Source organism: Homo sapiens, chromosome 3, assembly GCF_000001405.40.
Source record: "Homo sapiens chromosome 3, GRCh38.p14 Primary Assembly".
Lineage (NCBI taxonomy): Eukaryota > Metazoa > Chordata > Mammalia > Primates > Hominidae > Homo > Homo sapiens.
Genome location: NC_000003.12, coordinates 14795975 through 15364349, shown reverse-complemented (window position 1 = coordinate 15364349; position 568375 = coordinate 14795975). Strand labels below are relative to the sequence as shown.

Genomic DNA, 568375 nt, shown 5'->3' with positions numbered 1-568375 from the left:
GGTTCTTTTAACTCAAGATACAATCGATCCTGGGAGAGCAACGAGCAAGGAGCCAGCAAGTCTAGACACATTCCAGAGCCACGAGCCCTGGAGTCTATCCAAGCCATGAGGGATTTTATGCCCTGGGCTTAGATTATGTTGTGCCAGGGCAGCCTTCCACCCTTTAGCACAGAGCTTGGTGTTCCAAAGGCCACAAGGAGTTTTAGACCATGGACCCTGGACACGTTCCAAGACTCTTTTACATTATGTCAGACGTGCAAGCCCTGCCTCAGCTTCTCCCAACACTCAGCTTTTCCCAACAGCAAGACTCCATCTCAAAAGAAAAAAAAAGAAACAGAAAGTTAATGAAGGTGGAGGTTGCCTCTGATGTCTATCTTGAAAGCATCCAGCCATTTGGTCAACTCAGCCTATTCCTGTCAGTGTCTAATGACAGAGAATTGACACTTTTATGGAGCCCATTCTCACGTGTAATCACTCCCATAGAATGGATGCATATACAGTTGGATATTTGGATAACAGCTCTGAATTGCACAGATCTACTTAACCGTGGAGTTTTTACCACCCATTGTGGATGGAAAATACAGCGTTCATGAGATGCAAACCCCTGTAAATGGAGGCCTGTTTGTATACGCAGGTTCTGCAGATCTGACTGCAGAGCTTGAGTATGCCCAGATTTAGGTATTTTGGTGTACTCAGGGGTCCTGGAACCAGTTCCCTGTGTATACCAAAGGAGCACTGTATTGCTGTGTCACAGTTTGGGGGAACATTTTGATAAGTGCATTTCAGTATAATTGGTTTCCTTTGTAATCCTATGTGTTTTCTTTTATGCACTTAAAAATACTATTCTGGCTGGGCATGGTGGTTCATGCCTGTAATCCCAACACTTTAAGGGGCCAAAGCAGGAGGACTGCCTGAGTCCGGGAGTTTGAGACTAGCCTGGGCAACACAGTAAGACCTTGTCTCTACTAAAAATAATAATAATGAAAAAATTAGCTGGTTGTGGTGGTGCGTGCCTGTGATCCCAGCTACTCAGGAGTCTGCGGTGGGAGGACTGTTTGAGCTCGGGAGGTCGAGGCTGCACTGAGCTGTGTTTGTACCACTGCACTCCAGCCTGGGTGACAGAGCCAAGAAGTTGTCTCAAAAAAAAAAAAAAAAAAGTACTATTCTGGGAAAGAATCCACTCATTATAGAATTCTTCACCCAACCACCAAGGAGGTTCATTGCTCAAAGCCTTCAAGCATTTGAAGATGTTACATAGACCATCTTCTTTCCTTTCTCTACACATGGTAACCCCCAAATCAAGCAGGCAGCTCTCAGATACCCTCACATGCTCAGGGCTGTGTCCTTGAATCTGGAACCAGGCTGCCTGGGCTGGAATCCCAATTCCAGCATTCTAGCCCTTGGATTAGAAAGGGCTAGAAAGCACTGGGATGTTCTTAAACACCACCTTTCTAGCCCTATGCCCTTGGTCAAATTAGTTTAAATGCTCGGTTTCTCCTCTGTAAAATGAGGACAGTAACAGCACTCATCTCACGTGGTTGTTGTGAGAATGAAATCAGTTACCGCATGTAAACCTTCAGCAGTGCCCTGCTCTCTGCCATGGCGTGTTTATGGAATGTTAATAGCATGAGGCGGGAGGCGGACAACCTCAGGCGAACCTGCTAGAGGGCACCCCCTTGTGTATGACTCTGATCACTGTGGTTTCTTTTCTCTGGGTCTGAGTCAGACACAGAGATTTCTGTTAAAAAGTAGCAATAGGAGGCTGGGCACAGCGGCTCACACCTGTAATCCCAGCACTTTGGGAGGCCAAGGCGGGCGGATCACCTGAGGTCAGGAGTTCAAGACCAACCTGGCCAACATGGAGAAACCCTGTCTCTACTAAAAATACAAAAATTAGTCAGGTGTGATGTCAGGCGTGTGGAATCTCAGCTACTCGGGAGGCTGAGGCAGGAGAATTGCTTGAACCTGGGAGGCGGAGGTTACAGTGAGCTAAGATCACGCCACCGCATTCCAGCCTAGGTGACAGAGTGAGATGCTGTTTCAAAAAAAAAAAGTCAAAGGATCCCTTTAAAGTCTATTCCTATCTAAAATTTTGTAGATGTCTTAGTTCGGTTAGCCCAAAAGTGGACCCTGAGGCAAAGGATTTTGGGCAAATCATCTATTTAAGAAATGATTCTAGGAGGCAGAGTAAGGAAGTGAGACAGGGAAGAGAGAAAAGCCACATAGGGCACATTGCCGAGCAGGATACCTCAGAGGACAACTGGGCCGCAGTCCTGTGAAGGCCCCTCTGAGAGACTGTGCAGCGGTGAGGAGGCTGGCGGGTGGACTCACCAGCTCCTAGCCCTCATCTGTTGAGGCTGTCCTGGGGTGTTACCTCCCAGCAATTCTGGCCAGTCCTGTGTGTGGGCTCAGAGGAGCCCTCAGGCATTGAAACACAGGCACGTGAGGGAAGAAGCCAGCAGGGACAGCAATTGTCTTCCAAAGCTGCATCTGACAGTGCACTGACACAGTTCGCTTCAGTGGGGGATGGCTGAGCTAAACACGGCTGTCAATAATAAGCAAAAGAGACATGAAACGTTAGTTTTGACTTAATTTGATTAAAAACGTAACTGAAAGAGGTTTGACCCCAGCCTGGGTCTTTCAACTTCTCCTTCCTCCCCATACCTACTAATCACAGTCTGACTTTCACCGGGTGATTCCTTTAGCAATTTATATGTGGTTTCATCTTTAAGGATGTGCTTATGAGAAGCTCCAGCCACCCACGCTTCAAAGTTCACATATGATTAATGGGTAAACTTTTCAGTGGTTTGAGGAAGGTAGTCAGAAGATACTCATTATTTTAGTATCTGCTCATTAGCAAGGAAAATTGGCTTCCTAAAGTGTTTCTGTCTTTTTTTTTTTCCTGTTATTTAAACAAATAGCATGACTTGTAATGCAAAATCTTAGGACCGTGGGATGTTAGATTCATCTGGTTAGAGTTCAGTATAAAGTAGAGCTGTAAGAGCTTGCATTTTGTTAAATAAATGAATGACTGTCTTGTTAAATTCCATAAAAAGCAGTTACCTCTGTTCAGTTTTCCAGGTGAGAGTGTGCATGCTGGTCAGCAAGTTTATGATCATTACTTTTAAAAACATTTTATGGTAAAGAAAATGAAATACAGAATGCCACATTTGTATCTACACTATGAGTACATAATGTATAAATTATGTAAGTTTATAGACAAGAACAGGAAGGTAAAATGAGGAAATGAGTACTTTTGCCAACACAGTCAATTTTCTTTTAAAAACAAGGAGGAAAGAGAGATGAGCAGTATCCTTAAAATCAATCCCAGTGTGACATGGAACTTTCAGGGTGTTTTTTATTAACCTTGGCAACTTTTCTAGGCTCAGATCAAGTTACTGAGGAATTTCCCCAGATTTTCTACCACTCATTTTTGTTTTCTCTAAAAGTAGGCTGAAAAATTGAGACTGCCAAGAAAAGCACAGTGCATAAGAATGAACCTCAAAAACAATATGCTAAAGTGAAAGAAGCCACAAAAGACCACATATTGTATGATCTAATTTATATGAAATTTCTAGAAAAGACAAAACTATAGATATAGAAAGCAGATCAGGAGTTACCTAGTGGTGGCTGAGAGCAGGGATAGAATACAAATGGCACAAGGAAAGTTTTTAGGGCAATGAAATTGTCTTAAACAGAAATGTGGTGATGGTTGCATGACAATAAATTTAGTAAAACTCACCAAACTGGATTTTATGATATATACATTATACAATAAATCTGTTTAAAAGAGAGACTGAGGCTGCGTGTGGTGGCTGACACCTGTAATCCCAGCACTTTGGGAGGCTGAGGCAGGCGGATCACTTGAGATTAGGAGTTTGAGACCAGCCTGGCCAACATGGTGAAACCCTATCTCTACTAAAATACAAAAATTAGCTGGGCATGGTGTTGTGTACCTGTAACCCCAGCTACTCAGGAGGCTGAGGCACGAGAATTGCTTGAACCAAGGAGGCGGAGGTTGCAGTGAGCTGAGATCACACCATTGCACTCCAGCCTGGTGACAGAGTGAGACTCCATCTAAAAAAAAAAAAAAAAAAGGGCCGAGCACGGTGACTCATGCCTGTAATCCCAGCACTTTGGGATTACAAAAAAAAAAATGGCCTCCTGATGTTTCTTCCAACAAATTGTCTTCCTGAGTACTTACTATATAGACAAATAGCAGCAGCACTGTCCAACAGAAATACAATGGGAGCCACAGATACACTTTTTTCTTTCCAGAGATGAGGTCTTGCTCTATTGCCCAGGCTGGAGTGCAGTGGTGTGATCATAGCTTACCATAACCTCAAACTCCTGGGCTTAAGGGGTCTTCCCACTTTAGCCTCCTAAGTAACTGGGACTCAGGTGCATGCCATCATGCCCCTAAATTTTTTATTTATTTTTATTTTGTAGAGACAGGGTCTTGCTGTGTTGCCCAGGCTGAAGTGCAGCTTGCACCATCATGGCTCATTGCAGTGTTGACCTCCCAGGATCAAGTGATCCTTCTGGCTCAGCCTCCCGAAGTGCTCATATTACAGGTGGCCACTGTGCCCAGCCAAAACAAATTTTTTTTAATTAAAAAAATTGTAGACCAGGTGTGTGGCTCACGCCTGTAATCTCAGCACTTTGGGAGGCTGAGGCAGGTGGATCACTTGAGGTCAGGAGTTTGAGACCAGCCTGGCCATTGTGGTGAAACCCCATCTCTACTAAAAATACAGATATTAGGCAGGTGTGGTGGCATGCGCCTGTAATCCCAGCACTTTGGGAGGCTGAGGCTTGAGGATCACTTGAGGCCAGGAATTCTGAGACCCACCTGGCCAATGTGGTGAAACCCTGTCTCTACCAAAAAATACAAAAATTAGCTGAGCGTGGTGGCATGCGCCTGTAGTCCCAGCTGCTCGAGAGGCTGAGGCAGGAGAATCACTTGAACTTGGAGGTTGCAGTGAGCTGAGATCGCGCCACTGCACTCCAGCCTGGGTGAGAGAGTGAGACTCTCTCAAAAAAAAAAAGAAAGAAAGAAAAAGAAAAAAAGAAACAAAGGTATCTGTTGAATTCTGTTCTGTAAATGCACACTCAACGCTGATCCTTACCTTTTTTAAGAATTAATTTTTCACGGCTGGGCGTGGTGGCTCATGCTTGTAATTGCAGCGCTTTGGGCGGCAGGCGGATCACTTGAGCCCAGGAGTTTGAGACCAGCCTGGGCAACATGGCGAAACTTCGTCTCTGTAAAATTTTTAAAAAAAAAATTAGCTTGGTGTGGTGGGACATTCCTGTAGTCTCAGCTACTTGGGAGGCTGAGGCGGGAGGATACCTGAGCCTGGGAGGCCGAGGCTGCAGTGAGCCATGATTGTGTCACTGCACTCCAGTCTGGATGATAGAGTGATAGCGTGAGACTGTGTCTCAAAAAAAAAAAAAAAAAATTAGTTTTTCACATGATCCTGATAATTTTTTTTTAATGTACTCAGTGAGTTTCATTTTCAGGTCTTGGGAGTTAAATTGCTATGGTCGGCTCATAAAGCAGGTGTTGGAAATTAACATTGCAGAAAAGCATTTTGAGACTCAGAATTATGAAGAAAGGATTTTAACTAAGATGAAAGGTTATATCCTTTATCAGGAAACTGCATCCCATCCTTGCAAAAAGACAGCTGTGATAGTCTACAGTAGTTGACCTGATTATTATTTTTTGAGACGGAGTCTTACTCTGTTGGTCAGGCTGGAGTGCAGTAGCGTGATCTCAGCTCACTACAACCTCTGCCTCCCGGGTTCGAGCAATCCTCCCACCTCAGCCTCCCCAGCAGCTGAGATTGCAGTCACCCACCATCATGCCCAGCTGATTTTTGTATTTTTGTAGATATGGGGTTTCACCACGTTGGCCAGGCTTGAACTCCTGACCTCAGTTGATTTGCCCTCCTTGGCCTCCCAAAGTGCTGGGATTACAGGTGTGAGCCAGCATGCCCAGCCTGATCTGATTATTATAATTATTGAACTAAAGCTACTAGTATTAGATGGTAGAAATTACAATGTCACAGATAAAGACCTACAATTTGGGAAAATCTTGGGGTCTTTGATGGGCTTTTTTGATTTGGTTTGCTTGGGAGTGGGATAGAGGTTGTCCACTTTTGGATAATGCGACCATTTGAAGTACAGTCAGGATTCTTTTTTTAAAATTATTTTTATGTTGAGACAGGGTCTTACTCTGTCACCCAGGCTGAAGTATAGGTGTGTGTGTCATCATAGCTTTCTGAAACCTCCAACTCCTGGGCTCACATGATCCTCTTTCCTCGGCCTCCCAAGTAGCTGGGACTGCAGACACGCACCACCACACGTGGCTAATTTTTGTATTTTTTGTAAAGATGGGGTCTCTGTATGTTGCCCAAGCTAGTCTTGAACTCCTGGGCTCAAGTGATCGTCCCACCTCAGCCTCCCAAAATGTTGGAATTGCAGACGTGAGCCACCACACCCAGTCCCAGTCAGGATTCTTATTCTGCAGCTATATTGGTGGGTTCCAATCTGCTATCAATTCCAGGAGAGTCTGATATATGCTAAAAATTATTTACCATCCAATTTTGACAATTGTACTTGTAGCTGACCGCCCAGCTTTCTTGTGGAATTAAAATTACTCTGCAGGAGAACAGAGGATTTTTAAAGTGGCGAAACTATTCTGTATGACACTATAATGGTGGATATGTAACAGTCATTTGTCAAAACCCATAGAACATACAGCACCAGGAGTGACCTCTAAGGTACTATGGACTTCAGGTGATAGTGATGTGTCAGTGTAGGTGCATGGATTGTAACAAAGGCACCAGTGTGCTGCAGGATGTTGATGGAGTGGAGGCTGTCCATGTTTGGGGACAGGGGTACATCTCTATACCCTAAGCCTCTATACTTGGAATGCTCTATGCTTTCCACTCAAGTTTGCTGTGAACCTAAAACTGCTCCATAAAATAAAGTTTATTATAAAAATTGGTCTGTGGCTGTAGCATCTGGAAAAATATTACTTCCCCAGAAACACTATAACTACACCTCCTCTGTAGACCCACATATCTAAGTAAAATGGTAAAAAAACAGCCTTATAAAATCAGCAGGAGGCTGGGCGCGGTGGCTCACGCCTGTAATCCCAGCACTTTGGGAAGCCAAGGTGGGCAGATCACCTGAGGTTGGGAGTTCGAGACCAGCCTGACTGACATGGAGAAACCTTGTCTCTACTAAAAATACAAAATTAGCTGGGCATGGTGGTACATGCCTGTAATCCCAGCTACTTGGGAGGCTGAGGCAGGAGAATCACTTGAACCTGAGAGGCAGAGTTTGCAGTGAGCTGAGATCGCGCCATTGCACTCCAGCCTGGGCAACAAGAGCAAAACTCCGTCTCAAAAAAAAAAAAAACAAAAGTCAGCAGGAAGGAAGGCAAGTGATTGATTTCTCAGTTATTGTTGGTTGTTTTTGTTCTTGGAAATCCCCTTTGGTAACGGTGAGTCTTTGTTTTATTGTTCCTTTCCCTGGGTTACAATTATGCCCTTGGAAAGCAGGTGTTCTTACTGGGCGCAAATGCTTGTTTTCCCTATCTCCCTATCTCCTCCTCTTCATCCCCTTGTTTTCCTTCTCTCATGCAAATAGATCCACAGTTGGGGGAAGTGTTGTTATTAGGTCTACTGGGATTATTAGGGGCATTGTTCCATGGCAGGACCCTCGCACAAATGTCAGGAAGGGGGAGAAGGCCTTCCCTTGGCCTTCACCCTTGGTCCCTGAAATGATTCCAGACCACCTCCCACTCCATAAGCCTGTCTTGCCTGTTTTTTTCTCTTACTCTGTAACCTCAGTTCAGGTTTCCCAGGTCTCTATGATCTGTTTTCAACATTTGTCTCAGTCTCAACCCACAGCCTTTTCCCATTACACATTCCACCTCCAGCCTCCAGCGCTAGGACCGGGAAGAAGAAATACCTCCACACCACAATCAGCCAGGCTGCTCCTCTCCAGCCCAGGCCCTGGCCTAGATTAACAGTCAGCCTGAAGGCTTAACTTTGTTACCAATAGTCAGAACTGAATTCCCACTTCTTCCACATGAAGGACAGCTCTTCTTAATAGTGACAGGTTCCCTTTTCCAGGAGCAACTTTATTTCTGAATGTTAAAAAAAAACCCCAAACACTTCCTTTTTAATTCAGAAACAAAGACTCCAGTGAGTCTCCCATGGTTGAAAAAGAAAAAAAAAAAGAGGAAAAAAGTAAAAAAAAGAAAAAAAATTTTTTAAAACTCACCTCCTAACATGTGCATTGATGCATATCTTAGCTTAGGTTATCCCAAAGACGAAATCTCAGAAAGACCTGGGTCTTGGGTATAGATAGCTTTTTGAAAGGGGACCCTAGGAAGTAGGAGTTAAGGAGTAGGGAGAGTAAGAGGAGGAGTAGGGAGAGTAAGAGGAGAAATAGGCCAGGCAAGGATGTAGGATTCCACTGGTTCCTGTTGCGGGCAGCCAGGGCTCACTGTTGCTGGAGACCTGTGGAGAATACACCTCAGAATTGTGCCTCTGAAGGGCCAGAGGCTGGGGCCTTCCCCCACTGGTTTCTTATTCCTCCAATGATTGGGAGTGTTGACATGCCCGGGCACTTAGGGCTGCTCTGTGTATGGACTAAGTGAACTACTGAAGCTTCCAATAAAACCTGAGTTGGAAAAGTTGAGGGACTCCACAGCTGCCTGAGGTGGGCGCTGCCAGCGTGCATGGAGAATGTCCACTCTGGCTGCAGCTGAAACCCTAGTCAGGCTGAGGGGAAGTGGTCTACACTCCAAACAGCATCTGCTGCTATTCATGAATAGGAATTTAAAGCTATCTTCTTTACCCAACTCAAAAAAACCTCAAACATTTAAAAATGGAAACAGCCCCTTGACCTGATAGAGCTTCTGCTGCTGTTTCTTCACATCAAGAAGATGGGATGCTCAAAGCCAGCTTGTGCATCATCAGGGCCAATGGAAAGACCCTTTCCACTGGAGTTCCTCCTCTTCCAGCTCTTGCATTTCTATGTACAGTGAATTTCACCAGCTAAAGTCAGACCAAAAAGATGGTCATTCCTAGCCCTGTTGTCACTCTTCGTCAGAGTCTTTAAGGAAGTTGAGGTGGGCAAGGCTTGGAGACAGAATTTTTTCCTCTTGTCTAAGCTGAGGTTTTGAAAACATTCAAAGCCAAGCTGCAAACTGGTCCAAATTGGGACTGTAGTTATTTCTACAGTAGAGCAGTTCCCAATGTCTTCAAAGATAGAGAAGAGGAGAGTAGAAGTTCTTCCTAATCAGAAATAACTCATTGGGAAGGACTTATAGGGCAACCAAAGCAAGTCTGGATGACTGCTGCGAGGTTTGGGACTGGGTAGAGGAGAGGTTGGGGTTGCTTAGCCAGAAGGCCTTGTGATCCCATTTATGGGAGACACTTTACTATGCCGACAGATGACCTTCTGAAGCCTGTGACTCTCAGCTGGGCGTGGTGATTCGCACCTGGTCATCCTAGTACTTTGAAAGGCCAAGGCAGAAGGATTGCTTGAAGCCAGGGATTTGAGATCAGCCTGGGTAACATAGTGAAACTCTGTCTCTACAAAAAATTTTTTAAATGGCTGGACACGGTGGTATGTGCCTGTAATGCCAACTACTTAAGAGGCTGAGGTGGAAGGATTGCTTAATCCGTAAGTTCAAAGCTGCAGTGAGCTATGATCACACCACTGCGGTCCAGCCTGGGCGACAGAGCAAGATCCTTTCTTAACAATAAATAAATAACAAAATAACTAAAGTCTGTGACCTTCAAGGGTACTTGCTTAAAATTATACTGCCTACTGTAGGATTCCCCAGACAGCAAGATCATTTTTTCTTTTTTTTGAAATAGGATTTTGTTCTGTAACCCAGGCTAGAGTGCAGCGGCGTGATCATAGCTCACTTCAGCCTCGATCTCCTAGGCTCAAGTGATCCTCCCACCTCAGCCTCCCAAGTAGCTGGGACTGCAGGTATGTGCCACCATGCCTGGCTTTTTTTTTTTTTTTTTTTTTGAGACGGAGTCTTGCTCTGTCACCCAGGCTGGAAGTGCAGTGGCATGATCTCTGCTCACTGCAAGCTCCGCCTCCTGGGTTCATGCCAGTCTCCTGCCTCAGCCTCCCGCGTAGCTAGGACTACAGTCGCCCACCACCACACCTGGCTAATTTTTTGTATTTTTAGTAGAGACGGGGTTTCACCGTGTTAGTCAGGATGGTCTCGATCTCCTGACCTCGTGATCTGCCCACCTCAGCCTCCCAAAGTGCTGGGATTACAGGCGTGAGCCACTACTCCCGGCGCTATTTTTTTATTAAAGTTTTTAGCAAGAAATGAGGTCTTGCTATATTGCCCAGGCTGGTCTTGAACTCCTGAACTCAAGTGATCCTCCCATCTTAGCCTCCCAAACTGCTGGGATTACAGACATAAACGGCTACACCCAGCCAAGATTATTCTTTTGTTTTGTTTTTTTGAGAGGGAGTCTCACTCTGTCACCCAGGCTGGAGTGCAGTGGTGCAATCTTCGCTCACTGCAACCGCCGCCTCCTGGGTTCAAGCAATTCTCCTGCCTCAGCCTCCCGAGTAGCTGGGACTACAGGCACCTGCCACCACACTTGGCTAATTTTTGTATTTTTAGTAGAGATGGGGTTTCACCATATTGGCCAGGCTGATCTCAAACTCCTGACCTTGTTATCTGCCCACCTCGGCCTCCCAAAGTGCTGGGATTACAGGTGTGAGCCACTGCACCCAGCCAAGATTATTCTTAAAATGGATAGACAGGCAATCCTGACTATGAGGTAGGATAACTCAGGAGATCTGGGACCCTTCTTGTTTTTCTTTCTTTTTTTTTTTTGAGACCCTTCTTAACAGTAGATAACATAGCTTTATCTTTTTGAGAAAGGCTGGGTGTACTCATAGATATTGTTCTTTATGATAACTATCATGTATTGTACTCAGAGCATGAACACAGACCTTTATCTACATTTGCTAATTTAATACACAAATGTAAAGTAGATCTATTATCACTGGTTGACAAATGAAGCAACTGTGGCTCACTCAGATTAAGTGATTTAGAGTCATATAGCTTCATAAAGAGCAGAGCTGGTGTATTAGGCCATTCTTGCATCCCTATAAAGAAATACCTGGCCAGGTGACATGGCTCACGCCTGTGATCTCAGCACTTTGGAAGGCTGAGGTGGGCGGATCATGAGGTCAGGAGTTCGAGACCAGCCTGGCCAACATGATGAAACTCCGTCTCTACTAAAAATACAAAAATTAGCTAGGCGTGGTGGTGCACACCTGTAATCCCAGCTACTCAGAAGGCTGAGGCAGGACAATCGCTTGAACCCAGGAGGCAGAGGTTGCAGTGACCTGAGGTCACGCCATTGCACTCTAGCTTGGGTGACAGAGCGAGACTCTATCTCAAAAAAAAAAAAAAAAAAAAAATACCGGAGACTGGGTAATTTATATTTTTTTTAAAAAGAGGTTTAATTGGCTCGTGGTTCTGTAGGCTGCACAGTGAGCATAGAGGCATCTGCTTTGGGGGTGGCCTCAGGGAGCTTTCAATCATGGTAGAAGGCAAAGGGGTAGCAGGTGTCACATGGTGAAAGCAGGAGCAAGAGAGAGAGAGAATTGGGGAGGCGGGGGTGCCATACACTTTTAAATGACCAGATTTCACAAGCACTCACTATCACAAAGACAGCACCAAGCCATTAGGGATCTGTCTCCATGATCCAAACACTTCCCACCAGGTCTTACCTTCAGCATTGGAGATTACAATTCAACATGAGATTTGGGTGGGGACAAATATCCAAACTATATCATTCTGCCCTTGGTTCCTCCCAAATCTCATATCCTTCTCACATTGCAAAATATAATCATGCCTTCCCAGCAGTCCCCCAAAGTCTTAACTCATTCTAGCATTAACTCAAAAGTCCAAAGTCTCATCTGAGACAAGGCAAATCCCTCCCACCTATAAGCCTGTAAAATAAAAAACAAGTTAGTTACTTGCAAGATATAGTGGGGGTATTGGGTAAGCCTTCCTGTTCCAAAAGGGAGAAATTGGCCAAAAGAAAGGGGCTACAGTTTTCACACAAGTTGGAAACCCAGCAGGGCAGTCATTAAATCATAAAGCTCCAAAATAATCTCCTTTGACTCCATGTTCACCATCCAGGGCATACTGGTATGAGGAGTGGGCTGCCAAGGCTTTGGGCAGCTCTGCCCCCATGGCTTTGCAGCGTGCAACCTCTGAGACTGCTCTCGTGGGCTGGAGTTGAGTACCTGTGGCTTTTCCAGGTACAGGGTGCAAGCTGCCAGTGCATCCACCATTCTGGGGTCTGGAGGATGGTGGCCTCTTCTCACAGCTCCACTAGGCAGTGTCCTGGCTGGAACTCTGTTTGGGGCCTGCAACCCCACATTTTCTCTCCAAATTGCCCTAGCAGAAGTTCTCTGTGAGGGCTCTGCCCCTGCAGCAGGCTTTAGCCTGGACATCCAACCTTTTCCCATACATTCTCTGAAATCTAGGCAGAGGCTGCCAAGAAACCACCATTCTTGCACTCTGTGCACCTGCAGGCTTAACAACACATGAAAGCCACCAAGGCTTAGAGTTTGCATTCTCTGGAGCAGTGGCCTGAGCTGTATGTGGGCCACTTTGAACCACAGCTGGAGCTGGAGCACCTGGATGTGGAAAGAGTGTCCCAAGGCTGTGCAGGGCAGTGGGGCCCAGACCCATGACACTATTCTTCTCAGGCCTCTGGACTCTGGGCCTGTGATGGGAGGGGCTGCCAAGAAGGTCTCTGAAATACCTTTGAGGCCTTTTCCCCACTGTCTTGGATATTAGCACTTGGCTCCCTTTTAGTTATGCAGATTTCTCTAGCAAGCAGTTGTTCCAAAGGCTGCTTGAATTCCTTTTCTGAAAAAGCTTTTTCTTTCTCTGCCACATGGCCAGGCTGCAAATTTTCCAAACTTTTACACTCCATTTCCTGTTTAAATATAAATTCCAACTTTAGGTCATTTATTTGCTCCCTCATCTGAGCCTAGGTTGTTAGAAGCAGCCAAGCCACTTCTTGAATACTTTGCTGCTTAGAAATTTCTTCTGCCAGATGCCCTAGGTCATTACTCTTTTTTTTTTTGTTTTTTTTTTTTTGTTTTTTTTTGAGACAGAGTCTCGCTCTGTTGCCCAGGCTGGAGTGCAGTGGAGTGATCTTGGCTTACTGCAACCTCTGCATCCCAGGTTCAAGCTATTCTCCTGCCTCAGCCTCCCCAGTAGCTGAGATTACAGGCACCCACTACTACACCCAGCTAATTTTTTGTATTTTTAGCAGATACAGGGTTTCACCATGTTGGCCAGGCTGGTCTCGAACTCCTGACCTTGTGATTCGCCTGCCTCAGCCTCCCAAAGTGCTGGGATTACAGGCGTGAGCCACCGCACCCAGCTTCGGTCATCACTCTTTAGTTCAAACTTCCACAGATCCCTAGGACATGAACAGACTGCAGCCACACTCATTGCTAAGGCATAACACATGTGACCTTTGCTCCAGTTCCCAATAAGTTCCTCATTTCCATCTGAGACCTTGTCAGCCTGGTCTCCACGGTCCATATCCCTATCGGCATTTTGGTTACAACTATTTAACCAGTCTCTAAGAAATTCCAAAATTTCTCTATTTTTCTGTTTTCTTCTGAGCACTCCAAACTCTTCCAACCTCTGCCTGTTAGCCAGTTCCAAAGTCTCTTCCACATTTTCAGGTACCTATATAGCAATCACTCACTCTTCAGTACTAATTTTCTGTATTAGGCCATTCTTTCATTGCTATGAAGAAATACCTGAGACTCGGTAATTTATTTTAAAAATAGAAGAGGTTGAATTGGCTCATGGTTCTGCAGGTTCTACAGGAAGCATAGTGGCATCTGCTTCTGGGGAGGCCTTGTGGAGCTTCGAATCATGGTGGAAAGCAAAGAGGGAGCAGGCATGTCACATGGTGAAAGCAGGAGCAAGAGAGAGAAAGCATGTGTGGGGGAGGTGCCATGCACTTTTAAATGACTAGATCTTGTGAGAAGTCACTGTCATGAAGACAACACCAAGCCATGAAACATCTGCCCCTATGATCCAAACGCCTCCCATCAGGCCCCATCTCCAGCACTGGGTGTTATCATTCAACATATGATTTGTGCAGGGACAAATATCTAAACCATATTAGCTGGGATTCTAAATAAATTCATGGGCAAAGACAGAAATATGGCTCCTGTTATGATTCCATATATGCCTTTTTTTAAAAAAAAGTTGGCTGCTCTATGGAGTAGTCATTCTTCTGTTTCTTTACTTCTCTGAAAAAGTTAAAAAAAAACTTTTATTTTACATTCAGAGGTACGTGTGCAGGTTTGTTACATATGTAAATTTCCTGTCGCAGGGGTTTGGTGTACATATTATTTCATCAGGTAGTAAACACAGTACCTGATAGGTACTTTTTCGAGTCTCACCTTCCTCCCAACTTCCACCCTCAAGTAGGCTCCGGTGTCTGTTGTTGCGTTTTTTGTGTTCATGTGTACTCAGTGTTTAGCTCCTACATATAAGTGAGAATATGTGATATTTGGTTTTCTGTCCCTGTGTTAGTTCACTTAGGATAATGGCCTCCAGCTCCAACCATGTTGCTGCAAAGGACATGATCTCATTCTTTTTCATGGCTGCATAGAATTCCATGGTGTATATGTACAACATTTTCTTTTCTTTCTCTTTTTTTTTTTTTTGGAGACAGAGTCTGACTCTGTCACCCAGGCTGGAGTGCAATGGTGCGATCTCGGCTCACTGCCTCCTGGGTTCAAGTGATTCTTGTGCCTCAGCCTCCTGAGTAGCTGGGATTACAGGCGTCCACCACCATGCCTGGCTAATTTTTGTATTTTTAGTAGACACAGGATTTCACTACATTGGCCAGGCTGCTCTCAAACTCCTGACCTCAGGTGATCCACCCGCCTCATCCTCCCAAACTGTTGGGATTACAGGCATGAGCCACCGAACCTGGACATTTTCTTTATCCACTCTACTGTTGATGGGCATTTAGGCTGATTCCATGTCTTTGCTGATTACATATTTTATAGACCCAGGAAGACAGGCAACATAATGAGTCAGCTTGCACCTCTATAAAATAGTATAGCCAATGGTTCAGAGCTCAGACTTTAGGGTCAGGTGATCTCTTTTTTTTTTTTTAATTTTAATTTTTTGAGACAGGGTCTCACTCTGTTGCCCAGCCTGGAGTGCAGTGGCATGATCTCAGCTCCCTGCAGCCTTGACCTCCCGGGATTAGATGATCCTCTCACCACAGCCTTCCAAGTAGCTGGGACCACAGGCATGCACCACCATACCCGCCTAATTTTTGTATTTTTTATAGAGACAGGGTTTCACCATGTTGCCCAGGCTGGTCTCAAACTCCTGGGCTCAATCGATCTGCCTGCCTAGGCCTCCCAAGGTGTGATAATCTCCACCCGAAGATTATAGGTAGAGATTCAGATTCAGATCACCTGAATCTTCCTGAAGATTACCAGGAAGTGAAATTAGATACAAAATTGTCTCCATGTCTTTCTTACAGTCTGTACTTATTCTGTGTGTATGAGTGTGTGCTTTTGTCCTGGAAGTTTGTCAGGAGAAACTAAATGTTTTCCAGAAACAAATAACAAAATGTTAAAGCAAAAATAATACTTTGTATCCTTCTACAAGATGCATTTTGTTCTGATTACAAAAATCTGCTTATTCATTGGGTTGCACATTTATATTTGGTAGCAAATTTCAGAAGTTTGCTTGAACAAGCTTCCTTGAGAAAGTGTGGAAGGAAGAGCTTGAGTGCATACCCAGCAGAAACGAAACTGCTGGTTTTATGGGTTTGCAGGTCTCCCTACAATGTGGAGAAACCTGTTTGAAAATCTTCACTTGCCTTTCAAGGGCTGAAATTTTCTTCTCTTTTTTTTTTTTTTTTTTGGAAGCTATAGGTATGTATTTCTGTTGTGTTTCATCCAATTTCCCAATAAGCCATTAGAAAGAAATTCCTCTTTGGGATCCTTGACAAGCAATGTGCTGGTACATAGTAGGTGCTCCATGGAGTCAATGCTCTTTAGTAGTGAAAGAGACTTTAAAGCTCATGAGCCTGCAGTGAACATCTGTGATTCTGACCTGTTCATTTTATAGCAAAACTTCTCAGAATAGGTCTCTCTATATTTGCTGCCTCCATTTGTCCACATTTCATGGTTTTCTTAAACTCCGTCAATCAGGGTGTGGTCCTGTCCTCTGAAATCGCTCTGGTCAAGGTTTCAGAAAGGCCTGTGTCACAGAGTTCTGTGGTCACTTCTCTGTCCACCCGTTCTTCCACTACCCAGTAGCATTAGACACAGTGGACCACTCCCTCCAGCTTGAAATGTTTTTTCCAGGACTTTCATGAAACCACAGTCTCCTGGTTCTCTCCTCTCCACTACTACTGCTTCTCTTTTGCTGACTTTCTGCTGCTGTTGGCTTCTAATTTTCCCAGGTCTTAGGCTATCTCCATTTTTTTCTCTGGAAATATTCCTTCCAGGTGTCTGGCTTTCAATACTGTTTACTGATGATTCTCAAACTTATGCCTTGATCTCCAGTCTCAAGTGTTCAGCTGCTTTTGAACATATTAACTTTGAGGTTTTTGTCAGGTCTCTTGGATATCTGACAAAAACTTCAAAGTTGGTATGTTCGAAAAAGAACTCTTGGCTGGGTGTGGTAGCTCACACCTGTAACCACAGCACTTTGGCAGGCAGAGGTGAGGGGATCACTTGAGGCCAGGAGTTTGAGACCAGTCTGGCCAACATGGTGAAACCTGGTCTCTACTAAAAATACAAAAATTAACTGAGTGTGGTGGCACATACCTGTAATCCCAGCTACTCGGGAGGCTGTGGCATGAGAATTGCTTGAACCCGGGAGACAGAGGCTTCAATGAGCCAAGATCGCACCACTGCACGCCAGCCTGGATGACAAAGTGAGACTCGGTCTTCAAAAAAAAAAACTCTTGGTGCTTTTTCTCCCAATAAGCTCCTCCCCTGATCGTCATCTTCTTAGTTAATAATACCACCCTTTACCCAGTTGCTCAAGCCAAAAATGTAAGTCATCCTTGCTTCCTCTCTTTTTCTCATCCCCATATCCAATGGCTCAGTAAGTCCTGCAGGCTGCTTCTCCTGAATACATGTGCAAAATTCACACACTTGTGTTTTTGACTCTATCATCTCTCATCTGGATTATTGTCATAGTCTGCTAACTGGTTTCCCGGCTTTCATGTTTATCCTCCAGTAATCCATTCCCAGAGAGGATCTTTTAAATATGTAGGTGGGATATTGTGGCTCACTGGTTTAAAACCCTCTGGTGGCTTCCCATCACACTTAGAATAAAATTCAAACTCCTCAACAATTCTTATAAGGCACTCCATGACTTAGCCCAGGCATCAGTAGATTTTTCTGTAAAGGACCAGATAGAACATATTTCAGGCTTTGTGAGCCATATGGTCTCTGTTGCAACTGCTCGATTCTGCTATTAGATTCTACCATAGACAATATAGTAAACAAATGAATGTGGCTACTTTCCAATAAAACTTTATTTACAAAAACAGGCAGTGGGCTGGGTTTGGCCTCTGGATTATAGTTTCCATACCCCTGATCCAGCCCCTTCCTACCTTTCCAATTCCATTGCATACCACTCTGCCCTTCACTATGGCCCAGCCTCCTACTCCCCAAGGCTGGAGCCAAGATGGTGGCCACCAGTTTCTTTCCTTCCTATACGCTAATGTAATGGCCTTTGAATATGCTGGCTCCATGATTGTGTGTGATTAAATTAATGTTTCAGGACTTCTGAGCTGAAGCTTTAAGATTAGCAGCTTCTGCCGGGCGCGGTAGCTCACGCCTGTAATCCCAGCACTTTGGGAGGCTGAGGCGGGCAGATCACGAGTTCAGGAGATCGAGACCATCCTGGCTAACACAGTGAAACCCTGTCTCTACTAAAAATAAAAAAATTAGCTGGGCTTGGTGGTGGGCGCCCATAGTCCAGCTACTCAGGAGACTGAGGCAGGAGAATCGCGTGAACCCGGGAGGCAGAGCTTGCAGTGAGCCAAGAGCATGCCACTGCAATCCAGCCTGGGCGACAGAGCAAGACATTGTCTCAAAAAAAAAAAAAAAAAAAAAAAAAGATTAGCAGCTTTTGCTATCTTTCTTGGAATCTAGCTACCATGCTGTAAGAAACCAAAAGCTTCACAGAGAAGACACATGGAGGAGAACTGAGGAGCCCTGGGCCATACATAACCCCAGGTGAGCCCCCAGCCAGCAGCATTGACTGCTGGCCATGTGACTAAGCCATCTTGGATGTTCCAGCCTAGTCAACCTTCCACGTGACGGCAGCCAGCTAGCATCACATGGAGCAGAACTTTCTAGCTGAGTCTAGTCATTTTACAGAATTGAAGAGATAAAACAGTTATTACTTTTAGCCATTAAGTTTATGACGTTTTGTTTTGCAGCAACAGATAATGGAACACTGACCTTGTTTCTGTTCCTCAAACCTACCTAGCTCATTCCCCCATGAGCACCAGCTGCTCTCTCTGCTTAGAACACATTTTCACCCGGTGATTCACTTGGTTGGTTCACTTCATCTTTCTATTACTTATTTATTTTTCAAATAGATTCAGAACCAACACACCATTTCATTTTCAGGTCAACCTGTAGCACCTCAGTTTTCCATTGGAAAGCCACCCTCTCTTTACTTTCAGCCCATGTGGCTGAACATCCTCTTTTCTCACCCCACTCTCCTCTGGACTCCAGGGCAACTTGTAATTGAGGCGAAGCCAATTAGTAATTTTACTCCCTGCCCCTGAGTCAATAACTGAGGGCTTAGTTATTGATTCAGAGAGGAGTGTATGAGCCAACTCAGTTCAATAAGAGTTAGTCCCAGGAATTATTGGTGAGGAGAGACTCTTAGCTGGGGTTGTTAAGCTGCTTTAACATAAGCCTGGAGCCGCTAGTGCCCAGCTGCTTAGCACAAGGGGCAGGTGTGTCTGGGAAGGGAGCCAACACAGAGGAGGACAGGGCAGAGACAGAGAGAGACTGCTGGATGTAACCATACCCGAAGCTAAATTTACTTGAGCTTTTCAGTTACACGAGCCAATATGCTTTCCACTCCACTAATAAATACCTCTCCTTCCCTTTGGTGAAGTCAGTTTGAGATGTGCTTCTGTCACTTGCTCTTAAAATATCAATTGCTTGACTCATCCTCTACCTTTTCCACCAAATATTAGGTTGAACCATATGAAATTGCCATTCTTGTAGATTAAAATGACTGAATAACAGTAATTTTATATGCAAATTTATTCAAACACTTCCAGAGATGGGGCATTCACTGCTTATTGAGGCAGCCCAATTAACAATTGAACAGATTTACCCAATAGAATGTTTTAAAAAATTTGTCCAGGTGCAGTGGCTCACGTCTGTAAGCCCAATGCTTTGGGAGGCTGAAACAGGAGGATCATTTGAAGCCAAGAGTTCAAGACCAGTCTAGGCAACATAGGAAGACCCTTGTCACTACAAAAAAAATTGGTGGCACATTCCCGTAGTCCTACCTACTCAGGAGGCCGAGGCAGGAGGATCGCTTGAGTCCAAGAATTAGAGTTTACAGTGAATTGTGATCACATCACTGGACTCCAGCCTGAGTAACAGAGTAAGACCCTGTCTCTATTAAAACACACAGACATACACACACACACACACACATACACACACACACACACACACCCCAAATCCATCTTCCTGAGGCTTCTCAGTTCTGAGCACTCTCCTCTGAGCACATTTCATGTATTGTGTAGCATTTGACAACAAAATATCAAGAGGGAGGTCCCCCCTCACAGGCAGAAAAACACGAGATTATCACCTTTTTATTATAGGCACAATGCTTGTAGAAATGCGTTCTAAAATGTCTAACTTTTAAAAAATGTGCTGCTTTAAGCCATGTCTTCTCTATCTTGTTCTAATTTATTTCAAACTAAGCTCAGGACCTTACAGTTTACTCCAGTGATCTTTACCATCTTCAGTTTTGTGCACCACCTTTCCCTTTTTTTTTGAGACGGAGTCTTGCTCTGTCGCCCAGGCTGGAGTGCAGTGGCGCAATCACCTTTCCCTTTTAAAGCCAAGCTTCTGTCCCCTGCCCATTGGGTCAAAGTTTTTATTCATTATTCTCTCCATAGTTGTTAGGATACAACAACACAATGCAAATAAAACGCCAAGATATTTGTGAATCACGATTGTCCAATCCAGGGTGGATTTTGCAAGCTTGGGAAGTGAGCATTCTTTATATTCATCCAAGTCATTACTACAAATGTTGAAAAGGACAGAACTGATAATAAAGCCCAAAGGAATATATATGGTTGGACAGTGATTCATTAACCTTTAGGTTTGGTTTTTCAGTCAGTACTACTTCTCTGACCTAGGTCAGCAACCATCCTTGTTTCTCAGCCTTGTCTACACAAAGTAATAGTGTAGTCTACATGAAGTAATAAATATCTTGCTGAAATATATAAGGGGCTCCTCATTATTGAGTATTCATTATCCCGTTCCTGAAGTTAAGTAGAGCAGTGTGTCCTTTAGGATAGACCGAGCCACCGTAACAAATAGACTCAAATGTTTAATGACTCTAATGATGGAATGTTATTTCTCGCACAGGTAACAAGAAATCAGGGTACTCAAGTTGGTGGGGGTGCTATCCTCCATGCAGTCACTCAGGGATCCAGGTTGTCTCCATCTTGTAAATCTGTCATTCTCCAGGGCCCTCACTGTCATCTGCATCCAGTCAAAGAAGAGGAAAACACACAAAGGAGCACATGTAGGCAATTTTTGTCAGACAGGCATGAAAGTGGCATGTCACTGCTGTTCACTTTGTCACAAAGCCACACCTAGCCAAATGGTAGGTAGGGAAATGCTGTTGATTTTATTGCTTAAGGAAGGGGAGAATGGATTTGGTGGACAGCTAGTTATCTCCACTATAGACAGCTAACATCATTGTGACACAAAATTAATCACTCATAAACTGACTACATATCCATTCCTTTCAAAACCAAGCTTCCACCGCTGCCCATTGTGTCACAGTCTTTGTCCATTATTTCCTCTATAGTTGTCAGGTTACAACAGCACAATGCCAACATAAATTACATAAAAATTGATGGCAAAGTGAAACTGTCAGTCTTGCAAAATAAGGTTTTAAAAAGATTAGGAAAGCAATTTTGGGGAACTGCCCTAATCATTTGCTAAGCCATTGACATATGAGGAAACAGCAGCATTAGATGAGAGAAAAATCTATGAGGATAAGGACCAAAAAGATACTTCAAATGAGAATGATTTGAATATCAAAGAGGTAAGAGAGACACCTGGGAAAATTAACAAAGACCTCAGCTATTTTTGCCAAAATTACACTGTTAATGATTGTGCTGTGAAAGTCAAATCTGAATCGACCAATTTTTTATTATATGATCATATAATTTTACCAGAAAAACATATGCAAAAAATTCCTCAACAGTTGATTGATTCATTTTTGTGATTATTGTTATTTTAAGAATCAGCTGGCTGGTGTCCTCTTGCCTGGCTTCCCCTCCAAGTCTCAATCTCTAAATGTTGGGACGCCCCAGAGCTGTGTCCTGGTCCTCTTTTCCTCCACATCTCCCCTATTCTAAGTGATTTCAGTCCCTTGATCTCATTCAGTCCCTTGGCTTTAAATATCATCTACATGCAGTCGACTCTTAAATTTATATCTGCAGTCTTGGCCTGTCCCCTGAGCTTCAGACGTCTATCCTACTGTCTACTTCACATCTCCACTTGAGTGTTTAATAGCCTGTCAGACTTGGGTGCCTGAAAACAGGCTTCTTGATTGCAAAACTGTTTCTTAAGTCTCCCATACCTCACTCTGTAAATGGCAGCTTCAGTCAGCTGCTTGCTCAAGTCAAAATTTTGAGTTATTCTTGATGTCTCTGCCTCTGCCCCCTCTGCCCCCACATCGGATGGAATTGCAAGTTTTGTTGGAGCTAATTTCCAAATATAACCTAAATCAACTCCAGTCCATCTCCCCACTACCATCGGACCCCAAGCCCAGGCAGCCACGTCTCTCACTAGGGCCCCTGGGACAGCCTGCTGACCTGTATCCCTACTCCTGCTCTTGCCTTCATGGCCATTTCATGTCCACACAGCAGCCCCAGTGATCACTGAAGCAAATATACTGACTGTGTCATTCTTTGAATTCAGTCCCTTCAGTGCTTCCCATCACTTTTATAATAACTGTAAAAACTTATTATAAAACCTATTATAAAGGCTGGACATGGTGGCTCATGCCTATAATCCCAGCACGTTGGGAGGCCAAGGTGGGTGGATCACTTGAGCCCAGGAGTTCAAGACCAGTCTGGGCAAGGTAGTAAGACCCCATCTCTATTTTTTAAAAATAAAAAATAAAAATTAAAAAGCAAAATAGACTAGCTAGTGATAAAGATAATTGCTATGAAGAAAACAAAACAGGGTAATGAGATAGAGAGGAATATTAATCCATTCTCACACTGTTATGAAGAAATACCTGAACCTGGGTAATTAAAGGAAAGAAGTTGAATTGACTGACAGTTCTGCATTGCTGGGGAGGCCTCAGGAGACTTACAATCATGCTGGAAGGCAAAGGAGAAGCAGGCACCTTCTTCACAGGGTGGCAGGACAGAGTGAGTGCAAGCAGGGGAAATGCCAGACACTTATGAACTATCAGATCTTGTGAGAACTCATTCATTATCACGAGAACAGGATGGAGGAAACTGCCCCCATGATCCAATCACTTCCCACCAGGTCCCTCCCATGACACAATTCAAGATGAGATTTGGGTGGGGATACAGCCAAACTATATAGAGAGGGCTGGAGGACAAACTGTTCCAGATGGGAGTTGGAGAAAGCCTTGCTATGGATGTGACATTTGGGCTGAGATGTGGATGATGAGAAGGAGTCAGGCAGCCGTGCCCTGGAGGAGATAGCGATGCAGACAGCAGAAGCCCTGAGGACAGAGCCAGCTGACAGCCCATGTGGTGCCAGAGGGTGAGCGAGGAGGAGGGGCGGTGAGAGGAGGTGTGAGATGTGGGCACAAGTCAGATGAGGTGGGGCCTGGGAGGCCCCAGGGAAGAGTTTAGGTTTATAAAAGTGCTTTTATAGCAGCCTTTTTATAATAGGTTTTATTTTATTGTTTATTTATTTATTTATTATTTTTTGAGGCGGACTTTCACTCTTGTTGCCCAGGCTGGAGCACAGTGGTGTGCTCTCGGCTCATCACAACCTCCGCCTCCCGGGTTCCAGTGATTCTCCTGCCTCAGCCTCCCGAATAGCTGGGATTACAGACATGCACCACCATGCCCAGCTGATTTTGTATTTTTAGTAAAGACGAGGTTTCTCCATGTTGGCCAGGCTGGTTTTGAACTCCCAACCTCAGGTGATCCGCCCGCCTCAGCTTCCCAAAGTGCTAGGATTACAGGTGTGAGCCACTGCACCTGGCCTAATTTTTTTTTATTTTTTGAGACAGGGTTTCTCTCCTGTCACCCAGGCTGCAGTACAGTGGCGCGATCTTGGCTTACTGCAACCTCCGCCTATGGAGTTCAAGTGATTCTCCCAATTCGGCCTCCTGAGTAGCTGGGATTACAGGTGCCTGCCACCACGCCTGGCTAATTTTTGTATTTTTAGTAGAGACGGGGTTTCGCCATGTTGGCCAGGTTGGTCTCAAACTCCTGATCTCAGGTGATCCCAAAGTGTTGGGATTACAGGTGTGAGCCACCATGCCGGCCTATGTTGCTTTTTTATGTATTTAACCATTTGTCTGTCTTCCCTTGGACTATAAGCTCCACTAGAGCAGATGCTTTGTCTCCTTTGTTCACTGTCATATTTTCACTTGCCAGAGGCTGTCACATAATAGATGGCCAATAAATACTTGTCAGATAAATAAATATTTCTTGTATTTTTAAAATACAAGAAAAATTTCTTAACATTATTTTAAGTTTTATCTTCCAGAGTAAAGTCCTAATAAATACCTTTCTTCACCATTTTAATATGGAATTTTGGCTTCCTTTATAAGTGGATTTATTTAAGTGGCCTTTTCCTGTACCATTTATCTTTGTCTATCTTGCCTATTTCCTTCCTTAGATTTCCTAGACTAATAAGCCATGGATAAGGAAGTGAGGGCTGTGCTGAGATGATTTGTTCTTGGTTAACCCAAGCTGGGTCATGGTGATGAGTCATTTTTCTTCTCGGGACACAGAAGTATTCTCTCCTCCTTAAAATCCCATTCTAGAATAGTGTCTGCAAAATGTTATGCTCATTGATTTGCAGGGTATAGAACTTTCTTTCTTCTTTTTCCCCCCTTTTTTTAGCAAAGGCCGTCACTTCAATAGGATCTTTCTTCTTCTTTTTTTTTTTAATTTTTTATGGAACACTTCACAAATTTGCATGTCATGGTTGTGCAGGGGCCGTGCTAGTCTTCTCTGTATCATTCCAATTTTAGTATATGTGCTGCCGAAGCAAGCACTCTTTCTTCTTTTTATTATTTATTTATTTATTTATTTTTGAGATAGAGTCTTGCTCTGTCACCCAGGCTGGAGTGCAGTGGCGCCGTCTTGGCTCACTGCAACCTCCGCCTCCTGGGTTCAAGCAATTCTCCTGTCTCAGCCTCCCTGGTAGCTGGGACTACAGTCGCATGCCACAGTGCCAGGCTAATTTTTGTATTTTTAGTAGAGATGGTTTTACCATATTGGTCAGGCTGGTCTCAAACTCCTGACCTCAGGTGATCCACCTGCCTCAGCCTCCCAAAGTGCTGGGATTACAGGTGTGAGCCACCGCACCTGGGCTCTTCTTTTTAGTAGAACACTTTTTCCATCTCCAGGATTCCAGCACCATCCTAAATATCTGTAGGTCCTGTAAGACTACAGATATACACTGAAAATCTCTTTCCTGGATTCTCTAGGTGCTGTGGCCTGTAATTCATCTGGGTCAAGAGACAAGTTTAATTCAATTTAGACACAAATAAAGGTTCTCCTTAGAGGGGAGTGGCCACATTGGAAGACAATTTGGCAACACACTGATGTCACTGAATCGCTAAATTAAACAGATGCCTCTTTAATGTGGAGGCTCTGATCCCTTTCAAAGAACTGGCTTCTATAGACTCTTGAATTCTTAGAACCAGTCATTTGGGGTTAAAAAATATTGTTGAAGGGTTTATGGTCTACCTTAAAATTCTCTTCCACCTTGCTATGTGCCATGATCCTTAGGGGTCGCTGGGAAGAGAAGAGAGATTTGGCAGGAAGACCTACGAGCCAGCTTTCCTGCAACACCTTACCATGAGGGCTCTGGGGAGAGGTCAGACATTTACCTGTGTGTGGCCTGCCAGGTGTAAGTGGTCTGCCAATAGGGTTCTGAGGTTAATTTGAGACTACATGCCATCCTAAAGGGGCCAGCCAGCCACTCCTCACATCTTCTCCACACTCTTGCCAATCAGAGATGTCTGCATTTTCATATTAGGTCACTGTTTTCATGTTTAGGTTTTTTTTTTTTCGGGGGACCTTGCTAGTGCAAGGGATGGGGGTGGGGTGTGGTGGCTGCGCACCCATGCATGAGTCCCTCCCCACCCCACACTGCTGCAAGCCTCCTTCATGTTAGTTTTAACTGTTGGCTCAAATTTATAAAGGCTATGTCAGCCAGGCAGCACATACCCCAGGCCTGATCCCACCAGTCGCTTCCAGTTTGCAGCCTCTGACCTAAAGTGCCACGTAAATATCACTGGTGGAGAAAGAGGGGATGCTAGTTATCAGTTTCTTCCGATATTGACACCAGAGTGTGATGTGAATGCAGATTCATTCTTAGTCCAGACAGCAGTTTCTGTTCTAGGAGTTAACAGGTAGTTACGAAGCATTTAATTTAATTTAATGTATTTATTTAGAAACAGGGTCCCTATCTGTTGTCCAGGCTGGAATGCAGTAGTGTAGTCTTGGTTCACTTCAGCCTCAACCTCCTGGGTGCAAGCAATCCTCCCATCTCAGCCTCTGGAGTAGTTAGGACTACAGGTGCACACCACCACACCTAGCTAGTTTTTGTATTTTTTGGTAGACATGGGGTCTTGCTATGTTGCCCAGGCTGGTGTTGAACTCCTGGCTTCAAGCAGTCCTCCCACATTGGCCTCCCAAAGTGCTGGGATTACAGATGTGGGCCAGCACGCCTAGCTCACAAAGCATTAAAAAAAAAAATTGGCATTGCAAGGAATCTTAATTTAAATGGCATTGAAATTTGACAGAAAGGGTCTTAACTTCACAATGAGGGATTGACTTGGCTGCTGCTTTGGGGCACTTTTTTTTTTTTTTTTTTTTTTTGAGTCAGGGTCTCACTCTGTCACCCAGGCTATAGTGCCATGGCACTTCCTTAGTTCACTGCAGCCTCGAGCTCCTGGGCTCAGGGGATCCTCCTGCCTCACCCTCCTGGGTAGTTAGGACTATAGGTACACACCACCACACTCCGCTAATTAAAAATTTTTTTTTGGTAGAGATGTGGGGAGGCTCTTACTATGTTGCCCAGGCTGGTCTTGAACTCCTGGCCTCAAGCGATCCTCCTCCCTTGGCCTCTCAAAGTGCTGGGATTACAGGTGTGAGACCTGGCCTGGGGCCCAGGTTTCATGAGGGCCTGTCTCCCCAAGTAAAGGACTAGGAATTTGTCATCTACATGTTTGGGACCCTCAAACTGGCCCCAGAAATAGTGTATGCATATAGTAGGGGCTGAAAAGTGTACTGAATTAATGTTGCTTTCTGCAGATCTAGATCTAAAAACAAAAAACAGAACAAAAATACAAATGAATTAATGTTGTTGATCACTTTCACTTGCAAACTTCAGTTTAAAAACATTAAATAAAAACTCTTGGCCGGGCACGGTGGCTCTCGCCTGTAATCCCAGCACTTTGGGAGGCTGAGGTGGGTGGATCAGGAGTTCAAGACCAGCCTGGCCAACATGGTGAAACTTCATCTCTACTAAAAATATAAATATTAGCTGGGTGTGGTGGCAGGCGCCTATAATCCCAGCTACACAGGAGGCTGAGGCAGGAGAATAGCTTGAACCCAGGAGGCGGAGGTTGCAGTGAGCTAACACCACCGCACTCCAGCCTGGGTGACATAGCGCGACTCTGTCCCAAAAAAAAAAAAAAAAAAAAAAACTAAACTAAAAAAAACCCCAACTCTTTGGCTGAGTGTGGTGGCTCACGCCTATAATTCCAGCACTTTAGCTTAGCTACTAAGTACAGGTAAAAAGTAGTAAGACTGTGGGATTGAACCAGGGTTGGGATTATGCCAAGTGCTTACAGTGGTCGGGGAGAAGCGTGAGGGAGTTGTGGTTGACTGTAGTGTGGTGATTTTAATGATGGACAATGGAATCTAAGCTAGATCAAATGGGAAGTGTGGACATAAGAGGGTGAGGGACTGTAAAAGAGTCTAGGGAGCCATGATGAAGCCCTGAATCAAGGGTTAGAAAGATGGGAATGATTTGGAGACTATACTATAGGAAAATCCACTCGTCCTTGCTGACTGGGTTCACTGGGACTCTCAAACCATAGGTGGGTCCTTAGCGCAACCTGGCGATTATAATATATTCCCATGGTCAACTCAGTCACCAACTGTCCCTGCAAGCTCTTTCACAAAGCCTCTCTCCTCCAACCTCCATTGCCCTCTGCCCCACATCCCCTCATTCTCAGCTGATGATGTGGCTCATTACTTTGCTGAAAAAACAGAAGCAATCAGAAGAGGCTGATCATCAGGCTAATGGATCTCCTTTGTCTCCTCTGACCCTAGCTCCTCAATGTCCACCGAGTCAATTTCTCATACACTAGCCAGAGTTATTACAGGAGCACTCACTCAGAACAAAATCCAAATTCCTTACCATGACCTAAAGCATCTCCGTGGCCTACCCACATGCTTGCCTCTGATTTCATCTCCCTCCCTCTCTCCCTGGCTGTCTCTGTCCTACCCACATGGATCTCCTTGCTTTTTTGCCAACACCCAAGGCATATTCCCACCTCAGGACCTTTGCACATGCTGCTGCAGTCTCTGGAGTGCTTTTCCCCCAAAAGTATATGTGGTACGCTTTCTCATTTCTTTCTTTCTTTTTTTTGAGACGGAGTTTCACTCTTATCGCCCACGCTGGAGTGCAATGGTGCCATCTCGGCTCACTACAACCTCTGCCTCCTGGGTCCAGGTGATTCTCCTGCCTCAGCCTCCAGAGTAGCTGGGATTACAGGCATAAGCCACCATACCTGACCAGTATGCATTATTTTAAATTTATCTTTAAATTCCACAAAACAATCATAAACATATCTTCCTTGTGAAAAATAAAAACATTACTGAGAAACTAACATTCCTTTGATCCCCTGCCCCCATCCCAGACAATCCTAGGCCACGCCCTGCTCCCTTTTTCCCAGAGGTAGCCACTCTTTACTGGGTATAAATCCTTCCAGGCCTTTTGCTATGCATTTATGTGCACTACATATGTGCCAATAGGGAATATATACAGTTGTCCCTTGATATCCCTGGGGGATTGGTTTCTGGACCCCTGCAATGCTAAAATCTGAGATGCTTATGTCCCCTGTAGAAAATGGCAGTGTTTACATATAACCTACATACAACCTCCTGTATACTTTATTTAATTTATTTTTTCATTAAAAACATTTTTTTTTTGAGATAGGGTCTCCCTCTGTCACCCAGGCTGGAGTACAGTGGCATGATCGGGGTCACTGCAGCTTTGACTTCCTGGGCTCAAGTGATCTACCTCAGCCTCCAGAGTAGCTGGAACTACAGGCATGTGCTACCATGCCTTGCTAATTTAAAACAATTTTTATTAGAGATGAGGTGTTTCTTTTTTCTTTTTTTTTGAGAGAAAGTCCTACTCTGTCGTTCAGGCTGGAATGCAGTGGTATCATCTCGGTTCACTGCAACCTCTGCCTCCTGGGTTCAAGCGATTCTTCTGCCTCAGCCTCTCGAGTAGCTGGGATTACAGGCATGTGCCACCATGCCCAGCTAATTTTTGTATTTTTACCATGTTGTCCTGGCTGGTCTCAAACTCCTGACCTCAGGTGATCCACCTGCCTCGGCCTCCCAAAGTGCTAGGATTACAGATGTGAGCCACCATGCCTGGCCTAGAGACCAGGTCTTGCTTTGTTGTCCAGGCTGGTCTCAAACGCCTGGCCTCAAGCGATCGTCTCTCCTGCCTCGGCCTCCCAAAGGACTGAGATTACAGGCATGAGCCACCACATCTGGCCCCTCCTGTATACTTTATTATTTATATATATATATTTATTTTGAGACAGGGTCTTGCTGTCACCTAAGCTGGGGGGCAGTGGTGCAATCTCAGCTCACTGCAACCTCTACCTCCTGGGCTTAAGCAATCTTCCCATCTCAGCCTCCCAAATAGCTGTGACTACAGGCATGAGCCACCACACTTGGCGAATTTTTTGTATTTTTTGTAGAGATGGTGTTTCACCATGTTGTCCAGGCTGGTCTTGAACTCCTGAGCTCAAGCAACCCACCCACCTTGGCTTTCCAAAGTATTGAGATTACAGGCATGAACCACCATGAGCAGCCCCTCCTGTATACTTTAAGTCAGCTCTAGATTTCTTACCTGCAATACCTAATACAATGCAAATATGTACATAGTTGTCATATACTGTATTTTTTTTTTTTCTAGAGAGCAAGGCAGTCTCGCTTTGTTGCCCAGGCTGGTCTGGAACTCCCGGCCTCCAGTGATCCTCCTTGCCTCAGCCTCCCAAAATGCTAGGATTACAGGTGTTAGCCACCACTCCTGGCCATGTATTTTTAAATATGCATTTTTTTAATTGTTGTGTTTTTTTCCCCCAAATATTTTCTATCTGTGGTTAGTTGAATTTACACATGTGGAACCTGAGAGGCTATGGAGGGTTGACTGTATATAGTACTGCCTGTGGTTTATTTATTTTTCTCATTTTATCTTTAGAAAGACTATTAGGATTAACACTATAGCTGGCCCAGATCTCCAAAAAATAAGACAACAAAAGTCTGAACTGATGTTCTTGAGCAGTTGGCCTATGTCTCATAGATGTATTTTGCTCTTGACCTAAGCTTAAGCAGGAATGTAGTTTGGAGTTTGCCATTTAGAATGGAGAGGATAGGGTTCTGCTAGCTGAGAAGCATTTATCATAGTCAGGGCTGACCCCAGAGTTCTGTTTATTTCAAACTCTGTCTCTCAGTTCATTCAGAGCTAGGATGTACCTGCAAAGTTGGAGGCTCAATTCCAAGCCACCAGAGAAGGTTGGTGGCTCCTGTGTTCCAAAGTGACCCCTATGGCTATCTTGTTCCTGGCTTCATCTATCATTGGAAAACCAAAAGCAACTATGTCTTTAGCAAGGAGCTTTGAAGCACCTCTCACAGAATTGCTGACTCATCCTTGATTTAAAGAGCAATGAACAGGTCTGACCTTTTTAGAAACAAACCATGGCACTACCTCCAGGAGACAGGACAAATTTCCTTTGACAGTGGACTACAGTGCCAGCGTGTATGGGGTGGTGCCTTGCCCAAGGAGTAACCCTCTAGCCTAGTTTCTGATAAAACCACCAGGAGCAGGACTATTTATTCATTTGAGAAGGGGTCTGGCTGTATTGTCCAGGCTGGTGTTGAACTCCTGGCCTCAAGTGATCCTTGTGTCCTGGCATCTCAAAGAGCTGGGATTACAGATACGAGCCACCACGTTGTGCCAGACCCAGGTTTTGTAAGGTGGCTTTGATGATAGGTTCTCAGAAAGAAGCTCCTTTCTCAAGCAAATTTGTCCTCCAAACTCAGAGCCGATGGGCTACAGGCCTCCGTGTAGGACATGTGCACGTTCTGCATTTCTCAAGGCAAGGAGACGTGAGCAGCCATGTGCTCATCTGCTTTGCCAAGGTCATCCTTTGCGTTCCCCTGACATCACAGTGGCCCTGACATTTCATAAAAGCACACACACGTGCCTCTTCAGTTTGGCCTTTTCGGATGCTGTGTCTGCCAGGCCAACTCTGTCTCCCTACTTGTTGATGGTGGGCAGAAAGTCTCACTAATTCATAAATTCTTGGCCAGAGTGTGCCCATCAACAGGGGTTACACTTGCCACCTCCTTAAATCCCAGCTCAATGCATTCTCCATGCTCCTGGCTATTCAGGTAGGACCGCCGCACCTCTGTGTTTCGGTATGGGGCTCGCCCAGAGAGGCCGCAGCCTTCGGCAATGCATCAGTGCACGGAACCTCCGCCATTCCCAAGGTTCGCTCAAGAGGATGAGTGTGCTTTGGGTATAGGGTTTCGGCAAGTCTTGGTCCTGAGGGCCAGGGTCACTGAGCGTAGGCTTCAGAAGGCGACTTCAGTGTGAAAACACCCACGCCTCCCTACCACACAAACAACGAGCCTCGGAGGAGGGCTGGAGGAGGGGACTCCCGAAAGCGGGAGGCTTGCGTTACGTAGTTGAGATATATCCGAGCTGCTAAGTTACAAGGGGGTGGGGGCTGTCCTATTTTGCCACCTTGGAGATGTGGAGGGAGCTGGGGTTTTGCGACGGAGACCTGGATAGCTGGGACTGGCGGCGGAACGCGAGGCCGGGGCGGGACGGGGGCGGAGCGGGCGCTGCGCTGACTGCCGCGGCAGAAAGGGGGCGGCCGCGCCCATTTCCTCTGCTCCGCCGCGGCCGGAGGTATCCGCATCGGCGAGCTGCGTCTCCCGGGTGTCGGCCCCGGCGGCTCCCCGACCGTGCCCGGCTGTGGCGAGGCGGCTCCAGCCCAGCCTGTGGCAGCCGCGACCCCCGGGGCGCTCCGGAGCCCACTGCGCGGCGCGCGTGCCGGCTGCCTGCATGGACGCGGCACTGAAGCGGAGCCGCTCGGAGGAGCCAGCCGAAATCCTGCCGCCTGCCCGGGACGAGGAGGAGGAGGAGGAAGAGGGGATGGAGCAGGGGCTGGAGGAGGAAGAAGAGGTGGATCCCCGGATCCAGGTAGGGCGCGCGGGGTCGCCCCGCATCCGGGCTTCGCGAGGGCTGCTACGGAGGTCGGTGTCTACGCGTACAGCCACTTCGCAGCCCCCAGTAACTGTGGTCCGGGGACTGGCGGCCACATAGGGTGGCAGGAGACGGTCTGTATGCTCCGTTTCATCGTCTCCACAATGAGGAGGCTACAGTGCCCGCGTGGATGCGGCCTGACTCTATTGCGGGGAGTCCCCCGCCGACCCGTAGCAGGATCGGGGTCGGTGCAGCGTGCCTGGTGGTTCGGGTGGATGTGCAACAAAGGGAAAAAGGGGGCGGGGGCGCCATGGTATCCTCGGGGGTACCCCTGCCCGGCCGCGGCACCGCGGGCATGGCACGGCGTCCAGGCTCTGCGAGGAGGTGTCGCCCGCGTGGGCGCCGGGCACCGTGGGCGGGTGGGCGTTGCCCTGCAGCGCGGGCTGGCACCGGTGCCCCGGGTGCAGAGTCCTCACTTGCCAAGGTGCCCGGCCTGAGCCGTTTTCCTTCTCTGATTGATTGTTAGCGAACTGAGCGGCTTATTGTCATCACTGGCTCAACGTTCTGCCTGGCTTGAAATTGCTTAAAACCCTGCTTTTCCTTGTTGTGAGGTTGGGCATGAAAAGAAATCGGGGACAACTGATGCGCAAAGCTGACGCGTGGAGGCGGCGAGGGGATTGGGCTGGCTGGCTGTGCCTCCATTTCCAAGAGAGATGATTAAAAAACAATTTCCAAGCCGAGATCTAGGAGTGACAGTTTCACCTCTTCACCCCTAAGCAAAAAGCAGAGCAAATCCCTTTCTAAGGCCCGTTTTTTTTCTACCTTTTCAATAAATCATTTTTTTAAAAAAATTGCTTTTAAGCATGCTCTGTAATTTCTGGATACCTAATTGGTTTTTTAGTGCACAGATCAATTTAAAAGCTCACTTAACTCAGTGGTTGGGGTTTAAATGAATTGTTTTGTCAGCTTAGCAAGATAAAGATCAGGTGGAAAAAAAATCCTTGCATTAGGAATGCTATTAATTAAAGTAATTGGTTTGGAATAAATCGTGTGTTACTGGTATGGGATTATGTTAGCAAGATCCTTTGTTTGCATAGTAATGATGAGTTAAGTTCATGTTGGATACTTTTTTTACAAAATGTCAGTTTGTAAATGTTTATTGAAAGGAATGGGATTAAAGCTAGTTTAAAACGTCCAGCTAAGTAGGTTGAATAATTGGCAGTGTGAAAAGATTTTCACCCTTTACAGAAAAATAATTCTGGTGAGTTAATACCAGAATTCTGCCCTTGATGATTTCACTGGGTTTATATTTTTGGCTTGGCCTTGCTTATTGTCTTTTATTGTTTTCTAAGCAAAGTTCTTGCTCAAGGCAGATGGTACTGTTTTGATTAGGCCATTAAACCATTTGTAACAGGTGGGGTTTACCTGAAGGCATGTACCTGGAATAGTTGACCTCTGACAAATTCCAAATGTCTCTGAAGACATTGTCAAAAGGGACACCCTCAAGAAAATGGTTTCAGAAATGCCGACATTCATTTGCTTTTCTAGTCAAGCCTCAACTGTTTGCCGTAAGAATTAATTCTGATTCTTCCCTTTTCCTGCAAATTGGGCTGGGGTAATTTTTCAGGTTATGGACTGAGTTATATTGGAAACAAAAGACGGATCCCTTAAGTCTTTTTTTCTCCCTCTTTTCTTCACCAGGGAGAACTGGAGAAGTTAAATCAGTCCACGGATGATATCAACAGACGGGAGACTGAACTTGAGGTACAGAGAGCTGAGTTCCTGTTCTTGGTGAAGTGATGTCACTCACACCGGCACAAGGCTGGTTAATTTTGTCTTCATAGCTGGAGTGTTATTGCTGGACCCCCCTCCTTGGGAGTTGAGCAACAGCTCCCTGACAGAATAAAATACACCACTGAGCTCAACCTGTGGGCGGAACGCATGTGGATCCAATTGCACATGTTGTTTTTCATTATGGAAGCTCCATGGGGCCTAAACCAAGTCTGTGCAGAGCGTTACACAACGCTTAAGCCCCAAGTTTTAATGTGACTGAAAGGACAGGGGAAAATTAGCCGAACTCTTTAATGGAGAATAATGAATGAGCTCACAAAATCTCTTACATATTCAGGGCAGTTCCTGCCATTTGTCCTGGAGAGTGTTGTGTTGTTTCCTCTGACTTCGACCATTTCTTGACTTTCCTGTCCTAATAACTCACCCCCCGCCTCCTTCTGCTTCCCTGCTCATTTCTTTATTGTCTGCTAGTGCATAGAATATAATTATAATGGTAACAAAAAGCTGTTTAGACTGGGAAGGCCTTTCCTGCTGGGAAAAATCTTGGGAGACTAAAACTTGATTTGGGTTTCATGTGCATTTTCCAATGGGAGTGTAAACAAGTTAGCATTCATCACAGCCTCCGATTAGTTCCCACCCCTTTCCAGTAGTGGTTGCTTTTACCACCCATCAGCAAATTTGAACAACCACTATATGTATTCAGGAGACTGTGAATTGACTGTCAGAACCCCAAAGGGACTCTCAGCGCAGTTTCCCAATGCAGGGAGCTGTTGGCAAAGTCTGTTTCTGTAGCAGGAGAAATAGCAAACGTCAGTGGAAGGGACAAGAAGCACATGGTCCCTAAGAGTGAGAGTGTGGGAGATAGGAATATAATCTACCAGGATTCACTGGCAGCCTTGATTTCTGCTGCGTGCGTAGGCCCTGGAGTTACCAAATCTGGATGCAGCAATGTGGATGAAAAAGCCTGTTGCTCTGAGTTGCGTGAAGGGTTATCGCTAACCACCTCCATTTCCATCGTAGGTATACAAGAGCATGGGCTGTCCTTCTCCCCAAGTAAAGTAAAATCTGTGTTTGTTTACATTTCTTTCACTTATGAATTGAGTCTGTCTGTGATGTGGGGTAACTGAAACCTCTCAGGATCTCAGATTTCTAATGCATTAAACAACAAAACTCTTACCATTCCTATAGGGCTTTAGCATTTCCAGAGTGTTTTTTACACGTTTTAGCTCATTCCATCCTGTCACACCAGCCTAGAGCTATGCTGTCCCATATGGTAGCCATGTGCAACGTATGGCTATTTGAATTTAATTAAAATTTTTTTTTTTTTGAGACAGAGTCTTACTCTGTCGCCCAGGCTGGGGTGCAGTGGTGTGATGTCTGCTCACTGCAACTTCCACCTCCTGGGCTCAAGTGATTCTCATTCCTCAGCTTCCTGAGTAGCTGGGATTACAGGTGTGCACCACCATGCCTGGCTAATGAGTTTAATTAAAATTAAGTAAGACTAAAAATTCCATTTCTCAGTCACAATAGCCACGTTTCAAGAGCCCAGTTGCCACTATATTAAACAGTCCAGTTGCCACTGTATTAAACTGCTGTCATCATAGAATGTTCTGGCCTGGAGAGCTAGGAGGGTAGGGACTATTTACTTTCCAGATCAGGACTCAGAGGCTCAGCATCTTCTGGTACTATGACGCCTCAGAGGCAGGGCTCCCATCTTATACTCCCAGGCATTTTCCAGATCTCCTCCAGTTCCTGCATTCTATTATCCCAGTGCAGTGGTGCAATCACAGCTCACTGCAACCTCAAACTCCTGGGTTCAGGCAACCCTCCTGCATCATCCTCCCCAGTAGCTGAGACTACAGGTGCATGCCACCATACCTGGCTAATTTTTCATATCTTTAAGCTTTTTTGTAAAGATGGGATCTAGCTCTGTTGACCAGGCTGGTCTTGAACTCCAGGCCTCAAAGTGATCCTCCCACCTTGGCCTCCCAAAGTGCTGGGATCACAGGCATGAGTTGCCATACCCATCCTGGAAATAGTCTTTTTTTTTTTTTTTTAAAAGCATTGATTGATTCTAGTTGCTCGCCTACTATGTGCCGGCCACTGTTCTGGGTAATGAACAAGATGGCCCACATCTCAGCCCCAAGTGTGCTTACTTTCTTGGGGTGAAATTGGTTAATCTGTTAAACTCTTTTTAGCCCTTACTTCTGAATCCCATTTCTGAATACACTTAGGTATTTGTGTGTCACAGGAAGCCACCAGACAGGTGTTTCCTGCCTGGCTCTGGAGAGCATTTGGAACCGTGTGAGAGGCGAACTGGAGGGTGTGAGGGGGGTGGCCAGGGCTGGGCTGGGTTGCTGGCTGGCCTTTTCACGGTATTATAACCAAGACTGACTCATAGAAATATAATACAGGCTACATAAGCAATTAAAAACTCCCTAGTAGACGCATTAAAAACGAAAAAGAAACAGCTGAAATGAATTTAAATATTTTGTTTAACCCGGAATATCCAAGACAGTACAATTTCAACGTGGACTTGCTATTAAAAAATTACTGATATTTTACATATATTTTTGTACTAAGTCTTTAAGATCTTTGGCATATTTTACACTTAGGGCACATTTCAGTTGAGACTAGACACGTTTCAAGTGTTAGCTACATTTGGCACTGGGAGGCATAGGTTTAATAGGTGTTTTCTGTCACAAAGGAGCCAGGTGGGATTTCACCCTTCATGCTGGGCACCAACTGCTTGTCAGACACTGTTGGCCACTGCATTTATGTGGGTGAACAAGACAAAGACCTTGCCCTCCAGGAGTTTACGTTTTTGGTTGGGGTGAGTAGCAGAGCGGGGGTAATAATTACTGGTGGTAATAGCTACAGTAAGAAGTGTGACAGAGACACTGGAGGGGCGCTGCTGGAGGACACCTGAGCAGATGCCTGCAGGGGAGCCTCTGTTTGCAGAAGAACAGGTGGAGTGAGCCACTGGGGTGGTCAAGGGGAGTATGCCCAAGGATGGGGGCAGGAAAATGAGCCATTTTAATATACAGTCAAGTGTTTTGTTTTGTTTTTTTTTTCCTGAGACGGAGTCTCACGCTGTCGCCCAGGCTGGAGTGCAATGGCGTGATCTCGGCTCACTGCAACCTCTGCCTCCCGGGTTCAAGCCAGTCTCCTGCCTCAGCCTCCCGAGTAGCTGGGATTACAGGCGTGCGCCACCATGCCTGGCTAATTTTTGTATTTTTAGTAGAGATGGGGTTTCACCATGTTGGCCAGGCTGGTCTCGAACTGGCTGGTCTTGAACTCCGGATCTCGTGTCGTCGCTACCCCCCTCCCCACCGCCACTGCTGTCTCAGCCTCCCAAAGTGCTGGGATTACAGGTGTGAGCCACCGTGCCCAGTCTTGTTTTTGTGGTACTTGTATTCCATAAAGTTGTGAACACTGAATTAGTGAATACGGAACCATTGTTGTAGGGAAAATGCAGGGCTTGGAGCAAGCCTGTGGTCACATTTTCATCAACTGATCAATATTAATCTTTTCAGTTTCCATTAAAAGACACTTTATTTACTATATACTATTGATTCATTAGCATTGAACTCAGGGCCACTCACCTAACATGTATTTGCTCTGTAAGCCACATCACAGCCTGCTCGTGCTCAGGAAAGCTCACTAGACAGCACTTCTGCACTTCCCTTATGGGCCATTTTAACAGCAAAATCACCAAAGAAAGCACAAAAGTGTGAAAGACATGGCACTAAGTAGACCATGAAAAGGACACTTGTTTACAGGATGGGCACTGAAAGCAGGAGGCAGAACGTCGCTCCTGTGTATGTCGGTGAATGAACCTGAAAGGGCTGCGTGTATTGATTTTGGGGTTACATATAAATTTTAGCGAGTAGACGAATTCACAAGTATGGAATTGGCAAATAATGAGATAGTCTACTTTCAGGGCCCCCAGGGGAAGGTATTCTGCTGTCCACATTTCCTTTCCCATTGCCTTTTGATTGCGATCTGGGGCGTTCGGCACCTCTCGTGATTTTTGTCTGATGAACCTGAATTGGTGACCAGGCTTCTGGTAGCTGCTAACGTGCTCTCACGCTGTGGTGCAGTTGTCTGTGGGTAGCTGGAGACTGAGGTGTTGCTCCTGAGGCCCACATTTAACATCCCATTTCTTGTCTTGGCCATTTAAATTCCAGATTGCAAAAGGGCCTCTGGATGCCAGCCATCTGCCGTGTCACTTGGATGTCTGTCTCTTCCTGCAACCTGGGTTTGCCTCTGACCTTATTTGAACAGTGCTGGGTCCCCTTTGCATGCTGATTTATATCAGCAAAAGCCAACCTTTTCAAGCTGTAAAAGGAGGAACCTTTTAACCAGAGAGCCCTTGGATATAAGCCTGATGTTTTAAGTTAGGAAAATAAGCATTTTCCCACAGATCCATTGATCAGTCAGCTTTATTTATTTATTGAGACAGGGTCTTGCTCTGTCACTCAGGCTGGAGTGCAGTGTCACAATCTCGGCTCACTGCAGCCTCAGCCTCCCGGGTTCAAGCGATTCTCCAGCTTCAGCCTCCCAAGTAGCCAGGACCAAAGGCTCACACCACCACGCTGGCTAATTTTTGTATTTTTAGGAAAGATGGGTTTTGCAATGTTGGCCAGGCCGGTTTCAAACTCTGGAGCTGAGAGCGATCTGCCTCCCTTGGCCTCACAAAATGCTGGGATTACAGGTGTGAGCCACTGCGCCTGACCAGCTTTTTAATTCACTAAGTATTTATTGAGCACCTACTACGTGATGGGGGCAATTTTCGGTGATGGGGACAGAGCAGTGAAGAGAATGGACAGAAGTCCCTGCTTTTCTGAGGCTTACATTGCAGAGGGGGTGGAAAACGCAATAAAAAGTTAAAATACACATGGTAGGTTATCTGATGTATACAAAGGAGGCAAAGAGCTGGAAGGGGACTCAGCTGGTGGGTGTTTGGAGGCAAGGGGAGGGAGAGGAATGCAGTATTGTCTGGAGAGAGTGAGCAAGCCTCAGGCCATGTGGGGGAAGAACATTCCAGCTGGAGGGCGCATCAGGGCTAAGCCTGGCTTAGCTGAGGGCCAGCAAGGGGGCCTTGTGCCAGGCATGGGCGAGTAATGGATGGAAGAGGAGGCAGTGAGTCAGAGATAAATGGGTCATTCAGGTGTGCGACAGCCCTGCTAGGTGAGATAGTAAAACTCAATATGCTGATGTAATTTTTAAATGCCTATTTTATAGGTCTGTCTCTTTTCAAATGTTTGTTAAAACAGAAGCCACACTGAGAATTTCTAAGTCTAATCAGAATAAAGATTTGTAATATTTTATGCCCATGTTTATGTGGTTTTAAGCACAATTTGTAATGTTTTCATCATTTCCCGTGCTTGCTCTGAAAGTGGGCTGTTCCAGGGCTGTGAAGGGGTCCGTCCTTTTCCTCATTGCTCAGGTCAGGTGGGAATAGTTTCTGCTTATACTTGCAGGGTGGTTTGAAAAATCTTTGTTTCTGAGTATCTGTGTTCCTCAAACATGCTTAAGCCAGCACTCATTATCTCTGCCTTTCCTCCCTCTGAAAACCAGCAAATGTTTTCTCTTAAAACTTTTTTTTTTTTTTTTTGGACCCAAGGAGCAATGGTACAAACAAAAACTCTGTTTTGAGCTTAGAAACTTGGAGGTGAGAGTAAACTGGAAGCTGCCCGGCCCCTCCCTCATGAATTATTAGCACAAATCAGGAGAAAAATTCCTCTATCAAAGGACAGTGATACGTCCCAGCACTTTCTCCATTAAAACGTGTGGGTGGAATGCACTAGGGACTAGGTCCTGTAAGACTCAGTTGTGCTTCGAAGAAACTGCTAGGGAATGTTTGAAGCATAGATAGACCGGGGGAGGGAGGAGTAACTGTTTCTTGAAGCTGCACCAGATTCCAGGCCTGGTGGCAGGCTGCCCGGTCTAAGCTGGCAGAGCCCCTACACCCCTGACCTTCTTGTACACAGGTGAGATCTGGTTGAAGTAAACATTGGCCTGGAGGCCTTCCTGCAGCAAATCCTGTGTGGGGCACTGGGGACCAGGGTGGTCAACAAATAATCAGGCACGTCCCTGCCTCATGGAGCTTGCCGTCTCCTGGATTCAAGCAAGCAATTGTAGTGGGGTGAGGGGGATTCTAGGAGAGTCACTCAGGGCCCTTTGAGAGGCCAAAGCTTTGTTGAAATAGGGGGCATCAGAGTTGAGGCCTGCAGACCCCAGATAGTCTGAAGAGATAACATCAGCCTTAAAGTGGAGGAGGAAGAGAGCTGACGGTACAGACATTGTCTGCAGGTTGAGGAAGGTTGGGGTGGGGAGAGGTGGAGTGTTAACAGGACCTTTGGTGATTGGTTGATTATAAAGAAAAAACACATGTGTGGTCTTTGCGTCTCTTCAGGGTAGCCTGAGCCAGGGCTGCTGCACTGCCCCCATAGCTCTGACTTGAAGTTTGGCCATCAGAATGGTGGTACTGAAGGCCTTGGGCTTCAGTGGTCCCCCCATACTGCTTATTTCCCTTTGGGGAAGTAGGTGAGTGGAGAAACATTTGAAACTTGTAGAGTGACTTAGCTATAGGACAGCCGGCAAAGCTTGGCCTCTGGAGCCAGACCGCCTGGCATTGAATCCCAGCTCCCTCTTCATAGCTGTGGGACCTCTGGCAGATTATGTAATTTCTGTGCCTCAATTTCTTCTTCTTTAAAATGGGATTGTGTCTCAGTTTTTGCTGTGAAATAACCAAAACCCAAAGCCGTGGGGAAGGGCAGGTGGAGGGAAGACAGCTGTCTTGACATCAGGTGATACAGGCTGAAATCAGAGGTCTGCTGACTTCTAGGGATACTTGGCACATGGAAGCCTCAGTCTCTTTGTCTTTGAATCTGGGGGCTGCAATTCTTGCCTACATCCCTGGGTAGCCTGGAGGATGGTAAGGGATGCTGTGTGAGAGAGTGCTTTGAGAGCTGCCCAGCCTGAGTGGACAAGAGGGCCCCCTGTGTGCTTGGCTGGCAGGGAGGGCTGAGACCCGCTGGGCGCTGCAAACAGAGAAGGTTCCAATGAGATGTCCACTGGGGCCAAACTGGCCATGGGGCCTGGCAGTGGCTCTGTTGTTCTCTTCCCCCAGGTCCTGCCATGACCTTTCTTTGTCAGATTGGCACTGGGAAGGGGGTCAGAGGGAGGGCTCATACAGGCCAGGATTACAGCGGGATGGACTTTGTAGTCACTGGATCAGCAGGGCGTTGCGCTGTGGCCTGCCTGCTGTAATGTGAAAATTAGTTTCCCTGAGTGAGCCCTGCTTTATTTATTTATTTATTTATTTATTTATTTATTTATTTGAGACAGGGTCTCAAAAACCGGAGTGCAATGATGTGATCTCTGCCACTGCAACCACTGCCTCCCAGGTTCAAGCGATTTTCGTGCCTTAGCCTCCCGAGTAGCTGGGATTACAGGCATGTGCCACCACACCCGGCTAATTTTTGTGTTTTTGGTAGAGACCGGGTTTTGCCATGTTGGTCAGGCTGGTCAACTCCTGACCTCAAATGATTCGCCTACTGCAGCCTCCCAAAGTGCTAGTATTACAGGCGTGAGCTACTGCGCCCGGCCTCCCGCTTTGTTTTTGTTTTTTCCTGAGACAGTGTTGGTCTCTGTTGCCCAGGGTAGGGTGCAGTGGCACAATCATAGCTCCCTGGAGCCTCGAACTCCTGGGCTCAAGTGATCCTCCCACCTCAGTCTCCCAAGTAGCTGGGACTACAGGAGTGCGCCACCACGCCTGGCTAATTTTTGTTTTTGTAGAGATGGGGTCTCTCCTTGTTGCCCAGGCTGGTCTCAAACTCCTGGGCTCAAGCAGTCCTCCTGCCTCGGCTTCCCAAAGTGTTGGGATTACAGGCATGAGCCGCCACACCCGGCCTCCCAGGCTGTTCTTGGACAGACTGACCGTGAGGACAGTTGTGACACTGGTAAAACACAACCTTGTGTTCTCCTTTCCCTCCCCAGAACCTGTCCACTTAGGCACATGTTGGCTCATGAACATGTAAGATTCTGCCTTGCTTGGGGGCGTTAGCATTTTAAGAGTGGCCTTTCACTTTAAAAAAAGATGATGTGTGGATATGGACAAATGGCCATGGTCTACTTAGTGGGGGAAAAAAAACTATACATAAAATATATATAAAACTATATAGAGCATATCTAGAACCATATATATAGTAAAAGAATATATGCATATGAGAAGACAGGCCTAACATAGTTATTATTTTTTTTTTTGAGATGGAGTCTCACTGTGTTGCCCAGGCTGGACTGCAGTGGCATGATCTTGGCTCATTGCAACCTCCACCTCCCAGGTTCAAGCGATTCTCCTGCCTCAGCCTCCCAAGTAGCTGGATTACAGGAGCCCACCACCATGCCTGGCTAATTTTTGTATTTTAGTAGAGACGGGGTTTCACTATGTAGGTCAAGCTGATCTCGAACTCCCGACCTCAAATGATCCACCTGCCTTGGCCTCCCAAAGTACTGGGATTATAGGCATGAGCCACCGTGCCTGGCCCTAACATAGTTATTCTTGTGTGGGCCAAAGAATGTGAACTGCTTGTTACCAGTTATGGTGAAGTAAATACAGAAATTGAGAGTAAGACTTTAGATTTTTTTTTTTTTTTTGGCAATTTGATGTTGTGACATCCAGGTGGCATTTTACTTTCCTAGTTTGTTTTTATTCTACAGAAATATTGATTTACGGTGGATTGGATGGGAGAAGATCCATCACCACATTGTTTGAGAAGCCTGGCTCTAGAAAAATGTACCCTCAGATGTTACCAGTTGTTGCTAGCTGCTGAGGATGCTGGTGATTTTTAGTTTTCATTTCTTGGTGTTTTCTGAAATATTTACAATGACCATCTGTTATAATTTTCATGGGATGGGGGTGGGGAATGAAGTCTGTTGTAAAAAAAAAAAAAAGTCTTTATAAGCCAAATAAATGAATTTCTCTGGAAGGAATTTTAGGAACTATGAAGGCTGATGGGAAAAACCTTGGATTGGTTGTTCCTGCCTTAATTGTAGATAAAACCTGATGTTGTGGGTTTGCTTGATGAATTAGTGTATTGTTAAGCTACTCTAGTTGTAATTCATGGAAGGATGAAAAGTGCTATAAAGGCACTTTAGGATCTTCTACAGCCAAGAAACCGTCATATATATGCTTATTTAGAAAATACAATAAATCAAGATATAATGGAAAACATTCCAAATATTAAGAATATTTAGATATTTGAACTTAGTTACTCTGTGTATTTGACTGTTAGCATCATTTCTAAATCAATAAATGTGGGCACGTATAGGTTCTTGCACAACTTCATTCATGGTAACCACATTAGCAAAATGCTATTAGTGGCCAAAACATGTTCTGGCCATTGGCTAGAACATAGAAATAGCTGTCTAATATTGACATGGACTGTATTGCCTTAAAAAATCCTAGGCGTTTCTTCCTTTTAAGCTACAAATATCAACAAGATAATATACAAACTCTTCTGGCCCCTCAGCTGAAACCCATGGCAGGATCATAAGTGCTTGCTATTGCAGTACACGCCGACTTTCCTACAAATCATGTGACTGTATCCCCAGCTGTATTCAAGGTGCCTACCCTGTGACTCTGAGGTGTCATCTCAAAAGAAGACAGGCTATGGGGGTTGATGGATTCATTGCTATCCCTGTGGTTAATGAGAATCTTCAAATCCCCAGGTTGACAGAGATGTGGTCCCTGTGGACTGTAGCCTTTTAATTTTGAGCTGTTATTTTTCTTTGTCAGCATTTGTTGTAGGGACTTTAACGTAGTGGGGTGTGTGTGTGTGTGTGTGTGTGTGTGTGTGTGTGTTTTGGCTGGATGAATTAAACCTCTATTGAACCTCATCCTTTGGCAGGCAGCCCAGGTAACTTTGCCCAGCCCTTCTCTTTGAGAGTTACTTAGTCTGCCGATTGCCACATAGATGTTTCCAACATTAAAGACTATACTGCTTTTTTGTAGTGCATTTTAACCAAGAGTATCACAGAATTTGCAAAGCAGCTCTTGGAGAGCTCAGCAAGTCAGCCTCTTTCATTTCCTTAAAGGAAGATGGAAAAAATTTTGTTCTATTCTTGCCTGATTTTTTTTTCCTTTGCTGTGTTTTGCTGGATTATCTAAGAGATGTTAATGTTTGCTCTAACAGAAAGAAACTGCTATCAGGGAGACAATGAGAGGAATATCCGCTGTTTATTATAACTGCAGCCCAGCCCTCTTAATATAAATCTTTTATTGTTTGGCATTAAACCCAACCAAAGCATGATGAATGGGATTTGGTTGTCTTCATTCACCACACCCTTTTGTTTCCAGCATGCAAAGGGATTCAGCTTCATTTTGCTAGATTTGAAGTGCACAGATTTAATGTTCTCTTACTTGATTTTTGGCTTTATTGGAAGAAGAAAGGGGGTGTTTTTCTTCTTCATTGTTCTGGTTACTGTTTCTCCCTAACAAATTATCCCAAGCCGTAATAGCTTAAAACAACTGTTCTATTTTGCCTATGATTTGTGGGTCAGGAATTTGGAGAGGGTTTTGAGAGGGCTCAGCTGGGCGGTCCTTGCTTGAGGAGTTTTATGCAGTCAGATGTCAGCCTGGTTGTAGTCCTTGAGGGCTTGGTTGGACGTCAGAGATGGCCTACTCTTGTGTCTGACAGAGGATGCTGGCTCTGAAAGCTTATGCTGGGAGCTCAGCTGGAGTTGCAACCAGAGTGCCTACGTGTGACCTTTCTAGTGTGGTACTTTTGCTTCCTTTTGGTTTCTGGCTCCTTCCAGAGTGAGTGTCCTAAGATGACCAGGTGGAAGCTTCCTGGCTTTTTCTGACTAAGCCTTGAAACCTTCAGAGCAGCTCTTCTATTATAATCTGTTGGTCCAAGCAGTCATGAGCCCACCTGCATTCTAATTCTTCTTGATCCTGGGGCAGTGCCAAAGAATTGTAGGCCATATTTGAAAACTGCAACCCTCATGGTGATGTAGAGACAGTGGCTTATTTTGAGGCCCATAGGACATATACTTTCTTCCTTTCCTCCCTTCCTTTCTGTGGGGAGACTTCATAAACAACCACATTTTAGTGTCTTCTTGAGGTGCTTTAATGGTTAACCAGCCAGCAAAGCAAGGACTTTGGTTAGTATTCCCAGTGACCTTAAATAAACCAGCAACGATAAAGGCAAGATGGACAGTTTTTAGCAATGCTGTGGGCCTTGCCATAGGGAATTCTTCGCCACTTTGCCCATTTCTTAAAAATTTTGTCTGAGAAAAAAATTATGGCATGGCTTCAATACCTATTAGAAAAAATTAGTGGAGCCTAGAGCCAGAGGTACTACAATAATTAGACTGTTGCTTTGTAATTCAGGGTGGTAGGGTTCTAAAGCCCCTTGGGCTATTCCAGATAGATGTGCTGTTTTCTTTCCCTGCCACTGGTTTTGCTGGGTCTTCTCTGGGGAAAGAGAGTCCCGGTATTGCATTTATTTGATAGAAATTAAATCTGCTTCCCCACTTGGAACTTGTTAAAACCACACTTCAATGTTATGAAACTTCGGGTCAAAAAAGCATAGGAGGCTGGGCGCAGTGGCTCACGCCCATAATCCCAGTAGTTTGGGAGGCCGAGGCCAGCAGATGGCTTGAGGCTACGAATTTGGGACCAGCTTGGCTAACATGGCGAAACCCTATCTCTACTAAAATACAAAAAAGAAAAAGTAGTAACCAGGTATTGCAGTGCATGCCTGTAATCCCAGCTACTTGGGAGGCTGAGGCACAAGAATCGTTTGAACCTGGGAGGTGGAGGTTGTAGTGAGCCAAGGTCATGCCACTGCACTCCAGCCTGGGTGACAAAGCGAGACTCTTGTCTTAAAAAAAACAAAAACAAAAACATAGGAAAGCTTTTTTTTTTTTTTTTTTGGAGCTGACAGAAACTAAACTACATAGCTGCATAGCATATGATGGTGGAAAGTGTGGGCTTTGGAGCTCAGAGCTGGATTTGAATTCTCTCTCTGCCTCTTAATGTGCCGTACAGTCTTGGTAAGTTATATCAGCTTATCTAGGTTTAATTTCCTTCTAAAATGTGAAGGGCAATACCTGTCTTACCAGGGCTGTTAAGGGTTAAATATGGTGATGTTCGTTAAGTGTCTGGCATGGTACCTGGCATATATGTCCAACAAATGTTGATCCTTTCCTCCTCCAGCCCCTTAGCCAGTTATTAAATAATGGCACCTAAGTAAAAATAACCACTATTTTGTGAAAGGTTATTATATGCTAAGTTTTGTGCTAAGTGGCTACTATAGTTTATCCTATTCATTCTCACAACAGTCCTTCAGAATGTTGATGAGAAAGGGAGACACTGAGTGAATAAGTCAATTCTCTCAGGTCACACAGCCAGGGAGTGGTAGAGCCAGGATGTATAATGAATCCAGAAATCTGAGGCTGGAGCCCATACCCTTAAATAGTTTGTGTTTGGAGGCATAGCAGATGCATATTCTGAGACCCCCACTGAGGCTGCTTAGATGAAAGAATGCTGTCTAGGACTTGGGGGACCAGGTTTTCAATCTTTGCCCTGATATTAATCAGGTATAGCTCCTTGGGAGAGGATCTTTATCTCCCGAGATTTCAGTCACTTCATCAGTGAAATGGGAGCATCTAAACTAAAAGATGGGCACACTTTTTTCCAGCCCTGATATTGTTTGACTGGGATCTGCATTCTGATCTAGCCACATGTTGAATAAATTTTGAACCACCTTTGTTCTTGACAGCTGGAGAAATACAAAAGCTCTGTAGTCAATCTATGCTGTAATAGACTTAAAATTTTATTTTTGTTGAAACAATACTTGAATATAGCTTTTTTAAAAGAGCCCCTGATAAGTTATAATGAAAAATGAAAGTCCTCTACCTCACTCCCCCGCACCCCTAGTTCTATTCCAATGAAATGATGTTTTTAGTTGTTCCTTCTGGTCATATCTCCTGTGTCTCTAAAGTTACAGCCATTGACTTTGACTTTGGCTCTTTTGCATCCTGTGCTCTCCTTTCTTAACATTTTGATTAGCTGAAGGCAGGAGGGAGGTTATCCAAAAGCCAGAAGAAGTCAGCCAGCCAGCCTGCCTGGAATGCTGTGGTGGGTGGATGTGTGATTCCTGTGCAGGCTACACTAACTGATCTCTAGAGCTTTCTGAGGCTGGGCCATGAACTCGCCATATCGCCCTGATTCTAAGACTTGTGCTAATTATAAAGTGGACCTTATATTTCATAACAGCTTGGGTGGTGGTTGAAACATCAGCCCAAATAAACATGCACATCAGTGGTGTAATCTGTCTGAAATCTAATGATTGTGAATTTTTGAAGAAAATCGTAGGTCTTGCAGTTGAGGACATATGTGAAGCCTCCTGGCGTAAACATGGAAATAGTGCTTTTGTGGTTGAATTCAGTAAAACACGGCTGTTTCAGCATTTCTATATCCTCTTACACAAAGAATCCTGTGGATTTAAGAACATGTGTTTGGCCATAAATGAAAAAGCACTGGGTCCCCCAGTCTTTCTAGCTGTGTGCATGAGCACGTTCTTGCTTATGTGCATGCAGGGTTGTTATGTAACTTCAGTCCATCCTCTCGGGCCTTGTAGGACTGACCCCTGTGCTTGCTGTCACGTTTAAAGGGCTCATGAGGTTTTTCTTTTGTTCATGGTGCTTTGTATCTTGGGCTTTTTTTTTTTTCCATTTCATAGCAGATGAGTAATGTGCCCACATCATATCATAAAAAAATTCGAGGATGGCCTATCTCACACATGAATACCCAGTCATCACACTTACGAACTACAAAAGAATCTACCTTGGGCTATTTTAAACATTTTTTTGTAATTGGTTCAATTCCATTCTGTTGCCTATGTAACATCAACAAAAAAGATGAACTGAAAGCAAGTCTTGGCTGGGTATGTGGTTCACACCTGTAATCCCAGCACTTTGGGAGGCCGAGGCCAGCGGATCACGAGGTCAGGAGTTCGAGACCAGCCTGACCAACATGGTGAAACCCCGTCTCTGCTAAAAATACAAAAATTAGCTGAGTGTGGTCGTGGGCACCTGTAATCCCAGCTACTCAGGAGGCTGAGGCAGGAGAATCACTTGAACCCGGGAGGCGGAGGTTGCAGTGAGCCAAGATCGTGCCACTGTACTCCAGCCTGGGTGACAAAGCGAGACTCCGTCTCAAAAAAAAAAAAAAAAAAAAAAAGCGAGTCTTTTCCAAATAACATTCTACAAAATAACTGGCTCATATTGTTTAAAAATTGAGGCTATGAAAGACAAAGACAAAGTTCCAGGTGAAAGAGTGTTAGATAACAAAATGCCAAGTGTGACTCTTAGATTGGATCTTGGACCAGGAAAACCATTTTTGCCCTTTATTATAAAAGAATTTAGTGGGACAATTGATGCAATTTGGAGAAAGTTGTAGACCAGATTAATAGCGTTGTACCAATGTTAATTTTCTGACTTTGATTATTATACTCTGGTTATATAAGTGGATGGCCTCATCTTTAGGAAATATGCACCTGAAATATTTCAGGGTAAAGGGGCATGGTGTCTGCATCTTTCCCTCATTTTTTCCAAGTTTGAAATTATTTTAAACTAAAAAGTTAAAGAGCCTTTTGCCCTAACTCAGCCTCCAAATAGCAGCACTTCCCTTTGGTTATGGAATCTTGACACAGGCCAAGGATTGAAAGGAGGGCTGCAATGTTCTAGGAGGTGGAACTGGGTGCTCACCTGCTTGTTTGGAAACCCTTCATAGTTAGATCAGAGTTCTAAACCAGACCCTTTCTGTCTAGGAGGGAATTGGTTCTACTTAGGCCTTAAAAGGGTCCAAGACCCTTGTTAACCTCAGAGGAGGGAAACTTGAAGGAGAAAACCATGATGACCCTTATATTTTCTTACCTTGTCTCTGTCCTCTTAGTGAAAGGAACCTCTTGGTGGTTCAGATAAGGACAGGCAGTGTGATGCCTTGGAAAGGGTTGGAGTGAAGAAATAGGATGTGGCCTAAAAGCTGTTGAATGCACAGGGCTTGCCCAGAGGGTCTGGAGCTGCGCGATGCCCAAGCTGGGATTAGACTATTCTGCATTTTGTCCCACAACCCACTCAAATAGCTTAAATTAAAGGGAGGATTTTCTGAAAGGTTGTAGGAGTCTCATGGAACTCAAGGGAGGGGAAGTGTCACTGGCTCTGATGCGTAGGGAAACCACATGTTTCAGTTGGCCCTGGGCAGTCTTGGTGGATGCTTGTGGTCCCAGCACAGTTATTAATAGTGCCTCTCCTTATTCTCAAAAGTGTCCTGTTTGATTGATACATCATATGACTGTGTTGTCACAGGATTAGAATCAGGAACCCGGGCCATCTCTCACTGCCCCTCCCATGCCACCTCATGGTTCTCTGCACATTTGCTTTTTTCTGTCTCTCACCTCTGTTTTTGTCTGTCTCTCCCTCCTCTGGTTTCCTCTGTTCTGATTCCTAAGAGAGGGAGTCTTGTATTGGAAACACGGTGGCAAGTCCTCACAGAAGGAAGTAGCAGGTCTGGCTGACACTCTGAGGGGCCCCTACTCCTGAAGTTGGTCAGGGACTGAGATGGGAAAAGAAAAGGACTCAGGGGAAGGGGAATTAGGTCCCTGGTTTCCAGCAGTGATCTTGAAGTTCTCCCCAACTTGAAGATCCTAGTATATTCTTCCTATTCCATTCCTTTCCATTTGTATTTGTCACCTTGGGGCTGTTTCACCTGGGTCTTCTAGTTGGATGACACAAACTGCTGTGGAATTGGGCCTATGCCATGAGCAGGAGTGTTGTGGCTGGCTCCAGCTCCCTGGTGGTCTTCATCCATACCCCTGCTCTCTACCTCTGCTTCTTCCTGGCTCCTACACCCTCCTGCCTTGGCCTTTCTGGTTTGGCTCCCTTGCTCCCCCACTCTGCCCTGGTGTACTCTTTGTGCTTCTATCTCTGCTGCAGAATTCTTAAGGTAGAATCAGCTTGCTCTGGCCCTCAGGGCTATGAAAGCCCCTCCCAGCAGGAGCTGGGACTGAGAAGAAAAACCAGACAGAGGCGGGAGGGAAGGCATCCTGAGGCCCCCAAAAAGCATGGCAGGATCTCTCAAAGCAGAAAAGGATCTAGGGCTAGGCCTGTGCTGTGCAATAGGGCAGCCACTAGCCACACGCAGCTATTTAAATTATCATTAAGTCTTTTGAACCTGGGAGGCAGAGGTTGCAGTGAGCCGAGATCGCGCCACTGCACTCCAGCCCTGGCGACAGAGTGAGACTCCATCCCAAAAAACAATTAAAAAAAAATCACTAAGTTAATTAAGTTTTAATTTTTTGAGACAGAGTCTCGCTCTGTCACCCAGGCTGGAGTGCAGTGGGACGATCCTGGCTCACTGCAGCCTTGACCGCCTAGGCTCAAGCAATCCCCCTGCCTCAGCCTCCCATGTAGTTGGGACTATAGGCATGCAGTGCCACACCAGGTTAATTTTTGTGTTTTTAGTAGAGATGGGGTTTCATTATGTTGCCCAGCCTGGTCTCAAACTCTTGAACTCAGGAGATCCTCCCACCGTGGCCTCCCAAAGTGCTGGGATTACAGGTGTAAGCCACCGTGCCTGGCCCCTTGAAGTTAAGTAAAATACAAAACTCAGTTGCACCAGCCACATTTCAAGTGTTTGCTTGGCCACAAGTGGCTGTGGCTTCTGTGTTGGATGGCACAGATGTAGCACATGTCATCGTCACAGAAGTTCCGTCAGCCAGCACTGGAGAGCACTTGCTCCCTTTTCACCCAAGCGCTATTTAAAGTGGTTTCTTTGTGTGTTCTAGTAGCTGCCACAAGTGCTCTTAGAGAATAGATTGGATGGGTGAAAAGAAAGCATGATTTGTATTAGGTTGGTGCAAAAGTAATTGTGGTTTTTGCCATTAAAAGTGATAGTGAATGGAACATTTCAGTTGCCTTTACCACTGGCCAGTAAGTCAGGATGTTTTCATAGTGCCTTTTATCATAGAATTCTAGTATGTTCCTGCTAATGGAGACTTTCCTATCATTCTAGGGCTGGATTTCCCTAACTCCAGTTATTCTGCTGCTGCCGCCATCATTTTTGCCACATCCTAGGACTGCATGTGCTATTTATTCCACGTTGTCTTTTAAATTGGTTCATGTTTTTACTTCAGAATTTTTTTGAGACATTTCGCTCTTGTTGCCCAAGCTGGAGTGCAATGGCATGATCTCGGCTTATGCAACCTCTGCCTCCCAGGTTCAAACGATTCTCCTGCTTCAGCCTCACAAGTAGCTGGGATTACAGGTGCCTGCTACCATGCCCGGCTATTTTTTTATTTTTTTATTTTTTTTATTTTTTAGTAGAGACTGGGTTTCACCATGTTGGCCAGCCTGGTCTTAAACTCCTGACCTCAGGTGATCCACCCGCCTTGGCCTCCCAAAGTGCTGGGATTACAGGCGTGAGCCACTGTGCCCAGCCTTACTTCAGTTTGAAAAGGAAATAGCCTTATTATAAATGGAAAACCATCAAAGGAAAATACATTTTTTAAGCAGGTGTTTTTTTTAAAGAATAATATATATATAGGAAGTGCCCACCTTGTCAGGGTACAACTTATGACTTTCAGAGTAATGTTATGTTGTTTCTGGTGGATTGTTTTCCTTATCAAATTCTAGCAGATTCCCCTCTTTACGGAAGGCTCTGAGCCTGGATTAGCTTCCCTTTTCTTTAAGAAAGAGATTAACAAACGTATACAGGTGCTGAAGACATTGTGGTACCAAATGGAGTCTTTCTCCCTGACAAAATCAGAAGCATTTAAAAAAGATCTGAGAAGCAACAACTGCTTCATTCTTATTGAAAGTACACTCTTGTCTTTGGTTCAAGAGGGGTTTATGTAGAGCAGGCCTGAGGGCAGGTGGCGTGCAGCACACTGGAGATTTTTTGGCTGCAGGTCCCCCTTCACATTCTTGGTAATCATTGAGTACCCCAGAGAGCTTTGTTTTTGTGGATAATATTAATATTTGCCATATAAAAATCAAAAGACATTTATTTCTAAGGTCTATATTCATTAAGATGACAATCAGCCTATTACATGTTAACAAAAATAATACATTTTATGGAAAAGGACTATTTTTCCAAACAGAAAATTCAATGAAAGAGTAATTGTTGTACATGCTTTCGCAAGTCTTTTTAATGTCTGGCTTAATAGAAGAGCTGGATTCTCTCACCTACTTCTGCATTTCATGTCATTTCTTGCCATGTCACCTGTCAGGTAGCTTCTGGAAAACTCTACTGAACGCTCAGAATGACAGTGAAAATGGCAAGTCTTTATTAATGAAAATGGCTTCCATCTTGCAGACTCCTTGAAAAGGTTTCCAGGTGCCCCACCCCCACCCCCACCAGTGGTTTCGCCAGACCACGCTCTGAGAACCACTGGTGAAGTGACTGGCACACTGGACTACAAGACTGAAGATGGCTGGTTGCAGTGGCTCACGCCTGTAATCACAACAGTTTGGGAGGCCGAGGCAGGAGAATCGCTTGAGCCCAGGAGTTTGAGACCAGCCTGGACAACACAGACCTCATCTCTACAAAAAATTTAAAAATTAGCCGGGTGTGGTCATACGTGCCTCTAGTCCCGGCTACTTGGGAGGCTGAGGTAGGGGCATTGCTTGAGCCCAGGAGGTGGAGGCTGCAGTGAGCCATGATTGCGACACTGCATCCAGCTTGGGTAACAGAGAGAGATCCTGTCTCAAAAAACAAAAAACAAAAAATACTGAAGATGTCTGCTTACATCTAACGCTTGACACTTGATAGTCCTGTGACTTTATGCAAAGACATTAGGTCACCTGGAACTCCAAGGCTCCAGTTTTCTTTGTTTTTCTTTTTTTGAGACAGAATGTCTGTCACCCAGGCTGGAGTGCAGTGGCGTGATCTCAGCTCACTGCAACCTCCACTTCCTGGGTTCAGGCAATTCTCCTGCCTCAGCCTCCCGAGTAGCTGGGATTACAGGCACCTACCATGCCCGACTAATTTTTGTGTTTTTAGTAGAGATGGGGTTTTGCCATGTTGGCCAGGCTGGTCTCGAACTCCTGACCTCAGGTGATGTGCCTGCAGCCTCCCAAAGTGCTGGGATTACAGGAGTGAGCCACCGCACCTGGCCTCCAGTTTTCTTATCTGTAAACTCGGGATGGAAATTCTGGCTGAGCCTGTTTTACAGGGTTGTTGTGTGTCTCAGATAATGCCTGGGAAACCTCTTTCTGCCAACTGAAAGTGGTATACTTGTAAATGGCATTAGTAAGGATCTTTTGAAGTTTGGTGTCGTCTCTAACATGTAGGACAGTTATTTTTAAAACATCACCATCCCATCTTTATCTCACTTAATTCTGGGGACACCTGTGAAGAGGAAAAGCCAGGATTCTCAGTTTCCAGGCAAGGTAATTGAGGTGAGCAGGTGAGCGATTGGCCAGAAAACACTGACTCATCCTGTGTGCTTCATGTTCAACCTGCATGCTGCTTCCACTGTATACTGGTGCTGGCTGGTGTGGTTTAGCTTGAGCTCTTATCTGACACAAGGCTGTTTGTCTGACACACTGACACAGTCAAACAGGGAGACTCTACCACCCCCAGCAATTCTTTGCTTGAATAAATTACCTTCAGTCTGAGTCACCTAATGGATGAAACACAATTTTCACATTTGAAGAGCTGAGGCCTCCTCCAAGCAGAGGGAACTGTTTAAGAACTCTTTCAAGTGCTGATCTAAAAACTCCCTTGGTAAACAGCCCTGGGATGGTAAACGGATTCTTTTTCTTGACTGGTGGAAGATCTGCTTGCTCTCTCAGATAAGTTTGTACTTTTGAGCCACTCCCCTCCATGGCTCATTTTCTGCAGGGAAAGCAGTCAGCTTACTCTCCTCCCTGGACATTCCTGAAGCCACCCCCACTCTGATCTTGGAAAACACATTTGCTTGTAATTGCAGGAGACAAAGGATCACAGTCAAGTCTTTTCTTTAAGAAACAAGACAGAAAGTCTAAGTTCAATTGTGGCAAGGTGGTTTTAAGATGTATTGAAAGAAATGCTTTATAAAAGCTAGGTTGAACTAAATTCCACAGACTCTGCTCCTTATACACATGGCTTTATTGTTAGGCTCTCCCCTCATGATGCCAGGATGGCTGCTATCTGCTGCAGGCTTTCATTCCATCCTCTTAAACATCTCAAGTGGAAGAAATTTCCTCTAACAGTTGCAGAAAGGTCCCGAAATGAAGTCTCATTGGTTATGATGGGTCATGTCTATCGCCCCTGCTCATCGAACAATCACTGTGGCTAGGAGTATGACTGTGGCCAGGCCCTGTCACATCACTAGGGACTGAGAGGTGGGGGTGAGGACCAAGGAATATTACGGCTGTAACACTGGGGAGACAGGAAAGATTTTGGTTTGTGGCCTCTCATACCTCAATACTTCTGGGAACTGTTACCCAAGTAGCTGTGATCCTCAGTGGAATGGAAACAACTGGGTGGGCTTTTTCTTATGGGGGGGGGGTGGAGCGGGGAAGACTGGCTTTGTGTTCAGTTTCAATGCATCTTTGATGAATAGGCTTGTTGGTGGTTGGAAGTCAGCCAGTCATGCATCATTCCTGGCAGCACAGCCTCATTTATAGAAGGAAACGCTGATGTCAAATCAAGTCTTCTGGGTTTAATACCCTTTGATGGTCACACACTTAGTACAGATAGTCACAAAAAGGGCATCAAGTCAGACTGGCAGGCCCTGAACCTGCCCATCAGAATCACCTGAGGAGTCTTTTAACATACTCTGCACCCAGGTAACAATTTTGTAAAACCTAAATTTGATCAGGTCATGCCCCTGCTTAGAAAAATCTATGATATTTTACAGTTGAAAACAAAAAAGCAGGCATGGTGTTGTACACCTGTAGTCCCAGCTACTTGGAAAGGGCAGGAGGATCCCTTGAGCCCAGGAGTTTGAGGCCACAGTGTGATATGATCATGCCTGTGAATAGCCACCATACTCCAGCCTGGGCATCATAGCAAGACTCTGTCTCTTAAGAAGACAAAAACCCCATCGATTCTCGGCCTTTTGGCTAAGATCAAGTGAAAACAAAAACCCAAAAAACCCCCAAAAACAAAAACACAAAATCAAACAAAAAGCCCTATACTATCCCATTCTCCCACCCTACCCCTGTTTTTTTCTCCCCTAGCCAGTTAACTATATTAGTTTAATGTATTTTAGCTGATGGAGGTATTTATTTCTATGACCAAGTAGTATGTATTGTGTGACTACTTCTTGATTTTTTTCATTTGAGTGACTATCTGTGGACATCCTGCTATGGAAGATGAGGTTTTGTCTCTTTTCACCCTCTGTCCTGTACTTTTCCCATCTGCTGTCTTCTCAGCAGAATCCATTGTGGTCAGTATTTGATTACTTTATTGCAGCTAGGTAAGTGCTATTCACAGTTGAGCCATCTAGTAAACTATGATTATGTTTCCTTTTTGTGGTAGAATGCATTCTTTAATTATTTCTGACAAAGGGTGCATTGGAAATAAATTACTTGAGACTTAAGTAACCCTATGGGAAGAAAACCCATCACATAGAACTAGGTTAAAAGGTTTGATTTTGAGATGTGATTTATGGCCAAAGGAAGAGAAATGGCAAGTAGAGAATAGCAGAGGGAGACAGAATTTCAGTGATGAACTAGCACCAGAAAATCTTCTGCAAAGAAAGAAACAAGAAGTAATCTCCCCTTCTCCCCACTGTGCCATGCCCTCCCATTGTTCATGGGATTGAGTTCAGATGCCTTTATAATGGCCAGGAGGCGTCCTTGCTCCAGCCCCTACCAGGCCAGCCCGTCCGTCCGTGCTGGAGGGTCGAATGTCCCCCTTCTCTGTCTGGTGGAATCCTCTTTCTTCATGTCTGACTTGGGTTGGGTGGCCTTCTCAGCCGTGTGTCTGTTGCTCAACGTGTGTAAGTAGTCTTAGCACTGCTTGAGTTTAATTGTTCACTCTGCCATTTCCCAGCTCTGTGACCATGGGCAAGTTACCTTTCTTTTCCTTGCCTCTATTTCCTCCTTTATAAAATGTGAATAACAACAATAGCACCTACCTGTTAGGATTGTTAGCGATTGCACAAATTGGTGGGGTTAAAGCACTGACAGTAGTGCCTGCCACATAGCAGTCAGTCAGTCTGTGCCCTGTATCCATCCTTCTTTCTCCACAAAGGCAGCGTTGGTGGGTTGTATTCACCAGTGCCCCAGAGAGCTCTCAGCAAATCAGATATCTTTAGCGGCTGGGCAGGGAACCTGAATGAGTGATTCAGACACCAGAGTGATAGGGACTGGAGAGGAGGGTAACCCCTGCCTAAGGGGGCACCTTCTGCTCTGCTTCTAGCTATTTTTTTTCTTTAAATGAAAAGTTTGAGAATTCATTTTTTTTTTAAATGTGAATTTTCCCTGACGTTTACTACACAGCATATCAGCCAAATGTACTAAGCTTATTGGCCCGTAGGCCACTGCTTTGGGGCTCAATTCTCATTTAACAGAGTAGGCCTGGGGGTTGATGTGACCGGCTGTAGGCCACACGCTAACCGATCTGGCCCTCCGTTTTCTCACTGGTGTGAATGTGGACAGCACTGGCACTGGCCACCACCAGGGAGGTGACCGTGAGGATGCGGTCATGCATGCGAGTGCATCTTGCAGAGCGGCTGCCTGCACAGTGGAACAGGTTATTATGTCCACCGTGTCAGCTGCCCTCGCCTCTGGGAAACTCCCTGGGTGGTTTTTAATAGGGTCTCAGGGTCTCTTTTTATACCAGGAGGAAAAAAATTGTATGCATTTATTGAGCACTGACTGTGTGCCCAGAAATTGTTAAATGTTTTACATTTGTATTCTCCTTGATTCCTTCTAAGAGCCCTCCCTATGGGATGGAAAGTAACAATTTTATAGGTAATACAAATGGTTCATAGAGACGGCCCTGATTAGGGCCTTGCAGAAAGAGCTTTAGTCAGCAGTGAATCTGTGTTTCTGATTAAAATCCTGGGCTTTGACAGCATGCTGCTTCCCTCTTATTGGAAGCCAAGTCCTGTAGAAGCTCTGTGGGGCTTCTCTATTCCTTGGGCCCTTCCCCTGGAGAACAAGTCTAGTCTTGTCTTCTGCCTGTAGAAGCTGCAGCGGATGACCCTAAGCCTGGTCTGATAAGGGAGAAGGCAGAGGAAATCAGGATGATGATGATGGCACAGAACCAGGGGAAAGGGGGCAAAGCCTGTGTTGGACATGGGATCCAGGCTCGGGAGCTGAGGTGCTCCCATGGGAGGTAAAGCTTTTATCCTCATATTTTGGAATGCCGGCGGCGTTTTCAAACCCACTAGCAAGCCAACAGCTTGGGATGATGGAATGAATTAGAACTGATCAGAGCCTCCTTTGCCCCCATGAAACCCCTGCAATTGCATGTTTAGAAATAAAATGTCGGCTGGGTGCCGTGGCTCACACCTGTAATCCCAGCGCTTTGGGAGGCCTAGGCGGGTAGATTACTTGAGGCCAGGAGTTTGAGACCAGGCTGGACAACATGCGAAACCCCATCTCTACTGAAAATACGAAAAAAAAATTAGCTTGGCGTGGTGGTGCACACCTGTAGTTCCTGCTACTTGGGAGGCTGAGGGACGAGAATTGCTTGAACCCGGGAGGCAGAGGTTACAGTGAGCTGAGGTCATGCCACTGCACTCCAGCCTGGGTGACAGAGTGAGACTCTGTCTCAAAATAACATAAAATTTTTCTGATAGTTACTTGTGAGGCAGGCCCCTCTAGCCAATGAAACACATGTTTTACCAGCAGGTGGGTGTTGAGTCTCCAGGCCCATAGCTCATGATCATGTGTTGTTCTTTTGGAGTATCCACTTCCCCTTTCTTTTCTTTTCTTTTCTTTTGTTTTTGTTTTGAGACAGGGCAGGGTCTGTCGTCCAGGCTGGAGTGCAGTGGTGTGATCTTGGCTCACTGCGGCCTCAACCTTCTGGGCTTAAGCGATCTTTCCGCCCTGGCCATAGGCACACGGCACCATGCCCAGCTAGTTTTTTGTTTGTTTGTTTGAGACGGAGTCTCGCTCTGTCTCCCAGGCTGGAGTGCAGTGGCGCGATCTTAGCTCACTGCAAGCTCCGCCTCCCGGGTTCACGCCATTCTCCTGCCTCAGCCTCCCAAGTAGCTGGGACTACAGGTGCCCACCACCATACCTGGCTAATTTTTTTTTGTATTTTTAGTAGAGATGGGGTTTCACCTTGTTAGCCAGGATGGTCTCGATCTCCTGACCTCATGATCCACCCGTCTCGGCCTCCCAAAGTGCTGGGATTACAGGCATGAGCCATGGTGCCCGGCTGCCATTTCTCTTTTTTTTTTAAACTCATGCATGTGTCCTTCCTTCCCCTAGGTGTGGCTTTGTCAGGCAGATGCCTGAGGGAGAGGTAGAGGGGATGTGGGGTTTGAATCACTGACCTGATCCCTTCCAATAGGTCCTCCTAGACCTGGGACTAACTTATTTAATTTTTTTTTTCTCTCCTTATACCTCTTGGATCTGGTTTCTTGACTTTTACAACATGATTAAGCCTTGCACAGTCCTTCTTTGCCTTCCTAACTCCTATCAAGGTCCAAGTTGCTAGTTGCTGTCGCCAGGATGGATGGCCACCCTTATCTCTTGCCATTCTCCACATTCCAGACCTCCGGCCTCCTTCAGTTTCTTGCAGACACCATGCTGTTCCCATTCCCCTCTTATCTGGACACAGGCTCTGCTGCCTGCTTGGGACTCAGTATTTTCCTCCCCTCCCCCAATTTCCTATTCATGCTTTGGACTTCTGTTTAGATAGTACTCCTCTGGAAGTTTCCTGTGACTCTCCCTCTAATACATGGTCTGGCGCCATTCTTCCCTGCTGAGTTCCATGGCGACTGGACCATTCCCACCCTGGCACTGACTTTTCTGGAACGGGCTGTAATACCTACCTCACCCACCAGGCTGTAAGTGCCCTGGAGACAGGGCCACGCCCAAGGCCCAGCACCAGGTCTGGCATGTGGTAAATAAATAAATAAATTTGCACTCAGTGTTTAACATTGACAGCATCATTTGGACTGAAGCTGTCAGAGATGGCTGGACATTCTTCCCCAGATAGAGGTTTGGTCAGTGTTGAATCTATGTCTCTGATTAAAGTCCTGAGCTTTGACAACATGCTGTCCAGAGGTCCTGGACAAAGCTTTTTAATCTATACCGTGCTATGCAATATAGTAGTTGCTAGCCATGTTAATTAAAAAATTTTAAATATAATGAATTAATTTTTTTTTTTTTTGAGACAGTGTCTCACTCTGTCACCCAGGCTGCAGTGCAGTGGCACGATCTCGGCTCACTGCAACCTCTGCCTCCTGATTCAAATGATTGTCCTGCCTCAGCCTCCTGAGTAGCTGGGATTACAGGTGTCCCCCACTATGCCCGGCTAATTTTTGTATTTTTAGTAGAGACGGGCTTAATTTCCAAAGGGTCCATCCTACCGATATCTCCCCCACAGTGCACAGCATGTTGTGCACATACACAGTAGGTGCTCAGAAACTTTGCGTTGTTGTTGCTTACTAAGCTTTTTTTTTTTTTTTTTTTGAGACAGAGTCGTGCTCTGTCACCCAGGCTGGAGTGCAGTGGCATGATCTTGGCTCACCACAAGCTCTGTCTCCTGGGTTCAAGAGATTCTTGTGCCCCAGCCTCCTGAGTGGCTGGGACAGCAGGTACCTGCTACCACGCCTGGCTAATTTTTGTATTTTTAGTAGAGATGGGGTTTTGCCATGTTGGCCAGGCTGGTCTCCAACTCCTGACCTCAAGTGATGGGCCTGCCTCGGCCTCCCAAAGTGCTGGGATTACAGGCGTGAGCTACCACACCCGAGATGATTAAAATTAAATAAACTAAAAACTCCTTTCCTCAGTCACACCGGCCAGTTTTAAGTGCTCAGTAGCCACACGTGGCTGGTGGCCGCCACACTGCACTGTGCAGAGCACAGGACGTTTCCGCCGTGGCAGGAAGCTGTTTTGGGCGGTGCTGCTCTAGACACTGTCTTGTAAAGGTGCTACTTTAGGGGTCTGTACGTTGGGTAAAGTCCTTTGTTGATGTTTCTGTCTAGGTCCAGTAGGTGTTTGCAGATCCCTTCTTAAGCCTCAACTGTGTTTCCTCGGTTTCCCCTGGCTGCAGGATGCTCGTCAGAAGTTCCGCTCTGTTCTGGTTGAAGCAACGGTGAAACTGGATGAACTGGTGAAGAAAATTGGCAAAGCTGTGGAAGACTCCAAGCCCTACTGGGAGGCACGGAGGGTGGCGAGGCAGGTAAGATAGCCCCATAGATGTCTCCCCTACCTCGAGCCTCACTACCCCTCAGTTTTAAGGGTGCCTTTGACTGTATCACCTGCTGAAGGTTAGAAGCTCGAGTCCAATATGTCTTAAATGCAGTGACCCACCGCCCCGCAATCTGCTTCATTCCAGTGCTCGACACTATTAATAGGGTGTGAGTGCTGGCATTTGGATGACCCTGCAAGTGGGTGCTCTCCCTGAGTTGGTGCTGAGTGCACTTAAGGGGACGTGTCCAGAGGGTGTTCCTCCTCCGCTCCTAATGACAACCTGTCAGACAGCAGTAGGAAGATTCGCTTACTGCCTCGCGTTCGCCTCACTCTTGGGAGTGTTTAGCCTTCTGCTTCTCTTGAAACATCGGTTCTTCTTCTTTTTCTTTTTTTTTTTTTCCTTTTTAAGATTTGGCAGGTGAGTTGTTATACACTCCTTAGCGGATTCTGACTTCCGTGGCCATCGTCCTGCTGAAACTTTGGTTCTTTGTCCTGAGAGCCCAAATAAGAAGCAGTGAAACGGAGACCAGAAGGGGAGTGGCGGAGGGGACTGTGATCAGGCGATTGCTGGGGGCTGCGTGGAAATGGGTTCTGGTTTAGGAGTTGGTCTTCCTTTGGCTGCTGTGTGACGCGATGTGCCACTTGTGTCACCTGCAGCCTCTGATAGCCAGGCCCTGTGAATGGGGAAGGTAAAGAGCCCTCAACAGTTACTAGTACCTGCTGTGTGGCAGGCTCTGGGCTGGGGGCTTTATTCACCTTCCTCAGCCTGCTTCGGCTTCCCGATTAGAGAGCTAATGTGAATCACCAACCCTGTGATGCCTCTTGAGATGAGAGTTCAGATTTCCCAAGAAGATCTAAGCAGTTGGTCCAAATTGTAGTTCACTAGCAAATGACCCAGTGCTGTCCCTGTGGTGTGTTTATGACATGATGGAAGATGCTGCCTTCAAAAGTGTCCACTTGTAAGAAGATGTTTAGTGAGGCTGGGCATGGTGGCTCACACCTGTAATCCCAGCACTCTGGGAGGCCGATCACTTGGTGGGCAGATCACTTGAGGTCAGGAGTTCGAGACCAGCCTGGCCAACATGTTGAAACCCCTCTCTTCTAAACATACAAAAATTAGCCGGGTATGGTGGTGGGCGCCTGTAATCCCAGTCACTAGGGAGGCAGAGGCATGAGAATCGCTTGAACCTGGGAGGTGGAGGTTGCAGTGAGCCGAGATCGTGCCACTGCACTCCAGCCTGGGCGACAGAGCACAAATGTGTCTCAGAAAAAAAAAAAAGAAAGAAAAAATGAGAGAGCAACAACAATGCAAAGTTTCTGAGCACCTACTGTGTATGTGCACAGTGTGTTGTGCACTGTGGGGGAGATATCAGTAGGATGGACCCTTTGGAAATTAAGTCCCAGAAATCTAGGAATATATTAAGATAGACCCATAGAGAATGAGGGCCAGGACTTAACCATTCCTCTTCTTTTTCCTATTTCCATGCACCTCTCATTTCTCTTCAAGGGAGCCCCTTGCTGCTTTGGGAGTTCTACCAAGATCGTACCTGTGTGTTTGGGTTTTATGCTCTGAACCCTGAGCTGAAGTTCCTGGTTGGACCTTGCCAGATATGTTGCCTTTATTCCTAGACAGAGTGGCTGCCTGAAACCCTTCTTTCTTCCCTGGCCTGGTGCATTGGGCTGTATACTTCAAAGTTCTGATTGCTCGTTGGTCTGCACAAGCCCTGAGCAGCAGCCACTCCCTTTTTCCATCTCCAGCTGGGCCCTGCCCAGGCCTCTAGAATTCCCGGGAGAAGAAACCCTTCTCCAAAAAGCACTTTCCAATTCCCACAGATTCCAGCACCCTGAGGCATTCCCCCTCCAAAGTGTCCACGTTGGATTAATCTTTGAGATGCCCCCCAAGTTGAGGATGTGTCCTACCCACTGTAGGCCAAGGTTGTATCATTCTTGACCTGAAACGGAAGTATGGAGGGTTCAGGTTAGGTTTGAGGAGAAGCTTCTGAGGATTTAATTTAAACATTGGATAAATATCGAGGAATTCAGAAAACCTCCTTTCCTGAAAGTCTTTAACACTGGGATTTATGGTTCTGTGATGCCATTTAGCCCACGCGTATCTATTAAAAGCAGCCCACGTGCCCATGCTGCAGAGTGATTGAAGGATGGTCTGTTGAAGCATCCCACTGGAGTCGCGGCAGTGGCTTCTCTACCTGAAGTTTTCCTTGTCTGGTCCCTGAGCTCAGGTTTGGGGGCAGAGATGGCTCTAGGGGGCTTTGTGTTGGGGTTTCTCAAGGCTGGTCCTCTGATTCAGGTCACTCCCTTGGCTGTGCTGATGTGAAACGTGCTCCTGCCTCAGGTCTTTGGACTTGCCTTTCCCTCTGTTTGGTGGTGTCCCTCTGTTTGGCGATGTCCTGGTATTTTCATAGCCCGATTTCCTCATCTTCAGGTTTCTGCTCAAATGTCTATCCCTTTATCCATGAGGCCTTCTCAGGCTAACATTTAAAATGGTTAACTCCCAGCCCACCATCCCTGCCAGCCCCAGCCCCCATGCCTTGCTTTCCTTTTTCCCTGTGGGGCTTCTCCCCATATGACCTGTTATAATTTACTTGTTTACAGTAAGTGAAGCTCAGCAAGGGCAGAGAGTTTCATTCGTTTGGCTCCTTGCTGGATCTGCAATGCCAGCATACAGAAGGTGCTCAAATATTGTATAAATCAATAAATGAACAAACTAGTGAATGATGTTGGGGAGCCACCAACAGACCAGAGGTTCCTCCCCTGCCCTCCCTTGAAGTCATGAGCATTTCCTCTCCGTTGCTCCTTTACTCACAGCCTCTTTCCCACCTGGTAGCTAGGTAAGCAGATGGAGAGTGGCATGACTGGCAAATCCAGCCTCGTCTGGGTTGAGTTCATTCAAATCCCGTTTAGCAGTTGGGTCCCCAGCTGGCTGTGACACATCCTGGAGCAGATTTCACACCACTCCCTGCTCTTCTGCACCCCAAATCTTCTTTGTTGGGAAAAGAGGTAGGAGGGAGCTGGCTGGGAGGCTCCTAGTCTGTTGGGAAGCAGTGGATGGTGGCTCCTCTCCATCTCTTCATCCCTTCTCTTGGCTAGTGAGGACAATAGGGCAATTACTGAGTCCTGTGGGCAAGGCACTGAGTCATCGGTCGAATCAGATGATGCCCAGGTCCTGGGGATGAGTGAGTCACTCTTAATGGGCAGCTCCCAAGATGAATGTTGAGAGCATCCTGCCTGGCTTTATGCCTGCAAGCCCTCCCCGTAATCTCCTTCCTTCTTGCAGGTGGGCAGGAAGAAGCAGGGTAGAAAAGGTTAGATTCCTAATCTAACTCCTACCCCTCAACCCCAAGGGACCTTGTTGGTCAATAGCGAAGGAACTGGAAGGATGTTCAAAGGCTGAGGCAGGGCACAGATGTCACATTTCATCTCTGTGGAGGGTGGGCTGCTCAGGCCAGATGGATGAGCTTGTTTGTGTGTGAATGTTCCTCTCACCTTCCTGATGGTGAGGGGGGCGATGTCCACTTCCAGATGCTGCCAAGTAGGACTTCCTGTTTTCTTCCTCTTGTCCCCCCGCCCCCGCTTCCTTTTTATATTTACAAAGCTCTCTGGTTATGTACAGCAGGGAAATGGTGCCTGAGAGACTCCTTCAGATAGCAGTTCCTTCTAGTTTGAGTCAGGAGGCACTGCGTCCCCAGAGTCCCTGCATCCTCATTCATGAAATGCTGGCAGTCAAGGGAACAGCCCTGGCTATCTCATGAGGTTGGCCTTAGGATTTAAGTGAGATAATGTGTTTGACAATGGAATCCCAGCATGAGCTTGGGTTTCGGCTTCATTAAAAAATTAGAATTTATTGTAGAAAATTTAGAAAATAGACAGAAGAAAATAATCCTAGTACCTTCTCTTACTATTTGATGTATATCCCATATTTTTTTCAAAAAAAAGAAATAATGATAATTACATGATAGTCATGTATCAATGCATTTTCCACTTTTGATGGTTACATTATTATTATGTGAGAGAAGGTCCTTATTTGTAGGAAATAACAACTACAAAAAGTATTTGGGGGGGTGATGGAGCATCAGGTACTCACTCAAATGGTTGAGAGCAAAAAGTTATTTGTACTGTACTTTTTCTTAACTTTGTGAATATTTTGAAATAAAAGTACGTATGCCATTTGGAGAAAAAGAAGATAGCATAGTGGTGGTTTTTTATGTCTGGAATATCCATGTCTGTCTATTCCAGTGTCTGGAATATCCATGTCTATCTATCCACTGGAATATCCAGTGTCTCAGTTGAGGGTACTTAAAAGGGAAAAACCTCCCACACTTGATTTTCTTTGAAGAGTTTACAAAGATTTGTAATTTCAGCCTGGGCAACATGGTGAGATCTTGTCTCTATATGAAATAAAAAAAATTTAAAATTAGCTGGATGTAGTGATATGTGCCTGTGGTCCTAGCCCTTAGGAGGCTGAAGCAGGAGGATTGCTTGAGCACAGAAGTTCAAGGCTGCAGTGAGCCATGATGTCTCTCTTGTATTCCAGCCTGGGTGACAGAGCAAGACCCTGACTCAAAAAAAAAAAAAAAAAAAAAAAAAAAATCTAATTGTTGAGCTGGTGGAAATTGTATTGGTTCATTAAAAATTTGCATCGATTTTATTTTTCCTGATATGAGCTCATTTTTCAGCCAATGAGTCAGATCCAGTTCTGTGATCTTGAAAACCAAGTCCAATTTCTGCCAAGCAGAGGTAGAACATGATGTGTGTTTTCTGTGCCAGGTTGGGGGCAGGGCACTGGCTTTGATTTGAGAGTTTTTGTCCTTGAGCCCAAGCTTGTTTTTAAGGCTGCTTTGACATATCTGCCAGTCCATCTGGCCTTCAGCATATGGTAGGGGAGCAGTCTGATGAGGGCGGAGCCCATGTGAATCAATGACGCTGAAAAGCAGGGTGTATCTTGCTTACCTGGCTCCCTGGGTGCTGACTGGTCTAACAGTGGCTTTGGACCTGTCATTTTATCACTATCAGTCCCAACCCTTCTTTTTCTCCTCTTTAAGAAAATTGTGGTAAGGTACATACAACACAAAATGTACCATTTTTACCATTCTTTTTTTTCTTTTTTGCCTCTCCCCCATTTTAACCATTCTTTAAGGATGGCATTAAGGCATTCACATTGTGAATGCACATTCACTTGCTGTGCAACTCTTACCACCATCCATCTCTAGAACCCTTGCATCTTCCCAGACTGAAACTGTACCCATTCAACACTAACTCCCCAATCCTCCCCTCTCCCAAGCTCAGGCAACCATCACTTCTGTTTTCTATTTCTATGAATTTGACTACCCTAGGTACCTCATATAAGTACTGAGGAATCATACAATATTTGTCATTTCGTTACTGGCTTATTTCACTTAGCATAATGTCCTCAACATTCATCCATGTTATAGCATGTGTCAGAATTTCCTTTCACTGAATGTATATACCACGTTTTATTTATCCATTCATCCATGGACATTGGGCAACCCTTGTTATTTTTGAATGGTTGGAATGCGTCAGAAGAGAGCAGAGCACTTTGCAAACTTGATGGGCAGCACAAATGCAAAATAGTGCGGATTATTTAGTGCTGAAAGTTGCCTGTTTTGTGTCTGTGGGGCTATATAAGGCCATGTCTTACATATAACCTCCTTTAGGAAAGGAGATGAGTGGGAAAACATTTGAAACTTGTAGAGTGACTTGTAGGCTCACCTCTTAAAAGCTGTGGGACCTTTGGCAGGTTACCTAATCTCTGTGCCTCATTTTTTTTCATCCATAAAATGGAGTTGGCTAATTGAGGGATCTCAGGCCTGTAATCCCAGCACTTTGGGAGGCCAAGGCGGGAGGACTGCTTGAAGCCAAGAGTTCGAGGCCAGCCTAGGCAATGTAGTGAGACCCAGTCTCTACAAAAAGTAGCCAGGCATGATGGTGCATGCCTGTGGTCCCAGCTACTCAGGAGGCAGAGGCAGGAGGATTGCTTGAGCCCAGGAGTTCCAGAGTGCAGTGAGTTATGATTGTGCTACTGCATTCCATCCTGGAGGACAGGGTGAGACCTTGGCTCTTTAAAAAAAAAAAAAAAAAAGAAAAAGAAAAGTTGTATATCAGTTAGCTTTTGCTATGAAGCCAACCACCCTAAAACTTAATGGCTTAAAACATTTATTTAGCTCATGGTTTTGTTGGCCAGTTTTTCTGATCTCAGGCTTAGAGCTGATCTCTCACATATACAGTCAGTTGATGGATTAGCTGGGGGCTGGCTGACCTTGGCCTTATCTGTCAAGCAGTTGGTTGGTGGTCAGCTAGGGTAGCAGGGGTGACTAGGCCACGTGTATCTTTCATTCACCAGGCTAGCCTGGTCATTTTCATACAGTGTTGAGATTCCAGCAACAAAAAGGGTGAGCCCTTTTCAAGCCTCTGCTTGTTTCATGTTTATTAACATCTTACGGGCTAAAGTCAGTCATGGGGCCAGTCCAAATTCAAGAATTGGGAACGATAAAGTCTACCTGCAACTTATTCTAGCTACTTTTGCAATTTACTACAGCGATTGAATTAGTACATGTAAAGCATTTGGATCCAATAAATGTAAGATTATCCTAGATGTATTTTTCTATCAAATGTTGAGTATCTGGTGAATCTGCTGCCTTGTAATAAAAAAAAGATCACCACCACAAAGAACCTGTGGGTAGAAGAGGAAACAGGCCTCTCCTGGCTGGGAGGGGGCTATGGAAGATAGAGAGATTGTGCCAGGTGGAAGAGTGAGCCCAGGTAGGTTGAGTACATAGTGAGTTATTTGTGAGGGCAGAATGTGCTGGAGGATCGAAAATGATGAGGGAGGGAGTAGCTGACTTACCTTTTGACTGATCAAAAGCACTCTGTGCCCAAAGGGATAGTGTGGCATGGGCCTTGAATGGATGGAGAATCGTGTTTTGAATGAAATGAAATGGGTCGAGCATATCAATTAATCTCCTGAACTATTATGTTAATCCTAGAGGAACAGAGTATTATAGTGATCCTTTGTTGGGAAATTCTAGGCATTGATTTTGTTTGTAGAAAGCCTGCCATGGCCAGGAGTGGTGGCTCATGCCTCTAATCCTGGCATTTTGGGAGATTGAGGTGGGAGGATTGCTTGAGCCCAGGAGTTCAATACCACCCTGGGCAACATGGTGAGACACCATTTCTTTTTTTTTTTTTTTTTTAAGAAGCCAGACATGGTGGTGCTTGCTTATGGTCCTAGCTACTTAGGAGGCTGAGGTAGAAGGATTGCGTGAGCCTGAGAAGTCAAGGCTGCGTGGAGCTGTGATCGCACCACTGCGCTCTAGTCTGGGTGAAAGAGTGAGACCCTGTCTCAAAAAAAAAAAAAAAAAGGAAAAACACTTCGTAAGTGGAGGATGAGAGGCTGATGTTCTGCAAAGGTAGGATATAAACTCAAGGATATGTCAAATGTAGGTTATTACTTTACATGTCTGTGTGGGGATTTAAAAAAATTTATTATTTTCTTTTCTTCGGTAGCTATTGACTGAGCACCTACCATATGCCAGGTATTGTTCTAGCCACTTGTTGACCTATCAAACATAGAACAGAGATCCTGTCCTTGTGGAGCTGACATTCCCCTCATGGCAGTCTTATAAAAGGGTGTGGGATGGGCTGTTTTGAGCAAAAGTAGAATCTTTGTTACTGACCTGGATAGGGGTGTGTGTGTGTGTGTGTGTGTGTGTGTATATGATTTCCCCATTTGAGGTATGGAGTGAGACTGTGGGAGGATTATAGCAGGTCAGGGGATTGGCAAAGAAAAGCATCTCCCCTTTGTCTGCAGTGGCCACTGTGGAGTATACAGTTGGTCTGTATCCTCCAGGAGCCCCATCTTCTTGAAGGTGGTGTTATGGCAGAGGTAAATACAATCAGTTCTCATTATCTGTGGTAGTCATATTCTATAAAGTTGCCACAGACACTGAATTAGCAAGTACCAAGGCTTTGCTCCTAGGGGAAATAGAGGTTAGGTTCCTGAGAGCCTCTGGTCACAACATTTTTGTCAGCTGATCAATACATAACCTTGTTATATGTGTGTTTCTGTTTAAAGACCCCTTATTTAGTGTGTTTCTTACAATCAATTATATGCAATATTTCTTGATAATAAAACACTAGCTGCAAAGGGTTGAATGTTCTCCTGACTCTGGGTGATGTGACTATAAACTTCTTTGGCTCTTAGCCTCATGATGATGCTGTCCACTCTGCTTTTTTAATCTGTCATGACCTCTCAGGCTTAGTGCCAGATAATCCACAAATCCAGCCATGTTTTCATCTTTTCCATAGCTTCGTCATGCACAGCGGATGTTACTTTAGCACTTACTTGAGTGAACTCATGTTCAGATTGGCAAATTTCCTCTTCCTTTTTCTGCATGTGTCGTTTTGTTGACTCATTAACACTGAACTCACAGCCAACAGTGGTATAACTTCTGCCTGAACGAAGCTCATCTAACGCAAGCATTTTCTCCATAAGGCGCATCACAGCCTTCTTGTACTTAGGAGCACTAGAAAGCACTTAATTGCTATACTTGGAGGCCAATTTATAGAGAAAAATCATCAACAAAAAGCACAAAAATGTCAAAAACACAGCACTAAAAGGACCGAGGAAAGGACACTTGTGTACAGTATGAGAGCCAAAACAAGAAGGCAGGGTGGCTTCTTGTTGGACATCAGCTAGAAACGTATGTATCAGGTAGCTCATTTTTTCACCACTCTGTGCATGTCGATGGATGGCCCCAAGAACACTGCAAGTGTTGATTTTGGGGTTACAAATAAAGCTTAGTAAGTAGGCAAATTCACAAATACGGAAGCTGTGAATAATGAGGACTGACTGTATTTGCCAAGAGCCACATGGAGAGGCTTATTTGTTAGTGCGCTGAACCATGTGGCTCTGATGTAGATGGCAAAGGGAAGAAGCTAGGGAGTGTGTCACTGTGTGTGTGTGTGTTGGCGGGAGATGCTGCCCATCAGGAAGGCTTGAGGGGAAAGGCTTGAGGGGAAGGACACACTGTGCACACTCCGAAGCACAAGAGGAAGGGTGGCTGGTAAAGACAGAAGAGCAGAGATCTGAGGGGAGGGGTCAGTGCAGATATGAACTTGGGTAAGGAAGCCAGAGCCTTGGAAAGAGAGGCTTAGGGGAGCTAAAGGACCAGTCAGGAAAGGAACAGCATGGACAGCTGAGGGTGCCTTACGCCTCAGCCTACCCTTCAGACTTGGTTGAGAAGCTGCAAAGTAGCCATGGTAGGCTCTTGAGTTAGGGGGCTTAGGTTGTGTTTGAGAAATTGATGTCCTTACATTAATGGCAGCTCCATTTTTTGCCATTTTTTGAGCGCTAATGATGTATTAGGTGCCACACACACTGCTCTGTGCGGGGGCTGTCATTGTTTCCCTTTTGGCCTTATAGTACGAATGAGGAAACTAGTCTTGGAGCCCAAAGACTGGGCCTTTACATAAACCTTTCCGGTGTTGTGGCCTAATCTAAGAGAATGTGAAGGGAGACTGTAACAGACTTGGTTAATTATCTATCCAGAATGCAGGGAAAATGGGAGTCAGTGGTATGGCGGTGACAGTTTACTGGATGGAAGGGAGGAAGAAAGGAGGATGGAAGGGAGGAGGAAGAAGAGTAATTTCAACACTCTTTGTATACCAGGCACTTTCTAAGTGTTTTACATGCATGAGGGGGAGTTACGTAAACATGCGCGCGCACACACACACACACACACACACACACACACACACACACACTTACTTTTGCAGAAGAAGAAACTGGGGCTTAGAGTCTGTGTTCTCTTAAGGGGCTATCTGCAGCCCTGATTTGTTGAGGCTGTGCTAGGGGCCTGGGTTTGTGGTCATAGGTCTTTTATGTACATTATCTCATTTAATCCTTACAGCGAGTACTTTTTGCAAAGTGGTACTCTTTTCTTTTTCTTGTTTCTTTTCTTTTTTTTTTTTTTTTTTGAGATGGAGACTTGCTCTATCGCCCAGGCTGGAGTGCAGTGGCGTAATCTCGGCTCACTGCAACCTCTGCCTCCCAGGTTGAAGCGATTCTTCTGTCTCAGCCTCCCGAGTAGCTGAGACTACAGGTGCACACCACCACACCAGGCTAATTTTTGTATTTTTAGTAGAGACAGGATTTCGTCATGTTGGCCAGGCTGGTCTCTAACTCCTGACCTCAGATGATCCGCCTGCCTCGGCCTCCCAAAGTGCTGGGATTACAGGTGTGAGCCACTGCGTCCGGCCTGCAAGACGATATTATTTTCATCATACTGAGGGGGAATAATCACTGAGGCTTGGGGACTTTAACATCACAGACCTTGCGAGGACAGGAGTGAAGGTTTAAACCAAGTCTACCTGGTTCTGGCTGGTGCCTGGCACATAGGAGGCATTTATGACTATTTGCAAATCTGAAAGACACTCTGGCACATCTGAGGAGAATGGGCTTTTAGGACTAAAGGCAGTTTTTGAGCTCATTGGTGCAGTTATTTCCCTGCACACCCCTGCCTCTTCTTGGCTAGGGTAACTGAGAAGCTCTTGTTCCGAGAAGCTCTTGTTCCAAGAATCTGGAGTCCTTGGGAACTTTCCCCTCATGGTGCCCTGTTCCTGCTAGGACTTCAGTGTGGCTTTGTCATGCCTTCCTTCTTCCCCGTCACTTTATCTCTGCAGAGCCACTTGCCTGCCTGGGGGCAGTTCTTGCCACGGGACTTTGGGTGAGGAGGTCTGGCTCAGTGACGTTCTTCCCTGTGGCCCTGGTCACATTCCCCCTGGGTGGCCACAGGCCAGTTCCTGGGAACTGCGTCATTCCTGCTGCCCAAAGTAAGGGCACGTAGTGGAATGACAGGGCATCTGTCTCAAAGCAGAGTTCCTGGAGATTTATGGCAAGAACTGAGCATGGACTCTTAACTCTCCTTCGCCTGAAAGATCACATCCTGCCTGACAGTCTTGGCTGAAGATTCTGGGAAAGAAGCAGCTGCACTTTGGAAACTTGGAATCTTGAATTAGGATGGGGTCAGGAAGGAGATGTGTTGCAGCTTTTGACCCAGGTCAAAGGCTCCTGACACACACAAGTAGATTTTTGGGCTTCTGCCAGAAGGGTTGCACCTCCTGCTTGGCTGGCTCTGCCTCGGGCGTCTGGGGCTGGAGCAGGGAGAGTGTTGCTGATCTTGAGGTTTTCTTTTCTTTTTTCTTTTTAGATGGAATTTCGCTTTTGTTGCCCAGGCTGGGGTGCAATGGTGTGATCTCGGCTCACCACAACCTCCGCCTCCCGGATTCAAGCAATTCTCCTGCTTCAGCCTCCCGAGTAGCTGCGATTACAGGCATGCGCCACCACGCCCAGCTAATTTTGTATTTTTAGTAGAGATGGGGTTTCTCCATGTTGGTCAGGCTGGTCTCAAACTCTTGACCTCAGGTGATCCACCCACCTTGGCCTCCCAAAGTGCTGGGATTACAGGCATGAGCCACCGCGCCTGGCTTAGGTTTTCTTTTCTGGTGATGCCATGAACCATTTGCATTCAACCCCATTCTGTCTGGCAGGTGGCAGGAAGTCCGCGTGGGGGACTGGTTGCAGGCAGGTCTTAGCCAGGAAGCACTGGGCTGGAGGAGCTGCCCTCCATCACCTTGTTAGTTGGGAGGTTTGTCATGGGCAACTCCCTTTTTCTTATCTCCTTTGCTATTCACAGAGGCATGGCTGAGCCCCCCTTGGTGCTGCTGGGCAGGCAGTGTTCTCTGTGAAGCTAACAGGTGTGGTTTGTCACCACAGCATAGTGGTTAGAGGGGAAACAGGGTGTGGAGTTTGGTTCCCTGAAACCATGATGCTCTTCAGATGTTTCCTTCCTTCTTCTCAACTGTACTCTGCTTTCAGTAAAGTGATTGCATGGACATGGATAGCCCCTTCCCCTCTGTAAACCACAGGCATTCCCTGGCAAGAGTGGCAGAGTGATTAATTTTTCAGTGAAAGGAAATCAGAGCATAGGTTGTGTTTCTGCTACGAGTTTTGTCGACACAGGCTGGCCTTTTTATGTTGCCTGGTGACGAGGTTTGGGCCCCGGCTGTGCACTCTTGGTGCACCTTCTGTTCCTTTCCTGACTCAGAGGATGCCCCTGCTTTCCTTCCTTTCTTTTCTACTTCTTCCCCAGCCCTTCCAGTTGTGACTTCTATGAAAATCTACCCTGAAGAATCTGATGAAATTATTCATGCTGAGAAGTAAATGACTGATAAGACTTAGAGATTTATGGTCTCTGGGGCTTCAAGTGGTTCTGACTTACAAACATTCCCATAGCTTGGAATACCCTGCTTCCAACCTGGTGGGACTGCATATTCCCAACTCAGGGTTCATCATGCTGTGGGAACCTCTGCACATGTGAGAGACAGAACTACACCCTTTACACTAAGTGGGAAATGCTTAGAAGTGCAGGCTGTAGGTAGACTTTTCATTTCTACCCAGTGGGATGTCCTTGTGGAGTTTAAGCCAGAAGTAAGATTGGCGGATAGAACATGGGAATACAGAACACCCAGTTAAATTTCAGATTTTTTTTTTTAGGTATAAATTTGTTCTATGCCATATTTGGTACATAAGCTAAAAAAATTGTTTACCTGAAATTCAGATTTAACTGGAAGGCCTATATTTTTATTTGCTAAATCTGGCAGCCCTACCAAAAGGGAATTTGTAGTGTTGATCAGCCAGAGAGAGAAAGTAGTTTTGGGGTCAGCTGCCCTGTCTTGGGGTTCCTGAATCCACAGCATGTGGAGCTGTGGAGGAACCCTGGCTCCCACTTTGTCATTCCTTAGCCTGTAGCCTTGAGTGGGCACAAGTGAACACAGACAGGAGAGTTGAGTGATACTAAAAAGCATGCGAATGCTCATGCTGCTGTTCTAGCTACTCCCAAGCCTGGTGTTTCTGGGACGAAATTGAGTTTCTAAGATAAGGAGCTGGGTCTAGTATTTTTTTCTGTCCACCCCAACCCTCACTAGCTTGGTTTTGCTGAGAGCTGGTCAGCTCCCGGTAGAATTCCGAAGGGCTTCATGGGAGGCCACATCAACTGGGTCTCTTCTGAAGAATCTTCTGGAATGTGGGTTCCTCAGCTGTGTCTTCCCCTGTCTTCTCCAGCCACTTCCTGTTTCTGCCTCCCACCAGTTCTTTCCCCTTCTCCATTCTCGATGGCCTTTATTAGTTTGATATTTATTAGTTTCTTCCATTTAAAACTTTCATGGGCATGGGGGGAGTTTACCTTCTCATGGAGGATGGAGCACCTGTTTGCTTCAGTTAAGGCAATGATGGGCTCTGGTTAGGAAGCCTCACTTTGTAGGTTTCATTTTGGGTAAGTGGTTTATTTTTATTTTTGAGACGGAGTCTTGCTCTGTCACCCAGGCTGGAGCGCAGTGGCACGATCTCAGTTCACTGCAAGCTCCACCTCCTAGGTTCAAGTGATTCTCCTGCCTCAGCCTCCCAAGTAGCTGGGATTATGAGTGTGTGCCACCATACCCGGCTAATTTTTTTTTTTTTTTTTTTTTTTTGGGACAGAGTCTCACTCTGTTGCCCAGGCTGTAGTGCAGTGGCGCAATCTCGGCTCACTGCAACCTCCATCTCCCAGGTTTAAGCAATTCTCCTGCCTCAGCCTCCCAAGTAGCTGGGATTACAGACGTGAGCCACCATGCCCAGCTAATTTTTTGTATTTTTAGTAGAGATGGGATTTCACTGTTAGCCAGGGTGGTCTCCATCTCCTGACCTCGTGATCTGCCCGCCTTGGCCTCTCAAAGTGCTGGGATTACAGACGTGAGCCACCGCGCCCAGCCTAATTTTTGTATTTTTAGAAGAGACGGGGTTTTGTCATGTTGGCCAGGCTGGTCTCAAACTCCTGACCTCAACTGCCTTGACCTCCCAAAGTGCTGGGATTACAGGTGTGAGCCACCGTGCCCGGCCTGAGGAAGTGGTTTAAATGGAAGTAAAAAAAGATGCCCTGTGCTCATCAATTCACTGTCAGCCCCAAGTGTATGCCCCAGCCCTTTGTCAAAGCACCACACCCCAGAGAAAGTGCTTGGTGTTATTTCTAAAAGCAGTGGCATATCAAAATCTTCTGAGGTTTTTGCATTCTTTAAGTCTCTTGATCTCAGGGTAAGGCCAGCTTAGTGAAGGTTCTCCTTATGTAGAGAAGGGGGGGTGTCTGTTTTCACACTGACCTGGGCACTCATCCAAGGTGGTAGAAGGTATCTACAGTGGGCCCTTTATTGAGAGCAGCTGTTGGAAGGAAATCATGAGGTGTAAGATGCCGTATTAGTTTATGTAGGCTCCTCTTCTGCCTAGCCCCATATCAACACCCAAGGCCATAGGAAAATATATGGGTGAAGGTATGTGGCCTGAAATTTTGAAATCTACATTGTTTGTGCACAAAATAATAGCTGTATCATCTATCAGTTAGGAATTATGTTTGATCGTAAGCAACAGAACTCAAAAATATGGCCTAAACACACAAGGATTCCGTCTCTCAACTAACAGAGGACCTAAATTAGGCAGTCCGGAATTAGTGCTGTGATTTCATGGTCACTGAAACCGAGTGTTCTGTTTGCTGCTCACATCCTAATATTTGAGTCCAATCTTCCACGTCACCTTGTGGTTGAAGATGGCTCCAGGAACTCCAGCCATCACATCTGCATTTCAGGACAGAAGGAGGAAATGAGGAAGGGATATATGTCCCTTCTATTTTAAAGAGTCTACTTGGGAGTCCCAGACAACACATTTTCCATTCATTGCTAGAACTTGGTCAGGTAGTCACAGGTAGCTGCAAGGGAGGCTTGACTTGGAGTCTTTTAGCTAGCCAGGCAAGGTTGTTTTAAGGATGAAGCGGGGAATGGATATTGGGAGCAGCTAACAGACTGCCACGTTGGTACTATAGTTTATCTTCTAGAAAGGCTGTGAGTTAGAAGGAGTTAAAGGTGGGCTTAAGTTACCCACAGAGCAGGCATAAGACTCTTTTGAGCATGGAAATATAGTAACTGCCTGTATCTCTGTATCTACCTGTATCTCCGTATCTATGGTAACTACCTGTATCTCTCTGCTACATCACTTCCCTCCCTTTATGTTGTATGGAAAACCTCCTTTCCCATTCTACATTGTGTTGGAGATTTGTGAGGAAATGCTAGCTTCTCATAAAGTGAGTGTTTTGTAAAGTCACAGAATCCATTCATTCATACTTTAACAAATACTAAATGAGTCATTTCTCATTGTCACTTTTTTGGTGCAATCCCTCATGTCTTACCCAGAGCATTGAAATAGCCTTTTTTTGTTTGTTTGTTTTGTTTTTGAGACAGGGTCTCTCATTCTGTCACCCAGGCTGGAGTGCAGTGGTGCAATCCCGGCTCACTGCAACCTCTGCCTCCCAGACTCAAACAGTCCTCCCACCTCACCTTACAGGTGCATACCACCATGTCTGGCTAATTTTGTATTTTTAGTAGAGACGGGTTTTCACCATGTTCCACAGGCTGGTCTTGAACTCCGGAGCTGAAGCGATCCACTCACTTCAGCCTCCCAAAGTGTTGGGATTACAGGCGTTAGCCACCGCCCCCGGCCTGAAATAGCCTTTCAACCGGTCTTCCTGCCTCCTGAAACCTCCATCCCTCCCTACTGCCTCCCGGCTGAATTATCTTACCAAAGTGAGTTCTACTGATAGTCTTGCTCAAAAACTTTAGTACATGTGATGGTTAATTTTATGTGTCAGCTTGACTGGGCTGCAGTGTCCAGATATGTGGTCAAATATAATTCTGGTTGTTACTGCGAGGGTGTTTTTGGATGACATTAACGTTTAAATCAGTGGACTTAGAGTAAAGCCGATTGCCCTCCCCAGTGTGGGTGGTCCTCATCCAATCAGTTAAAGGTCTGAATAGAGCAAAAGAGGGACCTCCCATGAGCAAGAGGGAATTCTGCAGCAGACGGCCTTTGGTCTTGAACTGCAATGTAAGTTCTTTCCTGGGTCTCCAGCCTACTTGGAGATTTTGAGCTCTGCAGATTTTGAACTTGCCAGCCTCCATAATTGCACGAGCCAGTTCCTTATAATAAATGCTTATATAAACATCCTATCAGTTCTGTTTCTTTGGAGAACCCTGGCTAGTACAGAACATTTCTTCTGTCTCCAGTGTCAAGCCCAAATCTGACCACAGCGCACAAAGCTTTTCACGGCCTGGCCTGGCCCCTCTTGTCTTTCGGCATCTGGACTTCTCTGTGCTGTGGTTCAGTGTACACGCACGTCACTACTCACAATTGCAGGGTACGTCGTGGTGTTCTACTCATGATTTCTGATTACATCAGGGAATGTTTTGCATCATTGCGTAATCCAGTCTTTGCCTGTGACTTCTTTCTTCCCAGACTGACTAGCTCTGTGATGTTCAAAATAGTAGCCATTAGCCACACATAGCTGCTTAAATGTAAATTAATTAAAATTAAACCAAAAATTCATTGATTCACCCTGGCTGGCCATATTTCAAGTGCTCAGTAGCCACACGTGGAGGCTGGCTACTATTTTGGGACGGTGCAGATAGAGAACATTTCCATTATTGCAGAAAGTTCTGTTGGACAGCACTGCTTAGCTTTTACCCTTTGCTGGATTAAAATGAAGGCACAAGTCAATGTAACTTTCATGAACCCTTCCTTTAGCCCCGCTCCCTCGGCTTTTTGTCAGCTCTGCTTCTTTGAGAACTTGAGCGTTATGGTTGTCATCCTCTGAAAACAGACATGTGCATGGGTGCATAAATTATAACTTCATGGTATATGTTGCGTCCCTTTAAATATCATGCATGTCATGTGGGTTAATACCCACAAGCTAATGCTACATAATGCTTGCTTATATGACAGCTGACACTCTGTACTGCTTACTGCGTGCCTTTTCTCTGCACTTTATATGTATTAACTCACTTATTCCTTGCAGCAACTCTATGAGCTACGTTCTGTTATTATCTGTGTTTTGCAGGTGAGGTAACTGAGGCACAGAGAAGTAAGAAAGTACTCAGGGTCACACAGCTAATGAGTCTAGAAGCCTGAGTCTTGATCTGTGTTCCCAACCTCTAAACCATGGGTCAAGAAGCCTGCCCTGGAACCGTGAGCTCCTTGAGAGCAGAAATTGCATCTTATCCTTTCCGCATCTTCATGTTGCGTGGTGCAAAGTAAAGATGAAAAATGAGTACTTGCTTTAAAGAGGAATGCTTGCAGCCCGGCATGGTGGCTCATGCCTGTGATCTCAGCACTTTGGGAAGCTGAGGCGGGTGGATCGCTTGAGCCTAGGAGTTCAAGACCAGCCTGGGCAACGTGGCAAAACCCCATCTATACAAAAAATTAACTGGGCATGTTGGTGTGCTCCTGTAGTCCCAGCTACCTAGGAGGCTAAGGTGGTGGGATCTCTGGAGCCCAGGAGGTTGAGGCTGCACTGAGCCGTGATTGTGCCACTGCCACTGCACTGTAGCCTGGGCGACAGAGTGAGACCTTGTCTCAAAAACAAAAGAAATAAAAAAGGAGTGTTTGGAATTGACAGAATTACAAAGGCTTAAGGTGTAGTCATTTCAACCCTGAGACATTTGGATTTCTCTGTGTGGATATCTTATCCTTTTTCATTCTCAGTTCCATTGGCTGAAGTTTGTTCCCAGCCATTTAGAGCTGGGAGAAGGCCCCTGAGTTCCTCAGACCTGCTTTGCTTGGCAATACCAGGTGGAAATGAGATCTGCCAGGAACCCGGGCTCACATGGAGAGCCCCTGCCACACCAGTTTGTGCCGATTCTGCCTCCCCAGGCAGGGGCGGAGCTGCTACCCTGGCCCTGTCACTAGGCCATTCCCATCCTTCCACAGGCCCACAGGTGGCCTGAAGTGGTATGGCCTCCGGCAGCCAGAGGGGCCACTAGCTGTGTATGCCCTTGTGCTCTGATGCTGTTTCTGATAGCCTGCTCTGGCCAGGGCCCGCCGGCTGCAGCCATGCCGAGCGTCTTCCCACTTACATGATAATAGATCCCTCAGATTTTTCATATGCTGTGCTTACCAGAAAGGTATGTTTTGCTAATTCATGTTTATATTAGGCCCTCATTTTCATCTGTGTCCCTCTGACCTTGAATTCCTTTGCAGATCTTCTTGCAGGTGATAGTTAAAATTAAGCCAAGTTATGCTGATCCAGAAGCAAAGTTAGATTGGAGGTAGGGGTTTGACGTTTCAGTGAACCAGTTGCTCCTTTGGCTGTGTTTAAGTGTACCAGGCAACAAACAGTGCTGAGTGACCCAGGGAAGTCTGAAACGTGGAGGAGGTGGGAAGAGAAGAGCCAATGTTCCTGGCTACTGGAGGGCTTGGCGGAGCACCTGTTTCTAAGTGCAGCTTCTCTACCATGTTAGTGGTGAGGACTCACGGTGCCTTCAAAGAGTTTGCAGTCTTGTTGAGAAGACCAAGTGAATGGTGAAATAATTCGTGAGATGTATTCCTGATATGTTCATGGCGTTGGGCAGTTTTCAAAGTATTTTTTCACATATACTATTTTATAACGTGGCAAACTGACAAAAGAAGTACAGAAACTTGGTCCTATGAAGTCAGAGAGGGTAAATTCTTTTCCCAGGCTTAATTTCCTGAAGCCCCATTGGGATCTGGGTTATGTATCGCCCAGCTTGGAAGGGGTGAGGTTGAGCGGAGCGGGGAATGAGTTAGATCTTGAGAGAATGGCGTTCATATGACATGACTTTCTGTATACAGTTTGATTATTCAGGTGAGCTTTTACATCACCCTAAGTGGCCATTTTCAAGGATAAACCTGTCCAGATAGACATTTATCTAATTGCAGGAGTCACAGGAGAAAAAAATCGCAAATGCATGAATAACGATTGATCATAAGGGAGTTGTTTGTGGATTATCATTTCTACCATAGCTAGGTACCTTAATTATACAAATATTTCTTAAACATTTGCAGTGTACCAGCCACTGTGCTAGAATATGGGAATTAAATTCAGTAACACAGTTTTGGCTCTCATAAGACTTTCCAGGACACAAGGGGCAATACTGCTGTGACGAGATCCTAGAAATCCTATGTACTATGCATAAAGGAGAGGGCTGTGGGTTGCCAGACTTTTTTGCTGTAGCATCTTAACTCCAAAGGTCCTGGGTCTGGGGCACTCACCAGGCATTCGGTCGTCCAGTGTGTGCTGGTGTCCCTGGGTTTGAGTTGTCCTTCTCTCCTCTCCCTTCACATACCTTTTATGGGTCTCTCCCAGGCTCATAGGCCAAGAGTAGAAAGCTCTGGGCTTCTGAGTTGCAGAGTGAGTTGGTGTTAACTGAAGTCACTTTGTCTAGAGTGGGTGTGTCCTCTGCCTCTGTTAAATGGCATCCCCTGGGACTGAGGCCAAGCTGTTGTGTGAGGTACTGGCTGGCAAAAGACCAATCCTGGCCAATATGGAGAAGCTCTCCAATTGAGAGGCTCCTTTTGTTGATCCCAGCTGGCAGGGAAGGGGCCATTGACAGATAACTCCCCTCCATCATTTATTTTGAGTATTTTCATCTGAGGCACGAGGAATGTTAACGACTTTGAACCCATTTATTTCAAGTGTGTTGGAAAGCAGTCGCCAAATAGAGACTAGTAGCACCCAGGATTAGCTTATGAAAGTTTGACATTGGCGCTTCCAGCCAAGTGGGCAGGTGGTGAGAAAGCTTTACAAATAATCCAGGAAAGAACCCATGCTGGATACATGTGCAGAGGCTTCCAGAACTAGGCAGTAAGGAGGGGTTGAACAGGGATTGTGAGGCCTTTGGATGCCCTGTAGAGAGAGGGCTTGGCAAAATGGGTGTGCAGATGGTGGCATGGAGAGAGTTTATCAAACTGTGGGTTCCCATCAGGATCTACAGTCTAGAGAGTCAGTCTTGTAAGCTTCAGTGAAGCTTACTTAAGCACGGCCAGAGGAGCAGCTGGTTCACTGAAACGTCAAACTTAATAGATAATATACCACTGGAGAGGGGGGATAATATGGGGCCCTGCATTGGTGCTTCTTCTCTCCAGGTGGTCAGAGTCGGAGACCTGGGTATGAGTCCCAGTCTCCTTCCTTTCTAGCCCTGTGACCTTGGACCAGTGCCTTCACCAGTTTCTTTGGGTGTAAAATGGGTCTGACAATACTTCTAAGCAGGGCTATGGGCTGGACTCTGTGGCTTCACACCTGGCATATAGTAGAGGTTTCATAAACACCCCTGTCCTGGCTCCTTTATCCTCCCTCCATCAGGGCAGTAGAGGTGGAGTTGTGGGGAGGGACAGGGCTTATCCAGGTGCCTGCAGTTTGGTTTTGGCTCTCCTTGAAAGTGCTCTATCCTGATTTAGTGCTTTGTAATTATAAGTGGGCATGTTTTGTTGTTTTTCTGTCTCTGCTAGGGACAGAGAAAGAGCTGAGAGCTTTAAATCATCGCAGAAGAGACTGAAGTTAGAGATGAGAACTTTTGGACAACTGGAGTGGTGTGGCCACTAACAGGCTATTGGGGCCATTGCTGGGCCCCTTCATTTCCCGTACATCTTAAAAGATTGCATGTGGGTAATATGGGCTTTAAGGGACCATGAGCAGCTCAGCCTTGTAAACCTGTCTCTTGTTTGGGTAACATTTTGACTGTTTACCTCCCCTCATTGGCAATCTTAGATATTTCTTTTCCTTTTTTTGAGACAGGGTCTCGCTCTGTTGCTCAGGCTGGAGTGCAGTGGTGCAATCTCGGCTTACTGCAGCCTCCCTTTCCTGGGTTCAAGGATTGTCGTGCCTCAGTCACCTGAGTAGCTCGGACTACAGGCGCCTGCCACCACACTCAGCTAATTTTTGTACTTTTAGTAGAGACGGGGTTTTGCCATGTTGGCCGGGCTGGTCTTGAACTTCTGGCCTCATGTGATCCACCCGCCTTGGCCTCCCAAAGTGCTGAGATTACAGGCGTGAGCCACCGCACCTGGTCTTGTTTTACTTTTGTTTGCTCATTTATTTGAAATGTTGCCTTTAATGAGGACAACCATTGACAAATATTTTTGGTTTTCCCTATTCTTTTAGTAAGCGTTTTCTTGAGTTTTGTGATTATGTGGAAGGTAAAGAACAAAAGTGATAACTGATGAACCAACGCCTTCAAAAAATATTTCTTTACAACTTTTTATTATGGAATTTCTGCAAAAGTAGAATAATCAGTGGACCACATGTGCCCATCACCAGCGTCAACAATTGTTAACCTCTTGCCAATCAGGTTTCGTCCACCCTCCCCCTCTAGCTTTTTCCTTGATTATTTTAAAGCTGTTCATAGATTTATCACTGCACACCTAAGTATTTAGATATGTATCTCTAACAGGTAAGAACCTTTAAAAGGTCACATTTTTACACCTAACAAAATTAGTTTTTAAATATCATCTAGTATCCAGGCCTTTTTCAAATTTCCCCAGCTGTTTAAAAAAAGTTTTATTGTGATTGGTTTAAAACATTTGACTAGAAACCGTGGTTATTTTTTGTCTTGATAAATAGTATGGATCTCCCTTTTCCCCTCAAATTATGCTATTGCTTAAGCCAGTGACATAATTTCGAGTTTAAAGAAAGAACTGTGTGGTAGGTAAATAGCAAAGCAACAGCTGATTAAGAAATGTATTGAGAAGCAATTTTGTAAACTTTTTTATTATGGAAAATTTGCAAACTTGCACAGCAATAAATAAGATAGCAAAAGCAACATAGCTTGTGGTTAACTAGTCTGCTGCTCACAATTTGCGTATGTTGTTTAAGCCAGATACTGCATTACAGAACTTTCCTCATGGGTCCCTGCTGTAATTATGTATAATTATGTATTTTCAGTACTGTAACTGAGGCTTCCTTGGAGTTAGCAGAGGCCTTGGCATTCCAATCTGAAAAGTTTAGTGACTTGTTCAAGGTTGTAGACCCAAGACAATGGTTATTGTTGGTGCTAGGGATATACTCTGTTCTTCCTGGTTCTCTTGACACAGAATACGGCCTCATAGTGGCTCAATTGTCCTGGTCAAATCAATGCCAGTTTTGTGCAAGGCATCAAAATGTGCTTTTTTTGGGGGAGGGGACCGTGTTTCGCTCTTGTCACCTCATGCTGGAGTGCAGTGGCGCAATCTCGGCTCATCACTGCAACCTCCGCCTCCCAGGTTCAAGCAATTCTCCTGCCTCAGCCTCCTGAGTAGCTGGGATTATAGGCATGCACCACCGCGCCCGGCTAATTTTTTGCATTTTTAGTAGAAAAAGGGTTTCACCATGTTGGCCAGGCTGATCTCGACCTCCTGATCTCATGTAATCCACCTGCCTCAGCCTCCCAAGGTGCTGGGATTACAGGCGTGAGCCACTGCACCTGGCCCAAAATGTTTCTTTTGTTGCCATTATGGTGTGTTAAGATTGGAGAGCTACAGGGGGCTTGTTTGTCCACATGGTGCAGGTGGAACCATGCACTTGGGGAGCAGTTACTGGAGGAGTGGGTGTTATGCTCGCAACCCCCAGGCAGAGAAGTGTGTACCTGTAGAGAGGCAGGACTGGGGGAGGGAGCAACTGGCCACCTGGTTCTTCTGCTGGAGAGGAAGGAGAGAGGTAGGAGTCGGGAGATCAGAGCTCTGCCAAGGGAATCTGATGCCTTCAGGTCCTTGTTCAAGGTTGTAGACCCAAGATAATGGTTATTGTTGGTGCCAGGGATATACTCTGCTCTTCCTGGTTCTCTTGACACAGACCATGGCCTCATAGTGGCCCAGTTGTCACTGGTCCAATTGTCCTGGTCAAATCAATGCCAGTTTTGTGCACGGCATCAAAATGTGTTCTTGTTGGGGGACCGTGTTTCACTCTTGACCAGCCTGGCCAACATGGTGAAACCCTGTTTCTACTAAAAATACAAAAATTAGCTATAGCTATAGCTTAGGGGAGGGAGATGCTCTTTCCTCTTCTGGCATCCCAGTTCTTTATACATCCACCTCTCCACTCCTATGCTCCACCCTTGTGACTGGAAACCGGCAGCTACTCATTAACTGCAAAGGAATGTCATGAGGCATAATTACAGAACACATGGACTTTCCCGGCGTGCAATATTCCAGTTCTCTGCCACCGTGCGGCATAAAGCAGGGCTCTCCACTCCCTCACAATGTCAGGCAATGACCAGGTTCGTGGCCTGGGTCTGCATCGTGCATCCCAGTGGAGGATGAAATAGCTTCCCTGATTGGTGTGTGTGTGTCTTAAGAGATGCTGGTGTTTTGTGGGTCCTGGGAATGACAGTGTAGGTGGGGGACAAAGGCAGAGATGGAAGAGAATTGTGAGTGGACGTGCAGGGAGGAAGATACAGCCCTGCTGAGCTCAGGGAAACCCACCGCAGTGGAGGAGCTCTGTGAGTTTGCACACATTTGAAGAATTAAGAGGTGGGGCATGTTGCGTGTGTGTTTTGGGGACAGAGAGAGTGCGAGAGTGTGATGTCGGGGATGGCTGTGTGGCTGGCTGGCAGGGAAGGCAGCTTGGATTGGGGCTGATAGAATACCCAGGCTTGATGCTTTGAGCAGGCCAATTTATTTGTTAGGCTCTGAAGTTTTCTCCTAGAAAATAAAACAATTGGTCTACATTGTCTCCGTCTCCCTGAGCGCAAAGACCCTGTTATTTGGTTCTGTGGGTGAGGAGTCTAGGTTTGGTGGTGGTACCCTGGGGTGCTGTTGTGGGGTTTTTTTCCTTTTGGGTACTGCTGTCTACCCCCAGCTCAGGCCCCTGCCTTGCACCTGGCCAGTCGATTCTCTAGCCGGTGGCACACTGCTAGAGCATGAAGGTGAGAGCGGGAGGAGGATGAGGAGGAATGTGGGCGCACCCTTCTGGCTAGGGTGGGCAGGAAGAGCCTGGCATCTATGGGGTTGCTGCAGCAACAGGAAGGATTTGATTTGGGATGCGTCGTTCCCGGAGGCCTGCTGTGTGTAGCTGGCAGGCCCTGTAAGCTGCTTGTAATTGTGAAAGGATGGAAGTGTGGGGACAGGTCATAGACATCAGTCGGCTAACTAGCCGAGGCACACTGACTCAGGCTAAGTAGTGCCCTGTGAAAACATAAGGCCCAAGACCATCCTCCTGCCAGCTTTTACATGAATTAGGGAGATTCTGTAGGGTGACAAATAGTGCCAGCTTAAGGCAGAGGAACCGGTGCTTCCTGAGTGCAATGGGAAGCCCTCTGGGTGCTGTGTCTGAACATGCGGTGTCCAGAGGTGAACTGCAGGCTGGTGTCTAGTACTGAAGATAAGCAGAGGTGGGCTCAGTGCTTGATGAACCTTCCCTGATGCCCCCAACCGAAACCCTTGAGTCAGACTCACCCCTGGTTAGTCTGGATGACTGTTGGCAGTAGGGATTGTCTTGCCAGAAACTGGGGTCAAAACTTTCAAATATATGCAAAATAGACAACAGTGTAATGGAACCTTGGATGTTTGTCATCCAGCTTCTATTACCAACCTTGGGGCAATCCTGTTTCATCTTTACCCCCACCCCCAGCTCTCCCTTCTTACTCCTAGCTGTATTTTGAAGCAAGTAGTAGCTTTTACATTTTTATTTTTTAAAAGTTCCCCTTTAAGCTCAGGCTGGAACAAAACCGTTTGACCTTGATATTTCTAACCCTGCAAAGCTCTCTTGCTGCTCCGACATATTAAAGGGCTCTGTAGTCTGTCTATGGTACAGCTGCAGGTGCTGTCTCTCTTAAGACTGCCCGTGGTTTTCTCATTTCTCTAAGGGTAGATACATACCATAGATTTCTTGTTTACTTTGTAATATACATTGTTGGGAGAAATAACACTATTAAACTGATAATGGCTCAGACTGTACATGGTAACCTTTGGGACCGAGAAAAAATGATGTCCCCTATGTTTGACAAATTTTTAGATCTTTTTTTTTGTTTGTTTCTTTTCCCGAGACAGAGTTTCGCTCTTGTTGCCTAGGCTGGAATGCAGTGGTGCGATCTCGGCTCACTGCAACCTCCACCTCCCAGGTTCCAATGATTCTACTGCCTCAGCCCCCTGAGTAGCTGGGATTATAGGTGCCTGCCACCAGGCCCAGCTAATTTTTGTATTTTTATTAGAGATGGGGTTTCGCCATGTTGGCCAAGCTGGTCTTGAACTCCTGACCTCAGGTGATCTGCCCGCCTCAGCCTCCCAAAGTGCTAGGATTACAGGCATGAGTTACCACGCCTCACCAAATTTTTAGATCTTTAAGAAACTGATTCAGGAAAATTTTGATAGAAATAATGAAAAACTCCGTGCCACAAGCTACATTTAGTAAAATTTGATATGGATGAAACTGTTCATTCAATCAAATCTATTTGAAATAGAAAGGAATCAATCCTCAGGAGAATAATTTTGACTAAATAAAAATGAAAAATTAGAAGCACCTCGGTGTGAAAAATAATCAAGGAACTAAATGGGCTTAATGGAATTCTCTCCAGAAGATGTTTTCAAAGGAAACTTTGTTCTGAGATAATTTGGATTAAAATATATGCCAGACATCCTCAGGGGTGAAACGGTGCTATCAGAATGGCCAGTTTCTATCTCTGGTCCTCTTCAATGAAGCATCATTCAGGAGTTGAAGGGGGAGTGCAGGATGGGCAGCTTGCAGGTTGGAAGGACTCAGGCAGTCCATGAACTGCCGGTCCCTGGGATTCCTCAGAATATAGGCAGAAAACCACGGCTTTAATAAAGTTGAGAACAGACATCCTTGTCTCTTGTCCATTTTGATGTTTGTCCTGCCCATCCCTCCCTCACTGAGACCCCCCAGGGGTTATTGACCATGTTTTCAAAGGTTTTTGATCTTCCTCGGTTGGGTTGGAAAGGCCTCTGATGCTTTTCTTCATGAGCTTCTAGCCGGGGGAGGGGTTCTTTCCAGCAGTGCCTGTGACATTCACTGTAAAGAGGCAAGGACAAAACAGTATCAAGTTAAAAAGGACAGAGGCTTCCTACCAAGTGGTTGCCCCCATCGAGCAGGGGCCTTGCCCCGGGCCCTGTGGGGGTGAGATTCCTCCAGCGAAGCACGAGGGGTAGAAGCTGGCCGACCTGTCATTTGGCTGGGGCTTCTCTTTCCTCCGGGTCCTGCCACCCCGTGCCTGCAGGGTCACTGCTCACCTCACGCAGAGCCTGCTTCGCCCTGGGCTGGTATCTTTCCAACTTTCTCTAGAAGAAAGTGGGGCATTCCTTCCTCCCAATCCATGTCCAGGCATCCAGGGGGTTCTGGAAGCTTCTTTTGCTCCATCATTGCTTTGGCCAAGTGCTGGGGGGGTGTATGCATACTGAGCCCAACCATTCCCAAGTAAACCCCAGAGTCCTTTTGGATTTTAAGTACTAAGACATTTAGAAAGGGGAGTGGGGAAGGCAGTAGGAGGCCTGTGCCTCTAGGTGGGGAAATTTTGCCTGCCCCGTGCCTCTCTGCATCTCATTCATGCTCCTGGCTCCCCTGTGAATGGGGTCCAAGTTGTTCCTCAGAGCAGGTGAGACTGTGTGGTGGGGGGTAGGAGGCTAAGCTCAGGCAGGCATGAGGGCTTTCAGGATCAGCCTCTCTAGACCCCATTTTCGGGACTCTGGTTGGGGATGAGCTCAGCTCCTACAGCAGCAGGCCTTCTCCCCACTTCTCCTCTGCTCCTCGTTGGCGGTCTCTGCAAATCTTATACCCTCCAAACCTCCCTGCCCATCCCGACCTGTGTGACGGTGGCCACTGTGTCCTTGATTTGTGTGGAGAGCTAAGGCTGCGCTGCCTTGACTGGTACTTCTTTGTCAGGAGTTTGCAGCACCGGCAAGTGGTGTTTAATAGAAGTTTAGAATGAGGCTGGGTGTGGTGGCTCACCCCTGTAATCCCAGCACTTTGGGAGGCTGAGGCAGGCGGATCACCTAAGGTCAGGAGTTCAGCCTGGCCAACATGGTGAAACCCCGTTGTATCTACTAAAAAACCCTGTTTCGTATCTACTAAAAATACAAAAATTAGCTGGGCATGGTGGCGGGCACCTGTAATCCCAGCTACTTGGGAGGCTGAGGCAGGAGAATCATTTGAACCCAGGAGGTGGAGATTGCAGTGAGCCGAGATCGCACCATTGCACTCCAGCCTGGGTGGCAAGAGCAAAACTCCATCTCAAGAAAAAAAAAAAATTTAGAATGAAAGCTCTGGGTTAGGCCTGTCGGGTTATTTTGAGACTTAAATGATGTACTATATCTATATACTATATAGTATAAATGTACTATATTCAGAACACTTTATACACATTATCTGAAACAGAATAAATGCTAAAGCAGTAACTGCTATGATTATTTTCTCCTTTGTAATCATCTGTATCCAGACCTGTAGGTTTGTGAGTAGTCAGATACTAGGTTGGTCTGGTCTTGAGAGCTCTCTTCCTGACTTGGAGCTACCACCTGCTAGAGTATGACTTTGGGCAGCCACCTCCTTTGCAGTTGCTGGAGCTAACCACGGGCCTGTCAGCTGGACCCGCGTAAGGCTTCAGGACGGGAGCCGCAGGCAGGAGGTAGCAATCCTGTGCATAGTGGGGTTTCCATCTTGTCTTTGGTGCCCTAGCAGCTGTTCTTGCCATGTATTGCTGGCGGGGAGACCGTCCAATTGTCTGGTGACTGTGTTAATGAGTTACTCCGGGGGGTACACACTGCATGGTTGAACTGAAATAGCTCCAGACTAGGGGTCAGGGGCTGTGGCTTCCTGGCTCTGGGGGGCCACTAAACAGCTATGTGACATCACCTATTCTGGGCTCTCCTTTGAAAAATGAGGGGCTTGAACTGGGAGGTCTGTAAACTCCCTCCTGTCTTGGACCTTTGTTGTAGCCAATGCAAATGTGCAGATGCTCTTGTTCCTCCCCAAGAGCCATTGTGGGCAACAGTGGAAGTTGAGTCAGAGGGGCATGACTGCAGCCTCAACAATGCCAGGCTTCTCTACCCGCCACCTCCTTTGCCGATGACCCTTCGTGGAATGCTCTACATTTCCACATTTCTAAGGGCTTCATAGTCACAGTGTCTAATGAAGGTCACATCACATTCATTTATGAGCAGGCTTTTTTTTTTTTTTTTTTTTTTGAGACAGAGTCTCACTTTGTTGCCCAGGCTGGAGTGCAGTGGCACGATCTTGGCTTGCTGCAACCTCCACCTCCTGGATTCAAGTGATTCTCCTGCCTCAGCCTCCCGAGTAGCTGGGAGTACAGGCTCCCACAACCATGCCCAGCTAATTTTTGTATTTAGGTAGAGGCGGGGTTTCACCATGTTGGCCAAGCTGGTCTTGAACTCCTGGCCTCAAGTGATCCACCCGCCTTGGCCTTCCATAGTGCTGGGATTACAGGTGTGTTACTGCGCCCAGCCCATAAGCTGCCTTTTAAAATTTTCTCCATGGAGCTCTTCCCATGAAAGCTGTTAGTGTCTGTAAGTCATGAAGGTATTTAACATTTTTTCTGTATTGCATCTTATACCTCAAACCAAGCTCTGCTAACATTTTCCTCTTTAGTACTATTATAAGCAGGGCCTCACTTCTTCCGCTGGCTCATTGGGTTTCTCTGCTGTGAGTGAATCACTGCATGACTTGTGCACACCACAGGACCTGAGAGCATAGAGCCCTATTCAAATAATGTATTAAATACCAGGGCCTGGGGCCTTTATTACGATGTGAAGGTAAAATGTTATCGGTTGTACCAAAGATTTCTAGGTGTCATCTTTCATATGATGGTGAGAACCAGATAGCCAGCTCTCTCCGGGATTGTGAAATTGATTGGTTTCTGACTTTGGAAGTCCTGTGTTTTGTGATGACACTGAGAAGCAATGTCGCAGTTAAACTTTCCTCAGTTAGATAAGTGTGTAAACTCTTTGGTGCTTCCTGTCTTGGCCTGGCCTGCTGCCTGATACACTCCTGCTTTGCAGAATCTTCCCTAGGAGACCTTTTGACAGCATGGTGCTTCCTCAGTGCACCAGAGGGAGAGATCTCCCTCTCTTCCCCTTCTTACAAGGGCACTGATCTCCTCATGAGGGTCCCACCCTCAGGACCTCATCTAACCCTAATTACTTCCTGATAAGGTTTGGGTCTGTGCTCCCTCCCAAATCTCCTGTCGAATTGTAATCAGCGATGTTGGAGGTGGGGCTTGGCGGGAGATGATTTAATCATGGAGGCTGTTGCTCATGAATGGTATAGCACCACCTCCCAAGCACTGTTGTTTGGACAATGAGTTCTCATGAGATCTGGTTTAAAAGTGTGTAGCGACTGGGTGTGGCGGCTCACACCTGCAACCCTGTAATCCCAGCACTTTGGGAGGCCGAGGCAGGTAGATCATCTGAGGTCAGGAGTTTGAGACCGGCTTGGCCAACATGGCGAAACCCTGTCTCTACTAAAAATACAAAAATTATTATTGGTGTCTTAGCAGCTACTCTTGCCATGTATTGCTGGCAGGGAGACTGTCCAGTGGTGGTGGCATGGACCTGTAGTCCCAGCTACTCAGGAGGCTGAGGCAGGAGAATTACTTGAACCCGGGAGGCAGAGGTTGCATTGAGCCAAGATCGCACCACTATACTCCAGCCTGGGCGATAGAGTGAGATTCAGTCTCAGACAACCAACCAACCAACAAAAAAAAAGTGTGTAGCACTTTCCCCGCACCCAGGATCCAAGTCCAGGCACTTTGTGAGATGCCCTGTTCCCCCTTTGCCTTCTGCCATGATTGTAAGTATCCTGAGGCCTCCCCAGAAGCTGAGCAGATACCAGAATCAGGCTTCTTGTACAGCCTGCTGAACTGTGAGCCGATTAAGCCTCTTTTCTTTATAAATTACGCAGTCTCAGGTATTTCTTTCTTTCTTTCTTTCTTTTTTTTTTGTTGAGCTAGAGTCTTGCTCTGTCACCCAGGCTAGAGTGCAATGGTGTGATCTTAGCTCACTGCAACCTCCGCCTCCTGGGTTCAGGTGATTCTCCTGCCTCAGCCTCCCGAGTAGCTGGGACTATAGACTTCTGCCACCACACCCAGCTAATTTTTTTGTATTTTTAGTAGAGACGGTGTTTCACCATGTTGGGCAGGCTAGTCTTGAATTCCTGGCCTCAAGTGATCCACCTGCCTTGGCCTCCCCAAAGTGCTGGGATTCCAGGCGTGAGCCACCATGCCCGGCCCATAGGTATTTCTTTATAGCAGTACAAGAATGGACTAATATGGCTCCCAAAGGCCCCACTTCCTAATATAATCACATTAGGGATTAGGGCTTCAATATGTAAATTTGGGTGGGCACAAACATTCAGTCCATAACAGGAGCCTTCCTGGAAATCTCACTCAGTGTTCATTTACCTCTCATTAGCTGTCACTTACCAGAGGGACCAGTTGTAGTGAGGGCTGGGAAGTGAGGGTCTTTAGCTGAGATATTGCCTCCCTTTGAGACCACAACGAATAGAGAGAATAGACAGTGGGGCATGACAGGTGCCCAGTGCTTACTTGAGTGAATGAACCGGTAAGTGCATGAATTATGGAGAGATGGCATCTGGTTTCTGTGGGTTAAATGTGGAATGAGGCCTCACATTAGTTGTACCTGTGATATGGCAAGGCAAACATGTATCCTATGTCACTGTACAGGAGAAGGAATCTCGCAGAAACTTCAGACGCTTGTCCGGAATTTGACAGCACATGTTCTTCTCAAAGGCAGCTTCACATGGGCTTCCTCTTTTCCTTTGTAGAGATCTGGTTCTCTTATTTGGAACTCATCAGATACATGGCAGAGGGTGTGAAGAGGTGCTGGGCCCGTGGTACAGCAGCCACCTTTCAGAAGGCCGTCAAAAGAGCATCTTTTCTTGCTTGAAGAAATAAGGGATTCATAACTGAAGCAGAGAGAACTGGGAGAAGAGAGTTTACCCTTAAATGTTGCTGAATTGAAATACTAAAAAATTCCTAAAAAGGCAAATACAAATCCCATTTTAGGATCCTGTGGGATTCATCCTGTCTCCTGGAGTTGGTGTGAAGCATATAGGTAGGAGAGGCCACCTATGGGTAGGGGGTGGAGTGGCTTTTAAGGTGACAGGTTCCCTCTGCTTCCTCTCGTTCCCAGCAGCTTGGCCTGCGGAGGCCCTGCAGGGCTGTCCTCACATGAAAGAACTAAGAACCACTAATGGGCCTGGAGGCACGAGGTGGGGCAGGGGTTGGGGGGGTGAGTTGGTCAGCTCTAGGGAGGGTGGGCATCCTTGTTCTCCTTGTGTAGCTGAGGCACACCTGAGTGGAAGTGGGCGACTGGTCCCAGGGCCACATGGTGAGTCCACAGCAGGGGCAGGTCCCTGGGCCACTTTGGTTGAAGGTTTAGCCTGGCATTCATTCAAGGTCTTCACTGGAGTCCTTTTTAAAAATTTGATCTGAGGTATCATCGAATCTCCTACAGGCACTCTGTTTTGTAATGTCTTTATCCTACAGGCACTCTGTTTTGTAATGTCTTTATCCTACAGGCACTCTGTTTTGTAATATGTCTTTATCCTACGGGCACTCTGTTTTGTAATGTCTTTATCCTACAGGCACTCTGTTTTGTAATGTCTTTATCCTACAGGCACTCTGTTTTGTAATGTCTTTAGAGTCTCAAATCCTTCCTTCTGTCCCCCACCTCATCAGCCCATGTTTTCAAATCATTTGTGTCCTTAGTCCTGAGTTCGGGATCCTCCTCCTTTAAGAGGCCTTCCTTGGTTCTTTGTACTGGAAATAATTTCTCCTTCACATTCCCTGCCATTCCTCCCTTCCTGCTGTGGCACTGTCACATACAGCGTTGTATTACAGACTTCTGAGTGTCCACTCCATGCTTGGTTCGGGTCTCCATCTGATTGTCATCGTCGCCTGGAGGGCTGGGTCTGGGTCTGGTATGCAGTACACAATCACAGAGTGCTCGGGAAAAGCTGTTCTTTGCCTTGGGGGCTGGCGTGCTCTGAGTCTCTGATTTTTTTGTTCCCCCTTCTTTAACCTTCTTCACAAAGCGTCCTCAGCCTGTGGTTTCTGAAGACTTCCTCGAAGTCATGCAAGAATTGCTTGGGGAAGGGTGGGGTCCCTGTAGTTCCCCTCTTCCCGAGTCCCAGGGGCTGCCTTAGGGACGTCCCACCAGGGCTTATGTAACTGACTTGGGGATGTGGTTAACCGAGGGAGGGTGGTGGGACGAGGGAGGGTGGTGGGACGCTGCAGAGGCGGGTTTGTGGCTTCTACCCTGCTGGGGAATTCAAGGTGAGCCTGTAGAGTGGTGACTGTGATGTTTCAGTGCTGATTTCTCATGCAGTCACACAGCTGCCATCACATGGCCCATCTTGGGGTAAAGGTATCTACTGTCCACAAGAAATAGAATTGGAATCGCCTGTATAATTGTAAGTTTCCCTGTGGTCACAGTAAAAAAGGAAAGATGGGGAGAGATGAAATGGTGAAATTAATTTTTTTTTTTTTTGAGACAGAATTTCGCTCTTGTCATCCAGGCTGGAGTGCAATGGCGTGATCTCGGCTCACTGCAACCTCCACCTCCCAGGTTCAAACGATTCTTCTGCCTCAACCTTCCGAGTAGCTGGGACTACAGGCGTATGCCACCACACCCGGCTAATTTTTGTATTTTTAGTAGAGATAGGGTTTCGCCATGTTGGCCAGACTGGTCTCAAACTCCTGACCTTGTGATCCACCTGCCTCAGCCTCCCAAAGTGCTGGGATTACAGGTTTGAGCCACCGTGCCCAGCCTCTGTGAATTTAATCTTTAAATTTTATTTATTTAAGAAGCAGGGGCTCATTGTGTTACCCAGGTTGGAGTGCAGCGGCATAATTGTATTTCACTGTAACCTCAAGCGGTCTCCTGCCTCAAGCTCCCAAGGAGTGGGGAATACAGCCATGTGCCACCATGCTCGGATAATTTTTTAATTTTTTCCAGAAGTAGGGTCTTGCTATGTTTCCCAGGCTGGTCTTGAATACCTGGCCTCAAGTGGTCCTCCTGCCTTGGCCCCCCAAAGTGCTGGAATAGAGGTGGGATCCATTGCACCCAGCTGAAATTAATTTTAATAATATATTTAATTTAATTTAATATATCCAAAATATTATTTCATCATATAATAAAAATTATTGAGATATTTAACATTCTTTTTTTTTTGTACTAAGTCTTTAAGATTAGGGATGTCTTACATTCAATTGGGATTAATCACTTTTTTTTTTTTTTTTTGAGATGGAGTCTCACTCTGTCACCCAGGCTGGAGTGCAGTGGTGCAATCTCGGCTCACTGCAGCCTCTGCCTCTTGAGTTCAAGTGATTCTTCTGCCTCAGCCTCCCAAGTAGCTGGGATTATAGGTGCCCACCACCATGCCTGGCTAATTTTTGTGTTTTTAGTAGAGATGGGGTTTCACCATGTTGACCAGGCTGGTCTTTAATTCCTGACCTCAAGTGATCCGCCTGCCTCCCATAGTGCTGGGATTACAGGTGTGAGCCACTGCACCTGGCTGGGATTAATCACATTTTGAACAATCAGTAGACACATGTAGTGGGGGCAGCTCTAGACGTGGTGGTCAGCTACAGTTGGTATTGGTTCTCCCACCTGATGCTCCTTGAAAGCAGGGACCGTGTTGTGTTAATTAATTAGGTCCTTCTCTTTGCCTGCCTGGTGCCATACTTGGCCTGTCGCTGGTGTCAGTGGGTGTGAGTTGAGTGGGAGACTGTCTGGCAGAGTGACAGTGCTGGGCTGGAACTCATACTGGCTGGAGTCTGGCACAGCTCTGCATCTAGTCAGCTGTGTGATCTCAGGAAAGGCTGTGTCCTCTCAGCTAAGGTCCCCCTTCTATAGAGTGAAGTCTTTGGACCATGATCTCTGGGGGCCTTCCTGGTTCTGACTTGCCATGAATTGAGCCACAGATCTGGGCAGGGAAGGTGACAGGCCTCGAGTGAGGCAGAGCTTCTGAGAAAGGCTGTGGGGTTGGCTGTACCTGTCCCACGATGGGCTGGTTTGCCATGTCAGGTTCTGGCCAAGGGCTGATGTGTTTATCTCATCCATTGGGCCCAGAACTGTGGAAATTGTTCGCTCACTGATTTGTTGCTCACTCCCCCATCAGGGGTCCATTGCCCTGTCTGGCATCTATGAGGACCTGTGGGTGCCAGGAGTGAAGAGGCAGAGATGAGCTTGTCCTGGTCCTTGGGATGCTTATTTTTTGAAAGGTAAAATGGACCATGGGGAGCCCCTGCCATTTTCTGAGGCCTCATGAGGATTCTTTCTCACACAGGCTCAGCTGGAAGCTCAGAAAGCCACGCAGGACTTCCAGAGGGCCACAGAGGTGCTCCGTGCCGCCAAGGAGACCATCTCCCTGGCCGAGCAGCGGCTGCTGGAGGATGACAAGCGGCAGTTCGACTCCGCCTGGCAGGAGATGCTGAATCACGCCACTCAGAGGGTATGAGTCATGGCCGGGTGTGCTGTGGGGGTGTGCGCGTGCATGCGCGCTGGCTTCCCCTGAGCGGAGGTAACAGACTCGACTCCCAGGCATGTTGCCTGAAAACACCCTGAAAATCACAGGTTGTCATCTCCGTATGATCTCTTGGCTGCGCTTGGTACGAAGCCAGTGCTCCAGAATGAGTCACAGTGTCTCTCCGTGACAGCGAGAGCTGCTCCTTCCCTTATGTTGCTTGAGGTTTGTCTGGTTTGGGTCATCCCCAGGGGGTCTTGACTGGACTCAGGCTTCCAGAGGGACGAGGTTTTCCAGGGTTTGCTCCCATGGAACCCCAGCAATACTGGCTGGGTTTCGAATCTGTGATGGGGAGACCTTGATGAACAGCCCTAAATGGGGGCTGCACTTCGGGTATGTGCTGTCGGAGGAAGGCAGGGGTCATGGCGGATTAGACCAGAATCAGGTGTGTACTTACGACAGGCCTTCTGGGCTGGGATTCAGGGAGTTGACAGGCACAGAGGAAGCGGACTGTGTGTGATCCTTACTCACAGCTTGGCTTGCTGGGTTTTATGTCATTATATTGGGTTCTTTACTGGCTCTCATGACCACCTCTCTGACTGCGTTACTCAGAGCCAGAAATGGTGTGCCTTAGTCTGTACAGGCCAAGACAAAATACTAAACAAAATACCATAAACAGGGTAGTTGGTAAACAATAGAAATTTATTTTTCACAGCTCTGGAGGATGAGAAGTGCATTGGTAGGTAGGACATTGGTAGATTCAGTGTCTCATGAGGGCCTGTTTCTTGGTTCACAGATGACCATCTTTTCCATGTCCTAACACGGTGGAAGGGGTACATGAGCTTATAAGGTCACTAATCTCATTCATGATGGTTCTACCCTCATTACCTCATCACTTCCCAAAGGCCCTATCTCCAGATACCCTCACACTGGGGATCAGTTTCAACATAAGAATTTTGGGAGGACACAAATGTTCAGACCATAGCAGCTAGGGACAGTTCTTGGCTCAGCAGTACTTGGTTACCCCTGCCTAACTCTATCGGGTTTCTTAGAAGTCACGCAGAATGTTCCTGGATACCTCTTCCCCCTTCCAGGCTTGGCTCCTGGGCTGCCCAGGCTCATGTTCCTGGTATCCCCCCACACCAGCCTGGGTCCATTGTGCCCCTCTGCATTCTCTGTCTAGATTCCCAGCGCCTGGAAAACGAGTGTAGGGCTGGTTTGCTGCAGGGTGGGTGGGTGAGCTGACCTGTGGCTTCAGCAGCTCCAATAAGACCCTGGACGGCGCGGGTACGGGGTTGCAAGAGGTCTTGGTGACTCCTTGAGAAAGCCGTCTGGGGGACTGGATTAGAAAAGTCAGCAGGTTAATGCCAATAGGATTTCCCTTTTAAATGTCACCTGCCACAGTGGCTCAAGTCCTGGGGGATCTGATAATTAAAGATGGCCTTGTGCTTCCTTAAATAGAAAGCTTGGCACACAAATGACTTCAAGAGTCAAATCCGCGTTGACTTTACGCACCTCTCCCTGCAGCCTGAGACTCTCGGCTGAGCTTGGCTTTGTGTGGCCTTGCGCCTCCTGCCCCCTAGTGGGCGTGATGCTCACAGAGCTAGACGTGGGCTAGAAACAACTTTTCTGGGTCATCTCGAGAAAAATGGAAGGGGTGGCTGGAAATCTTGGAAGTTCACAAGCCAAAGCCCGATAGATATGAAAAGGACAAAATGTAAGGTAGCTTCTTCCAAGAAATTAGCTGAAGGGCCACTTTTCCTTTTTGCCCTTCTTCCACCCCAGCTGGAGACCCATGTCAGCCTATAAGCAAGCATTTCAGAAGTCATTTAATCTGTTGTTTAAAGATAAACAAACCATGCTTCTGCTTTGTGTATCTCTCATTTTTAAGTCCCAGGGCCCCAGTGGATAGTGGGTGGCCTCCCAAGGAGTGGCATCCCCAGACCTCCACACTGTATAACTCAGGGCACCGTTCATACCACAGACTTTGGGAATAGCGCTTTTTGGAGTTGTGCAGTGCAAGACCTGTGGGGCTATACAAGATGGCCCTGTACTCCTGAGGTCATGAGGGCTTCATAGGGCCCTGGGAGGGCCAGCTGATATGTGCCTTCTCTGTGGCCACTGAAGGGAAGGGCCCATTTGGTTTTCTTGGGCTTGGGGGCAACCTCTGCAGATTGGCAGGTGTTCCGGGTCACATGCCAGGATTTCCACCTTTGAGCTGATATTCCTCTTCCCAGATCCCTTCACAGTTGCATAGGCTGGAAATGCCCCTCATTGAACAGATGAGTTAAAAACAGACACCAGCAAGAGACAAAAGCCTGTGGCAAAGCTTTCCCCCATCACGTCCCTGTGCCACTCAGAATTTCAGCGTGCAGAGCAGGCTCTCCGAATGTAATGGATGATGCAGAACATAATTCTTTCTCCAGGACACACACTTGCATGGTTGGCTTTGAAACAGTGTCGAGTAACTGGGAACTCTCTGGACTTAGCGTTTCCCCCAGTGGTGCTCATGTTGACCCCTCCTAGAGCCTCACGGGCCTGGCATGCTCAGCCAGCTGAAAGCTGTGTGATCAAAGGGCTAGAGAATGTCTCCTCCCTTGTCTGCCTTCTGGGTACTCTAGGATGCTTGTTTCTGTAGAACAAGGGAGCTTCATCTCACCCTCTTCTTCCAAAGTATTACTTAAGGGTCTAATAAAAGAAAATTCCGTGCTCAGAAAGGCCCAGGGCTGTCTTGAAGAAATGGCAGTGGCTTGGACTACACGATCCCTCCAGGCACAGCGGGACACTGGGGTTCCCACGTAACGTGCCCAAGATTATCTATGCGGCCCCTCACACTTCCTGTGGTGACATCAGGCAGCCACACTTGGAGCCATGGCTGAAGCCGATATACTAGGAGGTGGCAGCAGCCCTGGTGTGCTCTGTTAGGCCACATGCAGTGGCACAGACAGGGACAAAGGATCAGTTTTCTGCTTAGTGCTGGGGTTGATGAGGACTCTGGAAAATACAAGTAGCTTGTGGCAGAGCTGCCAACCTTGTAGTTGAGCAGCCTTCCTTGGGGCACAGGGCCTGGGGTCCCTGCTGCTCTCCAGCTGGGGAGCTTGGGCAGCATAGGACCCCTTCAGCCTCAGCTGTTTTGGCACTGAAGTAGCCTTTATGGGAAGGTGATAGCTTTTCATCCTCTGAGAGAGGAGGGCTGGCATCCTGGGAGGGAGAAATTGGCTTTTCTGATGTCTGCTGAAAGAGCTCAGACAGAGGAAGAGGGAAATGTGACTTGGAAATGAGAGGCACGAACTGTTTCTGAACTAGCCCCAGGTGGCTGCTGGAGAGGACACGACGCAGGGCCAGCCCTTCTCCTGGTTCACAGTGGATATGAGCCTGGGATGGCAGGTGAGGAGCTGCTCACGACAGCCTCCCTGACGTTGGTGGGTGTGAACCGCCTCCCTTCCACACAGTGGGAAGAAGCGCCTTCTTAGGTCTCATTGCCCAAGGACGCAGTAAGAATCAGGAAACAGTCTGAAACAGTCAGAATGGAGGTTCTCAGCAGACAGTGAGATTGCCTCCCTGGGCAAAGAGGCTCCTGACCGCCCCTCTGTGATGTTGGAAGAGATGTTGGGAGTGTAACTGAGGGTGCAAAGGCCCTGGAGATTGGAGAGTCGAGAAAGCTGTAACAGGAGGCTGAGGAGCTGTGCCTGGTGGATGTCTACTAAGCCGGTTGGGCCATTCTGCTGGTGTGGGACCCCGCGAAGAGGCTGGCCAAGCCAGATTGAAACACCCAATCAGTGCCCAGTGGTGCCCATGCGGGAAGGTGCCGGGTGTTTGCTATTTTCTGTGGGCTGATATGAGCAGGGTCCGGGGCTGAGCAGTATCTCTGTGGTCCCTGGATCTTCAGCATCTCCGGAGTATGCTGCTCCGGAGTATGGGGTGCAGTTTGCCACACCTACCCCTGAGCCGCTCTCCTCCTTACTTATCCCACCACACCTGACCCACATCACTGCACACAGCTCATGCCTGATGCTAGGCTGTAGATAGAGGAGCTCCTTGATTACCTAGGAGACATAACCAAGGCGACATGCTTAGTGACCTTCTTCCTCAAGGCAGGAAGCTGAGTTGTGTGGAGGTCTCTTCCAGGAGCTGGAGGGTTGTGTGTGTGTGTGTGTGTGTGTGTGTGTGTGTGTGTGTGTGTGTGTGACGGAGTCTCGCCCTGTAGCTCAGGCTGGAGTGCAGCGGCGCGATCTTGGCTCATTGCAACCTCCACCTCCCAGGTTCAAGCTTTTCTCCTGCCTCAGCCTCCTGAGGAGCTGGGACTACAGGCACCAACCACCACACCCAGCTAATTTTTGTATTTTTAGTAGAGACGTGGTTTCACCATGTTGGCCAGGTTGGTCTTGAACTCCTGACCTCAAGTGATCTGCCCGCCTTGGCCTCCCAAAGTGCTGGGATTACAGGCATGAGCCCCATCGCACCTGGCTGCCCTGGAGGTTTTGTATATATATGAGAAGTGGGGAGATAGGGACAGGATGTGGTAGACGTGGCCTGGTGGGGCGAAGCAGGGGACAGTGATGTGCTGGCCACTTCTTCAGTTTTCACTGCCAGTATTGCCATGGGCTCGGAGCTTTCCAAGTGTTTTATTGTAGAAAGCCTGTGCTTCTGCTTGCAGCCTAGAGGCCAAGATAGAATGAGGGCCTGTGTGCAGATGGTGAGAATCCTGCTTCTTACAGGGGACTCTTTCTGTACAGGACCCTCAAATTACAGGTTCTACAAGTCTGTTGAAAATGCATTCTGACAGCTCCTTAAAGGTAAACCTTTAATTGGATCTTTTTGTAATAAAACAATCACCCCCAACATGTTGTCTTTGATGAACCTGAAGGTTTGAGTTTTCATAAAGGTTATACCAGTAAATCCTTAAAGCTTAAGATTTACTGCTGTTTCCCCAAGTATCAAGCATGAGATATTTTTAGTGCATTTTGTTTCCTTGTGAAATATCTGGTTTTGGAAGCAAAGGGAAAGGATTCTCTTAGCCCTTTGGTCTTGGTTGAGAAGTCATGTGAGCAAGCATGTCTCCTCGTGCCAGCTTAGCTCAGTTCTCTCCTATTTTTCTTCTCTGATTTTGTTGTTTTTCTGTTTTTAAAAATTATCTGAAGCACTGAAGCCTTTGTTAAAAGATATTTTTAAGAAGGTAAAAGCATAATTGGGATACAAATATAAAATTTTCTCGTGTCAAATATTTTATTTCTCTCATTAAATAAGGAGGGATCTAACAGTGATGTTACAATTCTTGAATTCAAAAAATACAAACTCATAGAAAACCAAGAGTGCCTCAATGAATTACCAACAGATGCAAAATGGACTATTACAAGGGCAGTCAGTAATCCACTGCATCTGTGACACAGTTCATCTTCATTTCTCTGGAAAAAAAAAAAAACCATTTGTATTACTGTCAGTTTTCTACAACTTACAGGGTTGTAAAACAGCTTCAAGACAAAGTCAGAGATAGCCTGGAAGGGTGCCCTAGACAGGACACCCTGTAATTTTTAATGCCCATATAAAAGTCTTTCATAATTTTTCATGGTACCTTTAAAAATCCTTATCGTAAGTAATAAGTAAACTATCCTAGGGCTGATTGTGGCTGTTGACTGGAGGAGATGGTAGAACATTGGCAACCTTCCTCTGTGGCCTTCTTTTTTAACTGTGAACTAAAGACATGGTGGTACCTCCCTAAAATTGTTCTACGGGGTCTGAGAGAGCTGACTAGTGACCATGAGCCCTCTGGGCTCCTCTCGGATGCTCCCCAGAGAATACAGAATTAGAGAATAACCCTTTAGCCTAACCTCTACTGTCTCTCCGGTTTATTTTATAACACTGAGTGGTAGGCAGAAGACAGGGAAAGAAATCGCAAGCTGCTTATGTGGCCTGAACTGCGGTTTGTTTCCCTCCTCTTTCTTCAAGGCAGGCCTTGTTCTGATGCTTTTCTGTAGGTAAGCAAGGAGAGAATTAACATTGCCCATGTCTCTGGGACTGGGCCTGTGAGCTGCTTTTGTTTTTTGGCCATTGAGGGCCCTTGAGTATTGGTTTTGTAACTCATTTTTTTCAACAGACTTAACAAAGTGTTCCCACCAGAATTTCCCACCAGAACTTTGACTTGTCTTCTGCTCACAAATGTTTGTGTACCTCAAAATCTGATGTGAATGACTGGGTTTTAATTTAATTGCTTAAATGTAAAGTTTGCCCTTTCTGGATCCTGAGTTCTTCTGTGCACAGCCAACTAGTTCAGAATATTTGGGAAAGGACCAAACAATGGAAGTCATGGCTGCTTTGCTGGCTTGACTGCCATCGTGCCTGGCACGATGCCTAGTTCTTGGTTTTGGTGGTCTCCCCATTAGGTTCCCCATCTCTTAGGTTCCCACTGCTGCTATTTGGCCATTTGCCTGCCCATCAGGCCCCTGCCCCAAGGTGTGAACGGGAGGAGGTCTAGGTGGCTACTTAGATCGAGGAACCTGAGAAGAAAGTGGACAGCTGTTGAATCAGAAAATAGTTCAAAATTTTCTGGTTTTTGTTTTTCCATTTTCTTTCTCAGTCATTGCCACAGCCAATTTAGCTATTTAATCTTTCCTCACAAGGCTTTTTCAAAATAGATAAATAGGAAAAGAAAACCACTGTTGGGAAGTTGGTTTATTCTTAGTCTGACCACTAATTTGCTCAAATATATATCTAGATATAGATATCTATATATACATATATATTTTGAGATGGAGTCTTGCTGTGCTGCCCAGGATGGAGTGCAGTGGCGTGATCTCGGCTTACTGCAACCTTCATCTCCTGGGTTCAGGTGATTCTCCTGCCTCAGCCTTTCAAGTAGCTGGGACTACAGGCATGTGCCACCATGCCTGGCAAATGTTTATATTTTTAGTAGAGACGGGGTTTTGCCATGTTGGCCAGGCTGGTCTCAAACTCCTGACCTTAGGCGATCCACCCACCTCAGCCTCCCAAAGGACTGTGATTACAGGTGTGAGCCACCGTGCCTGGCCCAAAGAGTATTTTTATTTTTGAGACAGAGTCTCACTCTGTCGCCCAGGCTGGAGTGCAGTGGCACGATCTTGGCTCACTGCAACCTCTGCCTCCGGGTTCAAGTGATTCTCCTGCCTTAGCCTCCTGAGTAGCTGGGACTACAGGAGCACACCACCAGGCCCGGCTGATTTTTGTATTTTTAGCAGTGACGGGTTTCACCATGTTGGCTAGGATGGTCCCGATCTCCTGACCTCGTGATCCACCCACCTTGGCCTCCCAAAGTGCTGGGATTACACATGTGTCACCATGCCCGGGCAAAGAATATTTTTTGAAAAATAATATAAGTAATATTCCAAGCCTGGGCTGTTCTGGGCTGGACTGGGCTGAACTCTGCTGTCATTTTAAGGTCATGGAGGCGGAGCAGACCAAGACCAGGAGCGAGCTGGTGCATAAGGAGACGGCAGCCAGGTACAATGCCGCCATGGGCCGCATGCGACAGCTGGAGAAGAAACTCAAGAGAGCCATCAACAAGTCCAAGTAAGTCTGGACAGGGCCTTCCCTGGGGCCGTGCGGCTGTCCTAGTCTGCATCTTCTCAGCCTTTTGTATGTCACACACTCAAGGACCACCCTGAGTAGTCCTTTGATGTAGACCCTGGGGCCTCACCAGAGCCCCCCTGCTCAGGCTCTCTTTCCCCCTAATATTCTATGACCCCCAGAAGCAGAGGATGCTAAGGGGTGGGCTGCTCTAGATATGACTAAGTTAGGAAACACAGAAAAAGGAATTTCAAAGGCACATTATTAAATGGCCCATTGGCTGGGATTTGGTAAATTCACGCTGTACTCTGGGATCTGTGGTTGACAGTGTTGTCAAGGCCCTATCCCTCAATTTATCTGTCAGTGTAATAGGGATGAGTTGTGTTCACAATACATGTTTCCTGTGATCAAGAGCTGATAAAATGCTGTAAGACTGGCTTTAGTAGAGTTTTTTTTTTTTTCTCCAATCTCTTCTCACTACAGCCCTGTATATTTTTATACAACATTGATAATGGTGGGCAGGCACAACTGTGTACCCTCTCTTGGGGACAAGCCCCCTGCTTCATTCCCAATTGCTAGGCCTCCTAGCAAAAGGAGGAGGACTTATGATGACCTAGACTTAACAGCCAAAGATAGACCCAGAGCAGGCTGTGCAGGGCTACTGAATGCCTGTTCTCCAGGTGTGGTCACAGCCCCAGCCAGGAGGGGCTGGGCAGTTGGAAGCTTGGCAGATGCCCAGTCCTCATGCAAGTGAGGGAAAGGTGACAATTCAGTGAGGAAGAGGATCTGCAAGGAAGAGTTTGGTCCTCCTAGGCTCTGTACTACCCCCCAGTACCTTCACCCAGGCTTGACTTTTCTTTAGTTTCTGCTCACACTCTTCCAACATACATATGTACACATACATGCAGAGGAACACCATTTAACCATTTACTATTGCACTTAATTGACTAGTGTATTTTTGTTTTGGTTTGGTTTTTGGTGTGTCAGGGGCTGATCTCCTGAGAGCTAAGTAGTAGACGTGTATATGGCATTTTTCTGCAGGGGAGGCAGGAGGTGGCGAGGGTTGTTGTAGGACCTGTGCCTGCTCTGGGCAAGCCCAGGCATCATCCACATGCCAACACCCAAGGAGGCCGAGGAGCAGCCTTTGATGCTGCTTCCTTTGGTGTGAATATGGTGGGTCTTTTCTCAAAAGACCCCGAATTCACACTGCACACACATCACATACTCATCCATTAACCTGTTTAAGAAAATAAATCTTGTGATTGTACTTTGCCAACCTTTTCAGACTCCGAGAAGAGTACAGGGATAGATCGTAGTCTTGGGTGGCTCCTGTCTGCCCAAAGGTTAAAATGTACATCTGTGCATTCCACAGAGTGGCTTCCAGGCCACCTCCATGCCCACCCTGCCTCTCCAGCCACACTCCCTTGCATGGATGCTCATGTTCCTTTTGCTGGGACATCTTCCCTGTGCCCTCCGATGCCCATTCACACACATACTCTTCACCTTGTGCTCCTTTTGGTCACACGAGAGAGCTTATACACCTCTCTCTCCCCCCAAATTTCAGGATTTTCATACCCACCAATGGCAGTCCTGTGTCCTTGTCATCCATCTGGATCCTCAGGATGCAGGACTTGAGAGCTTCATGGAGGGTGAACAGCTCAAGAATAAAGCAGTGATCTACTCTTAATGTTCAGGCACCAAAGTTCCTAAAAAAGAGCCAAGCTCTTTCAGCTGACCCAGAACCAAGGGAACTGCTAGGACGCTGGCATTTCTTGGGCCCATTATGTGGCTGAGTCAGCCAACTAATAACTCCAGTCTTTGGACAAGGTTTGGGAGGACCAACCTGAGACCCCCTCCTAGTGGTGGCCTTGCTGTGCTGTGAGGGAGGAGTGGTGCTTCTCTCTCTTCCCCAGTTGACTTCAGTAGAGGAGGAGGTTTAAGCAGCCCCTTCTCCAGCCTCAGCTGCTCTTCATCCCTGGGGAGCCAACTTCATTAGGAGAGCAGATCCAGGCCACCCTTACTGCTGGGTATAACCTGTGAGGCTCTGAACAGCCTTCCCACAGAGGAGGAACATGAGCTAAGTTGCAGAGTCCCCAAGATATGTGTGTGTGGGTTCCCCGTGTCTTGAGATGGGCCTCCTGTTAATATAGCCCTGGGTGAGCCCAGTCGTTCCATCTGGTGTCTGTCAGTCTCCAGAGCTAGGAGCATCACTGACATGTCACGGCCTTGTTAAGAGTTTACTAAATATTGGAAGGACGACCTGGCCAGTGGTAGCTGATGCCTCTTGTTCATCTTGTGGAGTTGACTGTGGTCACTGTATTATATTACTCTGATGGCTTTCCTTCCTGTCTTCTGCAGGCCTTATTTTGAACTCAAGGCAAAGTACTATGTGCAGCTCGAGGTATGTGTAGCTTTGGGCTTCGTCACTGATGAGATTTTTCTGCACTCAAAGCTTCACTTTTCTGGGGTAGCAGAGTATCACATGGGCCACTTGCTATAAGGGGAAAGTGGAGAGACAGGCTTTACTGAGTTTTCAGACCTCAAAATTGTCTCGGTTGGGTCTTCAGTGGTCTCTGAACCTCTGTAACTGCCATTCAGTCACCTTCTCTGTTGTACTAGGCCAGTGGTTCTCACAGCATGCTCTTAGGACCAGCAGCATCAGCATCACCTGGAGACCTGATAGACCAGGTCCCACTCTAGACCGACTGAATTAGAAACTCTGAGGTTGGAGTCTAGTGAGCTGAGTCTTAACACCCAAGGGGATTTTGATGCAAGCTCAACTTTGAGAACCACTGTACTGGGAACCAGATGTCTAGACTGTGGGACTTTGGTGTGTCTGATGCCCATTTTTGCTTCCCTGATGGGGTTTGTTCCACCAGTGAGAGTTTTTGGATATTAGAGGTTGTCACCTGGATGGGATCTGGGGATGGTGGTGGCTGATTTTGTCTGGTGAATGAATAGCAGTTACAATGGTAATTAGGTCTTCAGTCATGTCTTGGAAAATTCCTTGAAGTAGAATGATGGGCAGAAAATGTACTTGAACCTGTCATTCAGAAAGCATCTTAAGGCTAGCAGGGTAGTCTTCACTTAGTCTCCTGTTCTCTTGATCAGCAACTGAAAAAGACTGTGGATGACCTGCAGGCCAAACTGACCCTGGCAAAAGGCGAGTACAAGATGGCCCTGAAGAACCTGGAGATGATCTCAGATGAGATCCACGAGCGGCGGCGCTCCAGTGCCATGGGGCCTCGGGGATGCGGTGTTGGTGCTGAGGGCAGCAGCACATCTGTGGAGGATCTGCCAGGGAGCAAACCTGAGCCTGATGCCATTTCTGGTAAGTCAGGGGCTCCACTGGGTATGTGGGGAGATATCAGACTGTGTGATTTGTTTCCCAAGGTCCTCACTTTCTCTGGCCATCAGTGAAAGGTCTCAGAGTTGGGCAGGCCTGAGGGCTATTTCTGGTGGGTTCCCATGTTTTATGGAACACTGTGTTCATTAAGAAGGTACTAAGTGTTCCTCAAAGTCAGGATTCTGTGGTCAAATAAATTGGGAAAATGTTACACCTTCACTCCTCTTTGAGAGTCAAAGTATACATTTGAACATTCAAGGCTGAGAAGTCCTGCAGGAAAGAAGAGCTGTAATCAGATTTGATTCAAAGCTACCTTTACATCATTACTAAGGCATGATGTGGGCAAGGGCCTAACTTTGTATTTCAGTTTCTTCACCTGTAAAATGGGGAGTATGACGCTATCTACTGTATACTATCCGTTGTGTAGGGTGGTGGTTCAGCTTACATGAATCAACCCCTGACACCCAAGAAGCACTCAGCAAATGGTGGCTCTTACTGACATCTGACCATAGAGACCTCTTTTCCCAGGGCCTCCCCCTGGAAAACTGATAGAAGTTTGACTTGGTTTCTGTCATGCTCATCAAGAAAACCCACCCAACGCTGTCTTTGCATACTTCCTTTCTTTTCCTTACCTGTGCAATAATCCCTGTCGGCTCTTTCCCAAGCTCCTTCCTCAGGAGTTAATTCCTTCAACAAATATTTAAGTACTAGGTTCAAGGTAAAGGAAAAGGAAACTATCATTTGAACAACTACTATGTATGAGGTACTTTAATATATACATCATCTCAAACCCTGCATGGAGAGGATCATGAAGCTTACAGAGGTAAAGTAACTTGACCAAGGTCACACAGCAAGTAGTGGAGTTAGGGATTCAATTCAGGTCTGAGCCCATTTTCTGTCCCCAACATTACAGTATTTATCATTTATAAGAAACCTTTATGGAATGCTACAAGGCTGTTTTTAAAGAGAAAGGGGGGGAAAAATGGAGTAGGAAAGTTCTAATAAGGAGTGGGATTGTGGGCAGGCTGAGGGAAAACCGCTAAAGGCCAAAGAGGCTTTGAAACCATGGGAATAACATGTGTCTGGGCCTTGTTACTTTGGTCTACCAAATAATGTGGCTACAGAGCATTGTAAAGGATTTCTGTTCTTTTGCAGCAAATGGTGATGTGGGTAGCCTTTGAGTGTGTTCTTTATGAGATCAGAAGTTACCTGGAGATAACAAAGGTCCCAACAGATGTTCCATGCTGGCCTGTTTCTTCTAGCAGCTCTTGCTTCTATTGCCCTAAGAAAGAAGCCTGAGTCCAGCTGGCTTTGTTTGGGATATGTTACAGAGGACTAGAACCTCTTCCTGTGCACATGAGGATGTATTTGGGGGACTGAGGTGGAGTAAAGGTCCTAATTTGTGGCTGAATTAATCTTCCATTTTTAGGTGGTGTCTGGTGACACTGATTTCTTGGCAGGGTTATAAGGTTATTGGAAGGGCGCTTAATATCCATGGGATCCTGCTGCCAGCTGCTTCCCTTCCAGCTGCTTTAGAGGCTGGTCATTCAGGCTTGGGAAGTCACATTCCTTCATTAGGCACTCACAGAGGTAGAGACTCTTTAGTCCCCCATGCTGTGTCTAGCTGCCTGCCAGCAGCAAGCACTTGTGGTGTTTGAGGAGGTGACAGAACCCATGTGACTGGTGTTCTCTCTCAACTTAGTGGCCTCGGAGGCCTTTGAAGATGACAGCTGTAGCAACTTTGTGTCTGAAGATGACTCGGAAACCCAGTCCGTGTCCAGCTTTAGTTCAGGACCAACAAGCCCGTCTGAGATGCCTGACCAGTTCCCTGCGGTTGTGAGGCCTGGCAGCCTGGATCTGCCCAGCCCTGTGTCCCTGTCAGAGTTTGGGATGATGTTCCCAGTGTTGGGCCCTCGAAGTGAATGCAGCGGGGCCTCCTCCCCTGAATGTGAAGTAGAACGAGGTGAGTAGCAGCCTTCTCACCCCGTCCCAGATGCCACACTGCCTCTGTAGCCTGACTGTTGTGCCATTCCATACCTCTGCCAGGTCTCAGGGCCCCCATGCTGCATTACCAGGTCTCTGTGGTTGTGCTGTCAGTATTGATCACTGAGGTTGTTTCCAAGTGCTGTTCTGGGGGGGCTCCTGGCTCCACTCAGCTTCTATAAAGTAGAGCTTAGGTCCTATGTCTCACATCAGAACAGTCTCCTTGGCAAGCACATAGTAGAGAGGTTTGTTTCTCAGCAATAAAGTGAATATGGCAAATTTCATCTCTATAGCTAAGGAATATATAAAACATCACAAGGAATAAAAGCAGTAAATGATTATGTACTGAGAACCTCTCTGATAGGCACGGTAGGTAACAGTGGGACTTCTACAGGGCTGAGTTAGCTGACTGGTTTGAGCTCAAGTGACTTAGAATTGTCAATACTCACTTTTGATAATCTTTGTATTTCTATAGGAGACAGGGCAGAATTGTCAATACTCACTTTTGATAATCCTTGTATTTCTATAGGAGACAGGGCAGAAGGGGCAGAGAATAAAACAAGTGACAAAGCCAACAACAACCGGGGCCTCAGCAGTAGCAGTGGCAGTGGTGGCAGCAGTAAGAGCCAAAGCAGCACCTCCCCTGAGGGCCAGGCCTTGGAGAACCGGATGAAGCAGCTCTCCCTACAGTGCTCAAAGGGAAGAGATGGAATTATTGCTGACATAAAAATGGTGCAGATTGGCTGATTCATCCTGGGCCCTGGCCGATGTGCATATCAACATTTATACATGGAACTGGAGAACATTGTGCCAATAATCATTTAATATATGCCAAATCTTACACGTCTACTCTAAACTGCTCTAATGAAGTTTCAGTGACCTTGAGGGCTAAAGATTGTTCTTCTGGGTAAGAGCTCTTGGGCTGGTTTTTCAGAGCAGAGTTCTTGTTGTGGGTAGACTGTGACTAGGTTCACAGCCTTTGTGGAACATTCCGTATAACGGCATTGTGGAAGCAATAACTAGTTCCTATGAAAGAACCAGAGCTGGGAAGATGGCTGGGAAGCCAGGCCAAAGTGGGGGCAACAGCTTGCTTCTCTTTCTCTTCTCACCCTCAGTTTGTATGGGAAAATGGAGATGTCCTCTCCACTTTATCCCACGATATCTAAATGAAAAAGAAAGAAAACCCACACACAAAGCAAAAACTCAAGTATTAAGAGCACATATTTTTGACCCAGTGGAGGCTTAAAAAAAAAAAAATCCAAGAACACAATTCATTTTCACCACCTCTGGTGTTCAGAGGGGGCTTTTAAAAAAGCGTGTATGCTGGGATACCCATTAAAACCATTTTCTAGAAGGCTACCATGAGCTGCACTTTTTGGGGTGGGAAAGGTGAATGCCAGTGGGGATGCGGGGGGATGAGGGTAGGAGGGACTTATAGAAGGGGATTTGTGGCTGTGGGGGAGAAGGTTCTACAGCATAAGCCTTATCCTGCCAGCCAAGGGGATTTATTCTAAGAGAAGTGCATGTGAAGAATGGTTGCCACTGTTATTAGATTGACAAGATGTTAATTTCTCTGTAGGTTGTAACTTTAAAAATAAATGAAATTATTTAAGGGTTATGCTGCACTAGTATTCCTTAGAGGAAACAGTTCTTTAAAGTTAGGAAAGGGAGTAGGCAGGCATGTGTTGGCAAAGGCTGTTAATAGTAGTTAAGTGTTAAGACTGCTTTTCTTTAACGTTTTCATGGTAATGCATATTTAGAGCACTGTATTTTTGTCTTGTTAAGAAAATTTAGCATTTCTAAAAGAAAAAAGCAACCCTCTTTCAAACTGTTAATTCTGTCACAGCCTGTATATTTTAGTCATTTGTAAATCTCTTCATACAATAGTGACTTCTTTTTTGACTGATACAGTATCTTAATTACAAGGTTATTTTGTACTTGTCTTAATACACTAAGTGTAATAAAAACGGCTTGAGAAAAGTTTCTCCTTTCTGTGACTTCAAATAAGAACTCCCAGTATTGCCTAAATCTTCTAGGCAACCCTTTTTCCATAAGGAAGAGCATGGAGTGCTGTGGTCACCAGTAATCATTTTCAATTAATTAAGGTCATGAACAGTAATAATTTAAGCCTTGTTTACCAAGGTTTGAATTCTACTTTTGCTGTTGCTAAAGCTGTGGGCAATGAGGAGACACAGTGGCAGATAAAGACGAGGTGGTGACGCTGGAGGAGTGGGCCTCGGCTGCACACTGCAGTCTCGAAGCTTAAGTGTTGCTGTCAGTCAGTTCTCATCCCCAGAGAATTATTTAATTAATTAACTGGGGGGGGTACACTGGGGCATTAGACTTTTAAAAGCTCCCCGAGGGAATTCAAATGTGCATTCAGAGTTGAGAATCAGATGGATTCTTTCTTTTGTGGAAATGTTTTATAATATTGGACTCTTAATCCGCATTTCATTATTAAAGCATGCTGTGGAGAAAAAGTTCTTGGTTGGCCAATCATGAGGTTTAAGTTTCAGAAATAACCCTTTGCAGTATCAAACAAGTGTTTTACCTAGTAGTTAATAAATATTTCATCTAGGAAAGTTCATAGAAGTCCCTTGTGCTATTTAAGAACATTAAACAGCCGGCTGGGCCCAAGGGCTCATGCCTGTAATCCCAGCACTTTGGGAGGCCAAGGCTGGTGGATCACTTGAGCCCAGGAGTTCGAGACCAGCCTGGGCAACATAGTGAAACCCAGTCTTTACCAAAAATACAAAAATTGGCCAGTCTTGTAATTTGGGTCTCAAGCAAGAACACTTAACAGCATACCTGAATTTGACTAGTGACCTTCAGGGTTCATTCAGTTCTCATAAAATCTCCTTACACCCTTTTACCTGTAGTAAAGACACTGAGACTTGCTTGACTTACCATTAGCAAAAACTTCCCTGCAATTGAGGCAATTCTTTTTCCTCCTAGAAGAAACACCATCTGGAAAATAGCCCAAGCTAGGATAAAGTTTTTACAGCAGAGTCAAGTTATACAGTCTAATAACTAGAAATTTCTAGGTACTTCTCGCAGAGAATGAAAGTGGGAAGGAGTTTTCTAACACTGGGGCTTTCTTTCCCTTGTCTTTACAAAAGACAAAGCCTAGGCAGTCAGTCAGTAGCACTAGAGTATTCCTTATGGGCATTAAGAATTTCTCTTGTTTCCTGCCTCAATCCCCCTTTCCCATCAGCCTACCACTTGCTTGTCTCCTACACCAGAAAAGGATGCAGACCACCTTTTGACCAGGGCTCCCTTCTCACACTATCACCTAGTCAAATTTCTAGTTTTACGTAGTCTGCCCCTACTGCTGTCACTGTGGCCTCTTTATCTCCACCACATCTGACATTTAATTATACTCTTCTGGGAATTCTGTTCACTGGGCTTCTTAATCCTCCCCCAACCCTCGTTTTCTTGTATCTCCTGTTAGTCTATGTATTTTTTTCTAAATTAGAAATACTTTCTAAAAAACTTCCCCCAAATCAGTTCTTAACCATCTTTAGTTCACGTGACTCTTGACTTTTTGGGTGATCTCACTTACTATACCACGTTGATTCCAGATCTGGATTTTCTGGGCAATTTAATGTGTCAAAACTTACCTTTCACTGAAGCTATGAGCATCTGTCCATGTGCTGAATTAGAAACTTGAGTCATCCTCTCTAACAATTCAACTGGTCTGTCTGTTATTTAGAACCTCCAAAAGGCCTGGATTGTTTTTCCTCCCTCTACAATGGGTCTAGATCTTGTCCCTCCCTCGACTAGACGGCCGTGACTGTGGGTGCCATTAGACACACACAGCAGCTCAATCAGGGCTCAGGGAAGAAGGCTTGTGAACCCTGGGCAAAATCTTTTAATCTCTTAGGCTTATTTCCTCAATTGTAAGAAGTACAAATAATAGTATCTATACTTTATTCAGCTATTGGGAAGATTAAAAAGAAAAATATACACATTGGGTACATAGTAAACACTCAATGGTCAGTAACCTGTCTTTTGAAGCTTTACCTTCAAGGTCCAAGTTAAAGTATCAATTCTTCAAATACAATTTTTTATATTGGTCCAGCCAAAATTAATCTTTCCCTTATTCATACACTGGTGGCATGTTTTTAGAGCTCTATTATAGAAATCAGTGCCTTTAAGTTGTTCATATATAGGTCTCTTCTAATAAATTTGATGGCAGGGATTAGGTTTTTAGTTTGCATCCTGTACAAGATCTTTACCACAACAGGTTCAAATCATGTGTTCATAATATAGTTCTTATGTTCTGGATTTTTTCTTTTTAAAAAGTAACAGAAAACTTGTTAAATTTGTCCACCTAAAATTAATAGGCTAAAACTGAAAGCATGAAGTATTTACCAAAGTGAAATCTCATTAGTGTAATAATCTACCACTACTCTGTTAAAGAACAGATTTTTGTTGAAGTATATATTTTCATGCAAATAATCTGTTCTCATTTACATGAAACACGACAGATGAAATCTTTCAATAAATCTAACTTAAACTATGCAATATCCGTAAGTATAAACATTTTATTTCAATTTAAGGTAGTAGCAATACAAAATAAGTTTTGATAATTATAAAGTAGAGACAATGAAAAATCCCACCCTATTTTTAGAATTTTAAAATATTGAGCATCATTCTGTCCTGATGGGTTTTTATGTAAAGTGGGAATTTACATGACACCAGTATCTTGGCAATTCACTTTTTTTGAATGCTACATATCCCAATCACCATATATTAAATTCTCTATTTTCTTCAAAGTGCTATTGCCACAAGAGACTGAACGATACAGCAATTTAAAAAAAGACCACACAAACTAAATTGTAATGTCTTCAATATCTCAATTACTGTTTTTTAAAAATAAAAACTGCAGTAGTGAATTTCTTTAAGTTCTTGCTACATGATTGAATGGGAGATAACCTCAACAATTTTCATTCTTAGGCATGAGCATCTTCATGCTAAGGTAGTCTATACTTAAAAGCTTTATTCTTTCATAACACCTGGGCAACAAATATTTTAAAATCATAAATAATGCAAAATTAAAATCAGTTATGGTGGCACAATTCATTTGGTAACTAGTTGCCCAAGATGTATAGTAGAATCAAGCAGGTTTAACTTCCACATGCTCTGCAAAAAAGGGAAACAATGGAAATATTTCGGTATATTAATCTAGCCCACTATTCCACTCAAGGAATCTATATCCTTTCTTTTTCTCATCTGGTCTCAGTTCCTTTATCCTCTTAGCAAAGGCATCTCACAGTGATGACTGAGTCTAATTTTAATCATATGCACTTTTTATACAAAATGGCCCCTAAAATGCAAGCCAACTCTATATACACAAAACCATGTAAACGGTACCTCTAGGTGATTTAGGTAATTCTGACTATATACAGTTCTTACCAAACACCCTGACAAGCACCAGATTCCACTGTAACACGTTTTTAGAGATTTAATTCCATTCTGATTGTTCTGCTTACTGTCCTGAAGATTTGCGTCCTTATTTGAAGAACTGATGTTTGGTAAGTATAAAAGCCAGTAACTTGAGATTTCTCCATCACTGAAGTTGTGTGATCTTGATGGGGATAATACTATTAAAGTCCAAGAAAAAAGGTCCTTCTTGTTTAGGCAAAAAGGTACTAGGAATGATATTGAAGATCCCAGAAGGTATATTTTCTAATTCCAGGTAGCAAAACCCACACCTATATTTAGAGAAAATGAGAATAAGGTTTATAGAAGATGATGCCACAAAAAGTAAAGTATAAAATAGATACAATAAAAATGCCAACATTACCTATAGTCACCACTAGATTTCCTCAGAAAGCCATGGGGACCAGGATCTCCTAGAGTAGAAACTGTTACAACCTCAAATCCAACGCTATATTGCCTAGCATTTAAAATGAACAGAATTACTGTATTAATATATATTCTCAAACGTGATTTAAAATAACTTTATCTGAAGTGCAGATGTCATACTAAGTTTATGTTTCTGAAGTTTCAGTAGAAACATACACACTCTATTTTTGATCATAACACACCATTTATATTTTTCAGTTGAAGCCTTAAAGATTAACACCAGATTAAACTTACTTTAAGAGAGACTGTATTTTTACCATGGGCTCCCCGGGAAATATTTTATTTTTTTTGAGACAGAGTCTCACTCTGCTGCCCAGGTTAGAGTGCAGAGGCACGATCTTGGCTCACTGCAACCTCCGCCTCCTGGGTTCAAGTGATTATCCTGCCTCAGCCTTCTGAATAGTTGGGACTACAGGGGTATGCCACTGTGCCTGGCTAAATTTTTTTGTATTTTTAGTAGTGACGGGGTTTCATCATGTTGGAGAGGCTGGTCTCGAACTCTTGACCTCAGGTGATCTGCCAGCCTCGGCCTTCCAAAGTGCTGGGATTACAGGTGTGAGCCACTGCGCCCGACCTCTTTTTTATTTTTGAGACAGGGTCTCACTGTCACCCAGGCTGGAGTACAGTGGAGCAATCATGGCTCACTGCAGCCTTGCCCTCCTGGACTCGGGATTCTCCCACCTTAGCCTCCTCAGGACCTGGGACTATGGGTATGTACCACCATATCTGTCTAATTTCTTAAATTTTTTTTTATGGACAGGGGGTCTCACTATGCTGCCCAGGCTGGTCTGGAACTTCTGGGCTCAAGCTATCCTCCTACATTGGCCTCCCAAAGTGCTGGGATTACAGCCTTGAGCCACCACGCCTGGCCACAGGGTATAATTAAAAATATTGTCATTGGCCAGGCGCGGTGGCTCACGCCTGTAATCCCAGCACTTTGGGAGGCAGAGGTGGGTGGATCACAAGGTCAAGAGATCAAGAGCATCCTGGCCAACATGTTGAAATCCCGTCTCTACCAAAAATACAAAAATTAGCTGCGCATGGTGGTGTGCACCTGTAGCCTCAGCTACTTGGGAGGCTGAGGCAGGAGAATCGCTTGAACCCAGGAGGCGGAGGTTGCAGTGAGCCGAGATCACACACTGCACTCCAGCCTGGTGACAGAGCAAGACTCTGTCTCAAAAAAAAAAGAAAAAAAAAATTGTTATTGTAACAAATGGAAAGGCCTATGGGACAGGAAAGAAAGCCCTGAAACAAACTCTGAATTTACAGAAGTACTTAGCATATTATAAACGTGGCATTCCAAATCAGTAAGGAAAGATTCATTTAGATGGTGATGAGGTAACAAAAAATTTAGAAAAAAACTCTTAAATTGTATTTCATACCAAATATAAAAATATATTCATATGAATTTTTTAAATGCAAAAAATTGAACCATAAAATAATCAGAATATGGTGAAAATTAATTTGGTAATGTGGTGAGAGTTCCTGTCCACAGCAAAATGAAACCAGAAGACAGATTCATTATTTTAAAATGAAATGTTTTTCTATGTGGGAGAAAAATGACAATCTGAGAAAAATATCCACAAATATGTGAAGGAGTTAATACCCTTACCTTTTTCATGCTTATAATTAAAAAAAATGACAACTCTATGGGCAAGAAACATGAATAGGGAATAAACAATATTGTAATGAACATTATTACATGTTCAATCTATCTAGAAATTAAGTACAAAAGAGCAAATAGGTTTATTTACCTATTTCACCTATCAAACTGGTAGAGGTTTTAAAAATGACTTTCTTGTGGAAAAATAGTTTAATCAAATCTTCGTATCTAATGGGTTATTAACTGCTGCTGCTGGATTAGTTTGTAAGAAAAGCAAAATTAAGCCCAATCTTATTTAGAAGGTAGTTCTGTTTTTATTTGTATTCTGTTTTTGTTTTTTTTTTTTTTTTTTGGTTGTTGTATGAGACAGGGTCTCGCTCTGTCAACCAGGCTGGAGTGCAGTGGCATCATCTGGGATCACTGCAACCTCTGCCTCCCGGGCTCAAGTCATCCTCCCACCTCAGCCTCCCAAGTGGCTGGGACTATACAAAGCACATGCCACCATGCCTGGCTAAATTTTTAAAAAAATTTTTGCAGAGATGAGGTTTTGCCATGTTGCTCAGGCGGGTCTTGAACTCCTGAACTCGATCCTCCTGTCTTGGCCTTCCAAAGTGCTGGGATTACAGGTGTTAGCCACCATGCCCAGGCTGTATTCTCTATATTTTTTAAACCTTTTAAAACTATGAAATATAACACTTAAGTAAAACATATATACAACTTAATCATTTGCAAAGTGAATAAACACCTGGGTAACCATCACCCAGATCAACAAATCCTCTCAGCACCACAGAATTCCCTGTATATTCCTAATTGCAACTCCTGTCCCTCGACAGAGCTTTTATAGTAATAACTCTCTTGCTCTGCTTTATAGTTTTACTACCTTAGTGTGCATCCTTACATGAGTATTTCAGTTTTGTCTGTTCTTGACTTCACAGAAGTAGAATCACATGGTATGTATTCTGTACATGTGGCTTTTTAAGACTTATCCATTATGTTGTGTGTAGCTGTAATTTATTTCCATTGTTATATCAGGACTATTATATGACTATATTATAATCTTAAATGTTGTCAATGAATATATGTTTCCAATTTCTGGCTATTACAATGGTTTACTGGCCATCTGGATTGCCCCCTTTATAATGTGTTTTTATTTTTTTATTTTTATTTATTTATTTATTTTTTTATTATACTTTAAGTTTTAGGGTACATGTGCACATTGTGCAGGTTAGTTACATATGTATACATGTGCCATGCTGGTGCGCTGCACCCACTAACTCGTCATCTAGCATTAGGTATATCTCCCAGTGCTATCCCTCTCCCCTCCCCTCACCCCACAACAGTCCCCAGAGTGTGATATTCCCCTTCCTGTGTCCATGTGATCTCATTGTTCAATTCCCACCTATGAGTGAGAATATGTGGTGTTTGGTTTTTTGTTCTTGCGATAGTTTACTGAGAATGATGATTTCCAATTTCATCCATGTCCCTACAAAGGACATGAATGTGTTTTTATTTTTTAAAAACTGCAGATTTTTTTCTTATCAATGCAGCATATTTACAAACATTTTAATATGCTCTTTGTCTTAAGAAATCTTTCCTCTCTTGAGGTTAAAACATTTCCTGCATTATCATCTAGAAGCTGTATTGTTTTGCCTTTCACATTTAGGTTTGTAATCCACCTGGAATTTGATGTGAAACAGGGTTCTAATTACCCTTTTTACACATGGATACTCAATTATTCCATACCATTTATTGAAAAGATTGTCCTTTCCTCACTCCACTATAATGCCATTGTTATAAATCCAATGTCCATATATGCTTAGGTCTGTTTCTAAACTTTTTTGTTATACTATGTTCATTTGTAATAGAACATCATTAATTTAAGAAAGTTACTCATCACAAACCTTGGTCCTCGTAGCTCAATCAGTAACGGCCCAGTCTTTTCTATATGGAATTGGTAGATGGGGTTATTTTTGTGAGTCTCTTGGAAATTTCCACATCCTCCAGCACTCTGACCACTCCACTTTCCATTAATCTAATAAAAACAAAAGTTTTAGTATTAACAAAATTTCATTTCCAATTCCACTTAAAGACAAAACTCCTTTCCATCTCAAAAAAAAAAAAAAGGCAATTTTCCACTCTGTGTCTCCAACCCCTCTCTCCCATCTTTATTTGCTGCTGACAGCCAGGCTGCTTTGCTCCACTAACCCCTATTTCCATCTCTTAGCCTCTAATCAAGTTGTTCTTTCTACCAGGAATTTTCCATAGAATCTTCCTCTATACATGTAGCCCACCCTGCAGTTAGTCTCAAATGCTACTTTTAAGGTTCATCCACATTGCCTTCTCTAACAACCAAAGTTTGCATTCATCTTCTTTCTCTGAATTTTCTTTTCACAGATGTTGCTCACTGAAGATCTTGTATTCCAACCCAAATTGAGGCCATTTACGTTTCCCTTATATTCCTGTGAAGCCTTTGCTAAATATAAACAATAAAATGAGAGAAATGGGAAAGGGAATTTAAAAATTCTAAAAGAATGCTGAGATTACAACCAAATGAATTTTCTCACCCGTTTTGATAAGGTGTATGGTGAAGGAATCTTTGAAAAAGTAAAGCTGCATGCTGAATATACCTAGATTTAAAAAAAGACTGTATTGATAAATTTTACACTTACAAGAACATCAAAGTGATACATGAATATATTGGAAGACTAAAAAAATCAGTTGGCATACACAAGTCATTATAGGCAGCCTAGTATCAGGTCAGGTTTAATGAGCTGGGAACTGAGAAGCTAGGGGTCTGGTCTTGGCTTTCTCTGCTAGTAACTGTATGCCTCAGGACAAATCACAATTTTTCCAGGCTGTGGCTTCTGCATCTGAAAAAGGAATGGGTGGCAGCAGCTCCCAATGTCCCTTTCATCACTAAAAATCTATTCAAATTGAGCCGCTTATCTAGAGCAAACAAATCTATATAGAAGAAAATTACAATGACCTTCCCAGCTAGATGAGAGCAGTACATTTCTAGGTGACTGATTCTCTTTCACTAAGTTCAAAGTCTTTTTAAAGTCAATAAAAATATTAAACAGCGAAATAAGTTTTTATTGCTTGCTTTAAAATGAAATATATTGGCTGGGTGCAGTGGCTGACACCAGTAATCCCAGCACTTTGGGAGGCTGAGGTGGGTGAATCACTTGAGGTTAGGAGTTTGAGACCAGCCTGGCCAACATGGTGATACCCCATCTCTACAAAAAATACAAAAATTAGCTGGGCATGGTGGCAGCACCTGTAGTCCCAGCTACCCAGGAGGCTGAGGCAGAATTACTTGAGCCCGGGAAGTGGAGGCTGCAGTGAGCCGAGATTGCACTAATGCACTCACTCCAGCCTGGGTGACAGAGCAAGACTCTGTCTCAAAAAGAAAAAAAGAAATGTATTATTAGTCCAACATACTATATTACCACGGGGCTAAACTATTACTATGAAAATAAAAATGCTCTTTCAAAATAAAGACATTTCTTTTCAAATGTATTATTTTCTACAGAAAGTATAATTTACTATTAAAATGATAAGCACAAAAAAAGAGAGCAATACATTTTCAGAAATAAACTTTTTCTCCAGATAATACCACTTACAAAGCAGAGCATATTACATACTTTATATTACTGTGTTTTGTCATTGTGTGTTGGTTTTACTTACCCGAACCGTGTAATGGATTGTGTTCTGTTTTTCATATTGAGAAACCACTAATGTAAAGGTATGGGTGCCAGGTGTGGTCAGCTTTATCTTAGTCAAATAATGAGGGCTGTTAATTCGAATTCCATCAATGTATGGAGGTGGGTCAGCTGCAAACAAACAAGTAGGCTTAGAGAAAAGGAGACTTTTCTTTCTTTAATTTTATGGTTGATGTAGGAAAAATAATTACTTGGATGGACATCTCCTTAACTGATTCTCTCCTTAAAATATAATGATATTAGTGAATTATAATTTCAGTTGAAAACTTTAAAATTAAACAGTTCCTAATAAACAAAAATAATCTTTTTGAATACTTTCAATGAAGTATAATAGTACTTGCTATTTGCTCTGTGTTGCATTTCAGTAATTCCTACTATTTGTTCTGTGTTGCATTTTTCTCCCGTAGAGGATCTTAAAGTCAGGATTAGTTTTTTTTTTGAGATGAAATTTAAAAAAATAAAAAGAAGTATATAAAAATATATATTCCCCACCACTCAGGTTTAAATTAACTTTTTTTTTTTTTTGGTCATTCTAGCCTTTTCATAAAACAATGTCTCTTTTAACCACTACACTTATCTTATTCCCTTCTATTGATGGATTTAGTCAGCATCTTTTTAGACTTGAATACAAACGTACCCACTCCTAAAAATGAATGAAAAAAATAACTGTTTCTGGTATAAGTGTATATATTAAAAAAAATAGTGCATGTCTTATATCTTTCATTTTTCACTCAACATTTTAAAAAGAGCTATGTTGTTCTATACAGATAAGTTTATTTCTTATAACTGCCTGTATAATATTCCATCATACAAATATGACATTTTATCTACACCCCCAATTGCTTATTTAGAAAATCTGGATATTCAGATTATTTTCAATATTTTGTTATTACAAAGAATGCTGCCTAATATATTATTTGATAGTCCCATCAGTCAAGCCTGATACAATAAAATTTTATGCATGACAATTACTATATGTTAAGATCGATGGTCTCACTTAGCTTATTTAGGAACGCTGAATATTTATAATGGGACCTATCAGAAAAACTAAGTATTTTGGTATCTCAAACAAATCATAAGTCTCTAATGATTAGGGGTGGTGTGGTCTAGTGAGAAGAGTAAAGAATTGGCATATCTGTGGATCTTGAACAAGGTTTTTAACCTTTCCATGTTTCAGTTTACTCTTCTGTCAAACAGGGAACAAGGCCTGTCCTATTTACTGCAGAGTGTTGTAATTAAAATAAAATTATAAACATGAAAGTATTCTGAAAAGGCAAAATCACTATACATAAGATGGAGCATTGTTTTAAAAAAAGGAAAGCTTGGCTAGTTTAACTCGATATTTGTCACTGGACCTACTATGTGCCATGCCCATTCCAGAACGCAGGGATATTGACTAGCAAGACTCAGTGCCTGCCATCAACACATTGTAATAGGGAAGAATGCCATACTTCCCTATGATTAAACAAAGTAAGACTTAAACCACTTCTGATCACATCTTCCCATCACTGCCCATTTCTTTGCACAGCTTTCTTGCAAGAACTGTCAACAGTTGCTTCCTTACATCATAGTCTCTTTTAAAACCAATCCAACTGGGCTTCTAGCCCCACCTCTCCACTATGCCTGTTCTTATCAAGGTCAACAATGACTGACTGCCACGATGCTAAGTCCAATAGTTTCTTCCCTTTAATTTTTATTTTAGGTTTGGGGGTACATGTGAATGTTTGTTACAAAAGTAAATACGTGTCATGGGGGTTTGTTGTGCATATTATTTCATCACCCACGTATTAAGCCAGGACCCAATAGTTATCTTTTCTATTCCTCTCCCTCCTCCCACCCTCCCCCCACTTCAAGTAGACCTCAGTATGTGTTGTTTCCTTCTTTGTGTTCGTAAGTTCTTATCATTTAGTTCCCACAATAGTTTCTTCTCTCACCTAATCTCATTTGATTTCTCAAACATCAATAGATGGAACTGTCCTTTCTTTTTCTCTTGAAAAATGTTCTTTGCTTGGGTTATGTGAAACCTCACTGTTTCATCAGGCCCTCTGTTCAAATTCTTTTGTGGTACCTTTTTCCTCTGCTGAACCTCAAGGTGTCTGAGAGTCCAAGGGTCAGATCCTGGGTGTTAATCTCTGTACCCACAACTCTCTTCACAGGTGATTTATGCAGTCCTATCTTCAAACTCCATCTATATGCTCCTGACTCCCCTATCTGTATCTCTACCCTTACCCCAGAACTCTATTCAAAAATCCAACAGCCTAGCTGCATCTTCATTTGGAGCCAGGACATGTCATTTTCCTGATTATGACAAGCCAAAGACTCTCCGAACCCTTCCTGTGGTGTACAGAACCTCATGTGATCTGACCTCTGCAAATCTTTCTGACCTCTTTTGATACCACACCTACCCAGGCAATTGGCCTGTTCTCTGTCCCAAAAATACACCATCTTTTCTCACTGTAAGGTCCTTGTACTTGCTGTTCCCTCTGCCTGTAATGCTTTTCCCTTGATTTCTTTGCATGACTGGTTCCTTTTTGTTATTCATAGCTCTTCTCATCCCTGCTCAAAGAGGTCTTCTATGACCACCCACCAAAAGCAACCAGTCACTCACACATAACCCTTTTTTTTACACGTGTATCAGTACTTGATATTTTGCTTATTAACTGTCTCCCCAACTAGAACATAAACTCTATGAAAGCAGAATCCTGTTTTGTTCATCACTATTCTCCAGAGCCTTAAGATAGTTTCTCTCACTAAGTGATACACATTTTTTAAAAATGTGAAAGCAAAGTGGTTTCAACACAATGTGTTAAATATCTCAGGTGCCCAGTGGAAGGAATGGTATTTAGGCTGGACCTTAACTATGTGCATTAAGCAGAATAGGGAGAAAGGAATAAGGCAGGAGGAGAGATTCTTGAGAGAAGAAACCATGTGAAAGAAGGCAACAAGGGCATGGTGTATTCTGGAGTAGCAACTATGTCAACTGTGAGAAGCTGGGGCATGAAATAAAGGGGGGCAGGTAGATTAAGGTGGGAATAAAAAGCCTTATATATCATGCTAAAGAGCTTAGATTTTATCCAGAAGTTCAAGGAAAACCACAGAATACATTTGATTAGAGTAAAAGACATCATTTAAGTTTCAGAAATAAAATTCTGACAGCCATGTGCGAGAATATGGAAATCCCCCCTTGGAGTCTCCAAATTAAAACAAATCAAAACAAAACACAGAACAGCATGAATACCCATCTGCTTGAGTGGTTTCTATTAGTCTATCAACATAATTATTTCTCTATATTATCTACATAAAATGTGTCATTTTTCAACTTAATCATATAAATAAAATCTTATGTATGTTTATTTTAATGTTTGCTGGGCTACTAAACATACCTGGGTAATAAACTTTTTTCCCATCAGTCTTGTATACAACCATTGTGATAAATTCTCGATTATTCGCAAAATCATCCTAAAATCACAAAGAATCCAATGTGGTTAGAAAATGGGTTCAAAATGCTATTTATTTTCTTTTTAAATCTCTCCAAAAAAATGCTCTAAATCTCTCCACAAAAAATCTCTAATTTTAAGAGCATTGTTTTCAGCTATTTAGTGCTATAAGAAACATTGTTTTTCTGAATTAAATTGTCATTTTAATAGATGACCACAATGTATGAATGTATATTAAGATTCGGAGGCTATTAAGATTATGGTTAACCTTTACAGAATCAAGACTAATGATTCAACATTTCCAAATTCCCTTCAGCATATTTCAATGTTAATATTAAGATCTAAACTATACACGATCAACCCCCAAACCCTCACTGAAAAGCACAAACTCCCTCATACTTTTCTTCAGAGATGACTTTTGAACAAGATTTTAAGTGTATAATTATAAAATACAAATTTCCTTAGAGGAAAATATTCATTTATCTGAGAAAACACTATTCTCAGGGCACCTATGTAAATTAAACAGGCTGGTGTTTACGTATGTCTTTCACAATGTTCTAACTATATTAAAAAAATTTCTGTATGGGATATCATTAGAAGGGTATCAGTACCTTGTCTGTTATGTGTCTACTAAGCAAAACCCAAACTGCAGCACCCCCCTGTGGACACTGCACCTCCAGTTTGTACTGGGGGTTGTTGGCCAGGCTATAGGCATCTTTCACAGGTCCTTGCTTAGCATCCCAAGTACTAAAAGATAAAGTCAACAAAGAAGGTTGTAATTAAATTTCTCATAGAGCTAAAATATAACACTATTTCAAAAAGTGAATTAAGCTATCCAAGTTTTTGGTTTTGTTTTACTGTTTTTAAATTTTTTTGGCATAACTAGGAAGCATGGAAAGAAAACAACTATTAACAAGATAGTCACTGTGGGCGTGACAAAAAGATGGAATGCTAGTCTTCCTAAATTAACCATTCCGTTATTTATTTATTTTTTTGAGACAGAGTCTTGCTCTGTTGTCCGGGCTGGAGTGCAGTGGCATGATCTTGGCTCACTGCAACCTCCACCTCCCAGGCTTGAGCGATCTGCTGACCTCAGCCTCCCGAGTAGCTGGGACTACAAGTGTGCGCCACAATGCCTGGCTAACTTTTGTATTTTTTGTAGAGACAAGGTTTTGCCATGTTGCCCAACCTGGTCTAGAACTCCTGAGGTCAACTGATCCACCCACCTCGGCCTCCCAAAGTGCTGGGATTACAGGCATGAGCCACTGCGCCTGGCACCATTATGTTTTTAAGTGAGGAAAGTGGATGCTATTATAAAGCATACTCTGCAATGTGCAAAAAGTTACCTGTGAATACATGTTGATTCTTTAAAAAGACCTGGATTCCAACTCAAATAAATCACATCATAATACTGGCAGAGATCATCCCAGGAAATCCAAAATATTCCTGAAAATTAATATCTTTGTTAATCTAAAAAAATCTTAATGCTAAATGATTTAAGTCAGTTACACATGTTTTGTCTTGTTAAAACATGTTTTTTTTTGAAGAATAAATGGTATTAAAATTAAAAAGATATATTTACCGTTGTCTATTTTCTGAGCTGTTCGGGGATCAAAGTTTAAATACTTTTGCAACTCTGGAGTCCAGTTTTTTACATCATTTTCACTGTATCTTCCTTTCCAACGTAAATGACTCCAAGGATTTTTCAACTGGATAAATCGCAGCCCCTATATAAAAAAGAAACAGGAGATAACATTAAGTTGTAAAACAGTTTTTACCATATTAGTTCTCTTATTAGAGGATGAACTGAGTACTTATCAATTCTTTTCCCCTCAAATCAACTTGAAATTAATATTTTTAACACTTTCACCAGGTCATACATCGATCAAAAACTGTAAATGGCTGCCTACTCCCTAGAGCTAATAGTGCAGTCTTTCACCGCATGTAGTTAAGTTAAAATTATATAAAATTCAAAAATCAGTTCCTTAGTCACAGCAGCCACATTTCAAATGTTAAATGACCACAGGTAGCTAGTAGCTATAGTGGCTAATGCATTGGGCAGCCCAGATACAGAACATTTCCATCATTGCAGGAGTTCTATTAGACAGTACTGCCTTAGAGCATGAAGTATTTTCTGCCTTTTCAAAGCTCACTCTACTCTGGCTCCACTTTATTTTCCAGTATTTATACTCCATGTACCTTTGGCTCTAATCTAGTTTTTCCTTTCAGAGTGCAATAAAATCCTTATTCAATTTTGCCTCTAAAGGCAATTGATCATGCTGTTCCCTTTTTCTGAAAGGCCCTCTTTGATCCCTTTAGCTACCCTTTCTTCTCAGTGCAGACAGACATAGTGAAGAAAAGAGAAAGGAACATGGACTTTGGGGTCAGAATAAAATGGGACCAAATTCCAGTTCTTTGGGTGGGTCATTTACCCTCTCTGAACATTCATTTACTCATATGTAAAATGAAGATTATGATGTGTCCCTAGAAGATGGCTGTGAAGATCAAATGGAATTAACATAAAGTATCTAGCATTTAGTAATTTCTTTCTTTTAATTACTTTGAATTCTCCAACCTTCATAGTGCTAGCAATCTGTATTACATTAGTTTAAAACAAATAGTATCCTATCTTATACTGTTTCCTACAAATGTAGTCATCTTGTCTCCCCAATGTAATCATCAACTCCTTGAAATGGTAACACTATCATCCCTTTTCAGATTTTCCACTCATTTATGGAACAGAATGTAAAGGTAAATGCTTAGTAAATACCAGGCATGTCTACAGAATTGATTACATTGATTCGGGAAAATAAAAGAGGTGGTAAATCCAAAATAATATTTGTCTTACTGCAAGCAGTCACCTTAGGAAATTGTGTACTTTTTCTAATGATATCATAAATCAAACTGTTTGGAAGACATCTAAACAACCACAACAACACATTCCTTTGCTATTTTAAATGGTGACAAATTGTGGCTGGGGGTAGATGTATGTGATTTCTGGACATAAGACTCATTCCTCTTAGGCTATATTCCCTAGAAGCTTCATTAATACAGTTTCTTTCATCAGTATCTTCTACACTGTATGTGTCTCACCACACATAAGTCAACCGACATTTAACTCTAATTCCTTTCTTTTCAAAAAATTTAACTCATTTCAGGACTCTCAACACTTCCTAAAAGAGGAGCACAAAGGAGAGCAAATTGTTGCTAAGCTTTTCAGAGACAGACCCCCAGCATCAGTGATATTCAAGGACACCAAGATATGGATGTAGATTTTGTTTGGATGGGTAGAGAACCAGCTCTAAAAAGAAGGAATGCTAGAGAACAAAAAAAAAAAAAAAAAAAAAAAATTTGATTTTGCTGAAGCATCCAATTTCTAAAGTTATTTCCAAGTAGCAGCAAAGGAAAAGCCTTGGACAGCTTCAGAAATTCTATGATAACACCTGTCTGAACTGAAGTCAGCACCCTGATCTGGAGATGTAACTCCATAGTAGACTATGAAACATCACCTCAAAAACACAAAAATGACCCAAAGAGAGAATCGCTGAGACTAAAATGAAGACCTTGGAATATGCAAGCAGATTAGAGGTAGTCAAACAAAAATGATAGCACTTTTATGCAAATATTAATAAATATTGAAAATCTCTTTAAGTGAAGAAAGTCACCAATGATGTAATACTGAGCAGAGCTGTCAGAGTCTAAGATTAGGTCTTTCTGCAAAAAAGAGGTCCTAGAGATAAATGCTTGAATCAAATATGGAAATATTTTAAAACAGAAGTCAGAATTGGCCAGGCGTGGGGGCTCACGCCTGTAATCCCAGCACTTTGGGAGGCCAAGGTGGGTGGATCATGAGGTCAGGAGATCGAGACCATCCTGGCTAACGTGGAGAAACCCTGTCTCTACTAAAAATATAAAAAATTGGCCGGGCGTGGTGGTGGGGCGCCTGTAGTCTCAGCTACTTGGGGGGCTGAGGCAGGAGAATGGCATGAACCTGGGAGGCGGAGCTTGCAATGAGCTGAGACCGCGCCACTGCACTCCAGCCTGGGCGACACAGTGAGACTGTCTCAAAAAAAAAAAAAAAAAAAAAAAAAGAAGTCAGAATTAAATAAACACTTCAAAATATAAGTAGCAAAAAATAAAAAATAAAAATAATGCACCTAGGAAACTCCTTGAATATATACCCAATAAAAGAGTACTGGAGAAAACCTTTATATATAAATATACATTTTTTGAGGCAGGGTGTCACTGTGTCAACTAGGCTGGAGTGCAGTGGTGTGATCTCAGCTCACTGCAACATTGGGCTCAAGTGATCCTCCTACCTCAGCCTCCCAATTAGCTGGGACTACAGGCACGTGCCACCATGCCCAGCTAATTTTTTAAAAAATTATTTATTGTAGAGATGGGGTCTTGCTATGTTGCTCAGGCTGGTCTTGAACTCGTGGCCTCAAGCATTCCTCCTGCCTCAGCCTCCCAAAGTGCTAGGATTATAGGGGTGACCCACGGTGCCCAGCCACTTAAAATGTTTTGACTGGCATTTGTGGCAAATTATAATTTTAAAAAACCCCAAACTTATTGGCGTACTTAATTTCACATAATTTTTATATTTTTTGCTTTAAGTGGGCAATTTTTATGCCACTTTTAAAGAAGCAATTCTATAGAGCATGGCTGGGGGGTTCAACACTGACCAGCTAATTTAGAAAGTTCCAAGACTATAAATTTTAAAATGGTGCAATAGGTCCCTACTGTCCTCATTAACTTCATATACAGTCATGCACCATATAATGAAATGTTAAGACAGCGATGAACTACATATATCATAGTGGTTCCATAAGATTATAATGGAGCTGGAAAAGTTCTATTGCCAATTGACATCCTGATAATCCTGCCCCCATGTGGGCCTAGGCTAATGTGTGTGTTTATGTTTCGGATTTTAAGAAAACAGCCTAAAAAAAAATTAACAGAAAAAAGCTCAGGTAAAGTACTTGTGTACAGCTCTACAATGTGTTTGTGTTTTCAGCTAGTTGTTATTACAGAGCCAGAAAGTTAAAAAAAATTTAAAGTTTATAAAGTAAAAAATTACAGTAAGCCAAGGTTAATTTATTATTGGGCTGCTCCGATGGTAATGGGTTAATCAGAACTTATTAATAACATATCACTAAAGTTGGTATACAACCACCACTGATGATTTGACTGGCTTAGAACAATTCATTATTGAAGAAAAAAATATTTTTATAAAGTCTACATGTCTAGCATTCATAAAGTCTACAGTAGTGTACAGCAATGTCCTAGGCTTTCCCATTCACTCACCACTCACTCACTCACCCAAAGCAACTTCCAGTCCTGCAAGCTCCAACCATGTAAGTGCCCTATACAGGTGTACCATTTAACAAAATCTTTTATACTGTATTTTTACTGTGTTTTTCTATGTTCAGATATACAAATACCAAGTTGTTATAACTGCCTACAGTATTCAATACAATAACATGCTGTACAGGTTTGTAGTCTAGGAGCACTAGGCTATACCACAGAGCTTGGGTGTATAGTAGGCTGTACCATCTAGGTTTGTGTAAGTACATTTTATGATGTTCATGCCACAACAAAATCACCTAACAATGCATTTCTTAGAATGTACACTCATCATTAAGCAACACGTGACTGTAAATCCATGTGCCACACATAAGAAAACCAGTCTAATTAACACACAGTAGTGCTCTGTTATTGCTGACTGATCACTACTTCTATTCGTTCTGTTATCAAGGGTCCTTCATTAAGAAATAGTACTTGTTTAATAATCTTTTTATTTTTGAATCCATAGAACAAATCCATTTTTCAGTTAAAAATAACAACAACCTCAGAAGTAATGAAGTCAAATATTCTAACCAGATATTGCAGAAACAGGGTCTGTCTGAAAGGCCTGACAGCATGCAAGGGCTTCTAGGAAGAAAAATACTTGCTTACACAAAACACACTGGCATGTATCTTATGCCCAGCTATCTTCCTATTTTCTTCCCCTTTCACAATTTTTTATTTTTTCAGACAGGGTCTCTATCACTCAGGCTGAAGCACAGTGGTGTGATCATGGCTCAATGCAGCCTTGATCTTCTGTGCTCAAGCAATCTTCCCACCTCAGCCTCTTGAGTAGCTGGAATTATAGATATATGGCACCATGCCCAGCTAATTTTTTTTTATTTTTTGTAGCGGTGGGGTCTTACTATGTTGCCCAGGCTGGTTTTGAACTCCTGGCCTCGAACTCCTGGCCTCAAGAGATCCTTCTGCATCAGCTTCCCAAAGTATCGGGATTATAAATGTGAGCCACCATGCCTGGCCCACTTTCATAAGTATTTATTCAGTGTCTACTATGCTTTAGAGCAGGGGTCCCCAACCCCCGGGCCACAGACAGGTACTGGTCCATGGCCTGTTAGGAACTGGGCCGCATAGCAGGAGGTGAGCAGTGGGCAAGTGAGCATTACAGCCTGAGCTCTGCCCCCTGTCAGATCAGTGGTGGCATTAGATTCTCATAGGAGTGTGAACCCTATTGTGAACTGTGCATGCAAAAGATCTAAGCTGTGTTCCCCTTATGAGAATCTAATGCCTGATGATCTGAGGTAAAACAGTTTTATCCTGAAACCATGCTCCCACCCACCCCCCAGTCTGTGGAAAAACTGTCTTCCACAAAACGGATCCCTGATGCCAAAAAGGTTGGCGACCACTGCTTTAGAGCTTAACACTGTGATTGATCCAAACACGAAGAAGAAGCTTGGAATCTTGGAAGCTATGTATTCCGCCTCAAAACTGCTGGTTTTATGGAAAAGACAAAGAGGTGTAACAGCATTTCTGTTCTGTCATCAGTATCTGTGCCATCCCTATGATTTCCTTTCCCACCTTTTAATTTCATAATTTTCAACGGTAGAGATCAAGTTAATGTAGGTGAAATGGTTTATAAACTCCACTTAAACCTTGATTTGTCAGTATTCAGAAGTCTGATAAATTATCTGGGATCCCTGAAATGTCTTATCCAACAAGAAAAATAAAAGAAAAAGATTTAAGGCAAAACCTTGAACTCTCTAATATCCAAAACAGCATATGCGTGTGTGGGAACCAGACCCCACTTCTCTCCTTCAGCTTCTGTCATCATTCCAGTTGACGCAGTGATGAGGACATCTCCTTTGTGAAATCTGGAATGAACCCCAAAGACAATTAATTAAAGTAAAACACATTTGTAATCTAAGATCACACCATTTTATCTTTTAGTCTAATGGCTTACATGAAAATGGGCTGTTCCTACCCCTGAAGAATTTTCAAAAAGAAGTACATTTCTAATGCACAGTATATAAAATAAATTATCACATTTCTCTTTTTTTAAGTTTCTGGCAACTTAATTCTAAACCAGAAACCTACCAAAGAAGGAAAACAAACGCTAAATTTCAAGTGGTTTACAAATAAAAATAAAGACGTGAAATACCACAGGCATTTCCCAAACAGGCATATCATTTTATTTATCAAATCACTGAGCTTTCTAGTTTTGCAACCGAATGTGTATCACTGTTTAGACAAACTTCCAGTCCCTTAAATGGATATGGATTATCCATTTAAGGCTTAACTTCTCAGACTTCTCTTTTCCCACTTTCCCTCAACTTGGTAACTAATTAGTAAATCTAAAATAATTTTTCTATATTACATATTCTAATATTTTGGATTATCTACAATTTGGATTAACTGTAACTATTAAGGGAAGATAACTGAGGACTGGCTATAGGAAGTACATAATGTGAAGTCTATTTTAAAAACAATTTCCTTAATAACTAAAAACGACAACTTCTGCAATCTCTATTCTAAATCAGGCATGATGTTTTTATTTTTTAAATTTTTATTTATTTATTTTTGAGATGGAGTTTTGCTCTTGTTGCCCAGGCTGGAGTGCAATGGTGCAATCTCGGCTCACCACAACCTCTGCCTCCTGCGTTCAAGCGATTCTCCTGCCTCAGCCTCCTGAGTAGCTGGGATTACAGGTGCCTGCCACCACATCCGGCTAATTTTGTATTTTTAGTAGAGATGGGGTTTCTCCATGTTGGTCAGGCTGGTCCTCCAACTCCCAAACTCAGGTCATCTGCCTGCCTTGGCCTCCCATAGTGCTGGGATTACAGGCATGACCCACCACGCCCAGCCAGCATGATGTTTTTAAACGGCCACATTTACCACACACATAAAACAAAGAAAAATGTTTACCTTTGATAAAGCATTCTGAAAGAATTATCCTTACTGAAAGTTTGGCTATCTGAATGCATAGCAATTCTTTCTGGTATCCAGCCAGTCAGTGCATGAAGATCAATATTCTGCAACAGAAACACATTTCAGGACTGCCAGTGTCATTTTCAAGTTCTTAAATCCCCAGAGCAGCTATTACATCTCACTGATTTGGCATAATGATTTTGGTAGAAATAAATCAGAAGGTAGTTGTTTTCAACTAGTAATATATTTCTTATTTAACTCAAATTCCTAACTGAATTTGAACATGCATATTTTTCCCTACAATCTTTGTTGCTTTTCCTGAATAAAAAACTATTTTTTACAGGTGAATATGATAAAAAGACATGTAACAGAAAAAACTGCTTCAACGATGCAGTCACAAGTCCTTTAGTGAGTTCTTGCAATGATGTTCCTCATGTTTTACATACATTCCCATTCTTTCTCTCTCTAAACTCCACTGAGTAAATTAACAAGCAACAATTAGAAAGCTAAACTAAAAGTATGTGAAGGATAGAGCAATTGAAAGTATAGGCTGGGAAAAGAAAAACTGTAACATCCTATTGCATTTAATTATGACCTATATATTCTTTGCCTAGCATTAGAACTGGGCATAAAACTGGAAAAGTCAAGGACACCTGGTTTGGCAGGGAAACTAATCACTTATGAATGATGGGTGATTTGCATATGTCACTTCATTTTATTATTGGAATAAAGATGCAATTTTCATCTTTACGACTTTAAGACAAGAGGTGGATATTATCCTTATATTATGGATACATGAAGAGGCTAAGAAAGGTTAAACACATTTTCTAAGGCCACAGGCTGGTTATTGTAAGAATTTAAAGTCATGCCAATCTGACTAATTTCTTTCTGGCTCAAGTCTAGTTTACCTCATGCAACAAAAGGTCACTGGAAGACACCTCAATCTTATAGGTTAAGTTCTGTTAAGACTGGATAAAACAAGTAACTCCTTGAACCTGAATTACAAATAAAAAAATACATGACAATATGACACATCCATTTGATCTAAACAGACTGCTCTGGAAATGTACACTGTATTTATAATTGGCCTTGTATCCCAACAAAAGCAGACACAGTTTAGGCTTTCCCGGATACACAAGAAAATATATATATCCCCATAATACGGGGACTGGTCATCCTGTTTCAGGGGTTGATAATCTGCTCTCTTTCCCTATAAACAAAAAGACTATCTAGAATTTTTCAAATTTAAAACAGTTATATTAGATAGCTTAAATCTGTGTCTGGATCGTCTTATCTATTACTTACGGAGTTGGATCCTGGAAAATCATATCCTCCCATGACTTTCATGTATGCTTTTTCTATGAGAGAAACCCATAATTCACTTTTGTTGTTGGAATAAGAACAGAGCAATTCTCCCTTGTGATCAACAGGTAACTGGTCATCAATTATCACCTGGAGAAAGAGAACATTAACCTTCTTAGGTGCACAAAATATCTTAAAATCCTTTCTATCAAGAAATAAAAACATACCTTTCATACTGATAAAATATAACGCACAATATGCTGACGGCTATTAAGGTAATGTTTCTAGAATCATACCAATTACAAAATGTTGTTCTTTTTAATATGATGTCTTTATTCAATTTTACAAGCTAATCTGTCAGATGATAACCTTCAATCAATTGATTAAATGTCATGTAACTATCACTGAAATTAAAAGGCTGAGCATCTGAAATAAAAAATCTAAAATTTGAAATGCTCCAAAATCCAAGACTTCTTGATCACTGACATGATGCTCAAAGGAAATACTTACTGGAGTGTTTTGGATTTTCAGATTAGAGATGTTCAACTTGTAGGTATTCTGCAAATATTAAAAAATCTGTTAAAATCCAAAATCCAAAACACTTCTGGTCCCAAGTATTTCGGATAAGGGATACTCAACCTATATTATTCTAGAAATGTACATTTAAAATAATTACAAAAGGGCCTCACTTTTAAATGCAGTATTATTGTCATTTTATTCTAAACCTATAAAAAGACTCATGTATAGTTGTAAGAGTAGAACATTATGGCTAGAAAATACATATAAATAACAGAGGAAGTCATCAGATACAGTATCTAATTCATATTAAAAAGTGATCTGAGGCTGGGCGCGGTGGCTCACGCCTGTAATCCCAGCACTTTAGGAGGCCGAGGCGGGAGGATCATGAGGTCAGGAGATCGAGACCATCCTGGCTAACACGGTGAAACTCTGTCTCCACTAAAAATACAAAAATTAGCCGGGCGTGGTGGTGGGTGCCTGTAATCCCAGCTACTCGGGAGGCTGAGGCAGGAGACCCACTTGCACCCAGGAGGCGGAGGTTGCAGTGAGCCGAGATTGTGCCATTGCACTCCAGCCTGGGTGACAGAGTGAGACTCCATCTCAAAAAAAAAAAAAGTGTTCTCAGAGATATGAGGATAAGAATTTTGATTTAACACCAATAGGAAGATTATGCCATACATCTTTAAAGATTCTTTAAACAAGAGGTCAAGAATTATAGTTCAGTAAAATTATTCTCAATAATTTTCTTTACTTTTTAAGTAAATCAGGTAAAATGGCTCTCAGAGAGTATTCTAGACAACAACATCAGCATCACCTGGAATCTTGTTAGAAATGCAAATTTTGATCTCATCTCAGACCTCCAGAATCAGAAACTCTGGGCGTGAGGTCCAGAAACCTGTGTTTTAATAACAGATAATCACCTGCCAGGTGATTCTGTGCATACTAAAATTTGAGTATTACTGAACTACAGAGCAATGATTTTCAGGCTGGATCACAGGGGATCTAGGTGAAACGCAGATTCTGATTCAGCAGGTCTAGGGTGAAGCCTGAAATTCTGCAAAACTAACAAACTTCCAGGTGATGCTGATGTTGCTGCATGGATCTCAACATGGACAGGTGGTGGAGAACCTTAACAATGCAAGGCCCTTATAACAGAGTTCAGAGTCTTTCCTTAAAGAAATTTGTGTGAATTAAAATTATGCATATATATTTAAAAGGAAATAATTTCAAAGGCTTCTTACACTTAAGTTATGACTACATATACACTCTTCTGACCTAACAGATTTAGTTTGTCTGATTTCCTTTTAATCAAAACAATCAGATGAACTATCAGATGAAAATTTATTTTAAGCATTAGCAATCCTTAGTTGAACGTTACTTTTTGAAACTGTATACATTTTCTCAAAACCATTTAAAAAACAAGTTTATACTTGCCATGGTTTTAATTAATTTTTAATGATTAACACATGATGCTACTGGTAGTAATATATAATATCACAGACTCTAACTTTTAAAATGTTCAAACAGATGACATTTCTTAATGATTTCACTCAAGATTCAAAGGTAGGGAACGGAGAGAGACAAGGGATGGGAGTGGGGAGAGACATTATTCACCTTTCTTGGGACACCATTGAGGTGAAGTTTTACCATATACTTCCCACATGGATTGTATTCTGGTTCACCATCCTTGTTTTGAGGGTAAATTATGCTTTTGTAAGAAAAATAAATATTAAAATACCAACATTAGTATTCAATATCAACTACTATACAGCACATTTCATTCAGGTATATACTACCGTCTTGGCAATTTCATAAAAACAAACAGGAGAATATTTTCCTACAATAGGCCTAGAAAATGAACTACACCCTAATCAAAGTGCTTATTTACTATTAGTAAGTAATTTTCTGAGATCACAAAGTGGACATAAATTTCAAAATACTCTGAAAAGTGCTCAATGTTAACTTACATACCCTAATAAACCATCTATTAAGTGTATATATTTTAAGCCAGTTAAAATAATCTTTTACCACTGGCCCTAAGAAGTAAAGACCAATTAACCACAACTAAGGCAAGTAGATACAACTTTGACATATAGTTGCATGAAATTATACAGTAACATACTTCAACAACTATCAGTATCAATTTTCTTTTAAAATACATTTGGACCACTTATATGGCAAATAGTTGAAACTAAGGACTGCGTCTAATTCATCTTTATACTCTTAGGACTTAACACACAAAAACCGCTCAGGAAAAGTTGAAAAAATTATAATGCTTAGTTTTTGCAATGAATGATTTTAAGCTAATGTATCTTTTAAAAACTGAAAAAGTATTTCAGAAACATTTTAATACATTCTAAAGCAGTTCAAGCCAACAGAAATATGTTATATTTCCCAGTAACCACATTAAAAGTTAAAAAGGTAAAACTGCCTGTAATCCCAGCTACTTCAGAGGCTGAGGCAGGAGAATCGCTTGAACCCAGGAGGCAGAGGTTGTGGTGAGCCGAGATCACGCCATTGCACTCCAGCCTGGGCAACAAGAGCGAAATTCTTTGTCTCCAAAAAAAAAAAAAAAAAAAAAAAAAAAAGAAAAAAAGTAAAACCAATTTTGATGTTTTAATCACAAATCGAAATATGATTTTAACATATAATCAACACAAAAATGAGATATTTTGCAATTTTGCATTTTTTATGTTCTAAGTTTTCAAAATCTCATGCATTTTACACTTGCAGTGCATCTCCTCTTAATTCAGACTAATCCATTTCAAGTGTCTATAGCCACATGTGGCTAGTGACTACCTCACTTAACAGTCCAATCATAAAGTATTATCAATATGACATGATTTTACTTTGATCAATTTCATTTATTTCAAAACACATTAATTTCATATATATTAACTACGTGTATAGGTTCTTAAGACTGTTTTAGCGTATCTTTCCACATTCATAAATCATCTGCTTAATTTCTACAGAAGGGCCATATTCTGAATGATATGCCCTCTCCACTTTCTATACAGATAAGGCTTAAGTTTTAAATTTCTAGTTAAGGGACAATTACACAAAAAGAGGTAAAGAGAGACACATTTTTACCCGGTAATTAACTTCTTATTAAAACGTCTTTCATAAGCTGCACTGATGGCCAGTGATGCCACAAAGGAGCAATCCGATACTATTGTCTGTTAATAAGAATAATTAACATATTCATATTCATTCACGTAATTTCAACATTACCGCAATATACGTACATTGCCCCAAGTACCTACTTTTTATACTAAATATCTTTTCTTAAAACTTCTATTTTAGGTTCGGGGGTACATGTGGAAGGTAACATAGGTGAACTCGTGTCACAGGTGTTTGTTGTACATATTATTTCAACACCCAGCTATTAGCCCAGTACCCAATAGTTATTTTTTCCGCTCCTCTCCCTCCTCCTATCCTCCACGCTCAAGTAGAACCCAGTGTCTGCTGTTCCTTTCTTTTAAGCTGTTCTCATCATTTAGCTCCCACTTATCAGTGAGAACATGCAGTATTTGGTTTTCTGTTCTGCGTCAGTTTGCTAAGGATAATGGCCTCCAGCTCCATCCATGTTCCTACAAAAGACATCTCGTTCTCTTATGGCTGCATAGTATTCCAAGGTGTTTATGTACCACATTTTCTTCATCCAATCTGTCACTGATGGGCATTTAGGTTGATTCCATGTCTTTGTTATTTTGAATAGTGCTACAATGTATACTAAATATTTTCCTGGTTATTATTTGAATAGGAAAGTAACAAATAGAAACACCATACTGCTGACTCACACATTTTATTCTAATAAATCCTAGAAAATTAAATAATGTATTTCAAAAAAATTGATTTTGAATAATTACTCAAATAATTAAATATCCTTCTATTGCTGATATCTATTCCTTTATCAAAGGTGAAATTCAGATTCTCAAGTTTTACATTTACAGGTACATAATGATAAACAGGGCCCACATAAAAATCTGTAATCACTCAAAACAGTGATTTATACTTATATTATCTCAGTATGTTTCAGTCAAAATGTGTAGAATGAACAATTTTTCCAATTACACTTCTGTACCTGAATATATAATAAAAAATCTAAGAAAAAACTCAAATCTATACACAAATTACTTTAAAATGCTGACTTTTCTATAAAATCATACAAAATAAATGCTCACCTGCTTTATGCTAAAACTGGACACAGTATATATCATTGTAGGATTGTTGGTGAGGTCTTCTGGTCGTACCCACTTGGAAAATGTAGTTTTTTGTTTAGGTGATAATGGTAGCTTGCCCCATCTATCACTGAGGTAATAATAAAAATTAAAATAAAAAAATTAATCTTAAAAGATGACTCAAAGCCAAAATTAAATTTCCTAGAGATTTTTTTTTTGGTCTAGTGATTATAGCAGTACTGTATTATCTTAAAATAACCTTCTGGTCAAATCTGGCTCTTTATAGAGTCCAGTCAACCTGATCATCCCCTCCAATTAAAAAATATACCTAAATAATTGAAAACAGAAGAACAACTTAAATTCATTTATATTTAAGAATATAATTTTTTAAATTTAGCATAACTGTATTCAAGAAATTCAGCAATAAAATGAAACCATTAACAATAGTACAAGCTGATTCATTCAAAAGGACCTAGGAAGCTAAAGATTCAAAGCTGGTTTTTTACAAACTCCACTTGGCAAGGCTAATAATGAGTGTAGCTAATTTAGTGAATACTAACCATGTGCCAGGCATCATGCTAAAGTGCTTTACATACATAATCCACTTAATTCTTAAAACAACTCTATTAAAGGAATTATTTTTGGAAATAGCTTAAAGTGATTAATGACTTACCAAGGTCAGACACCTAAGAAACAGCAGAACTGGCATCTGAATCCAGGTCTCTGGTGCCAAATCCACCATTCTTATCCATTACCCTCTACTCACTGTGTGTAACAATGTTTCTCTAAAATTGATGTGTACACCAAGGGGAAACATCTACCTTTCCCCCTTTCCCTAAACTTTTTTTTTTTTTTTTTTAACAGTTGAGGTCTCCATATGTTGCCCAGGCTGCTCTAGAACCTCTGTGCTTAAACGATCCTCCAGCCAAGGCTGATACCAGCCTTCCTGAAGTAAATACCAGAGTGCTGGTATTACAGACACAAGCCACCAGGCCCAACCATCCCCAAACCCTTTCTAGAGCAGAAGCAACAAATCCTTGGTTTTCAAAAGATTTCCTAGTAATAGAAAGTATATAATATGCAAACTGGCACAAACATAACTTTTTTTTTTTTCAAAGAATGCTGACAGATACTGGGAGAAGAGAGGATTTTGTGGTCAAGTATGATCTACAAACTCCTGGTTAAAGTATTAGTTTTTTCATTGAAGGACACCTCTAGACTTTAAATAAGCCAATGTTTATTGCAATCTCTTAAAATAGAATATGGCATATAACATATCTCAAACATTTTTTATTATCATCTCACAGAACCACTAGTATTCCAGGTAGCATTTTGGTACCTGTATAATACCAGGAGCTAACTGTAAACAGAAAGTGAGCTAATTGAATTCAGAAGAGTTTAAAGACAGCTCTCAAAAATTTTGAGGAGAAAAAATTAATGCAAATTCAAATTCGTAATCTATTATTAACCTGTCATATGAACCATATTTCAGCATAAATCCAAGATTCCATAATATTTGTTCTCTCAAGTCACTAGAGGATTATTAAATTCAAGGTTTTTTCCCTCAGAACTTAAATATATTAAAAATATTTTACAGCCAGGCGCGGTGGCTCATGCCTGTAATCCCAGCACTTTGGGAGGCTGAGGCGGGCGGATCACTTGAGGTCAGGAGTTTGAGACCAGCCTAGACAACATGGTGAAACCCAGTCTCTACCCAAAATACAAAATTAGTCGGGCGTGTGGTGGGCGCCTGTAATCCCAGTTCCTTGGGAGGCTGAGGCAGAAGAATCTCTTGAATCTGGGAGACGGAGGTTGCAGTGAGCTGAGATCGCACCACTGCACTCTAGCCTGAGTGACAGAGTGAGACTCCATCTCAAAAAATAAAAAATAAAAAAACTTACAATTATAATATTTATTCAATAATGCTTATTTTATTATTTTAAAAGTAATACACGACCGAATAGAAACAATTTTAAAAAATAATTCAATCTCTCTAGCGAAAGATAAATTCTGGAGCCTTTTCCTGATGATCTGTTAACCCAACTTAAAAACATTTACTGTTGCTTTTTCTTCTGATTGTTCCTAAAGTAAAATAATTTAAAAAATAAGAAAATACCGTGCCACTTAGAATAGTAACTTTAGTATTTATTCTTGTTTTTCTCCCAATTTAACTACTTCAAGAAATATTTATTGAATACCTACTATACACCAGATACTGTGGTAGGCACTGGGGTGCAACTTAATTAAAACAGACATGGTCTCTGTCCTTATGAAGTTTATATGCTAGAGTAGCAGACAAGCATTAAGCAAGTAATCACCTTAAAGAGAAAAAAAAGAAAAATTCCAACTGTGACAAGTGCTATGCCTAAATTAAGGGAGTCTGCATGGCTACGTATTTTACTTTTCCAATTATATTATGAGCATTTTCCCATGTTATTACATTCCTTGAAAACTTGATTGTTTATGGCTATATAACATTTTTCTTATGGACACTGTGTCGTATAAGCATAACAAATATGATTTACATTAATTTGTTGCAAAAAGATAGAAATGATAAGTTTACATCTCTATTTGAATATTGTCAAGAAAATACCAGAATAACTGATTCATTTTCACAATTATAACAACAATGATAAATCGCTTTCGTACGAATTTTTGAGTATATCTCTAAATAGTTCCTTACAACTGGATTCCTGAAGTAAAATCATTAGTCAAAGAGGTATAAAAAATGTTAAAGTATTTGGAATATACAGCCAAATTGTTATATAACTTAGTAACTAACAAAATGATGATTTTTCTAGCAGGTAACCTTTATTATATAGTGCTTGCTATATAACAGCACCATTCTCAGGGTTTTACATTTTATTAACTCACAGTAACATTATGAGGTAGTTTCTATTATTATCCCCATTTTACAGACAAGAAACTGAGACAGATTTAACAACTTGCCCGGTGTTACACAAGGTTTGAGACCAGAAAGTCTGGCTCTAGAATCTTTCCCTGAACATTAATGCTATAAAGTTTCTCAGATATAAAAATTCCTTTGGTCCCAATCAGTTACTAGCATCACACAGCTACCTGAGTGAAAAAAATATGTTAACTGGCTTTGTGATACCTAACCCTTGGCAAAAGAACAGCAAAACACTAGAAAATAAAAAGCAGCCCTTTTGTTCTTTACAGAGCCTTCATATTCTATATAGTAAGCATCCAGCTTTTTTTTTCTAATAATAAATATAACATGCTCATTGGAGAAATTTTGAAAAATAAAAAAGTACTGAAAGAGGTTAAATCACAAAATTTTGTTACCTAGACATAACCACTGTAAATATTCGGGTATATTTCTCCACATCATTTTTTTTTTCTATGCATCTATAAATACATGAAAAGAAAAAGAAGGGTCAGGCACAGTGGCTCACATCTGTAATCCCAGCACTTCGGGAGGCTGAGGCAGATGGATCACTTGAAGTCAGGAGTGCAAGACCAGCCTGGCCAAAATGGTAAAATCTCGTCTCTACCAAAAATACAAAAATTAGCTGGGCGTGATGGTGCATGCCTGCGGTCCCAGCTATACAAGAGGCTGAGGTGGGAGAATCACCTGAGCCTGAGAAGTCAAGGCTGCAGTGAGTCATGATCACATCATTGCACTCCAGCCTAGGCAATGGGAGTGAGACCCTATCTCAAAAAAAAAGAAAAAAAAAAAAAATTTGGGACATCATAATTTTCTTTTTGATTTCTGTAATGGGAACATTTTTTTTCCTACAGTTTTAAATACTTATTTTGAGTAGCATAATATTTGACTGTATAGATGTACTATTATTTAATCATTCCCATATTGCCAGTTTGTTTCAATAATTTTTTGCTGCAACAGATGCTTTGATGAGTGTCCTTATTATGTACATCTTTGACTGTTGATTTCCTTACGATGACTACAAGCTCGGACTCCTGAACCAAACAATATTTTTAAAGCTCTTGACATAAGCTGCCATTGTCCTGGAAGGCTGTGCTAACTAATTCTCTCATAAATAGTCCTTGCTTGAATTGGTCTTCTTAGTAAACAATGACATCATTCCATTCCCCTTTTCCATTCAGTTTCTTTACTGTGTGTTAGAATTTCTGTTGTGATTCAATCACTGCTTGGACAAATATTTACGGAGTACTTACTTTACACCAGGTACTGTGCTAGACACTACAGAAATAATATTAGGCAAAAGGAGATCCTCATGTCCTCATGACTGGGCAAATAACAAAAGTGCTCTTGCTATGTTGCCCTATCCCTTTCCCACAGCCACCCCTCTATTCCAACAAATTTTTTTATTACAAATTTTAATTTCAAGGCTATTAAATTGAACTTCAGAGTACTGAAAAGTTAAAATATTGGAGTTAAAAATTGCAACAGTGCTTACTTACCAGAAAGGCATTGGATAGGCAAAACGTTCTCTCAGGTCAACATTCATGAAAGGAACATATTCTATACCATTTATTTTTGATGTTGTCCTATCAAACACGAGAAAAAAACCTAAATGTTCAAGTTTACCTTAATTGCCAATCTTATTTCAACTCTTTAAAATTTAAATGACAAGGTATGATACTGTATTAAAATTAAACTGACAACCTCATGTTGTTGATATATCTTTGGACAATATTTTCATAAAATAATTGAAAATCAGAAAATAACTGAATCAATTCAAACCAATAAGAATATTCTTTAAAGGCTAACACCCACAAGAAGACAAGACTATTCAAGAGGTAATGAAAGTGTCCTTGACACCAAGACACAAAACCAATTCTATGCTAAGCCTAAAGGGAGAAATCAATTGCTTAAGTTATTTTGGAATTAAAAAAACACATTAACAATTCTGAAATACATGCTCTTCACGTTTTCTGGTTATGAGGACATGAAATGGGTAGTGGAAGAAGGAAGTGTCATAGATATCAGCTATGGTCTACTGACAAATTAAAGAAATAAGGTTTGTAGTAGCTTTGCATTCTCCTTGTTTTGTGTATATGCTTATTTATCTATATTAACTATTTCCTTCTTGTATCTGTTTCTCTCCCTTATTCTATTTATGAGATGTTGCAGAGTAACTTCAGAATTTAGTCTTTAGGTAACAATAGCCTGGAAATCTGAGGACTACTTAATATAGTCAGGAATAGATGAAATGATTGTTGGGACTATGTACAGCCTTATTTTGGAAAGATAATGAAAACTTTTCACTCGCATGAAGGATAGCTGCATTTTGTTAGGTGGAATATAGAGTTGTTCTGGTGTAGTACAGAATTTCAAACATGTGAAGGTAGCATATGGAAAAGTGTTGGACTGTTATTAGTCTTTTAGCTTCAAAACTACCCTTCTTTGTCCTGTATTGTGCTGTGTTGGTGCACATGCAATTTTTCCTAGACAAAGGGAGCCAGATTAGCAGGAGTACAATTACAATCTTCAGCAGGAAAGGAAAGAAAAATGCTCTCAGATGGCTGCTACCTAGGCAGAAGCCCTTTCAGCTCAATTTTAGAAAATAAAAAGATGAACACCTACATGACTTACACAGCTCTAAGCAGACTGAACTTTCTGCAGTGCTCAACTTTAAAAAAGCCACCCTGTCTGGCTCAGGGACTTATCCTAGCTACACTGGTTCAGAGGGCAATCAAGAATTTCCACATTATTGTGTTTCACATTTCATTTTTTTTTGGTACAGCTCCTTGTGGAACAGGGCTACTCCATAGGCAGTGTGCCCAGAGTAGCCGTGTTTTACATTTTTAATATCCTCTGAGACTGCTTTCAGACACGCTATAACCCCCGCTAGACAGGGGGTCGGCAAATGTTTTCTGTAAAGAGCCATATGGTATATAGCTTAGGCTTTGCAATGAGGTTTCTGTCATATATTCTTTTTTTTTTTTTTTGATGCATGTAAAACCTTTCAAAGAAAAACTTTACATATATATATACGTATACGTATACTATATACGTATATGTATACGTATGTATATACACGTGTATACACACATATTTTTTTTTTTGAGACGGGATCTCCCTCTGTTGCCCAAGCTGGAGAGCAGTGGCGTGATCTCGGCTTTGCAACCTCCACCTCCTGGGCTCAAGTGATCCTCCCAAGTAGCTGGGATTACAGTGCACATCATCATACCCAGCTATTTTTTGTATTTGTAGTAGAGATGGGGTTTTGGCATGTTGCCCAGGCTGGTCTCAAACTCCTGAGCTCAAGTGATCTGCCCCCCTCTGCCTCCCAAAATGCTGGGATTGCAGGGGTGAGCTGCCAGCACACCACCTACACTCCTATTTCAAAGTAACATTTTTTCTCCCATTAGGGCTCTGGTTACAAAGTTGCATAGATTAAGAGTGGTCTGCTACAGCTCATTTTGCTCCTTAACCTTTAGTGGCTCAGTTTCACAGAATGCTAGGATTTTCAGCAAAGTGTATTATGTCTAGCAAAAACGCTAATATTAAAATATACTGGAACTAAAGCCGGGCACAGTGGCTCATGCCTGTAATCCCAATACTTTGGGAGGCCGAGGTGGGCGAATCACCTGAGGTCAGGAGCTCGAGACCAGCCTGGCCAACATTATGAAACCCTGTCTCTACTAAAAAAAAAAAAAAAAAAAAAAAAAATTAGTCAGATGTGGTGGCACACACCTGTAGTCCCAGCTACTTGGGAGGCTGAGGCAGGAAAATCGCTTGAGCCCAGGAGGCAGAGGTTGCAGTGAGCCAAGATCACACCACTGCACTCCAGCCTGAACAACAGAGTGACACTCTGTCTCAAAAAATACAAATGAAAATAATAAAATAAAATAAAATATATCAGAACTAAAATTTTAACTATTTCAAGTTGTGACTACATGATGATATAATTACATAATAACAGCACAATACACTATAGGAGAAATCTGAATACAATTCAGCAAACCTAATGAAAATAAAATTCTGCATTCATGTTAACAAAATTCTTCATTACAATTAATTGTAAACTTATTTACCTGAGTACTTCTATTTCTTCTGCTGTGTATCTCTGTCCTTGTGCATCACATGACTGAGGACTTATAAATGACTGAGGTCTTTCAAGGAAGGGATTAGCGCCCAGTGGAAAATGTGCTCTCACTGGAGGTGGCTTTGGCTTAACACTTGTTGAACTGATTTTGCCAACTGGCTTGGTCAAAGGCTCACTCAGCGCTTCTGCTCTATAACAGAGAGGAACAAACAACTGTTCTAGTTTTTCTACTCACATTTAAGCTTTTCAGGAAACAAAATTTACTTGAAGAACCAGTCAAGCATCCCTAATGTAAAATTAGTATATAAAATTCTTACATACTAATCAACATTTCACTACTTCAGCTACTTCCAAAGATAAGCATCTTTTACAAACAATATTCTATTGACAACATTAATTAAGCACTTACATAATCAGACACCATACAAGGTAAGGTAAGTGGTATAAAAGAACGTATAAAACAATCCCTACCCTTAAGGTACTCATAGTTTTGTAGGGAAAGACAGACAACTGCATCAAAAATAACAGATACTAGGATGAAAGTATTACATGCAAATGAATGTACAACAGAAGTTATTCACTTAATGAATTGCCAAGTGGGGATGAGTTGGAGAAGGGTGCTCTGAACTGATGCTTGAGCTGCAGAGTTGTTCACCTGGGCAGTGAGGAAGCATTCTAAGTAGACAGAAGAACATGTACAAACGTGCAGAAGTATGAAACAGCACAATGAATTAAGGTAATTTCTTTTTTAAATTTTTTATTTTTTTTTTTGAGACGGCGTTTCACTCTGTTGCCCAAGCTAGAGCGTAGTGGCGCAATCTTGGCTCACTGCAACCTCTGCCTTCCGAGTCAAGCGATTCTCCTGCCTCAGCCTTCTGAGTAGCTGGGATTATAGGTGCCTACCACCACGCCTGGCTAATTTTTGTATTTTTAGTAGAGACAGGGTTTCGCCACGTTGGCCAGGCTGGTCTCGAACTCCTGACCTCAGGTGATTCGTCCACCTCAGTCTCCCAAAGTGTTGGGATTACAGGCGTGAGCCACCGTGCCCGGCCAGGTAATTGCAAAAGAATGAATGTTGCCCCTGTGAGAAGTGCAAACGAGAGGCAGCAGGAGATGAGACTAGAGAGGAAAGCAGGGGCTGGATCACAGACAGCCTCACATGATATGCAACAGAATTTTAACTTTGTTCTGTCAAAGAACTAACGAGCTAAAAAATAGAAGTTCTTAACCTGAGGTGCATATATGAGCTTCAGGATTCTTGTGAAAACTCTGAAATTATATGCAAAAAAATTTCATGTACATTTTCCTAGAGAATGGATCCATAAGTTTCAAAAGATCCTCATAGGAGCCCATGGCTATCTCACCCACCCTTTGCTTAGGGTGCACTTGAGAATATTGGATGGGTTAGCCACAGACGTAATAAAGTCACTTATAATTCTGACAGGTGAAAGAAGTCAAGATAGAGAAGACAACTGTATGTCAAGGACTCGTATCTTTGTGAATCTGAGGAAACAAACTAAAGTTAGTAGATGACAATGAAAAGGAGGGATGACTATTTTACTTCAGTTAAAAAAAGAAGGGCTTGGGGTGGTACAGTTATCTATCAGGTCAGAGCCTCAAAAGGAGATAATTCATGATGTAGGTATAAAAGCAATTTCCACCCTTTCATTTTTTGTGTGTCTACAACACTCTTTCAAGATATATAATTCGCTTATGCAAACTCATTCATTCTTTTAGCAAATATCTACTGAGCACATATTACATGTCAGGCACTCTGCTGGGTACTTGGTTACAGCACTAAATAAAATAGACAAAAATCTCTGCCCTCAGAGCTTACATCTGGGGGATGAAGGTTGGAGGGGACACAGACATTAACAACAAATATAATAAGCTAGTAAATCTCACAGACCTCAGAAAATAAGAGCTGTGGGAAAAATACCAGAATAATCAGGTTGCAACTGCTGGGGGAGATTCAATTTTAAACAATGGTTAGGGCAGGCTTCATTGAAAAGTTGACATTTCAGCTAAGAGGTGAAAGAGCTACACACTGTATAATCTGAGGTATGTACATGGCTGAAAGCAAGTTCATGCTCATGTTTTCTATTTTTAGCAGATCTGGAAGGCTCTCTGGAAGTTCTCTTTGAAAGTCTGATATTACATAACAGAAAGGAGGTCCTCCATTGCAAATATCACAGTCCTTTCTGTTCTAAACTAAAATTAAAAACATTTATTGATTTGCTATTTCTTGAGTTTAAAGCAGGGAACTAGAGAGAGGAGGTAAATTCACTAAGAAGTAGAAAGTAGATTTGTTTCAGATGACAGTTAAAAGATGGAGGTTTGTTACTGCAGCCTTTACAACACATTTAGATAAATTTGTTTAAATAACACTAAGTGCCATCCATGGATTAGAACTTGAGAGATCAAACTCACCTGTCTAGTGCCTGTCGAGCCAACTGTTTCAGTTTATTTTGCAGGACTTTATCAGCAGTTTCATAAGACTTAAGAGAAAGAAAGAGACAGACATTTTAAAGCATAATTATTTTTCAATTTGCTTGATCCATATTTCTAAGCAAAAAATTTACAATGCATATTACACTTGCTGAAATTGAGAACAAACAAAGATGACATTAATTCTCATCCTTAAAGGTATCATTTAAAATAGTGTTGAAAATTTGTCACTGAGGTGCACTTTAAAACCACTTATGTGGACAACTGATAACTGGACCAGAACTGTTTGACCATAGTGCTGTGGAACGCTGAGTGGCAGGAACCTCAGAACACTAGCACTCATTTAGTCTCAAGGCACCTACAGAAATCAGGCCAGATGGTCTCTCTGAGCAAAAGTCTCTGCCAAAAAGCCAGTCAGAAAGACATGGGGATACCAGTCTCAACTACTTTACCTCATCCTCCTGTCAAATACACTGCTCTCTTATGCACTAGATGTCCCTTGAAGCTAAGAGTCCCAACCAAGGCTCAGCAGGGAGCAGTAAAAGCCACTCAGCATACAGATTTTACACTGCAAATAAGTAAGGCTCATCCAAACCACTAGCTTATTTTTTAGTGCACGAAACTGAAAAAAGGGGAAGTTTATTCTAAATTAATAGATTTGTGATAATGAATTCTGTAAGTTTATTTTAGTTGTAAGAACAGAAATGTTAAAAATAGTTCTTGTAATTTAAGACTCAATACTTTCAAAATTTTAATAAGATGCAAAAACCCATTATTAGCTTTCTACTCATCATCTTATATTGAGGAGTAGTTGTTACATTTAAAATAATTTTTTTTATTCTGTTAAAATTCTTTTATTCAAGGTGTTATGTAAAATTCACTAGCAAGAGAAGAAATGGTTTGGCATAACTCATCAAACGTAATTTGTAGCTATACACACTGTTTTCAGACAGAGATCCACAGCTTCTGTGTACAATTCTATAGCATCTTCAACATTCTCTTTTTCATCTTCATCAAAAGCTTGTGTAACAAGGAAATGAGCACGCTCTAAGTCCAACTGATGTTTTGACTTCAAAGGATCAGCACTCTTTGACTGAACTAGGATAGAAAAAAAAATACGCAGAAGGAGTATTATCTAAATACAGCCAGAAAACACACTATTTTCACTATTTAAGACATTTTTTACCAAAACCCTGTATTCTTCATTTAAAAAACTTAGCAAGGTTAAAAAAATCCTTAAAAAAGGACAAATTTCCTCCCTTCTTTTTTTTTTTTTAGACAGGCTCTTGCTCTGTTACCCAGGCTAGAGTGCAGTGGCACAATCACAGCTGACTGCAGCCTCTACCTCCTCGGGCTCAAGAGATTCTCCCACCTCAGCCTCCTGAGTAGCTGGGACTACAGGAGTGTACCACCATGCCTGGCTAATTTTTCTCTCTTTTTTTTTTTTTGTAGAGATGGGGTTTTGCCATGTTGCCCAGGCTGGTCTTGAACTCCCAGGCTCAAGCAATCTGCCAGTTTCAGCCTCCCAAAGTGATGGGATTACAGGTGTGAGCCACCATGCCCAGCCTTCCTCCCTTCTCTTTTTAATCTTAAGGTCTAAGAAAAAAAATCTGCAATTATTTACCACACAATAGACATCAGAGATAAAGAATAGTAAAAAATACACTACTTATTTAAAAAATTCTTTCCCTGAATTTCTCTCTCCCACTGGCACTTTCTTCACTTAAAAATTGAAACACAGGCATTCTCCTCATATGCTCCTCTACCTCAAAAGACAAAACAAAAACTTGGAAATTGCTAAATATTAAGAAATCTATTTTAAGGCAATTAAAACTTTTTTTTCTGCACAGACAAAATTGTGTAATATACTAGGCTCTGATGATAAAGTTCCTGCTTTTTCTATTTACCCTGAGCCTAGAATATGTTATGTATTTTCATTGCTCTTTGAAATAATATTTTCATTTGATTTTAATAAAAAAATACGTATCTATAAGAAACATGTATCCAGAATATATAAAGATCTCTTAAAATTCAACAATAAAGACAACCCAGTTAAAAAATGGGCAAAGGATCTGAACAGACATTTCTCCAAAGATGGCATTCAAAAGGTCAAATGGCACATAAGAAATTGCTGAACGTTAGCCATCAAAAAATGCAAAACACAACCACAATGAGATGACACCTTATGCCCACTAGGATGGCTAAAATCAGAAAGACAATAACAAGTGTTAGGATGTGAAGGACTTGGAACCCAGATACACTGCTGATGGAACTGTGAAATGATGTAGCCACTCTGGAAAACAATTTGGCAGTTCCTCAAAAAGTTAAACATGGAGCTACATCCTATGACACAGCAGTTCCACTTCTGGGTGGAATTCCAAGAGAATTGAGAAAACATGTCTATGCAAAAATCTGTACATGAATTTTTTTTTTTTGAGACAGAATCTCACCCTGTCACCCAAGTTGGAGTGCAGTGGTGCGATCTCAGCTCACTGCAACCTCCACTTCCTGGGTTTTCAAGCAATTCTTGTGCCTCAGCCTCCCAAGTAGCTGGGACTACATGTGTGCACCATCACGCTTGGCTAATTTTTGTATTTTTAGTAGAGACGGGGTTTCACCCTGTTGGCCAGGCTAGTCTCAAACTGCTGGCCTCAAGTGATCTGTCTGCCTTGGCCTCCCAAAGTGCTGGGATTACAGGCATGAGCCACTGCGTGTACATGAATGTTCTTAACTGCATTATTTATAACAGCCAAAAGGTGTAAACAACCCAAATGTCTCCAAAAACTAATGAACGGATAAACAAAATGCAGCACATCAATACAATGAAATATTACTCAGCCATAAAAAGCAATGAAGTATTGATACAATCTACAACATGGAAAAATCTTGCAAACATTAAACTCAGTGAAAGAAGCCACATGGCAAAAGGGCCATGTTTTGGATGATTCCATTTGTATGAAATATCCACAATAGGCAAATCCATAGAAACAACAAGATTAGTGGTGGCTAGGGGGAGGGAGGAATGGGGATTGACTGCTAATGGGTAAGAGGTTTCTCTTGGGGTGATGAAAACTTTCTAAAATTAGATAGTGGGGATGACTGCACAACTCTGGGAATAGGCTAAAAACACCTGAATTATATACTTTAAGAGGGTGAATTTTATGATATGGAAATTGTATCTCGCTAAACTTGCTATTTAAGAAAAGTCTGAGATTTTGTTAGTTCTTTAAAGTTACGTGTTTTTGGTTTTTTTTTAAATACACGGTCTCACTAGGTTGCCCAGGCTGGCCTTAAACTCTTAAACTACTGGGCTCAAGTGACCCTTCTGCCTTAGCCTCCCAAGTGGCTGGAACTACAGGCACTCACCACTGTGCCCAGTTTGTGCTGATGTTTTCAAAACTTTAGCCTTCTTAAATGCCTCTCTGAAGTATATACTAATTCCATTGATGAAAAAGATACCAAAGCTCAAAAATGTTGAAATATCTAGCCCAGTGTTTCTCAGCCTGGCATTATTGACATTTTGGGCTGGATAATTCTTTGTTGTGGGAGACTTTTTAGCAACAGCCTTGGCCTCTACCCAGCTAAATCCCAGAAGCATATTCCTTGCCACCCAGCAGCGTGAAAACCAAAAACTTCTCCAGAAATTGCCAAATGTCCCCTGGGGGGCAAATTGCTTTCTACTGAGACCCATTGATCTAGTCTAAGATTTCACAGCTACAAGTGAAAGGGTAGAGACTCAACAGGGATCTTTTAATTCCAAGTCTTGAACTCTGTACTACGACGGTTAATTTTACTTTTTATTTTTCGAGACAGGGTCTTACTCTGTCATCCAGGCTGAGGGCAGTGGTGTAATCACGGGTCAGTGCAGCCTCAACCTCCTGGGCTCAAGCAATCTTCCTGCCTCAACCTCTGAGGAGCTGGGACTACAGGCACACACCACCATGCCCAGCAAATTTTTTCAATTTTTGTAGGGGTGAAGTCTATGTTGCCTAGGCTGATCTTGAACTCCTAGATTCAAGGGATTCTCCTGCCTCAGCTTCCCAAAGTGCTGGGATTACAGGCATGAGCCACTGTGCCGGCCTATACTGGTTAATTTTAAATTATGTTACCTTTCCCCACCCCAAAATCAACTCTCTCTCAGGATTCTCTTAACTGTCAGCAGACTATCTTGTTTTAAAACTTAGGGTTCCTAACAGGATTTTTATTTGAAAAAGGACTTTTCTGCTTAAAATAATAAATAAGAAAATCCTTTAAATTGTCTAGAGATTATACTCCATTTCTTCAACAAAAGCAGAAAGAAGTTGGTAAAACAAGCTATGTTATGCTTTAAAAATCCTTTTTAAGGCCAGGCATGGTGGCTCACGCCTGTAATCCCAGCACTTTGGGAGGCCGAGGCGGGTGGATCACGAGGTCAGGAGATCGAGACCATCCTGGCTAACATGGTGAAATCCTGTCTCTACTAAAAATATAAAAAATCAGCTGGGTGTGGTGGCAGGCGCCTGTAGTCTCAGCTACTGGGGAGGCTGACGCAGGAGAATGGCGTGAACCCCGGAGGCGGAACTTGGCAGTGAGCTGAGATCGCGCCACTGCACTCCAGCCTGGAAGACAGAACGAGACTCCACCTCAAAAAAAAAAAAAAAAAATCCTTTTTGAACTCTATTTCACTGGCAAGTCTTTATTCTTCAAGAGATTGGGGTGTCTCATTTGATGCTTGAATATCACATATATATCAATGTTTAGAATTTATTTCCCAAAAATCACATGTAAGTTTTTAGGCTTAGCTGTATTTAATATAAAGTAAGAATAATTTTTAAAATTCCTTAGAAAAAAATGATTCATATTTATTTTTTCCAATTGTCACAAGGATTTCAAGGGTTTAAAGAGCAATCTTACTGGAATCAAGACCCTAGGGCATAAATGTGCTTGACTGTGTGTACATATGGAAAAGAAAGATGGAAATATACCTTAGGCTGCCAGAGATTCTACTCCTGGAATAATATCACCATATAATCTCTCCTTTCTAGAGCATTCTGCTTTAACATTTAGTCTAGCATGCTTCAGAAAGGGGTTTCCATGATAGTGCAATGTTGACACTGTTCTCTCTCCACACCTGATGAAGTCCTCCTGAGGACATGGACTGTCACTCATCTATTACCCTGTACTTACCATAGAGCCCAAACATGTATTCAATACATAGTTATTGAAATGAAGAAAACTATCTATGAAAAAACAAGGAGATCATGGAAGTAAACATGAAAGACTACCTTCCCTACTTCAAAGATAATTTTATTTGAAAACACTGGTTATGAAACAAAGTTCCTAATATTGGGCAGTTAAATTTAAGAACTTCATTTACTTGGCTGGGAAAAGAAAGTTCCTTTGAATTTTATATGATATTTTGAATACATGAATCAATACTTTGTATCAAGTGAGGTTCCAATAACACAGGCAGTACACTTTTCAATACATGCAATTTCTGGGCACTGTATTAAAAGTAAACCGCCTTGTTTTTAAGGGAACTGTCATAACAAGGAATCCAATGATTAAATCTACTTTATCCCAACGATGTTCTTGTAATTGCTCGTATCTACTCAAAATGAGTGGTAGAAAGTTACACAAAGTCCATGAGAATAAATATTCTTCTGCTTGGCGCTTTATCATGCAGCAACAGAAAAAGAGGGTTAAAAAGAATCCCTACAGAAATCAATGTATTTGTAAATACAATGTCAACATCAGTTACCTCTAACAAAACTGTGACCATTAAGACTATATATTTCTATTATTGTACCTGTTGTGCTGTTTACAAAAATAAATACAAGTAGTTCCAAGTCTCTGTTTACATGTCACTTTCCCAAGATATGGTTTTAAAGAGTTTAGCAAAGGTCTGAAAGTAGAAGACACCGAAAGAGAAGACACTGTGAACCTACTGCTGAAGTCTGTAAACACTGAAGAGGAACAGTCACTTAATTTTATAAGGAAGAGACGTGACAGATATTTTAAAAGCAGACTTTAACTGAATCCTAATCCTAACTTTGCCAATGATAAATTGTTTGAACATAGGTAATTCACCATCTCTGCACTCTGGGAAATTAGGAAACTGGACTATATTGTCTATAAGGTTCCTCTTCAAAGATCTATGACTTATTTCTAAATGACTTTTAAAGAGGTGATTACCAAAAGTGGAATGAGCAGCAACAGAGTGAGCATCAAGATTCAAAGATAAAAATGAAGAAGAGAAACAAACATGGGGGAAAGACATGATGGGAGAAAAGAAAAAATAGAGTGACAAGTTTAGTAGTCCTTTACTAACCTGCTGAATGTAGAGCTTGAACTCTTTCCAGATACTCAGTTATTTTTTCTTGAATATTTTCTAGGCTTGATCCTGCCATCTCAGCATAAATTAAGGCTTGTGCAGCTTCCTAAAAATGAAAGAATTCAAAGGAATCCAATAGATGTATTACAACTTGAATTTTCTTTATCACATTCTCATTCAATATTGGTTTCCATGAATGACAAAACAAGAATGTCTTTAAATTATTATTAATAGTAATTTTTTTCATAAAGTAGTTATACAATCTTCCAATGTTTTCTTCAGTATTCAATGTTCTCAATTTTCTTTTACTTTTCTTTTTTGAGACAGAGTTTTGCTCTGTCACCCAGGCTGGAGTGCAGTGGTGTGATCTCAGCTCAGCTCAACCTCCCCAGGTTCAAGTGATTCTTGGGCCTCAGCCTCCCGAGTAGCTGGGACTATAGGTGTACACCACCATACCTGGTTAATTTTTGTATTTTTAGTAGAGATTGGGTTCTGCCATGTTGGCCAGGCTGGTCTTGAACTCCTGGCCTCAAGTGATCTGCCCACCTCGGCCTCCCAAAGTGCTGGGATTACAGGCATGAGCCACCACACCTGGCCCAAATCATACTTTTTTTTTTTTGGCTTTTTCAAAGATAGAGTCAGAATTAGGTGCTAAAAGCCACAGGACACGCCCAAACAGGAACTTGAACCCTGGACCCTCACATTAAAAGTCTGATGATGCTCTACCGAAGGAGCTATCCAGGCTCTCTCTCAATTTTAACATATCATTGAAAATTTATGAATTCACGCATAAGGAACTGATTATAAACACTTCTTTAGAATAGCTGCAGTTTACATGTTTCGTTTTCCTTTTTCCTTATGCAATAGATCAGATTTAAAATTATATACCTTGAAAATGTGAACTGATTGCAAGTAATTCACACGCAAAAAAATATGAATTGAGCCTTCAAAGCATTAAAACGAGTAATAATTGCTAAAATAAAATTATCAAGAAAAGATTACAGGAGATTACACAGGTTAAATATCTCACAGTAAAAGGAAAACAGTTTTCTCCACAGAAAATACTGACAAAGGATGACACATTTTAAAGCAGATTTTAGTTGTATAAATTACACTTATTTTAATTTTAAGAAAATCTGGATTCTTCTTCCAGTTATTCCATAACTTCCACGACCAGTTATGCTATGGCTAGAAGGTGGTGTTTCCATTCTCCTCATCACCATTCCAGGAAGGTTACCAATGCTACCACCTAGAAAAGCAAAGACAGATTTCTACAAGTAACAGCACCTTCTCTGCAGTAACCCAAGCGTGTACACTTCATGGGTCATCATGCCTGTTTCCAAAGATGCCATCTACTGAACATCACTTTTTGAATCCAGTTGTTTGAGCAGGAGTTGTTTCACTGAACCTAACAAAATTAAGAAAAGTGCAGTTTTCAGCCTGGGCAACATGGTGAAACCCTGTCTCTACAAAGTAGTCCCAGCTACTCAGGAGGCTGAGGCGGGAGGATCACCTGAGCCCTGGGAGGTGGAGGCTGCAGTGAGCTGTGATCGGGCCACTGCACTCCAGCCTGGGTGACAGAGTAAGATACTGTCCAAAAAAAAAAAAAAAAAGGAAGGAAGCAAGGAAGGAATGAAAAAGTACAGTTTTGACTACAATGAAAATTCAGCCTAAAGGCAGTGGGATAGAAAAGATATGACTTCCTTAGATTCTATAACTATTTCAGAGGAGGAAAGTATAACTTTACATGTAAACATTAAATATATCTTACATACCATCATTATCTAAATACATTGTAACTACACTTAAATCCAATAAACGGAATGTTTTTGATACATGTAAATTATATAAGTATATAATACACATATATTGCCCCTTCAGTTATCTTGTATGTGATTATTAATTTCCAAATAATTATTGTACTTTTTAAAAAAAGCTATTTTTTTTACTTAGGAGTCTGAGGCAGGAGGACTGCTTGAGGCCAGGAGTTCAAGACTAACTGGGCAACATAGTGAAATCCCCATTTCTGGAAAAAAAAAAAATTAGCCAGGTATTGTGGTGCACACCTGTAGTCCCAGCTACTCAGGAGGCTGAGGCTGGAAGATTGTTTTAGCCCAGGAGTTTGAGGCTGCAGTGAGTTATGATCTCACCACTGCCCGCCAGCCTGGGTGACAGAATGAGACCCTGTCTCTGAAAAATAAAATAAAGCCAATTTAAAAAACTGCTGGTGTCAATTTTATTTTACTCATTTCATTTATATTCAAAACTGACAAGAAATAAATAGCTTATAGAAAGGACTGGGCAGAAAACACTAAATACTAAACTGATGAAGCTTATATAAATAATTTCTAGAAGTACAACCACTTTTTTTGGCTTTCTCAAAGATAAAAAATTCTTCCTGACATGTATGTAAGTCTATAGGAAACAAGGGGCAGTGCATAGCAGTTTCTTTTGCTTTAATAAAATCTATTTTTATATAGCACTATTTTAACCTGTTGTCAAAGCTATTTCACAAAACACACACAATTTTTCTCTTAAACAATGCCTTGTGAAATTGTCAAAAAAGTCTAAAAGGATTCTGAAATGCACCAAAACTCTCTAAACATAAAGCAGATTATAATAGAATGAGACCTACTGTTAAGATAGATCACAGGGTGACCAGAGTTTATAATATTTGATTGTACATTTCAAAATAGCTAGATTAATTCAAATGTTCCTAGCATAAATATTAAGGGAATAATATTCAGTAATAAAAGCTGCACAGTTCAGCTGTGAAGTAGTTAAGGTGATGGCTATCCCAAGTATGCTGATTTATCTTTACAAATTATATTAATGTATTAAATTATCACATGTACCCTGAAACTATGTACATTACCTATCAATAAAAAAAGAAAAAAATAGGCTGGGGGCGGTGGCTCATGCCTATAATCCCAGCACTTTGGGAAGCCGAGGCAGGTGGATCACCTGAGGTCGGGAGTTTGAGACCAGCCTGACCAACATGGAGAAACCCGGTCTCTACTAAAAATACAAAATTAGCCGGGGGTGGTGGTGCATGCCTGTAATCCCAGCTACTCAGGAGGCTGAGGCAGGAGAATCACTTGAACCCACGAGGTGGAGGTTGCAGCGAGTCGAGATTGTGCTATTGCACTCCAGCCTGAGCAACAAGAACAAAACTCCGTCTCAAAAAAAAAGGAAAAAAGATTATAAAATGAAAGCAACAAAATATTAATCTGAAACAAACCACACTTTATTGACAGCACATACATTTGTGAAAAAAAGTACTACTATTGTACAGTATTATCAAAGTCTGATAATCTTTCTAAAAGAAAAGGTGACACTATCATGAGGACACAGCTCCCTCCAAATCTAGCTAGAGCTAGAGGGGTATATTTGCAAATCCTCAGAATTGGAGAGAAGAGAGTGGACCATGGAAGCTCATACCCTTTGATTTATCAATTCTGTCCCCGGTAATTTATCCCAAAGAAAATTCAGGCAAAAATTTGCACTAGTCATAAGAATTAGTTATAAAGATATGAACTACATCGTTACTTATGATGTTGAAAAAACAAAATCAACTGAATGCCCAAGAGTCTGTAAATTAATTATAGTACACTGGACAGGCACAGAGGCTCACGCCTGTAATTCCAGCATTTTGGGAGACTGAGGCAGGAAGATCGCTTGACCCAGGAGTTCGAAACCAGCCTGGGCAACACAGCGAGACTCCATTTCTACACAAAAAAAAAAAAAAAAAAAAAATTAGCCAAGTGTGGTTGTGTCTACCTGTAGTCCCACCAATTGGGAGACTGAGGCAGGAGGATTGCTTGAGCTTTGCAGTTTGAGGCTGCAATGAGCTATTATTAGTGGGCCACGGCACTCCAGGCTGAGTGACAGGGCAAGACGCTGTCTCTTAAAAAAAAAAATATGGTACACCCACATAATGAACTACTGTGCAGCTATTACTAAAAACAGTATAAACCAGTTTGTAAAAAAAAAAAAAAAGCATATACACATACGCATAAAAAAACACAAAAATATAGTCACACACCACATAACATTTCAGTCAACAACAGACTGAATATATGATAGTGGTCCCCTAAGATTATAATGGAGTTGAAAAATTCCTATTGCCTGGTCATGTCATAGCCATCATAATGTCATAGCACAACACTTTACTCGCATGTTTGTGGTGATGCTGATGTAAACAAACCTACTGGGGTGCCAGTGGTGTAAAAGTCTACCACACACAATAATGTAGAGTACATAATACTTGATAATCAACAACTATGTTACTGGTTTATGTATTTACTATGCTATACTATGTACTGTTAGTATACTCCTTTTATAAAAAAAAGTTAACTATAAAACAGTCTCTGACATGTCCTTCAGGAGATATTTCAAGAGACATTGTTATCATAGGAGACGACAGTTTCATTCCTGTTATTGCTCCTGAAGACCTCCCAGTGGGACAAGATTGGAGGTGGAAGACAGTAATATTGATGATCCTGACGAGGTGTAGGCCTAGGCTAACGTGTGCCTTAGTTTTTAACTAAAGAATAAAAAAAAAAAAAGAAACAAAAAAACTTACCAAATAAAGATATAAAGAAAATGTTTGTGTAACTGCACAATAAGTTCGTTTTAAGCTATTACAAAAGAGTTAAAAAGTTAAGAAAATTTAGAAGTTTATAAAGTAAAAGGGTTACCGTAAGCTAAGGTTAGTTTATTACTGAAGAAAGATTAAAAAAATTTAGCGTAGCCTAAGGGTACACTGCTTATAAAGTCTACAAGAGTAGAGCAGTGAATGTCCCAGGCCTTCACATTCACTCACCACTACTCACCAACTCAGAGCAACTTCCAGTCCTGCAAGCTCCTTTTGTGGGTAAGTGCCCCACACTGGTGTAGTATTTTTTTTTTATCTTTTATGCTGCATGTTTACTGTACCTTTTCTATGTTTAGATGCACAAATACTTACCACTGCATGTAACTGCACACACCACTGAGTACAGCAACACGCTGCGCAGGCCTGTAACCTAGGAGCAACAGGCCATGCCATACAGCTTAGGTGTGGAACAGGCTGTACCATTCAGGCTTGTGTAAGCGCTTTCTACGGTGTTCGCACAACAACAAAATGGCCTAAGAACACATTTCTCAGAAAATATCACATCGCTAAGGACGCATGACTGTATGTCAAATGCTATGACAGGAGATGGTTTTTATTCTTTTTAAGTTTATTTAACGAGCATGCATTATTTTGATATATATCACAGGCCATTTCCCGCTAGCTGTAAATCAGAGTCAAGTGACAGCAAGAATTGGCTACTAACTACCCATATCTAACACCTGCCCCCCAAAGCGGCTCAACGGTGGGCATTTGCCAGTCAGGACTACAGGTGGAGGAGCGGCGGCTGCAAGCCGCGACCCAGCCTCCCCGCAGCCTCAGCGTCGGCCTCTGCACTCGGGCTTGCCGCTCCCAACAAGAGGAGGGCCGGGAGGCGGACGAGGGAAAAGCAAAGCCGGGGCCGCTAGCCTCCGCACCCGGATCCCGCCCCTCGGCCGCAGGCCCGGGCCGCACTCCGACTGAGCAACTCCGACCGAAGCGCCGGGCCCGGCCCTACCTTGTAATAAAACACCGCCTCGGAGTAGCGGCCTTCGTGGTCGCGCTGAACCGCCAGACGGGCGAACTGCACAGCGTCCCGCTCCAGTGCTGTGGCGTCCATGGCGCAGTGGCCCCGCGCCGGGGCAGGGAAGGAGGCCCTGACGCAGGACGGCTCTTCGCGGACTGCGGCGGCCCGGCGGCGGCGAGGACTCGGGAGCGCCGCGGAAGGAGCGGCAAAGTTTACTTTGGACGGTGGAGGAGAGCTCGCCTTCCCGTTGCCGGGCTGGGGTCCACCGCGAAGCCGCGCCCCTCAGCCCAGACCCGGCTTGTAGCCCACCCGGCCGCCCCACTTCGCGGCCCCAGCGGCCCTCGCCCCGCCCACCAGCCGCCCGACGCAGGCGCAGCCTGGCCCTCACGAGCTCCTTAGAAGCTGGGGCCGCCGAGGCCAGGCTCGCGGGACTGCGCGGGCTGTGGGCGGGGCCGGGCCCACGCAGGAGCCGGGCCGCGGGGGCGGGGCAAAAAGGCCTGCCGCTGTGCACGTGACCGTCGCGGCGCCCGGGATTGAGCAGCTGAGGGCAGGTGCCACGTCCGAGCTGCCCACACACCGCCTTATGCGTGGCGGTGGCGGTGCAGGGCGAGGCTGTTTTCGTCGACAGTGGGCAGTAGAGGGGTACGCGCCTTACAGATCCTTTCCTCTGTTAAGTGTAAGGGATGGGAGTAAAGAGCTAAGGAAGAATGCCTCCCACCAGCATCTGACACATTAAAAAAATTACCGTGAGGACAGAGGTTCTTTAGAGTCACTCTTCGCTAACATTTATTTTCATTTGTTTTCCACAAGCTGAATCATGACCCTATAGCCCCCCACTGTACACCAAGGTCGTATTGATTGAATTGTTAACAAACAAGGTAATGTATTTCCACTTGTACTTACCCTTAGGTTAACTTGATGCTGTTGTAATTAAATACTTAATTAGGTGATTATTTGATTTATGTCTTCTCTCCCCTAAAGGTCTGAAGTCAGCAGTAATAAAAATGAATTAGTGATGGGCACCACCAAATTCATGCTGAGTCAAAGAAGTAAGAATTGAGTACATAATGTATAATTCCATCTATAAGAAACACTAGAAAACACTACGATGTTAGAAAGCAGATCAGTGGTTGGGAAGGGGATACAAAGGAATCTTTTCGGATGATGAGAATGTTTTATATCTCAATGGTGGTGTAAAAATATATACGTTTGTCAAAACTTATCAAACTACATTTTAAGTGTGTACTTTTAATTTTTTAATTATACTCTAAATTTTTTTTCAGTCATTTGGCCTGCATTTAAAATGGGACTCTAATTTCTTAGTTTAAGTGTATTTCTTCACATTTAGTGAAGTTCTTAATAACAACGGTCTCATCAGGCTGTTATAAAGACACACAGAATTTGATTTTGTGCCTGGCCCAAAGATGGCTCTCAAAGGTAGCAACTACAGTTTTATAGCTGAAGCAGGGATGCTTCCTGTCTTTACCACTTTGATCCCAGCGTTGAGCGCAAGCCTTGTTCCAGAGCAGGTGTTCAACAAATATTTTAAAATGTTGAATGAGTCAACTCCACTACTTAAATATATCTAATGTGAGAAAGTCCTTCAGTACATGAGTTCAGGCCATATGTGTTTCAGTCACTGTTTTGCACAAACTGACCCCCAAGCTACAGCAGATAAATATAGTTTTACTCCTCACAGGACTTCGGTTCCTGCTCCCATCACAGCTTATAGAATTCCTAGTGCATCTTGAAGGAAGCCTTTTATTGCACTCCCAGGTAGTTGAGATCTCTTCCTATATTTATTCCTATATTCTGTATAAGGAATTGAATCCTTATTCCTTGTTCATGTATTCAGTGAACACCAAACTATTTTGTGCCTGGCACAGAGCTAGACATTGACGATACAAAGCCAAATAGGAGACAGTGAGACAAGGCAGGGGTAAAGCAAATTGAAGCTTCAAAGTATTAATATTTGCAGTCTCAACAAAATTGAGTCTTCCAATCCATGAGCATCGTCAATTTCTCCATTTCTTCAGGACTTCTTCAATTTCTCTCAGCAGTTTTGTAGTTTTCACATGCATGGGCCTTGCATATCTTTTGACAGATTTATTTCTAAGCAGTTGATATTTTTGATGCTATTGTAAATGGTATCGCTTATTTAACTTTAATTTCCAACTGTTGCTAGTATATGCAAATAGCATTGACATTTATATATTGACCTTGTATTCTGTGATCATCAATTATCCAAAAAACTCTGAGAACTTGGTGGTGGAGACTCACGACATGTGCCTTTGTGGAATGCCTGCCAGAATGTCCAGTACCACCTCCACCTTAGGCCAGCTCTGTGACAGTGGAATTTGTCCAATGTTAAGCACTCAGAGCTGCATAGTCAACATGTCGTCATCCTGCAGCTTGGGAGCCCTCCCCCACCGAGAGCTGAGACAGACATAGAGAGGGATGAGACCTGGAGACAGACATTGAGAGGGCACTGGTCTGCACACACCCCTGCTCAGGAAGCTCCTTGTTGGTTTTTTTTTTCCCTTTGGTTAAATGGCTATTGCTATTGACTGTTGAATTCCTTGGCCTGTCCTACAAATGTCAGAAACAGCAGAGCATAGTTTTGAAATTTAGACTTGCAGGGAGCTTATAATCTGCATATAATTACATATGGAATCTATTAAGATTATATTTAATTCTATATATTTTAAATATGTATATAAAATTAAGTTAGGATATGTGTGTATATAAAATTCTACTGTAGGTGAAAAAGATGTTATTACCCTTTTTAAAGCTGCCAACCAAATGATGGTAGTTTATTATTTCATTAAATACATATGCAAAATTCTGTTGGCCAGGCACTGGAGGTAAAGACAGCTCACACTGTGGTGAGCAAGACATTCAGCAGCCAACAGTTAAAAGCATCATTTAATAATTGCTAAAAGAGAGAAGGCAGAGGCTGGGAGGAGCACTACCTAAATCAGCTTGGGGAGTCTAACACAGTGTTCCAGAAGAAAGGTGGCTTGAGTTGAGTCCCAAAGGCAGAATAAGAGCAAAGCAGGAGAGGAAGAGATGGATGTTTCAGTCTCAACTAGAGGCAGGAGTGTTGAGGTCCGTGTATTTTGAGGATTGGGATTCACTGGGTGTGGCTGTGGGAAGAGATGGAAAATGAGACTTTAGAGCTGTGCTTCTCACATTTAGCTGCTTTGGAACCACCCAGGGATCTGATTATATATAGGTTTCTGGGCTCCATCCTAGAATGCCTGGGTCAGTAGGGTTGGGCAGGGCCTGGGAATCTGCATTTCTGCAGATTCTGACAAGTGATGCTGCTGGTGCAGAGACCACACTTTGAGAACCACTGCTCTAGATTTAGAAGGGAGTCACTGAAAGCTTAAGGCCCGTTCCCAGTCAAGTCTCTTGACCATGGCTTCATGGCCTTGAAATTCAGCACTCAGGGGAAGAGTGGATCATGCTAAGGACAGCAAAGACAGGGGTGAGTTAAATTCCCTCCCTGCAGTCCCATCTCTGCTGTGCTGGATCCCTGGCCTTGAAGCTTCCTTCCTTCTTAGTTTTTTCCCCTGTGACCCTCTAGGACACATGCTATGTTGCTGTTGGTCTTTGGTAGTTGCCCTCTCTCACAGTTGGGTGGGACAAGTCATCCTATTTACTACAGATCCTCACCAACTGTGCTGGGTTTATGCAGATTCCTGAGAGCACACTGTCACCTTGTGTTCATATGTGGCACTGCAGCTAGGTGTTACCTCATAGGGGCTTGTGGTCACAACTTTATCCTTTCAACAAACATTTCATTAAAATATCTACCATGGCCGGGTGTGGTGGCTCACACCTGTAATCTCAGCACTTTGGGAGGCCGAGGTGGGTGGATCACCCGAGGTCAGGAGTTCGAGACCAGCCTGGCCAACATGGCAAAACTTCATCTCTACTAAAAATACAAAAAATTAGCCAGGTATGGTGGCAGGTGCCTGTAATCCCAGCTACTTGGGAGGCTGAGGCAGGAGAATTGCTTGAACCAGGGAGGCATAGGTTATAATCCCAGCACTTTGGGAGGCTGAGGCAGGTGGATCACCTGAAGTCAGGAGTTCGAGACCAGCCTGGCCAACATAGTGAAACCTTGTCTCTACTAAAAACACAAAAAATTAGCCAAGCATTTTGGTGGGCGCCTGTAATCCCAGCTACTCAGGAGTCTGACACAGGAGAATCGCTTGAACCCAGGAGGCGGAGGTTGCAGTGAGCCGAGATCACGCCATTGCACTCCAGCCTGGGCAACAAGAGCGAAACTCCATCTAAAATAAATAAATAAATATCTACCATAATCCCTGAAGAGCACAATAATTTTCAAGTCCAGGGCTCTCTGGGGCTCTTTAGAGATAACAGCACCATCCCTGAGGCAAGGTATGGAGCAAATTTGAGAAGCAAATTTTAGGAAGAAGTGAGTTGGGGCAGTTACTACTAGCTCTAGACAGTTCAAGGGAACGTAGGTCCAATATATTTTTTTAAATCAAGAGAAGCCAGAAATTTAAATCTTGGTGTAAAAAATACTGACTTTTAAGTAAAAATAAAGTGAAATGTTTTCCCCCTTTTTTTTTTTTTGACAGAGTTTTCACTCTTGTTGCCCAGGCTGGAGTGCAATGGTGCAATCTCAGCTCACTGAAACCTCCGCCTCCTGGGTTCAAGCAGTTCTCCTGCCTCAGCCTCCCAAGTAGCTTGAATTACAGGCATGCGGCACCACGCCCGGCTAGTTTTTTGTATTTAGTAGAGATGGGGTTTCACCATGTTGGTCAGGCTCGTCTCGAACTGCTGACCTCAGGTGATCCACCCGCCTCGGCCTCCCAAAGTGCTGGGATTACAATTGTGAGCCACCACTCCTGGCCAGTGAAATGTTTTTCTAAGTACTAAGAGACAACATTGCACATCTACAGGCTACACTGGGCTCATATCCTGTTATTTTGATCCTTTCTTGGTACTTTAATTCCTTTACATAATTTTAGAGCAGTCTCAAGAAGGAGAGAAGGTAAATGCTGACATTTGTGGATACAGTGGTGTGAAAACAGGCCCTCCTCTCATAGGGCTTTTGGCCTACTGGGAGGACACAGGCATTAATCAATCAATAAAGGCCATTAGTGAATGAATCATTACAAATGTAGACGAGTACTCCAAAGGTAATCAACAGTTTTGTAAGAGCTTATGAAAAGGAAACTGACCTGAACTAGGGGGTCAGCAAAGACTTTCCCTGAGATAGAAGGAACTGCTTGTGCAGTGGCCAGTGGCAAAACTGAACATGGAACAGAGGCCAGTGTAGCTGGAGCAGACACAGTGAAATGCAGGCAGAGGCTCAGAAGGTGAGGGTGTCAGGCATGAGACCATGTAGGGCCTTGTAGGCCCTGTTAAGAGTTTGGGTTTCTATCTTAATTCTCAGTACACCATTGTGGACTGCTACACTCAATTTTAATTTGAGTTTCTTTATAGAGGGGTTCTAAATATTTGTAAGGATTGATATTTCAATGACTTTTGTTCTTTATTAGAGATCTTCCAAAGAACCAAGATAAAATTTTAATTTATAAATTATATATATTTATAAATGAATTTATGTATTAAATGTATAAATAAATTTATAAATATACATTTATAAATATATATTATATATTTATAAATTTTCCTATATATATAATAAAGCTCATTCTATCTTACGATTACCATATGAGCCCATTGGATCCCTTTATAATCTAAGCTACCTTTTGGAATCTAAGCTACCTTTTGGGATCCTTCTGTACATGTTAAAATATTTTGATATTTTATCATTCTATGAATTATTTCATCATTACTCAATAATTACAAGCTATCATTTAAAAATACTAAAATAATAGGACAACAGAAGAAAGATGAAATGCCTAAATGGATAAAGTAATTGTGAAATAATAATTATTAAATTAGCCTTCAGTTTTCCTGTTGCATTGTCCAAAGTATTGCATTGTCCCTCAAAAAGGTATAAGAGAAGTCTGGAGATACTATCTTTGGAGCACAGTTTTAGTTTTCTTTCTAATTAAGCTTTCTATTTTGAGATAATTGTAACTTAACATGCTATTGTAAGAAATAACACAGAAATCTCATATACACTTTATCTAGTTTATCTCAGTAGTAATAGCTTGCATAACTCTAGTACAACATAATGACCAGGAAATTGACGTTGATACAGTTCACCAATTTTACACTTTCAGTTTTCATTGGACAAAGTAGATCAGGGGTCACCAACCCCTGAGCTGTAGACTGATATCATCTCTGTCCTGTTAGGAACAATGTTGCACAGCAGGAGGTGAGTGGTGGGCAAGTGAGCGAAGCTTCATTTCTATTTACAGCTGCTCCCCATCATTCATATTACTGCCTGAGCTCTGCCTCCGGTCAGATCAGCCACAGCATTAGATTCTCATAGTAGTTCAAAACCTGCTGTGAACTCTGCATGCGAAGGATCTAGGTTGCGTGCTCCTTATGAGAATCTAATGCCTGATGATCTGAGGTGGAGCTGAGGCAGTGATGCTAACGCTGGGGAGTGGCTGCAAATACAGATTAACACTAGCAGAGGTTTGACTGCACAGAGACCATAATAAATTGCTTGTGATCTCATATCAAAACCCTATCAGTGAGCGGCAAGTGACAATGAAGCTGCATCTGGTGGTAGGCTTTATAGTGGTAACTGAGTTGATGTACTTCAATTGTACAGCTGCATCTGGTGGCAGGCTTGAAGTTAGAATCCAACACTTATTTTAGTCCTCACGTGGAGTGCGTGGCCTGCAGTCCTCTTTCCCACGCTACCCACTTGTCTCAGTCAGTTTTGGTAAGCCCACAAGCTAACCCAAACCCAAATGAGTAAAAATCAGTTGTCACTGGAAAACTTATTTGAAAAGGGGAAAGACCCAATGATGACACAGCAGAAGACTCTACGACTGCCAACAGAAAGAAAGCTGCATTAAAAAAATACCAAGAGTCCTACTTAAATTATGGGTTCATTGCAACAGGTGATTCACGTTCTCCAAGCCCACGTTGTATAATGTGTGGCAACCGGCTATCCAATGAAGACATAAAACCTTCAAAACTGCTTTGCCATGTGGAGACCAAGCACCCTGCATTAAAACACAAGTCTTTGGAGTTTTCCCAAAGAAAAAAAGTGAGCATGAAGAACAGAAGCAATTACTGAAGGCCACCACTTCATCAAATGTGTCTGCACTGAGAGCATCATTCTTAGTGGCTAACCACATTGCTAAAGCTAAGAAGCCCTTTACTGTTGAAAAAGAGCTGATCCTGCCTGCTGCTGAGGACATTTGTCATGAACTTTTAGGAGGGGCTGCAGTTCAAAAGCTGGCACGTGTTCCTCTTTTGGTTGGTACCGTAACTAGAGGCATCGATGAAATAGCAGAGGATATTGAGGCACAATTGTTAGAGAGGATTAATGAGTCACTGGAGTACACAATCCAGGTTGACAAGTCTACTGATGTTGACAACAAGGCAACAATATTTGTTTTTGTGTGACATATTTTTCAAGAGGATGTGCATAAGGGTATGTTTTGGGTACTTTTGTTGCCAACCAATACCACAGCTGCAGAACTATTTAAGTCTTTGAATGATTACATGTCTGGAAACTGAATTGATCATTTTGTGTCAGTTTATGCAAGGACATAGTGGCTGCCATGACTAGATGGCTTTCTGGTTTCACTGCTTGGGTCAAAGAGGTCGCTTGTGAATGTGAGTCTATGCAGTGTGTCATCCATAGAAAAATGCTGGTTAGCTGAAAAATGTCACCTGAACTTAACGTTTTGCAGGATGTGATTAAAATTACCAACCACATTAAAGTACATACCCTTAACTAACATCTGTTCACGCAGCTCTGTGAGAAGATGGACGCAGAGCACACGTGTCTTCTCTTATACACAGAAGTGAGGTGGCTTTCTAAAGGTAGATCACTGGCCAGAGTTTCTGAGTTATGAGCCTCCAGAGATTTCTTTTAGAAAAACAGTCACCATTGGCAGCACATTTCAGTGACACAGAATGGGTCTCAAAACTTGCTTCCTTGTGTGACATATTCAACCTGCTCAATGAACTCAATCTATCACTTCAGAGGAGAACAACAACTGTGTTCAAGTCAGCAGATAAAGTGGCTGCATTCAAAGCCAAGCTGGAGTTATGGGGGTGACAAGGGAACACTGGGATTTTTGACATGTTTCAAACATTAGCAGAGATTTTGAAAGAGACTGAGCCAGGGCCTTCTTTCTTCCAGCCGGTGCATGATCACCCATCTCAGTTTTCAAAAGAGTTTGAGCATTACTTCCCAACCACAAAAGACCCCCAAACTAGGAAGGAATGGATCTGCAACCCATTTGTGAATAAGCCAGGTAAATCAACTTTGTGCTAGAAGAGGATCAACTGCTTGAGATTGCAAATGATGGTGGCCTTAAAAGTATGTTTGAGACAACTTCAAATCTTCGTATGTTCTGGACTAAAGTCAAAGTGGTAGCCTGAGATTGCCACAAAAGCACTGAAAAGCCTGCTTCCATTTCTAACATCCTATCTTTATGAAGCAGGGTTTTTTGTAGTGAGAGAAACCATAATGAGATTATGGAGTAGACTGGACATAAGCAACACATTTCAGGTGTCACTGTCTTCCATCACCCCCAGATGGGACCATCTAGTTGCAGGAAAACAAGCTCAGGGCTCCCACATATTCTGCATTATGTGAATTGTGTAATTATTTCATCATATATTACAATGTAATAATAGTAGTAACAAAGTGCACAATAAATGTAGTGTGCTCGAATCATCCCCTCCCCATCCCCGCAGTCTGTGGAAAAATGGTCTTTCATGGAACTGGTCCCTGACACCAAAAAGGTTGGGGACTGCTGATGTAGAGATTAAATTTTTTTCATGTCCACTCTAATGACGAAAACAAGCAAATTGATGGAGAAAGTCATTTCACAATTTTGTTACCATTTTCTAACTTTGCAAACCTTCAGCACACTGATTAATATCTCTAAGCCTCAATTTTTCTCATCTGTAAAATAGGTAGATTAGTAACTACCTCATAAAGTTTTAGAAGGATTGAATGAGATAATGCCAGTAAAGCCTTTAGCACAACACCTGGCACATATGAAGTATTTGACAAAGTTATGTCCTGCAACACTTGACTGTGCTCTTTACTCTTCATGACTGTGTTCTTTTGGGATAATCTGTCAGTGCAGGGGCAGAAGAAATGGTTACAGAACCATTTAACCCTTATCTCATTTACCTCTGAGCTGCTTGGAATTCCACTTCCTGAACTCTGATCATCTTGGGAAACAGAAGCAACAACAGCATCCTCTGAAGAGCTCAGTCATTGATAGGCAATGGGAGTGTTTATCACATCTTTTTCTTATAGTCTCTGAGTGCAGCTTCACAATCCTTTACTGCACCCTTAAGCCAGATGTGTTTTGGAATTTGAAATTCACAGAGAACTCCCAGACAGTAGGACTGAATCTTGATAAGGAACTGGAAGCATATACCAAACTGCATTTCAGAATTTTTCTAGATTATTGCAGTGTGCTTGCCTCTTCCTCCCTTTCGAGTAGGATTTTCCTATAGGGATCATCTTATGCCTCTTATCACTGTGCGTTGGGTGTGTGTGTGGGCGGGGGGGGGGGTGCAGATTGTCTCTTTAACAGAGCTCTAATCAAAAGGAGTGATATTTAAGGAGCTGCACCCAAATGAACCACACCAAGGCATCTCATCTTCACCTGAACCTGATTTAGATGACAAGCTCCTGGACTTCAAGCTGATGTTTTAATAGTTTGAGACTTGAGAATTCTAGGGGTGTGATTTGAATGTATTTTGCATGTGGGAGGCATGAGAAATATGGCCAGAAAGCAAACTGTGGCAGACTGTATTTTACAAATAGGCCAAAAGCTTTATCTTACATCCCACGTGATCTCCTTACAAGGGTATCTTCATGTCCCTTCTTTTAAGCGGTAGGATCTTTGTCCCCTACCATGCATCCTGGACATAACTTTGTGACTGCCTTGACTAATAGTGTATAGTGGAAGTGCTACCATCTAACTTATGAGGCTAAATCATAAAATGCCACTCACTTGTACCTTGCTCTTATCATCTAGACACCTTGGACTGGATGACATAATTTGCATTGTTTTAGTAGTTACAGCTTCTACGTGGCTGATGGCTAAAATAGTATTCACAGTCCTCTTCCAGAGCAGGAACTTGAAAGTGCTTCCACTTCACAAATTCCCAAAGGTTAAATGTATAATGGCATCAAATTAAGGAAGTTTATTCTTTTCAGATGATTGCAAGCTGGTTTATTCAGTAGAAATAGAAAATAAGATTGTTTTCTCCCTTTTCAAAAGAAATTTTGCTGTAGCAGATATTCCTATTACACAACAAGTGGAAATTGTGTTGGTTTATACACAGTTTTTCCCAGGCACAGGGAACCATATTAGTATGAGTAGAATTTAAAACATCAACAGGATGGCTACTACTCAAGCCGGAACCTTTTCAGCTCAAAATAAAACTACGCCTGTCTTGAGAGCAGTTCCACCAGCTCAGACTTCCATTCCATCTACACAGTCTCTGAATGCAATCCAGAATTTCCACGTTATGGTTTTTTTTTTTCATTGTTGTTGTTCTTAAGCTTTTTAAAATTTTTGTATGTGTACTTTTAAAAAAGTTTTCAGCTTTTATTTCAGATACAAGGGATGCATGTATAGGATTGTTACATGGGTACATTGGACCTAGGTAGTGAGCAGAGTAACCATCCATTATGATTTTTTGTGTTTTTATTATTTATTTATTTATTTATTTATTTATTTTATTATACTTTAAGTTCTGGGATATACATGTGCAGAATGTGCAGGTTTGCTACATAGGTATACATGTGCCATGGTGGTTGGGTGTACCCATCAACCCGTCGTCTACATTAGGTATTTCTCCTAATGCTCTCCTTCCCCTAGCCCCCCACCCCGCAACAGGCCCTGGTGTATGATGTTCCCCACCCTGTGTCCATGTATTCACATTATTCAACTCCACCTTATGAATGAGAACATGCAGTGTTTGGTTTTCTGTTCCTGTGTTAGTTTGCTGAGAATTATGGTTTCCAGCTTCATCCATGTCCTTGCAAAGGACATGAACTCATTCTTTTTATGGCTGCATAATATTCCATAGGGTATATGTGCCACAGTTTCTTTATCCAATCTATCATTAATGGTCATTTGGGTTGGTTCCAAGTCTTTGCTATTATGAATTGTGCTGCAATAAACATACATGTGCATGTGTCTTCATAGTAGAATGATTTATAATCCTTTGGGTATATACCCAGTAATGGGATTGCTGGGTCAAATGGTATTTCTGGTTCTAGATACTTGAGGAATTGTCACACTGTCTTCCACAGTGGTTGAAGTAATTTACACTCCCACCAACAGTGTAAAAGCATCCTTATTTCTCCACATCCTCTCCAGCATCTGTTGTTTCCTGACTTTTTAAGGATCGCCATTCTAACTGGCATGAGGTGGTATCTCATTGTGGTTTTGATTTGCATTCTCTAATGACCAGTGATGATAAGCTTTTTTTCATAGTTTCTTGGCCACATAAATGTCTTCTTTTGAGAAGTATCTTTTCATATCCTTTGCCTACTTTTTAATGGGTTTTTTTTTCATGTAAATGTGTTTAAGTTCCTTGTAGATTCTGGATAGTAGCTCTTTTTCAGATGGATAGATTGCAAAAATTTTCTTCCATTCTGTATGTTGCCTATTCATTTTGATGATAGTTTCTTTTGCTGTGCAGGAGCTCTTTAGTTTAATTAGGTCCTACTTGTCAATTTTGGGTTTTGTTGCCCTTGCTTTTGGTGTTTTAGTTATGAAGTCTTTGCCCATGCCTATGTCCTGAATGGCATTGCCTAGGTTTTCTTCTAGGGTTTTCGTGGTTTTAGGTCTTATGTTTAAGTCTTTAATCCATCTTGAGTTAATTTTTGTGTAAGGTGAAAGGAAGGGATCCAGTTTCAGCTTTCTACATATGGCTAGCCAGTTTTCCCAGCACCATTTATTAAATAGGGAATCCTTTCCCCATTGGCTGTTTTTGTTAGGTTTGTCAAAGATCAGGTGGTTGTGGATGTGTGGCGTTATTTCTGAGGACTCTGTTCTGTTCCATTGGTCTATATATCTGTTTTGGTACCAGTACCATGCTGTTTGGTTACTGTAGCCTTGTAGTATAGTTTGAAGTCAGGTAGCATGATGCCTCCAACTTTCTTCGTTTTGCTTAGGATTGTCTTGGCTATATGGGCTCTTTTTTGGTTCCATATGAAATTTAAAGTAGTTTTTTCTAATTCTGTGAAGAAAGTCAATGGTAGCTTGATGGGAATAGCATTGAATCTATATATTACTTTGGGCAGTATGGCCATTTTCACGATATTGAGTCTTCCTATCCATGAGCATGGACTGTTTTTCTGTTTGTTTGTGTCCTCTCTTATTTCCTTGAGCAGTGGTTTGTAGTTCTCCGTGAAGAGGTCCTTCATATCCCCTGTAAGTTGTATTCCTAGGTATATTATTCTCTTTGTAGTAATTGTGAGTGAGAGTTCACTCATGATTTGCCTCTGTTTGTCTATTATTGGTGTATAGGAATGCTTGTGAGTTTTGCACATTTATTTTGTATCCTGAGAATTTGCTGAAGTTGCTTATCTGCTTAAGGAGTTTTTGGGCTGAGACGATGGGGTTTTCTAAATATACAATCATGTCATCTGCAAACAGAGACAATTTGACTTTCTCTCTTCCTATTTGAATACCCTTTAGTTCTTTATTTTGCCTGATTGCCCTGGCCAGAACTTCCAATACTATGTTGAATAGGAGTGGTGAGAGAGGACATCCTTGTCTTGTGCTGGTTTTCAAAGGGAATGCTTCTAGCTTTTGCTCATTCAGTATGATATTGGTTGTGGGTTTGTCAAAAATAGCTCTTATTATTTTGAGATATGTTCCATTGATATGTAGTTTGAGTGTTTTTAGCATGAAGCGGTGTTGAATTTTATTGAGGGACTTTCCTGCATCTATTGAGATAATTATGTGGTTTTTGTCCTTGGTTCTGTTTATATGATGGATTACGTTTATTGATTTGCATATGTTGAACCAGCCTTGTATCCTAGGGATGAAGCTGACTCGATCGTGGTGGAGAAGCTTTTTGCTGCTGGATTCTGTTTGCCACTAGTTTATTGAGGATTTTTGCATCGACATTCATTGGGGATATTGGCCTGAAATTTTCTTTTTTTGTTGTGTCTCTGCCAGGTTTTGTAGCAGGATCATGCTGGCCTCATAAAATGAATTAGGGAGGAGTCCCTCTTTTTCTGCTGTTTTGAATAGTTTCAGAAGGAATGGTACCAGCTCCTCTTTGTATCTCTGGTAGAATTCAGCTGTAAATCCATCTGGACCTGGGCTTTTTTTGGTTGGTAGGCTATTAATTACTGCCTCAATTTCAGAACTTGTGATTGGTCTATCCACGGATTCGACTTCTTCCTGATTTAGTCTTGGGAGGGTGTATGTGTCCAGGAATTTATCCATTTCTTCTAGATTTTCTAGTTTATTTGTGTAGAGATGTTTATAGAATTCTTGATGGTAGTTTGTATTTCTGTGGGATCAGTGGTGATAACCCCTTTATTATTTTTTATTGTGTCTATTTGATTCTTCTCTCTTTTCTTCTTTATTAGTCTGGCTAATGGTCTATTTTGTGTGTGTGTGTGTGTTGAAGACAGTTTATTATAGTGCAGCTTTTCCAGTTTAGCTGATGTTCATATTGCTGTAAGAATAGGAACATTGTGTATCTCAGCTGTGTATTTCTCTAAGATAGCAGCAACTTTTTTTTTATTTTATTATTATTATACTTTAAGTTTCAGGGTACATGTGCACAATGTGCAGGTTAGTTACATATGTATACATGTGCCATGCTGGTGTGCTGCACCCATTAACTCGTCATTTAGCATTAGGTATATCTCCTAAAGCTATCCCTCCCCACTCCCCCTACCCCACAACAGTCCCTAGAGTGTGATGTTCCTCTTCCTGTGTCCATGTGTTCTCATTGTTCAATTCCCACCTATGAGTGAGAACATGCGGTGTTTGGTTTTTTGTTCTTGCGATAGTTTACTGAGAATGATGATTTCCAATTTCATCCATGTCCCTACAAAGGACATGAACTCATCATTTTTTATGGCTGCATAGTATTCCATGGTGTATATGTGCCACATTTTCTTAATCCAGTCTATCATTGTTGGACATTTGGGTTGGTTCCAAGTCTTTGCTATTGTGAATAGTGCCGCAATAAACATACGTGTGCATGTGTCTTTATAGCAGCATGATTTAGAGTCCTTTGGGTATATACCCAGTAATGGGATGGCTGGGTCAAATGGTATTTCTAGTTCTAGATCCCTGAGGAATTGCCACACTGACTTCCACAAGGGTTGAACTAGTTTACAGTCCCACCAACAGTGTAAAAGTGTTCCTATTTCTCCACATCCTCTCCAGCACCCGTTGGTTCCTGACTTTTTAATGATTGCCATTCTAACTGGTGTGAGATGGTATCTCATTGTGGTTTTGATTTGCATTTCTCTGATGGCCAGTGATGGTGAGCATTTTTTCATGTGTTTTTTGGCTGCATAAATGTCTTCTTTTGAGAAGTGTCTGTTCATGTCCTTCACCCACTTTTTGATGGGGTTGTTTGTTTTTTTCTTGTAAATTTGTTTGAGTTCATTGTAGATTCTGGATATTAGCCCTTTGTCAGATGAGTAGGTTGCGAAAATTTTCTCCCATTTTGTAGGTTGCCTGTTCACTCTGATGGTAGTTTCTTTTGCTGTGCAGAAGCTGTTCAGTTTAATTAGATCTCATTGGTCAATTTTGGCTTTTGTTGCCATTGCTTTTGGTGTTTTAGACATGAAGTCCTTGCCCATGCCTATGTCCTGAATGGTAATGCCTAGGTTTTCTTCTAGGGTTTTTATGGTTTTAGGTCTAACGTTTAAGTCTTTAATCCATCTTGAATTGAGAATTGATTTTTGTATAAGGTGTAAGGAAGGGATCCAGTTTCAGCTTTCTACATATGGCTAGCCAGTTTTCCCAGCACCATTTGTTAAACAGGGAATCCTTTCCCCATTTCTTGTTTTTGTCAGGTTTGTCAAAGATCAGATAGTTGTAGATATGTGGCGTTATTTCTGAGGGCTCTGTTCTGTTCCATTGATCTATATCTCTGTTTTGGTACCAGTACCATGCTGTTTTGGTTACTGTAGCCTTGTAGTATAGTTTGAAGTCAGGTAGTGTGATGCCTCCAGCTTTGTTCTTTTGGCTTAGGATTGACTTGGCGATGCGGGTTCTTTTTTGGTTCCATATGAACTTTAAAGTAGTTTTTTCCAATTCTGTGAAGAAAGTCATTGGTAGCTTGATGGGGATGGCATTGAATCTGTAAATTACCTTGGGCAGTATGGCCATTTTCACGATATTGATTCTTCCTACCCATGAGCATGGAATGTTCTTCCATTTGTTTGTATCCTCTTTTATTTCCTTGAGCAGTGGTTTGTAGTTCTCCTTGAAGAGGTCCTTCACATCCCTTGTAAATTGGATTCCTATGTATTTTATTCTCTTTGAAGCAATTGTGAATGGGAGTTCACTCGTGATTTGGCTCTCTGTTTGTCTGTTGTTGGTGTATAAGAATGCTTGTGATTTTTGTACATTGATTTTGTATCCTGAGACTTTGCTGAAGTTGCTTATCAGCTTAAGGAGATTTTGGGCTGAGACAATGGGGTTTTCTAGATATACAATCATGTCGTCTGCAAACAGGGACAATTTGACTTCCTCTTTTCCTAATTGAATACCCTTTATTTCCTTCTCCTGCCTGATTGCCCTGGCCAGAACTTCCAACACTATGTTGAATAGGAGTGGTGAGAGAGGGCATCCCTGTCTTGTGCCAGTTTTCAAAGGGAATGCTTCCAGTTTTTGCCCATTCAGTATGATATTGGCTGTGGGTTTGTCATAGATAGCTCTTATTATTTTGAAATACGTCCCATCAATACCTAATTTATTGAGAGTTTTTAGCATGAAGGGTTGTTGAATTTTGTCAAAGGCTTTTTCTGCATCTATTGAGATAATCGTGGTTTTTGTCTTTGGCTCTGTTTATATGCTGGATTACATTTATTGATTTGCGTATATTGAACCAGCCTCGCATCCCAGGGATGAAGCCCACTTGATCATGGTGGATAAGCTTTTTGATGTGCTGCTGGATTCGTTTTGCCAGGATTTTATTGAGGATTTTTGCATCAATGTTCATCAAGGATATTGGTCTAAAATTCTCTTTTTTTGTTGTGTCTCTGCCTGGCTTTGGTATCAGAATGATGCTGGCCTCATAAAATGAGTTAGGGAGGATTCCCTCTTTTTCTATTGATTGGAATAGTTTCAGAAGGAATGGTACCAGTTCCTCCTTGAACCTCTGGTAGAATTCGGCTGTGAATCCATCTGGTCCTGGACTCTTTTTGATTGGTAAGCTATTGATTATTGCCACAATTTCAGCTCCTGTTATTGGTCTATTCAGAGATTCAACTTCTTCCTGGTTTAGTCTTGGTAGAGTGTATGTGTCCAGGAATTTATCCATTTCTTCTAGATTTTCTAGTTTATTTGCATAGAGGTGTTTGTAGTATTCCCTGATGGTAGTTTGTATTTCTGTGGGATCGGTGGTGATATCTCCTTTATCATTTTTTATTGCGTCTATTTAATTCTTCTCTCTTTTTTTCTTTATTAGTCTTGCTAGCGGTCTATCAATTTTGTTGATCCTTTCAAAACACCAGCTCCTGGATTCATTAATTTTTTGAAGGGTTTTTTCTGTCTCTATTTCCTTCAGTTCTGCTCTGATCTTAGTTATTTCTTGCCTTCTGCTAGCTTTTGAATGTGTTTGCTCTTGCTTTTCTAGTTCTTTTAATTGTGATGTTAGGGTGTCAATTTTGGATCTTTCCTGCTTTCTCTTGTGGGCATTTAGTGCTATAAATTTCCCTCTACACACTGCTTTGAATGCATTCCAGAGATTCTGGTATGTTGTGTCTTTGTTCTCGTTGGTTTCAAAGAACATCTTTATTTCTGCCTTCATTTTGTTATGTACCCAGTAGTCATTCAGGAGCAGGTTGTTCAGTTTCCATGTAGTTGAGTGGTTTTGAGTGAGATTCTTAATCCTGAGTTCTAGTTTGATTGCACTGTGGTCTGAGAGATAGTTTGTTATAATTTCTGTTCTTTTACATTTGCTGAGGAGAGCTTTACTTCCCAGTATGTGGTCAATTTTGGAATAGGTGTGGTGTGGTGCTGAAAAGAATGTATATTCTGTTGATTTGGGGTGGAGAGTTCTGTAGATGTCTATTAGGTCCGCTTGGTGCAGAGCTGAGTTCAATTCCTGGGTATCCTTGTTGACTTTCCGTCTCGTTGATCTGTCTAATGTTGACAGTGGGGTGTTAAAGTCTCCCATTATTAATGTGTGGGAGTCTAAGTCTCTTTGTAGGTCACTCAGGACTTGCTTTATGAATCTTGGTGCTCCTGTATTGGGTGCATATATATTTAGGATAGTTAGCTCTTCTTGTTGAATTGATCCCTTTACCATTATGTAATGGCCTTCTTTGTCTCTTTTGATCTTTGTTGGTTTAAAGTCTGTTTTATCAGAGACTAGGATTGCAACCCCTGCCTTTTTTTGTTTTCCATTGGCTTGGTAGATCTTCCTCCATCCTTTTATTTTGAGCCTATGTGTGTCTCTGCACATGAGATGGGTTTCCTGAATACAGCACACTGATGGGTCTTGACTCTTTATCCAATTTGCCAGTCTGTGTCTTTTAATTGGAGCATTTAGTCCATTTACATTTAAAGTTAATATTGTTATGTGTGAATTTGATCCTGTCATTATGATGTTAGCTGGTTATTTTGCTTGTTAGTTGATGCAGTTTCTTCCTAGTCTCGATGGTCTTTACATTTTGGCATGATTTTGCAGTGGCTGGTACCGGTTGTTCCTTTCCATGTTTAGTGCTTCCTTCAGGAGCTCTTGTAAGGCAGGCCTGGTGGTGACAAAATCTCTCAGCATTTGCTTGTCTGTAAAGGATTTTATTTCTCCTTCACTTATGAAGCTTAGTTTGGCTGGATATGAAATTCTGGGTTGAAAATTCTTTTCTTTAAGAATGTTGAATATTGGCCCCCACTCTCTTCTGGCTTGTAGGGTTTCTGCTGAGAGATCCGCTGTTAGTCTGATGGGCTTCCCTTTGAGGGTAACCCGACCTTTCTCTCTGGCTGCCCTTAACATTTTTTCCTTCATTTCAACTTTGGTGAATCTGACAATTATGTGTCTTGGAGTTGCTCTTCTCGAGGAGTATCTTTGTGGCGTTCTCTGTATTTCCTGAATCTGAAGGTTGGCCTGCCTTGCTAGATTGGGGAAGTTCTCCTGGATGATATCCTGCAAAGTGTTTTCCAACTTGGTTCCATTCTCCCCATCACTTTCAGGTACACCAATCAGACGTAGATTTGGTCTTTTCACATAGTCCCATATTTCTTGGAGGCTTTGCTCATTTCTTTTTATTCTTTTTTCTCTAGACTTCCCTTCTCACTTCATTTCATTCATTTCATCTTCCATCGCTGATACCCTTTCTTCCAGTTGATCGCATCGGCTCCTGAGGCTTCTGCATTCTTCACGTAGTTCTCGAGCCTTGGTTTTCAGCTCCATCAGCTCCTTTAAGCACTTCTCTGTATTGGTTATTCTAGTTATACATTCTTCTAAATTTTTTTCAAAGTTTTCAACTTCTTTGCCTTTGGTTTGAATGTTCTCCCGTAGCTCAGAGTAATTTGATCGTCTGAAGCCTTCTTCTCTCAGCTCGTCAAAGTCATTCTCCATCCAGCTTTGTTCCGTTGCTGGTGAGGAACTGCATTCCTTTGGAGGAGGAGAGGCGCTCTGCTTTTTAGAGTTTCCAGTTATTCTGTTCTGTTTTTTCCCCATCTTTGTGGTTTTATCTACTTTTGGTCTTTGATGATGGTGATGTACAGATGGGTTTTTGGTGTGGATGTCCTTTCTGTTTGTTAGTTTTCCTTCTAACAGACAGGACCCTCAGCTGCAGGTCTGTTGGAGTACCCGACCGTGTGAGGTGTCAGTCTGCCCCTGCTGGGGAGTGCCTCCCAGTTAGGCTGCTCGGGGGTCAGGGGTCAGGGACCCACTTGAGGAGGCAGTCTGCCCGTTCTCAGATCTCCAGCTGCGTGCTAGGAGAACCACTGCTCTCTTCAAAGCTGTCAGACAGGGACATTTAAGTCTGCAGAGGTTACTGCTGTCTTTTTGTTTGTCTGTGCCCTGCCCCCAGAGGTGGAGCCTACAGAGGCAGGCAGGCCTCCTTGAGCTGTGGTGGGCTCCACCCAGTTCGAGCTTTCCGGCTGCTTTGTTTACCTAAGCAAGCCTGGGCAATGGCGGGCGCCCCTCCCCCAGCCTCGCTGCCGCCTTGCAGTTTGATCTCAGACTGCTGTGCTAGCAATCAGCGAGACTCCGTGGGCGTAGGACCCTCCGAGCCAGGTGCGGGATATAATCTCGTGGTGCGCCGTTTTTTAAGCCCGTCGGAAAAGCGCAGTATTCGGGTGGGAGTGACCCGATTTTCCAGGTGCCGTCCGTCACCCCTTTCTTTGACTCAGAAAAGGAACTCCCTGACCCCTTGCGCTTCCCAAGTGAGGCAATGCCTCGCCCTGCTTGGGCTCACGCATGGTGCGCACACCCACTGACCTGCGCCCACTGTCTGACACTCCTAGTGAGATAAACCCGGTACCTCAGATGGAAATGCAGAAATCACCCATCTTCTGCGTCGCTCACGCTGGGAGCTGTAGACCGGGGCTGTTCCTATTCGGCCATCTTGGCTCCTCCCTCCGTAAGTTGCATTTTTTTAGGCATTTATCCATTTCCTCTAGGTTATCCAATTTGTTGCCATATAATTATTCATAATAGTTCTTTTTCATTTTTTTCATTTCTGAAGCATCTCTTGTAATGTCACCACTTTCATTTCTCATTTTATTTATTTGGTCTTTTCTCTTATTTTCTTAGTGTAGTGTTCCAAAATTTTAAGTACCTCACAAATTAATTATGTACCAATCTACTAATTTCCACAGCTGATGGGAGTATCATAACCATCAACAGCCATTTATTGCTTTGCACAGAGCTCCGCTGAACTCTGGCATTTTAATCCTTACCCTTCTCTGGAGGAAAGCTCCAAGATTCTGCATCTTGTTATTTTTTTCTGAGACTACTGACACATTAATTGTCATTGAAATGTTTGACATAGCCTCCCTTAAATATTTTACAACAAAGTTATAGATTTATCTGAGCCATTGTAAGATTTGTGAATGAGCACAGAAAACAAATGTTAATGTTTATGCAATAAATTAAGGCTAAACTTTAGTTTTTTATTTTTATTTTTTTTACTGTCAAACATGTTATGTAGAGTTTAACGTGAAGTGTACAGAAGAATCTATTCACGTTTCTCAATTGTTTGCCTTCTGGAGCTTCCTGCCCAGATGTGGAACACTGTAAGACTATCTCATTAGAAAGCCAAAAATCCAGTTATTGTAATAACCCTGTTAAAGTGAACAGAAAGAAAAGAGAGAGCACAGCTCTGGATTTCAGAGAATAAATAGAAAGAAAATGGAAAAAATGTGTTAAATTAATTTTGCATATTTGCATTGAGTATTTCATCCAAATATTTTGAAGCTTCTGCTTACCTCAGTAATTTAAAAAACATTTTAAAATCAATAATCTCTTCTCTTTTCTCACTTACTTGAAAATAGACACTTGATTTTCTCCATAGGGAATTAAAGAGGCTATTGAAAGCAAGTGGGGCAGACACTCGCTTGAGCAGGAACCACTGCATGCTAAATGCATGGGAGACTAGTTTCTTTTCTTTTCCTTTTCTTTTCTTTTCTTTTCTTTTCTTTTCCTTTCCTTTCTTTCTCTCTCTCTTTCTCTCTTTCTCCCTTCCCCTTCCCCTTCCCCTTCCCTTCCCTCTCTGTCACCCAGGCTGGAGTGCAGTGGCATGATCATGGCTTGTTGCAGCCTCGACTTCTGGACTCAGTCAATTCTCCCACCTTTGCCTCCTGAGAAGCTGGGACAACAGGCACACACCACCACACCAGGCTAATTTTTATTTTTATTTTTGTAGAGACAGGGTCTCTTTATTTTTCCCAGGCTGGTTTCCAGCTCCTGGGCTCAGGCACTCCTCCTGCCTTGGTCTCCCAAAGTGCTAGGATTATAGTCATGAGCCACTATGCCCGGCCTAAAGAATGGTTTTTGAAATATGGTTCCTCGGACCAGCTCAGCAGGCAGATTCTAAGGGTTCACACTACACTTACAAAATCAGAAACTCTGGAGGTAGGGGCCAACAAACTGGGCTTTAACAGGTCCTCTGGGTAACTCTGATGCAATGCTGAAGTTTAAGAGTCACTGGCATAGGACATTAGAGATGGAATCTTCGTATTTTATAGTTGAGCATTCCACAGAGGAAGAACAAAAACCTTGAAGGAGACTGGTATATAAAGCATTGCTACTTTAATTAAATGAAGTTAAGGAGGTTTGTTTTTGAAGACTGAGGAATTCTGCTCGGGTCCCCTCTTCTATCCCACCTTTTAAGTTCAGTCATTTCAGAAAAGATCTCTATGAGACTTATCAAGCCTTAAGAGCTTGGACAGCACAGGTGCATGAGCTCTAATGAAGGCCTAACCACATCCCCAGCACTCCTAAACCTGAGCTCCTGAATCTGTGGGCAGGCTGTGTTTGGAGTGTCTAGTACCTCTCCAGTGTCCTTGCATGTACATGCTGTTCTTCTTCCTGGAACTCCCTTTCTTCACATTCTCACTTGCAAATTTCTACTCATCCTTCAAGTCTTCACTCTGGAATCATCTGCTCTGTAAACTCTTCACCCAGGTGAAGACAGGTGCTCACACACTGTGTTCCTCAGCACTTTGTATAGCTTTCTATTTTATTTTGCTTATCCCACAATATTACAATTTATCCATCTCTCTCTCCACTAGTTCTCTGAGAAAAAGAATGGTTTCTTTTAGTCTGTTATTTCTAGGGCCTGAAGTTTAGTCTGGCAAACAATAAACACTCAGTAAAAAGTTGCAAATGTATTGCAATGCTTTATTCCTCTCTCTATGAATCATTATAATTTTGCCAAGCATTTGAGAGTAAGTTGCTGATAGTAAGGTCCTTTGCTCCACAATGCATCAGTGTGTATTTTTAAATAAGAAGGCCATTCTCTTACATGACTACAACACAATAATCAAAGTTATTAAATTTAACATTGATACCGTATTTTCTTTTTTTGAGACAGGGTCTCACTCTGTTGCTCAGGCTGGAGTGCAGTGGCACGATTACTGCAGCCTCAACCTCCTGGGCTCAAGCGATTCTCTCACCTCAGCCTCCCGAGTAGCTGGGACTACAGGCGTGCACCATCATGGCTAGCTAATATTTTTTGTATTTTTTTGTAGAAACCGGGTTTCACCATGACCTTGATACAGTATTATTATATAATATTCTGTCCATATTAACATTTTGTCTACTGTCTCATTCAATGGCTTTTATAGCATTTTTCCCCCCAAACCAGGATCATGAATTGCCTTTATATGTTATGTCTCTTTGGACTCCTATAATCTGAATCAATTCCTTTGCTTTGTCTTTCATGATATGAATATTTTTGAGACGCACAGGCCAGTTATTTTTTAGACTGTCCTCAAGTTTTGGTTTATGTGATTGTTTTCTCGTTATCAGATTTAGGTCATGGATTTTAAGGAGAAATACTATATAAGTGATGTTAAGTTTTCTCATGCATAATATCAGGAGGTGATGATGTTGGTTTATCCTGTTATTATTGATGTAATTGATCACTTGGTTAAGTCATGTCCATCAGGCTTCTCCATCGTAATGGTACTTTTTTGCCCTTTGTAATTTCTAAGTAATTTTTCAGAAGATACTTTGAAAATATATTCATATTCTGTTGTGTAACAAACTTTTACCCAGTGGTTTTAGCAATCTCTGATGATTCTTCCTGAGTCAATTGTTACTATGGTAGTTGCAAAGTAATTTTTAAACTGAATAAATGAATCTAAAAAATAGACGGTTTTAGTTGGTTAACTATTTGAGCAATATATTTTTGAGAGAAATCTTTTCTATTGCAAAACTATTAAAGTTATTTGCAGAAAGAATCAGTATTCTATGCTATCCCTATCTAATTCCATTTCATTTAATGGCTTTATTTCTTGCCTCCATGAGGAGTCCCATGTGTTCAGATGCAAAATCTCTTCAGCAGCTTAAGATATAAACATCTTAATGAAATAGTACATATCACGTAGATATTAAATCTCTAATACATAGATACTTAACTCTTCATTGATATAACACAGACTTGCCCAGCTGTAAAATGTTTACAACCGTTTATAAATGTTTATCATTTTGACTTTCCCACTAGAGTTTCATAAACAGCTCTAGTGCTTTATTTACAATTAGCTAAAAATGCTCATTTTTTATGACTAATCGCATGAATAGTAATAATTGGGACATAATGGAAAATGAAAATGTAGACATAATATCTATATTTAGGTTTTATACAGTAAAACCTTTACTTAAAGGTTTTGTTTTTTCCAATAACTTTATTAACCCAAGTGTTTCAAAATTGGAAGTGTAATATTTTATTGCAATGATGATGATGAGGATCATGTTGATGATCCATTAATTTATTTTGGATCATTTTTCACACCTTCAGACTCTCAAGCTCTTTACCCTCATACAGTTATTAATTCACTAGGGCAATCTATTCTTTAAGATTCATGCATTTTTTTTTTTACCCTTAGGTAAAAGTTTATTGAAGGATAGGATATCTAAAGTCTTAAAGTACCTTTCCTTTAGTTACTTATACACCTCCGGGAGGAGGCACTAGTGGGAAGTTATGTAGAAACTGAGGAACAGAGAAATCTAATTATAGCACATCTATTTCCTGGAAAAACACTGGACCAATTCCCTAGGGCATGTTTGTAATACAGTGGTCAATACAGTAGTTGTCTCAAATCAGAGCTAAGACCTCTAGACTCATCACATAAAACCTGAAAGTTGAAACAGCTTGCTCAAGTCTGCAGAGCAAATAGCCAAGCTCAAACCAGAATCAAGGCCTATGGGCTTCCTTTAAAGTCAAGACTTCTCCCAGTATTTTCTGTTGGTGTAAATAATAAAGTAAATAAAATAAATATGGTTATCTCAAATTTTTGAATCCCTCTTAAGGAGTAAGTTGAGCATGAACAGTCAAGATGTGTTTTTAGGGAGTGGGGGGTGGTTTTCACTTAACACTTTCTGGAAAGAGAAACGCAGCTGTTGGGTGTCTGCTATTCCTGGGTGTTGTGATGATCACTTCCACACAATATTCTATTTAAAGAACCCAAGACTAGGAAGTGATTTAGACATGCTAGAGATTCTTGCTTAAACTCTTTGGTTTGTTTAAGAATGTGCTTTAACTATTCACAATGGCAAAGACATGGAAGAATTCTTTTGAATTCTTTTGAATTACATATTGGGGCTCCAAGAAGGTTTATTTTATTTAACAAACACCTAAAGAGTGCCTTCTGTGTGCCAGGAATGGGTAAAGTGTTTTATAATAATGAACTCAATCCTGATAACACTATAAGGTAGGTGCTATTATTGCCCCTATTTTACAAATGGGGAAACCAAGGCAGAGAAAAGTGAAGCAATTTGCCTAAGATCCACTATTAGATAGTGGATCGAAGACTCAAGCCCAGGCAGTCTATCTCCAAGAGTCCTTGCTTTTTAACCACATACATTCTGCTGAAGGCAGCTGTGAGATTGGCTGGCCAAGAATATAAAGATGAGGTATTCCCTGTTCCACTTGGAACCTCTCATTCAATGGGATTATTATGTTCTTATTTTTAAACAAATGGACTTTCTTAGAGTAAAAAAAATAGAAATGGAATTGAGAGTAGACAATTTCCATGGACCCCTTTGGAAATGGATCTAAGCTTTGGGGAGGGAGGTCTGATGTTCTGCTTTTTTTTTTTTTTGAGAATGTATGAGGTATTTTCAGACTAGGCTTATTTGACCAGGCAGATGTGCTCCTGAGATACTTGAATATTTTAGCATACCACAACTGTTTATCAGGTTATTCCACTCTTGCATAAATATACAAACAAAATCATTCAGAAATGTTTATGACCCACCAAATGAATGCAGTGTGTGAAATGGAAGTTCTATGCCATGTCCTGTATGCTTTCTCCTTTTATAGCCACATCTGGACAACTTTAAATAGTGAAGTCTGAGGTGTACACTCTGGGTGTTTACAAAATTCTTCCCGAGTTGGATCAGCAAGACCATTTTCCTTGCACAATTGAAACAATGTGGGAACATTTCCCTCTTTATTTTGATAAAGCCTATGTTGATGTGGGGAAAGACATCCTTATGCTTTAAAAAAATCAACTTCATGAGGCATAATTTATAGTCAATGTGTTGGACACATTTTAAGTGCATGAAGGCACATTTTTTAATTACAAGGTTTCTTCTTTTCTCTAGGTCCACATCTAGAATGGAGACTTGGAAGATATTTTGGGGGATCATCCTCCTTGAAGCTGGTTTTGGCTTCAAGTCACAGAGGATTGGTAATACCTGGGTTTCTTTAAGCTGAAAACCATCTAGTGGTAGTGACCATCTTAAAAGGAAATATTACAGAAGCTTCAGAATTAATAAGAGGCAATCGATTCATTGAAGGAGAATTTAGTCAGAATCTGGAAGCTTATAGTGAATGGTGGGCACTTGTTTTTTCAGTACTTAACCCCAAATGACAAAAAAATAGATATTAAAAACTTCCATACTCTGAAATGTATTACTAGGTTCTCAAACGCTTTTGTAAACAGGAGTCTGTTCTGCATTCTGCCTTTTCTCTTCGGCAGAGCTGTTCTGAGGAGTAATTATCATCACAAGACGGATCGCTTCACTGAGTGCTAGTGACACATCTGCAATTTTTTGCAGTTATTTTAATAGATTGTTGGGACTTTCCAAGATGAAAGTCTCATCAGAAGAAGATTATTTGAGTAGCCTGAAGTGCCAGTGAGACAATATTGAGGTTTAAATATTCAAATATAATTACACAGGCTGTTATTTGTTGGGGGAAAAAAAAACCATGAAGCTCTCTCAGTTTTCCTTTTGGCTCTGACTCCCTTCACTTGTGAACAGAAGCTGTGACAGTCTTTTCATGTTTCAAACACCTTCTAAAACATTCAAAGAACTAGTGGAGGGGTTAAGAAAGTGACAGTCTACGAAAATGTAATACATCTCTCAAGTTGCATATGATAGAACTGAAACTTACTTGCCTTGAAAATATTCTACAGCTGTGTGGTTTCCTCTGATTTGAAAGATCAGGGAAACACTTCGTGGTTTGCATTTGATCACCCCTGAAAGAGATGTTAAGGCGACAAGCCAGTCAGCCATCCCTGGAACAGTCATTGAATTCTCCCAGTAAGACTGCACTTTGGAGGGTTGAAGGGAAATAAAGCTTAAAGGACCTGAAGTTCATTTATTGTCTGCCTTTTCCATGATCAGATTCCACTTGGCTTTATGACCAATGTTATGCAAACTTCTGAGAGGTGGGACCCAGGACTCCAGAAGTGACAAGTGGATTAAGTGTCCCTGGATTATACCAACCTCCCCAAGCCCTCTCTGTCTAGACTCTCACTTGGTCTTTGCCTTTCTGTAATATGGATTTCTAATTTAATCTTCATGGCAGTTCAGGGTATGGACTAGATATCAGGAGACCTGGGTCCTAATTCTGGCTCTTTGAATGGATTTACATGAGTTACTTTGCCTTTCCAGGTCTTATTTTCCTTCTCTTTGAGATAGCTGAATTGGACTCCTTATTTTATACTTGTACTGTCCAATACAGGGGCCACCAGCTGCATGTGACTCTCTGAATTAAAATAAATCAAAATTCAGTAAAATATGAAGTTCAGTTTCTGTTATACTAGCTACATTTCACGTGCTCAGTTGCCACATGTCTAGCAGCTACAGTCTCATATAATTATTTCTAGCACTAAAATTTTAATTCCATTATTTGTTTTCATTAATGTTCAAGATTTCCATCCTTATAAGTGCTGTCTCTTTCCTTTCTCTCTTTTCCTCTATTCTTTCCTTCCTCAATATTTTTGGGTATCTGCTCTATGCTAGATGCTCATGTGGTGAACAAACAAACAAAATACATGGTTATCTGTTCTCATGGATCTCACAGTCTAGTTGGGGAAATTGCCATTAACTAAATAAGCACAATCATGAATGTTACATTACAAACAAAGATAAAAGAACATGATCCTATGAGAATTTACCAAAATTTGCTCCAGTCCTGCAGCCACTTGGTGTCTGATGTCTTCCATGCTGGAGGCCAGGATGGGCCCAGATGGGGTACCAATGGGCCTGGCCACTGTTGAGATGGTGGTTTCCAGGCTTGTAGCTGGGGCTGGGGAGAAGTAGCTGCATAGTGCAGCTTGAGCTCAGGGAGCCAAAAGACAAATGTGAGCCACAAGTATAGGAATGCCAACGATCAAACTAAAAGGGGCTGGTGGTGGCCAGGGAGTACAGAAGTCAAAGCTGGAAAGCTGATGTCTTAGGTCAGGTTCCCTGGAAGCAGAGTTTGGGACAGGGATTTGAGTGCATTATTTTGAGAAAGTACTCTTTAGGAAAAAAATCTGTAAGGGAGTAACAGAAGTGGGTTAGAGTAGGGGATGAAGACAATAGGTAAAGTCAAGCCTTGGCCTGAGTCATGAGAGGTGGTGATGGAGTCTAAATAACACTGCAGGGTTGTTTCACTGAAGGCAAGTGGGCCAGGCATTTGTATCTCCATGTTGATTAGACATTGGCCACCCAGGGTGGTGGTAGTGGTGTAACATCCCAGGCGTCTCCAATTGAGGCCACTCCCTTCAGCCAAGGTTAGGACTCTGGAGAAAGTCACAGGTAGTACTTAAAGCAGCTGGGGGATAGGTGTGCCAACCAGTAAAGGCGATCTAGGTGGGTACCAACAGCATCCACTACTGGTAGAAAACTGGGTTCTTTTATTTAGGTCAAGGGATGAATGGAAAGCAGGGTGGGTGATCTAACTGAAGGGCCAAATGTCTATTAGAATGGAACAGAGAGTGGTAGGTGAGCAGGGGAAGATGGTAGCCATGGGAATACAAGGGAAGATGATGGTGTGTCTAGGCTGCATGCTGTGCAGGCAGATCTGTGGGGAGTAAAGGCTCTGAGTCTGGAGAGATGGGATTCCAGCCAGTAACTGTCATTTGTTATGTTTTATCTGAAAGTGACTCTCTTTCCTAGTCTGCAGGGAAGCCTCTCTGGGAGATGTTGTGTTTCTGGTGGACACCAACATCAACCCCCAACATGCACGCAGTGTGCGGAACTTCTTGTACATTCTGGTAAACAGCTTCAACGTCAGCAGTGAGACCATCCGTGTGGGTCTGGCCAAGTATAGCGATGTGCCCCATTCAGAGTTCTTGCTTTCCACCTACCACCGCAAAGGTGATGTGTTGAGACACATTCGGCAGTTTCAATTTAAGCCTGGGGGCAAGAAGATGGGCCTGGCCCTGAAGTTCATTCTAGACCACCACTTCCAGGAAGCATCAGGGAGCCGGGCAAGCCAAGAGGTACCTCAGATCGCCGTGGTGATCAGCAGTGGGCCAGTTGAGGACCATGTCCATGGACCTGCGAAGGCATTGAGGAAGGCAGGCATCCTGCTTTATGCTATTGGCGTCAGAGATGCAGTTTGGGCAGAGCTCAGGGAAATTGCCAGTAGTCCTCAGGAGAATTTTACCTCCTTTGTTCCTAACTTCTCTGGTCTGAGCAATCTCGCCCAGAAGCTGCGGCAGGAACTCTGTGATACGTTGGCAAAGGCAGCTCCACATGTTGACCACGTCTCTCCAGGTACAAAGGCTTTTTATTCTTAATTTCTGATCTGGAAGTCATGAAACTCAAAGCTTGGTCTCTTATTCATCCCTCTGCCCATCCTTCTTATTTTTCATATGTGTGCATGTTTTAATTTTAAAATTAAAATTTCATGAAGCCAACCCTATGCTCCTCTTCAATCACTGACCAAAGCCTCATCAGCTCTTTTTATAAATCCTGTGGGCCTTATGCTGGTTCTATATACGATATAGTATAAGTCCATTTTTGAATGAAGATTTATTTGTTTCTAGAATGACATTATTATTCCTAGGTTAACTTACCCATGTTGCCTGGATGAAGGATGGGAAGGGAGAGGGGCAGTAGTTCCCCTAGGATGTTTGCTAATTTAACTGCAAGCCTGTTGGTTTAATATACTGGTTAAGATTATAGATTATTAATTTAGGGAAAATAAAGATCTGTGTTCAAATCTTACAAAGTAGAGAAAGGGTAATCTTAGACAAGTTACTTTACCTCTCTGAATCTAAATTTTCTTCCTAGGATGATAGTACCTGCCTCAGAGAGTTGTTAAAAACATTAAACAAAATTGTGCAAGTAAAGTGCTTGGCACTATACCTGGCCAACCAGAGGTACTCATAAACATTACCTGTTATTACTTGTCATAACCTGTGATGATGATATGCCTGTCATCAACTTTGTGCTTCTATTGGTGATAGGGCATAAAATGGTGAAAATTCTTTATAAATTAATTACTAACCTCCATAATAAAGCATACAACTTTGAGTAGAGAAAGAGAAGAATGCTTGTGGGCTCCATCAAAACCCACAAAAGGACAGACTCTTCATGATTTATTCATTATTTTGGTATTTCTGTATAGGGTATTTTAATTGGAAGAAGTGCTAAAACTTTTGACCCATTGATGCAGCAGGTGTGTGGTGGTAGTATTGCATTTGTATGGGCAAATAAATATTATATATCTTCCTTTTGTACAGCACTTCAAGGTTTACAAAGAAATTTTATATTCATAGTAATAATAGCTACTATTTGCCTGGCGTTGTATAGTTTTCAAAACTTATTTATATTGCTCATCTGACTGATCATCTCAACTTTGTTAGATACGTAGGGTAATTAGTATTATTGTTTGCATTTTTCAGATAAGAAAACTGAAGCCAAAGTTACCACAAGTGGATTGCAGAACTAGGGACTTGATCCCAGATCTTTTAGAGCAGAGCCATTCCACTAGAGCAGGGCTGTTAGGTTGTATTCCTGGGGAGCAGGGCCTGAAACAAGAATTTGGATACACATGATTTGCTAAGGAAGAGCTCCCGGGGCAATGGTCAGTAAGGATGTGGGGTATTCAGGACAGAGAAGTAGAGAAAAGTAAGGAAGGGTGTGATTTCAGGCAAAAATTCTGTAAGGGATTTTAGCCTGATCCTGCAGGGGAGTTTGGTGTACATTATGCCTCAAAGTTGTCTTGACCCTGAATCTGGGTCAAGCAAGGATCTGGGCTTTTAAATATTGTGAGAAAAGTAGCTTTACTAGCTGGAGGGTAGTTTTCCAAAGAGCAGTGCATAGAATGGTAAAAAAGAAATCCAAAAGGACTGAGCAGAACATGACATTGTCTGCTGCAGTAGATTATCTTATTTTATCCTCAAAACAACCTTGGGAGAGTATGAGGGTTGGTGTAAAGATTTCAGTGCTGCAGAGAGGAAAATTAAATCTCAAAGAAGTGAGTGTTAAATAGGTCACAGAGCTATTAAATGATAGAGCTGCAATAAGATGTGTCAAGGAACATGGGATATATTCCAGCTTTCTGACCAGCTGGTGCCAGCACACTCCTAGATATGAGGTTTCTTTGTCAAAAGATAGGAGGCTGATGGCTTTTTCTGACTGGAAAGAATACATTCCCTTTCTCAGCATGTTGCTTAATTTACAGAGTGCTTTTCTTCTTAATAAAATTTAAGGGATTATCTAAGTGGATTTCAAGGTTGGAAGTATCGGTAGAGCAGGTCTGAAATCTCAGAAGGTGATGGAGCAGAGAGAAGGAAAGGTACAGGGGGATGTTAATGTTATTGCTCTGAGCACATTGTCATTTGGGGTGAGGGTAGCGTCTGAGGACCACTAAGTATAGGCTGCCTGCCATTATTCTTCTTTTCTGCGTTGGTTCCAAGCAGCTTGAACCATTTGTTCAATGGTTCAAAGCATTTTGAGTGAAGATCCAGTAATCCAATCCCTTTTGCCGTCTCTCTTATAGCTTGCAGAGAAGCAGCCCTGGCAGACATTGTGTTTCTAGTAGACAGTTCAACTAGCATCGGACCCCAAAACTTCCAGAAAGTCAAGAACTTCCTTTACTCCGTCATCTTGGGGCTTGACATCAGCAGTGACCGTGTCCGAGTGGGACTTGCCCAGTATAATGACAACATCTACCCAGCCTTCCAGCTGAACCAGCACCCTCTGAAGAGCATGATCTTGGAGCAGATCCAGAATCTGCCATACCGCACAGGAGGCACAAACACAGGGAGCGCCCTGGAGTTTATCAGGACCAACTATTTGACTGAGGAGTCTGGCAGTCGGGCCAAGGACAGAGTTCCTCAGATAGTTATCCTGGTGACTGACGGGGAGTCAAATGATGAGGTCCAGGAGGTGGCTGACCGGTTGAAAGAAGATGGAGTTGTTGTGTTATGTGGTAGGGGTCAATGTCCAGGATGTCCAAGAGTTGCAAAAAATAACCAGTGAGCCATTTGAGAAGTTTCTCTTCAACACTGAAAACTTCAATATCCTGCAGGATTTTTCAGGAAGTATTCTTCAGACTCTGTGCTCAGCAGTGGAGGGTAAGATAAAAGGTAAGAAGCTGTGTTAGAACCCAAGATTCCAACCATGCCAGCTTACTAAAATATAACCCAGAATATGCTGGGTGTATGGGAGGGAAAGGAGTGCCCAGCATCACTGGAGAACCTGGGGAGGCTTCCTAGGGGAAAGGATTGAAGGCCGGATGGAGTTCTTGTGGGTAGAAAGGAACATCTTGCCATGTTGTTCAAAGGAAACAGCATGGGTTTTGAAAGCCAGAAGACCTGTTTTTTAATCCTGTCTTTGCCACTTTCTAGTTGTGTCAGCAAGGACAAGTGGCTTCACTTTTTCACTTCAATTTTCTCATCTTCACAAAGAAAATAATACTTGTCTAGAAGAAAGGCTTATGAGGATTAAATCAGATAAAATGTATAAAAAGCTCTAGCATAAAATGTATCCTCAGTTAACTTCCCTTGCCTCCTCTATTGTTTGAACAAGAGTAATTGAAAGGTAGGTTAGTATAATAAAACAGACAACAAGGCAGCAGGCTATAAGAGAGGAAAAGCCTTGTGATAGAGTCCCACATAGAGGAAGGGAAGTACAATATACAGAGAGTTGTATAAAGATAGGACTTCTACCTCTCACATTGGGCACACAAAACGATCCTTATATTCAATTTTCATGAGAGTTTGATTTGATTTACTTTCTCCTTTTGTCTTTTTCTGGCCCCCTGGTCTCCCTTTCCCTTTACTTCCAGAATTCATCAAAGCCTATGCAGACATGGTCTTTCTTGCTGACACATCACAAGACACATCACGGGCCAGTTTCCAGAGGATGCAGAATTTCCTCTCCAGAGTGGTTGGCATGCTGGAGGTTGGCAGGGACAAGTACCAAATTGGGCTGGCTCAGTATGGTGACCAAGGTCACACTGAGTTTTTGCTCAATACCTACAAGACCCAGAATGAGATGATAGCTCACATTCATGAGCATTTTGTGCCCCTGGGTTGCTCCAGGAGGACAGGCAAGGCACTGTGATACCTTCTTCAGACATTCTTCCAGGAGGAAGCAGGAAGCAGGTTTCTCCAGGGCATTCCCCAGTATGCAGTGGTCATTAATTCAGGCAAATCAGAGGATGAAGTCCAGGATGCTGCACAGAGACTAAGAGAGAAAGGTGTGAAAGTTATGTCTGTGGGTGTGCAGGACTTTGACAGGAGAGAACTGGAAGGGACGGGATCCCCAGACCTTGTCTATGATGTGCAGAGAGAAGATGAAGTCAGACACATAGTAGAAGATATGAATGTGGTGATCCAAGGGACTAGACAGCAGGAACACAGGATTACAGCCAACGAGGAGGCTGTAGGAGGTAAAGTTTGGTCCTAGAATATGTGAGCCACTGGGAGATCTCAGTGTAAGAGGAAGGTCTGGGGAAAGAGCAGAGAAGGTGGGTATTCTGGATTCCTCAGTACTGGGGCACTAGCACTAGCAGACAGGGAAGAGTAGGAAGCATGAGATGCCTCAGGCACAACCTTGTTTTAGTTAACTATGGTCACAATGATGCTGCATAACAAACTGGGTGAAAAGTCAGTGGCTGAAAAGAATCACTTATTCTCACAGATCGGTTGAGGAACAGCTGATCTTGGCTGGGCCCAAACAAACAGCTTTGCTGATATTGTCTGGGCCTCTTCACAGATTTGGGATTTGTCTGGGTGTTGGTTGATCTAGGTTTGGCTCTGCTCCACATATCTCTCTTCTTATTCCTGGGATCATCAGGCTAGTCTGGGCATATTCTTCTCCTGGTAATTGCAGAGGTACCAGAGAGAAAACCAATTGCATAAGCATTTCTCAAACCTCTGCTGCATCACCTGCTAACATTTCATTGGCTCAAGCCAGTCATATGGCTATGCTGAGATCAGTAGAGTAGAAAAGTATATCTTCCCATGGAAATAAGGAGTAAGGAGATAATATTTCTGAGTAAGAATCTAAATTACCATATACCTTTTCCAGGAGAAGGAGCACTCAGGCTTCTCCCCATAGATTAGATAAAGTACTTCCTTATGTTGGCATCCAAGACACTCAAGGGAGTTACTAATGGCATTTTGGTTAGGACAATTCATAGTGTAGAATTGTCCTGTGCATTGTCAGAGGTTTAATATCCCTAGTTTCTGCCAGTATCATCCCTGAATCATTATGGTAATCCAAAACATCCCCATACATTTCCAAAATGTCCTTTGTAGATAGGTACCACTCTTGGCTGAGAACCACTGAGCCTTATCTCCTGCTAAGTCTTTGTACACATTCTATTCACCGACCAAGCTGAACTACTCATAATTTGCTGTATGTATATCATCCTTTCCAACCTCTGTCTCTGCTCTTGAATACACTATAATATCAGCTTGTGATGCCCACAGTCAAAATTTACCCTTCAGTTCTTAAGTTACCCTCTTGATGAAGCATCCTTTGAGCCCCACAACTAGAAGTGGCCAATTTTTCCTTTCTCAGAATTGTCACACCTCTGCCCAGACCTATCAACAATTAGAGCTTGGGGTCCTTGGAAATTTATGGGCAGAAAAAAGACAAACACATATGTGACAAGAAGAGGAAAATCCAAACAGAGGTAATAAGGAACTAAGAAGCACCTTATGGAGATACTATATTAAGCAGAGATAGATAGTACAAAAGGAGGACATACTAGAGGATGTGGGCTGGAAGGAATTGTGCTGGTCCCTCTATAACAGGTATTATTTTAATATATAGGAGAAAGGAGGAGGGTACTCTGGGCAAGGGGAAGAACCATATAAGGGGTCTACACTCCTGGTAAGGGTATGGAAATGGGAATGGTCTGGATGAATGTGGAAGAAAGTTTAAAAATGGAGCCAATTTGGATCAGTGGAAGAGTATAGAAGTAGTGAGAGATGAGATTGGATTAGGTATGATAGACCCTGACTACAGGATCCCAAAGACACTAGAAGTAATTGGTGGGCAGCTTTTAAGCAAGAAGTATGACATGACCAAAGCAGTCTTTCAGGAAACCTTCAGAGGGCAGGTGGGGTTCCAAATGGCACCTCAGACTCAGAAAGACTTTAAGGCTGAGCTGTCATCTGGCCACATGGAGAGGATGTCTGGGCCCAGCCCAAGGGTGGCTTTGATAATGAGGAAAGGGAAGGAATCCTGAAGACAATTTGAAAGGAGAATAACAGCATTTGGTACAAGAAGGTGAAGGAAGGGAGCTGTCAAAGATGTCTGGAGTTTCTAGCGTTGGTGTTTTAGATTTGCTAAAATTGTGGACAACACCCTTTTTTAAAATCTAGGATTGAATTTTGATTCTTTATGAAAAAGGACCACAGGGGAAATTTCAGGACACCAGGAGACAAAAGAGAAAGTTAAAAGGTTATTCTATTGCCCCTAAACCTTGTTTCACAATATTCAGTTGTTTGCACAGTGGTTTCAAGCTTCTGCATGTATGGTTTTGGCTCTCTGCTAGGGAGATTTCCTTTTTCACAGATCAAAGCAGATACGGACCTTGAAACTATGTGGACACAGTGGGTTTCCCTGCAATAGGCACTGTCTCAAATAGAGAGAGTGGTGTTTGCATTCTTCTTGGCAGCGAGTTTATGTTTTATTCCTTCTGAGGTAAGTCGAAGGGAAAGTTCTTCTGTAGCAAAATGAAACAGCCAGCTGGCCTAATATTTGGATAAAGATTTTTCATAGAAACATGCAACATTTCAGGCTGCCTCTGTTAAAATGACATGATATTCATCAGAGAAGGGTTTAGAAATTAACAGCCACAGTTAATTTTCATCTTTTGGGAGGTTTCAGGCCTATAAATGAGAATTTGACCTAGAGTCTCTTGAAACTAGAAGAATGAAGAAAAATTAGTCAAGACTCAGATTCTTCTGATGGACTTAGATAAATTGAAAAGCAATCTTGAAGCACTTTACTGTCAATATTCATATATTTAAATATTTTGCAAGTGATGTGAATACTCTTCCACATGAGAATTTCTGAAATAGGTATGAACCCTGTGATGTTCTTTGACGATCATGCCAAATAAAGGCTTCTTTTAAATTATAAAATGTAGAAATATAAGTTCATATGATATATATTATTATAATTGTAATAATAAATATATTATGTAACATATAAAATACATCATAGTACAGCTTTTATATATTAATGTTGTCTTTATGTTATATTAATGCTGTTATGCTAAAGCCGTTCTTCCTGATTTTGTCTGTTTGCAGCGTGCGCAACTGCTGTCCCGGCTGACTTAATATTCCTCATTGAGGAATTTAGCAGGGTTAGGCAACCCAATTTCCAACAAGTTGTCAATTTCCTAAAGACCATTGTCAGTTCTCTAAACATTCGTCCTGATACTGTGAGACTTGGCTTGGTCTTCTACAGTGAGGAACCACGACTTGAATTTTCACTGGATGCATTTCAGAATCCAGCCAAAATCTTGGAGCATTTGGACAAATTAACCTACCGGGAAAGAAAAGGAAGGACGAAGACTGGTGCTGCATTAGATTTCCTGAGGAACGAGGTTTTCATTCAGGAGAAGGGTAGCCGGTCCAACCACGGTGTGCAGCAGATAGCTGTAGTCATCACGGAAGGCTTCTCCCAAGACAGAGTATCTAGACCCGCTTCCCACCTCCGAAGGGCAGGCGTCACCATCTATGCAGTGGGCACCCACAATGTCTCAGAGAGTAAGGACCTGGAGAAGATAGCATCATATCCTCCTTGGAAGAATTCAGTCCCCCTGGAATCCTTTTTGCAGCTCTCCATAGTAGGAAGCAAGCTTACACACCAGCTCTGCTCTGAGATGGTGGACAGTAAAGTTTCCATTAGTGGGACGAGCTATCCCCTACAAGAAGGTAGGAGGGTCTTTTCCAAATTTGATGTTTTTAAACAAAAAACTTTTCTTAGTTTTTTTAATTGCTCCATGTACCCATCTCGTCTATCCTCCAACAAAGAAAAGATTTTGAAGTCAATTCATTAAAAAACCAGAAACTGAAACTTTGTTTATCTTGATGCCAAACAATGCAGGAGAATATGAAGTAAAAAGGCAACATTTCTAGCACCTCCCATCTTATCCTTCATCCCTTTTAAAAATTATGTAAATTTTGATCTTGCACTGTCACTCAGACTGGAGTGCAGTGGCACAATCATAGCTCACTGTAACCTTGAACTTCTGGGGTTAAGTGATCCTCCAGCCTCACCGTCCTAAGTAGCTGAGACTACAGGCATGCACTCCCATGCCCAGCTAATTTTATAATCTTTTTTGCAGAGACAGGGTCTCATTATGTTGCCCAGGCAGGTCTCGAATTTCTGGCCTGAAGTGATCCTTGATACTTGGCCTCCCAAAGCTCTGGGATTACAGGTGTGAGCCACCATGTCTGGCCCCCTTCTGTTTTAACAGTTTGATGAAGAGTTGTGTATATTTACAGTAGAAGCCCTAAGGAACCGAGTGTGGACTGATCAAATCTTAAGTCACTGAAGCAGGCAACTACTTTAAAAAGGATACAAACATACTTGAATTTTTAAAATGTTATTTTCTTATTTATTTATTTTCTTCTCAGAAACTATTGTTTCTCACATGAAATTTAAAAAATTAACTTAATACATATAAATGAATGTTAATTTGCCAATCTTTTGGTATAGGGCCAAGGCTTCTTTGAGTATGAGCCCTGCTGATTGGATTTCATGTATTTTCTTTATAAACCATCCAATGTTATGTTATCAATAATTTCCAGTTTCAGTTTCTTTAAAGGAGAGTGACTTTTGAAACAATTCAAAACAGAAACAGAAATAGCTATTGATTTTTATAATCTTAAAAATGCAATCTTTTGTAATGCTATCTAGTACACTGGCAATTTTTTAAAAAATAACTCTTTTATTGAGTCTTTAAAGCAGTTAAGCTGGTTTTCATAGATGCAATAAATCTCTTTTACTCACACTCAAATCCTGCTGATTTGCACAATATTTGATTAATTATGTAATTATAACAACAAAACTGCCATAAACAAGCTGGGGACAAACCCGCCTTCATCTTGGTAAGCTTGTTCTTTCACTGGTTGAAGCGGAACTTCAGGCACTCATTGTTTTATGGGAGCATCACTCATGCTTTACAGAGGGAAGGGAGAACATTGATTTATCTGGGAGTCACTAAAGTGGAGGTTGGTCAGGAGAGTTCCTACTACATACCCAGTTAAACAAAAAAACACACACACCAGAAAAAACATAGTGGTTAAGTGTGTGCACTTTGGCATATGAATGCCCAAATTTTAAATCCTAGATTTGGCACTTACTGGCTGTTATGAAAATCTTTGTGTCTGTCTGTCTTCTAATCTATTTTTGTCTACCCATGCTAGTATTTCTTAGATTCAAATTAGAATCATAGATTTAAATTAGAATCGTTGAAATGTACATAATTGAGGTAAAAATTCAAGGCTGTAATTATGTTTTCAAGGGAAAATCACTGAGCTTTTTTTCTTGTTAAACACTGAGTGATCTGGTAATTTCTTGATTACTTGTGCTGAGGTCTAGAAATCTGAAATATCTAAATAAATTTCTATCTTTCTCTTTGACCTATATTTTTAGTTCCTTTCTCAGTTCTAGGAATGAGATACAAAATTGTTATAATGTGAATTTCATTTCCGTGTGCCTATCTGCCTATATTCTGTGGATGAGAAGGACAGAAGACGAGCACTACTAGTTCACAATATGAAGAGCTGAGAGTTGTTGTTGTTGTTGTTTTTTGATACTGCAGAGAAGCTAAAAAGAAACTTGCAATCAGAAAAAGTAGCCCAAAGTCTAGATGGGTTGGGGAAGGGAGTAGCCTAGAGGTAAATAGAAGCTATGATGATTTTACCAGAATTTTGTCTTGGATGATCACAATGATCATAATATCTACTATTTACTGGCCATTTGCCATGTGTCAGATACTCTGCTAAGCACTTTATGTGTATGATTGATGTGAATGCTCGGCAACCTCCAGACTGTAAGAAATATTCTCTTTCTCTTTTCCCCCAATCTGCTAAGACTGACAAGAATGTACAGTGCAGGCAATATTTAGGGTCCTCGGCTCCTCTTGACAATCCAAGGGCCCTGGATTATAGTGAAGCCTCCTTGGGCTGCTCCTATAGGGGCTAGCTGCAGAGATGCCCTTTCCTGCACGGTGGTCCTTTTCTCTGACGCTGGGTAGCCATGTATGTGTCACCAGTGGATGCTGGAGTCCAGCAAAGTTTGGGTTTTTGCCTTATTTTTCCATAATTTCGCCCCTACTCTCCAGAATTCAGCAAACACTTACCATGGGGTAAATGACTCCTTTCTCTACCCGCTTTAAGCTACATTCCTTTCCAATGAATGCCCCTTTAGGATAGCATTGCCAGATGAAATATAGGACACCCAATTACATTTGAATTTCATTCATATAAACAACAAGGGTTTTTTAAGTATGCCACACATATTGCATGGACCTAGGTCCTCCCACATGAAGACCTGAGCAGGGAGCCCAATTCCCACCTTAGACAACTTCCCTTTCAGCCGAGAAATGAAAAGGCTCTTCCTGGGGCCAAGGGAATCCAGAGATTAACAACTCAAGGCTGGGCTGCCCTTATTGAGAGGGAGTGGAGAAAATATATACATATATTTTTTAGAGGAATCTGCTAGATGACAAAAATAATAAAACACCAGCTACTTTTAACTCTACATCTTTAATACTGAGCTCTGCTCTGTTTACATGATATTACTGTCTTCTCACAATAAGCTTACTGAGTAGGTGTCAACATCCTCATTTTATAGATCAGGAAACTGAGATGCAAGGGGGCCAAGCTTGCTAGTAACCGAGGAGACAGGATTAAATTTAGAGCCACTTGCCCTGGAGGCTGGGCTTTAACACAAGGTGACTGATTTAATTCAGACTCTTTTTTAAAACAATTTCTTCTAAAAAAAAATGGGATACATGTGCAGAACGTGCAGGTTTGTTACGTAGGTATACGTGTGCCATGGTGGTTTGCTGCACCTATTGACTTGTCCTCTAAGTTCCCTCCCCTCAACCCACCACCCCCCGACAGGCCCTGGTGTGTGCTGTTTCCCTCTCAGTGTCCATCTATTCTCAATGTTCAACTCCCACTTATGAATGAGAACATGCGGTGTTTGGTTTTCTGCTACTGTGTTAGTTTGCTGAGAATGATGGCTTCCAGCTTCATCCATGTCCCTGCAAAGGACATTATCTCATTCCTTTTTATGGCTGCATAGTATTCCACGGTATATATGTACCACATTTTCTTTATCCAGTCTATCATTGATGGGCATTTTGGTTGGTTCCATGTCATTGCTATTGTAAATAATATGGCAATAAACAGATATGTGCATGTGTCTTTATAGTAGAATAATTTACATTCCTTTGGGTATATACTCAGTAATGGGATTGCTGGGTCAAATGGCATTTCTGGTTCTAGATCCTTGAGGAATTGCCATACCGTCTTCCACAGTTATTGAACTTATTTACATTCCCACCAACAGTATAAAAGCGTTCCTATTTCTCCACAGCCTCACTAGCATCTGTTGTTTCCTAATTCAGGCTCATTTAATAGAGAATGTTTTAAATTAACTTGTCAAATTATTAAATTAAATTAAATTTTAGGATGTACACACTTTTGCCCATGTACTTAAAAAGCACAACTTGGATGGGAGGCAGGGATAATGGAATATGAAACAATTCATAGCTTCAAATGTGCTCTGATTTTACTTTCATTTCCTTAACTTCCCCATTTGAGAAATGTCAAGTTACATTTCCTTCGTGTCTTAAGTGGGGTTGATCAGAAACAGACTCTGAGACAATGATTTGGATGCAAATTATTTATCTGGGTGGTGATGCCAGGGGATGCTTATAGGAGAGTGGAGATTTAAGAACCAATTCGGGATGAGGAGTAATCTACAGGTTACTGCTACAGGCAACTGGGGACTCAGGGAAACCATGCAGGACTTACCTTAGAGTGGTTCTATGCAATGAACAAGGGAGCTGGGGTCTTTATCCACCAACCTCTGCCAGTTATTGGGTGGTGGCTGCTTCTGGACTCACTCCCAGGCATTCTGGTCTTCCTAGTGTGCCAGCTGATCATGCTCTTGGCCAAAGAGTGCCTGTAGGCAGAGTCACAGGTGCTGTCAAGGGAACAAAGAGTACTGAGAGAATACGGTTGGAGATTGGGATCAATCGCTCTGGTTCTTCACCATCTCAGACTCTGTTATGATGGGTTCTTGCTTCTTTTTATTGCCTAGGTTGTGTGCACATCGAAAAGGCAGATATTTACTTCCTTATTGATGGGTCTGGCAGCATCTATCCAGAAGATTTTCTTGAGATGAAGGTGTTCATGAATGAAGTGATAAAGATGTTCCAGATCGGGCCCAACAGAGTACAGTTTGGAATCATTCAGTACTCAGACAAAATTAAAAGTAAATTTATCCTCAGCCAGTATCCCAGTGTGACAGAGCTGAAGGTAGCCATTGATAACATCCAGCAGGGGGGAGGTGGCACCAAAACCGGTGAGGCCTTGAACAACATGACTCAGGTTTTTGCAGACACCGGCCGAATCAATGTTGCTCGATATGTTATAGTCATCACTGATGGTAAATCTTCAGACTCGGTGGCTGAGGCTGCAGAGGGATTGAGGGCAAATGGAGTTAACATTTATGCCATTGGAATAAGAGAAGCTAACATTGATGAGCTTAAGGAAATAGCTAAAGACAAGATATTTTTTGTGTATGAGTTTGATTTACTGAAGGACATCCAAAAAGAAGTGGTACAGGACATCTGCTCCTCAGAGGGTAAGACTTTTTCTTTTTCAATCTCCTTTCCCACCTCTCCAAGAATATGTACCTGATTTATTTAAGTAAGCTTCATTCTTTTACGCATTTTTTCCCCAAGACTGGATCTTGCTGTGTTGTCCAGGCTGGTCTTGAACTCCTGGGCTCAAGCAATCCTTCTGCCTCAGCCTCCCAAAGTGCTAGGATTATAGGTGTGGGCCACCACACCTAGCCAGCTTCATTCTTTAATCATGGATTCACTGGTTGGCAGCTTAGTATCGGACACTCAAAGTGACCACAACCTAGAATGAAGCAAGATGGTCAAGTTTTATATATTTATCATACAGCTGTATCTTATTTTGAGACTACTCTGAATTGCAGAGCAACTCTGCTGGGTTGCAGAATATTTGTTTCATTGAATTCCTCTTCCACTCCCTTCTAAAATATTTTCATGTTGTATATATGCCATTCCAGACTGTCCCTGGGGACTTGTAATTAATTGGCTTCAGATTCTTTTTTTGTTTTTTGTTTTTTTTTGGTTTCAGATTTCTAATGAATGTTCTGTTCTGTTTCCTTTTTCCCCAGCCTGTAAGAATAGTAAAGCTGACATTATCTTCCTGATAGATGGTTCAGAATCTATCTCCCCAAAAGACTTTGAAAAGATGAAAAGATTTGTGGAGAGCATGGTGAACCAATCTAATATTGGTACTGATGGAATTCAAATTGGCCTTTTGGGAGCATGCTCTTCTCCCTTTAAGACCAGCCCTGCCTCTCCCTCTCCCTCTCCCCTCTCCCCTCTCCCCTCTCCCCTCTCCCCTCTTCCCTCTTCCCTCTCCCTTCTCCCCTCTCCCCTCTCCCTCTCGGTCTCCCTCTCCCTCTCTTTCCACGGTCTCCCTCTGATGCCGAGCCGAAGCTGGACTGTACTGCTGCCATCTCGGCTCACTGCAACCTCCCTGCCTGATTCTCCTGCCTCAGCCTGCCGAGTGCCTGCGGTTGCAGGCGCACGCCACCACGCCTGACTGGTTTTCGTACTTTTTTGGTGGAGACGGGGTTTCGCTGTGTTGGCAGGGCTGGTCTCCAGCTCCTAACCGCTAGTGATCCGCCAGCCTCGGCCTCCCGAGGTGCCGGGATTGCAGACAGAGTCTGGTTCACTCAGTGCTCAATGGTGCCCAGGCTGGAGTGCAATGGTGTGATCTCAGCTCGCTACAACCTCCATCTCCCAGCCGCCTGCCTTGGCCTCCCGAAGTGCCGAGATTGCAGCCTCTGCCCGGCCGCCACCCCGTCTAGGAAGTGAGGAGCGTCTCTGCCTGGCCGCCCATCGTCTGGGACGTGAGGAGCCCCTCTGCCTGGCTGCCCAGTCTGGAAAGTGAGGAGCGTCTCTGCCCGGCCGCCATCCCATCTAGGAAGTGAGGAGCGCCTCTTCCCGGCAGCCATCCCATCTGGGAAGTGAGGAGCGTCTCTGCCCGGCCGCCCATCGTCTGAGATGTGGGGAGCGCCTCTGCCCCGCCGCCCCGTCTGGGATGTGAGGAGCGCCTCTGCCCGGCTGCGACCCCGTCTGGGAGGTGAGGAGCGTCTCTGCCCAGCCGCCCCGTCTGAGAAGTGAGGAGACCCTCCGCCCAGCAACCGCCCCGTCTGAGAAGTGAGGAGCCCCTCCACCCAGCAACCACCCCGTCTGAGAAGTGAGGAGCCCCTCTGCCCGGCAGCCACCCCGTCTGGGAAGTGAGGAGCGTCTCCGCCCGGCAGCCGCCCCGTCCGGGAGGGAGGTGGGGGGGTCAGCCCCACTACGGCCAGCCGCCCCGTCCGGAGGTGAGGGGCGCCTCTGCCCAGCCGCCCCTACTGGGAAGTGAGGAGCCCCTCTGCCGGGCCAGCCACCCCGTCCAGGAGGGAGGTGGGGGGCTCAGCCCGCCGCCCGGCCAGCCGCCCCGTCCTGGAGAGAGGTTGGGGGGTCAGCACCCCGCCCGGCCAGCCGCCCCGTCCGGGAGGGAGGTGGGGGGGTCAGCCCCCCGCCCGGCCAGCCGCCCCGTCCTGGAGAGAGGTGGGGGGGTCAGCCCCCCACCCGGCCAGCCACCCCGTCCGGGAGGTGAGGGGCGCCTCTGCCCGGCCGCCCCTACTGGGAAGTGAGGAGCCCCTCTGCCCGGCCAGCCGCCCCGTCCAGGAGGGAGGTGGGGGGGTCAGCCCCCCGCCCGGCCAGCCGCCCCATCTGGGAGGGAGGTGGGGGGTCAGCCCCCCGCCCGGGCAGGGAGGTGGGGGGGTCAGCCCCCCGCCCGGCCAGCCGCCCCGTCCGGGAGGGAGGTGGGGGGGTCAGCCCCCCGCCTGGCCAGTCGCCCTGTCCGGGAGGGAGGTGGGGGGGTCAGCCCCCTGCCCGGCCAGCCGCCCCGTCCGGGAGGTGAGGGGCGCCTCTGCCCGGCCGCCCCTACTGGGAAGTGAGGAGCCCCTCTGCCCGGCCACCACCCCGTCTGGGAGGTGTACCCAACAGCTCATTGAGAATGGGCCATGATGACAATGGCGGTTTTGTGGAATAGAAAGGGGGGAAAGTTGGGGAAAAGATTGAGAAATCGGATGGTTGCCGTGTCTGTGTAGAAAGAGGTAGACATGGGAGACTTTTCATTTTGTTCTGTACTAAGATAAATTCTTCTGCCTTGGGATCCTGTTGATCGGTGACCTTACCCCCAACCCTGTGCTCTCTGAAACATGTGCTGTGTCCACTCAGGGTTAAATGGATTAAGGGCGGTGCAAGTTGTGCTTTGTTAAACAGATGCTTGAAGGCAGCATGCTCGTTAAGAGTCATCACCACTCCCTAATCTCAAGTACCCAGGGACACAAACACTGCGGAAGGCCGCAGGGTCCTCTGCCTAGGAAAACCAGAGACTTTTGTTCACTTGTTTATCTGCCGACCTTCCCTCCACTATTGTCCTATGACCCTGCCAAATCCCCCTCTGCGAGAAACACCCAAGAATGATCAATAAAAAAAATAAAAATTAAAAAAAAAAAAAACAAAAAAAAAACAAATTGGCCTTTTGCAGTTCAGCTCAATCCCCCAGGAAGAATTCAGGCTCAACCAATAATCCTCAAAGGTGGACATTTACAGGGCCATCTTTGATGTTCAGCAGATGAGGGATGGCACCCGCACTGGGAAAGCTCTGAATTTCACTCTGCCTTTTTTTGACAGTTCAAAAGGAGGGAGACCCAGTGTTCAACAATATTTGATTGTGATCACCGATGGGGTGGCCCAAGATAATGTAATCATACCAGCCAAAGCCCTCAGGGACAAAAACACAATTATTTTTGCCATTGGGGTGGGAGAAGCCAAAAAATCGCAGCTTTTGGAGATAACTAATGATGAGGACAAAGTGTACCATGATGTAAATTTTGAGGCCCTGCAGAACCTGGAGAAGGAAATTCTTTCTAAGGTCTGTGATCCACAAGGTGAGTGACAGAGAATTGTTATTTGATCCACAAGCTCATCATAGGTGTTAGAGATCCTGTTGGTTCTCTTAATAAAGTAAAACTCTGATCCTTCTAACTAGGCAAGAAGGGGAGCAGGAGATCACCCTGTAGGGCCTGAACTCCTGACACTGTTGTTCACCCTCCCCTGGGGATTCTTTTAATCATTCCCATGGTTGTCATCACTTTGGTTTCTGAAGGCCTGAAGCTTCTTAGAACTCTGTCTCTAGGAAGTCCTCACAACTCCTCCTTTAATTCCTTATAGCATAGGCAAAACCAGATTGGAATGTGTAAACACAACGTGCTGAAGGTTTGGCCATGTCAAGAGGGAAATAGAAGCAGAGAATAATGTCAGTTAGACAGTCTCTCTTATGAAATAGAATACAGTGTCTTCTCCATGAGGCTCTGTACAGGGGTCTGCCTACTTTGTTGCCAATCTTCTTCCATATGGCCAAGGTCATCCTTAATCCCATTCCGTCTCCTCAAGTTTTTATCCAAAGCTGCAAGGCGCAAAGACAGGGGTTGTTCCTTTTGACAGTTGGGGTCCGCTTTTCTTCCCCAAGACTTGCCTTTCAGTGGGTGATTGAAGGGCTCCCAAACTTAAGCATACATTTGAATCATCTAGGGATCTTGTTAAAATGCAGATTCTGAATTCAGCAGATCGGCATTCTGGATTTCTAACAAGCTCCCAGGTGACGCAGATTTTGCAGGCCTCATCATACATTGAGTAGTAGGATAGGATAGGAAAGGATAGGATAGGATAGGATAGGGTAGGGTAGGGTAGGGTAGGGTAGGGTAGGGTAGGATAGGATAGGATAGTGTAGTGTGGTATAGTATAGTACAGTACAATGAAGCACAATAAAGCATAGTATAGTGAAATACAATATGTATGGTATGGTATAGTACAGGATAGCACAGAATGTGATAGAATGGTATAACTTCGAGCATAGCAAGGAATTATGTCAAAGGATATATAATGGAACCCATAAAACTCAAAATTCCTTCAAGTGATCATGTGAATACAGGAAATCATTTTGTTATTATGTCCCTAAATAGATGTGCATTTAATTGGATCTAGAAGGTTTTTTTTTTTTTTTTTGTAGTTTTAGGCTGAAAAGAAGAGGCTACTCACCTCTATGTTCTTACTTAACTGTGTGCCTCTTGATGAGGTCCTGCCACCTTCAGCCTTCTGCTGGGAGGCAGAATATGGGCTCTTGACATTTATAGAGCACTTTCTCATCCTTTATTTTACTTGATTTCTCACAACAAGTCTGAGATAACAAGCAGTATTAAGAAAAATCCTCTTATCAGGTAGGATGTTTTTGCCTACAAGTAATAGAAAACTCAAGTAAGAAGGACACATTTTATTCCATCTAACTGGCATTCTAAAGGCAGGGCAGGCTCCAGGTGGGGCACAGTCTAGATTCTTACTTGTTTTTTTCCATTATGTATGTAGCACTATTTTTTTCCTTTTTTTTAAAACTCAAGGTTGAATGCAAAGCACTATTTCTAATGTGTTAGATGGTATACATTCATCTAACATTCACATCAAACCCATGTGAAGCACGTGCTATCATTATGATACTCAATTTCCAGACTGAAAAAAAAAAAACAAGAAGGGAGAGGTTAAGAAACATAGACAGGAAGTAATAGAGGCTGAGTTTGAATTCCCCAGCAGTTTGGTGTCAAAAGTCCAACCACTAAGCATTATGTATGCCTATGAAGCCTCTCTATGAGAAACTAGGGCCATACTTGGGTCAAGATTTTTGTTTGTTTGTTTTGTTTTGTTTTTAAATTTTTAGACAGGATTTCACTCTGTCACCCAGGCTGGAGTGCAGTGGTATGATCACAGCTCACTGCAGCCTCAAACTCCCAGGCTCAAGCGATCCTTTCACCTCTAGCTGGGACCACAGGCGAGTGGACATCGGCTCGTTTTTTTTTTTTTTTTAAGTTTATGTAGACACAGAGTCTCCCAGTGTTATCCAGGCTGGTCTTGAACTCCTAGACTCAAACAATCCTTCCTCTTTGTCCTCTCAAAGTGTTGGGATAACAGGTTTGAGCCACTGTGACTGGCCTGGGCTAGGTCTTATTTTGGAAACAGAGACTTAATTTTGGAGGACTAGGATGAGAACCCTGCATTCCACCAAAACTTTGAAGTCCAATTTTCTAGGACATTAAATTAATATCTTTGCTTATATTGACAAAAAAATATAACTACTTTGCAGTAGTCTAGCCAAATTTGAAAATCATCTGAAAAGAATGCACATGTACAATTATTTTTAAAAGAAGCATGAATTATGGCATGTCCTACATTAAGTAGTTCAGAGTTTTTTAGTCACCAAAGTCCTATTTTTTGTTTATACGCAGGTAGGTATTACACTGGGGAGAAGAGGAGATATAGGATTCAGCTTCTTTTTTCAGTTTATTTTGCCCCTTATAGTAAGTTAGGATTTATGTTTATCTTCAACTTTGTCTTTAAATTTTTTGATGAAATTAGCTAGACACTTTAATAAGGGCTAGACTCTAATTAATTATAGAATTCTAGAATCATAAACCTGAAAAAGACCTTAGAGATTACCTGGCAAGATTTAATCCTCTCCATTAAAAGGGAAAGAAATTGCTTCTTGCATTTGTCAATTATAGAACAGAGCCAGCTGGAAATGTTCCTGGTGAAAATGTGAATTAGAAATGTTGGAATAATATGCCATACTACAAAAAGGAAATTCCTTTTTTTCTGAAATTAGGTCCAATATAGAAATGGGATTTACATCTGTGAAGGCTCATTTTTATAAATTTGAATTACATATTTAAAAAACCAAACCAAACTAAGATATTTTATGTGAAAGGAGGAGATGAAGGCATTTTCTGTCTTGGCAGTTCCAGAAATATATCTTACCAGCTAGCATGGAGTATGACATTTAGGGGACTGAATGCTCATGGCTCAGCTCTGATCTCAGGTTTTTGGGAAACTTTAAGCTACTGTCCATGGTGAATGGTCTACTACATATTTATTTTCCCTCAAATTGTTCCTCCCCATTTGCAGTTCTGTTCTTGCAGATTCTGATACAGGTATATAGATTCTGTTATAGACACAGATCCTTACATCATCATATACTCTAGTGTGTGATGATCTAAGGAGAAAATGTTGGCATGTCCTGGATTGCCTTGGACAGTCCTAAGTTATGCTTGTTGTGCAGAAGTAATTAATAGGTGCCCTTTTAAGGTTGTTACATTTTAATTCATCCAACCAGATTCCAACTCAGATGTGTCTCTGACCATCAACTTTTGATCCTTAGTGGAATTTTGTGCAAAATTTTATTATATACTGGTAAGTGTATAGGTATAGCCTGAAATATTAATTGGCCTTCAAATTCCAGAGAAAAGCTACCCAAGAGGGCTTAACTATTTTTAGATATAAGAAACAGATAATTGGGAGTGATTTTTTCCTGACATTTTCTAATATGCTCCCATGCTGCTGAAACAAGGTATAGGCATGGGTGGTGAATGAGGAAAAACACTATCAGGGAAGAAGGAAATAATTCCAGTTATTGTTGAAAGAGACTTAAGGCTCATTTATATCCTTTTCTTCATTGATTTGTCAAACATTTAATGAACATCTGTATTAGGCAATTGGAAAATTAGACGGCATAGTCATTACCATCAAGGAATCCTTGTTTAGTCAGGAAGAAGGTCAAATAAAGTAACAATGAGCATGCACGGGCATTTAATAACTTAACATGAGGAGGTGAGGACAAAAACCAGAGAGTGCTTGGTGAGTGGGGTGGGGTGGGGCAGGCACTTGAACTACTACTTGAAGGACCAGACTGGGGTGGGAAGATGGGAAAAGACACTTTAGGCAAAGGGAGTAGGATCTGCAGAGGCATAAAGCTATGAAACAGGATGTATTGTATCAATTAGCTTTTGCTGTGTAACAAACAATCCCAAAACTTAAACTACCACTATTTAGCTTATGCTTCTGTGGGTTGGCTGGGGGTTTGTCTTTTAGGGCTGGATTGGCTGATATCTTCTGGGCTTAGTTATGCACCTGCAGATGACTAATTTTATTTTCTTCACCTTCAAAGGATGCAACCTGGATTTGTCTGTAGGAATTGATATCTCAACTCCTTCAAAGAAAATTCAGCAGAAGCTTCAAGGGTTACTGCCAGAGCTGATGCAACAGTTGGCTTTACTTTCTAACATCAGCCGTGGCATTTCTGATCAGATCGACCCAAGATTCCGCTACTTGGTGCCTGGCTCAAATGGCCAGCTTACCTTTGACTCAGGCTTTGAAAAATACAGTTATGAGATCATCCAGAAGTTCTTGGTTCATCAGGCTGCCAGGAATAACAATATGGATGTGAACTTTTTGCAGTCCTTGGGAGATAATGCTATTCATCTCTCTTCTGCTAATGTAAAGGTAATAAATGCTGAGAACCCTTGCTATGGAGCCATCAGGTAGGGTAGAATGGATAAGGCTTTGTGACTGAGGCCAACTAAATTGTTCTTAATTGGTGATCTTACACAGAGGAAAGCCATCCTGTTACACAATAAAACCAACAAGAGATGTGTTTTCATTCAACAACAAATATTTTTTAAGCCCTAGATGTTCTATGCTCAATAATGCTAGTAGGAATATAAGAATAAAGTCCCTGCTCTCAAATTGCCCACAGTTTAGTGATTCATATTCTTCCATAACATAAATTCATTTCCAAGACAACTTGGAAGGTGTTTTAAGACTCCTTAGCTTTTTATGGTCACTCATTACCATTTAGAGTAGGCTTGCTATTTTTCCAGTCAGCATCTTGAACTGTCTTTAGTGAGAGCTATTTAGTACAGCTCACCCCTCAAGCCTCTCCCTCCCTTCTGCTGTCTCTGAACTATATACTCACAAAAGCCCACAGAGATGGAAAGCTTTTAAGTGATGTTTATCACATCACATAATAGGAAATGACATCCCCAAACTTCATAACTTACATTTACGTTGTTATGCATCCAATGGATGTATTTTTTGACTAATATCATCCATGTTTTATTTTTTATTCCTGTTTTAAATTAAAAATTTCTTATGAGCAAATAAACACATTTCAATTGTAGAAAATACATTACAAAGTATAACAGAAATTAGCAACAACCACCCCCACATCTCCTCCCCTCCATCCCTGCCCACACTGCATACACCACACATGCACACACACCTCTCTGTTAATATTTTGGTATTTTTTGTTGATAAGGATAAATATTATAAGCATTTTTGGAAGGTATTTTTAAATAAGTTCAGCCGATTCAAATCCTCTTTTTTTTTCCCAGGGGGATGGGGAAGTTGAAATAAAGATGAATGCGTAATAAAAGAATAAGTAAAAAGGAACAGGGTGAAAGGCTAGGCATAACCAGAAAAACTCACTCTTGAATTTTAAGGAAATGTACAATTTATAATATCCATTTTATGCATTCCTTCTCCCCTTCCCCTCTGTTCCCTCCCTTCTTCCTGCCTCCTTCCCTTTCCTCCTTCCCTTCCCTCCTCTTCCCTCCTTTCCCTTTTCCTCCCCGCTCTCACTGTCTTATCACCTTCCTTTTCTCTTCCTTCCCCACCCTCCCTCCTTCCTACTTCTCTTTTCTCCCTCCCTCCCTGTCTGGTTCTGCCAACCCCCTTTCTCATAAACAACAGGTCCTTTTAGTGTTTACAGATGGACTGGATGATGATTTAAAAAGACTGAAAAAAACATCGGAGTTTCTCCACAGCAGAGGTAAGTGCATAGGGTTGCCCAGTGTGGGCCTCCCTCCCTCCTCCCACTGGAACTGAGGCACTCAGCTCTCCAGATGGCACTGGACTCTATGAAGCTTCCTGTGTGTTCACCCAGTGCGTGGGGCTCAGTGCTCATGAGGCTGATGCCCAGTCTCATTCTTTGTATGAGCCAGAGGATGTTTTGGGGCTGAAACTCCCTGCCTTCTTCAACAATGTCCCTGACACTGACCGGGGTCTTCTGACTCAGACAGGACTAGCTTTTGAGGGTTGGAGGTTGAAGGTACAACTCCTACTTAAATGGTGAGAGGGGCTGTTTGTTCTTTTAGCCCAATCTGGGGTCCATATGTCGTTTTCTCCTAAACTCTGGAGTCAGTCTAAAGCTGGGCTCTGCTCTTTGCATTGTAATTCTGCCCTCTTTGCTCTTAATTCTTCCTCCTTCTCCATCTTCAAAAGCTCCTGCTGCTAGTCTATATGGCATCTTTGTGCAATTAGAGAAGGACATCCAATACACTGCATGGATGCAAGTGTATTGGGCTCCTGGGTGGTGAGGGGTATGCTGGCTGGATTTGGCCGTGCATTAGCTCTCTCAGATGGGTGTTCTTGTGCAGCACAACTTGTTCAACTGTACACTATGACTCTCACCATTCCCACTTTGTGCCATGTAAAGGCTCAAAAGCAACCTGAGGATGCACAACCAGCAACTTGACTTGCTCAAGTTCCTTTCACCTCTTTTCCTCTTCAGTCGAGTCTATTCAACATATTTTGCTGGGGACAATGTTTTCCATTGGTTAATCATGTGCTAGAATATCTTTTTATGACACCTTACTCCCATCTTAATTCACTACATAGATCGCCACTGGAAGTTTAAATTCTTGCATGTTTTCTGGAGGGGATTTGAGAGTATGTAACAAGAGACTAAACTTGGCTTACATGCTATGCTAGATCAGAAATTCCATTTCAAAGAATTTAGTTTTAAGGAATAATTAAGAATATGTACACAACTTTTAACCACACAGTTCTCAAGCAGCTTGTTTACCATAGCAAAAAGCTGATTGGCATGTATGTGCCAAGAATTTACTGTTCAAACTATTAACAGTAATATTTGTTTTGAAATTCGACAAACAAGGTGATTTCTAGTTGAATTACCAAAATACCCTTGTTCATTTGTATTTTTGTTCTGTGGACAAATCCAGATGATCTCTTAATGCCTGCGTTGGTAGGATAGGCTAGATTATGCAGCAATAACAACCTCCAAACCTCAGTGACTTAAAGTAGCAAGAAGTGATTCATCTTTGCCTCCTGCTCACCATTCAAGAACCCAGGCTGAAGGAGGGTCTATCCCAACAGCTGTTTTTGTAATTGCTGTGGCAAGGGAAAGGAAATGGGGCAAATTGTGCACTACTCTTAAAATTTCTCCTGGGGATTAACACATGTCACTTCTGCTCACATTTAATTAGCTAGAGCAAGCCATATGGTCACTTCTAACTTTCATGAGATAGATAATACTTTACAGGTAAGGAATTGAGCCTCAATGAGTGTTTATAACCTGACTGAAGACATGCGATCCTATCATGTGCCCTTAAGAAGGGGAGCCAGAACATCTGTGAACAGCCACAGTGACTGCCACAATTCCTAAGTGTAAACCAAAAGTCAACTTCAGGGATAGGCTTAGAAGGATCTAATTTAATACAACGAGGGCTGAAAACCGTCTGTGAAATGACAAAATGGGGGCTATAAGAGAGCTATGAGAGTCCTTTGTGGTTCTGTTCAACTTTCAGCTGGTGGGATTGAAAGGTATCAGACAAATTCTTCAAGAAGGCATGCCACAAACTAGTTTTAATTGTAACAAAATGCAGTTTGAGACAAGACAGGTGAAGGCTATGGTAATGGTGGAATGATGGATGAATATGTGGGGCTGAGACAAAGACCATTCAAAAGACATGAAAGTAATCTCCCACCTGTTGAAATTGTGAAGGATTCTCTGGACTCCTAATCATTGGCCTGGAAGTTGTCCATAAATTAGAAGAGCTCCAGGAGCTGGAATTTGGCAGAGGGTTTGCATATAAGCAACCTCTGAGCATCAAACTGCGATCCCTCCCAAGCGTCTTACTGAAGCAACTTGTAAGTACTTTTTAAAAATGCCATCCTTTGCTGAGTTCTATTAATTATAATAATTTTAAAAACATTGAGAGAATTTTGTCTTCTTAGTGTGTAATGTGATATAGACTAACACAGATGAGAAAATCGTATGTGATATGGATCTGTTTTTCAGGATACAATTGTGGAAAGAACATGCTGCAATATATATGCAAAGTGTTTTGGAGAAGATGGGTACAGAGGTGATTATGGGAGTTCTGGGAGGAAGGTAAGAATTTGTCAGGTGTGGATAGGGGGAAGGAGAGAGACGATATTTCAGTACCCGCTACATACCAGACTGTGTTATGTATTTAACAGCATTTTCTAATTTTACCCCCCTAACAAACACTTTCTGTAGATGTTATTTTACATGTGTGAAATTGAGGCTCAGAGAGGTGACATCACTTTCCCAAAATTGCATCATTATGAAGATGCATTTGGGAGTTAAGCCCCTATGTCTCCCTAACTCTAAGTCCCACATGATTTCCACCATATTATGCTACCTTCTTGTGCTCATTTGACAAATAATGTCACAAATTCTGCCACTGCACAGAAGTTTTCACTTATCTACCGTATTTTCACTTGTCCAACATCTGCTTTCTTTATAGTAGTAAATGCCTCTCTCCCATCTAACATTCTTTTCTACAGCATCAAACTCTGAGAAAAGAGTTGCATCTCTGTTAATTCTAGGTTAACCAATAGGAAAATTACTACCTAACACTTCTAAGGGAGAGTATCTCATTAGAAATGGTCCTCAGATATTCAGGGCTGGCAAGGTTCCATTATCACAGGGATTGAAGCTTTATAATGAGGGTATAATCACAGACACACAGGTAAGGTTAAATTACACCCGCTGGCTTTGTGTCATCTTTTTACATGTTCTCTTTGGAAGATTTTCCATGAGGTTGTTGGAATGAGCTCTTCAGGGCTTTGCAGATCAATCTTTTAAATTTAGAATAGTATAAAGTTTATAATTACTGTTTGAAAAATAAATTGTAATCATGCCTTAGCATTAGACTTTTCCCTGTCATGTTGTTATTCATTAACAGATTGGAGAATCAGAAAATCAGGTTTAGGAGCTTCTTGATACGTTTCTTTGCAGCTTGTGCCGGTGCCTCTAAGGCCAAAGATGGGAGTATTTTAAATTTTTGACTTCTCTGCTGTTTCTGTTTGCAAGAATTCAGTAGATGGTCATAATGACTTTTATATCTTTGTTGATCACAAATAAAATATGCCTTCCAAGTCTTACTGACCAGCTTTTAGACTAAATAAACACATCTGACTATAACATGGCAAGCCAAACTTCCTTGAGAGGAAATGGTTTGTGTGTTTCGGTGTGTAAGAAGTAGTAAAAGGACAAAACAAAACTGGACAGTTGAGTCATACAGAAATAAACAACCATTTCTCATGAATAAGATAGGCAGGAAGAGCTTTGCTTACTGATGTTTTGTAAAACAAGGTTGAAAGCTTCTTTAAGAGTAACAGTTTTCCTTAAGCTTTTAACTAGAAACTAGTCTTGATTTGGATTTTTACAAGAGAATGACTTAAGAAGGTATTTTGGAAAATAAGAATAGTTTGATATACTATTAAGACAAACAGGTATGCATGTTTTCACTGTAACACTGGACAAGAATATTTGTTTCTGTACATCTCTGCACATTGTGCCTGATATTCAGTACATTCTCCATAAAATGACAACTCCGTGAGACAAGGGTATCTATTAGTAATAATTTTTATTTCATATAGATTTGAGAAATAAATAATTTAGAGGCCAAGTTATTTATTTTGATTTCTTGTCTTCTCAGGGAGAGAAGGGTTTTGATGGGTTACCCGGTCATCCTGGTGAGGAAGGCAGATATGTAAGTACTGAATGTTATTTCTTTACTTTAAAAGAACATGGCAAAATGGATCAAATGTTAGCAATATTTAATTGCACCTAAGTCATGAAAGTTTTTCTCATCTATGCCACTTAAAGTAGGTCAAAAATGTATATATAAAATAGACATTTATTATAATAAATGCCAGGCAGATCTGCTTTTTAAAGATACAGTTTCTGGAATGCATTAATGATTCATTATGGCTGTTTTATTTTTTAATCAGTGAATTTGAACTAACTGAAAATGTGGTCTGTGTCTAGTGTGCAGGGATGTCAAAGTAGTTGTTAATCATGAGCTAAATTGCAGACAATTTGTTACTATTACTAAGCTATCTATATTTGTAAATGGTTAACAAAATAACTGAAGAGAATCTAAGACTATTCTTACTACAGGTCATTCAGATGCTTCCCTATGTGGCTGAGAATGTGGGAGTTATAGTTAGCCACCAATGGCTTGCACATAACTCTGGACACACCCCTGGGGATATGCTGGGCAAACAGAAGTTATCTATTAGTCATGTCATTGTCTGTGGAGAAAATGTATATTATAGAGAGAATTGTGAGCTAGGGGACTGGGATGTGATAGGGACCATCTTTATTACATAATACAAATGCCAGAAGGATTTTTAAATCCCATGGTTTTTAGTTAATTTTAAATTATGGAAAACCACTTTGCCCCACTGGTGCCTATTTTAAGGTTGATTCATGTATATACCACTGGTTCTCAAACATTTTGGCCTAAGGATAACATTATATTCTTCCCCCCACCCCAACTTTATTGGGGTATAATTGACAAATAGAATTGTATAATTTGAGATGTACAATATAATGAGTTGATATATATGTATACATTGTGAAATGATACTAGAATCAAGTCAGTTAATATGTCCATCACCTCATATAGTTACCATTTTTTTGTATGTGGCGAGAACATTTAACATCTACTCTTTTAGCAAATTTCTAGTATATTATATAGTGCTATTAACTATAATTACCATCTTGTACATTAGAACTCCTGAACTTACTCACTTATAACTGAAAGATTGTACCTTTTAACCAAAATCTCTCAATTTCCTGCACCTCTCAACCTTTACACTCTTAAAAGATTATTGGGAACCTTGAAGAGCTTTTGTTTATGTGGTTTCCATGTATTATTATTTACCAAATTAGAAATTAGAACTAAGAATATTAAAAATTGTTTATCTTATTTCAAAATAACAACAATAAACTCACTAAAGTTAACATTCATGACATATTTCTTTATGAAAAATAACTGTATTTTCCCAAACAAAAAATATTAGTGAGAAAGTAGCATTGTTTAGCATATTTAGCTTACTGGAAGGCAGCTGGATTTCCAATCTGTCTCTGTATTCAGTCTGTGGTGATGTCACTTGCCATGTGGCTTCTTGATAACTTTACCACAACTTGGGAGAGAATAAGAATGAAAAAAAAAAAAAAAGACATTTTGGTGTAATTGGAAAAATAACTTTAACTTTGTGACCCTCCCAAAAGGATCTTGGAAACACGAGGGGCCCTTTGACCATGCTTTCTGAACCATTGGTATCTATGTTGTCATTGCTCCACTTAGAGTGGCACATTGTTTTATTATTCTGAACATTTAGGGTGTTGGAAAATAAGCAGAAATCAGAGGAAAATGTAGCTGCTGAGACCCATGTAAGCTCATCTATTTCTTGTTTTTTTGTTTTTTGTTTTGAGATGGAGTCACATTTCTTTACGTTTACAAGATAATTGCTCAACTTTTCTATTTATTTTTCCTCAGTAAGCACAGTCTTAGGTGTTAGAAATTCATTCAGGAACATGATTGATGGATTTTTGCTATTTTATTTAGAAATAATGAAAATATTCCTTCCCATTTTTATTATGTTTTAAAATGTCCTTTAAGTGTTATTTTATTTTTTCTGCCTGGTCTGTGGTTCAATGAGCCCAGTCAATGTTAGGAGAATGACATAAGGTCTATCCCACCCATTAGGACCATTGACTCCAATTTCAGACAAACAGGATAAAGCAAATTCTTGTCTGTCTGGAGTGAAAGATGGTTTTGTCCCCCTTCTTTACTGTGCCAACATTATAAAACCAAGATATTTTGTAAAGACCCTTTAGTACAGGGCTAGAAATATAGTGCAAGTGACATTTATAATTTTAAATTTTATAGCAGCTATCTTAAAGAAAGTAAAAAGAAACAGGTGAAGTTAATTTTAATAATATATTTTATTTATCTCAATATATCTAAAATATTATCATTTCATTAGTAATTAATATAAAAATTAATAAGACATCTTACTCTTTCTATACACTATCTTCTAAATGTTACTTTACACTGAAGGCACATCTCAGTTTGGACCAGACACATTTCAAGTGCTCAATAGCCCCTGTATTTGACAGAACAACTCTAGTAGGTCTTAGTTTCTTTTTAATGCATTTCTCACAAGAGAAGGCGACTTCACAATGTGTTGTCCTCTGAATGGCTTTTAATGTTGTTGGCTTGAAAAGCTGGTCAGATTGGTCTACTCAACAGCAGAGACATCTCTGTGCAGATGTAGACCAGTTTCAGAATGGGGCCCATAAATTTGGAAGTTCAAGTTGAAAGTGTACAAGAACAAATAACTAAATCATTGTTCCAGTTACCCATAACTTACAGTCCCACTGTCCCCCACAGCTCTCACAACTTAGTTGTGTAAAATAATCATTTTATTATGTTCACAGACTCCGTGGGTAGGGACACTGAAAAAGAAGCAAAAGAGGGGCCTCTTTCTTCCATGCCTGGGGTCTCAGCTGGGTTGACTAGTCTCAGACTAGACCGTCTGGGCTCTAGAAGCAGGAGTTGGAGGACCCACTGCCCCTTCTCACATGTCTGCTGCTCTGGCGTCTTAGCTGGAACTGCACAAGGACAGGTGGAGCTGGAACCGACAGGAAGTACTCCAGCAGGGAGGGTCTGTCCTGAGAGTGAGTGCTCCAAGAGGCCAAGGCTGAAGCTGCAAGGCTCATGACCCAGCCTCAGAAGTCAGGCTGTAACATGGCTTTCTCATGCTGTTGGTTGCAAGCCAGTCACTAAGTCCAGACCAGATTCAAGAGGAGGAGACTTTGACTCCTCCCCAGCATGGAGGAGGGGCATGGTCACAGAGCATGTGGAATGGGAGATATTGTTTTCTGGCTTTGGAAAATGCAATCTGTCAGACTCCCAAATTCTAGATATTTAAAAAATATATATGTTATGAATGTGTGGTTAAATAATAACTTACGCATTGGTTACACAGCAAAACCTTACTTATGGAACAAAGTCAGATTTTCTAAGGTCACAAAAAATATTTACATAACTTTATAGTAACAAAAACATCTAACATTTGTTGACAGTTTTATATATGCCAGACACAGGGCTAAACATTCTTAGTTTCCTCTCTCTCTCTATATATATATATGTAATAACATATATAAATATAATAATAACATATATACATATTATTATTATGTGTATATATGTATATATGTTATTATTATTATTCCCATTTGTCATAAAATAGCCAAGCATTTGAAAACCTTTTAGTGGTGTTAGTCTTTCCATTAAATCATAGCTATTATTTATAGCTTTAAGCAAATACTGTGAGTAGATGAGAGACCAATTTTTAAACATTATAGAGCTTAATATTTGAATTAGAAATACTGTTTTCCACAGCAGCTACACCATTTTACATTCCCACCAACAGTGGACAAAGGTTCCAATTTCTCCACATCCTTGCCAACACTTGCTATTTTCCTTTTTTTTTTTTTTAAATAGTAGTCATGCCGAGTGGGTTTATTTTTAGTTTTGTTAAAAAATAAAATTTTCCTTGATGTCTCTGCTTTTATCAAGAACATTTGTTTTGTATATATCAACTATTTTCTAATAAACACAACAACCAATTATTCACAACTGATAGCACTATATATTGCAATATAGTACAGTAGATATTTTAGGATCGCATTTTCCAGATGAAGCTTAAACACCACACATTGAAGCTAAAAATACAAATAGACTAGGAAGAACGGAGGAAAACAGACATTTATTTAGCATCTACTGTGTGTGAAGCCCTGCATTAGGCATTTTGTATGTATTATCACATTTAATCTTCATCACAACCCTGCTAGTATGTGTTAATACTTTCGTTCTATAGATGCAAAAGTAGAAACTCAGAGAGAGTAAGTGACTTGTTAAGGTTGGAGAGGGTTGGAGATGTGTCCAAAACTGTCTATCTGATGCCAGAACCTATGCTTTTCTTGTTATCTATTGCTAAGTATAAAACACCTCATTTGTTCAATCCATATACTTTGTGAATTATTTCCAATACAGCATCTTATACATTCAATACAACAATCCTATGAGATGACTAGAGTCAGTATTATCTAGATTCACATTTATAAATGGTGAAAATTGTGATTCATGGCATCTTGTGATCTTGTGCTTTTGTCTTAGCTCACACAACAGGCTGGAAGCAGAACTAGGACTCAAATACACGCCCTTTCATTCTAGATCCATAGTTCTTCTCATTTTCTCATGTCTTTTTACTGTCCTGAATAGCATATGTAGTTATCAACCTAATTAAGTCAAAGTTAGATGTTACAAATGTAGATTGTCTTTTGATTAAAGCTCATGTGACGTGCAGTACTTTCCAATTAATATTTAATCAACTTGGCAAAAGGCATGATATCTACCATTCCCTTCCTAATCTAACACCTAGATGAAAAGGTTATATTTATTAATATAATTCAGTAAGTCATTCTTCAAATCCTGGTTGGATGTCTATTGTATGATATCAGATGCTGTGTTTGGGGCTAGAAATGCAGCAATAAAGAAATGAGACATTGTCTTTGTCTCCATGAACCTCACAATATAGCAGGAGATTCTGATGTGTAAAACCACATTTCACTATGATATGTGCTGATTTGTATCCTCCAAATACTACAAGGAGACTGAAGGGACAGTTGGGTGGGGTCAACAGAAAAAGCTTCTCAGGAGAGGAGGTGACACAGGACTTATACCTTAGGAATGGGTAAGAATTCACCTGGAAGAGAAAGGGTCAAATAATGGTTTATTCCTTGAGGGACCACAACGAAACCTCCATCCAATTTCAGCTGACTGAAGAAAATGTTCAGACAGACCTTCTGTTTTACTTGAATTCTGAAGTTTTGCCCATAAGGCTTAACTGAATTGATTAAAAAATGCAGATAGTTTGGGTTTGTGTGGTTTGGAGTCATCTCTATGAGCAGTTGATGGATTAACAATCTGAGTGCCTTGCAGGTGACCTGAGCAGGATTTTGAGGTTGTAAAAGCAACGGTAAGGACCAAGTCATATTTTGGTCATTTTGAAGGTCCTTATTGCTGGCTTGAATTGGCTGTAGCTTTGCCCCAGCCACTTTGCCCCAACCACTTTGACCCAACCTGGAGCTCAAAAAACATGTGTTGTATGAAATCAAGGTTTAAGGGATGTAGGGCTGTGCAGGACGTGCCTTGTTAACAAAATGTTTGCAAGCAATATACTTGGTAAAAGTCATCCCCATTCTCTAGTCTCAATAAACCAGGGGCACAATGCACTGTGGAAAGCCGCAGGGAGTCCTGTCCTTGAAAGCTGGGTATTGTCCAAGGTTTCTCCCCATGTGATAGTCTGAAAAGTGGCCTCGTGGGATGAGAAAGACCTGACGGTCCCCCAGCCCGACACCCATAAAGGGTCTGTGCTGAGGTGGACTAGTCAAAGCGGAAAGCCTCTTGCAGTTGAGTTAGAGGAAGGCCACTGTCTCCTGCCTGCCCCTGGGAACTGAATGTCTCGGTATAAAACCCGATTGTACATTTGTTCAATTCTGAGATGGGAGAAAAACCGCCCTATGGTGGGAGGTGAGACATGTTTGCAGCAATGCTGCCTTGTTATTCTTTACTCCACTGAGATGTTTGAGTGGAGAGAAACATAAATCTGGCTTACGTGCACGTCCAGTCATAGTACCTTCCCTTGAACTTCATTATGACATAGATTCTATTAGTCACATGTTTGTTGCTGACCTTCTCCTTATTATCACCCTGCCCTCTTACTACGTTCCTTTTTGCTGAAGTAATGAAGATAATAATCAATAAAAACTGAGGGAACTCAGAGACCGGTGCCAGTGCAGGTCCTTGGTATGCTGAGCGCCGGTCCCCTGGGCTCACTGTTGTTTCTCTATACTTTGTGTCTTATTTCTTTTTTGTCTCTCATCCCACCTGACTAGAAATACCCACAGGTGTGGAGGGGCAGGCCATCCCTTCATTATGAGATTACAGGCATGAATAACCCCACCTGGCCACCTAACTCACTCTTGAGAGGCCAGAAGTGATGCTGGAATTTTCTTCCTCTGTGGTTTAAAAAGGGAAAATTAGGGAGAACACAAGGCATGAGAGATGCAGCGATGGATATGTCTATATGGAGCTTCTGTCTGCATCCAGTAGAAAATGCATTTCTAGGCACCAGGTTTAAGAGCGAAAACCTGGAGTCTTGTCTGTTAGCATTCTCCTTCCCCACAAACCAGAGAGGGAATACATTTGCTCCAGCGCACCCGGATGTAGGAAATGTCACATTCCTATTTCTGTAATTTCAGTTAAATCTGCTCTGAGTCCCTGGATGCCTGGCAGGTGGAGAATTCAATCTTGTCGTTACCAGCATTCCTTTCCCTTCTCCATGGGCTTATGTAAGAATTCTGGGCTTACACACTGTTGGAAAGCCAGGTAGGAACTACTTCCTCCAAACTCTCCATTATTCCAGCTGCTCATGATCCATCAGCCTTTTTTGGGCCATCTGCTATAACAAGACCCTCCTCACAGCATCATTCCACTGACCCACAGGCTCAGCCCCAGGGACCCTCACTGTAACAGGTCTCCACTATGCATAGGAGCTCACAAAAACCTTCTCTTCATCTTGGCTTCCTCTGATATCCAGCCACTCCCCGCTTCTCACCTTAAACACAGATGGCAGCTCCTTCCCATCGTTCCAAACCTTGGGGATTGTCCAGCCAAATTATCTTCAGACACCAAGGCTTCACCCGCCCTCTTCATGGAGACGATGCAAGGGCATCTGAGATCTTTGGAAGCCAAATTCTCGCCTCTCTTTGGGGTGGGCTGAGAGTGGGAACTAGACTCTCTTTTCCAAGTGCCATGTTTATTTGTTCATCATTATATTATCTCCAATGCCTGGAACATAGTAGGCACTACAGACTGACACATAGTAGGTACTATTAGTGTCTGTATAATGGGACTCTTGAGGTCGAAGCTATTAGCAGAAACCTACCAAGCAAAAGGTTGGAAAACCGACCACCAAAAAAAAAAAAAAGAAAAAGAAAATGAAAACAATCATGGCTTTGAGCTCTAAACACACAAGGCACCAGCCCAAGTTTGGGCAATTTTAATACAACAGCCATTTTGCCTCCAAACAAACTGGCACTGGAAACCTCCCTCTGCCTCTTAAAGAGAACCAGTTTCTCTTTCTCTAAGTGGGCAGCATTTCTCCCCGGTGACAGTACCCAGCCCACTGCCACCAGCAAAGGACTGCATCCAGGAGCCAAGAGCTTGATAATTTAAAGAATATATTTTATAGGGAAAAACAAAGTAACATCCACATAAATCTGGAACTACCACCACTTTCCAGAGGCCAAATCCCATTTGTGGAGTCTCTGGCATCTCAAGCACCTTGCAGTCAGCTCAACTACATACTTTTGGGATTCGTTGCAGAGAAGAGTGAAGGTTATCTGCAAAATAAAGGAACTAGGGCTCAGAATTCCCAGAGCAATCCATGACAGAGGAGGTGAGTAGAAAAGGGAAGGGTGAAGTCAAAGAGAGAATTCAATGAGTTGGCCAACACCAAGCAAGGATCATGGGACCCTCTCCATGGCCCCACATCTCAAATGAAGTCAATAAAACCCATAAATGCTTGGTGTAAGTGTTGTATGCTCCCAGAAATGAAAGCAGGGGCCACATTTCAGGTCAGCAGGGTCGGGGGTAGAGGCAAAGGTCATGGACTTGTGGGCCCTGGAGGATGGGATGATTCTGAGACATTGAATCCCTACACTGATCTCAGTAGAAATCTCAGGTAGGGCTTCAACATTCGTGGCCCAAGGACTCTGTGAGCCTGAGAGCAAAAGCCTTGGTGCATGTCCCGGCTCCATCAATCCCAACTGGGGCTTTGAACAAGTTACTTATTTTTTTAACTAACATTATTTTAATTGACAAATCATAATTGTACACATTTATGTGATGTTTTGATATGTGTATACAATGTGGGATGATTAGATCAAACTAATTAACATGTCCATCCCCTAATTTACTGACAATTTTTATGATGAGACATTTGAAATGTAGCCTCTTAGTTATTTTGAAAGATACATTATTATTGACTATAGTCACGCTGCTGTGCTATAGATTTCAAAGCATATAATCCAGCAACCCAACTTCTGGGTATAGACAAAAAAAAAATCGAAATCAATATTTCGAAGGGATCCCTACATTCCTATGTTCACTGCAGCTCTATTCACAATACCCAAGATATAGAATCAACCTAAGTGTCCATCAGTGGATGAAAGGATAAAACAAATGTACTATATACACACAACGGAATACTATTAACTCTTAAAAAAGAAAGAAATCCTGTCATTTTCAACAACATAGATGAACTTGAAAGACATTGTGTTAAGTGATATAAGCCAGGCACAGAAAGACAGATACTGCATGATTTTACTTATATGTGGAATCTAAAGAAGTTGAACTCACAGAAATAGAGAGTAGGACAGTGGTTATCAGGGGCTGGGGTGGAGGAAACGTAGGGGATAGGAGACACTGCTCAAAGGGTACAAAGTTTCCAATAGGAAGAATAAGTTTCGAACAAGCTAAACTCCTCTGAAAGCTCAGTTCCTCATCTGTAGAGCGGGGACACACCATTAACCTTCTAAGGATGTTGCTGTGAGAGTAAGAGATGATGTTCAGCACAATACCTAACGTACAGTCAGGTCTCCTTAAGCTTCAGCCTGTGTCGCCATGACCTCTACATCACAGGACAGAAAGGCTCACAGCCAGTGTCTCAGTTCCCAGTGAAAAGTGGATCCCAGACCAGGCTGAACAGCAGGATCCCTAGGGTATACCCCACCCTACTGAGTCAGAATCACAGGAGGTAGAGCCTGGGTATGTATGTATGTGCATGTGTGTGTGTGTGTGTATGTATGCATGTATGTATGTATGTATGTATGTATAAGAGACAAGGTCTTGCTCTGCAGTCCAGGCTGGAATGCAGTGTCACAGTCATAGTTCACTGCAGCCTCAAATTACTCCTGGCCTCAAGCTATCCTCCCACCTCAGCCTTCAGAGTAGCTGAGACTACAGGCGCATGCCACAAAGCCTGGATACTTTTTTTTTCCTCTTTCTTTTTGGAGAGAGTCTCACTCTGTTGCCCAGGCTGGAGTGCAATGGTGCAGTCTTGGCTCACTGCAACCTCTGTCTCCTGGGTTCAAGTGATTCTCATGCCTCAGCTTCCTAAGTAGCTAGGATTACAGGCATGCACCACCACACCAGGCTAATTTTGCTTTTTTCATTGTTGTTTCTTGTTTGTTTTTCACAAATAGGACTTCTTATTTGCCAATGTTTTAAGTCTGAACTTTAAACAGATTCTTGGACTAGTGGTTCATATCCATCAGCTCATTCAACTTTCGCATGTGTCTCGTCCCTAGTGGGTTTTCCAGAACTACTGCCGTCACCACGAAGTTCCATGCCTGTCAAACCCAGGGTTCTCCAGCATTTTTACTTTTCTAATGAAGACATCATGGAGAGGATAAATTGGCAAGCCTTTTCTACATCTTTTCCAATGTTGTCTGGAATCAATTTATTAACCATTTCTTTCAAGTCATTTGTCTGCACCTCTCAGGTCATGATTTCCATCATCCTCTTCTGGATTTGGCAGACTGTTGGTGCTAAGCATAAGAGGTCTTCGGTATCAGATTGTTGTGTTTTTTAGTAAAACCAACACAAAACAGAAGAAAGAAGTAACCATCGGTAGTCCTGACATCAACATGAGCTTCAATCATTGTTGAACATTTTTCAACCTTGGAACATATTTTGTCACAGGTAAGACCCATGCCATAGAAGTTAGTCAGGCAGTTTTTGCCCTGAACATCTTCAGTAATCAGCTTGAATTTTCTAAATGCAACTTCATCATTCTGCAAATCAGCAAGACTCATTTCAAACACAAGACCCTTGAGACCATCAGATGCAATTTGGGTTCCTTGGGTCCTGGTGACGAAGTCTTTCCAATATTTCTTATATTGAACATAGCAGGTGCTTTCACATCATACTGATCTTTCTTAGAGAATGGACCAACTACTTTCTTCTTAACTCCCTTTTTGCCACCTTCCATAAGGCACTTGTTCTTAACAACCGCCATGGTGCTGCTCAGAGTACCAAAAGGCTAAATTTTATATTTTTGGTAGAGAAGAGGTTTCACCATGTTGGCCAAGCTGGTCTTGAACTGATGTCAGGTGATCTGCCAGCCTCAGCCTCCCAAAGTGCTGGGATTACAGGTGTGAGCCACTGCACCCAGCTGATATTTATTTTTTCTTTTTTTGTACAGACAGGGTCTTGCCATGTTGCCAAGGCTGGCCTGGAACTCCTGGCCTCAAGCAATCCTCCCACCACAGCCTCCCAAAGCACTGGGATTTCAGGTGTGAGCCACCATGCCCAGCCTGGAATCTATTTTTAAAGCCAATCAAGTGTTGAATAAAATTGCAACTTGGGCTGTTTTTTCTTTGCACTTTTTACATTTCAATGGTTTTTAATATATTCGGAGATATACGCAAACATTACCAGTCAAGTTTAGAACATTTCATGACTTCAAAAAGAAACCTCATACCCTTTAGCTAACACCCCCTATCCTCCCATGCCCCTACCAGCTCTAAGCAACCACTAATCGACTTCCTATTTCTATAGATTTCCATCTGAATGAAATCATGTAGAATGTGATCTTTCATCTGTTTTGAAGGTTCATCCACGCTGTAGCGTATGTACTTTCCTCCTTTTTGTGATCAAATAATATTCCACCATGTGGGTAGACAACAATCGGTGTATCTCTTCATCTGGTGATGGGCATTTGGATTAATTCCCTCTGTGGGTTATTAGCAGTGATGCTGTGGTAATTATTCACGTACAAATTTTTGTGTGGACCTGTGCTCTCATTTTTGAATATGAAAATATGGCACATCTCCAAGGAAGACATACAAGTGGCCAATAAGCACATGAAAAGATGTTCAATGAAACTCATCATCAGGGAAACAGAAATCAAAACCACAATGTGATACCACTTCATACCTATAAGGATGGCTAGAATCGAAGATAGAGAAAATTGGCCTGGTGTGGTGGCTAATGCCTGTAATCCCAGCACTTTGGGAGACCGAGGCAGGTGGATCACCTGAGGCCAGGAGTTTGAGACCAGCCTGGCCAACATGGTGAAACCCTGTCTCTACTAAAAAAATACAAAAATTAGCCAAGCATGGTGGCAGGTGACTATAATACCAGCTACTCGGGAGGCTGAGGCAGGAGAGTAACTTGAATCTGGGAGGTAGAGGTTGCAGTGAGCTGAGATTGTGCCACTGCACTCCAGCCTGGGCGACAGAGCAAGACTTTGTCTCAAAAAAAAAAAAAAATACAGAAAATAACAAGTGTTGGTGAGGATGCAGAGAAACTAGAACTTTCATACACTGCTGGTAGGAATTAAAATGGTGTAGCCACTGTGAGAAACAGTTTAACAACTTCCCAAACAATTCTACATAGAGTTACCAAATGACCCAGTAATTGTACTCCTAGGTATAGGCCCAGCTTGGGCTCTTTTAATCTATGGAAAATGAACTATGGGTACTTGGCAAGAACAAAGAGGGAGAGAGGCAGAAATGGTGCCATGAGGGCACATTAATTGGTCTCTAGTACACAGGGCTCCTACTGCAAATGGTCTCTAAATGACTTCATCAGTTGCTCATAAAAAAAATCACCCTCTGCTCCAATCGTGGAGGAAGAAGTATGGATTGGACCTGGTGAGCCACGGTAAGACTGACGGCTAAACTTTATGAATGATGAGGGGATTTGCACGTATAATCTTGACTGTACTAGATTTTTTATTTTATCCACTGTCTTTGAAAACCTAACTCTTGACTAAGAACTGACTTTCCTGTACTTGTTGTTGACTCTAAGTAAATTTCCAATTCCACATAGTCCAAAGATGATGTGCTGAGAAATCTCTCCAAGGAAAAATGCTAAGAATACAGGCAGAGTTATGCGGCAAATTTTGCAGAATTAACTCAAATTGTACTTGTAGGTACGAAGCACAAAACATTTTCATGAGTAAAGAAAAAAGTGCTCTTCATTCTAGTAGACGCTGCAGGATGAGGCCGATCAAGGTGCTTGCCCAGCCAGACCTTGGGCTCTTACCAAATTTGTGTTAGAGTCAACTCTGATGGAGTCTGTATCTCAGTCATCTTTTTTTTTTTTTGACATGGAATCTCTCTCTGTCTCCCAGGCTGGAATGCAGTGGGGTGATCTCAGCTCACTGCAACATCTGCCTCCTGGGTTCAAGCGATTCTCCTGCCTCAGCTTCCCAAGTAGCTGGGGCTACATGTGCGTGCCACCATGCCTGGCTAATTTTTGTATTTTTAGTAGAGACAGGGTTTCACCATGTTGGCCAGGCTGGTCTCAAACTCTTGACCTCAAGTGATCCACCCGCCTTGGCCTCCCAAAGTGCTGGGAGTACAGGTGTGAGCCACCATGCCCGACCTCAGTCATCTTTTATCCTCCATGCCTGGCAAGTTCTAGACACACTGTGGTTCCATACAAGTTTGTTGAATAAATAGGAGACAGATAGAAAGTGGGAACTCTGGAAGTAGAGAAGATTCCAGAAATTGTGCATATTTCCCAGAGACTGTGGCCAAATTCCTCAGTCCTGCCAGAGTTTCTCTATCTCAACTCAAACCTTACATGTGGGCCCAGACACAGTGGCTCACACCTGTAATCCCAACACTTTGGGAGGCTGAGGTGGGCAGATCACTTGAGGCCAGGAGTTTGAGACCAGCCTGGCCAACATGGTGAAACCCTGTCTCTACTAAAAATACAAAAATTAGCCAGGCATGGTGGTGTGCACCTGTAGTCCCAGCTACTCGGGGGGCTGAGGCACAAGCATTGCTTGAACCCAGGAGGTGGAGGTTGCAGTGAGTCACGATTATGTCACTGTACTCTAGCCTGGGCAATAAAGCAAGACTGTCTCAAAACAAAAAAATACCCTTATGTGTGGGCCTTGTTACAGAATTAATGTTTATATGGACAATATGTACATAGGTGTATGTTAAGAGCATGAGTCATCCACAAGATTTTAGCAAAGTCCATTTAGAAAGCTCAATGCTTTGAGCTTCCACTTGCCTTGCTGCCTGTGTCCTCAGAAGGAGGCTTCATCCTTCCACGTAACCAGCAAATCCTTTATGCAGAGATGTACACAACACACTCCTATCCTTGGCTATGACACCTTGAAAGGTTCCTCTTGGTGGCCCCAGGTGCTCATTTCAGAGTAGTTCAAATTAAGGTGATCAGCTTTCATGCCAATCACTCTACAAATCACTCCTATTATGACCAATTTTTCTAAATGCTTTATTGAATTATTACTTAAAGAAATGTGCACATAGAAGAGGTCAACACAGTACTTTTCTTACAAACTGAACATACTGGCCAGGTGCAGTGGCTCATGCCTGTCATCCCAGCACTTTAGGAGGCCGAGGTGAGCAGATTGCTTGAGCCCAGGAGCTCGAGACCAGCCTGGGCAACATAGTGAGACCCCCCTCTCTACAAAAAATAAATAAATACAAAAATTAGGCAACAGTGATGGCACATGCCTGTAGTTCCAGATACTCAGGAGGGCTGAGGTGGGAGGGCTGCTTGAGCCCAGGAGGCAGAGGATGCAGTGAGCCATGATGGTGCCACTGTGATCCAGCCTGGGTGACAGAGCAAGATCCTGCCAAAAAAACAAAACAAACAAACAAAAAAAAAACAAAAAAACTGAACATCTCCATATTACCGACACCCAATTCAAGAAACAGAACATTACAGCCCCTTCCAGGATATTCCTGGGGTCTCTTCCATCTCTACTAACTGCTGACTACAAACAGCCTCCACCTATTTCACCTGACATTGTACTTTATGAAAGCAGCAGTTCTCAGATGGGGCTATTTTGCCCCCTGGGGACATTAGGCAATATCTGGAGACACTGGGGGTTGTCTGTACTTGGGGGGAGTTGTGTTACTGCATCCAGTGAGTCCAGGGATCCAGGGATGCCGCTCAACATCCTAAAATGCACAGGGAACCCCCACACATACAACAGAGAAATTGCTGAGCCGAAATGTCAGCAGTGTCACAGCTGACACCCTCACATACACACAATCACACAGTATCTGCTCTTTCATGCTCAGGATCTCTCATTCTAATCATTTCATAGGAAAGAGAAATGTCATTTGGAGGTAGGTAGAGTCCAAAACAAAGAAGATCCAGAGTTTTGTTTTTAATCAGTCTGGTGCCTTTAGAGCTAGGATTTAGTTTCCATTCTTTCTGTCTCATTTTCAAGTGATTTTTCTTCAAATGGCATCTGCTGGGCTCAAGACCCGGAGATTCCCACAAAGCTGAGATTCACATGGAATTTTGTACACACCCACACAGGTATACACTGCCATTTACATGCAGACATCCACCCACAGATACACACATCCGGAGACCAAGACAGAAAGCAAACTCCACCATAAAAGCACGGTTCCCTGAACAGGAGAAACGCACCATTCACTCAAGGGAGGTACCTATTTGTTTAATTCAGCCTCTGATAGGCTGTTGCCAAGCCCAACTCTGAAAGTCTTCCCCTCTAGGAAAGAGAGATGGATTTTTTCTTTACTCAAGAATATAGATCTAAAAAAAACAAACACTTCTGCATCTCAAAGCAGGCTCTACCTCCTGAGCTACACATATTGATCAGCATTTTACTGTCAATTTTCTTTTATTTGAACTGGAGAAAAATATAACCTAATTGTGTTCTTACTGGCAGTTTGGAATCAGTCACACTAAATCCAATTCTCTGGGTTCTCATGATTAAGGTGTTTAATTTGGGGGACAACAAAGCAAAAGCATTGGTCGTGTTTTAATATAATTAGTACAGGATATATCTAAGGGGTTCAAGTATCACTGTAGCAAGAAGCTCATTCTGCAGTAAAAGGGAGATTCTGCCACTAGGATTGAGTGAGGGTGGTTCATGGCTGCACCGTTTCATCAATGTCTCTTCAAGAGTCCATGGAATGTGGAATGGGAAAGACTGAAATAGTCCAAGTCTTGGCTAAGCTTCTATTAAGGGGTGTTAGGAGCTGATAAAATAACCTGGTCCTTATAGACATCCCACACTGTAGTTCTCTAAGCTACAGATTCTCAGATTTTTCTATTTTATAAACCAGTAAAAATATTTTATTAATTTGAGAACCAACATAAGGTTGCTACTTTTTTTTCTTTTTGGTAAGAAGGAACTTTTTTAAACTACCAGTTTCACACACACACACACACACACACACACACACACACACACACAGAAATTCCACCATGATTGGTCAGAATAGGTGAGGTTTTGCTGCAATAACAAACAACTCCTAAATCTTGGTAACTTCAAACATCAGTAGTTGTTTTTCTCACTCATGCTACATCTGCAGGGAGGTGTGGGGTGCTCTGTTTTCCATCAAACTTGCCCTAAGACTAAGGCTAATGGGGGCTGCATTACCTCGAGTATCACCAAGCAGGGAACAGAAGGAGAAGAATGCTAGAGAGTCTTGTACTAAGAATTAAATGCTCCAGGCTAGAAGTCTAACACTGCACCTCTGCCCCCAGCCTCTTGGCCAGTACTAGCCACATCCCCTCCCCCACCACAGGGCAACGCATGAAGACAGGAGAATTGGATACATTACAAATTTCTACCCCATGGCATTTCATAAAAGAGAAAAAAATGCAAATACAAAAATATTTTAATAGAATAGAATATATACATTTTTAGAATAAAGAACAGTCCTCCAAAAAGGACAGCTGGTGGTCTTTCACCAATGGGCACATTTCTGTGACATTTTCTCTGTTTTTCCATTTTATCCTTGACCTATGAACATTTTATAAAGATGGTCCAAAGAACACCATTTGGGAACCACTGCTCTAATCAGGTGATGAAAACGGCCCCAAGAACAGAGCACAGTCTCTTTAGCAAAGACCCAGCAGGGCCAGGGTGACCATGTTCTCACCATCAATGTGCAGACATCCACCTGCAGCATCCTAACATCCCAACATCAAACAGTGGCTCTTTATAGCTTGATTCTAATGCCCTTTGATCTTCATACTCATTGTAAAGCTCTCTGGCCCCAAGATCTAACATCGCCACTCTAGCTACATCCTGCAACTCTCATCTCTCCTGCCTCCTCATCCCTCTAAACTTCTCTTCACAACCTCATGTTTCCTTCTTGCTTTACCTTCCTGCTCAGCCTGGACCTTACAGTCACCTTCTTCTTGTAATGTGCTCCTAAACTTGTTCTTCCCTGCCTTCAACCACACCCACCTGGAAAATCTCCATACCCCATTGATGACTTGCCTCGCAATTGCCCAAGGGCTGCTGAATGATACTAGAAAGAATCACAACATGGATCTGGTAGTTCCACTAAATAATCTCACCATCCAACTCTAGGGTAGACTTCACTTCTGTTCAGCAATATTTTTAAGCATCACAAATAAATTCCAAACCATATTTGCTATAACAATTAACTTTAAACCTCTTCCATATCTCAAAGCCCCCCAAACCCATTCCTAGGGGTTTCAGAGCCCAGAGTTGAGTTCTCTCAACTCACTTCCATCTCACCCCTAGATCACTGTACCTTGACTCTCTTCCTCTGCCTTTCCCATGTTATAAGGAGAAGCATCCTTCTCCTTTCCCAAGCTACCTTCTCCACTTGTGCCTCATTTGAGACCTCCCTTTATCACCCGTTCCCTTGGAACTCCCGTGACTCACCACCTTCACTTGTCATTTCACTCATAAATATTTTGCACCATGTATGTGCCAGGCATTTAACATATAATCATGCTTAAGTCTCCACATGCTAACAAGAAAAACCTTGATTATCCCTGCTATGCCCTCAAGTCATTACCCTCCCCGCTCCTTTCCTGTGTTCCCAAACTTTGCTGATCTTCATCAATCCCTCTGATGCAGATGGCTCCGAAGTTTGCATCCTATTAGGTTGGTGCAAAAGTAACTGTGGATTTTGCCATTAAAAGTAATGGCAAAAACAGCAATTATTTTTGTACCAGCCTAGTATCTTTTCTCCTTCTACCAAACTTTGTCCCTGAGCCATCTCATCACCTATAACTACCTCCTCCATGCAGTTGATTCCCAGGTCTGTATTATTCTACCGAAAGTCCATTCCCCAACTTTCTCGGCTAGAATAACAGAAGCCCAATTAGAATTCATGCTACCAGTTTCCCACCACCACCACCACCACCGTCACCCTGCCATTGTTAGCAAAACCATCTCTTGAGTGGAGCTCAAAGATTTGTAATCTCCCACTCCCCAGAAAGATAACTTCAGACTCAGCCTAGAAGTAAAGATCCTCCAGATATGGCCTCAACTACCCTCCACCCCATGTCCCCAGTGCATCCCTTTGATGCCTCCTTCAGTGGAGTTAAAATGGAGTGAGTGTTTTTCTTTTCACATACTCCTGGTGTTCTTCCACAAATACAATTTTCACCTCTTGAATATTTTCAAGGATTCTCCATGCTACACACAGTGAAATCCAAACTCCCCGTCAGGACCCCAGTCTTCCCAAACCCTCTTTGCATTTTTCTGCCTCCATGCTTTTCCTTGGGTCATCCTCTTCTCTAATATAACCTTGTGTATTGTTCTAGGTTCTCCAGAGAAAGAGCAGAGAGATAGAGGTAGAGCTATACACATAGAGAGAGACAGATTGATTAGTTGTAAGGGATGGCTCACATGGTTATGGAGGCTAAGGAGTCCTGAAGTCTGCAGCCAGCAAGCTGGGGACCCAGGACAGCCAATGATATAGTTCCAACTCGAGTCCACATCTAAAGTCAGGACAAGATTGATGTCCCAGCTCAAATATAATCAGGTAAAAAGAGCAAATTCTCTGTGACTCTACCTTTTTGTTTTGTTCAGGCCTTCAGTGGATTGGATGAGGCTCACCCACATTGGGGAGGACAATCTGCTTTATTCAGTCTACCAATTAAATGTTATCCTCATCCAGAATATCTCAGAGACACACCCAGAATAATGTGTAGCCAAATATCTGGGCACCCCACAACCAAGTCCAATTGATACATAACACTAACCATCATGTCTTGCTTCTACTCTCTCCCCATTACTGCATGTCCAAATCCTTCCCTTATTTCAAGGCTTAGTTCAAATGTTACCTCTTAACTAAGCCTTCCCTGCTAACCCCAAATATTAATAGAATTGGTTTCTCTCTTCTCTGATGTCTCAAAATACGTTGTGTGTTTCTCTTTTACTGTATTTATTACAAACTCCCTTATAAATCAAGACAGTGATTCCCAGACAAATTATCAAAAGAGTATAAAAGAAGTCTTCTTTGAGTGTGAAATATCTCATGGAATATAGCACATGGCCTCTTCATGAAGAAACTACTGGGAGAGAAGAAGACAAGCTGGAAGAGACCAGGGAAAGGGGGTTAGTACAAAGCACAATGAGGCTGGGCTCATACAGTGGCTCACACCTGTAATCCCAGCACTTTGGGAGGCCAAGGCCGGCGGATCACGAGGTCAGGAGATCGAGACCATCCTGGCTAACATGGTGAAACCCCGTCCCTACTAAAAATACAAAAAAGTTAGCCAGGCATAGAGGCGGGCACCTGTAGTCCCAGCTACTCGGGAGGCTGAAGAAGGAGAATGGTGTGAACATGGGCGGCAGAGGTTGCAGTGAGCCGAGATCGCGCCACTGCACTCAAGCCTGGGTGACAGAGCAAGACTCCATCTCACAAAAAAAAAAAAAAAAAAAAAAAAGAAAGCACAATGAAATGTCAGTGGATGGGTGCCTATAATTTCTAAGGGAAATAGAGTATAATCCAAGAATTTTATAGCCAGCTAAATTATTGCCCAATCAAAATAGGCAAAAGACATGATCACATGTTGAAGAACTTAAAGAGTACAGTATTTCTGAGCTCTTTTTTAAAAAAAAGTCTTCATAATGAAATTTAGTCAGCCAAGAAATTAAAAAATAAGCAACTTGTGAATTGAATGACCATGACAAAAGGCTAATTATGAGAGGTGAATCCATTTAAAAATAGGGCTATGATTGCAGAACAGAAAGAGAAGGTGGTCAACCTTAACAACATAAAATAACCTAGAAATAACTAGTTTCCAGAGGTAAAGGGAGGGACTGTAGGAAGTAGAAGCGCTAATGCCCTTTATTAAGTCAATTAATCAGGTCTAAAATTGAAACGTGGTTTTAAATATATAACTTCTTGCTTATTTTCCTCCCTAACTACCTGAGGATCAACCACCATGATAAATGACACAGTAACTATCTGGACCAGGAAGTTCATGACCAATCGACCACTCCAGAGGAAACAAATGGTCACCAATGTCCTTCACCCCGGAAAGGCAACAAAATGTACAAGACCACAATAGGTGTCATCTTCATATTAATAGTTGGACTCAGAACCCGTGTTGGTGGTGGTTAAACAATGGGCTTTGGCATGCTATCTGGTTCTTTGAATTATGCAAAGAAAAATGAACTCGAACATAGACTTGCAAGACACAGCTGGCATGAGAAGAAATGACCTCAAGAAAACAGCAAAAGGAATGCGAGGGCAGAATGAAGTCAAGAGACTGCAAAGGCCAATGTCAGTGCTGGCAAAAAGCAAAAGGAGTAAAGATTTTGCAATGACTTTATTTGCAGTGACTGTACAAATTTTTCATGAGATGATCAATCAACTGTGAAGACTTTTACATATATATAAAACATCTTAATATTTTTCATCATCTTTGATTTCTTAGATGTTCTAGAAACTGATTTTTAGTGAGGAAAAACTACATTTACCTGAGTTGACCAGTTCCTTCTGTTTCACTTCCATTTCTTTTTCTTCTGATAAATTTACACAGCATTCAATTTGCTACTTCTTGTTTTTAAAATCTCATTTTGTGTGATCAGAAGTGTCTGTTCATGTCTCTAGCCATCTTTGTGCACAGCAAGGAATGCTGTTCACTTAATATTAGGAGGTTTATTTCTTGGGGTCGTGAGATTTGGGGTGATTTCTCTCCCTTTTTGTACTTTTCTGTATTAATTTTTTTGAGACAATGTCACCAATGTCCTTCATATTAATATTTGGACTCAGAACCCATTTTGGTGGTGGTTAAACAATTGTCACCCACATTGCAGTGCAGTGGTACGATCTCAGCTCACCAAACCTCCGCCTCCCAGGCTTAAGCAATTCTCCTGCCTCAGCTTCCCCTGTAGCTGGGATTACAGGCGCGCACCACTACCGCCTGGCTAATTTTTATATTTTTAGTAGAGGTGGGGTTTCACCTTGTTGGCCAGGCTGGTCTTGAACTCCTGACCTCAAATGATCCACCCACCTTGGCCTCCCAAAGTGCTAGGATTACAGGCGTGAGCCACCGTGCCCAGCCTTTTCTGTATTAAATTTTTAAAAACACAACATTTAAAATAATCGTCATTCTTTTTGAATCTACTTTGTATTATAGGTATCCAAATACTCACCTATTCTCTCTTACGTGATGACAAACTTGTTGAAATGTCATTTCATTTTGTGGCTCCAGCCCCAGGGATTCTGACTCTGATTCTAAAGGGTCTGCATGCAGAGTGAGCAAGCCGCCTGGATGATTCTCTTGCAGGTGTTTTAAGGGCAGGAGTTTGAGACACCCTGATGCAAAAGAACGAACCCTCAAGGAAGTTGGCTGTACATGTATTTTCCTTCCTAGCACAGGAAACGACAGAAAGATTATCCAATCAGTACCACTCATAGCACCTGATTATATGTGTATGAGGAATTCAGAAATGGTTTGACCAAGGCTGAAGACCTAAAAAGAGGCTCTTCTCTTGGACACCAAGTCCCCATCTCATGCATGGTTGAGTTAGTAGAAACTGAGGATGATGCTTCTTCCTCTAGCATTGGTATCCCATGGTTTTTGTTCAGTAGATGAAGTACCTCCATCCCCCAATATCCCCAAGCTCTATCCCAGTTTCCTCACATACACTTTTTTTTTTTTTTTTTGAGACAGAGTCACGCTCTGTCACCCAGGCTGGAGTGCAGTGCAGTGGTGCAACCTCAGCTCACTGCAACCTCCACCTCCCAGGTTCAAGTGATTCTCCTGCCTCAGCCTCCTGAGTAGCTGCGACTATAGGCAACCGCCACCACGCCTGGCTAATTTTTGTATTTTTAATAGAGACAGGGTTTCACCATGTTGGTCAGGATGGTCTTGATCTCTTCACCTCATGATCCACCTACCTTGGCTTCCCAAAGTGCTGGGATTACAGGTGTGAGCCACCACGCCTAGCCTGAGACTTTCAAGTAAAGCCACAATGGACCACAGAGCTTAGACATCAGGGCTAACATGGAATCTCTGTCATTAAATCTTGAGATCTTATTATCTTTGCTCAAAGAAAAAATAATCACAATTGACATTTTGAGGAGAAGACATCTGAATGTAAACTTGATCTTAGAGGATATTAAGGAATTACTGGTAATTTGATTAGGTATGACAATGATCATATAAAAAATGCCCTCATGTTTTTAAAGGGAAAGTAAATTACGTAGGGGTGAATATCATGATGCAATTACAAAACTACTGTAAACTAATTTTTAAATACTTCAGAAAAACAAATGGAGTAAATATTGCAAACGTTAACAGTTTTTAAACCTATGTGATGGGTATATGATAGCTCATTAAACTAGTCTCTCTACTTTTATGTATATTGAAAATTTTTCATAATAATAATAAAAAAAAACCTTGGCCAGGCACAGCAGCTCATGCCTGTAATCCCAGCACTTTGGGAGGCCGAGGTGGATGGAGGACTGCTTGAGCCTAGGAGTTTGAGACCAGCCTAGGCAACATGGTGAATCCTCGTCTCTACAAAAAATAGACAAATTAATCAGGCATGGCGGTGTGCACCTGCAGTCCCAGCTACTCAGGAGGCTGAGGTGGGAGGATCACCTGAGCCCAGAAGGTCAAGGCTGCAGTGAGCCAAGGTCACGCCACTGCACTCCAGCCTGGGTGACAGACCCTGTCTCAAACAAACAGGCAAACCAAAACCCTCTTAGTCCCATTTCCCAAAAAAATGATTTTTTTGAGATCTTACCATCTCCTGGCTTGATGCAGAGTACAGGAAATCAAGACAAAGTACAGCACACAAGGAATAAGGAGGGAGGGAAGCGTGGGGGAGGCTGACACTGTGGACTCTCCCAGCTCAGTCAACCCATGCACCTTGCTTCATGGAAGAAAGGAATGGAAGATGAATCATGCCTTCAGCACACAGTGACCTTCCTCATTAGTAAATGTGCCTCCAGAAGTGTCCAAGACCTCAGTGCCAGAGCCAGGCTGGCTGCATGAGAATCACCTGCGAGCTTTTGCAAACATAGGCCCCTACTGGGTCCAAATGTATTCATTTCTTGGAGAGGAGGAGAGAGGCAGAACAAGGAAAAGGATGGGAAGAAACCAGCCTTGTGCACAGGAGGATGCTGGGATTCCTCCTGCAAGTTTAGCGCAAAGCTGCCTATTTTACAAGGTCACAGAAGCTCAGAGAGGTAAACCTGCCCAGGTTCTCATAGCTTGTAACTGGCAAAACCCGCCCAAGTCTCTGTCTCTAGAGATATTTCCACTTGCTTCAACTCTGGAGCTGTCTTAGTTGTAAAGATGACAGATTCCACTCATCATTCACTTTTGTTTGCAGATATTGCCTAAGGTCCCTTGTGAATATTTAGGTCAGGGCTGTTTTTTTGAGTTTTTTGTTTGTTTCTTGTTTTTTTTACAAAGCAATCTTGTGGAAAGAACCCAAAGTGGCTCCCCCATTTAAGACCCTGTAAACAGGGAGACGAGAGTCCTGGTCTGGTTTCCACACCTTCCTTAGATTTCCCTGTGTGTAAAATCCAACAACAATCTTTGACAAATTGCCTCCCCTAGGGGAGAGATGGAGGAAGTGTTAACTTTGCTTTTTTTTTTTTTTTTTTTTTTTTTCTGTTTTCAGACAGAGCCTCGCTCTGTCGCCCAGGCTGGAGTGCAGTGGTGCCATCTCGGCTCACTGCAACCTCTGCCTCCTGAGCTCAAATGATTCTTGTGCCTCAGCCTCCTGAGTAGCTGGAACTACAGGCAGATGCCACCACACCTGGCTAATTTTTGTATTTTTAGTAGAGATGGGGTTTCACATATTGGCCAGGCTGGTATCGAACTCCTGGCCTCAAGTGATCCAACCCCCTCAGCCTCTCAAAGTGCTAGGACTACAGGCATGAGCCACCCTGCCCAGCCACTTTGCTATTTTTTTTTTTTTTAATACACAGCTTCGAGGTCCAGTATGATTTCACAGATTAGGAAACATCACAGGCAAAGAAGAACACTTTGCATTCAAATAGCAGAATGTTTTCATTTTCAAAGAGCTCTCACCTGCCATCTAATCTTGTCTTCCTAGAAGTCCTGGGAGAGAAGCAGATGTGGTTTCCAATCCCACTTTCCAGAAGAGGAGACTGAGGCAGAGGCTTTGCAGATACACAGAGGACATGTGAGGACAGGTGAAGGTCATGATCATTGTCAGCCCCCTCCCCCAACTGGACATTCCCAGATCTGGTGGACTTCCAGCCAGAGGAGAGAGAAAGACTGGATCACTCAACTCTGCCATGGGTGCCAGGACCCAATTTTTCCCTGGCTAACTCTGTCACCTCCTGTCTGGGATCTCCAACTACTAAGTCTCAGCTAAAACAGCAATTCAAAGGCGAACTTTTTTCTGAGGCTCCAGGATTGGGCCAGGCCCTCTCCATGGCTTTCTGCCCTTCCCCTACTGCAGAACTTAGCACCTGTATGTCACTATTGGTTAAAACATGTGCCTTTCATATGCTCTCCACGTTATCTGCAGCATCTGCAAAGAATAATAATGAATGGTAAAACCTAATCTCTATTGAGTGTCGATGATGCACTTTTAACGTGACATCTTATTTAATCCTCACTATATCTGCAAGAGTAGAAGCTATTAATAGCCAATTTTCAGATAAGAAAATCAAAGCACAGTTTCTATAACTTACCCAAGCAGCTAGCTAGGAGGCAGCTCAATTTGAGCCCAGGGAATCAGATTCCAGAAACCATGTTCTCAATTACTAGAGCAGATACCTCCCCAGAATCTAGTAGGTGGTTAATGAGTCTTTGTGGAATAAATGAACAGAAGGACAAGCAGTGGATGGATACATAGGTGGGTGGGTGGATAGATGGGTGGATGGAAAGATGGGTGGGTGGGCAGGTGGATGAATGAATGGATGGTTGAGTCGGTGAAGGGATGGCTGAGTGGGTGGAGAAATGGATGAGTGAGTGAGGGGGTGGAGGGATAGATAAATGGATCCACGGGTGGGTGGATAGATGGGTAGATGAGTGAATGGGTGGATAGATGCATGGGTGAGTGGATGTATAAATGGGTTGGTGGGTGGCTAGGTGGATGATAGCTGGGTGCATAAGAGAGTGGGTTGGATGGATAGATGGGTGGGTGGTGGGTGGATAGATGGGTAGGTGGGTGGATGGATGTATGCATGTCTGGATGGATGGATGGATGGATGGATGGATGGAATGGTGGATGGATGGACGGACAGATGAACAGATGGACTTGAGCTTTTATTCAGGGTCCTCCAAAGAATTGAGTGATTTCCTAGGGTGTGTCATCACCTGCAGGTGGGTGGGCAAGGGGGCTTGCCTCTGTAATACTCATGATTATGGGTAGTGCTCAGCCTTAGTCACCACTCTCCGAACACTTTATTGACTAGGAAAGTCAAAACTGGCATTGACAACTAGTGCAAATTACAGCTATAACTAACAGAAGATGTTGAGTGATGACAGCTGGGCAACCAATAATCAATAACTTGGCTGTGTCATGTTGCTGCCATGCTGGACAGGTAGAGCCACGGGTTCCTTGATCCTTCCATCACATTGAGGATGCTTATCAAGACTTCCCCAACCATGGGGACAGGGATCTTATCAAATACTTGCAGTTCACCCCAAAAGGCTCACCCTCTTCGTTCCACCTGCACATGACCTTCAGCTCAAAGACATTTCCAGTCCTCCAGGTGAGCCCTTCTTCCAGCCTTTGAATTAACCCTGATGACTGCCTGCCCATTAGGTATCTTCACCTTTCATCACGCAGCCTTTTCCAAGGCTTTCCTTCAGTCCAGCCCTCACTAAACGCTGGAACTGTTGTTGACAAAATCCAGAACAAGCTGGCTGGGGGATACAGGTGGGAAGCAGGCTGTAGTAATGGGGAAAAATTCTAAGCAATCTCGAACACAGAAAAGAAACTGAACAGGTAAGAGAGAGGCAGTCAAGAGGAGAAGTGTGAATTTTGCATAACTGAAGCTGAAGAAGAGCGGTGGGCATGGCAGACCACAAGATAAATATGATATAGACTCCTTTTTAAAAAAGTATAAACACCCACCCTTTCCTACTGACAACTGTGCTTCAAATATTGCTAAGGTCTTTACTAAAGGCGAGTCAGAAAAACTGAGTATTTTATGCAATACAGTAAGAAGGCCCATAGGCAAGCATGTTCCTGACACCACCTTCTAGGATAACCCCTGGGATTCTGGTTACACCTGTCCTAAAGTTGTCTCTCACTCCTGCTGTTGGAGAGCTACCATGAGAGAAGAACCATAGTGAAGTGGTTAAGAGTGTGCACCCAGCGACCAGCCAGATCGCTTCAAACCATCACTATCTAATACCGAGCAAGTTACACGATGTTCTTGAGCCTCAACTTTCTCATCTGTAAAATGGATATGCCGTCATTCATTAATCAAATTCTAGGTAAGCATATACTAAACACCAGAGACACAAATGAGAATCAGGAACAGGCATGGCCCTGGCCCTCACGGTGACCACAGTCTTGAAGGGGAAGGATGACACGCACAGAAACAGGAAGCCGTAGCTGAGCTAGTGTCTACCACAGAGAGGCACCTGGTGTCATGAAAGCAGATAACAGGGGGTTGCTGTGACTGAGTCAGTGTGGCCAGACATCCCTGAGGATGTAGTGACTCCACTGTCAGATGAGACCGTGACCAGGTGAAGAGGCAGGGAGAGGGAAAAATCTTTCCAGGCAGAAAGAGCAGGATGTGCAAAGGCCCTGTGGCAGGAAAAGAGCAAAGGAAGTGCAAGAGCCTGAAAGAGGCCAGAGAGAACAAGTGAACATGTGGATAATCACAGCACCGACCTCATACAGGACTCTCCTGCCTCAGCCTCCCAAGTAGCTGGGATTACAGGTGTGTGCAATCACACCTGGCTAATTTCTGTATTTTTGGTAGAGACAGTTTCGCCATGTTGGCCAGGCTGGTCTCGAACTCCTGACCTTAGGTGATCCGCCAGCCTCGGCCTCCCAAAGTGCTGGGATTACAGGTGTGAGTCCACTGCGCCTGGATAGAATATAAAAGATTCTTTAATTCAACTAAAACATTAAAACATAGATTATTTCTATAAGTGGTAATTGTTCTAACATGTTTTGGTCAAAATAGTCTCCCTACCCATCCACAATTAAATGGTTAATTGACATTTGATTGGATTTTGATAAAGTTTTCAAATCATGATTGACTTTTCCAATGTACAGTAAAATGTGTTTGAAAATATTTCATAAAAATTAATATTTAAAAATGGTCAGGCATGGTGGCTCACGCCTATAATCCCGCACTTTGGAGGCCAGGGTGGGCCGATCACTTGAGGTCAGGAGTTTGAGACCAGCCTGGCCAAACCTCATCTCTACTAAAAGTACAAAAGTTAGTCAGGCATGGTGGCACACACCTGCATTCCCAGCTACTTGGGAGGCTGAGGCAGGAGAATCCCTTGAACCTGGGAGGTGGGGTCCCCAGGCTTAGAGCAAAACCCCCATCTTGTCTGTCTCCACTCTCAACCCAGGCAATCACAGTCATTTCCACAGCCTCAACCATTGTCTACCTGGGATGCCTCCCAAGCCCGAGTCTCCAGCCCAAACCTGCCTTCCTAGCCCCAGACCCATCTGTCCTGGCACACATTGCCCCCTGGGTCCCAAGCAACCTCAGCCAATGAGTCCAATGTCGACTTCCTGTCCTTGCCTGACACTACCAGCCCTGAGATCAGACTTGACCATTCACCTCCAGTACCTGATAGGTCCATCAGTGCTTTGGAACATATCCCACAAACATTCCCCAAACCAGGCACCGGACTCCACACATCAACACCGTCATGTGAGTCACCAGCATCCCTGGCAGGGACCCCTGTCCCAGCCTCCAACTCATCTCCTTCCTGTCCCTTGAGTTCTGTGTCACATTCCAGAGGCCACAAGAAGAAAACTGACCACCTTAATGAAATTAAAAGAATTGAGAAGACATTTCCCTATGGTCCAAAGTCTTTCCAACTGAGAAACACATATCAAGATCCAGCCTGCCGGCCCTGCGGTTAAATGTTCCTGAAATAATTAAAGCCCAGGGCAACACAGCCCCCACTCCACAAGTACTCCCAGCACAGTAAGACTTGCTTCTCTGCAGGGGCTTGAAATGTCCAGTATGTACCCTGCCCCTCTTTGTCGTAGCTAACAGGAATGTGCTCCGTGTCTTCTTCCTGCTCAAAGGACCGTCCACCAACCTGCGCAGGCAGCACTTTTGGCCAGGGGGGGATGAGAGAACTTCCCACCATTTCCCACTTACGCACTGCATTCGTCAGGAGCCTGCCTCACAAATTACAAGAGCGCCACGGCAGACACACCACGTTCTAGCGGGTGGCCATGTCTTCATGTCAGCTTGAAAGGTCATCGCCAGGGAAATACCTATATCTCAGCAGAGACAGCTTCAGCCTGTGTAGTCCAGCTGTGCTCAAATGGAAATCCAGAAACCTGGATGCTGGTCAAAACACCCTGTCTTGGAGAGCCGGCTCTGCAGGTCCCCAGCGTGGGAGTGAACTGGGTGGGCCATCTGCCCTGCCTGCCCACATCCCTGCCTCCTGGAATCCTGGACCCTGAGAACCAGGGGGATGTGGTGGGGAACAGGCAAGTCTTGTGCAGAAAGCCAAGATGCCACCCAAATCCACTCTGCAGTCTAGGTGGGTGATATTCTGGTCTGCACCGTACCAGCGCATGAGGGGATGGAGGATGGAGTCTAGACAAGCCAAATGTAAAAAGATATTGCCCAAGTATTTTGTGCTTTGTCTGTGTTACAATGCTATGCCCAGCCCAGCGTGTTGGCTCACACCTATGATCTCAGCACCTTGGGAGGCCGAGGCAGGCAGATCACCTTAGGTCAGGAGTTTGAGACCAGCCTGGCCAATGTGGTGAAACCCCATCTCTACTAAAAATACAAAAATTAGCCGGGTGTGGTGGTAGGCACCTGTAATCCCAGCTACTCGGGAGGCTGAGGCAGGAGAATCACTTGAGCCCAGGAGGTGGAGGTTGCAGTGAGCGGAGATCATGCCAGTGCACTCCAGCCTGGGCAACAGAGTAAGACTCCGTCTTAAAATAAAATAAAATAAATAAATTCTATGCCCAGCATTTTCCATGTACTGTCTTATTATCTCAGTAAATCCCATATAACCTTCCTATGAAAGTGTATCTCATTTATCTCCATTTTATAGATGAGAAAACTGAGGCCCCTGGAGTAGTATTAATTTTCCAAGACCGCATTGCTCATAAAGGGTACAGCAGGGACCCAAGCTCGACACTCTCACCCTCAAACATTTCCACAATTGTAGACCAATGGCTCTCAACTAGGGTGGTTTTGCTCACGTACCACTCCCTTGCTCCATGATATTTGAAACCGTCTGGAGACATCTGGGGTAGCCATAGATGGGAGGGTAGAATGGCACCTACAGGATGGAGACCAGAGATGCTGCTAACCATCCTACAATACACAGGACGGCCCCACCACCACCACCATGAATGGTCTGAGGCCCACACTTAAAGGCTGTGTGACCTTGTCAAGTTTCTTAACCTCTCTGGGCACTGGTTTCTTGGTGGTAGAATGAGAATAATAGGGTTGCAGTATATGGCAGCCATAAAAATCCATCTCTCAAATTTCCAAGGATGGGAGTGTAATTGATTGGTTCAACTGCTTTGCTCTGAAGGAAGTACATTTGCATTGAGAACAGGTTCCCACGGGCTCTTCCCAGCCAGTGACTGAGTGTCAAGGATTCTAATGCAGGCCTCTCCCTGTAAGACAGGACTTGCCATGGGCCTTGCTGACACTTAGAACTGCGTTGCAATTTGAGATTTTTCCTATCTGTATGAGTTTCCTTTTGCTGTATAACAAACTAGCACAAAGTTAGTGGTTTAAAACAATGCACATTTATTATCTTGCAGTTCTGGACACCAGATGGTGGAAATCAGTTTCACTGGGCTAAAGCCATGGTGTTAGCAGGGTTGGTTCCTCTGGAGGCTTTTGGGGCAAATTCGTTTGCTGGCCTTTTTCAGCTTCTGGAGGCTGCCTGCATTCCTTGGTGGTCATCATGGCCCCTGCTTGAGTCACTTTTGCTGTCATCGCTACATATTTCACCTCCTTCTTTGACCTTCTTGCTTCCCTCTTTTATAAGGATGCTTGTGATTACATTTAGGGCCACCTGGATAATCCAAGATAATCTCCTCAAGATTTTTAGCTTAATTATATCTGCGAAGTCCCTTTGGTCATGTAAGGTCACATTCCTTGGTTCAGGGGATTGGGACACGGGCATATTTGGGGGCCATTATCAGCCCACTACCCTCCCCACCTTCCTTCTTTTTCTCTCCTTCCCACAGAGGTCGGACCTGCTTCATGGTCTGATGACTCTCCCAGTTGCCTCCAGACAAAATATAGAATGCTCAGTCAAATTAGAATGCCAGATTATCGATGAATACTTTTAAATATGAGTATGCATGGGACATATGGCATGGGACGTAGTTATAGTAAAATGTATTCATTGTTTATCTGACATTCAAATTTAACTGGATGTCCTGTATTTTTGTTTGCTAAACCTGGCCACCTTCAAGTAGTTCCTTCCCCATTTTCCTTCACAGGTATTTTCCCCAATAAATCTCTTGCACGTCTGATCCCACATTGGTGTCTGTTTTGCAAAGGCCTCCAACTAGCACATGATGAGAATTGAATGAGAGAGCACACTGCAAGATCACAGAGCAGTGCCTGTCCCCAGGAAGTAATCGTTTGCTCTTAGCCAGCAGGCACAGCCAAATATTACCAACTGGTGTGTGAACCTAGGCTGGCTGACTCCCTAGTCTGGGCTCCCTCACCCCTCACCCCTATACTTAGCAGGTGCTCAAAACACATTTCATGAGAGAGGTATGTATTTGTTTGCACGTTTACAGATGAATTCTGGGAGGATGCCAAGCATTGGTGGTTGCCCTGGAGAGGGCCTGCTGGCCTGGAGAAGTATGAAAGTGAGACTCACTTTTGGCTAAATGACCTCACCTACCCACCTTTTGAATTGAAACCATACAATTGTTATTACCTATCACAAAACTTAAAATTTAAACTTATTTTGAATTGAACTAAATTCATTGCAGTTTTTATATCCTGGAGGCTCAAGGCGTGCAGGAGACCCAACTAAGAGCCATTGAACAGACGGAGGCCCCACATTTGCTCTGAGAGGCACTGGTTGGAGGTAGCAAGTGTTCCCACAAGTTCCTAAAGTTGCTTTTTTTTTCCACCCAGCTGCTCCCGAAAGTACTTTTGAAAGACCAAGTTCTTGCACCAAACAACACTTTGATGTCAGACGACCCTGAGGATCTCCCTAATCATTACACGGCAGTGCTCCCAGTCCATCTAGGGTCTTCTTTGGGAGGCAAGGAGCTGGCGTGGAGGCAAAGGGCGTCTTTCACCTTCCCTCACATTTTGCCCACCAGCAAACGAGGAGGAGGAAGGGCTTGTGTCAGGGAATTGGATCACAAAAGCTCAGCACTCAAAGAGGCCTAAAGGTCAGTGCAGGTAGGAAAATTCTCCCTAACCTCCCTCACCCGACATTTCCTCAGTCCATGCTTGCCTGCCTCCAGGGATGGGGACCTCATTCCCTCAGACACAGCACAGCTGTTCTAACCAGCACAGCTCTGCCGGGAAGAAAGTGTTTTTCTCTCTGAGCTGAGACCTGGCACCCTCTGACTGCCCCCTGACATCCCTGTGGATCCTTGCTCTGCCCTCTGGGCTCCCAGGCCCTGTGAGCTCACTGCAGAGGAGCCCGCAGGCTGCCTTCTCCAACTCTACAGAGACTGGGCCCTTCCTCGCCTCCTGCTTGCCCTGGGCAGGCTCAGCCTGGTTCTCTTGCAGGACGAGGCACCTAGGAATGGGATGACAGCCAACAAGTCTTCAGAAAGCCCCTGGCAGGGCTGGAACTCCGAGAAAGGGGCATGATAGTTTGCAGGAACTCCCCTGGATGAGCCCTGTGAAAGCCTAAGTATCCCATGCAGAGGTCAGATGGTCTTAGGTAACCAGAACCCCAGGTGCCCCACCCCCAATTCTGCACCTCTCCAGTCTGCACAGGGCTGGGTACTCTTAGCCAAAGTCAGAGCTGTGGCACTGGTGTCTCCACTTGAACACCTCCTTCTGTTAACTTATTCTTGTTTCTTTTTTTTTAAAGACTTACTTATTTTTATATTTTAATTTAATTTAATTTTCTCTAATCCCATGACAAATTTTAGAAATGACTTATTTTGGCTTGGTGTAGTGGCTCAGCCTGTAGTCCTAGTGCTTTAGGAAGCTGAGGTTGGGAGGATCACTTGAAGGCAGGAGTTGGAGACCAACCTGAGCAACACAGTGAGTGAGACCCTATCTCGACAAAAAATTAAAATATTACCCGAGTGTGGTGGCAAATGCCCATAGTCCCAGCTACTCGAGGGGCAGGGGTGGGCAGATTGCTTGAGCCCAGAAAGTTTGAGGCTGCAGTGAGCTATAATCACACCACTGCACTACAGCCTAGGCAACAGAGTGAGGTCCTGTCTGTTAAAAAAGACAGATAAAGAGAGACTTATTTTTTAAAGTAAAAAAATCCAGAAGATCCAGAGGTAGCTACTTTGACGAGTTTCTCGAGTGTTCTGCTAGAGCTTCTCTAAGCATTTATAGCAGATCCGGGCCGTTCTTGACCTGGGAGAGATCCCTCACCTCCCTTTATGCGCAACCCTGGATGGCAGCTTTTATTCCCCGACTGCACGGTCCTTTGCTGGGTGGCCCCCCTCTGCCACAGCTGTGGTAGGTTGGCCCCTGGTTCTGCACAGAGTGATTCTGAGCGGTCCATAGGTTTAAGCTTTAACGATGCAGTGTTTATTTAAAAGCCTATTAAAGAAAACAGACTAGTGCCTCCAACCCATCATTTCACACCTGCCTCGAATGGGGTTAATTTTTTTTTTTTTTTTTTTTGAGACGGAGTCTCGCTGTGTTGCCCAGGCTGGAGTGCAGCGGCGCGATCTCGGCTCACTGCAAGCTCCGCTTCCCGGGTTCACGCCATTCTCTCGCCTCAGCCTTCCGAGTAGCTGGGACTACAGGCGCCCGTCACCGCGCCCGGCTAATTTTTTGTATTTTTAGTAGAGACGGGGTTTCACCGTGTTAGCCGGGATGGTCTCGATTTCCCGACCTCGTGATCCGCCCGCCTCGGCCTCCCAAAGTGCTGGGACTACAGGCGTGAACCACCGCGCCCGGCCCAGAATTCTTTCAAGTTCCACCCGGAGCGCCCCGGGCCTCTCGTGGGGGAAGGCAAGTGTCGGGCGCCCCCTGCTGGCGGGAGGAGCCGCGCGCTCGCGCTCAGGTGGGATTTGCTCCCGGACTCGGGGTCTCAACGTGCCGGAAAGGTTGGTTGCTCCAGGCTGAGTAAGAACAGTGAACAGGAAGAGGCTATTTAAAGCAGGCGGCTGGGAGCATAGGCTCAGGACGCAGGCAGAAGACGATGCCCCAAATTCTGATCCTCAAAGTGCCACCCAGGCCCAAACAAAAATAGGAGCGGAAGACAGCGGCCAGACACCACGGGGGCGCGGAGAAGGCTCTTATTAAAATGTCTAATGCACTTGGTGATATTCCTGTTTTATCCCTGATTGAAGTCTTACGGTCCCCACACATGGTCTTCTGCTCATGAAGGTGAAGGTCATTCATAGCACAGTAATTAATTCATTCAGCAAATAATTCCTGGGCCCAACCCCGTGCAGGGCACTGAGGGATAATAACAAAAAGCGTAATAGCTCACATTTATAAGGTCCTATGCAGCACTCTAGAAAGTAATGAAGAAAATAATAGGCTGGGTGCGGTAGCTCATGCCTATAATCCCAGCACTTTGGGAGGCTGATGGGTGGATTGCCTAGGCCTAGGAGTTGGTGATCAGCCTGGGCAACATAAGGATACACCGTCTCTACAAAAAATAAAATTAGAAAAAAATTTAGCTGGGCATGATGGTGCACGCCTGTGGTCCCAACTACTCTAAGGCTGAGGTGGGATCGTTTGAGCCCAGGAGGTCGAGGCTGCAGTGAGCCATGATTGCACCACTGCTACAGCCTGGGTGACAGAGACTTTGTCTCAAAAAATAAACCAAAAAAAAAAAAAAAGAAGAACAGAAAATACTAATAGCTCACACATTTATTGAGTGCCAAGCGCTGTTCTATGTGCTTTGCACCTATTAACTCTTTTAATCCTTATGCAATAAGAGGAAGGTTCTTATTATTACCATTTTGTAGGTGAGGAAACTGATACACAGAGAAGGCAAATAACTTACTCAAGTTCTCACAGCTGGGATGTGGTTGATGCATGGATGACTAAAACAGGGCTCCGTCCTTGGAGAAGCCCACAGTCTAATTGGGGTGACAGACCTGGGACATATATATATGTAATTGAGGACTCACAAGGGATGAAGTGTCATCTCTGTCTGGGAGGGTTAGAGCAGAGCAGACCCTTTGAAATGGGAATTTGTCAGGCTCAGAGGAGATAGGAGAAGAGGGAAGGGCACACTAGGCAGAGGAATGGCAGGTGCATAGGTAGGGTGGCAGAAAAGTGGCACAGCTTCTGCCATAAATAGAACACAGTCTGATTAGAATGAGGGAAAGACACCATCAGTGCTAGAAACCTGTGTCTGGAACTGACCATGAATGGCACTCAGCCCAAGGCTCTGTGAAGTGCGCCTAGGGTCTCGAACTCAAGGGTCACACTTCTGAGAAATGACAGCATGCTTTCAGGGAAAGGGAAGGAGAACTGGGTGTTCTCTGTGTCTGCTTTGCCATGAGGCAGGGTCCAGCGGGGAAGAGGACCCTGGAGGCACCACGTGGCTGGCTCCTGCCCTGTTCCTCCTATCAGCTTGTGCCAGAGGAACAACTAGCTTTCCAGATGACCCATGTCCAGCCTAGGGCCTGCTCCTGCTACACACTAGTGTGGGGAAAAGAGAATGTGAAAGCCTGTCAGTCAGGAGGACCAAGGCTTCCATCCTGGCCCCACAAGTCCCTTACACTCTCCAAACATCAGCTTCCTGATGTGTAAATTGGTGACTAACAGCCACCTTGCAGGGTTATCATTTTAGTTAGAATAGAGCTAGGTATTGGTGGTATACTGAGCACAAAAATGGCCCAGTCTCTATCATGGGCTGAGTCGTGCCCCACCCCCCATTCCTATGGTGAAGCCATAACCCTCAGTACCTCAGAATGTGACTGTATTTGGAGACAGGGTCTTTAAACAGGTGATTAAGTTAAAACAAAGTCATTAGGGAGGGCCCTGATCCTTATAGGAAGAGGGAATTAGGACACACACACACAGAGGGAAAAACACGTAAAGACACAAGGCAAAGACCGCCAAGGAGAGAGGCCTTGGAAGAAACCTACCCTGCTAACACGTTGATCTTGGACTTTCAGCCTCCAGAAGTGTGAGGAAATAAATGTCTGCTGTTTAAGCCACCCAGTCTGTGGTACATTGTCATGGCAGCCTAGCAAACCCTCTGCCTCTTTTAGTTCCTTCCAGAAAGAGGTGGGTCTATTTCTCCTTGAATCTAGGCTGGACTTGGGAGTTGCCAGTAAAAGGCTGGAATGCAGCAGAAGTGATAATGTGACAGTATGAGCTTAGGCCTCAAGTGACCTCTTGTGCTTCTGCTTGTTATCTTTTTGTGAATAAGCCTGGGCCAGCCTGCTGGCAGTTGACAGAGCACATGGAGGAGAACTCATTTATCCTGGTTCAGGCCATTCTAGACCAGTCAGCCCCAGAATAGGTGAGAGAGCTTTGCTAAGACCCGCAGGGCTGCCCCTGCCCTCAGTCCACAGCCAATCTCAGATGCACGAGAAAGCCCAGCCAAGGCCAGAAGAACTGCCCAGCTGATCTGTGAACTAAGAAAAGTAAATGCTTATTGTTGAAAGTCAGTAAGTTTAGGGATGTTTGTTACACAGCAATAGCCAACTCTGCAGCTCTGTAACAAGTGACTCCCCTCCTGAAACCAGCCTCCTAACTCTCAGCCCATGTGGGCCAGTGCCTAGCACAGGAGGCCTCTCTCTCTTCCCAGAAGATACCCTGTGCACAGTGATTTTGAGGAGCTTATCAGAGATGGGCACAGGAGCTTTAGAGAAGAAAGAAGGCTCTGCAGAGATGAGAGGCCAGTGGGGGTGTGGGAGGCTGCACAAAGACAGGGCCTAGCTGGGTTTTAAATCTGGATTAGATGGCAAATGTTGTAGCATTTGGATTAAGACAATTATCTGAGGCTGGGCACAGTAGCTCACACCTGTAATCCCAGCACTATGGGAGGCTGAGGCGGGTGGATCACCTGAGGTCGGGAGTTCGAGACCAGTCTGACCAACATGGAGAATCTCCATTTCTACTAAAAAAATACAAAATTAGCCAGGCGTAGTGGCGCATGCCTGTAATCCCAGCTACTTGGGAGGCTGAGCAGGAGAATCGCTTGAACCCGGGAGGCGGAGGTTGCAGTGAGCCGAGATCGCGCCACTGCACTCTAGCCTGGGCAACAAGAGCGAAACTCCATCTCGGAAAAAAAAAAAAGAAAAGAAAAGAAAAGAGAAAAAGAAAATTACCTGAAATAGACTGAGACCAGGGAGGGTGGGTCCCCCAGGACACGGAGATGTTATGTAGAAAGAGAATTGTATGCCACTGAGAAAAAAGCAATAGCTGTCCACTACAACACCAAGAATGTTGGGGACGTGAGAAGGAGCACCCAGTGAAGAGTAGGTGGGATTTGACTACCCGCAAAGGCAGTGGGAAAGGAGCCCTAACGTGTAGGGAAAACCCTGGCCTCTCCCAGATGCTTTTTCACGTCTTTCATCATTTTTAGCGTCTTATGATCCTTGCAAGTTCGCTGTGTTTAGCCATACTGGGTTGATCTGTTGGGCAGGAAAGTACTAGGCAGAAACCTAACCCTAAAGATACGCTAGGACAGCTTGTGTTCTCATGACTGAGAGAAAGAGAGAGGTGTGGAGGGAGCAGAGAAAGAGAGCAAGAGAGAGAGAGAGAGAGAGAGAGAGAGGAAGGGAGGAGCTGAGGCCATGAGATTTTCTTTTTTAATCCAGGGGGATCTTCTCCCTGGGCTGGTGACACTAGGTATCAACTGGGTTACACACTGTGGGTATTTGGATGGAGCCTCTCACACCAGCTTGCTAAACTTGGTAACCTGACAGCCTGACAAAGGCTCAGCCAGAGGTTTTCACGGAGTTTGGAACTCACTTTGTAATAGGATCATTTGCCTGACATACAGCAAGTCAGTATACCAAGACCAGGGATTGCAGCAGAGAAAGAGCTTAATAATTGTGGGTAACCAAACAAGGAGACAGGAGGAAACCTCAAATCTGCCTCCCCAAAGAATTTAGGACTAGGGATTTTAAGGGGTTTGGAGTGGGCCAAAGTGGGGAGGTCGTTGATTGGTCGAAGAGTGCAGGGTGAAGTCTTGGGACAGGGAGATGAAGAAACTGCATTCTCATGCTGATCCCGTTCCTCTGTGGGGGTCTTCATGCTGGCTGTCCTCTGCCACTCTGCTGGAATTTGCGCACTGAAGAACATCTTAAGCAATTCTTAAATAAAAGCCTTATGATTCTAACCTCAGTGGTCCTACTTATAGGAACAATGGGTTTGCAAATGGTCAGTGTCTAGTGTTAACATGACTTTTGGTTCCAAAGAAGTGGGCCAAAGCGCAGCCTGATTAACACTTAATTATAAACTATATTTCTGCCCAGAACCCAGCATGTGATGCTTGTTATCCCTGTAAGGATGGTTTCAACCTGAGAAAGAATTTCAGGCAGGGATGGCCAGCTGTCCACCAGAGATGTATGCTTCTCTTCCTGGTGTAGGCTGTTAAAGGGATGTGGCTGCCAAGCCAGGGGCTGCACTTCCCAGCCCTCCCTGCATCTGGGAGGGACTGTGTGACTGGTTCTTACCAATGAAGGTGAGAGAGAGTGATGAGTTGCTTCCGCTCAAATGGATGAGAAGTGGAGGTACTTTCTCCATTCTCTCTTCTTCCATCTATTGGCTGGACACCAACTCCCACGTGACCTTGGAAGCTCCATATTGAAAATGACAGTGGCTTTATTGTGAATGAATGACTTCATGGAGAGAGGTCTCCTCTGCCTTCCCCCTCGAACCCCCCTCCCTGCCAGGGACACCAGCATTGGCCATTACTCTGTGAGGTGTGGGCTGTTATCATCCCCATTTTACAGAACTGGAAATGGATGCTGAGAGATTAATCAACTTGCCTGAGATTGCACATTCACTCATTGAGCCTTCAATAAATGTTTGTTGAGGGCCCATTATGTGCCAGCACAGATTTAGGCAATGGGTGGCCAGGTGCTATTGCTGTGCTAGTCCTTGTGTATATAGCCCCCATTGTTACTGCGTATATTTGCAGGTAGGAGTGGCTTAATGGTCCGATAAAATCCATCTGTGAGCAGATGTTAAAGGTGTCAGGTTTCACATTCCTCAGTTAGCTATAGCCTTTTACATTCGATGTCATGCCATCCTTTGATTTCCATCTGATGGCCACCTATACAGTGAGTGTGTGCCTAAATGTCCTTTTTCTTTATGTAATTATAGGAGTGTTTGTGGAGTGTAAGCTGCTTCCGGTGTCCGTTTAATTTTAAAGCCATCTCCCGGTTTTAGTAGCTATTGAGGGTCCCTTGGTATCTCCCACTCCTGTCTGATTTCCTCCTGAGTTGTAGAGGTGGTAATGAATGTCTCCACGAGCTTTCTGGATTTCTGTGTTGCTTTAACTTGGGTATGTTTTGTGTGTCACTGGTTATGTTTCCTGTTAATGCCTCTACTTGATCCCTAAATTTTGTGGTCACTGAATTATCTTTTTGGTGTACTCATACATTAATACCTTAATTTTGTTTTATGATTTATATAGTTCTTCCCAGTAAGGTTTGGACCGCATGTTCTTACCATTAATTTAAAAGTTATTTTGTGTTGGGCACGGTGGCTCACGCCTGTAATCCCAGCACTTTGAGAGGCCGAGGTGGGTGGATTACCGGAGGTCAGGAGTTCGAGACCAGCCTGGCCAACATGGTGAAACCCCATCTCTACTAAAAATATAAAAATTAGCCGGGCGTGGTGGCGGGCGCCTGCAATCCCAGCTACTTTGGAAGCTGAGGCAGGAGAATTGCTTGAACCCAGGAGGTGGAGGTTGCAGTGAGCTGAGATCGCACCATTGCTCTTCAGCCTGAGCAACAAGAGGGAGACTCCAACTCAAAAAAAAAAATTTATTTTGTTTCCATTTGTGTGAACATAGGGCTATGCCATACGGAACTGTCCATGAGTTTGTAAAAATGTATATTTTTTTTATTTTCTGACACTGTCTTACTACTAGGACAAAAGCAATCAAGTCTGCATGCTGTACAGAGGGTGATATACCTGCCTCCTTTGGGATCCTTTGGTCCTGGGATCTGAGTGCTCTGCTGGCCTTGAATCACAAAGGCTGATCCTTCTGTAAACCAGGTGCTGGGCAAGACATTAGACCAGACTGGGCCACATTTACCTATATTGGCAGGGATTGTCCCTGTCCTCAAAATAAACTCCAGCAAGTCTGTTTCAGTCTTGTGAATGTCCTCAGTGAGGAGGCCTGGTTTACCCTTAAAGCCGGTGTCTTGACCCTAGATGTACCATTTCCATGTGAGCAGCTTTGGATCAATTTGGATACCTGTCAGTTCCTCAGGGCTCAGTTTTATCCTGTAAAGGAGAAGCATATGGCATGTAATTGTAACATTGTTGTTGCCAATCAGAGGCTCAGTGTTTTGAGGGTTTCATATGTAAGCCATATGTATTTTTCAAATGGTCTGTATTTGTTGTTAGAGTATGGGAATTTTGTTGTCCAAATCTGACCAGTAAGAAGGATGTAGAATCTGGTTTCCTTGTCTATAATGACTGTGTTCCATATTCATCACTCATCAGAATTCCTGACTTAAGTAGTGAATCTGGAGTTGGGTGATGCCGTGTTTGGAATGTGGCGATGTAGTCTTTGAGTGTTTCAAGTGCTTGTGTCTGTTCACTTCCCCATGTGAAGTCTCAGGATGTCCTGGTTATCTTATAATTGGTTTCAGGATGATGTTTAAGTAAGGCGTACGCTGCCTCCAGGACCCAAATAAACCTGTTCATCTTGGTGCTTCCTGTGTGTTGTTTGGCACCTTAAGGGATTTTATTTTATTCTTGAGACAGAGCCTGGCTCTGTCGCCCAGGCTAGAGTGCAATGACGTGATCTTGGTTCACCTCAACCTCCGCCTCCCGGTTCAAGCGATTCTCCCACCTCAGCATCCCAAGTAGCTGAGATTACAGATGTGCACCACCACAACCGGCTAATTTTTTTGTATTTTTTGTGGAGATGGGATTTGGCCATGTTGCACAGGCTGGTCTCAAACTCCCAGGCCCAAGCGACCTGCCCACTTTGACCTCCTAAAGTGTTAGGAATACAGGTGTGAGCCATTGCACCCAGCCAAGGACTTTTATTTTATCTATCACTGTGATCAGGATTGTTCTTCTTTCCAGTGACCATTGTACTACTAAAAATTTGCAATCGGTGTCTGGGCCTATGGTTTTATCTGTATGAATGGTCTATCCCAGTGATCTTAAGTGTTTTATTAATTGGGAATTTTTTTGCTTAAGTTTTTCCTGGTCATCGTTTACCATTATAATGTCATCTATGTATGATATTTTTAGTGATACATATTTTAATTGATCTATGTGTGATGATGAAATGAAGTGAGCTATTACTGAATTATTTAATTATCTTTGCAGTAATCTTTTAAATTGGGTATTTTTTGCCTTCCCAAGTAAAGGAGCTATTTTCCTGACTTTTTTTGTTTATTGGTATGGCAAAGAACACGTCTGACCGTCTATGGTTACATAGTATTTCCCACTGGAGTTAGTGATCTTATTAATGACATCTTCTACATCTGGAAATGCCTCAGACATTTTGGGTGAGAATATATTTAAATTTCCATAACAAAGTCTATAGTTCCTGTTTTGTTTTAGGACAGGCCATACTGGCCTATTAAAGTTATTTGAAATGCCAATTGTAATCACATCTTTCTTGCTTCCTTGAGGAATTCTAGAATCTTTGTTTTTTGTTTGTTTGTTTGTTTTTGAGACTGAGTCTCGCTCTGTCACCCAGGCTGGAGAGCAGTGGTGTGATCTCAACTCATTGCAACCTCCACTTCTCCGGTTCAAGTGATTCTCCTGTCTCAGCCTCCTGAGTAGCTGGGAGCACTATGGTGTTTGCTCCATTATCCCACAGATAAAGAGGAGCCAGTTTGCATCTGTGGTCCGTCTTTAGCAAAAGTTTGTTCTTAGTTGTCGTAATTCTGCTTTGATGTATTCTGTGATCTCAGTGATGTCCTGAGGGCTGTCATGTCCACGGTCATAATCTATAACTCTTTTTCTAGTTATTATAGGTCTTGCCACATGCGCCCGCCTCCCAGGGTCATCATAATCTCCCGGGTCCTCTGGATGGGGGGTTTGGTCCCAGACATTCCTTTTCAAAAGTTACATCTGAAAAGGATTTACTTTTGCTTAAAATTCTATGAACGACCTCTTTGCCTTTCTGGTGATCCCTGTCTGTCTGTAAGATGCTTTGCATTAAAAGTGCAGAGATTTCTTCTTTTGCGGCTCTGCTAATCAAAGGTTTAACATTTGGAGGGGCGAGCCTCGAGTCTGACTGTACATCCTTAGGGGATAGTACAGGGAGTCATTTCCTGACTTCCAACTCTGTCTGGTATTCAACACTAAGTACTGTATTTGGGTGACAAGCCTTCTGGCATGCCTGCTTAATTTTCTTTCCTAGGGCCCACATTATGCAATATTAATAGCTACTTTATATGGTTTCTTAATAATAAATATTTCCATTTCCCACCTTAACCAATAGTATGAGTGGAGGTTATTGACGTTCCTTTCTTTCTGCCAGATTAAAGTTGTTTTGCCAACCACTGTCTCGTAAGTTGAAACCCTGTTTGGTACGAGCCCTTCCGGCTCCACCAGCTTCCTAGCTTGGTGTCAGCCCAGACTTCATCGGCCTTTGGATGTGCACGACATGGGTTAGTTCCACCCCATTACCCAAGGTTTTCCTTAGGGAGCGAGACTTTCAACATGAAGTGAGATTATCTCTTTTTAGAGACGGTGGTCGTTTGTTTCGCCAAGTGGCTTGATTTTTAATTTAAGTTTTAGTGGAGGATTTGGCTTTAGGAATTTTCCCAATTTGGTTATCACAGTTATATGATTATAAATGGCTGCTTTTAGTTTTGGACATTTGTCTGACTGAAGGACAGCTGCTAACTACGCCAATTGTTGTGAGCAGTGCAAGGTCAGACATAACCAGGTCCACACACGTTTGTGCCTTTCCCAAGGTCAGACTTTTATTGATGCTTATTCAATCATAAAAGCCATGAGCTACAAGAAGTTCCCAAGGAGGCAATTCTTAGTATTACCCGCTCACTCAGTAGTCAGAGCCACGGGCACATAGGTCCAAGCCGATCCACAGGTCAGTCAATATTGCAAACCGTCATAGCAGTATTCGTAATTAACATGTAAATATTATAGATTAAAAATTTCACATCAAACAGAGTAACATTTAACACGAAGGGAAAGGGGATAGGAAAAGGGGTTAATGAATCATTCCAAGGAGAGCTGGACTGGTTCATTGATGTGAACATGGAGAGTGTTCTGGGCTGATTCTGACAGTCATCAGTGTCTTGCAAGGAAGAGTCCTTGATTTGGGTGGAGCTTTCAGTGGCAGATGCCGGGTGCTGACCATGAGTGACATCAAGACAGTGTCTAGTGAGATGTCTGAGTTGAACTGCTGAAGTCCTGCTTTTTTTTTTTTTTTAATGGTCCTTGAGTCTTCTGGTGAAAGCTGACAGTAAAGTGTGTGTGGCCATACCCTTGCCTGATTGGGTGCAGTTTCTGTTGATGAGGCAGACATCTGGTCCCTGTTGGCATGATGCCTTTTGAAATGTAAGATGGAATCTTTCTAACATGGAGTTACTTATGTCAAGGGCACTGTATATAGGCAGTGAGGTGGTGAGAAGTGTATTCTAGATTCCGCATATTCTAGATCCATTCCAAAGTAAAAGCTGACAGAACTTGCTGATGGGTTGGAAGTGGGATGTGAGGCCGGGCACAGTGGCTCACACGTGTAATCCCAGCCCTTTGGGAGGCCGAAGTGGGTGGATTGCTTAAGCTCAGGAGTTTGATACCAGCCTGAGCCAACAAAGTGAGACCCTGTCTCTCTCCAAAAAAATACGAAAATTAGCCGGGCGTGGTGGTGAGTGCCTGTGGTCCCAGCTACTCGGGAGGCTGAGGTGGGAGGATGACTTGAGCCTGGGAGGCAGAGGTTGTGGTGAGCCGAGATCGCGCCACTGCACTCCAGCCTGGGTGACAGAGTCAGACCCTGTCTCAAAAAAAAAAAAAAAGTGGGATGTGAGAGAAAGAAGTCAAGGATGACTCCACGGTTCTTGGCCAGAGCACATGGATGGAAGAGCTGTGGGAAGAGCAGGTTTAGGGGTGGGGCCCCAGAGATAAAAGAACCCAGGGCTCTGTGGAAGGTCCAAGGCTGGTCCAGAACATGACAGCGTGTTGTGCATCCTGGCTCCCTGTTATCAGCTACTTGGCGAGCCCCTAAAAGAGGAAAGGGGCAGCAGTGCAGAGGCGTGGTAGAGGGACTGAGTCTCCCACCCCAGGCTGCTGGGATGCTCAGCCTCCTCCGGTGGTCAGCAGGAGGGAGCCTTGGAAGGCATTGGAGATAAACCAGCAGAACCACGTTGGCTTTGGACACCCGGGTTCGCTGCAAGGTTCTAAAGTGGCCAGATGCCGCCCCCTGGTGGCTGGCAAGGCTACTTACAACCCTCACTGACCTGCTAGACAGCCCACAAGCTAGAACTGGAGGGGGCCCACCCCCAACTGTGAGCAAAGTGGGGGTTCATTTGAGGCTACGAGTTGGGGCAAACGACTTCCCTGGGCATGAGGCTTTTGAGCCTGTCAAGTGCCTCCCTTATCGCAGAAGAGCAAACAGGTGCATGAAGGGGAAACAACTTTGGAGAAAGGGGTGGCTTGGGGACCCCATCCGCAGTTTTGCTTTCTGCTGATTTTTCAGTCTTCTCCTATTTTCCTTTTCCTTAATTTTTTTGATTTAGATATTTTTAAGAAAAATACATATAGAGGAAAAAAGCCATTCAAATCATAGGAAAAAAGCCTACGTTGTGGAAAGTCAGTCTCCCCACCATTCCAGTTTCCCTCCCCAGAGGTGCCCGCTGTTACAGTTGGTGTTTCCTTCCAGGGACTCTACATGCATCCTGTCACCTGAATTTCTGAAGGGTTTACTATGTGCCATGCACACTTGGCATTTCCGACCTCCGTGTCTCTTCCCAATCCAGCAGTCAGAGGTCACATCCTGTCCCTCCCCTACTCAGCACTTCCCCCAGCTCCCACCTCACTCATAGTAAAGGCCAAAGTCCCTTCAATGGCTATGACCTCCCCTCACCCTTGGGCTCTCACACCTGATTTCCCAAAACTCTCTCCCTCACTTCCTCTGCTCCAGCCACACTGGCCTCATCACTGAGGAGAGCAAAGATCACCTGGTGGCCACAAAGCAGACCATCTAGAGGCGACACTCCTCATCTGAGGAATTCAGAAGTAATTCGATTTCCCTATGATCTAAAGCTGGTATCTAGTACCCTGCTTCCTTCCCCAAAATGTATAAGAAACCAGAATTTCTATACATCTCCGAATGCATGCATGTCAAAACTCATTGTGCAACCCTTGCTGACATCAAAGCACCAAAATATCTACAAGTGTAACTTTTTTTTTTTTTTTTTTGAGACGGAGTTTTGCTCCTGTCGCCCAGGCTGGAGTGCAATGGCACGACCTCGGCTCACTGCAAACTCCGTCTCCCGGGTTCAAGTGATTCTCCTGCCTCGGCCTCCATTTATTATGACCGATGTGGCTAACATGGTCCAAATTACCCTTAAGCTCCCGCTTTAAGGTCCATAAATGCCCCTGAGGAAAATCCACTGTGGTTCACACAGTCCTCTCTTGCTGAGGCGCCGGCCACACTCTGATGCAGGGTTCTTTCTATCTTATAAAACTTTCCCTTTCAATCCTATACTGTTGTGGGCAAACTCTTCTTAACTACCTGCGAGCCAATCACTTACCATTGCCAGGGCTTTGACATCTCGCCCAGAAATTACTTTGCTTATTGTGGTAAAACATACACAACACAGTATTTATCATTTTAATCATTTGTAAGTGCACAATTCAGTGGCATTAAATACAGTCACAATGTTGTGTAACCAGCTCCACTATCTATACTCAAAACTTGTTCATCATCCCTTATAAAAACTCCGTACCCTTTAAACAATAACTCTCCCTCCCCTCACCCCGGTAGCCTTTATTTTATTGTCTGTCTCTATGAATTTGACTATTCTGGATATCTCACCATAAGTGGACTCATATAGTATTTGTCCTCCTGTGTCTGACTTATTTCACTAAATGTAATGAAAAAGATCCATCCATGTTGTATCAGATATCAAAATTCATTTCCTTTTTATGGTTGAATGATATTTTATTGTAAGCATAGACCATGCTTTGTTTATTCATTCATCTGTTTGAGAAAGAAAACCTTTTTCTGAGAAATGCTAACCACTTTAAATTATCAGGCCCAGAAAGGTATTTAAACTGTAACAGCAGGCCGGGCACGGTGGCACACACCTGTAATCCCAGCACTTTGGGAGGCCGAGGCGGGCGGATCACTTGAGGTCAGGAGCTCAAGACCAGCCTGGCCAGTATGGTGAAACCCCATCTCTACTAAAAATACGAAAATTAGCCAGGCATGGTGATGCACACCTGTGATCCCAGCTACTCAGGAGGCTGAGGCATGAGAATCACTTGAACCTGGGAGGTGGAGGTTGCAGTGAGCTGAGATCGTGCCACTGCACTCCAGCCTGGGCGACAGAGTGAGATTCCGTCTCAAAAAAAAAAAAATTAAATTAAATTAAATTAAATTAAATTAAATGGAACAGCAGACTGGGTTCGGTGGCTCACGCCTGTAATCCTAGCACTTTGGGAGGCTGAGGTGGGCAGATTGCTTGAGCTCAGGAGTTCGAGACCAACCGGGCAACGTGGTGAAACCCTATCTCTACAAAAAATGGACAAATTAGCCAGGCATGGTGGTAGGCGCCTGTAGTCCCAGCTACTCGGGAGGCTGAGGTGGGAAGATCACCTGAGCCCAGGATGTCGAGGCTTCAGTGAACCATGATCACGCCACTGCACTCCAGCATGGGCAACAGAGTGAGACCCTGTCTCAAATAAATAAATAAAAATTAAAAAATAAAATGTAACAGCAGTCGCATCTCACTCCTCCTTGAGCTAAATAATTACCTCTTGAACCCACTTGGCTGTGCCAGCTCTGACACCAAGTAGCCATCAAATGCCATACACCCTATAGTTCAACAATATGTAGCCAATCATTAGCCAATGTTATTTCTGTAAACCAATGAGAATTCCTGATGAACAACTTCTGTAATTGTAAGCTCTCCGGATTTGTCCTTTTTCTCTCTCTCTCTTTTTTGAGACAGGGTTTCAGTCTGTTGCCCAGGTTGGACTGTAATAGCATGATCATAGTTCACTGTAACCTCAAACACCTGGGCTTGGCCGGGCACAGTGGTTCACACCTGTAATCCCAACAGTTTGGGAGGCCAAGACGGGAGGATCACCTGAGGTCGGGAGTTCAAGACCAACCTGACCAACATGGTGAAACCCCGTCTCTACTAAAAATACTAAAAAATTAGCTGGGTGTGGTGGCACATGCATGTAATCCCAGCTACTTGGGAGGCTGAGGCAGGAGAATTGCTTGAACCTGGGAGGTGGAGGTTGCAGTGAGCCGAGATCATGCCATTGCATTCCAGCCTGGGCAACAAGAGCGAAAACTCTGTCTCAAAAAATAATAATAATAATAATAATAAACACCTGGGCTCAAGTGATCCTCCTGCCTCAGCCTCCCAAGTAGCTGGGACTACAGGTGCACATCTCCATGCCCAGCTAATTTTCTATTTTTTTTTTTGAGACAGAGTCTCGGCTGTGTTGCCCAGGCTGGAGTGCAGTGGCATGATCTCGACTCACTGCAGCCTCTGCCTCCCAGGTTCAAATGAGTCTCCTGCCTCAGCCTCCCCAGTAGCTGGGATTACAGGCATGAGCCACCACGCCTGGCTAATTTTTGTATCTTAGTAGAGATGGGGTTTTGCCATGTTGGCCAGGCTGGTCTCGAACTCCTGACCTCAGGTGATCCACCCATCTCAGCCTCCCAAAGTCCTGGGATTACAGCTGTGAGCCACCATGCCCAGCCGCAGCTAATTTTCTAACTCAATTTTTTTTTTTTTTTTTTTTTTTTTAGAAATGGGGTTTCATTATATTGCCAAGGCTGGTCTCAAACTCCTGGCCGCAAGCAATCCTTCTGCCTCAGCCTCCCAAGTAGTTGGGATTACAGGCATGAGCCACTGTGCCCAGCCTCATCCTTTTTCTCATTAAAAACTTGAGCCTCTTGTTTGTTCTCCAGAGCATTTGCCAAGGCAACTTGGAAGTGTGCAGTCCCAGGGTGCAGTCCTCAACCTTTGCATTTGACTAAACTCTCTTTAAGCTACATTCTGAGCTAGTGACATAGCAAGACCTCACCTCTAAAATTTTTTCTTCATTAGCTAGGTGTGGGGGTGCATATCTGTAGTCCCAGCTACTCAGGAAGCTAAGGTGGGACGATTGCACCACTGCACTCCAGCCTGAGTGACAGAGTGAGACCCTGTCTCTAAAAACAAACAAACAAAAACAACAACAACAACAAAAAGACCGCATGCTGACTCTTTTGATTATTCTATGTTGACATGTTGATGGACATTTGAGGTGTCTCTATCGTTTGGCTATTGTGAATAATACTGCTATGGACATGGGTGTTGGCCTCATTACTTTTTCTGCAAACTGCCCTGCACACTTCCACATGAGGACTTTTCAGTGGCTGTTCCCTCTGCCTGGAATGCTCTTCCCCAAGGGATCCACATGGCTCACTTTCTTCAAGTCTTTTCTCAAATGTTGCCTTCTCAATGAGGCCTACCCTGACCACGCTATAAGTTCTGCAACCTGGCACTCCTTGTTCTCTTTACTCTGTTTTTTTTTTCTATAGTACTTACCATTTTCTAATGTGCTATATAACATACTTATTTAGTATATTAATTGTTTAGGATCTGTGTCTCTCCATGCGAATGTCATCTCCCTGAGGGCAAGGATCAATGTCTGTTTTGTTTATCTCAGGCACTCATGTAGGTAGGTGCTTAATACATAGTTTGTTGAATGAACTTAAAATCACAAGCCTAAGTCATTTGTTGAGTTACAGATTTTAAACTGGAGTCATGAGATGAATGTGTTAGATGCTCTAATATGCCAAACACTCTTAAATCCCTCAAATACTTAAAATACCATATACACACAGATTGTTTCAAATCTGGGTTAAAATTGAGGTTAACTTCTCAACTGGCTGAAGGTGCGTATCTCTGAAGATGTAAGTCAGGGAATGAGATCTGAAGCTGCAGACAACCAGCGTGACTTTTTCTCGTGACCTGAGGACCATGCTGTGCTCTTGATTCTCCTCCTCCCTGCACTTAGGGCCACCGTGCAGGTTGTATGCAGCATAGTTGGGAGTAGGGTGGGGGTGGGGGTAAGTGGATGCTGAAATCCAGTATGTGCCCCATTTGCCAAATGCAGGGCTTGAGTGCCAGCACAAGGTTTTGTCCATGGGAGAGAAGGGAGTGGTGCCTCTTTCCCATTTGCCACAGGCCCCAATGGGCTTGGAGTGGTCCTGCTTTGTCAAAGACAATGCCAGCCCGCTACCTGCAAACTGATTGGCTTTGAAGCTCACATCTCCCAAGTCAATTCCATGTTTCCTGCTTTTCAGGTTTGCTGAGGCTGTTCCCCCACCCACTATTGGATTTAATGAATCTAGTTGCTATGTGATTCTATTCTGAGTTCTTTTTGGAGACATCCCATCTGGCAAGGCCATGACTCTCAAAGCTATTTCTATGACACCAGATTGGATCCTCACACCCTCATGCTATTGTCTGACTCAGCGCAACACAACAGCCAAGGCATGTGAATTACACTGCTCTTCCTTTTTCTTTATTTAACAAACATTTACATAGTCCTTCCCCTGTGCCAGGCGCTGTTCTAACACTTTCCAAATATTAAGCTATTTAACCCTCCAACCTAAGAGGTGAGTACTATAATTATCTCATTTCACAGATAAGGAAACTGAAGCTCAGAGAATTTAAGTGACCCGCCCAAGGTTCACGTGGCCACAGGTGGCAGGGCTGGGATTCAAACCCAGGTCGACTTTTGCTCCATCTTCGCTTTTTTCTTGTCATTCTTTCCCTCCCTCTTCCTCTTCCTTTCTCCCCTCGTTTTCTCTTCCTTCTTCATTCCCTGCTTCCTTCCTGACAGGGCCACAGCAACTGCCACCTGCTTCCCTCAGACACTGCCCAGCCCAGCACACCCTCCCTCCATCCTCCAGGCAAGGCTCTGCCAGGCTGTCTGTCATCACCCTCATTTCTCTGTGCCAGCAGACAGGGTGTGCCAACCTCAATGCCCTCAACCCGCTGGCTCAGACCACAGCAGCTGGCAGAGGCCTGGGAGCTGGGGCCAGGCCAGCCTGGAGGGCAGTTGGCCCTTCGGGAAGTTACATGATGTGCCCAGACCTTCCCCAATGACGTTTATGTTATCCATATCATAATTTATTTTCTTGCCCAAGGATTTTAATGTGGTGCCAAGATGTCTTGTGCTGCTTGGGATAAACTTAGACAAATAAGGGCCAAGAGAAAGTGAGAGAGTGAGATAGAGAGAGGGATAGAGAGACAGAAAGATAGAGAACCCTAAGGCAGGGGGCAAGGGTGAAGAGACCCAGCTGTCCACGATTCTCTCACTAGAAGTGGCTGCCTACAGTTTTGGGAACAAGGAGGAGTGGCTTGATATCATCCCTCTATGTGTGAATGAACTTTTCTGTGAGTTTCTCAAAGGACTCATGTTCTTCTCCATAACTATGCCTTTGCATATGCTGTTCCCCTGGCCTGGAAGGCCCTTCCCAATCGTTTCTACCCAAGGACCATGCTCACGTGCTGCCCGCTTCTGGGAAACCTTTCGTGAATTCCTGCAGGGGACTCTGCTGGTCTCTCCTCTCACACCAGAGCATCTGTGTGCACGTGCACATTTCTGTTTTGAACTAATTGGCTTACATCCCCTCTCTATGCCCAGTACAGGAGTGGTGCCTGGAGGAAGCTGAGGAGGTACAGGAAGTCTATCAGCACTTCACAGAGGAAGGAAAAGTGGGGATTGTGAAAGCCTCAAGGCAAGGTGACTCTGGGTTCAAGGCTCACCAGCTGGTGACCCTGGGCAAGTCACCTAACCTCTCTGTGCCTCAGCTTCCCTTCTATAGAATGGGAATATTATTACATTTTGTATAGTTTGTACATCATTGGGTTGTGTGAGAATGAAATGAGTTAAGATATGGAAAGCACATAGAACAGTGTCTGGCATGTGCAAATCCCTCAGTAAATATTAGTCATTTTTATTATTATCAAACTGGAAATAGTCATAGAGTTGCCTAAAGGATTAAAGAAAGTACTTTTGATGAAGTGTGAAGCATATAGGAAGGTCTTTGTCATTATCATTAACAGTATCGGCCAGGCGCGGTGGCTCACGCCTGTAATCCGAGCACTTTGGGAGGCCGAGGCGGATGGATCACGAGGTCAGGAGATTGAGACCATCCTGGCTAACACAGTGAAACCCTGTCCCTACTAAAAATACAAAAAATTAGCCGGGCGTGGTGGCGGGTGCCTGTAGTCCCAGCTACTCGGGAGGCTGAGGCAGGAGAATGGCATAAACCTGGGAGGCGGAGCTTGCAGTGAGCTGAGATCACGCCACTGCACTCCAGCCTGGGGGACAGAGTGAGACTCTGCCTCAAAAAAAAAAAAAAAAAAAAAAGAAAAAAGAAAAAAAAGAAACAATATCAAGAGCAGTGCCCAATCCACTGTGATTTCCAGAATTAACTTACAAGTTGAGGCCACATAGCTATTGCTTTTTTGAGCAAATGAAATGATGAATATGATATTTTTTTCTTTTCTTTTCTTTCTTTTTTTTTTTTTTTTTTGAGGTGGAGTTTCACTTTGTTGCCCAGGCTGGAGTGCAGTGGGACAATCTTGGCTCCCTGCAAACTCTGCCTCCTGGGTTCAAGCAATTCTTCTGCCTCAACCTCCTGAGTAGCTGGGATTACAGGCGAGCGACACCACACTCGACTAATGTTTTATATGTTTGGTAGAGACAGAGTTTCACCATGTTGGCCAGGCTGGTCTTGAACTCCTGACCTCAAGTTATCTGCCCACCTCGGCCTCCCAAAGTGCTGGGATTACAGGCGTGAGCCACCGCGCCCGACCAAATATGTTTTTTGTAAATGATAAAATGACAAGCAAAAATCATGATGGTTTAATAAACGTTCATTGCCCTACCCAAAACATAGTCCTGCCTGTAAGTGTGGCTCGTTTTGGGACCTCGGTGGCTTCAGACTTTCAAAAGGGTGGTTTTACTCCCAAAGTCCTGGCTTTTGGGACCTAAGGCAGAAGCTAGTGATGGAGACGGGGAGCTTGGCATGTTGCTTTGCTTCTGACAGGTTAGGAAGCCTCTTCCTTGTCTCCATCAGTAAACAAAGGGAAGTCATTATTCGCTCCTGCAGATGTTGTAACGTTAAAAAAAAATTGGCCATCAGATTGAGAGAAAAGGCTAAGTCACTGGAGCCAATTTCTTTTGTACAGATGAGAGAACTCAGGCGAAGAAAGGGGAAAGGACCTGCTCAAAGCCACAAAGTAACGTACAGCCAGGGCTAGAACCCAGATCTCTAGACCCCTAGTTCACTGCCCTTTCACTGGTGATTGCTTTCCAAAAACTCAATGCTCTCCAAGTCCGGAGCCCCATGTCCTTAAATGGAAGGTGATGGAGGCTCAGTGCTCCTGTCCAGAGACCAGGTGGGGAAGACTTTTTGGAGGCAGGGAAAGTGAGATGGGCAAAGCCAATATGCAGGACACCCTCCTACCTACCTACCTACCGTGCAATTACCTCAATCTTCACAACACTGTGAAGCGGAGACTATCATTATCATCCCCATTTTACTTCTGTAAAAGGGGGCCAGTAACACTGCAGGGATGTAAACGGAGGCCCAGGATCGTCCCATCGTCCCATCGTTCTCTGCAGCTCTTGCTCCTAGAGGCTGGCTATTGCTAAGGTCCAGAACGTGTGCAGGGCACAAAGCAAATAGGTCTCCGGGACTGGGATGAGGTTTTGCCTCTCTATACCCCGTGGTACCCAGCACAGCGTAGGCACGGGGTAGGTCCTGGCTGATCAATCGTCCTGCCTTTTGAAAATGCCATCTTTTCCACAGGCTTGGCCATGCTGTACACCCCGGGATACACCTTCTCATACCAAGTCTCCACTCTCATGTGGTTCTATTCTTGGACTTTCCATCGCCTCCACGTCCCCTGAATATTTTTTCTGTCTCTAGCTCTCAGGAACTTTGATTCCTTGGCTGCCTTATTCTTTGTGCACTTTGGTCAAGAGCCAAAGATCTACTGGTCTCAGCTTTCCCACCTGTACAAGGCGGTGCAGAGCCATTGGCTGGCTTTGACGCGCTATTAGTTCGAATTCGGGACGTAAGAACCGCACAAAATTACCGAGCCCCACTTTCTCTCCGCTCCCCACCATCCCCTCCCTCGTTCGGAAAGCGCCTGCGCAGAAGCCGCCGGCCCGCCCTCCACTATTCGAATCCGTATCCGCCCTTTTCGCGCCCTCGAAGACTCGGCGCTCGACAGGCGTCTACCAGCTTGTCTTCCGGTTTCGTCGCCGCCGCAGGCGCACCTGCCGAGTTCCGAGCGACCGATGGAGATGGCGGCTGCGGCTGAGTGACGGACGGTGGAGGCCCAGAGCCCGGGCCTGAAGGGGGGGACAAACCTGGGTGCCCGCAGGAGCCCGGCAGGGTACATACAGAGGGTCAGGCCCAGTCTGGGGGGCGGGGACACGACTCCTCCAGAACGGAGACGGGCGGGCCGTGTGTGGTTGTGGTGGGTGTGACGTGAGAGGTGGGAGATGGGGCTTTCAGGCCGTGCGTTTCGCTTGTGTGTGCCTTTGATGATTGGGCTCTGTGTGGTTGTGCGGTTACGCGGGGCGTATACACTTGGGTTTGGTTGTGCAGCTGTGGGTGGAGTGGGTGGGTGCTTGTCTCCCGAGCGGTTGTGTTTGATTCTCTGGTTGTGTAAAGCTGAAGCGTTTGTATTCTGAGTTCGTGTGGAGATGTTCGGAGTGTTTTGTGTGGTGTCTGTGCGATGTGTGACGTTGTCATGTCTGCTTCACGGGATTGAGTCGTTCGTGTTGTGTGTGGTCATGCGATGTGTGTATAATCATGTTAGTTATGTGGGTTGTGGTTGCGATCGTGAGGCCGGGTTGAGTGCGGCTGTGGGATGTGTCGTCGATGCGGCATGTGGCGGGGTGACATTCATGCTGGATGTACGGCTGCAGAACATGTAGCTATATTTATTTTTTTTATTTTTATTTTTTTTACTTTTTACGTGATTTAGAGTGCGAGGGGCTTGCTTATGTGTTCAGTTATGGTTGTGGGGTCCAATTCGGTGGTTGTGTTAGATTTCTTTATGGTGTATGCTTAGTTATATGATTTTGGAGTTCATTCATTTCTTCGTTCATTCATGGAGCTTTATTGTGCTGCTTCATTGTGTGTGCCAGGTACTGTGCTAAACCCTGGGGAGACGGCGAAGTGGAAAACATATAGAGTCTGTGCCCTCCCAGATTTTACAGTCTTACTTGGTCACTTCACGTATGTACCTGCGGTTATAAATTGAGATGAGTGCTGTGAAGGAGAAGTCCATTCTGATGCTCTGAGTAAGAGGCATTTCTTTTGAGGAAGTGAGGTTTGGGTTTGGGCTGAGGCGTGAAGGGTGGTTGTGTGGCATGGATGTGGTGGGCTTTGTGTTATTTGTGGTCGTTAGGGGTGAGTGCATGGGAAGAAAGGGAGCTGTCAGAGTCAGCATCAGATGAACCACTGGCTGGGGAGGGAACAGGCCAGACCTAGGGCTGCTATATTCCAGTGGAAAAGTTATGAAGTCACTGGGTTTCTTAACTAGAGGGAAAAAATAGGGACCTGGTGTCTCATTTGTTTATTTTCTGAGTTGCTGCCACCCTTCAGCTTTGAGGACCAGGCAGTCCCTCCTCGGTGGTCTTCTACAGTCCATCCAAAGCTGAGGGTCACACATCTCCCCTCACTATATACTGTGGCTTGTATCCCCAGGTTCTTGGGGAGAAATTTCTCTGCTTTTGTGGAATGGTTTTGTCTCAATTTCTCTTGTGACTGGGTGTCTTGATGAGGTGACATTGGAAGTGACTTTGCCATGAGCCAGTAAGAAAGAGAATGTAACTTATTAAGCCCTGAAGTGTTTAGGCCCCAAATCAATTTATTTATTTATTTATTTATTTATTTACTTTTTTGAGATGGAGTTTCGCTCTTGTTGCCCAGGCTGGAGTGCAATGGCATGATCTCGGCTCACTGCAACTTCCGCCTCCTGGGTTCAAGCAGTTCTCCTGCCTCAGTACCCCCACTAGCTGGGATTACAGGCGCCTACCACCACACCCGGCAAATTTTTGTATTTTTAGTAGAGATAGGGTTTCACCATATTGGCCAGGCTGGTCTCGAACTCCTGACCTCAGGTGATCCGCCTGCCTTGGCCTCCCAAAGTGCTGGGATTACAGGCTTGAGCCACCATGCCTGGCCAGCCTTTTATTTTTGAAGCAGTGAGAACATCAGGTTTGCTACTTAACTGTCACTTAATGGCTTATAAGATCTGTCAGGGTGCAGTGGCTCACATCTGTAATCTCAGCAGTTTGGGGGGGCTCAGGCAGGAGGATTGCCTGAGGCCAGGAGTTAGAGACCTGCCTGGGAAACATAGCAAGAACCTGTCTCTATAAATAATTTAAAAACTAGCTGGGTGTGGTGGCATACTCCTGTAGTCCCAGCTTCTTAGGAGGCTGAGGCAGGAGGATCACTTGAACCGAGAAGGTCGAGGCTGTTGTGAGCAATTATAGCTCACTGGGTGACAGAGCAAGATGCTGTCTCTTAAAAAGGAAAATATAGTACGCCCATTAGAGATAAGTGCTCTACAAATATAAAATAGATTTTTTCTTTTTGACTAGTAGGTTTCTATTGTTTCTCTTTAACTGATGTTAGGATTTTTGATTTTTTGTATGTTTTTATGGCAGATACTATATCTTTTTCATCTTTGCATTTCTAACACAGGTGTCTTACAAGTATCAAGAACTTACTATATGTGGTTGAATAAACAATCAAGGTAAAGAGCATCAAGTAAAAACTTCTGCTTGTTGATAAGTACTTCAGACATTCCCCCAGTGGCTGAAGTGGCATATGAATTATGAAGTTGGATCATTTGGAATGAATGTAAGAGAATTGCCAAGGTATTGTTTGCTTATTTCAAGAATCTGTGCTTCCCACTTCATTGAGTTTTTGTTCTCCAGTGATGTTTTCACATTTTAGGTTTTGCAGCTTGCTTGGTCTAAGGATTTGAGAAAGAGTTTGTTTTCTCAAACTTGCACTGAATAAACATTAAGTACCCCATTGAACTGTGAAAAGAATGAAGAAAATCCTCAATTGCTACCAGTTTGCCTGAATTGGCTTTTTTCCCTTCTTCTTTTCTTTCTTAGGGCTCCTCCTACTCCAGAGAGGAAACCTCATCCAGGGCCATGAAGCCACTTCCTCACCATCTGTGTGCTGCTTAAGCTAATGCTGCGGGAACCATGGTTCCTTGGGAGGAATCAAGCTGACTCTTGGCATGAGATTCCTGCCTTCCTAGGGTTGAGAGCGGCACTGCCATGGCTTCTCTGGACGACCCAGGGGAAGTGAGGGAGGGCTTCCTCTGCCCTCTGTGCCTGAAGGATCTGCAGTCTTTCTATCAGCTTCACTCACATTACGAGGAAGAACACTCAGGGGAAGACCGTGATGTCAAAGGGCAAATTAAAAGTAAGAGGCGAGGACCTTGCCTATCCCCTGCTGTCGTTGAGAGCTTTAACTCACGGGATAGTTCTCATCAGCTTTGGTGTTGCCACAGGAATATGATAATAGTAGTAGCAAACAGATGACTAGTGTTTGTCATGTGCCAGGCGTTTTCAGAGTTTCCCTGTTTATTAATTTCATTTAATCCTCACAATAACTGTGTGGCTGTAAGCCACATTTCGAACCAGACACAGAGAGATTAGATAACTTGTCTGAAGCCACTCAGAGAAACAATCTGACTTTGAGTCTAGTAAATGTAATTGCTGTGATCTGGCTTGACTGTTCTTTAACCACCAGCCTAACAGGGTTTGGAGAGGAATTTCTTTCCTTTGCTATGATGATGGAGGCACATTATGCACCCATTTTACCTGTCACAAATTTAAGACTTCCCACCATCCTTCCTTCCCCAATTGGTATCTTGCCCTCTATAGCCCAGAAAAAGGAAGGTCATAGTCGAAGAACAAAACAACCTAAAAACCTTGGTTTTTGAGCTTCCAAGAGCTCAGGTTTGAGAGAGTTGTGGAAAGAATTTTTCAAAGGTACTTTTCACTATACATATGTTTATTGTATTTCCTGGACATCAAATTCTAACCTCCAGATAAGATGCTGCTCCTCTGGGCGGGCACAGTGGCTCACGCCTCTATTCGCAGCACTTTGGGAGGCCAGAGTGGGCAGATCACTTGAGCTCAGGAGTTCAAGACCAGCCTGGGCAACATGGCGAAACCCCGTCTCACAAAAAAAATTAAAAAAAAAAACAACTAGCCGGGCGTGATGGTGCACGCCTGTAGTCCCAGCTACTCAGGAGACTGAGGTAGGAGGATCACTTGAGCCCAGGGAGGTCAAGGCTGTAGTGAGCGATGATCATGCCACTGCACTCGCACCTGGGCAACAGAGAGAGAGACACACACACACACAAACACACACACGCCAAAGATGCTGCTCCTCTGGAACTTATTTTGTAGTTATTCAGCTAACTTGCTTCTCACAGCTGGCAGCATTTCTGAAGGCCTTGAGATTAAAGAGTTCTGGATGTTGTATTCAAAGTCTTTATTGGGAGAGAAAGAAAGGAATGATCATGTATTTCTAAGTGGACTTCAGCTTTCAGACAGGTGAATCATATGCACTTTGTAATCAGATATTTGTCCCTAGAGTCTCACTCTATCTCACTTTTCTGTTCAGTAAAAAAGAGTTTCTAAAAGCATAAACAGTTATAACTTCTATCCAAAAACAACAAAGGCAAACATTTCTGAAATCCTGAGGGCTTTGGTGGATGAGGTGGCTTCTGGCTGTAGAGGCTATAGAACAGAGCCAAAACTATTAGGAGGGAAAAAAATGCTGTGCTTTATAGTTTTTAGAGTTTCTTTCACAGACATTATTGTTTCATCTGACTCTCCTAACAACTCTGCAAGAAGGTGATTGGTCTCATTTTACAGATAGTAAGTGAAGTGAGGCTCAAGAGATGTTGAGTTACTTATCCACGGTCACACAGGAATTGGCAGAGCTAGGCCTGGAACGTAGGTCTTCTGTCATCTGTAAATCCAGTGCTGCCCTTTGCACGTGACATCACTGAGGGTGAGAGGCCCCGTGTTCCAATCACAACATGCATTGCAGCTTCCTGGGGGAAATGAAGCAAAAACAAAACTAAAAAACCTGATTATGTAAGTTTCCTTTGGACAACCGAAGAGCTTCCATCATTTTCAACTAGCTTCCAGTCTTGGTGTCAGCTGAACTAAGTCCTATACAATGCCATTGCTCAACCTGGTGATACCAGTGGGTAGAGAGGTTAGAGAATGTTCCCGGATTCCTACAGTGACCCTTTTTTAAGAGGAAAAATGTTTAAGGTTATTTAGAGAATACAGATATGGGAATCTATTTAAGGAATACTAAATAGAATAGAAATTTTGTGCCTTGTGAAAGAAACTTGAAAGGATCCTTGGCTGGGCACAGTGGCTCACATCTGTAATCCCAGCACTTTGGGAGGCCATGGCGGGAGGATCGCTTCAGCTTAGGAGTTTGATACCAGCCTGGGCAACATAGATCCTGTCCAAAAATAAAAAAAAATTTTTTTTAATTAGCTGGGCATGATGACATGCATTTGTAGTCCTAGCCACTTGGAAGGCTGAGGCAGAAGGATCCCTTGAGCCCGGAAGGTTGAAGCTGCAGTGAGCCATGATTATGCCACTGCACTCCAGCCTGGGCAGCAGAGTGAAACTCTGACTCAAAAACAAAAAAACAAAATAAAGTTACTTCAGCCGGGTGCGGTGGCTCATGCCTGTAATTCTAGTACTTTGGGAGGCCAAGGCAGGAGGATTGCTTGAGCCCAGGAGACCAGACTGGGCAACATAGCGAGACCATTTCTACAAAAAAATCATTTAAAAAAATTAGCCAGTCATAGTGGCACGCACTCGTAGTCCCAATTACCCAGGAGGCTGAGGTGGGAGGATCGCTTCAGCTCAGGAGATCAAGGCTGTTACATTCTAGCCTGAGCAACAGAGTGAAACTGTCTCAAAAAAAAGAAAGAAAAGATCCTCTTGGTTTTTCCCTTTATTTCCCACCCTGCCTTACCCCCGACATCTCTACCTCTAGTACTATTAATGATCATGTCTTTAGTTAGAAAGGAATTCTTGATTATGTTGCAGTTTTCTGCATTTCAGAATCAGGAAAGTAAAGTTTTAAGGATTGACATGAAAGGTTTTTTGAAAAGCCCTTTAGAAAGCAGATTACGTCTCCATTTGGTCTTTTGATTCTTAGAAATGTTATGACATGGTTAGTTTTGGGCAAGTGAAAAGTTAAAGCCAAAAGAGTGAACCTTAGTATTAGGTTTTGGGGGCAGTTCAAAAAAGAAAAGATAGATTAGTCATTAGTAAAAAGTTAGTGGGTTCGGGGCCCAGTCCTGGTTCAGCTCCAGTCTAGCCCATTTTCAGTAAGTAGAAGAAAAGATAGCTGAAAATTGACTGTGGCTTCTTGCTTTGTTAGTGTTTTTTAAAATATATGGGATTATTTTTAATTGGCCTTCTCTGGAAGGGCTATGTCCTTTCTGGGAACATTGCCAGGCAGTTTTTCTATCTCCTAAAAGTGGTTAAATGGTATAGATTGCCTGTTTAACCTGATACTTTAGTCTTGTTTGCAAAAATGAATTGTTACTTGCTAACTCACATTCCTGTTTGCTAGACCCTTTGTTCACATCAGGCAGTTTTCTCTCCCCTGTTACTAGAAAAGACTGCTTTAGGCCAGGGACAGTGGCTCATGCCTGCAATCCCAGCACTTTGGGAGGCCGAGGTGGGCAGATCATCTGAGGCCAGGAGTTTAAGACCAGCCTGGCCAATGTGGTGAAACCCCATCTCTACTAAAAAAAATACAAAAATTAGCTGGGTGTGTTGGCACGTGCCTGTAATTTCAGCTACTCGGGAGGCTGAGGCAGGAGCATCCCTTGAACCCCTGGAAGGCAGAGGTTGCAGTGAGCTGAGATTGCTGCCATTGCATTCCAGCTTGGGCAACAAGAGTGAAACTCTGTCTCAAAAAAAAACAAACAAACAAACAAAAAAAACCCACTTTAGTGCATTTTAAAGGATGTCCTTTTGTTTTAGTATTTTTCCAGTTTGGACAAAGCTGTCCCACAGTGACCAATAATCAGGAAGTTTGCTTATTGGCTTGACCGTCTTAAAAAAAAAAAAAGACAAGTGTATTCTTATCAATCTCACCCTCAGCCTGCGAACCTGGGCAACATCTCTACAAAAAAATGTTTTATAAAATAATTTACCTAGTCATGGTGGCGCACACCTATAGTCCCAGCTACTTGAGAGACTGAGGCGAGAGGATCGCTTGAGCCCAAGAGATCAAGGCTGCAGTGAGCTATGATCAGCCACTGCACTCCAGCCTGGGTGACAGAGCAAGACCCTGTCTCTAAAAAATAAATAATTAAAAAGTAAAAGTAATGATACCATTTTATATTCAGTCTGATATTTTCTACTAGATTCTGGTGGAAGAAAGGGATAGCAGTCATCCAAGATTAAAGAACATTCATGAGAGAGCGTCTTAGAACTGAGAATTCTTCCCGCCCCACACCAGCTGATTGTTCAGTTTAACAGGTGGTTCTCTGCACCAGCACAGGTGGCAGAACCCATGTTCTGCAGAGGCATAGTTTGTGAATCAGGACTAGCGGGGGAGAGCTGGAGCTCTCATTTCAGGCACATGAGGTGTCTACTTCCAGCCCTGCTGTTACCTGTAAGCTCTGTGATCTTGGGTGAAGCAAGTTCTTCCCTGTCTTTGATGTCGTTTCCTCATTTGTAAGTAGGGCTATCACCTGCCTTATAACATTGTAAGCATGAACTGGCATAATGTATTTGCAAGCACTTTGCGTTGTACCTGGTACATACGATGGCTAAATACAGGAAATGTTCATTTTCTCTTCTTACCCAATCTGGTTCTGTTTGTGTTATGTTGTAGATGTTATATCTGTTTCTTGAAGCTTTTTGCAAGTATTCTCACATGCATTCAATAAGTGCGTGGGCAGTAGTGGGGAAGCAAGAACTCTGTGTCCAGTTAAGCCTATGGGGAACACCAGTCCACGGATGGAGGTTTAGCTGAATCCCATCCTGGAGGTAAATGAGAAGAATTTACTCATGAGTTTCTGGGGTAAATGAATTAGTACTATAGAACTTGTTTTTTAAAAAACATTATTTTAACTGAGGTATAGTTTTAATTTTTTTTTTTTTTTTTTTTTTTTTTTGAGACAGGGTCTCATTCTGGTTGTCCAGGCTGGAGTACAGTGGCACAATCTCAGCTCACTGCAGCCTCGACCTCCTGGGCTCAGGTGATTCTCCCACCTCAGCCTCCCAAGTAGCTGGGACTACAGGTGCATGCCACAACACCCAGCTAGTTTTTTGTATTTTTAGTAGAGATGGGGTTTTGTCATGTTGCCCAGGCTGGCTTGAATTCCTGGACTCAAGCAATTTGCCTCCCTTGTGGGATTACAGGTGTGAGCCACTGCGCCTGGCCCAATTCAAAAAGTTTTCAAAAATGTATATACCCACTTCACCACCACTCCAATTAAGATAAAGAAGAAAACACTTCCATCACCCTGTTTTCCTCATCAAATTTGATTTTAGCACTTTTATTTAATTGTGCTCTTAAATTTGGCAATGAGCAGTAATTTAGCCCATATGTTGGCCGCCTAAACCAATTTAATGCTAATATTGATTAACTAGTGTATTGCTCTGTGGTATTTGTAATATAGTGTTTGTGTGCTTGCTCCTGCATTTTACTTGAGATCTAAATATTTCTGGTGCATTTTTAAACAAACGATAATTATTTCGTCAACTCTTGTTTTTTGAGATTTCTTTTGACTGTTTACTGGGTGTTCTTCATGGCTCATTTGTATTATTTGTTCCATTTTTCAAGGTCTTGTCCAGAAGGCTAAAAAAGCAAAGGACAGGTTGTTGAAACGAGAAGGGGATGATCGAGCAGAGTCAGGGACCCAAGGATATGAGTCTTTCAGCTATGGAGGGGTTGATCCTTACATGTGGGAACCCCAGGAGCTTGGTAAGAAAATTCATTTATTCATTCAGCAAGTGGTTATTGAGCATCTGCTATGTTCTAGGTAAAGTTTTAAGAGTTGGCTGAGGAGGCATCAGTAAACCATAATGGTCTAAGCTTCTCATGGACCTTATGCCCTTGCTGGGGGAAGAAAATGGAAGAGAACCAGCTGAGCATCCACTTTGTGTTAGGCACTACATTAAGTGCCTTATACCCATGGTCTTGTTAGATCTTCACTGCACCTCATGAGAACCTGCCCAGGGACAAACAGTGAGTAAACTGCAGAAGTAGGGTATGAATCCATATCTCTCTGACGTCAGCCCAGGCATAGAGTCCATTAATGATTCTTTCCTCTCACATAGGACATTACCTGCCCAGTGACAGGCACTGGTTTATGCAGCTTACTTTTTTGAATAATTATAGTAACATCTACCTACTTTCATGTTTTTGGGATGATAAAAATTCTCTAACATTTATTATGATGATTGTACAACTCTGAAAATCCTAAGCTGGGCGCGGTGGCTCACACCTGTAATCCCAGCACTTTGGGAGGCCGAGGCGGGCAGATCACGAGGTCAGGAGATCCAGACCACGGTGAAACCCCGTCTCTACTAAAAATACAAAAAATTAGCCGGGCGTGGTGGCGGGCGCCTGTAGTCCCAGCTGCTCAGGAGGCTGAGGCAGGAGAATGGCGTGAACCCAGGAAGCAGAGCTTGCAGTGAGCTGAGATCGTGCCACTGCACTCCAGCCTGGGTGACAGAGTGAGACTCTGTCTCAAGAAAAAAAAAAAAGAAAAGAAAATCCTAAAAACCACTGAATTTGCTTTAAATGGTGTATGTATGTGAATTATATCTCAATAAAGCTATTTATCATGCCAGTCACACTTAGTTGAACTATCTAATCTTACATATCTGTTTTTTTTTTTTGTTTTTTTTTTTTTTTTTTTTTGGAGATGGAGTCTCACTGTGTCACCCAGGCTGGAGTCCAGGGCTCCGTCATGGCTCACTGCATTCCAGGCTCAAGTGATCTCTCACTTCAGCCTCCTCAGTAGCTAAGACTACTGGTGCACACCATCCATCACACCTGGCTAATTTTTGTATTTTTTGTAGAAACAGGGTCCTATGTTGGCCAGGCTGGTCTTGAACTCCTGGGCTCAAGTGATCCTCCCATCTCAGCCTCCCAGAGTGCCAGGATTACAGGTGTGAGCCACTACGCCTGCCTACATATCCTTTAACCGTCTAATGATAACAGTCATTAATATAATAAAATATTTTCTGTCCATGAAATGGGTAATTATTCCTTTATTTATTTATCATTCCCTTGTGATTTATTCAATTTTCATGTTTATGATCTTGTTCACCTTTCACAAAAGCCTTGTGGAGTAGTGGTCCTTTTTCCCATTTATGGATGAGGAAACTGGAGCTCCAAGAAGGAAAGCGAAATTTACCCAGGCTCATCTACTGTATCTTTTTAGTGCTGTTATAGAAGGTGTCTCTTTGAATAAGGAAAGTCCTACAACTGTGCTGTCCATTCAGTAGCCACCAGTCATGGGCTATTTAAGTTTAAATAAATTTAAATGAAATAAAATTAAAAGTCACTTCCTGTAGCACACACTAACCACATTTTAAGTGTTCTGTGTCCACTTGTGGCTATTTGCTACTGTATTGGAGAATGGAAACATTTTTGTTATTGCAGGAGAAAATTGCTTTAAAAATAATACTATACAGCCGGGCGCAGTGGCTCACGCCTGTAATCCCAGCACTTTGGGAGGTCGAGGCAGCTGAATCACAAGGTCAGGAGTTTGAGACCACCCTGGCCAATATGGTGAAACCCCGTCTCTACTAAAAATACAAAAAAATTAGCCAGGTGTGGTGGCACATGCCTGTAATTCCAGCTACTCGGGAGGCTGAGGCAGGAGAATTGCTTGAATCCAGGAGGCAGAGGTTACAGTGAGCCGAGATTGCACCACTGCACTCCAGCCTGGGTGACAGAGCGAGACTCTGTCTCAAAAAAAAAAAATAATAATAATACTATACATATGTAATTATGAGATACATATGAAAGCCAATCCAAAACATGAAGGAGAAATTTTGGACACATGAATTCTTATTAGCTTTGTTTCATGATTGCCCATGTGAGATTACTGGGGTGATTTTCTGATTAAGTTGCCAGTTGCAGCAACTGAAGACAGTCACAAATTGTAGAAGGTCAAGTGAATGGCAAATTTTAGAAGTTAATATTTATTTATGATAGCTTGTTTGTGATACCTTGTTTCATGATTGCCAATGTGAGATTACTAGGGTGATTTTCTGATTAAGTTGCCAGTTGCAGTAACTGAAATCACAAATTGTAGGTCAAATGAATGGCAAATTTTAGCAGTTAATATTTATGGTCACCCCTAAGAATTCTAAATTAAAGTTTAATTAGATGTTAGAGTATGATTAGGGAAGAAAAGACATGTGGATGGTTAAGAGTATAGCATGTGTGGCCAGGTGCGGTGGCTCACCTGTAAACCCAGCACTTTGGGAGGCCAAGGCAGGTAGATCACATGAGGCCAGGAATTTGAGACCAGTTTGGCCAATGTGGTGAGACCCTGTCTCTACTAAAAATACAAAAATTAGCCTGGCATGGTGGCACATGTGTGTAATCCAAGTTACTTGGGAGGCTGAGGCATGGGAATTGCTTGAACCTGGGAGGTGGAGATTGCAGTGAGCCTGGAGATTTCGCCACTGCATTCCAGTCTGGGCGACAGAGCGAGACTCTGTCTCAAAAATAAATAAAGAGTATAGCATGTGGAGATGCTGATCGAAGGATACAAAATTTCAGCCGGGAGGAATAAGTCAAGAGATCTGTTGTATAAGGTGGTGATTTATAGTTTTTTGTTTGTTTGTTTTTCTGAGACAGCCTTCCTCTGTCACCCAGGCTCAAGTGTGCTGCTGTGATCTTGGCTCACTGCAACCTTTGCCTCTGGGTTCAATTCTTGTGCCTCAGCCACCTGAGTAGCTGGGACCACAGGCGTGCACCACCATGCCCAGCTAATTTTTGTATTTTTAGTAGAGACAGGGTTTCACCATGTTGGTCAGACTGGTCTTGAACTCCTGGCCTCAAGTGATCCATGCTCCTCAGCCTCCCAAAGTGCTGGGATTACAGGCATGAGCCACCGCACCTGGCCTGATTATAGTTAATAAAAATATCTCGTATTCTTGAAAATCAGTGAGAGTAGACTTTGTATTGTCACCACAAAAAGTGGTAAGTATATGAAGTAATGCATATGGTAATTAGCTTGTTTAGCCATTTCCCAGTGTATAAATATTTCAAAACATCATGTTGTACACGGTGAATATATGCAATTTTTATTTGGCAATTAAAAAATTTTTTAAAAGCATGGCATGTGACAAATTCTGTTACATTATAGTCTATAAATGAATAGATGATCATTGGGAAGAGGACATGCACTGAGTGCCGGGAGGGTTGAGGACAATATGTTTCTGGAACAGGTGAGACTGAGCAGGGGATATTTCAGGTTACTCAGACAGTAAGCTATTTGTGTTGCAGACATTTGTCCTGGGTTTTGGCTGCTGGACTGAGGAAGGTATCAGCTTAACTATCTCCCACAAGGGAATCTACCAGCATTTACATTTTTTTGGCCATTTTGAGAATTGTCCTTATCCTGAGGAAAAACCATATTGTATCAAATTTATAAAGTATAAAACAATAAGATAATTCAAAAATGTTTAAATCACCCATAATGTTCCCACCCTGTTTATTTAACATTGGCATGAGAGTCAGTTAAGACTTTACAAATTTTAACTTATTTAATCATCGTTAACAACTCTGTGAAGTAGATACCATTATTATTCCATTTGATAGTTGAGTACTCTTAGAGTTACAGAGATGTTAAGTAATGTGTCCAAGGTTACACAGTGTGTGGCAGAATTGAAACTTGAGCACAGGCTGACTCCAGAGTCCATGCTCTTATCTGCTCTACTCTCAGGTCTCTCATATGGTACTTGGTGGCCTCCAAAGGCGGTTAACAATTTAGCAGATTTTCTTCCATTTGCTTTCCTGGTTTTTGAATTTTTGGTAAGGCTCTAAAATCCTAGAGTTTTTACTTGCTTTTGAAATATATTTTTTTTTCTTTCTGAAGTTGGTCTCACTCTGTCACCCAGGCTGGAGTACAGTGGTGGGATCATAGCTCACTGAAGCCTCCAGCTCCTGAGCTCAAGCCATCTTCCCGCCTTGGCCTCCCAAGGAGCTGGGATTATAGGCGTACATACCCATGCCTGACTATTTTTTTTTTTTTTTTTTTTTTTGGAGAGAGACGGGGTCTCGCTATGTTGACCAACCTGCTTTTGAAATTCACTGGGATAAGAGGCAAGGTAGAGACTAGGCTCCCTCAGAGAAACTATAAGTCATTTGTCTCCCTACCTTCCTTCCCTCTAGGTGCTGTGAGAAGCCATCTTTCCGACTTCAAAAAACACCGAGCTGCTAGAATTGACCACTATGTTGTGGAAGTCAATAAACTAATAATCAGGTTAGAGAAGGTAAATTTTGTTGTCTTAAAACATTTTTTTCTACAAATACACATTTTCTGGGGAAAAATAATCACATTTCTATAGCCTGTGTTGTATATATCATATACATCTGATGGTGGCAGAGAAACACCTTCTCTAGAGAGGTGCAAAGGACATGGTGGACAGTTCTAGCCTGGGCCAGCATTCCTTAAGAGAATGGCCCAGGTTGACAAACTTGCCACATGCTTAGCTTCCCTTTTCCCACCTATGAATCCCACTCAGGTGCTGGAAAACCTTTCTTCCTTCAGATTCTTCTTTTGGGTGTCCCAGGCACAATCATCCAGTGAGGTGTAGTGTGTGATGGCAAACAAAGAAGTGGTCACCAGGTCTCACGGGTGTATTTTCATCCTAGTTGTGCTTGTTGTGTGTAACCTGGATTGTGTGCTGGGCATAGTAGCAAGCACAAGTACAGTTCTTTATGTGTACTTTGTAAGGCAGAAATATGTGGCCAGTTTTAGGGTCCAGGAGCACCGTGGAGAATGGAGAGTTTTCTGTTGCTTTCAGTCGTTGCCCTTACCCATCCTTGCCTACCCCTGGTTATTGCTAAAATGGGTAACTGACAATAAAGAGATTAGAAGTGGGTTATAGGAAGCGAGGTGGGTTCTAGATGCAAAACTAATACCCTGTCCCATGTGAAATTGTTTTTGTGATTTTGTGGCGTTGGGGATGACAGATGAGACTTGAGGAATGCAAATGTGCTAATTTCCCACTTGATGTATTGGAAAGTGTGGAGCATGTATACATCACCTGGTTAATTTCATTTGGCACTATTTTCTTCCGGTCAGCTCACTGCATTTGACAGAACAAATACTGAGTCTGCAAAGATTCGAGGTAACTTTAAAACTTTGCTCACATTCATCTTATTATCTTTTTTTCCCTGACCAAAGCTCTCTTTAAAATGGCCTGCTTTCTTGTTGGTTTGCTCTTCCCAAAGCAATAGAAAAGTCTGTGGTGCCTTGGGTCAACGACCAGGATGTCCCTTTCTGTCCAGACTGTGGGAATAAGTTCAGCATCCGGAACCGCCGCCACCACTGCCGCCTCTGCGGGTCTATTATGTGCAAGAAGTGTATGGAGCTCATCAGCCTTCCCTTGGCAAGTAGGTGACTTGGAGGTGGGGCCCTGGACCCTCATCTTCTTTTGGGCCTAGCTTATTTGCTAATTACCACTGGGATCGTGGAACCTTTTTGTTAAATTAATGGCTCATGGGAATCTTCATTCATTGAGTTGCTGTTTCTGTGAAACCCACTACAGACTAGGTACTATGCTAGGGGCCAGGGATACAGTGGTCTATAACAGGGATTGGCAAACTTTGTAAAGGATCAGATAGTAAATACATTTAGGCTTTGTGGGCCACATATGGTTGCTGTGACATTTCTTCTTTCTTTAAACAACCTTTTAAAAATGTGAACACTAGACTGGGCACAGTGGCTCATGCCTGTAATCACAGCACTTTGAGAGGCCAAGGCAGGCGGATCACTTGAGGTCAGGAGTTTGAGACCAGCGTGGCCAACATGTTGAAACCCTGTCTCTATAAAAATACAAAAATTAGCCTGGCGTGGTGGCATGTGCCTGTAGTCCTAGCTACTCAGGAGGCTGAGGCAGGAGAATTGCTTGAACCTGGGAGGTGAAGGCTGCAGTGAGCTGAGATTGAGCCACTGCACTTCAGCCTGGGTGACCGAGCGAGACTCCCATCTCAAAAAAATAAATAAATAAAATAAAATAGCAATGTGAAAATTATACTTAGTTTGAGAGCCATATAGAAACAGCCTGGAGGCTGGACTTGGCTCACAGGTCATTTTTTGCCCATTTCTGGCCTATAAGCCTATAAGGCATTGTCCATTCTTCCAAGGAGTCTAGCATCTATCAGGGGATATAAACTCACAAATAAATAATTGCTTTCTAAAGAGAGATGTACAATGAAAGAGACTGTCAGGAACTCAGGAGAGGCTGACCAACTCTTTGTCTGCTCTGCTTGGAAGTGGCAAGTGTGACTTTGAGAAGAGGGTCTTGAATATAAGCAGTGGGCTAGTCCCTTCCTGTGGGATAAGTCACAGACAACTCACTGCCATATAGAAAAGACTAATATCATAATATGAGAGATGCTGAGTGCTGTGGGCTCAGGGACAGTGAGAGCATGCATGCTTAGGGCTGGGAGGTGATGTTCAAGAAGAGCCTTAAAAGATGAGTAGGATTGCAAAAGAGATGGAGAAAGAGGACATTTTAGGTAGAGTGAAGAGTAGGAGCAAAGGCATGGAATTCTGGAAAGCCCAGGGTAGGTTAATAGATGAGCAAATAGAATAGTTGGGGGTGTGTGGAGGACAAAGTTTAGGTGGAACCCGATCCTCCAGGACTTTGCAACCAAGCTGAGTAGAAGTTGCTGAAGATGATCTCATTGGCTTCTGGGAAGTTTGGGGTAAATTTGCAACACTAGAGAGTTCTGCTGACTGTGCACACTGTTGGCCATGGGGTGTCTGGATAATGTGGGGACAAAAACAGATGCTTCTTCTTTCCAACTCTCACATATACCAGGTCACTGTACCTTGATACTTTCTCCCTGAGACCAACTCCCTGTCTCACATGAGATTTTATAAGCTGCCTTTTTGGGACACTATTCACCCTTCTTCTCTTGAGCTCTTTAGCCAGCATTTACTGGGCAGCTGCTGTGGGGTGGCCCTGCTGGATATGTTAAGTGTACAAGTGTGAGTAAGACACAGTTCGTACCCACAAAGAGTCATAGGTTCCTAGGGCAGCTCTGGGGTGTACATGCAACTGTACACAGGGAGAAGAGTGGAAAGTGCTCCAAAATGGGCAATGTGGTGGGAACTGATGGGAAGGATGGATAGTTTTTGCCTCAGGGAATTGGAAAAGGCTTTCCTGGAGGACCTGCCATTCAGAGAGGGTAGGAGCCAGATGTTTGGGAATAGGGAGAAGGCTGTGGAGGAAAGTCTCCTGGGAGAATGTTTGTTGTGTTGGAGGCACAGGGCAAATGCAGGAGAGTGGCAGGTGGAAAGGGAAGGCTGTTTGGATTTGGAGGGGCAGCAGTGGAGTCCTTTCTCACCAGAGTCTGACACCAGGAAGGCAGAGGGGCAGTACGTGCCCACAGCTGGAGCCTGATCTTATTACTCTCCAAATCAAACACCTGTGGACTGACACCTTGAGGTCGTGGGTATGGTAATTGGATGCTGTGGGGGTCATTGCTGCCTGTTGGTGTTGTGGTTACAGACAAGCTCACCAGTGCCAGCAAGGAGTCCCTGAGCACCCACACCAGCCCCAGCCAGTCACCCAACAGTGTCCATGGCTCCCGCCGAGGCAGCATCAGCAGCATGAGCAGTGTCAGCTCGGTCCTGGATGAGAAGGACGATGACCGGATCCGCTGCTGTACACACTGCAAGGACACGCTGCTCAAGAGAGAGCAGCAGATTGATGAGAAGGAGCACACACCTGACATCGTGAAGCTCTACGAGGTGATTCGCGCTGTCTGGTCTTGGGTCTAATTTCTTAGGCAGATTTGGCTGTTTGTTATGTACACTCCTGCAGATTCTGGAGAATGCTTTGGGAAGTTGTTCGTTTGAATTATTTGTAGTTCCTGTTAAAGGCCCATGTTATGATTTCCCAGCTAGGGCCCTGTGTGAGTCAGAGTCATCCTGGGTGTGTTGCAACAAACTCGTTTCAAGTGGCCTTCCTTGGCCACTTGAAAGCAGGTGGGTGGAAGCTTTGGTGGCCCAGAGGCAATAGGAGGAAGGGCAGTTGCCATGTGGTGTAGACAGGTTCTGTGGGAAGGGCAGAAGCTAGAGATGTTCATAAACAGTGGGCCAGAAGAATCCTGGGAAACTCACTTGGGAGTGTTAGACTTTACAAGTTTTAGAAAGTTCTACAAGTTTTCAGGCTTCACCAGTTTACTGAGTGTCCCCTTCTAAGTTTGTCCAAATGCCTCAGCTGTCGTTACTTGAGTGATCCCACAGCCCCCCTACTAGATGCATACTCTGAGAGGAAATAGTGTGCAAAGAATATCTGGGAGTGAGACTGGCTTGGTCCCTTAATGGCCAGGTGAGACCTGTGAGCTGAGGAAGACTAGCCAGGTGGACTGGGTGGGGAGGCAGTAAGAGATGCAGGGAAGAGATCAGCCCAGGCAGAGGAAGCAGCTTGTGCAACATTCTGAACAGAGGAAGAGTGTAATTTTGCCTAATGACCACTGAATAGTCATTGTTAGTAGTTCTGCAGGTCATAATGGCACTGTTTCTGGAATCCCTATGTAAATACTCAGGCTACTAGAAATGGTGTCAATTAAGCCCCATGTTGGGTTGCAGATGTAGCATTCTCCATCCTTTGTGTGGAGTTCACGACCTGGTATCTCATTTCTGTGAATACCCACGGTGCTTGTGCCACCTCCTCTTTTGAAGTAAGCCCTGGCAATGCCTTGTGCTGGTTTCCCATTGTTGCCTGGCATCACTTGGCAGAGAAAGAAAGTAGCAGCTAATTCCTTTTTGTCTTGGTAGACACCTTGGCTTGTGCCCTGGAAGCCTTGCTCCTCTCAAAAACATCTCGCCGGGCACTTTGGGAGGCCGGGGCAGGCAGATCATTTGAGGCCAGGAGTTCGAGACCAGCCTGGCCAACATGGCAAAACCTCGTCTCTACTAAAAATATAAAAATTAGCCGGGCGTGGTGGCAGCGTGCCTGTAATTCCAGCTACTCAGGACGCCGAGGCATGAGAATCGCTTGAGCCCAGGAGGCAGAGGTTGCAGTGAGTGGAGATCGCGCCATTGTACTCCACCTTGGGTGACAGAACAAAATTCCTTCTCAAAAAAAAACAAAACGAAACATCTGATCAGAAGCTCCATTCTCACTTTCTTTCCTTCCTACAAAATTTTCTGCTTGGAAAGTATGCCTATAAATCAGGAAATTGATAACAACAATTAATGTGTTAGAAAAGTGAACATTTTAAATATAGCTCCATTGATGGAGCCTAGCTTCTGGGTAGGTGTTTCTATATCTTGAGCATACCACTTACCTCTTTGTTTTTGTTCTTAGAAATTACGACTTTGCATGGAGAAAGTTGACCAGAAAGCTCCAGAATACATCAGGATGGCAGCATCATTAAAGTAAGCTATTCATCTATGTTTTTCTAATCCAGTGGTGACTGTTTTCTGGCATTTTAGGTCAATTCTCCAGTAGCCAAAAATGAAAATCTTAACTTCAACCGTGCTTTTTTTCTGAGACCAGCTGAAGTTGGTTTTTTTCCACTTTTGGCTATTATGAAGAGAATCATCTTCATGTCTGTCTTTTAGTGGGGTACAGGCTACCATCACATGAGCTTGTAGAAAGACAGCCACATTCAGTTGACCTTGGCTATTCTGACTGAGCAGGTTTGGGAAGGGCCTCAGACAATAGGTACTGCTGCTGAGTGCAGCATCTGGACAGAGCAGAGGAAGGGCAGTGGGTCTCATGCTCATGTCTGGGTAGATGCCACTTGAGTGTCACATTGAGGTGTCAGGGCTTAAAGCAGGCATGACCATTAGAGCAGGGGCTGGCAGACTGCAGCCCGTGGGCCAAATGTATCCTGACATCTGCTTTTTTTTTTTTTTTTTCCGAGACGGAGTCTCACTCTGTTGCCAGGCTGGAGTGCAGTGGCGTGATCTCGGCTCACTGTGACCTCCACCTCCCAGGTTCAAGCAATTCTCCTGCCTCAGCCTCCCAAGTAGCTGGGACTACAGGCACGCACCACCACGCTCAGCTAATTTTTTTATATTTTTAGTAGAGACGGGGTTTCACCATGTTGGCCAGGATGGTCTTGATCTCTTGACCTCGTGATCCACCCGCCTTGGCTTCCCAAAGTGCTGGGATTACAGGCGTGAGCCACCGTGTCTGGCCAACATCTGCTTCTTTTTTAAAATTGAGATGTAGTTCACACACCCTAACCTTTACCCTTTTAAAGTGTACAGTTTGGTGGTTTTTAGCGTATTCACAAAATTAGCGAACATTACCACTGTCTTCATTGTAAACATTTTTATCACCCCAGTAGGAAACCCCATACCCATTAGCAGCCACTGCCCTTTCCCCATCTCCCTGGACACCACTAATCTATTTCCTGTCTCTATGGATTTGTCTGCTTTTGACATGTCATATAAATAGAATCATAAATATAAAATCTCTCTTGTCTGGCTTCTTTCACACAGTGTACTGTTTTTCAGATTCATCCATGTTGTTGCATGTATCAGTACTTCATTCCATCTGTATGAATGCATTGCATGGATACTTGTCACATTTTGTTTATCCATCAGTTGATGAACATTTGGGTTTTTTCCACTTTTGGCTGTTATAAATAATGCTTCTGTAATATTTGAGTACAAGTTTTTATGTTTTTTGTGTAGACATGTTTTCATTTCTCTCGGGTAGGTACCTAGGAGTGGAATTGCTGGGTTTTATGGTAACTATATATTACCATAGAGTAACATTCCATAGAGGAATTGCTAAATCGTTTTGTGGAATGACTGCACTATTTTGCATTCCCACCAGCAGTGTATGAGGGTTTCACTTTCTTTATAGCCTTACCAACACTAGTTATTGCCACCTGTTTGCATAAAGTTTTATTGGAACACAGCCATGCCCATGTTTGATTACTGTTTGTGGCTGCTTTTGCACCACCATGACAGAGTTGAATAGCAGCAACAGAGACTGTGTGGCCTGCAAAGCTGAAAACATTTATGATTCGGCTCCTTATGGAAAAAATTTGCTGATCCCTGCTTAAGATCGTTGCTTTTTCTGAAGCTTAGTGTTTGTAACCTAGAAGTTAAAGTGCTAACTACTAGAGTCAGATCCCAGCAGTGTTTTCCCAACCTGTAGGAAAAGAATTAATTATGGTATCTAGTGTTATTAATTTCAGAGTTTTCTGTCTTTGTCTTAAACCTGTGTTGCCTATCTGCCACATTTAAAGCGATGCATGTAGTAGTAGATGTGCCTTTTTTAAAAACAAAACCATGTGTATATATATATTTAAAACAAAACCATGTATATATATATATATATATATATATATATATATATATATATATATGTATTTTTTTTTTTTTTTTTGAGACCGAGTTTTGCTCTGTCGCCTAGGCTGGAATGCAGTGGTGCGACCTTAGCCCACTGCAACCTCCGCCTCCCAGTTCAAGCAATTCTTCTGCCTCAGCCTCCTGAGTAGCTGGGATTACAGGCACCCACCACGATGCCTGGCTAATTTTTGTATTTTCAGTAGAGATGGGGTTTCATCATGTTGGCCAGGCTGGTCTCGAACCTCCTTGGGTACTTTTGAGCGAGAAAAGCCAAGTAGCTTTCTGCTCTTAATGTAGTGTAACCACTTCTTACATCTTGTTAGATATAGTGGAATTGTTTAGGAAAAGTAGGCCAGAGTAAATTCAGCCGCATTTGTTTTGGTGATGAGCATAAGGGCTAGTCCTTGGAGGCCTTGGCATGAATCTGTCCCTGTTGCGTCTGCAAATCGAAACATCACTTCCACTTGATTCATTCATTCCAAGAGATGGACACTGCATTATATCTGAAAGTCTGAAATGCCACCTTTAGAGAATTAACTGCCTTTGTGAGGCCTTACACCTTTAGCGTCCTTCTACACTATGCTGTCCAATCTGCACCATGAAACTTAGGTCACGTGTCTCTGGTTTCTCCTTAGTGCTGGGGAGACAACCTACAGTCTGGAACATGCCAGTGACCTTCGAGTGGAAGTGCAGAAAGTGTATGAGCTGATAGACGCTTTAAGGTAAGGTCCATTAAGTGGTATCCTGCCCGCTGGTGGAATGGAGAAGATGCTGTTCTAATGAAATGGCGAAAGCAGACCTGCACTCACTCAGACTTCTGGTGATGGGGCAGTGGGTGAGGAGGAGGGCAAGGAAGGGGCCAGCTCTGGCACTTAATGCATCTCAGTGACTTTTGTTTCGTTAAGGATTTCTAATGTTTGCTATTATTAAAGAAAGAGGAGCTGGTTATTGACACCTATCACCTGCCAGTCACTGGCTGTTTTCTCTAGAATAGCTCATTTATTCTACTGAAGTTACCCTGTGAGGTAGGGATTAACATCCTGTGTCAAAGGTGAGGAATCATGTCACAGATAGCAAAAATTGTGGAGTGAAGATAGAAACTCAGGTTCTTTCTTTGTGTCTGTGCTCAAGTCCACAGCTGCTTTTTAACTGTGGACTGGCCATTGGGGTTAAATTAGCCAGTGACTCAGAGGGAGAATAAGATGAGGTGCCTTTGTCCATCCAGACATACAGCAGGAGTTCGTAGTTGCAGGGCCTGGTACAAAATGAAAATGCATGTCCCCTGTTCAAAAGTTATTAAGAATAAAGACACTAACAGCAGAGCATTAAACCAAGCACAGGGCTCTTTTAAGTGCCAGTCCTTTCCAGTTGCATAGGTTGCTCACCTGTGAAGCTGGCTCTGCATGTGTAGTCAGTCACTCCATAACAGTGTTGTGCGCCCTTTGCTAAGGCCTGTGTACAGCCAAAGGGTAAGAAATGGGCTTTGCCTTCAAAGAAACTTCAATGGAGTCACTTGTCCATCTTTACACACCTTCCTGGCATGAAAGCCTGGCAACTCCAGATGTTATACTTTTCACCCTTGTTTCTGAAGCTGGCAGTGCTCATTATATTCATGTGTTTGTTCCAATTCAGTAAGAAGATCTTAACCTTGGGCTTGAACCAGGACCCTCCACCACATCCAAGCAATTTGCGGCTGCAGAGAATGATCAGATACTCAGCTACACTTTTTGTGCAGGTAAAGCCATCCTGGGTTGGCATAAATGTTGCACTTGGCCTGTCCTGCTCTTTTGCTTCCCAGGAGGCAGATCCATGCCAATGACTTGTTTACTTCCTATTTATACATTTATTATTTTTTGAAATTATGAATGCATGATGCCACACTTAGAGAAAAATCTGGATTTCAGAGAAAACTAAAACTACTTTTAATCCTATGTCCCCATTACAATCACTCATTATTCTGGTATGTTTTCTTTTTTCCCATTTGTATTTTTTATATACAGTAGTTACGATACTGCATATTGACTGTATATGCCATTCTTTAACCGTTTTCCTTTAGTTGGACATTTGATAGACTAATTTTTTGCTGCTGTTAAGTGTTGCCATGATAGTAATAATGGTACTTAGTATTTCTTCCTTAGGATAATCTCCTAAGAGACTCTTCTTGAGCCATCAGCTGGGAGGAAACAGCCGATTAAGGGCAGACTAACCTAAGTGGTTAGATCTGAATTGTGTCTTTCTATCCCTGAAGGCCCCTTCTGAGAGAGTCACAGTTAACCACTCTTGGGGCTCCCTGATAAAGAGATCTGTTTTTTTCTTTTTTTTTAAATTAAAACAAAGTGTTTTTTTTTTCTTTTATTAAATAGAGACAGGGTCTTACCATGTTGCGCAGGCTGGTCTCAAACTTTTGAGCTCAAGCAGTCTGCCCACCTTGGCCTCCCAAAGTGCTGGGATTATAGGCGTGAGCCACTGCACCCAGCCAACAAAGAGATCTAATAGACAGAGTCCTGTCAGGTTAGTTTTCTAACTCTGTAGTATAGAGAAGTAGGCCCTTCCTCACTTTGATTAGTGACTCTATTCAGCAATCATTTGTTGAGTGCCTCCTATGTACCAGGTAGTGTTTTAGGTGCTGGATGTCCTATAGTGAACAAAAAAGACCAACGTTCCTGTTCTCATTAAGCTTATGTTCTAGAGAAGGAGAGAGATCATAAACAACTAAAATATCTAGTATGTAAGATAGCAAAAGTGCTCTGGAGAAACTTACAGCAGGGAAGTGTGGGAGAGAGGGCTGGGATTGAGGTTTGCTAAGTTAATAGGATGGGCAGGGACAAGACCTCATAGAGAAGCTAACATCTGAGCCAGGTGAATAACTGGGATATCTGATGTTGATCATTTCATAAGGAAAATGCAGGCCCATTTGGAGTTGACTGTCTCACCCAATATGAGTTCTCTCCTTTCTAGCTGCTGTCAAATGATGTCACTCTCTGAGAACAGAGTGGCTCAGCTTAAGCAGACTCTCATCATGGGGCTTAAGGTTCATTTTTTCTCTAAAAGGGTTTAAGTGTAAAATTGTCTGTCACTCCCTGCAGGAAAAGTTGCTTGGTTTGATGTCACTGCCAACCAAAGAACAGTTTGAGGAACTGAAAAAGAAAAGGAAGGAGGAAATGGAGAGGAAGAGGGCCGTGGAGAGACAAGTGAGTGAAGCCAGGGATATGGGGCCTGCTTCCTCCTGTGGCTCTCAAGCACAGAGGCTGCCATGGGCTCCCAGGTTGTGTGCGGTTGTAGTGAATCAGAACCTCTCTCTCAAATGTGCATATTTCTTCTGTTGTGTTTCAGCCTCACTTTCATCTATGGGAACTAGAATAATTGTTTTTCTCCCCAGGGCCTATTTTTCTTTCAGAGCTTCTGCTGATTCTCTCATGGCTAGAATACCACAGAGATTGACAGTTCTCCCTATGGCAGGAGTTGCAGAGGACCAAGACATTAGGAAGTTCCTTGTAGAACATATCGGTATATGCAATATTAAACAGAAAATTATATGTGTATTTAACGCTGCGTGAGATTCCAGTGTAGATGAGGGGAACAGACCTTAGAGGTTTAAGAAAAGTATACGGCCTGTGAATCTAAGATTGAGAAAATCTGATGCCCTAACTTATTCATTATATTTTATTTTTGAAAATCAGGGTCTCCCTTCCGCCCACATATACACAAAAACATGACTTGATTTTAGCAGTTGGATATCTTTGTCCTGAGGTGAGAAATTGGAGTGTCACTGGCACAGGGATAGAGGGACAACAGAGGGTGGGTGACAGTGTGGGCTGCTGCCAGCATAGTGACTGTTTCTTCTCTCTGCTTTGCTCTCTCCCCAGGCTGCCCTGGAGTCCCAGCGAAGGCTTGAGGAAAGGCAGAGTGGCCTGGCTTCTCGAGCGGCCAACGGGGAGGTGGCATCTCTCCGCAGGGGCCCTGCCCCCTTGAGAAAGGCTGAGGGCTGGCTCCCACTGTCAGGAGGTCAGGGGCAGAGTGAGGACTCAGACCCGCTCCTCCAGCAGATCCACAACATCACATCATTCATCAGGCAGGCCAAGGCCGCGGGCCGCATGGATGAAGTGCGCACTCTGCAGGAGAACCTGCGGCAGCTGCAGGACGAGTATGACCAGCAGCAGACAGAGAAGGCCATCGAGCTGTCCCGGAGGCAGGCTGAGGAGGAGGACCTGCAGCGGGAACAGCTGCAGATGTTGCGTGAACGGGAGTTGGAACGAGAAAGGGAGCAGTTTCGGGTGGCATCCCTGCACACACGGACTCGGTCCCTGGACTTCAGAGAAATCGGCCCTTTTCAGCTGGAGCCCAGCAGAGAGCCTCGCACCCACCTTGCTTATGCTTTGGATCTAGGCTCTTCCCCAGTTCCAAGCAGCACAGCTCCCAAGACCCCTTCACTTAGCTCAACTCAACCCACCAGAGTGTGGTCTGGGCCCCCAGCCGTTGGCCAGGAGCGCTTACCCCAGAGCAGCATGCCACAGCAACATGAGGGGCCCTCCTTAAACCCCTTTGATGAGGAAGACCTCTCCAGCCCCATGGAAGAGGCCACTACTGGTCCTCCTGCTGCAGGGGTTTCCTTAGACCCTTCAGCCCGCATCCTGAAAGAGTACAATCCTTTCGAGGAAGAGGACGAGGAGGAGGAAGCAGTGGCAGGGAATCCATTCATTCAGCCAGACAGCCCAGCTCCTAACCCCTTCAGTGAGGAAGACGAACATCCCCAGCAGAGGCTCTCAAGCCCTCTGGTTCCTGGTAACCCCTTTGAGGAACCCACCTGTATCAACCCCTTTGAGATGGACAGTGACAGTGGGCCAGAGGCTGAGGAGCCCATAGAGGAAGAGCTCCTCCTGCAGCAGATCGATAACATCAAGGCATACATCTTTGATGCCAAGCAGTGCGGCCGCCTGGATGAGGTAGAGGTGCTGACAGAGAATCTGCGGGAGCTGAAGCACACCCTGGCCAAGCAGAAGGGGGGCACTGACTGACCAGCAGTGGAGAGGGCACCTTTGGGCCCAGGGGTCTGGCAGGAGCCAGTGGAGCAGGACAGAGGGCAGGCAGGATGGATGGGGAAGGTGGCAGGGTGAGAACTCAGATGCACACAGGTGAGGGGCAGGAATCTGCTGTTTTGTGTTGCGCACTTTGAGGTATTTCCACTACAGTTGAATAATAAAATAGAAACTAGAACAGGGAGAATCAGCATTCAGTTGCTGCTTTTCCTGTTTATTATTACTATCTTTTGTAATCGGAGGTTTACCCCTTTTGAAGGGACTTTACATTTTTACTACCGAGATATAACTAAATGCAGCTCTGTTGGGCCCAGGGCAGAAATGGCTGCTGTGTACCTCTTGGGTCCATTTGCTACTGCCTAGTCTTGGTTCCTTATGCAGTATTATAGGGCAGCCTTTTTAGAGCCCTTCCTTTAGCCAAGACAGAGAAGATAGATTCCACTGAGCTCTATTCTGCTCTGACAGAAGTCCATCCCTAGTAGGCTGTGAGTTCCATTTCACCTGGGGCCGCCTCTCCCCTGCTCTGCACTTCCTGTCTGTACAATAGAAGGGGGAGGTGCTGCTATGAAGGGGAGAGTTTAGACCCAGGAGAGCCCAGCACCTCTTTTTAAGGTGGGGTGATGGGAATATTTCACCAGGGTCTATTTTCTCAGTTTAAGTTCTTTTTTGTCTCTTTCAGGAAGTTAAGCTCCCAGTGCAGGGTATCAATGTGAATCTGGTCCTGAGCTTTTTAGAAAATAAGAGTGGTGGCCGGGCGCGCTGGCTCACGCCTGTAATCGCAACACTTTGGGAGGCCGAGGCAGGCAGATCACAAGGTCAGGAGATCGAGACCACCCTGGCTAACACAGTGAAATCCCGTCTCTACTAAAAATACAAAAAATTAGCCAGGCGTGGTGGTGGGTGCCTGTAGTCCCAGCTACTTTGGAGGCTGAGGCAGGAGAATGCTGTGAACCCGGGAGGCAGAGCTTGCAGTGAGCCGAGATCGCACCACTGCACTCCAGCCTGGGCAGTGAGAGTGAGACTCCGTCTCAAAAAAAAATAAGAGTGGTTAACTTTTTGGTTGATATTAGTATTATTTGTGAGAAGAGTTTCCCCACCCTTCTTCTGATAGAACAATTGTCTGTCACTGGAGAAATCTCCCTCCAGAGCTTTGGCAAAGTTACTCTGATCTGGGTCTGTTTAAAAGGCCGGGTCTCTAATTTAGGAATCGGTGATTTGGAAGCTTTTGCAGAACATCACCAGAAGAAGGGAAGCTTCCCAGAGTCAGAAGCTAAATTAAAATAATTTCCAAGGCTATTTGATCAGCCTTCTTCCTTTTTGGTTCATTGTGTCCTGACTTGGGGCACTGATGAGATTTTTTATTTTTTTTGAGACAGAGTTTCACTTTGTTGCCCAGGCTGGAGTGTAGTGGCATGATCTCAGCTCACTGCAACCTCCACCTCCCTGGTTCAAGTGATATTTGTGCCTCAGCCCCCTGAATAGCTAGGATTACAGGCGTGGGCCACCACGCCTGGTTAATCTCTGTATTTTTAGTAGAGGTAGAGTTTCACCATTTTGGCCAGGCTGGTTTCGAACTCCTGGCCTCAAGTGATCTGCCACCTTGGCCTCCCAAAGTGCTGGGAATACAGGCGTGAGCCACTGTGCCCGCCCTGATGAGATATTTTATTACCAATGTTAGTATTGAGAAACTGAAATGTTTGAAGAAGCACAACCCAGGATCGTGCTGGTAGCACCACAGTACTTAAACTGTTGGTCAATTAAGGCCAGAAAGGGAAATTGTTAATTTAGCTCTGGTGCTTTGGTTTACAGGAACATAACTCTTAACTGACATCTGACATCATGATAGCCATATGTGCTCAGCTCTGGGTAGAGTTTCTGCAGTTACTCATCTGAACTAATGAACAATAACTGACCACTAGTCACTTTATGCCGTGTAACTAGCTCTAGGCCATACTTTCACTGGTTACTGGTGTGAAAGCTGAAATTCATTTTGTTACATTCTGGTGAAGACCCCTCTTGATAATGGGAATGTTTTAACTCTCTTGATGAAAAAATAATCTGTATTTGTGTTGATGTTCACATTTCTGTAGCACATTTCTTATCCTTTTGGTTGAATGAAAAGATCTTGTATAGGGGTGTGGAGATGGGGAGTGGGTAGAAGTGTGTGAAGGACGCTTTGCATTTGGGATCTGTTCACAAACAGCCATATGAGTGTGTTAATGAATGTCAGCCAGTTACCAACCCTGCTGGTTGTTATGGGTTGTTTTGAGAAGTTGGCAACCAGGCATCTAAGATGTTGCCTGGTACAGGCCTCTTTTCTTCCCTGAGGCCCATGACATTTCTCTGTTACTCTAGAGGGTTTCTCAGATGGCCAGTAGGCTCCTCCCTGCTTAGGGTCTCATTTCTCTGAAAAGAGGATGAACTGAAAAGCAGGTAGTTCCAGAAGCTAATTGCTGCTTTCCATCATAATTATTTTTCTTGTGAGAACATTTCTCTTTTAATTAGCTAGTGATTTTGATTAAGACTAATTCACTAAACATACCCTTCCCTCAAATCACCTCAGGTAGCAATCTGTAAGTAACTAAAAGCATTGAAAAACACACAAGAAACATTTTTAAAAACTATTTTTAAAGGCCTGGCCGGGTGCAGTGGCTCACTCCTGTAATCCCAGCACTTTGGGAGGCCGAGACGGGTGGATCACCTGAGGTCAGGAATTTGAGACTAGCATGGCCAACATGGTGAAACCCCGTGTCTACTAAAAATACAAAAATTAGCTGGGCGTGGTGGCAGACGCCTGTAATCCCAGCTACTCAGGGAGGCTGAGGCACGAGAATCGCTTGAACCTGGGAGGCGGAGGTTGCAGTGAGCCAAGATTGCGCCACTGCACTCCAACCTGGGTGACAAGAGCAAGACTCCGTCTCACAAAAAACAAACAAAACTGACTGATTGAATATACTAAACCAAACTAAAATCATATTCTTTTGATTAAGTTTATCCATGGCTGTATTCTTCTATGAATTCTTCCATTTAATTCTTCCACGATTATCTTCTCCTGTAAATACATCACAGGAGTTAGAATTCTCTACCCATCAGCTGTACCATGTCGCAGAATTCATGCAGGCACAAAGTTGGAGTTACAGAGATGGGTTGACAGCAGGCAAACTTGGCCTATGTATTATAACCACAACTTCAAGTTCTTACCTCATGTGAATATTCACCCTTTCTTTAGTCTTCCAAGGCAAACAGCCCCGTCTCATCACCAGATGAGCAAGGTCTTGATATGGCATAGCAGATCTCCCTAGACACAGATCATGAGAAAAGATGGAAGAGACTTAGGGATTCAGGCATCAGATGAAGTTGGCTTTTCCCTTTTATGCCTTGTTTGTATTTACCCTGTCTAATACACTAAGGATACTTACTCATTGTACTTGCAGCTCAATATGTCTTTGCTGTTCAGATACTAAAATGTACCTCTGAGTCATTGTGAGCTGTGTGGTAGGTTGGACATTGGCATAGTTGGTGATGGGACTCAAAATGAAAAGGTGGTCTCTTTACCAGGTCACAGACTGTAGCAGATTGTGCTTGTTATCTGACAATGACTGTCACTTTGAGGGTCGTTGATTTGCATGCACTACTCTGGGGCCTTGTATTGGAGCCTTTTTTAAAAAAAATAAAATCTGAGATAGAGGTTGGGGGTGTGTGTGTCTGTGTGCACATGTGTTACAAGTGAGAATCATCAGATGACATCCCTTCTCCTTTCTTGATGACAACCATCTGAGTATCAGAATAGTTCCAGCACCTGTGTTGTTTGTCTGGTTAAGGCCTCTGGAAAAAATGAAGGTCACTGGGTTCTGAACAGGGGATAGATACGGGTTCCAGTTCTGCCCTTATTCCCAGTTATTCCTGCAGTGCTGGTTAAATGAACAGTTTTACAGAAGTATAGTGCAGATCCCTTAATGATCCTATCATCCCAGTTTCACACTGGAAGAAACTGAGGCTCAGAGATTGAGGAACCTTGTGACTGCCATCTGTGCCAGTCACCACCTCTGCATGACCACATTTCCCTCCATTAGCACTACCAGCATGCCTGTGAGGTAGTTACTCAGCTGTTCATCTGACCCCAGACGTAGAAAAGTTAAGAGAGATTAGCCTGGCTTAGGCCACACAGCCAGTCAGTGGTGGAATGAGGGTTTAAATCCAGATCTGCCTGACTTAATTTGCCCTCAGTAATAAGTAGCTGGGTCAGGTAGTGGTGTGGTGGTGGTGGGTGCTCAACCATTGTGTCAAGCTCAAAGAGGGCAGAAAAGGGCAATGGGGAATGAGGTTGGGTGCTGCTGAGCTGGTTTCCGATAGTGACTGCCTGAGTCTGTGAAACTGAGACCTCCTTAGGGCCTTAAGAATATATAGATTCTTAAACCAGGAGAGTATAATATCTAGTGCTCACTGTAGGCTAGACTGAGTGCTAAGTATTACGCATGGCTTACCTCAGTCTTCCCAACAACCCATTTACACATGCAGAAATGAGTGAGTGGTGAAGTTAAGCTTGCTTAGGGTTGCACTGCTGGGTTTCCAGCCTAGGTCTGTCTGACTGCAAAACCCAAGCTGCCCTAGATTGTGTTGTATGTGGACACCCATGTTTCTAATGTGGAATGGGGTGTTTCATCCCTAGCAAGTGCCTCCTGTGGACTTTTAAGATGAAAAACTTCTGCCTAACTCTTCAGGAAGCCTAGCGTAGTTGTAAAAATACTTCAGAAAGCACTTCTGGTTTTAGCTCAGACACGTAGAGTTTGAAAGTTATCCTATCCTTACCACAAGAAAAAGCTGGGCAAACTCAAAAGCATTGGCCTTTCTTGGTCCCATTAGAGAGCTGAGTGTGCAGGTCAAACTGCCATCCCAAAATCTAGAGAGAGGTGAGTCCAGAGAGTGAGCAAGATCTAATTGCCTGGAGCAGAAGCCACGGGAGCCATAGCTAGTAGGAAAACTTAAATGGTAATTTTGATGAACTGCTGGAGGTTGAGTGTGGACTAGCATGGGAGGGAGCAACTCCCCCTCACCCCCAACGCTTTCCTGGGTTTTACCCTACTTGGTTCTATTGGTGAAGAGCTGAGGAAGACCCTCTGGTGACTCTGGCAGGGGAAAGGGAGAATCATCTTTGTAATCAGAGCCTTCTCCATAATAAAGCTTATTCCCCAGAGGAAAGCACTTTTTCACAGAGCCTTATCCATCTGGAGGAGGGCTGGGTCATGTAAGGGGGTACAAAGGGGAACTAAGAAACACTTGTGGGCCAGTGCGGTGGCTCACGCCTGTAATTCCAGCACTTTGGGAGGCCAAGGTGGGCAGATTGCTTGAGCCCGGGAGTTCAAGACCAGTCTGGGCAATATAGCAAAACCTCATCTTTACAAAAAATACAAAAATTAACCAGGCATTGTGGCACATGCCATAGTCCAAGCTACTCGGGGCTGAGGTGGGAGAATTGCTTGAGCCTGGGAAGTAGAGGCTGCAGTGAGCTGTGATTGCGCCACTGTACTGCGCTCTAGCCTGGGTGATAGAGCAAGACACTGCCTCAAAAAAAAAAAAAAAAAAGAAAAAGAAAAAAAAAGGAAAGAACACTTGTGTAGGTCACAGCCCAAGGACACAAGCCCACTAAAATGCTGAGATTTAATCGTAAGATTATAGAATGCTTCACCTCCCCCATGTTTTTCCACCACATCAACAGGACTCCAGGATAGTAACAGTGAATTATACCTGGAAGAGCTGCAAGACACGGACTCTCTCAGGAGGAATATCGAGGGAAGCCCAAAGGCAAGAGGAGATAAACACAAAGACACTAGAGGAACTGGAAGCCTCTGACACCTACAGCTATGGCAAACATTAAACACAGCTCTCAACTCTGAGCCAGATTAACATAAGTTCTCATTCTAGAGGCTTATTTACCCCAGTTCCTATGGCCCAATAGAGTGGATATTCTACCTTCAACAAAAAAATTATAAGCATGCTAAAAGGCAAGGAAAAAAATAAACCCAACAATCAGATGAAACAAAGCAAACATCAGAATCACACTCAGATATTGGAATTATCAGACAAGAAATTTAAAATGTGGTCTGTTAAGGGGTCTAATGGTAAAAGTAAACAACATACAAGAACAGATGGGTAATGTAAACAGACATAAGAAAACTAAGAATCATGCGAGGTGTGGTGGTTCACACTTGTAATCCCAGCAGTTTGGGAGGCTGAGGCAGGCAGATCACTTGAGGTCAGGAGTTTGAGACCAGCCAGGCCAACAAGGTGAAACCCCATCTCTACTAAAAATACAAAAATTAGACTGGGCACAGTGGCTCATGACTGTAATCACAGCACTTTGGGAGGCCAATGCGGGTGGATCACGAGGTCAGGAGTTCAAGACCAGCCTGGCCAACATGGTGAAACCCTGTCTCTACTAAAAATACAAAAACTAGCTGGGTGTGGTGGTGGGCACCTGTAATCTCAGCCACTTGGGAGGCTGAGGCAGGAGAATCATTTGAACCTGGGAGGCAGAGGTTGCAGTGAGCCAAGATAGTGCCATTGCACTCCAGCCTGGGTGACAGAGCGAGACTTCGTCTCAAAAAAAAAAAAAAAAAAAATTAGCCAGGCATGGTGGTGTGCACCTGTAGTCCCAGCTAAGTGGCAGAGGTGGGAGAATTGCTTGAGCCCAGGAGGTAGAGGTTGCAGTGAGCAGAGATTGCACCAGTGCACTCCAGGCTGGGTGACAGAGACTTTGTCTCAAAACAAACAAACAAACACCCTAAGAATCAAAAGGAAGTGCTAGAAGTTAAAACCTTAAATGAAAAATGCCTTAATGGGCTTATCAGTAGACTGTCCATAACCAAAGATTAAATGAATTTGAAGATAGGTCAACAGAAACTTCCCCACTAAAATGCAAAGAGAACCTCCATCACCCCGCCAGAACATTCGAGAACTATGAGGCAATTCCAGAAGACATAAAATGCATTTAACTTGAATACTAGAAAGAGAAAAGAGTGAAGAATAAATACCTGAACTAATAAATGGCTAAGAACTTTACAAAATTAATGACAGACATGAAATCACAGATCCAGGAGGCTCAGAGGACTCCAAGCAGGACAAATACAAAACATCTACAGATCTGCATTACCTTATTCTAACCCCGTAAACCAAACACCAAGAGAAAATTTGAAAGAAGCTAAAGGAAAAAGCCATCATACCTATAAATGTAATTGCATTTAATTACTTGTTTGAAACCATGCAAGCAAAAAAAGAGTGGAGTGAACTATTTAAATTGTTGAAAGAAAAACACCAGGGCCAGGCGCAGTGGCTCACGCCTGTAATCCCAGCACTTTGGGAAGCTGAGACGGGCGGATCATCTGAGGTCAGGAGTTTGATACCAGCCTGACCAACATGGAGAATCCCCGTCTCTACTGACAATACAAAATTAGCTGGGTGTAGTGGCGCATGCCTGTAAGTCCGGCTACTCGGGAGGCTGAGGCAGGAGAATCACTTGAACCTGGGAGGCGGAGGTTGCGGTGAGCCAAGATAGCACCATTGCACTCCAGAAGGGAGGGAGGGAAAGGAAAAACACTAACCTAGAATTCTAAATCTGGCAAAATCACTCTTCAAAAGAGAAGGAGAAATACCTTTCAGATCAAGAGTACTTCAGAAATGTATCTTTTTTTTTTTTGAGAGGGAGTCTTGCTCTGTCGCCCAGGCTGGAGTGCAGTGGCGCGATCTCGGCTCACTGCAACTTCCCGGGTTCGAGCGATCCTCCCACCTCAGTCTTCTGAGTAGCTGGGACCACAGGTGCTGCCACCACACCAGGCTAATTTTTGTATTTTCAGTAGAGACGGGGTTTCGCCATGTTGGGCAGGCTGGTCTCGAATTCCTGACCTCAAGCGATCCTTCCGCCTCGGCTTCCCCAAAGGCTGGGTTTACAGGCGGGAGCCACCGCGCCTGGCCCTAGAAATACATCTCACCCATAGTTTGTTTACGAAAAAATTGAGGTCCTGAGTTAAGTGGCTGAATTTAGGAAGGAATTGATCCCAAACCATCTTTTTTTCTTTTGCTAAGAAGTTTAAGTCAACGTCAGAAAGTGCAGTTTGAACTCTTCATGATAAAACTGGAGATGTTTGGGGAGAAAAATGGACAATACGTTCAATAGGACGTTATCAGCTGACTTGGTATCCAAACTGAGCTTTCCTGATTATTTCTTATTGCAATGTCTGACTTTTAGCCTATGTAAAAATATTTTCCCGTGGGTGGATGGGGAAATGACTAATTTACAGGACGCGACAACCTAAACCTTCCAAGGGGAAGGCGTCCTAAAGCGAAGCTGCACACACCGGTTCTCGCCGCGCCGGGTCGAAGGCCGCCTACAAGTCCCAGAGTGCTCCGCGGCGTGCGCTGCCCGCCGGGAAGCGTCTCCTGTGCGTCTGCGCGGGAAGTGGAACCTGGCTCTGGGGAGAAGCCGCGTGAGATCCGCGCGGGTGCTAGCTAGTCCTTTCTCGTCGCTGCTCGGCTCGCGGCCCGTGGGGTCGGCCCCGCCACCGTTGCCGCCATGCCCATGAAGGGCCGCTTCCCCATCCGCCGCACCCTGCAATATCTGAGCCAGGGGAACGTGGTGTTCAAGGACTCCGTGAAGGTCATGACAGTGAATTACAACACGCATGGGGAGCTGGGCGAGGGCGCCAGGTCAGTCGCAGCCCCGGCCGCCTGGCGAGCCGTAACCTGCTAGTCGTGCCAGCCTGCTGGTAACGTGAGGTCCCGAGTCGCTCTGGGCGGCCGTTCATCCCCGGGGCGGGCCCCCCAGGTCGGCGCTGTTACCCCCATTTTACAGAGGTCCAGACTGAGGCGGACGGCGGGGCCCCCGCCGGGCCGGCTGCAGTCGTGACGAGGTTTGGGGGGCGGAGGACAAGAACCCCACTCCTGGATCTCCTTCCTCCGGCGCGGTGGGCGAGGCTGACCCGAGGGAGGCCACCAGTTCCCTTGGCCCCTCTGGCCAGCAAGGCAAGCGCTGGGGAGGGGCAGCCGCAGATCCTTTCGGGGTGACGGGGGTGACACCCCAGGACGAATCTGAGGATAAAATGAGAGAAATAACAGCGGCGAACACTGATCATATCTCGCACAGTTCTGAATGCTTCTCGCGCTTTCTTTTTTCTGATGCCTAGAGAAACCCCAGCTTATCCCCACTCTAAGGCTGGGGAAGCGCACAGAGAGGTTAAGTAACTTGCAGCTCCACGAGACACCATGCCAGCCGGTGAGCGGTGAGCCGGGCAGTGTGGCCGCTTCCTTCGGGACTCAAGGTTTGGAAGGAAGTGATTAATTATGTCAGCTGTGCAGCGGCAGACCCTACCCCGACTAGAAGGAACTGTAGGGAACGCCTAGGATGTCTTTCAGCTTGGAGCAGAGTAGGGACTCATTGAATGGCAGTTGGCAAGTGAAAGGTTTGGATTGACCCTGAGGCAGCCCTAAGCAGTGCCTTAGGCTCTGCAGGTATGAAGTCTACATTTATTGAGTACACTCTGAGTGCTAGGCTGTGTGCTGTGTGCTGGGAGTTCAGCAGTGATGGAGGAGGCAGCCTTAGCCCGCAGAAACTTTGGGACTTGGGTGTATGTTGGATCAAAATGAGGCGTGGGGGCGGGGAGCAACTTCTTGTGGGGCATGGTCCCCTTGGTGACGGACCTTCACTGCATGGCCCTTCAAGAGATCCGGAAGCCGCTTCCTAGCCATTTGCTCTGCGCAGGTGAATCTGATAACTTGGACCTGCTTGCCTGGAATCAGCTGGCTTGATGGCTTCCTGGAAGACTTGGTCTTGGTCTTAGGGTGTATGGGCACCCAGATACTCCTTCATAACCTACTGCACAACTGTGCACACCTTTGTCCCCGGGCAACTGCCAGGCAGATAATGGGAAGGGGTGGGGGTCTCGGTGCGGCCCGCAGCGAGCTGGAGAGCACATGCCCTATCCAGAGGGCCCTTCACTGTTTGGCATTGTGGGCTCCGTGGAGAATTTCTCATTTGTCAAGAAGCTGAAATCTAGGTTTTTATGTAAATCTCTGGCTTTTAAATGGCCAGCCAATCAAAATAAGCCTGTGAGCCTCTTACTTACATTCTCAGATATTTTAATGTCCTCTAGGTAAATGGGATACAAACAGCCATTCACTGTTTCTTTGTTCCTGGTGGTAGGGGCTGGCCTGTGCCACCTGTGCCCTCTGTGATCTTGTACCCGTGGGTTGGAGTCTGTCTGCCTTGCTCTGGCTAGCCGCAGTCCTCCCCCAATCCCCAGCCCTTGTTTGTTCATGTGCCCTCAGCCCTTCAGCTGCCCCACTGGGACCTACCTCCATCCCAAGTGCCTGCGACCGGTCCAGCCAGTCTTTGGGTACCTGCTGGGGGCAATGGGAAGGTGCCTTATTTAGTATTTGAGGGCCAAGTCCTTACTCACCTCTGCCAGGTGTTCTACCCTGAACAAGTGGTCCCCAAGCCTCAGGGTGAATTTGATGGTGACAGAACAGTGTGATCGAAGGCCAGACTAATCAGCCCAGTTAGACCTGGGGCAGTTTACTTAACTTCTGACCTTAGTTTCCTTAAATTGTAAAACCCCACCTTCTGGGGTTGGAGAGTCAGGTGCCTAGCAAAGTGTCTGGCATATACAGCAGTTGCTCAACTCAAGGTTCCTGCCATTATTAACTTTCTTTTTTTTTTTTTTTCAATTGATCATTCTTGGGTGTTTCTCGCAGAGGGGGATTTGGCAGGGTCATAGGACAATAGTGGAGGGAAGGTCAGCAGATAAACAAGTGAACAAAGGTCTCTGGTTTTCCTAGGCAGAGTGTTTGTGTCCCTGGGTACTTGAGATTAGGGAGTGGTGATGACTCTTAACGAGCATGCTGCTTTCAAGCATCTGTTTAACAAAGCACATCTTGTACCGCCCTTAATCCATTTAACCCTGAGTGGACACAGCACATGTTTCAGAGAGCACAGGGTTGGGGGTAAGGTCACAGATCAACAGGATCCCAAGGCAGAAGAATTTTTCTTAGTACAGAACAAAATGAAAAGTCTCCCATGTCTACCTCTTTCCACACAGACACGGCAACCATCCGATTTCTCAATCTTTTCCCCACCTTTCCCCCCTTTCTATTCCACAAAACTGCCATTGTCATCATGGCCCGTTCTCAATGAGCTGTTGGGCACACCTCCCAGATGGGGTGGTGGCCGGGCAGAGGGGCTCCTCACTTCCCAGTAGGGGCGGCCGGGCAGAGGCGCCCCTCACCTCCTGGACGGGGCGGCTGGCCGGGCAGGGGGCTGACCCCCCCCACCTCCCTCCCGGATGGGGCGGCTGGCCGGGCGGGGGGCTGACCCCCCACCTCCCTCCCGGACGGGGCGGCCTGGCCGGGCAGAGGGGCTCCTCACTTCCCAGTAGGGGCGGCCCGGGCAGAGGCGCCCCCTCACCTCCTGGACGGGGCGGCTGGCCGGGCGGGGGGCTGACCCCCTGACCTCCCCTCCCGGACCGGGCGGCTGGCCCGGGCCAGAGGGGCTCCTCACTTCGCATTAGGGGCGGCAGGCAGAGGTGCCCCTCACCTCCCAGTACGGGGCGGCTGGCCGGGCGGGGGGCTGACCCGCCGCACTCCCTCCCGGATGGGGCGGCTGGCCGGGCGGCTGAGCCCCCTACCTCCCTCCCAGACGGGGCGGCTGGCCTGGCGGGGGCTGACCCCCAACTCCCTCCCGGACGGGGCGGCTGCCGGGCGGAGACGCTCCTCACTTCCCAGACGGGGCGGCTGCCGGGCGGAGGGGCTCCTCACTTCTCAGACGGGGCGGCTGCCGGGCGGAGGGGCTCCTCACTTCTCAGACAGGGCGGCTGCCGGGCGGAGGGTCTCCTCCCTTCTCAGACGGGGTGGCTGGGCAGAGATGCTCCTCACCTCCCAGACGGGGTCGCGGCCGGGCAGAGGCGCTCCTCACATCCCAGATGGGGCGGCGGGGCAAAGGCGCTCCCCACATCTCAGACGATGGGCGGCCGGGCAGAGACGCTCCTCACTTTCCAGGCTGGGCAGCCAGGCAGAGGGGCTCCTCACATCCCAGATGATGGGCGGCCAGGCAGAGACGCTCCTCACTTCCCAGACGGGGTGGTGGCCGGGCAGAGGCTGCACTCTGGACACTTTGGGAGGCCAAGGCAGGCGGCTGGGAGGTGGAGGCTATAGCGAGCCGAGATCATGCCACTGCACTCCAGCCTGGGCACCATTGAGCACTGAGTGAACCAGACACCGTCTGCAATCCCGGCACCTCTGGAGGCCGAGGCTGGCGGATCACTCGCGGTTAGGAGCTGGAGACCAGCCCGGCCAACACAGCGAAACCCCGTCTCCACCAAAAAAATACGAAAACCAGTCAGGCGTGGCAGCGCGCGCCTGCAATCGCAGGCGCTGGGCAGGCTGAGGCAGGAGAATCAGGCAGGGAGGTTGCAGTGAGCCGAGATGGCAGCAGTACAGTCCAGCTTCGGCTCGGCATCAGAGGGAGACCGTGGAAAGAGGGAGAGGGAGACCGTGGGGAGAGGGAGACGGAGAGGCAGAGGGAGAGAGAGAGGGACTTAACTTTCATCTTGTGTTTCAGCAAGAACCATTTTAAGATCTCTGTTGCATTTCTGTCCTAGTAGTTTAAAGTATGGGAACGTCTCACCTGGCTATGTCCTAGTTTATTTGTAAAAAGTTCTGTGACACTGGGATACTCTGCAGTGGGGTGGGAACTGATCAGAGGCCTGCTACGCCCTGGAAGGTAAATTCAGCCTTTGAGCTCCCAGGTCTGTGTGCTGTGAGGGTCTCCAAGGCCTCTATTCCTCCCCTAGAGGCAGCAGTTTTCAAGGCTTAACTATTTATTTATTTATTTTTTGAGATGGAGTCTTGCTCTGTCACCCAGGCTAGAGTGCAGTGGCGCGATCTCGGCTCACTGCAAGCTCTGCCTCCTGGATTCACACCATTCTCCTGCCTCAGCCTCCTGAGTAGCTGGGACTACAAGTGCCCGCCACCACGCCGGCTAATTTTTTGTATTTTTAGTAGAGACGGCATTTCACCGTGTTAGCCAGGATGGTCTCGATCTCCTGACCTCGTGATCCACCCGCCTCGGCCTCCCAAAGTGCTGGGATTACAGGCATGAGCCACCGCGCCCGGCGGCTTAACTATTTAATTTGAGTCTTATACCCATATAGTTAAATAACATCCTCAGAGAGCCACTTTTCTTTTTTTTTTTTTTTTTTTGAGAGAGGACCTTGCTCTGTCGCCTAGACTGGAATGTGGTGCAATCACAGCTCTGGCTCACTGCAACCTCAAACTCCCGGGCTTAAGCGATCCTCTTGCCTCAGCCTCCCAAGTAGCTGGGACCACCAGCATGTACCACTATGCCCAGCTAATTTTTAATTTTTTTATAGAGACAGGGTCTCCCTATATTGCCCAGGCTGGTCTCAAACTCCTGAGCTCAAGCAGTCTTCCTGCCTGGGCTTCCCAAAGTGCTGGGATTACAGGTGTGAGCCACTGCACCCAGCTGAGAGCTACTTGTTGATTTTTAGCTTTAGGTGTTATCTGTGGACTTGTCACTATGGAATGTCTCTCACCACCATTGTTACTTCTCACCCCCCAAACCTCCATACTCTTCCACCCACTCCTCCCAGTATCATTATTCCAAATTTTGTACAGGACGATATTCAGCGTTCAGATTAATATTACTTTGTAAATGCTGTACACAATTGAGCCAAATAGAATACTATGATTATGCATTTTTTTTTTTTTTGCAAGGCCTTTTTTTTTCCTCTGGAGTATAAATCTGTTTAAATCTTCTAAGTTTAAAGGTGTTCCTCCACTCCTCAATTGTAAAACTGTTCCCCCATGTGTGAATACATTGGTCTCATTATTTTAAAATTGTGGTATAACCTAGATACGGTGCACACCTGTAAGTATACAGCTCCATGAACTGCCACTCATGTTTACACCTTGTCTTCACGACACAAATCACGACGTAGTACCTTTCATGGTTTCATTTTCAGTGGTGCTTTGGCATTGGTGTTAGGTTAGCTTGCAGTACAGGTTGGGATACAGATTTCTTTCCCCTCAGATGCCTGCCCAGGGGTCCCCACGCCATTCAGGGAATCTTCTAAGAGGATCCCTGCGAGTTTTTTCTCAGCCTTTTTGGGTCCTCTGAGAATCTGATGAAAATGCTGGGCTTTCTCCCTAGAAAAATACCCACGCATAAAATTTCAGGCTAAAAACTCTGTTTCATAGGCTTCATTTCTTCCCTTTTGCAGGAAGTTTGTGTTTTTCAACATACCTCAGATTCAATACAAAAACCCTTGGGTGCAGATCATGATGTTTAAGAACATGACGCCGTCACCCTTCCTGCGATTCTACTTAGGTGAGTGGGGCCCTCGCCATGGTCCAGGGGCTGTCCCAGACATGCCTGGAGAGACTGCGTCCTTCCTATGGGAGCGTCAGGATGAGCTGCAGTGTGCGCTGTCATGGTGTGTCTGTGACTCCTGGCACCTTTGGCTTCCCCATACCGAGGCACTCAGCAGCCACTGAGGTCTGGACTCTTTCCCTCTCCAGCCTCACCTCTTCTTACCCTCTGCCTCACACCATGGGGGTAATTTTTCCAAAGTCCCTTGTCACACCAGGCTGTGATGCCTTTGCTCAAGATTGTTCCTGGCCTGGAATCCCATTTCTACCTGCGTTTGCTTATTTAACTGAAAAAAAAAAAAAAAAAATTCTTCAGGGCTCAGTATGGGCACCACTTCTAGGAAGCCTTCCCTGCATCCTAGAGTGACCTCCCACATGCCCCCAGAACCCCTCTGTCTCGGTGCTGTGTGTGTCCTCTGAGGACTGCGTGCACTTACACGATGCTGTTCATGTTTGGACCAGGCGCTAAGTGATGTTTATTCCATTAAGTTTGGCTCCACGCTGGAAAACGAGGAGGGCAGCTGTTCTGGCCCAGCTCTCAGACACTTTGATCCTGAGCAAGTAACAGACCCATTTTAAAATTTGTCACCTGAAGGCAAAATGTCTGCCTTACATGGCTATGAGAATCAAATGAAGTGTAGGTTGGGAAATGCTTCAGGAAACAAAATGACCATGTTTTTTCATTCATTCCACCAATATGTAACACATGTTCCCTAGGACCAGGTGCTGGTCCGGAGGCTGGGATGTCAGGAAGCCACACAAAGATTTCTGCTGCCCTCGTGGAGATTATATCCAGCAGAGGGAGACAGAATGAACAAGAAATTTTAACAAAAGATTAGGGCCAAGCACAGTGGCTTGCGCCTGTAATCCCAGAACTTTGGGAGGCCGAGGAGGGTGGATCACGAGGTCAGGAGATCGAGTCCATCCTGGCTAACATGGTGAAACCCTGTCTCTACTAAAAATATAAAAAATTAGCCGGGCGTGGTGGTGGGCGCCTGTAGTCCCAGCTACTCGGGAGGCTGAGGCAGGAGAATGGTGTGAACCTGGGAGGCGGAGCTTGCAGTGAGCCGAGATCGCGCCACTGCACTCCAGCCTGGGCGGCAGAGCAAGACTCCGTCTCAAAAAAAAAGAAAAAAGATTAGTGCTGTGGGCCTGGTGGCACAGTGGCTCACACCTGTAATCCCAGTACTTTGGGAGGCTGAAGATGGTGGATCTCTTGAGCTCAGGAGTTCGAGACCAACATGGGCAACATGATAAAACCCCATCTCTACAAAAAACATTTAGCCAGTGTGGTGGCATATGCCTGTGGTCCCAGCTACTTGGGGGGCTGAGGCAGGATTGCTTGAGCCTGGGAGGCAGAGGTTGCAGTGAGCCAAGATCGCACCACTGCACGCCAGCCTGGGCAACAGAGTGAGACACTGTCTAATAAAAAAAAGAGAAGATTAGTACTGTGAGAAACAGGACAACAGGCAAGGTTGGAAGGGTGGCCCTGTGGCAGTTTGTGCATGTGAGCTTTGCTTGTGTTTTTAAAACCAACTATTGAGGTGCAATTTACTTCAGTTTGCTGGTAATGGCACACCCAAGTAGCACGTGCAACTGGATGGGTACTGGCCGTTGTTATATACCTGTACACTTACGTACATGCCCCAAGATGCAGAATGCCCCAGCACTGCAGGAAGTTCCTTAGTGCCACTTTCTGGTTAATTTCCCTTCCACCAGAGGCAACCCGTTATCCCTTCTTTCACTATAGATGCATTTTGTTTTAGAATGTCATGTAACTAGAATCTCACAGTATGTGTTCCCTTGAGCCTGGTGTCTTTTACTCATGTTTTGAGATTCACCCAGGTTACATGTTTCGTGGTTTTTGCTGCTTCTGGCTGGGTAGTATTCCATTCTGTGAATGTACCACAGTGTGTCCACTTACCTGTTGATGACCCTTTAGATTTTTGTAAGATGCCGAGAGAGTTAGAAGTATGAGATTTATGAGAGAGAAGACCTTGAAAGAAACCAGGAGAGTGAGGAGGCCGGGCAGGGAAGGTTGCCAGAACTACAGGTGAGGACGACGCAGCTCTGGGAGCGTTGGCCAGCGCAGCGGGACATTCTAGCCTTGTGTTGGGTTGTGAAGGCCAGACCCTAGGCCCCGGCCAGGGAGAGCACGGGCTGCCCAAGTGCTGCGCAGATCCCAGCAGTACTCCACAGGGCTGTCAGCTCAGCGGCAACTCCTGGGAGGTCCTTGCTTGAAGGGAGGTTTGAGTGGTGGGCCTCCTGGCTGCCAAGAAGAAAGCTACAGTAAACGTGTGTGTAGGCTGCGCAGGTCTCTATCTGTGGACAGAGGCATTCAGGCCTCCTGGGGGTATACCTGAGTGCAACTGCCAGGTCACAGAGCAGTTATGTATTTAAGGTTCTCAGGCACCGCCTTTCCAAAGCGATTGTGCCGTGTTGCACTCCAGTCACAGGGTGGAGTTCCAGCAGCTGCGCGTCCTCGCTCATGCTGATATTGTTGTATTAATGTCCCAGGGCTGCTGTAACAATTGACCACAAACTTGGTGGCTTCACACAAATGTATTGTCTTGCAGATCTGTGGGTTAGAAGTCCAGCATGGGCTGGAACCAGTGTCAGCAGAGCCCTCCTTTCTGGAGGCTTGAGGTGAACCCATGTCCTTGCATTTCCTAGACTCTAGGGCCTGTCCACATTTTTTGGCTTGTGGCCTTATTCTACCATCTTCAAAGCCAGCAACCTTGCATATGCGGCTGTCCCTCCATCCTTCCACCTCCCTCTGACCACAGCCTGGTCAGGTGCTGCAGTTGTAAGGACCCATGGGGTTAACCTGGGCCCACTGGATGATCCAGGATCCTCTCCCCAACTCAAGGCCCTTAACTCGAATCACATCTGCAGAGTCCCTTTTGCTGTGTAAGGTTCTGGGGGTTAGGATGTGGACATCTCTGGGGACCATTATTCTGCCCACCAAATTGTCTTTTAAATTTTGGCCATCCCATTGGGTGTATATCTCATTGGAGTTGTAATATGCATTTCCCCCAAGTATCTTTTCCTGTGCTTATTGGCCACTCAGATATTTATTTTGTAAACAGTCTGTTTGAATCTTTTTTTTTTTTGAGACAGAGTCTCGCTCTGTCGCCCAGGCTGGAGTGCAGTGGCGTGATCTCGGCTCACTGCAAGCTCCACCTCCTGGGTTCACGCCATTCTCCTGCCTCAGCCTCCCGAGTAGCTGGGACTACAGGCACCCGCCACACCACGCCTGGCTAATTTTTTGTATTTTTAGTAGAGACGGGGTTTCACGGTGTTAGCCAGGATGGTCTCGATCTCCTGACCTCGTGATCCGCCCGCCTCGGCCTCCCAAAGTGCTGGGATTACAGGCATGAGCCACTGCGTCCGGCCTGAAGCTTTTCCATTAAAAAAAAAAAAAAACGGGCTGCTTTCTTGTCGAGTTCTTTATGTGTTCTGGGTGCATTTCCTTTGTTGGAGATAATGTCTTGTGACTGTTTTCTCTGTGGCCTGCTTTTCATTTTCTTAGTGGTGTCTTTTGAAGAGCAGAAATTTCAATTTTGATTAATTCAGTTTATCATTTAAAAAATTTTTTTTTAAAAGACGGAGTCTCACTGTTGCCGAGGTTGAGTGCAGGTGCTTTCTATCCTAAATTCACTTATTTCCAGTAGTTTTTATTTTCTAGATTCCTTAGGATTTTCTACACGCACTGTAATAATGTCATCTGCAAATAAAGACAGTTATACTTCTTTTCCAATCTTTTGTGTTTTGTCTTAACTCACTGGCTAATGTGGCAGTAATATTTTGCATTTCTACTAGCGACCTATGAGAGTTCCTGTTACTCCGCATCCTCACTAGCACTTGGTATTGTCTGTGCTTTTAAAATTTTAGCCATTTGCATATCTTGTTGTGGTTTAAGTTGCATTTTCCTAGTGACTCATTGAGATCTCATCATTTCGTATGCTTATTATTAGCTCTTTACAAAAATTTAGTTAAATGTTTATTCATTGATGTGGTTTGGGTCTGTGTCCCCACCCAAATCTCATGTTCAGTTATAATTCCCAATATTGAGGTAGGGTGTGATGGGCCTGCTCCATGGGAGTACGAGTCCTAGTCACCGTGGGGGCGGTTTCTCATGAATGGTTTAGCACCATCCGCTTTGGTACTGTGGTCTGTGGTAGTGAGTTCTCTTGCGATCTGGCTGTTTAAAAGTGTGTGGCACCTCCCCCTTCTCTTTCTTGCTCCTGCTTCCACCATGTGAGACTCCTTGCTCCCCCTTTGCCTTCTGCCATGATTGGAAGCTTCCTGAGGCCTCCCCAGAAGCAGAAGCTGCTGTGCTTCCTGTACATCCTGCAGAACTATGAGCCAATTAAGCCTCTTTTCTCTATAAATTACTCAGTCTCAGGTATTTCTTTATAGCAATGTGAGAGAATGAACTAATATATTCAGATATTTTGCCCATTTTATTAGTTGGATTGTCTTATTGAGTTGTGAGTTTTTTATATATTCTGGATATAAGTCCTTTATCAGATATATGCATTATAAATATTTTCTCCCAGACTGTGGGTTATGGTGACTCCTGAACTGTAAAAGTTTTTAATTTTGATTTTTCAATTTATAGAGTTTTTTTTCTTTTATGGATTATGTTTTTTAATGTCATCTCCAAAATATACTTGCCTAGGTAAGGTCATGACAATTTTCTCCTGTGTTCTCCTCTAGAAGTTTTAAGTTTGAGTGCTTACATTTAGGTCTCAAATCCATTTTGAGTTTTAATTTTTTTTTTGAGGTTGAGTCTCGCTCTGTTGCCCAGGCTAGAGTGCAGTAGCACGATCTCAGCTCACTGCAACCTCTGCCTCCAGGGTTCAAGCTGTTCTCCTGCCTCAGCCTCCTGGAGTTTTAATTTTTAAAATTTTAATGTTGTGGGTAAAAGTCTAAATTCACCTATTTAGCATATAGATAGCCAGTTATCCCAGCGCCATTTGTTGAAACGATTATCTTTCTTCATTGAATTATCTTGGTATCTTTGCTGAAAAGCAATTGACCTTACAAATAAGGGTTTATTTCTGGACTCAGTTTTGTTCCATTACAGTGTGTGTCTATTCTTTTTTTTTTTCGAGACAAAGTCTCACACTGTTGCCCAGACTGGAGTGCAGTGGTGCTATCTCCACTCACTGCAACCTCTGCCTCCTGGGTTCAAGCAGTTCTGCCTCCCAGCTAATTTTTTGTATTTTTAGTAGAGATGGGGTTTCACTATGTTGGCCAGGCTGGTCTTGAACTCCTGACCTCATGATCCACCTGCCTCAGCCTCCCAAAGTGCTGGAATTACAGGTTTGAGCCACCGCGCCCGGCCATATTCTTATACTAGTACCACACTGTCTTGATTATAGTAATTTCAATTTATTGTAAATTTGAAATTGGAAAGTAAACGTTCTCCCATTTTCTCGTTTTTTAGAATTGTTTTGGCTCTTTTGGGTCCTTTGCATTTCCATATGAATTTTAGGCTTAATTTCTAAGTTTCTACAGAAACACCGCTTGGGATTTTGATAGGGATTGATTTAATCTGTAGATCAGTCTGGGGAGAATTGCCGTCTTAAGAATATTGGGTCTTTCTATCCATGAACATGGAATGTCTTTCTATTAAAATGGCATGTTTTTTTACATATCTAAAGTTTATGCTTGCTCAGGTCTAAAGAAAAATGGAAAAAGGAAGGGTAGTATTACAGATTATGTAAACAAGTATATCTATTTTATTATTAAAATGTTTCTGCCACTAAAAGCAAGTCCCAAATTACAACTTTTTGAGGCTGAGTGCGCTGTGAGTTCTGTTTCTCTTCTGCCCCGTGCTTTCCGTTTCCAGATTCTGGGGAGCAGGTCCTGGTGGATGTGGAGACCAAGAGCAATAAGGAGATCATGGAGCACATCAGAAAAATCTTGGGGAAGAATGAGTGAGTTGTTTGGTTTGACCTGGAAGGAACAAACTTCTCAGCCCAGAGAATTTGAGGAAGAAAGGGGTGTGTGGGAAGGGTGTTGAGAGGTAAGATTCTCTGACAGTGAACGCCAGACACTAATAAGAGCTGGGGCTGTAGAATCAGTTCTTTCTGATGTTGCTCTTTACCAAATCATTAAACCTCTGTAAGCTTTATCTCCCTTGGCTGTACAGTGTGAGAAGTACCTCTCTCCCTCTTGCGGGGGACGGGAAGCTGAAATGCAGCTGACTTGTGGCCCTGTGCAGCTGCTAACCCATCTCTCCTGGGAATCTCAGCTTGGAGCTAGCAGACATCTAGCCCTAGGGCTCCTGGTGACAGGTCTTTCTTTCCATGAATGAGAGGAGACAGAAAGGGACGGAAGCTGAAAAAGTCTGTCTTTGAGAAACCACACAGAGGCCTTTTCAGGCTCCTTTATCTTGTGATTGCATGTGAGAGCTGTGGGCTCCACCTGTGGCAGCAGATAGGCTGACCGCACTGTGTAGGCTTGCTGCTGTGGTGTGAGGGGACAACAGCAGGCCTTCTTTCAGCGCTCTCCTCAGGGGCCAGCAGGGAGACAGCGATAGGCTTTGACAGTGAGGATCAGGTTAGAAGGCAGGAGATCCAGGTGTCCCTGGTGGATGGTGGGGTTGTCTCGGCTGAGAAACTGCCCTGTGCCTGCCACTCAAAGTTGCCAATGCTTGGTTGCCGTCTGTGCTCTTTGGCAGGGAAACCCTCAGGGAAGAGGAGGAGGAGAAAAAGCAGCTTTCTCACCCAGCCAACTTCGGCCCTCGAAAGTACTGCCTGCGGGAGTGCATCTGTGAAGTGGAAGGGCAGGTGCCCTGCCCCAGCCTGGTGCCATTACCCAAGGAGATGAGGGGGAAGTACAAAGCCGCTCTGAAAGCCGATGCCCAGGACTAAGGCCCACGGTCACTGTGGGCTGGGGTGATGGTGTCTGACCAGTGGGGAGATTGGAATGGGATTACTTTGGCCCAGGGAAGCCCCTGGTTCTGTCCCTGGAGACTCTGGAAATCCTTTTGCATTAAAAGGACTTTACACACCTGTGTAAAAGGATGTGGGAGAGGAGGGTCTGAAGCTGAGCTGCTAAATGAATATCCCTGCTCTGCTGGTCAATAAAACGCTTCCTAATAGCAGCTTGGCGTGTATCTGGTCCTAGTGAAGAGGAAGGCCTGTGTAGCAGAAAGGCTTTGGGCCTGAGAGGTTAAGGCCACAGCCTGTTGACACCTGTTTTGGTCCTGCGACCCTTTACTGGTCTCCGCTGGCTTTGAATCTTCCTCTGGGCTCTACTCTGGAGAACATAAGGGCTGCTGTGGTTGAGTCTGGCTAGCACTGTCTGTGGTTGGCAGTGTGTACACCCCTCCGTTCAGTTCCTTGGGGGTATTTTTCAGAAATCCAAAGGCAACCCTTCGTGCAGTGCTCACTTTTTTAAGTACAGTTGATTACCCTTGCCTGCTGGGGGGCCTAGCCATGGGCCAGAGATGGAGGAGCCCCAGTGGCTGACAGGCCAGCCTCACTCAGGCACGTACCTGCTGACCAGTCAGCCACTGCCAACCCATGGCCCAGCCACTGTGTGCATTAGCAGGGAGGTTTGTAGGCCATGGAGGAAATGAGGAGACACCACCTAGTGGAGACATTGGGGCCCTGCTGGGGGGATGGTGTCTATAGCTGGCTCTGCTGGCTCCCTCAGGCCCTGCTTACCAAGCTCTGGAGGAGGGAGTGCTGCATTACTGAGCACCTTCCTTGTTCTTTCCTCATAGGACACTGATGTTACTGTCACTTTAGTTATGCTAAAGTGGAGGTTTCAGCCTCCAGAAGACAGCAGAGCCTTCTAGGGTCACCTTAAGAATAGGTTTAGCTAGGCTGGGTGTGGTGGCTCATGCCTGTAATCCCAGCACTTTGGGAGGCTGATGTGGGCGGATAGTTGAGCCCAGGAGTTCGAGACCAGCCTGGGCAACATGGCAAGACCTTGTCTCTACAAAAAGTACAAAAATTAGATGGGTGTGGTGTTTCGCGTCTGTAGTCCCAGCTATTTGGGAAGCTGAGGTGGGAGGATCTCGAGCCTGCGAGATCAAGGCTGCAGTGAATCATGATCGTGCGCTACTGCACTCCAGCCTGGGCCACAGAGCAAGACTGTCTCAAGAAAAAAAATTTTTTAAATAAGTTTAATTATAAAGTGAAGGACCAGTTGGACCACGGACCCCTAGAAACTCAGCCAAGGAGACCTGACTTTATCTGAGACAGGAAGGCAGTGGTTAAAAGAATTAAAAAAGGACAGTGGTGCTTGACAGAGCAGGACTGAAGTTTTCATTCCTCTACCTGCTGGGGCCTTGGTCAAGTCCTAAAAGCTTTCCAGGTCTGTAACTGGTTTTGTCTGTAAAATGGGGAAAAGGTTACCTTTTCTGCCACATGAAGTAGCTGGCTGGTGAAATGATGTCATACTACGATGTGTTTCATTAACTGTTGGAGATTATCACATTAAATTGAGCAGATTTGGATCTTTTACATTTGATGCTCAAGTTTGATTCTGTACCAGATCTGGGTTTGGGGTGATGGCTTGTCGGGGGTGGGAGGGGAAGGTGGGCAGAGACTGATGTATAATGGACAGGTGTTCCTTGAGTGACAGACTTACAAAGGGAGTGTTTAATTGAAATCTAGCATCTTGTCTCTCTGCTATCAGCATTTTGGCTGGGTGGAAAAAGCTCTCCTCCACAGAGAGCCCTCCCATGTCTGCTGGTTTCAGTTCCCCACCCAACTGACTGAAGTCTTGACCTTGATACCACCTGCCTGGGCGTTCTACTTGGCTGCAAGGGCTCTTCAGAAAGCACCTAGTTCCTTTTGGCTTTCATCTGCAGTGTAGGTCTCCATAGCTAGTGACACACAAAGCCTTATGAGAGTATTCCTTCCCTCTAGGGCCCAAAGAGGCTGCTAACCAGCAGGAATGTCCTGAACCAAAAGGAGTGGTGACCATTCTCTAGACAGAATAAATGTCTGGTCCCTAATGGGACAGATAACTAGGGTTTGAGTTCAGGCTTGACACAGGAGCAATGGGCAGTGAGGTGGACAGCCCAGACCCTGAAAGGACGTGTGGAGACAGCAGCAGTCCTGTGGTGCAGTTACTGCCTGTGTGGCCAGCTTCACAGGCAGCAGATAATTTGTGGAAATAAACATTATTTTCTTTTTTTGTTCCCTGTAGGCTACTTGATCCTGGATAGTTTCTCTTTAAACCTTTGTCTTTCCCTATTTTGTTTAGTAGTGATGAAAGATGGGTTTAAAATATACAGAAATGGGAGAAAATTAATTAGAGAAAATGTGAGGATTTTATAATTGATAACATGTTCTTAATTTTACTTGCACAAGCAGTGTTCACAGCCTTATTCTGAAGTGACCACTTTTCTTCTCTTTGAGGCACTACCTGGCAGCACCATCTAAACCTGTATCATCTGCTGTGGTCCCAGTTACTCAGGAGGCTGAGGCAGGAGGATCACTTGAGCCCAGGAGGTTGAGGCTGGAGTGAGCCATGACTGTACCACTGCATTCCAGCCTGGGTGACGGAGTGAGGCCCTATCTGCCTGCCAGTGAGTTCTGTCATGCATCAGACTTTGGACCTCAGAATTTTCACCTGGAACATGAGAGGTCAGATGACATAATGAATATGTTCTAACTTCTGAAACTTTTGGAGCTTGTTTTTGCCCTTGATAGCACGTATCCTTAGAGAATAAGCTTGCCAATTTAAGGCCTGTCTGTAATGGCATCTGAATGTTCCAGCAGCCTAACTGTGCTCTGCTCCAGAAACATGTGTGTGGCTTCCCTACCTCCACACCAAGGAGCTGCCTTGCTGGGTGGATGTAAAGACTGTCCTGCCAGGGTTTCCCACTAAAGGTATTAATAAGTCCAGTGGACCACAGAGGGCCCAATCCCTCTTGGCCGCTAAGGCTAAGGTAGGAGCCAGAGAGCTGTAGAGACAGGACCACCAGGATGCTTCATGTCCATAACACAAGAGAGCGCTGCATTGTTTGGGGGCCAGGCATTACTACTATCATGAAGAAAAATGAAGAGCAGGATGCATGTTAGTCTTTAATTCACTTTTAATAGTATAAACCTCATTTAGGTAGTAGTATTAAGCCACAACAATAATGCCACATTGAAACAGCATTTAATAAAATGCATAAAGCTAATTCATGCACTGCAATACTCTATATACAAACACAACAATGCAAATTCTTCTTCAAGACTGAAGACATTGATTAGATATAAAATTCAGTTTAAAAAGAACATGCTATTTTTTAAATGCCATCACATAAACAAAGTGATTTCACAGGGAGAAGAAAGCTGTATAAAGCTGCAGCTTTCAACAGGTTTTAAACCTGGCATTAAAATGTAATGGCAAAACCAATATTTTCTATATTGTGAAGGGCAAAGGTTACAGAAACGGTCCCAAGAAAATCTAACACCCAAATTTTCCTTTGATAGATAGATGCCTTTAAAAGGGCTGGTAATGCAGTTACATTCTAACAGAGAAGTCCAAACTACAGGTAAAAACTACGGCTTGTACTGTGAAAAATGTGCAGCTTTTCAGTTATAAAACTAGTTGAACACTGGTTTACAAGATAATCCGTAGAACAGAGAGACTGTAGAAAAATATTCCAGCACTTGAGTTGTGTGTGGCAGCAGCATTTGAGTCCATGAATGCTATGGTCATTAAAATAATTGATTATACTTTCCTAAAGAAAAGCCATTTTTTAATGCAAAGTCTACTACTTCCAAATGTTATTCCAAACATTAAATTTTAACAGTCTATCAATCAATAAATGTTGAACATTTTTTTTCTATTTTGCATGTATAAATATCAAGACACCAAAATTATTTATAGCTGGGCATTAAAAATATCTGACATTTTTCTCCCCGCAAAGATACTTTTCTTAAGCTCACACTTTAATTATTTGTAGACTGCTGTTAAGCTAAATAGCCCCAAAGGAAACTTTTAATTCATTTAGAGACTGTCAAGTTTCCAATTGCATTTTAACTAGAAAGCCACTTTCAATAGCGTGATTGTCACGACAGGCTATGACGGGGAAAGGTCGCACAATCTTGTGGGATGAGGCCAGTGAAATAGAAGCTTTCTCTACATCAAAAACAGGGAAGCTGAAGGCTAAATGACCCACTGTCTCACAAAAGGCACTGAGTACTATGGTCTCATAAAGTGTTTTTAAAACATTTTGATAACTTATTTTAAAAAGAAAAAGAGGAAACTGTGGATTATGTGAGTTTTTGCAGCAATCTAGTGATTCCTTCCAGCAGGCCCCTGCTTCCCAGGTCTATGAGCAACTACTGCTGGGCCAGGCCCTGGCTCTCAAGGGCCGAGTCTCAGTTTAAGGCCAGATTAAGGGGGAAAATTCGTCCGAGTAGACCTGGACGAGGAAAATTTGGTATCTGTAGCTTTTAAGGGCACACATATCCATATTAAAATGCAATTCTTATCTGAAAATTTAAAATCATAACTTATAGAAAGGAGTTAAAGTCATTTACATGCTTACAGTTAGAGAAGTAACTTGAGATCTGTAGCTTATATGCCGCAGAAGTTAGCCATCAACATCCATGCTTAGTTTTAAAGAATAATACTTGGTAGGTTGTTTATTTTTAACTGGCGATAGAAAGATGGGAATTACTATTTATTCAGTCATAGGACAGTGCCCCACATCTTGCTGACTGAGCACAGCGCAAGCCTGGGAAATTGCTACCATCTTTGGGAGTCAGGCCTCACTGACACAGACCGTTCTGAATCTCTGACCGTGACGCCTGTCTCTGGGCTACTCAACAGAGCTGAATAGCTGGGAAGGCTGATGGCTCAACCCAACTGCCAAGTTCCTTCCAGGTAGGGCCATGAATAGGTGCATGAAAAGGTTAAAAATTCCCACTTAGTTTTGGATATTAAGATAAACTGTCTTCCAGCTTCCTGGCTCTTGTCCGAACCTAGAGAATATACGGAAATGTCACCCTGTCAGAACCTCTTCTGCCTGGAATTCTTCCTTTTGCAGAGTGGAGATTCTGACTTCATGGCCCTTCCCAGGCAGGCTCACCCAAAGGAAAATGGAGTGAAGAAAATCACCAGCAAATCTTCCCTGCCGAGGGACCTTGGAACACCCATATCAGTTTACATTAGCAACTTTATGAAAAACTCTCTTTAAAGGAAAGTTTGGATACATGTCTGTATACATAATATACATCTATGTACACATACACACACTATATACACTGTACATATGGAGAGGATATAAACACATGTACATTCATTCAGTCTTACAGCCTAGAAACCTGTACACGCACAATGCTGCTGAAGGGACCCAGGGCTGGACATACGAAGTGCACGCTGGTGGGAGGCACACAATGAGAAGGTCCAGACCCTGTGTACAAAAGACCCAAACCAACCCTGTCTTGATGAGGGGTTGGCTTTAAAAATTTACATCAAAGTTAAGACATTTTCAAAGAGCCTCATAACTGAGAGAATGGAAGCTGGATAAAGGAAGCACGTGGGGCATCTGCTCTGCTGGCTCAGGCATTCCCAGGGCCCAGTGGGCACCGCCTTCCCTGGGAGAAAAGTGGCTGTCAGATGATGAGACTTCCTATGACCTGGACTAAGAAAAGAGTTAAAATGTTACCTATGACCCCATTGCACATAAAGTCATTTACACTGGAAAGTGGGCAACAAGCTTCTGGACTCCAATGAGATCAGGTCCCAGAACATGGATGTACACATGTGGCATGAACTGCTGATTGCGGCCAGGGGCTGGAAGCCCTGCAGAGGGCGGGCTGTGAGCAAGAGTGCTCTGCAGGAAATGTCCTCAAAGGACTATGAAAGTAAAAGCACTAGAAACAGCTAGAGTCCTTAGAATTTTTTGCTCCTTGCCGTAACTATCCCCCAAACAAGTAAGACAGCTAATAAGTATGTGTGTAGCGTGGATATTGCCTTGAGATTAAGGAGCCTAACGCATCCACTGTTAACACCATGGCTGGTGTCCTAACTGCCTCAGAAGAGTCCACATTCAATACTGACAATGACAAGCTAAAAATCAGTCCCTCTTGAGGGCAATTACACATCTTAGAAGTGACTACACCTGAAATTAAATATAAAGCCCAGAACAGCAAAAGAACCTCAAACCACAGCCTTATGGCAAGGGTTAGACAATAAATGTAACTCCTCAGGACACAGAAATGTCAAATTAGGAGAGTATGGTAGGTAACACACTTCCTTAAAAACACCTTCCAGGAGTAACTTGAAAAGTATTACTTGCTCAACTAATTTGGTCTTTCAAAAAATCTCTTCCTGTCCTGTTTTATGCTAATGTGTAATGATCTCCACCATTTTCAACATCTATCTGTCTTAACCCAACATTATCTGAGATACTTCTGGAAAAGAGCTCACTTAACTGATGACAGCATGTGTCTGTCCCACCTCTCTGAGCCAGCTGCCTCTCCTCATTGAGGGAGGAGCAGCCAGGCCAGTAGAAGAGGGAGCATGAACGTGGCTCCATGGAGTTCAGTAGCCAGAGGACAGGTCTCACTTCATGAAACCCAAAGTTTCACAAACTGCTAATAAGGGCTATAAGCCCTGTGAAAGTTGGAGCCCAAATATTTGGTTTGCATCTCTTTAAGTAATTCTTGACTTTGGGCTGACTTTACTTAACCAACCTGACAGGAGATGAAATGGACCTGCAGTCAGAGGCTTGAAATGAGTTAAAGCAGCAAGAATACAGGTTACGTGGACATGATCCTTAAAGAAAAGGCCACTTCAAAGTAAGGCCAAGAGGATCTCAGAAACCAACCAAGAGGTGTTCAAAGCCCAAAACAGTCCCTGGAATCAGCCATCACCAGCAAGGGGACTTAAAGAGCAGGACCAGGTTAGAATCAGCACCTTTCCAAGCAAAATCACGTTTTCTGCAAGGTTGTTTCACCACAGCCCAACACTTCCTTATCCAGCCTGAGTCTAAGCAGCCTACTGGCTGCCACTGAATGACCTGGGAATGAGAGGAGGGGCTGGTGGAGACCTTTTCACCAACACCAAGAACTGGGATCTGAAAGCTGTTATGCTTGTATTCCCAGGGAACTGCAACATGGCCCTCATGGTCACTCTCAAGGATCAAAACGACGGAAGGCAGGCAACAATCTGTGTTAGAGGCACCACTGAGCTGCAGGATGCCTGCTACTAAAAGCCTTCACAAGCAGAAATGAAACAAACCTGCCCTAATTCCATTGTCTCAGCTGGTTTTTTGTCTTAATTTTGAAACTGAAAACACATCAGGGTTAGAAAAGTAAAAATTACTTTAAGCTGGCAAAATTAAATCCTTTCCATCATTTTATAATGGCCACTCCCACTACTCTCCAAAATTTGCTGCCAAGGCAAGAATTATAAAATGATATAATTAAATCCAAACAAGAATTTAGAAGTTGGAAACACTGTTCCCACTTACCCTACTAACACTGACTTGCGTAAAGTGCTGCTAACCCTTCAGGATCAAGCATCCTGTTCTGCCTTGAGCCTGCAGCAGCTTCCATTCTGTCCAATGTGGCACCACAGGGGCGTCTGTAGCTGGCCAGACTGCACCCCTGTGGAGCACATGTGGCGCCAGCCTGAGCCAGATCAGAGCACCTGTGAGTCAGGGGAGTGTCCAGGGATCTTTTTGGATATCATCTGATTAACAAATCAAGAGAGGCAAATTTAACCCAACAGGGTGTATTTTCTTAATCTGGACTATTTAAAAAGCAAAAGACAAAGCAATTGACCGGGTCTTCCACATGCCACTGTTCTCAAACAGGAAAAGCTTGCTATATATTCACATCCGTGGGAATTTACGGGTGTTTGAAGTTAGACATAACTTCCTTTTAAGCGCATACTGTTCTTGCTGTAAACTCTGGTTGCTACAATTTATGAGGAGAAAGACTATCACCCTGGAAATTGAGGGTTGTTTTTAAGGAGCAAGCAGCCTGCATTTAAAATGCTCCGGGGTGGTCGGCTGGCACACACCTGGGGGAACCAAAGTGCACAGTGTGCTGGTAACATTAACAGACTTGCCAACAGAGATGCTGAGTCTATACACATTTTTAAAATCTCTGGTATTTAAGGTCAACAGGAAGAAATTGTCCTGAAACCTTCCATCCAGCTTTACCAGGCCCTAACCACTCTCGCCAGGCGGCAGCAGGCTCCTGCCCAGCCCCAATCCAGCCTCACAGTTATGATGGAGCTGCAGAAACACGAGCCCTTTTCAAGGGGGCATTTGGAGTGGAAAGCCCTGGGAAGGTAACGCTCACACTCCAAGGCCACACTCCTCCATCTGGACAAACACACAAGCACCCCCAATTGTATTGGAAGTACTGTCAAGAGCTCAAAATGCCCACCTTGCACTTTTTGGTCACAAGGCTCCATCTGCCACGAGCGGCGGATGTGACTTGGGGATGTTTTCACTTGCTGGAGGAACTGTACATCTCATTTGGCAGTTAATGTCTGACTAGTTGCAATCCAATTCAGATAACCAGTCATCAAAGGAGAACCCCAGGTTCTAGAGGAGTCTGCAGATGCCCATCAGAGACCAGGACCAAGTAGTCAGGGAACCTGACAAGTGTCTGCTCTATGGCTAGAAGCTTCTGAACTGGGTCACCACCGACTGTGCTACCACACTCCCACTTACTGCATGATGCAAATGAGCCACGTTTCCATTCACAGAATTCAGCTCAACTCCACAACATGTGCACACAATTAGGAATGATGCCTTCTTTTCTTAAACATAAATGATTGTCTCCTGTACCCTAGTGAGTTTTCACAGAAATCATTAGCATTTCGGCAAAAGACATACACAGTTTTCCATTTGCCCTGCCCACAGGCAAGATGTTGCTAACGTTACACATTGATAAGTGCTTAGAAAGTGCTAATATTATTACCCTGGTAATTAGTATCTATAATTCCAAGGACTTTTTTATATATATATATACACACATACTATTCTCTCAGGTTCTTTCAGTTTTCTTTAATACTAGTCTCTGACATTATAAAACCTTTTTTTTTGTTTTTTGCCCTTTGAGAATTTCTAAATACAAATTGAGTTAAAAGATTGTTCCAAAATCTGCTGCTTCATCAAAAGGCATTAAAACATTTCTTATGTCAGGAAAGGATCCTACTAGTCTTTTAATTGCTATTGTCTGGGATTAACAGATAAGGAGAAACCAGACAGGAAATGGCTAACATATGGAAATATTTGCACATACCAAAATACCACTACTTTTCTTTGTATGTGAACGGTCCTGGAAGGATTCTGTTGCTCCTTGGCAGGTGTGTGGTTTGCGCTATAGACTGGCTCCGGTGATCTGGCCATTATACTCTGCTGTCTCCATCTTGAGGATGTAGGGGATTATGCTGTCTATCGAAACATTGCCAATGAGACCAGTAAAAAAAAGTTCTTCTGTTATGTTGGAGCTCATCAGCCTGAGTGCCGGCAGGCGAACGAGGATCCGGGCCAATCTATAAAAGGGAGTGTCATTAGAAAAGGAGACTGTTTGATGCCCTTCAACCACAGCTCAGCAAAGGCTCCTGGGGTCCCGTCTGTATTGCACAGAATCAAACCAAACGGATCCACCATCCACCCACCTCTCTTTTCTGATTTCAACAGTTCCTCTTATAGAAATTTATCATGAGAAAAAACCAAATGAGTACAAAATGTATGTACAGATGTGTTCCCTTCACTCTTGTTTATTCCAACTCTCCTCACCCCCACCACCAAGAGAAAACCTGGAAATTCATCAACAGAGGACAGACTAAAGTAGGAGTCTTCATATGATGAACTGCTAGAGACTCATTTAAAAAACGATAATACAAACCTGTATTTACTGACCAGGAAAGACATCCATGACATATTGCTCAATAAAAGTTTAAAAGGAGATTATAAAACAGCAAGTATAGATGTGTATATAAAGTATTGGGAAAATGTTCACCACGCTAACAGTTGGGCTCTGGGTATTGGGATTTGAGGTGATTTTTTCTTATTTTTTGTACTGCTCTAATTTCCAGTGTTCATTTAGCATTATAAATAAAGCAGTAAAATAGCTTTCATTTTGAAGAAACTTGGGGTGGAGGGTGCACCACAATGCTGCCCTGGAGGGCCACTGAACACTGTGTATCTCAAGTGTCCCACGTGACCAGGCCATTCCCCAGCCAGGACTGGATCTCAGGTGAGCAAGTGGAGCATGTGCCAGGACTCTACTGCAGTGCCATGTGTGACAGCCCAAACCGGAAACACCCTACCTTTTCATTAGCAGGGAAATAGGAACCATAGAAAATGAAGAAGAGTACGTATTGTTATTGTATATTACATGAAAAAAGGTTACAAAACCTTTGGTATTTTATGATCCCAATTACAATACATAAAAAATTTCTGGAAGTGAATACGCAAAATGTTAATAGTAGGTATCTGGACAGTGCTTTTTTGTTTTTGTTTTTTTGAGATAGTGTCTTGCTCTGTCATCCAGGCTGCAGTGGAGTGATGTGATCACAGCTCACTGCAACCGCAACCTCCCAGGCTCAAGTGAGTCTCCCACCTCAGACTTCTGAGTAACTGGGACTACAGGTGCACACCACCGCACCTGACTAATTTTTCATTTTTTTGTCATAGAGATGGGGTCTCACTATGTTGCCCAGGGTGGTTTCAAACTCCTGGGCTCAAACAATCCTGCTGCCTCAGTGTCCCAAAGTGTTGGAATTACAGGTGTGAGTCACCACGCCCTGCCCCTGGATAGTGCTTTTTAAAAAGTTTTCTTTTTCCTTTTTCCTTTCTAGAACATTCTAAATTTTTCTAGAGTGAATACTGCTTATTTTTAAAATGGGAAAATGTATTCATACTATGCAGGTAGCATTCCAGCACCAGCATCCATTCACTCAGCCACAATGAGTCGCTGTGCTCCAATCTTGCAGGGCACACGAAGGTGTAAGGGACCTGCCATCTCAGCTGGGCCTTAGGGGCTGGCTAAGATTTCTATCAGCAGAGATACAAAGAATGGGGAGGGATGGGAGGCATTTCAGGAGGAATAATCAATATGAGAAAAGGCACAAGGATGGGGAAGAGTAAAAAATGGATATTCCAGACAGTAAATATCAAGATAAAGAAAAAATGAATATGCAAACAGGATGTAAAACACTCTAGGCCCTTTTCTTTGAGAACTATCTCGAGTGAATTTCTGAGCCCTATAAGAAAGCCTCCCTTATCATTTTGGGCTCCAAGTAACCTGTCGTCACCCTACCCAACCCTGGGTCCCTGACTGGACAGGAGTGACTCATGATGTTTTCAGACACATTGTATCTACTTTCCAAGGCCACAGAATCACTGCTGTCAAAGTGATTCTCGAGTGTGCTGTGGCTCTGCCAGTAGCCCCAGAGGGCCATTTCCAGCCATCTTTTGGCCATGGGAACTGTGGGGGAGCAGGCCTGTGGCCTCCTAGGAGGACAACCTGACTGTATACCTGGCTGGATGTATAAATTCTGGGTGTGGATGCATTCCCTGACAGTCCCATTCTCTATGTATTGAGGCTGAAGTTATTCTAGATTCATGATGAAGTCTTCAATGATTCCAGTAGAAAATGGATCTTGCTTTTGTAAAAGCCACATCTGGGCAACAGAAGTGCGCCAAAAGGAGAAGCAGGCTCTTGTCTACCAGCAGGACCAGCCAGCCATAAGACACCCCCAGTCACACCAGAGAAATGACTGGGACTGTCCTGGTTTTAGTGCTGAAAGACTAAGAGCTGGTTACCCTGCTGGGGGGCAAAATCATTTGAGAAGCACTGGGCCAGAAGGGGTAGCCCCCAGGGGCATCTGTGTTCCATGGGGCTCCTGGAGACTGAGGTCTGTGCAGAGGACACATGTCGGGAAGGTGGGCCTGTGTGTCTTCCCAGGCTGTCAATTTTGTTCCAATGTTTATTTTAGGGGGACATGGTGGGGAGGGAAACAGGAAATACTTTACTTGAAAGGGTCTCAGAAATTCATGTAGCTTCTGGTAGGTCAGAAGTTGTCATAGGAAAGCAGCACTCTTCCATCCTTGGCTGGAAAGCCTGCCAATGCATTCTGACCTTTGGCAGATCTGAACAATTTTCCTGCCTAAAGCTGCACGAGAAAGGGTTTTTTTTTGTTGTTTTTTTTTTTGTTTTTTGAGAAGGAGTCTCACTCTGTCACCCAGGCTGGAGTGCAGTGGCGTGATCTCAGCTCACTGCAACCTCTGCCCACCCTACCAGGTTCAAGAGATTCTCCTGCCTCAGCCTCCCCAGTAGCTGGGATTACAGGCGCCTACCACCGTGCCTGGCTAATTTTTTTTTAAATATTTTTAGTAGAGACGGGGTTTCACCATCTTGGCCAGGCTGGTCTTGAACTCGTGACCTCCTGATCCACCCGCCTCAGCCTCCCAAAGTGCTGGGATTACAGGCGTGAGCCACCGTGCCCGGTCCTAATTTTTATACACATATTTTTACTGCACATTAATTACAAATAATACCACTAATTTGCACCCAAACAAACTTTTTTCCATTAGTTTATCTGAGGGTAAAATGACTTTATATAACTCATCCACTCCTTTATAGGGGTCAGATTTGATTTCTGTCAATAAGAATTTTCTGTCAATAAGCACTTTTCTGTCAAGTACTCTAGCACTGCCTCTTCAATGGATGCTGACCAGAGGAGCAGACCTTTCAAACTATTCTGGACAAAGGAATCTCCATGAGAACTCAAGCCTCATGTACAGTGTTAGCCCCAGAACAGGCCACACAGCATCTGTTCCAACTCCTCCAATTAAAGAGTAGCAATCTGAGGCCTCGCTCACAGTCACACAGCAAAACTGGAATCAGCCACAGTCCTGGCCCTCCTGCTGGCACTGTCTACACTCTACACCACCTCTAGCATTCAAGAATTATCTCTAGCTCTTGGGAGCTTGGAAAAAACAAAGAAAACTCAAGAATTAGAGTGTGATCCAATGGAGGCTCTATCAGGCTGCTAAAAATGGAAAGGTTAACATAATTTATATTAGAAACTGCAGACTCAGCCACACTCCTTGCAGCCCCAAGCAAGAGCGCATATGCCTGAATGCCTCACCGGTAGGTGTCTTCTGAGTAGGTTTTCTGAACATAGTCCTGCAACTCCATCTGTGCCTTTTCTTGGAATTTTTCAATCTGGCTTGTGCTGGTCAAACCTGGATGATCTGAAAACAGAAAAGTACCCCCCCCCAGTTCCCTCTGTATTTGAAAAGTCTCACTTGTAGACTTCTTAGTACTTTTAGTCAAACTTCTGCAAACTTCTTAAGTACAACAAATTGAACTCAAAGACTGATCTAGTTTGGGTATTATTAGAACACTGGCTTTTCCTCTGTTTTCTGCCCAGGCCTGAAGTTCCTGGGAGCGGGTCGGGGACCCTGAGTGGATCCCAGTCTGAACAGCCCCACATGATTGGTTCTGGACATCTGGCTTCCTACTACCCTAGAAAACACATAGTTTTAAAAACTATCACATAAAATTACAAATTGTCATTTACTTTCTAAATAATTATATAATTTGTCCCAATTTTATTAGCTATTTTGTTGTTTGTGAGTGAAGGGCTGGGAAGGAAGACAAAAAGGTTAAGCTGTGTCCAACCCCTTACTGTGAGGTGAACAATTAGCCTAAGTGACTTTTCCAGAGGACTTGAGAGAACAGTTAATAAGGGGAGTGAGGCCAGCCCAGGCATCGTGATTGCTGCCTCTTCATCTCCTGCGAACATACCTTTTAGCATGCTCTGCAGTGCTATACACAGTCTGTGGGCAAACAAGTGGAACTTCAATGTGTACTGGATTATATGCGCTAACAAAACTTGGAAACTGGCAAAGGGCCGGAAAAAAAAGAAAGGACATCGGGTGGCAGCACACTTTTGTATGGTGTAGTCTTGTTTGGCCAATGGTTTAATTAGGACACAGATTAAATCTATTCAGTGCGTGACATCATCAGGCACTGCAGCATATTTCTTTGGGGCTGTAAAGGCAAGAATTTAAAAGCGTTTATGTATTTATCTAGCAAAACACCTATCATAAGAACACTAGGTCACATACAATCTGCAGGGCTCTTTCTACACCAATGATGACAACATGTTCACGTTCAGAAACATCAGTAGATACAGGTGGAAAGGGGTCATGCATCCCCACCGCATATCTTACCGGGGCTAAAGAGAACTATAGCTTTAAGGTATGCATACTCATAGCCATCTATATCCAGCTTCGCCATGCTGTTACAGAACTCCTGCAGCTTCCAGATGTGCTCCATGACTTGCTTTATCCGGTCACCAGAAAGTTTATCTAGAAACCAACATCACAGATCCTGAGAAAGGCTGGTAAGAACAATAAAACCAGCTTATTTGAGGGGCCACATATGGAAAGAAATGGGACCATTTCACTTTTTAATGAAAAATCAGTAATCTCAAGGTGAACAAGAGCTTCATTTTCCAGCTGCAGATGAAGTGACAAGAGGTACCCAAATTCTGCTCCAATATGGGTTCTGCCTCAATAACAAATCCCTAGACCAGTGATTCTCCCTGACCCTGCTGCCAGGCAGCTGGCCTGTAGGTGTACATTGTGAATTTCTTTTATTGTGTACCTGAGTAATAATTCCTTTATTCTGAAGACTCACAGCTTATATACTTGGTTAGGTTTTTTAAGTCTCTGCAGGCACCTGAACATTAAATGCTGGTAATTTTTAGTTGTCAAAACAATTTTTTTTGAGTTGGGTGTCTTACTATGTTGCCCAGGCTGAACTTGAATTCATAAGCTCAAGTGATCCTCCCACCTTAGCATCCTGAGGAGCTGGGACTACAAGTGTGCATCACCATGCCTGGCTTCAGAACAATTTTATATGTTATTTCATTTAATCCTCATGACAATATTTTACTGGCAGTATTAGTATTATACTCAGTTAAAAATAAAACTGGCCAGTTGTGGTGGCTCGTGCCTCTCTAGTCCCAATATTTCGGGAGGCCAAGGCAGGAGGCCTGCTTGAGGCCAGGAGTTTGAGACCAGCTTGAGCAACATCATGAGACTCTGTCTCTACAAAAAACAAAAACACACACACACACACACACACACACACACAAACAAAAAACAATAACACAACAAAAAACAAAACTAAAGCTCATTTGTGAACAAATCTTAACTTCAATAAAATGTTGTAAGGGGTTTTTTTTTTTTTGAGTCTCACTCTGTCCCAGGCTGGAGTGCAGTGACACAATCTTGGCTCACTGCAGCCTCCGCCTCCCAGGTTCAAGCGATTTTCCTACCTCAGCCTAGCAAGTAACTGGGATTACAGGCACTCACCACCATGTCAGGCTAATTTTTGTATTTTTAGTAGAGACAGGGTTTCACCATGTTGGCTAGGCTGATCTTGAACTCCTGACCTCAAGTTATCCACCTGCCTCGGCCTCCCAAAGTGCTGGGATTACAGGCGTAAGCCACCACACCCAGCCTGTTATAGGGTCTTTTAAACTTCACCCTTATGTAACTATTCCAAGGAAATAACTAGAAAAACAAATGTATGACTATGTCACTCACATTCCTAGATATCAAACACCTGGAATGCCCAATTAAAAGTGAAATTCCAAGCCTAGGCAGCACAGCGAAACCTCATCTCTATTAAAAAATATAAAAATTATCTGGGTGTGATGGCACATGCCTGTAAGTCCCAGCTACTTGGGAGGCTGAGGCAGGAGGATCACTTGAGCCCAGGGGTTCAAGGCTGTAGTGAGCTATGATTGCTACTGCACTCCAGCCTGGCAACACAGAGAGACTGTATCAAAAAACAAACAAACAAAACAACAACAACAAAAACTTCCACTTCAGCTACAAGTGTAGATTTTCAGTGTTACTTCGAATCCTGGGCATGACAGTGGTCTTCAGAGTGTTGCAGACATGCTACACATGGAGAGACTACAATGGCTGCCTCCTATTCCTGACACTGCTGGTGTTTTGAACACCAAATACTAGATAGTTGCCACAGATCTCACTAGAAAAGTTGTTTGTTCACTCTTAAGGAGCAGCCTGGGTGAGGTACGTATGTCCTGGACTAGGGGGTCAGCATGGTGCAGGTTTGTGCCCTAGTTTTTTTTTTGTTTTTGTTTTGAAATAGTTTCGCTCTGTCACCCAGGCTGCAGTGCAGTGGCACAGTCTCGGCTCACTGCAACCTCTGCCTCCTGGGTTCAAGTGATTCTCATGCCTCAGCCTCCCGAGTAGCTGGAATTACAGGCATGCGCCACCATGCCCGGCTAATTTTTGTTTTTTGGAGACAGAGTCTCGCTCTGTTGCCCAGGCTGCAGTGCAGTGGCGTGATCTCGGCTCACTGCAACCTCCGCCTCCCAGGTTCAAGTGGTTCTCCCGCCTCAGCTTCCCAAGTAGCTGGGATTACAGATGCCCACCATCACGCCTGGCTAATTTTTTGTATTTTTAGTAGAGACGAGGTTTCGCCATGTTGCCCAGGCTGGTTTCGAACGCCCAAGCTCAGGCAGTCCACCCGCCTTGGCCTCCCAAAGTGCTGGGATTATAGGCGTGAGCCACTGCACCCAGCCTCCTGTTTTGTATTTTTAGTAGAGAAGGGGTTTCACCATGTTGGCCAAGCTGGACTGTCCTGACCTCCAGTGATCCCCCGTCTTGGCCTCCCAAAGTGCTGGGATTACAGGAGTGAGCCACTGCACCCAGCCTGTGCCCTAGTTTTTGTACTTACTGTTTCATCTGGGGCAAGCCAGGGACCTTATCAGGGCCTCAGTTCCTCCATAGGGAAAAATGAGGTAATAGTCCCTACTTTATAGGGTTGTGAGGATCTGTGAACTATTATACATGAGAAAAGTAACCTGTCAATGAAGATGAAAATATCAGCTGTGATTATTCTGAAAACATCACTAAATGCCTATCAAGAAGTTGACCTTTTCCATTTTTTTCTTCATATTAATCGTATGAAGAGGGCAGTCTGGCAGAAATTTACATATTCTGACTGATAAGCCTCCTAACATTCATTCATTCATTGAGATGGGATCTTGCTCTATTACCCAGGATGGAGTACCTGGAATGATCACAGCTCACTGCAGCCTCAAACTCTGGGCTCAAGCAATCCTCCTGCCTCAGCCTCCTGAGTATCTGGGACTACAGGCAGATGCCACCAGGCCTGGCTAATTTCTTGTACTTTTTGTAAAGACAAGGTCTCGTTATGTTGCCCAGACTGGTCTCAAACTCCTGGGCTCAAGTGATCCTCCTGCCTGGCCTAACAAAGTGTTAGGATTACAGGCGTGAGCCACCATGCCCAGCCCAAAGGCTCCATACCTTAACAGTCAAACTTCTCTCAGCCTATGGATGCTGTGGGAAACTGAGGCTATCCAATTTGCTATGTTGCCAGCCTGGGTCAACAAAGGTGTCTTTGACATGAGCCTCCAACCAGGGGGCTGGGCTCTGCTCCATGGCCACCAGGCTGAACCAAGACACACCCCAGCCCCAAGTCCCTGTGCCCTACCTTCCTGGATGCTGTTCTGCAGGTGGTTGACAATGGCAGCCAGGATGGTGGAGAGACTCATGACCTGGGCACACTGGGCCAGGCCGAGGGTGAAGAGCTCATTCCAGCAGGCCCGCACAAGGCTGGTGTTGCAGTCCTGCCTAGGAATATAGAAAGGAGTCTGAGTGTGGTGTGTGTTGGCATTTCTCCAAGGTTGTGGGGCATCCAGGCACTAAGTCCCAGCATTTCCCAAACAGGTGAATTCAGCAAGTGTTTATTGAAGTGCTATCCAGGATCATTCTTCAAGAAAAGGATGAAGTCTATGAATAAGTCTATGAATGTTTTAACTAAAATCCTTCTAATGATCAACTATTCTCTTAAAAAACATTCTTTAAATAATAAAAAAATGTTAATAGGTATGGCCAAACCATCATTACCTACAGCCTTCAAAAGCCTCAGCATCCTGGACTGACTGTCCCAAGAGATGGTATCAGTTACTTAGGTCCTGCAGCCAAGGTCATGAGAGGCTACGGGGACCAAAAGACGGAGATGAGTACAGATTCTGAAGGGCAGAAACATGCCCTGCAACCCTGCAGGGCAGGAGGCAGGCTTTGTGCTGGATCCGAGACTGAAGCAGGGAGGATGAGGGTCCAGCTAAGGCCGCTTCCAGCCTTGCCCTGGCTAACTTCTACTCAGTTAGTCAGCAAAGTTGGCACATCACAAAACAATACATCCTTATTCTCAGAAACCCCTAAATTGCATTCCCTCACCTGTCTCAAGATTTCAGGAGGCCGGAGAAACTGGGCTGTCTTGACAAAGCTGTTTCTTCCAGTTGCCTTAAGTGTGGCCCAGCCACAGGAAGGCAGTGAGAACCAGGGCTACTGCACTGGGTCATTCCCAAATGCCCCAGATGCACATCTAGTATTTTACTATGATCACTGCCCTGAACACTAACTTATGAAAAACAGTACATGAAATGTAAATGAAACCACTTTAAATGTGGTAGCACATTTTATCTAGCCCGGACTGAGAAACTCTGTGGAGGAGGTTCCAAATTACCCAACTAGAAAAAGTACACTCAGGGCAGTGGGTAACAATGTTTTAACCTCATTTAAAAAATCTCAGGTACCTATCAGTACTATTAACTGTGGACTGTGGTGTTATTTAAAAAAAAAAAAAAAAAAAAAAAAAGCCTGAGGTTACACCACCTACCAGATAGTAGCAAGGGGTAGGCCATTCTCCCAAAGAGCTAACAATGAAACTCCTAATACTTGTTTAGCAGTCACTACCTGTCTAATTCTCCCTGGAGAATGGGACAATTCTGACTGCCTTTCCTTTAATCATGGAGGGAGGTGACCATTCTAACAACTACTCAGGACACATCCCACACCACCTGACCCACAGAACCACACTGCCTTCTGCTGAGTCCCTTGCATGCCAGGCACTGGGTTAAGAGCTTTATAGATCTGAAACCCACGCGAGGATTCTACAATGAGAAACTGGAGGCTCAGAGAGGTAAAGTGACTTGCACAAGGCCACACAGCTGACAAGCACTATTCTTATGGCCCGACAACCAGGTCTGTTTGCCCCAAAGACAATAGTGTCAACTACTAGACAACCCTGCCCTCCATTCTAGTGTTTTCCACATATTACCTAAGGATGGTTACTCTGCAATATGCAATGACTCTCATTGTATTTCCATTTTTATATGGTTACTTATCTTTCAACCAGACTGCCAGCCACCTGATGGCACGGTGGCAGCTGCACCAGCTGCACAGCACTTGGCACACTGGCAGAGCCGATGCTGGTATTTAGAGGAGAAACATACACAAGTGGTACTCAAGAAAGCAAGAAAAGGGGGGGGGGTTTCCTGTAGAGATGACACCAGGTTCTGTACTACTCAATGTGCCAATTGGCACTGTGGCTTGTGTGAGATTGTAAATCCATGTTTGAGGAAACAGCTGATTCACATTCACCTTATTAAGGCCTAGGCACAGTTCCCGGCCTGGCTTCAGTTTGTTGAGTCACACTGTGCATAGCACAGTGCTGGGGACTACCCTTGCCTTCTACATTCTTCTCCATCCCCAGCTCCTAGCACCAAATCCTTGGTGTATCTAGGAGGCTCCATAAAGTTTAGAGGAACATTGCAGAACTGGCAACTGGTAATCCTGCTACCAGTCCACTAACTATATTTAATAAAAAACTCAGGGTCCTTTGAATGAGGTCATAGAAACAGTCAAACTAGACAGGCCCTCAGAGTTCTTCCAGGTCATTCCTAGGGAGAGGAAGGCTCCTGCCCGAGGATACATGCACAGCAAGAGGCCACTTACCCAAGTGCCTGAAAGGCTGGGATTGACCGAGCCCAGTGCATTGAGAGGAAAAGCAGACGGGATGCAGACTCACAGATGTAGTGCACGTTGAGGTACTCTGGCATTGGACTGGGCATTGTTAGCTGGAAAAGAGGAGGCACATGGCACAGGAGGTGAAGGAAGGACAGGGGATGGCTTTGTCTGTCAACATGTATCCCTGTCATGCTTCAATAGCAGTGGCATCTAGAGTTGCTGTCTGATTCTGAAGTCCCATGCAGTCGGGGGGCTTGCACGGACTCCCCATGTTTTCTTGCTCAGTGAACTAGGGTCTAATGGGCCTTGGAATGTGGTCCATAAGCCTAAGGGGATCTTCCCAGCCCACCCCCACAAAAACATACTCCTCAAGTCTTGCCTCAGCTAAACTGTTATTTGTTCTATGGCAATTCCATTTTGAGCCATAGGTTAAGGTCTAAATTAAATCTGGGGAACAGGGGCCAGGTGCGGGTGGCTCATGCCTGTAATCCCAGCACTTTGGGAGGCTGAGGCAGGCAGATCACCTGATGTCAGGAGTTCGAGACCAGCCTGGGCAACATAATGAAACCCTGTCTCTATTAAAAATACAAAAATTAGCCAGGTGTGGTGGCATGCACCTGTAGTTCCAGCTACTTCGGAGGCTGAGGCAGGAGAATTGCTTGAACCCAGGAGGTGGAGGTTGTGGTGAACCAAGATTGTACCACTGCACTCCAGTATGGGTGACAGTGAGACTCAGTCTCAAAAAAAAAAAATCTGGGTAACAGGGGCCAACTTCATGGACTAGCAGGCATTTTGGGAGATGGTCTTAAGGTAGCAGTAAGTAAGAGCTAAGCAGCTCATGTGACAGGAGCACTTTGGGAGGCTGAGGTGGGAGGATTGCTTGAGGCCAAGTGTTTGAGACCAGCTTGGGCAACATATCAAGGACACCATCTCTACAAAAAATAAAAATAAAAATTAGATGGGCATGGTGGTGCATGCCTATAGTCCTAGCTACTTGGGAGGCTGAGGCAGGAGGATCACCTGAGCCCAGGAGTTCAAGACCAGGAGTTTGAGGTTACAGTGAGCCACAATCACATCACTACGCTTCAGCCTATGTATTTGTTTAAAAAAAAAAAAAATACTGGGGGAAAAGGAGGACTCAGCAGTCTGGAGACCTAGAGACTGAGAGGGCTTCAGGTACCCTCTGAGTGTCCTGTAGAAAAAGTGAGACCAGTGAATGACAGCACGGGGAACACCCATGAGGCCTTAACAGCACTCTTCAAGGGATCTACTTTCTGTGGCTCTAGAGGGCAGAGCAGTCAGGATCAATGGCTGGCTGCCTGCTTGTTGTAGATTTTATATGAGGGTTTCTATGACACAGAGAAGAGACAAAAGTGCCTGCCTGAGCCCATGGGGCAGCCAGGCAGTCACAGAGAGGCAGAGGCAGAGCATTCAGCCCTCAGCAGTTACCACTATGTCAGCCTGTCTTAGTAATGATGGGCCACGCCTGCTTCATGGTTACCTTCAGAACCAAATGGCACTGTGAGCAAAAGACAAGTGAAGATGCTTCATAATGGGACTATCATTCTGGAATACAAGATCCAGTTTGAAGTCATAATGTTAAATACCAGATTGAAGATGAGCTCACTCCAAGGTTTAATTTTTATTTATTTATTTATTTTTGAGGTGGAGTTTCACTCGTTGCCCAGGCTGGAGTGCAGTGGCATGATCTTGGCTCACTGCAACCTCTGCCTCCCAGGTTCAAGTGATTCTCATGCCTCAGCCTCCTGAGTAGGTGAGACTACAGGCATGCGCCTCCATGCCCGACTAATTTTTGTATTTTTAGGAGAGATGGGATTTCACCATGTTGGCCAGGCTGGTCTTGAACTCCTGAGCTGAAGTGATCCACGTGCCTTGGCCTCCCGAAGTGCTAAGATTACAGGCATGAGCCACTATGCCTGGCCCCAAGGTTTGATTTTTAAAACTGCAGATCGGCTTTGGTACAGAACCTATCCCCCAGCAGGTTGGGGGCACATGGTTAGGCTGAATTCACTCACCTTAAATGTGACGTGTGTGTCTGAAAGGAGGGGGCCTTCAACCTCAATGATGGGTGTCGACTGGTCTCTGCTGATGACGTGGATGCTCCCTCCTCCACTGGTGTCTATCCCATCTGCCAAGCTTGGAGAAGAGGAGCTGTCTGTGGTATTAAGTGCTTTAGCTAAGGTATCAAATGCCCTGTGAGCAAAAATGAAGCATGTAATTGTTGTGAATCTACAGCTTTTAGGGGGAACAGAATTCTAGCTATGATTTAGAAAAACTACAGTGGGAAAAGATAATTAAATTCTACCGTAGAGATGGGGTTTCACTATGTTGGCCAGGCTGGTCTCAAACTATTGACTGCAGGTGATCTACCTGCCTTGGCCTCTCAAAGTGCTGGGATTACACACGTGAGCCACTGCATCCGGCAAACAATGAAAACTTGTATGTATTATCTACACATCATCTTAGGCACTGAGCTATGTATTATCTAACTTCATGGACAATTTCTTTCTTTTCTTTTCTTTCTCTCTTTTCCTTCCTTTTCTCTCTTTCCTTCCTTCCTTCCTTCCTTTTCTCTTTGTCTCTTTCTCTTTTTCTTTCTCTCTTTCAGAGATGGGGTCTATCTATATCTATCTATCTATCTATCTATCTATCTATCTATCTATCTATCTATCTATTATTTATTTACTTTTTCAGAGATGGGTCTCAGCTGGTCTCAAACCCCTGGGATCAAGTGATCCTCTTGTCTCAGCTTCTCTAAGTGCTGGGATTATAGCTGTGAGCCACTGCACCTAGGCCCAATTTCTATTTTTCACAAGTACCCTCCAAAGTTAAAAATTATCTTCCATTTTACAGATGTGAATGCTGAGCTTACAGTTGTTAAATAACTTTTCCAAGACCATCCATATAGTAAGTGGTAGAACCAGAATTCTACCTAATTCAAATCCCACCCACTTTCCACGGTACCTAGATCTTATTTGTTATCAGACCACAAGTGAACAAAGGACTGGAACACTTGTATAGTCTCCAGCTTTGTATCTGGCTGGTCTGGCATGTTAGGAGCAGAGCACAAGAGCCAAACTGCAGAGAAGAAACATCCTTAGTAGCAGTTATCGGCATCTGGCATTAGCTCATACTATCACTATCTATCAGCCACTATCACTCTAGTTACCCTGGTGGATTTAAGCTCTGAATTCATTACTCAGAAAAAATATACATGAGGGCTGGGTGGGGGTGGTGGCGCACGCCTGTAAACCCAGCACTTTGGGATGCTGAGGCGGGAAGATCACTTGAGCCCAAGAGTTCTAGACCAGCCTAGGCAACATGGTGAGACTCCATCTCTATTAAAAAAAAAAAAAAAGAAAAAAGAAAAATATAGATGAGAAAAATAGGTTAAAATAGAAGTAGGAAAGGGAATGAACTCTTAATATGCAGACGCATTATTAAACAGTAATTAATACAAATAACCGCTGTCCACTAGAGTTTTCCTCCTATGTCTACTGATTTACTCAATTTCCTTTTCCATGGTTGGGAATGAAAAGAAGTTTTGATTGTTTTATACTGTATAACATAGGTGGGTCTATGTTCCCACAGTTAAAATTTCAAAGAAGACAGATGAGCAGGGTCATTGTAACAATTTTATCATCCTTAGTTAAATACAGCACAGGTACCAAAATGCTGTTTTCCACCCTCACAATAGAGGGAGGGTGTCCAGGCGAGGAGGGGAGACTCCATCCTCATGGGCTCGTACCGAGTTATCTCACTTGCAGACTGGTCCTCTGGCTGGATTTCTGAAGTGTCACCGTTGTTCAAAGATTCACTTAGGTTGGCAAGGGAGGTCACTACATTTGCCAGTGTGCCCAGAGCTCCCTGGCTTGTTTCAGCCTATTAAACAAAAAATACTGACATTAAAAATGAACACAGATACGCAAATGACTCTCAGGCCAATGAAGTTATAATGCTGGTTCAAAAACAGCTTCGAGGAGAGGGAAGTGTGACTACAAAGGGGCAACACGAGGAAGATCTTTTTAGTGATTTAACAGTTCTGTATCTTGGTGTGGTGGTATTTACACAAATCTAGATATGTGACAAAATGACAGAACAAAAACAGATAAACTAGACTTCATTAAAACTGTTGTGCTTCAAAAGAAATTGTCAAGAAAGTAAAAGCCCATAAAACAAAAGGACAACTCACAGAATGAGAGAAAATATTTGCGAATCATGTCTGATAATGGTTTAGTAGCCAGAATGTCTAAGGAACGCTAACAACTCAATAATAAAAAGACAACCCAATTTAAAAATGGAAAAAGAGGCTGGATGCAGTGGCTCATGCCTGTAATCCCAGCACTTTGGGAGGCCAAGGGAGGTGGATCACCTGAGGTCAGGGGTTCAAGACCAGCCTGGCAAACATGGTGAAACCCTGTCTCTACTAAAAATGCAAAAAATTAGCCAGGCATGGTGGCAGGTGCCTGTAACCCCAGGTACTTGGGAGGCTGAAGAAGGAGAATCACTTGAACCCAGGAGGCAGAGGTTGCAGTGAGCTGAGATTGTGCCACTGCCTGGGTGACAGAGTAAGATTCCATGTCAAAAAAAAAAAGGAAAAAGAGCACTTTGGGAGGGCAAAGCAGAAGGATCCCTTGAGCCCAAGAGTTTGAGACAAGCCTGGGCAACATGGCAAGGCCCTGTCTCTACAAAAAGTAAAAAAATTAGCCAGGCGTGGTGGTGTGTGCCTGTGGTCCCAGCTACTTAGGAAGCTGAGGTGGGAGGGTCTCTTGAGCTCAGGAAGTCAAGGCTGCAGTGAGCCATGATTGTGCCACTGCAGTCCAGCCTATCAGACAGAGTGAGACCCTGTCTCAATAACAAAATGAAACAACAAAACCCCAAAGATAATAGACTTCTCTCCAAAGAAGATATATAAACAGCCCATAAGCATATGAAGAGATGCTCAACATCATGAGAAATGCAAATCAAAATCACAATGACATACCACTTCACATCCACTGGGATGGCTACAATCAAAAAGATGGATAATAACAAGTGTTGGTAAGGATGTGGAGAAATGAGAACCTTCCTACACAGTTGGTGAGAATGTAAAGTGGTACAACACAAATGTCCATCAATTGACTAATGGATAAATAAAATGTGGTATAGCCATACAAAGGTGTATTATTAGGCTGGGCGTGGTGGCTCACGCCTATAATCCCAGCACTTTGGGAGGCCGAGGCAGGCAGATCACCTAAGGTCAGGAGTTCGAGACCAGCCTGCCCAACATGGTGAAACCTCATCTCTACTAAAAACACAAAATTGGCCAGGAGCGGTGGCTCACGCCTGTAATCCCAGCACTTTGGGAGGCCGAGGCGGGCGGATCGTGAGGTCAGGAGTTTAAGACCAGCCTGACCAACATGGTGAAACCCTATCTCTACTAAAAATACAAAAATTAGCTGGGTGTGGTGGCACGCACCTGCAATCCCAGCTACTCAGGAGGCTGAGGCAGGAGAATCGCTTGAACTCGGGAGGCGGAGGCTGCAGTAAGCCGAGATCGCACGATTGCACTCCAGCCTGGGCGACAGAGCGAGACTCCATCTCAAAACAAAACACACAAAATTAGCTGGGTATGGTGGCACATGCCTGTAATCCCAGCTACTCGGGAGGCTGAGGCAGGAGAATTGCTTGAACTCAGCAGGCAGAAGTTGCAGTGAGCCGAGGTGGCACCACTGCACTCTAGCCAAGGAAACAAGAGCGAAACTCTTGTCTTTAAAAAAAAACAGAGGTGCATTATTTGGCAATAAAAAGGAATGAAGTACTGATACATGCTATATCATGATGACCCTTAGAAACATCATGCTAAGTGAAAGAAGCCAGCCACAAAAGACCATATATTGTATGATTTCCTTTATATGAAATGTACAGAGTTGACAAAACCATAGAGTCAGAAAGCAGATTAGTGGTTGGTAGGGTTTGAGAAGAGGGGGAAAGGAGGAGTGACTACATAATAGGGTTTGGGGTTTATTCTGAGGTGACGAAAATATTCTAAAACTAGATAGTGGGGATGGTTTGTACAACCTTGTAAATATACCAAAAACCACTACATTATACACTAAAAGGGTGAGTTTTATGGCATGTGAATTATATTTCAATTAAAAAAGAAAGCCAGGGGTAGTGGCTCACGCCTGTAATCTCAGCACTCTGCAGGGACTAAGGTGGGTGAATTGCTTGAGTCCAGGAGTTCAAGACCAGACTGGGCAACATGGTGAAACACCGTCTCTACAAAAAAAATACGAAAAATTAGCCAGGCGTGGTGCTGTGCACCTACAGTCCCAGCTACTCGGAAGGCTGAGGTAAGAAGATTGCTTGAGCCTGGGAGGTGCAGGTTGCAATGAGCCAAGATCATACCACTGTACTCCAGCCTGGGCAACAGAGCAAGACCCTGTCTCAAAAAAAAAAAGAAAAAGAAAAAGAAAAGAAAGCCAGAGATATACTCAAACCAAGATATGTACACACAAGGTTATGTCTTGATTACAAAATGAAAAACTAGAATCAGTAGAAAAGGTCATAAACAGAAATGATTAAATCACAACAGACACATAGAATACTGTGCAGCTACTGTAAGATCCTCATTAACAGAAAGGTATGTTGAAGGAAATGAAGTTGAAGAAGAGTGAAATATAAAAAAGACAGAACAATACATATGGTTTGTACCAAAGCCAATGTCCTCGTTGTGATACTGTACCGTAGGTATGTATGACATAACCACTGGGAGGACCTGGGCGAAGGCTATGTGGGAGCTCTGTAATAGCACTGTACTTCCTTCATAGTAAATTATTTTAAATGTATAATTACTTCAAAGTAAAATTGGAAAACAGTTTCTGAAAGTAGCTTCCTGTGGGTGCTTTGCATATGTTTTATTATTCGTATCAAACTTCTGTGGGGGGTATTGTTGTTTCCATTGTACACAGGAAGGAATGGGGTAGGACACAGTCTGCCTCTGAAGCTCTTTCTCTTGATTCCTGAAATACCATACAGCTTTGTGGTCATTCTCCTCCAAAGTGACAATAACTAATTCCTAACCATTAACATTTATTGAATGCTCACTGTGTACCAAGAAATTTACAAGTGCAGGAAAGAAGCATGTGGCTACGAAGAGCACTGTCAGACTCTGAACCCAGTTCTAGCCAGTTCTGGAGTCTTGGTTCTCATTCCCAGTCTGTGTGTGGATGGCCCAATAGAATGGTTGCTGTGAATCCCTTGGTAATCTGTTTTTAAGGTTATCTGGGCCTTACTTTCAGGCTTACGCTTTCTCTGCATTTGACCATGCAGTCAGAGCCACTGTTCTAGAATGTGTGCTGCTGATAAGCTAAGCCCACGATGCGTGATCCATCAGCTCCCATCATGCATGTGGCCCCTGCCCAAAGACAGAAGGTGCAAGGCCCAGCCTGAGGACCAAGGCATGCAGGGCAGCTCTCCATGACAGGCAAGGGCTCTAAATTTTGTCTTCTCTTTCCCAAAAGAGGATGCCCTGTAATGCCCTGAGTACACCCATGAATGAGACTGTGAACAGATGAGGAGGAAGCCTGCAGGCCTTGCTCTGGTTCTAATGGTTGCAGCAATGCCAGTGTTCTCAATTACCAAGTCACCCTCTTAGAGTTGTGGCTTGCTGCTACTACTTCCTCATTACTTGGTTTACATCAGGAGCACCAGGATGAGACAAACAGTGAGTTCCCTGGCCTGGAAAAAATCCCCCTCCTTGGTTATCTTCACAGGAGCCAGCAAGTCTCCCCCTTTTGGACTGACGAACATCTCTGTCCACAAGTTAAATCCCTATGACTGATCTGCTCTAGCAAAGTTTTGGAACTGATAGATTCCTGGCTGAGCTTCCTCCTGAAGATCATCTAATAAAAAGGAACCCGGGGCTTTTGCAAAAAGGCCATCTGATAAGTATTTCTTTCCTTGGCTAGTAGTTTGCCAATGTGTATAAGAGAAAAAGAAAACTATAACAGAAAAGAGAACCACTGAATGTCCACCAAATTGACATCTAGACTGACATGTTACAGTGATTATGACCAGCCAGCTCTGATCTGAGAAGCCATCAGCATCTCTAAAACAAATCACAAGATAGCTATCACAACAATAAGGAGACCGAGACATAGGTCATGCTTTTGATGTGGTCTCTGAAGGCCAGGAAGAAAGTGGTGCACACAGTTAGAGAAGCAGCCTGCAATGTCAACATAAAGGATGAGAGAGAGCATGAGTAGAGAACGTCACCTTAGAATCCGTGGCCAGGAGAACTGTACCATCCTCACGTATCAAAGGCTGCTGGATGTTCACAAGCATCCCTGGATCAAGAAGACCTGTTTGTCTATTTAAGACATAAAGAAACTCAGAGTAGCTTCCAACATTTTATGCACAGTATGATCATGCTGCATTTACCTGTCCTTCCACATTTGTGAAGCTGTCTGAATAGTAGAAAAGCTCTAAGTAGACTCAGCCGCTTAGTGACTAAGCAGAACCCCCACCCCTGTCTCTCTGCAATGAGATATACATAAAGTCAGGTTTACAGCTTGAGACAGGATGAAATGCAGATGCATCCCCCAGGGCTTTCCAGGATGACTGCAGACTGTGGCCATTCTGCCTAGAAAAGTTAACTTGATTTTCAGAAAATCAGCAAGGCATCCTCAACTCCAGCTCTCTCTCTGATACATTTTGGATTGCTTGTTTTCCCCTCTTTCCGTTCCTTTTAAAGTAAGTTCAATAGATTATATTAAAAAGAATATACAAATTAACTGTAGCACTGAGACCTTATCTCACCTTGGGCCTTTTGTGTGTACTGCAGAAATGCCCCAATCTTGAATCATAAAATAATTGTCTTCCGTATGAATGATGCCTAAATTGCAGGACATAATCTGAATTCAAGGCTAGGAGAATTTCTGACCCCTTCATAAATCAGGCATCCTCAGGCCTGTCCAGAGGTGTGACTGAGCAGCTCCAGAAGGGGCAGAATTAGGCAACACAACGCTGGAGGCTATGGCAGATGGGTGGGAAGCCACAACAGTGCCTGCTGTGGGACACGTCTGTGCCTCCTCCATCAGCTGCAAAGGCTGATTGCAGTGAGAACAAGGGACTGACCTTGCTCCATCTTTGTCTGCCACAAACGTGGGAGTAGCTATCAGGGGACTTCTCAGGTCTTTCCGGATATAGATTTTCTCAGTTGAAGCAGCACAATTGCTTGGTTTCTCCCGTTGCACATCGAAGGGCTTCCGTTCACTCTGCACAGCTTAAATCACAACATAAATATTTGTGTTTAGAGAAACAATTCCAATCAATAAAAACCACAAGGGAAAACCCCAAATCCATTACTGCAGGGAGGATGACTCTGGTGCTAGGTTCATCTAGCTCAGCTTTCACAGTGGACTTTTCGGCCAGAGAGAAGGAATAAAGCCAAACCATGCCATGTCAAATCTAGAGGCATAAAAAAGACCTCACGATGGGTGGTATTCCCTGCTAAAAAAAACTGCAGCACAGCACCTATGTGGCCTATGGAAGCACCCATGAGCCTTCTGGGCCATTTTATTAATTTTATGCTATTATTTTATGTTATTATTTTATTATTTTTTGTAGAGATGAAGCCTCATTATGTTGCCCAGTCTGGACTCATCCTGGGCTCAAGCAAACCACTCGCCCCAGCCTGCCAAAGTGCTGGAATTACAGGCATAAGCCACCGTGCCCAGCTGGTTTTTACTTCATGCTGCTAACAAAATAGACTCTTTCAAGGATAAAAAAATGCCCATCTTTGGGCCGGGGGTGGTGGCTCACGTCTGTAATCCCAGCACTTTGGGAAGCCGAGATGGGTGGATCACTTGCCCAACATGGCAAAACCCGGCCTCTATTAAAAACACAAAAATTAGCCAGGTGTGGTGGCAGGCACCTGTAATCCCAGCTACTTGGGAGGCTGAGGCAGGGAGAATTGCTTGAACCTGGGAGGCGGAGGCTGCAGTGAGCCAAGACGCGGCACCACTGCACTCCAACCTGGGCAACAGAGCAAGACTCTGCCTCAAAAAAAAAAAAAAAAAAAAAAGAAAGAAAAAGAAAAAAGAAATGCCCACCTTCAAGTGGGCCCTTAATAGAATGCATTTCCTATGCCACAATTTGTAGAGGAACCCTTCTAATTTCCAACTCAAGTCTGAATAGCTTCTGCAAACTGTTTAATGGGTGTCAATTTTATATTATGCTAGCAAACTCTCCTTTTAGCAGTCTAATGTAAGAGCAGATATGCATGTTAGAAGCAACTGAAGAAAATGAAAGCTTTTTAAAGACAAAACTGATGAAGGTCAGGGACTAATATTCAGATATGCTACTAATCAAACTGCTATCCAGTTGAATATTGTGTTTGCAGCTACAGCTGTGTTCACAAGAAAACTGATTTCAGTCATTGCTCTGAGTAAAAATATTCATCATTGAGAAAAAGGACAGCTTGGCAATGTGGGCCAGTCCCACACCAAGTCAGTGATTTATTTATTCACTTTGGGCAAAGAGCAGTATCATTAGATAAAATAAAAACATCACACCAGGCAGAAATTAGGTTGATATTTCTAATTTCTCAAAAAATACATTTCCATTTATTCTCCAGTGAATTTTGTGGATTCCTGTTCCCAGAAACGTCAACAGCAATACTGAAATATATTGGTTTTCAGAGTTCCTAGAAAACTATGCAAAAGATGACAGAACCATGCAGCATACTCAGCGGAAGCCTGCAGTCCTGGGTCCTCGGCCACCAGCCTTGCCATGCAAGTTGCATGCAAGTTGCATGCCTTGCTCTGCTAAGCTCCATTTTCCTACTGTGGCTTAAGCCTAACTCCACTCTCCTTGGATTTCTTTGTGCTGCCCATCTTGAGTCCTGGTCTTCATGTTTTCACCACTAGCTAGGGAAGTGACCTCCATGCTGACTGGTCCCTGAAAACCCCCAAAATTCTGTCTATGGGAGTGGAAAGGAGGGGCCTGAGACCTTCCCTGGCTGCCCCACACATCCAGGAGCAATAGCTTTCTCTTTAGAATCCCAGCTACACAGAGGCTTGGCAAAGGACCTTATCCCAAAAGAAAGTAGAGGGGCTAAGAAGACAGGGAGTAGGCTCATGTAATCCTCAGGAGCAATATATAAGTAAGGTGATTAAGTAGATCACAGATGAGGACCCTGTGGCTGAGAGGCTACGTGTATCCTCAGGCATCATAGCTCTCTCTTAGTGGCACACCTGGAGGTAGATTTGGTATCAGCTTTCCTCCAAAGCCTGTGTTCAACCCACTCCACTAAGCTGCCTCCTGATGCATCTGTAATAAGGCTTTCCACACACACAGCAGGAAGAGACCAACCCCTGCAGCGTTGGCTCTCAATCACCTGGCTGACCCATGAGGTAAACCAAAATGAAGCCTGAGTGCATATTTTTTTCTTAAAGTATTTTAAGGCCAGGTATAGAAACCTTATTTAATGGACTCATTTACTGTCTCCCTCCACATTAACTCATGTGGTTTTTAAATATTGTTACTCACATTCCATTTTCATGCCCATCTCTAAGCATTTTTTCAGCCGGCAAAACTGACAGCGGTTCCGGTGATGTTTATTGATGATGCAGTCTTGGTTGCTCCGGCAGCTGTAGGTCAAATTTTTCCTCACACTCCTTTTGAAGAAACCTTTGCAACCTTCACAACTGACAGCCCCATAGTGACGGCCTGAAACAGGAGAAAGAATACACAAATATTTTGTGACTATATTTGTGGATTCACCAAAGAGGTGATCTGTCAGTTCCTGTGCAAGTCTCATTGAAGTGATGGGTGCCATACACTGTTAGATGCCAACAGCCACGTGGCCTGAGCATTAAGCATACTGGCCACACCCTTCACGTAATTTCTCTACCATCTTTCAAGTAGCCTTATGAATTCATGATGGAAATACTGAAACTCAGACAGGTTATATGACAGCTGGCAGATGGCATGACCTTAGTGCTCTTAGTATACAAATGGTCTAACATACAGTAGGAGCTCACAGGTGACGGCTGAACTCTACTGTCCACTTGAACACACCTGGGTCCTATTCCTGGAGATCTGGGCTTGTGATGCGGCTCAGGGCCCCTGTCCTGCCACGAGTGGCACATAGCAAACACGTGCATGTGTGGCTTTGGCACAGAGGGTCTCACTCCTGCATTTAGCCCCTCTCTGATTCACGTCCTGGGCCCGAAACCTCCCCTGGGGAAGCGGGATAGTCACAGGGAGAAGCATGGGGACTGTCACTGCCGAAGCCCACAGCAAAAGAGGATTACCATATGGTTCCACCTGGGCTAGCCACTCAAAGCCTTCTAGAAACACAGTTCTAGGAATGCATTTATTAAACACAGTCCATTTTTCTAATCTTGTTTTACTTTGGTGTCTCTTTTTATTTCTGATACATTGTAATTGTCCATGTCCATATTTATGAGGCATAATTTGATATTTCAATATATCCACGTTGTATAATGATCAAATCAGATAGAGTGACCATCACCTTATGCATTTATCATTTCTTTGTTAATAAGGACATTCAAAACCCTTTCTTCTAGGTATTTTATAATATATAATACCTTATTGTTAGCTATGGCTACAGTGCAATAGAACACCAGAACTTGTTCCTACTACTTAACTGTAACTTTGTACCAGTTGGTCAGTCTTTCCCAACTATCTCTCACTTTTCCCCTCCTGAGTCTTGGTGCCATTATTCTACTCTCTGTTTCTATGATATCAATTTTTTTTTTTAAGGATTCCACATGAGTGAGATCGTATTTGTCTTTCTGTGTCTGGCTTATTTCATGTAACATGATGTCCTCCATGTTCATCTATGTTGTCACAAAGTGCAGGATTTCATTCAGTTTTATGTATTCCACTGTGTTACATACCACATTTTCTTTATCCATTCATCCGCTGTTGGATACTTAAGCTGATTCCACATCTTGGCCATTGTAAATAGTCATGCAGTAAGCGTGGGAGTGCAGATATTTCTTCAACATAATGATTTTATTTCCTTTGGATATGGATCCAGTACTGAGATTGCTGGATCATGTGGTAGTTCTATTTTTAATTTTTTGAAGAACCTCCATACAGTTTTCTATAGTGGCTGTACTAGTTTACAATCCCACCAACAATGTGTAAGTGTTCCCTTTTCTCCACATCCTCCCTAGCACTTCTTTTCGTCTTTTTAATTGTAGACATTTTTTCTTTTCTTTTTTTTTGAGACAAGAGTCTTAGTCACTCAGACTGGAGTGCAGTGGCCATGATTTCGGCTCACTGCAACCTCCACCTCCTGGGTTCAAGTGATTCTTGTGCCTCAGCCTCCCGAGTAGCTGGAATTATAGGTGTGCACCACCACACTAGGCTAATTTTTTTATTTTTATAAGATTTTATAAAAATAAAATCTTTTTTTTTTTTTTTTTTTTTTTAAGACAAGAGTCTTGCTTTTGTCACCCAGGCTGGAGTGCAGTGGTGCGATCTTGGCTTACTGCAACCTCTGCCTCCCAGGTTCAAGCAATTCTCCTGCCTGAGCCTCCCAAGTAGCTGGGATTACAGGAACCCGCTACCACACCCAGCTAATTTTTGTATTTTTAGTAGAGACGGTTTTACCATGTTGGCCAGGCTAGTCTCGAACTCCTGACCTCAGGTGATCCACCTGCCTTGGTCTCCCAAAGTGCTGGGATTACAGATGTGAGACACCGCACCCTGCCAAAAAATATATATCTCATAAAAATACAAAAATCAGTAGAGATGAGGTTTTGCCACGTTGGTCAGGCTGGTCTTGAACTCCCGGCCTCATGTGATCTGCCCACCTCGGCCTGCCAAAGTGCTGGGATTATAGGCATGAGCCACTGCACCCAGCCTGATTATAGACATCCTAACTGGAGGTGATACCTCATGTGGTGATTTGCATTTCCCTGAAGATTAGTGATGTTGAGCATTTTTTCATATAACTCGGCCATTTGAATGTCTTCTTTTGCGAAATGTCTATTAAGGTATTTTGCCCATTTTAAAATTGGGTTACTTGTTTTTTTTGCTGTCGAGTTGTTTAAGTTCGCTATATGTTCTGGGTAGTAACCCTTTGTCAGGTGTACAGTTTGCATGGTATCTCCAACTTTTAATTATCAATGACATTAAAAAGTGCCCCTGGCTGGGCAAGGTGGCTCATGCCTGTAATCCCAGCACTTTGGGAGGCCAAGGCAGGCAGATCACAAGGTTAGGAGTTCGAGACCAGCCTGGCCAATATGGTGAAACCCAGTCTCTACTAAAAATACAAAAATTAGCCAGGCGTGGTGGCAGACACCTATAGTCCCAGCTACTTGGGAGGCTGAGGCAAGAGAATTGCTTGAATCTGGGAGGCAAAGGTTGCAGTGAGCCAAGATCACACCACTGCACTCCAACCTGAGGGACAGAGTGAGACTCCATCTCAAAAAAAAAGCGGCCCCTCCTTCAGTTTAGCTTTCTTATTCACAAAGTACTTTCACATACATTATGCCCACTTGTTTCCAGCTGAGACTGACCATGGACATGCTCTTCTGATTCTGTCTTGTTTGTATAATCCAATTTCATAGCTACATTGCCAAGGAGGATACATTTCACAGGATTACCATTTATGGTGGCTACAGAGAATCCCACTGTTCTAAGCTCTAGTATGCAAAACCATTTCCCAAGTGTGCATCTGGAATAACTCAGTCTTTTTCTTTTAAGAATAGTTGTGGTAAAGTGCCTTCTATAATATTGTTTTTCCTTTCTTTGCAGTATATTTCCTTGAGTTCTCTATCCCTTTGAGTGACACTAATATCAGGAGACAATGGCACCAAGAGCCTGTGACTAGGCCTTTCCTTTAAGCTCAGAAGAAGACTGACAAATGGGGAAGCCAAGCAGATTCTATGGCCCTTTTGTTACGTTCATGCTTCACTCATTTGTTCAGAAGTTTGTAGAGAGCCTTTCCTTGCTGAGCAAGAAGACAGGAATACAGAGATAGATGGTAAGACATGGTTTTTGCTCTGACATTCTGATGGGGAAGACAGGCCTGTAAAGAGTGAATTATATGAGTATGCAACAAGTGATTAATCTGTAGGAAAGGGCAATCAGAATCACAAGCAGCACTGTCTATCTGCCTACTGGGGTAGGTGAGGGCTTCAGAGAAGGGATAGGATGGGTTGGGTTTACCAGGACAAAGGGCGGGAGCAGAGGCAGGCACCATTGGCAGATAAATGGTGTCACCAGCATGGAAGGGAAACTGGAGCTTCTGATCTTCTGTAGATGCTTGCTTGGGGCTGTCTTCCTAAGAGGCTTGGTCCAACCTCCTTTTTAAAAAACAAAACAAACAAAAACCAGGACTACAGTGCCCAAAGTTCCTGTGAATTTTGTGACCACAGAAGAAAGTGGAACCAAGCAGCCATCACAGAACACAGGCCTGTGCCCCTGGCATTCCTGGTACTGTGTTCTTGTAAAATACTTCTCCATTCCTTCCTGTCTGCCTCACTAACCTTCTATGGATCCCCAGTACAAGCAGGCCAGCACTTGAATTTTTGGGCCAGACATCTTCTTCAGTCTCACTTTACCCAATCGTAATCACAGAAGCCTATGAGCTCTCTCTCAAGGATACCATGGGTATTGATCTTAAACTCTAGGCCCTGGCTCCACTTGCTGGAATGCCCTCCTCCTGCTCCAACCAACATGTACACAATTACCAAGGCTCCCAGGTGCGACTGCCTCTGTGGGGCCTTTCCTGACCCTGGGACACTAGCTGGAATCACATGCCTCCTCCTGCTTCATTACAGCAGTTATTTACAGTGGGTTATAGTGAGGGGATGTTAAGAGATAGTTACAGTTAGGATGAAGGGGGATTATACAAATTATACACCTTGTAAAATAGCCAAGTGCTGTACAAATGTTAACAAGATTAGACAATGAGTACTTTCTTAGCAGCACATAAATACTACACACTCAACCAAGATTTACAAATCACAGAAATAATTTCTTGACTTTTCCTTTTGATGTCTAATTTCTGACAAACTACCTTACTTATTTACATCATTACCCCAATAAGAAAAGTAGAATTCACATGTGAAACCTACAAACGTACATAAAATGGTCCTTCTAAATTAACTACCACCCCACCTCACAACAGTTACTTCATGCTGTTGGCCCATTATAAGTGCCAGCATAACCTGGAACTACATACCGGAGGCTTTGTCGCCACAGACCACACAGTACTCTACCACCTGGGGCCGCTGGACGTCCGTCTTCCCCAGTAAACGCTCCACAGAGGCAGAATCCGTGACAATCTGAGAGAAATCAGGAAACGAACAGGGGTGCCAATTAAAAATCAAATCACTGCCGGGCACGGTGGCTCACGTCTATAATCCCAGCACTTTGGGAGGCTGAGGTGGGTGGATCACTTGAGGTCGGGAGTTCGAGACCAGCCTGACTAACATGGTGAAACCCTGTCTCTACTAAAAATACAAAATTAGTCAAATGTGGTGGTGGGTGCCTGTAATCCCCAGCTACTCTGGAGGCTGAGGCAGGAGAATTGCTTCAACCCGGGAGGCAGAGGTTGTAGTGAGCCGAGATCGCACCACTGCACTCCAGGCTGGGTGACAGAGTGAGACCCCATCTCAAAAACAAACAAGCAAAAACCCAGATCACTAAGCAAAGTAATGTTTAATTACAAATTCTCAATGTTGGGTTTTTAAGCAGAACTCTGGACAGAACTGGCAAAATTCCAGAAGACAACTTAATCTGACACCCAGAATGGCTCTGCCACTCATCCGGACTGCTCATCAGCTGGCTGGTTTCCCAGGGTCAGGCGCTGGTTTCCACTGATCTACTCTATCTGGCTACTACAACCACCCAAAATTGTGGCCCATGTGGGGAATCACACACAGAGGCTTCAAAATGAAGATATTTAAGATTCTTCCCGTAACAACTTGAATGTACGCAAAGAGGTGTATTGGCAGAGAAATAACCAAACTTTATTAATTAAATAACTAGGACTCCGACTGAGGCAGCTGGTGGTGAGCTGATGACGAGAACAAATGACCTTTGAAACCTGCTATCTTCCCCTCATTTGTGGTGATTTTCTAGGCGACAGCAATTCATCTGGGAGAATACTATAACTGATATCAATATAAGAAAGTGAAAAATAGCTGTTATTTTAAAATGTACTTGAACTTGAGCCAACAATAAGCCTTAAAATGATTTATACATGGTGGGAACACATACAGAAATCATTAAGTAGAATCACCTCTTGTGAAACATGCAACAAAATCAACAGCCATTCTTTCACAGACAAGGAGTACTCTAAAGGAGGAGGAAGGAATTCTGATTTCAGATGATCACAATGTACTCCGGGAAAGGAAGGATGAGACAGCATTTAGTAAGTGTAGCGTAAGGTGTCTAAAAGAACAGTTCTGAAAGCTGAACATGTTGGCGTTCTGATCCCAGCTCAATCAGAAGACAAAAAAAGTCTTCCCTTCTTTAAGTTTCTTCATAGTAGAACCTCCCCACCCAAAACAGAGATTCTAAGCAGCATTAATTCAACAGCCAAAAGGTGGAAGCAACCTACATGTCCACCAACAGATGAAGAGATAAAATGTGGTCTATATACAGAGTGGAATACTACTCAGCCTTTAAAAGGAATGGAATTCTGACACATGCTACAACATGGATGGGTGAAATAAGCCAGTCACACAAAGGCTGATTTCACTTATATGAGGTACCTAGAGTAGTCAAATTCATGGAGACAGAAAGTAGAATGGTGGTCACCAGGGGCTGGGGGAGGGGGAGAGGAGAGTTACTATTCAATGAGTACAGAGTTTCAGCTTAGGAAGAGGAAAAGAGTTACACAGAGCTAGATAGTGGTACAACAATGTAAATCTACTTAATGCCACTAAACTGTATACCTAAAGCTGGTTAAGATGTTAAGTTTTATATTATGTGTATTTTATCAAAAATTAAAAAAAAAAATGAAACACAACCCTGACGAAGCATGCTCCATGCTCAGCCATCATGGGATACTGACCTTGAGTTTCTGTTCTCTAATTGTTGGGTTTGGAGATTCTATACTTCCCAGACTCATGCTAGCAACAACCCTGCTTTCCTTCAATGTCTGCTCTTTTCCTTGCTGTGGACTGTCCTCAACCCCATCCTGCCTTAACAGAGCAGGAAGAACCAGGGCAGAGATAGAGACAAGAATTGAGGGGCCCAGGGCGAGTAGTACACAGTGGCAAGTAAAGACAGAATGAAAAGCTGGGGCCACAGACCTGATGATCTGGACAAGTCGGTTCTCGCCTGGCTGTAGTCAGCCCTAGGTGGTACCTTTAAAATATCAAGGGCTGCCACTTGATGGCCTTAGGTAAGAACAATTCTCCAGTAGCCTCAGTGCCGGCTTGCTCATGTCAGTCTCCTGTGGCCACTGACTTCCAGGTTCTACTTCCATCCTCTCTGAGTGTTATAGTTGACTGTCTTCTGGGCCTTGCCACTGGATTGCTGGTTTATTACTTTGGCCAAAGCAGCAACCTGCCATGTTTGCAGGTCCCCAAGGAACCTTCCAGGGATGGATTTGGCCTCGAAGGCAGATGTAAGAACAAGTCAGGAACAAGTTCAATAGCAGAAGTGCTGAAACAAATACCTGTCCAAAGGCCTTACCTGGATCCTGCCAGGGACGAGGTTGTCTGAGGTGGTGAATATGAGTTGCTTGGCGCTGGATGTCTCTGGGGAAGCCAGGATCACCTTCCCAGTTCCAGCTCCATCTGGGCTGGTCAGGATGAACTGCTGTTTGGGGGATCCGGAGGCGTCCACTGCGGTGACTATCTGGATTTTCTGTCCTGTCTGCTGGTCTGTGACAATCTATAAGACACAACATGGAGGCTGCTCTCATGGAGTGTCACAAGACCCATGCATTTGCAGGTGGTGCTCAAAGTGGTGACTGCCAAAAACCAGTCCTTGAATTAATGCTGTCTAACATGCATTTTCACCAGTCCACGGTGAACTGAGAAAAATAAAACACAATAGTGAGCTTTTCAGAAACAAATTTTCATAAAGCTAATTTTAGTCTAGGACTATATCTTTCCTACTGTTTTTAGAATTAAAATGCCCTTTCTTTTATGAAATGAAGGCAATAATAAATAGTAGGTTTAACTTTTTGAAAAGTCCTTGTCCTCACCTAATAACAAATGTAGGCAATCCTAACTCTTTTGAAATGCTACTGATCCACAAAAGCCAAAAACTTGGGAATGACTGTTTCAAAGACAGCCTCTTTCTAAAAGGTCCTGTAAATAATATTGCCTTAGGTTGAGAGAATACAGGGAGACCCCTGCTGACACACACTCAACTTACCACTAATTGACCACCCACCTCCTTCACTCCCACTTCCTGACTCTGAGGTCTTTAAGGATAGAGACTACATCTGATTCACTGCTATATCCCCAGGGCCAGCACAAGGCCTGCCACATAGAGAGACGACAATAAAAGATCCTAGGATGCACCGAAGGAAGTGGGCACTGACTCTGGAGAAGTCTTGACCCTTATTCCTCTGGGAGTTCTCACTCTTCAGGAGTCTCGCTGTCAAGACTCCACTTCTTCACACAGTCCTTGTCTAATTGCATCAGTCACAACAAAAACAGCTGCTATGACAAGAATGAACTCTCTTATTCTTGCTCATGAAGTTCTCTGAAGTTGTTCTAATCCCCGTCCTGCCTCTCTTCTAGACCAGATGTTCCTGGCTAGCAGCACTGCCACCTCTCCCTCCAGGCACCAGCAGACCCTTACTGCAAAGAAGACTCTTGAGCTGCTGCTGCTGTGTTGGGTGAGGGGAAACATGCTATGTCTCTGGCTGGAACTCAGTTTCCTACAGCACAGTACACTTATGGGCAGGTCTAGCATCTGTACCACACTTTTGAAATGGAACTCCAGCCGGACGCAGTGGCTCATGTCTGTAATCCCAACACTCTGGGAGGCCGAGGTGGGAGGATCACCTGATGTCAGGAGTTCAAGACCAGCCTGGTCAACATGGCGAAACCCTGTCTCTACTAAAAATACAAAAATTAGCTGGGCGTGGTGATGGGCGCCTGTAGTCCCAGCTACTTGGAATGCCAAGACACGAGAATCGCTTGAACTCAGAGGCAGAGTTTGCAGTGAGCTGAGATTGCGCCACTGCACTCCAGCCTGAGCGACAAAAGGGAAACTCCGTCTCCAAAAAAAAAAAAGAAATGGAACTTCAAGGTTGAGACAACAAACTCACACAGTCTAACACAACAGCTTGGCTAACTGCAATACGGAAAATAAGACAATGTTGGCTGGCTCAAAATAAAATGACATAGGCAAGAAAAGATTCAATCACTTAAATGTTTACTGAGCACCCACTACGAGTCAAACACTGTTCTAGGTACTAGGAATAGGGACGTGAACAAAAAAAGGTCCCACCATCATAGAACTAAACTTCTATTGGGGGAAGCAGACCATGAACTCTGAATAAATAATATCAGTCAGTGTAAATGCCCTGGAGAAAACAAAAAGCAGAATAAACAGAGAAAGCATGACATTGGGAAGGAGACAGGGATGCAACTTTAGGAGGAAAGACATCTCTGAGTATGTGACACTGAACAAAGACTTGAATCAAACACAACAGTAAACTGCAAAAATGCGGCAAAGTGTGCTACACGGCACAGCCAAGTGCAAGACCAGAGAGGCAGCAGAATAGGATGACAGATCCAAGAATGAATACTCAGCTGATTATGGGACAAACCCCAGTATATCATCATTTCCAACTAAAGGGGCAAAAGATGTTTAAGGCTCAAGGAGAATGGATTTGGAGGGAATGAAAGGAAGAAACTTTCATCATTACAATCTGTGGCATGCCCGGAGTCCCCCAGAAACATAAAACATGAGACAGAAAACCTTGTGAAAAGAATTATCTTTAAAAAAAACTTTCCTACCCACAGCTCAACTGAAAGATTGCAGACACAGGCTGGTTGACACATACTTCTCTCAGCTGCCACAGAAGGGATTCTTGCCTTAGATAAAGAAGATGGCCTTTGGAAGCCCTCATAACCTGAGCTCTGTGAGTCATATGTCTATCAATTCTTTTTCTTTTTTTTGAGACAAGAGTCTCGCTTTGTCACCCAGGCTGGCGTGCAGTGGCATGAGCATGGCTCACCGCAGTCTCAACCTCCTGGGCCCAAGCAATCCTTCTGCTTTGGCCTTCTGTGTAGCTGAGACCACAGGCGCGTGCCACCACACCCAGCTAATTTTTTAGAAAATTTTTTTGTGGAGATGGAGTATCATTTTGTTGCCCAGGTGACCTCAAATTCCTGGGCTCAAGTGATCCTGCCGCCTTGGCCTCCCAAAGTGCTAGGATTCAGGCATGAGCCACCAAGCCCAGCTCATGTCTATCAATTTTTGTTTCCTTCCTAAACTGTTTTCCCTGTTAAGAAATGACAGTTATGTGATTGAGAGGGGTCTTCAATTACCAACTAAAACCAAGGCAACACTAGTAATTCCTTTGCCCTTTTGTGTTCAGGGATGACACATGCTGTACCAGAGCACACACAGATAACCAGCATGTCATTTCTTGTATGCTCTTCTCCAGTCATTGTGGTTGAGGTATGGCAAGTATGAGGTCAGGGTATGTTGGGAAGTAGAAGTTACTGGTTCCAGACAAGGACAGCAGCTCTTAGTGGCAGTATATAACATACCTCAAGGCTCAGAATTTTTTTTTTTTTTTTTGAGACAGGGTCTTGTTCTGTTACCCACATTGGAGTGCAGTAGCACGATCCTGGCTCACTGCAGCCTCGACCTCCTAGGCTCAAGCAATCCTCCCATCTCAGCCTCCAGAGTAGCTGGGACTACAGGTAAGCACCACCATGCCTGGCAATTTTTTTTTTTCTCTAGAGATGGGGTCTTACTATTTTGCCCAAGCTGGTCTTGAACATCTAGGCTCAAGTGATCCTCGTGCCTTCGCCTCCCAAGGAGTTTACAGGTGAGAACCAATGCACCTGGCTAGATTATTCTTTTCTTTTTTTCTCAAAGACTCACGCTTATAAAAATTCAATGAATTACTTATAATTTTGGGTTTTTTTTTTTTATCTTCACCCTCCTAAGACATCCGTATCCTCCATTTAGAGAGATCACGCCCATGAAAAAACTAAAAATGCAGGCAGAAAAAAAAATCTCCCAAATACCCTATTGGAACACAAGGGTGACCATTAGGCAAGACCTTGTTAACAAACACAGATAGATTCCTATTTAATGACCTAGAGGACACATCAAATTGCAAGGATATATCCAAGCTCATTAAAATTTAAGTCGGCTGTGGAGGAGAGGTATTGTGCATAGAACTGTACCCCCTGAAAAGATACATTCCAGCCATAATTCCCAGTATCTATTAATGTACCTTACTTGGAAGTAGGGCCTTTGCAAATGTAATTAGGATAAGATGAGGTAATACTGCATTAGGGTGGGCCCTAATTCAATGACTGGTGTCCTTATAAGAAGACCATGTGGCAATGGAGGCAGAGATTGGAGTGATGCAGCTGCAAGCAAGCGAGGAATGCCAAGGACTGCTGGCACCCACCAGAAGGTAGGAAGAGGCAAGGAAGGACACTCTCCTAGAACCTTAAGAGAGCATGGCCCTGCTGACACCTTGATTTCAGACTTCTGGCCACCAGAAGGTTGGGAAAATAAATTTCTATTGTTTTAAGCCACTAAGTTTGTGGTAATTTATTGTGACAGCCCTGGGAAACTAATACAAGAGGCAAATTTTATTTCTTTACTTGGAACAAAAGTTCTTAAATTCCTGTCTGTAAACTATAACAAACTGGGGGGAATGAAGTAACGTTAAGAAGATATGTGTTGTTTTCTGTGATTTTTAAGGCCCTCAATAGCCTACCTATACACTCAGAGCTGCCATAATGCTTGTTGTGAAAAGATGAATTTGTTTGAACATGATTGATATGTTAGTAAATAATTTGAGTATAATGCAAATTTTGTGTTTATGCATGGTTTCTTCCATGAATAAACACTGAGGTGAAGTGATCCATGCAGGGATACTCAGTGCACATGGTATGAGTCACATTCAATCCATCTGGTGATTTCAGGTCACCCCATGTCCACCACTCACAGTAACTCATGAGACGCAATCCTCCCTACACCTACCTCCACAAAGAATCTACAAGGCTTTTTCTAGGTAAAGTGCCGTATTTACTTATTTATTTTTGAGACGGAGTTTCGCTCTTGTTGCCCAGGCTGGAGTGCAATGGCACGATCTTGGCTCACTGCAACCTCCGCCTCCCAGGTTCAAGTCATTCTCCTGCCTCAGCCTCCCGAGTAGCTGGGATTACAGGTATGCGTCACCATGCCCCGCTAATTTTTTGTATTTTTAGTAGAGATGGGATTTCTCCATGTTGGTCAGGCTGGTCTCAAACTCCCAACCTCAGGTGATCCGTCCACCTCGGCCTCCCAAAGTGCTGGGATTATAGGCACTAGCCGCCGCGCCCGACCAAGTACCATATTTATTATAGTCACTATGTATTTAACCACTTGCAGGTTTTATTAGATTCACTATCTGTTTTTTAATACGTTACTGACAAAGTTTTTGAGTGTCACTAATTTCATTTTTTCCAATCAGTCCTGTGGTTTTCATCACACAATTTGGCAAAGTGTGGGAATTTTCAGGAACACACATCACATTATAGCAGAACTGACTTTACTAAGCTAAGGTCCTCTCTAGTTCTAATCCCAAAGGACCCTGGAATGATCTCATACACCACCATTCTCCCCCATGTTACCCACTCTGTTCCAGCCAGTTCAACATCTCTGTTGCAAAGAAGAGCCTGCCAATGAATGGCCTGCAGGCAAAAACCAGCCACTGGATAACTTTTGTTTGAGTACCCAAAGTTTTTGTTTTTTTTTTTTCTTGAGACCAGGTCTTATTCTGTCACCCAGGCTGGAGTGCAGCAGCACGATGTTGGCTCTTTACAACCTCCACCTCTCAGCCTCAAGTGATCCTCCCATCTCAGTCTCCTGAGTAACTGGGACTACAGGCTCGTGCCAGCACGCCTGGCTAATTTTTGTATTTTTTATAGAGATGACGTCTCACTAGGTTGCCCAGGCTGGTCTTGAACTCCTGAGATCAAGCGATCCACCTACATCGGCCTCCAAAGTGCTGGGATCACAGGTGTGAGCCACTGCACTCAGCCCCCTAATTTAAAAAAAAAAACAAACAAACAAAAAAACTGTTTGCTAACATCTAAAAATTGAGTATTTCCCATAATCAAAATCAAATTTATAGTTCTCTTGACAAACTGGAAGCTCAGGTCATCCTGGGCTCAAGTTCTCCCCATGGTGCCAGGTGGCTGGAGCGGGTGTGGGTTGGCTACCTCTTTAGATGAGGTAGCCTCTCCAGTTTATCCCTATCCACCTTGCCACCTCTTTCACTGTAAACACCCGAGAAAGGGCTTGGTAGCTACAGACATGAATAGGAATGCTTGCTCTTCTACTTCCCAGCTGTGTCAACTTGGAGCAGTTACATAAGCCCTTGAGCTCCATTTATATATCTATGAAAAAGGATGACTAGGAAAGTGAAATGATACGATGTGTGTGAAACTGTTTGGTACACTGCCCAGAACATGACAGGACCTTGGTAAAGTATTTCTTCCCTCTAAGCTCTCACATACTCCTTTCCTCACTCAGTCTTGTCTTATCCCTTTCATCTTATCAAATCGCTCCTGAGGAAAAAGTCAAGACTTTTTACCATGGCTTACTCATTCTTTCATTCATTCCTAAAATATTTACTGAGGGGCTACTCTGTCAGACACTGTGTTAGACAGTGGCATATGAAGATGGCTCCTGCCCTCATGAAACTTTTAGTTCAATGGAAGAGACTGGCAATACACAAGGAAACAAACCAGTCAGTAAACAATTTCAATTTATGGTACATGTTATGAGGGAAAAGATCAGGTTGGGGTAACCCTGAATAACAAAAGTACTTAACTTTAAAAAGAGAGGTCAGGGGGCTGGGCACGGTGGCTCATGCCTGTAATCCCAGAATTTTGGGAGGCCGAGGCAGGCGGATCATAAGGTCAGGAGACCGAGACCATCCTGTCTAACATGGTGAAACCCCGTCCCTACTAAAAATATAAAAATTTAGCCAGGTGTGGTGGCGAGCACCTGTATTCCCAGCTACTCGGCAGGCTGAGGCAGGAGAATGGCATGAACCCGGGAGGCGGAGGTTGCAGTGAGCCAAGATCGCGCCACTACACTCCAGCCTGGGCGACAGAGCGAGACTCCGCCTCAAAAAAAAAAAAAAAAAGAGAGGTCAGGGAAAACCTCTGTGACAAGGTGACATTTAAGATGAGATTTGGGCTGGGTGGCACAGTGGCTCGCGCCTGTAATCCCAGCACTTTGGGAGGCCGAGGCAGGCTGATCAGCTGAGGTCAGGAGTTCGAGACCAGCCTGGCCAACATGGTGAAACTCTGTCTCTACTGAAAATACAAAATTAGCCTGGCGTGGTGGCGCATGTCTGTAATCCCAGCTATTTGGGAGGCTGAGGCAGAAGAATTGCTTGAACCTGGGAGGCAGAAGTTGCAGTGAGCCAACACTGTGCCACTGTACTCCAGCCTGGGCGACAAGAGCGAAATGCCTTTAAAAAAAAAAAAAAAAAAGATTCAAGGCTGAGGAGACAGCAGCCAAATAAATGTTTAGTGTTCCCAGCAAAGAGAAATGTTCTGGTATATGGAAAGCCCTGGGAGGAACAGTTTCTTGGGAACTGCTATCAGGCCCACAGACAACCAGCATGGCCCAGGAACCTAGAGAGGGAGGTGGAACGGCCCTGCTGCGAGTTTGGATTTCTTTCTGAGTACAATGAGAATCCCTTCAAGGGTTTGTCCCTCAACCCAAAACCAGCTCTTCAGATTTCCTATACTATTTATATACACACACATACCCACCTGCCCACTCACATACCTACATATACACAATTTCCTATAGTATACATAGAATTTACATATAGCATATATATAAAGTTTATAAGATAGGTCAGGGTATATTAGAGCATACCAAAAGATAATAGCAAAGATTATTGACTAAAAATAAAAAGGGTAAAAAGAACCTGCTTTAAAAAAGGTTTGCAAAAAGGTAAATAAATCCTGACCTTTGCAAAATGGTAAATAAATCTTTTACTTAAGTATAAATTTTAGCTCATATGAATAGTTCTGAATTACTATTTTATTTTTTTGAGACAGGGTCTCTCTGTGGCCCAGGCTGGAGTGCAGTGGCATGATCACAGCTCACTGCAGCCTCAACCTCCTGGGCTCAAGCAATCCTCCCACCAAAGCCTCCCAAGTAGCTAGGACTACAGGAATGCATCACCATGTCTGGCTAATTTTTTAGTTTTTTTGTAGAGATACAATCTCACTTTGTTGCCCAGGCTGGTCTCGAACTCCTGGGCTCAAGTAATAAGCCTTCTTCAGCCTCCCTAAGTGCTGGGATTACAAGTATGAGCCACTGTACCCAGCCTAAATGGAGGATATTAATCCAAATATATCAACAATCACTTTAAATATGAATTGATCCACATCCACCAATGAAAAGACAGATTGTCAGCTGGGTAAAAAAACAAGACCCTTATGAAATTATGTAGGAAGTAGGAAAAAAATGGGAAAAAATCAAGACCCCAATACATATTGCCTACAGGAGACCCATTTTATAAATAAAGACACAGACAGATGCAAAATAAAGGGATGGAGAAGCTGACAGTGGTGCACATTTGTAGTCCCAACTACTTGGGAGGCTGAGGCAAAAGGACAGCTTGGGCTCAGGAGTTTGAGGTTGTAGTGCCCTATGATCCTGTCTGTGAATAGTAAATGCACTCCAGCCTGGGCAACAGAGCAAGATTCTCCTAAAAAAAAAAAAAAAAAAAAGTTGGCCACGCACGCTGGCTCACACCTGTAGTCCCAGCACTTTGGGAGGCTGAGGCAGGTGGATTGCTTGAGCTCAGGAGTTTGAGACCCACCTTGGCAACATGGTGAAACCCCATCCCTATTTATAAAAAAAAAAAAAAAAAAAAAAAAAGCATTATGCGTGTGTGTATCCAGGCATGGTGGTATGCACCTGTAGTCCCAGCTACTTGGGAGGCGTAGATGGGAGGATGGCTTGAGCCTCTGAGGTAGAGGCTGCAGTGAGCTGTGTTCACGCCATTGCACTCCAGCCTGGGTGACAGAGCAAGACCCTGTCTCAAAAAAAAGAAAAAATGTCAAAACATAGAGAAAGTTATACCATGCTAGCAACTAACACTAATAAAAAGAAAACTATAGTAATTTCAGACAAAGCAGACTTCAGAACAAGGAAAATAAACATAAAGGGAAATGGTACATAATAAGAAAGGGGTGGCTGGGCATGGTGGCTCATGCCTGTAATCCCAGCACTTTGGGAAGCTGAGGCAGGAGTATCACTTGAGGTCAGGAGTTCAAGACCAGCCTGGGCAACATAGCAAGACTCTGTCTCAAAAATAAATAAATAAAAAGAAAGCAAGCAACCAAGAAAGCAAGCAAGAAAGGGGTTAATTCTCCATCGCTTCTCGACCTTTTGGCTAAGATCAAGAAAGGGTTAATTCTCCAAAAAGACATAACAATATAAAACATATATGCAACTAACAACAGAGCATCAAAGTGAGCCAAAAAAACTGATAAAACTGCAAGAAGAAAAACAGAGAAATCAACCGTTATAATTGGCTTTTTGATTCAGCTTGTTGAGATAACAATAAATCTTTGTCATCAATATATTATCCCTTCCTCCCAGCTTTTTGCCTTCAAGCTTGATACACCTACCTTCTCTTTGTTCAAAGATGTGAAAACACTCAATGGGCCAGAGGCAGGTTCAGAGCCCTAGGGAAGACAACTTCCCATAAGTGAATATCGATTAGTTAATAACAATATTAGTAATAAGTTATTATATAATTAGTAAATATTGAACATTATTATGTGCCAGGTACCATTCTAAGCACTTTATAAGCAATATCCCTTTGATTCTTCATAATAACTTCGTGAGGCAAATACTACTATTATGTCTATTTTCCAAATGAAGAAAGTGAGGCATTAAAAAGTTAATTGACCAAGGTCAACAAAGCTAAGTGGGGCACTGGATTTGACTTCAAGTAGGGGCCCTTGCTCTTAATTACAGTACTAAGACATACTGCCTCTCAATTTAGAAGCAAATAAGTAATAAAATGGTACTTTATCTCAATGGTTTGAAACAACAGTTTAGGCTTTTGCTTTAAATGTAAGTTGGTTAAATAAATGTAAGCATTTTTTCTTTATTTTTTTTAAAGAATTGATGAAGTTGTACTGTATTTCATGCCCAAAAGGCACAACTCTTTAGTGAAACCCTTAGGAAGGTTTGTTTTTGGAAAGAGTTCTTCTGGAAAGGCAGGGTTGCCATTGGCAGGTTGCAGGTACCTGAATGCGCTGAGGTGAGGCTACAGCAGAGTCGGTGGAGATTATCTGGATGCGTGGGGAGGGGCTGGTCATCCCTGGAGATTCCGGCCGAGAGGTCTGTGTACGTGTTACCTGTGGGTGAGAAGTGGGCTGGATCACAAGGGGGTTCAGAATGATGCCCAGAGGTGGCCTGAAGACCACGCCTCTTGCTTTCACTGTGGCCTGGAGTGATGAACTTGTATGGTTCTGAGGTATGGACCCAGAAGGATGATGACAAAGCAATCAATGAGATGTTGCTACAGGATGCCCCCCAGGAAAATACAATCTTAAAACAGCTGTTTCAAATGTTGAAAATGTAAGAAGAAACCAAAGGAATTTGCAGTTGTGCTCTGCACACTTTAATAAAGTAAAAACCTACCAAAACAACATTTTAAAGATGATCTTTGAATGTTATCCCTGTCTCCAAAGCCACCTGTAAAACATTCCTTTAATATGGTTTCCCGAGAAAGGCTCTCACAACACAGCAGGGGATGACAAACAAAACCAACATTACACTGAAACCTACTGGGATTAGTACTTATAAAAGCGTCCTGGTAATTTCTCAGCCCCAATGGGATGGAGCTGGGAAAAGCCTGTCAGGACCACAGGGTCTGAAATTTAGTCAATACCTATCCCAAAGGCAAGGTACAAGGTGCTGAGTGGTCACCTGGGTATCTGAAGCAGGCAGATATATTTTTTCTTGATAGAAAGTGTATTGTGGCTGGGTGTGCTGGCTCACACCTATAATCCCAGCATTCGGGAGGCCAAGGTGGGCAGATCACTTGAGGTCAGGAGTTCGAGACCAGCTGGCCAAAATGGTAAAACTCCATCTCTACATTAAAAAAAAAAAAAAAAATTAGCCAGGCACGATGGTGCGCACCTGTAATCCCAGCTACTCGTGTGGCTGAGGCAGGAGAATCGCTTGAACCAGGGAGGTGGAGGCTGCAGTAAGCGGAGATTGTGCCACTGCACTCCAGCCTGGGTGACAGAAAAAAAAAAAAGTGTATTGTGGGTCGGCGGCGGTAGCTCACGCCTGTAATCCCAGCACTTTGGGAGGCCGAGGTGGGTGGATCACTTGAGGTCAGGAGTTAGAGACAAGCCTGACCAACATGGTAAAACCCTGTCTCTACTAAAAATACAAAATTAGCCAGGCATGGTGGCCCGTGCCTGTAATCCCAGCTACTAGGGAGGCTGAGGCAGGAGAATCGCTTGAACCCGGGAGGCGGAGGTTGCAGTGAGCCAAGATCATGCTATTGTACTCCACCCTGGGCAACAAGAGTGAAACTTTGTCTCAAAAAAAAAAAAAAAAAAAAAAAAAAAAAAGTATATTGTGAACACTTCACAAAAAACTCTTCCTAAAATTAGAAGAAAACACTTCCCAATTCTGTGAGGCCAATATTACCTGATACTGAAACCAAAGACATCACAGGAAAAGAAAACTACAGACCAATATCTCTTATGAATAGAAACACAAACAATCCTCTACAAAACTCTAGCAAACCAAATCCAGTGGTATATAAAGGATTATACACCACGAATAACTGGGGTTCATCCCAGGAAAGCAAGCTTGTTCAAATATGAAAATCAAACAGTTCTATACATTGCATTAAAGGAATAAAGGACAGAAGCCACATAATTATTTCAATTGATGGCGAAAAAGCATTTGACAAAATCTAACAACATTTCATGAAAAAAACACTCAATAAACGAGATATAAAAGGAAAGTTCTCAATCTGATAAAGGGTCTCTATAAAATACTCACAGCTATACAGTATACTTAGCGGTAAAAGACTAAAAGCTTTCCTTCTAAGGTTAAGAATAAGATGAGGATGTCCATTCTCTCTACCTCAACATTGCACTAGGGGTTCTAGCCAGGGCAATTAGGAAAGAAAAAGAATAAAAACATTCAGAATAGAAAGGAAGAAAACTATCTCTGTTTGCAAATAACATGATCTCATATAGAAAAAAATCCCACAGAATCCACAAAAAACCCATCAGAGCAAGTAGACGAGTTTCAGGGTTGCAGGATATAAGATCAAAACACAAAAACTGGCCAGGTGCAGTGGCTCAAGCCTGTAACCTTGGCACTTTGGGAGACCGAGGTAGGAGGATCACTTGAGGTCAGGAGTTTAAGACCAGTCCGGACAACAAAGCAAGACCCATCTCTACAAAAAAATCAAAAAATCAGGTGTGTGTGGTGGTACGTGCCTGTAAGTCCCGGGTACTCAGTAGGTTAAGGTGGGAGGATTGCTTGAGCCCAGTTGTTCTAGGTTGCAGTGAGCCATGATTGTGTCACTACACAGCCTGGGCAAGACTTTCAAAAACAAAAAACAAGGCCAGGCACAGTGGCTCACACCTGTAATCCCAGCACTTTGGGAGGCCAAGGCAGGCGGATTACCTGAGGTCAGGAGTTCAGGACCAGCCTGGCCAACATGGTGAAACCCCATCTCTACTAAAAAACACAAAAATAAGCCGGGTATGATGGCGGGGCCTGTAATCCCAGCTACTCAGGAGGCTGAGACAGGAGAATTGCTTGAACCCAGGAGGCGGAGGTTGCAGTGAGCCAAGATCACGCCATTGCATTCCAGCCTGAGCGACATGAGTGAAACTCTGTCTCCAAAAAAAAAACCAAAAAAAAAAAAAAAAAAAACCCAAAACAAAAACACAATAATCAATTGTATTTTTATATATTAGCAATGAGCAATCTGAAAATGAAATTAAGGAAGCAATCCCACTGACCATGCATCAAAAAGGATAATATATTTAGAAATAAAATAAATTTAACAAAAGAAATGCAAGATTTGAATACTGAAAACTATAAGATATTGCTATGAGAAATTTAAAACACCTAAATAGGCTGGGCACGGTGGCTCACGCCTGTAATCCCAGCACTTTGGGAGGCCGAGGCAGGTGCATCACAAGGTCAGGAGATTGAGACCACCCTGGCTAACACAGTGAAACCCTGTCTCTACTAAAAATACAAAAAATTAGCCGGGCGTGGTGACGGGTGCCTGTAGTCCCAGCTACTCAGGAGGCTGAGGCAGGAGAATGGTGTGAATCCGGGAGGCAGAGCTTGCAGTGAGCCGACATTGTGCCACTGCATTCCAGCCTTGGCAACAGAGCAAGACTCCGTCAAAAAAAAAAAAAAAAAAAACCTAAATAAATAGAAAGACATTTGTGACTTAATATTGTTAAGATGGTGATATTCCCCAAATTGATCTAAAGATTCAATGTAATCCCTATCAAAATTTCAGGTGCTTTTTTGCATAAATTGACAAAATGATCCTAAAATTCATATGGGAATGCATGGGACCCAGAGTATCCAAAACAATCTTGAAAAAGAACAAAGTTGGAGGTCTCACACTTCCTTATTTCAAAACTTATTTACAAAGCTACGGTAATTAAAACTGTGTGGAATCCAGCAATCACACTTCTGGGTGTTTACCCAAAAAGATTTGAAATCAGTTTGTTGAAGAGATGTCTGCACTCCCATGTTCTCTGCAGCACTGTTTGCAATAGCCAAGTTACATAATCAACCAACAAGTCCATCAATAGATGAATGAATAAAGAAAATGTGGTATATACACACAATGGAATACTATTCAGCCTTTAAAAAGAAGGAAATTCTGTCATTTCTGATGACACGGATGGAACTGGAGAACATTATGGTAAGTGAAATAAGCCAGGCACAGAAAGACAAATACCACATGTTCTTACTTAAATGTGGAATCTAAAAGAATCAAACTCATAAAACCAGAGTAAAATGGTAGTTAACAGAGGCTGAGGGGCAGGGGGAATGGGGAGATGAAAGTCAGGTCAAAAGGTACAAAATCTTAGGAGGAATACTTTTCTTTTTTTTTAGACCTATTGCACAGCATGGCGAATACAGTTAATAATAGCCTATTGTACATTTCAAAATTGCTAAGAGTAAATTTCAAATGTTCTCATGGCAAAAATAAGTATTTAAGGTGATGGATATGTTAATGAGCTTGATTTAATTTTTACACATTGTAGTCACGGATCATAACATCACTTTGTACTGTAAATATATGCAATATAAACTCAATTTGTAACTTAAAAAAATTGCAGTACCGGCATAAAGACAAGACATACAGACCAATGGAATATAACAGAGAATGCAGAAATAAACCCTCACCTATATGTTCAAATTTGATAAAGGTGCCACGATAATTCAATAGGCAAAGAACAGTCTTCGACAAATGGTGATGGGACAAGTGGAAATCAAATGCAGGGGAACAAATCTGGACACCTACCTTGCACTATTACAAAAAAAAAAAATCAAAATGGATCAAAGATCTAAATGTAAGAGTTAAAACTATAAAACTCTCAGAAAACACAGGTGTAAATCTTCGTGAACTTGAATTAGGTGATTGTTTCTTAGATGACACCAAAAGCAAAAATAGCACAAGAAAAATTAGAAAATAATCATTAAAACTAGAAACTTTTTTTTTGGGGGGGACAAGATCTCTTACTCTGTTGCCTGTGCTAGAGCGCAGTAGCACAATTATGGTTCACTGCAGCCTCATCCTCCTGGGCCCAAGCAATCCTCCCAACCTCAGCTTCCTGAGCAGCTAGGATCACAGGTGTGTGCTACCATGCCGGGCCAATTTAAATTTTTTTTGTTTGTTTTTGAGACGGAGTTTCACTCTTGTTGCCCAGGCTGGAGTGCAATGGTGCGATCTCGGCTCATCGCAACCTCTGCCTCCTGGGTTCAAGTGATTCTCCTGCTTCAGCCTCCTGAGTAGCTGAGATTATAGGCATGAGCCACCACACCAGGCTAATTTTGTATTTTTAGTAGAGACAGGGTTTCTGCATGTTGGTCAGGCTGGTCTCCAACTCCTGACCTCAGGTGATCCACCCGCCTGGGCCTCCCAAAGTGCTGGGATTACAGGCGTGAGCCACTGCACCTGGCCTTAAAAAAAATTTTTTTTTTGTTTTTTGAGACACGGTCTCACTCCTGGATGCCCAGGCCAGAATGCAGGGGCACAATCTTGGCTCACTGCAGCCTCAACCAACCTCCCAGGCTCAAGTGATCTCCCTACCTCAGCCCCCCATGTAACTGGGACTATGGGCGTGCGCCACCTAATTTTAAATATTTTTGCAGAGATGAGGTCTCCCTATGTTGCCCAGGCTTGTCTCCAACTCCTGGCTCATGTGATCCTTCCTCCTTGGCCTTCCAAAGTGTTGGGATTACAGGTGTGAGCCAGCGTACCTGAACTCAAATTAATGAGTTTTGTGTTTCAAAAGACACCATCAAGGAAGTGAAAAGACAACCTATAAAATGGGGGAAAAAAAAAGTGCAAATCATATATCATTACAACTTAATAACAAGACAAAAATCCCAATTTAAAAATGAGCAAAGAGTTAAACAGAAATTTCTCCTAGAAGATATACAAATGGCCAATAAGCACAGGAAAAGATGTTCCAAGGTCATTAGTTAGGGAAATGCAAATCAAGACCATGATGAGATACCACTTCATATCCACTAGGATGGCTACAATGTTAAACATGGACAATAACAAGTATTGGTGAAAATGTGGAGATGGGAACCTTCATACATTGCTGGTAGTAATGTAGAATGGTACAGTTACTTTGGAAAACAGTCTGGTTGTTCCTCAAAGGGTAAACACAGAGTTGCCATATGACCCATAATTTCACTCCTAGGTATATACTCAAGACAAAGAAAAACACATGTCTACACAAAAGCTTGTATACAAATGTTCACAGCAGCATTAGTGATAACAGGCAAAAAGTAGAAACAACTCAAATATCTCCCAAATGATGAATGGATAAATAAAACATGGTATATCCATGTAATGGAGTATTATTTGGCAATAAAAAGGAATGAAGTGCTGATACATGCTACAACATGGAAGACTCAGCCACGAAAGACCACCATATATTGCATGATTCTATTTATTTAAAATGTCCAGAATAGGCAAATCCATGGGGACAGAAAGTAGATTAGTGGTTGCCAGGTGACAGGGGAACAGGGGTAGCAAGAATAATTGCTAAGAGATGTGGGTTTTTTAGTGGGGGCATGATAAAAACATTCTGGATTTAGATAGTGGTGATGGTTGCATACTCTTGTGAATGTACTAAAACCCACTAAGCTGTATATTTTTAAAAAATGAATTTTATGGTATGTGAATTATATCTCAATTTGATAAAATATTATCAATTAATTCATTACTGGGCTATTAAATTTTTTTTTCTTTCATAAGCATACATTTTAACAACAAATTCACTACAATGAAGTCAACAGAATCCAGTATTTTTACAGTGACTTTTAGCTTAAAAAATATGGATTAGCTCTCTCTTGGCTAAGAAATAGGCAGGACAAGCACAACCATTTTATAGGAGGTATGGTGAGGCTGAGATCCTGCAAGGTATGTCTCCCAGGATCCATGTACACATAACTGCTAGCTCTGTTTATTTATAACTGAAAAGAAAAGGCTGGCCAATCACTTTATCAGAGCATATTCATTGCATCCTTTAATAATGAACATTTAAAATTTTGGTTGAGTCTATTAGTCTGCAAGTTAATTCTGCCAGTTTTAGATACAGTTATGTGTTGCTTAAAGACAGGAATATGTTCTGAGAAATGTGTCATTAGGTCATTTCATCATGTGAACATGATAACATGTACTTACAACAAACCTAGATGGCATAGCCTACTACACATTAGGCTATGTGGTATGGCCTATTGCCCCTAGGCTACAAACCTGTACAGCATGTGACTGTGGTGAATACTATAACCGACTCTAACAGAATGGTAAGTATCTGTGTATCTAAACATAGAAAAGGTACAGTAAAAATACAGTTATAATCTTATGGGACTACCTTCCTTCCTATAGGCACTCAAGCACTGACAGAACCGTCATTATGTGGTTCACATTTGGTTTGTGACTGTATTGAAAATTCTTCACTGGCAGAATAACAGGCCAAATTTTGGCTCAGGTCCTTACTTTATTTGCAAGAAGTTTTAAAGCCATCAACATTATTGGAGTACCCACAGGCTATGGAATCTGACAGACCTGGGCTCTGAAACTTGTACTGTCACCTTAAACAAGTCATTAACCCTCTAGCCAGGCGTGGTGGCTGACACCTGTAATCCCAGCATTTTGGGAGGCCGAGGCGGGCGGATCACGAGGTCAGGAGATTGAGACCATCCTGGCTAACACGGTGAAACCCTGTCTCTACCAAAAAATTAGCTGGGCATGGCGGTGGGCGCCTGGAGTCCCAGCTACTCGGGAGGCTGAGGCAGGAGAATGGTGTGAACCTGGGAGGCAGAGCTTGCAGTGAGCTGAGATCGCACCACTGCACTCCAGCCTGGGGGACAGAGCGAGACTCCGTCTCAATAAATAAACAAATAAACCCTCTAATAGCTAAAACGTGAAACTTCAAAATTTCCTCAAATTCAACATGGACATATTGTTACTACTTTATGGCACTGGTGTGAAGGTTAATGAATAGTAAGTTAAACATCAGTTACATTCAGCAAATGATAACTGATACTGTCACAAACCTGAAAATTTTTCTAAACCTAAGTTATAAAAACTATATAACTGTCTTTGCTACACATGATACAATGTGCTAATGTGTCTCTCAAACAGAAAATTCTTTGTATTTTATTTTAAAATATTAAATCCAAACTCATATACAAAAATTAAAAAACACAGGTGCAAATCTTCATGACCTTGGATTAGGCAATGGTTTCTTAATGTATTACACTTGAAGCAAAAGCAACAACAACAAAATACATAAAATGGGTTTTACCAACATTAAAATCTTTTGTGCTTCAAGACGGTAAGAAAGTGAAAAAGAAAACTGATACAATGGGAGAAAATAATTCTCAAATCACATTTGATAAGGGACTTTTATTCAGAATATATGAAGAACCCTTATAACTCAATGAAAAGAAGACAAAAACCAATTACAAATGAGCAAAGGGATTGAACAGACATGTCTCCAAAGAAGATATACAAAATGGCCAATAAGCACTTGAAAAAATATTCAATATCACTGGAAATACAAATAAAAATCACAATAAGATACCACTTCACACCCTCTAGGGATGCTACAATAAAAAAGATGCAGGATAACAAATGTTAGCAAGGTTGAGGAGAAACCAGATCCTTCATACACAGCTGGTGGGAACATAAAATGGTGCAGTCTCTTTGAAAAACAGTCTGGCAGTTCCTCAAAAGTTTGAAAATAGTTACTATTTGACCAGCAATTCCACTCTTAGGTGTACACACACACACACACACACACACGTAATGAAAACGTGTCCACAGAAAAACTGGTACACAATGTTCACAGCATTATTCCTAATAGCCAAAAAGTAAAAACGCCCAAGTCCATTAACTGATGAATAGATAAAATGTGGTATATCCATACAATGGCATATTATTTGGCAATAATGAAACGAAGTACTGGTACATGCTACAACATGGATAAGCCTTAAAGACATTATGCTAGGTAAAAGAAGCCAGTCACAAAAGACTATATGATTCAATTTATATGAAATGTCCAGAACAAATATAAAGATAGAAAGTAAAGTAGCAGTTGCCTAGGGCTGGGGGGTGAGAGCTAAGGAGTGTGGGGTTTTTTTTTTTTTTTTTGAGGGGGTAAAGAAAATGTTCTGAAATTAGGTATTAGCGATGGCTGCACAATATTGTAAATATACGAAAAGCCACAGAATTCTACACCTTAAATAGGTGAACTGCCAGCCTGGGCAACATAGTGAAACTTGGTCTCTATTAAAAAATTAAAAAAACTAGCCAGGCGTGATGGCGTGTGTCTGTGGTCTCAGCTGCTTAGGAGGCTGAGGTGGGAGACTCACTTGAACCCAGAGGGTTCAACTCGACCGGAGGGTCAAGGCTGCAGTGAGCTATGATTGTGCAAATTCACTCCAGCCTGGGTGACAGAATGAGAACTTATCTCAAAAAAAAAAAAAAAAAAAAAGTGAATTGTATGGTATATGAATTATATCTTAATAGAGCTGTGAATTTTTCTTTTCTTTTTTTAGAGACAGGGTCTTGTTCTGTCACCCAGGCTGAAGTGCAGTGGCACAATCATAGCTCACTGCAGCCTGGAACTCCTGGGCTCAAGCGATCCTCCTGTCTCAGCCTCCTGAGTAGCTGGGACTACAGGTACACTCCACCACAGCTGGCTTTTTTTTTTTTTTTTAAAGAATGAATAGGTTGGGTGTGGCAGCTCACATCTGCAGACCCAGCACTTTGGGAGGCCGAGGTTGGCGGATCATGAGGTCAACAGATTGAGACCATCCTGGCCAACATGGTGAAACCCCACCTCTACTGAAAATACAGAAATTATCTGGGCGTGGTGGTGCGCATCTGTAGTCCCAGCTACTCGGGAGTCTGAGGCAGAAGAATCGCTTAAACCCAGGAGGCAGAGGTTGCAGTGAGCTGAGATTGCACCACTGCACTCCAGCCTGGCGACAGGGTGAGACTCTGCCTCAAAAAAAAAAAAAAAAAAAAAAGAATGAATAAACAACAACAACGAATTCAACCCATGGTATAAGGGGCTGGGGTAGAGTTCATCTTTAAGGAAGAAGGTGCAGGTAATGATTGGGAGGGGGCATAAGGAGAGCTTCTGGGCTGCAGGAAATTTCTATTCTGTTCTTAACTTGGGTGGTGAGTATATAGAAATGTTTTCTCTGTGATAATTCATCATAAGCTGATGAATTTTAAACTTAGGTATGTTATACTACAATAAAAAGTTTATTTAAAATCAGTACGCAGATGAGTGGATAAAAAAACAAAAATTTAAAAACACTATTCAAAAAGTATTTCACATATCTCAGAAAGTTTTCTATGTCATTAAAACAAAGTGACAGTGGTCTATGCTTTACCGGAACCTGGTAAGCACTTACTCTGTGCCATGTTGGGGTTGTGCGCACAGGGCAACCAGATGTGGCCCTGCCTCTAAGCTGCTGTGGAGGACAAACAGTTACTGGAAAGCACAGGTTGGGCGCTGAGACTGCTGTCCCTTGGCTTTGCTACCTTGCCTGAGGTACAGTTTAAACTCCCTGGATTTTGGCTTCCTCACCTGTTCAGGGATACATCTGCAAATTTTATTTATTCCCTTGATATGAGAAGCCCAAAAGACCTTTTACCTGAGAGGGGGCATGGGTCACACTGGCAATGGGCTCCCTGTAGGCTCAGTAATAAATTTAGATTGAGTGAATAGCCCTGAGATTCAGTGAAAAGACGACTAACTCTGGAAGTGACAGGTTAAACAGAAAATGTTTGGGATCCCCTACTCCTGAAGCCATTAGAAAAAAGGTATGTTCTAGTGGCACCAGAGGCAGCTGAGATATGGTCTTGCATGAAGGCAAAGTGATGTTATGATGGGACCGCTAAGAAATTCTTGCAGTTGTATGAATTTACAGTCTGATAATTATGAATAGACATCAAGGAAGGAAATTTACTTTTTTTCCAGAAACATTTCTTTTTTTTTTTTTTGAGATGGAGTTTTGCTCCTGTCGCCCAGGCTGGAGTGCAGTGATGCAGCTTCGGCTCACTGTAACCTCCGCCTCCCAGGTTCAAGCGATTCTCCTGCCTCAGCCTCCCGAGCAGCTGGGATTACAGGCACCCACCACCATGCCCGGCTAATTTTTGTATTTTTAGTAGAGACGGGGTTTCACCATGTTGGCCAGGCTGGTGTCGAACTCCTGACCTCAGGTGATCCGCCTGTCTTGGCCTCCCAAAGGGCTAGGACTACAGACGTGAGCCACCATGCTTGGCCTTTTTTCCCAGAAATATTTTATTGAGACTCATCAGCACAGCAATAAAAAGTCAGTTTGGTAAAAAGGATATAAAAATATTAGATGCATTTCTGACTAGTTGAAGCATTTCCTTTCTATTTTTTCCTGCCCACACCTCAGTGCCTAATGTCAGTCTTGGCTTCTGCCTTATCCTATTTTCTACCCTTTCAACCTGCTCAAGTTGCAAAGGACAGGATCACTTAGTTTACACTGTATAAATGCCTGACAACACCCAGGTGTGTGTTATACCTTGGTTAGGGCATTTTACCTTGACAGGAAAACTGCCAGTCCAAAGGACTCAATTAAAACCATGGGCAAGCTGGGTGTGAAATATCTTTAGACACAGGCCTTCCAAGGCTTGGTCTCCAAACTCATACTTAGAGGGTAAAATCATCTGTTCCATTTCACATCCTTTGTAAAGGTAACCACGCTTGCAGAACACACAAATGTTTTATTAAACACTAAATAATTTAATAAAAGCCATGCTCCTCTGGCCAGCCTTTCCTGACACCCCTCAGGTTAATACAAATGCCCTCCTCTGGGTTCCCACAGTCCCTGCACCTTAGTACTCTCCACAGAACACCACATTTCCTATTTCTCTGTTTATTCCCAAGGCCAGGCACATATTAGGCCCACAATGAATGCTTAGTGAATGAACACTTAGGGAATGAATACCTTAGGGGATGAATAAGCAGTCTCTGTCTTAAGCCTTTGATCCTGGGACTCTGCCTAGACTTTGCTTTGCTTTACTCTACTCTTGTGCCTGTCTGCTAATTACACACCCTGGAGGTACAGCACAACACCTGCCCTGGCAGTTCATTATATAAACCAAGGAGTACTGGCTTCCACCGACACAGGGGGGTTTATGAGGCTGCTGAGGAAGTTCATACATCTTCACCCTGGAATGAGAACCTCCTCTATTCCATAATGGCATGACATTGCTTTGGCAGCAGGGTTTTTGTTGTTGTTGTTTTTGTTGTTTGTTTGTTTTATAAGGAAATAATTGTCAGGAAAAATTTCTGACGTTTACATGGAATCACTTGCTGAAAAATGAACATCTAGGTTGAAGAAGATGCTCACAGGCCAGGTGCAGCGGCTCATGTCTATAATCACAGCAGTTTGGGAGGGCGAGGTAGGAAGATCACTTGAGGCCAGGAGTTTGAGTACCAGCCTGGACAGCATTGCAAGACCCCATCCCTACTAAAAATTAAAAACATTATCCAGGCGTGGTGTCGCATGCCTGCAGTCCCAGCTGCTTAGGAGGCTGAGGCGGAAGGAGCACTTGAGCTCAGGAGTTTGAGGCTACAGTGACAGTAAGCTATGATGGCACCACTGTGCTCCAGCCTTTGAGATAGCAAGACCCTATCTCCAAAAAAAAAAAAAAGAAAAAGAAAAAAAAAAAAGAAAAAAGGGATTAAAAAAGAGAAAAAGATGCTCATTTCATTGAATTAAATGTGCAATATTAAGAGTTTCCAAATCTATAACTTATTCTGGATTTTGGCTACAAAAATTCTCATGGGTTACTAATAGGATAACAGAGTTACACTCTGTGAAAAAACATTGTGCAGATCTAGTGTTACAAATCTCAAACAGGAACTCAGTACTTCTCAACACTTCAGTGAAATCATGAACAATGTAAAACCCTTAAGTAGGGTAAAGGGTGTTAGGCAGGGGACACCTCCAGCTTGAACTGAAATGTACCACATACCCTCCTTTAGTTTATTTCAAAGGACCATTAAATAGTAAGTGTGTTGAAGGGCCAATGGGCAAAGAGATTAACCCCCTTTGTGCAGCAACTTGCATCAGCGAGAAGAATCCACAGGAGGCTGCTGACTTTTATGTGCAGTTCCAGTCCTCAAAGGACTGGAACCTTACAATAACAGTGTTAGTAAAGAACTACTTCTCTTGATGACATATATATCCAGCTCTTCTTTACAGTAAAGCTAATGAGGGAATGAAACCTAAATATTATAAACCAGCATCATTTATATCAGAATTCATTAGCCAGTTTTGAATTTTACAGTTGGCAATAGAGATTTTAAAAAGGTAAAACTTAGCGCTAAATTTCTTGTCACAAAAAAACAAAAATCCCAAGTCAACAACCACTCCCCACAATTATGTAAAACAATGAGATATTTAAGAGCAATATGGTTCATAAACTGTTCACAGGCAGAGTAACCTGCCAAAAACAACAAACAACTTTTGCCCCACCTGAATTTAGCCAGCATATTCAAATACAAGTTCCTATTAAGAAACGATTTGCTAAGAGCTTAGCATAGCAAGACATTAAATTGAATTTCTTCAAATATACAATAGGTGTCTAAATCCACTGCTATTATACTAACTGCTGTAAAAATAAGTGACTACTGAAATACATTGCATTACAAGGCTTCTCCCCCAGAAACACAGGGAAAGAGAATAGACTTCAATACTGCAGTCTTGTTTTCTTTAGGACACTCACACTTACCATGCCAATGGCTCCCTGCAGCTTTATTTATATTTTTCCTCAGCAACCTCCCAGGCCAAAGAGAGTCCAACCCAAAAGGCCAGAGGTTGGTTGAGGGAACTCACAGGCATTTGCTTTCAAACCCTGCCAGTGCAGATTCCATTCACCCAAACCAGACAGGGCTGTTTAAAGATGCCCTCTCTGTGACCCAGCTCTGCGGAAGGTCAAGTACACTATCACTGCCTGTAACCAAGGAAGCAAAATCGACATGTTCCTGCTGTTTTGCCAGCTGCTGAAACAGTTTGTCTAATAATATGACTAATTGCTTCTAGGGAAGATGTACTCTGCTTTACAAAGTTCTCCCTTCACCTAGATTGCTGCCACTGTTAAACTCTCTCTCCCTCCACCCCTTTCCCCTTAAAGATCACCTTTCCTCAACTGAAAGTTCACAAGAATGTTACCATGGAGTCCAACCAACTCAAAACATTTTTAAACCTACAAGGAGAGGAGGAAAGACCTGGAGAGCCCAGAAACACCATGTTCTGCATATAGCATCTTCAACCTAACGGTGCAGTAATCTAATATTCTTCTTTTTATTAAATAAAGACAAGGTCTGGCTCTGTCACTCAGGCTGCAGTGCCAGTGGTGCAATCATGGCTCACTGCAGCCTTGACCTCCTGGGCTCAAGTGATCCTCCTGCCTCAGCCTCTCAGAGTAGCCAGGACTACAGGTATGTGCCACCACACCCAGTAATTTTTTTTTTTTTTTTTTTTTTTTTTTTTGAGATGGAGTCTTGCTCTTGTCGCCCAGGCTGGAGTGCAATCTCGGCTCACTGCAACCTCCATCTCCCAGGTTCAAGCGATTCTCTTATCTCCACCTCTCGAGTAGCTGGGATTACAGGTGCCTGCCACCACACCCTGCTAATTTTGTATTTTTAGTAGAGATGGGGTTTCACCATGTTGGCCAGGCTGGTCTCAAGCTCCTGACCTCATGTGATCTGCCTCCCTCAGCTTCCCAAAGCGTTGGGATTACAGGTCGTGAGCCACCACACCCAGTCAAATTTTTTCTTTAATTTAGTTTTTGTAGACACAGGGTCTTACTATGTTGCCCAGACTGATACCTGAACTCATGTGATCCTTCCACCTGGGCCTCTCAAAGCACTGGAATTACAGGTGTGAGCTACCATGCCTGGCCCTAATATTCTTAAAGATAGGAGGTCTTTACAAGTTCCTCTTTCACTTAAAGTGTAGGCAAGAATATATGGACTGTGTTACATAGAAAAGACCCACAAGAACAACAAAACTGGGCTCATTTAACCATATCCACCCAACACGCACCGGGCACATGAATACAAGATTGAGTTCTGGACTCAGAAGCCTCCCATTCTGGCAGGAAGATACGCAAATGTAGTCAGAGCAAATGAAGAACACTGTAATAGGTCCACAGAATGACTTCAACTCTAAGTCCCACCCCTTCCCCAAAGCCACTGAGGGGAGGGAGCTCCTGAAGTCACAGTGCATTAGTGGTGAGGCTGAAACTAACACCTAGGTTCTCTGGCTTTGAGACAAGAGCACCTGCCACTAAGGCAGGCTGTAGCCCCCTGATGGACATGGGGACTCATTACTTGGTTTTTATACCTCAACAACTGATATGAAGTGAATGCTGACCAATCAGCAAAAACAAAACAAAAGCCTAGGGGAAGAGTAGGAGAAAAGAGGTATTACGGATATTTACTTTTACATAGGGTGGAGAAGGAGGCTGAAAGAAAACATTTGAGAATAAATTCACACTGCTATAAATGATGAAATTTCCACTCCACACATACAAACAGAAGTTTGCATGTGCACTAACATAAAACAATTTATGGTGAAATAAATTCACCATATGTGATGAATGGATGAATATGTCATCCATTTTCAGATTCTAGCACAAACCCAGGCACCGCTATCTAAAAGAGAAAAAAAATTAATCAAGAGGGGAAAAAAAAGAGATGATGATTCTCCTTTGACTATAAGTCCCTTCACCTCAACAACTATTTAAAGTTCTAAGAAACAAAACACTCTATTCACTAAGTGAATAAGTACAGCCAATAAATGTGCTTTACGTATGTGTAAAAGGAAAGATTAATAAAGGAAGCAAAAAGTTCCAAGACTAAACCATTGAGGTCAAGAGATCTGGTCCTTCATCATCAGAATTTGCTCCTGCCCTCTGGCCTGATAATTATACTTCTGGGAACCCACGTTATATAAATTATCCTAAATATAGAAATGGCTTTATCAGTGTGTGGTCCTAAATTATTTTTCTAGGAAATATAAGAATTCCTTCTCCCAGTGGTTTGGGTGAGGCAGTGCCTCTCTCTACCTGTAAAAACAGACAATACCAGATATTTGCAGTCCTGCTTCCCTTGGAGGAGAGCAGGGGGTCAATAAGATTCACTGGTCTGAGAGACTTGGCACTGGAAGCTGGAGGTCCATCTCCAAGCTTTGTGGTACTGGCTGTACAGCCATAGCTTCACGAGACTGGCTCTGCAGTGTGATTCTGGGTGTTGTTCCAAGCTGCAGAGCTACTTCTCCAGTTCTTCCACTGTAAAGTTTACCTGTCTGTCTATATATACATCTGTCTGTCCATCTGTGCATCTTTTCATCCTCACATGAATATACTATTAATTTATAATACAGAAAGATCAAAAGCAATTTATATGTCCCAAACTAGGAGACGGGTTAGTAAATTATGCTATGTTTCCGGGATACAGAAAAATAATGATCAAAGCAGGTTATGTGGCAACCTGGGGAAAAGATGATATTTATTCTGTGTAATAACATTTTATAAAAACACAAGACACAAAGTTATATGCACACTGTGATTACAACCAGATGATATGCACGTGAGAAAAGAGCAAAAGATTTATTCATTCAATAAACGTATCTTGATTGCTCACTGTGTTCCAGGCACTGTATTTCAGGCACTGGGAACACAACAGCAAATGAAATAAAGTTCTGGTCTTCCTGGAATCTACATTCTAATGTGATAAACAAATTAAGTATATATGTTTGTAGATAATGAGAAGCATTATGGAGGAAGACAAGTACGAGTAAGGAGATTAAGAAGTGACAGAGGTAGAGGTGGAAATGACTATTTTTACATAGTGTGGTAATAAAGAAATTAACAACTTTTATAATTAAAAAAAACTTTCAAATACAAGGCTACCTTTTAAAACCAGCAAATATTGCTAGAAATTAGCAGTATGAATGATCTTATTTTCTACCCCACATCTGAAATTACTGGTGTTCTTCATATTTTTCTTCACTTTTAAAAGAAAAACTTGGCAGGGCATGGTGGCTCATACCTCTAATCCCAGCACTCTGCGAGGCCAAGGCGGAAGGATTGCTTACGCCCCGGAGTTCAAGACCATCCTGGGTAACACAGAGAGACCTCATCTCTACAAAAAATAAAAAAACCAGCTGGGTGTGGTGGCATGTGCCTGCAGTCCCAGCTACTTGGGAGGCTGAGGTGGGAGGATTGCTTGAGCCCAGGAGATTGAAATTGCAGTGAGCTGTGTTCCTGCCACTGGACTCCAGCCTGGGTGGCAGAGTGAGAATCTGCCTCAAATAAAATAAAAAATAAATAAAAACTCTTCTTACCCATCTAAGAAATAACACAGAAACTTTTTTTCTTGGTAAAATGAGGTATAAAAGTCTACTGTGAAACATAATTATCAGTCTCCTTGCCTATTAATTGCTACTAAAGATTTAAAAAAACTAGGCTGCTTCTGCAATTACAAAGCTAACCTGAATCATCCTGGTGGGCAGCTGATTACATGGAAACACACTACACTTAGAATTACGTTCACGTTTGGGTGGCACTCCTATTAACAATTTCCCTGAAGAAATCAAGTGCAATGCTCAACCTGTGACCCTGAATAAGATGTTATCTTCTCCCATAGCAGATGCTAATTTTTGATTTTTTATTCTGGTAGACAAAATGCTTTCATTTTCTAATTCTCTATTTTCTGTGACCAATAAAAGGATATGCTTTCCAAGGTCTTTTTTAAAGTATCAGACACTAAAGGTATACCTCAGACACAGATTTCAAGAAAGGAGATGTTCTCTATGACAGAATGTCATTACTCTGTGGCAAGACATACCGTAAGAAATCATTTTGGCACAACACTTCCACATAAGGTATGGATCTTTTGCAAGGACATCATCCTTCCTCAATTTTCTCCTTCTTAATAACTCCTCCTGTCAACCGTTTTTATCATAAGTAAGTCTAGTCTCACTTATTCTAACATTAATTCCATTTAACATTTATTCCAGCTGACTCTACATTTCATCTACAAAACAATTGTATCTTCTTAGTACCCTTATTTAAGTATGTACTTACTTAAGAAGTATGTGACTTGTCATATCATCTTTGGTAGTTATTCCTAAGCATTTACATGAAATACACATTATTTCATAATAGGCTGCTTTCCTTTTATTTCTCCTGAATATAATTATTATTATATATTGATTTTTGTAAGTTATTTGCATATGAATGCTTTTATTTTCTATGAGTATCACCTTGGTACAGTAAAAGGGTCTTTAAAAAAATACTGTTTAAAAAGGGGGCACTGAGTCTGAAGGAATTGGAAACCCCTAAGAGGAAGGTTCTCACAGTATGTACTCGATGCATACCTGCTGAATTAATAACTGATCTAGTTAATGGTGCTACTTCTTGCATATGAAGTTATGTGACTGTTAAAAAACTGTTGGGAAAAAAAAGAAAAACCCTTAGAAGACACACTTTGACCCAGATAGCTTTTAATTTCAAATTCTACTTCTAGTCTACAGAGATACTCCCACATATGAGCCCAAGGAGGCATATATAAAGATGTCCATCACTGTACTATTTATGCTTGAGAAAATCTGGAAAAAACTTAAATGTGCATCTAATTGGAAAATACTTCAATGTGCAAACTTAAATGCACATCTTAGAGGAGTAGCTAAATAAATATAGCTCTAATCTATAAAATATGAGAGTAAAAAGGAATTATGTGTATCTCTAAATCTGAGACAGTTAAAAGAATCAGCTTTCAGAACATCATAACCAGTGTGATTCCATTTAGTTTAAATTTTAAAAACCTATATATTTCTATAGCTACATAAACATGGATGTAAATACTTAACAAAAATTCTGGAAGAAAACATAAACTAAAAATAAATTAAGCCAATTTCAAAGAATCAGTATCATAAAGATCAGATCCTCTGATTACATTGTGATTAAATTAAAACGTAACAAAAAGGTAATCACAGATGTAAAACCTAGAGCTATAAAACTTTTAGTGAAAACACAGGAGAAAAATGTGACCTTGGATTAGGCGAAGATTTTAAAATATGACATTAAAAGCATGATTCATAAAAATTTAAAACAACCACTATCAAAATAAAAAAATCTATTCTTCAAGAGACTCTGCCAAGATAATGAAAATATAAGCCATAGATTGGGAGAAAAACATTTGCAAACCATATAGCTCATACAGGACATGTATCTTATCCAGAATATATAAAGAACTCCCAAAACTCAAGAAAAGAAATAACTCAATTTTAATAATAGGCAAAAGATTTGATAAAACACTTCATCAAAGATGATGTATGGATGGCAAATAATCACATGAAAAGATGTTCAACATTATTAGTCATCAGAGAAATGCAAATTAAAATTACAATTAAGAGCTAGTACACATCTATTAGAATGCCTAAGAGTAAAAAGACTGACAATATTAAGAGTTGGCAAGGATGTAGGGCAACTAGAACTCTCCTGCACTGCAAGCAGGAATATGAACTCATACAATGACTTTGGAAAACAATTTGGCAGTCTCTTTAAAAAAAAAAACCACCATATGATCCAGCAATTCCACTCCTAGCTATCTACCCAAGAAAAAGAAAAGCATATGTTCTCACAAAGACATACACAAATGTTCACAGCAACTTTAGTTGTAATAGTCAAAAACTGGAAGTAACCCAAATGTCCATCAACAGGTGAATGGATTAAGCATATCTATACAATGGATACAACGTAAAAAGGAATTAAATACTGATATATGCAACAATACGGATGAGTCTCAAATAACTTCGCTAAATGAAAGAAGCAAGACAAAAAAAGTGGACACATGATTTCTTTAATAGAAAATTCTAGAAAACGCAAATCCATCTAAAACAATTAGAAGATCAGTGGTTGCCTAGGGATAGATGTGGCTAGAGCTATACTCAGAAGACAATATACAGCCTAATGCTTATATTAGAAAAGAAGAAAGGCTGAGATATCAATAAGCTGAGTATCTATCCTAAAAATTTATAAAAAGAATAGCAAAATAGGTGCAAAGAAAGTAGAAGGAAGAAAATAATAAAGACAAATTAATCAGTGATAAAACAACTCTGGTGAAAATGACCAGGGAAAAAAAGAGAGATGACAAATAATACTAGGATTGCAAAGGAGACTATAACTGGAGATACTTCAAACATTAAAAATAGAAAACAAGGCCAGGCATGGTGGCTCACGCCTGTAATCCCAGCACTTTGGGAGGCTGAGGCAGGTGGATCACCTGAGGTCGGGAGTTCGAGACCAGCCTGACCAACATGGAGAAATCCCATCTCTACTAAAAATACAAAATTAGCCAGGCGTGGTGGCTCATGCCTGTAATCCCAGCTACTCGGGAGGCTGAGGCAGGAGAACTGCTTGAACCCGGGAGGTGGAGGTTGCAGTGAGCCAAGATCGCGCCATTGCACTCCAACCTTGGCAACAGGAGTGAAACTCCATCTCAAAAATAAAAAAATATAATAATAAAAAAATACAAAACAAGGATGTTCTAAAAACTAGATGCCAATAAATTTGAAAACTCAGACAAAATGAACAAATTCTTTGAAGAAGGTACAACTTATTAAAACTGAGTCAATCACAACTAAAAAATCCGAATAGTCTTAACCATTAAAGAAATTCTATCAGTAGTTAAAAATTTTTCCAGGCACCAACAGTTTTACTGGTGTGTTCTATAAGCATTTAAGGACCAAATAATTCTCATTTTATATACATTATTATAGGAGGGAGGAGAAAAGGGAACCTTCTCCCAACTCATTTTATGAGGCTAGCATAAATTTAAGAAAAATTAAAAGTTAATCTCACTCATGAACACAGATGCAAAATCCCTAAACAAAATGTTAGCAAACTAAGAATGTGTGTGTGTGTGTGTGTGTGTGTGTGTGTGTATAAAGAGTATAATCCAGATTAACCTATCAAGTTGAGATTAACTGCAGAATACAAGATGGGTTTAATATTACAAAGTCAAGCTAATTCACATTACCTGATCAAAAAAGAGAAATCATATGATCATCTCAGATCATAAAAAAAAAGAGCATCTGACAATCGAACTCATGGAGATAGAGAATGGAATGATGGTTATCCGAGGCTAGGAAGGGTAGTGGCGGGGATGGTTAATGGGTACAAAATATAGTTAGATACAATAAATAAGATCTAATATTTGATAGCACTACAGCGTAATTACAGTCCGCAATAAGTTGTACATTTCAGTATAACTGAGGGAGTACAACTGGAATGTTCATAACACAAAGAAATGATGAATGCTTGAGGTAATGGATATCCCATTTACCCTGATGTAATTATTATGCATTGTATACTTGTACCAAAATATCTCATGCACCCTACAAATATATACACCTACTATGTATTCACAAAATTAAAAATTAAAAAAATTTTTAAAAATAGCATTTGATAAAATTCAGTATTTGCTGAATATAACAACTTTTATTCCAATGTCCTTAATCGAATAAAGGCTCATAGCAAATTGTTGAAATCATTCCTTTTAAGATGAGGAACAAGGCAAGGATGCCTGCTATCAACACTTCCATTCAACACTGTACTGGAGCTCTCTGCCAGAATAAGTCAAGACAAAAACATAAGGATTAGAAAGAAAAAGATAAGACTGTCATTAAATCATAGATAACATAAAAATCTAAATGAATTTATTAGAATTCGTAAGAGCAAGATTGTTAAAAAAATCTATAAACAAAATCATTTACATTTCTATATACCAGTGAGAGAAAATAAAATTTCAATAAGATATTTATAAATAGCATCATAGAACATAAAACATTGGGAAATAAAGACGTGCTTAATTTTTGCAGAAAAAAAATCAAAGAAAACTTAAATAAATTGAAAGATTTTCCATGATGGATCGGAAGACTCAATATGATGAAGAGATCAACTCTCTCTAAATTGATTCATTTAAGTATTTGCAATTCCAACTCTGAAAAGTCAGCAGTCAGCAGGTTTTTGTTTCCATATGTGTATAACCCTAACAAGCTAATTTAAAAATTTAGAATGGGCACAGTGGCTCACAACTGCTTGAGCCCAGGAGTTGCAGACCACTCTGGGCAACATAGCAAGAACCCATCTCTACAATACTAAGTAAGTAAATAAATAGCTGGGTATGGTGGCGCACACCTGTAGTCCTAGCTACTTGGAAGGGTGAGGTGGAAGGACTGCTTGAGCCCAAGAGTGAGGCTGCAGTGAGCTACAACCCTGTCGTTGTACTATAGCCTGGGCGACAGTGTGATGTTGATATTAAGTGTCAACCTGATTGGACTGAAGGATGTAAAGTATTATTCCTGGGTGTGTTTGTGAGGGTGTTGCCAAACGAGATTAACATTTGAGTCAGTGGACTAGGAGAGGCAGACCCACCCTCAATCTGAGAAAGCACCATCTAGTTAGCTGCCAGCCCAGCTAGGATAAAAGCGTACAGAGGAACATGGAAGGACTAGACTGCCTATGTCTTCTGGCCTCCATCTTTCTCCTGTGCTGGATGCTTCCTGCCCTCGAACATCGAACTCCAAGTTTTTCAGCTTTCAGACTCTTGGACCTATACCAGTGGCCTGCCAGGGGCTCTCAGGCCTTTGGCCACCGACTGAAGGCTGCACTGTTGGCCTCCCTACTTTTGAGGACTTGGGACTCGGACTGACTTCCTTGCTCCTCAGCTTGCAGATGGCCTACTGTGGGACTTCACCTTGTGATCATGTGAATCAATACTCTTTTTTTTTTTTTTTTTTTTTGAGACAGAGCCTCGCTCTGTCGCCCAGGATGGAGTGCAGTGGCGGGATCTCGGCTAACTGCAAGCTCCACCTCCTGGGTTCATGCCATTCTCCTGCCTCAGTCTCCCACGTAGCTGGGAGTACAGGCGCCCACCACCACACCTGGCTAATTTTTTGTATTTTTAGCAGAGATGGGATTTCACCGTGTTAGCCAGGGTGGTCTTGATCTCCTGACCTTGTGATCCACTCGCCTTGGCCTTCCAAAGTGCTGGGATTACAGGCGTGAGGCACCGCGCCCGGCCTAACTTTTTAATATTTTCATAGAGACAAGGTTTCACCATATTGTCCGGTCTGGTCTTGAACTTCTGGGCTCAGGATATCCGTCTGCCTCAGCCTCCCAAAGTGCTGCGATTACAGGTGTGAGCCATTGCACCCTGTGGCTTTATGTTAAGACTAAATAGGATGATATATGTACAGTGTTTAGCAGTGCCAAGGCACAAAGTTTAATAGCTATTATTGTTACTATGGTATGATCTGTTGCAAAGTTAGTTCTGCAACGTGAATTTGATTCTATAAAATTGTCAATAGAGACCTGATGCCAGTGTAACAGTAGAAATCAGTCTGATTCACAGGTGATAGCTCCCAATTCCTTAATGCTTTGTATCACTAAGTAACAGCCACAGAATGCAAAGTATACTGGCCAGAAAGCTACAGGGAACCGTGTCACACATGATGCCTATTCAACCAGGTTCTTCCTCTTTTCTCAGTCTGGCCGTGTGCTGTCTTGAAAATGCTCATTGCATGGTTCCCCTCTATCTTTATGCATTTCTCCCAAAGCTTTATCCATTTATGCAATTACTCAGCATCGTTAACCTTTCTTCACAACCCCTGCCATAAAGCTACCTTCACTTCATTTTTAAGATGAAATCCTGTATTTACTCTGTTTATTAGGAATTTAACATGTTTTGTTAACTAGGTATTTAACTAGTATTTTTATTAGGACTGTTATTATTTTTGTTAGTTCTCTGGTCTATTCCAAGCCCCATTTTTCCATGTGGCTTTCTTATTTTTAGTGGGTAGAAGTACGAGACTTTTCAGAAATACATGTATCACATAATAGTAGAAGCACTTGCTTTCCCATTCTTAAGAGTAAGAATTTTAGGCTGGGCACGACAGCTCACACCTATAATCCTAACACTTTGGGAGGCCGAGGCAGGAGAATGGCTTGAGGCCAGGAGTTTGAGAGCAGCCTGTACAACATAGTGAGTTCCTGTCTCTACCAAAAAAACATTTTTTTTTTTTTTTTAATTAGCTGGGTCATGGTGCACACCTGTAATCCTAGCTCCTTGGAAGGCTGAGGCGGGAGGACTGCTTGAGCCCAGCAGTTCAAGGTTACAGTGAGCTGTGATCACACCTCTGCTCTTCAGCCTAGGTGACAGAGTGAGACCCTGTTCCCTAACACCCCCAACCCCAATGCCGGAAAAGAGTAGGAATCTTAACAACTCAGCCCATGAGGTATAAAACCAAGGAAGCCAGAGTTCACGTAGTATATAATATGGCCACCTAAGGAAATTCTACAGTGGGGACTACGGGTGGCAATGGTTTTAAAATAGGGAGCAACCCCAAATTTGCCCACCATCAAGGAAGAGAGCTTGGTCTGTCAGGGCAGGAACTGACTGTGGCAGTTTACATTATCGGTAGGCTTGTGATTCAACCCCCAAAGATAGGTCATTCTCTTGCTGAAAACTCTCCAATACCTCCCCAAAATATATTTTATGTGAAATAAAATACAAACTCTTGACCATGGCCTATAATACCCAGAATGATCTGGCCGCACCTCCCACTCTGACCTCATCTCCTATGACCTTCTTCCTCCCTCCCTCCCTGCACTGCTGCCACACAGGACTCTTCATTATTCCTTTATTGTACCAAGCATGCTCCTCCACTTCTTCCCTGTCTGGAGTGTTCCCCACCTCTGTAACCCCCAACCCCCAGACACTCACGCAAATAATTCTCTCACTTCATTCAGGTTTCTGTTTAAATGTTGCCCTCAGAAAAAAATCTCCCTGAATGTGCTTAGACAGTAATTCCTGTCACTTTTGATCCCTTCCCTTTTCTTTATAGCATTTACTGCTCTCTTCACATTTTATTTTTGTTTAGCTGTTTATTGTCTGTTTCCTGATAGAATAAAAGCTTCATGCGAACAGAATATTTATCTTGAAAACTATAACAATGCCTAGTACACAGTAAGCACTCCTTAAACAGTTGCTGAATGGATACATTAATGAAATATTTCTGGAATACCTTGCAGTCCATCAATGAACAATTTCAATTTGGTTTACTAATAGTAATACTTTCCCTGAATTCCAGTTAAGTACAGAAAATACTCACGCATTTATCTCTATCCCTTTACCAAGCCACCTTAAACAATGAGTAAAGGAACAAAAACAAAAATGTACAAACCCACAAAGACAAAAAGAATAGTCAAGGAGATATAGTGGATCACAGATGCTGACATACTTTTGGAGGACAGAAAGCAGATGATGAAGTGGAAACTAATTTAGGAAAATGGACAAAGCCCCAAATGACTATGGGGGGATATTAATGAGAAGCAAGCTAATTTTCACCCCAGAACCTTGGAAAGGCTCAGCCCCTGGTCCCACAGAAACCTGGGTTGAGAAGCAGGCCCTAAACCAGAGGACTGGTTGAATGTGGTACAGCCAGGTAAACTCACCATCACCACCACCTCTCATATCACTGCAGAAAAAAGGAGGTATAGTCTGTGGATAACTTGAACCAAAGAGTGAACCAAAGAGGTCCCAGACCCTGAGACATCAAACACATCTTCATATGAAGGAGGGCGGCCCTGTTCTTCGGTTTTCACAGAAGTAAACCAAGTGAAAGTATCGGTATTGCAAAGTGAACCTCCAACCCCCATGCTGCCAACCCTATCCCCTGTGCCATAGTTTTAAAACAAGCAAGGACAAAAAGACTGGCAACAAGACATGTGGTACCCTGCAGATAGGAAACTGAAGAATTTTTGCTGGAAAAAACTGAATAGGTTTCCAGAAAGGAAACCTATGGACGAACAGTCCTCAACTTACAATGGTTCAACTTACTTTATGATGGTACAAAAGCAATACACATTCAGTAGAAACAGTGCTTTAAATACCTAGATGACCATTCTGTTTTTGACTTTCAGAACAGTATTTAATACTAGCATGCTACATGAGATATTCAAGTTTATTATAAAATAGGCTTTGTGTTACATGATTTTGCCCAACTGTAGGCTAATATAAGTGTTCTGAGCATGTTTAAGGTATGTTCGACTAAGCTATGAGGTTCTGTAGGTTAGGTGCATTCAACAGATTTTCAAGCTATAATGAGTTTATTGGGGCACAACCCCACTGCAAGTTAAGGAACATTTGTACTGAAGCTTACGGTGTGGGTGCTTATCCAATCAATCCACAGTAAAATCAAGCTAGCTGATGAGGCTTACACATGTACAAAAACACTTTTTTGGGGTTTTTGTTTTCAGTTTTAAGTCCTTCATTCTTTTTTTTTAATATTTTTATTTCTTGTGTCACCCAGGCTGTAGTGCAATGGCATGATCATATTTCCCTGCAGCTGAGCTGAAGTCTGTTCTTCTTCTTCTTCTTCTTTTTTTTTTTTTTTGAGGCAGAGTCTCACTCTGTCACTCAGGCTGGAGTGCAGTGGTACAATCTCAGCCTCCCGGGTTCAAGCAATTCTTGTGCCTCAGCCTTCTGAGTAGCTGGGACTACAGGCACACACCACCATGCCCAGCTAATATTTTGTATTTTAGTAGAGACGGGGTTTCGCCATGTTGCCCAGGCTGGTTTTGAACTCCTGAGTTCAGGCAATCCGCCCGCCTCGGCCTCCCAAAGTGCTAGGATTATATGCATGAGCCATTTTGCCCGGCTACATTACTCTTAAATATGGACCAACAATGAGGATCATTAGCCATTTGAGGAAAGCTTCCATAGGAAAGAAAGGAACTAAAAGAAACAAAAATGAATTTGGATAAAAGCAACTATGTAAGAAAGAAGAAAACTAAACAGAATAAAAAACTGCAATTAACACTCAAAGAGAATTACAACAAGCTACTGTACCCATGAAGAAAAAGTTGCTATAAAAATAGAGGGAGAAAGAGTTCCCAAAATTAAAAATAAGATATCAAAAATGAAAATAAAATTGAAGAAGCAATAACAGCCAGAGCTGAAAGCCATCTGCCACAATGTATTACTTTCTATGTGCTATGCTTTACATGCAGTAAGTCATTTAATTCTCACAATAATCCTCTAAAATGAGTTCAATAATTAATCCTACAGTTGGAGAAACTAGCAAAAGACATTAAGTAACATACTCAAGCACTAGTCAGTGATGAAGACAGATTCTAAGTCAGGAAATCTCACTAAAAGTAGAAGCTGGAGGCAGATGGAAACACAAGAGAAAACGAGAGGAAATGAAAGGATTAGTTCAAGAGACCCAAAATCCAACTAATTAGTTGTTCTGAAAAGAGACTAGAAAAAAACTGAGGGAAGAAATTATCTAAGAACTAGCATAAAACAATTTCCCAGAACAGGAGGACATGAACTTTGACTGAAAGAACCCTCTGAGTGCACGGTATCATTTATGAAAAAATATATATACTACAGGACATGACTGTATATTTCAGAACAGAATAGAAAAGATCTTAACAACCAGATTGGGAGGGAGAGGAAGAGAGGTCACCCATGTAGATAAGGAATGACAGTGGCACTGACTATTATACACAAAAGCAACACTAGAAAATGGAAGACAATAAAATGATGCCTTCAAAATTCTGAGGTAAAATTATTTTCAACTTAGATTTCTATTCCTCATCAAACTATCAATTAGCCATGTAATGTAAATGAAAATATGTTCAGACATATAAGATTTTTGAAAATCACCTCTGATGCACCCTTTCCTAGGAAGCTAATACAGCATGCTGTCCATCAAAAAAAAAAAAAAAAAAAAAAGGAAGGAAGGAAGACAGACTCAAGAAAACAAAGACTCCAAACAAGAGAGAAGTAAAGGATGACAGCTGTGCACAGTAAGTTCAAAGAGCAATCAGTAGGGACTACAGCAGGAGGTCAGAGGCTTTTAGAAGGAATGTTTTCACAGGAAAAAAAGGAAACTAAAAATGCTTCTGATTTGAATAGAAAATAGTATCTGGAGAGTTTTACAACTATGTTGGAGACACTAGGAAGTATCTGTAATAGTATCATAATTATATAACCAGAACACCGATTTATACAAACAGGATATAATTTTATTGGGAGGGAAGAGATGTGGGAGTATATGGCACTGAACGAACACTAAAGTCTCTTCATCTAATGGGAATAAAAGTGGGGGCATTATTACAAATGTTAACAGAAATAAGAAAAGATTATAAACTAGTACTATGAACAATTACACACTGACACACTGGATAACCTAGATGAAACGGACAAATTCTCAGAAACACACAACCTACCAGGACTGCATCATGAAGGAACAGAAAATCTGGACTGGGTGTGGTGGCTCATGCCTGTAATCCCAGCACTTTGGAAGGTGGAGGTGGGAAGATTGCCTGAGCCCAGGAGTTCGAGGTCAGCCCGGGCAACATGGCGAAACCCTGTCTCTAAAGAAATAAAATAAAATAAAAATTATATTTTTTAAAAAAGAAACAAAATCCAAATAGACCTATAACCAGTAAGAAGATAGAATAAGTAATCAAAAACTTTCCAAAAAAGGAAAGTCCTGGACCACATGGCTTCACTGCTAAATTCTACCAAGCATTTAAAGAAGAATTAACATCAATCCTTCTTAAACTCTTCTAGAAACACTGAAGAGGTGGGAACATTTCCAAACTCCCATGAGGCCAGTATTATCACACTGATACCAAAGCCAAAGACACCAAAAGAAAACTATAAATTATTCTCTTCCCTGTGGACAATGGTGCAAAAATCCTCAACAAAATACTAGCAAACTGAATTCAGCAGCATATTAAAAAATACAAACCATTACCAAGAGAGGTTTGTCCAAGAAATGCAAGAGTGGTTCAACATATGAAAACTGATCAATGTAACGTACCTCTCATTAAAAGAATGAACGGAAAAAAACACATCATCCTCTGAACTGATGGAAAAAAGCACTTGACAAAATTCAATAGCCTTTCATGATTAAAACACGTAACAAAATAGGAATAGAAGGAAATTACCTCAACATAATAAAGGTCACATATGAAAACCACCTGTTTCATCAATGAAACACTCATTGATAGAAGACTGAATACTTTTCCTCTAAGATAAGGAACAAGACAAGAATGGCTACTTTTGCCACTTGTACTAGAAGTCCTAGCCAGGGCAATTAGTCAAGAAAAATAAAAGGCATCCATAGAGGAAAGAAAGAAGTAAAATTATCCCTCATTCACAGACGACAGAACCTTATATGTACAACTCTAAAGATGACCAAAAAACTTTTAGAATAAAACAAATTCAGCAAAACTGCATGTTATTAGAAATAAGAATCAGTAACGTTTCTATACACTAACAATGCACATCCCATAAGGGAAATTAAGAAAACAATTCCACTTACAATACCATAAAAAAGAATAAAATGTTCAGGATTAAATTTAACCAAGGAAGCAAAATTCTTAAAACATTTAAGTATACACTTAAAACGTAAGTATACACTGGTTGGACGCAGAGGCTCACACCTGTAATCCCAGCACTTTGGGAGGCCAAGGTGGGCAGATCACTTGAGGTCAGGAGTTTAAGACCAGCCTGGCCAACATGGTGAAACCCTGTCTCTAGTAAAAATACAAAAATTAGCCGGGCATGGTGGCACATACCTGTAATCCCAGCTACTTGGGAGGCTGAGGCAGGAGAATTACTTGAACCTGTGAAGTGGAGGTTGCAGTGAGCCTAAATTGTACCACTGCACTCCAGCCTGGGTGAAACAGTGAGACCATCTCAAAAAAAAAAAAAACCAACAAAAAAACCATAAGTATACACCGAAAACTATAAAACACCATGGAAAGAAATTAAAGACAACATAAATAAGTGGAAAAACATCCTGTGTTCATGGATTGAAAGACTTAATACTGTTATGAAGTCAACACTATCCAAAGCCATCTACAAACTCAATGTAATCCCTGTCAAAACCCCAATGATGTATTTTACAGAAATAGAAAAATCCATTAACCTTCATATGGAATCTCAAGGGACCCTGAACAACCAGAACAACCTTGAAAAAGAACAAAGTTAGATATCTCGTACTTCCCAATTTCAAAACTTACTACAAAGCTACAGTAATCCAAACAATGTGGTACTGGCATAAAGAGAGACATACAAACAAATAGCCTGAACCGGGAGGATATTATGCTAAGTGAAATAAACCAGTCACAAAAAGACAGGTTCTGTATAATTCTTACAGTAGTTATCAATAGTCAAATTCATAGAAAGTAGAAGAGCAGTTGTGAGGGTGGGGGAAGGGGGCATTGGGGAGTTGCTGTTTAATAAGTATAGAGTTTCAGTTTTAGCAAGATGAAAAAACTGTGAAGATCTGTTGTACAACAGTATGAATATACTTAAACTACTGAACTGTATACAGAGACGGTCTCTGACTTGATGATCTGACTTGTAATTTTTTGACTTTATGATTGGTTTACTGGGTTATAAAATGCATTTCAGACTTGTGATGTTTTCAACTTGTGATGGGCTTACCTGGATGCAGCTCCACTGTAAACCAAGGAACATCCGTACTTAAAAACGGTTAAGAGAGTAAATTTTATGTTATGTGGTTTTACCAATATTAGAGGAAAAAAAAAGGAGAGAGAGCCAGAAATAAATCTGTGAATATATGTCAAATGATTGTTGACAAGCATGCCAAGACCATTCAATGAAGAAAGGACAGTCTTTTTAACAAATGGTTCTGGGACAACTAGATATTCACATGCAAAAGAAAGAAGTCAGACTCCTTATACAATACCGTATAACTGGATCATAGACCTAAACTCTAAAATTTAGTACTAAATGTAGAGCTAAAACTCTAAAATTATAAGGAGACATGCACGGTGGCTCATGCTTGTAATCCTGGCACTTTGGGAGGCCAAGGTGGGAAAACTGCTTGAGCCCAGGAGTTCAAGACCAGCCTGGGCGGCATAGCAAGACCCTGTCTTTAAAAAAAATTTTTTTTTTTAAATTAGCCTGGCATGGTAGTGTACACCTGTAGTCCCAGCAGTACTCAGGAGGCTGAGGCATGAGAACTGCTTGAGCCCAGGAAGTCTATGCTGGATTAAGCTATGTTTGTGCCAATGCATTCCAGCCTGAGTGACAGAGCAAGACCCTGCCAAAAAAAAATCATAGAGGAAAATCTTCATGACATTGGACTTGGCGATAATTTCTTGATTATGACACTAAAAGTACAAGCAACAAAAGAAAGAACATAAATTAAACTTCATCAAAATTAAAACTTTTTTTACATCAAAGGACACTATGAAGAGAATGGAAAGGCAGCCCACAGAATGGAACAAAGTACTTGCAAATCATATATCTGTGATATGGTTTGGATCTGTTCCCCCAACCAATCTCATGTCAAACTGTAATCCCCAGTGCTGGAGGTGCGGCCTGATGGGAGGTGATCGGATCATGGGGATGGAGTGCTCATGAATGGTTTAAGACCGTCCTCTTGGTGCTGTTCTCATGATAGTGAGTGAGTTACCATGAGATCTGGTTGTTTAAAAGTGTGTAGCACCTCCCCCCACTCTCTTGGTCCTGCCCCTGCCATGTAAGACACCTGCTCCTGCTTTGTCTGCCACCATGAGTAAAGCTCTCTGAGGCCTCCCCAGAAGCAGATGCTGCCGTGCTCTCTGTACAGCCTGTGGAACCGTGAGCCAATTAAACCTCTCTTCATTATAAATTACCCAGCCTCAGGTATTCCTTTATAGCAATGCAAGAATGGACTACTACAATCTAATAAGGGCTTAATATCCAGAATATATAAAGAATTCCTACAGCTCAATGACAAAAAACCTCAAACTACCCAATTAAAAAGTGGGAAAGTACTTGAATAGACATTCTCCAAAAATATATGAATGGCCAACTAGCATATGAAAAGCTGCTCAGCCTGGTGTACTGGCTCATGCCTGTAATCCAGCACTTTCGGAGCCCCAGCCAGGTGGATCACTTGAGGTTAGGAGTTTGAGACCAACCTGGCCATCATGGTGAAACTCTGTCTCTACTAAAAATACAAAAATTAGCCAGGTGTGGTGGTGTGCGCCTGTAATCCCAGCTATTCAGGTGGCTGAGACATGGGAATCTCTGGAACCCAGGAGGCGGAGGTTACAGTGAGCCGAAATGATGCCACTGCACTCCAGCCTGGGTGACAGAATGAGACACTGTCTCAGAAAAAAAAAAAAAAAAGAAAGAAAAAGAAAAAAAAAAGAGAGAGAATGAGAACTTTTTTTTCTTAATTAAAAGAAATTTATGGCTGGGCACGGTGGCTCATGCCTGTAATCCCAAGCACTTTGGGAGGCCAAAGCAGGTGGATCACCTGAGGTCAGGAGTTCGAGACCAGCCTGACCAACACGGAGATACCCCGTCTCTACTAAAACTACAAAAATCACCTGGGCGTGGTGGCGCATGCCTGTAATCCCAGCTACTCGGGAGGCTGAGGCAGGAGAATCGCTTGAACCTGGGAGGCGGAGGTTGCAGTGAGCCGAGATCATGCCATTGCACTCCAGCCTGGGCAACAAGAGTGAAACTCTGTCTCAAAAAAAAAAAAAAAGAAAAAAGAAATTTAGGTAAATTAATTTTTTAATGTGAACAACAACAAAAAAAGAAAAGCTGTTCAACATCACTAATCATTAGGGAAGTGCAAGTCAAAACCACAATCAAATATCACTTTACATCCATTAGGGTAGCTTTTATCAAAAAACAAAACAACAAATAACGTGTTGTTGAGGATGTGGAGAAACTAGAACCCTTGTGCACTGCTGGTAAGAATGTAACATGGTTGCAGCCGCTGTGGAAAACAATATAGCAGTTTCTCAAAAATCAAATGTAGAAACCTAAGATCCAGCAATTCCACTTCTGGGTATACAGATGCTCTTTATGATGAGGTTATGTCCTGATAAACCATTGTAAGTTGAAAATGTCATTAAGTCAAAAATGCATGTAAGACTAGGCACGGTGGCTTATGCCTGTAATCCCAGCACTTTGGGAGGCCAAGGCAGGTGGATCACCTGGGGTCAGGAGTTTGAGACCAGCTTGGCCAACATGGTGAAACCCCATCTCTACTAAAAATACAAAAATTAGCAGGGCATGATGGTGGGTGCCTGTAATCCCACCTACTCAGGAGGCTGAGGCAGGAGAACTGCTTGAACCCAGGAGGCAAAGGTTGCAGTGAGCCAAGATTGCGCCACTGCACTCCAGCCTGGGCGCAGAGCAAGACTCTGCCTCAAAAAAATAAAAAATAAAAAAATGCATTTAATACACTTAGCCTATCAAACAGCATGGCTTAGCCGAATCTATCTTACATGCTCAGAACACTCACACTAGCATACAGCTGAACAAAATTATCTTACACAAAGCTTATAATAAATTGTTGAATTTCTCATGTAATTTATTAAATACTGTACTGAAAAACAGAATGGTTATATAGGTACTTGAAGTATGGCTTCTACCAAATGCATATGGCTTTTGCACCATTGCAAAGTTAAAAAATTGTAAGTTGAACCATCATAAGTTGAGTACCAACTGTATACCCAAAATAACTGAAAGCAGGGACTCAAGATACTTGTATACCTACGTTCACAGCAGCATTCCTCAAAGCCAAGAGGTTGAAGCAACCCAAATGCCCACTGACAGATGAACAGATAAAATGTGATACATAAGTAGAATATTAGTCTTAAAAAGGAAGGAAACTGACATATACTATAACATATGACACATGCTACAACATGGATTAACCTTGAGGACATTATACTAAGTGAAATAAGCCCAGTAACGAATGACAATTACATGATTCTATTTACATAAGGTACCTAGAGAAGTCAAATTCAGAGACATGGAAAGAATGGTGGTTGCCAAAGGCTAGGGGAATGAGGGGAATGGTAGCTGGTGCTACATGGATACCGAGTTTCAGTCTGGAAAGAAGAAAAAGTTCTAGAGATGGATGGTGGTGATGGTTACAGAACAATGTGACCAGTACTTAATGCCAAAGAACTCCACACTTTAAAACAGTTAAAATGGTAAATTTTATATTTTACCGCAATTAAAAACAAAACAAAACAAAAAAAGAATTCATTACCACCCCCCCACCCCCCACCCCCGGCCCCCAAAAAAGACAGTATCTAAGCCCGATAAATCAAGAATTAGAAATAGTGGGGTAAGGACATTTTTTAAAGCATGAAGTTAAATACCAGAAGAAATCAAATTTAGAGGAGGCTTGGTGATAAAGGGTAAGAGTGGTTCAGAAACCTGCTGTTTTCTGCTTTAAGCCTAATATTGTATTGGTCAACTTTTAAATGTATGTATATGTACTACTTTGACAAGAAAATGAAAATTTAAACATCCAGTTAGAGGGCAGGATTAATCAAATTCAGTCCTAGTGAGTTAGGCATTCCAGCACACTGAAAACCCAACTTTGCTTTTCCCTCCTTGAGGACACGGCCTTGCCAATACTGCATTTTGTTCAACAACTGGGAGAGCTCTATGTTTTTAAACATTCCCTTACATGGAAATGTTAGTGTAAGTTTTCTGCAATAATGATGTAAATCCTGTTGATAAAAAGAATAAAGAGGTCATAAGAATTTGGCTATTTTCTCAGCCATGGCAGGCCTTATTTGATGGCTGAGAGCCCCTTACATAGCCCAGGGATCAAGGAAAAGGGTTGTAAAGCCACTTCATTTCTATTGCATAAACATACATGCAACTTATAGTTTAGGTGTATGAGTGATTTCTTTCTGCCAATCAGTAAGCACTCAAAATACTTCAGCAAGTTAACTCCTAAATTTCTCCTGACTCAAAATATGGAGTTTAAAAAGTATCTTTATTGGCCGGGCATGGTGGCTCACGCCTGTAATCCCAGCACTTTGGGAGGCCAAGGTGGGTGAATCACAAGGTCAGGAGTTCGAGACCAGCCTGGCCAACACAGTGAAACCCCATCTCTGCTAAAAGTACAAAAATTAGCTGGGTGTGGTGGCACGTGCCTGTAGTCCCAGCTACTCGGGAGGCTAAGGCGGGAAAATTGCTTGAACGGAAGTGGTTGTTGCAGTGAGCCGAGACCACACCACTGCACTCCAGCCTGGGTGACACAGTGAGACTCTGTTTCAAAAAAAAAAAAAAAAAAAGAATCTTTATTTAGGCAATGAAGAAATACATAGTATATGTATCTATATGTCTGCTTTAAATTTCCAGTTATAGAGGGAAATTTTTTTTTCTTTTTTTAATTTATTATTACTATACTTTAAGTTTTAGGGTACATGTGCACAATGTGCAGGTTAGTTACATATGTATACATGTGCCATGCTGGTGCGCTGCACCCACTAACTCGTCATCTAGCATTAGGTATATCTCCCAATGCTATCCCTCCCCCCTCCCCCCACCCCACAACAGTCCCCAGAGTGTGATGTTCCCCCTTCCTGTGTCCATGTGTTCTTGTTGTTCAATTCCCACCTATGAGTGAGAATATGCGGTGTTTGGTTTTTTGTTCTTGCGATAGTTTACTGAGAATGATGATTTCCAATTTCATCCATGTCCCTACAAAGGACATGAACTCATCATTTTTTATGGCTGCATAGTATTCCATGGTGTATATGTGCCACATTTTCTTAATCCAGTCTATCATTGTTGGACATTTGGGTTGGGTCCAAGTCTTTGCTATTGTGAATAATGCCGCAATAAACATACGTGTGCATGTGTCTTTATAGCAGCATGATTTATAGTCCTTTGGGTATATACCCAGTAATGGGATGGCTGGGTCAAATGGTATTTCTAGTTCTAGATCCCTGAGGAATCGCCACACTGTCTTCCACAATGGTTGAACTAGTTTACAGTCCCACCAACAGTGTAAAAGGGTTCCTATTTCTCCACATCCTCTCCAGCACCTGTTGTTTCCTGACTTTTTAATGATTGCCATTCTAACTGGTGTGAGATGGTATCTCATTGTGGTTTTGATTTGCATTTCTCTGATGACCAGTGATGGTGAGCATTTTTTCATGTGTTTTTTGGCTGCATAAATGTCTTCTTTTGAGAAGTGTCTGTTCATGTCCTTTGCCCACTTTTTGATGGGGTTGTTTTTTTCTTGTAAATTTCTTTGAGTTCATTGTAGATTCTGGATATTAGCCCTTTGTCAGATGAGCAGGTTGCGAAAATTTTCTCCCATTTTGTAGGTTGCCTGTTCACTCTGATGGTAGTTTCTTTCGCTGTGCAGAAGCTCTTTAGCTTAATTAGATCCCATTTCTCAATTTTGGCTTTGGTTGCCATTGCTTTTGGAGTTTTAGACATGAAGTCCTTGCCCATGCCTATGTCCTGAATGGTAATGCCTAGGTTTTATTCTAGGGTTTTTATGGTTTTAGGTCTAACATTTAAGTCTTTAATCCATCTTGAATTGATTTTTGTATAAGGTGTAAGGAAGGGATCCAGTTTCAGCTTTCTACATATGGCTAGCCAGTTTTCCCAGCACCATTTATTAAATAGGGAATCCTTTCCCCATTGCTTGTTTTTCTCAGGTTTGTCAAAGATAAGATAGTTGTAGATATGCGGCATTATTTCTGAGGGCTCTGTTCTGTTGCATTGATCTATATCTCTGTTTTGGTACCAATACCATGCTGTTTTGGTTACTGTAGCCTTGTAGTATAGTTTGGGAAATCTTAAATGCTTAAAAAATACTGAAGCCCCTTTAGAAAATTTCATTCCTTTAATATATGAAAAGCAAAATTAATTCCAGTGTTAGACATGATTCAAGCTCTCACTGCTTTGGTTACCAATTATCATCTGCCACCTTATCTCTCCCATTCTCAGCTATTCCTTTTTTTAAAAAAAAATGAACCACATTGTTTTTTAAAATCAAATTTCACAGTCATTTCATTGTTAATGGACATTTGGCTGACATTCCCACCAGCAACGTATGAGGTTTCCAATTTTTCCACTTCCTTTCCAGTGTTTACTATCTGATTTTTATATTCTAGCCATTCTAGTGGATGTGAAATAGTATCTCACTGTGCTTTTTAACAAAAATTAAAGAAACAGAAAATAGAAAAACAATAGAGAAAATCCATTAAACCAAAAAGCTGGTTTGTTGAAAAAAAATCAAGTTGACAAACCTTCAGCTAGATTGACCAAGAAGAAGAGGGCAGACTCAAATTACTAGAATCACAAATGAAAGAGGATAAATTACCACTGACCTTACAGAAATAAAAAGGATTATAAAGGAATGCTATGAAGAACTGTACACCAACAAATTAGATAACTTAGATGAAATGAACAAAGTCCCAAAAAGACAAATTACTGAAACTGACTCAAGAAGAAATGGACAATATGAACAGACCTGTAACAAGTAAAGACTGAATTAGTAATCCAAAAATTACCTGAAAAGAAAAGGCCAGGCCCAGATGGCTTCTCCGCTAATTCTACAAGATTTTTAAAGAAAAGTTAATATCAATTCTTTATAAACAATTTCAAAAAACAGAGAGGTCACACAGCTTTCAAGTGGCAGGGCCAGGATTTAAATCTAGGCAATCTGGCTCCAGAGTCTACACTGTTGACCACTATATTCAACTGTCTCTCTGAATTACTAAATTTGAGCACATTATAGGACATCAAGTTATTTCATATCACCCAACTTTTGTAGTTTACCTTGGTATTTGCCACTTAGATGGTCTATGGAGAAAAAAGCTGAATGGGTACTCTAGAGAACATCATTTACATAATCCACAATGTTGCTGTATTTCATGAAGCAAAAATGCATGGCACTTACTAAAGCTCATTTCTAAAAAGACTTATTTTAGAGACAGGTTCTCACTCTGTCATCCAGGCTGGAGTGCAGTGAGGGACATCATAGCTCACTGTAGTCTTGAACTCCTGGGATCAAGTGATCCTCCAACCTCAGCCTCCAGAGTAGCTGAGACCACAGGAAGGCGCCACCACGTCCAGCTAAATTTTTTGATTGTTTATAATAGAGACGAGGATTTAAACCCCAATCTGTCTGATCTCACGGCTCACAATCTCACTCGATAGAGTCTCTTTCTACCAAGATCCTATCTTTCCTATTCAACTAGTGTAGCCTATCTCGGGCTTATCCCGTTAGAGAGCTCTGGGAGAGCAAAAGCCCTGTCCTATTATCCACCAGCATATCCTCCCTGGCCTATGGGAAGGAAACTGGTATGCTCCTTCATTATCTGCTGATTGAGTAAACAATTATCCAAAACTGACTATTAATTATCTCTCAATTTGGATACTTTATTCCCACTCCATTACTACTTAGCATTAAAATGATAAAGTGTAGGCCCTCTTACTCATTTAGCTAATCAAATATTATATATAGTTATTATATGCAGTTTAAAATTACTAAGCTCAAAAATTCAAAGGACACAAATACATACTTATTCCTCAAAATAACACTAAGGGGCCAGGCATGGTGGCTCACGCCTGTAATCCCAGCACTTTGGGAGGCTGAGGCAGGCAGATTACCTGAGGTCAGGAGTTCAAGACCAGCCTGCCTGGCCAACAAGGCGAAACCCTGTCTCTACGACAAATACAAAAAATTAGCCAGGCATAGTGCCCCACGCCTGTAATCCCAGCTACTCAGGAGGCTGAGGCAGGAGAATAGCTTGAACCCAGGAGGCGGAGGTTGCAGTGAGCTGAGATCACGCCATTGCACTCCACAGCTTGGGCAACAAGAGCGAAACTCTGTCTCAAAAAAAAACAAAAACAAAAACAAACAAACAAAAAAAACAGCAAGGAAATCTAGGAAATATTTTAAACAGGAGGATTGCTTTTGCACTCAAAATTGAGACTGACTTTCATTATTTTGAGTCTCTAAAAATGCTTTTTTTTTTTTTTTTTTTTTTTTGCCATGGGAAACAACAGTTGTACTAAGTTAATACATGAAATTCTACTGCCTGAAGGAAATAAGGTATTTGGCAGAAAATTTTAGCTAGCAAACTTCTTGAATGCATACAAAGAACTTACATTAGCCTATATTAACCTCTTTCCTAAAGAATTAATGATGTTGCCTGACGACTTGTGATATAGAAAGAAAAAGAAAGAATGATGGCCTCTTAGGGCAGCAATCCACATAGCAGTTTCCAAATCAGCCTCAGGTGGAAACACAGATATTTGAAAAATTAACAATTATTTTCAAGGTAATTATTCCTATCACAAAATAAAGCAACAAATAAATATGGGAGTCCTCAAATAATGTTGTTTTGTTATAATGTTGATGAGAAAAAAAGTGATTCCAGGCCGGGGCCACTGTCTGTGGGGAGTTTGTATGTTCTCCCCATGTCTGCATGGGTTCTCTGCAGGTATTCCGGCTTCCCCCACCACATGCCAACGATGTGCATGCGAGGTGACTTGGTGTGTCTAAATTATCCCAGTCTGAGTGAGTGTGGGTATGTATGTGAGTACACCCTGTGACAGGATGGTGTCCTGGCCAGGAGTGTTTCTGCCTTGTGCCCTGAGCTGCCAGGACAGGATCCAGCCACCTATCACCCTGAACTGGAATAAGTGGGTTGGGAAATGAATACAAATTATTGTAAAATAAAAATTCATGGCCGGGCACGGTGGCTCACGCCTGTAATCCCAGCACTTTGGGAGGCCAAGGCAGGCGGATCATGAGGTCAGGAGATCAAGACTATCCTGGCTAACACGGTGAAACCCGTCTCTACTAAAAATACAAAAAAAAAAAAAAATTAGCCGGGTGTGGTGGCGGGCGCCTGTAGTCCCAGCTATTCGGGAGGCTGAAGCAGGAGAATGGCGTGAACCTGGGAAGCAGAGCTTGCAGTGAGCCGAGATCGCACCACTGCACAATAGCCTCGGCACAGAGCGAGACTCCATCTCAAAAAAATAAAAAATAAAAAATATAAAATAGAAAATAAAAAAAATAAAGTCCACAGTAATCATACCAAATGCATGACAATAAACTACGCAGTAAGAAAGCACTCAGTGGGCCTGTCATACTTGTGATTGACTGCATAGTGGTAGGAGGTACTCCTGACAATTTTTGCTTTGCAATTATTCCTTAATATAATTCACCACCATGACTGCCATCACTCACTGATTCACCAAATATTGGGTAAATAATTTTGTTTATATTAGTCTTTAATCTTAAAAGTATGTATAGCTCACATTTATTTCAATATTTAATATTAGAGGTGTTCTGTATCTTTATTTAGAAATTTGATTTTTTATTTTTTGACCAGAAATATGCCATAGGAACTTAACTCTTGATTAGCCTAGGGTAAAACTGGTTTTGTTATATGTGGTTTCACCTAAAGCTGGTTTCCAAGAACCCACTGATAACGTTAAATGAGGACTTGTTTTACAAGCATTTTAATCCCAATACTTCTGTAACTCTGATAGCCCATTCAAAAATATAATAATAAAATATTTGTCAAATCTATCTTCTTTCATTTTCAGTTAATATTAACCATTATTTGCTGGGTGGGGAGGGGGGTAGGTAACTAGTTACATTGTTGCATTTCAGTTAATGGTTGATCTAAAAATCTGAAAAATCTGCTCACCATTTTTATCGGTTTAAACTGGCATATGTATACTTAGTTTTTGTTTAAAAAAATCCTCTCTTTGAACGTAAATTTGTGTCTTTGCCCTAGATATATGAGCATTATTAAAAAATGCGACTTTGGGAGGCAGAGGCAGGCGGATCACGAGGTCAGGAGATGGAGACCATCCTGGCTAACACAGTGAAACCCCATCTCTACTAAAAATACAAAAAATTAGCCGGGCGTGGTGTGGCGGGTGCCTGTAGTCCCAGCTACTCGGGAGGCTGAGGCAGGAGAATGGTGTGAACCCAGGAAGCGGAGCTTGCAGTGGGCCGAGATCGCGCCACTGCACTTCAGCCTGGGAGACAGCAAGACTCCGTCTCAAAAAATAAAAAATAAAAAATAAAAAATGCGAATCTCAACCTTTTGGCTCCTGGTTGCAGTAGGACCCATGGTTAATTGGAAGAGCTTTGGAGGTGAACGGACCTGCGTCAGCATCTTGTCCTGCTATACAGTGCCTTTGGCTAATTACTTATTTTTTGAGACTTGGTTTCCTTACCTACTAAATGGGAATACTGACAGTACCAACCTCAGAAAGTTATTGTGAGGATTAAAGCCCTTGCATAGGGCATGGTACAGAATGAATGCCCAAAGTATGCAATTAGTGTTTTAGCTTTACCATGCATTTCATGTCAAGTTGCCTGCACATACCAAGCTACTTAATGCCTACGTCCTTTTACATAGGTTTCTGACTTAGGATGCTCTCCCCAGAATCTACCACAAAGTTCCCCACCCCACTTACTTGGGTCTGACAAATGCTTACTCATAATGGAAGATCCACCTCCAGGATCAAATCCCTCACATGGAATTATACTTCTCAACCTATTTTATAATAACTCCTTAACCAGGCCTTGAGATCACTAAAGGAACAACCCATGACTCATTCACCCCCATATAACTCAGCACTTAGTACAATCCCTGGTCCATGGCAAATGGTCAATGACTGCTGAATGGACATAATCACGTCTTCTACTATTCCATAATATTAACGAAGAATCAAGCGTACGAGAAACTAAGAGATTTGGAGTTTAAACTATACCCACAAGGTTCAATAATAATCAGATTCTACTAGTTTTCGGTTTAAAGTAAAAGTTCAAGTCACCTTATTAAAAGCAGATAGGCCACCCTACTCATGCAAAAAAAAAAAAAAAAAAAAGTTACAAATAAATGTTCTTGTCATTTTTTTCTCCCATGACAGCACCCTAGGACGTATCACATGCTGACCTCCAAGGGACTGTTTTGAAAAAAATGAGCACACTGATTTTTCTTTTCTTTCGAAAGTGAGGGTGCCAGCTACTGTGCTAGCCCCTGTCACTCACCTCAGCCACCTGCTGGGTCCCCACTCTGTGCTGAACCAGCCCCTCCATATTTGTAGCCATGGTGAACCAAGATCATTAGAGAACCTGTTTGGAAAGATGTAGCAACCTCTATCAGGTGGGGAGAAACCAGACTACTTGAAAAATATTAGTAATCAAAATTCATCTTTGGTACTGTCTTGTGTGGATTTTGCCCTCTATAGCAGACAGACCTAGCAAGCTAGACCTATCTGTATATGCTGCACCGCCTCCTTCAGTTACAGGTACCAAAATTAATTTGTAGAAACATTTCAATTTAGAAACTTCCACTGACAAATATAGACAAAGATGAATTTGGAAATTTAATTATCAGGTCTCCAGGGTTGTAACAGCTTGGTTTACCTCTCAGGGAGGTGGGAATCACACCTTTTTGGATAGTTCCCTGTCACAGTATGCTGAATAAGAAGGTGGGTATCTGAGAAAGGTGTGAGATCAACTCTGGATAGAGCCCTAGATGGCTATCATTAACCATACTTCTTTTGCTAGTGGCAAAGTGAGAAGCAAAACCCTGCTTGGTGCTAACATACCTCACTCACAGGTTGAAAGGCAAATACTATCACTAACAAAGCAAGAAGCGAAGAGACTGCATTACTAAAGAGTGCTAACAAGAATATGGTACCCATACACATATTAATTTATATTAAGTCCTCATTAAATTACAAAACCAGATAATTCGGCTTTCTACTAGTAGCAAAAATAGATTTGATGTCATTATTCGTAAAAATTGAGAAAGATCACCTAAAGAGTGATCACCTAAAGATCAAAGAGTGTGCTAGTTTCCTGGGTCAAGACATTTGAGTACCAGCATTGCTGAAGGAGCAGACTTCCAGTCTCTTCTGGTCATGAGAAAGCTCTCCTGAATATTTCCTAAGCCCTTTCAAAGGCTCTACCACAAAGAATTCAGTATAATCTAGACCCAATTTCTGGACATTCACTATTGACTGTATAGGTCCCAAGGTCCACAGGAGAACAAAGCTCAAATCTATTACCAAGATTTACATATAAAAACTATACAGTATTATTGAGTGTGCAATATAGAAAATTACAGTTCATTTGCCTGCCCTCCCTCAATCACAAAGTGGATTATCTTGCAATACAATTTTACAAAATATTTTTCTGTAGTTCCTATCTAAGGTATTATAATCACTGATCTCTATGAAGCTTTTTAACTCTCTGGTAACTTTCTACATCATTCTATTTATTATTAGATAGCCACCTCTATTATGATAATTCTAATTCATATTTTATTGCCAGAATGCTAAGAGAAAGAAACAGGAGGATGAAACTGTGACTGACAAATATGAAAGACCTGGCTCCTGTCTTCAAGGAGTCAAAATTCTGTGACAGCAGATACTGCACCAACTTCTACAATGACATGAGACCACCAGTATCAGTTACTCATTTTCACAAAATATGATTAGGTCTGAAACTGAGGAGATAAGTTTATTGTTTTAATAGATGGTAAAAACTTAACTTTTACTTGTTTCTACAAGAAAAAAACACAAAGATACCTTTTGGTCTTTTTTTCTTGCTATAGTTTGGTTACAACTAATGGAGATGGAAGGAAAAGGCGTCTTTAAGTCTACCAGAAAAGTCAACTGACTTGTTAAAAATACAAGTATTGCATGTAAAAGTCTAGAGTCTGATTCTTCCTCAAAACAGAAAATAAGAATTTTTAAAGAAATGGATAGCCAATAGGTACTGTACATTAAAAAATAAATCTAAACATGTGGCTGCAACTAATAATTTTTATCACTTTTAGATGTCAACAGAATTTCTCCTCTGTTATTAACTATAGTTCAATGTAAGAAATATGTGAATTTGAATTATTACAGGAATATTGTTAGGAAAATATTATTGAATAGTATAGAAACAGAGTACTAGAAAGGTGTATCTTTCTATTGGGTTCCCTAAAAGAGGTGGCTTGATACATCAAATTATGAGTAAAAGTGGATTTTATAGATGACAATCTGATTTAATAGAGGCCTAGTACAGAATTATTTCTGTAATAATTCACTTTAAATTTGCAGGATCAATCAACTTCAGGTAGGGCTGGGGATCCCAAGATAAATCTAACAACAGGTGACTACAGATATGAAGTCACAGAGAAGCAGCAGTAAATCTGTTTAAGTTTAGAAAAGCTAAGTATTCTGGACATTAATTTTTTGTTGATAAGTTATAAATATCTTCACCCACTCTGTGGTTCATCTGTTTACTTTCTTTAAGGTGTCTTTTGATGAACAGAAGTCCTTAAATTTAATAAGGCTAAATTTATCCCTATTTTCTTTTACAGTTTGTACTTTCATTTATGAAAATCCTGTCCTATCCCAGGAATGTAACTGTAAATATTTTCTTAGAAATGTTCCAGTTTTCCCCTCATATGTAACTCCTCAATCCATCTGCAAATTGATTCTTGAATCTGATGAGAAGTAAGGATCCAACTAATTTTTTTCCCATGTAGATAATCCATTTACCATTTTCTATTCAAGAAATAGTTCTGGAAAATGGATTATCTATATGGGGAAAATCTATCCTTTTCCCCACTGATCTGAAATGCCATCTCTGCCATATCTGTTTTTCCTATATATGTGGATATAACTGTAGGTTCTCTATTCTATTCCACTAAGTTCTCTGTGTCTTTCTCTTGGTCACCACCACTATCTTTTTACTGCAGTGTTAGCGTAAGTCTTGCTCTCTGATAGGACAAGTGCCCCCCACCTTGTTCTCCCACACCAACTTCCTGGATCATCTTAAACGCCTCTCTTTATACACTTGAATTGAGCAGCAACCTTTCTTTATACACTTGAATTCTTACAATTCTTGATCTCACTGTTGGTTTTCTGCCTTCAAAGCAGCATCAGGCATCATCAACAGCAGCTTTGGAAGCTGCTTAAAAATGAACAAGGAGGAATGTGCACCTTCTGGAAAAACAAGCAGAGACAAAAAAATGAGACTAAGAGTGAGAGAGAAATTGAAAGAGAAACTATGTTAAAGCAAGTGCTTTCAATAAAGACTTAAATCCAGTCAGAGGAGGAGAGAAGTAGTTTCAAAAAATATTTTCTATTACTTTTGAAAATAAGTCACAAACCATATAGCCTATTCTCATATAAAAAAGGAAGACAAAGGCTTTTTCTTCCAGGATATCACAATGTAAGAAGTAAAACAGAATCTTCAAGTAATGTAAGGAAGTGGGGCAGCGTGGACATTTAACCAAAATGCACCCAGACAAAAAAGGTAACATCAGGGTATAAGACTCTCACCTGAGAGCTTCTCTCACTGCTACCGCAGCCATAGGCGGTCCTAGAGACAGAAAGATCACACAGTGAGAAGGTCATACATCTTTGAAAAAGTACCACCAGAAAATGGTTATCAATTAGGAGATGTCCCACTAGAATAAGAGGCTCCAAGGAACAGTGGGTTGTGTCTAGATGTAGTTTGAAAAACTATCTTCACTAGCACAATTTTATATATATATATTTTTTGAGACGGAGTCTTGCTCTGTCGCCAGGCTGGAGTGCAGTGGCACGATCTCGGCTCACTGCAACCTCCGACTCCCTGGTTCAAGCGATTCTCCTGCCTCAGCCTCCCCAGTAGCTGGGATTACAGGCATGCGCCACCATGCCCAGCTAATTTTTGTATTTTTAGTAGAGACGGGGTTTCACCATGTTGGCCAGGATGGTCTGGATCTCCTGACCTCGAGATCTGCCTGCCTCAGCCTTCCAAAGTGCTGGGATTACAGGCATTAGCCGCAGCACCCAACCAATCTGGAACAACAACAACAAAAAAATCCTATTGTTTTGATACTACAAAGTATAGAAAAGAAATAAAGCTTTTAAAAACAACCTTCTTGGCTGGTGGAGCCAAGCATAACACTAATAGCAGCAACTAACACTAAGTGGTTACTATACACAAGGCATTATATTAACAACCACTGTGGACAGAACACTAAACTCGCTCTTGGTACAGAAACCTGAGTCCTAAAGGCTAGTACTTCACCCATTCAGCTTGTTAACCTTCAAAGATTGCCCCCCACCCCCACAATAATGTTTAGGGGAAAGAACCTGATTAGCTGCCAAAAGAAGTATAATACTGAGTACCTTAAGTTAAAAAAAAAAAGTGCTACAGAAGATCTTCCTCTGGTGATTTTACTAATCAAGTCCAACCACCTCCATCAGTTCTTATTAAGTAACTGCTATGAACTAGGCAATGAACTGACTGCTGAGAATTAACAACAACAAGGAGGAGAAAGAGGAGAATAAACAGTCCTTGTCCTTGATGAACTTATGAAGGAAACTGAAGTATCTATGCAAAGCAAATGCTATGAGTGTCCCAGGGGAAGACACATTGCTCTCTGCCTGTGAGAACCAATGAAAACGTTACAGGAGAGGAATTATTTAAACTAGGTCTTGAAGGAAGAATGGAAATGTAGCAAGGAAAGACAGATGGATGACAAGAGAGTTCTAAGCAGAGAGGACAGCTCATACAAAACTGGCAGGTATGAGGAAGAGTGGCATATTTGAGGAATGGCAATGTGGTGTGGAATTATTACAGAGACCAGGGAAGGAGAGAGGCTGACACTGTAGACAACAGAGAATTATCAGGAGTTTGGCAGAAAAATGATGCACTCAAATCTGGATCTTAAAAAAAAAAATTTAGACTGCAGTGTGGAAATGATAGAAAAGACAGAGACTGTAGATGGGAGGCCAGTTAGGAAGTGGTAGCAATAGTAAAGTCTAGAGATGAAGGCAGATTCTTAAAGTAGTGTGTTTTTCCTCGATAGCACACAAATGACAACAGGGCACAGTATATAAAAACTATTTCATATCCAGCCTGGGCAACATCGTGAGACCTTATCTCTAAAAAAATAAAAAATTGTAATACAGACCATAGAATGATAGTAGTAAATCATACTTGGTTGGCCTTATGTGACAGGTTTTATAAGAAATTCTTTCAAATCCAAGTGGATCAATATCACCCCACCAACAACAAAGAAGCAGAGAACAGAACAATGACTTTGAATTAGCTCTTCCAGGCTCACAAAGTGATAGCTAACTAAACCTTGCAACCAGAGTTTCTTTAGTGAAGTAGGGCACAGACTTCACTGCAGTGAAAAGCTGGGCTCTGGAAACACCTGAATCTCCAGTTTCAGATAACAATGAACAAGTCCTGGGACAAGGAGACGCTGCCTTCATTAATAGGAATGAGTGAGGCTGCCTTTCCCTCCACAATCAACTGATTCAAATCATCCATATTTATGTGTTACATGGCTTATAAATATAACATGCAAAGTATCTACTGTCTTGGTATTTCCTTAGCTAAACAACTATATTGGGTTCTGAGGCTCAGGCACTAAGCTCATCTCTCAGATACTGACCATATGAGGTTATAGTGAAGATTTGATCTTAAATGTGTATACGTTGTGCTTGGGACATAGAAATGCAACACATGGTAGCTATCATTGGTGAAAGGTGATGGTGCCACTTTTGCTTTCTCAAAGAAATCTGAAAGTAACTCAAACTGTAAAATGTGTATTATGATTAGGAATAGGTCTGATTTTCACATAAGGCTCACATGAAATTTAACTATATACACATGGAAGTAGTGTAAACACACACACAGCCGGGGCGGTGGCTCATGCCTGTAATCCCAGCACTCTGGGAGGCCAAGGCAGGCGGATCACCTGAGGTCAGGAGTTCGAGACCAGCCTGACCAACATGGAGAAACCCTATCTCTACTAAAAATACAAAATCAGCCAGGCATGGTGGCATATGCCTGTAATTCCAGCTGTTTGAGGCTGAGGCAGGAGAATGGCTTGAACCTAGGAGGCAGAGGTTGCAGTGAGCTGAGATTGAGCCACTGCACTCCAGCCTGGGCAACAAAAGTAAAACTCTTGTCTCAAAAAATAAATAAATAATAAAAAAACAAACACCCACACAAAGCATTTGTAATTCGCCCTGTTAAACTGTACAACTGGGCAAAACAATGGGGCTAAATTAGGACAAAATCTTACAAATATTTAAAAATAAACCAATACCTAATAACTACTTGCAAAATACTACTGGGCATAGAACTCTTGATAGGTACAAGGCATTCAGTATAAGTCTAATTATTCTGATTGTTAGAAGTCTGTTCATATTCATGGGAAAATTAAAATGGAAGGATTTAGATAGCCTGAGAGAGGATAAAAAATAAGAAATACATAGCTTGAAACTTGCAATCATAGATCAAGACTTGAAAGTAGAAAATGAAATTCAAGTGGCAGGTTTAGTGTAATACAAATGTTCATCAACAGAAAAGATACTCACTGGGATGCCTCTAAGGTTAAGTTTAGGTATACTTCCTGTCAATGGAAAGCCAATTATTTATTTAGACTCCAAGTTTACTTAGCTTTAGGGTCAGGTAATTTCCTTTCCATTGTGACCCTCCATAGGAAAGTTGTTTCTTCCATATTCAAAGCAACTGTAAAAAAGTGCAGCAATGATATGTATATGGTAGAAGTAGCAAGGCTGGGTGAGTGACTAGTAGGGAAGAGAAGTGGCTTTCACATAAATGAAGTTCTTACATATTTATAGTATCAGAGCAGTTCTACAATTTTCTGTGTTGACACCTCCCCTAAAAAAGTCACTACATACTGTGGATGATTTTTTCTTATCCTACCAAGAGCCCAAGTGTAAGGGTGATGTGGACTTTCTTCATATCTATCAGTAAGAGCCAGGGTAGATGGATGGAAGGAAAGCAGGATAAATTCTCTTGACATCCACAATGTGCTTTAAATCAAACTAGGCATGATTTAATCCTTAGCATACCTTCTGAGTATGTAATATTAGCTCACCAATGAAGATGGAAAAAACTGAGACTCAGCACTTGTAACTCGTTTCAAATCATCCAGCTACTAAGCGATGGAGCTAGGATTCCAACTGAGGCCTCTTTGACTCTAAAATCGCAACATTCCCTCTAGATCACAGTGCCCTTCAAAATAATTTCCCAGAAAAAAGGAAGTCAAGGAGAGAATGAAAAAAAAAAGTGACAGGAAAGAATTATCTAAGGGAACAAAAATTGCTTACATCAATAAGCTAGATCATTTAATAACTGATATACACAACCACTAAGTCGTAATATGTGACTTATGTTTCAGTATTGCTAACAGAAATTTCTGAGGCTGCTCCACCCAGGTAGTACCATGGCAGTTCTTTTAGAACTTTGAACACATTCTTCCCTTAAAACTTAACCTACACAATAATCACATTAATTAAAATAGTGAGAACAATTTTACTAAGTAAAACTTTTTACTTAACTACAACACGCAGATACAAAAGGGCACAAACCAGCCAGGCTCGGTGGCTCCTGCCTGTAATCCTAGCACTTTAGGAGGCCGGGATGGCTGGACTGCCTGAGCTCAGGAGTTCAAGACCAGCCTGGGCAACATGGTGAAAACCTGTCTCTACTAAAATACAAAAAATTAGCTGGGCATGGTGGCACACGCCTGTAGTCCCAGCTACTCGGGAGGCTGTGGCACGAGAATCCTTTGAACCTGGGAGGCGGAGATTGCAGTGAACCAAGATCGTACCACTGCACTCCGGCCTGGGCGGCAGAGGGAGACTCCATCTCAAAAAACAAAAAAAGGCACAAATCGTAAATGAACAGTTTGATGAATTTTCACTAACTGAACACACAGAACACACATGTAAATGCCACTCAGATCAGAAAACAAGACATTACCAATACCCCCAAAAGTCCCTCTCACACCCCTTCCCATAGTCAATAACTTCTCTTCCCTCTCCTGACTTTTATACTACTGGCATTACTTTATAATATTATTGCACTGTTTATAATACACTTTTTGGTATGTCTGGCTTCTTTTGCCCAACATTATTTTTGTAATAACCATGAGAAGTGAATCCATTTTCACTGTCGTACAGTATTCTAATGTACGACTATGCCCAATTTATTTCTCCATTCTATAGCTGATGAACACTTAGATTGTTTCTAGTTTGGAGTCCTTATGATTAGTGCTCCTATGAACATTTTCACACATGCCTTTTGATGTACTGCTTTCTTTTCTTCGTTTGAAAATTTTACTATTTTTAAAAATTAACTGTTTTACTTTTATCTATTTTTAATTTTTATTCTCGAGAAAGTACATTGTTTATTTCTTTAGAAAAGACATATTATAAATTTATTTTATTTTTAAAAATCTGTATTATATTAAATAAGTCAACAACACAGTCTAATTATTAGCCTTTCCAGTTAAAAGCTGATATATACTTTGTGACATCTGCTTTTAGTCTTGGTAAAGCAATCAATTAAAAAATGATTTTTCAATTCCAGGGTTAGTCATCTTATCAACCTAATAAAAAGATGCATCATTACAGACACCATAGTGGTGGGACAGGGGACAAGAACGAGTGTGGTACAAATGACATATCCAAAATGTTCTAGAAATAATACCTAATCAGATTCACTATACAACAAATACACTGGGGGAAATGCAGCATGAAGCCCGCTAGTATTGTGTAACTTCTCAAGAGCCATCCAGCCTCAGTTGTTTTTTTTTTTTTTTTTGAGATGAAGTCTCGCACTGTCGCCCAGGCTGGAGTGCAGTGGCGTGATCTTGGTTCACTGCAGCCTCCACCTCCCGGGTTCAAGTGATTCTCCTGCCTCAGCCTCCCGAGTAGCTGGGATTACAGGCGCCTGCCACCACGCCCAGCTAATTTTTTGTATTGTTAGTAGAGATGGGGTTTCACTATGTTGGCCAGGCTGGTCTTGAACTCCTGACCTCATGATCCGCCTGCCTTGGCCTCCCAAAGTGCTGGGATTACAGGGGTGAGCCACCACGCCTGGCCATACGTGAATCTTTCTTTTTAAGGAACATGGGTGGGCAGTCAGGTAGGAAACTTTTTCCCCTGCATAGCTTTTATCAACATATGAACAACAAAGGTAAATAAAGCAGCTCCCTGTAAAACCAGGAAGCCTTCAGGCTTGAGTCTAGCCCTACCAGCCTCTCATTTCTCTTCACTTTTCAGCAGCAGTCACCCCATTTTCCAGGCCCCAAGACCTTTTCTCACACCTCTCACTAACGCAAACAGGGGGGAAATATTCTTTTACACTTGGGCACTTGGAATGAAATTCCTCTCCATCTACATGTTAACATTTCAGGGATTAGAATCTTTGAGGTAACTGTTAATAATTATGGAATAGAAAGTTTCACCTCCTATTAAAGGACTTCAGGCCTCTTATTACAGTGAAGGAGGTACTTTTTATTGCCCCTAAAAAATCACACTTGCCTCTGAGGCTGACTTTCATCATTACAGGCCAACTGGAGTCCAAGGGTAACACAGAAAAAACAGTTAAGTGTCTGAGCTAGCCTATTCCCTTTCTGTCCTTAACAATTCACCTCCCATCCTTCTATTCTAAGACTTCCAGGTACCAGGGGTCTGCATCTGCATTTATTGTACCTTTAACAAATGCCTACGCCAATGCCCTGATCTGGCTTTCATCCCTCTAGTCATTCCCACTCCTCATCATTGTTGAGCTGTGCTAGTTGAGCTGTTGTTCTTGGGCAGTTCTTCCTTTTGGTATAGAGCTCCTGCTGCTTTACTCTCTAGCACTCAGGACCTGAAGTGAGCAAGGGGAGTAGGACTGCTACCTCGGGTAGCAATAGTGGGATATGGGGAAAGAGTGGCAGGATGGGAGAGAATGACAGAGAATCTCAGCCTCTGGCATATTAAGTTGAAGGCAAGCAAACCTCCAACGAATAAGGAAGAACATATCTTTTACAATGTGTAACAGGAGCACAAATGTATCCATTAAGTTAAAGATGATGATCACACAGGGAAGAAAAAAGGCATCATTTAAGGCCCTCATAATTAGCAATAAAGTAAAAAGAGGTAAACGAAAATCTAGCAGGGGATCCTTACATCAAGGCTGGACTTGGGGTCTAGACCACTTCCAATTCTGAGATTCTAAGATTCCTTCACGGACTCCCCCCGTGTGGTATTTTTTAAGATGATACTTGTACAGGAGATGGTTTGGGACTAAAGGAGCGTATGGCTTATAGGTAAGAGAACTCAACAATAAAAATCCCAACGGAGGGCCCTCGATATGTGGAGACACTCAGGCAGCTAGACACAGACCAGTGGCTCAGTGCCACGGCTGAAGACAGGGCTGCTCCACAAAGACTCACCTCCCTTGTTCTCAAAGTCATTCAGACAACAAGTATCCGCTATCCCTGGCCCCAATCTCAATGCTGGCTCCCACCTCCCTGTTTGACAAATGGGGAATTATAAGCCTCAGAGAGGCTACCAACTCCAGGTTCTGAAGCCAGGCCTTTCTGCCTTCATAGCCCAAGCTCTGTCACTGCACTGCCCTTGCCATGTTACTCCTTGGAGACAGATGCTAAAAACTTCCCAGTTGCTGGGCGCAGTGGCTCACACCTGTAATCCCAGCACTTTGGGAGGCCGAGGCAGGCGGATCACGAGGTCAGGAGTTTGAGACCATCCTGGCTAACATGGTGAAACACCGTCTCTACTAAAAATCCAAAAATTAGCCAGGCGTGGTGGCGGGCACCTGTAGTCCCAGCCACTGGGGAGGCGGAGGCAGAAGAATGGCGTGAACCCAGGAGGCAGAGCTTGCAGTGAGCCGAGATCGCACCACTGCACTCCAGCCTGGGTGACAGAGCGAGACTCCCAAAAACAAAAAAAAACACACAAAAAAAACTTCCAGCCATCCTCATAAAGTGAGGAGGTTGTTACGCACAGGGATTTTCTATAAAAGAATGATCACGAAACAAAACTTAAAAGTCACTGTGAATACAACTACTGAAAGCAATAAATAACTTAACGATGTAAGACAACATATAGCTGTTTTACTAAACTAGCAGTTCTTTGGTTACCCTGAGTAATTAGCTTAAGGAATTGAACAAGTGATACCAAAAATCTTTGAGCAAGACAGAAAAAAAAACCCAAAAATAAACAGTTAAACTATTATTATTTTTAAAATACCATAACAATATCTTATTTTAAAAGTTTTACAATATAAAATAAGTTAATACAAATGTTTTATTTACCACACTTTCGAGTAGAAACTTGATGTATACTTAACAAAATTTGCTTTTAACCTTGGTAAAGCAATTAAAAGGTGATTTTCAATAATTTCATTAAATGAATCAATTTATCTTTAGAAAGATAAATATCCCGAATTAATGGCTACAGAGACTTTCAACTCCCAATTCCCTGTGAACCCACTGGAGGCTTGTTCCTTCTCTCCAATCCCCTGTGATGGTGAGACAAAAATCAGAATATTTGATTTCAAGAAAATCATGGTAGCTTAGTGCTTCGTTTCTTCAGCTAAAGTAAATAACATAAGTTATGTTTGGGCTATTTATTTCTTCACATATGAACTTATTAACTTTCATGCACTTAAACTTGTAATTCAATCATAAAAAAATGAGTGGGAAAAACTATTGAAATGGGTCATTTTATCCATATTTATGTCTCCAGAAAGTGGCATATCTGTCAGAAATCACTTGCTAAATTCAACCAAATACCGTAACAGGCTTATTATTGCTGGCAGTGCTATCTGAATTGCCAAAGAGGCTCACACAAAAGGTATCCATCAATGTACAGCAACTTAGTTATCAGTGACATCATAAATTATCAACAATTCATTCAACAAATAGTGCCAGGCACTCTTCTAAGTGCTGGATAAGTAATGGTAAACAAAATGTATTCCTGCTCTCACAGCTTACAGTGTGGTAAGGACAGACATTAATCAAATAATCACATAATAGAGTGTGTAATTATAAAGTGAGATAAAGATTATAAAGAAAAGAATAAAAAGAATCTGATTTAGACTGGCAATGGGAATTAGGACTTCCCTGAAGAAGTGATGCTTGAGCCAATATCTGAGGTAGGGTGGGGGTGGGGGGTAAGCTTACACTGTAAGCTACACTGGTCAAGGAAGTTGAAGGTAGGCCAGTGTGTCTAGAGCACAGGAAGCTAGGGGTACCACAGATAAGAAAATAATGAAAAGCCTTGGAAAGGTTTTTAAACATGGAACAGGAAGCCTCTGCCATTACGTGGGTTCTAGTGGCGCCTGAACAACATACTGCCTGTAAGAGAGTTCTGTAAATCATAAAGCACCCTATACTTTGGTTAGTACTATTTAGTTCCATTATTTTGTTTTCCAAACTTTTGTCCTGGATGCCATGTAACTAGCTGCAAGCACAGAGCCAAAACTAGAATCTCGGTGTTCGAATCTATTGTTTTTGCCCCTACACCACACTGCATAAAAATTTCATTATTTATATCACTTAATTAGTCCAATGTCTATACCAGTAGTTCATAATGACAACAATAACTCTATTTACACAGTATTTGCTACATGTCAGGCACTTTTCTAAGCTCTATTATTTACATTAACTCATCTAATCTTCAGTTCAGGAAGGAAGGCTCTATTATTGTCCAGATGAGGACAGTGAGGCTAGGAAAGGTAGCTTACACAAAATCACACTGCTAGTAAAAGTTGGGGAGTTGCTAACCACAACACTAAAACATTTTATGTCTGTGTATGTATGTGTATAAATATCTCTATCTCGAGAGAGAGAAAGAGAGAACTCACACACAGAGAATTATATTCAACTCCAGCCTGGGCGACAGAGTGAGACCTTGGTCTCAAAAAATAAATAAATAAATAAATAAATCATATTCACATGTTTGAGGACCAGTGTCTTACTTTTTTGTATTCCCAGCCTAGCACATAGTGCCTGGAGTATTCGTAGCACTCAGGAAATACTTGATGAACTGAAAATGTATATAAGAGGCTGACGAAGGATTTGAATCTGGAAGTAAAGTGAGTTTCTGAGGCCCTCCTCCCAAGTCATGTATTCATCAGTAATTCATATGAAGGCTGTATTTTCCTCGACTTTCTTATTACATTGAAGATTTGTTCCTCACTACCGTTGCTATATTTCACAGCCTTTGGCTTGGAAACAAAGTGGGATAATGGACAATTACTAGTTCCAACCAACTCTCCAGCCACAAGCAGCCAGTTCTCGATCACATCAAATGCTCTTCCTCCAGGGCCGTTACACGGGATGTCCTGTCTGGAATGCCATTCCTCCCTTGGGTTCCTCTGTTCAAACATCACTTACTCAGAGAGGCCACCCTGACCATTCCATCTAAATTAACGCCTCAGGTCTTCTTCAGCAGGTCATTTGGCTTCTTTTCTTTCACAGAACTTATGACTCTCTGGAATTATTTGTCTATTCACCCCCCAGCCCCCAACTCTAGTGAGGGCAGGGGTCTTGTACAGCTGGTTCTCCAGATGTGTCCCCAGTGCCTAAAAAACTAAGTCAACATGTATTCAGCGAACGAATGAGAAGAGAATCACTCCCGAATTGTGCTCTCTCAAACCCCAAATACCCTTAACGCTTGCCTCTCCTGGTGGCTGTAATCCCATTTTTAACAATAACACCATTTTCAAGTGACTCTGAAGCTCGCAAAGTAGCGTTGCCTCCATTTTCTGAGTAGAGCCCCACAAACAATGCTCAGAAGGGAGGTCCGGCCTGGCAAGAATGCGCATGCCCCCCATTTACAGTCGATAAAATTGAGCCTCATTAGGGGATTCGCCAAGGCCGCTGCGAAATAACGAGCAGGAGCCCTGAAAAGTGTCCTGGTTCCGAAAACCTCTTCCCACGAGAGCGCATCGTGGACTCGAAATGCTTCATCACCTTTATTACTATTGTTCCTCAGTACTCATTCGAGACGCGTTCCAGGCGGAGGGAAGCAGCCCACCTGCTGACCCAAGACCAGGCGCCGGCCTCTCCACCCGGCCGCGCCCCTCGCGCCCCGCCCCCGGCCCCGCCCCCGCCGACCCGGCCCCACTCTTCGCCCCGGCCTCTACTCCCGCCCCGCCAGGGCTCCCGCGCCCCATAAGGACCACCCTCTTCCGCCTCAGCCAATCAGCAAAGCTTAGGGGGGCGGTGCCACAGGCCCCGGCCCTCCTATCTGGGCGCCAATTAGCCAGCCCATCCGTCGCTCACGAGGTCGCGCCTCGCACCCGCCTTCCTCCTTTTCTTTTACCCTCCCCTTCAGAAAAAACGGCGGTTGGGCTGCGACGGCCGCCAAAGGCGGACTAGAAGCGGAGGGGTGAAAATCCCGGCAGAGAAGGAAGAAGGGACTGCAGGCGGGAGGAGGAGGAGGATAAGGAGGAAGGGAGCCCGCCCAGCCGGAGCCATCTCCGTCGAGAACAAAATGGCGGCGCTGGCGGAGGGCCAACTATAAGGCGGGGCCGCGGCCATTCCCCCTCCACCCCCACCCTTGCGCCGGCCGGGCCGGTCAGGGGGAACCCGCTCGCTTCGCCCGGCCGCGGGCGGGGAGGGGAGGGGAGCGGCCCGGCCCACTATGCAAAGCGCCGGGCGCCGCCGCCGCCACCCCGTGGCAAAGGTAAAAGGGTCGGGTTCAGCCGCCGCCGCGGCGCCTCCATGTCCGCGCGCCAGGCCCGCCCCCTCCGCCGCCGGCCCGAGCCCGCCCGACCCTCTTTCAATTTTACCTCAGGATTTGGCGCCAAAGCGGCCTCGAAGCGGGTCCCGTGTCTGCGGCGGGCGGCCCCCGGCGCGGAGGGCAGGGCGCGGGGAGCCCGGGCTCCCGGTGTCGGCGGATGGCGGGAGCCCGGGGGCCGCGGGCTCGCGGGGCAGCGGGCGAGAGACGAGACGCCGAGGTGGGAGCGGGGTGGCGGGGACGGGCCCGGGGGCGCCGCCGGGGTCGCGGAGAAGGGGGGGTTTGTTATTGTTTTTGTCAGTGAAAGGTCAGAGTTCGTGACCCCGGTGCCGCCGCCGCCGCCGCCCGCGCGCTGGTAGGAGGAGGGCGAATGTTCTTCTTCCTCTTCCCAGCGCCAGCCTCGCCGCCGCGGCGGGGGGCGGGCGAGAACGCGATTGGCTGAGGCGCGCGCGCGCACCGGAACGCCGCAGCCGGCGCTCGGTCCATCCGGCCCGTGGGCTGTGGGGCCCCGGGCGGCGGCGGCTACGTAGCTGCCGCCGGCCTTGGCCGCGGCCGGGCGGGCGGATATGTGGCTTAAATGGCGCAGGCGTCGGGGCCTAGAGGCTGAAGGGCTGGTCGTCCTAAAAACTCGTGGACGTCGCGCACGGTTACCCGGACGCAGGCCCGCCCCTCTGGGGAACCGCGAGCTCCTCGCAGCTGGGTGGGGACCGTCCTCGCAGTGGCGGCCTCCACCCTGCCTTCTCGCTTAGCCAAGGCTTCTGGAAGGCTCGCAAAGTGTCTGTTGTTGGAAGAAGCCGGGCCCTGACTGGCGCGACGGATTCTCCCAGCCGCTCAGCAGAGCGTCTGTAGGTCGGAAGTGGGGGTTGTATTGGGTGGGTATTGAGCTCTTCGGCCCTTCCTCGGTACTGATAGTTTTTAATTTAGGTTTTAAAGGTCTAAAGATGCGCCCGTTCTGGCCATCTCAGGTGAAATGTTGAAACGCCCCAGAACCTATAATTTTTGGTTTCTTAGTAAACATACGATCCAGATCTTGTGTAATTCCATGCCCCTCCTCCTCGAAATTTGGAAGTAGTACATGGTAATAGGGATGTGTAAAGCAGCTTTTAGCAGCATTGCTTAAATTTATTTGAAGAAATTGGCCTGTCTTGCTCTTAAACTCTTGGGCTGTAGGTTTTCCTTACATATTTCTCTGTTTTATGTCGTGGTTTTGACTTGCCTGGGAAGGTGCAGGCGCTTATTTATCCTAAATGCCCTGAAGTGTTTAGGCTACAGGCTGTAGATCTTATACTGATTTTTTTTCTTCAGTTTTCTTGCTTATTAAGAATAAATATTGACTCCAGAATGGATGGGTTAACTTTTTTTCCCACACAGTATCCATTTGGGTTTTTATCAGGATGACTCCAACATTTAGTATTTTTTTTTCCATAATCTTATAATATTTCTATTTGGTAAAAAATGTTTTAAACACAGCTATTTCCCCTTCCTCCTTTTTCTGACGTTGCAAAATTGGGAAAAGAGCTAGGTTCGTTTTGTCATGGTAAAGCACAGCTCTTGAAATTGGAAGAGGCCTTAAGGGAATGTGGTCAAATTTTTTTCTTGCAGAAAGATTTTCCGATTTTAGGGGTGAAGTGGGTGAGAACTAGAAAGGTCAAGTGATGTACCTGAGAGGCAAAAGCAATTGCGTTTTTGCATTTTTGAAATTTGCTGTTTGATATTGGAATACATTCTTAAATAAATGTGGATCATTTTAATGCACATTTCTCACTTTATTTTTTTGCTAATGACTTATTGCTGTTTATTTTAGAATATGCTTTTTGTCTAATGATGTTAGATAAAAAGCAAATTTGGAGCAGTTTTCTTATTCGAGTTCAAAATGGTTCATAAAGCAGCGAAGACAACTCAAAACATCAGTAACACATTTGGCCCAGGAACTGCTAACAAACATACAGTGCAGTGGTGGCTTAAGAAGTTTTGCAAGGAAGAGAGCCTTGAAGATGAGGAACGTGATATGGGCCATGGGAAGTTGACAACGACCAATTGAGAGCAATCATTGAACTACATGAAAAATTACAGAAGAACTCAGCGTTGACTATTCTACGGTCATTAGGGTCGTTCAGCATTCGAAGCAAATTGGAAAGGTGAAAAAGCTTGATAAGTGGGTGCCTCATGAGCTGAGCGGAAATCAAAACTATCGTTTTGAAGTGTAGTCTTCTTTTATGCTACGCAACAACAAACCATTTCTCAATCGGATTGTGACATGTAATGAAAAGTGAATTTTATACAACAACCAGCTCAGTGGTTGGACCAAGAGGCAGCTCCAAAGCAGTTCCCAAAGCCAAACTTGCACCAAAAAAAAGGTCATGGTCACTGTTCGGTGGTCTGCTGCCCATCTGATCCACTACAGTTTTCTGAATCCTGGTGAAACCATTACATCTGAGAAGTATGCTCAGCAAATTGGTAAGATGCACCGAAAACTGCAATACCTGCTGCCTGCATTGGTCAACAGAAAGGGCCCAATTCTTCTCCACGACAACACCTGACTGCGTGTCGCACAACCAGTGCTTCAAAAGTTGAAGGAATTGGGCTACAAAGTTTTGCCTCATCCACCATATTCACCTGACCTTTCGCCAACTGACTACCACTTCTGCTAGCATCTTGACAACTTTTTGCAGGGAAAACACTTCAGCATGGTGCAGAAAATGCTTTCCAAGAGTTCGTCAAATCCTGAAGCACGGATTTTTATGCTACAGGAATAAACAAACATTTCTCATTGGCAAAAATGTGTTGATTGTAATGGTTCCTGTTTTGATTAATAGAATATGTTTTAGCGTAGTTACAATGATTTAAAATTCGCAGTCTGGAAATTTAATTTTTGCATCAACCTAATATTTCTATGGTAAATCCTTGCAAACATGGAAACAATGCATTTGGCCCAGTGCTTTGTGGTTGTGTACTCTTTTTCTTTGTTTTTTTAATAGATGGCATTGGCCGGGCATGGTGGCTCATGCCTGTAATCCCAGCATTTTGGGAAGGTGAGGTGGGTGGATCACCTGAGGTCAGGAGTTCAAGACCAGCCTGACTAACATGGTAAAACCCCATCTCTACTAAAAATACAAAAAAATTAGCTAGGCGGGGTGGCGGGCATCTAATTCCAGCTACTTCATGAGGCTGCGACAGGAGAATCATTTGAACTCGGGAGGCAGAGGTTGCAGTGAGCCGAGATCACACCATTGCACTCCAGCCTGGGCGATGAGCGAAACTGTCTCAAAAAAAAAAAAAGTTGGGGTCTCGCTGTGTTGACCAGGCTGGTCTCGAACTCCTGGCCTCAAGTGATCCTCCCATCTTGGCCTCCCAAAGTGTTAGGATTACAGGCGTGAGCCACCACACCCTGCCTGGTTGTGTACTCTTTTAAATACTAAGTTTTTAATGTTAAATGCTGCTTTTAGATACACTGTAAAAATACACCTATCAATGAGTTTTTTTATTAAAAACATTGCAATTGTACTAGACTTTAAATACTAAGCAATAATTCAGGCTTCAATGTTGGTTTATAGTTTTCTCATTTCTTTCATTTAATACCTCTGTAAAATGAAGCAGTTACTTCCATTTTCCTGAGGTGAGATAAGTGCCCTGCACAATGTTATAGGCCCAGTAAGTGAGACTGGAGCTCTGATCTAATCCCTTTGACATTAAAGTTTGTGCAGTAAACCAGCTATGTCAGTTTGCCACATTTGTAATAGTGTTCAATAAATTTTCACTTAAAGGTTTAATATTAAAGTAGTAGCAAGAATTCATAACCTTAATTGGCTTTAACAGCTTTTCTTTCCCTGAAAACAGATGCATATGTACACATGCACACAGATTGCTTACAATATCAGCACGTAAAAGGCCTTTGCACATTGAAGTCGGCACTGCTTTGGTGCCTTTTTTGTTTTTTGGCTCGGTGTTTTGACTGCAAGTCTTTTTGGATAGAATTTTATAGTTAGAAAGTAGCTAACACTTGGGTTTTATAGGCACAAAAAACAAGTCTTATACTAGCTGTACTTTATTTTTTGAGTTCTTATTAATGAGGAACATCCACTTTTGCATTGACAGTGATTTCAAGATTGCTTTATCAGCCTTTAAAGGATTCTTGACTAGTCGTGCACATCAGAACTGCCAGGTCCCCAGTGGTTCTGAAGCAGTAAGCTTTGGGTGGGCTCTGGCATCAGCACTTTCACTAAGCTTCACAGATAATTCTGATGCATACTCCAGGCCTGAACCACTGATCAATTTGAAACATGCATAACAAAGCAAAAAAAGTTTTGTTTCACCTTTTGAAATACAGTTAACTCTTTTACCATGCCAGAGATCATTCAGAGAGACAGGTCGTTGCTCCGGAGTGATACAGATCTGGCAGTACCCAGCCCTTGTGTGTGTGCGTTAGCTCAGCACCTGCCCACACTGCGAGCCCCCGTAGGATGTGCCTTGTCCTTCCCTGTTTCAGCACTTAACACACTACCTGGTACAGAGTATGTAGTGGGCATCTGTTGAATGAATGCTTTTCCCAGTAGCAGTGTATTCATACAATATTAATATAATTGTCCCCTGGCTTACAGATAAAAATGAAAGCATCAAGTGCCCAGTGAGTGAGACCCAGGTGTTCTTCCTCCACCCCTAGTGGTCCCCTGGGCAGGTCTTTTTTTTTTTGTAACACTCACCAGTCTGTTCTGTAGTCAATCATTGATTGACTTGTCTGTGAACTTGGAGGAACTGTTTCATAGTTTCATTAGCACAGAGTAAACATGTTTGCCATGCAAGGTTATTTTGCATCTGCATTTAAGTGATAATGTTGAATCAATGAAAAGTGTTGATTAAGCAGTAGTTGTAGATATGCTAAGTTTTTCAAATTACTAATATCAAGTGGAGATTGTTTTTACTTTTAAGGGTATTGCTTTTGTGATAGCATAAATAATGGTTTTCCTTTTTTGTAATGTAAATTAATTGCTGGCAACTTTTGTATTCCCATAGACTGGGGAAGCTTAATTGCCTTTACAAGTACTTATGTACAACTTTGTATCAAATTTTCTGTAATAGTTTATGCTTTAGTACTATATATGTACTAATAATTTTATCTGACTTCTGTTTATATCATTTGTACAATTACATGGTTGTAAAATAAACTTTTAAACCTCACGTAATTGCTGTTAGCCACCTATCCCCACCCCCTTTTTTTAACTGTGGAATCTGAGTCAGGTACAGTGGCTTACGCCTGTAATCCCTGTGCTTTGGAAGACTGAGGCAGGTGGATTGCCTGAGTTTGAGACCAGCGTGGGCAACATGGCGAAACACTGTCTCCACTAAAAAATACAAAAATTAGCTGGGGTTGGCCTGCCCCTGTAGTCTCAGCTACTCAGGAGGCTGAGATAGGAGGAATGCTTGAGCCTGGGGAGGTAGGGAAGTCAAGGCTGCAGTAAGCCATGGTTGTGCCACTGCACTCCAGCCTGGGTGACAGAGCAAGACCCTGTCTCAGAAAAAAAGTATGGAATCTGGACAGATAGATATAATCTCTGAAGAGCAGATTGCACATTCCTTACACTTAATACCTTATCCTGTTTAATCTTACAATAACCTTGTGAAGTAGATGGTATTATCCTGTTTTTGCAGCTAAATAGGCCGAGACCTAAACAAAGAGGATGATTCCTCCAAAGTTGCCTGGCTAGCAAGGGGTGGAACATTTATTAGTAGCTCTCTCTGCTTGTTTCTTCTCTTCTGTCCTTGAGGGCTGTGAGAGGAAGAAAACTCTTCTACGCATCTCCATGCTGTGTCAAAGTCAAGCTCTAGCACAGCCTGCCAGGCTATTTGGGGAGGCCTCAACTTCTATATAAATGGCCCTTGTTCTTCCCAAGAGGAGAATAGAGAAAGGCTGTTTTCCCTGTGGTGGATTAATGGTATGAGAATGCAGGGACACCAAGAATGCATTTCCTAGCCTCTTCCTGAACTGCTTTTCTGAGACTCACACCCCTTTAGTCTCTGGGGCTTCCTGGGCCTTGAAAAAGTGTTACTTCCAAGTTGTACTTGGCTCAAATATCTCAGAATAGTAGTTCTGTCCTTTGAGATAGGCATGAACCTCTTTGAGAATCGGATGGAAAGTTACATTCTCAGAAAAATGCACTGACCCTTGATCCCTGTTTTTAGAGTATGTGTTGTTCCAAGGGAAGTTTTTTGTTTTTTAAATGTTACCTAAGTAGGAACTGTCTGTGTCAATCTTAAGGATAAGAGGTGGAGGGGAGAGTTCTACTGGTGAGCATGTAGACTTAGCCGTTTGTTTTCAGTTAAGTATAATAACCTTGGTATTAGCCATGCATGTGTCCCTGAGTCCCCAGCCTCTTCTAGTTCTTTTGTTCCCCTCCATTGCCCCTCCATCCCCCCACCAGAAAGAAAACTTATTTTCTGCTAGCATGGCATTAGGGAATCTTAGGATGTCATGATCCCTCACAGAGATTCCTAACTGATCCCCGTCTTCAGTCCCATCCTGGCCTTCCAAGACACCTGTGCCTCCAGTTTGTGAGCCTCCAGGGGCAGAAGCCCTTTTGTGTCTTCACTGGCATCCCCGTCTGAAGCACTTTGGTGATTATTTTCTTGTGTCTGCATGTTATATCTTCCAAAAATGGGTTGACATTTTCTATACCTTGTGTCTCCTCTAGAACTATCCTTTGGGTTATATCTTTTTATTCACTTGCTGGCTTTAGTGAATTTGAAGAGGGAGCTAAGAAATGCATGTTTTCTAGTCATCTATTGCATAATTAATCACACCCAAACTCAATGGCCTAAAGACTAACAGTCACTTTTTTTTTTTTTAATGAAAATCTTTTAATTCTAGGGGAGTCAAGTTGTTCTCTCTTGGCATCCCTCATGGTCACATGGCTGGAGTCATCTGAAAGGTTCCCTTATATGTCTGTGATTAATACTTGCTGTCAGTGTGAACACCTACATGTGGCCACAAAGTAAGATTCAGGGTCACATTGAGTAGTACTGTAGCTGCATTTTTAAAAGAGCTAATTTTATGCCTATAATAACTTTCATAATTATATGTGTTAGAATAATCAAGTCTCATGCTTTAGGGCATAGCCAATTACTGTAGCCTTCAAGAAGTAAGTTATTTTCTCATGTATGCTGCTCACAACAGGATAGCTCCATTACACATTCATGAATTCTAGTGTGGCATCATTAAGGGCTGGTAAGTACAGGCCACTGGATTTGAAGGACCACAGACTTACTGGAGATGACAATTCTTGAACATCCTGGTCTCCTGCTTGTATCTGTTACTTAGTTCTAAGGAGCATAGGGCTTATTGACTACACTTTATCACAAGATAGATTTTTGGATACAGCTGTTGATGAACATACCGAAGATGAGATTTGAATATTGATGAGAACTTGAGGTCATTTAGGGCAGTTTACATTTGAGTGGGTAATCTTTATATATAAACAAGGGTAGTCATCACTGTTGAAAATGCTTTAGGGCCACTTGGCATGAAACGTTTTAAAGTTCTACAATAGAACTTTAAAGAACTCTCAGTTCCTGAAGGATTTTTATAATGTATAATTTACAAATACAGATAAATGGGGTTTTCTCTTAATTGCTACAGTATCCATTTCCGAATCAGAAGAATTTGTGTAAACTTTACCATGAATTTTATATCTTTTTCCAAAACCTTGTTAGTTTTGAAGCCAGCCAAAAAACAAAACTGGAAACGTCATTACATTTCCATCCATTTTGCAACCCATTCCCAGAGTTTGAAAAACATGGCTCCAAGCTAAAACAAAAAACAAAAACAAAAAAAAAAAACTTGTTTTCAGCTTGCTTCATACAGATTTTATTTTGTGCAAGCCTCTCTTTTGCTCTTGTGGAAGTGCTGCCTCTCTACACTGGCTCTATCACAACAGCAGCATGAAAGACCATCAAAATTAGAGAATGAGGCATGTCATTCTGCTGTCAACACAGAATGCCCCTTCCGGTATGACAGCTTCAAATGATCTGGACAAGGAAGATCCCAAGTTCATGTAGAGAATTTGTTCTGCAGAATCTCATGTGATCACTAGGATATTATGAGGGTGGTCATAGGGTCATCAAACTTCTCCAGAGGAAAGTTTTGTGGAAGGAGATGTTTAACCGGCTGGGTGCCATGTTGGTGTAGTGCTGTTTCTACCTCAGTTAGTTATACTGGTTTTCCTCCTCAAATATTACTGTGGGCGTGTATTTCTCCTGTAATGTTTGGCATACTGTCATAGTCTAAAAGGCTTCTTATAATCTTGTCTGATGATACCAGTGCCAGTTCTCATGCCTTATAACATTTTCAGATACTCTTGGGTCTCACTTTCTTAAGCTAAGGATCTGAATATTCACTGCAGATACACCTGTAAACTGCCACTTCTACCACAGACTCAGTCTGGTGACAAACCGAGATCACTGCCAATGACTGAACTAAGTTTTTATTCGTTATTCATGGTGGCTGAGCTACCACCTCCTCTATCTTCCCTCCTACCTCCCTCCATCCTGCCTGTGCACAGAATCTCCTGAGGTGCTTGTAGAAACTGAAGATGCCTGGATCCCACCCGAGACTACCTACCCAGAGGGAACCCCAGGAGGTGAGGTGTGGGCCACAGGAGGAGCCTTGAGGAAGTCCCCTCTAGCTCTCGTAGAGGAACAGCCAGAGAGCCAGAGGGGACTTCCTCAAGGCTTCTCCTGTGGCAGGGAGGAGCAGCTTTGGTAGAGTGGGGCACTACCAAGGATAGGGCAGCCTTGGTAGAGTGGCCTCATTCTGGTTGTAGCATGTTGCAAATTTGTGGTCTCTTGCCCCACACTGCTTTGACTTCACATGACCCACAGGCTCTGGAGTGTGCATTGCTTGCATTGCCTTATGTTTCTGAAAATAGTCCCCCCTCCCCGGGAGGCGCATCCCCCAGGACACAGAGGTGTTCTGTGAACATGCACATCCTCTTCTTGGAACTGTTGCAACAACGGTATGATGGCTGCCTTCCCAATACAAAACTTGTCAATTCACATAGCATACATGTTAACCATAATCTTCAGACTTGTCATATACAATACAGATTCTTAAGGGTTTGAGAATGTAGGTTGAGCATCCCCAATCCAAAAATTTAATCTGAAATCCTCCAAAATCTGAAACTTTTTGTGCACCTACATGACGCTCAAAGGAAATGCTTATTGGAGCATTTCAGATTTTCAGATTAGGGATGCTCAACTGGTTAAGTATCTGCAAATATCCCAAAATCTGAAAAAAATTCTAAATCCAAAATACTTGTCCTAAGCATTTTGGATAAGACGCTCAATCTGTAGCAAGTAACTAAGAATTTATGAGGTTATTGTTGTTTATAAATTCATCATAGAAATTCTGTTTCCTCATACGAGAAAAATGTGCTAAATCCATGAAGTCACTTAGACTCCTCATATTTGAGTACGCATCTTAATATGTCAATGAATAACACTAGGAGTGTACGTTAAAAAAATTTTTTTAAAGCATGTATGCTTAGGGTTTTAAATATCTAGATTCCCACATTCAATTGAGGTAAATCTTGTGCATCTGATTGTAGAAAAAATAGAATTATATTCATTTTTACAATATATTGAATTAAAGTTGGGTTATGTGCATGGATTGTAAACTGTGATAAAATTTAATGATTTTTGCTTGGATAATGAAATGCAAAATTGAGTTTGTCTTAGTGTCCTATTTATTCTGACTTCAGAGGAAAAGGTCCTAGTGATTGGTCCTCTGCAGCCAGAGATTTCTGTCAAATTTAGGAAATAATTCACATTGCAGGTGTCAGAGAATTGCTCCTAGTGTCAGCTCATACACATTCAAAAGAGACATTATAGTGAAGCAGTTACAAAGGTGGGCTTTGCCAATTTTGTGTGTGACCCTGGACAGGTGACTTCATATTTCTAATCCCATTTCCTTACGTGCAAAATGGGTAATAACTTACCTCAGCAGGTCCCTGGGAGAATTAAATGAAAGAACAGGGTTAAAGTGCTAGACACTTCTTTGTTGCTAATAATCATACAAAGGTCTCCTAAGAACCTGAGAGGTCAGTACTGTTTTGCTACTGATTTAACAATTGTCTTTCATTAGGAGCCTAAAAGATCAGTGATATCAAATCAGCTTTCCCCGTGCCACTTACCTTAATACTTAGCAAACATATATAACAGATGCCTAAATAATTGCCCTGTGAGTATTCTATTACAGATCATCCCCAAAATATAGGAAAAAGCATAGCCCTTGCACTCTGTTAATCCAAACTATAGTCTTTCCAGAAGATTTGGTCCAGAGAGTGGACATTGGTGAATCCCCAGCAGCTGCCCCCACAGCTGACTGTTCGGTGCCAATCATGGTGGTCCCTCTTACGAAGATTAAGCTCAGGAGTTGGCAGGTGTAAGTAAGTGTGAACCTGGAGAATGGGAAGGGCCTGTGGGTGCTTCTAAGAAAAAGCTAGCTACACGAAGCCAAGCTGTCCTTGGTGGCTGTGAACAGGGAATTTTATAGTGTAGCCCCAACCATCAGTGGCAGTCAGCAATAAACTGCTTGGGAACCAACCCTGGAATCAAGCTGACACTGCATGGCAAGTCAGAAAAACCAAATCCCCCTGCTTTTGGATCTCCTTTTAACTGATTTCCAAATTGTTTAAACCAGATTGAGATTGGTTTCCATTTACCTGCTGCTGAAAACAGACATCTTAGTGTAGATATATCTGTCCTCTCCTGACCATGAATGTGTGGAGGCACAGAAGCTTCCATGATCATAGAAACCACAAAACAGGCTGGGGGGCAGTGGCTCATGCCTGTAATCCCTGTACTTTTGGAGGCCGAGGCAGGTGGATTGCTTGAGCCTAGAAGTTCAAGGCCAGCCTGGACAACATAGTGAGACCCAATCTCTACAACAAAATAGCTGGGCGTGGTGGCACATGCCTGTGGGCCCAGCTACTTTGGAAGGCTGAGGTGGGAGGATCGCTTGAACCTGGGAGGTCGAGGCTACAGTGAGCCATGACTGCACCACTGCACTCCAGCCTGGGTGACAGAGTGAGACCCTGTCTCAAAAAAAAAGAAAGAAAGAAAAAAGAAAAACCAAGAAACACAGGCTGAATCAACAGAAGAATATTTGAGCACATTGTTGACTGACCTGCATCAGAAAGAAACTCAGGTTCCAAGCCTGGTCCTACCACCTTAGCCCAGGTGGCCTCAGTCACCATCTAGGGCTTGCTTCTGTGTTCAGTGTATACTGCTGCTGAAAACAGAGCAAATGAAAGGCTGGACTGGAGGGAAAAAGGACTCTGTCACCCTTCAATTGCTGCAACAGGGTTGCTGGGGTCCTCAGCACTGGCCTGCATGGTGCACGCCCAAAGATCAGAGCAAGCATCAGCCCATCGGGCCACACATTTTCCCAGAACCAGGCTGCATACAAGGGAGAATAAGTCTATTAGCTAGTCAGCCTGCTCAGAAAAACTTAAAGCATATTTCTGATATGTAAAGGAATTATTATTATTAGAGACAGGGACTTGCTCTGTTGCCTAGGCTGGAGAGCAGTGGCATGATGATGGCTTGCTGTAGCATCAACCTCCTAGGCTCAAGTGATCCTGCCTCAGCCTCCCAAGTAGCTGGGACTACAGACGCGCATCACCACACCTGGCTACTTTTTGTATTTTTAGTAGAGACAGAGTTTCTCGCCATGTTGCCCAGGCTGGTGTTGAACCCCTGGGCACAAGCAATCCACCAGGTGTGAGCCACTGCGCTCAGCCAAAAGAATTATTACGACCCAGGAACATACACTACTGTTTATGTTTCTGGTGTGCTTTGTATTAGTAATAAGGAAAAGAATTCTTCCTACTTACTAAGACTAACCCAGACTCAAGAAACACATTCAATCTGCAGGGAAAGTGTGAAGCCAGTATTCATGTGAAATAGGTGCTGCTTGTTTTCAGTAAAACTTTGAGTTTTATTATAAACCTTTATTGATTCTGAGAAGCAGGCAGAGGCCAACCCTGTGAAGGTCTGTGCTTTCCTGAGGTAATTAAAATGAAAGAGAAGATTAGATTCCATGACCAAAGTTCAGCCTTACTGTGTTAGGGTTTCTCTTCCTTGCCATTTTTTTTTTTTTTTTTTTGAGACATGATCTCACTCTGTTACCAGGGTAGAGTGCAGTGTCATGATCATAACTCACTGCAGTCGTGACCTCCTGGGCTCAAGCAATCCTCCTGTCTCAGCCTCCTAAGTAGTTAGGACTATAGGCATAAGCCACTATGCCTGGCTGATTTTTAATTTAGAGTTGGGGTCTCACTATATTGCCTGGGCTGGTCTAGAACTCCTGGACTCAAGCAGTCCTCCTGCCCCAACCTTCCAAAGTGCTGGGATTACAGGCATGAGCCATCACACCTGGCCCCAATTTTCATGGATAAGGAAAAAGGTCTTCTGTGTATTGTCTTCATTTTGTGCTGTTAAAGAGCAGGGCCCACGACTTTGATAAACCAGTGGGGAAGGGCATGGTGTTATTATACAAAGTAAAAGTAAAGTTATGGGCCCTGCTCTTTTCAGACCACTTTCACAAACATTCCATTTGTGCCTTTTCCCCTGAACCTGTGGGAGAAGCTAGGATGATCTCCATGTAATAGAAGAAGACACCAAAGCTCAGAGCAACTTAAGTGAGTGGCTCGTCTATGCTGCTTCTTCCTGATAAACATGGCCTTTGCTGGGGGTGCACAGTAAAGGGGCTGCTCTGTGCCCAGTGAGCAGAGGGGCAGAGCAGGTATTATGGGGGACTTCGAGCAGCATCTCCGTGGTGTCATGGCTGGTCATATCCCCAGCATCTGGGTCCAGTGGGAAGGAGCACCCTCTGACCGGGTGGGATGGCTTCATCCCTAGTAGAAAAGGTAGCAGAAATTGGCCTGAAATGAGTACACAAAGAACCACAGGAAGGACTTGTAATACAAGGTCCAGATAAAAAGGTAATCCCTTGCCCAGTCACACATGAGCCCCTGCCAGTTTCCTTTTACAAAACCCATCCAGTGTGTTTTTCATCTATAACCCAGACATTTTTATTAGGGTAACTATTCACTGAGAAATAAAAGCCCTATTACCTCTTTACAGAGCATCCAAAATAGGATGATGATATAAAGTAAAAGAGGCCTTCTGATGACTTTCAGACCCGTGATTCTATCTGGAACTCAGAAACTGACCATGGGCAGCAATGTGAGCAGACTGGGGAAACTTCCCCCTGCCTGGTACTGAAGTCCTGCTCTGCTCAACAGCTCTAGGAAGCCCATTTCAGTGTCTGATGATGAAAATGATTCAGTTGGAATTAAGCCCTCAAAAATTAACAAGAACACTGTCTAATCACTTAGTGTGAACCATTAGTTACATGTTTAATGCAAACATTTTAAAAGAACTGCAAACTGGAAAAAAAAATTCCCCTGAAAATATTTAATGCAAGTAAGTCCAGAGATGGTGCTTTTTACAAAAAGTTTGTCAGCAAATTCCCTTTTTTGTAGGGGACAGGGCAGCAACAGAATGGGGACAGGATATCAAACAATTGATTTTTATTGCAGTAAGAGTAACAAGGAATCCCACCCCTCACATGCCCTTTGCTTTATGTAAAAACCTGTCCAGCAGAATAAGCAACAGTCACCCTCAGGAGGCGATTTAGCCCCAAGTGCCCATAGAACAGCCTCAGGCCACGACTTCTGTGCTCCCTCGCTGTTCCCAGAGCCATCTGCCAAGACCAGGAATTCACCTTTGGAGTCTAACTTGTTTTCTCTTTTTTTCACCTCTCAAAAAATAAAAAGCCTTCAGTAATACAGCCCAAGGATTACCGTGTGTCTAAAAGAAGGATAGATTCCCATAAACAATGTTGTCAGCTTGAGTGAGGTAAACACAGAAAGGCACACAATAAATTAAAGCAGACCTTGACTCTTCAGAGGCCCTGCGGTGACGTCTGGGGGGCCAGATCTGCCAGTGGCTGCATTTCCAGCACTGACATAGTGTTGAGGACTGCTCTGGGGGAGGAGGGACCCCTCCTTTAATAAGTTATGTTAGTATACAGGTCACAAGGTCGACTGGAGGAGAAAATCCTCCCCTTCCTATCTGGTGGGGCGCAGCCCCTCTAAAGTGATGTGTGCTTGCACACCAGCAAGCCACAGCCAGGTCTGCACAAATCCATTTTATGTACACCCTTGTTAGAAAACTGGTGGCACATTAGTCCACAGGATTCCATCTGTTATTGACTTAAGTAAATCACTTAGAAAACACAAAATTGGAGGTTGCAGCTCCGTAAAATAATAAAGTGCTTTCGATGAGAGTAGCTGTTACTGATAGCTTCTCATTTCACCTGAGGCACCACAATCAATTTTTGAAAGGTGATAAGATTTATCATGAGTAAAAACTGTAAGAGCTTCTTTCTACTAAAAAGCCTGCATTTCTAAATGTACTTTTCATTGGTTTCCACATCTTCATCTTACTAAATTTTAACTCACTGCGGGGTAAGGAAATAGTTTATTACTGGGTGGCGGGTGGGGGTAGGGGTGGAAAACACAGAAAAGGAGAGGTCCATAAATATCCCTTAAGGATTCCATTCATGAAGATGTTGGCAAGGGCAGGGGAGTGGTGGGGCGGTTATAGCAAAAAAGGTCAGGCCTCATTGCTGAATCCAGGTGTGTGTCCGGATGAGTTGAGCCACAGCTTAGCTTCTAAAAGCATTCACATATTGACCTAAGAATTTGTTACAAGTCCACATGCTTGATAACTGCTATAACACACTCGCATCTTCCATGGCCTCGATCCACCTATAAAACAAAACAGGGAGGACATTTGGTTTTGCGGCTCTGCCTATGACTCTGGTCACAGAACCTAGAAAAGACTGGACTAGTAGATTCCTCTTAGTTTGAAGTCAAGGACCATGTCGTAATTGTATTTGTTTCTCAAACATGTTTTCTATATTCAGCAAAAGGCCTGGAACACAGGGCAAAAGCTTACTGAATCAATGCATCCTTGATTCATGAATGAATCAAAACAGTCTAAACATGATTGTGACAAAGAACAGGTAGTTCTGCAGTTCTGCTATGGCCCAAAGGGACCTAATGGGATAGGATGAATGGAGCAGAACAGAAGCCAAAGCCCCAAGAAACAACTTGTTGCCTTCTGAGAGAACAAAAAGCTATAAGACTAATTAGTTCTTTTCGTACCTCTGAGCTGAATTGGTATCTTCTGCTTTGAAGCTATAAAATAGGGTTTTCTTGTGGTAAAGGTGAAAAATAGGTCCTACTTCACTGCTGCCCTCTTCCTTTTCTGGAGCAATGGTGAAGCCTAGCAGAGGCATACTCTCCAAGGCCACTTTGTCCTGCAGAGGACAGAAGGAAAAATTGACATTAAACACCACACTCTGCATAGTCATTTACTGTTATCTCCAATCTGAGATGCGTGAAGAGTGCCTCTGTGTGGGGTGTGCTTTGGCACCTTCGGGCTCACCACACACAAACTGTTGACCCTCGCTTCCCCCCAGAGCCAGCCCTGAGGAAGGAAAGAAACGACACTGGCTGGGTGTGGTGGCTCACGCCTGTAATCCCAGTACTTTGGGAGGCTGAGGCGGGTGGATCACCTGAGGTCAGGAGTTCGAGACCAGCCTGGCCTACATGGTGAAATCCCATCTCTACTAAAAATACAAAAATTATCTGGGTGTGGTGGCAGGTGCCTGTAATCCCAGCTACTCGGGAGGCTGAGGCAGAAGAATGGCTTGAACCCGGGAGGCAGAGGTTGCAGTGAGCCGAGATCGCACCATTGCACCCCAGCCTGGGGGGCAGAGTGAGACTCTGTCTCACATATTGTCTCAACATATGTGACGTATGTTGAGACAATATGTCTCAACATATTGTGACAGTTTATCAGGGACCAGGCAGTTACATCTTCATTATATTTAATCTTCACAACAATCATAGAAGGTGTCACTCCCATTCTAAGAAGAAACCAAGGCTCAAAAAAGGTTAATTGCCCAAGATCACACAGCAGTAAAGAGCAGATCCAGAATTTGCACTCATGACCACCTTCTAACCCCACATTCTTTCCATGGATTTCATCAGTCAGTGACTCAGTTTTGCAGTTACTTCTGATCACATATTCTATACTCATTCTTCCAAAACCTCATTTACAGTATTTCAATATGGAGCACTTGCACTGTCTGTGCTATAAAGTTGCTAACAATTTGATGAGATATACCCAAAGAACACAGATGGATCTTACACACATAGTGCTCAGTGGAAAAAGATTTTTATATATAGGTAAAGACATTTTTATACACAGTTATGTAAAAACATACATGTTCATAAACAATACAGACTTTGTAAAAACACATAAAGAGATATAATTAAGCATATTAGAATGGTGGTGGGAGGAAGAAGAAGGGGAGTACGGTTTGTGTATAGAATAGAATCAAGCTGGGCACAGTGGCATGTACCTGTAGACCCAGCTACACTCAAGGCCAAGGCAGGAGGACTGCTTGAGGCCAAGAATTTGAGTCCAGCCTGGACAACATAGTGAGACCTCATCCCTAAAACCCCAGAAAACTAAGAAATATTTTTTTAAAATAAAAGGAATCAATTCTCAAGGATTGCTAGATCAGAAAAAGCCTTTGACAAAATTCAATATCCATTCATGGTAAAAACAAAAACAACAACAAAAAAACAAACCTCTTAGCAAACTAGAGTAGAAGGAAACTTCATTAACTAACAAAGGGCATCTATAAAATACCTACAGCTAACATCATACTTAATAGTGAAACACCAAATGCTTTTCCCTTAAAATTGGAAACAAGGCAAGAATGGTGTTCACTCTCATCAGTTCAATTCAACATTGTACTGGAGACCATAACTATTACATTAAGGAAAGAAAAAGAAAGAGATAAAGATCAGAAAAGAGGTAGAACTATTTGTGCTTGCAAAAGAAAAAAAACAAAATAACTACTAGAACTAAAAATCAATTTAGAAAGGTCACAAGATAATCAGTTTTTATGTGTATATAGTAGCAGCAAACAACTAGAAAATAAAATAAATGCCATTCACAATGGCATCCAAAAAAATATTTAGAAATATATTAATAGAAGTATAAGATGTCTACACTAAAAACTACAAAACATTAAAAGAGAATTCGAGGCTTAAATAAATGAAAATTTATGTACCATGTTCATGGATTGAAAGATTCAATATTACAATGCCAGTTCTCCCCAAATTGGTCTATAGATTCCATAATCCCTATCATAGAAATTGATAAGTTTATATGAAAACATAAAAGGCCTAGAATGCCCAAAACAATTTTTTTTCTTTTTTGAGACAGAGTCTGGGGAAAAAAAAGTCTGACTGGAGTGCAGTGGTGTGATCTCGGCTCACTGCAACCTCTGCTTGCTGTGTTCAAGCGATTCTCATGCCTCGGCCTCACAAGTAGCTGGAATTACAGGTATGCACCACCACACCTCCCTAATTTTTTCTATTTTTAGTAGAGACGGGGTTTCATTGTGTTGGCCAGGCTGGACTTGAACTCCTGGCCTCAAGTGATCTGCCTCCTTGGTCTCCCAAGTGCTGGGAGTACAGGCGTAGGCACCTTTCCAGCCTTGAAACAGTCTTAAAAAAGAACTAGGTTGGAGGACTTACACAACCTGACTTCAAGACTTACTATAAAGTTACAGTATTTGTGACAGTTTGGTACTGGCATAAGGATTGGTAAATATATGAATGAAACACAATGGAAAGTCCAGAAATAGACCTCTATTTATTCAATCATTTGAGACTTAACAAAGACACTGAAGCAATCCAATAGGGAGAGGCAAGTCTTTTCAACAAATGGTGCTGGAACAACTGGATATCCATAATGAAAAAAAGGAACCTCAACTCCCATGTCATACCACACACAAAAATTAATTTGAGATAGACCTAGAAGTAAAAGCTAAAACATTAATGCTTTCAGAAAATAGAGGAAAATAACTTTGTAGCTTGCGTAGACAAAAATGCCTTAGCACACAGAAAGCAACAGTCATAAAAGGAAACACTGACAAAGTAGACTTCCTCAAAGTTATAAACTGCTGTTCACCAAAAGATTCATTCATTCATTCATTAGAAAATGAACAGGGAAGCCACAGACAGGCAGAGAATATTTGTAAAACATTTATCTGACAAAAGCCTGGTATACAGGATACAGAAAGAAATCCTATAACTTAATCACAGTACAACCTACTTTAAAAAAAGTGGACAAGAGATCTGAATAGACACTTCTCAAATGGAAATATGAGTGGCCAATAAGCACATGAAAGCAATCATGTGCTTAATATCAGTAGTTACTAGGGAAATCTAAATTAAAACAACATTGAGTTACCTCAACACTCCCCACCAGAATGGCTAAAATTTTAAAGCCTGACAACACCAAGTGTTAGCAATGATGTGGAGCAACCAGAACTCAAATTCACACACGTTGTTGGGGGAGTGTAAAATGGCACACCACTTTGGAAAAAGGCCTCACAATTCCTTATAAACCAAATATATGCCTGCCTTATGATCCATCAATTCCAATCCTAGGTAATGACCCAAGTGAAATAAAAATTTATGTTCCCACAAAAACCTGTATGAAAATGTTTAAAGCAGCTTTATTCATAATCACCAAAACCTAGAAGCAATCCAAATGTCCTTTGACTGGTGAACAGCTAAACAAAACTGGTATATTCACAAAATGGAAGACTACTCAGCCTTAAAAAGAAGTGAACTACTGCTATATGCAACAACATAAATGAATCTCAAAAACATCATGGTTAATGGAAGTCACACATGATTCCATCTGTTTGAGGATCAAGAGGCAAAACTAATCTATGGTGGAAAAGAATTGGAACAGGGTGTTGCCTCTGGGGACAGGATGATAGTGGCAATTTGTAGGTGTGTGCATTAATCAAAACTCACCAAATAGTATATTTGAGATTTGTGCACTTCATTATATATAAATTAGACCTCAAAAGGCAAAAAAAAGGTACAAAAACATTGAATTCATAGGGTTAAGTATATTTTGAAAAACATCAAAAAGTAAAAGGTATAGAAGGATGAATAGATAGGTACTTGATAAAAGAAATGTAGGAAATGTTAATTGTACAATCCAGTTAATGGTCATATGATAGTTCACTGTAAAATTATTATTATTATTTTTTAAGACAGTCTTGCTCTGTTGCCCAGGCTGGAGTGCAATGGTGTGATCTTGGCCCACTGTAACCTCTACCTCCCGGGTTCAAACGATTCTCCTGCCTCGGCCTCCTAAGTAGTTGAGACTACAGGTGCGTGCCACCATCCCTGGCTAATTTTTGTATTTTTAGTAGAGACGAGGTTTTGCCATGTTGGCCAGGCTGTTCTCTAACTCCTGGCCTCAAGTGATCCTCCTGCCTCAGCCTCTCAAAGGGCTGGGATTACAGGCATGAGCCACCATGCCCGGCTAGTTCACTGTAAAATTCTTTCAACATTCCTTTATGTTTGAAAATATTTATAAACAATAAATATAATAAAGAATAAAATGTTGAAAAAAATAGGCTGGGCACAGTGGCTTACACCTGTAATCCCAACACTTTGGGAGGCCAAGGTGGGAGGATCACTTGAGACCAGCAGTTCGAGAACAGCCTGAGCAATATAGTGAGACTGCCCCTACAAAAAATAAAAAAATTGGCCAGGTGTGGTGGCTCACGCCTGTAATCCCAGCACTTTGGAAGCCAAGGTGGGTGGATCATGAGGTCAAGAGATCGAGACCATCCTGGCCAACATGGTGAAACCTCGTCTCTACTAAAAATGCAAAAATTAGCTGGGCGTGGTGGTGGGCGCCTGTAGTCCCAGCTACTCAGGAGGCTGAGGCAGGAGAATCACTTGAACCCGGGAGGTGGAGGTTGCAGTGAGCCAAGATTGCACCACTGCACTCCAGCCTGGTGACAGAGTGAGTCTCCATCTCAAAAAAAAAAATTAAAAAAAAAAAAAAAATTAGCTAGGCCTGGCGTCACACACTTGTGGTCCCAGCTTCTTGGGAGGCTGAGCTGGGGGGGATGGCTTGAGTCCAGGAGTTCAAAGCTGCAGTGAACAGTGATCACACCACTGCACTCCAGCCTTGGACAACGAAGCAAGACCCTGTCTTGAAACAAACAGAAAATGTTGGAAAAAATAAAGATTCCTATGTATTTTTGATAGTCGCTTTTTCCCAGGACTGTTACTAAATAGCAAGTTGCATCAGCTCTGGGCCACCTCAGGGTACATGATAGGGGTGCACAGTGGTGTAGACAGTGCAAACCAGCTATCCACTTCATCAGAACCTTTTTTTCTTTGATGGTATTTGAAAGCTTTATTCCATCGCTGGAACAGGTTGAGAAATTATGTAAATTCCTCTTTCTAGAAGAAACTGTTTTGGAGTCATACTTAAGTCCATCATTCATTCATTCATTCATTCATTCATTTTATTTTTCGTTGAGATAGGGTTTCACTATGTTGCTCCGGCTGGTCTCGAACTCCTGGCCTCAAGAGATCCTCAGCCTCCCAAAGTCCTGGGATTACAGGCGTGAACCACCATGCCAGGCCCCTAAATCCACCTTTTAAAATAAGCTTATGCTGTCACTTCCATGACAACTGTTCAGTTTGTTTTGGAAAGATAAAAATCCCCCACAGTGTGGAAGACCCCACCTGTGGACACAGGCAAAGGCCCCTCAGGGTGGGGTGCAGCTTACCGGGTACCCAAGCCGCTCAGGCCTATGGCAGATCCCCTGTCTGCCTGCTTTGCTTAGAGTAAACAGATGTGGGGCCTTGCTAAGTGTTTAAGTATGGCTCCAAAGCAATTTCTTCTAGAAAGCCATCCTCTGTGATCCCTGGGAATGGGCACACGGCAACCTTCACAGTTGCAGGTCCTTCCAGAGGGAAGCTTCATGCCCCAAAGAAGGAAGTGCCTTTTGCACATTTGCTAGCATCTGTGGCCAGGGGAGAAGAGCCAGCCCTGACATGCATATCCCAGTGGAGCAAAGCACCCACCCTCTGCAGCTCGTCAGAATACATTTAACTCCCATTTTCAAAGCTGAAACTATGCCTGACCACCTAGAAGCCACCAGCTGGTGAAGCATGGAGATAGAAATGTTTCACATTATCCAACAGGTTCAGCCTGGGTCAGGGCCAGACAGCACCCTGCTACACAACCATGGCCACACATCTGTCTACTCTGGAAGTAAGCTTGATTTCCAAGGCTCTCTCACCTAAAGTAAGATATTCTATAAAATATAGATTTCAGTTTTCTTTAGAAGAATTACTAGAGTTACCCTATAAAAGAAATGGACAGACAAAAAGGGAGTAGCTTCCTCCACACTGCTGAATTTTGCCCCAAGCAATCTAAGCAGACAGTAGGAAGGTGTTTTCTTTTGTGGCATGGCTGGCTTGTTCCATCTTTGTCCTAGATGCTGGGCCTGTGCCATTTAAACACTTTGCGGCACAGCTTGGCATGTCCGTACCTTCTTATATCCACAAAGAAACTGCAAATTCCTTAGATTTTGAAGTGATATGTGGTTGTGTAGCCACAGCAACATTGAGCACATGGCATTGCTCACTAAAGACTTGACTGCCACCAGAACTGGCTCAGCAGCCAGGACTCACACAGCTTTGCAAGTGACAGGATGTGTGCAGGCCCCAGGGGGTCATTTCACAGGAGAGAGGAGAGGGGAGAGAGTGCAGATCACTACTACCTCACTGGCCATGTAGGTGTAGAGAACTTTGCCTTTGATGACAAACCAGAGCTTCTTCCAGTGCCGCTTGCCCCTCTTACACCGGCTGAGATAGCCACTGATGGCAGAGCCCTCTCCAGAGGCAGCCACCTGGCAGGAGGGAAGCAGAGCGGTCAGCCCACCCCGGTGGTCAGGCACAGTTCAAACAGAGCACAATTCAAAATGACACTGCAAACCATTTGGCTGACTACTTATACTGCTTTGACACTGGATAAGGTCTCAGGATCTATCCAGTACCAAAGTCAGCAAGATAGTGCTTCATGCTTTGAGAAACAGGATTTAATGAATGGACCCAGCTGACTTTGGGAATGCTGATGCTGCCCTCTAGTGGTTTTTCAGATTCTTGGTTCCCTCTCAACCTAAGCCCCTCAACTCAAGAAACTTCGTTCAGGTACTTCGGCGAAAGGTTCTTCCTTCTAAAATTAACTCTTGCACTTTCAACTTATCTCTTCCTCACATTTAGGGAGGGATCCTCTTTGTACTGTTGCCTAAAAGGTATTATAGTCTCCTGCCTAGTGGGGTGTGTGCAGCGTTAAGTCCTTTTATTATTATTACTACTCTTTGTGGTGGCGGGGGGTAGTAGTATTCTGTCCACAGGCTTTATGTGGTGAGGAACGCAGGCTTGGAGTTAATACCAACCTGGATTTCCCATTCAGGCTCTACCAATTACTAGGTGGTTAATGATGAGCAATTTGCTGACTTCTTCTAAGTCTCAATTTCCTTACTAGTAAAAGAGGAATGCAATGTAAAAAATGTGAGGTTTATACATATATGTGATTATGAAATGATCTCTAAGACAAATTAAGTGGAGAAAACAGAAGAGATTCTGTATAATATGTTGTCTTCTGGGTAGAAAAAGAAGATCTATGAATGTACATCTGTATTATGTATGTGCATGAAAATTTCCACAAGGTTCCATAAGAAACTTGATGGCAGTGGGATTGAGGGAGGCTGGGAAGGATGAGAAACTCACTTTTCATCATATGTGCTGTTTTGTACTTTTTTGGGAAAAATGTTTAACCATGTATGTGTTTTTTTTTTTTTTTTTTTTTTTTTTTTGAGACAGAGTCTTGCTGTGTCGCCAGGCTGGTGTGCAGTGGCGCCATCTCAGCTCACTGCAACCTTCACCTCCCTGAGGTTCAAGCGATTCTCCTGCCTCAGCCTCCCGAGTAGCTGGGACTACAGCTGCATGACACCACACCCGGCTGATTTTTGTATTTTTAGTAGAGATGGGGTTTCACTGTGTTAGCCAAGATGGTCTGGATCTCCCGACCTCGTGATCTGCCCACCTCAGCCTCCCAAAGTGCTGGGATTACAGGCGTGAGCCACCGCGCCCGGCCGTATGTGTGATTTCCAAGATTTTTAATTTGCAAAAGGAACAAGTTAATGGATAAAACTGTACCTATTTAAATTTTCCATTCCCTAACACTTTTTTAAACCCTTGCTACCTGCTACTTGATATTAATGGACTAACTTGGAAGCAGCTGATCACACTTGTGGACTCCTTGTGTATTCACAGACATACATTGGTCTGTGGTTGTGAATGGAAATACAGACATACAATCTGGTCCTATTTGTGGGATACAATTGAGTTTAGCCAGTTCTGAAGTTTCCTGCGGAGCCCATGGCCTCCAGGGACGTCAACACCTGAGCCGGGTTGGGACCCCTAGGATGAGGGGATGACATGGAAGGACCAACACAGGAATTTGGCTCCTTTAGAATGAAGAGCCCCCGTGATCTGTGCAGTCTGCTTGGGTACTAGATCTAAGCTATGGGGCAGGAGAAAAAGGAGAGAAAAGAAAGAGGAGGAGGGGAGAGGTAGAGAGAAGGATGGGAAAGATGTCGCCTAGCACCATCACTGTCAAGTCGGTCCTCGTAGCTGGGATGCTTCCATTAGGAATGCTCTGTCTGGAAGAGACTGGTCAGGCTGGGACAGGGCAGGGTCTGACTCCGTCTACCCAGGATGACCATGAACCTTCCAAATGCCCTACTTCCCACTTGGGTAGCCCTGCCTGCTTTACCTCTGTCAGGGCTGAAGGGACTTTCTTCTGCTTCTTGAAGGTCGAGGGGTTAATGCTCTGGAAGACGGATGAAAAGGCACTGCCCGAGAAGCGGGGTGAAGACAGCGGGAAGCTCATGCTCACAGGCCGCTCTGTAACTGAAAGAAGCCACATGGAAGGGAGGTGAGAGGCGTGCCTGCGGCTTGTCTTTGGAACACTGATTCCTGTAAAATCCCTCTAGGAATGTGAGCCATGGGGGTTAAGTGGGACCTGAAAGTCAAGCACTCTTCCTCCCTCCCTCCTGCAGGAACAGACAAAGGCTATGGGGGCTGGGGAGGGGACGCTTTTCCAGGGCGCTGGACAGCCCTTCACCTCCAGGCCTCCAGGTAGCAGGGACTGGGCTGTCTTCTCTGATGACCTTAGTCCAGCCCCGTGGAGTGGAGGCCAGGGAAAGACTTTAGTTTTAGGCCCAAGATACACCTGCTCTCCTTCCTGGGAACTTGACCCTGCTTGGGCAAGGCCTGTCCCTTCAGCACTGACCAGGTCTCTCAGGGGCCGGCTCAGCTTCCCAAGGCTCCTGTGTGGAACAGCTTCACCCCTCCCTGACCCCAGCTCCTCTGCTGCCACGCTTATATAGTCCTTAGTCCCAGAAAGGCGCTACAGGCACAGGCCTATAGGATACTTGACAAGAGGGCCTCTATGGTAAAGGACACAGGAGCTCCCTGCCTCTGTCCCCTTACACACACACTGATTCCTAAGCTTAGCTACCCACAGAGCTCTTCTTCTGGGGACACCGATCAATTTTCCACAGAATCCACATATTGGAAAATGGTGCCCGAACCTCTGTTTCCTCCCTCCATGGAGTGAATAACTCCCTCCAGGGAAAGCGGTTTCAGGCATGAACCATGGACCACAGAGAAGCCACTGGAGCCTGGGGAGAAGCCACCAGGCCACTTGGAAGAAGGCAAGTGGTCCCCAGGTTACCTCTCATCAGGCCCGGGACAGCCCTGCCCCGCTTCTTCAGCTCCCCGAAGCAGCCGTCGCAGACCTTGGCCATCCTGTCCTTCAGGTACTTCAGCGGGTACTTGTTCCGCGAACAGTTCCGGCACACGATCTGCAGGCCCAGGTGGGAAGATTCTCACCCCTCTCAGTGCATGCAAAGGAGACCTGCACCCCTCCCCTCCGCTCCCTCTGCTAATCCACCCACAACTGCCCCTAGGGAGCCCCAGGTTCTGATCATGGAGCTGTGCGTGTCCCCTACTTTTCCGGCAAGGCTTCATCTTGTTTCTGAGCCAGCGCCTATCTGCTTTTCTGATGAGCCCGCGCCCTTAACCACTACATGATACTTTTTTCTCCAAGCACAATAGCCACGTATGCTACGGTTTTCTGTTGAAAACGTGGTGGTGTGGAAGAGGCCTGGGACTTGGAGCTCTGGTTTGATGATCTATAAAATGGGAATTAGCAATCTGTTCCTCTCGGGTTGGTGTGAACATGCCTCACTCTGGGGCTTACAGTAGCTGCTGGACATCCCTGAGCCCCCGGCTGGGCAGGGACATGCCCTTCCCCCACCCCACCCCCATGCACACACTCACCCCAGATGCAGCGACTCACCTTGCCACAGGCGTGACAGTGATGACGCCGCAGGGTGAGGGAGAAGTCGCAGCCGCAGTTCATGCACATCATGACGTGTGTGACAGGCACCAGGGTGGGGGGCCTCTCCCCAAGGCTAACCCCCAGCCTCTCTCGTATCTGCAGCAACAGAATTGGCTGAGTAATGTGGAATGTGGCCAGGAGACCAGCCAGATGCAGAGCCCAGTGAGCCCTGCCCTGCGTCTCTGTGCAGGGTGTGTGATGTGTGGGTGAGTGGGTCTGATGTGAAAGGCCTCTCCTGCACCCTCCAGGATGCTCACCCTTGGTTGGGAAACAGCCAGACTGTGAGAACAAGACTGTGGGTGCTGGGCTCCTAGGTTACACGGAGGCCGCCCCTGACTAGGGTGGGAGCATGGCAGGGGTGTGGGGGGAGCCAGTGCCCCAAGACAGGAGCTACACGTCCATCTGGGTGTGAGTGGCAACAGCAATGCCCGCCCAGGGAACCCCAGGTCTCTGAAGCTGGTGGCCCGTGGGCCCTGCCCACCCACTCACCTCCACGCTATGGTGGAATGCAGCCAGCGCCTGGGCCTTGTAGTCCTCAGGGAGGGCTCTGCTCAGACAGCCATACCACTCGTCCCTCTCTGCACAGGAGCTGCGGGCATGGGCTGGAGTGAGCAAAGGCAGGAGCAGCTCTGCCTCCCACCCTCCATCTCGGCATGGATGAGGTTCTCACTCAGATGCCCCTTGAGCCTGCACCTCTCACACTGCCCAGAACCACCAGCAAAGAAGAGATCACCTGCCAGACTAGGTTTACGAGCAGACCACTGGTCCATTAGCTGTCCTTGGGTCTGTTTCTTCTTACACTGGAATAATGATATTCCCCTAACTCCCAGGGCTGCTGTGGGGATGAAGGGAGATGTGGGACGTGGAACCACATTGTCAACATTGTGCAAAAGCAAGAGACATTAGGAAGGCCCAGAGGGTCCCACACTTCAGGAGAAACGGGCTGGCAGGGGACAGAGGGCTGGGTACCTGTGGAGGATGAGGGGTAGGTGGGAGCTGGCAAAGGTAAACATCTGTGTCTCCCACCTTCCTCATCTCCCCACATAGCTTCCCAGACAGTCATCCAACAGGCACTTTCCAAGTCCCTGCTCTGCACCAGGGAGGGCTTCCTGAGTGGCAAGAGCTACGCCTGGGCTGGGTGCCAGCTAGCTGGGTGAAGTTCTCACAGTGTCCACTAGATGCCGCGCCTACACCACAGGTAAGTGTGCAGCCTGCCCCGGAAAGCAAGCATAAGGGCCCGCTGGCCTGGGCGGGAGCAGTGCTGCAGGGCAGAGGCTGAATCAGCATTGTGGGCAGCAAGACACCATGTCCCTAAAATGTGATGAATGGGTCCTGCGGTCCCCTGGGAGCTTCAAGTGTGAAGGGTCTGGACTAGCAGGAAGGTGACTGGCATGCTAAAGGCCACTGTCCTTGCCCTGGGAGATGGGCAGCCCCACCTGAAGGCCCACGTGTGGATCGTCACCACCCTCAAGTCATGGCCGGACTAACAGAAACTATTTGCTGGCAGCCTCCTGCCCTTGATTTTATCACAAGGAGAGGTGAGGCCACGACCCCCACCCAGGCATCACCTCCTCCAGGAAGCATTCCCTCACTCCTCCAGATGGGGCAGTCCCTCCTTTGGGTTTCCAAGCCCTTTTCTACTCCCTCATGCAGTAGACTGTAACAGATAAGAGCTCTGGTCCACACAGTCCTGGGTTCAAACTCCAGTTCCACCTCACCTGGCTGTGTGACCCTTTTGCAAGCCTCAACTCCCTATGCATGGAAGGAGCCGCAAACCCCAGCTCTAAGGGTGGTGATGAGGATCACGGCGGCGTCTGGGGCCTGACAGGTGTCCAATGCCTGTTACTGCTGTCATTACCACTATTAATTGTTACAGCAGTTACTGCCCTGCATCTGAAGCAGTTTACAACTCTCCTACCTGTAATGTGGGCTCCTGGAGAGCACAACAACGGCTAAATTGTTGCCAGACCTGGCACTGAGGTGTGGCTAATAAATGCTTAAATTTTTTTTTTTTTTGAGACAGGGTCTCACTATGTTGCCCAGGCTGGTCCCAAACTCCTGGCCTCAAGTAATCCTTCAGCCTCAGCCTCCCAGATTGATGGAATTACAGGTATAAGCCACCATGCCCCACCTAATAAATGATTTTAATGAGAAAATGCATCTATGAGAGTGCATGTGCATGAGTGCATTTAGATCCCATTTCACACTCAGAACCGCCCAATGCAGGATAAACCCCCATGTGATAGGCACTGCTGCCATCCCATCTCATGTGCTTGCTGAGAGTAGACACCCAAGCCCCAGAAGCCTTGCTGACCCCTGCCATGCACGTCCCTGGCTGAAGAGCTACTCTTGGCTGGAGGCATACCTCCCTGGTTTCCAAGCCCCCGAGAGCTTGAGCTTACCTTGCCCTGAAAGAAGGAAAAGGGGATGCTCTTTAAGGTCATGGTCTGAAGCCAGAGATGAGGATCCCAGGCAACCCGAGGGCCTGGAGAAAATGCAGACCTTTCTGATAGAAATGCCATGCCCCACTGTGGTCTAAATGTTTGTGTCCCCCCAAATTCAAATGCAGAAATCCTCTTCCCAAAGGTGCTGGTGTTGGGAGGCAGGGCCTTTGGGAGGTGATGAGGCCATGGGTGTGGAGCCCTCACGAATGAGATTAGTGCCCTTATACAAGAGGCCCCAGAGAGACCCTTGCTCCTCCCACCACATGAGGTGGCATTGTCTATGTGAGAAGGCACCGTCTTTGAACCAGGAAGCAGAACCTCACCAGACACCGAATCAGTCAGTGCCTTGACCTTGGACTTCCTGACCTGCAGCCTGTGGGAAATTTCTGTTGTTTATAAGTCACTCAGTTTATGGTATTTTTGTTTTTGTTTTTGTTTTTGTTTTGAGACGGAGTCTTGCTCTGTAGCCCAGGCTGGAGTGCAGTGGTGCAATCTCGGCTCACTGCAAGCTCCACCTCCCCGGTTCACGCCATTCTCCTGCCTCAGCCTCCCGAGTAGCTGCGACTACAGGTGCCTGCCACCACGCCCGGCTAATTTTTTGTATTTTTAGTAGAGACGGGGTTTCACTGTGTTAGCCAGGATGGCCTCGATCTTGTGACCTTGTGATCCATCCGCCTCGGCCTCCCAAAGGGCTGGGATTACAGGCGTGAGCCACCGCGCCCGGCCTGGTATTTTTGTTATAGTGGCCTGAATGGACTAAGACACCACACAGACAGGGCAACATAAGTGATGAACGCTCACTTATTATTTTTTTTCTCTCATCTTCTAGACAGGAACGCAAAAAGGCAGGCCACTTTATGAACAGCAGCACACAATACATTTTTTACTGGCCTTAACTTTTCGTGTTGCTGTAGAGACCCAATCATCCATAAAGAGCTCCACAAACATGAGACATTGCTATTGCCATATTTAAGCCATGGGCTCTAGAAACCCCTGAAGTTATATATAAAATTTTATGAGTGTGTACATTTTTTGGGGGGAGAAAAGTTTTTATCAAATTCCCCAAAAGGTTAAGAAACACTGAAAAGAAAAAAAGTCCTTTGACCCAGAAGGATACTTTGACCCAGAAGGATACCAAAATAAAAACAGCACATCCTTATCTGTTGTTCTGAACCTTCCCATGCTCACACCTCTGCCTTGTGCGCCATCCTCCCTCCACCTGCCCGTACCTCGCAGACAGCATCAGGCAGGACTCGGAAGTCTCAATCTTTAGAGCGTAGGGCACTTTCTCCATCACAGGGCGGCTGACCTGGAAAACCAACAGCAGCCTCCTTCAGGGTGGGGCAGGGAGGGGCAAGTGTAGACCGGCTTCTCCTGGCAGCAGATGAACAGAGGGACCATGTCCACCTACTGCCGTTCTCTAGCCTCAGGGCATACCTTTCTGTGATGGTAGGTGCTGTGGAAGGTGCCTGGCTGCCAGCTCCATCATTCTTGGCCACTCACCCACCGCTGGGAAGGCTGCAGAGCGTCATGCTCAGGGCCCAGCCCGGGCAACCCCAGGTGCACTGTCATGTTGGACAAGTACCTGCCAGTGACCACGTCTCCCATGCCTTTTTCTAACAGGCTCCTCGGTGGAGCCTTTGGTTCCAAAAGGGAACAAACCTCCATGCTGAGAAAGGTGCTTCCTCCTTCCCCTTCCCCATGGTAAAGAGCCTACAGGATCAAGAGAGATTGCACAGTGCCTCTCTCAGCTCTCCTGGCCATCCCTGCCTCTGCCCTTGACAATGACAACCGCCTGCGGCTCCACTGTCCCACCTCAGTGTTGCCCTCTCTAACTTCAGCCTCCTGTTGCACCAGAATTAACTTCCTAAAACCTCCTGCTCCTCAAAGTCCCCAACAGCTCCCAAGTGTTCCCATCTTCAGGACCAAGTTACACGGAGCTAAGCCCCACACATATGCCCATATTCACAGCAGTATTACTCACAACAGCCTAAAGGTGGAAGCCACCAGTGTCCATCGGCAGAGGATTGAATAAACACCATGTGGTCTATCCACACAATGGAAGGAAAATTCTGACCCATACTACAGATGACAGGGATCAACCTTGAGGACACTGTGCTAAGTGAAACAAGGATCAATACTGTGTGACTCCTCATTCGAGGTACCCATAGTAGTCAAATTCATGGACATAGAAAGTAGAATGGTAGGTGCCAGGGGCTGAGAAGGAGGGGAATGGAGAGTTGGTTTTTAATGTGGGCAGAGTTTCAGTCTGGGGAGAGGAAAGAGTTCTGAGATGGATGGTGGTGCTGGATACACAGCAATGTAAATGTGCTTAGTGCCACAGAACTGTACATTTAAAAATGGTTACTTTTAAAATGATATGTGTATTTTATCACAATTAAAAAAATTACCAACCACCTGCTTGTTCCCCCAACCCAGGCCCTTCCTTATGCATTTTCCTCCTCATAGGATGCCCCTCCTTCCCTTCCTTCCTGATCCGACCAAATATTATCCACTCTAAGGGTTCAGTCTCCTCTTCCAAGAAGCCCTCCATCCCCCTCCCCTTTCCCTGGGCAACTTACAGCACAAACTTGCTGTAGCCCAACACTGTTTCCGCAGGGCCTCCCTCTTCCAGCTGGTCTGGGTGCTCCTGGGAGCAGGATGCTGTCCCCTTCTCCCCTGGGGTCTCCCTGTCCCCCAACCCGGGGGTACCTGGCACCAGATATTTACCTTCATGTTGGCCACAGCCAATGTGTTCTTCAGCCGGTACTTCCCATCCTTCTGGGGATAGGTGTACAGGAGCACATCGTTCATCTGGAGAGAGGGAAACCCTATGAGAGGACCCTGGCCCCAGAAGGCTGCGCCAGGCTTCTGTCCTCAAAGGATCCCTGAGCTCCGCTGTGCACAGGCATCTTGTATTCCTCAGTAACCCCCACAGGTGAGCAAAAACGTTGCGGCCAAAATGTGAGCCCCTTCCTTGCCACTCTACTCCTGGTTCGATGCTTGAGAGGAATAAATGCATATGCCCTCAAGAAGTCGTGTGAGTATGTTCATAGTGGCTTTATTTGTAACAGCCAGAAAGTAGGGACAATTCCAATGTCTATCTGCAGGTGAATGGATAAACAAACTGGTCTATCCATATACCACAGAATACCTTATAGCAGCCAGAAGGAACATGCCACCAATACACACCACCACGTGGATGCATCTCAAAATCATGCTGAGTGAAGAAGCGAGGCACAAAAGAGTATATGCTGTTTGATGACATTTCTGTGACACTCCAGAATAGGCAGAACTAATCTAAATAGGGACAAAAGTCAGGCCAGTGGTTGATGGGGGCCCCCAGGGTTGGGAGAAATGAACTCCAAACGGGCACAGAGGAACTTTCTGGAGGTTGGAAATGTTCCACATCTCGACCCAGGTGGTGGTTACACTGTGATATACACTTGTCAGTACCAACTAACACATATGCTTAAGGTTGATGCATTTCACTATAAAAATAAAGCTCGATAAAGTATAGCTAAGGAAGGGTTGGGAGACACCCTGAGGACAGGGAAGTGGTGGGCCCTGCTTGCTGCTGTACTTCCAGGTCCCTTCACAGAGTAGGTGCTCAATTAATATTTGTTGAATGAACAACTAAAGCTCTCCCCACAGCAGGGCAGACAGAAAGACATGTAATGAAAGTCACTTTATCTCCTTAGGAGAGAGTATTTCTGGTTAGCTAAACGGTTTCAGGTGTGAGAAGATGACATCACGCTCAGGGTTGTAAATCCTGACCATATTATGGACCAGCGTTGAGACTATGACCAAGCCCTTTCCTCAGCTGAGTCTCAGCTTCCTCTGGGAAATGGGAGACACCACCACCATTACTTTATCGTGGACACAGAGAGAATGCCCTCTCTATATGTGACCAACATTAACCTGGGGTGAGCCCTTTTCACATGGGGCCAAATGAACCAGAATAAGCCCACTAAACATGGAGCCAACATGAACCAGGGGAGTCCTCTACACATGACACCAACATCAACCAGGGGGAGCCCTATGCACATGGCAACATCAACCAGGGCAAGCCCTCTCCACATGGCAATAACATGAACCAGGGTGAGCCCTGTACAAATGATGCCAACATCAGCCAGGGTGAACCCTGTACACATGGTGCCAACATGAACCAGGGTGAGCCCTGTACAAATGACGCCAACATCAGCCAGGGTGAACCCTGTACACATGGTGCCAACATGAACCAGGGTGAGCCCTGTCCACCTGGGAACATGAACCAGGGTGAGCCCTGTCCACCTGGGAACATGAACCAGGGAGAGCCCTGTGCACATGGCACCAATGTGAACCAAAGTGAGCCCTGTACACACGATGCCAACATGAACTAGGGTGAGCTCTGTACACAAAATGCCAACATGAACTAGGGTGAGCCCCGGACATATGGCGCCAACATCAACCAGGATGAGCCCTAAACACATGGTGCCAACATGAACCAGAGAGAGCCCTCTACACATGGTGCCAACATGAACCAAAGTGAACGCTCTACACATAGTGTCAACATAAACCAGAGTGAGCCCTGGACACATGGCACCAGTGTGAACCAAGGCAAGTCCTCTACACATGATGCTGACATGAACCAAGGAGAGCCACGCAGGCATGGAGGAAAACATAAAGTAGGGATGTGTAAGGATGGAACAAGACACTGCATGTGAAAAGTCAGAATGAATACTTCTTTTCCCTGGATAGACAGAGCCTGCTGAGGGAACAGAATGAGTTTTCCCACAGCTAGCTCTTCTCAGGACTCCAAGGTTCCAGCCATGGCAATGCAGGAGACTTGGCCCACCAATGACCCCCTCCATGGGACCTCAGGAACCCCTCCCTCTCTCCGGGCCTTGCTGTGTCCCAGTAGAGTTGGAGTAGGTGGGGGTTGGGGCACTGTCCTGTAGGGGCCAGGTATGGAATGCTTCAGGCCTCCGCCTCCAGCCCTCAACTCTGCTGCTGTGCAAAGCAGCCACAGACAACCCATGATGGAATGCATGTGGCTGTGTTCCCACAGAACTTTATCAACAAAAATCGGTGTCTGGCTGGCTTTGGCCTGCAGCTCTAGTTTGTGAAGCCCTGTTCTTGCCCTGCCTTCTAAGAGTGACAGGCACTACAGTGCATTGACACCGATTCTGCACCAGGCGCTGGACCAAAACCCTGACTTCACTCCCACAGTCCTAACGTGCACTCCCACAGTCCTAACGCACAGGCACCATGATCATCATCCTCATTGCCAAGAGGGAGAAACTGAGGCCCAGAGAGGCCAGAGGCCATGCCTGAGGTCACAGCTAGCAGGTAGTGGAGCCAGGGGTATGGCTTGATGAGTGTCCCTCCAGTGTGCTCGGGAGGGAATGTCAGGGCTGCTCTCACAGTGAACCTGTGCACAGGTTCATGAACCTTGCCCATGAACCCTCCCAGACCCAGGGAACTGACCTATGTCACTAGGGAGAGCAGCCCCAGCCTCTCTGTGATGGCCCCTCAAGTTCCTGCTGCCATGGCAACTGCCATGAGCACCCCGAGGTCTCCTTCGCCTTTCGGGACCAGGCTACGTCCTAATTTGCCCATGGCTCTCCTGCCTGCTTCAAAGTATATGCTTTACAGCCCCAGCTTGGAGGAAGGAGGAAGAGCCCATCATGAATGGGTAGGGGGGCTTCCCACTGTAAGAAGCCACCAGGGGGCAGCCCCACCTGCAGCTCAAGGACGTCGCTGCCTGGTAGACACTTTCCGCAGTCTAACAACACTGCTGGGCGTGGGCGCCCAGATGCCCCAACTCTGTTCTGCAGTTCAGATTATTTTCTGAAACTGGCACCTTTGAGGAAGAAAAATTCTTCCTAAGTGTGTTTGTTCACCATGGCACTCCCTGGCTTGAGCACCTGTCGGGCCGCCCTCCTCCCATGTATCCCTCCATTAGAGAGTTATCAACACTGCTCAGTGGAAGGGCTGCGCTGAGCCAGAGGAAGAAGAGGACCCAGCTTCAGACTGTGGGGCTGATGGCCTAATCACAGCAGGGTAATCAGAGGGATGCAGGCCTATCCCTGAGGGAAGGAGATGTTCTGATAAAGGGCCATGCCAGACGGGGGGAGTGTGGGGAAGAAGAGAAGCAGGGCTAGAGGAGGAGGAGGGAGAGGGGAAACGGGGGTGGTGGCTAGGCTTCCATAGAAGGTGCTATCTGAGCTTGGCTTGAAGGGGAGGAGCTGGCACCCTTCTCAAAGAGCTTCAGGTGTGTGAGGGCCAGTGAGCCAAGACCAGGGACAGATGAAGTGGAGGACGAGGTGAGGACAGATTGGGGAAAGCCAGGCTGTTGTGTCTGTTCCTGGCATTCAAGGTCCCTGGGAGAGGTGCAGAGATCAGAGGGGCATGGCCAGAGGAGGTGGCCAGATGCAAATGGCTGAGGGGCCAAGACAGAGCTCTGCCCTGTGCCATCTGCCGCCTCACTGCTTCCCTTGTTTTAAAGATCAGGGAGCTGAGGCTCGGGGAGGTAATGGGATGTGCTCATGGGTCTCACACCAGTAGCTGTCAGAGCTGGGGTCTGCATCTGGGGTCTGCATCTGGTCTGTCTGCCTCCCCATTGCCATCCGGTATGGCCTCCCTTTTGCGTCCTGAAGAGGGGGAATTCACGGGGACCCAACTCCCTGCAGGGCTGTGCTGGGGCAGGGAGCTGATGAGATCTATAGCTCTAGATAGAGAGGGAGGACCTGTGTCCCATGGAACAACTGTCAGCGGGAAGGGAGAAACTGTTACAACTACTATCAGATAAGCGGCTTCTACCTGCCAGGCATGTAATTAAATGCCAGGAATTTAATTCTCAAAACCACCCAGTCTTTCCACTTTCCTGGGGGGAGACTTGAGGCTCGCACATGTCTGTGAGTTGTCTAAGGGTCACAGAAGTAGTAAGTGTACCATGGAGCAGGATCTAACCAGCTCTGTCTGGCTCATTACCTGCCCCTACATTTGGGGATTTCTCTCAATGGAGAGAATTTTTTTTTTTTTTGAGATGGAATCTCACTCTGTCGCCCAGGCTGGAGTGTAATGGCGCAATCTGAGCTCACTGCAACCCCCACCTCCTGGGTTCAAGCAATTCTCCTGCCTCTGCCTCCTGAGTAGCTAGGACTACAGGGACACGCCACCATGCCTGGCTCATTTTTTGTATTTTTAGTAGAGATGGGGTTTCACCATGTTCACCAGGCTGGTCTTGAACTCCAGACCTTGTGACCCGCCTGCCTCGGCCTCCCAAAGTGCTGCAATTACAGGCAAGAGCCACCGTGCCTGGCCAAGAATTTCTAAAATTTAGACTTGTCTAACATGGAATAAAAAATGTCTTCCACTATTGGACTCCAAGACCCACAGCAGGGCAAAGGCCATGTCTACACACCAGCACAGTTCCTGGCATGCAGAGGAGATGGATAATAAGCTGCAGAATGAATGAATGTTACAGCAGGCAGTGAGCTCCCCAACACTGGAGGTGTGTAAGCAGAGGTTAAAAAAAACGACCTAGAGAAAAGGACTCAGGCATCTGTGGGGGCTTTGAAACCCTTCTGAGAACCCAAATCTAAACCACGCACTGCTTGGCTCTCAGATCTCTCTCAAAATCCCCCCTGGGGTCCACTCTCCTCTTGCCTGCAGCTAAATCTCGCCCACTGCAGAACCGACCAGCCAGAGTGAGGGGTTCTCATGGGAGGAAAGAAATAGCTCTTAGGAGGGAGGGAAGGGAGGGAGACTCTGGACTTGGGTCACCTAGTGCCTCATGCAGAGCCTGAGGCCACCAGCCATCGGGGCCCAGCACACCCTGCCAGCACTGCAGGCTCCACACTTCTGCCCAGGCTCAGGATTTCTCCACCAGCACCACCAGCTCTCTCTGGAATTCAGTCCTCAAGTGGCCCCTCTACGGGTAGGGCCTATTTGGGGCATGGGGAAGACCCCACTCACGAGCAGAAGGGTCTGGCTGCAGACAAAGACTTCTTGAGGCTCACAGAACTCCTCCAACACACCACACTCCTCATGCCTCTATCCTCTGCTTAGGCCCTTACCTCTCCTGAAATGCCCTTCCTTGGTGCACCTGCCAAACTCCCATCCTTCCTCCAGGGCTGAACTCGGGTAGAATTTTCTTCAGAAAACATATGAAACACTGAGCACAGTGTGCGCACCCAGCAGACACTCCAGACACGGCGGCGCTGCCGTGGCTGTGGCTCCTCTTCTCTTCACCCCTGGCCCTCCTTAGTCCTCTTTGCTTCCACGGCACCCGAGATCCCTCCATATCGCGCTCATAACTCTGCATTTACAATGGGCTGTCTGCTTGCTTCTCCCTCCCATTGGACTCTGAAGGCTGAGGGCAAGACCTGGGATTTTTCTTTGTTTCCAGCACCAGCACACACGAGGTGCTCAGTCAACGCCTGGAACAGAGAGAGCTCGTAGACTCTTACCACAGCCTGTCTCTCCCACTGCACACGGTGCTTTGACGAAGTATGAGGAAGCTGGGAGAGGCAGCCATGGCGGACAGGAACAAGGAATGAAAGCAGAAATGCAGGAGCAAGAGAAAAACTGTGCCCAGCAGAGGGCTTAAAAGGCATGGCCACTTGGAGGTCTCAGGATTGGGGCACTCAACAGCCACTAAGGCCGATAAAGATATACCCTAGGCCTGGACACTCCCTGGTATGGAAGACTCCAGTTGTCCATAAGCAAAAATGTTATCTTACATCCTGTCTCCTGCACAGTAGAGAAAGTGCTGGACTTGGGTCACAACGCTTGGCTCCTCCTGGACTTCTGCCACCATCCCCCTGGGAGGCCTAGCTACAGCGACTTTCCTTTCTGGACCTCAGTTCTCTGAGCATTAGATAAGGTGGTTGACAGATATTTAAGGTGGGGATGTGGGTAACTACATCTTGCCAACATTCCACTCAAAATCATTCAAATAACAAATGAGTGGTGGGCGTGGTGTCCAAGGGTGAAGCTCTCAGCTGTCCAGAATGATCCTCACCCCCAAATGTCTGCTCTGTTCTACTCTCCTCTCACCCTATTCCACTTGTCCTTGAATAATGGCCCTAGAAAACCTCATAGAACTTGGCAGTTCCTGAGCTGGGCTTGGGGACCGGGCACTTACCAGAAATAGGTGCCGGGGCCGTCTGTTTTTCCCTGTTACTTTCATCAGCGTCCCTTCCTTCAGAAACTCCTGTGGGGAGAGAAGCAGAACTTGGCGGTCAGGCTGATGCCCCCTGAATCCCAGACAAGGGTGCAGGGGAGGCCCCTGAGTGGAAACTTAAATCAATCCCAGACAAGGGTGCAGGGGAGGCCCCTGAGTGGAAACTTAAATCATAAAGCCTCCCAGAGAACCCGAGAGCAGCTAGCAGATAAATCCCTGCTCATGAGAGAGGTGCTGTATATGCTAGAGCAGGGCTTGGATCATAGTCCTGAAAGACACCACCCTGAATATCATAATCCCTAAAGTCTAAATCTCAGAAGTCTAAAATCCTTAACATTAAAAATTCCAAAAATCAGGCTGGGTGCCATGGTGTGTGTCTGCAGCCTAAGACACAGTTGAAAGGATCACTTGAGCTCAGGAGTCCAAGACCAGCCTGGGCAACTTACTAAGACCCTGTCTCAAAAAACAAAACACTCACAAAATTCTGAAAATCACAATCACAGGAAAGCTGCATTATGTTAGGTGGAATTATTACCCTGTTATTGTCTTTGTTTGGAAATTAAGTATGATTTAAGGAGATGCGTGCGGGTGCCAAGTTGACAAGCGTTGGACTTGTGATGGTTAATTTTTAGGCATCAACTTGACTGGATTGAGGAACACCTGGAAACCTGGCAAAGCAATTCACCATGCTCTGTATTACATTCTGCATCATTTCCAATACTGGAGGTATAAATTGTATACAGACTTTTACAGGTTTCTAATTCATTTTATGTATTTTTTATTTTTATTTTTTTGCAAATTTGGCTTCATGAAAAGTGCATTATCACAACCAGGCGTGGTGGCTCACGCCTGTAATCCCAGCACTTTGGGAGGCTGAGGCAGGCAGATCACAGGGTCAGGAGTTCAAAACCAGCCTGGCCAATATGGTGAAACTCTGTCTCTACTAAAAATACAAAAATTAGATGGGTGTGGTGGTGCGTGCCTGTAGTCCCAGCTACTCGGGAGGCTGAGGCAGAAGAATCATTTGAACCCAGGAGGCGGAGGTTGCAGTGAGTCTAGATAGCCACTGAACTCTGCACTCCAGTCTGGGCAACAGAGCAAGACTCTGTCTCCAAAAAAAAAAAAAAAAGAAAAGAAAAGAAAAGAAAAGTGCATTATCACAATGTTGAATTTGTGTGTAAGCACTGTGTATGTACTTAAAAACACAAACTTCCTCAATGAATGGAGATATCCTCTTTGTACATTTGCATTTGTGAAAGATAAAATTTCCTGAGATCTTTGCTCTGTGGGTGGCTGCATGTACTGTGGTGACCCATCACAGTTTTTAACTGAGCTCATCAAAAGACTTCGGTTATCTGTCATGGTATTTCAGATGACCACAGTTATAAGGCTGGGCGCATACAATTACTAACCATAGTGACATACACTGATACATTTCCCTGTTTGACCTTCTTTTTTATGAATATGGTTTGTGTGCTCATGACTGTTTGACCCGTGGAACTATTGTTAGCACACAGCAGCATTTATGCTTGCAAAATTATATATGTTCGTAGTGCCTATTTTATTGTATAAAGTGGCCTATGAAGTATTCTGTTGTGTTTTTGTGTTTCTTAAATAAATTCCCGCTGGGCACAGTGGCTCACGCCTGTAATCCCAGCACTTTGCGAGGCTGAGGCAGGCTGATCACCTGAGGTCGGGAGTTTGAGACCAGCCTGACCAACATGGAGAAACCCCGTCTCTACTAAAAATACAAAATTAGCCAGGCATGGTGGCACATGCCTGTAATCCCAGCTATTCGGGAGGCTGAGGCAGGAGAATTGCTTGAACCGGGGAGGCGGAGGTTGCAGTGAGCCAAGATCGCACTCCAGCCTGGGCAACAAGAGCTAAACTCCAGCTCAAAAGAATGAATGAATGAATGGATGAATGAATGAATGAATGAATAAATAAATAAATAAATAAATAAATAAATTCCCTTTTTATTTATTATTTTTATTTATTTATTTATTCTTTTGGGAGGGAGTCTCGCACTGTCGCCCGGGCTGGAGTGCAATGGCGCGATCTCGGCTCACTGCAACCTCTGCCTCCTGGGTTTAAGCGATTATCCTGCCTCAGCCTCCCGAGTAGCTGGGACTACAGGCCACCACATCTGGCTAATTTTTTGTATTTTTAGTAGAGAAGGGGTTTCACTATGCTAGCCAGACTGATCTCGAACTCCTGACCTTGTGATCTGCCTGCCTCAGCCTCCCAAAGTGCTGGGATTACAGGCATGAGCCACCACACCCGGCCCCATAAATTCCCCTTTTAAAAATATAAATATCTTTAAAATATTTTTCTAAATTATTTTTTCCAGAATTATATTTTTGGGATTTTGATCTTTTGGGATTTCAACGTTTGGGATCATGGTGCTCAAGACTGTGTCTTTCAGGATTCTGGGTGGTCCAAGCCATGACTCCCTCCTTGGTTTGTACCCACGAGGAGTCCATTCAGAACAGAGCCTCGGAAGGTCTACTAAAACAGCTGAAGACCTGGGAACAGCTGCTATAGCCCCCGTAATTCTGGAGATACAAATAGATGTTTAAGAAACAATTTACCAAACTCATGATCACTAAATGTAACTTTACAGAATCTCAGTCCCATGAGACACCTGCTAATCTTGAGTAAAATTCCCCTGAGCATGTACTTTCATTCCTTTGTCTCTTGTCCTTTATGGAGCACAACTGGTAATGAACATTTTTTACTGTTTTTAAGCTGAGTTTTACATTTTCCATTTGGAAGCTTTAAAGAGAGTGGATTTATCTCCTCAAGAATGTTATTTTTAAGAAAATTTCTAAGGGTTTGCTCTTGGGAGATCATTTTCTGTTTTCCCAGCAACTCTGCACTGAAAATATTTGGTGCTTCCTCTCCTTGGAGGTGAGGAGAGCCACAGGGAACACAGAAAAAACCTGGCGCTGAGTCTTTAACTGCTCTGCAGGCAACACATGGGGTGGAGAACCCCAGGGAAGGCAGCCTAGGACTGCGGCCAGGAGAATCCAGTGAGCCCACGCCCACCCGCCTGCCTGCCCTCCATGGGTAGACAGCACCTGCAGCCAGGCCTGTCTGGGGCCAGCCCAGTGAACAATGGGGCTTATCGGAGCCTCGCCCAGCCACCCTCTGCCCCTACCCATGGTGGCGGCACTCACCCTTCCTGGCTGGAGGAGATCCCCTTGGCCCCGGACGCTGTGCTCAATGTGGACCAGCTTCTGCAGGTTTTCCTGTGGGTGGGAATGGGGTGAGGGAGAGATGGTCAGGGCCCCTACCAGGCGTCTTATCTCCTCTGTAAGGCATGGCGTTGCTTCTGTTTCAGACAAAAATGAAGCCCGGAAAGGCCTGCCCCAAATCCAACCTCCTGTACAAGGCAGGACTGGGATCCGAGCCTGGGTCTGCAGGGAGCCACCACCATGGCTCTATGTGCTGTGGAGCCGGCTGCCTGGCCTCACTGTGCTGTCCAGCATCCCTGTGTTTCTCTGGACAACTGCTCCTACGCTCTCTAAGCCTATGTCTCTCATGAGGTCTGGAGCATGGGGACTTCATCGGACCCAAGGCTGGCCTCAGGCCCTCCTGGCTTGTAGCCCATGAAACACAGCACCTGCAGAGGAAACTGGATCCACACTCTGTGGAGCCTCGTGGTTAGAAAAATAAGTGTGCCTTGTCAGTACTTCACTGGGTTAGCCACAAAATGTAAAGTAACAGCCCCCTGTCTCCTCTGCACAGCACCCCACAATCCTAGATACAACAAGCGCCCACCCTGTGGGCAGGTGCCCCTTGAACCTTACACAGGGCAGGTTCTAAAGTTGTAAGGTGAACATTGTGGGTAGAGAATTTGCCCTGAAAAGTCCTTTCCATTATCTATGGTTTTGGGCATAAAATCCTATGTAGTAAAAAATGAGTAATTGTGGTTCCATTTCCATTTAAGATGTAGGAAGTACAAGAGAACACTGTTCTCATTGTAGTGTGAAAAAGCCAGATAACCTTCAAAATCATAACTATGCTTCAGCCTGTGGGAGAGCTGGGGTCACAAGGCAACCGAGTGAACTGGGTTCCACCTGGCAAGCCCGTCCACAAAGGAATGAGATGCAGGAACTGCCGCACCTTTGGTGACACACAGGAGGCAGAGGTGGCTGGTGTAAAGGAAGGTAAGAAGAAAGCAGCGAAAATGTTAATGAATTCTCAAAGGACAGGTGTGGGCTGGTGCCAGTTTAGAGTAATGGGGAGCTGCAGACGCGAGGGAATCTGTCCTCACTTGCAAGCTCTCATCCACGAGTCTCTGCCACGTGCCCACGAGAAAGGCAGGGGCAAGGTGGGGCCACATGCAAAGCCCTGCCCACTTCCTCAGGCCTTCTCTCATGCAAGGCTTCAGTTCCAGGAGGAGGCCAGGAGACCTCCCACCCCCACAGCCCAGGCAAAGGTCTGCTCCTCTAGGGAAAGAGAGGAAAGCTGCACCCTAGGACGGGGGCGATAACCCCTTGGACCCAGTACTGTGCACCAATACCTTGCTGGGGGATGGCCAGAAACCTGTCTAAGGCCAGCCACAGAGCCACAGAGCTCAGCCGCCATGGAGGGGAGGGACAGGAATGCTGTGAGAGCCCGGCTCACAGGCCCTGCTTCAGATGTAGGCATGTGCCCACCATAAGTCCAGCACTGAGTAACACAGGGCAGTAGCCTGCCTCTGAGAAGAGCAAGAACATGGGGAGAGGGCCTTCCTGTGGTGCAGGGAGGGCTAAAAGCTGAATATGGAGCAAGAATGAAAGAAAAGCTCTCTGACCTACCCCACAGGTCACAGCAGCACCCACGGGAGAAGCATGAAGCCTGGCAGTCACTGAAGGTTGATGACACGGCAGCAAAACCCAAACCCAGATCAGGTGCCGACTGGACTGACCCGACTGCCCTGTACCCTACCGTGAACAGCCATGACCAAAAAAGAGGCTTACCCCACCTTGAGGGGTAAATACGATTTACCTCAGTCTCTACAGTGCTTCTACACATAATGCCTGGCCTCCAATAACAAGTTATGAGGAACACAAAAATGCAAGCAAAAAACTCCCCAACCCCAACTCATTTTCAAGAGGAGAAAGCATTCCATCAAACCACAGTGAGAAGGGACACAGGTGTCTGAGCCATCAGACCTTGAAGTAGCTCTGATTGGTGGGTAAAAGGACCTGGTGGGAAAGGTGAACACCACCCGCAAGCAGATGGAGGATTTTGGCAGAGATGGAAACCATACGTGAGCGTCCAATGGAAATTTTGAAAGTAAAAAATCAGTATCAGAAACAAAGAATTCCTTTGACAGGTTTAGCAGCAAACGGAACACAGCTGAGGAAAGACTCCATGAGCTTGAAGACAGATCAGTGGAGATGATCCATACTGAAACACAAAGAGCAGGGAAAAAGAACAGAGCATCCAAGAGGATTTCCCAAAATTAGTGAATGACAACAAACCACAGATCCAAGAAGCTCAAGAATCACAACTGGATAAAGAGCACCCCATCCCCCACAACACACACACACAGACGCATCACAGCCAAACTTCCCAAAATCAAATCAAAAGAGAAGATCTTAAAGGCAGCCAGAGAAAAGGGACACATTACACAAAGACAGATACTCATGAGTATCACAGCAGACTTTCCACCAGAAACGATGTACACCAGAAGACAGTGGAGTGGCAGCAAAGAAAAACTGTCCATCCAGGTTTCTACACCCAGGAAAAATATCTTCCACAAATTAAGGTAAATTGAACAATTAAATTAATGGGTGGTAGGAACGAGGCTTCTCACTGTTGGAGTGAGAATTTACAGATAAGCAAGGGAGGAGGCTAGTGTGGTCATGATTAGAATGGGAAACATTGGTAAAAACTCATGGTAAAAAAAAATACATAAAATACAATAAAATAAAAATAAATAAAGGCCAGCCATGGTGGCTCATGCCTATAATCCCAGCAGTTTGGAAGGCTGAGGCAAGAGGACTGCTTGACACCAGCCTGGGCAAAATAGTGGGACCTCGATCTCTACAAAAAAATAAAATAAAACTCATGGTTAGTTTAATATTCAGATACAGATGGTTATGTATGGAAATATCTACAGATATGGGTATATGCAAAAGCTGGTATACACATATATTTCTTTGCTGTCAGCTAAGGAGGTGTAAAAGAAATGATACCACATTACCAGTAAGTGCACCTAATGCCTGTATCTTGGCTGTTAGTATTATTATCCAATTAATGCAAACAGGGCTCCATGGAGAAATGACTGATTCTAAGACTGGGGCAGGAAATACACAAGGTGAGTGATCCTGGAGCACCTTGCACTGCCAGAAAGTAAGGAAGTTCTCAAAACACAAACACACACACACACCCTGAAATCTATATTGATGACACCATGTGAAAAGGGCACAGAAACCAACTGAAAACGCTCCCAATAGCCAAAGCTGAAACAATTTGAGAAATAAAATAAATAAGGAAGTGTTGGATTATAACAGTCCATACTGATATAAATGACTTCTTTATATATAATGACTAGATACACTAGCCAATGAGGGAGAAGAGACAAATCTCCCAGGCAGAGGAATTCCACATAACCTAGGTAGATATGGTGCCCTCAAGAGGAGGGAGCATAACCCCCCGCTCCTAAGAATGGGCTGCACAAACTGACTTTCTTCCAAAGGGCATGGAAAAGGCAGGGGTGAGACAGAGCAGCTTCACAGTGGAGAAACCTGCCACCAGGTGACTTCAGCCAGGTGACCAAGGTCAACATCAACAGTGGTAAATCCTGTTGCTAGTATGTGCCCTTCATATGATGGGATGAAAAGTACCTTGCTCTGTGAGCCTCTTCCCAAATAGCCATATACCCAGTCTAATCATGAGAAAAACACCAGACATTTCCACCAGAAGGGCGTCCTGCCATATACCTGACCAGTACTCCTGAAAACTGTCAAGCTCATCAAAAGCAAGGAAAATGAGAAACTACTGCAGTCAAGGGGAGCCTAAGGAAACAGGACCACTAAACAGCATGTGGGGTCCTGGAAGGGACCCTAGAACAAGACACCAGGCAAAACTAAGGAAATCTGAATGAGCTAGGGTCTTCGGTTAATAATCCTGTACCAATATTTGTGTGTTAATGTAACACATGTAGCATACTAATATACCATGGAATACTATGCAACCATAAAAAATGATGAGTTCATGTCCTTTGTAGGGACATGGATGAAACTGGAAATCATCATTCTCAGTAAACTATCGCAAGAACAAAAAACCAAACACCGCATATTCTCACTCACAGGTGGGAAATGAACAATGAGATCACATGGACACAGGAAGGGGAACATCACACTCTGGGGACTGTTGTGGGGTGGGGGGAGGGGGGAGGGATAGCACTGGGAGATATACCTAATGCTAGATGACGAGTTAGTGGGTGCAGCGCACCAGCATGGCACATGTATACATATGTAACTAACCTGCACATTGTGCACATGTACCCTAAAAGTATAATAATAATAATAATAATAAAGATGTTCATAACAGAGAACACTGTGTGGGGGACACATGGGGACTCTCAGTACTATCTTCTCAATCTTTTCTGTAAATTTAACATTGCTTTTAAACATTGTTTTAAAAAATAAAGTCTATTCAGAAAGCAGAATGATGGTTACCAGCGGCTGGGGTGCAGACTGGAATGAGGAGTTAGAGTTTAATGGGGAGAGAGTTTCAGTCTGGGAAGAGAAGTTCTGGAGATGAATGGGATGACAGCTGCATGACAGTGTGAATGTACTTAATACCTCCAAACTGCAAAAGAGTAAATGTCCCAGGCAGAGCTCCTCCCCAATCCAAGCAGGCATGGGCTAGGGGCCTCTGGTCCAGAGCAGGCCTGGTGCAGCTGTCCACAGCTGGCCCCTGCTTCCCAGCACAGCGTCCAACTTCAGCCTTGGAGAAAGCCAAGAGGGTGTCTGGCCGTCGGCTGCTCCGGTTCCTCCTCTGGGTGGGGCTGTGTGTGCAAGCTCCCCGTAGGAGGGAAGATGTATCCCTGCCTGACCTAGTTTTTCTCTCTGGAAGCAGAGGCAGCCCCGGCTAAAGGGAAATGTGGAGAACCCAGCCCATCTGCTGCTATTCCTCGACAGGGTGCTGGACCCCAAAGCACCTCTAGTTTTTGGCTGTGTTGAGGGACTCTCACTGTATGTACAAGATGCCAAAATGAGGAGGGGCAGGGAGGTCAGTGCAGAGCAGAGTGAGAGAAGAGAGGACCTTAAAGATTAAAAGGGCATGTCTGACCCACATGGAAAACGGCCCGGAAACTGGCCTGTGTATTCATACCTAGCTGATTCAGCCTCCACTCTCAGTCTACCCTTCACCAGCCAGCCCGACCTCTCTCCCTGGACTCTGATGCTACCTTGCCATCCTGTCCCCAACGCCTAGCCACCTAGCAGGTGGCTCTCTGAACTCCAACATGCACCGTCCAACCTCCATGTCTTTGCCCAGGCCAGCCCCTCTTCCTATCACCCCTTTTCTCTCTCTGCCTTCCTGGCATGTGTGCAAATCCTCCCTATGGGGACACCTCCAGGTCAACTTTTTTTTTTTTTTTTTTTAAGATGGAATCTCACTCTGTCACCCAGGCTGGAGTGCAATGCCATGGTCTCGGGTCACTGCAACCTTCGCCTCCCAGGTTCAAGCGATTCTCTAGCCTCAGCCTCCCAAATAGCTGGGACTAAAGGTGTGTGCCACCACACCTGGCTAAGTTTTGTATTTTTAATAGAGACAGGGTTTCATCATGTTGGCCAGGCTGGTCTTGAACTCCTGACCTCAAGTGATCCACCTGCCTCGGCCTCCCAAAGTGCTGGGATTACAGGCGTGAGCCACCACACCTGGCCCGTATCATCTCTTCTGGCAACCTCGGCTGGAAGGGCCACCTCCCTTCTCTGAACCCTGTGGCATTCTCTCCCATGACATCTATCATGGTCATTTGCATCCACATATTTAGTTACTCCACTAAGCGGAGGTTTCCTCAAGGGCTTGTATCTCCACTCCCCAACACAGCACAAGGTCTGACACATAGCAGGTGTCCAATAAATGCAATTTCCCTTCCTCTTCTGCCTGTGGATGACTCACTGTGTCTCTGCCACAGCAAAGTATAGCACCTCCTCGGCACACATGGCCATCATCTCCCTTCTGTGCCTGCAGAAGATGTGACTACCTGGTCACTGAACTCTTTTCCAGTGACCTAGGACTCGGGCTTGGAACCATTGTCAACACAGAGCGCTGGCATGCCTACAGCTTAGCAGGACAGTGAGCATGTGGTGACCACCTGAATGGAGCTGGGATGCGGGATCAACTCTGCCCTCTAGCAGACAGAGTCACACAGTCAGAATCAGATCTGTGCTTAGAGCCACATATTCTAGTGGACTAGTGATTCTCAAACTTTTGTGGTCCTAACATTTACCCAGGGTGCTTGTTAAAAATGCAGCTCTCTAGATCCTACATGCAGAAGCTCTGACTGGGAGGATCCAACGTGTGCCCAGGAACTAGGAGTTTACAAAGCACCCCAGGTGCTGATGGGGGTGGCCTCAGACCACAGTCGGGGCATTCCTCTCATTGTTTGAACAGTGAACTGGAGGCGCAGAGAGGGGCACACAGCGCCTGAGGTCACACATCAAGAGTCAGAGCCAGAACCCACGGCTCTCTGCAGAGTCCCACAAGAGAGACGGTTGCCTGCAGCCCCTAGGAGTGGGGCATCAGAAGGCTGACCGGAGCTGGTGGGGAGGTGCCTGGAACCTGTGTCTGAGGAAGGGGGCCGCCAGGCCGCACTCACCCCTTGCTCCATGCTGTCGTTGGCACGGTCTGTGACTTTGGAGATGAGGCTCAGTGCACCTGGGGAGGGACACAGAGCAGGAGTTGGGCCATTGCAAGAGGGGCATCAATTTTCCCCACTGTAGTGTCAGGTCACAGGCCTCAAGCCCAGCTTGGCCACTACTGCCTAGGTGACCTTGACAGTGATTTGACCACTGTCATGCATGCCTCAGTTTCCCTGGCTGTAAACTGAATATGTTATAATAGTGACCACCCTGGCAGGTGATACACAGGGACAGCCACATCGAATTGGGAGGAAACAGGGAGACTGTGGTGAGCTTTTCAGACCTGGCACCACCCCTCCTATCACCAAATTCTGGTGACTCCCCCATCCCCTCTGACGGGATGTCCTCCCGTCCTAGGATGTCCCCACAGCTGAGGTGACAGGGGACCCATCTCAGAAGAGCTGTGGGCTCTCACAGAAGTCCAAGATGTGTCATATGCAGAACCCACCCAGCTGGTGGGGAGGGGACTATATCCTGGGCCTTGGAATTGGGGCAGGGTCCAGGCTTTGGCGCAAGGAGGCAGAGCAGGCTTGAGTACCTCCCTCCGCATTCACGCTGGACTCACCCTGTGTGTTGTCGTACTCGGCGGAGTCCGGACAAAGGTTGTTTAAATAGTCTGTTGGCAGGATAAGAACCAGGAGTCAGCTACTGGTGAGGTCAGCCCCTCCTGCCCACAACTGTGGCCACCCCCTCTCTTGCCAGAGTTGGAAGAATGAAGCATCCACCCTCTCTCCCCTGCTGGCCCCATCACAATACCACATTAGCATGAAACCAGGCCCCCAGGACCACTGTCAGCATTGCTGCCACAGCTGCTTGTCCCTCACTTATCCAACAGATACCCATTGAGCACCTGCCTGGCACTGGGCCATGCCTTGGAGACAGACACAACAAGGTGAATCCATCACAGCCCACTGGGGGCGACAGACATGGCAATCAGCACAGCCGAGTGTGTTGTGTGGAACCTGTAGTGCATTCATACTCTCCAGGCTCCACATCCTCCAGCCCCTCCCCAGTGACTGCTCTTCCATCTGCTCGTTCTATTCTGGCCATGATGGCTTTCTTGAATGTGCCAAGCTTGGTCCTACCCCAGGGCCTTTGTACTTGCTGTTCCCTCTGCCTGGCACTCTCTTCAGATCTTCATATGGCTCATGTCCTTGCTTTACTGAGATCTCTGTCCAATGCCGCCTCCTCAGAGAGGTCTTCCCTGATCGCTAACACAGCAGCCCTGTTCCCTCTGTCTCCTTAACTTGCTTTATTTTTCTTAAGAGTTCTTAACAGACATTATCTTTTGGCTTTCTTATTTGCTTGTCTAGGGTGTAAGCTCTACAGTGTCACTGAGTTTGCTGTTCGATTTACTGCTGCATCTCCAGCATCCAGCATGGGACCTGGTACATAGTAGGTGCTCAATAAATAGTTCTTGGATTAGATGAATGAATTCTCTAGTCCTTGGCCCTAATGTATTTTTGAGGAGCCCCAGTTGCTACCTGGAATTACATATCCATGCCTACATATGTACTGTCTGTCTCTCTCATTAGGACATCAGGGGTCTTTGTCTATTTGGGAGGCAGCTGAATAAATGGGTCTGGAGCTCAGAACAGAGGAGTGGGTGTTTCCAGCAGGCAGAGATAGGGGAAAGGGCATAAAGAGAGAAGGGAAGGGGACCCAGGACTGAGTCCTGAGAAGCTCTGACGTTTATGGAGCAGTGGAGGATGGGAGGCCACCAACACAGACAGAGAAGGGACAGAGAGATGGGAGGGAAGTGGGAGAGAGTATACCACAGAAACCCGCGGAGGAAAGGACTCGAGAAGCAGGAAGTGGTCGTGGGTCCAGCAGGTCCAAGGCTGAAAATGTCCACTCATATGGCCAAGAGGACTTTGATGACAGGCGTGGCTTCAGTGAAATGAGGAGATGGCCAGCTGAGGCAGGGAGGAAGTGCAAGCTGGGGAGGGGTGTCGTTGGGTTTTTGTGTTTTAGGATCAGGGGTGGCCACTGGAGGGAGCGTTCTAAGGTGGCAGGAGGTGGTTCAGAGGGCTCAAAGCTCAACTGGAGGGAAAGGTGATGGCAGAGGTCACCCTTCCCCAACACCTGCCTGACATGGTCAGAGGCAAGGTCACCACAGTCCCCTCCACCCCTCCTCAGGGGCCTTCCCTGCCCTGCCGCCTCAGTCCCCATTGATCTCCTGTGGGGCCCACCTGTGAGGAGCACTTGGTACTGGAAGAGGCGTTGAACCACCCGCAGCAGCCGATGCTTCGCAGTCTGGCTGCCTCCTTGTACACTCTGCTGCTCTCAAGACAGGGAAGGAAAAACCTTATCAGAAACCCCTCCTGAAGGCACCATGCTCACAGCAGCCCATATACACTGTCCCATCCACACCTCTTCCCGGGCCAGCTGAACTTCTCCCTCATCTCCAAAACCAGGTTCTCCTCCTGCGGGAAGCCCTCCTGGATTAGCCCGGCCCTGCTGTAACTGCTCACTCCATCATGCTCCCAGTTGGTGCTACACTCAGTATCAAGCCTCTCCTAGTCCCTGCCCTGCTCTTAATGTTAGCAATGGAGGAAAGCTCCCCCTTTTTCTGCCCAGGAAAACTAGATCCCCAGTTTGTGGCTAGTGTTGGGAATTTCCTTGAACACTCCACGGCTGGGGCTCTGGCTTGGTTGGTGCTTTTCAACTGAGACAAGAAAACTACCCTGAGACCCTTACTGGGTGGCACTCACTGCACTGTCATCTGCTGCCCAACAGCGGATGTTCTGAATTCTGGGTTCTCCTCCCTGATGGGTCATCCTCTCATCCCTCTGGCCAGGTCTTCCCTGTCTGCTCCCCAGCCCCACACCTACCAAGATGTCCCACTGATTTGCATTAAGCCCTTCGCCCACCTCAACCCCTGCATCCTTACAGCAGGGTCTCAGAGGACCAAGGGACCCACCTCAAATTCACGGACAGCAGCTGCCAGCCGGGGAGAGTGGAGGCAATTCTCACTGAGCAGACCTAGGTACCTGTCGAACTGCAGGATGTGAGTGGCGTGGTGATCAAACCCCTGCTCCCGGGCCAGGAAGACGTCAGCTACCTTCTGCTGGCTCTCCCTGCAGCCAGGAATGGGGATGGGACAGTGAGAACTCAGCCTTGTAACCAACGCAGGGTTAGAAGCAGGGGGCCTGGAGTCACATCCCTGGGTGCAGATCCCAGCTCAACCCTTGCACAGTTGTTTTACTTTGAGCAAATGACTTAACACTTCGGAGTTCGGCTTTCCCATCAATCAAATGGAGATACTATTTCATATGGTGGTGTTTTTATCCGTCTCCATTCCCCCAGTGCAACAAAAGTGGAACCCGGGGGTCCAGGGACTGCTCACCAATTTGACAGCCTTTCCTCCAGCTCCTCCAGGATGCCTTGATGAAGGTCGTGGATGGCTGGGAGTTCACTCAGGCCCTGCCTCAGCTCCTCCCGGGCCAATGTGTCTCTGCCTTCATGGTCCATGTCATCCAAGGCCCTCATGACAGCTCCATGGAAATCCTGAAACACCAAAAGGTCTGTTACCCACAGGTTGATAGGACTGAGCACAAGTCCTCCTTGGCAGATTTCCCCTGGGGCTTTGGAGCCCTGGCCTCTGTGAAGACAGCAGTGAGGACTTAAGCCAGTGTCTCCAGACCCAACAGTCTCACCTACAAAGCAGAGATGACCACATGCACCTGGCGACCATAGGGCTGCCTGAGCTGACACCCAAAGAGCACCCAACCCAACGCCTGGCACAGAGCAGGGCTCAACACACACTCACTCTCCTCTCGTTGTGGCCACGTGGTGAACACTCTTCTTTTTCAAGATAGGGGAGAGATTGGGTAATTCCTTCTATAACGAAGCAGAAGGTTTTGCTTTCTCATTATTCATCTTTGAAGAGGTTCATGAGCTATGTTGTTTCAAAACGAAGTCTAAGGAAATTATAGGCATCCACCCTATGGTATATTAAGCTGTCACTAAAAATGATAAAGGTGGTGGCTATGTAGAAATATTCACATCATAGTGTTCAGCAATCAAGAAGGGGTGCAGAGCTGTTTCCACACCCTGATATACTGTGTAAAAAGTGAGCAGAGGAGAAAGCTCAAAGAAAACAGGACGACATGCAGAGTGGCTGGGTCACGAGTACAGAATTAGGAATGACTGTGAATCTTCTTGTTTCTATTTTCTAAAATCTATCATGATTAATGTACTTCTAAAACTAAACTCAATTTAATAAATATAAAAATTATATCTGGGAGCTGGGCACAGTGGCTCACACCTATAATCCCAGCACTTTGGGAAGCTGAGGCAGGCAGATCACCTGAGGTCAGGAGTTCAAGACCAGCCTGACCAACATGGAGAAACCCTGTCTCTACTAAAAATACAAAAATTAGCTGGGTGTGGTTGCGCATGCCTGTAATCCCAGCTACTCGGGAGGCTGAGGCACGAGAATCGCTTGAACCCAGGAGGCAGAGGGTGCAGTGAGCCGAGATCGCGCCATTGCACTCCACCCTGGGGAAGAAGAATAAAACTCCGTCTCAAAAAAAAAAAAAAAAGTTACATCTGGGTTCTCTAGTCTGTTCCATGTATCCTGTTTTTAATGCAAGTACTATGCTGACTTGGAGACTAAAACTTCGAAGTAAATTTTGAAGTCAGGTAGTGTGATGCTTCCAGCTTTGTTCTTTTTGTTCGGGATTGCTTTGGCTGTTGGGGGTCTTTTGTGGTTACATATAAATCTTAGGACTTTTTTTCTATTTTTGTGAAGAATGTCATTGGTATTTTGATAGGGATTGTATTGGATTTATAAACTGCCTTGGGTAGTATTGTCATTTTAGCAATATTAGTTCTTCTAATCCATGAGCATGGAACATCTTCGCATTTTTGTCTGTGTCCTCTTCAATTTCTTTCATCAGTGTTTTATGGTTTTCCTTGTACAGATCTTTCACTTCTTTGGTTAAATTGATTCCTAGGTATTTTATATCCTTTGTAGCTATGATAAATGGGATTGCTTTCTTGATTTCTTTTTTAGATTGTTCACTTTGGGTATATGGAAATGCTACTGATTTTTGTATGCTGACTCTGTATTCTGCAACTTTGCTGAATTTGTTTATCAGTTCTATTAGTTTCTTGGTGGCGTCTTCAGCTTTTTCTGAGTATAACATCTTGTCGGCTTTTATATCAGCACTTTAATATCAGCACTTAGGGCCAAAGATGAGGGATCACTTGCACCTAGGAGTTTGAGATCAGCCTAGGCAACATGGCAAAACCCCATCTTTACAAAAAATACAAAAATTAGCAGGATAGGGTGGCAGGTGCCTGTGGTCCCAGCTATTTGAGAGGCTGGGAGGATCACTTGAGCTTGGGAAGTCAAGCCTGCAGTAAACTCTGATTGCACCACTGCACTCCAGCCTGGGTGACAGAGCAAGACCCTGTCTCATAAAACAAACAAACAAAAAAACAAAACAAAAAACAGATCTTGTTGTCTGTAAACCCAGATATAAATCCACACAATCACAGCCAACTCATCTTTGACAAAGGTTCCAAGAATATACACTGGGGAAAGGACAGTCTCTTCCATAAATGGTGCTCGGAAAACTAAATAACTAAATGCAGAAGAATGACACTAGACCTCTATCTATCACTATACACAAAAGCCAAATCAAAATGGATTAAAGACTTAAATCTAAGACCTCCAACTATGATGCAACTAGAATAAAACATTGGGGAAATACCCTAGAACATTGGACTAGGGGAAGATTTTCTGCATAAGACCTCAACAGCACAGCCAATCAAAGCGAAAATAGACAAATGGGACTACATCAGTCTAAAAAGTTTCTGCACAGCAAAGGAAACAATCAACAAAGAGACAACCCACAGAATGAGAGAAAATACGTACAACCTATTCATCTGACAAAGGATTAACAACCAAAATATATAAGGAGCTCACACAACTCAAATAGCAAAAAAGCCCAAATAATCCGATTTAAAAATGGGCAAAAGATCTAAACAGATATTTCTCTAAAGAAGACATACAAATGGTCAATAGGTATATGAAAAAAGCTCAACATCATAATCATCAGAGAAATGCAAACCAAAACTACAAGGTATCATCTCACCCCTGTTAAAATGGCTTTTATCAAAAAGACACGCAATAACAGATGTTGGCAAAGATGCAGAGAAAGGGGAACTCTTGTCAGTGAGAATGTAAAATAGTACAGCCACTATGGAGAACAGTATGAAGGTTCCTAAAACACTAAAAATAGAACTACTGGGAGGATCACTTGAGGCCAGGAGTTCAAGACCAGTCTGGGCAACATAGCAAGATCTCGTATCTAAAAAAAAAAAAAAAAAAATTAGCTGGACCTGCACCTGTGGTCTCAGCTACTCAAGAAGCTGAGGCAGGAGGATCGCTTGAGCCCAGGAGGTCAATCCTGCAGTGAGCCATGATTGTGTCACTGCACTCCAGCCTGGGTGACAGAATGAGACCCTGTCTCAAAAAAGGAAAAAAAAAAAAAAAAAAAAGAACTAACAAATGCTCTAGCAATTCCACTACTGAGTAGATATTTAAAAGAAAGAAAACCAAATACATCAAAAAGATAGCTGCACCACCTTGTTTTTCACAGCACAATTCACAATAACTAAAGTATGGATTCAACCTAAGTACACCTCAACAGATGAATGGATAAAGAAAATGTGGCAATATATACACAATGGAATAGTATTCAGCCATAAAAAAGGATGAAGTCCTGTCATCTGCAGCAACACGGATGGAACTGAAAGTCATTATCTTAAGTGAATAAACCAAGCACAGAAAGACAAATATCGCATGTTCCCACTCATATGTGGTAGCTAAAAAAGTGGATCTCATGAAGATAGAAAGTAGGCTGGTGGTTACCAGAGGTGGGAAGGGGGTGGCAATGAAGAGAGGATGATTAATGGGTGCAGATATACATTGTGATAAAAGAAACAAGGCCGGCCACAGTGGTTCACACCTGTAATCCCAGCACTTTGGGAGGCAGAGGCAGGTAGATCACCTGAGGTCAGGAGTTTGAGACCAACCAGACCAACATGGTGAAACCCTGTCTCTACTAAAAATACAAAAATTAGCCAGGTCTGATGGCCGGTGCCTGTAATCCAAGCTACTCAAGAGGCTGAGGCAGGAGAATCGCTTGAACCTGGGAGGCAGAGGTTGCAATGAGCTGAGATTGCATGGCCACTGCACTCCAGCTTGGGCAACAGAGAGAGACTCTGTCTCAAAAAAAAAAAAAAAAAAAAGAAAAAAGAAAAGAAAGAAAAAGAAATAAGACCGAATATTAGATAAATCAGTACGGCAACTATAGTTTACGATAATGGACTATACATTTTGAAATAGCTAGAAGAGGCCAGGCATGGTGGCTCACACCTATAATCCCAGCACTTTGGGAAGCCAAGGCCGGAGGACTACTTGAAGTCAGGAGTTCAAGACTAGCCTGGGCAATATATTGAGACTCCGTCTTTACAAAAAATTTAAAAGGTTAGCTGGGCTTGTTGGCGCATCACTGTGGTTCCAGGTATTTGCTGAAGCAGGAAGATTGCTTGAGCCCAGGAGTTCCAGGCTGCAGTGAGCTATGGTCGTGTCACTGCACTCCAACCTGGTTGACAGAGTGAGACTCTGCCTCTAAAAAATAAATACATAATAAATAAATAAATAAAATAACCAGAAGAGAATAATTTGAATGTTTCCAGCATAAAGACAAATATTTAAGGTGATAAATATTCCAAGTACACTGATTTGCTCTTTACAAATTATATAAACATATTAAATGATCACATACCCTGAAACTATGTACATCTATGATGCATTTTTTAATAAATTAAAGAATAAAAATTTATAAAGATTTCTTTCTCACAAGAAAAATATTTTATCTTCAAATACATTTGCTCTTGCATGAGGCCTAGCTCTACAGCTGTAAATACACGGCTTGGGTGGGGGCAGGGAATCCTGAAACCACCTTGAGCTGTGGAGCAATGCATATTGGGAAAATCCCAGGGTCAGAGATCATGCACTCTTGCCCAAATGGAGAAGTTCAAATCACCCTCAACACTCAGGAAAGATGATTCCTCTACCTTGTTGGATTGTCTCCCTGATGGGGAGCTGGACTATGGGGCAAGACATTTCACCCCGCTACTAGACAGTTTTCTTTCTTTCTTTCTTTCTTTTTTTTTTTTGAGATGGATTTTTGCTCTTGTTGCCCAGTCTGGAGTGCAATGGCATGATCTTGGCTCACGGCAACCTCTGCCTCCCAGGTCCAAGTGATTCTCCTGTCTCAGCCTTCTGAATACCTGAGATTACAGGCACCTGCTGCCACGCCTGGCTAAATTTTTGTATTTTTAGTAGAGACAGAGTTTCACCATGTTGGCAAGGCTGGTCTCAAACTCCTGACCTCAGGTGATCTGCCCGCCTCGGCCTCCCAAAGTGCTAGGATTACAGGCATGAGCCACCGCGCCCGGCCTGCTGGACAGTTTCTACTGCTGGAAAGATCTTCTTTAGGCCAGATGCAGTGGTTCACATCTGTAATCCCAGCACCTTCAAAGGCCAACACGGGAGGATCGCTTGAGACTAAGAGTTGGATGGAGACCAGCCTGGGCAACATGGCGAGACTGCCAAAAATATAAAAAATTCTCCAGGCATGGTGGTGCACGCCTATAGTTCCAGCTACTTGGGACACTGAGGTGGGAGGATCATTTGAATCTGGGAGGTCGAGACTGCAGTGAGTTGTGATAGCGCCACTACACTCCAGCCTGGGTGATAGAGCTAGACCCTGTCTCAAAAAAATAAAAAAATAAAAAAAAAAGGTCTTTTGTATATAAGGATTGAAAAGTAGAAAGTGCCTGAGAGAGAGGATGGACAGCCCTTCCTCCAGGAAGCCTTTCTGGCCTTCTCTCCCCAAGTGAAGGCCAGAGGCTTTTCTACCCCTCCCTGCAGGGGAACAGTGAGGGGTAGAAAAGAGGACAGGGAGGTGGGATGGGACAGAGAGGGAAACGGGGAGAGAAAAAGAAAAACAAGGAAACAGATCCAGTGAACAGGTATGAGAGAGAGGGAGAAAGAGAGAAAAAGAAAGAGAGAGAGAGAGAAGGGGAGAGTGAGAGGAAGAGAAGGAGGGAAGGAGGAAGGGGGCATGAAGGGAGATGGAAGGAGGGCTCCAGGGTGAGATGTAGAGACTGAGAGACCCCCTCGCACTGTGCCTCCAACATCTGCCCAGAGGCGTGTGCCTGCGCCATCAGACAAGAAGAGCAGATGTGGAGTTTAAAAAGGTCTGTGCTTCCTGAACAACTCATCCTGTCCTGTGCTCACCTCCTGCTGATAGCCTGCTCTGCCAGGAACTACGGGGAGGACACGAGGAGGGTGGCCCACTCTGGCTTGCAGTCCCAAGGAGGGAGGATGAGCTGGTTCCTGCCCGAGACTGGCCAGCCCCAGTCCAGCACAATTCAAGGTCTTGGGAAACCTCTAGCCCCAACGTGAAGGTCAGAAACCCTCAAGGGGCTGAGTCTTGAACTAACGAATGGACTCTCTGGGATGAAGGTATGTGTGTTCCTATGAGGAAGCCACATGGCTAAGCTGTAAAGAGAAACTGAATGTCCTTGTACAGGAGCTATCAGAGCCTTTCCTGAAAGCATGTTTTAGAGGGCACAGGAGGTGAGGGTTGTGAGTAGGGCAGCAGGTGCAGAGGGCGGCTGGATGGAGGTGGTGGGTAATTCTGACTTCTGCCACAGCTGGCTCTGGGGTACTGGGGTCATTCTGAGCCTGGGGTGGAGGTTTCCCTGCCGACCTGGGGCAGGAGGACTCCCAACTCTTTCCCCGTGAGTCTCCATATTTAGGACCCAGCCTCCAGCCCTGCAGGCTCTTCTGAGCCCTGGCATCCCAGGAAAAGAAAGAAAAACAGCCCTGTATACTGATGAGGGCAACGATCTCTCTTGTGTGGGCATTGTCTGACAAGGGGCTTTCAACACACTCTCATTTGTTCTGGGCTGGGTTCAAGCCCAGATGCTAGATAGGGTATTGGACGACTGGGCAAGCTGTCACCTGTCTGAGTCTCAATTTCCTCACCTGTAAAATGGGGATAACAGTACCACAAAGTATAGCAGGAGGCTGCAGAGAGGCTCTTCCTGATGATTACAACTGCTTTGTCAATTGTACAGTGCTGGGAGAGAAAAGGAAGAACAGGCAAAGACAAGACCGGCTGTATTTGCAACACTCTCCAGGGAGCTTAAATATTAATTGCTCTGCAAGCTGGTTTCTCGTCTGTAATTAATTCTCACTGAATCGACTCAGTCCCAATGGGCAGGATGGCCACCACCAACATGACTCATTTCAAAAACTAGAACGTAATCAGAATTGTCACAAACATCCGTTCTTAAAACTCATGCACCAGCTGGAAGTGCTGAGTGCCAGCCTCACCATCCATCACTCCCTGAAAGGGTTCTGCTGTCTCATCAACTCATCAACTTGGGCCCATCATCATACCTGGGGGTCCTGGCAGCCATCTGAGAGGGAGGAAGTGGGTAGGAGGCACCCGTCCTCATTCCTTTATTCATTCAGCAAATATTCGGAGTGCCTGCTCTGCACCAAGCCCGGAGGAAACAGTGGGAGCATGGAGAGATGCACTTCTGCCCTCAGAGAGTTTGCAACCTGGGTAATTCTTCCAAAGCCAGGAGTAAAAAGACTATTTCAACACAGGAGCCTATGTTGTGATGGGGAAAAGCATAGGACCCAGCAAACCAGAGAAGGGAGACCTGGCTTGGCCGTGGGAAAGCCTTCCAAGGAGGCAGTGCCTATGCTGAGACAAGAGGTAAGCATCCCAGGCAGAAGGGATGCCAGGTGCAAAGGTCCTGAGGCGGAAGAGGAGCTGAGGGGTGGAGTACGGTTCAGGCGGAGTGTGTGGCCGTGTGTGCAATGATCGTGTAACGCTGAGAATATACTGAAAACCATGAAATTTTACACTTTGAAGGGCTGAAATGTACAATATGAGATTTATATCTCAATGAAGCTGTTAAAAAAAACTGGGTAAGGAAGTCACAGATTGAGAGAATATGCGTAATCCCCAGATGTGAAGGTGGACTTGTGTCCAGAATACTTAAAGAGCTTCTAAGAGCAATACAAAAAAGATACCTCAATTTTTTTAAAAAAAAAGCAAAAGAAACATTCAAAAGCGTTCCCAAATGGCTAATAAACAGAACGAAGGATTCCGTTTTATTAATCATCAGGGAAATGCAAATTAAGCCACAGGGAGACACCACTACACAATCAGCAGAATGGCCACAAGTACAGAGGCCGACAATACCAACATGTTGGCAAGAGTGTGGAACAAACACTGGTCTCATACACTGGAGGGGGAATATATATTGTTTTAACCTCTTTGTAAACCTATCTGGCAGTATCTAGTAAAGCTATGTCTATGCTTATCCCGTGACTCTGCAATTCCTCTCCTGGGTAAATACCAAGGAGAAATGACTTCAGGTGTTTATGGTGATGTTCACAGCAGCTTTCTAAAACTGGAAAGCCATCCACGTGTTCATGCACAGGAGCACAGACAACCCGACTATAGGCTATCCCTACCAAAGAACACTGATACCCGTGAACAGCTGGCTAAATCTCACAGACTGTTGAGCTAAAGCAGCCAGACACGTAACAGTACCTAATTTATGATTCCATTCCATCCAGGAACAAGCTAAACCACTCTCATGTGACAGAGAGCAAAACAGTGGTAACCTTTGGGAGGGTATGACAGGAATCTTCTGGGATGATGGAAATGTTCTATCCGGGCGAGAGTTACAAGTGTACAAACATACGCCCCTGGGGGAGGGAAGACAAGCAAGCGCTCCCCATTTTTTTCACCTCTCCTCCAAACTCTTCGTGGCCCTGCCTGCCCTCAGCACCAAGTTAAACTCCTTGGCCTGGTGACCATGTCCCTGCAGGAGCTGGTGCAGCTACTACTGCAGCTGACTGTTCACTTCTGTGTAACAATGGTTCCCCAATTTGAGTGTGCATCCAAATTACCTGCCAGGCTTAGGAAAACATAGATTGCTGCCCATCCTCCATTCCGCCTGAGTTTCCATTCAGCAGGTCTTGGCTGGGGCGGGATAATTTTCATTTCTCACAGTTTCCCAGGTGATGCTGACGCTGCTGGTCTGAAGACTATGCTTTGAGAACTACTGCTTTCTATGAATCCCCTTCTCCAGCCTCTGTGTCTTTGTTCTGCACTTCCATCATCCAATACACATCTTGCTGATCTTTCAAAGCTACTTTAAAGACCACCTCCTTCATGAGGCCCTCTTGGGTTACTTCAGCAGTCAGTCCTAAGGGCCTCTCAAGTGTCCTACTCCAGAAATTTGGGGTCAGAGCCTGAAGGGCGCTACTCTAATCTCAGAAATGTCTTTGAAGTCTATTATTTTAACTTTAAAAAAAGAATGCATATTTTACATTAGTCTCTGAAATATATCCATATCTAGTTTAATTTATTTAAAATTATGTATCTGGAGCAAAATGGAGGTTCTTAGAAAATACGCCATGTTTAGCCAGAGGCCTTTAGCCCTCCTGGGCACCTACTGCACAGCTGGGGCTGGGTTACATGTATGCCAGTCTGAAAAAGCAACAAAATACTGCATTGTCAGACTATTCACGTATCCTGTATGTTTCTGTTACCTCCCCTCTAACTAAGAGAGAGCAGTGTGCCTCGTTCACTTATTTTCGACTTCAGATTTGCTCAGCTTTGTTCAAGACTGTGCTTAATGTCTGGTACGTCAATGATTAGGCTGTTACAGATCAATTAAGTAAATATCTCTGAGGGCGGAATCTGAGCATCTGTATTTTTTTTTTTTTCGAGAAAGGATCTCTCTGTCACCCAGGCTGGAGCATAGTGGTATGCTCATAGCTCACTGCAGCCTCAAACTCCTAAGCTCAAGTGATCCTCCCACCTCAGCCTCCCAAGTAGCTGGGATTACAGGCATGAGCCACCATGTCTGGCTAAAAAAAAATTTTTTTTTTTGTAGTGATGGGGTCTCACTATGTTTCCCAGGCTGGTCTCAAACTCCTGGCCTTAAACAATCTTCCCGCCTTGGTCTCCCAAATTGTTGGGACTTCAGGTGTGAGCCACCATACCGGGCCTAAATGTGCCATTCTTAACTGACCTCCAGGCCTTTGCAAATGTTGATCCTGTTGCCAGGCACAGCCTTCTTCACTGCACCCCCACCTGGCTATTCAACACATTTTCCTCTGGGCATCCCTCTCTAACTCCAAGAAGACTGGGCTGGATGCCTCCTTCAAGTCCCTAAACCTCTGTATACCCTCCACCACTGCGTTACTATTGTTCTTTTTCCTGCCAATCTCTCTCTCTAGACCATCAGTGCCTTGAGGGCGGAGACTTTCCCTGCCATCACTCCCTGATATGTCACCCAGACCAGGTGCTCAGGAAGTTTATTTTCTTATTTTAATTTTTTTTTTTTAGGGACAGGGTCTTGCTATGTTGCTCAGGCTGGAGTGCAGTGGCTATTTACAGGTACGATCAAGGTACACTGCAACCTAAGCTCAAGTGATTCTCCTGCCTCAGCCTCCCAAGTAGCTAAGACTACAGGCATGCACCCCCATGCCTGGCAGGAAGTTTTTTTTGTCTGAAGAAAGGATAGGACTGCTGGGAGGAGAACTTGCTCCACCATCACTCATTCACTGGATACATACTGAGCATCAGCTGTGTACCAGGCATCACAAGCCACTGGGAACAAGGGTACGGGTCCAGCTCTTTGCCCTCAAGGAGCTCAGAGTTTAGTGATGAAGGCAGACAGCAAACAAGCACCTAAAAAGAGCCCCAAAACACATGAAGCAAAACCTGACAACTGACGGAGAGACATACAACCCAATAATCATGGCTGACAGGTCAATACGCCTCTCTCAACAATAGACAAAAAGTGAGGATGCAGAAGACTCAACAGGATCCGTCAGCTCGACCTATGCAGCATCCACAGAACACCCCACTCAACAAGAGCAGAGGGCCCATCCTTCTCAAATACACATGGAACATTCTCCAGGTAGGCTAGGGCGTATGCTGGGCCATAAAATACATTTAAGTAAATTTAAAAGGACTGAAACCATAAAAAATATGTTTTCCAACCACAATGGGATTAGCAGAAGGATAAATTAGAAATCAGCAGCAGGAGATGTGGGAAACACACAAATACTTGGAAGTTACACGACGCAGTTTTAAATAATCCATGGGTCAAAGAAGAAATCACAAAGGGGATTATTAATAGAAAGTATTGTGAGCCGCATGAAAATGAAAACACAACATAACCAGTCACAAATACATAAATTAGGTAATTTCAAACAGGGAAAGGTGGTGTGAAGAAAACGAGGTGTGAGAGGGAGTGCAGAGGAGGGAAGTACACCTACAGTGTGTCACCCTCCCCGTGTCCACACCCTTGCCACAGCCTCATCGGAGGGGAGAGCACGTCCCTGCCCCTTACGCCTTTGGGTCTGGCCATGGCACCTGCTGCTGCCACTGGGGTGTGTGTGGAAAGGATGATGTGCCAGTTGTGAACTTGATTCTAAGAAGCCCTCTGCTGTTTCTCCTGCCATCGCCATGGGAAGAGCTTCCCGGGGTGCGTGCTGCCCCTTCAGCCCAGGTCCCAGGATGAACACACAAGAAGCAGAGCCACCAAGATGAACCCAGCTTTCACTCAGCTTCCTCTGCAACTAGGAGTACCCAAGGAGATGAAAGGAGAAGTTTGACAAGTGAAGCTTTCAGGGGACTAACCCAGCTGGGAGACATGACCTGTTGCTTTTCTACCTTTCTCCTTCTTCCTGCCTGGGATATAGATGCAATGGTTAAAACTGCAGCAGCCAACCTGTGTTCATGAGAAACCTTGGAAATGGATGCTGCAGATGGAACTTTAGTCCCTGAGACTGCGTGGAGTTGCCAGATTTGACCTGGATCGCCTGCTTCTGGATTTATTTCACAAGAAAGAAGAATCTCTAAATTACTTAAGCCATGGTAATTGAGTTTTTGTTACTAGCAGTCAAACACAATTCCTAACCAACACAGAATGTTTAGGAAAAACTTCTGTAGTAGACTGTCTTTTCCAAAAACACCCACAACAATCTCTCCTATCTCAATGGTCTTTATACAATGTGAGCTCAATATTCCTCCCATTGAATAGGAGAGACTATGTCCCCTCCCATTGAACCTGGGTAGACCTTTGTGACTGTCTTAACTCATAGGGTATGGTGGAAGTGGTGCTATAGGACTTCCAAGGCCAGATCATAAAAATGCCATTCACTTCTACCTGCTCTCTCGGGACACTTACTCTTAGAACCCAGCCACCATGCTGTGCAGAAGCCCAAACTCGCGTAGGCAGAGACCACATGGAGTGGCCACAGATAAGTGTTCTGGCCAACCTCCCAGCTTAAGTCTCGGACAACAGCCAGCCTCAACCACCTGATGTGTGAGTGAAGATGTAGGGAGCCGAAGGCCCGTGGGACGTGACCAACTCAGCATTCCGCTGGAGGCTATATGATCAAAGAGCAAACTGTTTATCATGAATGCAGGATGTGGGCAAACTCACGACTGCACCTGCGGACAGAAGGTTTGCTGGAGGCAATCACTCCCTGGCACTGAGGTTATCTACCGCGACATCTAGAGAAAGCAGTCTTGCAAGCCTACTCTGGACCGAACAGCTGACCCCTTCTTCCACCTCTCTTCTCACTATCTGTTTTGCCTAATAAATACAGAGGGCTGTGTAAAGCTCTGGACCCTTGTCCACTAGAGGCAAGGTGCCCCCTGACCCCTTCTTCCAAATATACTCTTTTGTCTACTATGTAACCTGCACAGACCTAGAGGAACTGAACAAAGGGGGCGAACGTGGGAATAAAAGATAAGAGTCAAAAGAGTATATTTGGAAGAAGGGGTCACCTTGCCTCTAGTGGACAAGGGCCCTAAGCTTTACACAGCCCTCTGTATTTATTAGGCAAAAGAGATAGTGAGGAGGGAGGTGGAAGAAGGGGTCAGCTGTTCGGTCCAGAGCAGGCTTGCAAGACTGCTTTCTCTAGATGTCGCGGTAGATAACCTCGGCGCCAGGGAGTGAATGCCTCCAGCAAACTTTTTGTCGGCAGGCGCAGTCGTGAGTTTGCCCACATCCTGCACTCATGATAAACAGTTTGCTGTTTGATCATATAGCCTCCAGTGGAATGCTGAGTTGGTCACTTCCCATGGGCCTTCGGCTGCCTACATGAAGACACCTCCGGTGATCCCAGCTCCTAGCCATCAGGTCACCCCCGGTCTTTAAGTCTTCCAGCTGAGGCCCCAGACATCATGGAACAGAGACCAACTCCCACCACCGTGCCCTGTCGAAATTTCTAGTCCAGAGAGTCTGTGAGCATAACAGCATGGTTGTCTTATGCCACTAAGTTCTGGGGCACCAGTAGTTTGAAGTGGTAACACTTGAGCTGAGACCTGAATGGGAAGATCGGGGTAGGACCTTCCAGCAGAGGGAAGAGCAAAACTGTGAGATGTGAATGCATTCGCAGTATCTGAAGAACAGAAAGAAGGCCAGTGTGGCTGAAGGCAGTGATGAAGTAAACGGTAAAGGAGGTACTGCCAGAGAGGTGGACAGGGGCCAGGTCATGTGGGCCTCCTGTGTGGGGAAACTTATCCTGGGGCAGGATGGTGACAACTTCCAGAGTTATCTCCCAATCAGCAAACTGGCTTCTGAACAGGCCTTCTGAATGGCTTAGCCCAAAGGAGGGATTGGTAGGAACTTTTGGCTTCCTCTAGGAGAGACTTGTTTTAGATGAAAAAACAGAGGATAGAAGGTGTCCAGGTGCCACACCTGTTCAAAATCTCTAGCTGTTCACCATGTACAAGGAAAGGCATAAGGTCCTTGGCCCAGCATTTTTGGTACTTCTCGATCTGGTCCTAGCCTTATTTGGGGATCCATTTCTTGATCCCTGATCCTACCTCCTACCTGGCTTTCCAAAATTTTCTATGTTCTAACCATGTGCAATGATGTGTCATTCTCCAAACATACCATGAGCCTGTGAGCATTTGCTCATGCTGACTCCCTTACCTTACACGCCCTCTTCCACCACTACCCTGGCCTGGTGAACTCCGAGAGTCCATCTCAGTGGCACCTCTTCCGCAAACCTTCCTGCATATGTCTTTCCCTCCCTCATGCCCCTGCAGATTCTGCACAAAACTACAGTTCTGCAAATTATACTTACATGGAGTAATGTAAATTGTCTGTTCACATACTGATTTCTCCTCCCCACCTCCACCCTCTCTCCCTGCAAAAGGAAACCTACTCAAGGGCAGGTTCAGAGCCTTATTCAGCTTTGGGGCTCCAAGGCCTATTTCAGTGCCTACAGTAAACATCCTGTGATGTTTCCAGAATGAATGGTCAATTCAGATGGATAGATGAATGGATGGATTGCTGTTTGGATGGGTAGATGAGGAATGGACGGATGGTTGGATAGGTGGGTAGACATCTGAGTAGTAGATTAATTGAGAGTGAATGGGTGCATGGTTGTGTCACTTGATGCATGAATAGATGAAAGGACAGATGAGTGGGTGAAAGGCTGGCTGGCTAGGTGGACGGGTAGAGATTGACAGATGCGCAGGTGAGGAAAGTTCTTATGACTGGGTTCCTGGAAGGATGGAAGGCAGCCGTTAAACCAGAAGTCAGTAAGCTTTTTCTGTAAGGGGCCAGATGATAAATATTTTAAGCTTTGTGACCCACATGTGGTCTCAGTCGCATATTCTCCTTTGTCTTTTTTCACAAATGTTTAAAAATGTAAACTCCATTCCTATGGAGCCCATAGGTTACACAAACCCAGGACTGTGGCCATCAGGATGACTAGAATTCATGGCAGCCACTGAGTTAGCTATAACTACCATGTGACAAGCACAGAGCTACACCTCAAACACAGAAGGCCACTCCGCGCCCCCAACAACAATAGCACAATGAACCCAGGACCCTTCCTGCTGGGGAGATTTGGGGGACACCGTCAGCTCCTCCTCATCACTGGACAGCCTTGGGATCTCGACAGCACCAATCTCTAAGAGGAAATTCTGAAGAACTTGCCAAGCTTAGCAACCAGGGATAGATTCGAAGCCAGGGAGTGGTGGAGAGTGCCCCAAAGTCTATGGGTCTCCTTTAAGACTCATGTCCCTAGCTAGGACCTGGAGTCACACTGGGAGATGTCTGCCCCCTCTATCCCTGTAAGCACTGATATGTTAAAATACAGCTCCAGACCACAACTTCCTGCAACCAACTTCTAAGTGGTGACTTTTTTTTTTTTTTTTTCAGACAGAGTCTCCCTCTGTCACCCAGGCTGGAGTGCAGTGGCACGATCTCGGCTCACTGCAACCTCCTTCTCCTGGGTTCAAGTGATTCTCCTCTCTTAGCCTCCTGAGTAGCTGGGATTACAAGCGCCCACCACCATGCCTGGCTAATTTTTGTATTTTCAGTAGAGATGGGGTTTCACCATGTTGGCCAGGCTGGTCTCGAACTCCTGATCTCAGATGATCAGCCCACCTCGGCCTCCCAAAGTGCTGAGATTACAGGCATGAGCCATCGCGCCTGGCCTGAGTGATGACTTTTATGGGCTCTCCCTTCACCCCATCCTCAGGATCTTATTATGGATTACCAGGGGCTTCAATGTCTTTCCAACTGGCAGGAAGCAGGGCAAACATAGATGCAAGTTTCCCAGTTAAAACCCTCTTATGAAGTCATAAAACAAAATTGCCCAGCCCCTCTGTCATGCTGTCAGCCCAGAAATAAGGGAGAGAGAAGTTAAAAAAAAAATGGGAAACTGATCCTTCAGGCCTTTGCCAAATAGATCTTTTAGGTATAAAAGCTGAATGGGGGCTGGTACATTTCATACTTGAGGGCTTTGGGGTTCAAGAGTGCACACAAGGCTTTCATCCTGAGGGCACAAAAATGAGGGGCCGAGAGCACCAGACCAGAGTAGTGCTCTATCCGCCCTCCTGGGGTCCTGGCTGCTATCAGCTCATGTGGGGATGTGATGCCAGGGTGACATTGCTGACAGGGACCTCAGCTGGGTTCAGCAAGAGGCCTGGCTTGATGTTGAGTGCTCTGGTACACCCAGAGATGGTCCCTGCCCCATGGAGCTCCCAAGGCAGCCAGGAACACCCAGTGAATGCGAGGGGAGTGGCCTGGGAGCCAGGAGACCTGGTGCTTGTCCTGGCTCCACCACTGTGTGACTTGGGCCATGTCACCTCCTCTGGGCTTCCACATCACCACCTACAAAATGTCCAGGTGCACATTCCCAGCTCTGACATTCTTAGAGATGGTGAATGATTCAAAGCACCATAGAACCCAGTGCTCAACCATGGCAAGAGTGCAAATGGCCCAGAGAGAGCTCAAGGGAGCAGGAAGCCTGAGACTGCCATGGTTCCCTACTTCCCGAGTCTTTGCTGTGCCCTCTTCTCACGCTTCGCTATGGCCTAGCCCTTAATATCACCTCCTCAGGGAAGCCTGCCCAAGGTTGTTGGTCACCCCCTCATCCGTCCCCTTTGCTGGCCAGACAGCTCCTGGGGAAGGGCCCTGTCTGACCTGTCTTCCCATTCTCCAGTTCTTGTTATGCAGCGAGAGCTCAAAACAATGTCTGCTGAACTGAACTGAGCTGACTGCAAAGGGACACTCTGCAAGCTGTCCTGTGAGTTACGAAGGGGAGCAGTGCCTGTCCCCAAGTCTGGCCTCCTTTCCTCTGAAAGCCCAAAGGAGCCCCTCACCACCAGCTCAGGCACTACCACCCTGACACTAAGGAGACTGAGGAAGACTCTTGATACCCTCAGCTGCTCTGTCACCAGGCAGACACCTTCTCCATACGAACATAAACATCACACACACACAGGTGCACAAACTCACATACACAAACTCACACATAGCAATCCCCAGAAACACTCCACTGTCCTCTTCCTGCCTTTCTCAGCAAGAGGGCTAAGGAAACCTCAAACAACCTGCACAAAACCTCAGACCATGCCCCCATGCACCCCATCCCTGAGCAAGGAGACGCATCCGCTGTCTGCCCCCGGAAGCACATTAATCAGGAGACGGACTTCCCTGAAAAGCGTCGGTGAGTGCCTGCCTGCTGCCAGGCCTCTGTTAATGGAAATCACCTCTGTCTCCACATTGCTTTCCTGCCTCTTATATCACAGACTTGTAAAAGGGCAATTAGTTTTGGACAATTAAAATGATTAACTCACCAGATTTAAGTGCTGGAGCATCTCCACGTATCTGCAGAGGGAAAGAGGGTTGAGGCTGCATTAATCCCCATCCTGTGTAAGCCCAGGAGGGTGACGTTTTGTTTATAAGCTCAAGGCCACAGGCAGCTCCTTGGGGACTCACGCTTTCTCTGAAGATAGCAGTTCCTGTGCGATGACAAGGGCTCTGGACTGTCCTTCCACCTGTGGGAGGAAAGAGAGCAATCAGGTGGGACAGGCATCAGTGGTTTCTAGAGGAGGCCACCATGCTGCTGGAGGCAAGTTCCAAGCATTTTGCAGACCATTTCCTGGCACTCATTACTTGTATGTTCTTCAACAACTTATTTAACCTCTCTGCACCTCAGTTTCCTCATCTGGAAATGTGGATTTTATTTTATTTTAAAAATGTATTTATTTTATTTGAGACAAGGTCATGCTCTATCACCCAGGCTGGAGTGCAGTGGCGTGATCTCAGTTCCCTGCAGACTCGAATTCTCAGGCTCAAGCGATCCTCCTACCTCAGCCTCCTGAGTAGCTGGGACTATAGGTATGTACCACCACACCTGGCTAATTTTTAAAATTTTTTGTAGAGACAGGGTCTCATTACATTGACCAGTTCAAGGCTGGTCTTGAACTCCTGGGCTCAAGCAATCCGCTCACCTTGGCCTCCCAAAGTGCTGAAATTATAGGCATGAGCCACCGAGCCCAGCTGTAAATGCAGATTTTAACAGCACCTAACTCTGAAGGTTGTTGAGCTAATGCCCAGCATGGCACCTGCCATTTAGTAAATGCTCAATGGCCATGATGATGGCATGACCTTTATATCCCACTTCATGACCCCACCAATCTTGAGCAACCTGTGGTTCCCTGTACTGAGGAATTCTCTCTTTTCTCTTGCTTTTGTACATGCTGTTCCCTCAGCATCCTTTCCCCCTCCCTCTACCTGGCTAACTCCCAGTCATCCTATAAGACTTAGCCACGGCAGCACCTCCTCCAAGAAGCCTCTCCTGATCCTCCCTGCTCAACGGGCTGGGCTAGGTATCGTTTCTGAGCATCCCCCTCTCACGACACTTATCATTACTGTGAAACAATTACATCTCTCCAGGAGGGCAGGGACCAGGAACTCCCACATCTGCATGACCAGTGCTTAGCATATGGTAGTTCTCTTTGTTGACTGAAAGAGTGAGTGAGGAGTGAGTGAGTGAGCGAGCGCACATTCATTCCCCTTGGGAAGCACTAACTCTGCAGGCTGACCTCAGATGGTGAGCCCCAGCTTCCACACCTATATGATCTGGAAATAGACTGAGATTATGTCTATAAACAGGAAGGATGGGCTGGGCTGAGACAGATGCCTGGGCCTTCTGCCACAAGCAGGCTCCTGCTGGGTGGCCCCAAACCTGCCGGATATCAGACACAACTAGTGGCTGGGATCCAGAGATGCAAAGACACGCTGTGGCGGCCTGATGAAATAGACGGGGGAGGCTGTGAATGTGCAGGCGTGGCTGGCAGCGGTGGCCCATGGCAGAGCAGAGGGCACTCAGCTGGGAACACCTGCCTCCTGGTACAACTCTATACAAATCACTTTCAAGGTCAAGCCTCAGTTTCCTCATATGTGGACAAACTAACCTCTAAATTCCCTTCTGTGCTGAACCTTGTGTGTTACTAAACTTAAGAAGCCACTCGTCAAGTGAGTGATCCACTCTAGTGATGAGAAAATCACTGCTGAGAAAGTCACTGCATAGTGTTGTGGTTAAAAGCATGGGCTCTGAGGCCGGGCACAGTGGCTCACGCCTGTAATCCCAGCACTTTGGGAGGCTAAGGCGGGTGGAACATGAGGTTAAGAGTTCGAGACCAGCCTGGCCAACACAGCGAAACCCTGTCTCTACTAAAAATACAAAAAGATTAGCCGGGCATGGTGGTGGGCGCCTGTGATCCCAGCTACTCGGGAGACTGAGGCAGGAGGCGGAGGTTGTAGTGAGCCGAGATTGCGCCATTGCACTCCAGCCTGGGCGACAGTGTGAGACTCCGTCTCAAAAAAAAAAAAAAAAAAGCATGGGCTTTGGAACTAGGCAGTTTCCTGTCTCTAACTCTTATTTGTTGAACAAGTCATTTAGCTCTCTGTGCCTCAATTTTCTTACCTGTGAAATGGGCACAGTAGGAGAATAGTATCCAGCACACATGCATGTCATAAGGATCAGATGAGTGTCTATATAGAGAATCTCTCACACTTGGAACTGTGCCTGGCACACAGCAAGCACTATGGAATTATTGGCCATCATTATCCTTGTTGTTTTTGTCACTGAGGTGGTGCCAGGAACAAAACCAAGTAACCAGGGATAGAAGAAGAAAAAAAAATTTATAGAATCGAGTAAGGGAAAGGCCTTAACTGCAAAATGAAGGCTGGGCCACTCCTCTGACAGTAGCAGCAGAGACAGTGGAAAGCAAATGGACTCTGGAATCAATCACATCCATTTCAAACCCAGCTCCAGCACTGTTTCATGGTATGACCTCTGGTGAGCCCTTATCTCTGAGCCTCAGTGTTTTCATCTGAGATCTGGTAGAGAATAACCAACCCGGTCTCACACACTGGCTTCTTGAGGATGCCTTCCTGACTCAGGGCCTCTGCATGTGCTGTTCCCTCTTCTTGCAATGCTCTTCCCCAGATCTTTTCATTTGTATTTTCTGGTTCCTTCAGGTCTCTGCTCAAAAGTCACAACCTCAGCACAGTCATCCATGACTGCCTGACCTAAAGAACACCCCAAATCATTTTCCACCCCAGGGTTTCTCCATCTTGGACTGTTGACATTCTGAAGAATAGTTTTTGCTGTAGAAGCTGTTCTTACGTATTACAGGATAACTAATGGCATCCCTGGCTTCTACCCACTGGATGACAATAGGAGCCTCTACTCCCTCAACCCCCACTGTGACAATCAAAAATGTCTTTAGATACTGCCAAATGTCCTAGGGCTTGGGGTGATGCAAGACGTCACCCCTGGTTAAGGGCCCCTGCCCCATCTTTATCCTGCTGTGCTTTTCATCAGAGCAGACACACATCAGAGCAGCCTGGGCTTGCCCCTCTGCACTCAGGCTTCCTCACTCCGGATCCTCAGAACGTGGCCACAATGGCACAAAGACAACTATGCTGGAAGTCAAGATGCCTGGATCCTCCCCCAAACAAGGCCATGGGTGGCTGTGTGACCGTGGGCGAGCCCCTCTCAGATGCCTCTGTTTCCTCATCTGGCAAACAGGTGGGCGTTCCTATCCTGCCAGGATGAGGTCAGATGATGGATGGCAGCCGTCACACCATACCCAAACTTCTGGAGTTGCCATCATTACCACTGTTACAATCTCCAAGCTGTCGAGGACAGGCTTTTGGTAGGGTCCAGACACGGGCCCCTCTGCACGTCCCACCCAGCCCCTCCTGCCAGACGTGCAGATTCTGGGTGGGACGCACGGGGCAGTCCTGCTTCAGTGACTCTGCGATGATGGATGTGTCTTCGCCAGGCGGCCAACGGGGAGGCCTGGCAGGCTGTGTGCCCGAGGCACGCAGAAACTGCTTCTGGGCGTTGCCCAACTGGGCCATTTAATATAGATGTTTGTTTAACCAGGAAATGAACTCCGAGGCTGACGGCAGAGTCCAGGGACAGGCTTCTGGGAACAGGGCTCCTCCCAGGAGCTTGGGGGCTGGGGGTGCCAAGGCCCATGCTATTGCTATGGCATTTCTCAAGCTGAAGCTATGGGTGTTAACATCAGGCCACCTGCCCCTGCCTGAGGCTGTCCCCAGGGCTACTGGCCTCCTCCCTGGTCCCCAGCAAACCAGCTGGTTCAACACTTGGCTATTCTGGGACCCGGGCAGGTCGGGAGGGGTCCAGGGAACCTCAGTGTTAGACAGCGGGTCACACAAAGAGTCAAGAATCCGGGTCCTCTGTCTCCATGCCTTAGTTTTTCCAACTGTAAAACTGGGTGCTCAGCCTCCTTCGAGGACATCAGTTCCCAAAATATAGCCTGAGAACCTCTGAGGTATGTAAAGTCCTACCTTTTCCAACTACATATCTGTATGAGCCTAGATATTATTCATTTAAGTCAACCAAAACAATTCCAACCAACCGAGTGGGGAAGTGGATAGGTGAATCCAGCTACCTTCTGTTCAGCCAGACATTAATATTTGTAAAAATGTAAAAATGTCACTCTTTTGTTTTTTCTTGATTGTTTTAGAAAACAGGGTGGTTTATTTATTTATTTATTTATTTATTTTTTGCATAAAAGTGCTACTTGTATTAACATGTAATGGGTTTGTTATTTTAAAATGCATTAAAAGATGTTTCAAAATTTTCTGATTTACTTTCTAATGTGGTAAACATTGCAGAGATGTGATTCACAGAAACAAAAATTCTTTGGGGCCCTCGATCATTTTTAAGAGGGGAGGTGGGTCTGAGACCAAAAAGTTTTGAGAACCACTGTTTCAGAGGCTGTCACACAAAGACAGCAAAGGGTTGTGGATGGAAAAGCTCTTCATAATCAGTAAAGAGCTACAGGGGAGTGAGGCATTAGCATCGCTTTATTATTACAGAGGCCAGGGAACCCCAGGCCTTTTGGCCTGTCCCTCAGGATGGTCCCCAAGTATGCCCAGGGTCCACACAATCCTTCCCCACCATGTCCTACCTGTGGGAGAGGAAGGAACAACCTCAAGATGCCTATCTCGTCGCCTCCCCTCTCTGCGTACAGGCCTCCTGGGTCCACACCTGCTCGGCCTTTAAGATGGCGCAGCCTGATGTTAACAGCCACCTCTTTCTTTCACTGGTCTCTGCCAGTCCTTTGCCAAGCTCCTCGCCCCCAAAGCCTCTGTGTCTGGCTCGGCACACACCCCCATCAGTTCACACCTGTCCCCCTGCACCTGTGGTCACTGGGCACTCCAATCTGAATGCCCTGTGCTCACCTCCTTGAGACCTCCCTCCTCCTCAGATGTCTCTCAGCAGTGTCTCCCTCCACTCCCTCCAGCCTGGGCCTCACCCACACTCCACACTGCTCTACCTCTGAAGTCCAGGCTTCCCATCCCTCATCTTGGACCCAAGCTCTGACCCTCCCTGTACCCTTGACTGGCCTGTCTCTCATTCACTCTGAGCTCCAGCCTCCTAGCCATTCCCACAGCCTCCTTCTGTCACCTGCACCCTTGAGTGGCTGCAGAGGCTCCCAGCGCTTACAGAAAGGGGCCCCTGTGGCTCAGCTCAGGGCTGTTCCCAGTCCCCTCCACCACTCCTCCATGCCACATGGAGCTCCAGGTGATCCCTTAAGCCCACTCTATTTTTTCCTACCTCTGGGTGTGTTTGGTTCACACAGTTTCCTGTGCCCAGAATCCCCACACAGCCTCAATAAACATCTCTAGGTCACAGGCTACATCTGAGGTGCCCCCGATGCCCCGTATGCGCCAGCCTCTTCAGCCACGCAGCCCCCCTAAAATAACCCACATCCACACACAAGGAAGGGGCCACCTTCCATGGCTGTTTCAAGCCCTGGGGAAATTTTCCTTGTGAGTCTTCCATGTGTTGAGGGTCCCAATGAAGGGGCCAGCTGGAGAATTCTGAAGTCACATCTGGAGACGGGAGAGTGCTCAGAAACCCAGATACATGGGGCACTAGGCTCCAGGAGAACACAGTCTCCAAGTCCCCTGGGGACCACTGGGGCAGGCAGGGAACACAGGTGGGGGTTTCCAGCACAGCCTTCAACAGCTGCTGGAAAACTCAGAGACAGGTACTCAGGGAGAGGTGGCTCACTCTTTATCCCAGCTGTCACCAGGAGCAGGAAGAGGAGGCGGAGGAGAGTGAGTGCCTGCCAGGACAAGCGAGGGGAGAAGGAGGGACGCAACAGTGGCCCCCTGGCTTCCCCAGGACCAGCTGGTCAGTTTCCAGATCATGCTGACTAGTCCAGTTCCTGAAGTTAGGCTGGTGTGACTGTGGGTTTGGCCCAGCTACTTAAAAGACCTTTAATTTTGGAGAGATCTTTGGTTCTGGCTACAGTGTGTAACAAATTTGCAGAAGCAGCATGCTATCTTGGAACACCCTGAATGAGGGATCAGGAGGCCTGATTTCTACTCCTGACTTGGCCTCCAACCTGCTGAATAGCCCTGAGCAAGGAACAAGTGAGAAGCTGCAGTTTTCCTTCCAGTGATCTCCTATATCACTGAAACTTTGTTGAACAGTAGCTTGCCACCTCTCCCTCCCTCCACCCCCGGCAACCACTATTCTACTCCTTGCTTCTGTGAATTAGGCTATTTTATTTTTTAGAGACTTAGGGATCTCATTCTGTCACCCAGGCTGGAATGCAATGGCACCTGGGCTCAAGTGATCCTTCAGCCTCAGCCTCCTGAGTAGCTGGGACCACAGGCATGCACGCCATCACACCCAGCTAATTTTTTTATTTTTTGTAGAGACGAGGTCTCATTATGTTGCCCAGGCTGGTCTCCAACTCCTGGCCTCAAGTGAACCTCCTGCCTTGGCCTCCCGAAGTGCTGGGAACACAGGCATGAGCCACCATGCCTGGCCCTATATTTTAGACACCTCATGTAAGTGCACTCATGCAGTATTTGTCCATCGGTGACTGGCTTATTTCATTCAGCATCAAGCCCTCCAAGTTCATTCACATCGTTGCAAATGGCAGAATTCCCTTCCTTTTTATGGCTGAATAATATTCCATTGTATACACAGACCACATTTTCCTTATCCACTCACCGAAGGATGGGCATTAAGAGTGTAGGTCTGGCTGGGCGCAGTGGCTCACACCTGTAATCCCAGCACTTTGCGAGGCCAAGGCAGGTGCATCACCTGAGGTCAGGAGTTCAAGACCAGCCTGACAAATATGGTGAAACCCCATCTCTACTAAAAATACAAAAATTAGTCTGGCATGGTGGCGTGAGCCTGTAGTCCCAGCTACTCGGAAGGCTGAGGCAGGAGAATATCTTGAACCCGGGAGGCGGAGGTTGCAGTGAGCCAAGATCGTGCCACTACACTCCAGCCTGGGTGACAGAACTGTCTCAAAAAAAAAAAAGAAAAAAAAAAGTGTAGCTCTTACGTTAAACGTTCTTGCCACAGTGAAAAGAAACAGTGGTCTCTAAATGCTCCTTTCAGCTCTCTCACCTTCTGGAATCCTAAGAGAGTGACTGTGATTGTGATTAGCAGCTCCCCATGTTTGATGGCAAGAAAGGGCCAGTGTTGGCTCAAACAAGACACAGCCCTCCCCATCGCACTTAATTCTGGAAAGGTCCAGCCATGACTTCAAACAGCCGGCTAATGGCTGGATTCTATGCCTTCATCCCATCTGTTTTTGCCTCCTATAAACTTTTCTCCTCCTTTCTACTTAACTACGTCCTGCTCTCTTCCAAGGAGCACTTAGGCCTCACCACCTCCTGGAAGCCTTCCTGACTGCTCTGACTCTTACAACATAGACCCCTTCCACTGCTCATGGTTTAGTTCACACAGCTGGGCATGAGGGCTGCCCCTGAGACCTAAAAACAAAATCCTAAACTCCTCAACTGACTGAACAAGCCCCCTCTTGATCAAGGGGATCCCAGAAAAACCTTAAAGATTGAGTTCCCAGTCATGATGTGATGGGAGGTTGGACACACATCATTACACTCCTTCCCTCTTTCAGTTTAGACACAACATCTGACCAGCACTAATGTTAAAATAGAGATCATAAGACTTGACAGAATGGAATCTGTGGCAATACGATGCCAAATTATAAACAAGACCTAAGGCTGTGCCAGGCAAGGGTTAAGCCATGCACCCCACACTTAAAGAATGAATTCTGTTCTCACTGCCATGAGGTTTTTCTTTTTCACCAGCAGCTAAACAAGCACTGGCCTCAAGATAAGCAATGTCGAAACAATTGCAGCTCAGCCACCGTCAGACACTGACTAACTAAGCCCCCTGTTCTACCAGCCAAGCTACAGCTTTGATTGGATTGACTGGACAAGAGACTGATTTCTATGACTTTCTCCTAATAAGAGACCACCCACCATGGACTGGCTCTGGCTGGTTTGAGGAGGCTGTGCACTGAGTGCCTTCATGCCGCCCCAGCTTCATCTTTTGACATATAAGGCCTAACTGTAATACATTTAAGTCTCCACCCCAAGGTGAACATGGGACACATGCAACATGCACGCTTGCTTATCACACGTGCACACTGCCTTCTTTTATGAATATCCACAGCTCCTCCTATAATTTGCTGAATATGTAAACTTGTCCACCCCTGCAAGCATAAATTCCTGTCTTACCCCTCCCTCCCTCAAACAGGTGCTTTGAGTACCTGCTTTGAGCACCTGCTAAAGGCTTTAGCCAGAGGCTATACTTCCCAGCCCATGAGAACAGCCACCTTACAGGCTGTAACCCCTTATAAGAAATAAAGTCTCTTCTCCAAATTTAAAGATCTTGCCATTTTTCAGTTAAATTCCATAACCCTTCCATCTCATGTGAAACCTTGGTTTATTTTTTTAAAGTGTGACATACAACATTCAGAGTACAACATTCAGAGAAGTACATAAAATATGAATATAAAGTTTAAAGATCATCACATGAATTGCTTTTTCATTCTCCAACTCAACTGTTAAGTTCCCCAAAGTTGGGACCCCATTAGCTTCTTCTGTGGCATCTCCCAGAGCCGAGGGCACCACAAGTGCTCCACATAGACTGGGTGATTGCTGCACATGGGCCAGAGTTCAGACTTAAGTGAGCACACGTGAGTCACTGAGGATCTTGTCAACAGGCAGATCTGGGTTCGGCAAGTATGGGGTGGGACCTGGGATACTGTGTTTCTAATGATCCCCCAGATGCTAGGGTGCTGTTCGTCCACATATGGCACTTTGGCCATAGGCCATGAAGAGCGAGAGAGAGTGACCACTGCCAAGTCAGGAAGGAGAAAGCAAGACTGAGTATCATCTGTGGACCACATACCAAACACTAGGGCAAAGGGCATGTCTGAGACTCCCCTTTTGACTGAGGAAACTCAGCCACAGAACAAGCTGTCCCAGGGCCAGGGGATCCTAACCTGCCCAGCCCTTTGGCCCTGGCTGCCTTCAAGCCCCCCAAGGACCTCAGCAAGGCGTGTGAGGCATACACGTACCCAGGACGCCCTCCAGAACCTTGGAGCCCCTCTTCTCTCCCGTCCCCTCTGAGTTGTGTCTGCCTCCCTCCCTCTCCTCTGTCACCCGCCTTGCAATGTCTCTTGTGTTACTGTACTGAAATGCAGCACTCTCTGCATGGCTATGGGGGAGCCAGGGTGAAGCAACAGGAATATCAAAAATGCAGGTTGGACTCCCAGCTCCATCACTCACTGTGCAGAGTAAGTTACACAGAGCCAAACAAGTGTTTTCATTTTATTAAACTGTCAGACATTCGAGTTTGTTTTTCTTATGTAAATGCAGGAACTGGGCCTAATGTATTCTTTTGTTTATTAACTTATTTGAAGATATTCATTGACTATATCTTAATGTACTAGGCAGCAAGGACGCACCCATGAACAGGATAAACACAGTGTCTGCCCTCCTGGAACGACTGCCAGGGAAAGGCAAACGATGGGCAAGAAAACAGAGGAATGAAGAACAAGACTACAGCATAAGGAAATAGCCAGGAATGCTGTGACAGAGTATGGCAGAAGATCTAGGAGCCCTCTCTGAGGAGGTGACATTCAAATTGAGACCTGTAGCCAGCCAGGCAAAGGGCAGGGAGCACACTTCTGGTGGAGGAAACTCCAATGGCAAAGGGTCTGAGGTGGGTTTAAGGAGCAGACAGAACTCGTTTTGTATCTTGCATGATGTCTGGTCGAAGAACTGGGTGTCTACTGAATTTTCTCTGATCTGTGATTAAGACATGGCAATAAGAAGATGACACGTCAGGAATTCAGATCTTCCACATCTGGTGCTAACATCCAGAATAGCAAACACAGGAAGCAGGCAGGCCGGGGATGGGAAGAGGATGAGCTTGGTATGGGATGTGTTGAGTTTGAAGCATCTATGGGGCTTCCAAGAAGGTCCCTAAAGGGCACCAAGAAGCTCAAGTCTGGGGTCAGGCCAGATGGTGTGCTCTGGGATGCCACCTGCGTAGGGCTGGCCATGGCTGGAACGGGCTGCCGGCGAAGAGGGCACAGAATGAAGGATGGGGTCTGGGGGCGGTGGAGCCTTGGGAAATGCCTAAGACAGCAGAGTTGACAGAGTTGCACAGTCAGAAACGAAGGAGAACCAGGAGAGGACTGTCAGGCAAGCCCAGGGAAGAGGATGTTTGTTCCCAAGGAGGTGAGGCCACCAGGGCTGAGGCTCAGGGCTTGTGTAAGAGGGGTCTGAAGTGGACGGCGGAAGGGAGCCTGGCTCCTGGGTATCAAGAGGGTTGTGCAGCACCAGCGACAGCAGTAAGGGAGGTGGAGGAGTGAGGGAGGCTTCAATATGGCCATGGCCTGAGGGAAGACCTGACGAATCTCTCCAGCTCCCGCTCCCCTTCTTTCCCCAACCTCACCTTGCTCCAGCCACAATGACCTCCTAGGCTCTGGCTCACAGACTCTCTCCGCCCTCCTGCCCTTGCACTGCTCTCCTCTGCCTGGAAGGCTCTGCCCTAGGGCTTCACAGTGCGGGCTCCCTCATGCCATTCGGGCTCCCTCATGCCATTCCGTTCCCTCACAGATGTGTCTTCCTCATCCAAGAGCCCCTCCCTGGGAATTGGAACCCTTCTGCGCTATTGGCAGGAATGTTAAGAGGGTGTGGCTGCTGTGGAAAACTATATGGCAGTTCCTCAAAAAACTAAACACAGAATCGCCATATAATACAGCAATCCCACTTCAGGGCATATACTTACAAGAACTGAAAGCAGGGTCTTAGAGAGATCTGTGCACCCACGTTCACAGCAGTACCATTCGCAACAGCCAAGAGGTGAAAGCAACCCATGCATCTGTCAATGAATGAATGGGCAAACAAAATACAGTCCACCCATACAACGGAATCAAACTCAGTATTAAAGGGGAAAGAATTCCAACCCATGCTACAGAGTGGATGAACCTTGAGGACATTATGCTAAGTCTATAAGCCACTCACAAAAGAGCAAATACTGTAGGATTCCACTCATGTGAAGTCCCTAGAGTAACTGAACTCATAGAGACAGGAAGTGGAACGGTGGCTGCCAGGGGATAGGGGAGGAGGAATGGGGAGTCAGTGTCTAAAGGGGGCAGAGTTTCAGTTTGGGAAGAGGAAAAAGCTCTGGAAATGAATGGTGTTGATGGCTGCATGGCAATGTAATGTGCTTCATGCTACTGCACTGCACACTTAAAAATGGTTACGATGGTGGATTTTATGTTATGTGTATTTTCCCACAATTTTTTAAAAATAGAAAAATGAAGGCATTCTGTGTCTAAGATGCCCCCACCCCCAATCCCAGGAGCTCTGTTCCTCACGACCATAGCCAGTTTTGTTTGTTTGTTTGTTTGTTTGTATTGTTGTTGTTGTCTTAAGACAGAGTCTTGCTCTGTCGCCCAGGTTAGAGTGCAGTGGCTCGATCTTGGCTCACTGCAACCTCTGCCTCCCGGATTCAAGCAATTCTCCTGCCTTAGCCTCCAAAGTAGCTGGGACTACAGGCACGTGCCACCACACCCAGATAATTTTTTGTATTTTTAGTAGAGACGGGGTTTGACCATGTGAGCTAGGATGGTCTTGATCTCCTGACCTCGTGATCCGCCCACCTCAGCCTCCCAAAGTGCTGGGATTACAGGTGTGAGCCACCGTGCCTGGCTGCCAGTTTGTTTTTTATAGCACTTGTTACCACCTAATCCCATCTTAGGAGTTTTCTGGTTTACCTTCCATCCCCTTCTCTAGAATGTGAAACTCCAACAGGGCAGGCAGGGACTGGTCTGACTTGTCATTGCTGTGTCTTCAGCCCTTGAAAGGGTGCTTGCATGTTGGTCCTCCCTGACAATGAGCCAGGCACAGAGTAGACGCTCAGTATATATTTAATAAATAAGTTTCTGTGGAAGAAGAGGAGGGACTGGGAGTAACTGAGTGAAGATACAGACAGAAGAGAGGCAGACAGTGGAGAAAGTTCATGTTCACTAGGAGATGAGTATTGTTTTCTGGGAGTGGGAAGCACAGGCTGTGGTTCAGAGCCCCTTCCCCGGGGCCCAGGAGAAGCAAGAGTTTGCAGTGGAGCCAGTGTGCAGCTGTGAATCTAGCTCTAGAAGTCCATAGCACAGAGAAAGTGCATGGTGGTGTTTAACCCCAGCTGGGGACTGGTCCAATGGCAACAACCAGGGCTCAGGTGGACCCTTTAATTGGGGGCGGATGGTCAAGGTGAGGCTACAGGTGCAAGGACCAGGGACACCGGTCAGCCGGCCCGGCAAGAGCAGAGCTCTGGGCATGTGGGCCCTGCTGGGCAGGAGCAGACCTGCCACAGAGGGCGTGAGGACAGGAAGGGTCTGTTCCAGAAACAGGCCAGACTGGGAAACAAATGTGGCCATGAGACTCAGGTGGGGGAGGGGGTCCCTGGGAGGGGCTGCTGGCTACTGGGCTGGTCTCGGGGGAGCTGGTATTTAGCCTGAAAAGGCCCCATTAGACTCATTGTCAGGGAGGGCCGACACGTCAGCGAGTCTTTGAATGTCTCCTTTCATAAGGAGAGCTATTTTTAAGTCTTTCTTGCTTTCCTTCTCTCCCTTCCTCTTTCCTTCCACCTACAGCCTTTGTGTGTCTACGAGTGGGAGCGAGGAGAGGTCAGACATGTGGGTGGACCAGTGGGGCTCAGCCTCCTGTCCTGCTCCCAAAACCTCTCCTATCATGACTTGGCTGCTCCAAAACATCCAGGAAGGGTAGGCCTCACCACTGCACCCCCAAAAACACCTCCCGGGGCCCACAGGGTGACCACTCCTCAATCACACCTTCCCTGGTCTGCTCTTCTGAGGTGGTGGAGACAGAAAATCTTGCTCCCACGTCCCACACGATGTGACTAGGGCATGGAGATGAGAGGTCTTTGCCTTTTGGAGAAACTGAATTCTAAACCACAGTGGAAGACAAATGAGGATGGAGACATGACCCTTCTCCCCACCCCCACCCTACCAAAAATCTTCCTGCAGAAAAGTGGGGAAGGTCACTCACTTGGGAAACCTCCCTTCCCATCTCCACAGTGGTTCCGTGGTTGGGGAGCTCTGGGCACCAAGGGTGGCCAGGGAGTCTGCTGTCACAGCCTCTTGGGGGACTGTCACATGGTAGTGGATATGGAGATTTAAAATATGCCTGCTCTCTGGTCCATTGATTGCCTTCTGGGATCTACCCTTCAGAAAACCTTTTATGTGCATAAGGAGGTATGTGAACAAGTTCACTGCAATGCTGATGAAACTAGAAACACTGTAAGAATACTGCAGTGAGGAGATGGCTAAATAAACCATAGCACATCTGGAAAATGGAATACTATGCAGCCAGAAAAACATTTAACTCAGAACTCTATGTATCAATGTGGGAATACCTCTGGGATATTACTGAAGGAACCCAACTAAGTTACTTCAGGTTTCTTATAGTTTGATATCATATATGTAAAAACAACAAATCCACAAAACAATATACTGTGTGTTTAAGGGAATGGGGAATAGGAATGAGAGTTCGAGGGGACTTTCACCCTCATCTGCAGTGATTTACATATTCCGTGGTAGAGCATGCCTTGTGCAATTAAAGTGTAGGTTTTGACTTCAATTCTGGTATATAATGCAAGCCTTATAAAGAAGAATGAGGGGGAGGAGGGCACGGATGTCCAACCCTATAGCTGATGAGAAGTCTGGACTCTGGTGAGTGAACTGACCTGCTGGAAAGATGAGCCTAGACTCACCCACCCCCTCCCTGCTCTTGGGATGACCGGATGGATGCTCCTGCCTCTGACCCTGGCCTTGCTCTGGCTGGCCACAGGCTCTGCCTGGCTCTGGCCCCCACAGGACACATGAAGGACCCCTGTCCATGGCAGGGCTGCCCCAGCTTCATGACCCCAGTGCGTCACTGCTGAGTCCCGGCTGAACTTGGGCAGATTGCTTCCCTGTTCAGGCTCCTAGTCTCAATCAAAAGCTCTGACCTTGGTATGCTTCTTTCCTGAGTGGCATGCATTGTTCTAGTTCTCCTTAGACTTATTTACCTTCGTAACTATTCTGAAGCAGGTACTATTACTACTATCCCAACCTTACAGATGGGGAATCCTACGAGCAGAGTGGTCAGGAAGTTGCCCAAGTCACTCAGCCAGCAAGGGACAAAGCTGAGTCTGAACTTCTTAGTCCCTAGGCTGCTCTACCTCTTGCTAGCTCCTTAGTCCTGGGAGTGTCCAAGCAGTGGCCGGGAGACCAGATCCTGGGTAATAGCCAATGTCCAGGGCCCCAGAATTGCACATTCATACCTTTAGAATGGTTCTGAGCAGGACAGGCCCTCTCTTTCCATACTCCCCCTCTGTCTCAAGGATTCAGAAACAACAGATAATTACTACACCCCTATTGTATGGCCGGCACTCTCACATTTGTGTTCCCATTCAACCCTCCCACAGCCCCGCAGTTACTATTAGTGCTCTCTTTCAGAGATGGGGAATGACTGGCCTGCAGTGACATAGCCGGAAGAAGAGATGTGGGGGGTCCCAGAGGAGGGTTTAAAAGAGAACTCAGTGACCGTGGTGGGGTACATCACAAGGCGGGTGGGGACTCTGAGGTACAGAGTTGTGCATGGTGGGCTCCACTGCTCCATCAGCCCTCCGACGTTCTCGCGGCCAGTACCCAATTCCTGGTTTCAGGGTGGGGACCAAATCTCTGATGGCAACTATCTCTTTCTGCTCCCAGATTCCATGACCTCAGGGATGCCCAGAAAAGCCAAAATCATCTCTAAATGGGCACGACTAACTCAAGGCTCTCCTCCCTTCTCCACAAGGAGACAATACTCCTTCTTGGGAGAGGAGGAGTGGAGAGGTCAGAGAAGGCCCGCAGTGATAGGCAACACTGGACTTGGAGCCAGCCAGAGCTGTGCTTGAGACCTGACCCCTTCATTCACTAGCTGTGTGGCCTTGGGCAAGTTACTTAACCTCTCAGAACCTCTGTGTCCTCAACTGTAAAACAGGAGTAATGGTGCCAACTTTGAAGTTGTTGTAAGGAGTCAAGGAGATGACAAACATGGACAACCTCAGGACAGTGCCAGATACGTGGCTCAGTACCTAGAGAGGAAGAGGCAGCGGGGAGATGAGTGAGAGGGGAAGGGGGTGGGGAGGGTGTGAAGGAGCCACTGGAGAGAGAAGGGACTGAGGGGGAAGAGGCAGGAGAAGAGGGGAGTAACTCTCTTGAGGGCTCCTGTAGCACTTGGTAGGTAACTTTATGAAAACACAGTCCAGAGAGATCAATGGACTTTTAAAAGAAATCACCTTTGTGGAGAGAAAATGAGATATCCCCATTTGGCCAATGCTTGGTAAGTGTCAGGCACCTGTGCTGAGTGCATTCACTTGCAATGGTCTTTAATCAATGTAGCAAAACTAACCTAGGCTTGGAAGGGGAGGGATGATGGAGAGTGGGAGGCAGGTGCCGAAAAAGGTGCTGAGGTCTGCTGGGAAGCGGGCGAAGGGGGCGCTTCACTCTTTGCCTCTCCAGTCACCTCTCAACATGCAGGCATGGCCTGGCAGATGGGTGGGTTGGGTGGGGGCATTTCACCCTTCCTAGCCCATTTCCCTGCAGTGGTTGTGTCCCCCGCAGAACAAATGCCTAAGCCCCATATCACCCCGTGATGCTTCCTGGGATGCCACCTACCAGTCACATGCCTAGGCCTGCTCTTCACCTCTGCCCATTTCTGCAAATGTACATTGTGGGAAAGGATTCATGACTCTGAGAAGGGGTGTATGGAAAGGCTGGGACTTTGTCAGTGAGTAGGTGAAGGCCGGCTCACCATGAGTGTCCAATAGAGAGTGTATATTATCCCCATCAGCACTGATGCACCCGTGCCCAGCAATGAGGTCTGGGTCTTCACTGTGACGTGGCCCCCAACTCACCATCAGCCTCTAGACAGCAACCTCCCTCCAGCAACTCCATCCCCTCACAGCACTGCTGCAGGGCCAGGGAAACCAGCTTTCATCTAAAACTTTTCAGTTCACAAAATTCCCTGATAGCCTTTAACACATCTCACCCTCATGATTTCCACTTCACAGATGAGGAAACTGAGGCCCAGGGTGTCCAAGGTCATTAGAAGCTAGGCTGGTCTTCATTCAAATCAGGCAGCTCTATTCCACATCATCCACAAAGCCTCCAGAAAGCCCCAAACTTCATCAGACTCCAGAGAATACCGGCATGAGCAGTTGCCCTTGCATCACTGAGGCCAGTCCCCAGAAGGCGATGCTTCCTAGCGCCCTGATGCTGCGTGTCTCAGCCCCTGCATCCAGCTGGGGCCAGCTATCTGCAAACAGCTCCGTCCGCACCAAGGGAAGGAGCAGATCTGTTACAGCCATCTCTCCACCCTCACGTCTCCGATGCCCACGGCCTACCTGTGGGGTGCCCTACCTTGTGGGTGACACTGGGGTCTCTTGAAGCACTGTCCTCCTCCTCCGAGCTTCTCTGCTCTTCATCCGACGTAAGGTCCTCTTTGGGGGCTGCCGACGAGATGGGACAGACTTTGTAGGGCTCTGTGTAGGCGCTGGGTCAAAGCAGGGGAAAGAAGGGTTAAAGCTTTTTGTTTAGCATAGGCAAAGTGAACCTACCAGGGGTCCCATTCATGCCATGGGGACAGAAAACAAGTAGTAAGACTCAGGCACAAAATTCCTACTTCCCCACCCCCAGCCACACTGGCTTCCATTTGGAGCCCTGAACACACCAGGCTCTTGCTGCCCAGTGCCTTGGCACACGTTAAGACAGACTCACTTCCCTGCAGACAGGGGGCAGGCTCCCCTGCCAGAGGAAGGCCCGAATAACTCAGGATGCGGGCAGAAGATGTTGAATCTGGGTGGTCTGGGATCTGGACTGGCCTGGTCAGGCGGCAGGGTTAGTCCTTAAGGTGGCCGTGTGCTCTGGGCCTGAGTAAGGGATGCAATGATGTGGTGGACAGAATCCAGGACGTGTGTTCCAGCCCCTAGTCCCGGCCTTGCCATCGGCTAGATTGCAGACAAGACATAGCTCAGGGCATCAGTTCCCACTCAGCTGCATAGCAACAAGGATTCCTGTCTCACCTTCTTGGCAGGTGCTGTGAGCATCACAGCTCATTTAGGTGTGACAGTCTCATGTCTCTATGCCTGTGACTACTCTCCACAGGCGTTGCCAGTAAATAATGAACATAGCAGTCAGCACATATTTACTGACTGTCTGCTTTAAGCAGGCATGGGCTAGGCATCGAGTAAAACACTGGTGAGTGAAGCAGACATGGTCCCTGTCCTCAAATGTGAACTCATGCACAATCACAAACTGTGATCCCCACAGCAGGGGCTCTCAGCCCTTCTCTCTACACAGCAGACTGATTATTCCACAAAAGACTGTGCCCTTCTCCTGCCCAAAAACCTTCAGTGGCTCCCTCTTGCCATTGGCAACGTGGCCCCAGACAACTCACAAACCTTTCTTCCTACTCAAAATTTGGTCTTATTAAATCCTTACCAAATACTCCTGCCCTCTGGGAATGCCTGGATGAGATACTGGAATGACTGACGGATGGCAGGACGGAAGGGAGCAGCCACTTCCTGAACTGCCTGGGCCAAGCTTTCCCTCAGGCCCTGGCCCAGGCAGGGGGAAGTGAGGCGGGTGGGGGACATCAGGGGAGGAGAAACAGCCTTAGGGAATAGCTGAGCTAGGAGCCTATCCTGGAGCTCCTCAAGTATCTTTCATAGGAGCCAGAACCGCAGGTACCCAACCCCAGAGTACCTGTAGCCTAAGCAGCTTGGGGCTCTGCCAAGGCCAGAGCAGGGTCCCCTGCTCCACAAGGGGCTATAGGGCCAGACAGAGCAAGGACAAGGTGGCCTGTCTCTGCCTGGGCCTCCACTGACATAATGGGTTGGAGGTGGGGACTGTGGCTGCACACTTGTGTACAGAGGCAAACCCAGTCCTCACCAAGGTTGAGCCACGACTCAACCTACTAGCCAACAGGCTACCCTCTGGTCAGACCTCTTTCTTCTTCCTTTTCAAAAACATTGCTTTTTGGCCTTCTCTTTCAAATGATGAGGTGTTTTACAACAAGCCATATACCTACTACCAAGGTATACAAAGAAATAACACCCCGCCAGGCTTGCTGAGGTGTGCCAAAGCCTCCCTCCTGTCTCAGGGTCACCTCCACCTCCGCTGCAAGTCACCGTGCTGCCAAGGGCCACCAGCTCCCTCCACTGAGGAGTGGTCCCCAGCCTAAAGGTCAGGGACAACTCACCTGTTCGGCAGAGCTCAGATCAGGCTCAGTAAAGTGACTGCATGGACTGGTCTCACAAAACCCTCACTCCCCTCCCTCCAGAGCTGCCTGCATCAATTTGCAACCCTTTTTCCAGCAGACTTGGAGTGGAGTCCTGCCCTCCTTCTGAGAGAAACAGCCACCTCAGGCAGCAGGAGCAGGTGGTGCTCTATCCAGGATAAGCAGTAAGGATGAGGGATGCAGCAGTTAGCAGCACTCCTACCACTCCTCCTCCACATCCAAAAGGAAGGTGCATGCCAGGCAGAAAGCCAGAAACCCGAGTGTCTCCTAGCACAGCCACTATGTGAGCGTCAGGCTTACCTTCCTCCCAGGCTTACCTTCAAATACCTCCCAACCATACATCTAGCATCTCTAGCACAGCCTCTGCTGGCCAGGCCACCTCCTGCCTGAACATTTGTAACTGGTGCCTTCCTGAGCTCTCTGACTTCACCCTGGCTGTCACCCAATCTGTTCTCCACCCAGTGGCCATAATGACCATCTCAAAACCCAATCTGATCATGCTGTCCCCTGGCTTAACTTCTTCAGGGGCATTCCAGGGCTGCTGGGATTTGGCCCCAAGAGCTCAGCCTGTCCAGCAAGCCTGCGGGACCTGGGGAGGGCAAGGTGGGCACCCTCAGCTCCTGCTGCTGCTGCTGTGGTCTCCCCAGCATCAGACGCTGCTGGGCATCACAGAACCTGGGGGCTCTGCCTCAAGCCAAGCAGGGGGTGGTTTCCATGAGTCAGAGCCATGGGTGATACAGGGGAGAGGGCTCACGGAAGCCAAACCCCTGGAAAGGGGAAGGAGATAGCTCGAGGTCACGCGGCAAATCTGAGCTGACATACACTGCCTCTGAAGGTGCCTCTCTCCATGCTTGGTCCCTTTTAGAGACCTGAAAGCAGATGCAGTTGGGCCTGTCACTGCAGTGATATGTGGAGTTGGGTCTTGGGTGGGCCTTTGCTTTTGTTGTTATTTTACTTCTGTAAGTCAGTGGAGTGCGGAGATGAGAGCTCATGCTCTTGAGTTAGGCTTCCTGGGTTCAGATTCTGGCTTGGCTGTTTGTTGGCTGTGTTTAACCTCTCCAAGCCTCAGCAGTGCTCAGTTAACAGTGAGTTACATAACATCAGACATTCAGAATAGTTCCCAACACATGACAACTCAATAAACGTCAGCTTTCTTCACGATCAGCTCTGTATTCTCCTGTCCCTTCCTGTCTTTGTGCTTCCCAAACCCGAGCCACTCCCCCGTCTTCAGCGTGGCCGTTGCTGCCTCCAGCTGTTCTATCATTTGCCTCATGTTTTCTTTAAGTTAACTCATTTATAACACTTGCTACCAACTCTGGCCTCATCATCCTAAGTGATAATACCTGTGAGGTCATATGCTGTATTCTTTTAACACTGTATTTTTAAATGTATTATTATTTTTAGACACAGGGTCTTGCTCTGCTGCCTGAGCTGGAGTGCACTGGTATGATCATAGCTCACCGCAGCCTCAACCTCCTGGGTTCAAGCAATCCTCCCGCCACAGCCTCTCCAGTAGTTAAGGACTACAGGCACACACCACCATGTTCAGCTAATTTTTAAATTTTTTTTTTTTAAAAAAGGGGTCTCACTATGTTGGCCACACTGGACTCTAACTCCTGGGTTCAAGCAATCCTCCCACCTCAGCATCCCCAGTAGCTGGAATTATAGGTATATGCCACCACACCCGGACCCTTTTAACACTTTAAAATAAACCGTATAATTATTAAATTATAATAACGTGTTTGACTAAAGTTATCTTGCTCATATTGGAGGTGCACAGACCTCACAGATGAACCTGGTTACTTCTGATCCTCAATTCAGCCTCAGCCATGGCAGTCGTGGAGCCCATGCAGATGGCCCTCCTCTTATTCTACTTCTTTATCTGATTCTGTTTTCCAGAAAGATCACTAAAACAGATGTTAGGGGCAAAGGTTCAGGTGCTCTGATATTTCTGGCTCATTTATTTCACTGTCCTATATAGGAATTATGAGTACAACAAATGGGGATAAGTCACCATTAGAAATGTGCTGGTTCCTGCCTTCAGGAAAGTGAAAGACGTTTAGGCTCTCAACACTTAAAGGAAGCCCCGCTGAAGCCCAGAGAGTGGACAAACCAGACTCATTGATGGGGCCATTGGGCCACGGTCCACGACAAGACATTCCTGTGGGCCACAGCCACGGCATACCTAGGGGTGTCAAAATGTGGACTTGTGGGGCCTCATCCCCTGCCAAAAGCCAAGCCAGTCCCACTCCTGTCATTGGGCGTTTCTTCCCATTCCCTGCTCCCAGATGCACTTCACCTCCTCCCTTGACCCCCTCCTGTGTTTTGAATTTCTGTTCACTCAGAATTGTAAATGTTTAGTTGTGACCATGATGTATTGTTTGGGTCAGTGTCCCTTTCCAATGCATACTAATATATTATGGTTATTATATATGAATATATTTAATGACATGGAAACAGTTGTTGATTTTCTAAGTTTCTTTCCCTTTTTGGGGGGGGAGTGGTTCGAGTTGTAATGGACCCAGATGGAACTTGTAACATGGGCCATACATGATAGAACCAAATTCAGATATCACTAAATAAAATCTTGTACACTGAGCTGTAAAAACAAAACAAAACAAAGGAAATGTGCTTTTACTGTTGATCAAGGGGTACAAAGTTTCAAACAGGCATGAGGAATGGGTTTTGAGACTACTGCACAGCAGGGTGACTGCAGTCAATAATAAGTATTACATATTTCAAAATAAGAGTAACCTTTCTTCTTTCTTTCTTTTCTTTTGGGTAAGGGTAACTTTTCTTTCTTTCTTTTATTATTTTTTTTTGGGGGGAGGTCTCGCTCTGTCACCCAGGCTGGAGTGCAGTGTGATGTGATCTCTGCTAAGTGCAACCTCTGCTTTCTAGGTTCAAGTGATTCTTGAGCCTCCGCCTCCCGAGTAGCTGGGATTACAGGTGCAAGCCATTATGCCCAGCTAATTTTTGTATTTTTTAATAGAGACAGGGATTCACCATCTTGGCCAGGCTGGTCTCGAACTCCTCACCTCAAGCGATCTGCCCGCCTCAGCCTCCCAAAGTGCCGGGATTACAGGCACGAGCCACTGTGCCTGGCCAACTAACAGTAACTTTCAAATGTCTTACCATAAAAATGATAAGGCGATGGATATGTTAATGACCTTGATTTAATTATGCCACATTGTATACATATACTAAAACATCACATTGTACCCCATAAATGTATAGGATTATGATTTGTCAATCAAAAATTATAGTAATACATTTTTAAAGGTCTAGAAATGTCTTTAAAATATGCACTTCCACAACATGAAAGAGCAAGTATGATACAATGCCTTTGCAGAGTCAATGAAAAAATGGCAGCAACAGACCCTATCTTAAACAGAAGTTAGCAGTAAAATAAACAAATCAAAACGTTCTGATACTAAAACCAAGGCTGTCAACATGGCTGCTCCCATCGACCCTGGTATTGCTACGAGGTTGATTATACACAGGGCAAGGAAACACCTCTGACAGATACATGTTAACCTCTTCCCAAATGCTGTGACAGACCTGGCAGAACTGTGTCCTGGGCAAGTAACCACGTCTTCCCTTGGGGAAAAAGATTGGGAACACTTACATATCATATCTATCTCCCCAGTCTGCCAACAGAAACCTCCGAGATGAGTACTCTGCTCAGTATGGTCAAAGGAAGCCTGCAAGGCTCTATATTTTCAGCTATCTGGTGCCTGCCTGGTTTTTCATTCATTCAAAAAAATTCCTATTACGAGCCGTCTGTTCTAGACTCTGTACTACAGGTACTGAGGGTACAGTGTCTATAGTCTCTCTAGTAAAAATGCCCATTATAATCATAACTGGATGAGGTGTTATCTTCAGGTGGATTCCTTGAGCATACCAATATACTACATATGAGAAAGCCCTCTAACCCAACTACCTACCCATCCACTCATTCACCCATCTATCTATTCATCTATCTATCCATCCATCCATCCATCCATCCATCCATCCATCCATCCACCCACCCACCCGCTTCAGGACACTGGACATCTGACCATCCACTCACCCTTCCAGCCATCCTTCCATCTACTCACTCAGCCATCCCTCCTTCTCACCCATCCCCTCACACTCACTCACCAAATATGGCTCAGCTTCTACTTCATGGAGCTAACACAAGGAGGGATCAAAGATGACTCAAGTACTCTCTCTGGCCTCAGACACAGTACAGTGCAAATTACTTCTGAGCCCAGAGAGAGTACAGAGTGAAGTCTTCTGAGCCTATCCTCTTCACCAGCACTTTGCACTGTACTCTGGGTACTTTACTGTACTCTCTGGCCTCAGAGGTGGAGAGGGTGGGCTCAGACAGACTGCCTGGGTGGAATCCCAGCTGTGCCACTTCAAGCAAGTTTCTTAATCTCTCCGTGTCTCAGCTTTTTTTTTTTTCCAGTTTCATCTATAAAACAGGGGTGATAGTAATATAGGTATAGATTATTTAGAGGATTCATTGAAATAATGCAACAAAGGCACTCAGAAGTGGCACAAAGAAGGTCCTCATTAGATATTAGCTACTGGTGGTGTTTCCATAGCCTGACAGCAACAGACGAAATAAGTTTATCAGAATAGCCCATCAGAACAATGAAAATGCAGACTGCCCCATCCTTCCATCAGCTGGTATCTTTCTGCTCTCTAGCGGACACTAAGGGTGGTTCAGAACCAGTAGAAAGGCCCCCATCTCTACAGTACCTTACAACTTATAGGCAACTTCATATCTGTTTCCTTGCTGAAGTCTCCCGGTTGCCCAGGGCTCAGTGCCTTTGTTTTCTCAAGCCCCAAACCAGGACCAAGGATCTGAAACTTTGCTGTATGTTAAGTGAGGAAGGACATTTGAGAGATAGTTTGGAGGCCAAAAGGATGAAATTTCAGTAGGGCTCAGTGGCTCAAGCCTGTAATCCCAACACTTTGGGAAGCTGAAGCAGGAGGATCGCTTGAAGCCAGCAGTTCAAGACCACTCTTGGCAACAAAATGAGATCCCGTCTCTAAAATAAAAAAAATTAGCTGAATGTAGTGGCTCATCCCTATAGCTATTAGCCTCAGCTACTTGGGAGGCTGAGGCAGGAGAATTGCTTGAGCCTGGGGGGGTGGAGGCTGCTGGTCACACCACTGCACTCCAGCAGCCTGGGTGACAGAGCAAGGCCCTGTCTCTAGAACAAAAAAAAAAAAGGATGACATTTCTAACCATTATTTCAAGAGTTTAAAGGACAGAAAAATCATTTGATAATATTCAACATCCCTTCGTGATAAAAACTCTCAATAAATTAGGTGCAGAAGGAAAGTACCTCAACATAATAATGGCCATATATGATAAATCCACAGCTGACATCTTACTGTTAGCTTTTATCTTTTCCTCTAAGAACTGGAGCAAAACAAAGGTGTCCACTCTCACCACCATTCTTCAACATACTACTGAGAGTCCTAGCCAGAGCAATAAGGCAAGAGAAAGAAATAAAAGGCATCCAAATTAGAAAGGAAGAAGTCAAACTGTCCCTGTTTGCAGATGACATAATCTTATATATAGAAAACCCTAAATATTCTACCAAAAACCTCTTAGAGCTGATAAACTCAGTAAAGTTGCAGGATACATAATCAATATATAAAAATCCGTAGCATTTCTATACATGAACAATAAACTAGCTGAGAACGATTTTTCAAGAGCTACAAAAAAAAAATCACAATACTACATTTACAATAGCTACAAGAAAAGCCCAATCTAGAAATAAATTTAACTAAGAAGGTGAAAGACTTCTACAAGAAAAAACATAAAACACTGATGAAAAAAATCAAAGAGGATACCAACAAATAGACATTCCATGCTCATGGATCAGAAGAATTACTATTGTAAAAATGACAATACTTACCCAAAGCAATTTACAGATTCAACATAATCCCCATCAAAATACTAATGACATTCTTCACAGAAACAGAAATTAAAATTCTAAAATTTACATGGAGCCACAAAAGACCCAAATAGCCAAAGCAATCCTGAGCCAAAAGAATAAAGCTGGGGGCACCACATTACCAGACTTCAAAATATACTACAAAGCTATAGTAACCAAAAAAGCATGGCACTGGAATAAAAACAGACACACAGAACAAGGGAACAAAATAGAGAACCCAGAAATTAATCCATATATATACAGACAACTAATGTTTTGACAAAAGTGCCAAGAACATTCACTGGAGAAAGGACAGTCTAAATGGGTCTGGGAAAACTGAATATCCATATGTAGAGGAATGAAACTAGATCCTTACCTCTCATGCTATAAAAAAAATCAACCTCAAAAGGGATCAAAGACCTAAATGTAAGACCCAAAACTATAAAACTAGTAGAAGAAAACATAGGAGAAATGCTTCAGGGCATTGGTCTGGGAAAATATTTTATGACTAAGACCTCAAAAACACAGGCAACAAAAGTAAAAATAAACAAATGGGATTATATCAAACAACAAAGCATCTGTACAGCAAAGGAAATCATCAACAGAGTGAAAAGACAACCTACAGAATGGGAGAAAATATCTGCAAACTACTCATCCGACAGGGGATTAATATCCAGAATAGATAAGAAACTCAAAGGTCTTAACAGAAAAAACATACACACACACACAAAAACCCAATCTGATTAAAAAGATGGGTAAATGATATGAATAGACATTTCTCAAAAAAAAAACATACAAATGGCCAACAAGTATATTTTTAAAATGTCCACATCACTAATCACTAGGGAAATGCCAATCAAAACCACAATGAGATATCATCTCACACCTGTTAGAATGGCTATTATCAAAAAGACGCAAGATAACAAATGCTGGCAAGGATGTGGAGAAAAGGGAACTCTTCTACACTGCTGATGGGAATGTAAATCAGTAGAGCCACTATGGAGAACAATATGGAGATTCCTCAAAGAACTACAAATAGAACTACCATGTGATCCAGCAATCCTACTACTGGGCATTTATCCAAAGGAAAGAAAATCAGTATATGGAGGAGACATCTACACCTCCATCTTTACTGCAGCACTATTCACAGTAGCTGAGATACAGAATCAACCTAGGTATCCAACAACAGATGAATGGATAATGAAAATACATACACAACGGAACACTATTCAGCCATAAAAAAGAAAGAAATCCTGTCATTTGTTGCAACATGAATGGGATTGGAGGACATTATGTTAAGTGAAATAAGCGAGGAACAGAAAGTTAAACACTGCATGTTCTCACTCATATGTGGAAACTAAAAAAAAGCTAACCTCATAGACGTAAAAAGTGGAACAGAGGATACTAGAGGCTGGGAAGGATAGGAGTAAGGTGAGGATAGGGAGAGATCTGTAAAAGAATAAAAGATACAGCCAGATAAGAGGAATAAGTTCTAGGGTTCCATAGCACTGTAGGAGGACTACAGTTATCAATCATATATTATATAGTTTCAAATAGCTAGGAGGAGGATATTGAATGTTCCCAACACAAAGAAATGATCAACGTTTGAGATGATGGTATGCTAACTATCCTGATCTGATCTATAAATTACATATATCAAAACATCACTATGGACCTAATGAATATGTACAATTATTATTTGTCAATTTAAAAAATAAAAGAGGGCCAGGTCTGCTGGCTCACACTTGTAATCCCAGCACTTTGGAAGGCTGAGGCGGGAGCATTGACTGAGCCCAGGAGTCTTTGAGATCAGCCCTGGCAACACAGCAAGACCTCCCATACCTACAAAAAATTAAAAAACTAGCTAGGTGCAGTGGTGCACACCTGTAGTCCTAGCTACTTGGGAGGCTAGGGCAGGAGGATCACTTGAGCCCAGGAGGTCAAGGCTGCAGTGAGCTATGATCACGCCACTGCAGTCCAGCCTGGGCGACAGAGTGAGCTCGTCTCAATAAATAAATAAATAAATAAATAAATAAATAAATAAATAAATAAAAAGAAAAGAAACAAAAAATAAAGGACCAGTGGTCTGTTGTACCCTGAATGGGATCTTTCCAGGAAATTCTGGGCATGTGGTCATTACAGGAGTACTATGGTCCCACCACTCAATAAGTTTACCTGGAGAGTCACATTCTGGGAAAACGGGAAAAGGGCCAGGTGGTCAGCATTTTAAGTTTAGTGACCAAGTAGCCCAGAATGTTGGCATCACACAGAAAAGAGTCACTGTGTGACCTCAGGCAAGCCACTCAACCTCTCTGTTTCTTACCTATAAGGTGGTGATAACTATGGAGGTTCACGGTGGGAGTCAATAAGAACACGATGGTGAAAGCAGCCAGGGGCTGACATACAGCAGGTCCTTTCTGGCCAGCTCTGAAGAGCCTGCAGAAGGGCCAAATTCTAAACCCCCCGCCTAGTCTCCCTGGGACTGTATCCACCCTCTGAGTCCACTTGTGCTGTAAAGGGAATATCAATTAAAGCTGCTCAGAGGCTGTTACCTTAAACGACCTTCCAAATGTCCTTCCAAAGGACTAGGCTCCAAATGAGCCTAGTCCTTTTCGGCAGCCTAGAGTTGTAAGAGGATATGTGCCTCCACGTGGGGAGATGAACGCTGTGTAACCCGGCCTGGTGCTGTCCAACTCTGACCATTTAATTCCGTCCTATGTAACGCTGGTTGGGAGCCATAACTCTGAGCACAGCCAAAAGGGCCTAATAACTCGTAAAAAAAAAAAAAAAAAAAAAAAAAAAAAAAGGAACGCTTTTCCCCCTGGGAATCTCTCAGTGGGCACTCCAACCTCAAATTCCATCCTCACTGGTGTGGAGATTCATGCAAATGGGGCCAGATTGCAGACGTAACTTCTCCCAGCCCCTCCGAGACAGGCTGGGACCTTTCTGAAGCTCACCAGCCCAGCAGGGAGGGGAAGGGGGCTTCGGGGCTGAGCTCTCTGGGAGCTGGAAAGTTTGAAATGGAGGAGACAGGCTGGTGAGAATGAGTATCCCAATTAGCAGAATAGCTGGAAGAGCTTGTAAGTGGGCGGAGGGGAGGGCTGGATACGGGATAGGGATTTCTAAACCCTCAGACATTCGCTCCACTCCTTTGCTGAATCCTTCACCCCTCAGCACCCCAGCACCTTCCCAGTACTAAACAGTCCCTCCAGGACTTCCCCTGGTGACCCCTTCTGCTCTGATGCTTCCTTGTCCTCACAGGGACATTGCAATCTTTGCAGATGGAGCTATCATTTGCACTGTAACTGGGACCACGGAAGACAAAGCACAGCGCAAATGTGATACTGTGGAAACAGCCCAAGAGGACTGGGGGTCCTGGATTCCTCAGGAAACCCTGCGTCATCTGGGCTACGTCGTGGCTGTCCTGGGGAGGCTAAGTTTCCACATCTATAAAACTGAGGTGGAGGCTGGACTCATGGGTCAAAGCACAAAACACCCAGACATATGAAACTGTGTGCTGAGACCAGACACACACATCCCACAGCCTGGGGGCCAGGCCCTGAGAACGCTGCCTGCCTGGTGCCTCGTCGTGTCTGAAGTGAGGCTCCCTTTCACGCCTCTCGGAGAGAATGCCTCCTGCACCCAGGGTCAGCCAAGGGATAGCATTGTAATGGTTCCCAGAAACATGACCGAAGGAGAGACTTTTAAAAAAATTCAATTTCCATTTCTCACTAAGTAAAAACAAAAGTTCATCCTTGTTTTCTGACCAGAGACATCCCCACCCCTCCTCTTAAAACGCAGCAGCATCAGTGGTTTCAGAGGGGTTTGCTTTCTTTTTATAATAGCATTAATGAGATATGAGTCACATATCATGAAATATGCCCCTTTAAAATACAATTCAGTGCTTTTTAGTATATTAGTATATTTGAAAGAGTTGTGTGGCCAACACCGTTATCTAATTTTGGAACATTTTCATCAATCCAAAAAGAAACCTCACTCCTTGCTAGGCCTCTCAGCCCCTGGCAACCGCTAGTCTACTTCCCGTCTCTACGGATTTGCCTATTCTGAACATTTCATTACATGAAATCATACAGTATGAGGCTTTTTGGGTCTGGATTCTTTCACTTAGTGTGTTTTCCAGGTCCACCCATTTTGTAGCATGTGTCAGCTCTTCATTCTTTTTCATGGCTGAGTAATATTCCACAGTATGGACAGATCATACTGCTTATCCATTCAACTGATAGACATTTGAATTGTTTCTTTTTGGCTATCATGTATAATGCTGCTGTGAATATCTGTGTACGCATTTTTGTATAGCCATATTTTCCTTTCTCTTGGGTATATACCTAGAAGTGGAATTGCTGGGTCATATGATAAATCTATATTTAATGTTTTGAGAACTACCAGACTGTACTCCAAAGAGGCTGTATCATTCCACATTCCTACCAGGAGTGTATGAGGGTTCTAATTTCTCTACAGTCTTGTCAACACTTGTTATTGTCTGCCTTTTTTTTTTTTATCTTAGCCATCCTAGTGGGTTTGAAGTGGCTTTATAAGGATTTTCAAAGAATTTTGTTTTTTTCTGATTCCATCTCAGCCTCCTCCCAACCTGAGCAAACACTATTTTTCCTAGCCAAAGAGAAAAAGGGAAACACAACTGTGACCATGAAGGCTTTATTTTCAGATAATCAAGTGAGGCTCAGAAGTCTAGTGGGGGTGGGGGGGAATTTAAACTTTTAGAAGATCTTCAGGAACCTCATAAAATTATAACATAAAGAGGTAACATTCAAGAACAATATGTAAGCCGGAGCCACAAACCTACCACTGTGATGGTGTCTCAGGCTCTGTCTTTGGGACACTGGAAGTGCCTTGGGCAACCTGAGGTAGTGATGCTGGCAGCAGAGGCTGGAGCCAGCATTTCTGCCACACTGTTGGGTCACAGGCCTGGCCTAGCCATAACCACTGGCTCTAACATTTTGGTCATCTCTGGGACTGCAGTAAAGGACAGTGGTAAAGGGCATACATTTTGGGACCTGACTGTCTGATGCCAAGACCCAGTTCTGCCACTTATCAGCCCAATGACCTTGGGTAAGTTGCTTAACCTGCCTGCCTCAGTTTCCTCATCTATAACATGGAGATGATATCAGTCCTTAAATTCCCAAGGTCTATGAGGGTCTATGTAGGGATCAGATGAGATGACATCTGTAAATGAGGTATACGACCTGTGTAACACAGTACCTGCTGGTTTTATGTTACTAGAGTCCGTCTGAGCTACAGGCAGTCTGAATTCAACAGGCAGAGCTCCTCAACGCTTACAGACCTGGGTTCTGGTCCCACCTCTGTCACCAGTGTGGGCCCCTTCCCCTCCAAGGGCCTTAGTTTCCCCATCTGTAAAATAAGAGAACTAGAACTAGAAGCCCTTCTCACCACGACGCGCTGTGGCTTTATTTTATGTCCAAAGCTGAGGAATTTTGCCAGAGTGATTCCTGCCACATCTTTGGCATTACCGACCAGCCTACACAGCCAAACCAACTCCCTGGCCCATGCATACATTTGCAGTTTCCCATCTATCCCCCTTCCAAGACTGTTACAGAATTCCTTCCCACCCTCCCCTGCACTTGCCCAACACCATCCCTCCCACCCACCACTGCCCCCCCAACCAAGGTCCAACCCAAATACCACCTCTTCCAAGAAGCCTTCTGTCTCTCCAGCAGGAGGGGCTCCCGTTGCAGTTTACTACAACGACTCCAGTTAATTTACGTTCCTATATTAAAGTTCCTTGAAGGTAGCAGTCATGGGCTTGCTATGCATTTCTGTGTCCTCCATGAAGTGCACACAGTAGGTGCCCGACAAATGACTGTCCTATCCCAGTTTCCCCATCTCATCCCAGCTGATGGAGGTGACTTCCTCCCATCACCCAGGGGGAGGGCGTCTCTCTGTCTGCACACATAACACAGTACCTGGCTCACGCTGAAATGGCATCACAGGTGCTGCCACTGCTGAGAACACTGTGGCCAGACAAGTATTAGGAGACAAACGAGCTTCCTTCCTCACCAGGCCACGCTTTTAAATCACTAGGAATATGGCCAGGGGTGGGAGAGGGAGAAGCACCCCAGAGGCTGGATCTGGTTCTCCCACAGGTTCAGCTGATACTGAAGGATGGGTGGTGGGGACTGCCTTGGTTTCCTCATCTGCAAGATGAGCTCTACAGTTGTGGGTCCTGAGCACCTAACTCCAGCCCAAAGCAGGAGGAAACTCAGACGCATCTTTCTCCTGCAACCTCCGCTCTGGGAGTCAGAGGAAGCCAGACCACAGGCGAAGCAGGAAGGGCCGGGGAGTCACTGCTCCTGCCCCAGGCAGCTGGGGAGGATGCAGCAGCTGGAGATTCACAGAGGACACTATAATTTAATAACCACACACCACATCTGAAGTTGCCAGGAGCTATGAGAGGGGCAGCCTGTGGTTTCCAAGTGTGGTGGTCTGAATAACAATCCCCTTCTCCCACCCCTCCCTTCCACACAGACACAGCCAGCCAATACTAACAACAGAAGCAGCAGCAACAGCAGACACAGAAGCCAGCATTTTTTTTAGGGCTTACTAAGTGCCAGGTGCTCTATGGCTTCTTCCCAACCACTGTATCCTGTAGACATTAACACTCCCATTTTACGGATGGAGAAACAGGTGCACAGAGGCTAAGTTCAGGGCCAGGATCTGAACACAGGGAATGTGGTTTCAGAGCTCCCCCTCTGACAATGAGTCTATGCAACCTCTACTGTATTTATTCATTTATTAAGCACTGAGCTGAGCACGTCCCAGGGGCTACCTCGTTTGATCCTTTCAACCAGCTTAGTGAGGGTTAGAAGCACTTTCAACCACTTAGTGAGGTAAGCACTATTATTATACTCATCTTTCAGTTGGAGAAACTAAGGCTCTGTGAAGTTAAATGACTTGCCCAAGGTCCACTCTGCTATATTCCCCTTCCATCAACCTCTCTCAGACAAAACCACAAGCAGATGGCCCATGGCTGGACCCACACACTGGACACATCCATTCATTCGGTTCACTGTCACCTCCTCTGTGCTGGGCAGTACCAGGGCAGAGCAGGACTCCCAGCCCACAAGGCATGAAAATGTGTGAGAGGTGCCAGGACACAGAGGAGTGTGCACAGAGCACCTGTAGGGCAGGTGGGCGCAGGCCTTTTGACGCACATGAACAGGAGCGTCACCTGTGGCAGGAGTGGGATGCCTGGATGGGGGACGCAGAGGGAATCCATCACACAGGGCCAGACAGAGACGGACACACTGAGGCTCAGGCCCAGAACGGAAGGGCCTCACACTTGGACCCAGACACGTGATAGTGCACACATGCTCTTGTCATGTCACTCATGTGGTCTTCCCCAACTCCATCTGCCTCCTCTACTCCAAACACAGAAGAAGCATTTTCAGAGGATGCCACCCTTTGCCAAGGGCTCTAAACCCTATAAATCCACGCTGCTCCTGAGGGCAGGGGCTGCATGTGATTCTGCTGGTCCCTAGAGCCCAGATGAGAATGGATGCCTGGAAAGTGTTTGCTGACCTGAGCTGATCTGACTTCTCACACCAGCCAGGGCCCAGGGTCCTCTCCTTGCCAAGGCCAGCTCAACCCTTACATCCTACTCTAGGAAGCCTTCCCTGACTACTAGCTAAGCTAATGGGGCTGAAGCTTTAGGTCCTACACTTGCATGGGTGGGTACCTTTCAAGGTTCAATAAGTTAATTTATAATCTTTTTTATTTGCATAAATTTAAAAAATAACCTATATACTATCAGTATAATCAACATAGAGCCCATTTCTTACAAGATTTTAATTTTCACACACTTCTTAAGGAAGCTTTTTGTGGTATAAGTGAGGTGCCTAACCTGTACCCCATGGGTTCCAGGGCTGCATGGGGCTGGCCTGGCCTTTTTGCATCTTGGTTCTCCCATTTGGGTTCTGTACTCCATGAGGGCAGTGAGCCCTGCGGTGTTAAGGCTGCAGCAAGTTACCTACTTAACAGATGGGGGCAGTGAGGGCCAGGGGGAAGGATGAGAAAGCAGACCAGATTTCCATGGCTCCCAGAAGCCTCCCTGCAGAGGGGGTCAGCTGTCCTGGGGTTCAGGCGTTTGGGGTGTGGCAGTCTTGGAGGGAAGAGGCGCGGGGAAGGGCAGGGCTGCCCAGGAAGTGGGACTTTTGCCTCCCACAACAACGAAAAGCCTCGTCCAAAGGGTGAGAAGAGAGGCACCGCCCTCAGCCCCACATGTCTTCAGGGCTCACAGTGGCTGGCTGCCCCTCCTCCACCCACCTCCCAGGACTTGTCCTGCATTTCCTGTAAACACCGACACTTCCTCCCTGGGGAGGACCTGGCAGTGTTGGGGCCACACCCCGCGGCTGACAGAGCCCGGCAACAATGGCTGGCCCGGGGCTCCAGCTGGCCACTCCACACCTCAGGCCTTCCCAGGGACCCAGAGAAAGGCTACCCTTTCCTAGAGCTGGGGAGCCCAATGCCCCCATGCCACAGATGGACAACTCAAGGCTCAGAGAGGAGGGGAGGCATCTGTCCTGGGCTACACAGCAAGTCTACAGCCAAAGGCAGGGTTATGACTTGCTCATCTCTACACCTCAGCGCCTCATCTGCTGACCATGACACACTGAGCTCTCGAAGGTGAGAACACCCGGGAGGAGCTCAGTCTCCAGCCAGCCTGCCTAGATTTCCAAAACTTGGTTCTTTGCCACTTATCAGCTACACAACCCTGGGCAAGTTTTCTGTGCCTCAATTTCCTCATCAGTAAAGCAGGGATAGTAACAGTACAGACCTCATTAGGTTGCTGTGAGGATTTAGTGAAGTGATACATACAAAACAACGAGAACATACTGCAGCTATGTTGCTGTTCCTGTTTTTAATGTTTACTGAAAGCTCCAACCAGGACAGACTCTGAGTCTCCAGACCTCCATCCCACCAGGGATGCTAATTGGGCTCGGCTTTCCAACTTCAAAGCAGTTCAGGGTTAGAAGCACTGTTCTAGGAGTCAGGAGACTCTTGCTCTGCCAGTAACTCACCCCATGATCTCGGACAAAAACACTTCCCTCCTATGTGCCTCAGTTTCCTCAGCTATAAAATGGAGACTAAAACCCTGCTCTATCTCATGGGTGGCTGGGAGGTAAAATGAGACAACAGACAGAAAAGCACGTAGAAAAGTTCCAGTTGATACATTAGGTGTTTCGGGTGGGGGTCGGCATTTCCAAACAAATTGTCACAAAAACTCATCTTCGAGGATAAGCCCTGAAAGTCTTTATCAGTATGGTGTTAATAATCTGGCTACACTGACAGCTTATGTGTGCCAAGTCCTGGCCAAGTGCTTACCAGCAGGATCTCATTCACTCCTCGGAACAACTCTCCCAGCAGGCTATTATCATTCCCATATCACAAAACAGAGGGATGGAGGGGGACCACTAAGTTCAGTCTCCCTTGATTTGTCCTAAACCTGTTACCTTCAGCTCTAAGAACAGGCTGAAAAGGGTTTCCTTACAGCCCAGCTAAGATCTGCACAGCACTTCACAGTCTACAAACACCTCCACATATTTCATCATGGTTCATTCTTCCCGCAAACATGTAAGGTAGGCATTGTCACCTCCAACAAAGAGAAGAAAGCAAGGCCCAGGGGGGCTGAGTGACTGCCTGCGTCCCACAGTTACACAGTAAAAATGGGGTCTCTGGTCCCACGGTTGGGAAGTTTCCCCTTTGTATGACAATGCTTCTTCATCTTCTGCATGAACCAAGAGGACCTGGACAGTGGCTCCTGACTCTGGACCCAGCACAGGGACATGTCAGGCAACTCCCCCGTGGACCTGGGGTGCCGTGTGAGCAGTTTCTGAGGCCTGTGGCCGGGTGTCTGGAAGTATTTATGAGCTATGCAACTAAGCCTGCTTTTTCAGTCAGTAATTGCTTTGAAATATGGGTTCTGAGAGTTTGGCTGCAGTGCTAGCTGGCACAGCCTTCTCCCCACATGCCAGGACAGAGACCACGACAATAGAAAGCTGGGAAAACCACCCACCCCACAGACAACTCTGGCTTGGGATGAAAGAAAGCATTGGAAGAGAGGCAATGAGCTGAAAAATAGAGCCCCTGAGGATGGCACCCTCCTCCCTCAGCCCCATCCTCACTAGTACAATCTTTTGGCTCCCCAAAGAAGCCCCTGAGCCCCCAAACCACACATGCCTCTCCCACATTTCAAGCATTTTCTTCTTCCATGTGAAGATTGCACCAGCCACACGGGTTCAATTAACACGACAGGTGTGCCCCTAGTTAATGACTTGGGAGATAATTCCGACATGAAACAAGCTTGAAGTTTCATCAAATAGGGAAGAGGTTTTCTAACAATCAGTCACTTTTATGTCAATAAACCACGGGGCTTGGTGAGTTTGAGTTCTCATCCCTGTACTCACACCCAGTCCCAAACCCAGCCTCTGAGCAGCACATACCTCACTCCACATCCTTCATGTCTACCTGTTGGGCCACCTGTCCCCCAACTTCAGTCATAGCCCCTCTCCAGATTCTGAAATTCACACTGCCACTAGTCAGGGAGGACCTGAGGAACTTGCTTCTGTATCCCAGGGTCTGAACATAAAGTGTATTAAAGGCAGTTTTCAAACTGTAAAGTTCTATAAAACAAAGCACGTGGCAATGAACACTGCTCTAGACCTGTGGGGGGATGACTATGAAGCCCACCCCTGGGGATCTTGTTTCTGATGCAAAGTTCACCTTCAAGTGTTACCAGGCTCCAGGGTCTGGGTCTCTGTCTTGATAAACTCTCCCACATCCCAGCCTCAGTAGATGGAGTCTTGCTACCTCCACCCTGCCTGCATCACCTGTTCCTAGACTTCTTAGTTCAGGGAAACTTCTTAACGTTTCAGAGTACGGAAAGGAACCAAAAACTAAAACTGCAACAATGCAACAGCCTTGCAGCAGGAGCAAGAACCCTGCCCCAGGAGGTATTCAAGCACTGGCTTATTGAGAACTGAAGCATCTGGGAAGGGGAGGGGCATCCCCATCACTAAAGGTCCCTTCCAACCTCAAAGTGAGTAACTTCAGTAGTTTCAACTTAAACCTTTCAGAGTAAAATAAGTTAGGGGTCGATGTGGCCAGCAAGTTGAGGATGATTTCAGAATGCAGCTGGATGAAACCCTTCCTGCTGTCTAGACTAAGCCCAATCCAAGGGTGCCTTCAGAACCTTTACAATGGAAAGGACCTGCAGTGGAGTGAAGGCATCAGGGCTTTTTTTTTAGCATGTACAGGTGACAGAAGAGAACACAAACACCCAAAACCCAGAAGCTGTAGGCATTTTCTGAGTGAGTGGAGGCAGAATTTCTGCTAACTCTCAAATCCCAGGAGGCACAGAAGTTAGAAGCTGAGCTGAGGTGGCCACCTTTCCCTGCTACTCCAGAACCGAGGCATAGGGACTTCCTTGCACACCTTAGAAGGTAACGGGACACCAGCCATGGGCTACTGCACCTGACCAGACCAGCAGCATTTAGTTAAGAGGAGAGATGAGGGCAAGACTTTCCAGGAACAAAAAAGATTTGAGTGCAGTCTATTGAGGAGAGACTGGGGCTTATGATTCGAGCACAACACTGGGCTAGCTCCTTCTAGACATTGTCCAATTTAGCTTTCCTAACAAGTCTATGAGATAGGAATTATCAGCTCCATTTCATAGATGAGAAAACTGAGGCACAGAGACATGAAGTGACTAGCCCAAAGTCACACTGTCAGTGAACTATGCAGCCAGGGTTTTATGCCAAAGCTGACTGACAGGCAAGATATTCAGCACCGCAACCTACCTCTGCCTGTCTGGTCTGGCTGTCCCCAAGGGACCCTTCTCCCTATCCCTTCCTTTGCACAAACACAGCAGTGTCAGTCGGGTCCCAAGGCTATTTCTCCTCTGCCTTCAGCTTGGCCCCAAGATTCCTGGAATGGATCTGACCAAAGGGAGGTGACTTTTCCACGCAGCTAGTTAAGAAGCCACACGGTACAGGGCAGTGTTTCTCTAAGGGGGAAACTGGGAGTGCCTGGGGGAGTCTGTTACAAATGCAGATTGTGCAGCAACACCCCACACCCAGTGAATCCGAGTCTCAGGGGAAGGGCCTGGAAACCTGCATTATATATATATATATATATATATATATATATATATATATATATATATATATATATTTTTTTTTTTTTTAATGCCTATTAAGATGTGAGAAATGTTACAGCTGAAAGGGTCAGGACATTCAGGTTCAAATCCCAGCTCCCCTAGCTATGCAACCCTGGACAAGCCACTTCGCTTTTGTCAGCCTCAGTTTCTTCACTTGTCTGGTTGGGATAGGAATCCCGTCCTTCCAACTCACAGGGTTGCTGTGAGTTTCAAAGGAAGTTAGAAAAGCGCCCTGGGAGCTGGGCGCAGTGGCTCACGCCTGTAATCCCAGCACTTTGGGAGGCCGAGGCGAGCAGATCACCTGAGGTCAGGAGTTTGAGACCAGCCTGGCCAACATGGCGAAAACCCATCTCTACTAAAAAATACAAAAATTAGTTGGGTGTGGTGGTGGTGCATACCTGTAATCCCAGCTACTCAGGAGGTTGAGGCACGAGAATCACGTGAACCCAGGAGGCAGAGGTTGCAGTAAGCCGAGATCACGCCACTGCACCCCAGCCTGGGCGACAGAATGAGACTCTGTCTCCCCCCAAAAAAAAAAAAAAAAAGCACCCTGGGGATGCACAGGTATAGAGCCCAAGCGTCCAGGGTTCCTTCCAGCCAGCAGACTGGTGCCTTGTCCATGGAAACCACTCCCTTGGTGGGGAGGGGCTGGCCGTGACCTTATCAACAGTGAGAGCCCACCTGGCATACCAAGCAGGGCTACCTGGCATCTGGATGGCACACTGCAAGCAACGCCTGCCGCAGAGCCTGGGGTGGACTCAGTGGCCGTCCCTGAGAGAGCGTCTAAAGGGAAGGGGGTGCCCAGCCCCTGATTTCAGGGCTAAGAGGAAAAGACCATGGCAGCAAGGGCATCTGACACAGCACATCAGCCTTGACTTTCCCGAGCTAAAAACCCACTCTTGCCACACGCAGAGGATGCTCTCCAAGCTGCAGAGACCCAGGGGGCTCTCATGCTGTGGATCACAGTGCAATTCCGTTCACTATATATGGAGACCCTGCTATGTGCCAAGTACTGTGCCAAGTTTGGGATGGGGACCCTTCCTTTCATCGAGAGCCACAGCCTAAAAAAGAAAAAGATAAATCAAGCAAAATGTCAAACATGAGAAAATAAGCAACTCAATTTAGATTCTCTTTTTCTTGAAGAAATATCAAGTATTCAACTCTCGGGATTTTAAAATTAAGAACAAGAAATATAAGGCTTCATTTGATAAATATAACAAACACTTAAAAATATACTTCTGTTTTCTATTTCAACAGTGAGGAGGAGGCCCAGCTCAGAGGTCTCATTGCAGCAATCTATCTTAGACAAGGTGACCGCACAGACAGAGGGGCCAGGGTTTGACACCCACCTTTCTGTCCACCCACCACCCACCCATTCTCACACCCAACACACAGTATCCAACAAGCAAGACACTTGCAAGACAGTGAAAGAAGGAGAGAGACAAGTCCCTGCTCCCTAGGAGAATACAGTCTAGCAGGAATTGCAACAGGAAAGCATACACACAGCCACCAACAGGGAAGATGGCAGAGGGTTCCAAAAGCTATCCGAGAAGGACAAGGAAGCTGCTGGGAAAATCCAGACAACATCAGAGCTATCACAACCTGCCCACAGATAGCACAAAGTCTTCCGGGAGAGGGTGTGCCCTGGGGAGGACCTGAACATGCAGAAAGAGTGAAGGGACATCAGGGTACAATGCAAAGCATGGCCAGGGGCATGTCGAGGAGAACAGAGGGAAGCTGAATAATGGGTCCTGACCAGTGTGAGAGGCCTGAGATGGGCTCTGGAACCCTGTCTAGGAGAGTTGGCATTGAGGAAAGGGAGTGTGCACCCTCCCAAGCCTGAGATGCACAGGGGTGGGGATCCGGTGGGGGTTTAGACACCTGCACCAGGTTGGTCTCTGTGACCATGCCTGTGCCTAGGCCCTGGTGATCTGGGAGGAAGCCACACTTAGAAGTTCCTGGTCCCCCAGTAAAGTCACTTCCAGCCACCAGGCAGCTGGCCACATGTTGAGGGAGCAAGGGACGTGGCTGTGGTCCTGAGGTCTGAGGTTTAAGGAGAAGCTCCCCTTGGACTCCTCAGAGGGAAATGGTAGAAGGGCCTGGCTGTGAACGCCACTGAGTTGGTTTGAGGACAACTTGGCATTTCAACATGGGGACGTGTAGTTCTATTTCGCTGGGTCCCAGAAAGCTGCAGCTGCCCAAGCTGGGATGCCTTTTCAGGACAAAAGCACACCCCAGACTTTACTCTCAGGCACAGCGTTGTGCCGAGCAGAGACGGAAGCCAAACATCTGGATCTCGGCAACTGCCTGAGTCCTCGCTGGAAAGAAAGGACTGCAGAGGGCCAGGGCCTGGACCCTGCACCCTGGGAGAGAAGGTGGGGGGCTTCTAAACCCCCAGGAGCAAGCACTCTTGAGGGAGTGAGTGGAAATGTGCAGGAAGCAGGCAGGAGAGGTGTGTTCTGGGGGCAGGAACCCCCCACTCACACTGTCCAGTGACAGGGCTTCCTTTTGCACCCAGATCCCAGCCTGGCAGACTGCTCCAAAGCCCTGCCCCCACCGATGTCCTTTATAGACAGGGGAGAAAGGACAATTGTCAGTGACACCCATGCCCTATAGCTGTGACTTTTCCTGTATCTTTTCTGAAATCTTATCCTTAAAAAAAAAAAAAAAGCCTGATCCTTAAGTCTGTTCATCTCCTTCCTCTCTCCAGTAATCCATTCTGTGTCTCGGAATCTTGAATTATTCATACTGACCCATCTCCACTCATCAATCCTCCATAATTTGATACAAACCAGGACAGGGCAGCATTTAACCCAGCGGCTCCCCATGTTCCTAAGCACATGCCAACCTCATCTGAACAGAGGTGGCTCAGAAATAGTAAATGCTCATCCTGCATGTAACACTTTAAGACGGTAACTCCATCTGTCTTCACTTGTCTTAATCATCTTCACAATGATTCCTCACCACCCCTGGGTGACAGCATAGTTCCCATCTCAGATGGGCCCGGCTGAGCAGGATGGCCAGGCAGCCCCTCTGCAGAGCACTTTGGCAACACACAGCACCTTTCTGACCCTGCCATCTCACCCATGGAAACATACTCAAACGCTGGAAAAGCTTCAGTTACAAATGGGTGCATCTGAGTGTTCTTTACAAAACAGCCAAATATCAGAAGCACTCTAAATACATCATGAAAGGACAGGAGCACACTGATCGGGGGCACAATCATTCAATGGAGTATTTGCAGTCACCTGCTACTGCTGTGTCTGCTGAGCCTACCACCGCCTGGCTGAGAGTAACTTTTATTAATTTAGTAAGTTATTTTAAAATATAGGCATTTATAATACACAGTTAAATAAAATAAGCAAGAGATCTTGTGCACGACAGGACACATCCATGTAACACACACACTATATACACTCACACATGGCAAAAACAAAACACAACCCAATGCTCATCATGATTATGTCACTGTGGTGGGGTTGGTTGGTTGGTTTTTGTTTTTACCTCCAGATATGTTCACAAATGTATGTAAATATGGATAAAGCTACTGATTGAGCCATTTTTAGAGTAGCAGAAGGCTGGAAATAACTCAATATCTACCAATAGGTGACTGGATATTGGAATTCCTTGCAGTCATTAAAAAGAACGGGAGTGGATCTGCCTGTGCTGACAGGGAACAATCTGTAAAGTAACAAAAGCAAGATCCAGAAGAGTATGCTCACTATGCTTCCATTTATGTCTAGAAAAAGTAGAGGGTTGGGGGGAGGGAGATAGAAATATAAATGTAGGCTGGGCGTGGTGGCTCATGCTTGTAATCCCAGCACTTTGGGAGGCCAAGGTGGGCAGATCACTTGAGGTCAGGAGTTCGAGACCAGCCTGGCCAACATGGTGAAACCCCGTCTCTACTAAAAATACAAATATTAGCCTGGCGTGGTGGCACACGCCTGTAATCCCAGCTACTCAGGAGGCTGAGGCAGCAGACTCGCTTGAACCCAGGAGATGGAGGTTGCAGTAAGCTGAGATCGCACCACTGCACACTGTATCCTGGGCAACAGAGCGAGATTCCATCTCAAAAAAAAAAAAAAGAAAGAAACATAAATGTAAATGTGTAAATGTGTGTGTGTGTTACCTGTGCATGTCTGTACATGGATGCAGTAACTAGGCAGGGGGCTGGAGAACCAGGACTCAGTGATGTGAGAATGTGAGATTTGATTTTTCCCTGCAGATCTGAATTTTGGGAGTGCCTGTGGCTTTTTGTAAAACACTGTTTGTTTGTTTGTTTGTTTGTTTGTTTGTTTTTTGAGACAGTCTTGCTCAGTTGCCCAGGCTGGAATGCAGTGGCGCGATCTCGACTGACTGCAAGCTCTGCCTCCCAGGTTCATGCGATTCTCCTGCCTCAGCCTCCTGAGTAGCTGGGACTACAGGTGCCCACCACCACGCCCAGCTAATTTTTTTGTATTTTTAGTAGAGACTGGGTTTCACCATGTTAGCCAGGATGGTCTCGATCTCCTGACCTCGTGATCCACCCGCCTCGGCCTCCCAAAGTGCTGGGATTACAGGTGTGAGCCACTGCGCCTGGCCAACATTCTTAAAAAATGGTTTTGAACCAAAATGGACTGCCAAATTTCTCTCCCTCTGGACTGTCCTAGCAGCACCATTCCCCTCCTCTGTGGCAGAGCTCCGCATTGTTGAGACCTCTGTGCCCCTGTGCTGTGCCCCCGGGGCAGGATCTCTATACACTCAGTAGTTAATCAGATTATCTTGGGGAGGTGAGAGTCATTCCAAAGGGGGAGGGGAAGGTCTGACGACAGTCAAACCTTCTGGGACACCCCCTACCCTCACCAGCTGGCATAGCAGGTTCCAGACCACAAATAGAGCTACTATTTGTACACTGGCTGTGGTCTACGAAACACCCTTCACATAACATGACCTTCACGACAGCTCTGTGAGGCACCCAGCAGCATCTCCACGTTACAGCCGAGGAGGCTGAGGCTCAGGAAGGTTAAATGAATTCCCCCAATTCCTCCCAGGTCAGAAATGACGGGTCAAATGTCCCCAGAAGCCTGTGCATTTCCCACTTCCTAGTGTTGAGAAACAGACAGGAGGTGCTGGAAGCATGTGCTTTTCCTTTCTTGGTGCTAACAAACCCTTTTCAAATCAAACACTACCCTTTCAACCTAGATCCCTTCTGCTGCATTTCAATTAAACTTCCTGTTGTTTCTAACCCACTGGTACAAAGCTGTGCAACTGTGTATTCCTAAGACCCCAAAGACAGGGCCAGAATATAACAGGTGGACTTGTAGCCAGTGAATGCCCACAGAGGTAAGGAGGGGGCAGAGGGGGTAGGAAACTGCTGGTTCTATTGCATTTTCTCCCTATAGTTTTGGGAGAGAGGGATGTGAGGCCCCAGCAATGTCATCTGACTTTGTTTTACCTTCCATTTTCTCCCTGTTTGGACTGGAAGTCTATAACTGGTCCCATTATATTTCAAGAGCAGATAACTTATTTCTTTAGCTTCCCAGGGTCATAGATGGAGAGGAATTATGCCAGAATGGGTCATACCCAGAACCTCACCCAATACTGGATTTAAATAATGGGACTTAGGACTTCTGAGCTGACAAGATTCAAATAAGATTTGTTGAGCTGATGCTGTCACAGGATGAGACCTCTGGGGACCTTGGGATGGACTGAATATATTTTGCATTTGGGATAGACCTGAATCACTGGGGGGTCAGATGGCAGTGGCAGAATCAAAGACTGTAATAGGCAGAATCAAAGCCCTCAAAATGTCCACTCCCTAATCCTGGAAACTACAAATATTCTGCATCATTTAGCAAAAGGGGCTTTGCAGACGTACTTAAGGTTGTGAAGGTTATAACGTGGAGATTACCCTTGGTTATCTGGGTGGGCCCAATCTAATCACACAGGTCCTTAGAAGCAGAGAACTTGCCTGGAGTCAGATTCAGAGCACGAGAAAGAGTCAACTCACAACCCGCCATTACTGGAGAAGTCCATGCAGAAAACAGGGGAAGGAGTGCAGGCTGCAGCCAGGGCAAAGATCAGCCCCGTGACAGCCAACAGGGAAGCAGGGCCCTCAGTCCCACAGGAGTGGACGTCAGCTAGTGACCTGAATGGGCACAGCCTGGAATCTCCCCACAGTCTCTAGATGAGGGCCCAGGCCAGCCCACACCCTGACTTTGGCCTCCTGAGACCCTCAGTAAAGGACCCAGCTGAGCCCACTAGACTGCTGACCCACAGAGCTGGGAGATGAAAAACAGATGTTGTCTTAAGCCACTAAATTTATGGCAAATTGCCATGGCAGCAACGGAAAATAAGTATGTCACGTCAGACTCAGAACAGCCCTACGAAATCACTTAGCTCATCACTTCATTTCTGGGGAAACCGAGGCCCCGAAAAAGAAACACAAGAAAAAGGCTACACAGCAAGAGGCAGAGAGCAAAGAGCCTTTTCTGGGCCAGTTCCACGCTTAGAGACTCAGGGCTCTAAGCCCAAAACCCAACTGTGGAACACCGTGAGCACTTTTGTGGATGAGCATAATCACTGCTGATTCAGAAAGCCTGCAAATACTTCGCAGCCTATCCCCCTCTCCGTGGGAGAAGCAGGATCCACACAGAGCTGGGCTTTATACAAAAACCCGGTAGTCCTCAGGCCAAAGAGTGAGGACAGATGCAGGATTCTGAAAAGCCGCAAAACCTAGAGAAGGCTAGTCCTCCAGCCAATGCCATCCAAATACATCCCCCCCAGCCCCCGCAACCGTTAGCTCTAATTAGCAGGTTCGAAGGAAACTAATTTCTGCCTGTCACCAAGGAATGGTGGATTAGAAGCAACTGGATAATGAATGACTGCTCCGTGAACTGAGCAACCGCCCCTCCTGGGGTTACAGGCAAGCCAAACTCCAGCCTCAAAAGACCTTGTTACACTCACACCTTCCCCTTCTCCAGCCATGGAGACAGCAGCCTCCTATTTAACCTCAAATAGTTTCAGTGAGGGCTGAAAGAGTCAGGGACACGCCAATAAAGATGGCAAGGGCACGCAGGGCCCCAGGCTGGGAGTCTTGGCACCACCGCTGACCAACACTCTCAGCCTCTGTTTTGACTCTCTGCACTTCACACCCTCAAGCTTGGGGCTTGAACTCTCACCTCCTTTCTGTCCCTCCCTGCTGCAGTCTGGTCACTGTGTGTGTGTCCTTGGTCTTGGTGCACCCTAGGTCCCTTATACCCGGGTGCTTCTGTGCATGTGGTCCCCACTGTCCCTTCCATTTGGAATGTCCTTCCTTCCCTTCTTCAGGTCGCAAATTCTTACTCGCCCTTTGAGCCCTGCTCAAATGTCCATGTTAACCCTGCGAGTGCCTCAGGGAGGCCTCTTCTTCAAAGCACGTGGCTGCTCCTTCTGTGCTGCCAGAATATTGCTCACTTTCCTATCATATTTATTTTAATCACATCTCATCAGCAATCGGGGTCTGCCTCTCCCATCTCTCTCCTGGGCCTTTCTGAGGGTGGCCACTTGGTTACTCAAGGAACCAAGTCCCAGCACTTCTCTCTTCCCCTCTTGGCCTCAGGTTTCTCCTCTGTAAATGAGGGGGTTCAGACAGCCTGGGTGGAATCCTGAACCTCCCACCCTCAAGGCTGAGGAACACAGGAGAGCCAGAGAAAACTCAAAAGTCGGGCAAAGGCTGGCAAAGCATGAACTCTCCTCACTCACGGTGCTGCTGAATGCAGACCTCAGGGCCTCCTGGAGTCTGGAGACCATTTGCGTTTGGGGACCAGGCAGGTCTCCTCACCCCAGAGGCTGAGCAGCTGCCTAAGTTCTCTGATGTTGCTAAGCCATTGACTCACTCTGCAGCTCTGAACCCAGCCTTGACCTCTGGCCTCCAGCCGGCAAGCAAACTTGGGCTTGAACCAGGGACCTCCCTGGAAACCAGATGCAGCATCTACAAGGAGCTTCCCGGGCGGGGAGCGTGGCCCAGAACAATCTCTCGCCATATGACATCACCCTTCTCTCTTGTTATCCCTCAGAGCAGGACTGGGGTCATGGCCTGCCACACCCTGACCCAGGTCAGCCCCAGGGTCTCCGTGCTCTCACCACGGCTCCTTGTGCAACATGTGGCATGGAGGCTTCACAGCAGATGCCCCTGGGTTCTACGTCTGACTCTGCCACCTGCCAGCTATGTGATCCTGGACAGCGCTCTGGAGCCTCGAGTTCCTTTCTGCTCTTCATCTCTGCCCCTTCCCTGGTATTTCCCAGACCCTCAGTCTTTCAGAGGCCCCTTTTCCTGCCCTCCTCTGATCCCTTCTTCATATCAGGTACAATCAAAATAACAATTACCAAGAACCTTCGCTGAGAACCTTCTGCAGGCCAGACCCTGCACCAAGCAACTGGCATGGGTTCTTAGCCACTGCACACTTGCCACCACCTGTTATCTCCATTTTACAGTCAAGGAACTGAGAGGCATTCTAGAAAACGGCTCACCCATGGCCTTGCAAGGAAAATAACTGCCTGAATTCTCCCTGTTCTTCTTCAAGTCTTTGCTTAAATTTTGCTGTAACTGGTGTCTTCCCTTTTCCAAAGGGTGCTTACTGGGAGAAAAAAGCTTTGTAAGCTGTAAAGTGCAGTGCACAAGTATGCGGCGGCTACGTTAAGGTTTCACGACCTCCTGAGCTTTCTGGGTTTTGTAGTGCAGCTTTCTTTTCTTTTCTTTTCTTTTTTTTTTTGAGACAGAGTCTCACTCTGTCATCCGGGCTGGAGTGCAGTGGCGTGATCTCGGCTCACTGCAACCTCCACCTCCCAGGTTCAAGCAATTTTTGTGCCTCAGCCTTCCAAGCAGCTGGAACTACAGGCATGCACCACCACACCAGGCTAATTATTTTGTATTTTTAGCAGAGATGGGGCATCACCATGTTGGCCCAGCTGGTCTCAAACTCCTGACCTCAGGTGATCTGTCTGCCTCAGCCTCCCAAAGTACTGGGATTACAGGCGTGAGCCACCTCGCCCTGCCTGTAGTCCAGCTTTCTGACCCGCAGGACAGCCTCCCTGCTCACCTGGCCTCTCTGTGCACACCCACTGTGAGAGTGGCTCGCCATTTCCTAAGGCGGGGGCAACGCTTGCCAGGGGAAAGCACCGCTGGGTCCTTGTGTGTGCCTTGTGGGGCCTGCTCTGGGATTTCGGACTGTCTGTTTGCCTCCTCTGCCATGTGATGTCTCAAAGCCTCAGTTTTCCTGCCTGTAAAATGGGGCTGATGATCCTGGTCTTGCACGGCGGTTGGGAGGATTAATGATATCACATATAATGCAGTGGCAGATCGCGGGGTCTGCTGAAGCTTGCTTCTTTCACCATTTACATTGTTAACTTCATTTCCGTTCTTGTAAAATAGAAGGCAAGGGACAAAATACAACCCAGGAATTTAAGATCCAAAAGCTATTTACCCCTTAAACTGCTTCTTACATGCCCCGCCTGTGGCTTCTCTCCCTCTACAGAACAAAAAATGAACAGGAGCCATTTTCCACCTCCCCTACTGTGTGTGGCACAGGGTTCTGCAAACGTCTGATTAAATTATTGGTAAAAAAGACTTACAAATATGTATACCTGACAGATAGCTCTTATCAAAAGCCCGACTATGTGAGATGACGTAGGGTGTTCAAACTGCATTCCTCAGAAACCCTAGGCTCCTGTGAGTGAGGACTCATGAATGTCTAGTTTGAATCTCATGGATACAGACAGTGCTATAGTGTTAGTAATAACGGCTCCAGTGCAGTGAGCACTTGCAAACTGCCAGGCTCTTACTAAATTCTTTGCAAGCATTAACTCATTCAGTCCTCACAATAACTCCTTGAGGTAGCTATCTAGTGTCATTTCCCCTCTTCTAACAGATGAAGAGACTGAGGCACAGAGAGGTTAGGTAATTTGCCCAAGGACACACAGCTAGTAAGTGGCAGAGCTGGGATTTGAACTCAGCCATCTGACTCTAAGAGAATGCATTCTCCCATAATATACTACTTCACAAAATCATTGCCCCTCAGCAGGCTCTTCGGGCAGCACTGCAATCCGTAACTCCCAATTTTCAAGACTTCTATCCACCATGACAATCTCATTAATTGGCATCCTATTCATTGTTAAAAACTTGAACTTATGAAAAAGAATTACAATAACAGACCCTTGGTTTCTATGTTGGGGTTCCAAGTAAGATTTGAAAAAGTATCCCGCTGCAACAGAAACTGAGAAAACCACCAAGATTAAGCATGGGAGGGAACCCCAAGGAGGACCCCATAACCACCCTTCCCACCCCTTCTACCTGGCCAGGCCCTTGACTCAGGCAGGACTTCACACCCAGGCAGACTTCACACACCAGCACCCAGGGGCTGCTGCCTTCTGAGGCTGCTTGTCGGCAGGTGTGTCTTCCAGCATTTCAGAGGATCTGGATGAAGCGGGCACTCTTCATGAAAGCCCTGCTGCACTGTGCCAGGAGGGGCCTTTTAGAACTGGCCTCAGAGCTGGTACTGGATCTTCCTCTGGTCACCTCGGGCCTCTCCAGCCTTGGGGTCTGGAAACCCTTCAGGGATCATTGAGGCAGTATCTATAGCGGACCACCTGCTTCCTCAGGATGCTATCTGCCAGCCAAAAATGACCCCAAGAGCTCAAACTTCCTGGCCTGTGCAAGCCTCATGTGCTTAATTACTGATCATGATGGGGAGCTCACTACCTTACAAGACTACCCTGCTGGACACATCTCTCAGTGCGAGAAAGTCTCACTGTATCAGAGGAGGTTCCTGAGCAGATTCTGTAAGATAGAATCGTTTAATGTGTGCGTGTGTCGTTTTCTTAATTAAAATCTTACAAGAAAGCCTCAAACTTCAAGTTCTTGGGTTATGCCTTGACCTGGAGATTTTGGGCCCTATCCAGGGCTCTAACCCAACCCTGTGCATGCAGAGAATGGGTCTGTTTACATAGAGACCAGTCACATCATCCCGAAAAACAACCTCAACTCGGAGACACTCATCTTGCCAGAAAACAGCCAAAGATCAGGCCTCTCCAACACAGGGAAACACCACAATTCTTAGATGCAAGCTCGGAATTCCCCGACACATGGCTCAGTGGCTGCCTTCATCTGTGGAAGGCTGGACAGTCTTGGGGCATTCTCAGGAAACGAGATGAAACACATTAATTCGTCGCTCAGAAATTATTATTAGTTTATTGTCCTGCTGACCCTGAGTATTATAAGCACGGATAATAAATTCTCCAAGGGCCAATCCCGAGCATAGCCAGGCAATCTAAGGAAGCGTAAACCTTCTGCATAAGATTGTCCCTTTGTTACTGCAATAGTGTGTGCCGTTCTTTTTCTCTACAGTTTTTCATCATTCCCTGGCCATGTGAACCCAGGCAAATGGACAGTCTCTGTAGGCTGTCCAAGTCTGAACACCTGCATTAAGAAAATTTCCATCCTGAAGTTTCGTACTCTACTGTGTACCCTTATTTGACAGCTGGAGAGTCAGGAAGCTCTCAAAGGGATGAACTAGAAAGAGGCAAGAACCATTCCTATAGACATCCTCCCTCTGGTCCTACCTCCATCATTCTTACTGGCTTAAAAGTCATGCCGCCACTCTGAACCTCAGTTTTCTCTTCTATTAAAAAAATAAAACTGGATAACTATGCCCAAAGGGACGTTCAGCAAATTGCACACAATGAGGCACATAAAGAAGGAACCACACAGCAGAGCTGAGAGCCTGGGTGCTGGAAACTGCCTGGGTTAAAATTCTCGCTCCGTTGCTGACCAGCTGTGTGACCTTAAGTCCTCACCTTAACCTCTTTACACCCTAGTTTTCTGATCTGCTAAGTACAGACAAAAAAACAGCATCTATGTCTCAGGGTGGTTTTTCAGATGAATTGAGTTAACACATACAAACGGTCTGTGACAACACCTGGTGCAGGGAGAGCTCTATGAAGCCTCTTACGTAAAAGTGTCTGTTTGCCTCAGCTCCCAGCAGAAAGTACAAGGTTGACAATATTCTTTTTGAAGACCTGACTCAGCCCTGGTGTCTGCATTATCTCTCAGACTCCTCACGGTGCTCAGTGATGAAGAGACCGTCGCCACCACTTGTACAGGTGAGAAAACCGGGGCTCAGATCAGAGGGCGGGGTCAGGGTGGAGGTAGACTTGAGCTCATTCTCTCTTTTTGCTGTGCCATGCTGCCTCTCTGGTTCTGCCATCTGTGTCCACCAAATATCACTGACCACTCTGAGAACCGTGACACTGGGAAGTTCCAGACTAGCAAGAGCTCTGGTTTATTCTGCACTGAGCCACTGTGTTGCAGCCACAGCTGGAAGGCCACCACACTACACAGGCGAACAAGAAGCTAAGCCTGTTGTCATGTCTTGACCCCTTGATGTTCGGGCACCTTTCTGTAGTGGCTTCTTCACCCCACACAGCTGACAATAATTGTACTAGAGTACTAGCTGATCTTGGCACCTCCCACCCTTTGCTCTAAAACTTTGAATAGCTCCCTACTGCTTACGGATCAAATCAGTTCACCTGGAGGTACAAATCCAAATTCAACACACTCCTTTTCAAGAGCCTTCCCAACCTTATTCCCTCCTACCCTCCCTCTGGTGTGGCTGGGCCAGTCTCCTCTTGGTTCCCTGGACTAGCATGGTCTTCTGGGAAGAGCACTCAGATGGGGGACCTCAGCGCCACTGGTTCCAAACCACTCCAGAGCAGTCATGGGTGGGAGAGCAGCCTGAGACCCAGCCGCTTAAAAATCACACAGCTTGATGAAGACTTGCAATCTAAATCCAAGCCTCTCTACACCCCAAGAACCACTTGGAAGGGCAAATACTCTTAGCTACAGTTTTGAACTACTTGCTGATCCTACCCTAAACATACAAGTCCAGAGAAATGATCTGAAGTGCTTAGATAATTCAAGTATCTTTGGATCGTAACACTTCTCTCCAATGGCATCTCTTTCAAGTAAAATCCAAATCTTTCACAAGGTCCCTGCCTACCCGACTTCCCATCGCCTTCTGCACTCCACCCACACTGGCCTCCTTACCTCTCTACGAACCCCACAAAGGCCTCCAGCCTCAGCACAAAGGGCCTTTGCTCCTGCTATTCCCTCTGCCTCGGATGCCCTTCCCCTTGGGATGTCTGATCATCCTTCACGTTTCACTCAAGTTCACCTCTTCAGAGAAGCCTTCCCTGATCACCCTGTCTAAAGTGTGTCTTCCACCAGTCACTTTGTATCACATTGATTTTTTTATTCTTCTTTTCCATAAACTATAATTATCGTGTTCACTTACTAGTCTGTTTACTGTCTGCCTCTCCCCAGCACAAGGAGTCTGTTCACTGCTGTATGTGGAGCTCAGAGAGCAGCACCCGGCTCAGAATAGGTACCTGATACACATCTGTCCTCAAGGAATGCATGGACTACCAACACAACTCTCCTCTTTGGCTGCATGCTATGCCTGACAGCCTCATCCCCATTTGAAAAGCTGGGGAAAGTGAGGCCCAAATACCTCAAGGAAATCCAGACTCAAGCTGGAACAAAGACTTCACTCCTCTTCTGGGGCTCAGCTGGTCAAGGAGACCTGCTGCTGACATTTCACCGAAGAACTCCAACAATAAGACTCTCTTCTATTAGCGAGAATTATATTCACACCTCCTACGGGGAGAAACCCTGATTTTATGAAGGTAAAACCACATTGTGATTAACACTTAATCAGGATCTTATCTACATTACAGCTCTGCAAGGTAAAAAAAATAGTTGGGGGTCTTAATATCATGCTAGTAATGTTACAATGAGTGCGTTCCTGACACGATTTTCTTATTAGGGTCCTTCCCTGTAAATTTTATTGCATTTAATTAAAAATTATTGCTAAAAGAAACAGCTGCAGATGGTCTTATTTTAAGTCAGAAAATTAAAAACTGAGTATTCTCATCAGTCAATTTCAACAAGAAGCACAGCCACATGCATTAGGATGTGATGGTTTTGAGATTATAATAATTTTCATGGCATTTCTAGGTCCTTTCAATGAAACTTAATGAAAGCTCTGCATGAGTTCATTTGTCAAAAACATAATAACAGGAAGGCTCCTGGCTTACAGGCAGATATAAAGATACCAGTGAATACCACAGCTAGGATATGCCAAAAATCCAGCCACGCGGCTCTCAGCACCAATGGAACCAGTCAGCAGGAGGCTTAGCTGCAACTCTGTCACATTCCCACCGAGCATTGATAGCTGAGGCTGTAAATCACCTTGGTTTTACAAGGATGTGTTATTTGTTGCTGCAGCGCTGTCTACGGTAGTAAAAAAAATACATAAAAGTCAGGTTTCACTCTCTTAGAGAATCACTTCAGCAAAATATTTATGCATTCTAAGGAATCTGGGGGTGCACTGACAGGTGGGGAGGAGGAAGGAGGGGATGCTTATGCTAGATTTTGCGCTAGATTCCAGAACTGCAATGGCAGTCGCTATTCTCGGTCTGGATGGCCCATACAATGACCTCCCCCCAACTTCATTACTCGGCTTGTCTCCTTTACTCTTAAAGACTGAATTCCTATTATTTCTTGCTATGTCTTTTACTGGAAACCAACTCAAATCTTTTATTTGGGACCAGACTGTAAAAGACAAAAGAATGAAAAGAGAAATGCAAAGGCAGATGCAATCTAGCCCTGGAGTTCATCAACGCTGGAGAACTAGGGTTGCTGTGTACATCCTGGTGGCAGAACACCACTCCTCCCCTGGCTGCAGCCACAGCCCCAGGTTGGTCATCCTCTCTTAAGGGGACCACTACAACCATCTCTTCACGAATCTCCCAGCTTCCCATCCCTCCATCCCCTCCGTTCTCCACCTGCCAGCAAAGTATCCATGCAATGCACCACCCACACGACGGCGTTCCCCTGCTGAAAATCACTATGGACTCCCCCCTGCCCAGGGGATGGCGTACACACTTGTCACACTGATATACAAGGCGTTCTCAACTGGGCCCACCCTGCCTTCCCAACTCCATGCACCTAAGCTCCAGCTGAACACTCCAAGATCCTTTCGACTCTCCAGACTCAAGCGCAGGCTTTTTCTCTTCCTGGACTGTCTCCATCATGAACTCCTGCTCCCCATCAAGACCCACCTTGGCCGGGCGCAGTGGCTCACACCTGTAATCCCAACATTTTGGGAGGCCGAGGCAGGTGGATCACCAGAGGTCAGGAGTTCAAGACCAGCCTGGCCAATATAGTGAAACCCCATCCCTACTAAAAATACAAAAATTAGCCAGGCAAGGTCATGAGTGCCTGTAATCCCCTGCTTGAACCTGGGAGGCAGAGGTTGCAGTGAGTCAAGATCATGCCATTGCACTCCAGCACAGGCAACAGAATGAGGCTCCATCTCAAAAAAAAAAAAAAAAAAAGAGACCCACCTCAAATGTCCTACAGATACTGAAGGCTCCCCTACTGCCCACTCCATAGCCAACTGGATATACCACTAACCAAGCTTTATCACTTTATCACCCTAGGCTCTAATTGCCTCTCTATCCATCTTTCTCCTCAGCCAGCCTAAAAACTCCAGAGGGCAGGGATTTGAGTACCTCTACTACCTAGAACAGCACAGACAACCAGCAGATACTCCGGGAACGCTAGCGGACTGAGTGAGGGAACTGGCTAGGCTCACTCACAATGTCCTACTGTTACACTCAGAAATGAGAGAGAGATGGTATTTGTGTTTAGTCCTCAAGCCTTTCAACCCCATCTCCTCCATATAATCCTCCTCCCTGTCTGCAGATGATGTGACCTATTTTCCAGAATAAAGGTATTGAGGTACCTTCTGAATGAAGGAAGACATTTTCATTGGAGTCTTATTTCTTGTACGTTCTCTCCTCTTTCTCCTGCCTCCATGTCAAAAGCCTACTTTTCCTGCAATGTCTACTCAAGTGCCACTTTGTCCATGAAGACATCCTGCCCGCCTCTGGACTCCTACTCTTTGGGTCCTGGGCCTTTTCTACCTTGCATTTCAGTGACTTGGGTCTAAGTCCTCTTCCTACCCCCAGACTCTCAGTCCACTGAGGCCAGCAGTGGTACCTGGTCCCCCTCTCTCTCCTTCCACACATCACTCCATGCAATCCTTGCCCAAAATGAGTCATTTCACAAACAACCATCACCAGTTAGCCAACACATTCACTCTCCTGGGTCTTCCTGCTCCCTCTCCTCATACGCATGCTGCACAACGTGGCCCAAACACAAACTCCTGGGCATGTAATTCGAGCTGCATTTCAACCATAAGCAGCTCTGTAACAACCCTGGGCTGGCGGAGCAGAATCCTTAACTGCTCTGTCTGCAATGCACAAGCACTCATGAGCTGCTGCCCCGGGCGGGTAGAATCTTCTGAGGTTCTCCTAATGAGCATTCCATTCCAAACAGACGGCATGCTCCAAACCGAGAACTTCTGGTTGCTCCTCAGGCACAGCTGGCCACACAAGGGCAGGGGTACCCACTGTGGCCTGCAGGAGGGAAAGACATCTGAGTACCTCATTAGCAAGTTCCAGGAAAGCTCGTCTTATTGATGAGTTGCCAACAGAGCGACAAACCCACCAGCCAGCAGAAAAGAAAGGTGTCCTTTCACTTTTCCTTGAGTCTCCTGGACCAATAAGCAATGTTAACACTTTGGGGGTGGCTGTGCCACCCTGTCTCTTGCAAGCAGGACACTCAACAGGTTTGGATTAAGAATACCAGAAAACATCCTGGCTAATATGGTGAAACCCAGTCTCTACTAAAAAATACAAAAAATTAGCCACCCATGGTGGCGGGCGCCTCAGCTACTCGGGAGGCTGAGGCAGGAGAATGGCATGAACCTGGGAGGCGGAGCTTGCAGTGAGCCGAGATCGCGCCACTGCACTCCAGCCTGGGCAACAGAGCGAGACTCCGTCTCAAAAAAAAAAAAAAAAAAAAAAAAAGAATACCAGAAATGTGGCAATTTGCGACCACAGAAAACAGGTAGTAGTGGAAACAGCATTGGATTGAAAGTCAGACAGACTTGGGTTCTGACCTTGGTTTGGCCACTTATCATCCATGTGACAGAAGAGAGTTCATGTCATGTCACCAAGCCTGTTTTCTCACCTGGAAAATGGGAGCTGGAAATTCCTACCTAACTAACTGTAAGTTATAAATGAAATAACAAATACAGTCATAATAATAGAGACAGGCAGTTTTATTATGATTATGGAATCATAAAACCCCTAGTCTTGCTGTCTTTGGTGTACGAGGCAGCTAATGACTCCAAATCAATATTGCTCAGATGTTGCCTGCAGCCCTGAACCCATCTCATGGGAAGTCAGAGGTACAGTTCATGCCACATCCTATGGCAAAAGCTTGCAAATTCATGATCCTGGTTTTACTGATGTGATGTAAAGCCCTAAACGTTAAGTCAAACCCATGCAGAACAGTCGTTGTGTGTGTGTGTGTGAGAGAGACAGACAGACAGACAGAAATACACAGCAAGAGGAACGAGATTCTCCCTCCCAGGTTCCATGCCTCAGGAATCAAATTCAAATCCTGCATCCACCACTATGTGACCTCGGTCATGTCACTTAATAACAGCTAATGCTTACTGATCATTTTACCATGTACCGTATTAACTCCTGTAGTCTTAATGACATTCCAAGGCAGGTACAATGATCGTCTCCTTTTACAGATAAGGACACTGAGGTACAGAGAGGTCAGAAACTTGTTCTAGGTCACATAGACAATAAGTGTAGACCAATACCCAGGCAGCTTGGCTCCAAAGCCTATGAGCTTAGCTGTGGTGCTTTCACAGGCTCTCCTCGGGCCACGGTGTCCTCATCTGTAAACAGAAAAAGCTACCATAAATGTGTCAAGAACAACATGCACTAATGGATGAGGGCAGTGGGGAGAGGGGCAGAGGAGAAGAGGGGAAGAAGAGGAGAGGGAGAGAGGGAGAAAGGGAGGGAGAGGAAGAAAGAGAGAGCGAGTGAGAGAGAGAGAAAGCCAGTGCAGCAACATGTGCACGGTATAATCTGGGTGCTGGGCACATGGGTGTTCACACTAAAACTCTTAACTTTTTGAACATTTTCATAACAAAATGTTGGGGAAAAGTGGCCTCAGGGATCTGTGCTGATGTATAATGCTGACTGCTATCATGCAAAACACAAACATATGATGATGAAGATTTAAATGAGATATTTAGGACAAGTGAGTCTGTGTCATGTTTTGCATAAAACAGGTATGTAATAACTGTATACAAAGCATCCAGCACTGTGTTGCTAAAAACAGGTATTTAATAAATGATATTTCTTTCCCCTTGTGAAGCTCAAAATCACCAACTCATCAGTATACATTTATTAAGCTTCTAGTGTGTAACCAACATATCAGGGTGCTATAGGATATTCGGAGGTGAAGACTGGGTTCCCCACGCCAAGACTACTGGTCAGTGACTTAGGACATAAGACAGCCTATCTGGAAACTAAGGGTGTTGGACTAGATCTCTGCTGAAAACTTTTTTTTTTTAAGTGAGCATCAATTCAGGGAACAAAGAATGCTTCAGGGATACATTTCATTTCATTTTTCTTTTGAATCAGGGTCTGCTCTGTCAGCCAGGCTGGAGTGCAGTGGCATGATGACAGCTCAATGCAGCCTGAAATTCCTAGCTCAAGTGATCCTCCCGCCTCAACCTCCTGAGCAGCTGGGACTACAGGTGCGTACCACAATGCCCGGCTATTTATACACGTGTGCGTGTGTACATATATATATATATATGTAGAGATGGGAGTGTATATGTAGAGATGGGAGTCTCACTATGTTGTCTAGGCTGGTCTCAAACTTCTGGCTTCAAGTGATCCTCCTGCCTTGGCCTCCCAAAGCACTGGGATTACAAGCGTAAGCCACTGCACTCAGCCCAGGTATACATTTTAAACTAAAGAATGATAAAACCTTCTTTTGTATACCATTGAAAAAAATGGACATAGGTAATAAATTTATAAAAGACTGTTAACAGTATTACTATAGCTACTAACATGCTACTATCTATGCAAATCTCAAAGGAAGTAACTACACAGAAGAAACTTTACAATCATCCATTAGACCCTGAGCTGCTACTCACCCAGTTTCAGGGTCGCTAAGGGCTCTCTGAATTCTATTATATGCTGTTTCTTGAAGGGAGATACTTTTAGCAGAAAAAGGGCTTGGATTTTAAATAACACTGAATCACTTCCCTTCTTAGTCCTTTTGGATTCTTCTGGTTTTGCCAGGTAGAAAGTCTCTGTGTGGTGCAAGCATGTCTTTAACACCTCTCCCTGTTTAACAAAGAGATCAGGCTTCCAGCTCCTAGCCTTGGCAAGGAATCACCTCAAGCTAGTCTTTACCCATGTTGTTTTACCGTTCTATCTTATTTTTACAATTGCCTTCTATTTACGGCAACTGATACTGTTTTTCCATTTCCCAATAGTGAGAAAAAGTTTCCATTACATTTTTCTAAATAAAAAAGATGGGCTGATTTAAAGAAAAGTAATGAGTCAAAGTATAGGCAGTATAATGGAAATGGTAAATGAAGTCCAGGAAAGGTGAATGGTTGAGAAATACACAACTGCTCCAACCTTACCATTTTACAGATGAGCAAACTGCGGCCCAGCCTCTTCCAAGGTCCCATAACAAGTGTTGGGACCTTAGGCTTTGAATCCATGTCTGGAGCACTGACCTGCCCTTCAGTCAGGGCTATGGGTATTTATTTTGGCTTCTGCCTCTAATCCTCACACTATAGCAAGGTATGGGGCAGGACAAGTAGCAGGCGGAGGAAGGAACTGCCTCCCCACCCTCTCATCCCGTCCAACCCCAAGCACCCCTAGGCAGAGGTCTCAGATCAGCAGCATCCCCTCCACTCTGTACTCAAAGCCCCTATTCAGGCAAACAAGCAGGGTCCCCCAGCCCCACGGCAGTCACTCATGCCTCTTGGCGATATGCGTCTCAAACCTCCCTTGCCCAGACCTGCTCCAGCCCAAAGTGGGGATTTTTCTCCCCCTTTGCTTTCATCTGTTTCATGTAGGAAAGCGGAAGAAAGCTTTGCTCACTGACTGATGTCCAAGAGGATGTGGTTCCTGTATGGGAGATTTATTCCAGTCAGTCTGGCCTTTGGCGAAATAGCATCAGAGTGGTGCAACCGTGCTTTTGAAATTCAGTCTGACAGTTCAAGACACTCAACCAAGGCCCTAGGCTGTAGCATCAAACGTGAGCTAATGCAAAGAAAGCACCTAGCACAGTGCTTGGCACGCAGTAAACAGTCACGATCCAGGAGCTTTAGCGTTGTCTTAGATATTTTATTCCCTATTGTCATAACTGTCCGGATGAAAAGTCCTTTTTGTTTGGTTTTTTTGCACAAAGTACAGATCAAGGCAACAGGTCCTTCACATATAGCCAAGCAGCCTGTGCACTGCACACCCCAGGTGGCACCATACATAGATGAAAGGTGAAGGACTTGCTCTTGTGATTGTACAATGCGCAGCCTGCACAACCAGACCTGGCATCCCCTCACATAATTCACTACAAATTCCTGATCCAGAAGTCAAGAAGTCTGGGTTTGGACACTGATTTCTCCAGTAACTTACTGAGAGATCTTACGCAAGTGCCTTTTCCTCTCTGTGTCACAGTTTCCTCTTCTGTAACAGGACTTGTGTCTGAAGTTTCCTCCAGCTATAAAACTCTGTGATTCTACAGAGGCAGATTTCAATTTTTGAAGGGCTATTGTAAAAAAGATGAAATAAGCTCCCTCACCTGGCTTGAGAGAGAAGAACCATGAGTAGGGGAGGGATATTAGAGGGGAACAGTATATGCCTCAGTCACAGAGAAACTCTTCCTCATGATCAGAGTACCCAGCACCCGATGAGGCAGCTCTGGGAGTGACGGGTTCCCTGTGGCTGGAGGATTTCAAGTACACTGGGTAAGCACCTGTTAGAGGTGGGCGGTCTCTGACCAGCACGGAGAGTTTATTGTTGTAAAGCTTGGTTCTGCTTTCCTCAGTGCTAGGAGGCACTCAGCTGGGGGATGGGTCTTGTCCACCCCTGCCGATTGTTATTAATGTAATGAACTTGCTGACTCTGCCTCTCTACCCCTCTTGCAGCTCGCACGAGTCCACATTCTCCAAACTAAACTCAGTCCCTCGGGCTGTGCTGGTGTTTACCTTTGCTCTGGCAAACAGATCTTCTCATCTTAGAAAGAACTAATAAATAAATCGCCTTACCCAGACTTGGGATAGTGAGAAGATGGAGCCAGGATGGCGAACCATGCAAAATACTCAAGAGAATTATCCATGCAAACACTTCCTAGCAGCTCTACTCCAACAACAGCTAATGCTAATTGCAAATCATCCTTATCTAGTCAAGACTGCGGGTCCCCTAGGAATTCCTAGCAGCAACAGCTGAGTAGGACTGGTTTAAGTTTCTGCACATGAGGGAAAAGAATCAGAGGGTTTCTTTTAAAATCACAACCACTTTTGTTTCTCGTTAATTCAGATCAGGTGCCCCCAAACAATGAGGATGGTTCAGGGCAAACTGCATCACCTTTAAGTTGTGTCCACAATTCCATAAGGAATGGCAAGATTTGGCAATTATCCACTCGGGATGATCAATGAGGGGCATTCAGAGTCTTGGGAAGGTGAGGTCAGAACACCCCCACTGCTGTTCAATAACTTCAGTGTCTCACTCTCACTTCCAAAGTGAATCAATTAAAAAAAAAAAAAAACAAGCTTGGATGTAGCTCTTAAAGACTTCCATTCAGTAATTTAGCTCAGGGCACCATCAGCTCTTTAAACAATTTAAATAGTCTTTTCTAGTTCCCTGTTGAATACAGTGTATATTTACTCAATAAAAAGGTGCCAATCTCAATTTAGGGTATTTTCCTGATGTGAAAGATATTTAGTTTGGCAAGATTCCAGAACCTTCTGTCTTGGTGACTGTCTCAGAGGCGAGTAGCAAAGCCATCTACCTAGGAGATAACGAGAACTGTCTCCCAAATAATGTAAACAAAAATGCTTTCACATGTACCGTATTTGGCATCTTATACACTGCTTTCACACAGAATATCTACTCTGATTTTCTTTTTTCTTTTTCTTTTCTTTTTTTTTTATTTTTTTTAGACAGAGTCTCGCTCTATTGCCAGGTTGGAGTACAGTTGCGTGATCTCAGCTCACTGCAACCTCCGCCTCCCGAGTTCAAGCAATTCTCCTGCCTCAGCCTCCCGAGCAGCTGGGATTACAGGTGCATGCCACCATGCCCAGCTAATTTTTGTATTTTTAGTAGAGACGGGGTTTCACCATGTTGACCAGGATGGTCTCGATCTCTTGACCTTGTGACCTGCCCGCCTCGGCCTCCCAAAGTGCTGGGATTACAGGCATGAGCCACTGCGCCCGGCCTTACTCTGATTTTCTTAAACTCTCTACCATGAGGTAGCATGAGTCCCATTTCACGGATGAAGTAACCGAGGCTCAGAGATATAAAGCCACTCACCCCAAGTCAACACAGCTAGTAAGAAACAGAGCCTGAGGCTGGAAAGCAAGTCCATCTGTCCCCCACACCCACGCTGCCTCCTGGACAGTTACAGCTGCCGAACAAGAAAGGAAATAGAATGTCAGGTACCTTTCTGCGTCCTGGTCTGCACTCTGCTGTTTGCTCTCAAAGGCGTTGAAGCTGCTCATGTCCACGTAGCCATCATTTTCGTTTGCTGTGGACAGGGCTCTGCTCTGATCTTCAAACAGCTTCGTGAACGCGCCAGCCCTGGCAGGTCTCCGGGGTGGAATCTGGATATTCTCATAGTCCGAGTTCATGGCTGGAATGTTCTCATAGTCTGAAGTGTCAGCGCTGGGGAAGGAGATGGACCGTGGCTTGGTCAGTGGCAAGGGCAGGAAGGGCGGCCGGGAGCGGTCTTCAAAGGACTCCACTCTGGACACCGTCCTGCTGAAGGGGACACCTTTCCTCTTGCCATCTCTATAAAAGATGAGGGAGGAGGGGGATTCAGAAGCCCGGAGCTTCCCAGTCCGAGACTTAAGCTGAGGGGAGTTGCTGAGGCTTCTCCGGTCAACTTCCAGAATCCTGGAAGGCCCGTGGTAGCTGGACTCTGAAGAGGACCTAGAGGAAGACACGTTCACATCCACATGCAATTTGTTCTCCGTCTTCTTCTTAAACGTCAGTGCCAGGAAGCGCTTAAAGGATGACTTCTTCTTCTTGTACTTGTCCGGGGAGTCGCTCTCGATCAGGAGTGAGGGAGAGCTCTTTGTGATGGGCTTCTTGGTGATGCAGGCCAGGTCGAAAGGAGGTGGGATGTCGACCATGGAAGAAGGCGTGGAGGTGCCGCTGGACGGAAGGTGGTTTCTCTGGGAGAAACTCCCAGAGGAGCCAATTACACACGACAGAGAGAGATTGTCCTCTTTCCTCTTTATCCTGTGGTCATCCAACCCTGACCCCTCAGGCTCCTGGTACACGGACACTGGAATCTCTCGGCCTTCCACGGAGAACGACCGAGGGTATAAAGTAAAGGCCCTGGGCTTTGCTGGCAAGGCCCTGCTGGCTTCCAAGGGCTTCCCCTCCAATGACAAAAGCGTCTTTCCCACCTCCTCTGCGGCACCTCCAATGCCAGGGGCTGACGAGCCCGCCTCAGGTCCGGTTTCTTCAGGGACGGTTTCTGGGACATAGCCGGCCACCTTCCCAGAGTGGGGCCGGACCCTCGTGCTGGTGTTCTTCCTGTCCGCGGGAACCAGGCCACCCTCTGCCTCACAGTTCAATTCTTCTTTCGAGCCATAACCACCCAGGGCGTCCGATGCAGCCTGCCCTCCTTCTCCAGGGGCCGCCTGACCGGGCAGGCCCACTCCCATCACATAGGGGTTGGCCAGTGCATCATCCAAGGCCTCCTCCTCCAGCACGACCACCACATCAGGGGCTGCGGGACCCTCGGCCGCTCCACCCTGTAGGGAGCCACACTGGCCACACAAAGCCCCCACCATGGGGTTCTCCTCCGCACGCAGCCCCAGCTTTGGTGCCTGCTCTGATTCTAAACCTTTCGCTGATTCAGAAAGAGGAGAACAGCTCTCGCTGCAAAAAGAGGTGCTCTCAGTTGGGAAGAACTCATAGGGGCTTCCTGTGAGGGAAGTCACGAAGTCCTCCATGCAGTCATTCTCAAAAGGGACAATCTGGCAGCTCTCCTCGGCGGACTCATCCTGTGCATGGTCCTCCAGGGTGGCGGCTGCCACTTCTTGGTTGGTTTTCTTCTCGTGGTCAGGTGGTTCACTGAGGTCAACCTGTTCCCCACCTGTGACACCCGTGGCCTCTTCACATCCCTCCTCAAGAACTTCAGGGCAGTCTGTGGCTGTCTCTGCCTCCTGGACCCCGGCCAGCTCCTCCTTCTCAGGGGGCTCCTCACTGGTGTCCTCAGCATCCTGTCCCATGTCCTCCGTGGGCCTGTCAGGACCCGAACCCTCATCTGCCCCTGCTGGGTCTGTGCTGGCACAGCCTTCCTCATCATCCTCCTCTGCCTCCCCGGGGGTGTCGGGGGGCTCCTGGTCCTCTCCATGGATGTGAGGCAGGAGGAGGTCGCTCTGGAAGACCCCCTCTCCAGCCCAAGGCCCACTGTCCTCCAGGCTGCACTCCCTGTGTGGCTGCACTAGCTTCTCTTCCTCCTCACTTCTGGACACCTGCTCCAGTGTCCCTGGCTCATCAGCGCAGCCCTCCCCTTCATCCTCAAGAGCAAGGTCTGTGCCTTCCTCACCCTCCCTGCTCAGCGCTCCTGCACCCGGAGCAGCAGGGGCCACTGAATCCTCACCAGCTCCTGTACCCTCCAGGCCACATGCCTCGCCTCCCTCTTCACGCTCCTCTTCCTCTTCCGCAGAGGACTCGGGAGACACCAGGGCTTTGTTCCCCACACTGCCCTCGTCCTTGGGTTCATCCTCCCTCAGCGGAACCCTGGGGACCACGATGTAATCCTCGTCGGTCTCCGACTCAGAGCACTTTGGGATGGACCGGGGCCCCTCATCAAGCCCCCTGTCTACACAGGGCAGCCGCCCGTTGCTGCATTTGTTCAAGCTGTCATTCAGGTACACACTGGCTCTCCACTCGTTTGGGGCAGTCAGCCTGGGCTTGGGGGCAATGGGGGGCTTCGGACCCCTGAACATGGAGTTTGGACTGTGAAGACTCTCGGGCCTGGCTGAGGAAGGGAATTTGGGCGCGGTCACTGGCGTCAGTGGACTGGTAGTCTTTGGCTTGGGAGCGACAGGTGGTTTTGGTGAATCTAGATGACAAAAATAGAGAAAAGGAGAAAAAGTACAATTAACTTTATTGCCATTCAGAGTCTCCTACACACCAGTTGCAGGGGACGCCACAGATGGTTCCGTCCATCCATGTGAAGCCCACCTCCCGTGCTTTGTCTTAGGCTTATGCCCTCCACCAGAATCTTTAAAACCCCTTGATTTTCCACTAAAGATTCATTCTGTAAACAAAGTGAACAGACCTTTCTTCTACACGCAGCCCAACTAACGAAAATCAACCAAATGAAATCCTGTGCTCCTCAAATGAAGTGTCCAGGTCAGTGCATTCATTCATCCAGCAGCTACTGATAAACACTTTCTATGACCCAGCAACCATGGGAAAAGGCTGAACTTGCTGTCACCCTCCCTGCTGCCCTCATGGAGCTTACATCCCCCCTTCTACAGCTACTCCATTGGGTACCCACTAGCTACACGCACAGCACTGCAGATGGCAGGGTCTCCTAGGGTCAAGAAGAGAAAACAGACTCTGCTGAGAACTCACAGTTGAGTTACAACAACTGGAGGGTAGAGCCGGGGACCCTTGGAATATTATGACTGAATAGCTGCCATTTCATCCCTTCATGAATGACACGCCAAAGGTTTGAAAGAGTGATGTGTGCTTCTGCTGGGGGTCACGTCTGGAATCTGCATGCTTCAGGACTGTGTCCAGCCAGGCCTACACCCAAATTTCATGGGCATGCAAATTTCATGGGAGAAATTATATAGTACGTGCCAACATGGATCTCTGGAAAAGGATGTACTTGCCACATGGATATCTGTGGATGCTGAGGACCTTCTGACCATGGCAGAATAAAAGATGTGGTGCAGACTACAATGCAACTGGAATTAGAGAAGCATGGGCTGCTGTGGCCAGGGAAGACCTCTTAAAGAAGGTGATATTTTAGCTAAGATTTGCAGGATAAGAAGGATCTAGAGAAGGGGAACGGTCAAATGAGTGGTTGCCAACTTTTGAGCTCAGCATCTCTCTGCTACAAGACTGCCCATGCCTCCTCCCTGGCTTCCTTGTCACCTGCCTGGCCCCCTAAGCTCCCTTGCATACTGCGGGCATAGAATCCATCTCCATCCCAACATCTCTGCTTCAAAAGTACTGCATGGATCCCTGCCACCCATAGATTAGGACTCCCACGTTTCTCCTTCAGCCTGGTCTAATCTCCCAGCTCCATTCCCACTAAGGCTTGGGTATGACACAAGTGGCCTCAAAATAACAGCCTGGCTCCTAACAGGAGGGAAGATGAAGCAGACTGCCGGGAGATCTCTGCCAGCAAACTCTTCTCTTCCCACTCATGTTAGGCCCAGTGTTGTCCCTGAAACATCTAACATTACTAATCTCTAATCCAGGGCTGTCCCTGGAATGTGAGCCACATGTATCACTACATAGGCAATTTTAAATTATCTTGTAGGCACATTAAAAATAAATAGGTAAGGCTGGGTGCAGTGGCTCACACATGTAATCCCAGCACTTTCAGAAGCTAAGGTGGGCAGATCACTTGAGGTCAGGAGTTCGAGACCAGCCTGGTCAACATGGTGAAACCCCGTCTCTACTAAAAACACAAAAATTAGCCGGGTGTGGTGGCACACGCCTGTAGTCTCAGCTACTCAGGAGGCTGAGGCAGAGGAATCACTTAAACCTGGGAGACAGAGGTTGCAATAAGCCAAGATTGAGCCACTGAACTCCCGCCTGGGTGACAAGAGCAAAACTCCGTCTCAAAAAAAAGTAAAAGTAATTTTAACGATATATTTTATTGGACTCAATATATCCAAATATTATCATTTCAATATGTAATCAATATATAAAATGTATTAATGAGGTGTTTGACACTCTTTTTTCATACTAAGTGTCCCAAATCTAATATGCATTTTACATTTGCAGCACACTTCAATTTAGACTAGCTACATTTTACCTGCTCACGAGCCACATGCGGCTGGTGGCTACGGTACTGTCCAGCACAGCTCTAACTGGTTTTAGACATCTCCATGGGACTGTACCACTGGCACCTCAATTTCAGTATTTCTGAAGCCAAAGTTGGTATCAGTGCCAATGGGTTTAAAGGTTAAAACAGCCACTGCATCAGACCCCTAATCCACACCATTTCATCCACATCAATGCCCAGGCCAGCCACTGACATCCATACAATGACCCAGAATCTTCTAGAAATAGTGACTATCAAACTCCTTGTTTCCGTACACAGTCACGTGTGTCCTAGTTTAGAAAAGCGTCTATCCATATTAGTGAAAAACAAAACATGGGAGCTTAAAAAGATATGCTTCAGCTACCTGTTAGAGTAGGGTAACAGAGGGAGCCTTTGGAGCCTGGCTGATCTGGGTCAAATCCTGACTTTGCTACTTATCAGCTATGAAACTCAGCCTCAGTTTCCTCATCTGTAAAATGGGTACCACACAGCACCTACCCTCAATGGATTGTTTTAAAAATTAAAGGCTACATATCAAAAGGGCTCAATAGCAGGCCTTCACATAGAAATACTCAATAGTAGCTGTTGTTCAGATAAAGTCCATCTTTGCCTACCCCAGATCTTCCCTTGGTTGAAGTCTTGCTCTACACTGATACACTGCGTAATATGAGCTTCACACTGTCAACATTGGGTGGCAGGCATTGGCACGAAATTATTCTTTGGGGGTGGGACTCTCATTTCTTATCCTTAACAGGTGGGCATTTCACATGGGTGCCATGAGACAGGACAAAGGGACAGGTGGGCCATGAAAAATGACCATCACCTTGGCTATATCACCCCCGTCCCACCCAATCCTTCATCCAATCAAGCTATTGATCTGAAGGCACTGTCTCCTAGGGAAAGGTTATGGTGGGTGTCTGAGGCATGATCCTGCAAGAAAATGACTTCCCCACAGGAGCCTCTGGGAATGGCAAACACTCAGCGCCTGTCCTGTGCTCCCAGCCCCAGGCGCAGAGTGCTTCAGCCACATCCCTTCTGAGATCAAGGCAAGCCAAAAGAAGAAAGGCTTCATCTGACCCTCACTGAAGGAGGAGGAAACTAAGGCACAGAGAGGGTGAGTGGCTGGTGTGGGGCTACCCAGCGAGTCCAGAGCAGGGCCCTGGTAGAACCTGCGTTTCCGGCTTTCTAGTGTTGTCACCTGACCCTCTGCCATCCCCTTTTTGCCACAGAGTGTTTCCTCTATGATGGAGACTCAGAGGTCCCAGCATCTGGTGAAGCAGAGAAGGGTAAAATGCAGGGAAACTAAGGCCACGGTGACCAGAAACAGCTGGGCAGTTAAAAAATGTATGTAAGGCTGCGTCCAGGGCTCAGAACTACTAACTGACCAAAAAGTGAACAACTAGCTTTAATTTGCTCCCATTCAATTTCTCTTAGTCTAATTCCATTAAATACATATTTATTGAGTACCAACTATGTGCCAGGCCCTAATCTAGATTCTTTGGATACATCAATAAGTATAACAAAGCCCCCAGACTCAGGGACCTTGTATTGAGAGGTGGTGGGAGATATGCAAGAGAAAGGGTAAGTACATTACATATCATATGCTAGATGATGATAAAGTCTATGCAAAATGATTAGGAGTATTTTTTTTTTTTTTGCGATTTTAGATAGAGTGACCAGCATAGGCTTCACTGAGAGGACATGTGAGCAAAGACACGAAAGTGGTGAGGAAAGCTAGGACTCACTTGGCATCCAAGAAACAGCGAAGAGGCCGGCAAGGCCAGATGGGACGGAGTGATCGAGCAGGAGAAGCAGATGAGGCGAAAGGAATCATAGGAGGGTGCAGATTATGCAGGGCTTTGACTCAGAGTGATGTGGGAAGCCACTGCAGGGTTTTGAGCAGAGGGACATGCACATTCTGGCTAATGTGTTGAAATAAACTGAAATGGTGAGGAAGAAAGCAGGGAGACCAGTGAGGAGACTCCTGCAATTATCCAAGCAAGAGATGATGGAGGCTTGGACCAGGCTGAGGTGAAAAGAGGTCAGATTCTCAACAGGAAGGGAGAGCTGAGGGGATCTGCTGACCATATGAATGTGGGGTGTAAAAGAAAGAGAAAAGTCAAGAACGACACCAAGGTTTTGAGTCTGCGCAACTAGAAAGCTGAAGTTTCTGCCAACTGGAACAGGAAAGACTGCAGGTGCTGGGGAGGGAAATCCAGAATTTCAGTTTGCACGGGTCAAACTCCATTCACAGTCACCTACTACACACCCTGGTGGAGATGTCAAGCAGCTGGAGATGTCAAGCAGGCTCTGGCTTCTGAAGAGAGGTCTGGCCGGAGGTCACCATCATAGAGATGGAATTTAAGGCAGGAGCCTGTTGAGATCACCAGAGGCATGAGTGTGGACAGAGAAGAGGGCAGGGCCAAGGAGGGAGCTCTGGGGGCCCCAGCCAGCAGAGATGAGGAGGGTGCAAACAAATCAAGAGTATGAGAGCATCCAGCTCTGTCCCCTCCTACTCACCCGCATCACAAAAGGGAGCCAGATGGAGCTCCTGACCTCAGCATCATGTTATCTAGGTCTAAGGGCAATTCTGCCTAGAGAAGACCCAGAAAAGAGAGAGCACTGAGTGCAAGTTGAAGGACAGGAGGATTTTCACAATTAAAAAATAGGCTCCACCTGGATAGAGCATTCCAGGGAACTTTAGGGTATGCTGAGCTTTAGGGTATGGTAGGGCGAAACTATAGGCTAAATCAGAGCTGTGGTTTCCTTCTCTGGATTCCCTGTCCAGAACCCAGCATGGATGTAGCTGGTGGACCTTCTGGGCCCCCTGAGTTCCTCTGGAGAAGGCTATGGTGTGAACCTTCTCTCTCCTTGTATCACGGAGCCTGGGGGTCGGACCCTCCTCACCCTAAGTTACTAATGCCCAGGGCCTCCTGGCAATTTGCTATGCCCGAGGATGACTCAAACTCCAAACACCCTTTGAGCCAAGATGGCAGGAGTTAACTAGGGGGTGGGGGAATCGCACTGACAGGAGGAAGAGATTTTTAACAGCTTCTAGTGATAGAAATCATCCCCAGCCAGCCCCCTGGCACCAGTTTATATTTTCTCTCTCTATTTTAATTAAATATCTGTCACTCACATGTTCATGCTTGCTGCTCCCTTGTTGGCTATGTAGAAGTTCAATTAGCAGGGGTATTGGGAGGAGCACTGGATGGGGAGCCAGGAGCACTGGATGGGGAGCCAGGAGCCCTGATCTTCACACCTGGCTCTGCCTTAACTGGAGGTGTGATCTTGGGCAAGTCCCTTCCCCTTTTCGGGCCTCGGCTTCCCCATCTGCAGAGTGAGGGGACGGGACCAGTCAGTCAGTCTGGTTTGCTCTGGCCGACCACAGCCTTCTAAACTCCTGGCTCTTCTTAAGACACCCTCTGACATCCCATCTTCAGTTACAAAGTCTGTTTCAGCTGCAGTTCACTATACTCCCCCTGGAACTCTCATAACCATATGTTACAAGAGTAATTATCTTCCAATTTCACCTTCCAATTACATCTTAATTTAACTTTCATTCCTGGGTGCCTGCTGGAATGTCCAAGCCAAGCCTGATGATTTCTAATTAGGCTGCTGTTAGGCTGGTCCAGTGATCCACGACAGGGCACTACCAGGAAGACAGCACAGGACAGTGTGGGAAGAGCATGCTCACGCTCAGGAAGGCTGGGCTCCCATCCCATCTCTGCTATACGTCAGCTCTGTGATCTTGGGCACATCATTTTGCCTCTCTGAGCCTCAGTTTCCTTTTTGGTAAAATGATGAAATACCCCCTTTTTTTTCATAGGGCCGTTGAGAAGTTCCGGAAAATAACAGACATGATGCCTAATAAAGTCGACTGGCAGACATTTCCTACACCCTACTACGTGTTAGGCACTGGATAAAAAAGCAGGCTCTCAGGCTGGACAGCCTGGGTTTCAATCTTGTCTCAGCCCTTCAATAAGCCAGTGACCATAAAATCTCCGCACCTCAATTTTCCCATCTATAAAATGGGGATGGCAATGGTACTCAACTCATAAGATGACTGTGAAAACTAAATAAACTGATAGAAGTAAAACACCTAAAAGCAATACCAAGTCATATTAAGTACCCAATAAATATTAGCTGGTATTTACTGGTTGCTCTGCTACAGACACTGTTCTTTCTAGGCACCTTACGTGTTTTAGTCTATTTAATCTTACCAACCCCATTTTTCAGATAAAGAAACAGGTGTAGAGAGGTTGAATAACCTGCTTAAGGTCACATAACTAAGCATATGATGGTTCTGAGATTCAGTCCTATGGAGTCTGTGAACCACCATGCCATGTGATCAGGAAATTCAGACCATGGGGCACGGCCTGAATGTGAGGCTGGTATCATTACCATCACATTGAAAAAGGAACCAGGTTTACACTGGAGACAAATTACAGGAAGGCTGAACCCAAGAGCGACAACGGCTAAGATTTCCTGGGACCAAACCTGCCTCTAAGTTTATTCCGACTCACTCCATCCCCCAGATTCTCAGAGAAGGGAGGGTCTGCCCAAGCCTCATGCAGGAAAACGTGGGAAAACTGGAAACGCTCTCACCATTGTTATAAAGCGAGTTTTATTAGGAGTGTAGGAAAAAGCTAGCCTGGCTCTGTTCAGCCACGCCAGCACAGGCAGGAGGCAACCCCCTTTCCAAGCAGTGGCTGGCTGGGCTCTGGGCCTCTGTTTCAGCCTCTTCCATTCCCACAAAGTGGCACCCCCGATCCTGCTCCCCAGTTCTGTGACCCACACTCACTAACTGTCCAGGGGCCTGTATGCCCAGCAATAACAGGGCCTGGACATGGAAGGTGGCTGCCACACTCCCAGACTGTCTAAACGCGCAGCCTGCACCTCACTGCTAAAACAATGACTTTTTTTCATTAAAAAGATTTTTAAAAGAAAAAATCCTACACACACACACACATACATACACACACACACACACACACACACACACACCAGCAGGATATGGTTCCAAGACAGCCAAAATGGTGGCTTCCTGTTTCTTTAGGGATGTGTGTTTTGGAGTATGGCTTTGGACAAGGGTGTTGGTCGGGGAGCGGGCTGCCTTCTACTAAATTCTGTGAGAAAAAGAAAATAGAGTGGTGATTGCTCCTTGGCAGGCAGATGAAGTTAGCTGGGACTGTTCCCTTGCAAACTCTCATCTTAAGGGAACTTTCTGCCCTCCCCTTAGATGGCGTTGGGAATCCCGAGGACTGGGTTCCATGCACCACCCATCTCCGAGTCTCGCTTTCTAAATCCGTTAAATGGCACTACTCTGGAGGGATCCCTGCGATTTCAAACACATTTTGATTTCACGGAATCTCTGAACTGCAGGGATGAGCTGGGGGAGTCAAATTCATAGAGCAGGAACGCGATGGACTGGGGGTGGGGGAACCTGGAGCGGCTCAGCGCGGCGGCGAGGAGCGTCCCCTTGGCATTGGGTCCCCTAGGGGAGGCACAATGGAGGCCCCCGACCAGGGCGCTGCGAGGGAGGGGTGCGCTATAGGGGGATTAATTTAGGGCTTTTTAGTCTCATCTGGAGAGTAAGCTCCAAGCCTCGGGGTCTAGGAGGAGAGAAGGGAGCAGGAATCCTCCTTCCGGTATGCCGAGTACTGAAGGGCTGGGAACTGGTCCCGGAGTCGAAGAGAGCTCCGGGACGGGCCCCGTGGGTCAGGTGTTGCCCCTGAGAGATGAGCAAGGACCGGTCCGGGACGCTGGGGAATGGAGGGCAAAGGTTTTGGGGCCAGACGAAGTCGCTTTTGCGAAAGGGGCGTCTTTCTTCGTCGTGGAAGGGACCCTCACTCCGGGGAACGCCGTGCGAGTGGGATACTGGCGCGCACGGCCAGGGCGCGGCCTCGCCAAGGCTGAGAAGGTCCCTGAGGCAGGGCGCTTCGGACGGGGACCCCCGGTTCTCAGCCTCCTCGGCGAGAGGACCCCGGAGCCGCGCATGCTTTGGCCGAGGCCGAGCGGCACTGGAAGGTCGGAGGATTTCGGGCAGCTAGCCCCGGGCTCCCCGGGAGCTCCAACTTGGAGCGCCCGGCCGGGGTCCCTCGCGCTCGTGCCTCGGCGCCGGAGGTCGCCGGGCCTCCTACCTGCTCTGTTCATCTTCAGCGCGCGGGGCCCGGGCCGCCGTCGGCGTTTCAGTCCGTCCGCGGGTCCCAGTGCGACTCCGCACACCGCCTCCCTCCGCGGCCGCCCCGCGGGGCCCGCACCCCCTGGCGCCCGCCCGGCCCCGGCGCGCCTCGGACTCCGCGCGGCGCGCAGGGCAGTGGGGGCGCGAGCCGCGAGCCTCCGGGGCGGGGCCGCCGGGCGGGGGCGCGGGGCGGGGGAGGAGGAGGGGGCGCGAGCGCGGGGGCGGCGGCTGGGGCAGCGCCGGGCGTCGCGTCCGCTCCCGGCTCCGGGCGCGCTGCGCTCTGGCCGCCGTGCCTCCGCCTGCGCCTCTGCCTGCGCCGCAGCCGCGCCTCCACCCCCTCCTAGACATTTCCTCCGCTCCCGAAGAGGAAGGATTTTTTTTTCCCCTGCTCGGTCAGAGATTCAGGGAGGCGAGGGCCGGGGCGTCCCTGCGCACATTTAAAGGGGCCGTGGCCATGGGCACCGCGGGAGGCGCTGGGGGTTCGAAGGACGAGAACTCAGCGAGTTGGGTTTCTGGGGTGTTCCTGGCTCCTTCGCCCAGCGGACCATCTATCCCTTTATTTTTAACTCTGGGTATTCGTTCAGTGCCGCGCCAGCCTCTGCGCTGAGCACGGAACAAGACAGCCCCAGATTCTTGCCCTCATGGAGCGTAGACGGGAGGAAGTCGCTGGAGACACCATTTCAAAGCGAGGGAGGGAAACCAGGGCAATAGGGCTGAGCGATGGCTCTCAGATGGCGCCGCACATTCTTGGGACCCTCCCCAGCCTCACTGAATCAGAAACCCCGTGTTTTATCAAACCCTCCAGGTTTGAGAACCACCGGAGTAGAGACTGGGTGATCAAGGAAGGCCTCCCTGAGGAGGTGACATTGGAAGGGAGACCCAGTTAATGAGAAGCCTTTCCTTATCCACTCAGCACACACCGCGTAGCCCCTCACAGGTACCTGCCTGGCGACATAGATGACTCAGACCTGCCAGGTGGAGGAGTCTCCACCTCCCAGGAGTTCCCAGTCTGCTTGTCCACACAGACACAGACAGATAGTTCTGCTACCCCGAGGCTCGTGCTGGGATGGGAATGCACAGGCGCCTGTGGGAGCTCAGAGGAGGACCCCAGTGCGGAGGGTTCAACCAGAGGAGAGGCCTTCCCAGTAGGAGGAATTGCTGGGGCAAAGACTTCACCGAGGTGGGAGAAGGCCTGGCCTGCTGGAGGAGTGTCCAGAGGTGGTGCTGGAGACGGATCTGATTTCCCCAGCTGTAAAATTGGGAACTGAATTTGATCCTTTCAAAGTCCTTTCCATCTCTGAGCTGCCCCAGAGTCCTTAATCCTCCAGGCTTCTGTGGAGAAATACTTGTGACTCGAATAGAAAATCTGTGGCTGAATTTGGTGTTACTTAGACAGGCTCTTGATACATTTTATGGGTCCATGCATGGAGGTGTGGCAGGGATGGAGATGGAGGTGATGGTGGAGGTGGTAGAGGTAGCAAAGGTGGTAGTAGCAGAAACAGAGATGGTGGAGGTGGTGTTGGAGGTGAAGGAGGGAGAGGTGGTAGTAGAAACTAGTGGTGGTGGAGAGGAGGTCGAGGTGGTGGTGGTAGAGGTGGAGAGGGTGATGGACGTAGTTGTGGAAATCATGGCATAACTGGAGGACATAATATACCCCATGGTAGTGGAAGAGTTGGAGGTGGTGTAATTGATAGATGATGTGGATGTAGTGGAACTGGAGGAGATGAAGGAGGTGGTGGTGGTGGAGGTGGAGTTGAAGGAGGTGATGCAGGTGGTGGAGGCAGTTGAGACAGTCGAGGTGATGGAGGTGGGACAGGTGAGGGAATGGATTGAGTTGATGGAGGTAGTGGAGTTGAGTGAGGTGGTGGAGTTGAGGGAGGTGGTAGAGTTGGTGGTATAGAAGATGTGGGCAGGTATATCTGTGTTTAAATGTGGGTACAAATGAGTGAATGGATAAACCGCTTCAATATTTGATGCAAAAAGAAAATATATTTTTTTAAAAAATTGATCTTGTTTCTGAGATTAGCAATAAAAGCAAAATACCCTAGAACCCCCAGGGCAGGAGCAGGTGAGGGAGGCTCAGATAATTCAATTCACTGCCAGTGTTACTCTTAGCTGTCAGCCTGTGCAAAGGAGAAGGGAGGACAGGAAGAGACCTCAAGGCTTTGCTAAGCCCTTTCCACTACTGTTGAATTTGGGATTTGAGGCTAAGCAACGTCTACTTTAAAAGATCATAGCACCAAGGCCAGTTGGGAAAAACACAGGTCTGAACTTGTGTAGCTGAAGCCACACAATAGTGTGGAGTGATGGGCTATGAAGTTGAAATGCTTATTCCTTTGTTTGCTGTTCCTAATAAGAGAAAATGGATAGGAAATACTGTTGGCTTTACAAACACCCACTGCCAATACTGGTGGTTGTATTTATGGGACTGAGCCACAGCCACTCACTGAATTCAGGGGGAGTAACTGTAAATACCCACAAAAGACATGATGTGTGGGGATGATGACCATCATCACTACTTTCTTGAGCCTTTAACATATGTTTTTGTCCCAAGAATTGTATAAAGGAGTTATTATATCCCCATTTCACAGATGGAAAAACTGAGGCCCAGAGAGAGGAAGTGACTTGCCCTTACAGTCCAGCCAGGACTCTCATCCCATTCACTCATTTACTACTCTGTGAATGCTTGCAGTCCTTGGCTTTGCCTTTTGTGGGCAAGAGCCTCTCCACACTTCTCTGGAAGAGCCTGGAAGGTGGAAGACAGAAACCTCTAAGGCAGATGCCAGCAGGGTTGATATCTGAGCAGGCTTTCCCTCTCTCCCCCTTTCTTTTTGCTCTTTCCATGCTGCCCTCTCTTTCTATCTACTTTGGACAATCAGAATGGCCAGCAGCTGCCAGCAACCTCGCGGTAAAAACCTAGCGGGAGCGTTGGAAGTGGGGGCCAAGGGGACCATCACCATGGTTCTGCCACATCCAAGGACCAGCCAGATGTCGGCCTCAGAGCCTGGGGAACTTAGGATCAAAGGAACTTGGATGTCCAGTGCATCAGCCAGGTGAGGAGACAGTGGCACTAACAGCAGGCAGTCGTAGCAATGACAGTGATAACAAATGCTGATAGCGGATGCCTGCTGAGCATCAGCTCTGTGCTCCACCCTTTCCGTACATCTCATGACAATGTAAAGTGATTTTTATCATTGTCCCCATTTTACAGGTGAGAAAGCTGGGGATCAGAGGGGTGAGACATTTTCTCAAGACCCAGAGGCAGTGGTGGAGTCAGACCCAGGTCCGTCTGTCTCTAGGGCCAATGCTGTTTGCTGTATACCACATTTGCCCAAGGTTACCATGGCAGAATCTTGACCAGAATCCTGGGCATTCCTTCCTTTCTTCAATTCATTCATTCAGCAAAAATGAATGGAGTACCTACTTTGTGCCAGGTGCCTCATAGCCGAGCCTCACCCTGTGCTTCCCAGAGCTCCCAGGCTAGCTGAGGAAGGCCACCCAACATCTAATTACCACCAGCCCAATAAGAGCACTAATGGGGAAAACAGACTTCCTGACTCCCAACCAGTGTTCCCATTACGGTACCACTCCTCAGGTGCCTTTAGACTCCTGCGGTGGTGATGACAGGTTCCCCGGGGGCTTCTGAAAACAAAGTCACCCCTCACTGCACCCTTTAAGACCCCAGGACCCTCCCCACACACAAAGTTCCATCCCACACACCTCTCACTCATGCACATGCATAGTGCACCATTCTCCAAGTCAGCAAATATTTCCCATCTTTCTATCATCCTTGGACAATCTGGGGCTGACTACCTCCCTGAACACGGCTCGGGTTATGGCAGCCCCAGCTCCAAATCGCTGAAATCCAGCTCCCTATTCCCACAGGCCTGAAGCCTTTAAGCCAGCTCCAAAGCTGGATGTGGCCACGTTCTCCAGAAACAAAAAAGCACCCCAGGCTCTGCAAGCTCATGTGAAAGTGCCCATCACCAAGCCTCCCAGACAGGCAGTGGGATGTGGTGGTCAGGAACCACATTCACTTGGGCGTGACCTTGGGTGAGTCACTAAGTCTGTTTCCTCATTTGCAAATCATAATAGCTGATATTTGCTGAGCTATATGCTGATATATTTGTGCCTTCAATATATGTTTTGCATATATTACCTCATTTAATCCTCCTAACAAACCCATGCAGTAGGCATTGTTATTACCCCCATGTTACAGATGAGGCTGCCACAATGCAGAGAGGCTAAGGTACTTACTTGCCCAGGAATACACAACTAGTAAGTGGTGGGCATGGGACCCTGGTTCTGGGGCTGGCCTTCTTACCTACTTCAGCACACTCCTCCCCACCCCTAATCAAATGGAAATGATAATAGTGTCTCCTCAGTAAATGAGGTCATTCATCTAAAGAATTCAGTACGGGAGAGGGATATAGGGGGGTGCTTAATAAATGATGTCTGGTACACAGTTGGTGCTCCATAAATGTGCACAAACAAAGTCAACTCACCAGGAACTGGGGCACACAACCCCCACAATCAGAGCATGAGAAGATCAGAAAGGAGCACTTACTGAGCACCCTGTGCATGCTGGAATGAGCAGAGTTGGGGGTAGTGGAGGGCAGTGCGGAAGCAGGGCAGCAGCCTGTGGAGGTGGCCTGGGTTCTGCTTCCTGCCCCACGCAGAAGGGGGTGAACCTCAGGGTTTGCTTTCCCACTGTGTGCTGGCCACCTTTGCATTCTGCTCCTGTGGCAGGGGCCCCCTGTGTTTCCCATTTTCCACGAGGTCCACCTTTTGTCACCTAGAAGAAAATGCATGCTATTAAGAAGGAAATTACCCTGGCCCTGCAGCCTCTTCAGCTGCTGACCTCTTGGTCCCTGCAGTCTCAGACTGCTCACCCTGCAGTGCCATGGCTGTGACACCATCAGCCTCTGGGGCTTATCTTCCCCTGAAAAGTAATTGAGTTGCCTTCCTGGCTCCAGGGAGGACAAATCTAAGCCAGATACCTGCCGGGGGTTTGGGGGTTGTGGGGGTAGAGTGGGGAGGGAAATGGTGTCTGAGCAAGGCTGCCCTTCCCTTCCCATGCTGCACACATTGCTGGAGGACATCAGATAAATTTGGCTCAGACCCCCACTGCCCTGAGCATGCTCACCCAGGCTGAGAGAGGAGCAGGTTCTCGACCACACCAGGTACTGGTTCTGTGGCCCTGGGCAAGTCATTTCACCTCGCTGCACCTCACTTTTCTCCTCTGTAAAATGGGCATAATGAAACTTCTCTTGGGTTGAAGTGAGGATTCGGTGAATTTTAGTTCTCTTCTCTCTTCACTTCCCTGTCCTTAAAGAGTTCATGGTGTGGTCAGAGAGAAGGGCCTGGGATCAGCTGATAGTGATGCAGGGCAGCTGAGCTGAAAGTAGGGGATCGAATTAAGCTTACCCCTAAGAGGAGAGGAAGTGACATTTGGACTGGGCCTGAAAGGTCAGGCAGCATTTTCCAGGTGCAGCAGTAGGGTGGCCCTCCTAGGTACAGGGAAACTGCCTGAGCAAGCACCTGGAGGGATGGAAGAGGAAGGCAGGTGGGCACGGTGAGAAATGTTTGTGGTCACAGCACAGGACATGTATGTGAAAGCTCTCTGACTGATGGTGGGCCAAAGAGTCTGGACTTCACCCTGCAGGTAGAGAGGAGCCATAGTCTGGGGGAGGGGGTGACATGGTCAGCCCTGTGTGGTAGAAAGCTATGTGGTAGCTGGAGTTGTGGATGAGTCAGAGGAGCAAGCCTGGAGGTGGGAAACCTGGAAGGCAGGAGCCGGGATGCCACAAGAGGAGATGAGACCTGAATTCATGAATGCTCCTGACCCATGGGGGCTGCATGGGCTCAAATGCATGCTGGAAGGCTTCTAGGAGGAGGTGGGCTTTGATCTGCACCCTCATCAGAGGCAAGGGCATTCCAGACAGGGGTGGGGATGGAAAATGGGGGCCGAATCTGATGAAGCTGGAGCAACCAGTGTGCCGGGTGGGAGTGCATTTGGGCGAGAGGGGTAGGCAGGGGCCTCAAGGTCTTGATCCATCAGTCTTCGGCTCTCCAAGAAAGGGCTGAGCTCTGGGGGAGGGGAGTCAGAGGCTGGGCAGGACCAGCTTGGAGTTTTTATTATCACTGGGTGGGATTTTTATCACTGGGTGGGATTCAAGGTCTGTGGAGGAAGCGGCCACCCTCTTCCGGCCAGCCATTTTTTTTCCTTGCACTGGCCTGTTTGGCTTTTTCCCGAGGCTGCATTTCCACAACAGCCCCTCCTGGCTGGCTGGGTGTGGGCACGGCTCCGCCACACACCCAGCAGCAGGGGCGGCTGGCCTTAGGCTTCCTGCCCCTCTCTGGGCAGGCGGACTGGAGGAAAACAGCCCTCAAGCCTTCTTCAAAACAGGAAACTGCTCTCCCTGCTTCCTGAAGGGCAGGAACTGTCCCTATGGCAACCATGGGACAAAGAGGCCACATTAACCCTTCTGAGGGCAGGCCTGGCTGAGAGCCTCTTCACCAACCCCTCCTGGGCGTACAGGCAACAAATGGGGGTCACATCCCCCAAGGGACACCCCCCAAGTCTCACCACCATTCCAAGGGAAAGGCAAGTCTGGGTATTATACCCATTAGATGGAGGGCAACATTGAAGTGAACTCGGAGGGGTGGAGAGGCTGGCCCTCATCTGGACCACACAGTGCAAGGACTTTGGGTTTCATTCTCTGAACAAAAATGTGGAGCCACAGAGGAGGTGAAGCAGGGGAGGGATGGATTCTCACTCACATTGTAAAAGATTGTCTTCTGGCCATGGGTGCTGGTGGGATTCAGTGCAGAGTGACAGGGACTTGGGACTCTGAAAGGTGTTTTTTTCTGGGGGACTTTGCCCTGAGAACGCTGGAGAGACCTGAGTCATGGGGAGACGTAGTCATTTGTTGTTGTGGAGGGTGGGGGAGGGTGGAGACTCTGGCTTGCACCCAAATGTGGCTACCACTCAGGAGCCCAGCCTTCTCCGTAACCAGCCACCAGCCGTCCCTCCCCTACCCCCAGTGGCCGCTGTAAGGATGCCACGAACACAGCTCCCAGCACTGTGGCTGCACACAACAGCTGCTCACCAGTTGCTTTGGGAATAGCATCCTCCTTCCTTACCACAGCCCCTAAGCCCCAGCACCCCACCCACCTCATCATGTCCCCTTTCCCCACCCCATCTCTCACCACCTCCCCCTTTTCACTCACTTCAGCCACACTGGCCTTCCTCTCCATCCCTGACCCTGCTCAGTCCTTCCAGCCCCAGGGACTTTGCCCCTGTTATTTCCATTCCCTGGAAAACTCTTTCCTAAATGTTCACATGGCTGGGCTGGCTCCTCTCATTTCTCAGGTCTCAAATGTCCCCCTCACAGAGGCACCTCTGACACCACTCCCTACTCCCTTGCCATCCCATCACCCGGTTATCTTCCTTCTCTGCACTCATTCCTATCTGAAACTGTCCCATTTATTTGTCTGTGTATGTGTGTGCTGTCTCCCCGATTAGAATGCCAACCCCGGGAGGGCAGGGCTGGATCTTCCCTGGTGGCTGCTCCACCTCCAGCACGGAGAACATAGCCCGGCACACAGTAAGTGCTCACTCTAACATCTGCTCAGTGCAGGGAACCATCTCTCAAGAGGAGTTAGTTGGGGGCGCGGGGAGCAAAGATTAAGTGTTTGCCCTATAAGACAACTAACATTTCTTGAGCAAGTACAATTGCCAGGAACTTTTTGGGGTGCTGATTGCATTTGGAGGGATGTATTATTATCTCCGTTTTTCAGATGAGGAGACTGAGAGAAGTAAAGGTTCATTCCCGAGGAGTTGAGGGTAAACCCAGGGTAAACCTGTGCCTTCCTGCTTACCCTCCCACCAAGCTGAAAGGGGCCTCATGCACAGAGAATGAAAAAAGGTGATTTGACTTTCTGAGGAGTTGACAAGGTCACTGCCAAGGTCCACACCTTTGGGTTAAAGCAGGGCATCCCAAACTCCCTGATCTGAAGGATCTTCCGGGCTGGGTACAATACACATTTCAATGCCTGCCCCCAGGCCCAGTGAGGTGAGATTCCCTGCAGCTTGAATGAGATTCTTCATTTGGAGAAACAGGGGGTTAAGGCTCTGGAGGCCCTGTTAAAAGCCTGGGGTTGGGGGAACACAGGGACTCCCTTCTCACCAAAGGGCCTGAAGTCTGAACCAGGCCATCAGAGGAGAACCCGGCCGTTAATCATTCACTCAATGTGTGGTAGAGTCTAAGGGCCAGGGCCTGTCCGTGCCCTGCTGTGCCCAGCTAGGGAGCCGGGGCAGCTCGGGAAGGCCCTGACAAGCAATTGACTCCAACTTCCTACCTCTGACAGCCACCTGTCCTTGAATCCTGGGGACGGGAAGCTCAGTCCTCACAGGGCCGACCCTTCCCTTGTGGGCTGGCTTTGCAGAACAGAGGTAGCAATGTCACCTTCCCCAATGCACCAGGAAGGGTGGTGGTTTAAAGAGAGGCATTTTGATGAGCCACCAGGGCCGACTCCTGATTTATTTTCCCCATTCGAGCTCCAGAGTGGAGACTGCGTTCTCTCTGCCGGCCCTGTGGCAGAGGGTGAAGGAGGTAGTGGCTCCGGAAAGACCATATTAATTAGCTTAATGAGCACTTGTGCATTTGTGTGCACAGACATGGGAGGCAAGTGTGAATCTCTGTCACCGACATCATTAATTGCTGGGGGTGCATCTCCCCCCACCCAAAACCTAGACACTTAGAGAAATGAATCAGGCCCAGTCTGGGAACACCATTAAAACACTTGGCTGCTCTGGGTGCCGGTCCATTGCCCTGTGGCTGCTGGGGCTCTGTCCTTCAAGAAGAGGCTGCTGTCAACACACACAGTCCCTGCAGGAGCAGCCTCCAAGCTGCCTTCCAGCAGGGGGGCCCCAGGCCGAAGCCTGGTCCTCTACAGCTTAGGGGAGTCCCTAAGGAGGGGAGCAGGTGTGGGGAAAGCACCTTCCACCCCCAGCAGGAGCCACACACTGAGTCGGGCTGATTATTTCCTGCAGTGTGCTCTCTGATGCTGGGATGGAGCCCCAGCCCCACCACTCACCAGCCCTGAGCCCCCACGAAGTCCCTGTTCCTTCTGGGTGTCCCTCTCCTCATCTGTAAGATGAGGCTTTGCTGGCACCTATGGCACATGCCCACTAGGAAGATGAAATAAGATAGTGACCCTGAAGCCCTTAGCCCAGTGCCTGGCACACAGGTAACTGTCGGCAATGTTAGATTTTTTTTACTGAGCATTGTTAACAAAGTCCCTGGCACATAGTAGGCAGTGAATTAGGATTTCATGTCTTTCAGCAGGTGGACCTTGTGTTTGGAGATCTAATCCACGTGCCATTTCTCACTGACTTGATAGTTTGGTTAACCAATGTTTAACCTTTTATAAATACCATTTGTTCACATCTCACCTATAAACAGGCAACAGCAGCCAGCCCTCGCTGTCCAGGCGCAGCATCCCAGGGTCAAGTCAAATTCTTAAATTGGAAGCCCGAGGAGAATTTGCCACTGGCTATAAACACCTCCCTCAGGATCCAGACGCTCCCTGCCTGTCTGCGTAGGTGAGGGTTCAGGGCCTCCTCAAGCTGGTTGGGCCACTGGTGCTCCCAGTACCATAAGCACCCTGCACGTATGTATGTCATGTATACGAGCATGTATGACTCTTTTCATAGATGAGGAAACTGAGGCGCAGAGACTTGCTTAGACACACAGCTGGCAAGCAGCGGAAAGGTCTGACCCCAGGTCATTTGTGACCACACACCTGGTTTTAACTCAAGACCCTCCCAACCAAAATCGAGATAATTTCCCCTGAAACAGTGGCAGGCACAGCACTTACAAGGGTGTGAAGGGGTCCCCTTGCGGCTAGGCACACCTGGGTGGGTGGTAGAGCAGTATCCATACCCCTGGCTTCTCCTTGCACCTTCATTTTAACCCCCATTTTATCAGCACCCTCTTTACTCCAAGCACTGGGGGAAACCCAGTGGGGTCAGATGCACCCGACCAGCAATTAAAAGCAACACTGGCTCTTGCCTCACTCTGAGGATCAGAGACATAATTGGTGGGGCCCAGTGCAAACTGAAAATGCAATACCTTTTCTTCAAAAATTAAGAATTTCTAGAGGTCACTGCAGCATGTGGGGGTCTGAGCCAAGCACAGGGCCCTCCTCAATGTGGGGCCCAGTGTGGCCACACTGGTTGCATAGCCATGGAGCTGGCCCAGCTCCTGCTCACAGCCTGGCACAGACTGGGAGCAAAATACATGTTTATTGAGTGAGTGAAATGGCATGTTCACCCCCAACTCTGTGAGGTGGACTCAGGATCATGAATTTGCAGGTGGGTAAACTGAGGCTCAGGAAGTTTCCAGATTCATCCTGTTCTACCTGAAGCCCAGGTCCCTGCCTCCTACCACTCTTGTTTGCCCACTGTTCCATGCTGACCCCAATCCTGGCCTTTGTTTTCCTGATCCCAGAAAGAAGGGATAGTTTACCATGGGCTGGAGTTTATTTTATTTTTGTGTTTTCCAATAATTGATTCCAACAGTTCCTACAGACAGACGTCCTGCAGAAGGAAAACATGTTTTGCTCGCTCAACCTTCGACTTCCTCATGGCACCACAGTGGTGGGGGCCCATGGCCTCGAGGAAAGCGTGGGGTGACTTTTCCCTTGGTTATTTTTTTCCATCTCACTGTTGGGGGACAACAAAACATGTTTTCCTTTTTCTCCAAAGGAAATCGGAACTTTCTTATTGACTACTCATTGCCTAAAACTCACCTTCCTTCTCCGTGATAATCTTGGATTGGATGAGATGTGTAAGTTAACTTCAAAATAAAGGAATGTCCTTCATTTTACTAAAAGGACAACCATCACAACCAAAGATTTCATTCACATGGAGCCACCAACACCACTGAAATTCACCGTGGCTTCCTCGTCAGTCTGTGCACACATTTGAAGTGGCTTTATAATTTCAAGTTCACACGTTTGCTCATAATGTTACCTTTTTCAAATGCACAGGGCTGAGTGAACATACACATTGCCAATATTCTGGTCAAGTTGAAATGGCTGCTTAGAGGTCATGGAAACAGAATTAGGTGTATGGTGTGAGGAAGGGGTCAAGAATCTTTTTATTCCCATGTGAATGTCCAATTTATCCAGCACCATTTATTTAAAACACCCTCTCTCACTGTACTGTTGTGTCTCCCCTATTATAAATTTGGCACTTCTATACATGTTGGGCTAGTTCTGGACTTTCCTTTCTGTTCCTTGGGTCTATTTTTTTATCTTTGCACCAAGACCACCCTGTCTTAATTACTATTGTATCCACTGAAATCAAGAAATCATGCTAGACTTAGTAACTCTCCTATTGTTGAACATTTAGGTTGTTGCCAATGTTTTATTATAACGACTTGTGTAATACTGAGTCATAGCAATAAAGAAACAATCATAGTTGAGACTTACGGTGTGCCAGGCTGTAAGTGCTTTACATATATTAACTCATTTAATCTTCGTAACAACCCTTGGAGAGAGGTGCAGTTTTGGTCTCCTCTTTGAGAGATGAGGAATTCGAGGCACAGGGAAGCTAAGTCTTTTGCCTTCAGTCCTATGGCTTCTGCATGGTGGGCAGGGGTCTGAACCCAGGCAGGCTGGCTCTGGAATCTGTGCTTTTATTCACTCACCTCTGTAGTAGGTGAGCGGATAAAAAGGGGGTGCATAAAGGAATGAATAGGATGGAAGTGACGATGCCTTTCTTATCTTCTTGAACTTATGAAGTGGCTCAGTGGCTGTGGGTCTGAGAGCCCTGGGAACCCCCACACCCCCGCCCGGTCCACCACTCACTGGCTATGTGACTTTGGATGAGTCATTACTTCTCTTTAAGCCTCAGGTTCCTTGTCTCTAAAATAGAAATAGTAGACCTATTTGTCTGGATCATCCTGGGGCTTCAGGAACCAGTATAGTGTCTACTGGTCCAGAGAAGGTTCCCTGAGGTCTTAACCATCTTGATGGTCACCCAGGAACCTTGGTGACTACAGAGGGCTCCTCCCAAAAAGCTCTTTGCTTTGTGGATATTCTAGGCTTCCTGCTGGAGCTGGAGAGACCTTCACAGATGGGGAAACTGAGGCCTGGAGAAGCTAAGGGCATGGCCAGTGGGCACCCTGAACCTCCTTCTCACAATCTCTCTCTGCATTTGTAGATCCAAAGCTCGAGGCTCTCCTGGTCATCAGCTTACCAGGGTGGGTGCTCAGCCCAGAATGTCCCCACCCCCTTCATTGGGCAGCTCTTTCCCCTCCTTCAAGGGCAGCCCCCAGCTCACCACCCTGCGTCGGCTCTCCTGATCTGCAGGCCTGAGTGATCATCTTAGGATAGTGACTGCCTGCTGCAGTGGGACTGTGAGCTCCATAAGGATGGGCCCCTGCCATGGCTCCACCGATAGAACCTGGCACAAGGAGACGCCCAGAAGATAGCCAATGAATGAGTGAATGAGTCTTACTTATGAAGCAGTTACCAAAGCTGACCAATCATTCCGGTTTGCCTGAGACTGAGGGTTTTCCTGGGATGCAGGACTTTCAGTTCTAAAATCAGGAACATTCTAGGCAAATTGTGTGGCAAGTGTTGGGTTCAGCTTTTAGAGCCACCATTTGGTCTCATCCTCATGTTTTACGCCAGGTTCCCTAGAAGGAGAGCCTCAAGAAATGCTCTCAGCAGGGAGTGAGGGATGCAGGCAGGCAGGGAAAACACCACACAAGGCTGTGTCCTCGCTAGACACTGGCCTCAGCCTGATCTTCAGGGCCTCTGGAGCACACAGGGCACCACAGCATGAGTCCCACCTTGAGGGGGTGACTCACCCTGGAGAAGGGGGGCACAGTGCTAGGGGAGTGCCTGCTGGCCGCCAAGGGCAATGTTCAGGAGAAAGGGGCAGCTGTCAGCCATTAGCAGCCAAGGTCACTGCAGCCCCAACCTGGTCATGCAGAGCCAGGCAGGGCCCCCGGTGTACACTGCACTTCCTCACAGCTTCTAAGGGAGGTTAGGTGGGATTTTATCCCTCACAGCCTTTTTTAACCTCAAACTGCCCGTAGAGCCCCTTGGGCCACAGCCACAGATTTTGGACTTCAGAAAAGTTACTAGATCTGTAGAAGTCAGAGAGACTACAGCTGAGAAGACTTAAGGAGTCACATGTGCTGTCCCAGAGCTGGGGAACAGGCAGGTCTGGAGGTCCACAGGGTGGTGCCAGATCCCCTGCGGACATCCTCCCAGCGCCCCAAGCCACTCTCCAGCGTGTGACTTGGGATTGTTTTCTCCACCGCACTTACCACTACCTGAAATTATTCTGCTTGTTCATTTCTTCAGTTGCTTTGTCTGTCTCCAACTCCAAAGTATAAACTCCATGAGGGCAGGGATCTTTCTTGTTCTTTATTGTCCCTTCGGGCCTAGAAAGTGCCTGGCATTTAGTGGGTGCTCAATAAATATTTGTCGAATGAATGAATGTGTCCCTCGTTTATAGATGACAAAATTGAGACTCTGCAAAGTCATGCAACTTATTGGCAAGGTCATCTGCTGCTAAGGGTCAAGCCGACCTTGAGGCAGGCTCCCATCCCCCATGCAGCCTGCCTGCTAGCTTCCTGGTCGACCCATGATGATGGAGATGGTGTCTGATTGTGCCACTGATGGCTCCCTGGCCCCTGGCTCAGGTAGAGCCCCTTGGGGCCTGTGCATGCCCTGCTTGCATTTCCTGGGGCTTCTGGTGCATAGGGAGCCTCTTCAGCCCGCATCACCATCCTGCGATCTGAACAGGCTGCACAGCACTGTGGGGGAGGGGGTGGGGGTGAGTGCTGTCTGCTGCCATGATCAATGTGAATAATAAACGTTTAGCGTTAATAAGCTCGAGTTAACTTCTCTTGCTTTAGTGACTAATGGGCTTCCCCGAGCCCATAACTCACGCTGTCGGCTAAGCCTCCCGTCCCTCCTTGGCTTCTCTCATCCCAGCCTGCTGTGAGATGTTGCTGAGAAAGGAGGAGGGAGCTGGCTCAGCGGAGGCCTTATTTATGGCAGTGAATACGGTGCTTTCAGGTGGCAGCAGGGTCTTTCTGGCTGCTTTTTGGCTCCAGGAGAGGAGAAGGGGAGGCGAGGGAGGTTGGCGATCGATCCACCCCTGTCAGCTGGCTGGGGGAGCTTGGGCAAGTTCTTTCCCTTCCAGTTCCTCATCTGTCAAAGATAATAACCAGGGCTGTTCCAAGAATCAAACCATGTGACAGATATAAGAAGTGCTGGACATATGGGGAGGGTTTGCAAATGTTTGAAGAGTTGAGGGAGAGGAGGAGGTGGCTAGGAATGGAGAGTGCAAAGATCTTGGCCCCTTGTTCCTCAAAGGGTGGTCCTGAGACCAGCAGCATCCATGTCACCTAAGGGCTTATCAGACCAGAACTACAGAATCTCAGCCCAACTGGACCAGAATCTGCATCTTACTAAGATCCCCAGTGATTCCTGTGCTTATTCCAGTCTGGGAATCACCTGCCGAGATGGAGTGTGGCCAGGCAGTAACTTTGGTGTTCCTGTTCACCAGTCCCTAGACAAGAGCAGACATTGATAATCAATCCCAGCACTCTTGTTGGTGGAGCCTAGAAACCCTTTCAGCTTAGCACTCCTGGCCTCCTTTACCACTGTTGAGAGCTGGCATGCAAGAAGGAAACTGTTTGTTGTCCTGGGCCTAGACTCTGCGCCTCCAAATCTTTGACTTAGATTAGGAAATCCAGCCCAGTCTCTTCTGCAGTTTCTGGAAGCAGTACTAGTCACAGAACAGGGAAGGTAGGA

At 44.6% G+C, this 568375-nt stretch overlaps 6 protein-coding genes, 5 long non-coding RNA genes, 1 other non-coding gene and 4 pseudogenes across 83 annotated transcripts, besides 50 other annotated features; 8 read left to right on the top strand and 8 right to left on the bottom strand.

The window, feature by feature from the left end:
• Window positions 1771-1830: a silencer, noted in NCBI's record as "silent region_14106". NCBI's record gives its function as "represses an Ori minimal core promoter by ATAC-STARR-seq in GM12878 lymphoblastoid cells {active_cell/tissue: GM12878}" and the evidence as "EXISTENCE:reporter gene assay evidence [ECO:0000049][PMID:35858748]".
• On the bottom strand, window positions 20686-22736 carry LOC124909348 (uncharacterized). Its single transcript, XR_007095830.1, has 2 exons — window positions 22706-22736; window positions 20686-20853 (listed from the first exon to the last, which is right to left on the bottom strand). It is a non-coding gene; the product is annotated as an uncharacterized LOC124909348 (long non-coding RNA).
• A 233-nt stretch (window positions 22737-22969) lies between these two features.
• SH3BP5 (SH3 domain binding protein 5) lies at window positions 22970-109997 on the top strand. Of its 9 annotated transcripts, XM_047449240.1 has the most exons (10): window positions 31083-31262; window positions 33497-33650; window positions 33784-33846; window positions 60119-60247; window positions 94473-94637; window positions 102061-102191; window positions 104547-104589; window positions 105300-105519; window positions 107237-107497; window positions 108047-109997. In XM_047449240.1, exons 2-10 carry the CDS (start codon window positions 33552-33554, stop codon window positions 108262-108264), a joined length of 1329 nt encoding a protein of 442 aa, XP_047305196.1. In that variant the 5' UTR covers window positions 31083-31262; window positions 33497-33551; the 3' UTR covers window positions 108265-109997. The 9 variants fall into 9 exon arrangements, with proteins under 9 accessions (NP_001018009.2, XP_047305196.1, XP_011532553.1 ...); NM_001018009.4 differs by lacking the exons at window positions 31083-31262; window positions 33497-33650 and adding an exon at window positions 22970-23127 and having other exon boundaries at window positions 60051-60247; XM_011534251.3 differs by lacking the exon at window positions 33497-33650.
• On the bottom strand, window positions 24500-24601 carry RNU6-454P (RNA, U6 small nuclear 454, pseudogene; annotated as a pseudogene).
• Window positions 25691-25740: a silencer, noted in NCBI's record as "silent region_14105". NCBI's record gives its function as "represses an Ori minimal core promoter by ATAC-STARR-seq in GM12878 lymphoblastoid cells {active_cell/tissue: GM12878}" and the evidence as "EXISTENCE:reporter gene assay evidence [ECO:0000049][PMID:35858748]".
• Window positions 31656-32055: a silencer, noted in NCBI's record as "silent region_14104". NCBI's record gives its function as "represses an Ori minimal core promoter by ATAC-STARR-seq in GM12878 lymphoblastoid cells {active_cell/tissue: GM12878}" and the evidence as "EXISTENCE:reporter gene assay evidence [ECO:0000049][PMID:35858748]".
• Window positions 32136-32195: a silencer, noted in NCBI's record as "silent region_14103". NCBI's record gives its function as "represses an Ori minimal core promoter by ATAC-STARR-seq in GM12878 lymphoblastoid cells {active_cell/tissue: GM12878}" and the evidence as "EXISTENCE:reporter gene assay evidence [ECO:0000049][PMID:35858748]".
• Window positions 36090-36279: an enhancer, noted in NCBI's record as "active region_19530". NCBI's record gives its function as "activates an Ori minimal core promoter by ATAC-STARR-seq in GM12878 lymphoblastoid cells {active_cell/tissue: GM12878}" and the evidence as "EXISTENCE:reporter gene assay evidence [ECO:0000049][PMID:35858748]".
• Window positions 47628-47730, bottom strand: LOC124906370 (small nucleolar RNA U13). Its single transcript, XR_007096337.1, has one exon. It is a non-coding gene; the product is annotated as a small nucleolar RNA U13 (small nucleolar RNA).
• Window positions 75838-76013: a silencer, noted in NCBI's record as "fragment chr3:15329844-15330019 (GRCh37/hg19 assembly coordinates)". NCBI's record gives its function as "represses an EF-1alpha promoter that drives an FKBP-Casp9 reporter gene in an ReSE screen in phorbol 12-myristate 13-acetate-treated (for megakaryocytic differentiation) K562 erythroleukemia cells {active_cell/tissue: K562(+PMA)}" and the evidence as "EXISTENCE:reporter gene assay evidence [ECO:0000049][PMID:32094911]".
• Window positions 93950-95149: an enhancer, noted in NCBI's record as "MED14-independent group 3 enhancer chr3:15310708-15311907 (GRCh37/hg19 assembly coordinates)". NCBI's record gives its function as "activates an origin of replication core promoter dependent on BRD2, BRD4, P300/CBP and CDK7 cofactors, and independent of MED14, by STARR-seq in HCT116 cells {active_cell/tissue: HCT116}" and the evidence as "EXISTENCE:reporter gene assay evidence [ECO:0000049][PMID:35650434]".
• Window positions 94473-94772: an enhancer, noted in NCBI's record as "active region_19529". NCBI's record gives its function as "activates an Ori minimal core promoter by ATAC-STARR-seq in GM12878 lymphoblastoid cells {active_cell/tissue: GM12878}" and the evidence as "EXISTENCE:reporter gene assay evidence [ECO:0000049][PMID:35858748]".
• Window positions 94833-94882: an enhancer, noted in NCBI's record as "active region_19528". NCBI's record gives its function as "activates an Ori minimal core promoter by ATAC-STARR-seq in GM12878 lymphoblastoid cells {active_cell/tissue: GM12878}" and the evidence as "EXISTENCE:reporter gene assay evidence [ECO:0000049][PMID:35858748]".
• Window positions 95329-95867: an enhancer, noted in NCBI's record as "H3K27ac-H3K4me1 hESC enhancer chr3:15309990-15310528 (GRCh37/hg19 assembly coordinates)". NCBI's record gives its function as "activates a minimal SCP1, AML or CMV promoter by ChIP-STARR-seq in naive H9 embryonic stem cells {active_cell/tissue: H9 hESC(naive)}" and the evidence as "EXISTENCE:reporter gene assay evidence [ECO:0000049][PMID:30033119]".
• Window positions 95868-96407: an enhancer, noted in NCBI's record as "H3K27ac-H3K4me1 hESC enhancer chr3:15309450-15309989 (GRCh37/hg19 assembly coordinates)". NCBI's record gives its function as "activates a minimal SCP1, AML or CMV promoter by ChIP-STARR-seq in naive H9 embryonic stem cells {active_cell/tissue: H9 hESC(naive)}" and the evidence as "EXISTENCE:reporter gene assay evidence [ECO:0000049][PMID:30033119]".
• Window positions 96195-96304: a silencer, noted in NCBI's record as "silent region_14102". NCBI's record gives its function as "represses an Ori minimal core promoter by ATAC-STARR-seq in GM12878 lymphoblastoid cells {active_cell/tissue: GM12878}" and the evidence as "EXISTENCE:reporter gene assay evidence [ECO:0000049][PMID:35858748]".
• SH3BP5-AS1 (SH3BP5 antisense RNA 1) lies at window positions 99852-110166 on the bottom strand. The gene is made up of 3 exons (NR_046084.1): window positions 106744-110166; window positions 103768-105716; window positions 99852-100054 (listed from the first exon to the last, which is right to left on the bottom strand). It is a non-coding gene; the product is annotated as an SH3BP5 antisense RNA 1 (long non-coding RNA).
• Window positions 110167-111433: 1267 nt separating this feature from the next.
• On the bottom strand, window positions 111434-158104 carry CAPN7 (calpain 7). Of its 17 annotated transcripts, NM_001376086.1 has the most exons (22): window positions 157753-158104; window positions 153428-153548; window positions 152138-152246; window positions 146768-146925; window positions 145810-145877; window positions 143369-143569; window positions 140789-140875; window positions 136385-136511; window positions 135291-135376; window positions 133815-133908; window positions 131685-131831; window positions 130377-130483; window positions 129205-129325; window positions 123733-123877; window positions 123497-123596; window positions 122762-122897; window positions 122097-122172; window positions 118679-118824; window positions 117556-117618; window positions 116893-117023; window positions 113327-113419; window positions 111434-113234 (listed from the first exon to the last, which is right to left on the bottom strand). In NM_001376086.1, exons 3-22 carry the CDS (start codon window positions 152214-152216, stop codon window positions 113090-113092), a joined length of 2310 nt encoding a protein of 769 aa, NP_001363015.1. In that variant the 5' UTR covers window positions 152217-152246; window positions 153428-153548; window positions 157753-158104; the 3' UTR covers window positions 111434-113089. The 17 variants fall into 17 exon arrangements, 10 of the variants coding, with proteins under 10 accessions (NP_001363015.1, NP_055111.1, NP_001363020.1 ...); NR_164767.1 differs by lacking the exons at window positions 122762-122897; window positions 153428-153548 and adding an exon at window positions 153254-153389; NM_014296.3 differs by lacking the exon at window positions 153428-153548.
• Window positions 157879-158398: a silencer, noted in NCBI's record as "silent region_14101". NCBI's record gives its function as "represses an Ori minimal core promoter by ATAC-STARR-seq in GM12878 lymphoblastoid cells {active_cell/tissue: GM12878}" and the evidence as "EXISTENCE:reporter gene assay evidence [ECO:0000049][PMID:35858748]".
• COL6A4P1 (collagen type VI alpha 4 pseudogene 1) lies at window positions 158391-198988 on the top strand (annotated as a pseudogene). Its single transcript, NR_027927.1, has 5 exons — window positions 158391-158639; window positions 186163-186765; window positions 188999-189587; window positions 193773-194402; window positions 198811-198988. The product of NR_027927.1 is annotated as a collagen type VI alpha 4 pseudogene 1 (transcript).
• Window positions 161534-161583: an enhancer, noted in NCBI's record as "active region_19527". NCBI's record gives its function as "activates an Ori minimal core promoter by ATAC-STARR-seq in GM12878 lymphoblastoid cells {active_cell/tissue: GM12878}" and the evidence as "EXISTENCE:reporter gene assay evidence [ECO:0000049][PMID:35858748]".
• Window positions 206081-207280: an enhancer, noted in NCBI's record as "BRD4-independent group 4 enhancer chr3:15198577-15199776 (GRCh37/hg19 assembly coordinates)". NCBI's record gives its function as "activates an origin of replication core promoter dependent on BRD2, P300/CBP, MED14 and CDK7 cofactors, and independent of BRD4, by STARR-seq in HCT116 cells {active_cell/tissue: HCT116}" and the evidence as "EXISTENCE:reporter gene assay evidence [ECO:0000049][PMID:35650434]".
• Window positions 209062-209262: a silencer, noted in NCBI's record as "peak4546 fragment used in MPRA reporter construct". NCBI's record gives its function as "represses an SCP1 promoter by STARR-seq MPRAs in K562 erythroleukemia cells {active_cell/tissue: K562}" and the evidence as "EXISTENCE:reporter gene assay evidence [ECO:0000049][PMID:32103011]".
• Window positions 222146-222994, bottom strand: RPS3AP53 (RPS3A pseudogene 53; annotated as a pseudogene).
• RPS24P10 (ribosomal protein S24 pseudogene 10) lies at window positions 232147-232514 on the top strand (annotated as a pseudogene).
• Window positions 255545-256044: an enhancer, noted in NCBI's record as "H3K4me1 hESC enhancer chr3:15149813-15150312 (GRCh37/hg19 assembly coordinates)". NCBI's record gives its function as "activates a minimal SCP1, AML or CMV promoter by ChIP-STARR-seq in naive H9 embryonic stem cells {active_cell/tissue: H9 hESC(naive)}" and the evidence as "EXISTENCE:reporter gene assay evidence [ECO:0000049][PMID:30033119]".
• Window positions 265115-265244: an enhancer, noted in NCBI's record as "active region_19526". NCBI's record gives its function as "activates an Ori minimal core promoter by ATAC-STARR-seq in GM12878 lymphoblastoid cells {active_cell/tissue: GM12878}" and the evidence as "EXISTENCE:reporter gene assay evidence [ECO:0000049][PMID:35858748]".
• Window positions 265115-265997: a biological region, named in NCBI's record as "H3K27ac hESC enhancer GRCh37_chr3:15139860-15140724".
• Window positions 265133-265997: an enhancer, noted in NCBI's record as "H3K27ac hESC enhancer chr3:15139860-15140724 (GRCh37/hg19 assembly coordinates)". NCBI's record gives its function as "activates a minimal SCP1, AML or CMV promoter by ChIP-STARR-seq in primed H9 embryonic stem cells {active_cell/tissue: H9 hESC(primed)}" and the evidence as "EXISTENCE:reporter gene assay evidence [ECO:0000049][PMID:30033119]".
• RBSN (rabenosyn, RAB effector) lies at window positions 265202-294277 on the top strand. Of its 11 annotated transcripts, none has more exons than XM_005265384.5 (14): window positions 265202-265315; window positions 266076-266231; window positions 267640-267798; window positions 268062-268377; window positions 273811-273951; window positions 278389-278489; window positions 279305-279350; window positions 279454-279615; window positions 281742-281983; window positions 283548-283618; window positions 286189-286275; window positions 287186-287288; window positions 288640-288744; window positions 289420-294277. In XM_005265384.5, exons 4-14 carry the CDS (start codon window positions 268230-268232, stop codon window positions 290566-290568), a joined length of 2355 nt encoding a protein of 784 aa, XP_005265441.1. In that variant the 5' UTR covers window positions 265202-265315; window positions 266076-266231; window positions 267640-267798; window positions 268062-268229; the 3' UTR covers window positions 290569-294277. The 11 variants fall into 11 exon arrangements, 10 of the variants coding, with proteins under 10 accessions (XP_005265441.1, NP_071735.2, XP_047304663.1 ...); NM_022340.4 differs by having other exon boundaries at window positions 267640-267815; XM_047448707.1 differs by having other exon boundaries at window positions 265202-265328.
• Window positions 266335-266414: a silencer, noted in NCBI's record as "silent region_14100". NCBI's record gives its function as "represses an Ori minimal core promoter by ATAC-STARR-seq in GM12878 lymphoblastoid cells {active_cell/tissue: GM12878}" and the evidence as "EXISTENCE:reporter gene assay evidence [ECO:0000049][PMID:35858748]".
• Window positions 298876-299055: an enhancer, noted in NCBI's record as "active region_19525". NCBI's record gives its function as "activates an Ori minimal core promoter by ATAC-STARR-seq in GM12878 lymphoblastoid cells {active_cell/tissue: GM12878}" and the evidence as "EXISTENCE:reporter gene assay evidence [ECO:0000049][PMID:35858748]".
• Window positions 299035-322099, top strand: MRPS25 (mitochondrial ribosomal protein S25). Of its 3 annotated transcripts, none has more exons than NR_135247.2 (5): window positions 299035-299289; window positions 304875-304981; window positions 310883-310970; window positions 311717-314642; window positions 321328-322099. NR_135247.2 is itself a non-coding variant. In NM_022497.5 (4 exons), exons 1-4 carry the CDS (start codon window positions 299156-299158, stop codon window positions 311907-311909), a joined length of 522 nt encoding a protein of 173 aa, NP_071942.1. In that variant the 5' UTR covers window positions 299035-299155; the 3' UTR covers window positions 311910-315838. The 3 variants fall into 3 exon arrangements, 1 of the variants encoding a protein (NP_071942.1); NR_135246.2 differs by having other exon boundaries at window positions 310883-311059; NM_022497.5 differs by lacking the exon at window positions 321328-322099 and having other exon boundaries at window positions 311717-315838.
• Window positions 313838-313917: an enhancer, noted in NCBI's record as "active region_19524". NCBI's record gives its function as "activates an Ori minimal core promoter by ATAC-STARR-seq in GM12878 lymphoblastoid cells {active_cell/tissue: GM12878}" and the evidence as "EXISTENCE:reporter gene assay evidence [ECO:0000049][PMID:35858748]".
• Window positions 315077-416767, bottom strand: NR2C2 (nuclear receptor subfamily 2 group C member 2). Of its 25 annotated transcripts, none has more exons than XM_047448825.1 (18): window positions 416444-416767; window positions 405154-405193; window positions 404612-404814; window positions 401858-401941; window positions 360364-360474; window positions 359737-359793; window positions 350561-350761; window positions 348096-348198; window positions 343418-343597; window positions 341003-341150; window positions 340142-340235; window positions 335631-335764; window positions 333898-334075; window positions 331850-331971; window positions 329541-329680; window positions 326213-326350; window positions 325123-325228; window positions 315077-321516 (listed from the first exon to the last, which is right to left on the bottom strand). In XM_047448825.1, exons 4-18 carry the CDS (start codon window positions 401915-401917, stop codon window positions 321342-321344), a joined length of 1947 nt encoding a protein of 648 aa, XP_047304781.1. In that variant the 5' UTR covers window positions 401918-401941; window positions 404612-404814; window positions 405154-405193; window positions 416444-416767; the 3' UTR covers window positions 315077-321341. The 25 variants fall into 25 exon arrangements, with proteins under 25 accessions (XP_047304781.1, XP_047304785.1, XP_011532360.1 ...); XM_047448829.1 differs by having other exon boundaries at window positions 315077-324144; window positions 404709-404814; XM_011534058.4 differs by having other exon boundaries at window positions 404709-404814.
• Window positions 338823-339322: an enhancer, noted in NCBI's record as "H3K27ac hESC enhancer chr3:15066535-15067034 (GRCh37/hg19 assembly coordinates)". NCBI's record gives its function as "activates a minimal SCP1, AML or CMV promoter by ChIP-STARR-seq in primed H9 embryonic stem cells {active_cell/tissue: H9 hESC(primed)}" and the evidence as "EXISTENCE:reporter gene assay evidence [ECO:0000049][PMID:30033119]".
• Window positions 404820-404959: an enhancer, noted in NCBI's record as "active region_19523". NCBI's record gives its function as "activates an Ori minimal core promoter by ATAC-STARR-seq in GM12878 lymphoblastoid cells {active_cell/tissue: GM12878}" and the evidence as "EXISTENCE:reporter gene assay evidence [ECO:0000049][PMID:35858748]".
• Window positions 414863-415550: an enhancer, noted in NCBI's record as "H3K27ac hESC enhancer chr3:14990307-14990994 (GRCh37/hg19 assembly coordinates)". NCBI's record gives its function as "activates a minimal SCP1, AML or CMV promoter by ChIP-STARR-seq in primed H9 embryonic stem cells {active_cell/tissue: H9 hESC(primed)}" and the evidence as "EXISTENCE:reporter gene assay evidence [ECO:0000049][PMID:30033119]".
• Window positions 415551-416238: an enhancer, noted in NCBI's record as "H3K27ac hESC enhancer chr3:14989619-14990306 (GRCh37/hg19 assembly coordinates)". NCBI's record gives its function as "activates a minimal SCP1, AML or CMV promoter by ChIP-STARR-seq in naive H9 embryonic stem cells {active_cell/tissue: H9 hESC(naive)}" and the evidence as "EXISTENCE:reporter gene assay evidence [ECO:0000049][PMID:30033119]".
• Window positions 415551-416574: a biological region, named in NCBI's record as "H3K27ac hESC enhancer GRCh37_chr3:14989619-14990306".
• Window positions 415705-415764: a silencer, noted in NCBI's record as "silent region_14099". NCBI's record gives its function as "represses an Ori minimal core promoter by ATAC-STARR-seq in GM12878 lymphoblastoid cells {active_cell/tissue: GM12878}" and the evidence as "EXISTENCE:reporter gene assay evidence [ECO:0000049][PMID:35858748]".
• Window positions 415905-416104: an enhancer, noted in NCBI's record as "active region_19522". NCBI's record gives its function as "activates an Ori minimal core promoter by ATAC-STARR-seq in GM12878 lymphoblastoid cells {active_cell/tissue: GM12878}" and the evidence as "EXISTENCE:reporter gene assay evidence [ECO:0000049][PMID:35858748]".
• On the top strand, window positions 415909-421571 carry FGD5-AS1 (FGD5 antisense RNA 1). Of its 5 annotated transcripts, none has more exons than NR_046251.1 (2): window positions 415909-416337; window positions 418196-421571. It is a non-coding gene; the product is annotated as an FGD5 antisense RNA 1 (long non-coding RNA). The 5 variants fall into 5 exon arrangements; NR_046255.1 differs by lacking the exon at window positions 415909-416337 and adding an exon at window positions 416457-416611; NR_046254.1 differs by lacking the exon at window positions 415909-416337 and adding an exon at window positions 416845-417236.
• Window positions 416155-416574: a silencer, noted in NCBI's record as "silent region_14098". NCBI's record gives its function as "represses an Ori minimal core promoter by ATAC-STARR-seq in GM12878 lymphoblastoid cells {active_cell/tissue: GM12878}" and the evidence as "EXISTENCE:reporter gene assay evidence [ECO:0000049][PMID:35858748]".
• Window positions 416595-416664: a silencer, noted in NCBI's record as "silent region_14097". NCBI's record gives its function as "represses an Ori minimal core promoter by ATAC-STARR-seq in GM12878 lymphoblastoid cells {active_cell/tissue: GM12878}" and the evidence as "EXISTENCE:reporter gene assay evidence [ECO:0000049][PMID:35858748]".
• Window positions 416715-417144: a silencer, noted in NCBI's record as "silent region_14096". NCBI's record gives its function as "represses an Ori minimal core promoter by ATAC-STARR-seq in GM12878 lymphoblastoid cells {active_cell/tissue: GM12878}" and the evidence as "EXISTENCE:reporter gene assay evidence [ECO:0000049][PMID:35858748]".
• Window positions 416715-417616: a biological region, named in NCBI's record as "H3K27ac hESC enhancer GRCh37_chr3:14988241-14988930".
• Window positions 416927-417616: an enhancer, noted in NCBI's record as "H3K27ac hESC enhancer chr3:14988241-14988930 (GRCh37/hg19 assembly coordinates)". NCBI's record gives its function as "activates a minimal SCP1, AML or CMV promoter by ChIP-STARR-seq in naive H9 embryonic stem cells {active_cell/tissue: H9 hESC(naive)}" and the evidence as "EXISTENCE:reporter gene assay evidence [ECO:0000049][PMID:30033119]".
• Window positions 421572-429778: 8207 nt separating the features above from the next.
• Window positions 429779-553662, bottom strand: FGD5 (FYVE, RhoGEF and PH domain containing 5). 6 transcript variants are annotated; one of them, XM_011533422.2, is made up of 21 exons: window positions 553485-553662; window positions 542754-545394; window positions 500090-500222; window positions 483720-483778; window positions 483578-483608; window positions 466681-466841; window positions 466255-466411; window positions 465524-465611; window positions 463897-463947; window positions 463289-463347; window positions 456639-456710; window positions 453421-453489; window positions 447018-447101; window positions 445517-445596; window positions 442333-442432; window positions 441802-441939; window positions 441175-441304; window positions 440212-440348; window positions 438152-438280; window positions 431619-431773; window positions 429779-431219 (listed from the first exon to the last, which is right to left on the bottom strand). In XM_011533422.2, exons 1-21 carry the CDS (start codon window positions 553495-553497, stop codon window positions 431183-431185), a joined length of 4524 nt encoding a protein of 1507 aa, XP_011531724.2. In that variant the 5' UTR covers window positions 553498-553662; the 3' UTR covers window positions 429779-431182. The 6 variants fall into 6 exon arrangements, with proteins under 6 accessions (XP_011531724.2, XP_047303470.1, XP_011531725.2 ...); XM_047447514.1 differs by having other exon boundaries at window positions 440212-440342; XM_011533423.2 differs by lacking the exon at window positions 438152-438280.
• Window positions 438414-438708: a silencer, noted in NCBI's record as "tiled region #15385; K562 Repressive DNase unmatched - State 12:CtcfO". NCBI's record gives its function as "represses a minimal TATA promoter and a strong SV40 promoter by Sharpr-MPRA in K562 cells {active_cell/tissue: K562}" and the evidence as "EXISTENCE:reporter gene assay evidence [ECO:0000049][PMID:27701403]".
• Window positions 439986-440165: a silencer, noted in NCBI's record as "fragment chr3:14965692-14965871 (GRCh37/hg19 assembly coordinates)". NCBI's record gives its function as "represses an EF-1alpha promoter that drives an FKBP-Casp9 reporter gene in an ReSE screen in phorbol 12-myristate 13-acetate-treated (for megakaryocytic differentiation) K562 erythroleukemia cells {active_cell/tissue: K562(+PMA)}" and the evidence as "EXISTENCE:reporter gene assay evidence [ECO:0000049][PMID:32094911]".
• On the top strand, window positions 440288-444003 carry LOC105376963 (uncharacterized). 2 transcript variants are annotated; one of them, XR_007095829.1, is made up of 4 exons: window positions 440288-440373; window positions 441002-442049; window positions 442891-443041; window positions 443867-444003. It is a non-coding gene; the product is annotated as an uncharacterized LOC105376963 (long non-coding RNA). The 2 variants fall into 2 exon arrangements; XR_007095828.1 differs by lacking the exon at window positions 443867-444003 and having other exon boundaries at window positions 442891-443637.
• Window positions 441010-442209: an enhancer, noted in NCBI's record as "CDK7 strongly-dependent group 2 enhancer chr3:14963648-14964847 (GRCh37/hg19 assembly coordinates)". NCBI's record gives its function as "activates an origin of replication core promoter dependent on BRD2, BRD4, P300/CBP, MED14 and CDK7 cofactors, with strong dependence on CDK7, by STARR-seq in HCT116 cells {active_cell/tissue: HCT116}" and the evidence as "EXISTENCE:reporter gene assay evidence [ECO:0000049][PMID:35650434]".
• Window positions 442725-443224: an enhancer, noted in NCBI's record as "H3K4me1 hESC enhancer chr3:14962633-14963132 (GRCh37/hg19 assembly coordinates)". NCBI's record gives its function as "activates a minimal SCP1, AML or CMV promoter by ChIP-STARR-seq in naive H9 embryonic stem cells {active_cell/tissue: H9 hESC(naive)}" and the evidence as "EXISTENCE:reporter gene assay evidence [ECO:0000049][PMID:30033119]".
• Window positions 448760-449581: an enhancer, noted in NCBI's record as "H3K4me1 hESC enhancer chr3:14956276-14957097 (GRCh37/hg19 assembly coordinates)". NCBI's record gives its function as "activates a minimal SCP1, AML or CMV promoter by ChIP-STARR-seq in primed H9 embryonic stem cells {active_cell/tissue: H9 hESC(primed)}" and the evidence as "EXISTENCE:reporter gene assay evidence [ECO:0000049][PMID:30033119]".
• Window positions 449582-450404: an enhancer, noted in NCBI's record as "H3K4me1 hESC enhancer chr3:14955453-14956275 (GRCh37/hg19 assembly coordinates)". NCBI's record gives its function as "activates a minimal SCP1, AML or CMV promoter by ChIP-STARR-seq in naive H9 embryonic stem cells {active_cell/tissue: H9 hESC(naive)}" and the evidence as "EXISTENCE:reporter gene assay evidence [ECO:0000049][PMID:30033119]".
• Window positions 462736-463618: an enhancer, noted in NCBI's record as "H3K27ac-H3K4me1 hESC enhancer chr3:14942239-14943121 (GRCh37/hg19 assembly coordinates)". NCBI's record gives its function as "activates a minimal SCP1, AML or CMV promoter by ChIP-STARR-seq in naive H9 embryonic stem cells {active_cell/tissue: H9 hESC(naive)}" and the evidence as "EXISTENCE:reporter gene assay evidence [ECO:0000049][PMID:30033119]".
• Window positions 463619-464502: an enhancer, noted in NCBI's record as "H3K27ac-H3K4me1 hESC enhancer chr3:14941355-14942238 (GRCh37/hg19 assembly coordinates)". NCBI's record gives its function as "activates a minimal SCP1, AML or CMV promoter by ChIP-STARR-seq in naive H9 embryonic stem cells {active_cell/tissue: H9 hESC(naive)}" and the evidence as "EXISTENCE:reporter gene assay evidence [ECO:0000049][PMID:30033119]".
• Window positions 485029-485530: an enhancer, noted in NCBI's record as "H3K4me1 hESC enhancer chr3:14920327-14920828 (GRCh37/hg19 assembly coordinates)". NCBI's record gives its function as "activates a minimal SCP1, AML or CMV promoter by ChIP-STARR-seq in primed H9 embryonic stem cells {active_cell/tissue: H9 hESC(primed)}" and the evidence as "EXISTENCE:reporter gene assay evidence [ECO:0000049][PMID:30033119]".
• Window positions 500185-500766: an enhancer, noted in NCBI's record as "H3K27ac-H3K4me1 hESC enhancer chr3:14905091-14905672 (GRCh37/hg19 assembly coordinates)". NCBI's record gives its function as "activates a minimal SCP1, AML or CMV promoter by ChIP-STARR-seq in naive H9 embryonic stem cells {active_cell/tissue: H9 hESC(naive)}" and the evidence as "EXISTENCE:reporter gene assay evidence [ECO:0000049][PMID:30033119]".
• Window positions 516094-516388: an enhancer, noted in NCBI's record as "tiled region #8692; HepG2 Activating non-DNase unmatched - State 20:ReprD, and K562 Activating DNase unmatched - State 1:Tss". NCBI's record gives its function as "activates a minimal TATA promoter and a strong SV40 promoter by Sharpr-MPRA in HepG2 and K562 cells {active_cell/tissue: HepG2 | K562}" and the evidence as "EXISTENCE:reporter gene assay evidence [ECO:0000049][PMID:27701403]".
• Window positions 550191-550393: a silencer, noted in NCBI's record as "fragment chr3:14855464-14855666 (GRCh37/hg19 assembly coordinates)". NCBI's record gives its function as "represses an EF-1alpha promoter that drives an FKBP-Casp9 reporter gene in an ReSE screen in K562 erythroleukemia cells {active_cell/tissue: K562}" and the evidence as "EXISTENCE:reporter gene assay evidence [ECO:0000049][PMID:32094911]".
• Window positions 552866-553366: an enhancer, noted in NCBI's record as "H3K4me1 hESC enhancer chr3:14852491-14852991 (GRCh37/hg19 assembly coordinates)". NCBI's record gives its function as "activates a minimal SCP1, AML or CMV promoter by ChIP-STARR-seq in naive H9 embryonic stem cells {active_cell/tissue: H9 hESC(naive)}" and the evidence as "EXISTENCE:reporter gene assay evidence [ECO:0000049][PMID:30033119]".
• LINC02011 (long intergenic non-protein coding RNA 2011) lies at window positions 552936-565019 on the top strand. Its single transcript, NR_135245.1, has 3 exons — window positions 552936-552992; window positions 561054-561135; window positions 561329-565019. It is a non-coding gene; the product is annotated as a long intergenic non-protein coding RNA 2011 (long non-coding RNA).
• Window positions 559443-560185: an enhancer, noted in NCBI's record as "H3K27ac-H3K4me1 hESC enhancer chr3:14845672-14846414 (GRCh37/hg19 assembly coordinates)". NCBI's record gives its function as "activates a minimal SCP1, AML or CMV promoter by ChIP-STARR-seq in naive H9 embryonic stem cells {active_cell/tissue: H9 hESC(naive)}" and the evidence as "EXISTENCE:reporter gene assay evidence [ECO:0000049][PMID:30033119]".
• Window positions 566888-567821: an enhancer, noted in NCBI's record as "H3K27ac-H3K4me1 hESC enhancer chr3:14838036-14838969 (GRCh37/hg19 assembly coordinates)". NCBI's record gives its function as "activates a minimal SCP1, AML or CMV promoter by ChIP-STARR-seq in naive H9 embryonic stem cells {active_cell/tissue: H9 hESC(naive)}" and the evidence as "EXISTENCE:reporter gene assay evidence [ECO:0000049][PMID:30033119]".

What these genes read in the sequence shown, in the direction of transcription:
- SH3BP5 (NM_004844.5), top strand. Translation starts at nt 31,942, where the DNA reads ATGGACGCGGCACTGAAGCGGAGCCGCTCGGAGGAGCCAGCCGAAATC. An exon ending in TGAATCACGCCACTCAGAGG is followed by an intron (nt 94,638 to 102,060) that starts GTATGAGTCATG and finishes TGTCATTTTAAG; the next exon opens with GTCATGGAGGCGGAGCAGAC. An exon ending in TGAGCCTGATGCCATTTCTG is followed by an intron (nt 105,520 to 107,236) that starts GTAAGTCAGGGG and finishes CTCTCAACTTAG; the next exon opens with TGGCCTCGGAGGCCTTTGAA.
- CAPN7 (NM_014296.3), bottom strand. Translation starts at nt 157,854, where the DNA reads ATGGACGCCACAGCACTGGAGCGGGACGCTGTGCAGTTCGCCCGTCTG. An exon ending in TGGATCTCTGTCTGAAAACA is followed by an intron (nt 145,878 to 146,767) that starts GTGTGTATAGCT and finishes CTTTCTCTTAAG; the next exon opens with TCTTATGAAACTGCTGATAA. An exon ending in GAATCAACATGTATTCACAG is followed by an intron (nt 122,898 to 123,496) that starts GTAACTTTTTGC and finishes TTTATCTTTTAG; the next exon opens with TACTTGGGATGCTAAGCAAG.
- RBSN (XM_005265385.5), top strand. Translation starts at nt 268,230, where the DNA reads ATGGCTTCTCTGGACGACCCAGGGGAAGTGAGGGAGGGCTTCCTCTGC. An exon ending in TGAGTCTGCAAAGATTCGAG is followed by an intron (nt 279,351 to 279,453) that starts GTAACTTTAAAA and finishes CTCTTCCCAAAG; the next exon opens with CAATAGAAAAGTCTGTGGTG. An exon ending in AGGATGGCAGCATCATTAAA is followed by an intron (nt 283,619 to 286,188) that starts GTAAGCTATTCA and finishes GTTTCTCCTTAG; the next exon opens with TGCTGGGGAGACAACCTACA.
- MRPS25 (NM_022497.5), top strand. Translation starts at nt 299,156, where the DNA reads ATGCCCATGAAGGGCCGCTTCCCCATCCGCCGCACCCTGCAATATCTG. An exon ending in GAGCTGGGCGAGGGCGCCAG is followed by an intron (nt 299,290 to 304,874) that starts GTCAGTCGCAGC and finishes TCCCTTTTGCAG; the next exon opens with GAAGTTTGTGTTTTTCAACA. An exon ending in AAAATCTTGGGGAAGAATGA is followed by an intron (nt 310,971 to 311,716) that starts GTGAGTTGTTTG and finishes GCTCTTTGGCAG; the next exon opens with GGAAACCCTCAGGGAAGAGG.
- NR2C2 (XM_047448826.1), bottom strand. Translation starts at nt 401,917, where the DNA reads ATGGCTACAAATATGGAGGGGCTGGTTCAGCACAGAGTGGGGACCCAG. An exon ending in CCAGCCTTTCAGGCACTTGG is followed by an intron (nt 329,681 to 331,849) that starts GTAAGTGGCCTC and finishes CTATATTCCTAG; the next exon opens with GCAGGACTGCAACACCAGCC. An exon ending in GCAGAACAGCATCCAGGAAG is followed by an intron (nt 326,351 to 329,540) that starts GTAGGGCACAGG and finishes GTTGGTTTCTAG; the next exon opens with ATAAACTTTCTGGTGACCGG.
- FGD5 (XM_011533422.2), bottom strand. An exon ending in CTGCTGTCCGTGAATTTGAG is followed by an intron (nt 465,612 to 466,254) that starts GTGGGTCCCTTG and finishes TCTTGAGAGCAG; the next exon opens with CAGAGTGTACAAGGAGGCAG. An exon ending in GGCCCCGGCACCTATTTCTG is followed by an intron (nt 447,102 to 453,420) that starts GTAAGTGCCCGG and finishes CCCTCTCTCCAG; the next exon opens with ATGAACGATGTGCTCCTGTA.